Raw genomic sequence first — 576716 nt, 5'->3', positions numbered from 1 at the left:
GTTCCGTTACTAAAATAGTTTCTGTCTGATTTCTTAGGTTAGAGATTTATCACTTTAATTAATGTGGTAACTTCTTTATCTTCCAGATGTTTCTTCCTTGTACAACCTTTTCAGTAATATCCTTAAATCTCATCTCATGTATCCTTTCTTTTATTTGCAGTCCAACTCAGAGGTTTCTCACTAATTTCGATAACTTCTTCCCTCTCTCTCTTTCCCTCATACCTTTGTATGCAACACTCTATCCTTATTTTGTCTGTGTTACGCTCTGGGATCTAAGCAGAGATCATAGCAAGCAATTTGAGACTTTTCCCTTTGCGATGATATATGTGCAGCAGAAGCCACAAGCAATGACAATGCAGTCTACAGAGTAACAGCCATACAACATGGAAACAGACCCTTTGGTCCAACCAGTTTATGCTGACCATAGGCCCAAACTAAACTAGCCCCACCTGCCTGCTCCTGGCCCATATCCCTCTGAACCTTTCCTATTTAAATACCTTTCTAAATATCTTTTAAATGTTGTGATTGTACCCGCATCCACCACTTCCTCTGGAAGTTCATTCCACATATGATTCTGCTTTCTGTGTAAAAGAATTGCTCCCATGCCTTTTTAAAATCTTTCTCCTCTCATCTTTAAAATGTGTCCCTTCGTCCCAGAGAAAAGATATTTGCAATTCATCTTATCCATGCGCCTTATGATTTTATAAACATCTCTCAGGTCACCTCTCAACTTCCTACACTCCAGTGAAAAAAGTCCCAGCCTGTCTAGCCTCTCCTTATAACTCAAAGCCTCCGTGACAACATCCTGGTAAGTCTCTTCTGAACCCTCTCCAGCTTAACAATATTCTGACTGTAACAGGGCGACCAGAACCGGACACAGAAGAGCAACTGATTGCTTAACACTTTCCTAACCAGACCATGGGAACAAGTGGAAACAAATCTATTTATGCATTGTAGGCAGTTTTTCCATATTCTTGATAATTTATCATAGAAGCTAGAAGTAAAAAGATTGTAACCCCAGAGGAACCTCAATTACCTGGCATTCCATCAATCGAATTTCAGATTGTCCGAACAAGATTGCAAGTTCCCGATGTTTGGCTCACTATGTTACCCGGCATTTGATTATCTGACATTCGGTTAACCGATCTCCCTGCCCGTGTCCTTCACATAATCGAGGTTCTTCTGTATATCGCAGCTACAGAGGCAACCATCAAAGTCTTGCATGAAATATTTGCACATGGGTTCCCCGATGTGGTTGTGTCAGATAATGGGTCACAGTTTATTAATGAGTCCTTCAGCCAATCTGCAGCCAGTGCTGAATTTAAACAGCTAACAAACCCATTAAGGTAGTCAGATAAGAAAGTCAGGTGTCAGATTCAGTCAGTCAAGACAGTTTTGAAGAAAAATATTGACACTTACATAGCATCTGTGCAATCTATCACTATCAGAATTCCTAATGGGTGGAAAACTGAAGTCTCAACTTTTTATGTGTCCAAAGAGCTTCATTTAACAGTTAAGTCCATGGGTCTATAAGAATAGACAATAAAAAGGAACATTGTCCCTGGGAGCAGCAAGCAGCCTACTATAACAGAAATGACATTGCAGAGTAGTTGACATGTTTGGAACAAGGTCATCAGATATGAATATGAGACTCACCAGGAATGGTACCACCTTTCAGAAGCCAATAGTCTAACTGTTATCGATATTGCTTTTTATAGCTGAGGGATTTGTGTAAAGGAACTGCAGAGATTTCATCCTATCACTGATCTACCTTTCCTCAATACTTGGTCGGGACAAATCCAAAGTGATTGTAAACATGAGCATTATAATACCAACTATGGAGAAAAAGGCTTCAGGAGGATGTTGTATAAGGTGCTTCATTCTGGAGGTGTTAGCCCTGAGGAGTGCATTAAAGCCCACTGAATCGGATGATGTTACAAGGATTTGCGGGAAGACCATCTTAGGGCCTTTCGCATAGAAATCCTACAGTGTGGAAGCAGGCCATTCAGCCCATAGGGTCCACACCGACCCTCCAAAGAGCAGCCCACCCAGATCCAGACCAGGACCCAGACCCAGACCGACTCAGACCCACTCCCCTATCCTATCCCTCGGACCTTGCATTTTCCATGTCTAATCCTCCTAGGCTGCATATCCCTGAACACTATGGGGCAATTTCATATAATCAGAGAGTCCCCACAGAATGGAAACGGCCATACAGCCCAACAAGTCCACACTGACCCTCCAAAGAGTAACCCACCCAGATCCATTCCCCTACCATATTACTCATCATATATTCCTGACTAATCCACCTAGCCTACACATCCCTAAACACTATGGGTAATTTGGCATGGCCATTTCACCTAACCTGCACATCTTTTGACTGCAGGAGGAAACCGGACAACCCAGAGGAAACACCCACAGACATGGGAAAAATGTGCAAACTCCACACAGACAGTCACCCATTGCTGGAATTGAACCAGGGTCCCTGGCGCTGTGAGGCTGTAGTGCTAACCACTGAGCCACAGTGCCACCATTGGCCAATCTACCTAACCTGTATACCTTCAGACTGTAGGAGGAAACTGGAGCACCCAGAGGAAACCCATATAAACACAGAAGGGATGTGCAAACTCCACACAGACTCTCGCCTGAGGCTGGAATTGTACATGGTGCTGTGAGACAGCAATGCTAACCAATGAGCCACCGTGCCACCCCAAAGTGATGGAAGAGGACATCCATTTAAGTCTCCTTTGTAGCCTTTGTAACATTTCATACTGCTGTTCAGGGTTCATTAGCAGCATCTGAGTAATGGTGGGAGTAGATCAACAATGGATAGCAAGGTTCCTGGATCCATTGTAGTTGTAAGGCTGAATGTGGGAGTCAGAGGGATTGGAATACCTTCATTCAGAGCTGGAGAGGGTTGAGCAGTTGTCTAGAATCTCCACCTGACAGAGGCTTTAAGGAGGAGGCTGTTTCCATTGCTGGGAGTTAAGCTGAATGTTAGATTTTAAGAATTTAAATCTTAATTAATTTTGCATACTTAAAATTTAAACCTGCGAATAAGGAAAGGGGAGACTTTTCAAAATGTTGTTCTTTGAGCTTCTTCTTGCAGGCCTTACAATATAAAATAGAGACTTTAAGTTCTCCCAGCACAGAGTGTCAGCTGCTACACTATGTGCAAACACTGGATTTGAGCAGGTTATGGTCTTTTTACAGAAGTCTACATTCACTGAGTTTTGTGGTCTGCTCCAATGGGGGAAGAGTTCGCTATCCCTGGAGACTCTCTCTGCAGGAAGTGTGTGTGGATGTGTCTCATGTCAGACTGTTTGGATCGACTGGAGAGGCAGTTGGAGTCACTGAGGAGAATACAAGAGGCACAGAGTGTGACAGATAGGAGCCTCAGAGAGGTGGTCACACTGCAGGTTTGATCAGGCAGAAGGGTGACTGACAGGAAAGGTAGGAAGGTAGAGCAGGAATCTCCTGCAGTTCTTGATTTTTGCAAACAGGTCTACTGTTCTGAATACTCTTGGGGGAAAGAAATCCTCTCAGAGGAAAATTCCAGTGGCAGCCAGGTTTTGGGCACCATGACCGAATAATCATGACTATCCAGGACAAAGCAACCCACTTGATTGACACTACATTGACAAACATTCAATCCCTCCATCACTGGCACTCACTACCAGCAGTGTGTACTAGCTACAAGATGTACTGCAAAAGTTCACCAAAGAAGCTCGGACAGCAACTTCCAAAACCACAACCACTTCCATCTAGATGGACAAGGGCAGCAGTTACATGGAAACACCATCACCTTCATGTTCCCCTCCAAACCACTGACCACCCTGACTTGGAAATATATTGCTGTTCCTTCACTGTCGTTGGGTCAAAATCCTGGAATTCCCTCCCTAACTGGCATTGTGGGTCAACCCACAGTAAGTGGACTGCAGTGATTCAAGAAGGCAGCTCACCATCACCTTCTCAAGGGGTAATTAGGGATGGGCTATCAATGCTGGTCCAGCCAGCAATGCCCAAGTCCCACAAATGAATAAAAAACATCTGTTAGTAAGGGTTTTCAAGGTTCAAATGAGCAGCGGTGGTAGGCGTTCTCCAGTCAGGGGCACAGACAGGCGACTCTGTGGCCACAAAGAAGATTACAAGATGATGTGTTGCCCCCATGGTGCCAGGGCTAAGGGCATCTCAGAGCAGCTGCAGTAAATTGTCAAAGGGGAGAATGAGCAGCGGGAGGTCATTATACACATTGGCACCACTAACATAGGCAGAGAAAGGGATAAGGTTCTGCAGAGTTATTACAGGAAGTTAGGCAGATTAAAAAGCAGCAAGGGTGGAAATCGCGCCAACTACCATGTGCTAATGAGGGTAAGAATAGGAAGATAAGGCAGATAAATATGTGGCTGAGGAGCTGCTACCCCAGGAGGCAAGGATTCAAGTTTTTGGATCATTGGGATCACTTCTGGGGCAGAAGAGACCTGTCAAAAGAGATGGGTTTCACTTGAACTTGAGGGGGACCAATATCTTGGCAGGGAGATTTGTTAGTGCGACACAGAAGGGTTTAAACTAGTAAGGAGGGGAAGTAGGGGAAATCCTAAACAGTAGTGAGAGTAGAGAGAAGGTTAAGGATGGTTCAGAAGTTAAAGGGAGCAGGTTGATTAGAAAATGCAGGCAGGATCAAATCAGAGAACGAGGTAACTCTAAAGAATTAAATTGCATTTATTTCAATGCAAGAGGTCTGACAGGTAAGACTGATGAACTCAGGACATCTGTAGGAACACAGATATACTGTAATAGCTATACTGTAATATTATAGCTATTACAGTAACATGGCTGAGGGAGGGACAGGACTGGCATTCAGTGTTTTGGAGTTTAGATGCTAGAAAGGAAGGAAAGAGAGGAGGGAGAGTGGTTTTTTGATTAGGGCGAACATTACTGATGTACTTAGACAGGATATTCCAGAGGGATTGGCGAGTGAAGCTATATGGGTGGAACTGAGAAATAAGTAGGGAATCATCACTCCAATGGGATTGTACTATAAGCATTCAATAGTCAACAGGAAGCTAAGGAACAAATCTATAGAGAGATTTTGGACATGTGTAAGAATAATAGGGTTGTATTAGTAGGGGATTTTAACTTTCCAAACGTAGACTGGGGCTGCCACAGTGTTAAGGGCTTGGATAGGGATGAATTTATTAAATGTATTTAAGAACATTTTCATTACCAATATAAAAAATTACCTACTAGAGAATGAGCAAAACTTGATCTTCTCTTGGGAAATAAGTCAGGACAAGTGACTGAAGTGTTCGTGGGGGAGCACTTTGGGACCAGTGATCATAATTCTAATAGTTTTAAAATAATTATGGAAAAAGTTGCATAAAAGTTGGTGTTCTAAGTTGGAGAAAGACCTATTTTGACACTATGAGACAGGAACTTTCCAAAGCTGATTGAAGTAGACTGTTTGCAGGTAAAGGCACAAATGTCAATTGGGATGTTTTCAAAAGTGAGATGAGAGTTCAGAGACAATACGTTCCTTGCTGTGGTTCTGTTCGCTGAGCTGGGAATTTGTGTTGCAGACGTTTTGTCCCTTGTCTAGGTGACATCCTCAGTGATTGGGAGCCTCCTGTGAAGCGCTTCTGTGATGTTTCCTCCGGCATTTGTAGTGATTTGTACCTGCCGCTTCCGGTTGTCAGTTCCAGCTGTCCATTGCAGTGGTCGGTATATTGGGTCCAGGTCCATGTGCTTGTTGATTGGATCTGTGGATGAGTGCCATGCCTCTAGGAATTCCCTGGCTGTTCTCTGACAGGGGACGAAACGTCTGCAACACAAATTCCCAGCTCGGCGAACAGAACCACAACATCGAGCACCCGAGCTACAAATCTTCTCACAAACTTTGAACGATATGTTCCTGTTAGGGTGAAGGGTAAGCCTGGTAAGAAGAGGGAACAATAGGTGACTAGAGATGTTGAGACAGGGGACATATGTCAGGAAAAGGCCACTGGGATCAGGTGAACCTCTTGATGAGTTACAGGGGTGTAGAGACATTCTTAAGAGGGAAATCAGGAGGGCAAGAAGGGGATGTGAGATAGCCTTGGAAGGTAAGATTATGGATATTCTCAAAGAGATTCTACAAGTACATTAAGGGCAAAAAAGCAATTAGAAAGAGTATAGGGGTCCCTTAAAAATCAACAAGATCATCTGTGCTAGGAACTAGAGAAGATGGGTGAGATACTGTTACAACATGGGGGAAACCCCTCTGCTAATTAGATTAGATTCCCTAGTGTGGAAACAGACCATTTGGCCCAACAAGTCCACACTGATCCTCCGAAGAGTAACCCCCCCAGACCCTTTTTGCTACACTTACCCATGACTAATGCACCTAACATTATGGGTAGTTTAATGTAGCCAATTCACCTGACCTGCACATCTTTGGACAGTGGGAGGAAACCAGAGCAACTGGAGGAAACCCATGCAGACATGGGGATAATGTACAAACTCCACATGGACAGTTGCCTGAGGCAGGAATCGAAAATGGATTCCTGGTGTTGTGAGGCAGCAGTGCTAGCCATCATGCAACAGCAACACACAAAAGATTCACCCCATGCTGTAATCTGATAAAATTCAAGAGGCAAAGAGCTATAAAGTAAAAATTAACAGATTTATTCTTACAGTCCTACAAAGAATATTAAAACCAACAACTATATACAACTCCTTTCTCTTAAACCTATCTTTTACCTCCCACTCTGCAATACTAGTCCGATAAAAAAAATCCCGATTAAGATTTACAAAAAGAAAATAATCACATTTCAAAACCAGTCTGCTTCTCTGATTCTCCTTTTAGATTCTCTCCAGGTCAGCCTCCATGTTCTGCTCTACACTCTCCACAGACAGGTACCTTTCAGACAGCTCTTCAACTAATAGTCCACATTTGTTGGTCTTTGGCAGTTCTCCCTCTAACAATACAAAATGTCTGTTTTTTTACCCTAAAATATTGGATCGTTTCATTGGTGTTAATATTATCAAAATACTAAATTCAAATTTGATTGGATTTAGGTATCTTGGGGCATAATTTAAACAGATTGACCGAATTTGAATTTGTTTTAGTTTCATAGCAGCCCAGCTGCTGCTATTTATTTTGACCAAGTGTTACATTGTTTCCTTGTTCAGGACTCTCTGTGCTTTGTCAGTTCTTGCTAGAGTTTCAACTCTCTTAAAGGTACGGTACATCTCTACACCTTCACAGCAATACTGAACAAATATTTTGCATCAGTATTTACAATGAAGAAAGACATGGAAGCTAGGGAACTTGGAGAAATAAATAGCATTGTCTTGAAAAGAGTTCTTATTACAGAAAAATAAGTGCTGGAGGTCTTAAAAAGCATTAAGGTAGATAAATCCCGGGAACTGATCAGCTGTATCCCAGGACATTGTGGGAAGCTAGGGGCCTCTAGCAGAGATATAAGTATGATCTACAGCCATAGATAAGGTGCCAGAAGATGGGACAGTGGCTAATGTTGTGCCTTTTTTTCAGAAAGACTGCAAGGAGAAGCCAGGGATCGATAGACCAATGATTCTGATGTCAGTGATGTGTAGGTTGTTGGAGGGGATTCTGAGAGACAGGATCTACACACATTTGGAAAGGCAAGGGCTGATTAGGGATAGTCAAAATCATTCTCACTAACTCGACTGAATTTTTTGAGGGTGTGACCAAGAGAGTAGATGAGGGCAGAGTGGTAGATGTTGTCTACATAGACTTTAGCAAGGCCTCTGACAAGTTTCCATATGGTACACTGGTTAGTAATATTAAATCAGATGGGATTCAAGGGGAGCCTGACCATTGGATACAAAATTAGCTTGATGGCAGGAGACAGAGGGTGATGTGGAGTTTGCTATTTGGAAAGGAGGCCTGTGACCAACAATGTTCCTCAGGGATCAGTGCTGGGTCTATTGTTGTTTGTCATTTATAAAGGATTTGGATGCGAATATAGGAAACATTGTTTGTAGGTTTGTGGATGACACCAATGTTGGTGATATAGAAGACAGTGAAGAAGGTTATCTAAGAATACAAATGGCTCTTGATCAACTGGGCCAATGGGCTGAGGAGTGGCAGATGGAGTTTTGTTTACGCAAATGAGAGGCGTTGCATTTTGGTAAAACAAACAAGGACAGGACTTACATTGTTAATTGCAACATTCTGGGAAATGTTGTCCAACAGATAGACCTAGAGGTTCAGATATATAGTTCCTTGAAAGTTGCAACACAGGTGAACAGGGTGATGAAGAGGCATTTAACATGCTTGCCTTCATTGCTCAGACCATTGAGTACAGGAGTTGAACACCATGTTGCGGTTGTTGGTAATTATTTGGAAAGGCCACTTTTGTGTACATTTCTGGTCGCCTTGCTATAGGAAGGGTATTATTAAATTGGAAAGGGTGCAGAAGAGATTTACAAGGTTGTTACTGGAACTGGAGGGTTTGAGTGATGGGTAGAGGCAGGATAAACTGGGATTTTTTTTCATTGAAGCATAAAAGGTTGAGGATTGATCTTATTGAGATTTATAAAATCATGAGGGGCATTGAGAAGGTGAGAGGAGAAAGATTTGAAAAGGACATGGGGGTAGCTTTTTCATACTGAGGGTGGTTCATATGTGGAATGAACTTCCAGAGAAAATGGTAAATGCAGGTACAGTTACAGCACTTAAAAGACACTTGGACAGGTACATGAACAGGAAATGTTTAGCGGGATATGGGCCAAATACAAGCAAACGGGATGAGTACAGTTTGGGAAAATTGGACAAGTTGGACCGAAGGATCTGTTTCCGTTCTGGATGACTCTCTGACTCTGTGAGGTCTATCATACCAGTGTAACTTTTAATTGATTATCACGTAACAAACTACATTTTCTTTAAGAACAGAGCCACTTTCATTTTCCTAACTGGTAATGAAACAGACCTGCCGATTCTCCACATAAAAACAGACAATAGCTGCAAATCTACCTTGTAGTGACCAAGACCACAGTTAGATGATGCAGCACAAACGAGTGTAAAAACGAGCAGACAACAGTTGTACAATGCTGTTTTGGGGAATTTGCTTGCCACATGTTGGCTGCCGCATATTCTATGTTTCCATAGTGACTACACTTCTAAAAGTACTTCATTGGTTGCAACGAGCTTTAGGCTAAAGAAAAGTATGTGCCAGAGACACTCAACAGTCCTGTGCACAAGGAAACAGTTATGACAATCAACATTCTTGAACATTCATGGTACAGCTAGCTGTATCTACATTTTAACTTTACCTGGAATTTGCTTAACCCTAAGTCTTTTTATGTGCCAGTCATTTGAAGCTTTTGTGGAAATATGGAAAGAATTATACAAGATGTTTGCAGTAAATCCACTAAAAGTTCGTAATCCTTTTTTAATAACAATGGAATTTGACTTTTTTTTTGATACTGTAGATCCTCAGAGTTAATGCATTTGTGACTTAAGTGTATTCTTTTGCTTGTAGTTTGTTGACAATGGCTTTCATTGTGAGAAGTGAACAATTGCTTTTTCCCTGAAAACAAAACTGTCCTGGCTAAAGTTGAATGTCAATTGAATAGGCTCAGTCCAAGTTAATCAATTTTCAAGGAGGACAGACTGTGCCATTTCTTTTCAGCTCAGTGTATGATGATCAATTATTTCTGAACCCCAGAGTTAGTTTTAAAATTCAAACAAGCAGTTGAAACTTATGAAGGAACACATTATCAATTTAATTCATGTCAGTGAAAGCATTATCAAACCAACTGAGATCTTTGCAGGAAGAGAGAAAATGACTAACTCCAATTATTTTTTAAAAATTCAAGAAAGAGTGGAACATAATAAAAACATCCATAAGTGTATAGTTTAACTATGCTTTATTCATCTAGGTTACAAAATAAATGATACGCTACAAACACATTGTTGCAATTAACCACTGTTTGATTGTTGTTTTCCCATTGTTAATGAATTTGCTTGATATGTTTTGCTTGTTCTCAGAAACTGGAAACAAAGATAACTTGATGAATGCAACATTTCCGAGAACATTGGCACAAAGAAGTTATTCATAAATGGCCTCCAGTGTGGAAGAAGCCATTCAGCCCATATTGACCCTCCAAAGAGCAGCCCACCCAGAGCCAGCCCTTTTCCTGAAATCCCACAGCCAATGCACCTAACGTGGACATCTGTAGGAAACTGGAGTACCCAGGGAAAATCCACACAGTCAAAGGGGAAATGTGCAAACTCCACACAGAGAATTGCCCAAGGATAGAATTGAACCTGGGTCCCTGGTGCTGTGAGGTAGCAGTGCTCACCACTGAGCCACCGTGCTAGCCGGAACTCAAGATATACAGAGACACTGCCAAAATGAGCGAATGTTTGAATTGTCCTCAGGAGCAATCTAAGACAGAGAGGAGAAAAACCATCTGCAGTAACAAGGTTAAAATATTGTTCATGGGATGTGTGTGTCACTGACTAAGGCAACTTCTGTGGATCATCTCTAATGAAGACCTCTAAAGATAATTAGAGAGAGAGGCAACAAATGCCAATGACACTCTCATCAAATAAAGGACACAAAAATTAAGAAAAATATAACTATATTTAGTTTTCAATTAGATCCTGTGTATGTTCCCCCTAATGGTTTCGGGTGAGGCTGAGCTGTTGCATTCAGGAAGGCCAGAGTTCAACTCCTAGTCAAAACTAAGAAACCAGATCTCAGCAAAGGCAACAGTCACAGTTTGATGGTCAGCCTGATTGCTCCACTTCGCGTTCAGATGATCAATGAGTTCCTATTCCCAGCTGAGGCTTTGCTTCAAGTGTCCACTTACGTTAGAATGTGTATTTTTGTATCGAATTTGTCAATGTCATTGCTAACTTCGTGGTTGCTTGAACATGAACAGATCACAGTTGCACTATGACTGTGTAAGAACTAAGTTAAACAGAATTGAGCAAAATAAGGTAGAAATTGACAGAGAGTGAGGTTGTACAACGTCATGGTACAATGTATGTTCGATTTCCACACAGATGTGATGGGATGCTGCCTGACCTGCTGTGCTTTTGCAGTGCCACACCTTTCGAATTTGACTCTCCAGCATCTGCAGTCCCCATTTTCTCCAACTAAAGACATTGAGTTGAATTTAGGCTATTTCTGCCCAGCTGTTTGTGATGATACTTCAATATAGGATCCCTACAGTGTTGAAGCAGGCTATTCAGCCCCAAACTGACCCGTCCAAAGAGAAACCCATCCAGATCTACCCACCTACCCTATCCCTATAACCCTGTGAATCTCATGGCCAATCCAACTTAACCGGCACATCTTTGGATTGAAAGATGAAACCCATGCAGACACGGGAAGAATGTGCAAAATCCACACATTCAGTCATAGAGTCATAGAGATGTACAGCACGGAAACAGATCCTTCGGTCCAACCTGTCTATGCTGACTAGATATCCCAACCCAATCTAGTCTCACCTACCTCCACCCGGCCCATAGCCCTCCAAACCCTTCCTATTCATATACCCATCCAAGTGCCTCTTAAATGTTACAATTGTACCAGCCTCCACCACATCCTCTGGCAGCTCATTCCATGCACGTACCACCCTCTGCATGAAAACGTTTCCCCTTACGTCTCTTTTATATCTTTTCCCTCTCACCCTAAACCTATGCCCTCTAGTTCTGGACTCCCTGACCCCAGGGAAAATACTTTGTCTATTTATCCTATCCATGCCCCTCATAATTTTGTAAACCTCTATAAGGTCACCCCTCAGCCTCCAATGCTCCAGTGAAAACAGCCTCAGCCTGTTCAGCCTCTCCCTATAGCTCAAATCCTCCAACCTTGGCAACATCCTTGTAAATCTTTTCTAAACCCTTTCAAGTTTCACAACATCTTTCCGATAGGAAGAAGACCAGAATTGCATGCAATATATCAACAGTGGCCTGACCAATGTCCTGTACAGCCGGAACGACTCCTGTACTCAATACTCTGACCAATAAAGGAAAGCATACCAAACGCCTTCTTCACTAACCTATCTACCTGTGACTCCACTTTCAAGGAGATATGAACCTGCACTCCAAGGTCTCTTTGTTCAGCAACACTCCTTAGGACCTTACCATTAAGTGAATAAATCCTGCTAAGGTTTGCTTTTCCAAAATGCAGCACCTTGCATTTATCTGAATTAAACTCCAGCTGCCACTTCTCAGCCCATTGGCCCATCTGGTCCAGATCCTGTTGTAATCTGAGGTAACCCTCTTCGCTGACCATTACACCTCCAATTTTGGTGTCATCTACAAACTTACTAACTGTACCTCTTATGCTCACATCCAAATCATTTATGTACATGACAAAATTTAGATGACCCAGCACCAATCCTTGTGGCACTCCACTGGTCACAGGCCTCCAGTCTGAAAAACAACCCTCCACCATCACCCTCTGTCTCCTACCTTTGAGCCAGTTCTGTACCCAAAGGGCTAGTTCTCCCTGTATTCCATGAGATCTAACTTTGCTAATCAGTCTCCCATGAGGAACCTTGTTGAACGCCTTACTGAAGTCCATATAGATCACATCTACTGGTCTGCCCTCATCAATCCTCTTTGTTACTTCTTCAAAAAACTCAATCAAGTTTGTGAGACATGATTTCCCACACACAAAGCCATGTTGGCTATCCCTAATCAGTCCTTGCCTTTCCAAATACATGTACATCCTGTCCCTCAGGATTCCCTCCAACAACTTGGCCACCACTGAGGTCAGGCTCACCAGTCTATAGTTCCCCGGCTTGTCTTTACCGTCCTTCTTAAACAGTGGCACCACGTTTGCCAACCTCCAGTCTTCCGGCACCTCACCTGTGACTATCGATGATACAAATATCTCAGCAAGAGGCCCAGCAATCACTTCTCTAGCTTCCCACAGAGTTCTCGGGTACACCTGATCAGGTCCTGGAGATTTATCCACCTTTAACCATTTAACAGTTAACTGACGCCTGAGGCTGGGATCAAATCCGGGTCCCTGGTGCTGTGAGGCAGCAGTACTAACCACTGAGCCACTGTGCTGTCTATATACATCTCATATACCTGAATATATCAGAAGTTGTAACAAATGTCTGGTGAATACTTAGGTTACTTCCTTTCCCACATCTCGTTCTTCTGTGACGGGACGTAACAGATGACTTACCTCATCAGGTACAAATACCTGGGAGAAAGTGAGGACTGCAGATGCTGGAGATCAGAGTCGAAGAGTGTGCTGCTAGAAAAGCACAGCATGTCAGGCAGCATCGGAGGAGCAGGAAATGATGGGGGCAGGAAACAAATACCTGCTGGAAGTAAAGGCCAATAAGATGGTAGTCAATGAGCATGTCTTATTCTACACACAGTATGAGAAAAGCTGTACACTGAAATGTAAACTTGCTCCCAAGCACCAACTAGCAGAGCACACAATCTACATGCATAAACAAACACAATGACCATTGAGAGAGTCGTAGGTCTTTCCAAAAAGTCTCCAAAATTAGAGGTTGACAGGTTTATTCTGATGATTTAGCTTCTTTGATTCAGTCTTTGATTTCAGACATAACATTCTACAGACTTAACTCCTGATTCATATCTCTTGGCATGTACCGGAATGTGCAACTGGTCTCTAATATGGTAAAGAAGGAGCTGGCAAACAGTCAAATGTCAAGGAGGGGCTGCATATCTATTGGATATTGAATAAAATAATGGACAGCAATGTGTGGCCCCCAGCTCCAGGTTTGCTTCCAATTCAGACCTACAGTCAGTAACGTGAGACTGCATTAACTGTTCAACAGCATCCCTCAATCAATCTTTTGGTAGTATTAAGACCATAAGACATAGGAGCAGAAATTAGACCATTCAGCCCATCGAGTCTGCACCGCCATTCAATTATGGCTGATAGGTTTTTTCACCTCATTCTCCCACTTTCTCCCTATCATCTTTGATCCCCTTGACAATCAAGAACTTATCTCTCTCAGTCTCAAATATGTTCAATGACGTGGCCTCTACAGCCTTCTGTGGTAATGAATTCCATAGATTCACTGCTTTCCAGCTAAAGAGGTTTCTCCTTATTTCCATTCTAAAGGGTCTTCCCTTTAATCTAAAGCTGTGCCCTCGGGCCCTAGTCTCTCCTACCAATGTAAACATCTTCCCACCGTCCACTCTGTCCAGGCTGTCACTGGGACTGACCCTTCTTCAAATAAAGCATGGGATCTTTAACAAGGACTGCAGTAAAGTGATGCAAGTAGATGGGTGTTGGTTGAAATAATATCTAAGACCAAGAATTTTTAATGCTTTTCTCCTGTAAGCTTTCCCCTGAACTCTGTTCAAGTGTTAACCTTCAAAAGCAGCTGTTAAACTAGTGACATACACTGGAAACAGAGAGAGAGAGACAGAGAGAGAGAGAGAAAGACAGAGAGGGGGGGGGGGGGGAGAAAGAGAGAGAGAGAGACAGAGAGAGAGAGAAAGACAGAGAGAGAGAAGTGGGGTGGGGGGGAGAAAGAGAGAGAGAGAGACAGAGAGAGACGGAGAGAGAAAGAAAGACACAGAAAGAGAGACAGCTATAAAAACAAGTTACATCGCAAGAATGGTTAGAGGGGCCTGCAGAAAATGACCTCTTTTGGAACAAGAAGCACAAGTTTCAAAATGGCAGACAGAACACAAAATAAAGCTGTATGGCAATCCGAAAGCAGGCAGGACTTTCTGAATTCCTTCCTTTCCTGGCTGCCTCCAGTTGCTGCTGATCCTGCTCCCCATAAACAGCAGATTGTAAAATTGCATGCTCAGACAACTTTGTCAGGGAGCCAGACCTGCTTTGCATCCTGAGTTAACTCATAAGGAGTTGACCTACAGCTCTTAGTGAGGGAGTGGGAAAGTCATTTGCTGTGTTTCTGACAATAAAGCTGAAGCAAGAGAATAGGCCAGTCCTGGTTGTACTGATGTTGGAAATCTAATAAATTCAGTTTGTGAAAAAAAAAGTGGCTTAAAAGACAGAGAAATCATTACAGGATGGGGGGAGATTCTGCAGCCTCTTGTATCCATGCTGGGATGTGTGGATCCCCCCTCATCAGTGAATATTAATGTGGTAAAAGTAGTAACAGGATCTGCTGGCAAGCTACTCCTGGGTGGCTAGCAATAAAGAGCTGGGCTAAACCGCAGGGATTTGTTCTTCTAACATCATCTGACCAAACCTTAGATTCTCTTCTGTGAAAACAATGGAGTATAATAGATGAGGCAATTTGCCTTGATTGTGCCATTCTAACATGCCCTGCAGCACTGGGCTATTTATTTATATAAGCTAGGAGTGAGCTGCAATAATGACTTTTCATTCACAAAATGGGATCTTCATGTTTCTGAGTCGAAAGCAGCGAGAAAAAAAAAGCCTCAGGATGTCACAAAGAACTTTACAGCTATTTTAAGACTTTTTGAAGTGTAATGAAGGAAACGTAGCAGCTCTGTAGAGTGTCAGAGAAAAAGGGTTTGTATTAATGCAACACCTTTCATGCTAAGGTTGATGACAGCAATTGGGATAGGGAACTCTCCTGGAAGGGGCACAGACAGGCATTTCTACAGATGTGAGCAAGATTCCAGGATGGTGCATTGTCTACCAGTTTCCTCATTTCCTCTCCCCCCACCTTACCTCAGTTCCAACCCTCCAGCTCAGCACTGTCCTCATAACCTGTCCTATCTGTCAATCTCCCTTCCCACTTATTCGCTCCACCTTCCCCTCTGACCTATCACCTCCATCCCCACCCCCATTCACCTATTGTACTCTTTGCTATCTTCTCCGCAGAACCCCCCCCCACCCCCCCCCCCCCCCCATTTATCACTCCACCATGGAGGCTTCCTGCCTTTATTCCTGATGAAGGACTTTTGCCCGAAACATCGATTTTCCTGCTCCACTGATGCTGCCTGACCTGCTGTGCTTTTCCAGCACCACTCTAATCCGAACATTGGCTACCTGTTCCCAGGATCGAGGATTTCTTGGAGTGGTTGCAGCAAATTCCCAAAGGGAATGTGAGCAGCCAGAGGTCACTGTACACATTCATACTAACAACATAGGTAGGGAAAAGGATGAGGTCCTGCAAACCGAATATAGGGAGTTAGACAGGTTAAAAAGTAAGATCTCAAAGGTAGCAATCTCCCAGTGCCATGTGCTAGTGAGAGTAGGAATTGGAGAAATGGGCAGGTGAATACTTGGCTCAAGATCTGGTACAGGGGTGCAGGGATTCAAATTTCTGGATCATTGGAATCTCTTCTGGGGCAGAAGTGAAATGTACAAGAGGGACATGTTGCTCCTGAACCAGAGTGGGGCCAATATTCTGGTGGGGAAATATGCTGGATCCACTTGGAGAGTTTCAACTAGTCTGGGAGGGTGGGAGGGGAGGGGGTTGGGATCCTGAGCTGCAGTGAGAATAGAGAAAAGGTTCTATAAGAATAATAGGGTTGTCATGGTCATGGACTTTATCTTTCCAATCATAGACTGGGACTGCCATAGTGTTAAGGGCTTGGATGGGAAGGAATTTGGTATATGTGTTCAAGAACATTTTCTGATTCAGTATGAAGATGTACCCACTAGAGAAGGAGCAAAACATGACCTTCTCTTGGGAAATAAGGCAGGGCGAGCCACTGAGGTGTGAGTGGGAGAGCACATTGGGACCAATGATTACAATTCCATTTGTTTTAAACTTGAGGCCCAGTCCACAAGTTAAAGTTCTAAATTGAGGCAAGGCCAATGTTTGATCTCATGAGGCACAAACATTCTAAAGTTGATTGGGGGATGCTGTTTGTAGGTAAATGCATAACTGGCAAGTTGGAGGCTTTTAAAAGTGAAATAATGAGAGTCCACACACATGTGCCAGTTTAATGAAAGGCAAAAGACTGGCAGGAGTAGGGAACACTGGATGATGAGACATATTGTGGCTCTGGTGATGATAAATAAAGAGGCGTATGTCAGATTTAGACAGCCAAGGTCAAAAGAATCCTTTGAGGTGTATGGGGGGAATAGGAGTACACTTCAGAAGGCAGTCAGGAGGGCAAAAAGGGGGACATGAGATAAGTTTGGAAGATCAGTTTAAGGAGAATCCAGAGATTCTACAAGTACATCAAAGCCAAAAATGTAGCTATGGAGACAATAGGGCCCTTAAAGACTAATGAGGCCAATCATGTGTGGAACTATAGGATATGGATGATGTCTTAAATGAATATTTTATGTCTGTAGTTACCGTGGTGAAAGACATAGAGGTGAGGGAACTTGGAAAAATAATTACTGATGTCTTGAAAAGAGTACACATTACAGAAAAAGAGGTGTTGGAGGTCTTAAAATGCATAAAGGTGGATAAATCCCCTGGACCTGATCAAGTGTATTCCAGGACATTGTGAGAAGCTCGGAAAGAAATGTGGGGTCAATAGACACAGGTGAGGTGCCGGAAGACTGGGGGGTAGCTAATGTTGTGCTGTTATTTGAGAAAGGCTGCAAGGAAAAGACAGGGACCTATAGACTTGCGAGTCTGACATTAGTGGTGCATAAGTTGTTGGAAAAGATTCTGAAAGACAGGATTTCACACATTTGGAAAGGCAAGGTCTGATTAAGGATAGTCAACATGTTTTTGTGGTAAATAGTGTCTCACTAACTTGGATTGAGTGTTTTTGAGGAGGTGACAAAGATATTTGATGATGACATTGTCCTTATGGACTGCAGCAAAGTGTTCGACAATGTTCCGCATGGTAGATTTGTTTATAAGGTTAGATCACATGAGATCCAGGGAGAGCTAGCCAATTGGATACTAAATTGGCTTGGTGGTATGAGACAGAGGGTGGTGGCAGAGGGTTTTTTGTTCGGGCTGGAGATCTTTGACCAGCAGTTTGCTGCAATGATCAGTGCTGTGTCCACTGCTGCTCATCAAATATATAAATGATTACAATGAGAATACAGGCGGCATAGCTAGTAAGCTTGTGGGTGACCTTAAAATTGGTGTAACACTGAAGAGTATTATGGACTAGGCCAGACCGCTCAAAACATTCTGAAGCAGGCATCCCCAGACTATAACTTTGTAATTTGTTTTGGTCAACGTACAGAGAAAATTACCCGCAGTAAGTTAGCCAGGTTGACTACTAGATTTTAAAACAGACAAAGATTTATTCACAAAATTACACAATGAAACACAAAGAACAGAATAAAGAGCCCCTACAGAACTGGCCTATCCAATTAGACTTAATTATGCTGTTCCAAATATACACAACAGCCCCAATGAGCAAACTCCCTTTAAAAGAAAAACAGTATAAATGGAACACATGCTTACCCGTTGAAGTTGAAGGGCAGAGAGAGAGAGAGAGAGAGAGAGAGAGGGTTTCCACATAGCTCCCTGTTGAGCTCCTAACCAATTCAAGCATGAACTAAACTGCTCAGCTCAGTTAGCTACAGAGCTGTCCATTCCCCTTACATTATACAGGTCACTTCTAAAACATGACCACTTTGGCCTGAAGTCTCATCTGTTTGCATATAAGCAAAAGGCCTCTCAAAACCCTTTTCATCTGTGTACCAAACCAGACTGATTGGAACCTGGCCAGTCTATTACCCCTCTGAAAATAATCATGGACAGAGTCTCCTTGAGCCAAGGAACAGCTTTTAGGGAAAAAAGGGACCAGCTTTGTGACACCTCCCCCCTTAAAAAAAATGAATCATCAAAATCAAAAGATGGTTTCATTTTTAACCCTTCAAAACCTGGTTAGTAGTCTAAATACACATGTACACTATACTAACTATAAACATGCAAACATGCACAACTACATACAAATTCAAGCCATGGTACTCCCACCACTGAACGCCTCCGTATCTCACTCCAGTCCCGATAACACATCGGCAATCACGTTTTCCCGACCTGCCACATGCACAATTGTCAAACTGAACGGCTGCAACTACAAACTCCATCTAAACAGCCTGGCATCTTTGTCCTGACATTTTTCCACAAATATCAGTGGGTTATGGTCAGTGTAGACGATTGTCTCAGGTGCATTGCTAGTAATATAAACACTGAAATGTTGGAATGCCAACACCAAGCATAAAGTCTCTTTCTCCACTATTGAATATTTCTGTTGATGAACGTTTAACTTCCTGGAAAAATACTCAATGTGTCATTTTATTCCCTCGTCATCCTCCTGCAGGAGCACCGCACCGACACCCACATCACTGGCATCGATAGCCACTTTGAAAGGCTTCATGTAATCCGATGTGGCTAATACGGGCAGTGATTAACACAGTCTGATGAAGGGCTTTTGCCCGAAACGTCGATTTCAAAGCTACTTGGATGCTGCCTGAACTGCTGTGCTCTTCCAGCACCACTAATCCAGAATCTGGTTTCCAGCATCTGCAGTCATTGTTTTTACAGTGTTTAGGCTGTCAGTCTGCTGTCCACTGAAACATCTTGCCCCTTTTTAACAATTTGGTGGGTGGAGCAGCCACTTGCTAAAGTTCGGCACAAACTTTCGGCAAAATCCATTCAACCCCAGGAACTGTAACAGTGCTTTTTTCATTGATAGTGTGGGAAATTCCCCAATTATTTTCGTTTTCACATCCCATGGGACCATTTGTCCATGTCCAATAACATGGTCCAAGAAGGTGACTTGGGCTTTGGCAAATTCACTTTTGGCGAGGTTTACCACCGAGCCTGCCTTCCGAAGTCGATCGAACAAGTCCGATAAATCCTGTAAGTGTTCCTTCCATGAGTGACTACAAAATCACCAGGTCATCAATGATACACCACACAGCTGGATAATCCAGCAATGACCTTATTAGTCCGTCTCTGAAAGGTGGCTGGAGGGCTTTTCATACCAAAAGGCATGACTTTGAACTGATATAGTCCATATAGTCCATTTAGCATTATAAAAGCCAAATTTGCGTTTAGTCTCTCTGACAAAAGTATTTGCCAGTAGCCTCTAAGCAAGTCCAACTTAGAAATGTAAGTTGCTTATTCCACTTTTTTGACACCGTCCTTCAACCGTGGAATTGGATATGCATCAGATTTGTAAAGGCATTGACTTTGCGATAGTCCACACATAACTGTTGGATACCGTCTGGCTTTGGCACCATGACTATGGGTGAGCTCCAGTCACTGTAACTCACTTCGATTATGCCATCTTGGAGCATGTGCTATATCTTCTTCTGAACCTGTGCCAACTTTAAAGGGTGACGCCAATAAGGATGTTGCCTAATCGGAACAGCATCTCCTATCTCTACATCACGCACAATTAGGTTAGTACTTCCCAGTTTGTTTCCGCACATCTCCCCATGTCATAGTAATAACTCTTTCAGGTCATTTCGATTTTCTTGTGGAAGGTAACTCAAAAATTTATCCCAATTTTTGACAATTTCCTCATTGTCCAACTTGATTTGAAGAATGTCCAATTCAGAATCCTCTGAACTTGGTTCTTCCTTCTGTGCTTCAGAGGAAGTGATAGAGGCTGGTACAATTGCAACATTTAAGAGGCATTTGGATGGGTATATGAATAGGAAGGGTTTGGATGGATATGGGCCGGTGCAGGCAGGTGGGACTAGATTGGGTTGGGATATCTGGTCGGCATGGACAAGTTAGACCAAAGGGTCTGTTTCCGTGCTGTACATCTCTGTGACTCTATGACTCCAAGACCTTCTCCTCTTGCATTCTTTCGCCTTTCAAAATATCTTTTGAGCATATTCACATGGCACACTCTGTGAGATATCTTCCTATCTGGAGTCCTTATCCAGTAGTTCATCTCATTCAATTTCCTCTTGATTTGATAAGGTCCATTAAACCTTGCTTTTTAAGGCTCACCTGTTACTGGAAGTAACACCAATACCTATCCCCAATTCCAAAATTGTGAATTTGTGATTTCTTATCCATTTCCTATTCCATTGTATGCTGAGACACTTTTCAATGCTGTTTCGCCAACTCTCCAGCTCTATTAAATTGTTCTCTAAAATTTGACCCATCGTCCAAATGGGTAGTCTCTGAATTCAGACTTCATAATTTGTCCTTTATCAATTTTAATGGTCCTCTTACTTCATGCCCAAAAATTAATTCAAATGGACTGAATTTGGTCGATTCATTTGGTGCATCCCTGATTGCAAAAAGTACAAATGAAACTTTCTTTTCCCAATTATCTGGGTAATACTGACCATAAGACCTCAATATGTTCTTCAGTGTTTGATGCCAGCTCTCTAGAGCTCCCTGCAATTCCAGATGGCATGCAGTAGATTTGAATTGCTTTATTCCCAAGTTATCCATAACATCCTTGAATAGTTTGGATGTGAAGTTTGATCCTTGATCTGACTGGATCTCTGTTGTTAGTTCATATATAGAAAAAAAATTAAGTAATTCTTCTACAACCCTTTTAGCTGTAATGTTGCGTAATGAGATTGCCTCTGGAAATCTAGTTGACGCATCCATTATTGTCATAGAGTCATAGAGATGTACAGCAAGGAAACAAACCTTTCAGTCCAACTCGTCCATGCTGACCAGATATCCCAACCTAATCTAGTCCCACATGTCAGCACCCAGCCCATATCCCTCCAAACCCTTCCTATTCATATACCCATCCAAATGCCTCTTAAATGTTGCAATTGTAACAGCCTCCACCACTTCCTCTGGCAGCTTATTCTAGACCCGTACCACCCTCAGTGTAAAAAAGTTGCCCCTTAGGTCTCTTTTATATCTTTCCCCTCTCACCCTAAACCTCTCATCCTCTAGTTCTGGACTCCCCGACCCCAGGGAAAATACTTTGCCTATTTGCCCTATCCATGCCCCTCATAATTTTATAAACCTCTATAAGGTCACCCCTCAGCCTCCGACACTCCAGGGAAAACAGCCTCAGCCTTTTCAGCCTCTCCCTATAGCTCAGATCCTCCAGCCCTGGCAACATCTTTGTAAATCTTTTCTGAACCCTTTCAAGTTTCACAGCATTTTTCCGATAGGAAGGAGACCAGAATTGCATGCAATATTCCAACAATGGCCTAACCAAAGTTCTGTACAGCCACAACATGACCTCCCAACTCCTGTACTCAATACTCTGACCAATAAAGGAAAGCATACCAAACGCCTTCTTCACCATCCTATTGTTAATAAATACTTACTCCCACTTTTTGTTTGAGGTAGGGGACCCACACAATTAATCAAGACTCTTGTGAAAGATTATTCAAATGCTTGATTAGGTATTAAAGGAGCAGGTTTTATTACTGCCTGTGGTTTTCCAATTAGCTGACATGTATGACACGTCTGGTAAAATTCAACTGCATCCTTGTGTAGTCCAGGCCAGTAAAAATGTCTTTGTATTTTAGCCTATGTTTTCCTCACTCCTAAATGACCTCCAAGTGTTAACTCATGTGCCACTCACAGCACCTCCTTTCTATACCCTACGGGTGAAGCAATTTGATGAATCTCTGTCCATTTCTCACCTGCTTGAATGTGTGATGGTCTCCATTTCCTTATTAAGACATCATTTGTTAAGTAATAACACACAGGGATGCATTCACTTTCTTTCTCAGTAAATTCCTTTTGATATAACTGTTTTAACTCCTCATCTTTCTGCTGTAATTCAATCAGCTTAGCAGAACTAAAGATGTTTACCTATTTGCTCCTTCTTTGATCCACTTATCTGATCAAAAAATGTTTTGGATAACACTATGCCAGCATCCATATCTGTGCCTTTTGAACTGTCCTGCTTCAGCTTGTGCTGGATCTTGTGATCATACAATCAGGGAAAATTTCTGGATAAAGGTCTTTCATTTCTTCAGTTGCCTGTGTCTCCACTGGCTTTTCAACTAGAGTAGGCAGCACACCTACCAGTAAATCAGCTATATCATTTGCGAGGACAAATTGTCTTCCTGGAGCTGAGAGTTTGTCCAGGACCCTGACCACAAATTCTCCACTCTTCTCTGGATTCTCTCACCTCACCTTACATAATTACACAATGTCTCACAATGAATTACAGGTACCAGCACCTTTTCTGGCAATAGTCCCTCACGAGTACATATCTCCTCATCCTTCAGCATTACAGACTGAGAGGATCCTGTGTGCCTTAACATTTTAACCTCCTTACCCCTGGCCTATGTGAATAAACTTTGCCCTTGCATTTATATTTTTTAAGCAGATCTGGCACTTCCTCCTTAACTAACCTCTGATCATCTTGTGCACTCTGAGGCAGTTGTCTAACTTCCCTTGTGCTTTTTGTTACTAGTCCAATAAAACTCCCAGGCTTGTCTGGTTTTCCTACATCTGGCTTTCTCCTAGCCCACCAACACTGTGATTTCATGTCGCCTACTTTATTACAATGAAAACATTGAAGCTTTATAACTTCTTTGTCCCTCTCAAGGGTTTCTTTTTTACCCTGTAGTAAGTTATCCTTATGATCTTCACTGAGATCTACCTTTCCCCTTCCGTGTGAGGATTTCTCTTTGCCCCAGTTTCTATCCCTCATGGACTGAAATTGATTCTGGAAACCAAACTGATTTGATGAACCAGTTCATAACCATCAGCCCTTTCAGCTGCTAAACTTGCTGTTTTAACTCTCTGCTCTTCTACATCAGTTCGCTTTACTGCGGGCAGTGAATTTTTGAATTCCTCCAAAATAATTACCTCTCGAAGGACATCATAGGTTTGCTCGATTTTTAAAGCTCTTATCCATCTCGCGAAATTACTCTGTTTGATTCTTTCAAACTCAAGATGGGTTTGACCAGGGCCCCTCCGCCAATTCCTGAAACACTGTCTATAGGTTTCTGGTACAAGCTCATATGCACTTAAAATGGCTTTTTGTCACCTCCTCCTTATTCCCAAATACCTCCTCTGATAGGGATGGGAATACCTCACCAGCCCTGCATACAAGTTTCGTTTGGATCAACAAAACTCACATTCCCACTGGCCGCTGCATTTGTTTAGCCACCTTTTCAAATGAGATGAAAAAGGCTTCCACATCCTTCTCATCAAATTTAGGCGATGCTTGAACATACTTAAACAGTTTCTCACTAGGCTTCTGACCAGCATGGGCTTGGTCCTCCTCACTCTCTTCCTCACTAAGCCTACACTCAGCCTTTATCTCCAGCCTTTTCAGCTGACTTTCCTTTTTAAGTGTGAATTTTTGAAGTTCAAAAGCTCTCTCTTTTTCTTTCTCTTCTGCTGCTCTCTTTTTCCCTCTCTTCTGCTTTTAATGGTAACTCAAACTGTTTCATTTCTGCTGCCCTTTCCTTATCTCTCACCCCGAGCTCAAGCTGCTTCATTTGCAATTGAATTCTTGCCATCTCTTTAGATTCTGATGGTGTTTCTCCAGCAAGCTTAAAGGCTGACCTACTGCTGTAATTATCTCTCCTTCCCTCAAAGAAGCAGGCAGGTGTAATTCCAGCTTCTCTGCCAATTCTTGCAACTTGGTCTAACTCACCTTTTGTAAAACTTCCAAAGTCACCGCATCCACCTCCAGAAAAGCTTTGGAGACTGAAAGAGCCATTACTATCCCGAACATTGTCTACCCAACCAAACCAACTCCTGAAATGAAGATACTAGCACCTACTGCTCGGTGTTTAAAATCCCGGAAGAGCCCCAATCTGTTATGGACTAGGCCAGACCACTCAAAACATTCTTAGCCACCTTTGTACACAACTTGCCAAAATGCAGCATCTCACATTTATTTGAATTAAACGCCATCTGGCCCTCCTTGGCCCATTGGCCTATCTGATCAAGATCTCGTGGTACTTTGCAATTTGTTTCGGTAAGTGTACAGTGAAAATTACCCAAAGTAAGTTAGGTTTTAAAGCAGACAAACATTTATTCACAAAATTGCACAATGAAACACAAAGAACAAAATAAAGAACCGCTACAGAACTCAGCCTATCCAGCTTGACTTAATTATGCTGTTCCGAATATACACAATGGTCCCAATAAGCAAACCCCCTTTAAAGACCAGTACAAATGGAACATGTGCTTACAGGTTGAAGTTGAAGGCAGAAAGAGAAAGAGAGTTTCCACACAGCTATCTGTTGAACTCCTTACCAGCTCAGACTGAACTAAAACTGCTCAGCTCTGTTTACATATGAACAAAAGGCCTCTCAAAATCCTTTTCATCTCTGTACCAGACCAGACTGATCGGAGCCCGGCCCGGTGGATTGTCTCCCTCTGAAAAAAATCAGGTACAGACTCTCCTTGAGCCAAGGAACAGCTTTTAGACAAAAAAAGGACTAACTTTGTGACAACAGTGAGGTATGTTATCTGAGAGTACCACTAGATCTTGATCAGATGGATCATTGGGCCAAGAAGGGCCAGATGTTTTTTAATTCAGATAAATCTAAGATGCTGCATTTTGGTAAGGCAAATCAGAGCAGGACTTATACAGTTAGTGATAGAGCCCTGACGAGTATTGTTGAACAGCAGAGGTGAAGGTACATGGTTCCTTGAAAGTAGCATCACAGGTAAACAGGATAGTGAAGAAGGCATTTGGAATGCTTGTCTTCACTGGTTGGAGCATCGAGTAGTGAAACTGTGACATCATGTTCCAGCTCTACAAGACATTAGTGAAGCCATTTTTGCAGTAGTGCGCACAATTCTGGTCACCCTGCTATCGAAAGGGCATTACTGAACTGGAAATGATGCAGAAAAGCTTTACAACAATGTTATCGAAACTAGATGATTTGAGTTATAAGGAGAGGCTGGATAGGCTGGGATTTTTTTCCTGGAGCATAAATAAGGTGAATAGCCAACAACTTATCCCCAGAGTCGGAGAGTCCAAAACTAGAGGGCATAGATCGCATAGATCTAATAGAATTATACAGCATAGAAACAGACCATTTAGCCCACCATGGCTATGCCAACCATCTAACACCAAATTACAATAATCCCACTCCCTTGCTGTTGGTCCATAGCCTCCTATGCCCTGACATTTCAGGTACTCATTCCAATGCTTCTGAAATATTGGAAGAGTGGCTGCCTCCACTACTCTGTCGGGTAGCAACATTCCATATTTCCATATTCTCTGTCAAACATTCTTTCTCAGATTACCTCTAAACTACTTGCTCCTCACCTTAAACATAAACCAAGGGGAAGAGTAACTCACGATCTACTCCATCTATGTCTCTCACAGTTTTGTCTCCCTCAATAGAGGGCCTTGCAGGGTAATGTTTTCACACAGAAGGTGGTGCCTCTATGGAATGAGCTGCCAGAGGAACTAGTAAAGGTGAGTACAATTACACCATTTCAAAGACATTTTGATACATGGATAGAGGGATATGGGCCAAATGCTTGCTAATTTAGTTTGGAAGGTTTATAGAGGTTTATAAAATTATGAGAGGTATATATGAAGTGAATGGCAGGTATGTTTTCCTTCAGGTAGGGGGATTTCGAGACTGGGGGCATATTTTTAAGGTGAGAGGAGAAAGATTTTAAAAAGACATGAGGGGCAATCTTTTTACAAAGAGTTGTGTGTGGAATGAACCTCCAGAGGAAGTGGTGGATGAGGGTACAGTTGCAACATTTAAAAGATATTTTGATAAATACATGAGTAAAGTAAGAAATGTTTGGAATGATATGGGCCAAGCACAGACAAATGTGGCTAGTTTAATTTGGGAAACTTGGTCGGCATGGACAAGTTGGACTGAAGGGTTTGTTGCCATGCTGTGTGACTCTGTGACCTTCTATCAGAATTCGCTCCCACCAATGAAGTACTTTTGGAGGTGCAGTTGCTGCTGTAGAAAAATGGCAAGCAAGTAGCTGGCAGCAGGTTCCCTCAAACATTACTCTGACAAGATCCACCAGGTACATAGCAGATACTTATAGAACATAGAAAAGTACAGCACAGGACAGGCCCTACGGCCCACAATGTTGTGCCGAGGATTAATCCTAATCTAAAATAAAATAACCTAACCTACGTACTCCTCAATTCACTGCTGCCCATGTGCATGTCCAGCAGTCCCTTAAATGTCCCTAATGACTCTGCTTCCACCACCACCGCTGGCAATGCGTTCCATGCATTCACAACTCTCTGTGTAAAGAACCTACCTCTGACATCTCCGCTATACCTTTCTCCTAATATCTTAAAATGATGACGCCTCATGCCAGCCAATCCTGCCCTGGGGAAAGGTCTCTGGCTGTTGACTCTATCCATGCCTCTCATTACCTTGTACACCTCAATCAGGTCGCCTCTCTTCTTCCTTCTCTCCAGAGAGAAAAGTCTAAGCTTCGTCAATATCTCTTTGTAAGGCAAGCCCTTCAGTCTAGGCAGCATCCTGGTAAACCTTCTTTGCACCCTCTCCAAAGCCTCTGCATATTTCCCATAATAGGGCGACCAGAACTGGACACAATATTCCAAGGTTTTGTAGAAATGCAGCAAAACATCGCAGCTCTTAAACTCGATCCTGCTGTTAATGAAAGCCAAAACACCATATGCTTTCTTAACAACCCTCTCCACTTGGGTTACAACTTTGAGGGATCTGTGCACATGAACACTAAGATCCCACTGTTCTCCACACTAACAAAAATCCTGTCTTTAATCCTATATTCAGCATTCAAAATGCATCACTTCGCATTTATCCAGATTGAAGTCCATCTAACATTTCTCAGCCCAGCTCTGTATCCTGTCTATGTCGTGCTGCAGCCTGCAATAGCCCTCAATATTTGTGAGGCATGACCTACCCCTCACAAAGCCATGCTGAACTGTTTTTAATCACGCTATGCTTTCCGAAATAGTCATAAATCCTAGCCATTAGAATTCTTTCCAACACCTGGCTCACCACAGACATAAGACTGACTGGTCTGTAATTGCCAGAGATTTCCCTAATGTCCTTCTTGAAAAGAGGAACAACATTGGCCTCCCTCCGACCTTTGTGTCATTGGCAAATTTACTAACCCATCCCTCAATCTCCTCATCTAAGTCATGTATAGAAACTACAAAGAGCAGAGGCCCAAGAACTCTGTGGGACACCACTCACCACTGACCTCCAGGCAGAATGCTTTCCATCTACAACCACTCTCTGCCTTCTGTCAGCCAACCAATTCTGAATCCAGACAGCCAAATCTCCCTGTATCCCATACCTCCTGACTCAATGAATGAGCCTACCATGGGGAACATTATCAAATGCCTTGCTGACCACCATTTACACCACATCCACTGCCTGACTTTGGATTTACCGGAGGTAGTCCACTACGGAGGTAGTGCCTCCCACCCGCCCTCCTCCTCTAACCTAATAATAAGACCCGTTGTGGTAAGTAGGTAAGTGCTGAATTTTGCTTGTTGTATTCTTTAGACCCAGTTTTGTTTTAAAATAAAGTTTAGTTTTAGAGGGATGGCAGTGAAGGCAGTGCAATGTTCTTCCTGCAACATGTATGAGGTGAGGGATGCCATGGACGTCCCTGCTGATTACACTTGCAGGAAGTGCACCCATCTCCAGCTCCTCCAAGACCGTGTTAGGGAACTGGAGCTGGAGTTGGATGAACTTCGGATCATTCGGGAGGCAGAGGGGGTCATAGATCGGAGCTATAGGGAAGTAGTAACTCCAAAGATGGCAGATAGATGGGTGACAGTGAGGGGGACTGGGAGGAAGCAGCCAGTGCAGGGACCCCCTGCGGTCGTTCCCCTCAAGAACAAGTATACCGTTTTGGATACTTGTGGGGGGGACGACTTACCAGGGGTAAGTGACGGGGCTCAGGCCTCTGGCACGGAGCCTGTCCCCGTTACTCAGAAGGGAAGGATGGAGAAGAGCAGAGCAATAATAATTGGGGACTCGATAGTTTGGGGCACAGATAGGCGGTTTTGTGGGAACGAGAGAGACTCACGTTTGGTATGTTGCCTCCCAGGTGCAAGGGTACATGATGTCTCTGATCGTGTTTTCCGGGTCCTTAAGGGGGAGGGGGAGCAGCCTGAAGTCGTGGTCCATATTGGCACCAATGACATAGGTAGGAGGAGTGCTGAGGATGTTAGACAGGCTTTTAGGGAGCTAGGTTGGAAGCTCAGAGTTAGAACAAACAGGGTTGTTGTCTCTGGTTTGTTACCCGTGCCACGTGATAGAGAGTCGAGGAATAGGGAGAGAGAACAGTTAAATACGTGGCTACAGGGATGGTGCAGGAGGGAGGGATTTCGGTACTTGGATAACTGGGGTTCTTTCTGGGGAAGGTGGGACCTCTATAAACAGGATGGTCTGCACCTGAACCTGAGGGGCACCAGTATCCTTGGGGGGAGGTTTGCTAGTGCTCTTGGGGGGGGTTTAAACTAACTCTGCAGGGGCATGGGAACCCAGACTGTAGCTTTAGGGTGCAGGACCTGGAGTGTAGGGAGGTCAGGAATATGGCATCAATCTTAAAGGAGGGTGCCTGTAAACAGAAGAGTGGCTTGAAGTGTGTTTACTTTAATGCCAGAAGTATACGAAATAAGGTAGGTGAACTTGCAGCGTGGGTTGGTACCTGGGACTTCGATGTTGTGGCTATTACAGAGACATGGCTAGATCAGGGACAGGATTGGCTGTTGCAGGTTCCAGGGTTTAAATGTTTTAGTAGGGTCAGAGGTGGGGGTAAAAGAGGGGGGGGTGTGGCTTTGCTTGTCAAAGATAGTATGACAGCGGTGGAAAGGAAGATGGACGAAGATTTGCCATCTGAGGTAGTTTGGGTTGAGGTTAGGAATAGGAGAGGTGAGGTCACCCTGTTAGGAGTCTTTTACAGGCCTCCTAATAGTCCTAGAATCATTGAAGAAAGGATTGCGAAGATGATTCAAGAGAAGAGTGACAGTAATAGGGTGATTGTTATGGGAGACTTTAACTTTCCTGATATTGATTGGGAAAGCTATAGCTCAAGTTCGTTAGATGGGTCAGTGTTTGTGCAATGTGTGCAGGAGAGTTTCCTGACACAATATGTAGATAAGCCAACAAGAGGTGAGGCCATACTGGATTTGGTTCTGGGTAATGAACCAGGCCAGGTATTAGAACTAGAGGTAGGTGAGCACTTTGGGGACAGTGACCACAATTCGGTGATTTTTACTCTAGTGATGGAGAGGGATAAGTGTGTACTACAGGGCAAGAGTTATAGCTGGGGGCAGGGAAATTATGATGCGTTGAGGCATGACTTAGGATGTGTGGATTGGAAAAGTAGATTCCAAGGCAAGAGCGTAATTGATATGTGGAACTTGTTCAAGGAGCAACTATTGAGTGTCCTTGATAAGTGCGTACCTATCAGGCAGGGAGGAAAGGGTCGTGTGAGGGAGCCGTGGTTTAATAAGGAATTGGAATCCCTTGTTAAATGGAAGAGGGCGGCCTATGTAAAGATGAGGTGTGAAGGTTCAATAGGGGCGATTGAGAGTTATAAGGTAGCCCGGAAGGACCTGAAGAGAGAGCTAAGAGCAGCAAGGAGGGGGCATGAAAGGTCCTTAGTTGGTAGGATTAGGGAAAACCCTAAGGCTTTCTATAGGTATGTTAGGAATAAAAGAATGACTAGGGTAGGAATAGGTCCAGTCAAGGATAGTAATGGGAAGTTGCGTGTGGAGGCTGAAGAGATTGGGGAGGCACTGAATGAATACTTTTCGTCAGTATTCACTCAGGAACAGGACATTGTTGTCGATATGAATACTGAGGCATGAATAAGTAGAATGGATGGCTTTGAGATATGTAGAGAAGAGGTGTTGGAAATTCTGGCAAGGGTGAAAATAGATAAGTCCCCTGGGCCTGATGGCATTTATCCTAGGATTCTCTGGGAAGCAAGGGAGGAGATTGCAGAGCCATTGGCCTTGATTTTTGTGTCCTCTTTGTCTACAGGAGTAGTGCCAGAGGACTGGAGGCTAGCAAACGTGGTTCCCTTGTTCAAGAAGGGGAGTAGGGATAATCCTAGTAACTATAGGCCAGTGAGTCTCACTTCTGTTGTGGGCAAAGTCTTAGAGAGAATTGTAAGGGATAGGATTTATGCACATCTGGATAAGAATAATGTGATCAAGGATAGTCAGCATGGTTTTGTGAAGGGCAGGTCGTGCCTCACAAACCTTATTGAATTCTTTGAGAAGGTGACTAAGGAGGTAGATGAGGGGAAAGCGGTAGATGTGGTATATATGGATTTTAGTAAGGCGTTTGATCAGGTCCCCCATGGTAGGCTACTGCAGAAAATACAGAGATATGGCATTGAGGGTGAGTTGGAGGTTTGGATTAGGAATTGGCTGGCTGGAAGAAGACAGAGGGTAGTAGTTGATGGCAAAGGTTCATCTTGGAGTGCCGTCACTAGCGGTGTTCCGCAAGGATCTGTTTTGGGACCATTGCTGTTTGTCATTTTTATAAATGACCTGGAGGAAGGGTTAGAAGGTTGGGTGAGCAAGTTTGCGGATGATACGAAAGTTGGAGGAGTTGTAGACAGTGAGGAAGGATGTGGCAGGTTACAGCGGGATATAGAGAAGCTGCAGAGCTGGGCAGAAAGGTGGCAAAAGGAGTTCAATGTAGCTAAGTGTGAAGTGATTCACTTTGGTAAGAGTAATAAAAAGATGGGGTACTGGGCTAATGGTCGGATACTTGGTAGTGTGGAAGAGCAGAGGGATCTTGGTGTCCATGTACACAGATCTCTGAAAGTTGCCACCCAGGTAAATAGTGCGGTGAAGAAGGCATATGGCGTACTGGCTTTTATTGGTAGAGGAATTGAGTTCCGGAGTCCTGAGGTCATGCTGCAGTTGTATAAGACTCTGGTGCGGCCGCATCTGGAATATTGTGTGCAGTTTTGGTCGCCATACTATAGGAAGGATGTGGAGGCACTGGAACGGGTGCAGAGGAAGTTTACCAGGATGTTGCCTGGTATGGTAGGGAGATCCTATGAGGAAAGGCTGAGGCACTTGGGGTTGTTTTCATTGGAGAAAAGAAGGTTTAGGGGTGACTTGATAGAGGTGTACAAGATGATTAGGGGGTTAGATAGGGTTGACAGTGAGAACCTTTTTCCACGTATGGAGTCAGCTATTACAAGGGGGCATAGCTTTAAATTAAGGGGGGGTAGATATAGGACTGATGTTAGGGGTAGGTTCTTCACTCAGCGAGTCGTAAGTTCATGGAATGCCCTGCCAGTAGCAGTATTGGACTCTCCCTCTTTATGGGTATTTAAGCGGGCATTGGATAGGTATATGGAGGATAGTGGGTTAGTGTAGGTTAGGTGGGCTTTGATCGGCGCAACATCGAGGGCCGAAGGGCCTGTACTGCGCTGTAATGTTCTATGTTCTATGTTCTATGTTCTATGTTCTATGTTCTATGACCTTCATCAACCTGTCTCGTCACCTCCTCAAAGAGCACAATAAGATTTGTGAGACATGACCTGCCCCTCACAAGCCACACTGACTATTTTTAATCACGCTATGCTTTTCCAAATAGTCATAAATCCTATTCCTCAGAATTCTTTCCAAAATCTTGCTGACTACAGGTATAGGACTGACTGGTCTGTAATTGCCAGGGATTTCCCTATTACCCTTCTTGAAAAGAGGAACAATACTCGCCTCCCTCCAATCCTCTGCTATGGCTCCTGTGGAGAGTGAGGAAGCAAAGATCTTCGCCAACAGGTTAGCAATCTTCTTTCTCGCTTTCCAGAGCAACCTAGGATAAATATGCTCTGGCCCTGGGGACTTATCAATCTTGATGTTTGCCAACATTTCCAATGCGACTTCCTCAATCTTGATCTGTTCAAGCCTGTTTCCCAGCTCCTCAAAGTTCTCATTCATAACAAGGTGCCTTTCTTTCGTGAAAACCAAAGTAAAAAACTCATTTAGGGCTTCTCCTATCTCCCCTATCATGTGACCTGACCAAGGTTGTCTATTTCATACTCTACAGGCAAGGATGCCCTGAGACATAGTACATTGGCGAGATCGAGCAGTGGTTACGGCATTGGATGAATGGGCACTGCACAACAATCACTAGATAGGAGTGTTCCCTCCCATACTGAGAACACTTTAGCAGTCTAGGACATTTGAACTCAGACCTTTGGGTGACCATCCTCCAAGCGGGCTTCGGTATAGGCAACAACGCAAAATGGCCAAGCAGAGTCTAATAGCCAAGTCCAGTATCCATAGGGATGACCTCAACTGGGACCTTGAGTTCATGTCATACTACAGGTGAACTCATTGCTCTACACACTGTCACACACACACACACACACACACACACACACACACACACACACACACACACACACACACTCCTACAGACCCATACACTCATGCAGACCCTCTCTCATACACAAGCTCCCTCTCATACGCTCACACATCACACTCCCATGCTCACACCCACACACGCACCCTCTCACAGACTTATACCCCTTTACACTTCCACTCACACTCATACACATACACACACCCTCTCACAGACACTCATACCCTGCACCCCCACCCCAACTCCCCCCCCACCCCCCCGCACACACACACACCCACATGCACACATATACGTTTTGTGGGGTGAATTTGTCCTTGCAGAATTATACTTTACTTTGCTCAAAAACTGCATTTATCCCTGTAAGATTCTCTAAATCTCTTTTTTTAGAAATAGAATTAGTCTGAACACTGGAGCACAGACAGCCTCACACAGGGCACCTCACACCTTCAATGCATTATCTGAGCCAACATGGCACCTATTGTTCACTTGAGAATGTCATTTTAGGTTCTGTGATTTACCTATGAAAGAACTGAAACCAACATGTTCATTCTAAAAGATGACAGACTTAACAATCGATCCAGGTCTTTTTCAATATATCATTTCTGTTATATCGCACTGTAAACTTTTGCTATAAATTCTGTGTCTTCGATCTTATACTCCACAACCACCTGAGGATGGAGAAAACTAATGCTCCCAAATAAACCTGTTGGACTATATCTGGTGTTGTGTGATTTTTAATTTTGTCCACCCCAGTCCAAACCAGCTCCTCCAAATAAGGACCAGGTCAACTGTTTCTTTTTGTGATGCTAAGCAAAAGGTAAAGATTGATCAGGACACAAGAATAACTTACCCTGATCACTGAACAATGCCATGGAATTTTATTCATACACTTCAGTGGGCACACCGTCTGAAACACAGTATTTTGGCCATAGGAAATTTGGGTCATTTGTTGATTGATACCAGTGTCTCTCTCAATCACACATATGTCACATGAACCAATATATAGCATGGGGCTGTAGGGAAAGATATGACTTTGCTCTGTGAAGTGGTGTGGTTGTGAATCGATTCAACTATTTGTACACCAGGTGGCTACTGCCAGATCATCAATGATGATAGCTAAGGAAGGTTCAGGAATGGCTGCTCTGGCCTCTTCTGTCTAACTCTAACACACCTAAAATAAGGCGTGGCACAGTGGCTCGGTGGTTAGCACTGCTGCCTCACAGCACTAGGGACCCAGTTTCAATTGTCGTGACTTTCCGTATGGAGTTTGCATATCTTCCCCGTGTCTGCATGGGTTTCTTCCAGGTGCTCCAGTTTCTTTCCATTGTCCAAAGATGTGCAGGTTAGGTGAATTGGCCATGCTAAATTGTCTATAGTGTCCAGGGACGTGTTGATTAGGTGCATTAGTTAGGGGTAAATGTAGAGTGTTAGTGTCTGGGTAGGTTACTCTTCAGAGGGTTGGTGTGGACTGGTAGGGCTGAAGGGCCTGTTTCCACACTGTAGTGATTCTAGGATTCAATGAAGTGTGTAACCAACTCCTGCAGAACTGGACCAAGCAAGGAATCAGTAACAGAAAAGAAGCTGGAAATAAAAAAGCATTAATCAAGTCATAAAGATGTACTGCTCAGACCACTTGAGAGAGAGAAAGGTAAACTGTTTTGGGTTGAAGGACTACTGACTTAGATTGAAGTTGATTGACGTCAGTATGACTGTGCTGTGTGCCAACTGAAATCCTTGAAGTAAGAAAAGGCCTTGGGTTGGGTCAGCAGGTTATGTAAAATATTAGCATTTGGAAATCGGAAGATATGTGAGGGAATCTGAGAACTGGAAGGGGATATGGAAGAGGACCTGATGAAATAATTGTTGAGTCATGGAGTGAGGGGTCAGAATTGGTTAGCTCAATTAGCTGGACAGCTGGTTTACCCTGCAAGTGAAGCCAACTGCATAGTCTCAGTTCACACACTGACATTAATTTTCATTCATGAGACATGGGCATCGCTGTTAGACCAGTATTAGTTGCCCATTTCTAGTTGCCCAGAGGGCAGTTAAGAATCAGCCACATTGCTGTAGTCATATGTAGGCCAGACCTGGTAAGGATGGCAGTTTCCTTCCTTAATGAGCATTGATGAACCAAATGGGTTTTCCCCAACAATGGCAATAGATTCATAGTCATCATTTGACCTTAATTCCAGACATTTTCCAGAGGTCACCATAAAGGACTCAACCCTTCCCATCACTTGAAGTGTGGTGACCCTCAGGTTAAACCACCACCAGTTATCTCTCTCTGTCATGAGAAAGCACCCCTCCAGTCCACCAGGGGTATGGCAACTTTACCTTTATGAAACAGTGGATAGATTCAATCAAATGCTACTCTTGTCTTTGAGAAATGGGTTAGGGTCCATTGCTAGGCACTTGAGCAATGTTTTAAGCTGGTAATTCAATGCACTGCAGAAGGATTGCTGGGTTATCAGAAGTGCCTTGGTCTCTCTTCCCTCTAAAAGCACATTAAAGATCCCATGGTGCCACACTCAAAGACATTAAGAGGATTTCTCACTGGTCTAGACCCACAATTAGCCCTTAACCAACCTCAGTAAAACGGATTCACTTGTCATTATTGTAATACCGTGGTAGCTTTGCTGAATTTAAATTGGCAGCTACATTTCCCACATTATGGCAGTGACTACATTTCAACAATGGCACAATTGGCTGTCATGTATTTTGGGGCATCCTGCTATTATGAAATACGGCAACTGAAAGCCTGAAGTGATGTTAGTCTTTAAATTCCATCACTCCAAAAATGAGACAACAGTTGTCTCAAACATGCTGAGTATTTATTTAATTAAGATGCTCTAGAGTGGCTCACCTAAAATCCACATCAACTTTATTTTGTTGCATAACAGTTGAATGTGACAGCCCTGGCAAGGCAAAAGTTCACAGACAGTAACACTGGCCGCTTCTTAAATTGTTCACTCACATTAAATCAATCAGCTTGAGTAAACACGCGGCTGGAAAAGCAAGCAACAGCTTCTGCTGGTACACAGCGCACTTATATTGAGGTCAGTCACCTTCAATCTAAGTCAATGGGCTTTCAACCCAAGTCAACCAAGCAATATAACACAGGCTTAGAAGTGAAAGAAAAAAACGCTCAAAAATATGAGTTATGGTGAGATGATTAAAGCCCGACTGCATTTGTGAAAATGCACCTGACAGACCTTTTTTTTTATTTTGTGAAGGTGAGTGGGCAGATTACCCGACAAACTGGGAGTCATTTTCTTTTGCTGGATTCACAGATAATTGTGAATCACAGAAACAAGCCATTTGGCCCAACTGATTCATATTGGTGCTTATACTCCACTTGTGTTTTCCAAGCCCTCCGTTTTTTTCCTCTCCAGACGTCCCCAACAGTACCCTTCCACTGACACTCTCATTCGTTTGGCTGAACTGGTCCTCACCCTTAACAATTTCTCCTTTGAATCCTCCCACTTCTTCCAGAACAAGGCATAGCCATAGGCACACGTATGGGCCCCAGCTATGCCTGTCTCTTTGTTGGCTATGTAGAACAGTTGATCTTCCGTAATTACACCGGCACCACTCCCCACCTCTTCCTCCGCTACATTGATGATTGCATTGGCGCCACCTCGTGCTCCCGTGGGGAGGTTGAGCAATTCATCAACTTCACCAACACATTCCACCCTGACCTTAAGTTTACCTGGACTATCTCTGACACCTCGCTCCCCTTCCTGGACCTCTCCACCTCCATTAGTGACGACCGACTTGACACTGACCTTTTTTACAAACCCACTGACTCCCATAGCTACCTGGATTACAGCTCTTCCCACCCTATCTCTTGCAAAAATGCCATCCCGTATTCCCAATTTCTCCGCCTCCGCCGTATCTGCTCCCAGGAGGACCAGATCCACCATAGGACACACCAGATGACCTCCTTCTTTAGAGACCGCAATTTCCCTTCCCACGTGGTTAAAGATGCCCTCCAACGCATCTCGTCCACATCCCGCAGCTCCGCCCTCAGACCCCACCCCTCCAACCGTAACAAGGACAGAACGCCCCTGGTGCTCACCTTCCACCCTACAAACCTTCGCATCAACCAAATCATCCACTGACATTTCCGCCACCTCCAAAAAGACCCCACCACCAGGGATATATTTCCCTCCCCACCCCTTTCCGCCTTCCGCAAAGACCGTTCCCTCCGTGACTACCTGGTCAGGTCCACACCCCCCTACGACCCACCCTCCCATTCTGGCACTTTCCCCTGCCACCGCAGGAACTGTAAAACCTGTGCCCACACCTCCTCCCTCACCTCTATCCAAGGCCCTAAAGGAGCCTTCCACATCCATCAAAGTTTCACCTGCACATCCACCAATATCATTTATTGTATCCGTTGCTCCCGATGTGGTCTCCTCTACATTGGGGAGACTGGGCGCCTCCTAGCAGAGCGCTTTAGGGAACATCCCCGAGACACCCGCACCAATCAACCAGACCGCCCCGTGGCCCAACATTTCAACTCCCCCTCCCACTCTGCCGAGGACATGGAGGTCCTGGGCCTCCTTCACTGCTGCTCCCTCACCGCCAGACGCCTGGAGAAAGAACGCCTCATCTTCCACCTCGGAACACTTCAACCCCAGGACATCAATGTGGACTTCAACAGCTTCCTCATTTCCCCTTCCCCCACCTCATCCTAGTTTCAAACTTCCAGCTCAGTTACTGTCTCCTTGACTTGTCCGACCTGCCTATCTTCTTTTCTACCTATCCACTCCACCCTCTCCTCCTTGACCTATCACCTTCATCCCCTCCCCCACTCACCCATTGTACTCTATGCTACTCTCTCCCCACCCCCATCCTCCTCTAGCTTATCTCTCCATGCTTCAGGCTCACTGCCTTTATTCCTGATGAAGGGCTTTTGCCCGAAACGTTGATTTCGCTGCTCGTTGGATGCTGCCTGAACTGCTGTGCTCTTCCAGCACCACTAATCCAGTATTTGATTTTCAGCATCTGCAGTCATTGTTTTTACCTTTTTTCTCCAAGTAAACCCGTTCATCACATTTTATACGATAACGATCTAGAGGAAGTAACTGAGGGCATCCTGACTAAGTTTGCAGATGATACAAAGATAGGTAGATAGACAGGTAGCATTGAGGAGGCTGCAGAAGGATCTGGACAGGTTAGGAGAGTGGGCAAAGACATGGCAGATGGACAACAATGTGGGAAAATGTGAGGTCATACATTTTGGTAGGAAGAATAGAGGCATGGACTATTTCCTAAATGGGGAGAAAGTTCAGAAGTCTGAAGTTCGAAGAGATTTGGAATTCTAGTCTAGGATTCTCTCAAGGTGAACTTGCAGGTTGAGTCAGTAGTTAGGAAAGCAAATGCAATGTTGGCATTTATTTTGAGTGGACTTGAATGTAAAAGCATGAATGTACTTCTGAGGCTCGAGAAGACTCTGGTCAGACCACATTTGGAGTATTGTGACCAGCTTTAGGCCCCATATCTCAAGGATGATGTACTGGCCCTGGAGTGTGTTCGGAGGAGGTTCACGAGAATGATCCCAGGAATGAAAAACTTAACATATGAGGAAAATTTGAGGATTCTTGGTCAATATTCAATGGAGTTTAGAAGGATGAAGGGTGATCTAATTGAAAGATAATGCTGAATGGCCTGGACAGGTGGATGTTGGAAAATGTTTCCATTGATAGGAGAGACAAGACCCGAAGGCATAGACTTAGAGTAGAGGGAAAACCTTTTAGAATGGAGATAAGGAGAAACTTCTTCAGCCAGAGAGTGGTGAATCTATGGAATTCACTGCCACAGATGTCTGTGGGGGCCAAGTCATTGAGTATATTTAAGACGGAGATAGATAGGTTCTTGGTTGTCAAGGGGGATCAAGGGTTATTGGGAGAAAACAGGAGAATGGGGTCGAGAAACCCATTAGCCATGATTGAATGGTGGAGCAGACTTGATGGGCTGAATGGCCTAACTTCTGCTCCTATGTCTCATGGTCTTATGATCCTCAGTTCTGAGGAAGAATAGCTCGATCTGAAATGTTAACTCTCCATGGATTTCTCTCCATTGATGCTGCCAGACCTGCTGAGCTTTGCCTGCAATTTTTGTTTCTGCTTCTGATTTCTGGTGTCCACGGTTCTTTCAGCTTCTATCTTTTTATCCCTTTGACTTGATTTATTGTTGACACATATACCTAAGTACAGTGAAAAGCTTTGTTTTGTAAGCATTACAGGCATATCATAGCAAACAAGGGCATAGAGTGCATGGACAGAGCGAGACATACAGGGTTACGGCTGCACAGGAGGTGTACAAAGCAAGAACAACGTTATGAGGTTAGAGAGGTCCATTCATTGGTCTAATAACAGCTGGGAAGAAACTGTTCTTGAACCTGCTGGTGCACGTTCTGTATCTTCTGCCTGATGGAAGGCAGCATTACCAGGATGATGTTGGAAACTGTTCTGAGTCAATAGAAATGTAAGTGGAGTCCATGGATCGGAGGTTGGCATCTGTGATGGACTGGGCCATGCACATAACTTTCTGTAGCTCCTTATGGTGCTGGGGTAAAATAGTTGCTGTACCAGGCCATTATGCACCCGGACAGTATGTGGTGTGTCCGTAAAAGATGGTGAGGGTCCTTATGGACATGTCGAATTTCCTGAGCCACCTGAGGAAGCAGAGATGTTGTTGTACCTTCTTGACCGTCGCATCTACATGGGAGGACCAGGACAAGTTGTTGGGTTATTGTCACTCCTCGGAACTTGATGCCCTCCACCCTCTCAACCACAGCTCCATTGATATAGATGGGGGGGGGGGGTATCCTCCTCCTTTCGTTCTGAAGTCAATGATCAGTTCTTTTGTTTTACCGACATTGAGAGAGAGAGATTATTATCACTGCACCACGACACCTTGCATTCCATCTCCTTTCTGTTTTCTGACTCATTGTTGTTTGATATCTGTCCTATCCTGGTGATGTCGTTAGAAACATTGTAGATGGCATTCACTCAGAAAATAGCCACACAATTGTGGGTGGAGACAAAACAAACTGCAGATGTTGGAATCCAAATTGGACAAGCAGGAGGCTGGTAGATCGTAGCAAGCCAAGGGGCTTAGACAGAATCTTGGGGTGGGGGGGGGAGTTCCAGTGTTGAGTGTTATTGTGGAGGAGGTGCAGTTGTCTATCTTCACTGATTGCGGTCTGTGGGTCAGAAAGCTGAGGATCTCATTGCAGTGGGGGTAGACAAGAACAAGGTCACGGAGTTTTGAGATCAGTGTGGAGGGGAGAATGGTGTTGACGGTCGATCTGTAGTCGATAAATAGGAGTCTGACGTAGGTGTCCTTGTTATCTAGATGTTCCAGGGATGAGTGCAGGGCTAGGAAATTGTCACCCGTTGTGGACCTGTTACGTCAATAGGCGAATGTAGGGGATTGAGACAGGCTGGGAGGCAAGAGTTGATGTGGGCCATGACCAGCTACTCAAAGCACTTGATGATTATTGAGGTCAGAGCTACTGGGCGGTAGTCATTAGGGCACGTTGCATGTGCTTTATCAAGTATTGGGATGATGGTGTTCTTCTTGAAGCAGGTGGGGACTTCGGCTTGTTGGAGGGAGAGTTGAAGATGTCAGTGAATATCTCCACCTGCTGCTCCACCCAGGATTTCAGTGCTTGGCCGGTGACTCCATCCAGGCCTGTCGCTTTCCTTAGATTGACTCTCAGGAAGACCGACCTGACGTTTGCAGCAGTGATGGAGGGAACAGGTGAGTCTGGGGCTGTCAGAAAAGGTGACACTCTCATAGTTGCATCCAGCTACCTATTAAATGCATCTGTGTTAACTTACTCTGCTGTTCCATTTGTTAGGGAACTTTCTATTCTCAACACCGTCTGTGTAGAGATTCTTACTTATTTTTGTTGTGCACGCTGCATAGTGTTGAGCTGTGCTTCTCTGAGCTGTTGCATGACTCAGCATTTGTTACAAATCTCCATTCCTCACGAATGCGAAGCCCATACACTGAGTGTGTCCAATTAATTTATTAATGATGAGAGCATTGCAGTGAAAGTTCAGTGTTGCTCTTGCCTGGCGTGTGGCTCAGGCATGGCTCACAGGATATTGACCTAGGCATAGATGTCTGGGAGTCATTTACCTCTCCTTAACCCAGGCTTTCTAATCACTGTCGAGAATGTGTTGCTGGAAAAGCACAGCAGGCCAGGCAGCATCCGAGGAGCAGGAGAATCGACGTTTCGGGCATCAGGAATGAGGGCTATGGGCCGGGGCTGAGAGATAAATAGATGAGGAGTGGGCCTGTGGGGAAGGTAGGTAAGAATGAGATCGGTGCATGAAGATGAGGGAGAAGGTGATAGGTCAGAGAGAGGGAGTGATGGACAGGTCTGGAGGCGGTGCCAAGTTGGAGGCTTGGGACTGGGATAATGTAGGGGGGGGAGGGTGTGAGAAACAAAGCCCACTCACTTCAATAATTTCAGTCCGAGACAAGATCTGAATCAGTAGTGCCATTTATTTTACACTTGCAAGTGGGTGTGCTGTCACTTTCTCAAGGCAAGGGACATACACACATTAAATTCAATTCATACATAGCATTTATATGATTTAATGTCCATTGTTTTACATTGCTCCCTCCCCTGCTTACATCATCCACTTCCCTAAGACTGGCCTCCATTACCCCTGTTTGCCTCTTGCCTTATCCGGCCTTGTCTGTGATAAAATGCTTATTTCTGGTCTCACAAGGCTGTTTGACCTTATCCTGCTATAGGTCATTGTTAGGCATACTCTTTCTTCATCATTATCTACCCCCTTCATCTGTGCCTTTCCCGAGGCCGTTCTGATCCCTATGACCCTTTTAATTGGGGTTTGTTCCTGTGTTTTTGTAAAAGTGGGAAGCACATGTTTATACCTACTGTTTGTACAGGCGTATCTAGCTTAACTTCATCCCCTCACAACATCTTATCTACTTGCCCATAATGTCTACCTTCTGACATACAGTTTTAGCTAATACAAAAACAATTATATATTTCCTCCACATCGTTTCCATTCTTGTTGACTCAGCTCTTGGCTAAAACAATTACCCACTGGTGTGAGTTCACCTCCTTTGTAAAATGGAATTGCAGAAGTAACACTAATCCACCGATATCCCACAAGGGGAAATGAGGAAGCTTTTGAAATCCACATTGATCCCGTGTGGTTGCAGGGTCCCAAGGTGGAATATGAGGCGTTCCTCCTCCAGGCGTCGGGTGGTTATGGTTTGGCCATAGAGGAGGACAAGGACCTGCATGTCCTTGATGGAGTGGGATACTTCAATCCCCCTCCCAACCACCCGACCCCAAACCCCGCCCATTTATCTCTCAGCCCCGGCCCACAAGCATCATTCTCCTGCTCTTCGGAAGCTGCCTGACCTACTGTGATTTTCCAGCATGACACTCTCGACTCTGATCTCCAGCATCGGCAGTCCTCACTTTTTCCAATCACTGTTCATGGCTTTGGTTATTAAGAAGGCAAAGTGAAAGAGCAAGGTTTTTAATGCAGCATGTCACCAAATCGAAGAGAATAAAGCCATGGAATCCTTATAGTGTGCGCCTAGTCCATTCAGCCCATTGAGTCTGCACTGACCCTCTGAAGAGCATCCCCCCCAGACACCCCCCCGCCACCACCTATTCCTGTATCTCCTATGTGGAACCCACCTAGTCTGCACAGACCTGGACACTATGGGAAATTTAGCACGGTCAATCCACCCAAACCTGCACATGGTTGGACTGTGGGAGGAAACCGGAGCACCCAGAGGAAACACAGGGAGCAGACGCGGGGAGAATATGTATGATCCACCCAGGCAATTGTGAAGTAACAGTGCTAACCACTGAGCCACCATGCCACTCCAACAGCAGGGTGACGCAGTGGTCATGCGATGTGAGGCTTGAGATTTATTGAGGAAGAGAAACTGACAGTTAAAGAATCCTGTTGGTCTGTGATCTCCTGAATGTGAGGTTTACTTGCTGGTGAACTGAGGGATCAATATGGTGTCTGACGGCAACTGGTGTAAGTGAGATTGATGCTATTCAAAGGGAATTGGCCAAATCTAATAAAATTATCTGTTGTGTCTAGACATCTAAAGCAGTGCTGTGGCCGGATGTCAGAGCCACTCTTGTGCTATCTGTGTTTTGCCTTTTTAAAGCGATTGCAGCCAAGATTGTAAAGAATATTTGTCATCTTCAAGGAGTCATCATTCCAATCCCTTATCCCTTTCAAATAAGTCTGGCACAGATGATTTGTGCAAAAACAAAAGCACCATAACTTCCTGCTAGACAACAATTAATTCATAGTGCGAGGAAGTTGTAAATTAATATGGTAGACAGTTTTCTTAGTTGCATTCTGCCTTTAGCCACAGAGCTGTGATTGTTAATAATTGGGGGAAACCAGTCGTGCTGTAGCACTGTGAAGGCCCGCTGTATTGTTGCTGCTGCACAGAGGGGAAGTGCTGGGTTGGGAACATAAAGAGCCAGTGACCGATTTGCTGCAAACAAAGTCTGCACATTGACAAAAGCAGCTAATATTCTCGATGTAACTGGCCTAAAATGTGGCAGCCCCTCTACTGATGTTGGCCATGCACCTATGTTCAAGGTTGTCTGTGACCTTCTGCCAAAATTAGTGTTCTTCATTCAACAACAAAGTGCCTGTGATGTGTGATGTATAAATCTCTGACTCTAAGCTTCTCTCATCCTGTTGGCTAGCTTCACTAAACTGAGCTAGCCAACTGAGTCAGTCACCATCATGGTTAGCATATTGAAATTCCAGAAATGACCTTCTCAACTGCTAACAGGTGAGAAACAGCCTGGGCTTTTGGATCCTAGAGTCATATTTTGAGGTCTTTGGTCTTTTTGAGGTATTTCTGAGGTATCTGCTGGAGTTACAGCTGGGAGTAAATACAGAAATGCCTTCACCATCATCTTCACCCTCACCCTCAGCCGCCCTCTCTAATTAAGTTCAAGAGTCAGTCAGCATAGCCTTCTATCAGAAGGATGTTGTGAAATTTGAAAGGATTCAGAAAGTATTTACAAGGGTGTTGCTATGGTCGCAGGATTTGAGCTTTAGGGAAAGGTTGAATATGCTGGGGCTAGTTTTCCCTGAAGCGTCGGAGGCTGAGGGGTGACCTTATAGAGGTTTATAAACTCAGGACTAGCATGGATAGGATAAATAGACAAAACCTTTATGCTGGGATGGTGGAGTCCAGATCTTGAGGGTATAGGTTTAGGGTGAGAGGGGAAAAATTTAAAAGGGACCTAAGGGGTAACTTTTTCACACAAAGAGTGGAGCGTTCATGGAATGAGCTGCTGGAGGAAGTAGTGGAAACTGGTACAATTATAACATATAAAAACATCTGGATGGGTCCATGAATGGAAAGGGTTTAGAGGAATATGGGCCAAGTGCTGGCAAATGGAAATGGATTAAGTTGGGATATCTGGTTGGCATGTTTGAAGGATCTGTTTCCGTGCTGTACATCTCTATTACAAAGAGTCAAACATCTTGGATGCTGAGCCACTAGACTGAGTGGAATATGGGCCAAGTGCTGGCAAATGGGATGAGATGAATTTAAGATATCTGGTCGGCACAGACGAGTTGGACCGAAGAGTCTGTTTCTGTTCTGCACATCTCTATGCCTCTAAGTTAACAATCCATTAGCTAGTTAATGTGCAGGTCAGATTAATGCCAACAGCGTGGAGTTTGATCCTCATTCCAGCTAATGTAGACACAGGGGATGTCTCTATCCCCAACTCACAGTGAAAAGAACCATGGAAGTTTGCTGTGTTTCTGTGAATAATCGCCAAGAATCTGCCTTTGGGCAGAGACCAGAAGCGGTTGAGTTACGATCTCTCTGGTTGCATGCATTGCACAGCTGCATTTGTTTTCCTTAGGGGCTAGATTTATTGTCCAAATAAGTTGAATTGAGTCATCCAAACTCGTTGTTATATTAAAACAGCTTCAGCTCTTTCTGTAAGGAAACATTTGCAGTGGACACGGCTGGGAGATTTTAATCTGATCAATATAACATTGATTCAAACTCAGATCTTACAATTTAACCAATAATAGGTTAAACCTACTCCATCACTGACATCTACATGTATTTGACTTGACCCCTTTCTCCTTCGATTTCAGCAATGGGTTCTGCAATATAATTTGGCCTTAAGATGACCTTATCTGCCTTTGACTCAGTGCTGTCAACATGCATCATCTTCAAAGCACCTTTGAATGGAACTGACAATCTTGTATTAAGGAGCAGTGCTCTGCTGTTTGAAAAATCCTTTACGCATCCCAGACACCTTTTCATAGCGAAAGTGAGCACTGCGCTTTTAATACAGTGCATGGCTCAGACCTTTGAGGTTTTGCTACGGTTTGCTGCACATTGTACAGAAGGATTGCCATTTTCACTTTGACGGCCTGACAAATTCAATAAAGTTGCGGGCAGAATCAGCGGGTTTGCTTGTTACATCAACCACTGCAGGTTCGCAAACACAGGGCAAAATGCAAAGTGCCACTTCTGGAGCAGATAATCTTTCAAGATGGAGTGTACTCAAAATGAGAATCTTATTAAGATGTAGTCAGGCTTTCAGCCTGTTTCCCTCCTCAAGTCTATAATTCACTTTCATATTGCAATCAAATAAAGAATTTGAGAGCAATTTGTTGACACAGCGGGCAGTGGGAACGTTAAGCCCATGTCATGTATGTGGAGTATCATTTTTAATTCATTCCTGAGATCAGGGCATTATTGGCTAGGCCAGCATTTATTGCCTGCTCCTAGTTTAGGGTGGCATGATAGCTCAGTGGCTAGCATTGCTGCCTCATGGTGCCAGGGACCCAGGTTCAATTCCATTCTTGGTGACTCTTTGTGTGGAGTTTGCACATTCTCACTGTATCTGCGTGGATTTCCTCTGGGTGCTCTGGTTTCCTCCCACAGCCCAAAGTCTGGTGGCTTTGGGCCTAATCTCCACCATGCTGGGCTCACTCAAGGTTCACGTGGGGCTTCCTCGTCTCCATGTTGGGTCTACTCTCCGCCATGGCCAAAATGGGTGCTGGAAGTTAGACTCAAGTCCTGTTGAATGTCTTTTGCCCGAAATGTCAATTCTCCTGCTCCTCGGATGCTGCTTAACCTGCTGTGCTTTTCCAGCACCACTCTAATCTTGACTCTACTCTCCTCCATGCTGAGTGCACTTGAGGTCCGCAGCCAATGCCATCTGAGCTCAAGAGGTAAGTAAAGAAGATAGAAAGAAATAAGAAAAGAGGAGTGGATGAGCTCTGGCTTAGAGCTTACTCTGCTGTCATCTCACAGAGGTTTGCAGCAAGGGTTCTGTTGTTTATCTGGTGGCCTACACTAGGTATTTATCCAAAGCTTAACCATGGGTCCATGAGACACAGAAACAGAAATTAGGCCATTCAGCCCATTGAGTCTGCTCCACCATTCAATCGTGGCTGATGGGTTTTTCAACCCCATTTTCCTGCCTTCTCCCCACATCCTTTGAACCCCTTGGCAATCAAGAACTTATCTATCTCTACTCAATGAGCATCGTACAATCATTGGTGAACATCCCCACTTCTGACCTTAGGATGGAGGGATGGTCATTGATGAAGCAGCTGATGATGCTTGGACCTACGACTCTGCCCTGAGGAACTCTTACAGGAGCTGTTGTGATGCAATGCCTGTGTTCCTGTTCCTGAGCCAGATGGTAAGGTTCAATTCCTCCTGCTCCAGAAGTATGCAATAACATCCATGTTTCTGGATTAGTGGTGCTGGAAGAGCACAGCAGTTCAGGCAGCATCCAAGGAGCAGCGATATTGATGTTTCGGGCAAAAGCCCTTCATCAGGAATAAAGGCAGTGAACCTGAAGCGTGGAAAGATAAGCTAGAGGAGGGTGGGGGTGGGGAGAAAGTAGCATAGAGTACCTGGGAGTTGCAGTGGGTGAGGGACTCCCTGAGATTCTTGTAGAGAGAGGAGGAAAACTTCTTCAAGGCAGGCATCCTTGCAAGAGGATTCACAGTAGGGTTAAAATCAATGAGGTAAAAACAATGACTGCAGATGCTGGAAACCAGATTCTGGATTAGTGGTGCTGGAAGAGCACAGCAGTTCAGGCAGCATCCAAGGAGCAGTGAAATCGACATTTCGGGCAAAAGCCCTTCATCAGGAATAAAGGCAGTGAGCCTAAAGCGTGGAGAGATATGCTAGAGGAGGGTGGGGGTGGGGAGAAAGCAGCATAGAGTACCTGGGAGTTGCAGTGGGAAAGGGACTCCCTGAGATTCTTGTAGAGAGAGCCATGAACAGATTGCTTAGCAAAACTCTACCCTGCGATGTACTGGAGCTGACTTCGAACAACCACAAGCACCTTTCTCCGTGCCAGGCATGACTCCAAACATCATTGACCCTCCCAGGAGAAAGTGAGCACCTCAGATGCTGGAGATCAGAGTCGAGACTGTAGTGCTGAAAAAACACAGCAGGTCAGGCAACATCTGAGGAGCAGGGGAATTGACGTTTCGGGCATAAGCCCTTCATCAAGATGAAGGGCTTATGTCCGAAACATCGATTCCCCTGCTTCATCAGATGCTGCTTGACCTGCTGTGCTTTTCCAGCACCCACACTCTCGACATCATAGAGTCTCCCCCCTGATTCCCATTGACTCAAATTTTGCAAGGGTTAACTGATGTCATGTTTGTTCAAATGTGGGTTTGCTATCAGGGGCAGTCAGTCTCACCTTTGAATGAAGACTGTCACAAAGCCAGGAGCTGAGAGGCCCGAGCAGAACTCAAACTGAGCAAGCTGTTACTAAGCAACTGCTGCTTGATAGCAATATTGATGATACCTCCTATCTCTTGACTGATGATTGAGAGTAGACAAATGGGGTTCTAGTTGGTTGGATTACATTTGTCCTGCCTTTTGCATACAGACATACGCGGGGCACAGCGTTGAAGGGGCTAGGGGGCATAGCAGAATATCTTGACAATGCATTCAGCATCATCATTTGACTCTTAATTCCAGATTTTTTTATTGAATTCACCAATAATCTATCTTGGACATCCTCCCACCCCCACCCCATGTAGATGTGATAGTCAGAACAATGGCGGCATGATGGCTCATTAGTTCACACTGCTGTCTCACAGCGCCAGGGACCCTGGTTTGATTCCAGGCTCGGGTGACTGTCTCCGTGGAGTTTGCACAGTTTATGTGGGTTTCCTCCGGGTGCTCTGGTTTCCTCCTACAGTCCAAAGATGTGCAGGTTAGCTGAGTTGGCCATGCTTAAAAGTATCCATCTGTAGATTAGGTGCATTAGTCAGGAGTAAATGTAGAGTAATAGGTTAGGGGGATGGGTCTGGGTGGGTTACTGTCTGGAGCAATCTCCCCATACTCTTGACCCATTTCAATTTGCCTATTGGACCAATAGATCCACATCAGATACCATATCACTTGCCCTTCACTCCTCCCTAGAACAGCTTGACACCAAGAGCAGCTATGTCAGAATCCTACACATTGACTACAGTTCAGCCTTCAACGCTATTAACCCCTCGAGACTGATTACTAAACTTAGTGATCTCAGACTCAGCCCCACTCTCTGCAATTGGATCCACAATTTCCTGACCCACAGACCACAATCAGTGAAGATTGGGGACAATATTTCATCCTTATTAACACTCAACACTGGAGCCCTCCAGAGGTGCGTACTCAGCCCCTTATTGTACTCACTGTATACGCATGACTGCGTCGCCAAATACCAGACTAATGCCATTTACAAGTTCGCTGATGATGCCACCATAGTTGGTCGAATCTCAAATGGCGACGAAACATACTACAGATGGATGGTTGAAGACCTGGAAAAATGGTGCACTGAGAACAACCTAACTCTCAATGCCAACAAAACCAAGGAAGTCATTATTGACTTTCAGCAGGATGTTATTCATACACAACCACCTCCCCCGCACCCCCCCCCCCCCCCCCAAACACACACACACACACACACACACACACACACATTAACAGCACAGAGGTGGAACAAGTGGATAGTGTCAAGTTCCTGGGAGTGGTCATCCACAACAAGCTTTCTTGGACTCTTCATGTAGATACACTGGTTACAAAGGCCCAACAATGTCTCTTCTTCCTCAGGCAGCTGAGGAAATTTGGCATGACAGCAAATACTCTTGCCAACTTTTATAGGTGCGCCATCGGGAGCATTTGGCTGGATGTATCACTACCTGGTATGGCAACTGTACCATTCAAGATCGGAGACGGTTACAGACAGTGGTGAACTCAGCCTGGACAATCATAAAGGCCAACCTCCCATCTATAGAATCCATCTACCAGGCCCGCTGTCAAAGAAAGGTCACCGATATTCTCAAGGATCCATCCCACCCTAGCAATGCTTTTCTACAACCTCTACCATCGGGGAGAAGGTACATACACCAGCCGATTTGAATCAGTTTTCTACCCTACTGTTGTTAGAATACTGAATGGACTCACAAACTCTTAACATTTGTCTGTACCCGTGCTTTTATTTTTGCTGCTGTTTACCTATTATTTACTTATCTATGCTGCTTAACTCTGTAATCTGCCTGTGTTGCTCGCAAGACAAAGCTTTTCACTGTGCCTCGGTACATGTGACAATAAACTCAATTCAATTCAATTTAGACTTGGGGGGCCGACTGGCCTGGTTTCACACCGTAGGGATTGTATAATTCTGTATTTTGTGTGCAGACATACCTGGGGCAAAACGTTGTATTGGCTCGGGGGCATAACAGAATATCGTACTATTTCAAGCTGGAGTGTGCATTAGTGAACCAAATGGACTTTCAATGACATCACCAACAATCTGTCCTGGACACTGCACCCCACCCCCCCAGCCCCATGTAGATGCAACACTCACAACAACACCTCTTCAGCATGTTCAGCATGTTCAGGAAATTCAGCATGTTCATAAAGCCCCTCACAAATTTTTATAGATTAGATTAGATTACTTACAGTGTGGAAACAGGCCCTTCGGCCCAACAAGTCCACACCAACCCGCCGAAGCGCAACCCACCCAGACCCATTCCCCTACATTTACCCCTTCGCCTAACACTACGGGCAATTTAGCATGGCCAATTCACCTAACCTGCACATTTTTGGATTGGAGGAGGAAACCGGAGCACCTGGAGGAAACCCACGCAGACACGGGGAGAATGTGCAAACACCACACAGAGGGTCGCCTGAGCCAGGAATTGAACCTGGGTCTCTGGCGCTGTGAGGCAGCAGTGCTAACCGCTGTGCCACTGTGCCCACCCATAGAAAGCATTTGACCTGGGTGCATCAGGGCTTGGTATGGCAACTACTCTGCCCAGGTTCATAAGAAACCACAGAGAGTTGTGAACACAGCCCAGTCCATCACGCAGCCAATATTCCATCCACTGACTCCATCTACACTTCTGGCTGCCGAGGGGAGAATGTGCAACATCATCAAAGACCCCTCCCACCCTGGTAATGCTGTCTTCCAATCTCTTCCGTCAGGCAGGAGATACAAAAACTTCAACACACGCACCAGCAAGTTCAAGAACAGCTTCTTCCCCACTGTTATCAGACTGCTGAGTGGACGTCTCAAATTTCAAGTCTAATGTCGATCTTGCATTAGTACACCTCCTGTGCAGACATAACTTTGTATGCTTCGCTCTGTTCAGTCACACGATGATCATGTATGTTACGATCTGCCTGTACTGCACACAAACAAAACCTTTCACGGTACTTAGGTACACGTGACACCAATAAATCAGCTCAAATCAATTCAAATCTATCATCTGGCCATGGTGATATTCAGTCCTGAGTCCCAACTGTGGTCTCTGGATTATTCATCCAGTAATAACAGTACTAGGCTCGTGGTTGAAGTCAATAGGATTGAGGTATACATGAGAGGGAACACCAGTGTGAACAACATTGGCAGTTTCAGAAAGAGTTAGTTAGGGTAGTTGAGACTCAAGTAGAGAGTAAACAGCAGCATTGTCCAAATGTGTCCTAAATTTGTGTAAAGTGTTCACCCTGTATTGATTTCTCTGTTTGTTGCTTATAATCTCAGAAGAGGAATTGGTTCCGTGTGTGTGTGTGTGTGTGCGTGCGTGTGTGTGTGTGTCTGTGTGTGTGTGTGTGTGTGTGTGCGTGTGTGTGTGTGTCTGTCTGTGTGTGTGTGTCTGTGTATGAGTGTGTGTGTGTGTATATATGCGTATATGTGTGTGTGTGTCTGTCTGTGTGTGTGTCTGTGTATGAGTGTGTGTGTGTGTATATGAGTATGTGTGTGTGTGTGTGTGTGTGAGTGTAGGGCGGGGGGGGAGTTGGTGGGGGGAGACCTTGATATTTGACACATGATATTCCAACTATATGTTTCAATTCCCAAATCAAAGAGGCTCTTTCATGCACATCATGTTAACATGTTTTTAATCAACTGGGCCTTGCCGACAGATGGAGTGGTGGGCATCAATTGTTGTAACAATTGACTTCCATACCAAGTGAGCTGACTGATCCCGAATTGAAAACTTGGCACTGGTACAAGACTGCAAGCTTGATCACTGCAGAATTTCAGGAGTGTCAAAGAACTGGTGAGGCCACAAACATGGCCATCAGCTTTAAGTGTCTGACTTCTCCAGGAATCAATAGCTACCCTCAGCTCTACACAAGACAAGATAATTTCACTTGTCACACAGCGAGCAAAGTTCCATTTTAAATGGCTTATGATGGAATGAAGTTCTGACATAAAAAACAAAAATCTTCCGCAGGACCTACAGCACATAATTAAACATAAATATGCGCTGAAGGAACAGTAGGATGCTGTTCAGAGTGTAAATAATCAAAGCCATTCTTTTTCTTTCAATTGGCTTAATTGTCTCCTGATGCTTTCAGAGACCCATTTTGTAACCATTACAGCCAGCTTTCAGTATCCTGTTCACATTTTCAACTTCAAAGAAATAAACATGACATTAAGTGGCAATGAAGGGGGAAAAGGCTTGATTGTGGAAAATGCTGACAAAGTTGTTGCAGGCAGTTCTTCGATTGAAAAGATTTATGTTAAGGCACACCTATTCCAGGCAACATTTGTCAATTAAATCCATTCAGCAATATGTTGCAATGATAGCTTCAGTCAGATAAGGACAGGTTGAATGGCTATTTCCACTCTTTGCTTTACTGCAATGAGTCTTTTTTAAAAGAATATATTTGCCATTTGAGTCTGTGTTCTATTGTGTACATGCTATGACAACAAAAGACAAACTCATTAGGTTTTCTTGAGCATTCAGAAAAGGAAAGAACAGTTTTTAATGCATTTAATCCAGTCTAAACAAAAATTAAACCCTTCAAATTTAACACACAATCAAACAAGCACATACACAAATGATTTAACGATGTAGACAGGCAATTTAACTGTTCATCTGATGATAACAACTGTGGTGTTCAGTTATTTTTTAAAAATGCTGTCTGCGGATTATAGGGAGTCAAAAAAACAGTAGGCAGCATTCAAGATTTGCTAATTATCCAGAGACAGATGGAGAGAAAGAGACCATGAGCAACCCACAAAGGATTTTGCTTCCTTAGCAGCTCATTGGTTTGTGTTCATCTGTAGAGAAATAGGTGCTGAAACGCACAAACAGTTAGCTGGTTTTCACATGACTCTTTCTCGCCGACAGTCCGCTGTCAAATCCAAATATGATCAGGGATTGTATATCAAAGTTGTAAGTCAGAGATGTATAGCACGGAAACAGATCCTTCAGTCCAACTCGTCCATGCCGACCAGATATCCTAAATCAATCTAGCCCCATGTTGTGTAACAGAATGATTCAGAAAGGGTAATAATACAAATTGCATTAAGCTCCTCCTAAGCTGATTTTCTCTGAAGGACTTGTGTGAGGAAAGACCAAATAATTCTGGATCTCCCAGTAGTCATACCAACAACCTCATTGTCTTAGCACAAATATCGAAATACAAATGTAACTTATGCCTGATTGAGGTACTGAAAGAAAAGAACATGGAGTCATAGAGTCATGCAACGTGGAAACAGACCCTTCGGTCCAACTCGTCCATGCCAACAAAGTGTCCCAAACTAAACGAGTCCCATTTGCTTGCATTTGACCTTCAAAAACTGTGGGAAGCTAGTGAAGTGACTGCTGGGCCCCTTGCTAAGATATTTGTATCATCAATAGTCACAGCTAGCGTGCCAGAAGACTGGAGGTTGGCTAACATGGTGCCACTGTTTAAGAAGGGCGGTAAGGACAAGCCAGGGAACTATAGACCAGTGAGCCTGACCTCAATGGTGGGCTGGTCATTGGGTGGATTCCTGAGGGACAGGATGTTAATGTATTTGGAAAGGCAACAACTGATTAGAGATGGTCAACATGGCTTTGTGCGTGGGAAATCTTGTCTCACAAACCGGATTGAGTTTTTAAAGAAGTAACAAAGAGAATTGATGAGGGCAGAGTGATGGACGTGATCTATATGGACTTCAGTAAGGCATCTGACAAATTTCCCCATGGGAGAATGGTTAGCAAAGTTAGATCTTATGAAATACAGGGAGAACCAGCCATTTGGATACATAACTGGCTCAAGGGTAGAAGACAGAGGATGGTGGTGGAGGGTTGTTTTTCAGACTGGAGGCCTGTGACGAGTGGAGTGCCACAAGGATCGGTGCTGCGTCCTCTACATTTCATCATTAAAATAAATGATTTGGATGAGGGATATAGTTAGTAAGTTTGCAGATGACAACAAAATTGAAGGTGCAGTGGACAGCAGTTAGTGGTTACCTCAGATCACAACAGGATCTTGATCAGATGGGCCAATGGGCTGAGGGGTGGCAGATGGTGTTTAATTTAGATAAATGCGAGGTGCTGCATTTTGGAAAAGCAAATCTTAGCAGGACTTATACACTTAATGGTTAGGTCCTAGGGAGTGTTGTTGAATAAAGACACCTTGGAGTGAAGGTTCATAGCTACTTGAAAGTGGAGTCACAGGTCGATAGGATAGTGAAGAAGGCTTTTGGTATACTTTCCTTTATTGGTCAGCGTATTGAGTAGAGGAGTTGGGAGGTCATGCTCCGGCTGTGCAGGACATTGGTTAGGCCGGACATTGGTTAGGCCACTTTTGGAATATTGCATGGAATTCTGGTCTCCTTCCTTTTAGAAGGATGTTGTGAAACTTGAAAGGGTTCAGAAAGGATTGACAAGGATGTTGCCAGGATTGAAAGATTTGAGCTACACGGAGAGGCTGAACAGGCTGGAGCTTTCTTCGCTGAAGTGTTGGAGGCTGAGGGGTGACTTTATAGAGGTTGATAATATCATGAGGGGCATTGATTTGGATAAATAGACAAAGTATTTTCCCTGGAGTGGGAGAGTCCAGAACTAGAGGGCATAGGTTTAGGGTTCGGCCCACTGGCTCAATTGATCAAGATCTCATTGCAATCTCAGATCATTTTCTATCGTGACCAATACACCTCCAGCTTTGGTTTCATCAGCAAACTTACTCACTATGCCTCCTATATTCTCATCCAAATCATTTAGAAAGTGACAAACAACAAGAGTCTCTTCTCTTTAGACTGGGTAAAAACAATGACTGCAGATGCTGGAAACCTGATTCTGGATTAGTGGTGCTGGAAGAGCACAGCAGTTCAGGCAGATTTCGAAGCTCCTTGGATGCTGCCTGAACTGCTGTGCTCTTCCAGCACCACTAATCCAGAATCTTCTCTTTAGACTACCTAGTTTAGCCCTATCGACCTCCTTTAGACCAAGGAGGTCCTCGAGACTGAAAAAGAACAAGGGAGTGGTGGCATTGATCTATCTTATCCCACCTTGGCAATGGTTGGCATTACATGGCCATATGACATGGTAGACAGTGATGTGGATCCTGATGAAGGGCTTATGCCCGAAATGTCGATTCTCCTGCTCCTCGGATGCTGCCTAGCCCTCTGTGCTTTTGCAGCACCACACTCTCGACAGTGGTGTGGATTAGAAGACGACTTTGCTTTCTGGAATTAGTTCCAGAGAACGCCAAAGAACTTTTAAATATTCCAGGCTGACAATCAGCAACAGATGGAACTGAACAATTAAGCGACCTGCGTCCCACAAGATTGCAGGACGAGTCTCCGAGGGAGTATCAGCATTCAAGGGGAAAAGAACGTCAGACTTGGCAGAAGAAGTAAGTGTGAGTTGAATGTTCCATGGAGCTGTCACGGCAGTCATACTTGGGTATGGCAAGTTGCAACAGAAACGGACAAATTTTAGGCACTGTCCCAATTACAGCTTCAGCCATTATAGGTCTTTAGATACTCGTGAGTTAATTCGTGACCCCCGCAGTTACTGGATAATTAGCCTAGAAGTCATGAAGAGGTCCTGGGGGCTATTGCCGAACAAACAAATCTTGGAGTGCAGTTCATGGTTTCTTGAAGATGGAGTCACAGGTCAACAAGATAGTGAAGACGTTGTTTGGTACGCCTGCCTTTTGTTGGTCTGTTTACTGAGTACAGGAGTTGGGAGGTTATGTTGCAGCTGTACAAGACATTCTTTAGGCCACTTTTGGAATATTGTGTTCATTTCTGGTCTCATTGCTATAGGAAGAATGTTGTGAAATTTGAAAGGATTTAGAAAAGATTTACAAGGATGTTGCCAGGGTTGGAAGGTTTGAGCTATAGGGAGAGGCTGAATAGGCTGAGGTAATTTTCCCTGGAACATTGTGGGCTGAGGGATGACCTTATAGAGGTTTATAAAGTAATGAGGGGCATGGATAGGATAAATAGTCAAAGTCTTTTCCCTATGGTGGGGAAGTCCAGAATAGAAGGCATAGGTTTAAGATGAGAGGGAAAGATTTAAATGGCATCGAAGGGGCAATTCTTTTCACACAGAGGGCAGTGCATGTAATGGAATGAGCCGCCAGACAATTCTTAGAAGCATGGCATTCCAGCTGGAACCCTATCAACAAACACATTGACTTGGATCCCATTTACCACTCCCTCAGAAAAAGAAGAGGAAATGACATCATCCTAAGAAATGACATCACCACAGGAAATGACATCACCAACCCAAGGAAACCCTAACATATAAATAGAAAGCAGGAAACACTAGCAGTGCTTCATCCAGAGGCTCACTGAAAATGTTACTTGTATGGTGACAAAACATCTGAAAATGAACCTTCCAGCTCAGCAAGCAAACCGACATCCAGAACCTTAACTTGAGCTACAAGTCTTCTCAAAACTCACTAACACAAATTAAAAGTTTCCTGGTGTGAAAATTGTCCAGTGCCTGTCCTTTAGTTGTGGCTGGTTCAACTTTCAGATTTCGACAAAGCAGAAGATTTGTCCAAATCCCAGGATCTTCAGCTGGATTCAATTATCTTAGCAGCAGAAACTTTGATTCTGCCCAAATGAATAAAGAAGCTATTCCCCTGCTTCTCATCAGATCCTCAAAGTAGATGAAAGCTAAGCCATCTATGGGCTGGCAGAAAGAATGAATTGAACTGAAATGAGATTTGACCAGCAAAAAAATACACTAGTCTCTACATCTCCCCAGAAGACAGCATGCAGATGATCAGAGTAAGATGATCTGATCTTACATAGTAACAAACTAAGTTCATCATGAAGAGACAACATCAAAGGGAAATATAGCACTGTTTGGGGTTGGTAGAGGTCCTCAGAATACCCCTGTTCTTTTTAAACATAGACTCATAGTCTAAACATAGACTCATTGTCTAAACATAGAGTCATAGCCATAGCCATTGCAGTGTTACAAGGATTTTCTTGAGATATCCCTGAACCTTATGGACAAGTCAATTGACAAGGCACTGAGAAAGAGAGAAAGCACTGAGAGAGGCAGAGAAAATACTGCTCATGTAAGTTACCACAAGGAATGTGGGTAGAAGAACTCAGATTGAAGAGATCAAGTTCTCAAGGCTGTAAACAAGACTGGAAGTTTTGTCTAACTTTTAATTTATCCATCATAGTGAAAATTTTGTTAGGGATTGTAAATTATCCAGTTGAAAAGGAAATAACTCATCAGGAGCTGAGAATAATTTTGGACTGGTTTATGGGTAAAGCTTCTTGGGACTGAGTAAAACAAAACCATGAAAGGGGATTTTCTGATATTTTAAAAGTCAAGAATACAGGTTGCCTAAACAATCGTGTTAAGATAATATTGTTTTTAAGATCTGAAGTCTTTCTTAGAGTCATAGAGTCACACAGAAGGGAAACTAACCTTTGATGCAGCCAGTCCATGCCAAGATATGGTGAAACATGTAAGGGTTGAGAAAAGATTTATAAGGATGCTGCCAGGGTTAGAGTTATTGGGAGAGGCTGAATAGGCTGGGGTTGTTTTCTCTGGAATATCGGAGGCTAAGGAGTGACCTTGTCGAGGTTTATAAAATCATGAAGGGCATAGACAGGGTGAATACTCAAAGTCTCTTCCCCAGGGTAAAGGAGTTCAAAACTAGAGGGCATGGGTTTAGGGTGAGAGAGGAAAGATTTAGAAAGGACTTAAGCATCCTTTTCACGTAGAGAGTGGTGCATGTATGGAATGAGCTGCCAGATGAAGTGGTGGAGGCTGGTACAATTACAACATTTAAATGGCTTCTGGATGGGTAGATGAATAGGAGGGTGTAAGAGAAATATGGAACAAGTGCTGGCAAAGTGTACTAGATTAATTTAGGATATCTGGTCAGCCTGGAAGGGTTGGACTAAAGGGTCTATTTCTGTGCTGTACATCTCTATGACTCTAAGTTGTTTACTATATTAAAAGTCTTAAAAATTGAATTTTTTTCAATGTGACCCTTCCTGTCAGCTATTAGAAATGTGAACATCTGAGGTGTTTCAGTCTCTACAGGGTTTGGAACAATACAAAACTTCACATTCCAAAGTATACAGCTCAAAGTTGAAAGCTCGAAGTTTCTTGTGCGTGGTAATGGTTGGGGGAAACTCTTTCAAGGATAGGTCAACATTTCGAAATTCCAAAGTCGAGAATGAGATATTCCAGTCACAAATACTTCTCTCTTGAATACTTTTTATTGGCAGTCCATTTTGTCTCCGAAACATTTGGGATAACTTATAAGGAGATGGAATTTATGCCAAAAAATATGAGTAGGTGTGATAAGAGAAAAGGCAAAGCTAAAACTTCAACTGTTACATTTCAGGACTAACACCCCCATCCTCCACACAGATATTGTTGGAATTGGGTAACTATTTTGTCAGTGGGACAAAAATGCTGCAAAGTTTAACTTTGAAACATTGTCAGGATTTCTCTGCCCATAATACAGGAAGCTAATGCTGACTCTTCTGTCATGGAGCAAAAGTTGTTCATACAAGAGAAATTCCCATTTACTTTTGGTTCGATCCTTGCGGCAAGGAAATAATGACTGCCTATGGCATCTTCCACAATGTCAGGATATCCAAAAGTGATTTACAGAAATGAAGCATTTTTGAAGTATGATCATTGCTGTGATTTGAAAAGACAGCAAACAATTGGTACACAGTGAGCTCCCAACAACAGGAACACAATCATTGCTTTGAGAATCCTTTTTAGTGAATTTGGATACAGTGTAAAACTTATGGGGGATTACCTATTCTTTATCTGTGCTTTGTACATCTTGAAAGGGCCTCCTCAAAATGGCGAGAGGTTTTTTTGTTCACATGGTCATGGTATTTGTTCTTTTTTATTCATTTTTGTTGGGTACGGGAGTGACTGGCTGGCCAGCATTTATTGCCCGTCTTTAGTTGCCCCTTTGAGAAGGTGGTGGTGAGCTGCCTTCATGAACTGCTGCAGTCCACCTGCTGTGGGCTGACCCACAATGTTGGGTTGGAGGAATTTCCTGGATTGTGACCCAGCGACAGTGAAGGAACGGTGACATATTTCCAAGTCAGGATAGTGAGTGGTTTAGAGGGGAACTTGCAGGGGGTAGTGTTCCCATGTATCTGCTGCCATTGTCCTTTCAGTTGGAAGTGGTCATGGGTTGGGAAGATGCTGTCTGAGGATCTTTGGTGAATTTCTGCAGTGCATCTTGTAAATAGTATATACTGCATATAAGATTATGGAGGAAAGTTGAGGAATAGGTCACTTGCCATGCAAGGATAATATGAGTTAATTGCTTGCAACGGCTTGAGAAAATGCCGTGCTATTTCAGTCTTGAGCTGATAGAGTGGCTACTTCTGTTCCCATATTCTAATAGTTCTTCTGTGTCTGTGCCGGGGAACAGAATGATAAAGACATAAGTTTGAAGCGTCCGCCTTTCATAAAGTCTCTTCCATAATTCATAACAAAGATTTCATTGAAATCATGAAACACAATTGTGAAATGCATTTAATACAAGTCTGCAAGATTACTCCTCATCAAATTGTACATCAAACCAGTGCTAAGCTCAGGATTCCCAATTATAAATCAGACGCCATACAGCAAACTGTTTGTTTGAAACTGTAGCTGTTAACACCACAAACGCAGAATCAGCCCTATTAATCAGTGACAGAACCAAACAGAACGCCAAGGGAAGGCAGTTTTACTGGGACATGTTCCAGGAAGAAGTTATAAATTGTCTCTGATCTAACGGATTGTATATTAATTGTAACATCCGTGTCTTTGTGATCAGATCTGAGTGAGCTTTCTCTCCAACGTAACTGCTGGCATTAGCTGCTAATGTCTAACTTTGAGCCAGAAGAGTCGGCGAAAGTGGGGATGGGAGATGCTGGAGATCAGGGTCCAAAAGGGTGGTGCTGGAAATACACGGCAGGTCAGGCAGCATCCGAGGAGCAGGACGAAGGGCTGATGAAGGGCTTATGCCCGAATCATCATTTCTACTGCTCCTTCATGCTGCCTGACCTGCTGTGCTTTTCCAGAGCCACACTTATTAGCTTTGAGTTAGAAGAATCAAGTACACCAAACTCTACGATATGGGAGCAGAAGTAGGCCATTCAGCCCATTGAGTTTGCTCCACCATTCAATGAGATCATGGCTGATTGAATAATGCTCGACTCTACTTTTCTGCCTTACCCCCATAACCCTTGATTCGAAATTTGTCTACCTCAGCCTTGAATAGATTTAATCATCTAGCCTCAACAAACCTGTTGTAGTGAAGAATTCCACAGATGGACTAGCCGCTGAGAAAAACATAATCCCCTCATCTCCGCTGTAAATGGGTGACCCATTACTCTGAGATTGCAGCCTCAAGTCCTCGGCCCTCCCTTAAGGGGAAACAACCTTTCGGAATTACCCCATTAAATCCACATAGAATCTTCTGCTGAGATGAGGAAGAATCTCTCCACTCAGAGAGTTGGGAACCTGTGGAATTGTTTTCCACAGGAAACTGTTGGGGTCAGTTCATGAGCTGCATTCACAAGGGAGCTGGACGTGGCTCTTGCGAGTAAAAGAATCAAGGAGTGCGGAGAGAAAGCAGGAATGGGATATTGAGATTGCATGATCAGCCATGATCATATTGAATGGTGGGGCAGGCTCGAAGGACTGACTGGCCTACTCCTGCACCAATTTTTCTGTGTTTCTATGTCATGTGTTTCAATAAGGTCTCTTCACATTCTTCAATACTCCAATGAATACAAACCCAACCTACTCAACCTCTCCTCATACAATGCTTCTATACCTAATATCAGCTTCTCTGGACTTCCTCCAAAGCCAGTATATCTTTCCGTGGATAAGGGGCCCTAAACTGTTAATAATATTCCAGGTGTGGTCTGACTGGTGCCTTATGTAGTGTTAGCAAGACCCCTTATTTCTAAACTTGATTTCCTTTGAAAAAAAGGCCAACACTACATTCATCTATCTGCTAATCCTGGATGACAGTTTTTAGTGATTCACTCACAAACACTCCCTGAGTCTTTTATTGTATTCACTTGTAGGATGTAGGTGTCCCTGGCTGGGCCAGTATTTATTGCCCGTCCCTTGTTGCCCCGGAGAGGGTGGTGGTGAGCTGCCTTCTCGAACCGCTGCAGTCCATGACCCACGATGCCCTGAGGGATGGAGTGCCAGGATTTTGAAATGTGAAGGAATAACAATATGTTTCCAAGTCGGGATGGTGAGGGCCTTGTGGGGGAATGTGATCTATCAGAACATGGTTTGCCTAATTTGGTTTGGAAGTGACAAAACAGGTGGACGAAGGTTGAACAGTGGATGTGGCGTATATGGGCTTCAGCAAGGCATTTGATAAGGTTCCCCATGGTAGGCTCATTCATAAAGTCAGGAAGTATGGGATACAGGGAGACTTGGCTATCTGGATTCAGAATTGGTTGTCTGACAGAAGGCAGAGAGTTTTTGTTGATGGAAAGTATTCTGCCTGGAAGACAGTGTTGAGTGGGGTCCCGCAGGGCTCTGTTCTTGGGCCTCTGCTCTTTGTAGTTTTTATAAATGACTTGGATGAGGAGGTTGAGGGGTGGGTTAGTAAATTTGCAGATGACGCAAAGGTTGGAGATGCCGTTGATAGTATCGAGGGCTACTGCAGGGTGCAGCGCGACATAGACAGGATTCAGAGCTGGGCTGAGAAATGGCAGATGGAGTTCAACCTGGATAAATGCGAAGAGATGCATTTTGGAAGGTCAAACTCGAATGCTGAATATAGGATTAAAGACAGGATTCTTGGCAGTGTGGAGGAACAGAGGGATCTTGGTATGCAAGTACATAGGGTCCTCAAAGTTGCCACCCAAGTGGATAGGGTTGTTAAGAAAGCATATGATGTTTTGGCTTTCATTAAAAGGGGATCGAGTTTAAGAGCCGTGAGTTTTGGTGCAGCTCTACAAGTCCCTGATGAGACCACACTTGGAATATTGTGTCCAGTTCTGGTCGCCCTACTATCGGAAAGATATGGAGGCTTTGGAGGGGGTGCAAAGAAAGTTTACCAGATGCTGCCTGGACTGGAGGGCTTGCCTAATGAAGAAGGGTTGAAAAAGCTCAGACTTTTCTCTCTGGAGAGAAGGAGGAAGAGAGGAGACCTGATTGAGGTGTACAAAATAATGAGAGGAATAGATAGAGTCAATAGTCAGAGACTTTTCCCAAGGGCAGGATTGTCTGGTACGAGGGGTCATAACTTTAAGATATTTGGAGAAAGGTATAGAGCAGATGTCAGAGGTAGGTTCTTTACGCAGAGAGTTGTGAATGCATGGAATGCATTGCCAGCGGTGGTGGTGGAAGCAGAGTCATTAGGGACATTTTAGTCACTGCTGGACATGCACATGGATAGCAGTGAATTGAGGGGTGCGTAGGTTAAGTTATTTTATTTTCTATTAGGATTAGTCCTCGGCACGACATCTTGGGCCAAAGGGCCTGGTCTGTGCTGTACTTTTCTATGTTCTATGTTCTATGTTCTATGGTCTATATCCCAGTATCTGTGTTGATGCTGGTATGCACCAAGCTGCTAAGCCCTGTTATGTCTCACGTTTTCAGGAATCTGAAAATGATGTCGTGGGCGACTGAGGAATCATTGGCAAGCTGGAGATGCTGAAAGAAAAACCCATCGTTCATTGTCTTATCCAGTCAGCCCTGCCTTTATGGGCAGCTGAGGAGAATAGATGAGTCATGGGTGATGCCAAGCTAATCAGTCTATGTTCATCCCACATCACATACATATTAGCCTCAAGGTCCACTGCATCTCTATAAAGAGATGCATGAGTTTACTGAATAACCAAGACCGCGAGGAAATGCAGAGGCACTGCATGGTTCATTCTCTCTCCCATTGTGATGTTAATAAGTTAAGAGAAAGAGAGAGAGAAAGAGACAGTGAGACAGATAGTCAATTGTGATGACTTGAGAAAACATTTCAATGTCATTAATTGCCACCCTTGATTTCTTTTTGCAGGATCTTTAAAGGACTTTCCTTAGGTAAGGACACCAAGTGATATTGCATGAAGAAGATCCACTATCAGATGGAATGGGAGCCCATTCAGGATAAATGGCCTACTCCTGTAATAAAGTTGTGGTATAAAGAACAAGAACTGTGGTCAAATCAAAGGAACTTGCTTCCTTACAACTCTGTGGAGCACCTTGGAGCGTTATTGTACATTAACGTCTATGACAAGAAAATGATATTCTTTCCTGGCACACCAGATGTCTTTCCTTTTTGAATTCTTAATTCTGTTTCACTGCCTCTTCTTCATAATCTTTGATTTACTTATTGGTTATAACCTTTGATTTCCTTATTGATAAAAAGCCTGTCTGCATCAACCTTAAAGACCCAGCAACAAAAGCCCTTTGTAGTAAAGAATTCCATATATTTGCCACCGTCTGAAAGATGAAATTCCTCCTCATCTCCATCCTAACTATTCAAACACTTATTCTGAGCTTATGCCCTCTATCCTAGACTCTCCCACAAGGGGAGAAAATAACATTGACATCATCATTCTAAACCAGACCAAGTGGACAGAGGAAAGCAAGATGGTGGTTACACCTCTTTTTGGGAAGAGTTGGCCATCTCAGATTAAGTGAAATCCTTAGAGCCAATCCACTGGAGTCTTCAGCACATATCTCCCAACTACTGTTCAATCCAGCAAGGACCACTTGCTGATCTGAGTATCAATTGGCACCAAGTTGATGCCCTTGGCAACTTCAGTGGCAGAGTTGGAAGGATCTCTGGGGTATGTGATCAGCAGAAAGAGGGAGGTGTTTTTGATTCATTCATGGGATGTAGGTGTTGCTGGTTGGGCCAATTTTTGGTGCTTATCCTTAGTTGCCTTTGAGAAGGTGGTGGTGAGCTACCTTCTTGAACAGTTACAGTCCATTGGATGTACATACACCCACAATGCTATTAGAGAGAGAGTTTGGAGGGGAAATTGCAAATGATGGCACTCCAATGTATCTGCTGCCCCTGTCCTTCTAGATGGCAGTGGGCATGGGTTTGGAAGGTGCTGCCTAAGGATCTTTGGTGGATTTCTGCAGTATATCTTGTAGTTCGTATACTCTGCTGCAACCGAGTGCCGGTGGTGGATGGTGTGGATATTTGTGAATGTGGTGCCAATCAAGCGGGCTACTTTGTCGTGGATGGTGTCAAGTTTCTTGAGTGTTGTTAAAGCTGCACCCATCCAGGGAAAGTGGGGAGTATTCACACTGTTGACCTTGTGCCCAGTAGATAGTGGACAGGCTCAGTGTTTGCTAACTTTTGATTTGCTCCTGTACCCTTAGTATGTGTTTAGGTACCAACCAACCCAACCACCCCGTAGCCCAACACTTCAACTCCCCTCCGACTCCACCAAGGACATGCAGGTCCTTGGACTCCTCCATCGCCAGACCATGGCAACACGACGGTTGGAGGAAGAGCGCCTCATCTTCCGCCTGGGAACCCTCCAACCACAAGGGATGAACTCAGATTTCTCCAGTTTCCTCATTTCCCCTCCCCCCACCTTGTCTCAGTCAAATCCCTCAAACTCAGCACCGCCTTCCTAACCTGCAATCTTCTTCCTGACCCCACCGCCCCCACCCCACTCCGGCCTATCACCCTCACCTTGACCTCCCTCCACCTATCATATTCCCAACGCCCCTCCCCTAAGTCCCTCTTCCCTACCTTTTATCTTAGCCTGCTGGACACACTTTCCTCATTCCTGAAGAAGGGCCGATGCCCGAAACGTCGATTCTCCTGCTCCTTGGATGCTGCCTGACCTGCTGCGCTTTTCCAGCAACACATTTTCAGCTCTGATCTCCAGCATCTGCAGTCCTCACTTTCTCCTCCTATGTGTTTAGGTAGTCTAGGTCAGTTTCTGGTTAATGGTAACCCCCAAGATGTTGACAATGCATTGATTCAGTGATGTTAATACCATTGCATGTCATGGAGTGGTGCTTAGTTTCTGTATTGCTGGAGATGTTCATTGCCTGGCTCTTATCTGGCTCAAATCTTACTCTCCACTTTGAAGCCCACGCCTTGATATTGTCCAGAGAGATTGGGAGGACTGCAGATGCTGGGGAGTCAGACTCAAAACATGTGATGCTGGAAATGCATAGCAGGTCAGGCAGCATCCGAGGAGCAGGATGGCTGATGAAGAGCTTCTACCCAAAACGTCGACTCTCCTGCTCCTCAGGTGCTGCCTGACTTGCTGTGCTTTTCCAGCACCATACTTTTTGACTTTGATGTTGTCCAGATCTTGCTATATTTGAATATTGAGCCATAGAGATGTATGGCATACAAACAGCTCTTTCAGTCCAACTCGTCCATGCCGACCAGATATCCTAAATTAATCTTGTCCCATTTGCTGGCACTCGGCCCATATCCCTCTAAACCCTCCTTATTCATGTACCCACCCAGATGCCTTTTAAATGTTGCAATTATACCAGCCTCCATAGTTTCTTCTAGCAGCTCATTCCATACACGCACCACCCTCTGCATGAAAGATTTGCCCCTTTGGTCCCTTTTATATCTTTCCCCTCTCACCTTAAACCATTGCTCTCTAGTTTTGGACTCCTCTACACTGGGAAAAGACCTTGGCTATTCACCCTATCCATATCCCTCATGACTTTATCAACCTCAATAAGGTCACCCTTCAACGTCCGACACTCCACGGAAAATATTCCCAGCCTACTCAGCTTCTTGCTTTCACTCAAACTCTCCGACCCTGGCTACATCCTTGTAAATCTTTTCTGAACTGTTTCATGTTTAATAACATCTTTCCTAAAGTAGGTAGATCAGATTTGCATGCAGTATTCCAAAAGTGGTCTAACCAGTGTCCTCAACAGCCGCAACATAACCTCTCAACTCCTTTACCTAATGCACTGACTAATAAAGGCAAGTATACCAAACACCTCTTCACTATCCTGTCTAACTGCAACTCGACCTTCAAGGAGCTATGAACCTGCACATCAAGATGTCTTTGTTCAGCAGGACTCCCCATGACCTTACCATTAAGTGTACAAGTCCTATCATTACCAAAATGCATCATCTCATATTTTTATTTTTTGTTTAGATTGCCTACAGGCCCTTCGGCCCAACCAGTCCACACCAACCCTCTAAAGAGTAACTCACCCAGACCATTTTCCTCTGACTAATGCACCTAACACTACGGGCAATTTAACCTAGCCAATTCACCTAACCTGCCCATCTTTGGACTGTGGGAGAAAACCAGACCACCCGGAAGAAACCCATGCAGACATGGGGAGAATGTGCAAACTCCACACAGACAGTCGTACTGAGGCTGGAATCAAACCTGGTATCCTGGTGCTGTGAGGCAGCAGTGCTAACCACTGAGCCATCGTGCCACGCCATTAAACTCCATCTGCCATTCCTTGGCCCATCTGATCAAAGTCTAAAGAGGGAACATTCTTTGCTCTCCACTGCACTGCCAATTTTGGTGTCATCTGCAAACCTACCAACCATTCTTCCTACATTTGTACAATCATTTGTACAAATAACAACAAGCAGTGGACCCAGTACGGATCCTTGCGGCACACCGCTGATCACAGGCCTCTAGTCTGTCAAACAAACCTCCCCACTCCAACCCTTTGTCTCCTGCCTCCAAGACCATTTTGTATCCAAATGGCTAGGCTCTCCCTGGATTCCATGTGATCTAACCTTGTTAACAAGTCTACCATGTGGAACCTTGTTGAACGCCATGCTGAGTGGACTGCTTCAGTATATCAGGAGCTGCAAATGGTGCTGAACATGGTACAATCATCAGCGAACATTCCCATTTCCCTCCTTATGATAGAGGGAATATCAATCCAAGAGCAATAGTATCGCACTCCTGTCAAATCATTGATTATTAAACTAACATTCTGGAGTGTATTCAGCCCAGATCTGTGAGGCACTTTGACGAGCAAAGATCAAAGGGACCCAAGGGGTAACTTTTTCACGCAGAAGATATGCGTGTATGGGATGAGCTCCCAGAGGAAGTAGTGGAGGTACAATACAACATTCAAAAAGGAACTGGATGGGTACATGAATGGGAAGGGTACAGAGGGATACAGACCAAGTGCTGGAAAATGGGACTTGGTCAGATTGGGATGTCTGGTGGGCATGGATGAGTTGGACTGAAGGGTCTGTGTCTGTGCTGCATGACTCTCTGACTCAGTGACTCTCTGTGTCTATGACTCTATGACATGACCGACCAGGTCCTTGACCAGTGAGCATCCAGCTCCCTGAATGATGATGCATGATTCCTCTGACAGCTGGTGAGGGCCCGATGGGACTGACCATTGCTCACTTGTTGGACTGAAGACAGATATCCCCTTACTTTGCGTGGCCTACAAAGGCAAATGAGCAGGGCCAAGTCCCTGGACTGTGTGGGGATTCTGCCCTGAACTGAGGGTACTCTTGAGTGGACTAAGGATTAGCCTCCCCACCTCCCACCCAGTTTCTGACATGGCAATGTGGTTAATTAAACATGCAGTGCACTTGCTGTGGGTGTTAAGTTGACTTCTCAGTGTGTCATTTAGTCAAGATGTACTCCACACCCCTCCACAGACAGATCCCTACTGATAAACATGATAAAGAGCTCAACAGTGTGTCTATGCTAAAGAGCAATGTGTCATGGTAGTACTGAGGGCCTTTGGGAAGGGCTGAACTACCAATAATGCAACTGGCAAGGCTAGACATGGATGCTATGAGCATGTAGATAGACACTAAGAGAACGAACAATCAGCCCTAACATGGTCCAGTCTGTGAGCTGGCTACCTGCTTAAAGTGTGAAAAGAGCCTTTCAATGCTAGCTGCTAGAGTACCCTGCAATGTGCTTCCTAAGAGTGTTGTGATGGTCGTGAAGGGTAGGCAAATCTCAGAGGCCAATGTCTATGTACAAGGCATATGTGCCGCTGGTATCTGTGGATAAGTGTTGTATGGTGATGAACCACATGGAAGATGGTCACAGCCACTCTGACTTCCGTGTTGAGAATTCTCAACATCTAGGTCCGTCACGTTTGGCAAGTTTGAAAGGTGACTTTTAATAATGTAAGTTGCAGCGTTAGTGAGGCATTTGACAAGCTGTAATCTCTCTTAATTGGCAACTCAGCACTACCTGGTGAAAGTCATATCTCATTGCTCAGCAAATGCATAAAAATTGGAGATAAGGCTTCGCCCATTTTCACACACAATTCTGTCACAAATCTCACCAAAGCCTTCATCCTCCAGACCCTTAATAGTTTCTTCTCAATTTTTAAAAGAATTATCACAGACATTCTCTGCATATTCTTGGTAAACATTCTTCAGCAACACCAAAAATATGATAATACTCACAATGGGTTGAATTGTTTGATTTTATAGATGGGCATGTGGTGCATCTAACTGCAAAAAATTCTTTACCAGTGACGGCATGTCTACTTACACACACACACACGTATATATATATATATATATATAAAATATCTTGGCTGGTGAATGAATTCTCGAGTAGGTATGCAAATGACTTTGAAAAGTGAATGATTCTTTTATATGGGATGGACAGTCCATTGCAGATTGCCTTTAGTTTCTTTGGTAAGGATTTTCAATTCATGTTTGGACTACATGCCAAAATTCTAAATATCTGAACATAGTCTGAATATGCAGGAACGTTCATGCATTAACCAGGAATCCCCCCACCCCCACTTCCCCACCTACAAATTACAGTTCGAATTAAGCAAAAGTAAGGCAGCATAGAGAAAAGGGAGTATGGTACGCTTGCCTATATTGGTCAGTTCATTGAGTATAGGGGTTGGGAGGTCATGTTGCAGCTATTCAGGATATTGGTTAGGCCACTTTGGGAGTACTGTATTCAATTCTGGTTTTCCTGCGATCGGGACAATGCTGTGAAACTTGAAAGGGTACAGAAAACCTTCAGAAAAGGCTGAAGGATTTGAGCTATAGGGACAGGCCTGAATAGACTGAGGTTATTTTCCCTTGAGCGTCAAAAACTGAGGGGTGACATTATAGAGGTTCATAAAATCATGAGAGACGTGGAAAGGGTGAACAGCCAAGGTCTTTTCCTCAGAGTAGGGGAGTCCAGAGCTAGAGGGCACAGGTTTAAAGTGAAAGGGGAAAGATTTAAAAGCGACTTAAGAAGCAACTTCTTTCATGCCGAGGGTGGTGCATGAATGGAATGAGCTGCCAGAGGAAGTGTTGGAGGCTGGTATAATTGCAACAATGGTAAGGTATCTGGATGGGTATATGAATAGGAAAGGTTTAGAGCGATATGGCACAAATGCTGGCAAATGAGACTAGATTAATTTTGGGTATCTGGTTGGCATGGATGAGTTGGACCAAAACGTCTGTTTCTGTGCTGTACAGCTCTATGACTCTGACTCTATCACAAAGAATCAAACATCTTGGATGTTTAGCCACGAGGCTGAGAAAATCGAGGTTTCCAAGGAGACTAGCTAGTTCTATCTTAGATACCTCAAATGAAGATTCATCCGAAATTTACGAGTTAATCTCAAACAAGACAAGCATGAGTTTCTTCAACATGTTGAGGGAATTCTTAACTTTTTTGTGGGGGTGAACAATGGGGTGGGCAGAATGCGTCCAGTGCCCAGCTTTTGTTGTTGCCATGGGACAGCAGTTCAGCCTCACATTAATACAGTGAGCTACACGGGCTCAGTTGTTGGGTTAATACAGCCCCGGGGAAGGACAGGAGATGAACTGATTCTAATTCAGAGGTAGTCGAGAACCTGGGTTTTGACAAAAGAGAGGAGACCATTCAAGGGCTATCCTTGGTCCTTCTGGCTTCACTAAAATTGAAGATGTAATAAGCCCAATTTTCCAGCAGGCCTCAGTTGTTCTTTAAAAAACCATTGACTGTATTATTCCGAATCAATGGACACAGTCCACATTCAACATTTCCCTGTTGAAAGTGAGGCACTATTTGGTCAGAGATCTCTAACTTTTAAGAAATGTCGTCTCCTGCCAAACAGGCAGACATCCAACAGCGAACAGTTACCACCCTGTGGCCAACAAACAACAGTTAAAATTAGCCTCAAATTATTTATGTTTCACTGCATCGACTGACCTGCTTGATGAGGTGATGTTAAGATAATTTCCTGTTAAGACCAAGTCAGAAGAGTTGGTTTAATAAAAGTCCACTCAGATGGCTACAACAAGGATTGTGTGTCTTTTTGGACAAAGCTACACTGAAATAACTCCACAGAGGCCCGTATCCCATCACCAAGTCACCCTTTACTTACATGTGCACAGTACCTGACACTGACCCAGCTCTCAGAGTGAGCAGAACCTCTGACACTCTTGTTTCTATCTGTCAGCCAGGTTTCCCTGATTGGACCAGGTTAACAACCCCAATCAAGGAACTCATATTCTGTTAGGTCCACCAGGCTGACCTTGTTACAATCATTACAATACCTCACTTCAATTCAGTCATAGCTCAGTAGTACACCAACATTGAAGTTGAGATGCCAATTACAAGAATATTTGAGTTAAGAAAGTGATATTTCTTGAGGTGTTGGGTTTAACCCTGATACCGCTATTACTTAATTGATGACTTGGATCCTTAGCAGGAGTGAAATGTATAGATTTCTTTGAATTCTTGGTGGATGGATGGATTTCTGATTTATCTTTGTACCAGAAATCGTCTTCCTAGAGGCTGAGGGAAAGCAGGAAGATACAAAAAATAAGCCGATAGTTGTGCTGTTAACAATCCATCAGTCTTCTCTCTCTCTCTCTGCCTGTCTCTTTCTCTCTGATCTGCCCAAAAGTGGTTGCCTAAAATATCATTTTTTTGTAAAACATTCATTCACAGGATGAGGGCATCACTGTCTAGACTGTATTTATTGCCCATCCCTAATTGCACAGAGGGCAGTTAAAAGTCAACCACATTGCTGTGGGTCTGGAGGCACATGTAGTCCAGACCAGGTAAGGATGGCAGGTTCCTTCACGAAAGGGGATTTGTGAATCAGATGAGGTTGCTCCTGACAAATGATTCATACACATCATGGGACCCTTAATTCCAGGCATTTGTTGAATTCAAATTCCATCGATTGCTGTGGTGGGTTTGGAACCCAGGTTCCCAGAGTATTACCTTGGTCTCTAGACTAACAGTCCAGTGATAACACCACTAGGTCATTGCCTCCCAGTTCTTTTGCGCATTCTTGTGTCTGACTTCATTGCTTTTCTTACACGGTGGATAATCTACAAGTGACTTTCGTCACAATATCGAAACTTTTGGGAAGGAGTAACTCAAACCGCAGATATAGTTTGACTGGCTGGCTTTTTGATGAGATATTAATTTTAATCAGTCTGGGTTTTGCTTGTTGATGGCTTTTAAAAAAAAATTCATTGAAGGTCCCAAAGTTCAAAAATCAGATGATGGAAGTCAAAGATTGGCAGTCCCATTTTATCAATGTGACAGCAGTAATAATTGCAGGGGTTTGTGGGTATGTTCGCTGAGCTGGGAAGTTGATTTGCAGACATGTCGTTTCCCATTTAGCTGATATCCTGAGTGCTGTGGAACCTCCTGTGAAGCGCTGCTGTACTGTACCTGCTGGAATTTATTTGGTTCTGTTCCTGTTGCTTCCGGGAGCCAGTTCTGATTGTTCATTGTAGTGGCTGGTGTCTTGGGTCAACATCTATGTGTTTGTTGATGGAATCTGTGGACGAGTGCCTTGCCTCTAGAAATTCTCTGACTATCCTCTGTTTGTCTTGTTCTATTATTGTTGTGTTGTCCCAATCGAAATTGTGGTCCTTGTCATCTTTGAGTATATATAGTAAGGACAGCAGGTCATGGCGTTTAGTGGCTCGTCGATGTTGTCTGCCTGTTTGTCCTTTACAGTGTTTCGTGCAGTCCCTGCATGGAATCTTGTACACCACATTTGTCTTACACATTTGTCTATTTCAAGAAGCATGGCACAGTGTGCTCTGGACGGCAGACCTGGCAGAGTCTGGAGGAGAGGCTCAGTGCAGTCTGGAGGGGAGGCCCAGTGCAGTCTGGAGGGGAGGCCCAGTGCAGTCTGGACGGGAGGCCCAGAACAATCTGGAGGGGAGGTCTAGTGCAGTCTGGAGGGGGCGGCCCAGTGCAGTCTGGAGGGAAGGTCCAGTGCAGTCTGGAGGGGAGGTCTAGTGCAGTCTGGAGGGCTGATCCAGTGCAGTCTGGAGGAGAGTTTGAGTGCAGTCTGGAAGGGATGCCCAGTGCAGTCTGGAGGAGAGGCCCAGAGCAGTCTGGAGGGGAGGTCTGGTGCAGTCTGGAGGGGAGGCCCAGTGCAGTCTGGAGGGGAGGTCCAGTGCAGTCTGGAGGGCAGATCCAGTGCAGTCTGGAGGGGAGGCCCAGAACAGTCTGGAGGGGAGGCCTAGTGTAGTCTGGAGGGAGGGTCCAGTGCAGTCTGGAGGAGAGGCCCAGTGCAGTCTGAAGGGGAGGTCTGGTGCAGTCTGGAGGGGAGGTCTGGTGCAGTCTGGAGGGGAGACCTAGTGCAGTCTGGAGGGGAGGTCTGGTGCAGTCTGGAGGAGAGGCCCAATGGAGTCTGGAGGGGAGGTCCAGTGCAGTCTGGCAGGGAATCCCAGTGCAGGCTGGAGGGGCGGCCCAGTGCAGTCTGGAGGAGAGGCCCAGTGCAGTCTGGAGGGGAGGCCCAGTGCAGTCTGGCAGGGAATCCCAGTGCAGTCTGGAGGGGAGGTCTGGTGCAGTCTGGAGGGGAGGTCTGGTGTGGACTGGAGGAGAGGCCCAGTGCACTCTGGAGGAGAGGTCTAGTGCAGTCTGGAGGGGAGGTCCCTTGCAGTCTGGAGGAGAGGTGTGGTGCAGTCTGGAGGGGAGGTGTGGTACAGTCTGGAGGGGAGGTGTGGTGCAGTCTGGAGGAGAGGCCCAGTGCAGTCTGGAGGAGAGGCCCAGTGCAGTCTGGAGGAGAGGCCCAGTGCAGTCTGGAGGAGAGGCCCAGTGCAGTCTGGAGGAGAGGTCTAGTGCAGTCTGGAAGAGAGGCCCAGTGCAGTCTGGAGGAGAGGTGTAGTGCAGTCTGGAGGAGAGGTCTAGTGCAGTCTGGAGGAGAGGTGTAGTGCAGTCTGGAGGGGAGGCCCAGTGCAATCTGGAGGGGAGGCCCAGTGCAGTCTGGAGGAGAGGCCCAGTGCAGTCTGGAGGGGGGGTCCAGTGCAGTCTGGAGGGGAGGTCCAGTGCAGTCTGGAGGGGAGGCCCAGTGCAGTCTGGAAGAGAGGCCCAGTGCAGTCTGGAGGAGAGGTGTAGTGCAGTCTGGAGGAGAGGTCTAGTGCAGTCTGGAGGAGAGGTGTAGTGCAGTCTGGAGGGGAGGCCCAGTGCAATCTGGAGGGGATGCCCAGTGCAGTCTGGAGGAGAGGCGCAGTGCAGCCTGGAGTAGAGGTCTAGTGCAGTCTGGAGGGGAGGACTTGTACAGTCTGGAGGGGAAACCCAGTGCAGTCTGGAGGAGAGGTCTAGTGCAGTCTGGAAGAGAGGCTCAGTGCAGTCTGGAGGAGAGGCCCAGTGCAGTCTGGAGGAGAGGCCTAGTGCAGTCTGGAGGAGAGGTCTAGTGCAGTCTGGAAGAGAGGCTCAGTGCAGTCTGGAGGAGAGGCCCAGTGCAGTCTGGAGGAGAGGCCTAGTGCAGTCTGGAGGAGAGGTCTAGTGCAGTCTGGAGGGAAGGCCCAGTACAGTCTGGAAGAGAGGCCCAGTGCTGTCTGGAGGGTAGATCTTGTGCAGTCTGGAGGGGAGGTCTTATGCAGTGTGGAGTAGAGGTCTAGTGCAGTCTGGTGGAGAGGCCCAGTGCAGTCTGGAGGAGAGGCCCAGTGCAGTCTTGAGTAGAGGTCTAGTGCAGTCTGGAGGTGAGGCCCAGTGCAGTCTGGAGGAGAGGACCAGTGCAGTCTGGAGGGGAGGTCTGGTGCAGTCTGGGGGAGAGGTTTAGTGCAGTCTGGAGAGGAGGTCTGGTGCAGTCTGGAGGGGAGGCCCTTTACAGTCTGAAGGGGAGGTCTGGTGCAGTTTGGTGGGAGGCCCAGTGCAGTCTGGCGGGAGGCCCAGTGCAGTCTGGTGGGGAGGCCCAGTGCAGTCTGGCGGGGGGCCCAGTGCAGTCTGCTGGGGAGGCCCAGTGCAGTCTGGCGGGGGGCCCAGTGCAGTCTGCTGGGGAGGCCCAGTGCAGTCTGGCGGGGGGCCCAGTGCAGTCTGGCGGGGGGCCCAGTGCAGTCTGCTGGGGAGGCCCAGTGCAGTCTGGCGGGGGGCCCAGTGCAGTCTGCTGGGGAGGCCCAGTGCAGTCTGGCGGGGGGCCCAGTGCAGTCTGGCGGGGGGCCCAGTGCAGTCTGGAGGGGAGGCCCAGTGCAGTCTGGAGGGGAGGCCCAGTGCAGTCTGGAGGGGAGGCCTGGTGCAGGCTGGCGGGGGGCCCAGTGCAGTCTGGAGGGGAGGCCTGGTGCAGGCTGGCGGGGAGGCCCAATGTGCTCTGAAGGCAAGGCACAGTGTGTTTTGGAGAGGAGGCCTGGTTTGGTCTGAAATGAGACCTGGTGTGGTCTGTTTTAATGACTAATGCTGAACATTTTTTGTTTCTTTATTTTCCTAATTTCTTCCTAAGATCCTGTATCTAGGTTCACTCCCATCACTCACAACATTATTGGGTTCCCCTTGTCCTCCCTTTTCAGCCCACCCGCCTCCGCACTCAAAGAATCATTCTCCGCCATTTCAGGCAACTCCAGGAGAACGCCATCACCAAACACATCTTCCCCTCACTTCCCCTGTCTGCATTTTGCAGGGATCGTTCCCTCCAGGACACCTTAGTGCATTCCATAACTATCAAGACCATCCCCCGTCCCATGGCACCTTCCCATGTAACCACCGAAGGTGGAACCCCTGTCCCTTCCCCTCCTCCTTGCTCACCATCCAATGGCCTAAACAACCTTTCCAGGTGAAACAGCATTTCATCTGTATCTCCTCCAATCTTGTGTATTGTATTCATTGCACTCAGTGTGGCCTACTCTACTTTGGAGAAACCAAACGCAGATTGGGTGACTGCTTTGCAGACCACCTCCAGTCCATTTACAAACATGACCCCACCTTCCTGTAGCTGGTCATCTTAACACAGTGTCCTGCTCACATGCCCCACATGTCTGTCCTTGACATGCTGCAGTGAACCACAGCACAAACTGGAAGAACAATATCTCGTCTTTGGACTGGGCACTTCACAACCTTCTGGGTTTAATATTGAGTTCAACACCTTCAGTTTGTGAACCCACTCCCATTTCCTCCCCTGCTTTTTGCTTGACTTATTACATTCTTCATCACCATGTTCTCTCTCCCCTCCCCCCTGCCCCAGTGGGACTGTCTGGCAGTTAGACACACCATTGTTCTGCCACTCTCACATTCCAACCACTTCATCTGAAGTATCAACATCCTCTCTTCTGTAGCACTTCAACCACCCCACCACCCCCCTCCCCCAACAGCTACAGGTCGCTCTGCTACAACATGCATTTCATTAATGTGAATGATGAATTGGGGACTCTGATTCTAAAGTGCGAACTTTTAAAATGCGTGTTGGTTGTAACATGATTACATCACCAACGCTTTAAGCGCTGTTTCTAAAATGTGATTTTTCTATAACGCGGGGTTGCTCAAGAACACAACCACTGCATTATGGAAGAACTACCAGTATCGCACAAATGCTGCCCCCCCCCCCCCCATACTTCATTCAGCTCTAATGAACACTCATCTAGACTCGAAACATTAGTGTGCTCTCTCTCCATAGCCAACAAACAGAAGCTGGCAGAACACAGCATTCCAGGTAGCATCACGAGGTAGAGAAGTCAACATTTCCAGGTATAAGCCTTCTTTGGGATGTGCTGTTTTCTTCCAGCCTCCTGTTTGTTTACTTTGGATTCCGGCATCTGCAGTTTTTAAAAAGTTTTTTGTTTAGATTCCCTACAGTGTGGAAACAGGCCCTTCAGCCCAACAAATCCATACCGACCCTCTGAAGAGTAACCCACCCAGACCCATTCCCCTCTGACTAATGCACCTCTCACTATGGGCAATATAGCATTGCCAACTCACCTGACTTGCATATCTTTGGACTGTGTGAGGAAACTGGACCACCCAGAGGAAATTCATGCAGATGTGGGAGAATGTGCAAACTCCATGGAGATAGTCGCTCGAGGCTGGAATTGAACCTGGGACCCTGGCACTGCGAGGCAGCAGTGTTCACCACTGAGCCACCATGCGACCCTGTCTCAACTTTTCTTCCCAATGGGTGCTGCCTGACCCGTTGTGATCTCCAGTATTTTTTGTTTACAGGTCAGATTTCAGCATTTGTAGTAATTTGGTGCTACAATGTATGTGGTGACTTTGTAAACTTTTCACTGCACATATGAGCATATGAGACAATTAGCCTAATTCAATTCAATTTTGTATCGGATTAGATTCCCTACAGCGTGGAAACAGGCCCTTCAGCCCAACAGGTCCACACCGACTCTCCGGAAAGTAACCCACTTAGACCCATTCTTCTACACCATATTTACCCCTGACTAATGCATCTAACACTACGGGCAATTTGGCTTGGCCAATTCACCTGATCTGCACATCTTTGGATTGTGGGAGAAAACCCACGCAGACATGGGGGAGAATGTGCAAACCCCACACAGACAGTTGCCTGAGGCAGGGATCAAACCCGGGTCTCTGGCGCTGTGAGGCAGCAGTGCTAACCACTGAGCCACTGTGCTGCCTAAAGAACTATTATAACTCACTGGGGTGGTCAGCAATGATGGTCCTTTGTTATATGTAGGAAAGAATGTGATCGATAACAACTGTTGCTTCAATCTGAGACACTGGCATATGCTGAATGGGGAAATGTCACTGATTTCCTCTGTTTCTGACTAGTTGTGTTTTTGAAAGCTCACCTCTGTTGGCCTCCCAGTGCTCTCCATCTGCCCTTGTTAATGAATCTCCGGGCTGGGACATGCCTTTTCCATGCCCCATATTTATCAGATGATGAAAAAGTCTCTGTCGCTGTATTAACTTTCGTAGATTCATCATCCACATTGATGTAATCTCCTTAACGTTAGACAACGATTGATTCTATCAGACTGTGGGTCAGACTACAGACTACAGAAGATGTTGATGAATGAGAATAGATAGATCAGAAGACAGGAGCAAAGACAAGGATCAGATTCACATCATTGCACTGAACTTACCATCAACTCTCCTGAATATAGAAACTAACAGTTACCATCAAACTGGACCTAGTTTCACCCCTTTTCAACAACTTTACACGGAGGTCAGTGAATAATTACCCACACAACCTTCACAGGGTCACCTTACTCTCTCTCTCTGATGGCTTGAGAAGGTCTCGTGAATTAGGGACGCCTGTCCAAAATATACTTTATAACTGCTTTGAAGTTCATCCAGGGATAGAAGAAAGTAAATAATTACATCAGGCTGGCCACAGGATGCCAAAGGATTTTTGCTGCTTTCACTTTGAAGATCAGTGCTGGACATCAGTTTGGAGGAGCTAGGTATCACAGATGCATCTCGTGGCTTAATAGGCAATGAATTAAATTCATTCCAGAAACTCATGAGGCATGAACTGTGTGTCAACTATTTATTTGCCATGGATCACTTCTCTGACTGAACGTTGGATTAACCCTGCAGATACCATAATGAAGAGCAAGTGAGGAAACCTGGGGTGTATCAAGCAATGGAGTTGAATTCATTTGAAAGTCCTGTTGATTGCTGGTCATAGTATTGGCGACACGCCAGGGTTGCTGATATTTGGAGGACTGCTCGAGGCCAAGGCTCCAGTCATGGTCACACACAATCTCACCCAGACAGCACGCAAGGCCTAGGGTGGGCAATGGAGAAGCTCATCTAGGCCGTGGGATAGCCCATGTATCAAGTGTGCTCGTGCTTGGTTTTTTCCGTGTGGAGATTGGTCACAGCTGGTCACTCACAGCGCCAGGGACGCGGCTTCGATTCCACCCTCGGGTGACTGTCTGTGTGGAGTTTGCACATTCTCCCTGTGTCTGTTTGGGTTACCTCCCACAGTCCAAAGATGAGCAGGTTAGTTGAATTGGCCATGCTAAATTGCCCCATTGTATTAAGGCATGTGTAGTTTAGGTGCATTAGTCAGGGGTAAATGTAGAGAAATATGGGAATGGGTCTGGGTGGGTTACTCTTTGGAAGTTCGGTATGGACCTCTTGGGCCGAAGGGCCTGTTTCCACACTGCCAAAGGTTCTATGATTCAAACTCCTGGACCCTCTCGATGAATTCCCTCATCGTGGTGGGAAACTCCTGCAATGAGATAGCTCTGCTCTTCTTACCCCTGAGATCACCCTGGTCCTCCCTGAGATCTCCTCTCACTTGCTGAAATCATTCCCGAATTTGTGGAAATCTTCCAAATCCTCCCAAGATCATCTTGAGATCACCTTTGACCACCCAAAAGTGATTCTTGCAATGATTCAGAGCATCTTCTCCCATCTTTCAAGAAACTGTGGGAGTTGGAATGGGTGCTAACGCCACCTGCCCTCTAGCCTGCTCACTACCAGCTTTAAACAGTTGGGAACCTGAAAGTCTACAACTTAGAAGATATAGGAGCAGAAGTAGTCTACCGCGTCTCCTACATGAAATTCTGGGCCTCAAACTTAATTCCAAAGCTAACATCAAAGTATCAAAGTTCCGTGCTATTAATAAACAATAATGATATGCAAACCAACCATGTTTTCTCCACAGTCCTGCGATAATTCCGGCTTTATAACCCAGCATCGAAGAACTGGCACAGCTCCACCAGCGTGACTCAACACTACTCCTCCTCCATCCCATACCTGATTTCCTAGGCCAGCACCCACTACTCTGTCGAAATGTTAAGTTGTAATGATTGGCCACTCAAGTAGATCAGGTGGTAAAGAAGGTTTTCAACTAGGACAAAGTGGATGCTGGAGAGTCAGAGTCGAAAAGTGTGGCGCTGGAAAAGCACAGCACATCAGGCAGCGTCCGAGGAGCAGGAGAGTCAATGTTTCATGCACAATCTCTTAATCAGGAATCCATCATTCCTGATGAAGGGCTTATGCTCGAATCGTCGACTCTCCCGCTCCTCAGATGCTGCCTGACCGGCTGTGTTTTTCCAGCGCCACACTTTTCGTCTCTGGTAAAGAGGGTGTGTGACGTGCTTGCCCTTATTGATTGGGGAATTGAGTACAAAAGTTAGGATGTCATGTTGATTAGGCCGTACTTAGAGAATTGCGTTCAATGCTGGTTGCCACATTACAGGAAGGATGTGGAGTTTTTGGAGAGGGTGCCGAAGAGGTTTACCAGGGTGCTGCCTGAATTAGAGGGTTTGAGCGAGAAGGAGAGGCTAGAAAGACTTGGGTTGTTTTCTCTGGAGTGGAAGAGGCTGAGGGAAGACCTGATAGAGGTCTATAAAATTATGAGAAGCATAGAAAGGATTGACAGTCAGAATCTTTTTCCCAGAGTTGAAATGTCTAATACCAGCTGGCATGCATTTACGTTGAAAGGGGGAAAGTTTAATGAAAATATGAGGGGCAAGTTTTCTACACAGAGAGTGTCTCAAACGCAGTGCCATGGGTGGTCGTGGAAGCATGGAATATGCAAGAAATGGAGAGATATGCACCAAGGGCAGGTAGAAAGGATTAGATTAATTTGGCATCTTTCTCCCCCCGTGTCTGTGTCGTTTTCCTCCAGGTGCTCCAGTTTATTCCCACAGTCCAAAGATGGGAAACACAGAGTTATAGAGTTGGGGAGTGGTTCTGGCTGGGATGTTCTTGGGAAGGTCGGTGTGGGCCCAACAGGCTGAACGGTCTGCTTCCGTACTGTAGGGATTCTATGATCCTATGATCAGACTGATCCCTCTGTTTGGTGCCATCTTGAGCATTTGGACCAGTTGGTGGCCTGCTGCTATTAGTGGTTCGAGATCAAATTCCAACCTTTCCCAGTACCTTTCCTCCTCTGCCTTGTCCTCCAGGAACACTGAATAGGATTCAGCACAGCATCGTGGGTGGAAGGGCCTGTTCCTGTGCTGTACTGTTTTACATTCTATGCTCTGTCAGTTGATAGGCGTGGGAGTTTACCTGGGTATGATTTACAGCAGAACCATAAAATCAGTCACTTCAGGCTGTGTTTAATGTGATTTATTCCAATGATGTGAAAGCTCTGAATATCTTTGAACATCATAAATTTGTGAGAAGAATGCTTGTCCTTTTGCAAAGCTCCGTGTAAAATTGCATTTAAACAATTTTTAAAAAAGACATTGCTAGATGATGTCATTCATAAGGGCTACACTATGATCCTGTGACCACACACGAAACACTAATGATGGCTGAGACAGTCAGTCATGCACAGCAATCCTTTTTCAGGAATCAGAAAAGATTAAGTTCTCCTGACACGAGTGAGAGCTTTTTTTATTATTATTTTAATCATTATTCCCTTCTCGGGATTTGGAGTCATAGAGTTGTATGACACGTTAACAGACCCTTCAGTCCAACTTGTCCATGCTGACTAGATATCCAAACCTATTTCCCGCACTTGGCCAATATCCCACTAAACCCTTCCTATTCACATACCCATCCAGATGCCTTTTAAATGTTGCAGATTTTAAAACAAAACACTGAGCTGTTCCCCCGCTGTGAGCAGGAGACAGTGAGGTCTGTAGATGCTGGAGATCAGAGTTAAGAGTGTGGTGCTGGAAAAGCACAGCAGGCCAGGCAGCATCCGAGGAACAGGAAACTCGACGTTTCAAGTCTGATGAAGGGCTCCGGTCTGAAATATCGATGTTCCTGCACCTCGGATGCTGCCTGACCTGCTGTGCTTTTCCAGCACCACACTCTCAACTCCTGCAGTGAGCAGTTGACTTGTGTCACATGCAGGGGTTTCCTCAGGTCAAATAAACACAGGTCCGGGTAACAGGGAAATATTTTTTTAGATTTGATTACTAACAGTGTGGAAACAGGCCCTTCGGCCCAACAAGTCCATACCGACCCGCCGAAGCGCAACCCACCCAGACCCATTCCCCTACACCTAACACTATGGGCAATTTAGCATGGCCAAGTCACCTAACCTGCATATTTTTGAATTGTAGGAGGAAACCGGAGCACCTGGAGGAAACCCATGCAGACATGGGGAGAATGTGCAAACTCCACACAGACAGTCACCTGAGGCAGGAATGGAACCTGGGTCTCTGCCGCTGTGAGGCAACAGTGCTAACCACTGTGCCACCATGCTGCCCCACAAAGTGTTAAGAGATATACAGATTCCCTTTCCTCTCCCGTTCCCACCCCTACCAATTGATTTCTCCAGTGTGAAGCCGTCTCCATACTTCACGAGGTTATTTTCCTGCTTCCATTGTGTCTCAGTAAATGAAATGGCCTTGAACCTCATTGTGTCCTCTTGTGCCCTGTCAACTGGCTCAGGGTCACACAGCAGAGGTGACAGAAAGTACTTGTGTGTTCGCCTTTTCTGCGCGCCAAGGTTCATTCAGGAACTCTCTGCTAAGTGCCCCACTTTTCCTCTCCCACTGCAGAGGCACAGTTAAGCAGCCTATGTTTGCCAGGGCTCTGGATTGGAACTAGGTACAATGAGACAAAGCTGGGAAATGCAACATTCGGTAGGACAGGAGCAGACCAACTGACTTACAACACCAAGCATGATCTAACCTGGCAGCATCCATGGAGAGAAATCAGAGTCAACGTTTCAGGCCCGTTTCAGGCCCTCCTCAGAACTCTGAACAGAAGGGACACTGAATCCAAAGCATTAACTGTGATGTCTCTCCGCAGGTGCTGCCAGACCTGCTGAGCTTTTCAAGCAATTTCTGTTTTAGTTTCTGATTTCCAGCATCTTCATTTCTTTCCGTTTTTACGATCTATCTTTGTCTTCTGTCCACCCAGCACTATTCATTTAACAATATCAGTTATCCTAATCCCTTCTGTTTGTATGTAAACACATCAATGTTCCAAATATACAGCAGAGCTATAAATAGTAAAGACCAGATAAAGTTCAAGCAAGAATAGAAAGTGCGGGAGAAACTCTGGATCTGGCAACATCTGTGCAGAGAAAAGCAGAGTTAACCTTTTCAGTTCACTGTTACTTTGTTACCGCCACAGATCATCGAGTCATAGAGTCATATGACACGGAAACAGACCCTTCGGTCCAACTCATCCCTGCCGACCAGATATCCCAACCTAATCTAGTCCCATTTGTCAGCATTTGGCCCATATCCCTCTAAACCTTTCCTATTCATATACCCATCCAGATGTCTTTTAAAAGCTGTAATTTTACCAGCCTCTACCATTTCCTCTGGCAGCACATTTCACACATGCACCATCTTCTTTGTGAAAAAGTTGCCTCTGAAGTACCCCTCTCACCCGAGACCTATATCCTCGAGTTCTGGACTCCCCCACCCCGGGGAAAGTTGGCTATTCATCCTATCCATGCCCTTCATGATTTTATAAACCCCTATAAGCTCACCCCTCAGCCTCCAATACTCCAGGGAAAACAGCGCCAGCCAGTTCAGCCTCTCCCTATAGCTCAAATCCTCCAACCTTGTAAATCCTTTCTGAACCCTTTCAAGTTTCACAACATCTTCCCAATAGGAAGGAGACCAGAATTGCACGCAATATTCCTAACCAATGTCCCGTACAGCTGCAACATGACCTCCCAACTCCTATACTCAATACTCTGACCAATAAAGGAAAGCATACCAAACGTCTTCTTCATTATCTTATCTTTCTGCAACTCTACTTTCAAGGAACTATAAACCTGCACTCTAAGGTCTCTTTTTTTTTAGGAACACTCCCTAGGACCTTGCTATTAAGTGTATAAATCCTGCTCTGACTTACTTTCCAAAAATGCAGCACCTCACATTTATCCAAATTAAACTTCAAGTGCCACTCCTCAGCCCATTGGCCCATCTAATCAAGACCCTATTACACTCTGAGGTAACCTTCTTCTCTATCCATTGCACCTTCAATTGTGGTGTTATCTGTAAACTTAATAACTATACCTCCAATGGTCGCACCCAAATTATTTACATAAATGACGAAAAGCAGTGGACCCAGCACCAAGTCTTGAGACACTCCACTGGTCACAGGCCTCCAATCTGAAAAACATGACTGAAATCCTGTTGGACATGATTGCTTGAACATGAAATCATATTCAGTGTGCTCTTCCCCATGGCCCATGCCTCTATGCATTGACGAAGTAATTGATGGAAAAACTGATTCTCAAGAGACAGAAAATGACAGATTTTTTTTCCAAGATTATATTGCATTCATAATTTAGCTATGTTCTGCAAAGACTCTTTCCTGAGGGTAGAGGCCTCTTAACAGTACGTGCACATTTGAACCATATATTAAGGCACTATAAAAAAAGTCTTATGCCTATTTGTTACAGTGATGTGTAGAAACATGTGTTACTGAAGTAAACAGGCCTATTTTGCAGGATATCCCATGTTATCCATGGGAAATCCTGTAAAGACATGCAAGAGCTACATTTAGCTATGGTTTGTAAAGTTACTAATTCTCTTTAGGGAGTATTATTAAGAAGTTGTGATGGAACAACAATGCAAAACATCATGTCACATGCTCTCTTGATAAGTCTTCCAGTTACTAATAATTCTCTCCACTGTTGTCCAGCTGCCTGGGTCTGCTGTTATCTCTTTCTGTTATTATCCATCTGTTTAGAGGCAGAGAGTCACTTGCAATGTTTTCTGTTCCTGCTCTCAGACCGTTCCTTCTGGTGACCCTCCAAAAATCCGTTCTTTGTTCTTCCCTATTTGGGGGCGTTGATGGTCTAATGATGGTGGTCTAGTAATTCAGAACCTCAGTCAAATGTTCTGAAGATGTGGGGCCAATCTGAACACAAGTGAAATTTAAATTTGATAAAATTCTGGAATGAAAAGGCTAGCCTCTTGTCAGGTAGCCACTGTCAATTGCCATAGAAGCTCACATGGCTCATTATTGTCCTTCAAGGAAGGAAATCTGCCATCCTTACATGGCCTACATGTAAACCTAAGCCCACAGCAATGTCATGGAATCATAGATATGTATAGCACAGAAACAGACCTTTCGTTCCAACTTGTCTGTGCTGACCCGATACCCTAAATTAATCCAGTCCCACTTATCAGCATCTGACCCATATCCTTCTCAATCTTTCTTATTCATGTACCCATCCAGATAACGTTTAAAACATCCCCCTTTGGGCAAGTCAAGCTGGGCAACAAATGTTAGCCTTGCCAGCAATAACCTCGTCCTGTGGATGAATAATCATAAAAAATTCTTTATCTATGTACTGTCTTGTGGATATATTATCCAAAGACACAACATGGTCTGTAATGCCCAGGATAATATTGAACGAGGGAATAACACTTGCCACCCTCCAGTCATCTGGCACTACTCTAGTGGACAGTGAGGACACAAAGATCATCACCAAAGACGCAGCAATCTCTTCTCTCGCTTCCCATTGTAACCGAGTGTATAACCCATCCAGCCCAGAGGATTTATCTACCCTTAGGTTTTTCAAAACTTTCAGCACATCCTCCTTCTTAACATCAACCTGTTCGAGTGTATCAGCCTGTTTCATGGATTATTTAATGCTTAGAGTGCAGGGGGTGAAGATTATTCAGGCCAACTAGCCCACCCAAGTGAGGCACCCATACGAGCTGATGTTAGCAAATTGGGCCAGATTAGTGAGCTTAACTTAAAATGAGTTTGGAAAAGTAAGGTCTGGGTAAAGAGGGGAAAACTAGAAAGGAACAGTAAAGGAGTGGAACCTGAAGCACATGTTTGTTGGGCAACTGGAAATGATCCTGAGAGGTGACAAGAGGAAACTGGAATGCAAAGGGGAGAATCACAGTAAAAGGGGCAAGGGGACAAGAAAAGCTACAACTTCAGAGCAGAGACAAACAATGAGATATTTAGATGCTCTGGGGTAAGGGGGTAACCAAGTGAATGGTATAAGGGGTAATGTTAACTAAAGCTGGGCATGTGAATTTGGATAGATGTGGGATCAGGTGGAAGAGCAGCTGGCATGATTTCTTGGGTAAAACACTTCCGGTTTTATACTCAGATCATTCTGTTATAACATGCATTTTGTCAACGCAAATTCTCTGTAGCACGATTGATGAATTGGGGACACTGTTATTAAAGCACGAACTTTTAAAACGTATGTTGCTTCTAACGTGATTACATTGCTAACGCTTTAAGCGCTGTTTGTTAAAGTGCAATTTTCCTGTAATGCGGGGTTGCACAAGAACACAACCATCACTTAATAGAAGAATTACCTGTCGTCTGAGTGATGCTGTATTTTTAGCTCATATAACACATAGTACGAAGACAGGGTTGTCATTGAGATAGATGTCTTGAAGTTTATTGAAAATACTATTTACATTGCTATAACATTACAAATGTACACATTACCTGGGTTCCAGGCTCATTGCTTTTGCTGTACATTACATGGAACGTTGCTGAAAAATGTGTTGCTGGAAAAGCGCAGCAGGTCAGGCAGCATCCAAGGAGCAGGAGAATCGACGTTTCAGGCATAAGCCCTTCTTCAGGAATGAGGAAGTTGTGCCAAGCAGGCTAAGATAAAAGGTAGGGAGGAGGAACTTGGGGGAGGGGGGGTTGGGAATGCGATAGGTGGAAGGAGGTTAAGGTGAGGGTGATAGGCTGGAGAGGGGTTGGGGGCGGAGAGGTCGAGAAGAAGATTGCAGGTCAAGAAGGCGGTGCTGAGTCTGAGGGTTGGGACTGAGATAAGGTGGGGGGGGGGGGGGGGGGGGGGGGAATGAGGAAGCTGGAGAAATCTGCATTCATCCCTTGTTGTTGGGGGGTTCCTAGGTGGAAGATGAGGCGCTCTTCCTTCAGGCATCATGTTGCCATGGTCTGGCGATGGAGGAGGCCAAGGAGCTGCATTCTTCTTCAAAGACCGCAAATTCCCCTCAGACGTGGTTGACGATGCTCTCCACCGTATCTCCTCCACTTCCCGCTCCTCCACCCTTGAACCATGCCCCTCCAACCGCCACCAGGACAGAACCCCACTGGTCCTCACCTACCACCCCACCAACCTCCAGATACATTGCATCATCCTTCGTCATTTCTGCCACCTCCAAACAGACCCCACCACTAGGGATATATTTCCCTTCCCTCCTCTATCAGCGTTCCGGAAAGACCACTCCCTCTGCGACTCCCTCGTCAGGTCCACACCACCCACCAACCCAACCTCCAATCCCAACACCTTCCCCTGCAACCACAAGAAATGAAAAACTTGCGCACACACCTCCCCCCTCACTTCCGTCCAAGGCCCCAAGGGATCCTTCCATATCCGTCACAAAGTCACCTGCACCTCCACACACATCATCTACTGTGTCTGCTGCACCTGATGCGGCCTCCTCTACATTGGGGAGACAGGCCGCCTACTTGTGGAACGTTTCAGCGAACACCTCTGGGACACCCGGACCAACCAACCCAACCGCCCCGTGGCTGAATCCTTTAACTCCACCTTCCACTCCGCCAAGGACATGCAGGTCCTTGGCCTCCTCCATCGCCAGACCATGGCAACACAACGCCTGGAGGAAGAGTGCCTCATCTTTCGCCTAGGAACCCTCTAACCACAAGGGATGAATGCAGATTTCTCCAGCTTCCTCATTTCCTCTCCCCCTACCTTATCTCAGTCCCAACCCTCAGATTCAGCACCACCTTCTTGACCTGCAATCTTCTTCCCAACCTCTCCGCCCCCAACCCCTCTTCGGCCAATCACCCTCAACTTAACCTCCTTCCACCTATCGCATTCCCAACGCCCCTCCCCCAAGTCCCTCCTCCCTACTTTTATCTTAGCCTGTTTGACACACCTTCCTCATTCCTGAAAAAGGGTTTATGTCCGAAACGTTGATTCTCCTGTTCCTTGGATGCTGCCTGACCTGCTGCGCTTTTCCAGCAACACATTTTTCAGCTCTAGCCTCCAGTAGTCCTCACTTTCTCCTCCATTACACGGAACGTTACTGACTGACTGAACACATGACACAGACACTGAGCGAGTGATTAAAGGTGAAGGAGGTAACTTTGTCATGCAACGTCTCATATTGTGATGGTAAAAGCTATTTTAAAGATAGCTATTTTAAAGATACAGGCCTGTTGTGCTTGGAATCTCTGTAATGACACAACATTCATCCTTTTTCCTTTAAAAAATGGGAACCCTTTCCTGATAACATCCATGAACACATTAACTCTGAACATTTTCACTGAAATAATGCCTTGGTAGATGCATGCCACAACCAATCCAGCCCTTACTCTATCAGCACGACTTTGCTGTTGATCTTGACTCTGTAATGTGCTGTCATTGCAGATGGATATGTATCATTTGTTGTAGATGTGTGATTATTGTCTGACATATCGCCTATTTCTTCACTGGACTTGATCTTTGCTCATTACAGCATCATACAATAAGCTATCACAATTTGAACCAGGACAAATTGAGATTTCATTCAAAGACAAGAATTTGGGGAAAGATACAATGTAGTATTCAGGAGGGAGAAAGTGAGGACTGCAGATGCTGGAGATCGGAGTCGAAGAGTGTGGTGCTGGAAAAGCACAGCTGGTCAGGCAGTATCTAAGGAGCAAGAGAAACGACTTCAAACATAAGCCCTTCATCAGGAATATGTTGTATTCAGCTGAGGTCACGTGATGCTATAATAAGCAACGGTCAAGTTGACCATGTTCTTGGGCCACTTGTCCCTTGTGCTTTTGGATGATGAGTGAATGGGAAGAACGAACTGTTTGAGTGCATCTTCTAAACATGAGAGCTGCAGGTGAGGCTAAACCATTACCTCAAGAAGAAGCATGGATTCTCTGCCATAACTGTACTCACCAGAATGTGATCATCAGCCTACTCTGGATAGATCACACACCAGAGTGAATGCATCGGTACCAATGAAGGATGGGGAAGTTAGCCTTCAGAATGCATCCTTTTGAAATTCATGACTTCTTCTACAAAGATGCTGCTTGAGAGGGTGGTTGATGATACATGTGGGGCATGGATCTCTTTTGGATTTTTTTTTTGTCCTGGATTGGGAGTCGGAGCATGCATAACAAGACATAAATATCTCTTCATTTGAACAGACATGACCTTTACCCAATGTTTCATTGAGATATTGCTGCTTGATGTGCAGCTGTGTGTAGCAGATTAGAGTATTTCTGAAGCAGATAGCTGTAGATGTTTTATCTCCCCATCATTACAAGAACAGTCCTCTTGCTCTCCTGACATTTAACAGCTTGCTTCTTATTGGGACAGTGGATCCTTACAGCAAGCATTTCCAGCCATCCCATTGGCTGTGAGGAGTCTCACTTGTTGTGCACCTTCCCCTCCTCTATTCATAGAATTACTAAGAGCCATTAGCAACGGTACTGAGGTAGCTGGGTGGCTCAGTGGTTAGCACTGTTGCCTCACAGTGCCAGGGGCCCGGTTTTGATTCAAGCCTCGGGTAACTGTCTGTGATTAGTTGGCATGTTCTTCGTGGATTTCCTCCAGATGGTCTGGTTTCCTTCCCCTTCTCAAAGATGTGCAGGTTAGGGTTGGGATTGGCCATACTGAATTGCCCATTGTGTCCAGGGATGTGTAGGTTAGGTTGGATTGGTCATGCTAAATTGCCCATTGTGTCCAGAAATGTGCAGGTTAGGTGGATTGGCCATGCTAAATTGCCCTATAGTGTCCAGGAATGTGCAGCTTAGGTGGATTGGCCATGCTAAATTGCCCTATAGTGTCCAGGAATGTGCAGGTTAGGGTGGATTGGCCATGCTAAATTGCCCCATAGTGTCCAGGGATGTGAACTCATTGGGCCGAATGTCCTGTTTCCACACAGTGGGGATTCTCCGGTTCTATGGATACATGAGCACCTTGCCTGCATTATGTACAAATAGTGTTGTCAATTCTCTGAGCCATAATTGTGCGAGTGCGTTACTTATACAAAGATTATGATATGGAGGGCCTAAAGAACTCATGAATGCTTCATGATTCAGTCTTATCAAAGAGCCGATAAAATACAATAAATGAATTATAATGTGTATAATGTTAGGGTATCTGTTCAACACAAATCTATTTGTTAGTACTGTGTCTTTGTCCTGCATAAGCCTTTGGCAAAAAGCTATCAAATATACACATTCTCCTAGTTATTCTGAGGGGTTACTGAGCTGCTGAGGGTGGTATTTCCTTTTTATGTCTGGCAGATAATTGAGAGACAATAGTGATGCCAGTAGTCCTTCATCGGTAGGTGCAATTAAATATCAGACATTGACTAAGCACGAGGCATCTGATGGGAATGCCTGTGTTACATCACACTGGGGCAGTTTACCATAAACCAAGCCTCGTTATTTCCAGATATCATACAAAATGTTAAAGGTTTGTGTGCACAAACCCCAGACTTCCTTACTTTAAGACCCAGACTGATAGAAAGCGTGGGCCATGTTTCTATACTCAACAAGAGTGATTACTGTTCTTTTACACTTAACTAGATTACAGCTAACCAATTAAAAAGATATAAACCATTAGTATATAACAGCACCGACTAAAGCTCGAAACTTCTTAAAAGACCACCTCTAGTTCCAATTTGAAATGATCCTTCTTCAGCTGGTTAGACCCCTTGGCATTCAGATGTCTTTCCCTGGATATTTCCAATGGTTTCTAACATACAGAATGGCTGATTCACCTGAAAAGTATCTCTAATTTATTAATCCAAAAGTCACAGCTTACAGCAACCGTTATAAAAAAAGCAACTGGTTTACTTTTAGATGTAAATTGAGGTTTTGACTGCAGAGCACAGACAAATTATGGGCTAGGAGAAGGACATTTCTTTTTCTCCCTCAATGGAACTTGTTTCCAGTTCCAGGTTGGCCAGCTGTGCAAAATCCAATCACAGTGTTAGCAAGCAAAGGATCTCTGGCATTAACGACTGTCACTAGTCCACAGACCAATCAACTTCTTATTTTCAACAGGAGTTGTATCAGAGAGTCTCTACAGTGTGGAAGCAGATCATTCAGCCCATGAACTCCCCACTGACCCTCCAAAGTGCATCCCCCTGCCCTACGCCTGTAACCCTGCATTTCCCCACAATTAATCCACACAGTTAGCACATTCCTGAATACAATGGCAATTTAGCATGGCCAATCACCTAACCCCCGCATCTTTCGACTGTGGGAGGAAACCGGAGCACCCGGAGGAAACCCATGCAGACACGGGGAGAATGTGCAAACTCCATACAGGCAGATGCCCGAGGGTGGAATCAAAGCTGGATCCCTGGCACTGTGAGGTAGCAGTGCTAACCACTGAGCCACTGTGCCGCCCATTGGTCTACATTGTCTATAACCTAAATTTAAGTTCAATTGTTTTCAATGCCTGCCTTGATATCAGGTTAATTACTTTCAAAACTGCAACCAGTCTTTCAAATACCTTTTTGTCAAAAGCAGTTCTTTCTCATTTCAGTCCCCAGTTTTCAAATACATAAAAATGAAAAGACTTGGTCCTTATACCTGTTAGCCAACCATCTACATGATAACTCTCTGCAGTGGAAAATTTAAAAGATTCATAACCTAAAGATTGATTTAACATTGAGTAAACAGTGGTACATAAACTGACAGAATACACCCTCTTTCAACACTTACTGCCAGGTTCTGCTGAACAGGTCATGAGCACTGACCTCTTGATGTACCTCTGTCCAGGCTGGCTTCATCAGTCAAGGTGGTTCCCGTTACCATTTCTAGAGAAAAGAACATCCTTTCTTCTCGACAGTCAAAGAGCAATGAACAAAGAACAGTACAGCACTGGAACAGGCCCTTTAACCTATCAAGACTGCAAATACTCATGATGGTTTTCTAAACTAAAATCCTTTTTCCTCTACATGCTCTGTATCTTCTATTCCCTGCCTGTTCATGTATCTGTCAAAATGCCTCTTTAACATTGTTATTGCATCCACCTCCACCACCTTCTCTGGCAGTGAATACCAGGCACTTACCACCCTCTGTGTAAAATACACTTGCCTCTCACTTCTTTAAAAATACTCCTTTTACCTTAAAAAACCATGTCCTCTAGAAATTGATATTTCTACCCTGGGAAAAAGACTCAACAATAATCCAATTTATTCATGCCTCTCATAATTTTATAAACTTCCATCAGGTCACTCCTCATCCTTCAATGTTTAAGTGAAAACAGACCAAGTTTGCTCAATCTCTTCTCATAGCCAATATCATTCATACTGGGTAGTATTGTCATAAACCATTTCTGTACTCTCTCCAAAATCTCCACATTCTGTTGATAGTGTAGCAGTCAGAACTTTGTATAATATTCCAAACGCGGGTGGTTTAAAGTTCGATATAGCAACATGTTTTGTCAATTTTTACATTTCACATCCTGACTGATAAAGGCAATCGTGCTCTTTTCCTTCTTGACCACCTTATTCAATGTTGCAGCCACTTTCAGGGAGCTGTGGACCTCTATGCCTCAATCCCTCTGTATGTTGATGCTTCCAAGGGTTCTGCCATTTACCGTATACTTCCCTCTTGCATTGGATCTTCCAAAATGCATCACCTGGCATTTGTCAGGATTAAACTCCACTCGTCATGATACCATCTCGGGATACATCGCTGAATAAGGTGCTGCTTTACCTTGTTCTCAAATAATTCAGGTGGCACATTTGTAAGGTGAGAGGAGAGAGACATAAGTGGCAACGCTTTTACACAGAGGGTGGTTTGCTTGTGGCATGACCTTCCTGAGGAAGTGGTGGATGTGGGTACAATTGCAATATTTAAAAAACATTTGGATAAGTACATGAATAGGAAAGGTTTGGAGGGATATGGGCCAGGAGCAGGCAGGTGGGACTAATTTAGCTTGGGATTGTGGTCAGCATGTACTGGTTGGATCAAGGGATCTGTTTCCATGCTGTATGACCCTATGACACTCCGACTCCATGGATGCAAGGCCTGACTGATCCTCCTGGCTTGCAGATTTGGCATTTCTGGGAGAAAGTGCTGACTGCAGATGCTGGAGATCAGAGTCAAAGCGTGTGATGCTGGAAAAGCACAGCAGGTCAGGCAGCATCCAAGGGGCAAGAGAATTGATGTTTCAGGCATAAGCCCTTCATCAGGAATATGATTTAGCATTTCTCTCTACCTTAAAGGGATGAAATGACATGAAAAAACCCAACCCGTGCCCAAGCAGCAGTATCTCCTGCTTTGATGCCCTCCTGATGAAATAAGGAGATTCCACCCAAAATTCCAATAAAAAAGCCTTCAGCTTTCACAATCCAGTTACAGTGGAACATTCCAGAAGCAGTGTAGCCAATTGACTAACAGCTGCACTCGAACATTGATGTTTGAGTTTATCGTGTCTAAGGTGCCTCAAACATGTAAGACCCAAAGCAAAAAAAAAACACAGTATCTTAACAAGGCATGGGTCAGTTAGCTCTGTTGCACTGTAATGTGATGCCAACAGCATGAGTTCAATTCCTACACCAGCTGAGGTTACCATGAAGGACTCCCTTACTTGAGCTGTGGTGACCTTCATTTTAAACCATCACCAGTTATCCCTTTCTAATGGGAGTGGGGGTCTATGGTGACTTTACTCTACACCCTCCCTCGAAACACAAGCAATAGCTGCGGTTGGAGTAAAGAGGATCATCAGTCATACATTTGAGACCATCCTCCAGTCTCAGGCAAGAATGGAGTCAGTCATATAGGTATGAAGGGAGAGATCATCATAGAATCCCTACAGTGTGGAAGCAAGCCATTTGACCCATCGAGCCGACAGCGACCCTCTGAAGAGCATTCCATTCAAACTCATCCCTATCCCTGTAATCCTGCATTTCCCTTAGCTATCCTACACATTCCTGGATACCAGAGGCAGTTTAACACGGCCAATCCATCTAACCTGCTTGCACTGGCTAGGGTCGAATAAACAAATAAGCTAGAAGACATGACAGTAAGTAGTCATTGAAAAAACAAATTTAAAATGTTCACGAGAATACTTCTACAGCTGGATTCTGTGTATTAAATCTAATCTCTATCTATTAAAGGAATATCCTTGTTCCCCTGCTTTCAAACAGTGATGATATATTTCCACACTCCTTCTGCTTGTGGGCACTGACTTTTAAGAATGTTACTGTTAAGTTAAATGAGTAATGGGGTTTAATTCACATATTTTTTGATGTGGTTTATGGAGAGAGTTCTGGTGAATGCTTCACGAGACAGTTACATTTGCAAACATAAAAGAAGAGACCAAATTGAAATGGGTGAAAGTAGACCCAGATTATTCAACTAACACAAAATTAAATACAAACTGAGGGACACCAGTTTATCAAGTCTCTGCATTAAACATGGAGTCCAAAAGTCCAAAGCTCGAGTTTGCAGTCTGAAGTTCCTTTAACTAGGCCATTGTTTATCTCGCAGAATGTTCAAGAATCATGCACAGCTTTTTTTTCTTGTTCTGAGGATTTTGCTGAAATACATTTGCTGAATTTACTAATTTCTGGTTGGCTGCTTTGACAAATGAAGACCGACTACTGGAGACTATACAAATGGTAGCTGAGTTTGATAGGCCAGAGACTTTACCTTTGTAGCCAGTGTTCGGGCAATTGATATCATCGGCAGATGTTGTATGAAGCAGATTTAATCCCGTAACTGACTGAAACTTCAAGGTTGTACAGTTAAAATTGGGTTCAGCACTGTGGCAGTCATATAACCAAGCCCCCTTGTATTTGGGGGTGCAAAGTTTAGAAATCACGAATTGGAAGCACTAGCTTTCGGAGTGCTGCTCCTTCATCAGGTGGTTGTGGAGGACACAGTTGTAAGACACAGAACTTATAGCAAAAGTTTACAGTGTGATGTAACAGAAATTATACATTGAAAAATATCTTGATTGTTAAGTCTCTTATTTGTTAGAATGACCAGGTTAGTTTCACTTCTTTCATATGTAAATCACTAAACTTTTTTTAAAAGTTACATTCTCAGGTTAATTTTAACAACTGGTGCCAGCCCAGATAATGTGTTGAAGGTGTTAGCCCCCTGTGTTCCCTGTCTGTGCCATAATATTTAGACTGATTCTAATCTAAAAAGTGAGTTAACAGAGTCTTACATGGATTCATGCAGTTTTTGAGTAAAGTACAATGTAACTCTGCAAGTACAAATTCACCCCACAAACATATATGTGTATGTGTGCGTGTGTTTGTGTGTGTGCGTGTGTTTGTGTGTGTGTGTGTGTGTATGTGTGTGTGTGTGTGGGGTGGGGGCTTGTGAGTGTCTGTCAGAAAGAATGCGTATGTGTGTGTGAGTGTAAAGTGGTCTAAGTCTAAAAGAGGGTGTTTTGGGAATAAGGAGAGAGTGAGGGCTGCAGATGCCAGATGTCAGGGTTGGGAGTATGGTGCTGGAAAAGCACAGTTGGTCAGGCAGCATCTGAGAGCAGGAGAATCGACATTTCCAGTACCACACTCTTCAGCTCTGTTTTGGGAATAAGGAAAGGATGTCCAAAAGCTTGATAATAATGGGAAATTGAAATGTGAAATCGCTGGGAATGGAATCAAAGGCAACCACTCACAATACCAGCAGTAATCCCAGTTTTCCTACAACATCTCATCTCTTAGCTGCCTTATAGATGGAATAGGGGTGATTAAGATCCTTTTCCTGTACCAACTAGAATTTATGTACAGTGGGCCTCCCCAGCATAAATCATGAATGGGTGTTTGTGGCTGTCATTTAGTCTTTCTTATCATCTGTCCTTAGAAGCTACCTCAGACCCATACTGAGGCTTAAGTATTACCCACACTGGTGAGGGATAGAGCCACAGAGTCATACAGCCTGGAAACATACCTTTCAGTCCAACTAGTCCATGCCAGCAATAATCCCAATTAAACTAGTCGCACCTGTTTGGACTTGGCCAATATCTGGCCAAAGTAATTTTTTTATAGATTAGATTACTTACAGTGTGGAAACAGGCCCTTCAGCCCAACAAGTCCACACCGCCCCGCCGAAGCACAACCCACCCATACCCCTACATTTACCCCTTACCTAACACTACGGGCAATTTAGCATGGCCAATTCACCTGGCCTGCTCATCTTTGGACTGTGGGAGGAAACCAGAGCACCCGGAGGAAACCCACGCAGACACTGGGAGAACATGCAAACTCCACACAGTCAGTCTCCTGAGGCGGGAATTGAACCCAGGTCTCTGGCGCTGTGAGGCAGCAGTGCTAACCACCGTGCCACCGTGCCATCCCAAACAGTCCTTCCAAACATTTCTCAGTTATGTACTTAAACAAATTTCTTTTAAACGCCTTAAGTGTACCCACATCCACTATGTCATCTGGACGTTCATTCCACACATAAACCACTCACTGTGTAAAAAAAATTGCCCTGCGTGTCTTTTTTAAATCTTCCTCTTCTCACCTACAAAATAACCCACCTTAAAGATTTCCCTACTCTGGGGGAAAGAAAACACCTGCTGTTCATCTCATCTATGCCCCTCATGATTTTCTCAACCTTTGTAAGGTCACCCCACAACCTCCTTTGCTCCAGTGAAAAATATCCCAGTCCTTCCACTCTCTTTTTATATCTCAAACTCTACGTTCCCGGCAACATCCTGGTAAATGTTTTCTGAACCCTCTCCAGCTTAATACTATCCTTTCTTTAGCAGGGAGACCAGAGCTGTACAGAATATTCCAGAAGAGGCCTCACCAATGTCCTGTACAACCTCAATATCATGCCCCAACTCCTATACTTACTGACCAGGCTTCAGTCACTTAGTTGGGGATTAGAGTGGTGCTGGAAAAGCACAGCAGTTCAGGCAGCATCCGAGGAGCAGGAAAATCGACGTTTTGGGCAAAAGCCCTTCATCAGGTATTCCTGATGAAGGGCTTTTGCCCCAAACATCGATTTTCCTGCTCCTCGGATGCTGCCTGAACTGCTGTGCTTTTCCAGCACCACTCTAATCCAGAATCTGGTTTCCGGCTTCTGCAGTCATTGCTTTTACCTTATTCAGTCACTTAGTTGGGCCTATCATTTTCTTCTGAACTCCAAGCTCAGGATCCTTTAACTGCAATGGCTTTTCCTAGGTTACACTGCCAATATCTTCAAATCACTTAGTCTTATATGCTTTCCGTTGAAAGTTCCAGCAAGGTCAACTCCTGCTCAGAACCTAAGATCGTCATCCAAGGGCCATACATATCTGTTTCATTGTCTTTGGGTTGGTCTTAAATTGAGTAACTTTGACAACCATGAAGGTCAGGCATCCTTTTAGCAGTCCTCATCACCAGATTCCTGCTTATGAGCAGACTCTAGTCTACCCTGCTGTTTGCTGTTGTTCCTGTGAAGCTGGCCACTTTTTACTATCATCCTTGCAGAGCTGTAGCTGTTAAACATTCTGGTACAGTATAGGAATCCAGACTCATCCATTTGACTACACAGTCATGTAGTTATCCCACAACGTAGAACATAGAACACAAAACATAGAATGTAGAACTGTACAGTACAGGAATGTGCTGAAGATGATGCCAAATTAAACTAATCCTTTCTGCCTGCCCTTGGTCTATATCCCTCCAATCCTTGCATATTCATGTACTTATTTAAAAGCCCCTTAAATGTCCCTATCGTATCTGCCTCCACCACCAGCCCTGGTAGTCCATTCCAGACTCCTACCACTCTCTGTGTAAAAAACTCACCCCTCACATCTCCTTTGAACTTTTCCCCCTTTCACCTTAAATGCATGCCCCCTAGTATTAGACATTTCAGCTCTGGGAAAAAGATTCTGACTGTCAACCATACCTGTGCATCTCATAATTTTATAGACTTCTATCAAGTCTCCCCTCAGCCACCGACGCTCCCAAGAAAACAACCTGAGTTTTTCTAGCCTCTCCTTTAGCTCATACCCTCTAAACCAGGCAGCACCCTGTTTAATAATGTTAGTGGTCTGAAAACTTTCAGGGCCCTTTTCCCTGAAAAATATTGACTGACATAAAGAGGGGGATGGACAAACATTTAATGAAACGTATGATAGCCCATTATCAGAACGTTAAGGGATCCCTCTAAGATATCCAAGTCACTTTTTTTTAATGTTTCAGTACAACACGGACATCCAAATATGCAGAAAAATGGTTTTCTTGCCTCAAACATTCAATTAACAGTTTGGGCTGCAGTCAGCTTTTTGGAGCAGTTGGCACGACAATCAAATGCAGGATCTCCCCATCATGACCACATTCAAGACTAAGCCAAGATTATCTTTCAAATATAGAAGCTCACAAAGTCCTGATCCTGCATTAGCCACAGCAACTGATTCTGAATGTTCCTTGCATTCTCTAGAATATTAATTGATGGTAGCCATTTTAATAATTTGTTGTCTATCAATTACTTGAAGGATGGTATAACTACAGAGGGCCTGAGCTGCACTGATGGTAACACTGTTCATAAACTACATTATTGGGTGCAATTAATATGTCTGCGTCTCTGTGCAGCTGTAATGGAAGTTTGATCTTTCAGTCTAGATGCCTTAATAAGATCAACTGAATTATTTATTTGATTTCCTCTTTATCTTCCGTTATGCCTAAAGAAGTTGCTATCAAAACAACAGTAACTTAACATTTGCCCAGCATGTTTGACATTGGAAATCATCACAATACATTTCTCAGTGGTGTCAAAGTGGGAATCATAGAATCCCTGCAGTGTGCAAACAGGCCATTCAGCCCATCAAGTCAACACTGAACCCTCTGAAGTGCATCCCATCCAGACCCACCCTGCCATTCCCATGGCTAACCCGTCTAGCCTACACTCCCATGAACGCTACAGGGCAATTTCCCATGGCCAATCCACTCTAACCTGCACATCTCTGGACTGTGGGAGGAAACCAGAGCACCTGGAGGAAACCCACACAGACACGAGGAGAATGTGCAAGCTCCACACTGTCATCAGAAGGTGGAATTGAGCACAAATCCCTGGCACTGTGAGGCAGCAGTGCTAACCACTGAGCCACCGTGCCGCCCATGTCAGAAGGGTGACTAAAAGTGGTGGGTTTTCAAAAGGATCTTAAACTCGGAGTGGGACGTAGAGAGACAGAGGGCTGAGAGGAACTATTGCAAAGAGTGCACCAAAGGGATTGAAGGCATGATTGCAACTGGTGAGGAGGACCATGGAGGCGGGTTTGTGTCCCTTTGCACATCTGGAGTAAGCTCCAGATGTCCATATGTGAGCTGATGGCTAGGTTCAGGATGATGGATGAGCACCTGACTCACAGGATGTTGGCACCTCCAATGAGCATGGGCAAGCAGCTGCAGGACATGAACTGTGATGACACTGTGCCTTTAAGTCCTGCTTCTGCTGACGATGGAATTTTCACGGTGGCACATCAGTGTTTCCTCTGTGAATATCTTTGTGTTTCGCTCTGATTCAGTTTATAAGACTTTGGCTCAGTCACATTTGGAATACTGTGCACAGTTCTGGTCGCCACATTACCAAAAGGATGTGGGGTGCTATGGAAAGGGTGCAGAGGAGGTTCACCAGGATGTTGCCTGGTATGGAGGGTGCTAGCTATGAAGAGCAATTGAATATATTTTCGTTAGAAAGACGGGAGGTTGAGGGGGGACCGGACTGAGGCCTTCAAAATCATAAGAGGTATAGACAGGGTGGATAGCAAGAAGTTTTTTCCCCCAGAGTGGGGGACTCAATTACTAGGGGTCAAGAGTTTAAGGTGAGAGGGGAAAGGTTTAAGGGAAATGCTCATGGAGAGTTCTTTATGCAGAGGGTGTGGGTGCCTGGAGCATGGTGCCAGCGGAGGTGGGCACGATAACATTAAATAAGAGGTATCAAAACAGACACATGAATGGGTAGGGAGCAGAGGGACACAGATCCTGAGAAAATAGGGAACAGGTTTAGATAGAGGACTGGGATTGGCGCAGGCTTGGAGAGCTGAAGGGCCTGTTCCTGTGCTGTAATTTTCTTTGTTCTTTGTTTCTTTGTTAAACTACCACCTGCCATCTCTGTCTCTCTATAATGAGAGAGCAGGGTATGGTACAATACTGTACTACAGCTATATTACCTTTATTCATTGTAACAAAATCTGCCAAGAGGCCTTCACAGAATATGAGTTCCCTGACTGGGGCTGTTAACCTGGACCCATCAGGGAGCCCTGGCTGACAGATAGAAACAAGAGTGCTGGAGGTTTTGTTCACTCTGAGAGCTGGTTCTGAAGAAGATGCTTCTGAAGTGTCAAGTACTAGGTATGTGTAAATAAAGGGTGACTTGGTGACGGGATTATGGCTGTTGTGGTGTTATTTCATTCAGGAATTTAAATGATGCATAATATTGAAATTAGAAACCACCTCAGGACAGCAAGATGGCTCAGTGGTCAGCGCTGCTGTCTCAGAGCGCCAGGTCCTGGATTCGATTCCTCCCTCAGGTAACTGTCTGTGTGCATCTTGCACATTCTCCCGTATCTGCGTAGGTTTCCTCTGGGTGCTCTGGTTTCCTCCCACAGTCCAGAGATGTGTAGGTTAGGTGGATTGGCCATGCTAACTTGCTCATTGTGTTCAGGGATGTGGAGGTGAAATGGATTAGCCGTGGGAAATGTGGGTTATGGACATAGGGTGGGAGGCTAGGGTCTGAAGGGGATGCTTGTCAGAGAATCAGTGCAAACTCAGTGGCTTCTATTGCACTGTAGGGATTGTACCCTTGGTCCATAGTAATGATATAGATTTTTAGTATCAAAAAGACAAATGAATGTCATAATTAAAGATAAATAAAATAGTGGAGACGACGAGGCCCAAATGATGATCAGAGCTTTTAGTGGATATTTTATTCCATTTTGGTGAAGATTTTGCACTCATAGAGTGAGAAAGTCATAGAGATATACAGTACAGAAACAGATCATTCGGCCCAACGTGTCCGTGTTGACCAGATATCCCAACCTAACCTAGTCCCAATTGCCAGCACAGGCCATAGCCCTCTAAACCTTTCCTATTCATATACCCCTCCAGATGCCTTTTAAATGCTGCAGTTGTACCAGATTGCATCACTTCCTCTGGCAGCTCATTCCATACATGCGCCACTTTCTGCGTGAAAATGTTCCCTTCTCACCCCAAACCTATGTCCTCTAGATCTGGACTCCTCCATCCCAGGAAAAAGACCTTGTTTGTTTATCCTATCCATGCCCGATTTATAAACCTCTGTTATGTCACCCCTCAGCCTCTAACATTCCAGAAAAAAACAGCCACAGCCTATTCAGTCTGTCCCTATAGCTCAAACTCCCCAACCATGGCAACATTTTTGTAAATCTTTTTTGAACCATTTCAAGTTCCACAACATCTTTCCGATAGAAGGGACACCAGAATTGCACACAATATTTCAAAAGTGGTCTAACCAATGTCCTGTACAGCTGCAACATGACCTCCCAACTCTGATACTCAATACTCTGACCAATAGAGGCAAGCCTTAAGGTTAGATCAACATGACTCACCCATCTGCAGTGTTTCCGAACAGAAATACTCTCCACAAGATTGAGTCTTCCTCAGCCCAGACTATCTGACACTCATCGTGGAATCATTGATGTACCTCCTCTCATCCCACTCTCCAAAAGCCTCCAGAACACTTCAGAATAAATAACTGTCCAGGGATCCTCCTATGAATCCCAAATGCAGCCTCCCCCTGCCAAAATTCACTGGGTGGGTTGTGGAGCAGATTAGATTTAGATTCATGTGGAAAGGCTGAATCGACTGGGCTCGTACTCACTGGAATTTAAAAGAATGAGGAGGGACCTCATCGAAACATATAAAATCCTGACGGGACTGGATAGGCTAGATGTGGGAAGAATGTTCCTCATATTAGGGAAGTCCATAATTGGGGGACACAGTCGAAGAATAAGGGGTAAGCCATTCAGGACTGAGATGAGGAAGAATTTCTTCACTCAGAGAGTTGTGAACCTGTGGGATTCTCTCCCCTAGGAAACTGTTGGGCAAATTCATTAGATAGATTGAAGAGTGAGCTGGATGTGGCCCTTGCAGCTTAAAGGATCAAGGAGTGTGGAGAGAAAGCAGAAATGGGATACTGAGATTGCACGGTCAGCCATGATCATATTGAATGGGCATACAAGCTCGAAGGACCGAATGACCTATTTTCTACATTTATATAATTTCCAATGTAATCGGGTGTTTGAAACTATACAAAGTGAAAATGTACCTGGGTCTCTGGTGAGCTGCATAGCAATACAAACCCAGCAGTTGAGTCTAATGTTGCCTTATAAGGAAAGCAGATATTGAATGTCCTTGTCGTAAACAATGGGGGAACTGTTTCCTTTCAAGCTGGATTTAAATTATTCAAGGTTTTAATTACAAGTTCTTCTGATTCCGAACTGCTGAATGTACTGTGCACAATTCGATTACAGTAAGATCAGGATCAGCAATAGCATCGATTGCTTTAATATTCAGGTCAGTCAAGAAACAGCATTACATTCAAACCTTTGCTGACATAAACTCTCACCTCTCGGAAAATACACGTTTAAACAAAAGAATATGCAGAACCTCTCAAAAAATATACATTTAAAGAAAAAAATGTGCAGTCAACCTCTTTAAATACCATCATGTAAAATTTGAAATCTGTCCTCAGCTTACATCCACGTGTTTGTAAAACGATGAAGGCAACATTTGGCTATTCCTGCTTTGATTTATGAAAGCAGAATATTGCTAAATGGTATTAGTGATCTGAAAGATGCAGTTTAATCAAGCATTTTATTTGCTAATTGATTAATGCTGCAGAGGGAAAAGAGAGAAAAACTTGCATTTTAATGTGCTTTAATAATCTCAAGATATCCCAAAGTGCCTTACAAATCTTTTGAAGTCTAGCCAATAGAGTCTACAGCACATAAAAAAGGGTCTTTTGGGTCCATCAAGTCTCTGCTAGTCAACAATAACCAACTAACTATTCTAGTCCCACTTTCCAGCCCTCTGGAAATGAAAGGAGAATTAATGTCTCAATTCCAGTGACTCTTCATCAGAACGGCCAGTTGGAATTTTTAGATCAGCTTGCATTGAATCATCAGCTGTGAAGAAGGGGCAATTAGACCCGAAACATTAACCCTGACTTCTCCCCCCGCCAGATTCTGTCCAAATTATTGAGTTTTTCCCTGCAATTTCTGTTTTTGTTTCTTGCATTGGGCTCCTCAGGCTCACTGCAACAGGTAACAGACATTACGCTGGGAGATTGATTTCGTGTTTTGTGGCACATTCAGCAGTGCTATACTATCTCAATACCGAATTCCCTCATCACTCCTGAGCTTTGAGGTCAGAATGTGGAGAGGGATTTGAACTAAGAACCTCACAACTCAGAGGCGCAAGCGCTACCAACTGAGAAATAACCAACATAGATTTAACTTTCTATTGAAGGGATATACAGAAGAGACACACTATTCGCCATTACACTAAGGAAATATTTTTGAATACTTTGTTTCATATCAACCTGTGGTCATTATTTTAGCCACTGAAGAGAAAAGGGAAGCTTTCTGACTTTATCTCTAATGGTTGCTTACACATTTACGAACACCCAACAGTTAACATTGGGTTCTGGTGAACTAGTTCATTTTGACATGAGGGTTGAACTCAGATTTGATTCCATGCACAGAATTTTCCCATTTAAAGTATAACGGTCATAACGTAGGAATTGTAAAATCAAGCTTTACACCAAAAGTGACTTGACTGGCTGAACACCAGTGGCCAAGATTTAGAAGAATGAAGCAGTTATTTGAAACAGCAGCTTACAAAATGGTTGAACATTTACATTACTTCATATTTTCAAAATCCATTGAACTGCAGTTGCCCGGTGTAGCAAACCTCATTAAAAAACAGCTACTTTGAAGTTGTGTGAATGTCTCATCCACATCCCGCACCTCCGTCCTCAGACCCCACCCCTCCAACCGTAACAAGGACAGAACGCCCCTGGTGCTCACTTTCCACCCTACCAACCTTCGCATAAACCAAATCATCCACTGACATTTCTGCCACCTCCAAACAGACCCCACCACCAGGGATATATTTCCCTCCGAACCCCTTTCTGCCTTCCGCAACGACCATTCCCTCTGTGACTACCTGGTCAGGTCCACGTCCCCCTACAACCCACTCTCTCATCCTGGCACTTTCCCCTGCCACCGCAGGGACTGTAAAACCTGCGCCCACACCTCCTCCCTCACCTCTACCCAAGGCCCTAAAGGAGCCTTCCACATCCATCAAAGTTTTACTTGCATATCCACTAATATCATTTATTGTATCCGTTGCTCCCGATGCGGTCTCCTCTACATTGGGGAGACTGGGCGCCTCCTAGCAGAGCACTTTAGGGAACATCTCCGGGACACCCGCACCAATCAACCACACCGCCCCGTGGCCCAACATTTCAACACCCCCTCCCACTCTGCCAAGGACATGGAGGTCCTGGGCCTCCTTCACCGCCGCTCCCTCACCACCAGACGCCTGGAGGAAGAACGCCTCATCTTCTGCCTCGGAACACTTCAACCCCAGGGCATCAATGTGGACTTCAACAGTTTCCTCATTTCCCCTTCCCCCACCCCACCCTAGTTCCAAACTTCCAGCTCAGCACTGTCCCCATGACTTGTCCGGACTTATCCTACCTGCCTATCTCCTTTTCCATCTATCCACTCCACCCTTTCCTCCCTGACCTATCACCTTCATCCCCTCCCCCACTCACCCATTGTACTCTAGCTACTCTCTCCCCACCCCCACCCTCCTCTAGCTTATCTCTCCACGCTTCAGGCTCACTGCCTTTATTCCTGATGAAGGGCTTTTGCCCGAAATGTTGATTTCGCTGCTCGTTGGATGCTGCCTGAACTGCTGTGCTCTTCCAGCACCACTAATCCAGAATCTGGTTTCCACCATCTGCAGTCATTGTTTTTACCTACCTGAATGAGATCATTGGCTAGTCCAGTCGCACAATATCCAGACAATCAACTGGATGCTCAACAAAGTGGGGATCAAGAATTAGACATAAACTCTTTGGAGAACGAATACTGGCTGTTGCAAGGAATTCATCCAGTCACCATCAAATCATGTGATCCGGGGGTCTGGAATTGGTAAGCCATGTCCATGCTTAGGCAACAGGTCAGACGAACAGAGAGACAATCATGTGACAAGCCAGCTCTTTTGTGCTTAAGAAACTGAATATTTTTCGCCAAGCCAGCAAGCAGCAGAAGGAAAGCCGAGAACCAGGATCACTGAGTGGGTCTCTCCTTTTCTCTTCATCAAACCCATACTTGAACCTTCTATTTTTCAACCATCCACCTGCCTCTGGACAAGTCGTCCTTAACATATTCAAATCCCCTCAACTCCAAAATCAAAGGGATGATTAATCTGAAACCATCCAAGTCATTAATTTGCAAAATGTGAAAACTTTTAACTCTGGCCATTTGGCGCATCGAGTTCACACTGACCCTCCGAAGAGCCAGGGTCCCTGGCACTGTGAGGCAGCCATGCTAACCACTGAGCCACAGTGCCACTGTGTCTGTGTTTTAATGGTAGTGGAAAAATAAAGTGTGTTTTGCTTATCATCGAGTAGATTGATGAGTCATAGAGTCATAGAGATGTACAGCATGGAAACAGACCCTTCGGTCCAACCCGTCCATGCCAATCAAATATCCCAATCCAATCTACTCCCACCTGCCAGCACCCGGCCCATATCCCTCCAAACCCTTCCTATTCATATACTCATCCAACTGCCTCTTAAATGTTGCAATTGTACCAGCCTCCACCACTTCCTCTGGCAGTGCATTCCATACATGTACCACCCTCTGTATGAAAAAGTTGCCCTTAGGTCTCTTTTCTATCTTTCCCCTCTCACCCTAAACCTATGCCCTCTAGTTCTGGACTCCCCCACCCCAGGGAAAAGACTTTGCCTATTTACCCTATCCATGCCCCTCATAATTTTGTAAACCTCTAGGGAAAACAGACCCAGCCTGTTCAGCCTCTCCCTATAGCTCAAATCCTCCAACCCTGGCATCATCCCTACACTTAAATCCATCTTCAAAATAAGAAAAAGTTAGGACATAGAACTTGGAACATAGAAAAGTACAGCACAGTACAGGCCCTTCAGCCCACGATGTTGTGCCAAGGATTAATCCTAATCTAAGATAAAATATCCTAATGTAAGTACCCCTCAATTCACTGCTGTCCATGTGTATGTCCAGTTGCTTAACTGCCTCTAATGACCCTACCTCCGCCACCACTGCTGGCAACACATCCCATGTGTTCACAATCTCTGCATAAAGGAGGGTCTAGCATATCTTCTGAATATATTTTGAGAGGGTTTGGTCTGGTCCATAACACTGAGAATGGACAATAAATGTTGGATTTTACAGCAAGGCTCACATCCTAAGAGTGAATATGCTAAAATATGAAATGAATACCTTGTAATGCAGACCTCAGATATGAACATAATAGATAATCAGGAAAGAGAGCAGCACTCTGTTTAAACTAAGCACCGCCACCTCAGCCACAACGAGAAAGAACAATAGCAAAAGGTCCCTTTCAATGTGGCAAGGAGTGATCGTCTTTGAGATTATATGTATTGATCTACCCTGCTGAGCTGCTAATTAAGACTGTAATTCACTATTACTGAGATTAAGCTGCTTAATCTACTGTGAAGAGTAAACGCTGTGTGTGGCTTTTGGAAGATAAATCCCTGATAAGCTAAATCGACACTATGAGCAAACTAGTCACAATAGAAATTGCTACTATTCCATCAAGCCCACCCTGCCCAGGGTCTGTGCATATTTATTGTTACCTTGTTTACCCATTCATTGCTCTCTGCTCTGGCCCTAACTCAAGGGTCCAGCATGACTACCGAGGGCAACTTGCCAAAACCAAAACCAAGTTGTTTTACTTGTTAACCTAACGATGGTTTATTCATCAATGCCCTTTCCGAAGATGGATGGAGCTAACAGCTCCAATTACCCTTTGTGATAAAAAGAAACAGGGCAGCCACTACCCACACCCATTGGGCATGATATTCCGATTGGAGCTCAGTCAGTATTCCGAGCCAACATTCCGGTTTCTGCCTGTCAGCATCCAAATCCTATTGAATACGAAACAAACAAAAGAACTGCGGATGCTGGAAATCAGAAACAAAAAGAGAAATTGCTGCAAAAATTTCAACAGGTCGGGCAGCATCTGTGGAGAGAAATCAGTGTTAGTATTTCGGGTCCATTGACCCTTCCTCAACCGGACCCGAGACATTAATTCTCATCCCTCATATCTCCAAGGAGGCTGCCAGACCTGCTGAGTAATTTCTCTTTTTGTTCCCAAATCCTACTGTCTCAGAAGTGGGAATGCTAACAACAAACCAAAGACCTTGCTGTCATGTATTCTACTAGAAAAATGATTACTTCATCAGCAGAATTCTTAATTCAAGGAACACAAAGCTCCTTCCCCTCAAAGGAAACCTCATTTTGCTGTAAATATCTCCAAGGCTTTGTCCCCTTCTTTTTCCTGAATATCACACAAGTTTCTTTTCAAAGGCTTTGAATGAGATAACATCAATGACTTTTGCTTCACGTGTTAGTTATCTTCTGGGGGAAAACAAACATTTCTGATCTGTCATCTTCTTTGAAGCATGTTTCATTCCCAGTCCAATACAATCATCCAAGTTAAATAACCAGTAGAGTTCAACCATATCTGTTTCTTCCCTTATTTTAAAAGAGCTGGAATGGAACCAATTCACAAACTGAAGAAGCTGGAATTTATTGATAGAGAGAGAAAGAAAAAAAAGCTTTAGTTTCCTTTATGTCATGACAGGAAGGAACACTGCTGATCTGCAGAATATTATCTGAAATGGGAGTGAATATTTCTGAAAACCTTTCAGATTCTGATCCAACTCACGAGCTATCTTGACCTACGCATATATTTCCATGTTCTCCTTGATGCAGACCGAAATTCCCTACCCAATGTCATTGTGGTTACATTGTGGTTACAATGTCACTGTGGCAGCCTATGGAAAAAGCCTATCATTACCTTCTCAATACAACCAGACATAGGCAATTAAAGGGGCCTTCTCAGTGATGTCAAAAACTCTAAAGTCAAATAAGAATAAGCAAGCGACTTTGCTGAGAAGAAATAAAAGGGTTGTCTGGCTCTGAGTGATTTAGCTGCTACGTTCCTGTGGAACAGCCAGGTAAAGGGTGAAACAATAGCTCACTTCTTTACCCAATCCTCATTTGACAAAATTTCCTTCACAAAAAGGAAATGTTTTCCATTCAACAAGTGTATATCTTGTGCTGTATTTGTTAAAGATACAGAGACAAATTTCCTTGCAACTTTTTTTTAGAAAAAGATAGTATTTATTGTATTAAAAATTGAACTTCAGTAAAATAATGAAAACATTCTGCATATACACACACAAGTAAGTTAAAAATCACGCAACACCAGGTTATAGTCCAACAGATTTATTTGGAAGCACTAGCTTTTGGAGTGCTGCTCCTTCATCAGGTGATGAAGGAGCAGCACTCCAAAAGCTAGTGCTTCCAAATAAATCTGTAGGACTATAACCTGGTGCTGTGTGATTTTTAACTTTGTATACCCCAGTCCAACACCGGCATCTCCAAATCATGATACATAAGTAAGTTACAGAGTGGAAGCTGGACAGGCTAAGAATTATTGGAGCTCAGTGGCTCATTGCTGCCTCACAGTGTCAGGAACCTGGGCTCGATTCCAGCCTGGAGCAATTGTCTGTGTGTGGTTTGCACATTCTCCTTGTGTATGTGTGAGTTTTCCCCAGGTGCTCCAGTTTCCTCCCATAATCCAAAGATGTGCAGGTTAGGTGGATTGATCATTGCTAAATTGCCCATAGTGTTCAAGGATGTGTAGGTTAGGTGCATTCATCAGGGAGAAATGTAGAGTAATAGGGTAGGGGAATGGGTCTGGGTGGGCTACTCTTTGGAGGGTCCATTGGACTTGTTGGACCAATGGCCTATTTCCACACTGTAAGGATTCTATGATGAAAACAAAAAGAATTTGCTTAACTGTAACTCTATCAAAATGCTTAACAAAATAATCATAGAACATAGAACATAGAACATTACAGTGTAGTGCAGGCCCTTCGGCCCTCGATGTTGCACCAACCTTTCATACTAATCTGAAGCCCATCCCACCTACACTATTCCATGTACGTCCATTTGCCTGCCCAATGATGACTTAAATGCCCTTAAACTTGGCGAATCTACTACCGTTGCAGGCAAAGCATTCCATACCCTTACTACTCTCTGAGTAAAGAAACTACATCTGTCTTATACCTATCTCTCCTCACTTTAAAGTTATGTCCCCTCGTGTTTGCCGTTCCCATACTTGGAAAAAGGCTCTCCTTGTCCACCCTAACCCTCAGATTATCTTGTATGTCTCTATTAAGTCACCTCTCAACCTTCTTCTCTCTAACGAGAATAGCCTCAAGGCCCTCAGCCTTTCCTCGTAAGGCATTCCTTCCATACCAGGCAACATCCTAGTAAATCTCCTCTGCACCCTTTCCAAAGCTTCCACATCCTTCTTATAATGCGGTGACCAGAACTGTACACAATACTCCAAATGTGGTCGTACCAGAGCTTTGTACAGCTGCAGCATAACCTCCTGGTTCTGGAACTCAATCCCTCTATTAATAAAGGCCAAAACACTGTATGCCTTCTTAACAACCCTGTCAATCTGGGTGGCAACTTTCAGAGATCTGTGTACATGGTCACCGAGATCTCTCTGCTCATCTGCACTCCTAAGAATCTTACTATTAGCCCAGTACTTTGCATTCCGATTACTCTATCCAAAGTGTATCACCTCACACTTGACCATATTAAGCTCCATTTGCCACCTCTCAGCCCAGCTCTGCATCCTATCTATGTCTCTCTGCAATATACTACATCCTTCGTCACTATCCACAACTCCACCGACCTTAGTGTCGTCCGCAAATTTACTAGCCCACCCTTCTAAGCCCTCATCCAGGTCATTTATAAAAATGACAAACAGCAGTGGACCCAACACCGACCCTTGTGGTACGCCGCTAGTAACTGGACACCAAGATGAACATGTTCCATCAACTACAACCCTCTGTTTTCTTTCAGCAAGCCAATTACTGACCCAAACTGCTGTGTCTCCCACAATCCCATTTCTCCACATTTTGTTTAATAGCCTACTGTGGGGAACGCCTTGCTGAAATCCATATACACCACATCAACCGGTTTACTCTCATCTACCTGTTTGGTCACTTTGTCGAAAAAGTCAATAAGATTCGTTAGGCACAATCTACCCTTCACAAAACCGTGCTGACTGTCCCTGATCAGATTATTCTTTTCTAGATGGTTATAAATCCTATCTTTTATAACCTTTTCCAATACTTTACCAACAACTGAAGTGAGACTCACTGGTCTGTAATTACCAGGGTTGTCTCTACTACCCTTTTTGAACAAGGGAACCACATTTGTTATCCTGCAGTCCTCAGGCACTATTCCTGTAGACAATGATGATTTGAAGATCAATGCCAAAGGCTCAGCAATCTCTTCCCTTGCTTCCCAGAGGATCCTAGGATAGATCCCATCCGGCCCAGGGGACTTGTCTATTTTCACAGTCTGCAGTATTTCTAATACCTCTTCCTTGTGAACCTCAATCTCTTCAAGTCTCGATGCAAGTAACTCTGTGTTTTCCTCGCCAACATTTTCATTTTCTATAGTGAACACTGTTGAAAAATATTTATTTAGTGCTTCCCTTATCTCCTCTGACTCCACACACAACTTCCCTCTATTATCCTTGATTGGTCCTAATTTAACTATCGTCATTCTTTTATTCCTGACGTACCTATGGAAAGCCTTAGGGTTAACCCTGATTCTATCCACCAATGACTTTTCATGTCTCCTCCTGACTCTTCTGAGCTCTCTTTTTAGGTCTTTCCTGACTTCCTTGTAACCCTCAAGCGCCCTAACTGAGTTTTCACATTTTGTCCTAACATAAGCCTTCTTCTTCTTCTTGACCAGGGATTCTACTTCCTTAGTAAACCACAGCTCACGCGTTCTATATCTTCCTCCCTACCTGACAGGTACATACTTATCTAGGACACACAGGAGCTTTTCCTTGAATAAGCTCCACATTTCTAATGTGCCCATCCCCTGCAGTTTCCTTCCCCATTCTAAGCTTCCTAAATCTTTCCTAATTGCATCGTAATTTCCCTTCCCCCAGCTGTAACTCTTACTCTGTGGAGTACACCTATCCCTTTCCATCACTAAAGTAAACCTGACAGAATTGTGATCGCTGTCTCCAAAGTGCTCACCTACTTCCAAATCTAACACCTGGCCAGGCTCGTTACCCAGTACTAAATCTAAAGTGGCTTTGCCCCTTGTTGGCCTGTCTACATACTGTGTCAGGAAGCCCTCCTGCACACACTGGACAAAAACTGACCCACCTATAGTACTCATAATGTAGTATTCCCAGTCAATATTTGGAAAGTTGAAGCCCCCCCATGACAACTACCCTGACTCTCTCACTCCTATCGAGAATCATCTTTGCTCTCCTTTCCTCTACATCTCTGGGACTATTCGGAGACCTATAGAAAACTCCCAGCATGGTGACTTCTCCATTCCTGTTCCTAACATCAGCCCATACTACCTCAGTTAACAAGTCCCCAAACATCCTTTCTACAACTGTAATATTGCCCCTGATCGACAATGCCACACCTCCCCCTCTTTTACCATCTTCTCTGTTCTTACTGAAACATCTGAATCCTGGAACCTGCAACAGCCATTCCTGTCCCAGCTCTATCCATGTCTCCGTAATGGCCACAACATCAAAGTCCCAGGTACCAACTCATGCTGGCAGTTCACCCACTTTATTTTGGACGTTCCTCGCGTTGAAGTACACACACTTCAAGCCAGGTTCTCGCTTGCCAGTGTCAGATACTTGATTTGGGAACTCCCTACTCTCATCCTCTTCTGTACCTGTCCTACAATTTTGGTTCCCATCCCCCTGCTGTATTTGTTTAAATCCACCTTAATAGCTTTAGCGAATTTCCCACCCAGGATATTGGTACCCCTCTGGTTTCGATGAAGACCATCCTGCTTGTAGAGGTCCCACCTACCCCAGAAAGAGCTCCAATTATCCAAAAACCCGAAACCCTCCCTCCTGCACCATCCCCGTAGCCATGTGTTCAACTCCTTTCTCTCCCTATTCCTCACCTCACTCGCACGTGGCACGGGCAGCAAACCAGAGAAAATAACTCTGTTTGTCCTAGCTCTAAGCTTCCATCCTAGCTCCCTGAATTTCTGCCTCAAGTCCCCATCTCTCTTCCAACCTATGTCGCTGGTGCCAATGTGGACCCCGACTTGGGGCTGCTCTCCCTCCCCCCAAAGGATCCCAAAAACACGATCAGAGACATCACGGACCCTGGCACCCGGGAGGCAACACACCAACCTTGAGTCTCTCTCATCCTCACAGAACCTCCTATCTGTCCCCTTAACTATCGAGTCCCCAGTGACTACTGGGCTGCTCCTCTTCCCCCTTCCCTTCTGAGCAGCAGGTGCCCCACTGCTTTCCCCTGGTAAGTCATCCCCCCCAACAGAATGCAAAATGGAATACTTATTGTTGAGGGGAATGGCCAGAGGGGATCCCTGCACTGCCTGTCGGTTCCTTTCTGTCCCCTGTCACCCATCTGTCTTTTTCTTTTAGCTGGGGAGTGACTATATCTCTGTAAGTCCTGTGAATAACTCCCTATGCCTCCCGAATGATCCAAAGTTCACCCAGCTCCAGCTCCAGTTCCCTAACGCGGTTTTCGAGGAGCTGGTGTTGGGTGCACTTCCCACAGATGTAGTCAGCGGGGACACTAGTGGTGACTCTTACTTCCCACATTCTGCAGGAGGAACATTCCACTGCGCTAAACTCCATTCCCACTATTCCAACTCCCGAAGTGACTACTGAAAAAAAAAAGATTAGGAAATAAACTAGTTACCTTACCATGTCAATCTGGCTCCCACTACTCGAGTAGTGTCTTGGGTAACGCAACCACGCAAATTTATAACTGTTCTACTTACCCTTCCCAGAAGTCCTCTGCTCGCTCCTCCCTTGCTGGCCTGAAGGTAAGAAGTTTAAATATACTTACTGGCCTTCCTGACAGTCACCTCGCACCAACGAAACTTCCTCCCGGGTCCCGCCTCTCACTGCTCTGAAGTTAACTACTGTTAAATAACTGTTCTAAATTGGTAACAACCCATGAACACACCCTTGCCAAAAGGTAAAATTCAGTAAAATAGATTGTCTCACAGGCAATGCTCCAGTCCAGTAGGAAAATCATCAAGAGAAAACTCTGAGAGTGAGAGATGTACTGTAGTTTCCAAACACAGGTTCAAGACCCCAGCAACAATTGCTACTGAAAAACTAAAACTAAAGATCCTGGTATTGTGCGAGCTTGACCCCACCCATTCAGGCTGCTTCTATTGTTCCAACCTCAGAAAAAAAAAACAAGCCTCACAAGCTGTTTGGCTTATAGGCTTTGAAGCAGACCACTCGTCACCTCTAATCTTAACCAATCTACGTGCAAAAAAAACTGAACAAAATGCATCTCTTAAAGCCATAGTATTATCACATCAGTCATTCTCAAGAAAGTCTTCTTCGGAATATTCTGAACATTGTTCACTATACTCAAAACATTGACTCAGTTTTCTCTGCCAGACCTGCTGAGCTTCTCCAGTAGTTTGTTTTCTTTTTAGAGTCAACTATATTGGTTTGGGATTCACTTACTGTATAGGATAGACTTATTTTGCTTTATCCATACACAGGGTGAGGGCATTTGGTGGTTGGACCTGTATTTATTGCCCATCTCAGCAGGCAGTTGCTTTCCCTAAAGGGCATTAGTGAACCAAATGGGATTTTCCAACGATGGATTCACTAGACTTTTAGTTCCTGATTTTTATTGAATTCAAACTCCACCATCTGCAGTAGTAGGATTTGAACCCAGGTCCCCAGAACATTACCTGGGTCTTTGGGTTAACAGTCCAGCAGCACTATTGTTAAGCTTCCTGCAGCACAGTGCAGAAGGACAGTAGCTCCCTTTAGCTAGAGAGGACCTTACCAAGCCATTTTTCTGACAATCCAACATTTCCTGGTTACTTTCGTCAATGCCTGTTTCTAACTCTAGCTTTTTAATTAGGCTCAAAATTCTCACCTTGCAGCAGTGAGAAATGACAGACGATTCTTTGATCATTAGTTCAATAACATACACAATACAAGGAACTATCAATTTGAGTGCTTGGCAACATGTCTGTGATTAAGCGTCCCAAACCCATAGCTTTTGAAAATCCTGAGAGTGTGGAAGCAATGAACCTATAACAGCTCAGTCCAGCCGGTGAGATTGAGATTAAATTCCTTTTGTTTCCACTACAGTTGTGTCAGCCTCACAGACTAATCTCCATATCTGCTAACATTTACATGAGCATGATTAACAATGTGATAGAATCCCTACAGTGTGTAAGCAGGCCATTCAGTCCACACTGACCCCCTAAAGATCATCCCACCTAGACCAACTGCTCTAGCCTATCCCTAAGCCTGCATTCCCCATGGCCAATCTACCCTGCCTGCACATCCCTGGACACAATGGGCAGCTTAGTCAATCAGCTGACCTAATCGTGGGACGAAACTGGAGCACCCAGAGGAAACACAGACAAGTAGTGATTGTGCAAACTCCACACAGACAGTTGCCTGAGAGTGGTACTGAACGTGTGTCCCTAGCGCTGTGAGGCAGCAGTGCCAACTACCAAGCTACCATGCCACCCCAATCATTAATTGTTTTTATGAGTTGACTAAGAGATAGATATTGGTCAGGAAACGTAGGTCTACTCCACTCTTTATCTTTGAATGATACCTGAGCATCCAGATGGGACCTTATTTTAACATCCCACTGAAGAACAGCATCTTCAATAGTGCATTGCTCCCTCAGAACTTGCAGAGTAACCTTGTATTTCGGTACTCAAGGAGGAGAATGTGAAGACTGCAGATGCTGGAGAGTCAGAGTCAAGAGTGTGGCACTGGAAAAACAGCACGTCAGGCAGCATCCGAGGAACAGGAGGAGTCAATGTTTCAGGCACAGGTCCTTCATCAGGAATGATGAATTCCTGATGAAGGGTTCATGCCCTTCACCAATTTCAGAGGAAAGCTCTTTCCGCATTTGCAAGTGAAAGACCTTAACACTTTGATTAATCTTGATCATCATCCGACCAATTTATGTTTATATATGTAAATGGCTGAGCAAAAGGATGTTCGGTGACCCTAAGAAGAGATGTCACAGCATCAGCATTTTTATTTTTAACCCAGTCCATAGTTCCACACAACATTGCTCTCTATTTAATACTAAGCAGATTCCAGTCTGCCTTTCCAATCCTCTTGGCAACATCAGGCTGACCACACAATGTTCTATTATATGATGTTCAGTACAACACGGACATCCAAGTATGTAGAAGAATGGTTTTCTTGCCTCAAACATTCGATTAACAGTTTGGGCTGCAGTCAGCTTTTTGCAGCAGTTGGCACTACAATCAAATGCAGGATCTCACCATCATGACCACATTCATGACTAAGCCAGGATTATATTCAGTTTTGATGCCTCATGCATCCTCTACACTGTTCAACACTGCAGCCATTGTAATTCATGATCTTGTCAAATTTTATTAATATTTGTCAATTAATGAGCTGCATTTCCACACTTGCGCAATACATCATTATTACTTTATGATTGCCAGATACTAACTTTGTTAATATATAATTCTGGGAAACAAAATACCATCCAATCCCTTTGTGATGACAAGGAGATCTGGATTTTTCTCTTCACCAATTTCAGCGGTGAAGTCAAAGCCTTTGACAATAAGAAACCTCTCCATAAGCAATTTTAAAAAGGAATGATGCTTTCCGGATTGTATTTTGTAGAATATTTCTCTCATACAGTGCAGACAAAAGCCAACAGCCCATTACGCCTGTGCTGGCTCTTCAATAGGGTCATACAATTCGCTCCAATGCTTTATCAAAAACAGAATGTTCTGGACAAACACATTAGGTCTGGCAGCATCTGTGAAGAGAGAAAGCGGAGTTAATGTTTCGTGCCCAATGGCCCTTCTTCAGAACTAGTCACTAGACTGAATATATTAACTCTGTTTCTCTCTCTGCAGGTGCTGTCAGACCTGCTGTGTTTCTCCAGCAAGTTTTGCTTTTGCTTTAGTTTCCAGCATCTGAGGTTTTCCATTTTATTTCAGCTGCAATGCTTTGTCAATTTCTGAATATTTGCCTTTTAACGCCCATATCCAATTATCTCTTGAAAATTACTGAATCTGCTCTCACCATATTTTCAGGTAATGTATTCATAGAGTCTTAAAGGTTGTACAGCACAGAAACAGACCCTTCGGTCCAACTCGTCCATGCTAACCAGATATCCTAAATTAATCTAGTCCCATTTGCCAGCACTTGGCCCATATCCTTCTAAACCCTTCCTGACCATGTCCACATCCAGATGCCTTTTAAATACTGTAATTGTACCAGCCTTCACCCCTTCCTCTGGCAGCTCATTCCATACACGCACCATCCTCTGCGTGAAAATGTTACCACTTTATAAATCTTTCCCCTTTCACCTTAAATGTATGCCCTCTCATTTTGCACTCCTCTACCCTGGGAAAAGGACCTTGTCTATTCACCCTATCCATGCCCCTTATGATTTTGTAAATGTTGAGAAGGTCACCCCTCAGCACCCAATGGTCCAGGGAAAACAGCCCCAGCCTATTCAGCCTCTCGCTATTGCTCAAGCCATGTACTGGGTTTTTGGCAGATCCTGGCCTGACTGTATTTTTATTACTGTTTGAAATTGGCAATTAAACAATTTTTAAAAATTAAGCTATCAAATAAGCTTTCCCAATCTTGGTGGCCGGGTGGTGATTTGGGCCTGGTGGCTATGAGAGACAGACCCTCTTACTTCCTCGAAAATCTTTTCGTAGAAGTTTTAAAGATGACAGTATTGGTTGGCAGTCACGATCCAATGGGAGTGAAGGAAGAGACAGGAAAATTGTGGAGCTGCTTTGCGTCAGGACGTTATGTGGGAATGCATCGACATGAACAGAATGGGTTTCTGCCACATTTCTGGTGGAGCAATGCTGGATCGATGGAAGTACCTCCAAGGATATTCCTGTCCTTACCCTGAGATGGTCAACGGAGTATGGTCACTGTCATCATGTTGACCAACAAAGTGGCCAAACTGCACAGCTCAAAGATCAAACCATGAAAGGTATAACCTTGGGTGGTGCAGTGGCTCAGTGGTTAGCACTGCTACCTCACAGAACCAGAGGCCCGGGTTCGATACCAATCGTGGGTGGAGTTTGCTCATTCTCTCCGTGTCTGTGTGGGTTTTCTCCTGGTGCTCTGATTTCCTCCCATAGTCCAAAGAGGCATGGGTTAGATGAATTGGCCACATGAATTTGTCTAGAGTGTGTAGGTTTGGTGCATCGTGCAGGGGCAATGGGTCTTGGTGGGTTACTCTTTGGAGGTTTGGTGCGGACTTGTTGGGCTCAATGGCCTGTTTCCACAGTGTAGGGCTTCTATGAACTAGTTCAGGTGTTTTATTTGGTATCAGTTCAGGACAAAATGGTGACCAGGAGAACACACTTGCCCATTTTCTAACCGAAGCAGGTGGAGAGGTTTTCTAAAAGTGGAATATAATTCAAAAACCAATGGCTTCACCTACTTGTTGAAGAGTCATTAGTAGTGCCACAGTGGAGGAGCCTCGGTGGGGATTAATCCCTATTAGATAGCTTATTGTCAGCGATGGGTCTTCCCAACTCCATTAAATACTATTTTCATCCAGATGTCCTGGCATGGGGTAGACATCCTGCCTTTGGGAATGTTGGCCAGAAGCTTACCAGTACTGACTCAGGATATGTGCGCTGTGGGTACCCATCTCTGGAGTCCCCAGGCCAAGATACATGATGGTGAGGCCCCAGTGAGATGAGGGGTGATAGAGATCATTACAAAGGGTTTCCCAATTGCCTGTCCAGATCCATTTGTAGGTTCCCTTGTTCTGTTCATGATGCTGATGAAGAAGCCACATACCCAGAAACCAGGGCATGGGAACATCCACTAGGATTCTCCTGGTGATTTCCCACATGCGTTCCACCCACTCACTGCCAGTTAGGGATCAGTGAGGTAAAGATCAATTAAGGGTCTCATTTGGCCTCTGTACAGGAGGCCATCCTTGAACCTTCTATCTATGGACTTAATCACAAGATATCGAGAAAAATAAGGGGTCTTCAGTCAGAATCTCCTCATGTCATTACAGGGCTCCAGTCTCTTTCAATCGACCTGCACAGGACCATTACGTTCTATTCAACACCTTACTTGAAAGATGACACCTCTACCAATGCAGCATCATTTCAGTACAGCATTGAAATGCTAGTTCAGATTATGCGCACAAATGTAGGAATGGATTGAGGCCATGTCTACATGATTCATGAGAGAGAGAGTCAACGTGTTTCCCCTTGACTCAGTCGGAAGAAATACAAATGGGTCTTGTGTCCTAAAATCAAAGGATCATTGGATTAATTACAGCCTAACAAGATCACTTGTTAATAGAGACCAGGAACATTTCTGGTGACTCACCCAAGACTGGATGTCAGGCTGCCAAATGATAATGCAGGGCTAAAGGGAAGAGGAGGGCAAGCAGAGTTTGGTGTCAGCGGTGGACATGTGCAGAGCAAGCTCTGAACAATAGACGAGCCTTATAACTGTTTCTGATCTACTGTCTGCAATCCGCACTTACCTTGTGCCAGGTTTGTCCCTTGGTGGGAACACAGGTGTGAAGGCTTGAGCAGGTCAAAAGACAAGCATGTTCCTGAAGTAATTTGCAAGCAGAAATTCCTGCTGGGTTAGCAGATGGAAGCGGAAATTCTGATGCTGCCAGGACCTCCTTGGAATTGTACAATGAAAGGCTGTTATGGAAAGGCTGCAGGATGGTGGATCCTTGAAAAGGGTATTGGAATTGCCATGGATTCCTCAGTTTCTGTTAGAGCGTGTCTAAACTCCAGCTGTTACTGCCAGCAGGTTTAACCCAGTGGCTCTATCCCTTTCAGGTCGGTACCATATGTTTGTGAGTCTTGTGGCACAGTAGCAGTATGTCTACCTCTTAGCTACATGACCTGGGTTCAAGTCCGACCTGCTCCAGAGAAAATATGTGTAATGGTTATTCAGGGACCATTGTGCAATCACAACATCGTCAGTATATCCTGAGAGGGTCTTGATGACTTGATAGATACAATTAAACTGACAACAAGCCTGATAGTAGCGAGAAAGATATGTTGTAAGTACCCTTGTCTGGCTGCTTTCCATTAGGCAAAGAGACTTAAAATTGTGGCCAATCTAACAATTTGCTCCTGTCAGTAACAAACTGAATGAACAGGCTTGTGTTACATTAAAAGGAAAAAATATTAATCACACAGTGTCAGCTTGGTTCAAACATAGCACTTTGATATCGAAAGTTCTGCGTTCAGTCGATAGCTTTGAGCATGTAATCCAGGGCTGAAGGACACTGCATTGTTCGAAGTGATGTCCTTCCAATAAGACATTGAACTGTGAATTCGATTTACAGTCAAGTAGACATTAAAGAGCCAACAGCATTGAGTGAGACATCGGGCGTGCTCCTGGTGTTCTGACCAACAGTCACCTACCTCCAACCAAACTCAGATTAACTACTCGTTTACCTCACCTTCTGTTTGTCAGACATGAGCCCATCAAATATAAGAGCAGAATTAGGCCATTTGGCCCATTCAGATGCTTTATCATTTAATCATGAGACAAGAAAGCTGCAGATGCTGGAATCCAAGGTAGACAGGAAGGAGGCTCAAAGAATAGGCAAGGCAGGCAGCATCAGGAATTGGAGAAGTCGACGTTTCCGGTGCAACCCTTCTTCAGGACTGGGAGTGAGTGCAGGGGGGGATTGCAGATAAAGGGGGGTGGAGGGGCCAGGGTGGTAAAGTGGGGATATGTACAGATATGGGGATGTATAGCACAGAAACAGACCCTTCAGTCCAACACATCCATGCTGACCAGATATCCCAACCTAAACTAGTCCTACTTGCCAGCACCCAACCCATATCCATCCAAACCCTTCCTATTCATATAACCATCCAGATGCCTTTTAAATGTTGCAATTGTACCAGCCTCCACTACTTCTTCTGGCAGCTCATTCCAAACATGCACTACTGTCTAGATGAAAAAGTTGCCCCTTAGGTCTCTTTTATATCTTTCCCCTCTCACCCTAAACTTATGCCCTCTAGTCCTGGACTCCCCCACCCCAGGGAAAAACTTTGTCTATTTGTCCTATCCATGCCCCTCATAATTTTGTAAACCTCTATAAGGTCACCCCTCTGCCTCTGACGCTCTAGGGAAAACAACCCCAGCCTGTTCAGCCTCTCCCTATAGCTCAAATCCTCCAACCCTGGCAACATCCTTGTAAATCTTTTCTAAACCCTTTCAAGTTTCAAAACATCCTTCTGAACCTGCACTCCAAGGTCTCTTTGTTCAGCAACACTTCCAATGATCTTACCATTAAGTGTATAAGTCCTGCTAAGATTTGCTTTCCCAAAATGCAGCACCTCACATTTATCTCTATTTGCCACTTCTCAGCCCATTGGCCCATCTGGTCCAGATCCTGTTGTAATCCGAGGTAACCTTCTTCGCTGTCCACTACACCTCCAATTTTGGTGTCATCTGCAAACTTACTAACTATACCTCCTATGTTCACATCCAAATCATTTAGATAAATAATGAAAAGTAGAGGACCCAGCACCAATCCTTGTGGCACTCCATTGGTCACAGGTCTCCAGTCTGAAAAACAACCCTCCACCACCACCCTCTGTCTTCTACCTTTGAGTCAGTTCTGTATCCAAATGGCTAGTTCTCCCTGTATTCCATGAGATCTAACCTTGCTAACCAATCTCCCATTGGGGACCCTGTCAAACACCTTACTGGAGTCCATATAGATCACGTCTACTGCTCTGCCCTCCTCAACCCTCTTTGTTCCTTCTTCAAAAAACTCAATCAACTTTGTGAGATGTGATTTCCCATGCACAAAGCCATGTTGATTATCCCTAATCAGTCCTTGCCTTCCCAAATGTGTTCCAAAGGTAGGCAGATGGTATGACCTGGTTGGTGAATGGTTGGCCATTTGATCATGACGGATATTTTTCTCAACACCATCCTTTTGCCTTTTTCCCCAGAATCCTTCATCTCTTTACTAATCAGGAATCTATCTAAATCCATATTAAATACACTCAATGACTTGGCCTCCGCAGCCTTGTGCACCAATGAGTTCCACAGATTCACCACTCTCTGGCTGAAGAAATCCCTTCCCATCTCTGTTCAAAAGGGTCATCCCTTCACTCTGAGGCTGTCCCCTTGGGTTCTAGTCTCTCCTACCAGTAGAAGTATGTTCTCCACATCAATTGAGGAGTGGTTGAGGACTCTGGGTCTGAATTTGATGGAGTTTAGAAGGATGAGGCAGGATGCGATTGAAATTTCCACAACACCAAGGGGTGTGGATACAGCAGATGTAGAGAAGTACCGCTGTTACCAATCAGGACCCTATATAAATATCCGTATTAAATATACTCGGTGATTTGGCCTCCACAGCCCTGGATTTGTTCTGGTAAACCTCTTCAGGAGTGCACCACCTGGGGCCCTAAACTCCACATATTTGTTGTGAACATATTTGCCGCCAAGTTAACTGAGATGGTATTTCAGTTGTAGATGTGCATTTTCACTGGGGAAGCAAGTCTATTGTCCACCACACCATCCTAACCAAGGAGCCATCTGTGCATTTGGTTTGGCTCAGAAAGAACAGGAAATGCAATGATGCCACTGTAAAGCCCGACCCATTGAATGGAAGTGAAATGGAGGAATTAGCATGATCCAGCGATCAAACAGGGAAGGTCACACATAGTGGGATCCATTCCTTTGTGAGCCACCAAAACTGAATATACAAACAGTGTCCCCTTCAAGGGACATTGATCATTTAATGTTCCATGGCATTGATTACTCCCGATTCATTGGGATCCTATTGACAGATTGGGACTTTGACTTGCAGAAGCTAATGAGGCTTCACGTTGTGTTCACTGAGTGCCGAGATTGGCCTTTTGAACTGGCAGTGTGCTAATCATTCGGGTGGCATTGTGGCTCAGTGGTTAGCACTGCTGCCTCACGGGATCTGGGTTCGATTCCACCCTCGGTTAACTGTCTGTTTGGAGTTTGCACATTCTCCCTGTGTCTGTGTGGGTTTCCTCCGGGTGCTCTGGTTTCCTCCCACAGTCCAAAGATATGCAGGTCAAGTGGATTGGCCGTGGGGATATAGGGGTGGGTCTGGGTGCGATGTTCTTCGGACGGTCGGTATGGACCTGATAGGCCAAATGACCTGCTTTCACACTCTAGGGATTCCATGAATTGGCAGGAAGGGATACTCAGCACTTGGCTGCCATTTCCAATCAGCTACGATGTTTCCACCCAGCAGAGAGAATGGAAACCATTGGTAGTCGTGCAGGGTTCTACATCAATACCTGCTCATTCTTTCTTCCTTTAGAAAAGACTTTAAGCATAGTTTAATGCTTTGCTCTTTGCATTGATGCAAAAGTAAAATAATATCATTGTTATGCTCACTGAAACTAATGATTTCTGAACGTATGACACATAATATTTACAATATTATTACAATTATACAATTCAATACAGCACAGGAACAGGCCCTTTGGTCCAGCAAGCCTGTGTCAACTCATAATCCTTATTTAGACCCACTACTTATTGCCCATGTGGCTTCTGTCCCTCCCGTTCATGTGTCGAGAGTCATGTTTCAGAAACTAAGCTGTTCCTGGAGTCTGCTCAAGACAAGTGAAGCATGATCGTACCTGATTAGACATCAAGGCTGGAAGACCAATCCCCAGAATCCTGTTTCTCACTGTGCACTGTTGCTCTGTTGGAATTGTCACACAATGTGGAAAAGCATTTGCTTCTTGCTGACGATGGGGTACCTGGATTCACACAGTCCTATCTCATTGCATAAGTATCCAAGATGGCTGATTGGTTAGCACTGCTGCCTCACAGCACTAGGGACCTGGATTCGATTCCAGCCTCGGGTGACTGTCTGTGTAGAGTTTGCACATTCTCCCCGTGTCTGTGTGGGTTTCCTCCAGGTGCTCCAGTTTCCTCCCACAGTCCAAAAATGTGCAGATTGGTTGAACCGGCCATACCAAATTGCCCATAGTGTTCAGGGATGTTAGGTCAGGTGCATTAGTCAGGGGAAAAGTAATCTAATAGGGTAGGAGGAGTGGGTCTGAGAGGGATACTCTTCGGAGTGTTGGTGTGGACTTGTTTGGGGCCATATGGCCTGTTTCCACGATAATAGGATATATCTCGACAGACAGAGTAAATCAATCATTTGCATTGTGTGCAGTTAGCATTTAAGGCCTGAAGGGAACCATGCATAACAACATCTTCACTCACCTCCTCTGAGCCCTTGCAAATCTTCTGTTCCGCATTTTAATGTGAACAGCTGTACCGATACGATTATGCTGCTGCTTGGCTATAAACACCCTGAAATTGGTGATTCTCTTTCACTGAGTGAGCATCGAGCATTGGCTTGACAGCAGCAGAGCAGTAATATCACGTTCCCATGTTATGTTAGACCGACTCTGTTGGCTCCACTCCCAAACCAATGTTCCCTGACACTTCCTTTCGTCAGGACAAATGCTAAGACTCTGGTTCTCTGTCACACCTGAGAAAGTGTTTGGGTTTGGTGGTGTTGAATCTCGAAGATTCAAGATGGCAGCTGCAGACGAGACAATGTCCAGGCTCCTTAGCCTGGGCTTGTCCCCTTTCTTCCCTTCTTCTTTTCTTTCCTTTCTCCCTTCATTTTTTCCTCAGATTTTTGCTTGTTTTCGATTATACTGATCTTCTAAAGGGAGTTCTTCGGCAGGAAGGCAACTCCGATGGGCTCCGGAGCAGTGGCAGTTGGAGACAGCTTAGCTACGGAGTCAGCTGGGCTCTCAAGCCTGGAATGGCAGTCTGGACTGGCACTATGGCATGGGCTGGCATAGTCCAGGATGGGCCTTTGGTAGCTGGTGTAATCCAGATCAGGCCTTCGGTAGCAACATGGCATGGACTGGTGTAATCTAGAGTGGGATTGTAGTGGCAGAGAGGCAGAGTTGGCCTCTCTTCAAGTTATCTTTATTTATCATTTTATTTGGTGTTAAAGAGGATGGCATGGCTACGGCATAATCTTATTGATGTACTTTGTATTAAGTACCTGTGACAATAAATGATTCAATTCAATCCAGTTCCTCCAGCCATTCAAAATAGCATTATTGTTTCAGAACCAGCACGGATTAGCTTGGAAAATTAAACGAGTGAGTTCTGGTCCTTATTTGGAGCTAAGAAATATGGCATGGACGTTATCCTAAAGTTTTACATTCATGGCTCTAGACTGTGCATGAGCTATTTAGGGTTCAAGGTAACTTCAAAGTGACAGGACTAGGAGTGGACATTTAGAATCAAGCCATCCTTCTGTAGCAGTTCAGATTGGTGATTATAGGCACTCTGCAGTCTTCCACTGTACTGCTATAAATAGGTCACTCAGGTGATGGTTGACAAACACAGAGTCATAGAGTCATAGAGCTGTACAGCACGGAAACAGACCTTCTGGTCCAACTCATCTATGCTGACCAGATATCCTAATCTAATCTAGTCCCATTTGCCAGCACTTGGCCCATATCCCTCTATGATGAGGGATACGAGTTATGGACATGATGATATTGAGAGACTCAGATAGTTGTGGTGGCCAATGCCCTAGCTAATAAGGTCTTCACATCGGGATAAACAGTTAGATGTGCCAGGACTCTGTTTCACTTGTGTTCACGTTTCTCAATGGTTAAGCACAAGAACTTTCCCTCAGACACATTCTTAAGCTTGTAAATGTAGTCTCCACTGTTTTAAGGATGAAGATGTTCACATTTAGTCAGAGTGCTATCCAACATCGCATTTGGACAGTCAGTGTCTGGATGACAGAAAGTCTTCAAGTCTCGATTGACCAGCTGGTGTTTCAGAGACTTGGGGAAGGAATCTTTTTCATGAACCATCGACTTGCATTACAAGCACTTCCAGCTGCTTGACTATTCATCCTGTTGTGTCAGTCTGTGATTAGTCTCTTTGTATCATGTGACTTTTTTTATTCACTTGTGAGTCTTGGGGGTCACTGGCTGGCCAGTTTTGATAGCCCATTGCTATTCGCCCCTTGAGAACGTGGTGGTGAACTGCCTTCTTGAATCGCTGCATCCCACTTGCTGTGGATTGACCCACAATGCCATTATAGAGGGAATTCCAGGATTTTGATCCAATGACGGTGAAGGAACAATGGTATATTTCCAAGTTAGGGTGGTGAGTGGCTTGGAGGTGAACTTGCAGGTGGTGGTGTTCCCAAGTACCTGATGCCCTAATTGAAAGTGGTCGTGGGTTTGGAAGATGCTGTCTAAGGATCTTTTGTGAATTTCAGCAGTTCATTTTGTAGGTAGTATATACTGCTGCTACTGAGCACTGGAGGTGGAGGGATCGAATGTTTGTAGATGTGGTGCCAATCAAGTAGACTGCTTTGTCTTGAATGGCGACAAGCTTCTTAAGTGTTGTTGGAGCTGCACCCATCCAGGCAATTGGGGATTATTCCATCACACTCCTGAATTGTGCCTTACAGATGGTCAATAGTCTTTGAGGCGTCAGGAGGGGAGTTATTTGCCGCAGTATCCCTAGTCGCTGACCTGCTCTTATAGCCACTGTGTTTATGTGGTGAGTCCAGTTGAGTTTTCTGGTCAATGGCAAGGACGTTGACAGTGGGGGATTCAGTGATGGTGATACCATTGAATGTAAAGGTGCGGTGGTTTGAGTGTCTCTTATTGGTGATGGCCATTGTCTGGCATTTGTGTGGCGTGAATGTTACTTGCCACTTGTCGGCCCAAGACTGGATATTGTCCAGATCTTGTTGCATTTGAGCACGGACTGCTTCAGTATCTGAGGAGTCACTAATGGTGCTGAACACTGTGCAATCATCGGTGAATATCCCCACGTCGACCTTATGATAGAGGGAAGGTTGTTGATGAAAGTTGTTGGGCCTAGGACACTACCCTGACAGACCAATGCAGAGATATCCTGGAGCTGAGATGACTGACCCTCCACAACCACAACCGTCTTCCAGGATGGCAAATGAGATGGATCTCGGCCTCTGTTTCTCCACTCCTAGTGTGACCTTCCTGTAGCCGATCACTTTAACACAGCGTCCTGTCCAGTCAGCGAATCAGAATTCAAATCTTGTTTTCAGCAAGCCAAAGATATACAACCCAAATACTCAGTCCAATCAAACCAAAGCATACCAAGGCCTTCTGACAGTGCAGTGATAGTGATGCTACTGTTGCAGTGACCAGTCCAATATGTCCCACTGCCTTTAGTCAGAGACAAATAACTTTCTTTCAAATGGACCTCTCTCACAATGCATCCAATTCAGCTGCAGCAAGAGCTGCTTTAACTCATTATGTGCTGACCGCACAGGAAACAGCCAACACTGAGAGTGAGAACCTATATTCCCCACACCCAAAGCTTTATTTGGAAAGATAGCTGAAAGATGCTATCTTACTTATTCAGAATTTCAGGTAGCCACAAGAGGTATTCAATGAAGGGGAATTCAAGTTTTAAGTCGACTGGATCTTATCCGGCCGTTCAGTCACCTTCCATCTAGGTTATAGGTGATCAAATTAGATTGTAGCACATTCTCCACTTGCAACATTATTATTCCTAGTGTTCATCCACAGGCTGGTGGCCTTGACGATGGGGTAGGGGCACTTTAAACTCAGCTGGTGGTTTGCCAACAGCCATGCCATTAAACATAGAGAGAAAGTGAGGACTGCAGATGCTGGAAAGTCAGAATCAAAAAGTGTGTTGCTGGAAAAGTGCAGCAGGTCAGGCAGCATCCGTGGAGCAGGAGAGTCGATGTTTCGGGCATAAGCTCTTCATCAGGAATGTCAAAGGTATTAAGCATAATCAGTTTATTCCCTTCCCAGAATCCTTCTACCAGACTGGGGTATATCTTATCTGGGAGTTATTAGTTTCTTTTTAAAATATCTTCCATTATTTATCAACCATCTTCTCCCAGTTCCTTCACTCACACTGTATCTGCGCCACCTTCCAAAACAGTGCTGCGGACACAACTGGATTCTTCCCTGGCCATGGTTTCCCACTCCCTGTGGTTGACAGGGCCCTCAACCGTATCTGACCTATCCCCCATGATTCCACCCTTGCCTCTTCCTATCGCTCACATCAGTGTGATCGGGTCTCCCCTTGTCCTCACTTTTTGTCCCACCAGCCTCTGCATTCAAAGGATCATTCTTCGTCACTTCATACAACTCAAGCTGAACACCACCACCAAACACATCTTCCCCTCACTCCCTCTGTCTGCATTTCCCTGGGATCATTCCCTCCTGGACACCCTAGTCCATTCCTTGATCATCAACACCAGCTCCCCCCCAACCCCACAGCACCTTCCCATGTAACCACAGAAGGTGCAACCCCTGCCCCTTCCCTTCCTCCCTGCTCACCATCCAAGGGCCTAAACAGTCTTTCCAGTTGAAGCAGTATTTCACCTGTAGCTCCCCCAATCTTGTGTATTGGATTCGCTGCACCCAATGTGGCCTTCTCTACATTGGAGAAACCAAATGCAGACTGGGTGACGGCTTTGCAGAACATCTCCAATTTGTACGCAAGCATGACCCTGACCTTCCTGTAGCCGGTCACTTTAACACAGTGTCCTGCTCACGTGCCCATTTGTCTGTCCTCGGCATGCTGCAGTGCTCCAGTGAATCCCAGCCCAAACTGGAGGAACATCACCTCATCTTCAGACTAGGCACATTACAGCCTTCTGGACTTCATATTGAATTCAACACCTTCAGATTGTGAACCATTTTTTCCTTTTTATTTTAGCGTGTTATATTCTGTATTCATGTCATCTCTCCACCCCCCACACTCCATTGGACACAGTCTATCCTTTCCAGTCTGGCAGTTAGACACACCATTATTCGGCCATTCTCACATACTGATCACTTAGCTACCTACATCTTTTCTCCACCAGGACCTTACACCCACTTTACCCACACTGCCCAGCCCCTGAACTGTAGCTAACTGCTGACCTCCTCCACACTTCAGTTCCGATGAAGAGTCATCTAGACTTGAAGCGTTAGCTTGCTCTCTCTCCATGGATTCTGCCTGACCCACTGTGATCTCCAGCATTTGTTGTTATCAATATCTTTTCAATAACTTCCTTTCCTAGTCCACTCCAATCAATTCAGCCCTCAGTCCTCTGTCATTCTCTTTTTTTGAGTTTAGCAATTGTTTCCAACTCAAGTTTCGTAATCTCAGACAGAACGTTAAATTCTACCATGATAAATGTGAGGTGCTGCATTTTGGGAAAGCAAATCTTAGCAGGGCTTATACACTTAATGGTAAGGTCCTCAAGAGCATTGCTGAACAAAGAGACCTTGAAGTGCAGGTTCATAGCTCCTTGAAAGTGGAGTCGCAGGTAGATAGGATAGTGAAGAAGGCGTTTGGTATGCTTTCCTTTATTGGTCAGAGTATTGAGTACAGGAGTTGGGAGGTCATATTATGGCTGTACAGGACATTGGTTAGGCCACTATTGGAATATTGCGCGCAATTCTAGTCTCCTTCCTATCGGAAAGATTTTGTGAAACTTGAAAGGGTTCAGAAAGATTGACAAGGATGTTGCCAGGGCTGGAGGATTTGAGCTATAGGGAGAAGTTGAATAGGCTAGGGCTGTTTTCCCTGGAGCGTCGGAGGCTGAGGGATGACCTTATAGAGATTTATAAAATTATGAGGGGCATGGATAGGATAAATCGGCAAAGTCTTTTCTCTGGGGTGGGGGAGTCCAGAACTAGAGGGCATGGATTTACGGTAAGAGGAGAAAGATATAAAAGAAACCTTAGGGGCAAATTTTTCAGTCAGAGGATGGTACGTGTATGGAATGAGCTGCCAGTGGAAGTGGTGGAGGCGAATATGATTGCAACATTTAAAAGACATCTGGATGGGTATATGAATAGGAAGGGTTTGAATGGATATGTTCTAGGTGCTGGCAGGTGGGACTAGGTTGGGTTGGGATGTCTGGTCGGCTTGGACGAGTTGGACCAAAGGGTCTGTTTCCATGCTGTACATCTCTATGACTCTACGTTCCAGACATTATTTCAGAGGTAGTAATTTATTCTGAGGTATTGATTATAGCTAACTCATTAGGTATTTCTAGATCCAAAATAACTTAACCCCTGACTATATCCACAACATATTGTTCTAAGAAACTTTTCTGAATGCCCTCTTTCTTGTTGTAATCTCTGAAAATTTGATTTCCCAAACAACATTGGTTAGTATCACTCCTGATTAGTGTGCTGCTTTTTTTTAACATACCCTCATTATCTCTTTTTTTGTTCTCAGTCTGACAGTGAAGCTACCATTCAGGCCCCAGTCCTCCCACCAGTGTCCTTGTTTCCTTGTTATTTCTTCCTTGCACCCAAATATCGTATGAAGAAAGGTTGAGGGAGCTAAGGCTTTTCTCATTGGAACAAAGAAGGGTGAGAGGTGACTCGATAGAGGTGTACAAGATGATGAGCGGCATAGATGGAATGAATAGTCAGAGACATTTTCCCGGAGCAGAAATGGCTATCATGAGGGAGCATAATTTTAAGATGTGTGGAGGAAGGTTTAGAGGAGATGACAGAGGTACACAGAGAGTGGTAAGTGTGTGGAATGCACTGCCAGCAGTGATAGGAGAGGCAGATACATCAGGGACATTTAAGCGACACTTGGATAGGCACATGGATAATAGTAAAATATTGGGTATGTAGGTTAGTCTGATCTTAGAGTAGGATAAAATGTCAGCACAATATCAAGGGCCAAAGGGCCTGTACTGTGCTGCACTGTTCTATGTTCTATTTTCTAAATGAATTCTACATCTTCTGATCCAAGATCATTTCTTGCTTTTGCATTTATTCCTACCTGTACTAACAAATCCACCCCACCAACCTTTTCCTCTTGCCAATCCTGTTGAAAAGTCACACATGCCTAAGTATTTAGTAACAAAAACAAAACGTGATGGAAAGTATCAACAGGTCTGGCAGCATCTGTGGAGAGAAATCAGAATTAACATTTCGGGTCCAGTCACCCTTCCTCAGAACTCTCTATGGAAGGGTGACTGGACTCGAAACGTTAACTCTGATTTCTCTCCACAGATGCTGCCGGACCTGTTGAGTTTTGTCAGCAATTTCTGTTTTTGTTTTTGATTTACAGCTTCTGCAGCTTCTTCAGTTTCCTTAAGCATTCAGTTCCAGCGTTGGTCTCCTTGTAACCATGTCGGAGTGGTCTCTATGAGTTAACATGTAGCACAATGCTCAAGCCGTATTAAACTGTCAGTGGGGTTTGACTCGTGAGGTCATATCAATTGCTACAGTGGGGTTTGAACTCTTGAAGCTGGAAATGTTTTTGTGCCTGGAAACTGCTCAACAATGGGAATGTCGATTAAAGCTGAAATGAGTCACTTTCATTCAGGACAACTGATCACTGCTGAAGGAACTTCAGCTATGCATTAGGTTCTATCGTTGTACATGTAAATGGTAACATCTGTTTCATTAACAAGATGCTTAAATCTTTCCTTATCTCAGCATGGCAGACAATACACTTTGGACACATAATGAGATAGGAAACAAGAGAGTGGAGATAATGCATACGCAGTCTAAATGGCACCATTTGAGTAGTGACATCTCATGGGAATCTGTACTGAGTATCAGCATTTCTCTATATTTATAAATGATTTGGATGAAGGAATAGAAAGCCAAACATTCAAATGATAGTACTAAGGGAGCAGGAAGGATACAGAAACATTCTGACGGACAGAGAGTATGAGAGCAGAGCAGATTGTAAATACAAGGCAGGACCTTGGGAATCCCAGAGACAGCAGATTCCTAAGGAAAAGCACTGAGCGTTGGTGGGTTCAAAATCAAGATGATCCAGCTGCCATTAGGTTGATATTAAATGATTCAAATCTGAGTCCAATGTTTGGATAATTATGAAGATGAATGCCTCCATCCCACCCCACCCCGGAACTTACCGCACACTCCAACTATATCTAGCCACACCCTCCCTTCCCCACACCCCACACCTTCCCTCCCCCTCAACATTCACACCCTCCCCTATCCTCCACACCCTCACTCCCCACATCCCTCACCCTCCCTCCTCCACACCCACCCTCCCCTCAACACCCATACCCTCTCTCTCCCTCAACATCCACACCCTCCCTCCCCACACCCCACACCCACCCTCCCCCTCAACATCCACACCCTCTCTTCCCCACACCCCACACCTTCCCTCCCCCTCAACATCCACACCCTCCCCTAACCTCCACACCCTCACTCCCCACACCCCTCACCCTCCCTCCTCCACAACCCCACACCCTCCCTCCCCTCCACACCCATACCGTCTCTCCCCCTCAACGACAACTTCCTCCCTCCCCACACCCCACACCTTCCCTCCCCACACCCCTCACCCTCCCTCCCCACACCTCCACGCCCTCCCTCCCCTCAACACCCATACCCTCTCTCCCCCTCATCATCCACACCCTCCCTCCCCACACCCCCATTCCCACCCTCCCCCACACTCCCACACCCTCCCTCCCCCTCAACATCCACACCCTCCCTCCCCACACCCCACACCTTCCCTCCCCACATCCCATACCCTCCCTCCTCCACACCCCCACACCCTCCCCCCAACAACACCCTCTCTCCCCTACTCTCCACATCCTCCATCCCCCACCCACACAGTCTTCTTCCCCCTCAACACCCACACACTCCCTCCCCCATACCCTCAAACCATCCCTCCCCCATCCCCACAACCTCCCTCCCCCTCAACATTCACATCCTCCCTCCCCCACACCCCCACACCCTCCCTCCTCCACACCCTAGACCTTCCCTCCCCCACACCCCCACAACCACCCTCCCACTTAACCGCCACCCCCTCCTTTCCCCCTCACCCCAACACCCCCATAACACCCTCACCCCCATCCCCCACACCCTCCCTCCCCCCACCTGCACACTCTCCCTCACCCCCTCACCGCCCCTCATCCCCTCACCTCTCACAGCCCACATCCCATACCCCATACCCTCTCTCCCTCCACCTGCACACTTTCCCTCACCCCCACACCCCCACACCCCACCCGCTCCTTCCCCCCACACCCCTATCCCCCACACTCTCCCTCCACCTCAGCCGCCACACCCTCCTTCCCCTCACCCACACACTCTCCCTCACCCTCTCACTCCGACACCCTCCTTATGCCCTTCCCTCACACCCCCATCCCCCACACCCTGCATCCCATCAAACTCCCCACATCCTCCCTCCACCCAAAACCCTCGTCCACCAACTCCCACACCCTTCCAGCAGTGTGGCCCAGCAGCATAGACTGGAGTGGGCCCAGAAGCACAGACTGGAGGCGATGGCATTAGAGATGAATTTAGGTTCGCAGCAACTTCTCCATCAATGAGGTGGTCTTAGTGCCGATCTATGGCTGCTGCGGTGGATGTGAGTTTGGGTTCCTGACAGCATCTGCTTCCAGTGCAGCTTCATGGAGGTGGTGAAGGGGGTGAGTTTGGGTGTGATATGAGACCCAGAGATATCAGAGGCTGTATGGGTGAGGGTGGTCCTGACGTAGACTCATGGAGATGGCAGTGTCTTGTTTGGGCTGGTGTGGTACTTGGCAACATGGATGTCATCTGCATTGGCGTGGTCCAATGAGGACTAATAGTCATGAGGGCATCAGTGGAGGTAAGACAGTGCCAAAAAGTGGGCGAGGTTTGTCACTTTGTGTAGTGAAGGAGACTCGTGCCTGGCCTCCAGGCCATGGCCCGTGAGGAAATATTTATCAAAAAGCATTGTAAAGTTGGACATTTTCTTCATTTCTTCATTTCTCAGCCCTTCGTTTGGTTCAGTTTGCTGTTTTGTAAGATGGCACCAGGAATTGGCGACACTATACAATACTTTTCGCTGTATTTTGTAACAAGATATACATGACAATAAGTCAATCAATCAATCACAGTGCAGTGATCTGGCACGTCCACACACAACACGGTGAGCAGCAATGGGCGTTTAATTTGGCTGCTCATATGACCTAAGATCTCCAGAGTCAGCTGGAAGCTACCTGCTCATGTAGGACACTCTGCTTGACAGAGGGAACCATCAGCAAGGAAGAACACTCTGATGATTTGGCGTAGCACTTCAGATCAGAGTTAAGAACGCCATACTGAAGGAGAATTAAGAAGTCCATCACAGATTCAGGCTGCATTGCGAGACAATGATTTACAGTGGAGGTCCTGAGTCAGAGGCTCTGTGAATCACACTTTAAATCCCTGGTGTTCCAGGCAAATCCTGAAAATGGTGCAGTAATTGAAGCTGGTAATGCAAGAAGTTAGAAAATGATTCATAACTCCCAGCAAGTGCTGCTGGAACAGTGAGTAGGAAACGTGATCGAGGCACAGGAACAGGAATAAAGTGACATGAAAGTAACATTGATTCAAGGTCACAGACTAAGAGGTGTTGCAAAGCCTGGTTCTGAAGCGATATTGTTGGGCTGTTTACTGGGTCTGGGGGAACAGAACTTTTTGAAATCTTTAATGAGACAACAGAAATGATAATAGATCTGTAGGGAATCAAGTCTAACCTAATCTTTTACAAGTTCTACAATTGAACCATGAAGAGGGAGAATCATTCACTCAAACCACGATTAAAGCAGTAAGCACTTATTAAAGCCATTAATGGCGAGATCATACAGTGGTGCCTCAAGAGAGGTGGGAGTCCTCCACTTGAAGCACAAGATGCAGGCATTATAGCAGCAAGGCTGCTATTATAATGAAATAATAGTATTTTAAGCAAGCAAAACTTATAACCATGTTAGGAAGACAAGACATCAGAAATAATATTGTCACAAATACTTAATTTCAGAGATGGGCCAAATACAACACAGAATTAGATACTTTGGAGAAAAAACATTCAGAAATACAGAATAGTTGCCAAAATAGACATTAAATCTGAAAGTAAATAGTTGATACACTTCTAAACACAATTGGAAGTAAAGTGGATGATGTTGTAACAAACCAAGGTCGAAAGATGCAATGGTCTAGGAATGTTTTTCCTGGACGATTAATCCAAAAAGTCAGCAAATACCCCACATTCAAATCCTGCTGTGGTCATTGGTTGAATTAGAATTTTTAAAAAAGTTAAGAATTTAATGATTACCATGTTGATTGTCAGGAAAAACGCATCTGGCACACTAATGACCTTCAGGGAATGAAATCTGCCATCCTTGCCTTGTCTGGCCAAATAGGTCTCCAGACCCATAGCAATAAGACCATAAGACCATAATGTCAACTAATGGTCAACCATAGAGTCAACCATTGCCATCAGAAATGGCCTGGCAAGCCACTCAGTAGCATTGATCATTAGGACTCTCAAAGAAATAAAACCAGATGGACCACCAAGCATCAACCTAGACACTGGAAAACGATAGCCACAATAGTCACTATTTTGATTTGATTTATTTATGCATTTTGTTATAAAATAGATCGGAAAGTGTCACCACTCTCTGGCATGATCTTGAAAGGCAGAAAATAAACCAAAGCTGACAAAGGCAGAAAAACAAAGAAGCAACATTCAGATTTCCAGTCCGTTCTGTTAAGTGCACAGCCACCCTGAAGCTGAGACAGTCACCAGCCTAAAGCAACCAACCCGCAATGGGTCTCTTCCCCTTGTCACCGCTGGAACACAAGTTGCCACTCTTCAGCGCCATCTTGCCTCCAGTGATACTACTAACGTCACGATGAGTCCAGGCACAGCCGACCCCACAGATGCCACTGATACTGCCAGCTACTGCACCAGGCCCAAACCCCACTCCGCCACTATCTCTGTGAGTACACTCCAAGCCCACCACACCGATGCAGCCGTTGCTGGGTCCCGCGCACCTGGTCCAAACCCCACTCCGCCATTAATGCAGATGTCATCTTCATCACATCTCGACTTCAGCCTCAGCAGCCTACAGCCCGGAGGACTCAACATTGAGTTCTCTGATTTCAAATAACCTCCTTTCCCATCCCTTGACTCCCTTCCCAGCCCCTTCCCCTTCCTTCCACTCCTGCCAGCCACCAAGTGGATTCATTCCTCCCATTGACCAACCAGGCCGCACCCTCTACCTGTCTTCACCTATCCTCACTTCACCACCCGGTCCCCACCATCCCCTTTATTGCAGCCCGTCCCTCACCCACCCCCAGTCCTGAAGATGGGTTACACCTGAAACGTCGATTTCTCCAACTCCTGATGCTACCTGGCTTGTTATGTTCTTCTACCCTTCTGCTTGTCTACTGCAGATGCAGATGTCACTAAGAACGCTACCATCTAAGCATCTAACATCTCATTAACAGCCAAAGGTAGGAGAGCTGTCTCATAGACTGGCCAAGTAACAGCCTGGCGTACTCATACTCGCAGAATCATATCTTACAGACAATGTCCCAGACACCACCATCACCATGGAGAAAGTGAGGACTGCAGATGCTGGAGATCAGAGTCGACGTTTCAAGCATAAAGTTTCCTGATGAAGACTTATTCTTGAAATGTCGATTTTCCTGCTCATCAGATGCTGCCTGTCCGACTGTGCTTTTTCCAGCACCACATTCTTCGACCACAATCACCACTCCTGGATATGTCCTGTCCCATCGGCAGGACAGACCCAGCAGCATAGTGGTACGCAGTAGGGAGAGAGTTGCCTCTCGACTCTGGACCACAAGAAGTCTCATGGTCTCAGATTGAACAGGAGCAAGGAAACTTCCTGCTGATTACCACATCAAGCTCCTCCAGTACAGCAACGAAACTGACAGCTACCCAGCAATGTAGAAAATTGACAGTTGATAAAGTGTGGTGTTGGAAAAAGCAGGTCAGGCAGCATCTGAGGAGCAGGAGAGTTGACATCTCAGGCGTAACCCTTCATTAGGATCTGCTGTGCTTTTTCCAATGCCACACTTTATCGACTCTGACTTCTCCAGCATCTGCAGTTTACACTGTCTCCCAATATAGAAAATTGCCCAGTTATATCCTGCACACAAAAAGCAGGACAAATCCAATCTGACTAATTAACGTACCATCAGTCTACCCTCGGTCATCAGTAAAGTGATGGATGGTGTCATCAACAGTGCTATCAAGCTGTACCTGCTCAGCAATAACCTGCTCAGTGACGCCCAGTTTGGATTCTGTCAGGGCCACTCAGCTCCTGACCTCATTACAGCCTTGGTTCAAACATGGACAAAAGAGCTGGATTCTAGAGGTGCGGTGAGAGTCTCAGCCCTTGAACATCAAGACTGCATTCAACTGAGTGTGGCATCAAGGGTCCTTGCAAAATGGAATCAAAGGATATCAGGAGGCAAACTCTCCGCTGGATTGGCTCAACAAGTGTCATGAAAGCAAGAGTTAAGTTCCCAATTCATACCCACATTCCACAGCAAGTACCTTATCACTTCACGGCTGTGAGATCAAAGGGACCCAGGGGGCAAACTCTCCACTAGTTGGAGTCATACCGGGTACAAAGGAGGATGGCTGTGGTTGTTGGAGGGTCCATCATCTCAGCTCCAGGACAGCTCTGCGTGAGGCCTTCAGGGTATTGTCCTAGACCCAACCATCTTTAGCTTCTTCATCAGCAACTTACCCACCACAAAGTCAACAGTGGAAATGTTTGCCCAAAATTGAACCATGTTTAGCACCATTCATAACTCCTCAGATACTGAAGATGTCCGTGTTCAAATTCAACAAGACCTGGACAATATCCAGGCTTAACATCTGACCATCAACATCACTGAACCCCTGCTAGCAACATCCTTAGGTTGACCATTGACCAAAAAAACAACTGGACTCACCACATAAACACAGTGGCTATAAGAGCAGGTCAGAGGCTAGGGATACTACAACAAGTAACTCACCTCCTGATAACCCAAAGCCTGTCCACCATCTGCAATTCACAAGTCAGGAGTGTGATCCTGGATGGGTGCAGGCCCAACAATACTCAAAATGCTTCATTGATTGGTGCCACATCCACAAGTATTCACTCCCGCCACCACTGACACTCGGTAGCAGCAGATGCACTATCTACGGGACGCTCTGCAAAGATTCATCACAGATCCTAGACAACCAATCAAGGAAGATCCAGACAAAAGACAGGCAGTAGAAGGTTTACCAGGGCTGCCTAGGCTCATTGAACTGACTGATCTTTGAGGTCTGAGTCTGGCTCCGATAAAACCCAAGTTCGCTCTTTCAAAGATACAAATGATTTCTTTCTGAAATGTAGAATTCTAACTGTGGCTTTCTTTGAAAGTACTACTCTCCTTATGACACAAACTTTCCAGTCTCGGATAAGCTTCCTTGGAGCATGGAGGCTGAGGGGGTGACCTTATAAAGGTTTATGAAATCATGTGGGGCATAGATATAGGCTGTTCTGCTATAATGTGACAGTTGTGTTCCTCTGTGACCTCGCTTAACGTGTTTAATTGAATCAGACAGCACAGATACAGGCCCTTCCGCCCAACTCATCCATGCTAACCATGGACTGAACTAGTCTGGCTTGCCTGCATTTGGCCTCTATCCCTCTTAACTTGTCCTATCCATGGATGTGTCCATAGTCTTTTAAATGTTTTAACTATGACCACCTCTACCACTTCCTCTGGCAGCTTGTTCCTTGTCGACAATACCAGCATCTGCAGGTTATTTTGTCTCCACACAACTTTCAGACGTTTGAGCTATACTTTGTTGGTCAGCAACGTAAGTGCAATCTTTAGGCTGCTGGGCTGTGTGGTTGGAGTTACAGAATTAAAGTATGCTTTGATGGAATGTTACCTCTAGAAAGGGCAGAAGTATGTCCTCTGTGGATTTGTCTTTGCAGTGGAAGAACTCTTTCATTTTGACTTTGCAGACAAAGTAAATCATACCCAGGTAATGGAAAAAGTCAATAACCATTTTTAGCTTTGTTTGTCAAATTATTGATTCATGACCACACTACAGTAATCTTGAGATCCTTGAATCCTCTCCATGCCCAGTTGATGATTATTTTGATTCCTCACTGTATCGCTGTTGGCAAGGAATGAAAGAGGCGAAAGTGAAGGACTGAAGATGCTGGAGATCAGAGTCGAGAGTGTTGTGCTGGAAAAGCACAGCAGGCCAGGCAGCATCCGAGGAGCTGGAGAACCGACATTTTGGGCAAAAGCCTTTCATCAGGAATGAAAGAGACTAAAACAGAAGGAACAAACACAGTCTTCAGATAGCAGGGTAAGATGAAAACTAAAGGAAGAAGAATCAAGAGGGAGCAATAGTGCATTTTGTGGCAAGCTGGAAACTGTCTGAAAATGACAGGAATCTTCAAAGCAAAGTAAGCAGAGCAAGAGAGAAAGCAATGAATTGAAATTGAAATATCAGCAGAAGCAAAGTGTAGAATAAATTGTGAGAGGTCAGAAAACTTCATTTATTAAAGACTGAGGGTTTACTACCAAACTGATTTTTGTCCACATGATCGGAGATATGTGAAGTGTTCAGTGTTGTTTCTCCTGTGGTTGGTGATTCAACGGTTAGCACCCAGGGACATGGGTTCAATTCCAGCCTTGGGTGACTGCATGGAGTTTGTACATTCTCCCCGTGTCTGCGTGGGTTTCATTTGGGTGCTCCGGTTTCCTCCAAAGATGTGCAGGTTAGGGTGGAATGACCATGCTAAGTTGTCCATCGTGTCCAGGGATGCGTAGGTTAGGTGGGTTAGCCATGGGGATTGTCGGGTTGCAGGGATAGGGTCAGGGTGTGGGTAGGATGCTCTTAGGAGGTCGGTATGGACTCGAATGGGCCAAATTACCCCTTTACAGACTGTTGGGGCTCTCTATGATTCCTTAACAACTTCCAAGATGAAATTACCAGGATAGTCCCACTGATTACACCTCATAGAAATAATCCAAAGTAGGTCAACTACAACAATTTGCTTTTTGTTGGACTTCAACTGATATAAGTGCTAATATAGCAGTCACTATGTGCACAGAAGGATTGTATAATTATCACTGGGAAAAGTGAGCAGGGAGGTGATCGTATAGTGCAGTGTCACTAGATCAGTAATCCAGGAGTCCAGGCTGATGCGATGAGGATATTTGTTCAAACTCCAACAAAGCTGGATGGTGAAATTAGTTAAGAATTAATACATCTGCAGCGAAAAACTAGAATATTGGTGACCATTGTCAATCATTGTAAAAATCCATCTGGCACTCCGATACCCATGGGGAAGGAAATCTGTGAGGCTACATCTGGCTTCAGCAGTGACTCTTACCAGCCCTTTGCAATGGCCTAGCAAGCCACTCACATAGCTGAATACAGCCCAGGAGAGTAAGGTGTACATGGGGGTAACCTGCAACCATTCAGGAGGGTCTGTGATAGGGTGGTCTCACCCTTCCTGCAAGTGATGACCAATCAATGTAATCCATTCCCATTCATGAGTACAGAATCTGAGAATCCACTCCTCCAGCCTGAGATCCCGTCTCTCTCTCTCTCTCATGCTGCCCCGATCCACCTCCACTGTTTCTCACTCACATTGGCTGATGCATTTTCTCATGAGGCAAAAGTGAGGACTGTCAATACGGGAAATTAGAATCAAGAGTGTGGTGCTGGAAAAGCACAGCAGGTCAGGCAGCATCCAAGGAGCAGGAGAGTTGACGTTGCAGGCAAAAGCCCTTCATCAGGAATGAGGCTGGGAGCCTCGGGTGTGGAGAGATAAATGGGAGGGGGTTGGGGCTGGGGGAAAGGTAGCTGAGTGAGCAGTAGGTGGATGGAGGTGGAGGTAAAGGTGATAGGTCGGAGGGGAGGGTAGAGCAGATAGGTGGGAAGGAAGATTGACAGGTGGGATGGGTCATGAGGGCTGTGCTGAACTGGAAGATTGGAACTGGGATAAGGTGGAGGGAGAGGAAATGAGGAAACTAGTGAAATCCACATTGAAGCGATGAATTTGGAAGATAAGGTGTTCTTCCTCCAGGTATGGGGTGGTAAGGGAGTGGTGATGCACTCTCAGCTACCTTACCCCCAGCCCCAACCCCCTCCCATTTATCTCTCCACCCCCCGAGGCACCCAGCCTCATTCCTGATGAAGGGCTTTTGCCCGAAACGTCAGTTTTCCTGCTCCACTGACATTTTCTCATGAGCCTATAAGCAACCAGTGTGAGAAGTAAACCCAGCGTGTGATTGGAGCAGGGGCAGGCGACTGGAAACGTCAGTGTTTGCAGTGAGCAAGTTAGTGGGGTCACTGTGGGGTAGGTCCGCATGATGCTACCATGGGTCAGTCACCTGCAGCTGGGAAGGATGGCAATGGCTCTACAGAGGAAAGAGGAGGCTATAAAGGAAAGAGAACTGTTCTAAACCTGTCAGCAAACAAATACTCTACTGACTCTGAGGCTTGGAACCCCTATCACTTATGTCGTGAATAGCCACTACAAGAAACCACACCTTTTTTGGTTTTGGTCTATGGACCGAAAATGAGTAACATGGACCCTGCTTTCGCAACTTGAAGAAATAAGTGAACTGTTAATGTGAGGCTTTCTGCAACAGTTCAAGAAGGCAGCTCATTACTACTAGATTAGATTAGATTAGATTACTTACAGTGTGGAAACAGGCCCTTCGGCCCAACAAGTCCACACCGCCCCGCCGAAGCGTAACCCACCCATACCCCTACATCTACATCTACATTTACCCCTTACCTAACACTATGGGCAATTTAGCATGGCCAATTCACCTGGCCTGCACATCTTTGGACTGTGGGAGGAAACCGGAGCACCCGGAGGAAACCCACGCAGACACGGGGAGAACGTGCAAACTCCACGCAGTCAGTCGCCTGAGGCGGGAAATGAACCCGGGTCTCTGACGCTGTGAGGCAGCAGTGCTAACCACTGTGCCACCGTGCCGCCCACTACCTTCTCAAAGGCAACGAGGGAGGGGCAATAAATTCTGGGTCAGCACATCCCATGAGTGAAACTAAAATAAAAGTTTTGTGGACCTTAACTCCAGATGAATTGATACCATTTGTTGTGGCATGAGGAGGGCTTGGCATAGTAACATCCCTCTGACTGGTCAGTCTGCAGCTCACACAGACCCTATGAGGCAAATGAAAAGAGAGAAGCAAGGAAGTCTCCAGAGTTTGGCCGTATCGATATCTGGGGGACAGTGAGGACTACAGATGCTGATGAAGGGTCCTGACCCAAAATGTCAACAGTCCTGCTCCTCTGGTGCTGTTTGACCAGCTATGCGTTTTCCAGCTCTACACTTTATTGACTCTATATTGCTTTTTCTCCCAGTCACCTTACAACGTAAAATTATTCTCTCCAATTTGCTTCTGCAAAAGCAGGAAATCTATAGACAGAGACTGGAGTGATTGGGCTAATGTCAGCCTGGTAGACCTCATAGAATGTCCTGATTGGTGCAGTTCACCTGGTCCAATCAGGGAGCCCTGGCTGACAGATATAAACAGGAGTATCAGGGGTTCTGTTCTCTCTGAGAGCTCACTCTGAGGAAGTCAATATCAAGTACCATGCACGTGCAAATAAAGGGTACAAAGTTAAAAATCACACAACACCAGGTTATAGTCCAACAGGTTTAATTGGAAGCATTGGCTTTCGGAGTGCAGTGATTTTTAACTTTGTACACCCCAGTCCAACACCGGCATCTCCAAATAAAGGATGACCAGGATACCGGTCTCTGTGAAGTTATTTCTGAGACATTGACAGAAATAATTCTAAGACCGAAAGGACAATAACAGACCACAGGTTCAACCAATCAATCAGTAATCTAAAGACCAGTCATTACTCAACTGATAACATTGAAGGCATATTAAAGAACCAAAAGGACAATGAAATTAACTCATGCAGTTTTTGTTTCATTTAGGCTGGTGATTTAGCACGGTGTTTTCCTGACAATTTGACATCCATCCACCATGTTTGTCTCTTGTCTGTGTCCCTTTTTGTGACTGCATATGTCTGGGAATGAAAAAGGGTAAAACTTCAGCAGTAACCAGAACTTTTTTTCTCCCCCCTTTTATCTGCCATTGATTAAAACGACACATTTGGTTATAATAATTAAGATTTTTATTGTTGATGATAAAACCTGGTGTATACTTCCTTTAATCCAAATCAAACAGTCAGGTATCATTTTTTTTTGGCAGATTAATTAAACGTTGACCTTTTCAGTGACTCCAGGAGCAGTGGAGTCCAAAACTGGTGCATTATCTCAAGCAAGTCACGACACTTGAAAATGAATGTGGAAACGCGAATTGAAGGCCACGTAGATTCAGGTGAAAGTTTGCATTTGGAAAGCTACTTGATACAATTCCAAGAAATGCTTGTTACATTTAAATTTTGGATTGAGATCTGAGACATAGGAAACTTGGTAGTAACTACCAGGTTAAGTCTGTCAGTTTTGTACAATTGTGATGGAAATGTTGCAATCTCGTGCGTCTGCTGAGAATGGTTTTGTCTCTTTTATGCGCAGAAGTGCATATCAGTTGATTTGAAAATAAACTTTTGTTTCTAACGTATGCCTGTTGTCTTGTAATACTGTGTTGCCTTATGCTTTCCTTGTGTAATTAAGTTTGCAGAGGAGTTGATCATTGACAGTATTAATGAATCTAATCATATCATAGAGTCATAGAGATATACAGCATGGAAACAGACCCTCTGGTCCGACTCGTCTATGCTGACCAGATATCCTAACCTAAACTAGCCCCATTTGCCAGCACTTGGCCCATATCCCTCTAAACCCTACCTACCATATACCCATCCAGATGCCTTTTAAATGTTGTAATTGTGCCAGCCTCCACCACTTCCTCTGGCAACTCACTCCAAGAGACAGGCAAGCCGAGCTGAGAGGGCTCATCTCCTGGTCCGCGCTGAGGCCGAGAGTCTGCATCTGTGCTGAGGCCAAGAGTCAGGAAGTCCTGGGAAGAAAGAAGATAGAAAAAGAAACACAGAAAGAATTAAAACAAAAAAGAAAAGAAAATGAAAATGGAGGAGTGAGTGGCCCCAGCTCAATGGCCTACTCTGCTGCCGCCATCTTAAGTTAGAGACTCCACATTCATTTTCATGTGTCGTGACTTGCTTGAGACCTTGGAGGATTGACATGGGCCTTGTGTGCTGTCCTGCTCTATTTTAAAGGACCCAACGTACATCAACTAGATGTTTGACAAAACTGTCAAGGGTTAAGTGTGAGGAGGTGGTGAATAATGGACCCAGAGACAAGGAAAACATGAGGACCCATGATTTTCTTTCCTCACTCTAGATATACCTAGATACCAAGGTCTACAGCAATTCAAGAAAGTATCTCAACACAACCTTTTCCAGGCCAATTAGATGAGGGCATAAATGCTGGCCTAATCAGCAATACTCTCCAGGGGATATTTAAAAATGGCATTTTTGATTATGAAAACAATAGGAAAGCTTGCAACTCTTCTTGCAAATGAGACAGGCTATCTTTTGTCACTTTGTCACCGCCAGCAGATTTGACTAATCACCATGGGAGGCACAGTGGCTTAGTGGTTAGCACTGCGCCTTCACAGCGCCAAGTTTGATTCTAGCCTCAGGCACCTGCCTGTTTGGAGTTTGCACGTTTTCCCCATGTCTGTGTGGGTTTCCTCTGGTTTCCTCCCACAGTCTCAAGGTGTACAGGTTAGGGGGATTGGGCATGGGAATGGTCCAGGGGTATGTAGATTAGGCGGATTAGCCATGGGAGATGTTGGGTAGGATGGTTGAGTCTGGGTGGGATGCTTTTCAACACACCAGTGTGGACTTGTTAGGTCGAAAGACCTGTTTCCAAACTGTCGGGGTTCTATGGTTGGGAGGATAAAAATGTCACAGTAATAGAAAAATATGCGCAATCGGTTTTCAGCTTCCACAATCTGATTTTCATTCCCAAAACCTTTGGGGAATAAAATAGTCCTATAAAGGAAAAAACCTGGATGTAATCTGGCCACCTGACCACAGAGTAATGCAAATTCAGAAAAACAGTTTGAAATAAAAATAATAATTCAAACTGAAAATACCATTTAATCTAAAGATGTTGAAGCAAGCCAACTGAGGCAGACATCAAGATCTTCTGTTTTAATTTACATTTGCATGAAAAATTGCATATAGAACATAGAACATTACAGTGCAGTCCAGGCTCTTCAGCCCTCGATGTTCCACCACCTTGTGAAACCAAACTGAAGCCCATCTAATCTATATTACTCCATTTTATTGGATATAAAAGGATTGCCTGCAGCCTTTCATCTTTGGAAAACAATGAATGGGAAGGCATGGGACGCACAAATGAACCATATTTCAGTGGTGGCTTTGCAGAGTAGTGAGAGAGAGAAGTGAAGGAAACTGTTTGGTAACTTCATCTATCTCTCCCGACATACTTCCCAACATCTCAAAAGTCAGCGATGATTACAAAACAAAATATCCATCAACCAAGCATTCAAGGATCCTACAAATTTTACAAGACTGAAAAGCATGCGAGACTAAACTGCTTTTAAAGCCCCAAAGAACTTTTAAACATCGTATTCTTTATCTTCCTATCTTATTATACATTCACTTTTCAAAAGGTGTTTATGTGAGTGTCCTATTTTTAATTTGTGTGCTGGAGAAGGAGGGGTTGTTCTGATGATGCTGTCACCTTAAAACGTCGATTTGTCCTGGTTATTTTTTGAAGAGAGGCTATAAGGCAGAGGTTCAGAGCAGTCTACCAAAGCCCACTAAAGTAAATAATTTGTGAGCCTTTTTTAAAAGATGGAAGAATAGAAGCAGCCTGAATGGGTGTGGCCTACCCTCACAGATCCAGACTTCTAGGTTTTGGTTTTTATAGTAACATCAGAAGCTGTTTGGGGGTCTCATAAGAATTAGAACCTTCAGTGAATGTCTCCTGGCTGCCACATTCTCAAAATTTTCTCTTGATGTTCATTCTTATTAATTGGAGAGCTGCTTGTAAGAATTTGTGTCTGAATTTTCCTTTCTGCCATGTTATTATATTGGAACAGTTAATTAGCACTTAATACTGTATCTATTATTTGATTAAGTTTTCGAATAGTTGTTATTCTAAATTCCTCTTTTGTTTGTATTTTAACTATTGTGTTTAAATAAATTGTGTTTTGCTTAACATCGTATCTGGAACACAGCACTTCACATTTACCCATAAAATTAGAAACGGTTAGGGTCCACGCTACCTTCTTAAATATATTGAGGGGGTCCATAACATTGTGATGAATAACATTCATCTTTCTTTCACTAAACAGAACCTTGCTATTGGCTCCTAAATTTTTATAAATACTACGTTGTACTTGAAATGTGATATAACTGCCTGTTAAAATAATTAAAAATAACTGTTGTAACTTGAAAAATGGGGAGCTGACAATTCACAGATGGAAAAATTCATCTGTGGAGCACTGCATTTTCTCACTGTGGTAAGTGAGTTGCTGTACATTGGTCCATTTCTGACAGTGACAGCAAGTTGTCATATAATGATCTGATATATGCCACAGAAGCCTCCACAATATTAATGATTAACGAATTCCTGTAGTTCCTGTTTTCAAATTGAAATTGCATCAATGCTGCAGGGAGAATTGAATGGCCAAACAATGAAGATTGACTTTTTTGGATATTTGCTAAGGTGTATTCAATCACATTGGCAGAAATCTCTGCCATTGAGAGATATTGTCATTGCATTGCAATATATTGTATATGCCCAAGGTCTTAGAGAGACAATGCTGCAGGAACTTCAGTCCCTCAACATTCACAAAGACTCATTGTATTCTCATGTGATGAGGTCAATCCTATTTCATAGGAATAATGGGGATTGTGATTCAGACAGTTCTTATTTATGCCTCCCTCAGAGTTCAGATCAGCAGTATTAAACAACAAGGCAATAATATTTGTCAAAAAAATGTGAAGAAAAACAATTTCATCTGGGGTTTATATGCAAACAATAATCCATCAGATGGGTCTTAGAAACATCACACTGTTAACTTGTAGCATTCCCCAGATCTTTCTAGGAATGTATTGTTGGGAAAATGATAGTTGGAAAAGTTTTTTTATAGCAAATGTTTCTTCAAGCACAAACAGGAAGTGTTGAAGACATTCCACAAGGCAGGCAAATTTGTTAGAGTGTGAAACAGAATTTAAGGGATTCCACACTCATGTACAGGTAGGGGACTGGATAATGCAATTAAAACAAAGCCACACAACCAGGGCAATGGAGGCAGTCAATAGGGGGACAGGGCTCTGAATAGCGATTGGAGGAGGTCAAATGTTGAGGCACGGTAGCACAGTCGTTGGCACTGTTGCCTCATAGCGCCAGAGACCCGGTTCAATTCCCGCCTCAGGTGACTCTCTGTGTGGAGTTTGCGCATTCTCCCTGTGTCTGCATGGGTTTCCTCTGGGTGCTCTGGTTTCCTCCCACAATCCAAAACAAAATGTGCAGGTTAGGTGAATTGGCCATGCCAAATTGCCCATAATGTTAGGTGAAGGGGTAAATGTAGGGGAATGGGTCCGGATGGGTTACGCTTCGGCGGCTCGGTGTGGACTTGTTAGGCCGAAGAGCCTGTTTCCACACTGTAAGTAATCTAATCATAAAGGCTCATGGTTGTGAACAGTTGGACCAGGGATTGCTAAAGGTTCAGGACTGTGATCAACAAGGGAAGTCGCAAGATGTACAGTCTAGGTGGATTGGCCATGTTAAATTACCCATGGTGACCGGGGATGTGCGGGTTAAGTGGATTGACCATGCTAAACTACCTGTGGTGTCCAGGGATGTGCAGGTTAGGCGAGTTAGCCATGGGAAATGCAGGGTTCCGGAGATAGGGTTGGGCAGTGGGTCTGGGTGGGATGCTCTTCAGTGGGTAGCTGTGGTTTCAATGGGCCAAATGGCCTGGTTCCACACTGTCGGGATTCTATGTAACCTTTTTAAAGATTGGAAGCTATTCTTCTCGAAACAACAGCCCTCCTGTTTGCTAGTAAACTGGCTTCAACAAACAATAGCCACACATGTTAAGTCTTTCCGGTCTGAAACCCATTAACCGGAGAACTGCCAACATTTCATTCAGGGTGAAGCCAAGTAAATATTTTTGTCAACAATCCTGTGGGTGAGAGATCCTCATAAACTTTGGAAAACATGTCATTCAGGAAAGTGAGGACTGCAGATGCTGGAGAGTCAGAGTTGATAAAGTGTGACACTGAAATAAACACAGTCTGACCGACTATACTTTCCCAGGACCGTGCTTTAACAAAGCATGTCATTCACCAGTCTTAGGTTGAGTTACCTTGTATGCAACTTCTGGAGCGATGATGGAATGTTAATTGTCACTCCTGTAGATCCTTGAGATGCTTTCTGAGACCTTAAGAAGGGAAAGGCCTCCATCCAGATTTCACTGAAGTAATTAGCTAAAAGCTCTTTTATGAAACTCAATTCTTGAACAATTTTCATTTGCAGAATTTCACATTCTTAAGTGCATATGGTGGCGATAAGAATGGTCAGTCTCTGAAGCCACTTCATATGGGAGAAGCATCTTTTCTGATGATTCCGCCTTTGTTATTGGGGGTAAATTGAGTAATAACGCGACATGTTGCTGCAGTCAAAATAACCTAAGGTTGGGAAAGCGTGGCTCACTGCTGCCTCACGGTGCCAGTGACCTGGGTTTGATTCCAGCCTTGGGTGACTGTGTGGAGTTTGCACATTCTCCAAGTGTCCGTGTGGGTTTCCTCCGGGTGCTCCAGTTTCCTCCCACCATCCAAAAACTTGCAGGTTAGGGTGAATTGGCCATGCTAAACTGCTCCATAATGTTGGGTGCATTAGGAAGGGGAATGGGTCTGGGTGAGTTACCCTTCAGAGGGTCGGTGTGGACTTACTGGGCCGAAGGGCCTGTTTCCACACTGTAGGGAATCTAATCTAAAAATTACGAAAAAGTAAGAGTTCTTGGGACATTTACTGTCACCCAGAAAACATGGAAATATATTTTCAAAACAGACAAGGTTGGATTCTTGTTGAATAAGGGAGTGACAGGTTATCAGGGTTGGGCAAACGTGCAGACTTGAGGTTATGCTCAGCTCAGCTGTGATCTTATTGAATGGCAGTGCAAGCTTGGGAGGTGGCATGGCCTCCTGCTCCCAGCTTGTATGGTGCTGCATAAGTACAAGGGAGTCAGGGAGATCAAATGGTCGGTTTCCAAAGTGGGGTTACGTTAACAGTGCATGGTTCAATTCCTGTACTGACTGAGGCCACCATAAAGGGCCTGCCTTCTCATTCTCGCCCTTTGCCTGAGGTGGGGTGACCCTCTGCTTACATTCATCATCACTCAAATCTCTCTCTCTCTCTTTCTCTCTCTCTATCTCTCTCCCATGACAGAGCAACGCTATGGTCCTCTGAGACTTAACAGTCAGCATAACAAAAGGAACAGGAAAAGGTCATTGCACATCTTTGGCTTAATTCCTTCAACAATCGGATCAATACAGTCAAAATCTAATTTCTAATTCCACCAACAAACAAATTATAGGTCATTCTGCTGTAATGCACATTTTTTCAAGGCAAAGTTGTTGTAATGCGATTGACAAATTGGGGAATGCTGTTTCTAAAACACAAACGTTTAAAATGTGTGTTGGCTATAACGCAATTACATCGCCAACACTTTATGCATTGTTTCTCAAGTGCGACTTTTCTATAATGTGGGGTTGCACAAGAATGCAACCACCCCGCTATAGAAGAATGGACTGTTTCAGAAAATATTCACGAAGATGTTGCAGGGGTTTGAGGATTTGAATTATACGGAGAGGCTGAATGGGCTGGGACTTTTTCACTGGAGCATCGGAGGTTTGAGGGGTGGACTTATAGAGGTTTATAAAGTCATGAGGGGTATGGATAAGGTGAACGGTTGGTGTCTTTTTCCTAGGGTGGGGGACTTCAAGACTAGGAGGCATTTTTTAAGGTGAGAGGAGAAAGATTTTAAAAAGACATGAAAGGCAACCTTTTTCCAAAAAGACGGATTCGTGTGTGAAATGAACATCGAGAGGAAGTGGTGAATTTGGGTAGAGTTACAACATTTAAAAGACATTTGCTAAAGTTCTTGAATCAGAAGTATTTGGAGGGATATGGTCCAGGAGCAGGCAGTGGGACTAGTTTAGTTTGGGATTATATTTGGCATGAACTGGTTGGACTGAAGGGTCTGTTTCTGTGCTGTATTACTCTATGACTCACTAACTGTTTAACACTTAATAATGAACAAAGAGACATGTAGGAAAATGAGTAGACTACTCAAACCCTTGAACTTGATCTGCCATTCAAGCAGATCATGACAATAATGCATTTTGACTCAATGTACCATATCCTATAATCATTCAATACCCTTGGCTGTGAAAAATCTCTCACTGTCGGCTGTGGCTCCATTGATACGCCTCTCGTCCCTGAGTCAGAAAGCTTTGGATCCAGGCATCACTCTAGCATCTGAGTACAAATGTGTCAAGGTTGGCTATTCACTAGAGCTCAGAATTATTTTTTGAGGGTTTTTTTAAAATCATGGCACACCAAATAGATTCCCTACAGTGTGGAAATGGGCTCTTCGGCCCAACAAGTTCACACCAACCCACCAAAGAGTAACCCACCCAGACTCATTCCCCTACTCTACATTTCACTTGACTAATGCACATAACCTACACATTCCTGACCACTATGGGCAATTTAGCACAGCCAATCCACCTAGTCTAGACATCTTTGGACTGTGGGAGGAAACCCACACAGACACAGGGAGAATGTCCACACAGCCAGTCACCCAAGGCTGGAATTGAACCCGGGTCCCTGGCGCTGTGAGGGAGCAGTGCTAACCACTGAGCCACAGTGCCGCCCAAATGTCTGCAAAATACCACAGCCCTATTTCAAACAACAATTATGCCCCCCAGAACATTGACCAAGAATTCATCAACATCGCAAAACATATCGTTTTTATTACATTGGAGGTTTCTATATGCGGCTTCGCCATCTTTCCCACATGACAACAGTAACCAGTCTTCCAAAATTGATCATTTTGAGAGTTTTGGTAGTTATGAGGTCTGCCACCATGCAAATTTAGTTTCAAATCCTTTTATAGATTTTAAGTTTTCAATAAAGTTAGCACTGGCTGATGTTTGTCACATGAGTTCCATGCTTCTACCATCTTTGGTGTGGCAAAATCATAGGGTCAGGCAACATGGAAACAGACCCTTTGGCCCAGCCAAACCATAATCCTAACTAAACTAGTCCCACCCGCCTGTTCCTGGCCCATATCCCTCCTATCATTATTTATTCAAATGCTGTAACTATATCTGCATCCATCATTTCCTCTGGAAATTCATTCCACACATGAACCACGCTCTATGTAAAAAGTTGATCCTCATGTCTTTTATAAATCTTTCTCCTCTCACCTTAAAAATATGCCATCTTGTCTTGAAATCCCCCATCCTAGGGAAAAGGCAACTTATTTTTATAAACTTCTGTAAGGCCATCCCTCAACCTCCTACATTCCAACAGCCTATCCAGCCTCTCCTTATAAATCTAATGCTCCCCTCCCGGCAACATCTTGGTGAAGATTTTATGGATCCTCTCCAGCTACTATCCTTCCTACAACAGGGAGACCAGAACTGCATGCAGTAATCCAGAGGAGGCCTCTGAATGACCTCAAAATAACGTCCCAACTCCTATAAAGAGCTGAGCAATGAGGGCAAGCATGCTAAATGCCTTCTTAACCACCTTGGCTACCTGTGACACAAACTTCAAAGAATTATAAACCTGAAGTGTTTCCTAACCTTTCATCAATGGGCATGAGCTTGATTTTACAGTCATATCTTCCTTTCCCATACTCACCCAACAGTAGAAAATCTTTCTCTGCACTAACTACAGTTGAAAAGTGCAGTGATGGAAAAGCATAGCAGGTCAGGCAGCATCCAGGGAGCAGGAGAATCGACATTTCGGGCATAAGTCATTCATCTGCAATGTACACTCTGACTCCAGGACTACGTGCTGAGGGACGCACTGAAGCTTAGGGCAGCTGCTGCCAAGGCATGGTGGGGAAAGACTATTGTGTAAGATCTGCCTGCCTAAGCAGAACAGGGGGCCCACTCAGTAATCGGGCTCTGTTGACGCCTCAGCAGAATATCTGTATAGTCAATGTACAGATTTGTACATAGGAATGATTAATTCCAATCTCTGTATGTAAAGAAATGGAATGTATACGCATGCATGGCATCACCAATCATTTAGATAACAAAATAATTTTATGAATAAAGTATATTTTTGAAATAAAAAAAGGAATGTACGCTCTGACTACATTAACTACACTCTAAATGCACTAACTACACTGACTACATTCTAATTGCACTAACAAGATGGCAGCACTGGCAAGGTAGCAGTGTTCAGGGTCCTGAGCCCATCCATTCCAGGTGGTTGCTTCCTCCTTTCTTTCCTTACCCTTTTTGTCTTCTTTCTTTTCCCTTATCTTCTTCCTGTCATCGGCAGAGGCGGACGGGATGACACGGTGGAGGAGGGCAGCTGGAGTGGGAATCTTGGTGAGGCGATGGCCTGGCCTGGCAGTGAAGCCAGGGATCTCTGGTTGTACTGGGCCCGGAGCAGGGACTCCAGACATGGGGTGAGGCAGCGGCTTCAGCAGCGGTGGCATGGTAGGCCCGGAGCTGGGGAGGCGGGGGTGACCAAACCCTGGGGGTTCCTGGCTGCGGTGGAGAGTGTGGGTCCAACACAGGACCCGGCATCAGCAGCTCGTGGGCAAGGCGAGCCCAGTGACAAACAGATGGCACCTAAAGTGACTCCTACAGTGATCAGCGCTCAGAATTCATGGTGAAGGCAGTGGAGTGAAGATGGAGATTCTTTCAGCTTTCTCGTTTTGTTCTTGAAGTACTGGATTGAGGCACCTGTTCAAACTTTTCACTGTACAAGTCACTCTGCTCTAACGACGACAGTGGTGTTCCTCTGCAACCTCGCACTGTAGAACATCACACTGTAGAAGATCGCTAATAGAAAATCGCTCTTCCCATTCAATTCAGTTTGTGTCATCCAAACATCATCCATAATTCGTTAATCGCATTATAGCCAATTTGTGTTGGTGAAACGCGCATTATAGCAGGATGACCTGTATTTTACTGTGCTGTTCACTGTCAAGTACAAGTGACAATAAATCATCTTCCATCCGTTCTGTTGTTGTTGTAATTATTAGCTTTGCTGTCATTCTGTTGTGAATGTGCTACTCTTCTTTGTGGGGTGGGATAAGTCTTTTCTCTGCAAATAACTGGCTAATTGTATATGCTTGCCGACAAGCCATGTAACTATAGTGAAGTTAGGCTGTTGTTATCTGCACTAGAGTTGTCTCATAGCATTCAACAAATCACGTGCATGTTGCTTTTGCCCAAGTTCAACCAGCAGGTTTATTGATGTAGTTGAGAGTCCCAAATCTTCAAATTATTGTTGTATGTTCCCTTCAATACATGCGGTGCTCCTGTTCAAACTTATCCAGCGAAATACATTGAATGAAATGTGAGCAATTACACTCTTTTCTTTGCACTCTTGCAAAAAAAAATCAAAGTATACCATCCTTTCAAAAAGGGCTAACAATGGTTGATCTATTCCTTCATCTATCCTATAATATTTTGAAGAAAAGGAAATGCAAAACTGCACAAGCTGGAAATCTGAAACAGAAACAGGAATTGCTGGAAAAGCACAACAGGTCTGGCAGCATCTGTGGACAGAAAGCAGAGTTAGTGTTTTGGGCCCAGTGACCCTTCTTCAGAAACATTCTGTAATTTTTGTCTTTGTTTCCCATAATTTCTTAGATGTTTCAATTTAAGATCCATTCAGTGCAAGTCACATTTTCCTTGCCCGTACCAAGTTGGCATATGCTAATGTGAGGTGTGCACTTTATGGATGCATTGAGTGAGTTAGATGAATATCTGCTGTGCAAGATAACCAGGAAGTGTTTTGTTCTACTGCACATGAACTTCAATCGAGAAGAGATGACGAGTGTGTGGTTTCAAGTGACACCAATCACACAATTTTCTTTCATGTCTCAGCTGTGGTGGACTCAGAACCTGCCTCCTCACCACATCCTTTAGTATGGAAGGTGACAACTCACCACGACTCAAAATAATGGAGTACTGTGGGTGGCATGGTGGCTCTGTGGTTAGCACTGCTGCCTCACAGCGCCAGGGACCCGGATTTCATTCGAGACTCGGGCAACTGTCTGTGTAAAGTTTGCATGTTCTCCTGGTGTCTGTGTGGATTTCCTTCCACAGTCCAAAGATGTGCAGGTTTGGTGGACTGGCCATGCTAAATTACCCTCAGTGTTCAGGGATGTGTAGATTAGGTGCATTAGTCAGGGGCAATGTAGAGTTATAGGGTAGGGGAATTGGTCTGGATGGGATGCCCTTCAGAGTGTCAGTGTGGACATGTTGGGCTGAAGGGCCTGTTCCCACACTGTAAGGATTCTAACGCTCATGGTGAAACTTCAGTCAACAATGAGCCACAGACCTGTCTTTGGCCAGAGTTCTTGTGAACAATTCAACAGAACAACGTTCAATCATTAAATTATTTAAGTTGGAAAATATTGAAAGTAAATATCACCTTTAGATGCATCCTCAGTGTATGAAAGCCTCAATTACCATTTGTCACTCAGCTTCCCCACAATTTCTTTGCTCGGCCACTTTGCTTTTCCAAAAATTCTCATGTAGTGAATCAATCATATTCATTTCTACAGGAATATTGTGTTCAGTGACACCCTGCAAATCAGACAAATTTCCAATCAAATTTCTCTTAGTCATATTGGTTGAAGAAGTTAATTGGCCAGGAAAGCAAGAGAGTCCTAGACGTATACAGCAAGGAAACAGACCCTTTGGCCCAATTTGTCCATGTTGACCAGATATCTGAAATGTATCGAGCCCCATTTACCAGCATTTGGCCCATATCCCTCTAAACCCTTCCTATTCATTTGTACCAGCCTCCACCACTTCCACTGGCAACTCATTCCATTGAATGCTTTGCTCCTTTTAGTTTAGAGATTTAGTTGGAGAATCTCTGAGAATGTGATAATGCTCTCACAAAGTTGATAGCATACCAATAAAGTTATAACATACCAATAAGGTTAAAACCTATACAAGAATAGGAGTGATATCAACTGAACTAAGTTAATAACTAGAGGATGCATTGCTCTTGTTTAAGATGAACTCCTTTGTCTATCGAGTAATAAATATTCTAAATAAAATTAAATAATCTAAATCTTTCTCATGGTATCAATTTGACTTGTCCATTGTTTATTTAGCTTCATTAAGTTATCGAACACATCGAACTCCATGCAATTCCTGAGGTGACACATGGCTAGAAATATGACTTCCTTTTCCTTCTCTCACTTCCTTTCAGATGTAATCTTTTCTCGTCCCCACCAATCCATCTTGTCTGAAGTATTCGCAATATTAATTGATTCCTTTCTTACTGGTTGGACATCCGAATTTCCTGCTCATCTCTGTGTTTATTATTTGGTGTTAGTTTTCTGCACAGTTGAGTTATGTTAGAGTAGAGTGCCCAGATTCCTGATGAAGGGCTCCGGCCTGAAATGTTGATTTTTCTGCTCCTCGGATGCTGCCTGACCTGCTGTGCTTTTCCAGCAACACACTCTCAACTCTGATCTCCAGCATCTGCAGACCTCACTGTCTCCTAGAGTGCCCAGATCCAATCCACAAAATTGGACTACACATTTGTTTGGAAAATAGGAGCTGTAATATCCTGCAACCCAAGATCAACTTAAAATCATTGTTTCCGTGTTGCATGAGTCTATGGAACTTGAGCTGTAACTTTATTGAGGTTTACAAAATCATGAGAGGTATAGATAAGGTAAATGGGAGGTGCCTTTTTTCTAGGATGGGGGATTTCAAGACTAGGGGGCAGATTTTTAAGGTGAGAGGAGAGAGGTTTAAAAAAAGTCATGGAGCAAATTTTTTAATGCAGAAAGTGGTTCGTGTGTGGAATGAACTTCCTGAGGGAGTCTGTGACACAGTGGCTCAGTGGTTAATGCTGCTACCTCACAGTGCCAGGGACCTGGGTTAGATTCCAGCCTCAGGTGACTGTCTGTATGGAGTTTCCACATTCTCCCCATGACTGCATGGGTTTTCTTTGGGTGGTCCAGTTTCCTCCCACAATCTAAAGATGTGCAAGTTAGATATATTGGCTCTGGGAAATTGCCCAGTGTACAGGGATGTGTAGGTTAGGTGCAGAAGTCAGGGTAAATATAGGATAGTAGGGGAATGGGTCTGGGTGGGTTACTCGTCGGAGGGTCAGCGTGGACTTGTTGGGCCAAAGGGCCTGTTTCCACACTGTAGTGATTCTATGATATTATTATTTGATCAAATGTGTCCTAATGCTGGTTCTGGTGCCCTCAACCGAGACTGGAGAGACTTGAGTTACTATTTCAATTTGGGGACTCTACAGCCTTTTCAACTCAATATTGAATTCAATAACTTTTGGGCCTGAGCTTCTCCCATGTTCTTACCCCAACCCTCACATCCCAGGCCTTGTTATACACAGTTTGCTATTGCACATAACCCACTGTCAGCCACTAGCAGTCTCCATTAACAGCTATTCATTCTCCTAGCCTGATCAGTATCCACTCCTTTAACTGTCGAACAGTTCTTCCCTCTCTTTGGGCTCTCTCTCCACCTATCGTTTACACTTTACCCCCTCCCCCAGCCCTATTTTCTGCATATAAACCACCATTTTCCCAGCTACCATCGATTCTGAGGAAGGGTCACTGGACCTGAAACATTAACTCTGATTTGTCTCCACAGATGTTGCCGGGACATACCAAGCTTATCCAGCAATTTCTGGTTTGATTTTTGAGTCCCTTTGAATCACTCAGCTTTGATTTTTAAGCTGTGGATATGCCCTCTGGCCACCCCTCTTCAAATATTGGAGACTTGGCTGGGAACTTTTGTTGGTAGGACAAGTAGATAAATTCAATCCTTTTGCTTCCATGTTCAAGTAGCATTCGCTCCTTTCCCCCAAACAACATTTTCAAGTTGGCCTTTGGGCTTTGTTGTCCAATGACTGTCCCATGAACAAGTTGACATTGCCCACTCAGGAGAGCAACCATGACAACAAATTCAGCAGTTTTTCCACATCACCAATACATTAGATTAGATTACTTACAGTGTGGAAACAGGCCCTTCGGCCCAACAAGTCCACACCGCCCCGCCGAAGCGCAACCCACCCATACCCCTACATTTACCCCTTACCTAACACTATGGGCAATTTAGCATGGCCAATTCACCTGACCTGCACAACTGTGGGAGGAAACCGGAGCACCCGGAGGAAACCCACGCAGACACGGGGAGAACGTGCAAACTCCACACAGTCAGTCGCCTGAGGCAGGAATTGAACCCGGGTCTCTGGCGCTGTGAGGCAGCAGTGCTAACCACTGTGCCACCGTGCCGCCCATTTAGAGGATTGTGAGCAATTTTGGGCCCCATATCTCAGGAAAGATGACTTGGCCCTGGAGCGAGTCCAGAGGAGGTTCACGAGAATGACCCCGGGAATGAAAGGCTTAACGCATGAGGAAAGTTTGAGGACTCTGGGACTGTACTCATTGGAGTTTAGAAGGATGAGGGGGGTAATCTGATGAAAACTTTCAGAATACTGAACAGCCTGGACAGAGTAAATGTTAGGAAGATGTTTCCATTGGCAGGAGAGACTAGGACCCGAGGGCACAGACTTAGCGTAAAAGGAAGACTTTTTAGAACAGAGATAAGGAGAAATTTCTTCATGCCAGAGAGTGGGGAATCTATGGAATTCATTGCCACAGAAGTCTGTGGAGACCAGGTCATTGAGTATGTTTAAAACAGAGAGAGGTAGGGTTTTGATTGCCAAGGGGATTAAAGGTTACGGGGTGAAAGCAGGAGAATGAGGTTGAAAAACCTATCAGCCATGATTGGATTGCAGAGTTGACTTGAAGTGTCGAATAGCCTAATTTATGCTCCTATGTCTTATTGTCTACAATGACCCACCAGACTGATGCTTTATTTTTGAAGTCAAGTTGACTCAAACGAAAGAGGAGACTTGCTGCTATTCTGTTCCCCATAGTCACCATATGGGGAATGCATATTTCTTCCCTGGCTTCATTCCAGTCAGGCAGTTATTTTCATATTACGCAATTAAACACTTGCCTAGTACATGCTGTTAATTATGTACAGATTCACTTAAGTTTGACATGATAAATTGCATGAATGAATAAGCAGATTACTTCTTTGGTAATTGGGATGCCGTGCAGATAAAAGCTTCCGTGATCAGAATAATTATGATGCTAGCTAGCTGCCAAAAAGCGACTTTCAGTGGTTTGACCCCACTTGCAACATGTCAACAACAAGCAAAGTTAATATGTGAGCGGTGCAGCCATCTTCACAGGGCACTCCAAAACAAACACAGTAAGACTGGATACCTTCCACACTTTCCTTCACATTTACCAAATGTTAGCGAGTTTTGAGATTTCTCAGCAACAAACCCAAACACACAGACAAAACACACCCAGCAATCTTAGCCACTCTCCCTTACAGCTCGGGAATGCTGCCAGACTATTCAGAACTCTTAGCATCATGGTAGCCCATAAACCCACATTCACACTAAAACAGCAGCCAATGAACTTAAAAGACCCTATAAAGACAACAAGCAAAACGAATGTTATTTACAAAATGCCTGGCAAGAACTGTATCAGACACTTTATTGGACTGGGTAAAAACAATGACTGCAGATGCTGGAAACCAGATTCTGGATTAGTGGTGCTGGAAGAGCACAGCAGTTCAGGCAGCATCCAAGTAGTTTCGAAATCAACGTTTCGGGCAAAAGCCCTTCATCAGGAATAAAACTATATTGGACAAACAGGCAGAAAACTAGCCATCAGGATACATGAACATCAACTAGCCACAAAAATACATGACCCACTATCAATAGTATCCTTACATACAGATGAGGAAGGACACCACTTTGACTCATTCCTGATGAAGGGCTTTTGCTTGAACCATCGATTCTCCTGCTCCTTGGATGTTACCTAATCTGCTATGCTTTTCCAGCACCACACTCTCTACTTTGACCGGGACAACACATCCATCCTAAGGTAAGCCAAACAGAGACGCACACGAGAATTCCAACTAAAAATCTATCAACAAACACATCAGTTTGGATCCCATCTATCTCCTTCTGAGAAAAAGAACAGGAAATGACATCACCAACACAGGAAATTGTGTCATCGGCCCAACTGAACCTAAACACATAAATAGAAAGCAGGACATAACACCAGTGTTTCAACAGAGGCACACTGATGATGTTACCTAATATGTTCTCCCCGTGTCTGCGTGGGTTTCCTCCGGGTGCTCCGGTTTCCTCCCACAGTCCAAAAATGTGCAGGTTAGGTGAATTGGCCATGCTAAATTGCCCGTAGTGTTAGGTGCAGGGTAAATGTAGGGGAATGGGTGTGGGTGGGTGCGCTTCGGCGGGTCGGTGTGGACTTGTTGGGCCGAAGGGCCTGTTTCCACGCTGTAAGTAATCTAATCTATGTTGATGAAATGTCTGAAAACAAACATTCCAACTCAGTGAACAAACTTATATCCATTTACTAAATGTCATCAGACAACCCCAAATTGTTTATTAGGCTGAGGAGAGCACCAAGTCTGTTGCAGATGATCCTAGCTCTTAAAATAAGAACAATCCACTTCCCAAATACCTGGTACCACTAGCTGTCAGGCACAGCTTTGCAAATATTATCCAAATGCCTCTGCTGCTTTCATAGGAGAGGAGCTTGAGAAGGTGGTGGTAAGCTGCTGAAATTTTCCTTCTGAAATTTCCATTTCGATCCTTCCTTCCTGACAACCTTCAAATAAGGGGAAAGCTAGGACTGCAGATGCTGGAGAGTCAGAATCGATAAAGTGTGGTGCTAGAAAAAGCACAGTAGGTCAGGCATATCAGAGGAACAGGAGAGTCAACATTTGCTAAACCCCCTCATCATTCTAATGAACACTGAGTCCAGCAAGATGAGAACCTAGCATAAAAGTCAATCCCTAATTTATTTAAACTTTGAATGTAAATGATTGACATTGAGTTAATTAACTAAAATGTTACACCACTTCTCGAGTGAGCAGCATGACTAGCTGAAAATAAAGAGCTAGTTTCATGAAATTAGATCTTAGAATATACTCCTGACAGTGTGGAAACAGGCCATTCAGCCCAACAAGTTCGCACCAACTCTCTGAGGAACATCTCACCCAATCCCAGCAATTCCCATAGCTAATCCACCTAAACTGCACATTCCTTGACACTATGGACAATTTAGCACAGCCAATCCACTCAAGCTGCATGTCTTTGGAGGAAACCGGAGCAAACCCACACAGGCAGTCACCTGAGGTTGGAATCAAACCTGGGTCCTTCGCGTTGTGAAGGGGCAGTGCTGGCCATTGAGCCGCCGTGCCATTCCAGAGTCAGGGGCTGAGGTTTTGTTAAGCACCTAACATGATTAACGTCCCTTACACTCCATTAATAATGATTTCCGACATCCATGCCCATGCTCAGTAATACATCTAATAAAACAGATGTATTATCAGATCTCCGTCTCTCCGTCATGAATGATGAGGGCAGCATATTTCCCTCGGGGGTGAGTCAAGTATACTTTTGACTGCATTGGCAACGTAAGAGTGATAAATTCGGATTCTCCATGGTGAGAAACATTTTCCCTATTCTCCCCTCAAACCTTAAACGGCAATTTCAGATGCCCTTTCAGGAAGGAAACTCTAGTCTTGTCCTGGTATGGTCTACATATAACTGTAGGCCCACAGCAATGTTGCTGACACATAACAGCCTATCAGCAGTAAAAGTTGGTCCAGCCAGTGATGCTCACATCTTGTGAATTAGCTTTTTTTTAAAAAAAAGCCTTGCAAAGTCCCTCTAGCATAAAGTCAGAAGTGGGAATGTTGGCCAATGATTGCACCATATTCTGCACCATTCACGACTCCTCAGATACTGAAGCAGTCCGTGCTCAAAAGCAACAAGATCCGGACAATATCCAGGCTTGGGCTGACAAGTGGCAAGTAACATTCATGCCACACAAATGCCAGTCAATGATCATCTCCAATTAGAGACAATCTAACCAGTACCTCTTGACGTTCAATGGTATAACCATCATTGAAATTCCCACTATCAGTCTCCTGGCAGAAAATCAACTCGACTCACAACATAAATATAGTAGCTACAAGAGCAGGTCAGAGCCTATGAATACAGCAGTGAGCAACTCACCTCCTGACTCCCCAAAGCCTGAACACCATCTACAAGGCACAAGTCAGGGGTGTGATAGAATATTCTCCACTTGCAGCTCCAATAACATTCAAAATTAGAGGAGCTCCTTCGCCCTTGAGCCCCGCCCCTCCAATCGCCACCAGGACAGAACCCCACTGGTCCTCACCTACCACCCCACCAACCTCCATATACATCGTATCATCTGTCGTCATTTCCGCCACCTCCAAATGGATCCCACCACCAGGGATATATTTCCCTCCCCTCCCCTATCAGCGTAATGAAAAGACCATTCCCTCCGTGAATCCCTCGTCAGGTCCACACCCCCCACCAACCTGCACCTTCCCCTGCAACCGCAAGAAATGCAAAACTTGCGCCCACACCTCCCCCCTTACTTCCCTCAAAGGCCCCAAAGGATACTTCCATATCCGTCACAAATTCACCTGCACCTCCACACACATCATTTATTGCATCCGCTGCACCCGATGTGGCCTCCTCTATATTGGGGAGACAGGTCGCCTACTTGCGGAACGTTTCAGAGAACACCTCTGGGACACCCAGACCAACCAACCCAACCACCCCGTGGCTCAACACTTCAACTCCCCTCCCACTCCACCAAGGACATGCAGGTCCTTGGACTCCTCCATCGCCAGACCATAGCAACATGACGGTTGGAGGAAGAGCGCCTCATCTTCCGCCTGGGAACCCTCCAACCACAAGGGATGAACTCAGATTTCTCCAGTTTCCTCATTTCCCCTTCCCCCACCTTGTCTCAGTCAAATCCCTCGAACTCAGAACCGCCTTCCTAACCTGCAATCTTCTTCCTGACCTCTCCGCCTCCACACCCACTCCGGCCTATCACCCTCACCTTGACCTCCTTCCACCTATCGCTTTCCAACGCCTCTCCCCCAAGTCCCTCCTCCCTACCTTTTATCTTAGCCTGCTGGACACACTTTCCTCATTCCTGAAGAAGGGCTGATGCCCGAAATGTCGATTCTCCTGCTCCTTGGATGGTGCCTGACATGCTGCGCTTTTCCAGTGACACATTTTCAGCTCTGATCTCCAGCATCTGCAGTCCTCACTTTCTCCTCGAATGTTCAGTAATAGCAATGCGTACCAACTACAAGATGCACTGCAGAAATTCACCAATTCTCCCTTGACAGTATCTTCTCAACTCATGACCACATCCATCTAGAAGGACAGGGCAACAGATACATGGGAGCACCATCACCTGCAAGTTCCCCTGTAAGCTACTCTCCATTCTGATTTGGAAATATATCGCCATTCCTTCATTGGGACAAAGTCCTGGAATTCCCTCCCTCAGGGCATAGGCGGTCTACCTACAGCACACGGACTGCAGCGATTCAAGAAGGCAACTTACCACCACCTTCTCAAGGGGCAACTAGGGATGGGCAATAAATGCTGGGCCCAGCCAGTAATGTCTCCAGCCCACAAATGAATAAAAGCAAAAACACTGAAATAATTCACATCCTACAGATTCAACTGCTCATGGAGTTCAAATGGGGAACAATATTGTTAGGTTATATGGCTTTGGTGCAGCTCCAGAAACAATGGAGAAGGAGTTGGGGATTATGGGAACTTCCATCAGCCCAGCCTCCAGCAGGAGAAGCTCAGGAGAAGAGGAGAATGATGAGGTCCCACAACTATGAATATCACTGTCATTTTTTTTCCAACTTGGGCATCATTGAAGGGTGTCTTGCAGAAGAATTGAACTTTGTGGTCTGCCAGAGGAGGGCTCACACTCAAAAAGATTGGGTAGCAATCCCACGCCAGTGGCTGTCAAAGTCACAGTTGCAATGGTATTTTATTACACCAGTGGAACAGCTGAGGACCTGCTTGGTATCTCACAAATCCCAATCTATGAATGCGCCCGGGATGTTACTTTTAACGGCTTTCACCAGTGCACATGCTCCTTATCATCTTTTCTCATGGTAATGGATGACCAGTCTCTAGGGCACTGGTATTTATAATTGCGGCTTTTCCCCAAGAACGAGGTGCTATTGATGGCACTCACCTTCCACTGAGAGGTGTACCTTACCACAAACCTGCAGAGTCTGTCAACTGAAAATCCGTGATCGTTCAAATGATATGTAACCATCGATGCCAAATTCCAGAGGTTTGCCTCAGGTATCTTATAAACTGCCATTATTCTTATATAGTAAAGGATGAACATGGTGCTTGAGCCATACAGGGATGGCTGCTGGGGGACAAAAGGTTTCAGCCTCCAAATGTGCTTCATGGTACCTTTACGAAATAGACTGACGCAGAATGAAAATACATCCCTGTCCATTGCATCAATTATAGCCAAAAGGGCAACAGACAATGCTCTCATTTAGAAAAGGTCTTGATGCCAGGCAAATTTTGACATGGCCTTGCAGTAGACCCTAGAGAGATAGTAAGGACTGCAGATGCTGGAGGGTCAGAGTGGAGGGAGAGTTGAGCTGGAAAAGCCCCGGCAGGTCAGGCAGCATCAGAGGAGAAGGGGAGTCGCCGTTTCAGGTTCTGATGGAAGGTTCCACTCTTTATCCACTCAGGGTATCCTGGAGCACCATTGTCACAATGCAGTGCCCTTCACAACCTTGACTGACAAAGCGGGGAGTTTACCGAATAAGGGATAGGTATCAATCTTCCGAGGCTGATGATGAGGTTAAAAGCTCAGTTCTGTAATTGGGTGGGCTGTCCCAAATGCCATAGCAGAGCACAAGAGCCCACAGAGTACTCCATTCCCTCTCATCTCTAGGATAAATCAATTATAATTGTCCCTAATCTGCCCCTCATTAGTGTAAAGCCTATGTAGAGCTTGTTTTTTTGTCGCGGGTGCTTGATTTTTCTTGTTGTTCAATCAATGTCTCATTATCCATGTGATTGTACACGTTATTTTTGGAGCATGCTGTGTTCGTGCCAACTCCTGACCAGTGACTGATGTCAGATGTCTTTCAGCCCCTCAACACTTTGGATTAGGATAAGAGCAAACTAAAGGTTCATTAACTCACTCATGTACTTGTCTGTGTGTGTGTGTGCGCGCCCGTGTGTGTGTGCGTGTGTGTGTACATGTGTGTGTGTCTGTATGTGTGTGTGTTGTGTGTGTGCATGTCTGTGTGTGCATTTGTGAGTGTATGTGTGTGTGACTGTGTGTGTGTCTGTGTATGTGTGTCTGTGTGTCTATGTGTGTGTGAGAGTGTGTGTGTGTGCGTGCATGCAAAGGTAGAGGACAAAGTGAGTGGGTTCTGCTGGTGAGGAAAACCAACTCCTGTTTAGTTACAACGAGTGAATTTCAGCCCCGGCCCCACTCTCCTGGTGAAAATGACCAGTCGAGAGGGAGGGGAAGGGAGAGGGAGAGGGAGAGGAAGAGGGAGAGGGAGAGAGAGAGAGAGAGAGAGAGTAGAACAAGAGAGAGAGGGAATGAGAGAGGGGAGCACAAGCAACAAGGTGGAAAAAAAATCCAACATTAGTGCATGTGGCATTACAGATTGGGACAGGTGCTTAAGATTCTGGAAGAATTGAAACTTCAGGTTGCAGTTCAAGTTTTCTCTCTGTTTTGTTTGCTGTTGTTGTTAATGTGTGATCTTAAATACTCGAAATAGCTCCGGCAAAGCCCAGGGAGGATTATAAACCTTTCTGTGTCAGGATGATTGAGAAAAAAATTGTTTGTCGTCCTGGTGGATGCTCTGTGTGTGATTGTGGGTATGTGTCTCTCTCATAATGTGTGTTTTTATATGAAGTTCATAACAATTTAGGGGACCCTGAGAGCTTGTTCAGATAATCCGAAATTCAGATAATTGATGTTCGGATAACCGTGGTTGTTCTGTAAACAAGAGGGTCAGGTGTTCTGTTCAGTCTGAGAGCTGGCTCTGAGGGAACTGGATCAGTGTTATGGACTGTCCATGTGTAAATAACGGGTGACTTGGTGACAGCATGCCACCCTCTGTGGGCTTACTTCAACCAGGTTGGCAGAAACCCGAAGGAATCTAATGTTAATAGTTTGTAACTCAGTGAAACATTTGAGCATTCTCTAAGACAGGATTGAAAGTGAGAGAGACAGTGATTGTGATTTGCTGCCATGCTAGGAGAGGTGTGTGAGCTGCTCACTGAACATCTCCCATCCCTGGATATCAGGGCGCTTCTTTGACAAGTGATATGTAGAATGAGTGTTTTCTTAGTGAAGGTATTTGGAATCATCACTGATGCTGTACTGTCACTCATAAAGTTGGTGAGTGACTGGAAATGGTGTGTGCACAGACCAGGCCCCAGCATAACTCTTGCATATTGCATGTGGACTCAGTGTTGCCCTCATTAAGGCGCAGCACCATGGTTGAAGTGCTAAACATCATGGATCAAGGATCCCTGACGCCTGAAGTTATCTGCAGTCTAGCAGTTGGGTTCTGGTGAGGGATGAACAATGCTTGGCCATTGCAACTTCATTAATCCTTAGGGCATCTGAAAATGCAGCTCATCTCTCACACAAGGCAATGGGTAGATTCTTCGAGATATACAGCATGGACACAGATCCTTCAGTTTGACACATCCATCACTAGATAATCCAACCCAATCTAGTCCCACCTGCTGGCACTTGGCTCATATCCCTCCAAACCCTTCCTGTTCATATACCCCATGCAGATATCTTTCAAATGGTGAAATTGTTCTGGCCTCCACCACTTCCTTTGGCAGCTCATTACTTACACACACCACCCTTTGCATGATACAGTTGCTCCTTAGGTCTCTTTTATATCTTTCCCCTCTCACCTTAAACCTATGCCTTCTAGTTCTGGATGCCCTGACCGTAGGGAAAGGATCTTGTTTATTTATCCTATCCATGCCCCTCATGATTGTATAAACATCTATAAGATCACCCCTCAGCCTCCGACGCTCCAGGGAAAGCAGCCTCTCCCTATAACTCAAATCCTCCAAGCCCGGCAACATCGTTGCAAATCTTTTCTGAATACTTTCAAGTTCTATAACAGGGAGACCAGAATTGCTTGCAGTATTCCAATCGTGGCCTCACTAATGTCCTGTACAGCTGCAACATGACCTCGCAACTTCTATACTGAATGCACTGACCAATAAAGGCAAATGTACCAAACGCCTTTTCCATCACTCTGTATACCTGTCAACCTGCCACTCCACTTTCAAGGAACCATGCACCTGCATTCCAAGGTCTCTTTATTCAGCAACACTCCCCAGGACCCTACATTTAAGTGTATTATTTTTGCCCTGATTTGCCTTTCCAAAACATCCCACATTTATCTAAACTAAACTCTATCTGCCCTCGAAACATTGATTAAGGTCCCGTTGTACACTCGGGATCACCCTCTTCGCTGTCCACTACATCACCAATTTTGGTGTCATCCGCAAATTTATTAACCATACCTCCTATGTTCATATCCCTGGTTATAAAGGCCCAACAATGTCTCTTCTTCCTCGGACAGCTGAGGAAATTTGGCATGGTGGTGAATACCCTTGCCAACTTTTATAGGTGCGCCATCGGGAGTATTCTGTCTGGATGAATCACTAACTGGTATGGCAGCTGTACCATTCAAGATCAGAGACGGTTACAGACAGTGGTGAACTCAGCCTGGACAATCACAAAGGCCAACCTCCTATCAATTGAATCCATCTACCAGGCCCGCTGTCAAGGAAAGGCCGCCGGCATTCTCAAAGATCCATCCCACCCTGGCAATATTTTTCTACAGCCTCTACCATTGGGGAGAAGTTACAGAAGCCTGAGCACACGCACCAGCCGGTTTCGTAACAGTTTCTACCCTCCTGTTGTTAGAATACTGAATGGACTCAGAAACTCTTAACATTCGCCTGTATCTGTGTTTTTGTTTTTGCTGCTGTTCACCTATTATTTACTTATCTATACAACTTAACTCTGTGATCTGCCTGTATTGCTTGCAATACAAAGCTTTTCACTGTGCCTCGGTACATATGACAATAAATTCAATTCAATTCAAGTTATATAAATGGCAAAAAACAGTGGACCTAGCACCGATGCATGCAGCACAGCGGTGTCACAACTTCTAATTTGAAAAACAACCATCCCGCGCCATTCCTGGGGAGTGTTGTTGAACAAAGTGATCTTAGGTTGCACGTGCATCGTTCCTTGAAAGCGGAGTGGCAGGTATACAGGATGGTGAGGAAGGCACTTGGTACGCTTGCCTTAATTGGTCAGTGCATTACGTCTCCAACCTTCGAACCAATCTTGTATCCAAATGGCTAGCACCCCCCAGATTTCATGTGATCTAACCTTGCTAACCAGCCTCCCATGCAGAACCTTGTCAAACACCTTGCTCAAGTCCATATAGACAATATCTGTCTTCATCAAACTTCACCAGGTCTAACAATAAAAAATAACTGCAGGAGACATTGTATCAGTGCTAGTGAAAATGCATTAAGAAAAGTCAGAGGCCATTTACAACGGGCTGCATTCATGCCAGTATGTGCCTTCATTGCATGTTTCTCCTCCTGTCCCTCCAACGATGATTATGTGCAAAATCCATGGCTGCGATGGAGGGAGCCTGACCCCTGGGTGGCTTTCCAGGTTTGGAAGTCTTGGGTGGGAGATTTCAAGACCAAAGGGCATATTTTCAAGGTGAGTGGAAAAAGGATTTTAAAAAGGGGTAATATTTTTTCACACACAGAGTGGTTCATGTATGCATTGAACCTCCAGTGGAAGTGATGGATGCAGGTACAGTTAAAATGCTTAAAAGACATGGTGGCTCAGTGGTTAGCACTGCTGCCTCACAATGCAGGGGCATAGGTTTGATTCCAGCCTTGAACGATGTCTTGTTGGAGCTTTTGCACATTCTCCCCGTGTCTGTTGTGGGTTTCCTCCAGATGTTCCAGTTTCCTCCCACAATCCAAAGATGTCTAGACTAGGTGGATTGGCCATGGGAAAAGCAAGGTTACAGGGAAAGGGAAGGGACGGGTGAGTCTGGGTGGGATGCTCTTCAGAGAGTCAGTCTGGGCTCTTTGGGCTGAATGGCCTGTTTCCACACTGTTGTGGTTCTATGAACATTTGGATAAATACATGAATAAGAAATATTTGGAGGGGTATGGGCCAAGTGCAGGCAAGTAGGACTTGTTTAGTTTTCCATTATGGTTGACATGGACTGGTTGGAAGGGTCTGTTTCCATGCTGTATGTCTGTATGGCTCTCAGCCACCCCGTTAACCAGCACGTCCAGGACCCTAACCTGAAAGGAAGGAACTAACTAGCCTTTCTGATATCTGCAGGCACAGCAGTGCGATACTTGCTATGCCTCTATAGCATTTATGTTGTTGGGCTTCAAATGTAGCAGTAAAAACCACGTTCCAGAGCTGAAAGCCTAAAGTACAGGTCATTCTGCTATAACGGGCATGTCGTTAACACAAATTCACTGTAACGAATTGGAGTTGCTGTTTTGAAAGCGCAAACTTTTAAAGCGTATGTTGGCTGCAACACAATTACTTCGCCAACACTTTAAGCACTGTTTCTAACATGCGATTTTTATCTAATGCAGGTTGCACTAGAACTCAACCATCATATTACAGAAGAACTATCTGCACTGAGGGCATTTGATTTAGCTCAGTTGGCTGGATTGTTAGTTTGAAGAGCAGTGCAGTGCCAACAGTATGGGTTTGAGTCCCATCACCGGTTTGAGGTCACTATGAAGGACTCTCCTTCACAACCTTTTCCCTCACCAGAGCTCTGGTGGCCCTCAGGTTAAATCACCAACAGCCTCTTCTCTCTAATGAGAGAGCTGCCCCTCTTGTCCGGTGAGACTATGGTGACACAGCAACCTGTAGTGAGCGCTTCCATATCTTATGCTCTGGCAATGCCATCAGAAACGCGCCAAAATGCCTGATTTTATAAATAATTAGGTGGAACTTCACCCCAGCCTTGGTGACCAGTCTGCCCTGAAGTTCACTCACCTTCACACTTTAACTGAAAACAGAAAAATTCAGCCTTCTGACAAAAGATTGATTCGTTCATTTATAGTGAAACATGCAGCTAACGTGATGTTAATTGGGGTTGTACCTACTTAGTTAGTGTTGTGTCAATTATGCAAGGAGAGGTTTAGACAATACTTAAACTACTTTGCATTGTGGCAATGTTGGAAAATTAGGAAATTCACACAGGCACACAATGGAGATATGCCTGTACACAACAGGAAGACCTCTTTCTGGGAAGGAAGAAGGGATTGGAGTGGAGTTGATCATTCCTTGACGATAGTTCATCAAAATGGGCAGGTTAAGAGCTAAGGCTTGATAATATTTGGCTCAAACCAAACATTCTTTATCATCAGTTAGTTCACAACTGAGTATGCTTCAAAATTTCAAATAACTCCTGGCATTCTCCAACAGTAGTAACACCTATGCCTGGGGATTGAAACAAACACTAAGATAACTTTGTTCAAATTAAATGAGTTATGTAATCATACGCAACTGAATTTAATTTCATCACATGCAGTGTCGGTTTGAGTGGATGTGATTGAGGAAACCTTTAGTCCTAGCTTTTTTCTAAAATTCCTGCCTGTGGAAGATAGTCTGTATTGCAGGGATTTGCTCTCCCCCCCCTGTTCAACTGATGTGGATGGGAAAAGCTGCAAAACTTCATGAGGGCATGAAACAGGTAAGGAAAAACAAGGACTGATTAGGGATAGTCGACATGGCTTTGTGCGTGGGAAATCATGTCTTACAAACTTGGTTGAATTTTTTGAAGCAGTAACAAAGAGGATTGATGAGGGCAGAGCAGTGGAAGTGATCTATATGGACCTCAGTAAGGCGTTCGACAAGGTTCCCCATGGGAGACTGGTTAGCAAGGTTAGATCTTATGGAATACAGGGAGAACTAGCCATTTGGATACCGAACTGGCTCAAAGGTAGAAGACAGAGGGTGGTGGTGGAGGGTTGTTTTTCAGACTGGAGGCCTGTGACCAGTGGAGTGCCATAAGGATCGGTGCTGCGTCCACTAGTATGCGAAGAAGGTTACCTCAGATTATAATTGGATCTTGATCAGATGGGCCAATGGGCTGAGCAATGGCAGATGAAGTTTAACTTAGATAAATGTGAGGTAATGCATTTTGGGAAAGCAAACCTTAGCAGGACTTATACACCTAATGGTAAGGTCATAGGGAATGCTGCTGAACAAGGAGTCCTTGGAGTGCAGTTTCATAGCTCCTTGAAAGTGGAGTCGCAGGTTGATAGGATAGTGAAGAAGGTGTTTGGTATGCTTTCCTTTATTGGTCAGAGTATTGAGTACAGGAGTTGGGAGGTCATGTTGCGGCTGTACAAGGCATTGGTTAGGCCACTTTTGGAATATTGCATGCAATTCTAGTCTCCTTCCTATCGGAAGGATGTTGTGAAACTTTTGAAAGGGTTCAGAAAAGATTGAAAAGGATGTTGCCAGGATTAGAGAATTTGAGCTACAAGGAGAGTTGAATAGGCTAGGGCTGTTTTCTATGCAGCATCAGAGGCTGAGGGGTGATCTTGTAGAGGTTTATAAAATCATGAGGGGCATGGATAATATAAATAGACAAAGTCTTTTCCCTGGGGTGGGGGAGTCCAGAACTAGAGGGCATAGGTTTAGGGTGAGAGGGGAAAGATATAAAAGACACCTGAGGGGCAACTTTTTCACTTGGAGCGTGGTACATGTATGGAATGAGTTGCCAGAGGAAGTGTTGGAGGCTGGTACAATTACAACATTTAAGAGGCATCTGGATGGGTATATGAATAGGAAAGATTTGGAGGGATATGGGCTGGGTGCTGGCAGGTGGGACTAGATTAGGTTGGGATATCTGGACAAGTTGGACTGAAGGGTCTGTTTCCCTGCTCTACATCACTATGACTCTATGACTCTAAGTAAATGTCTCTATCATCTTTTGGACTTGATCCTGAACATAAATTCCATTGAGAAGAATATTCGCTAATCTGAGTTAAATTCAAGCGTAATTTCCCGAGTTGTGGAAATTCCTGGTGAGAAAGAGTGTACCAGTTCCCTTTATTCAATCTACTTATTTGGTTGCAGCAAATGTTCACACAGAGGGTGGTATGTGTATGGAATGAGCTGCCAGATGAAGTGGTGGAGGCTGGTACAATTACAGCTTTTAAAAGGCATCTGGATGGGTATATGAATAGGAAGGGTTGAGGGAGATATTGGCCAAGTGCTGGCAGGTGGGACTAGATTGGGTTGGGATTTCTGATTGGCATGGACATGTTGGACTGATGGGTATGTATCTGTGTCGTACATCTCTATGACGTTATGATTCTACAAGCTTATGCTTTGCTCAAATGAAAATAGAGTTAATGATTTTTATTGTAAATAATAAAGAGCTAAACACAGGGAACTCTTGAGTGAAAGAAAGAATAACTTTATTACCTGCTAACCCTGAGAAAAATAATGACGATGCCATGGCAATCATACAGCTTTTGTGGAGTCATGTGAGCTTTCGTTGTGTTAACTGGAACTGGTGTCAGGTGGATCTCCTTAAGTATGGTTTCCCTGACTGGGACTGTTAACCTGGGCCAATCAGGGAGCCCTGGCTGACAGACGGAAACAAGAGTCTTCAAGATTCTCTTCACTCTAGAGACTGCTCCTGAGGCTAGAGTTCAAGTCCTGTGCATGAGTAAATAAAGAGTGGCTTGGTGATGAGATAAGGCTTCTGTGAAGTTATTTCACTCTCACAAAAACATATTCAATTGATTGTCTTTTGAGGCAGAAGGTTTAAGTGGCTAACTGATGTGACAGAATTTGTAACATTCTGCAGGATTCTTCTGGATATCCATTGTACCTTGGCTGTAGGAACTGCGGAAATCTCAATCAATGTGAAGATTGTTTCTGCTATGTTTTCAGCATCTGTTCTGCTGAAGCTACAATGGATATTAGAATAACATTTGTAGATCTCTAACACTGGAAGAACATTTGTGGATCTGTAACCCTGTGCTCAGTTAAGATCTCTGTTTTCAATCGAATGTTAGAGCAGGGTTGGTCTTGAATCCAGAACAGCTAAGATGGTTTTTAGGTGCACCAGCATCCCTGGAATCCAATAATTGTTTTGTTTCTGACAAACCTACTGGGACAAAAGAGTCATCCTTAAGAGGTGTAAGCAAAATGTATACAGTGCAGGATTTCTTTGGAAATGGAAGTTGTCAGCAAGCGTTATGAACTAGTGAGGTTGTTTCATGAAAGAGATCTCAATTTATGTGTCTGCATTGAATTTCCTTGTAATGTCCATTTAAATTAAAGACAACATTTCTCATACAAGGCATGCTTCCGGTTTATTGGAAGAAAGCCATTGCCATCTCACTGAAACAACACTGACATGAGAGACAGATGTCTTACACAAGAGTGAAGGAATAGATTGTACCCTTAAACAAATCTCATCCACATCCCGCACCTCCGCCCTCGAACACCACCCCTCCAACCGCAACAAGGACAGAACCCCCCTGGTCCTCACCTTCCACCCACCAACCTCTGCATAAATTGCATCATCCGCCAACATTTCTGTCACCTACAAATGGACCCCACCACCAGAGATATATTTCCCTCCCACCCCTTTCCGCTTTCTGCAAAGACCGTTTCCTCCATGACTACCTGGTCAGGTCCGTGCCCTCCAACAACCCACCCTCCCATCCTGGCACCTTCCCCTGCCACCGCAGGAATTGCAAAACCTGCGCCCACACCTCCCCCCTCAGTCTCCTCTACATTGGGGAGACTGGACTTCTTCTTGCAGAGTGCTTCAGAGACTATGTCCGGGAGACCCGCACCAACCAACCTCACCACCCCATGGCCAAACACTTCAACTCCCCCTCTCACTCTGCCAAGGACATGCAGGTCCTGGGCCTCCTCCATCACCACTCCCTCACCACCCGATGCCTGGAGGAAGAACGCCTCATATTCTGCCTTGGAACACTTCAACCCCAGGGCATCAATGTGGATTTAACCAGTTTCCTCATTTTCCTTCCCCCCACTTCACCCCAGTTCCAACCTTCCAGCTCAGTATGGCCCTCATGACCTGTCCCACCTGTCAATCTTCCTTCCCAACTATCCACTTCACCCTCCCCTCTGACCTATCACCATTATCCCCACCTCCATCCACCTACTGCACTCTCAGCTACCTTCTCCCCAGCCCCAACCTCCCCTCCCATTTATCTCTCCCCCCCTGAGGCTTCCAGCCTCATTCCTGATGAAGGACTGAAATATCGATTATCCTGCTCCTCGGATGCTGCCTGGCCTACTGTACTTTTCCAACAGCACACTCTCAACTCTGTACCCTTAAAAACGTCCAGTCCAATTTTTGTATAAAGAATGCGCTGTTCAGCCATCATTACTTAACAATGTTGCTATGAAAATCAGCTTTCACTTCGGGTCATCAATTCTGAATAAAAAGGTTGGAGATTCAAATCTGCTCCTGCAGGCATAAAGTCTGAATTGAGGATTACATTTGAGTAAAACATTGAGGGACCACTTAAGTGGCAAATGGACAGTGACTTATAGCCCTCAACAGGCACCACAAACTCACCTCTATTCACCAGTGTCTCAAACCAGTCAATTCCATAGTCATTGAGTTTTAACAGCTGCTGATCTGTATCTGCTATACGTTAATCAACTTCAATCTGACAAGGAGAAGGTTACTGTTGGGTTTAATCTTAATCAGTTTTTATTTTAATTAGTTTGTAGCCAAATCTGTTTGCTACAACAAAAATAATGCAGGCATGGCCTTGAATTGACCTTCACCCATTCCCTATTTCCCCACATCACTCCAACCCTCCACCTCTCTGTGTTCCTCTGTGAGCTGAGAAACCGATATGGAATTACACGCTGTAGACGATCGCTAATAGAAAATCACTCTACTCGTTCAGTAGAAAGATTGCATTATCCAAACAACATCCATAATTTGGTAATCATGTTACAGTCAATTCACACTGACAAAACGCATATTATAGCAGAACGATCTGTACAGCACGGAAACAGACCCTTCAGTCCAACTCGTCTATGCCTACTAGGTTTCCCAAACTAAACTATTCCCACTTGCCTGCATTTGCTCCATGTCCCTCTAAACGTTTCCCATTCATGGACCTGTCAAAATGTCTTTTAAATGTTGTAACTATCCCCTCCTCTAGCAATTCCTCTGGCTGTTCATTCCACACACGAACCACCGTCTGTGTGAAAAGGTTGCCTCTCAGGTCTCTTTTAAATCTTTCCCTTCTTACCTTAAGACTTTGCCACTAGGGAAAAGACTTTTGTTATTCCATTAGATATGGCCCTCAGGATTTTATAAACCTTTATAAGGTGACCCCTCAACCTCCTAAGTCCAAGCTTATCTAGCCTGTCCTTAGAGTTCAAACCCTCCAACCCTCGGTAACATCCTTGCAAATCTTTACTGAACCTTTTTCAATTTGATAATATCTGTTCCATAATAAGGAGACCAGAAATAGACACAGTACTCCAAAAGTGGCCTCACAATGTCCTGTACAATCTCAATTTCACATTCCAACTCCTATACTCAATAGTCTGAACAATGAAGACAGCTGGGCTAAATGCCATCTTAACCACCCTGTCTACCTATGATGCAACTTTGAAAGGACTGTGTACCTGAACCTGACATCTATCTGTTCTACAACACAACCCAAGCCCTACAATTAATTGTATAAGTCCTGCCCTTGTTTGTTTTACCTCACATTTATCTAAATTAAATTACATCTAGCACTCCTCAACCCATTGGCCCAAGTGATCAAGATCTCTTTGTAATCTTAGATAACATCCCTCACTGTTGGCTATGCAACCAATATTGGTGTCATCCACAAACGTACTAACTGGGCCTCCTAAATTGTCAACTGATTAGTTTATATAACTCTGGCACCGCTGCTCCCAGATATCCAGATTGACAACACAGCCCTCCTCCACCACCCAATGTCTCCAATCATCAAGCCAATTTTGTATCCAATTGTCAAGATCTCCCTGAATTCCATATAATCCACTTTTGCTAATTAGTCTACAGCATGGAACCTAGCGAAAGGCTTTACTAAAGCCCATGTAGACAACCTTCACTGCTCTGCCTTCATCAATCTTTTTGATTATGTCCTCAAAAACACTCAATCAAGTTTGTGAGATATGATTTCCCATGCACAAAGTCATGCTAACTGTCACTAATCAATCCATGCCTCTCCAAATGCATATAAATCCTTTCTCTTAGAACATCCTCCAATAACTCACCTACTACAGATGTCAGACTCACTGGTTTATAGTTCCCAGGCTTCTCCTTACAGCCTTTCTTAAATAGCAACACAGCATTCGACACATTCCAATCTTCCGGCACTTCACCCATGGTTATAGATGTTACAAATATCTCTACTAGGGGCCCTGCACTTTCTTCACTAGCTTCCAACAATGTCCTGGGATACACTTGATCAGTTCCTGGAGATTTATCTACCTTTATGTATTTTTAAGACTTCCGGCACTTCCTATTCTGTAATGCGGACTCTTTTCAAGACATCAGTATTCACTTCCCCGAGTTTCCTATCCTCCATTTCTTTGTAAGAGCAAAATCTGATGCAAAATATTCATTTAGTATGTCTCCCATCTCCTGGGGTTCCACAAATAGATGACTTTGTTAATCTTTAAGTGGCCCTATTCTCTCCCTAGTCGCTCTTTTGCTCTTAATGTACTTGTAGAATCTCTTTGGATTATCTTAAACATGACTGCCAAGGCTATCTCTTATCCCCTTTTTGCCCACCTGATTTCCCTGTTAAGAATGATTCTAAACCCATTATGTTCTTCAAGAGATTCACTTGATACCCTGATTGTCTATATCTAACACATGACACCCTCTTATTCTTGACCAGAGTCTCAATGTCCTTATTCATCCCATTGCTCCCTAGTCTGACCAGCCTTACCCTTCACTCTAACAAGAACATAATGTCTCTGCACATTTGTTATCTCACTTTTGAAAACCTCCCACTTGCCAGCCATTCCTTTACCTGCAAACAGTCTACTCCAATCAACTCTTGGAAGTTCCTTGCTCATACTATCAAAATTTGCCCTACTCCAATTCAGAACTAACTTTTATTGTTTTCCGTGGCTGTTTTAAAACCATTAGAATTATGATCACTGGTCCCAATGTGCTCCCTGACTAACACTTGCCCTGCCTTATTTCCCAAGAGAAGGTCAAGTTTTGCTCCTTTTCAAACAGGTACATCTTCATATTGATAAAGAAAATTTTCATAAACAAAACCAGCACTTAGAAAGGGCCTTGTTGTATTAAGCAACTAAAAATGTCCTTAGAATAAGATTACATATTTCCTAATTTATGTGAATGGTTGATAGAATCTGCTCAGGCCTGAGTGTGCCTCTAGATCCACAGCAATGTGGTTAACCTTTAATTGCCTTTGGTGATGTCTTGTGCCCATTTCCTGGTCCATGTCACATCTTCCACTTGGCCTGCTGTGCTTAATATTTCTCATGACTGTGTCAATTGTAAAGTTTGCACTTAAGGTCTGAATGATTTGTTGACCTGCAAGTTTTGTTTTTTATGTCCACCCATCCTTCAGTAGCTCTTCAAAATGTAGGTCTTCAATTTGCCTGTGAAATCTTTCTGGAAAACTTTCATGATAGATATAATCATCAAGTCAACAACTCTGTTTGTTAGTCCTCACCTACTAATGAACCCTCTTCTCAGCATCTGCTTGTGAAGCCATCTATTCTGTTGATTAATGTTGATCTTGCTCTCTGTACATTCTCTGTGGCTATAACACTATATTCAAATGAAGTGAATTCTTGTCAATGAATGCCAGAAATTTAATCTAACTCTGAAATGATCTTCAGTTGTGAATCATGTCTTGTGGGAACCTTTTAACTCTTCAGCTCATAATCCGAATGTGTTAAGTCTGTGTTGAACATTTTTCTTAATTGCTGAGCAAATTTTAATGGCTTGCTTTTGAGTTTGAGTTTAAGTTTTATTTGGTGTTGTACTGAGGTACAGTGAAAAGTGTTGTTTGGCATGCTATACAGGCAGCTTGTACTATACAATTGCATCAGGGTAACAGATCAGAGTGCAGAATATAGTGTTGTAGCAGCAGAGAAAGTGCAGAGAGAGAGAGAGATCAATATTAACATTTGAGAGGACTATTCAAAAGTCTGATTAAAGCCGAGAAGAAGCTGTTCATGAATCTGTTTGTATCTGTTCAGCTGAATGCAGAAACCATACCTCTGAAGACTTTTTAAACATCTTAAATTTTGTTAGGAGGTCTGTTGTATCCCATTTTCTTTCACAAAGTTACTTTGTGGCCATTTTTCAATATGATTTTGATTTTCCTGTGCTTGTTATTTATCCAGTATGCACTCTGATCACTTGCCTTTCTGGAATGTGTTAAGCTGGTCTCTTAATGTCTGTTTACCAGAGAGCTGTGTTTTCAGTAATCTCCAGTGCTGTCGTGGACAGAAACATTTGAAAGTTGTACCATGAACTTCAACGTATTTTAACACTGTCAACCATTTTCAGTACCTGTAGATTAATTCACATGTTAATTACCCAAGTATGATCGGCCTCAGAAGCATGATATTCTCCATCGCTGTTCACCACATCATGTTAATGGTAGTGGTCACTCACTGGAGCTTGAATAACTCCATGAGTTTGTTTATTTAGTGCAGTAAAACACATTAAAAGTTATGAAGCAAAGTAAAAATTGGCAGTGCAGTGGACAGCGAAGAAGGTTACCTCAGAATACAATGGGATCTTGATCAGTTGGGTCAATGTGCCGAGGAGTGGCAGATGGATTTTAATTTAGATAAATGTGAGGTGCTACATTTTGGAAAGGCAAATCAGGGCAGGACTTATACACTTAAAGATAAGATCCTGGGGAGTGTTGTTGAACAAAGAGATCTTGGAGTGTAGCTTCATAGTTCCTTAAAAGTGGTGTCACAGGTAGATAGGATAGCAAAGAAAGTGTTTGGCATGCTTGCCTTTATTGGTCAGAGCATTGTGTATCGGAATTACAAGGTCATGTTGTGACTGTACAGGACATTGGTGTGACCACTTATGGAATACTGCATGCAATTCTGGTCTCCATGTTGTAAGAAGGATGTTCTGAAATTTGAAAGGGTTCAGAAACGATTTACAAGAAAGTTGCAGGGTTGGAAGATCTGAACTATAGGGAGTGGCTGAATAGGCTGGGGCTGTTTCCCTGGAGCATCAGAGGCTGAGGGGTGACCTTATAGAGGATTATAAAATCATGAGGGGCATGGATAGAGTAAATAAACAAGATCTTTTCCCTAGTGTGGGGTTGTCCAGAACTAGAGGGCATAAGTTTAAGATAAGAGGGAAAAGATTTAAAAGGGTCTTAAGGGGCAACTTTTTCACGCAGAGGGTGGTGCATGTATGGAATGAACTGCCAGAGGAAGTGGTGGAGGCTGGTACAATTACAACATTTAAAAGGCATCTGGATGGGTATATGGATAGGAAGGGTTCAGAGCGACATAGGCCAAATGCTGGAAAATGGGACTAGATTAGGTTAGGATATCTGGTCGGCATGGATGAACTGGACTGACGAGTCTGTTTCCATGCTGTACATCTCTGACTAACTGCCAGACAGCATCACAATGTTAATGAAAGGTGAACTCTCTGAAAGACAAGGTGTATACACAACACTTCTGAGCCAGGAACTCTGGGTTTCAGGTCCTGTTGACCAAAGACAGTCTGTCCATGATGTGGTTCAGCAAGGTGATAATCAGCCTGTCAATCCTTCTAATACTTCCCCACTACTCTACGAGATGCAAAAAAGAGTAAATAAGACCATAAGATAGAGGAGCAAAATTAGGTCATTCAGCCCATCAAGTCTGTGTGTCATTTGATCATGGCTGATACATTTCTCAATCCTATTCTCCAGCTTTCTCCCCCTAATCCTTGAACCCCATCATAATCAAGAGCCTATCTATCTCTGTCTCAAATACACTCCATGACTTGGCCTCCACAGACTTCTGCAGCAATGAGTCCCACAGATACATCCCCTCTAGCTGGAGAAATTCCTCTTTATTTCAGTTCAAAGGGGTCATTGCCTCACTCTAAGGCCATGATCTCTATTCCTGGTCTGTCCTACATATAGAAACACCTTCTCTGCATCTAATCTATCCAGGTCTCTCAGTATTCTGCAAGTTTCAATCCGATCCCCTCTCATTTCCCAACTCCATTGAGTACAGACCCAGAGGCCTCAACTGCTCCTAATATGAACCATCCTGAAGAAGGGTTACACCCGAAACATTGACTTCTTCACCTCCTGATGCTGCCTGCCTTGCTGTGAGCTCCCACCCTCCTACCTTTCCATCCTGATGCTGCCTGGCTTGCTGTGTTCTCCCAGTCTCCTGCCTGTCTACCTTGGATTCCAGCATCTGCATTTTTTTGTCTCTCTAACCTAATACGACAAGTCCTTCATCCTCGGGATCATTCTTGAAAATCTCCTCTGAGCCCCATCCGACACCAGCATATCTTTCTTTAGATATAGGGCCCAAAATTGCTCTCAATATTCCAAATGTGGTATCACCAGAGCCTTATACAGCTGCTGCAATATATCTCTGCTCTTGTATTCAAGCTCTCCTAAAAAAAATGCCTTTCATTTGCCTTCCTAACTACCTGTTAACCTTAAGAGAGTCTCAAAATAGGGCACCTTTTCTGAAACCTTTCCCCATTTAGAAAATTGTTTATGCCTCTTTTCTCCCAACCAAAGCACAAACCCTCGTACTTTTTCACATTGTATTCCATCAGCCATTTCTTTCCCATTCCTCAAGCCTGTCCAAGTCCTTCTGCAACCTTCCCATTTCCTCAACACTACCTGTCCCTTCACCTATCTTTGTGCTATCTGCAAACATGGCAACAATGCCCTCAGTTCTTTCATCCAGACCATTAATATATTATGACTGGAAGCAAGGGAAGAGGTTTCTGCATCTTTGGTGATGATCTTTGTGTCCTCACTGTCCACTAGAGTAGTACCAGATGATTGGAGGATAGTGAACGTTATCCCCTTATTCAAGAAAGGGAATAGGGATAATCCTGTGTATTACAGACTAGACACTTTTATGTATGTGGTGTGCAAAGTATTGGAGAGGTTTCTGAAAGACAGGATTTATGATTACTTAGAAAACCAGAGTTTGATTAGAGATAGTCAGCATGGCTTTGTGAGGGGTAGGTCATGCCTCACAAACTTTACTGAATTCTTTGAGGATGTGACAAAACACATTGATGAAGGTAGAGCAGTGGGTGTGGTGTACATGGATTTCAGCAAGGCATTTGGTAAGGTTCCCATGGTAGGCTCATTCAAAAAGGAAGGAGGTATGGGATACAGGGAAATTTGGCTGTCTGGACACATATTGTTTGGTCCATAGAATACAGAGGGTGGTGATAGATGGAAAGTATTCAGCCTGGAGCTCAGTGACCAGTGGTGTTCAGTAGGGATCGGTTCTGGGACCTTTGCTCTTTGTGATTTTTATAAATGCCTTGGATGAAGAAGTGGAAGGGTGGGTTAGTAAGTTTACCAATGACATGAAGGTTGGTGGAGTTGTGGATAGTGTGCAGGGCTGTTGTATGTTGCAACGAGACATTGACAGGATGTAGAGCTGGGCTGATAAGTGGCAGATGGAGTTCAACCTGGAAAAGTGTTAAGTTAATCACTTTGGAAGTTTGAATTTGAATGCAGAATACAGGGTTAAAGGCAGGATTCTTGGCAGTGTGGAGGAACAGGGAGAACTTGGGGTCCATGTCCACAGATCTCTCAAAGTTGCCACCCAGGTTGATAGAGTTATTAAGAAAACGTATCGTGTGTTGGCTTTCATTAGCAGGGGGATTGCGTTTAAAAGCTGCGAGGTTATGCTGAAGCTCTATAGAGTCCTGGTTCAACCACAGTTGGAATATTGTGTTCAGTTCTGGTTGCCTCTTCATGAGAGAGATGTGGAAGCTTTAGATAGAGTGCAGAGGAGATTTACCAGGATGCTGCCTGGACTGGAGGGCGTGTCTTATGAAGAAAGGTTGAGGGAGCTAGGGCTTTTCCCATTGGAGTGAAAAAGGTTGAGAGGTGACTTGATAGAGGTACAAGATGATGAGAGGCATAGATAGAGTGAATAGCCAGAGACTTTTTCCCAGAAATGTCTATCACGAGGGGGCATAATTTTAAAGCATTTGGAGGAAGGTTTAGGAGAGATGTCAGAGGTAAGTTCTTTACACACACAGTGGTAGGTATGTGGAATGCGCTGCTGGTGGTGGTAATACATTAGGGACATTTAAGTGACTCTTGGATAGGCACACAGATGATAGTATAGTGTAGGGTATGTAGGTTAGTCTGACGTTAGAGTAGGATAAAAAGCTGGCACAACACTCAGGGCTGAAGGGCCTGTACTGTGCTGTACTGTTCGATGTTGGGTCCTGTCACTAATCTATACCGAACTCCAGTAGTCACCGGCTGCCATCCTGAAAAAGACCCTTTTATCCCCACTCTCTGCCTTCTGCCAGTCAGCCAATCCTCTACCCATGCCAGTACTATGTCTTTAACATCATAGGCTCTTATCTTATTTAGCTGTGTACTGTGCAACACCTTATCAAAGGCTTTCTAGAAATCCAAATAAATCATGTTCATTGGTTCTCCTTTGTCTAATTTGTTCATTACCTCCTCAAAGAATTCTAACAGAGTTGTCAGGGCTCCCTTTGACAAAGTCGAGCTGTCTCAGCCCTATTTTACAATGCACTTCGCAGTACTCCATCATCTCATTCTTAATAGTGGGCTCTAAGGTCTGATGACTGACCTAGGTCAGTCCCACCAGCGTCTCCACCCTCCCACTTATCTCTCTATCCCTCTCGGCTCATAAGTCTCATTCCTAATGAAGAGCTTATGCTCGAAATGTCAACTCTCCTGCTCCTCGGCTGCTGCCTGACCTGCTGTGCTTTTCCAGCAGCCACTCTCTCGACTCTGATCTCCAGCATCTGCAGTCCTCATTTGCTCCTAGGTCAGTCTAGCTAGCCTACAGTTTCTGTCTTCTGCCTCCATCCCCTCTTAAGTAGGGGTGAAACATTAGTCATTTTCCAGTCCTATGGGACCATCCCTGACTCCAGTGATTCCTGAACGATCACTACCAATGTCTCTACAATGCTGGTGGGAGACGCTGGTGGGACTGACCTAGGTCAGTCATCAGACCTTAGAGCCCACTATTAAGAATGAGATGATGGAGTACTTGGATGTGCATTGTAAAATAGGGCTGAGACAGCTCGACTTTGTCAAAGGGAGCCCTGACAACTCTGTTAGAATTCTTTGAGGAGGTAATGAGCAAATTAGACAAAGGAGAACCAATGAACATGATTTATTTGGATTTCTAGAAAGCCTTTGATAAGGTATTGCACAGTACACAGCTAAATAAGATAAGAGCCTATGATGTTAAAGACATAGTACTGGCATGGGTAGAGGATTGGCTGACTGGCAGAAGGCAGAGAGTGGGGATAAAAGGGTCTTTTTCAGGATGGCAGCCGGTGACTACTGGAGTTCGGTATAGATTAGTGACAGGACCCAACATCGAACAGTACAGCACAGTACAGGTCCTTCAGCCCTGAGTGTTGTGCCAGCTTTTTATCCTACTCTAACGTCAGACTAACCTACATACCCTACACTATACTATCCTGTCAACTGTCTCCTTCAGACCTCTGGGGTATATCCCATCCGATCTGGGTGAGTTATCCACCTTCAGGCCTTTCAGCTTCCGCAGCACCGTCTCATTAGAGATGCCCATTACACTCGCCTCTGCTTCCCCCACACTCCGTCATCCCCTCCACTACTCTCTTGAAGTTCTGGTACGTTACTGGTGCCTTCCACTGTGAAAACTGATGCGAATTACCTGCTCAGTTCCTCTGCTCATGGGTGTTGTGTGGAGGCCTCCTAACAGCAGTCAGGATATGGGGAGCAAAATAAATCAGGAGATAGAAAAGACGTGTCAGGAAGGCACTATAACAATAATTGTGGGGGACTTCAGTAGGCAGGTGGAGTGGGAAAATCAGGTTGGTCGTGAATCTCAAGAGAAGGAATTTGTGGAATGTCTATAGATGCCTTTTTGAGCAGCTCGTGGTAGAGCCCACTAGGAAATAAGGATTTGGATATTTAATTCCCAGCCCCTCATGTCTTTGTGATACCCACAACATCATACCAGCCAATCTCAATCTGTGTTGCAAGCTCATTTACCTTGTTTCGTACACTGTCTTTACTTCTGCATTGTCCTCCCCCTTCCCATTCCTGTCCCCTTACCTATTGTGCTGGGAGTTAGATTTCTGACTCTTTCCATACTTTTGGTCCTTATATTTGTTCTGGAGACTTTAATAATCTTTCCTGGGCCCTCTCCTACTTGGACTTTTGTCATAATTTTCCATGCAACTGAAAATGACAAATAAACCGTCCTCTGAAACGATACCTCACGGGCAGCTCGAGATTGTCCCTAAAAATTCACTTTCCCAACGATGGCTCTATACCAGCAATGAATAATGAAAATATGTTGAGAATGATGCATCTAAACAGAAAAAGGGGAGTTACACGGATTCCCATTTGGATTAGATGCAAAAAACCGAGACCGGATCTTTATTCATCAGGAAGGTTACTCAGTTGATGCCTTACTTAGCAACAGTACATTATCATCATTCTTTTGTGTATGTGCCAAGTTTGTTTATCTTTGTTATCACTGAGAAGGGGAAAAAAAATCAGCAGATACATGGGAGCACCACCACCTACATGTTCTACTCCAAGCCACTTACCACTCTGACTTGGAAATATAACAACGTCTCTTCATTGTCATCGTGTGAAAACCTTTCAACTGTCCCTCTCACGGAATTGTGAATGTGCCTACATCTCAATGACTGGTTCAAGAAGCCGGCTCACCATCACAAGACAATTAGGACGAAGCTGTAAATGATAACCCAAAAAATAACACCCACATCCCATTAAAAACAAACTTTAAAAAGGCAATTGCCACGGTCAAGATGAATGTTTGGAGAAATGGTTTATTGGTTACAGAATAAAAACTCCCAAAGCTGTGTTTATATTCAAAGGTTTTATGTGAAAAGGCATGATGCAGGCATTTAGATTCTTGTTCAATGAGTTCTGCATTTATCAAGCCTCAACCATGGAAATGTTGATGCATAATTCGCAGTAACTCCCACTGACTCATCCTTGAAGAGATTTCGTTGGATAATCAGCTCTGAAATGAATGAGACTTAATGTCAATGTTTTAAAGGCAACCACTGTATTTCCTTATGAAAGTAGTGGCTGGGACATTGGCTCAGATTTATTACACTTGGCAAAACAAACAGAGCTTTGGTCTTACTAAGCAAGATGTGTTTGTCTTTGAGAGGCTGCAAAACGAGATACTAATTTGATTTTTGAGATGAGGCAAGATTGAGTAGAATCGGCCTATATGCTCCCAGAGAGATGATCCAGTTGGAACATGAAAACTTTTAAATTCTTACACAATAGATGCTGAGAAGTGTTCAGAAATGTTAGAACAGTTGGGTTACAATTATAGGATATGGGGTTCAGCCATTTCAAACTGGGGTGAGGCAAAATTTCTTCATTCAAAGTGTTGTGAAGCTTTGAAATTCTTCTCAAAGATTATGGACTTTTTTTGTTTTAATGCTTATGTTTAAGACTGTATTCGATAGATTTTTTGGACAGGAAGAGAATAGAGATGGAAAGAGAAAGTTAGGCAGAAGATCAATGAGTGGGTGAGCAGGCTTGAGACACCATCTCTTCAAAGTCCCTTCCCATTTCTGATGTGCTCGTATTTTGCATTTGAAGATGATGCATTTCAGATTAGAGATTACACACAATGAATGATTCCATGGTTTTCATGCTCACCATTTTGTTTCTGAATTTTCATTGGTTAAAAGACCGATGCACTTAGTGTGAGAAAGCTAGTGGATATGATCAGTCTTTAAATTCTCAAGAAGTAAGGTACGCTCAGGAATACATCATAAATATGCAGTGGACCAATTTTGAAAAAGGGTAAGGGGATCCTTTCCAGTGTCTTGGCCAATATTTGCCCCTCATCCACTATCACTAAAATAGATTATCTCTCGTTGACTCATTGCTATGTATGGGACAATACTGTGTGCATATTGACTGTCACCTTTCTTACAACATTACGCGTCTAAAAGTCTTGGTTGTCAGATGCTTTGGGATATTCTGAAATTCTGAAAGACTCTATGTTAATCCAAATTTATTCTTTCTTAATTGCATCCAATATATTTGAAATGACTCCTGTAATGAACAAAATGCTGTTACATTGACCTGAATGTCATCTAGAAGGATGACTATAAGAATTCAAGGTGCATTGGCAAATTAAAAACCCAACTGAAGGATACAAGATCTCTGCATGGCGTTAGGAATCTGACAGGATGCAGCTTCTGAGCTATAAGGATCCATGATCTGCTTCGGCAAAGTGTGGTGGAGTGTTGAAAGAGAGAATGATTCATGGATGTGGAGAGTTATTGATTAAAACACCCTGTTTCACATAGTTGGAGGGAAGACACATTCAGAATCAAAATCTGCGATGTTGGAAAAACGCAGCCGATCAGGCAGCATCTGAGGAGCAGGAGGTTTGACATTTCAGGCATGAGCCCTTCATCAGGGATGAATCAGCTGTGCTTTTCCAGCACTACACTCTTTGACTCTAATCTCTACAGTCCTCACTATCTCCCAGAAGGCATATTCACTTAATCTAAGCATAGGAATTGTACCGAGGGGCTACATGGGTACGACTGATTTGAAGCTCTGCCTGTGATCAGACCTCACAACAAGGCCTTTATCCTTCTCCATCAAATCTTAGTCAAAGATAAACCTGACATTCAGCCCCCATACATTCGAAATCTGTTCTAATTTAACTGCATTGAAGTCATTCAACTTTCAAGCCTTTGACATCCATGCTTTCCATGCCAGATTTCAGAGTGTGTGTTGTCACAAGATTAATAATTCCATGTCTTTCATGCTCACCCATTTTGTTCTTAATTTCTATTGATGTTAGAACCTGACAGGCTCAAAGTACAAATACCATTGGGTTTAGTTTCTCATGGTACAATGTTATATGAGACTCAACTGTTTATGCAACTCCCAAGAACCTTGATTTGGAGATGCTGGTGTTGGACTGGGGTGTACAAAGTTAAAAATCACACAACACCAGGTTATAGTCCAACAGGTTTAATTGGAAGCACTAGCTTTCAGAGCAATGCTCCTTCATCAGGTGATAGTCGCTCCGAAAGCTAGTGCTTCCAATTAAACCTGTTGGACTATATCCTGGTGTTGTGTGATTTTTAACCTAAGAACCTTGGCTGCCCGCTTCCCACATCAGATCCTTTTGCACAAGGTGGAATATTTACTTTCTATCCTGAAATTTGTACCTTTCCACACAAAATGGCAAAGGCGAACTGTGCTGAGCTGGGCTTGAGTTTCTCAGAGGAGGTGATTTTAACTGAAGCTTGTCCATTGGAAAGCTGACAGCAAGCGGAATACTGGGCAGGCAGTGTAACCACCCTTTTACTGGATGGACAGTGAACTCCTCGTGTGCTTAGTCCTTAAATGTTGTGATATCATTTCCACCTATTATTACAGTAGGAGGGGGAAATGTGAGAACACTGGGACAGGCAGGCAGCATCACAGAGAAGAGCAGGAGAGGTGGGAACACGTGGATAGGCCAGCACGAGAGCTCAGTGGTTAGCACTGCTGCCTCACGGTGCCAGAGGTTCAGTTCTAGCATCAGCTGACTGACTGTGTGGAGTTTGCATGTTCTCCCCGTGTCTGCGTGGGTTTCCTCCGGGTGCTCCGGTTTCCTTCACAGTCCAAAGCTTTGCAGGTTAGGGTGGATTGGCCATGCTAAATTTCCCCATGGTGTCCAGGGATGTGCAGGCTGGGTGGGCTAGCTATTGAAAATGCAGGGTTAGGGTAGAGGGTTGAGTCTGGGCGGGCTGCCCTTTGTAGGGCCTGCTTCCACACTGAATACTGTGACACAGCTGTCCATGTTGATGTCATGTGACCTCTGCTCCATCAAGTTGTCACTAATAATACTTTACATTGATGGTTCTTTAAAAATTGTTGAAATAATTTCCCTTTCACGTGTTTCAATGCGTTTTAATAGGAGGGGATTGAGAATGCTGCAGAGAAGCAATTGAGAGAAAAAAAATGTAAGACAGATCAGCTGTAATCTTTTACTTGAAAATTGCACTGCAAATGTCAGACACATACAAACACCACAACTCCTGCATGTGGCCTTGTCAACTATAGACTGTTCTATTTCTGCTGTTCTGAAATAACTTGGAACTTCGAATTAAAAGTGTTCTGATCACTTGCTGAAGAAAAGCTAAATAATCTTGCATTTTGCTGTCTTTTCCCGCACAATGCCACTGTCTTATTATGGTGAGGGAATTGCTTTTGTCTGTGTTGTACAATATTAAACTAAAATGGCTTTGATTGAAGGATTCATTGCATCACGGTTAATTAAGCAAATGGAGCTAAGGTACGTTAATGATGTCTGAATAAACTTGAACACCACAATAGACTAGTCATTGTTGCAGTCATCTGGCAGGCTCAATCAACTATCTGCTGCCAGAGTAATAAATTCTATGATGTGAACATCTCATGAATTAAACATCACTTTGCTCTGCAAAGTATAGACTGGAATATAATTCATATAATCACCAAGCAGAAACAGATACTGTTGAATTTTTCTGTGCTGTGGATTCAACGGAGAGCCATACAAAATGTAAAATGATAACCCCTGCCATTGACATCCAGTTGTTAATAATAGCGGAGTTATGCGCTCAATTGTTATTACTACATTAGCCAGGTACTGGGGGCTAATTATTTCCCCAGGTCATGGGTCATTTTTGAACATGAACCATCTTTGTTGAGAATGGTTGTGGGGCAGGGACTTAACACCTCTTCCAATCTTGATTGGACAGTACATAAACCTGTCAGACTACTGCCAATGTTACTGATACCACTCCCACGACCTGAAAGTTAACACCGACAAATTAAACAACAAGAAATTACATTCAATCAAAAGTAGCCAGAAACATACAGCAAATATTGTAAATATTTCCACTGCAGTTTGTTCATGTCTCAGCAATGGAACTAACTTGATTAGAAACATTTTACCACATAATCGAGTAATTAAGAATGCATGCTCTCTCAATGGTATAAGATCAGAAGTCACGTGACACCAGGTTATAGTCCAACAGGTTGATTTGAAATCACAAGCCTTCATCACCTGTCGAAGGAGCAGTGCTCCAAAAGCTTATGATTTCAAATCAACCTGTTGCACTATAACCTGATGTTGTATAACTTCTGACCTTGTCCACTCCAATCCAACACTGGTACCTCCGTATCCTGGTTAACAATACTCTGACTGTGATTTTAATGACATGGAGGTAACCCAGTGAAAGTTAAATGGATGGTCATATTACATAACCTTTGTTTGCACAAATGCAGTTATAATGATTGCAATCGAAAAGGTCTAGATTGATAGTCCAGAGAATGGAATTTCAAATCCCCAATGGTAGCATGAGAATTTGAATTTGGTTTTAATAAAGAAGCTGGATTTTGCTTAATATGATATTCCCAAGAAAGGTCGTCATGTGGTTGGATTTCTGTAAAACCTCCAAATGGTTCACTAATGTCCTTAAGCGGAAGAAAAATCAGACATCGGCCTCTAGTCTGGGCTATATAATCCGATGGAAACCTGGTTGACCCTCAAGTCCTTGAAATCGTTCCTGGTTTGGGGAGGTTAGAGATGGGAAATGTCAGTGACACACGCGTCCTGAGAACTAGCTCTAAAAAATGATCACTTCTGGGAATGCCTTTGAAGAAACTGCCTCAAATCTAAGCAATAAATTCACTCCAGCTTTTAGGGCTAAAGGCTTCCAAGATGTTGGGGAGGAAGCAGGAACAGAGGACTGAGTTGGGTCATGATCATATTGATTGGCAGAGTAGACTTAAAGAGTTAAATGGTCTACTCCTGCTCCTATTTTCTATGTTTTTATATCTTGTGAAGATATTGTCACTTCATTTTGTCCTGGCTTTGGTTTTAAGAGAGGTCGCAAGGCAGAGGCACTGAACTAGCTACTATACATGACTCAAGTGAACAAACTGTGAAGCCATGGGTTTTCTTTTAAGGATGTGAACGTAGGTTTGCTCACTGAGCTGGAAGGTTCATTTTCAGATGTTTCATCACCACACTAGGTAGCATCTTCAGTGAGCCTCTGGAGATGTTATCTAGTATGGTGACAAAACGTCTGAAAATGAACCTTCCAGCTCAGTGAACAAATCTTTATCCAGAACCTGAACCTTAGCTGCAAATCTTCTCAAAACTCTGTTTTTTTTTAAGTTAGAACAATGAAAGCATGTGGGTGTGGAGAGTTCTCACAGAGCAGGCTTTACAGTTTTTTTTAGTTTTAGGTTTAGTTTTAAGCAGAAGCCATTGGGGTCTCAAAAGAGTTGGAATGTCTCGATGTGACTCCAAACCCACAGCAATATGGTTGACTTTTAGTGGTCCTCCAAGCAATTGGGGGTGGATAATAAATCTGGCCCTGCCATTGATGCCCTTGCCCCATGAATGAATAAGACAAAGTGATAGAATACGCCCTGCAGTTTCAGAGCAGGAAGCTGGAATCAGATGGAACATTATTACAACTGAGTAAAGGTAACTACATAGACTTGAGGGAAGAGCTGGTCAGAGTTGATTGGAAGGGGAGCCTAGCAGGGAAGATGGTGGAAGGCAGGAGTTTCTGGGTTAACTTGGGAGGCACCTCATGTTATTTTATTTATGTGAATGATAGAAATGACTAATATTCTAGCAACTGTTAGGGACCAGAACAGCTATTCATCCCAAGGGACAAGAAATGTACTCCAGCAGGATGGGGCAATCAAGGGAAGTCAGGGACACCATAAAAATAACAGAAATGTGGTGACAATTATTAAGAAGCAAGATTGGGAAGACTTTAAAAACCAGAAGAGAATAACTTAAAAAAGCAGTAAGGGAGTGAGAAGATGAAAATGGGAGTAAGCTCGCTCATAATGTAAAAGAAGATTTCAAATGTTTTGTTTGAGGTACAGAAGAACCTCGATTATATGGCAATCGATTATCCGAATGTTGGATTATCCAGCAAGATTGCAATGTCCCAACGCTTGGCTAAACTATATTATCCAGCATTCGATTAACCAAGTAAAATACTCCCTGCCCGTGTTCTTCAGATATCGAGGTTCCTCTGTATATAAGAGGTGAGAGAGAAGCAAGAGTGGTCATTGGACCGCAGGAAAGTGAAGCTGGAGAAGTAATGAGCAACAAAGAAATGGCAGATGAACGGAATGGATAATTTGCACCAGTCTTCACGGTGGAAGACACCAACAGCATACCAGAACTTCATGAGAGTCAGGGGCAGAGGTGAGTGTTGTGGCCATTATGAAGGAGAAGGTGCTGGGGAAGCGAAAATGCCTGTAGGTGGATAAATCACCCGGACCAGATGAGCTCCATCCCAAAGTTCTGAAGGACATAGCTGAGGAGATTGTAGAGTGGTGGTGATCTTTCAGGAGTTACTGGATTCAGGGAGGGCCCCAAAGGAATGGAAAATCGCTAATGTTACACCCCTGTTTAAGATGGGAGGGAGGCAGAAGACAGGAAATTATAGGTTAGTTAGCCTGACCTCAGTTGTTGGTAAGAGTTTACAGTTTATTTTTAAGGGTGAGCTTTGGAGTACTTGGAAGTGCATGGTAAAACGGGGCTGAGTCAGCACGGTTTCATCATGGAGGTCATGTCTGACAAATATGCTAGAATTCTTTGAGAAGGTAACAAGCAAGTTAAGCAATGGAAAGCCAGTGGACATGATCTATTTGGATTTCCAGAAGGCTTTTGACAAGGTCCTGCACAGGAGGCTGCTAAATAAGACTAGAGCACATGGTGTTAGGGGCAAGGTACTGGCATGGGTGCTGGATTGGCTGACTGGCAAAAGGATGAGAGTGTGGACAAAGGGATCTTTTTCAGATGGCAGCCAGTGACCACTGGAGTTCCACAGAAGTTGGTATTGGGACCACAGTTATTCATGTTATTCATTTATGATCTGGATGAAGGAACTGAGGGCATTGTTGCTAGTTTTGGAGATGGCACAATGATAGGTAGAGGCACAGGTCGTATTGAGGAAGCAGGGTGGCTGCAGAAAGTCTTGAACAGGCTGGGAGAGTGGGCAAAGAAGTGGCAGACAGAGTATGATGTGGGAAAGTGAGAGATTATTCACTTTGGTTGGAAGAATAGATTAGATTAGATTAGATTAGATTAGATTACTTACAGTGTGGAAACAGGCCCTTCGGCCCAACAAGTCCACACCGCCCCACCGAAGCGCAACCCACACCATACCCCTACATTTACCCTTTACCTAACACTACGGGCAATTTAGCATGGCCAATTCACCTGACCTGCACATCTTTGGCCTGTGGGAGGAAACGGGAGGAAACCGGAGCACCCGGAGGAAACCCACGCAGACACAGGGAGAACGTGCAAACTCCACACAGTCAGTCACCAGAGGTGGGAATTGAACCCGGATCTCTGGCGCTGTGAGGCAGTAGTGCTAACCACTATGCCACCGTGCCGCCCAAATAGAGGTGTCGACTATTTTCTAATGGGGAAAAGTGAGGCACATCAGAAGCACAAAAGGACTTAGGAGCCCTAGATTGAGATTCATTTCAACCTGCGGGTTTAGTTGGCAATTAGGAAGGAAAATGCAATGTCAGCATTCATTTTGAGAGGGCCAGAATACAAGAGTGGAGATGTACTACTGAGGCTGTGCAAAACTCGGGTCAGATTACATTTGGAATATTGTGAGCAGTTTTGAGCCCCATACCTAAGGAGGTATGTGCTGGTGGGGGAGGGGTCAGGAGTGAGTTTATGAGAGTGATCCCAAGGATAAGGGCTTGTCATTTGAGGAGTTCCTGAGGATTCTGGATCTGTGCTCAATGGAGTTCAGATGAATATGGGCAGATCTCATTGAAAATTGCAGAATACTGAGAAACCTGGATAGAGTGGTCACGGAGAAGATGTTTCCATTAGCAGGTAAGACTAGGACCCGAGGGCAGTGAAGGGATGACCCTTTAGAACTGAGATGAGGAGGAATTTATTCAGCTCGAGGGTGGTGAATCAGTGGAACCCATTGCTGCAGAGTTCTATCGAGGTGAAGTCATTGAGTGTACTTAAGGCAGAGGTTCTTGATTAGTAAGGGGATCAAGGATCGCAAGGAGAGGTAAGGAGGATGGGGTTGAGAAAGATGAATGACAAAAGAAAAGCCATGATGGGCCAAATGGCCTCATTCAGCTCCAAGACCTTGTGGTTTTATTTGATTTTCTCCTGAATAATTGTGCCCTTGTACCTGCCTTTCAGGGAAACATCTTGGATTGTTTCCTTCAAGCTTGCAAACTTTCTTCAACTGGTATTTCAAAGACAGTGATGTAATTTATGAATTCTAATGTAATTATTTCATGGACATGTTTGATTACATCAGTCCCAGGAACTGCCTAGGCCAGATGCCTGCCTGGAAATGATTCTGAGCAATTTGGTTTATTATTTTGCTTTGTCAATGCCAAAGCAATTTAACTGTATCTCAAGCACAGCCAGTTTTCAATGTAAATGATTATGGTAATGTCAGGATCAGAGCGAAACTCATATTCTGCGGAAATATCCCTGTTTCCAGCAATGACAAAGCTCTTCTTTCTGCATCCCTACGTTGTGGGCAGGGAAGAAATATAAATTTAATTTTAATGTTTTAAATAATGTGTAATATATCTATAACGCCCTCTGTGGAAATGATGGACAAAGAAATTTCATAAAATGCATTAAGTTTTTGATCATTGCATTTCTAACAATTTAGATCTCTGCACAGTTGCGGGAACACTCTGATGCAATCACACTGTTAGATAATATTATAAAAACCGAAATAACTGTGGATACCATATATCAGAAACAAAAACAGCGATCACTGGAAAAGCACAGCAGGTCTGGCAGCATTTGTGGAGAGAAATCAGAGTTAGTATTTCAGGACCTGTCTGAGGAAGCGTTCATAAACGAACATAAGATCACAAGACATAGGAGTGGAAATTAGGCCTTTCAGCCCATTGAGTCTACTCCATAATTCAATCATGGCTGAGAAGTTTCTCAACCGCATTATCCCGCTATCTCCTCATAGCCTTGATACCCTTGACAATCAAGAACCTATATAGGTCTGTTTTGAAAGTACTCAATGACCTGGCCTCCACAGCCTTCTGTGGCAGTGAATTCCACAAATTCCCCACTCTCTGGCTGAAGAAGTTTCTCCTTATCTCTGTTCTAAAAGGTCTTCCCTTTACTCTAAGGCTGTGCCCTCGGGTTCTAGTCTCTCTTATCAATGGAAACATCTTCCCAACATCCACTCTGTCCAGGCCATTCAGTATTCTGTAAGTTTCTATTAAATTCCACCCCTCATCCTTCCAAACTCCATTGAGTATAATTCCAGAATCCTCAAATGTTCCTCATAGTCTTTCCTTCTTGGGACCATTCTTGTGAACGTCCTCTGGACACGCTGCAGGGCCACTACATCCTTCCTGAGATATAGGGCCCAAAGTTGCTCACAGTTCTCTAAATGTGGTCTAACCAGAGATTTATGAAGCCTCAGAAGTACATCCCTGCTTTTATATTCTAGTCCTCTCGAAATGAATGACGACATTGTATTTGCCTTCCTAACTACGGACTCAACCTGCAAGTTTACCTTCAGAGAAACCTGAAGTAGGACTCCCAAGTTCCTTTGCACTTCAGATTTCTGAATTTTCTCTCCATTTGGAAAATAGTCCCTGCCTCTATTCTTCCTACCAAAGTGCATGACCTCACACTTTCCCATGTTGTATCCCATCGTTGCCCACTCTCCTAACCTGTCTAAATCTTTCTGCAGCCTCCTTAATACTACCTGTTCCTTCACCTAGTTTTGTATCAATTGCAAAACTTAACCAAAAATGCCCTCAGTTCCTTCATCCAGATCACTCGACCTGAAATGTTAGCGCTGATTTCTCTCAACAGATGCTGCCAGATCTGCTGAGTGTTTCCAGGAAATTCTGTACTTGTTAGGTAACATTTGCTGTTTTTCATCATTCTAAAGGTAATGTCCCAATAATCCTGCAGGATCGCTCTCTCATTAGAGAGAGATGACTGGTGGTGGGTTATTCTGAGAGCCACCACACCTCAGCAAGAGGAGAATTTGAGAAGGAAGATCCCTTATCATATCTTCAACCAGTAGCAGGAATTGAACACATGCTATTGACATCACAAACCAGCTATCCAGCCAACTGAGCTATAGACTCACCATCATGAAGCAGGGAATTCAGCAGAAACTTCTTTGTTTAAAGAGTGGGGAGAATGTAGAATTCGCTATCACAGGGAATTGTGGTAGCCAACAGCATAGATGTGTTAAAGGAGAAGCTGGATACACATTTGAGGGAGAGGTGAATAGAGGGTAATGAAGGTAGATCTGGAAGAGACAAGGTGGAAGGAGGCTGGAGTGGAACATGGTTGCTAGCATAGACTCGTCGAGCTGAGTGATCTCTTTCTGTGTCATGTGCTCCATGTTATCTAAAATCTTGCAAGTTGGCATCTGATTCTCATGTGAGCTCCCCAGCCCTATCGAGCCTCTTTCTCCAAACTCCATGGGCTGATGGTGGGACACCATCGGCATAGCCCAACAGCTGGTCCAACTGCTGCCAGCTGTCAGTGGTTGGCTTCCCACCCACATGTTTCTCTGTCACCTCCCATCGACTTCCCACCAGTAAGATTGGCAATCCACATTTCACTAGCAATTTGGTTGGTGCTTTTTTGCGCCCTGACCTTTCACCTCCGTAGTGCGCTTCTGTTGGGGGTTTAGAGCAGAATTTAGGTTTATGAGAAGCAAGATCATTCTGGTCAGTTGGAGCTTAGCTGCATTATAGGATGTCGAAAAGTGTGGCGCTGGAAAAGCACAGCCCAATCAGGGAGCATCCGAGGAGCAAGAGAGTCGACATTTCGAGCATGAGCTCTTCACCAGGAAATGAGTACATTCCAGGATGTGAGTTGATTGTGCTCAGGTAGAAATTCATGTCACGCAGTGTCACAAAATGAGCAGCATCTGATCAGTCATCCTTACCTGATATTTAATTCTATTGACTGCTTTGGGCTGGGATCTCAAGCTGTGCAATTAAGGGTGACTGATCAGAAACTGCTATTTCGAAACAATTGCCTTGGGATCGTTTTTTACTCTATTGTCGCTTGTCACCCTTCACTCTGCAGTACACCTTTACCAGTGAAACGGGTGAACTAAATCAAGAACTTGGGCAGTGCAGTGGTTCAGTGGTTAGCACTGCTGCCTCACAGCACCAGGGTCCCAGCTTCAATTCCAACCTCGGGCAACTGTCTGTGTGGAGTTTGCACGTTCTCCCTGTGCCTGCATGGGTTTCCTCCAGGTGCTCTGGTTTCCCCCCACAGTCCAAAGATGTGCAAGTTAGGTGAATTGGCCATAGTAAATTACCCATCGCATTAGTCAGCAGGAAGTGGGACTGAGTGGGTTACTCTTTGGAGGGTCAGTGTGGACTTGTTGGGCTGAAGGTCTATTTCCACATTGTAGGTAATCTAGTCTAATCTAGAAAGACATAAAGTCTAGGAATTCCAGGCTTTTAAACACCTTATGTTGCTGAATGTTAGTATAAAGCAGCTCTATGGAATATCTTTGGACAGCCTAGTCATACTTTATAATGTAACTGCATCTTTAATGTATTGCAGTGGGACTTTAGGAATTAATCGTGGTAGCTATAAATTGCTTGTGAATCTTGAAATAGATTTGCCTGATCATTTGACTGAGTGCTGCAATTAATTTGTGATGAAACATATTATTATGTGAGCAATGACGTGAGATTTCATGGTTCCATGGCACTTCACAATGTCTAACTGTATGACTGACTCACACAACAGTTGTTCACATTGCTACGATGACACATTGTCTGCAATATTAATTTTGACGATTACTGACTATACATTTATCTATATCTTGAACATTTTGAAAGGAACACTTTACAGATCAAAGGACACTGGTTGCAGCAGGGAAAATTGTTGCATTTGCAAAGAACACAGACTGCTTAACTGCAGTCACTTAGTCTACAATGCTTCCACAGAGATCACATGACCCAGTTTGCAGGTGTAATAATGTTATTAGATTTGAACACAGAAAGTTACAGAAGTAACTTACCTGGACCAATGATTTTTGCCTTTTCTTTTTCTCTCCGAAACCCCTCTCAACAAGGTTTGTGAGATGAAAACCCACTGGAAGTCTGTGTCAGTACATGAAGAGGCTTCCGAAAGAAGAATTCTAAATTTCTACTGCCACAAAAAACCAAGATCATTCCAATGTAACTGATGCTGGAAGAAATCTAAGAGCTTTTGTGGAAAGCTACAGGGGCAAGCTTATTTTTTTTCTGGATGTGATAGTTATTTGGCTACTTTTAAAGTAACACTCCACAGAGTGTTATCATTTTTCCCTAACTTGGAAAGAGTGTATACTCTTTTTTTAAGAAGAGAAGTTATACACATATTGTCACAGATTAAAAACTTGGGTAATAATATTTACTGTCTTTCTTGAGTAAGAAGTTTGCAATAATCTCATTTTAAAAATTATTTTAACTTTAGGAACCTGGTTGATTTATTTTTGATACTGAGTTACATGTAGTTTTGACGGTTAAATGGTGGTAAAATATGGACCATCAATTTTTAACTTCTAGTACCTGAGGTATAATATTTGAGATCTTTCACACACCAATTGTTTTTTTAAAAAGGGGAAAACAAACACTGACTTAAGGTGGCTGCAGTAGTTACCTGATCAGGTTGAACCAAGTTGAGATAAATAAGCAGAATCTGAGCCGAAATTAACAATTTATCTAAAGGCACAGAAACTCAGTCAGATATGAAAAGATCTTTATCTACTTTTCATAAGTATATCTTTCTAGAAGTTTCACAGATCTGGTGAAAATCATCTGCAGATTATCCAATCTAAAAAAAAGCAGTGGGAACTTACACAGGAATAAACAAATAAACTATATTTCAGTAAAATAGTTTTTGGGGAGTACAAAGAAAGAATGTGGATTTGTAATTCTAGGAACTGAAAGAGTTTCTTTCTCCCTGTTAAGTTTTTGACATCCTGAAAGCCAGAAGTGGTGATAGAACAATTTGGAGAAAATGTATTTACCTTGAACTCAAGGTTTCTATAAGTTTCGATAGTGCTGAAGCTGCAAGGCATTTATTGATAAACCATGATCTCAAATTCAACCATAACAACTCAAAGATTTTCAACTGCATATTCTTTAATTTCCTGGATACTAGACACTCTTCCCTCTCTTTTAAACTCTGTACCTGTGTTTGTGTGCATTTAATGTTGTATTTTATTATTTTTCTCAGGATTAGTAAAGAATAAAATTCCTCTTTCTTCTACTCAGGAAAACCTGGCGTTAGCTCTTTCATTACGTTATAGAAACTTACATTTTAATTAAAATGTGATTAATTAAAAAGAAATTTAAGTATTTGTTGTGACAGACCAAGGTAGTTAAAAAAAAGGAATTGATGCCACTTTCCTCATCTGGGTGTGACAGTATATAATTGGTGAAATCACCTTCATTCAAATTTTATTGTGATCAATGAAGGATTGGAACAAGGAAAGGAACCAATTCACCTTCCTAATGCTGTGGTAATAACATTGACTTTCCATAGCAAACATTGGCTATCAACCCTTTTTGCTCTTGGACAAGTACAGTTGGTGATTTGATGTTAACATTTCACAGTTAATATATACTGTAAACTGATATTATTCAACATTACATCCTAAAATGTAACCTGATTTTCCAACTTTTCTTCCAAATTTAAGCCTATTTGTTCAGTTATAAAATTGCATTCAGTCATAAAGCATTCAAATCTGAGTCTGACAAATACATTTAACATTTCACGCATAGAAAATAACGCTGCTACATTGTGTTTGCATGCATAATACTGTTGGTATGTATTCAAGGCAATGCACTTGTGATTTTGCAATAATTCCACCCAGAGCTGAAATGACTAATCAGTTTATAATTAGAAGTGGAGGATGGGTAACTCAGTGAGTTTGAATGCTCTCACTGGTATGCCCTGGCTATGAATCAAATCCACATTTTACAGATGAGAGTTTCCCTGTGCTGATAAGTATCTTCAAGGGCAAGAGGTTTTTGATGAAAAGATGATGAAAAGATATGTCCAGTTGCAATAGATACTGACCTGGCCATTGATGACCATGTCCCATGAATAAAAAAAATTGAGATAAGTTTGTCATACTTTGTCGTTGATTGTTAAGTTGCCTGTCATTCTTTGCAAAATGTGGATTAGAGATCAATTCACTTGGGATTGCTATTTCTTCCATCTTACAGCAAGCATTACAGAAGAAAAGAAATTTAAAATGCACAGTTTTCATTTCAATAAAACCTTGTTGCATTCTGAGATTGTTACTTTCGGAAACACGCTCATTGTCGTTGTTGTAATGTGAGTAAACATGGCAGTCAACTGTGCATAGCAAGGGGCAAATCAATAGGTCCATGTGGGATTGGTTAAGGCCAGGTCACTCAGAAAATGAGTCAAGCCATTGGGTCTTCCATACCACTGGAGCAAGTTATAAGATCTCAACAGACAATATCTTTGGCAGGGCTGCATTAATTTACTAGTACAAAGAAGTGCACATTCCTGATGAAGGGCGTATGCCTGAAATGTCGATTGTCCTGCTCCTGACCCGCTGTGCTTTTCCAACACCAACTTTTTGACTCTGATCTCCAGCATCTGCAGTCTTCACTTTCTCCTGGTGCGTAGAAGTGTCATCTTACATTGTGTAGAGGTGGTTATTGTGGGACTTGAAATCCAACCTCATAATTCATTGGTGAGAGTGCCACCAAATTCACCAAGATCTTAGCTAAATGTGGACTTTGAGCATGAGTCATAAATAACTGGGAAGCACTTATTGAAACAGGCACATATGTTTTGCATTCGTCCAACACTGACTTTGAACCAAAACAGAAATTGGTGGAAAACTCAGAAGGTTTGGCAATATCTGTGGAGAGATATTAGGATTAATGTTTCGGGTCTCTTCCTCAGAACCTGCCATTTTTAGTCACTCCCCACTACCCCCAAGAGAAAATGAGGTAACACCTTACACAACGGACTCTAACCATGGGGTTCTTATACCTGTGATATAGGGCTACTCTCTCATTAGAGAGGAATGACTGGTGTTGGTTTAACCCTCAGGTTACCACATCTCAGGAGAGGGCAGAGGTTGAAGTGAAGAGTCCTTCGTGGTAACCTCAGCTAGTGAGGAAATTAAACAAAAGATGACATCATATTCGGTCACGAACCAGTGTTCCACCCAATTGAGCTAAACAACCCCTCCCTGTGATATGCAATGGTTACCAGCTGAAAAATCAATAATGACGAAGGGTGCTAACAGCCTCAAACTGAGACAATGACTATGTAGCAATTGGAACCAGGTGGATCATACTGAATATGAGATCCTTGATTGAGGTTGTTAACCTGGGCCTGTCAGGGAGCCCTGGCTGACCAATATAAATTGGAGATTCAGGGAGTCTCCTCACTTCAGGGACTGACTCCGAGCTGGCTGTCTACAGCCAGTGTACTGTGCACAAGTAAATATAAGGTGACTTGGTGACAGTAAAGCGACCTCTGTGCAGTTATTTCTGATTATTTGGGAGAAACATTTTCTCAATGTGATGGCTATGATGAAATATGTTCTTTACAGATCGATTTGTGATTTTAAAAAAAATCCTACATGGCCATGTGCACACGACTTCTTGAATAAGTTGAGATGAAAGTACATATTTGAAAGAAGTTAGGCGATACATCAGATGTATAAGAAGTCAAACAATGGGTAAACATGAGGATTATCCATAAATTGCTCCAGTACATTGGAAGTGTACAAAAGCAAATTACTGTGGATGCTGGAATCTGAAACCAAAAAAGAGAAAATGCTGGAAAATCTCAGCAAGTCTTACAGCATCTGTAAGGAGAGAAAAGAGCTGACGTTTCGAGTCTGACTGACCCTTTGTCAAAGCTTTGTCAGATTTTCCAGCATTTTTTCTTTTTGGTCATTGGAAGTGTACTGTAGTTTAATTCAGACCCTTTGTGCAAACATCCAAGATAGGATAACAGCTGGTTGATAGTGCAACTAAAAGAAAAGACTCATGCATTCTTATATAAAAGCTTTTATAAATAACTGCAAGATATCACAAGCTACTTTTCAGCCAATAAAGCACTCCTGTTGTAATGTGGGAAATGTGGAGCACAACTTGCACATGACACAATTTCCTACAAACAGCAGTGAGGGAATAACCAGATAGTCTGTGTCAGGCATTGGTTGAAAAAATAAATATTGGCCGCAGTGTGACAATGAGGCTTTCAAAAGGTTATTTTGTTCTGGGATTTTTTTTAAGTGAGGTTGTAGGGCAGAGCTGATGGGCTGTCTCTAAGAGAGTAAACAACTTGCAGTGTCTTGGGGGTTTTTTAAGTTGGAAGCAGCCTGGGCGTGGCCAGCTCTCAGAGACCAGGCTTTCTAGTTCTATTTTTAAGTTTTAGGTTTAGCTTTAAGCAGAAGCTATTGGAGTCTCAATAGAATTGGAGGCTTCAGTGAATGTTTCCTTGGCTGCTGCTCTTTCTGAATGTCCCCTTGATGTTTCTTCCTCCTGGATCGGAGAACTACATATGAGAATCAGTGTCTGAATGTTCCTTTTTGCCAAGGGATGTTACTATATTGGACCAGTTGATTAGAAATAGGTACTGTTTCAATTATTTGGTGATGTTTCCAATAAGGTTCAGTTACTCTAAATTCCTCTTTCTTTAGGTGTATTTTAGCTACAGTCTTTAAATTACTTAACACTGAGTAGTTTGACCAGTTACTTCCCAGCAGGAACAAACACTTTATATTGTCCTTTCAAATAAGAAAAGTCAGTGTCTATTTCTTAAAATACTTTGAGGGGTCTGGTCTAATCCATAACAACAGCAGCAGGATGATCTGATTGGTCTTCTTCAAATAGTGGGATTATTTAAGTTTCCTGAGAGGGCAGCTGGGTCCCTAGTTTGATTTCTCATCCAAACGTCTGTCATTCAGAAAGACTTCTTTATAATATAACCATGAATAAGGCGAGAGGAACTAAAATCTTTTCAACCTCATTGCTTCACAGCAACAAAGATGTTATATTCTTTTTATCACGCCATTATATCTCACTGCCCATTAGAATATAATTAATTAGTCTGCTAGATAGATTAAGAAGCCAATAACAAGATTTATTGAAGGGAGAGGAAGAACAATTTTATTACAAGGGAATTGAAAGAAAAATCATAAAGGTGTAATATCGAATGAACTCACACACAGACACAGGTACAAACAAAAATGAGGCAGAGTGTCCAGTACAAAAAGGAAGATAAAATAATATGCAACTTAAATTCCTTCGGGCTTTCTTGAGCTGTTACATTTTAACCTGAGACTACGGTTCATCAGAGATGTCCTGGATATTGCAGATATTGTTGAGTTGTCAATGTTTGGATGTCTCTCCAATTTGATCATGTCATGAGACTTTTTCCTTCATCGAATCATTACAGTGTGGAAGTAGGCCATTTGGCCCATTGAGTCCACACTGACCCTCCAAAGAGCATCCTATCCCGACCTTATTCCCCATAAACCTTTCCCATGGCTATTCCACCTAACTTATTCATCCCTGAGCACTGTGGGGCAATTTTAGCATGCTCAATCCATCTAACCTGCAAACCTATAGACTGTGGGAGGACACTGGAGCACCTGGAAGAAACTCACGCAGACACAGGGAGAATGTTCAAACTCCACAGATACGGTTGCCCAAGGACAAACTTGGGTTCCTGATGCAGTGCTAACCACTGAGCCAATGTGCCGCTCTTCTGAAGAGACTACAAAGACAGAATCTTCTTGAATTGCAAATCTATCCCCTGTACCAATGCAGTTGCTTGAAATAAAGCTCATTCATGTTTTCCTGTGTGTGGGGTCATTGTCTCAATTTTACTTTTTTTTAAACTCCAATATATGACTATCTCATAATTGTTTAAACATGAGATATAGATCTGGTTAACTAGATTCTGTCTCTTTTGATAGGATGTTAACTTTAGTTCAGACTAGTTTCTGTTTGTTGATGGTTACATGTAGCTTAGTTTAACCTGGAATCAGTTAATTACTGCAGCTATTTTAAATGTTTTTTTTCCTTTTTCAAATCATTTTGGTCTATGAAAATCTCAGGTATTAAAATCAGATGATTATTAGAGTCAAAAATTGACAGTCCATGTTTTATCACTATCATGACACTTCATCTCATACTAATTCTAAATCGATGTGTTCAAGTGTCTGGAAATGGGGTTTGAGTCCACAATTTCTGACTGCAGAAACACAATATTGCCACTGAGTTAACACTGAATGAGATGGAATTAATGAAGCAGGGAAGAAATTAAAAATAATTACAATTCTTTAGGTATAGTTATCTAGAGGTCTTGTGGGATAATGGGAAGCACGTCTCCCTCTGAATCAGACGTTTAAGTCCAAATCCCAGTCAATGACTTGATGGTCAAGGAAGGTACAGCCCTACTGTGAACAAAGCAGCCAGCAACTCGTCAATCTTGCTACCGCAGGCAATACGTGCAGCTGGGATTCCTGGTCAGCCATGTGATGGAAAGAAATTTGAGCCTTTTCCATCTCTATCCATAGTACCAGGCTAGTATATGTATGTAAAAGAGAATGCTGCTTCAATGTCATTACTAAGATATTATTGAGCTGGAGGCAGTTCAGAAGAGACTTACCAGGATGTTGCTGAGAATGGAGGGTTTCAGTGAAAAGGAGAGGCTGGATAGACTGGGATTTTTTTCACTGGAAGGTAGAAGGTTGACAGTTGACCTTATGCAGAGGAACCTTGATTAACCAAAGGCCACGGGCAGAGAGTATTCTGTTCGGTTAATCAAACACCAGATAATCAATGCCAGATAACATAGCTAGCCATACATCAGGACTTTGTGATCTCGTTCGAATTATCTGAAATTCGGTTGATCGAATGTCGGCTAATCAAGGTTCCTCTGTAGAGGTCTATAAAATAATGAGGGGTATAGAAAAGGTGAATGGCTGCATTGTGGGATACCGGTAGTTGTGATCTCCCCTTGCATTGTGGGATACTGGAGGTCACACTTTGCAATAGGTCTCACTGAAAGGAGAGAAATGTTGCTTTTCCCAAGGGTGGTGGATTTCAAGACTAGGGAGAATATTTTTAAGGTGAGAGGAGAAAGATTCAAAGAAGACAAGAGGGGAATTTGTTTCTTACACAGAAAGTGGTTCGTGTGTGGAATGAACTTCCAGAGGAAGTGGTGGATGTGGATATAGTTTCACCATTTAAAAGACACTTGGATATGTCCGTGAATAAGAAATGTTTGGAGAGATATGGATCAGGAGCAGGAAGGTGAGACTAGTTGAGTTTGGGATTATGGTCAGCATGGACTGATTGGACCGAAGGGTCTGTTTCTGTGCTGTATGACTCCATGACCTTCTGTTACACTGGGGCGAGGAAGCAGGTTTGGCTCCCATCTTTTAAACATCTTTCGGTCAATCGGAACAAATATTTTAAATTTATTTGACATGCATCCATCATACTTTAATTAAAGATATAGCTAACTAGTTCAAAATGAAGGAACCAACTCCAAGATTATCTTGAGTGAGAGAAAGAAAGAGGTTATTACCTGTTAATCACTAGAAAAAATAATGATGTAACTTCAAACACACATCAACACAGATAATACATATAAAATGAGGAAAGTATCTAATATAGACAGAAATGATAAAGACTAAACAGATTTAAAATCCTTACAGTCCATGAGGTGTTAGATCACAGGTGCTTAGTGGTTGACTTAAATCCTCCACAGTAGTTGTTATGGAGGTGTCTTTTAGCTCTTGCTGAATTATTTTACCAATTTACTTTCTCACTGTCCTCTGAGTTGACCAGGAGTAAAACAAGGAGGAAGAAAACCTTCCAGATACTGCTGTTATGAATCCATCATTCGTTACCTCTGTTCTACTGCTCTATGATGGCTATTGAAATTTGGTTAATATGTATATTCTCAAGTATGGCTCAATATAATTTCCAAGTAGACTAACTGGCAGGCAAGCTTTAATTTCCTAATATATGAAATTCTCATTAACATGTGATTTAAAACAAGACATGCAAGTTCTTTCATCTTGACTCAGTTTCCTTGTTTTGATGCTTTTAAGTAAAGTATTAATTACAGTATACCCAATTTTCTTAATTCTGGGCCTTCTCAACTTGCTTCATTCTGCACTCAGATGATCTATGTACCTGGACACTGAGATCTCTCTGCTCACCTACACTACCAAGAATCTTACCATTAGCCCAGTACTCTGCATTCCTGTTACTCCTTCCAAAGTGAATCATCTCACACTTTTCCACCTTAAACTCCATTTGACACCTCTCAGCTTCTCTATGTCCCTTTGTAATCTACAACATCCTTTGTTACTATCCACAATTCTACTGACCTCAGTGTCATCTGCAAATTTACTAACCCATCCTTCTATACCCTTATCCAGGTCATTTATGAAAATGACAAACAACGGTGAACCCAAAACAGATCCTTGCGGTACCCCACTAGTAACTGAACCCCAGGATGAATATTTTCCATCAATCGCCACCCTCTGTCTTTTTTCAGCTAGCCAATTTCTGTTCCAAACTGCTAAATCACCTTCAATCCCATGCCTCCATATTTTGTGCAATAGCCTACCATGGGAACCTTATCAAATGCCTTACTGAAATCCATATACACAGCATCAATCACTTTACCCTCATCCACCTGTTTGGTTACCTTCTCAAAGAACTCAAAAAGGTTTGTGTGGAACGACCTACCCTTCACAAAACCACATTGACACATAACTTATTAATCTCAAGCTAATTATAAATCCTATCTCTTATGGCCCTTTCTAACACTTTACCCACAACCAAAGTAAGGCTCACAGATCTATAATTACCAGAGTTGTTTCTATTCCTGATCTTGAACAGGGGAACAACAGTTGCTATCCTCCAGTCTCTTGGCAATATTCCTGGAGACAATTATGACATCAAGGTCAAAGCCAAAGGCTCGGCAATCTCCTCCATGGCTTCCCAGAGAATCCTACGATAAAACCCATCCAGCCCAGGGGACATTCTATTTTTACACTTCTCAGAATTGCTAACGCCTCCTCCTTATGCACCCCAATCCCATCTAGTTGAGTAGGTTGATAGGGTTGTTAAGAAGGCATATGGTGTGTTCGCATTTATTGGTAGAGGGATTGAGTTTTGGGACCATGAGATCATGCTTCAGCTGTACAAAATCCCAAACACCCTATTTAGAATATTGCGGACAGTTCTGGTCACCGCATTATAGGAAGGATGCGGAAGCATTGGAAAGGGTTCAGAGGAGATTCACTAGGATGTTGCCTGGTATGGAGGGGAGGTTTTTCAAGGAAAGGCTGAGGGACTTGAGGCTGTTTTTGTTTGAGAAAAGAAGGTTGAGAGGTGACTTAGAGTCACAGAGTCATAGAGATGTACAGCATGGAAACAGACCCTTCAGTCCAACCCGTCCATGCCGACCAGGTATCCCAACCCAATCTAGTCCCTCCTGCCAGTATCCGGCCCATATCCCTCCAAACCCTTCCTATTCATAAACCCATCCAAATGCCTCTTAAATGTTGCAATTGTACCAGCTTCCACCACTTCCTCTGGCAGATCATTCCATACACGTATCACCCTCTGTGTGAAAAAGTTGCCCCTTTGGTCTCTTTTATGTCTTTCTCCTCTCATCCTAAACCTCTGCCCTCTAGTTCTGGACTCCCACCTACCCCCTCCCCCACACCCCCCACCCCCCCCTCCCCAGGGAACAGACTTTATCTATTTAACCTATCCATGCCCCTTATGATTTTGTAAACCAAATATAAGGTCACTCTTCAGCCTCCGACGCTCCAGGGAAAACAGCCTCAGCCTATCCAGCCTCTCCCAAAAGCTCAAATCTTCCAACCCTGGCAACATCCTTGTAACTCTTTTCTGAGCCCTTTCAAATTGAGACATATAAGATAATCAGAGGGTTAGGTAGGGTAGACAGCGAGAGCCTTTTTCTTCAGGTGGCGAAGGCTAACACGAGGGGACATAGCTTTAAATTGAGGGGCGATAGATATTGGACAGATGTCAGAGGGAGTTTCTTTACTCAGAGAGTAGTAGGGGTGTGAAAAGCACTGCCTGCAACAATAGTAGACTCACCAATTTTAAGGGCATTTAAATGATCATTAGATAGGCATATGGATGAGAATGGAATAATGTAGGATAGATGAGCTTCAGATTGGTCACACCGGTTGGCGCAACATCAAAGGCCGAGGGGCCTGTATTGCGCTGTAATGTTCTATGTTCTATGATCAAAGCAGTCAACTTAGGTCAGTCAACTTTGATTAATCCATGCAATATCTCAGTTCTAGCAAGCAGCTGATAAAAATTGAAAATTGCTAGTCCTTATTTCTGACTGTTGTGACATCTACCCACAATGAAGAATAAATATGAACATTTTCCTTTTTGTTCACAAGGCAGGAGTGCAATGGAATACTCCCCACTTGTCTGGATGAGTGCAGCTCTACCAGCACTCAAGAAAATTTACACCATCCAGGACAAAGCAGCCTGCTTGATTGGCATCATACCCACAAATAGCCACTCCCTCCACCACTGATGCTCAGTAGCAGGAGAATGTACCATGTCCAAGATGCAGAGCAGAACTTTCCTCAGATCCTTAGACAGTACCTTCCAAATCCACAACCACTGCTGTCCAGAAGGTCAAGAGCAGCAAATACATGGGAACACCACCATGTTCCCCTCTAAGCCACTCACCAGCCTGACTGAAAAATAAATCTTCTTCACTGTCACTGGAATGTTCTCCCTTGCAGCATGGTCTGTCCCGAAAACTGCAGCAGTTCAGCATGGCAGCCTAGTACCACCTTCTCAAGGGCAACGAGAGACACAAAATAAACGCTGTCCCACACCTGAATTAAGAACAAATTATTTCGATGAGGATAGTTGGTGGTATTTTGAGGGTTGCCTTCAGTCAGGTATCTGGACTTGTATCCTGTACCTCACTCTCATTTAACTCTGCATTAACCCAACTGGACTGGTCAAAGTTTGAAACTTGGTTCTGTTCCTGGATCTCCTATCTGTTTTCCCTCACTTGGTGAGAGTGGTATGGTCCCTTTTGATTTTTTTCTGTAATTTGGGAATGGATTTTCTCCTCCCCTTTTCTCTCGAATAGATCTGCCATCAGGTAAATGTTCAGTTCTTATTAGCCTCCCCTGGACACATCCCACTAGGTGAGGCACCAGTTTCCTGTCCAAGAATCCTTTGGCCCATTAATTTTACCATGAAAGCATTGGTTAATGACGTCTCTGACTCTGACCTTTGATCTTTTGTCATTTCCCCGGCCCATTTTTAACCTTCTTTAACAGGTATTGCCCCAGCTGCTTTGAGTTCAGTTCTGTTGGCCTGTTCTTAAACCCATTCTTTACGCAGAGAGTAGTGAATGCATGGAATGAGTTGCCTGCGGTGGTGGTGGAAGCAGAATCATTAGGGACATTTAAGCGACTGCTGGACATGCACATGGAGAGCAGTGAGTTGAGGGGTGCGTAGGTTAAGTTACTATATTTTACGTTAGGATTAAACCTCGGCACAACATCGTGGGCCAAAGGGCCGGTTCTGTGCTGTACTTTGGTTCTGTGCTGTACTTTTCTTGTTCTATATTCTGATTCAATCCGAAGCCACCCCAAGCCTCACTGGCTGCTGTAGGGTTTCTGAATCCCTTTCGATTCCTGGCCTTTTTGCCATTTCTGTGGGCTTTCTCCAATATTTCCATCCTCTCTGTACTGGCCTTTCTGTTTGAGAGAGACATCACACTGTCAGGCAAGTCATTTCTCACTAAATTATTTGACCCTTGAATTGACCACCCTCTGTTGCAACGTCTATAGGATGTTCACTCTGCAAATAAAGTGGAATTTCTACATACTTTCCCATCAGCACTTTTATCAGTATACTGGAATTTCAAATACTTTCAAATCTTCCATGTCCCCCATTGGTAAGGTTGGTCAGCAACTGGTGTCTCAGAGAATACTAATTTCCTCTTCTAGCTATTTAAACAATCATAGGATCATAGAAGCAGGCCACTAGGACCATTAGGTTCACATCGACCCTCCGAAGAGCATCCCACCCATACCCTGTCACCCCACATTTCCCATGGCTTGCATCCACCTAGCTTGCACATCCCTGAACACTTTGGGCAATTTAGCATGGCCTATCCACCTGACCTGCACGTCTTTGTGACTGTAGGAGGAAACTCCCACACAAACAAGGGGAGAATGTGCAAACTCCACACAGACAGTTGCCAGAGACTGGAATTGAACCCAGGTTCCTGGCACTGTGAGGCAGCAGTGCTAACCATTGAGTCACCATGTGGTCAGTCATCACTGTCCCTTTGCAAGGAAACTCCCAACAGCTATCTGGGTCCACAATTATTCCTAAGCAGATCCTAATAACCCTGAATATTGTAGACACTGGTTTTGCAGCTTGATTTTCTACAGGAAAACCAATCATTTTTCACTACCTGCCCCGGTTTTCCATAGTGGAAGCATTGCTGGTGATTTGCCACCTCCTTCTTATCCAGTTCTCTTCTGTTTCTGTTTCTGTTTTCCCTGCCAGACTTCTCTCCAGATTACCTCTGGGTTATTTACCGCACCCTTATCACACTCTAGTCTGTGACAGTTCTCAGACTGAAGCTTCCCTGAGTTTATGGCTCTGTGCATTAACTCATTGTCATCAGTCAGAACTGCTGCCTGCCTGGGTGCTGTTATCCTATGTTCTTCGACTTACATTCAGATTGGAAAGGAGGAATAAATTTTTGTACTCCCTGGGGAGAATGACATCACAGAGGGTTTTTTGTAGATGGCCTCAACTTTAAGTGCCTTGGACCCATTGGTCAAAACTGAAAGCCTTAAACCATTCAAAGGTGTGTCTGGTCAGGCTGTTTTGTGTGTGGCTCTGTTATACCCTATGTGTCAGGCTCTGTTATACGCTTAAGTTGCATTCTTTTCTGGTTGTCACATTATGGGAAGGATGTGGAGGCTTTGGAGAGGGTACAGGAGAAGTTTACCAAGATGCGATCCGGATTAGAGGGTATGAGTTACAAGGAGAGGCAAGAAAAACTCCGGTTGCTTTCTTTGCAATGTCGGAGGTAGAGGCTTATAGACCTGATAGGAGTCTATAAAATTATGAGAAGCATAGATTGGGTTGACGGTCAGAATCTTTTTCTCAGAGTTGAAATGTCTAAAACTAGGGGGCATGCATTTAAAGAGGAGGAAAGTTCAAAGGAGATGTTGAGGGGCCAGTTTATTTACACAGAAAGTGGTAGGAGTCTGGAACACACTGCCAAGGGTGGTAGTGGAGGCAGCTATGATAGGGGTGTTTAAAGGACTTTTAGATAAGCACATGAATATACAAGGGACGGGGAGATATGGACTAAGGGCAAGCAGAAGGAATTACCTTAATTTGGCGAAATGTTCGACACAGCATTGTGGGCCAAAGGTCCCGATTCTGTGTTGTATTGTTCTATGTTCTGTGTTCTAAAATAGCCCATTTTGCTGCTTCATAGTCAGGGGCACTCTCCTCATGTAAGGGGGACTAAACTGCATAGGCTTCACCTGTCAGCCTGCTCTGTAATAGCCTTGTCCATGTACTGGATTGGCCACTTCCACGGCCACTGCAGTGTGCTCTTTCAATGGATGTTTTATACATTTTGACTGAGCTACACTATTGGCTTTCACCTTCACACTCCTCCAGAGAGCTGAAAAAATAATATGGCAAGATGATGGTCACTAATAAATTGCTTGTTTACGCTGACTGAATCAGTTGGCTTCAATGTGAGGCCCTAAGCCCTTTCTCCAGTTATTAATTATGCAATAAATGAAATTCCATACAGAAGATTGCAGTAAAAGGTGAGCGATTGCACTCAACTAGCACAGAGCTTCCCCCATGGACGTTTCTCTGGAGAATGGTATAATTGAACTATCCTTGCCCATACCATTCAATGAGTTCATGCATTAAAGATCGATGGAGCACAAGCCTGGTCAATAGTGCACAATGCAGTGAAAAAGTACACCTTGGAGGGAGACATTAGCAAGGTTGCAATGTTACCACATGTAAGACAAGACATGAAAAATTTGGTTAGTAACATATACCTTTATATGTTAATGAAAAAGTTTGCAGCAACATTTCTACAATGTTAAAAAGAAGAGATTTACCAGAATGGTGGGGTCGAGTGTTTGGTGCTGCAAAAGTGGAGCAGGTCAGGCAGCATCCAAGGAGTAGGAGAATCAGTGTTTCGGGCATCAGCTCTTCATCAGGAGTAACCTTTCCTGATGAAGGGATTATGCCCAAAACATCGATCCTCCTGCTCCTCAGATGCTGCCTGACCTGCTGTGCTTTTCCAGCACCACACTCTCGACTCTGATCTCCAGCATCTGCAGTCCTTACCTTCTCCGAGTTGATTTACCGGGATGTTGCCAGGCATGGAGGGTTTGAGTTATAAGAAGAGGGTAGATCGGTTGGGAGTGTAGGAGGTAAAGGGCTGACCTTATTAAAGTTTATAAAATCATCAGAGGCATTGATAAGGTGACTGGCAGGTGGGGCAATTTTTTTTTACACAGAGAGTCATTTGTGTGTGGAATGAAATTCCAGAGGAAATGAAGGATGCGGGTGCAGTTACATTTAAAAGACCTTTGGATAAGAACATAGATAAGAAACGTTTGGAGGAATATGGGCCAAGTGCAGGCAGGTGGGACTAGTTTAGTTTGCGGTTATGGTCTGCATGGATTGGTTGGACCGAATGGTCTGCTTTTGTGCTGTAGGACTCTAATGAACTGCACAGTTATGGAAGATATATACGCATTTGGGTAGCAGGGCTGTTTGAGAGCTACGTGCTATTGGGAAGTAATTGTCCCAGCTTTATGTGACTTTCTTCATGCTCAGCTGAGGATTCCATAATCAAGGCTATCAGCCACAGTCAATACTGAGGCCAGGGATCATGGCAAAAAAACTTACAACCACAAAGGACAACAGCTGCTTCCAGGTAAAGATTCTTCAGTACCAAGACTTTGATCACATGAGAAAAACGATGGGAAGTTGTCTCATATCTTTCTCCAAATCATTCTATTTGAAGAAGTTAAAAAAGGGAGACTAAAAAAGCAACTGAAGAAGACTAGGGCTGTTTTCCCTGGAGTGTTGGAGGCTGAGGGCTGACCTTATAGAGGTTTACAAAATCATGAGGGGCATGGATAGGGTAAATAGACAAGGTCTTTTCCCTGGGGTGGGGGAGTCCACAACCAAAGGGCATAGGTTGAGGGTGAGAGGGGAAAGATATAAAAGAGACTTTTCAGGCAGAGAGTGGTGCATGTATGGAATGAGCTGCCAGAGGAAGTGGTGGAGGCTGGTACAATTGCAACATTTAAAAGGCATTTGGATGGGTATATGAATAGGAAGGGTTGGAGGGATATGGGCCGGGTGCTGGCAGGTGGGACTAGATTGGGTTGGGATATTTGGTCAGCATGGCCGGGTTAGACCGAAGGGTCTGTTTCCATGCTGTACATCTCTATTACTCTATGACTCTAGATAACGGCAAAACCATGAGGAATGGTGAAATGAGCAGAGAACCTGCCCTTGAGATCATCAACATGGCACATAAGTCTGTTTTTTAAGGAAGGATCATTACTTATTACTGGTTACTCCTGCCTCACAGCCCCAAGGACCCAGGTTCGATTCCACCCTTGGGCAACTGTCCGTGTGGAGTTTGTGCATTCTCCCCATGTCTAGCGTGGGTTTCCTCTGGGTGCTCCAGTTTCCTCCCACAGTTCACCTGTGCAGGTCAGGTGAATTGGCCCATAGTGTCCAGGTATGTGTAGGTTTGGTGCATTAGTCAGAAATAAATGTAGGGTAAGGGAATGGGTCTGGGTGGGTTACTCTTCAGAGGGTCGGTGTGGACTTGATGGGCTGAATGGCCTGTTTCCACACTGCAGGGATTCTATGATTCTATGAAAAATTTTCATATTCCACATGTAGTCCAACAATTTTAATATTATCTAACCTACATCTGTTAATTGTAACAGTGTTGCCATTCATGTTATTAATCTTCATTATTAATAATCTTAATCCTCTCTCAAAGTCCTGCTCGCCCAACGACACAATCTATTGTAGAAACAAGGAGGATTTTTTTCCACCAAGTGGTTAGAATGTGGAACTCATGACCACAGGAAATGGTTGAAGCAAATCGAGTTAAAGTCAAAAAGAAATGAAACAAATATATGTCAGAGAATAGAGAAAGACACATTGAAAGGCAGAATTGGTGTAAGTAAGATGAAATCAGAGTATAAACTCGTTGGGTTAAATGGTCTGTTTCTATGTTCTCTGTGGTGGTCATGCTTCACTGATTTTCTGCATCCTGCCAAAAGTGTTCAAAGTTATCCTCCGACTCAACTCTTAGAGTCATAGAACTGAACAGCACGGAAACAAACTCTTTGATTTCAATCCGTCCATGCCAACCAGAGGCCCTCATCTAATCTAGTCCCATTTGCAAGCACTTGGCCCACATCCCTCTAACCCCATCCTATTCATGTACCCATCCAGATGTTTTTTAAATGCTGTAATTGTATCAGCCTCCACCATTTCCTCTGGCAGCTCATTCTACACATGCGCACCACCCTCTGTGTGAAAAAGTTGCCCCTTTGGTCCCTTTTATATCTTTCCCCTCTCACCCTAAACCTACGCCCTCTCATTTTGTACTCCCCTTCCCCAGGGAAAAGACTTTGTCTATTTATCCCAGCCATGCCCCTCATGATTTTATAAACCTGTATAAAGTCACCTTTCAGCCTCTGATGCTCCAGGGAAAACAGCCCCAGCCTATTCAGCCTCTCCCTATTGTTTACATTCTCCAATCCTGGCAACATCCTTGTAAATCTTTTCTGAGCCCTTTCAAGTTTCACAACATTTTTACGATAGGAAGGAGACCAGAATTGCACACAATATTCCAACACTGGCCTAATCAATGTCCTGTACAGCCGCAACATGACCTCCCAAATCCCATACTCAATACTCTGACCAATAAAGGAAAGCTTACCAAACACCTTCTTCACTATCCTATCTACCTGCAACTCCACTGTCAAGGAACTATGAATCTGTATTCCAAGATCTCCTTGTTCAGCAACACGCCCTAGGGCTTTACCATTAAGTGTATACTTCCTGCTCTGATTTGGCTTTTCAAATGCAGCACCTCGCATTTATCTAAATTAAACTCCATCTGCCACTCCTCGGCCCATTGGCCCATCTGATCAAGATCCCGTTTTACTCTGAGGTAACCTTCTTCACTGTCCACTACACCACCAATTTTGGTGTCATCTGCAAATTTACTAACTATACCTCCTAAATTCACATCCAAATCATTTATATAATGACAAAATGCAATGGGCCCAGTACCGATCCTTTTAACACATCACTGGTCACAGGCCGCCAGTCTGAAAGGCAACACTCCACCACCACCCTCTGTCTTCTACCTTCGAGCCAAATCTGTATCTAACTGGCTGGTTCTCCCTGTATTCCATGAGATCTAACCTTGCTAACCAGTCTACCATGAGAATCTTTGTCAAGTGCCTTAATGAGTCCATAAAGATCACATCCACCACTCTGCCCTCATCAATTCTCTTCTTTGCTTTTGCAAAACACTAAATCAAATTCGTGAATCATGACTTCCCACACACAAAACTATGTTGACTATCCCTAATTAATCCTTGACTTTTCAATTAGTGTAAATTCTGTCAATATTCCCTCCAACAATTTGCCCACCACTGACCGGCTCACCGGTCTATAATTCCCTGACTTTTCCTTACCACCTTTCTTAAATAGTGGCACAATGTTTGCCAATCTCCAGTCTTCTGGCACCTCACTTGTGGCTATCAATGATACAAATATCTCAGTAAAGGGCCCTGCAATCACTTCCCTAGCCTCCCACAGTGTTCTAAAGTACACCGGAACAGGTATTGGGGATTTATCCATTTTAGTGCATTTTAAGATATCTAGCACCTCCTCCCGTGTAATATAGACATTTTTCAAGATGCCACCGTCTATTTCCCTACATTTTATATCTTCTATGCCCTTCTCCACAGTAAACACAGATGCAAAATACTCAGTTAGTATCTCCCCCATCTCCTACAGTTCTACACCTATGCTGCCTTGCTGATCTTTGAGGGGCTCTATTCTCTGCCAAGAAGTGAGGTGCTAGAATAGCACAGCCAGTTAGGCAGCATCCGAGGAGCAGGAGATTCTGCCTGAATGGCTGCGCTTTTCCAGCACCATACTTTTTGACTCTGGTCTCCAGCATTTGCAGTCCACACTGTCTCCTGGGCTCTATTCTCTACCTAGTTACCCTTTTGGCCTTAAAGTATTTATAGAATCTCTTTGGATCATGAAGAACATAATCCCACAGTAAACTTGTCCCACCTGCCAGTTCCTAGCCTGTATCCCTCCAAATGTTTCCTATTCTTGTACTTTTCTAAATGTCTTTTAATTGCAATTGTACCCACGTCCACCACTTCCTCAGGGAGTCCATTCCACGCGCGAACTACCCTCTGTGTAAGACATTTGCCTCTCATACAAATTTTAAATCTCTCCTCCCACATTTTCTTTCATGTTATATGAAAGATTTTTTCAAACTTTATTTCTTCTGCCATCTTCTTTAGAGCTCTGGAATTATTGCTGAAACCTTATTTTGTCTTTCTTTTTAAATCAAGAAGTGTTTTTGTAAACAATTGAATGTTCCTTTTTCTCTCCATCACCACCTCACCTGTAATATTTTCCAGCTATTAACCACCACCAGTAAATCACCATATTTTCCAATTGAATGATATATGTGCAAAGCCTTAGCTCATTGGATCATCTGATCAAGATCCCAATTTACCCTGAGGAAATGTTCTTCACTGTCCACTGCACCTCCAATTTTGGTGTCATCTGCAAACTTACTAACCATACCTCCTGTGTTTACATCCAAATCATTTATATAAATGATGAAAAGCAGTGGACCCAGCACCGATCCTTGTAACACACCACTGGTCACAGGCTTCCAGTCTGAAAGGCAACCCTCCACCACCACCCTCTGTCTTCTATCTTTGAGCCAGTTCTGTATCCAAATGGCTACTTCTCACTGTATTCCATGAGATCTAACCTTGCTAACCAGTCTCCCATGGGGAACCTTGTCAAATGCATGATACAGCGTGATATAGGCATTGCCAATCATCAAAGGTGAGGGAGAGGACTAAATCAAAATTGAGTTGGAGGGGTGGCTTAAACACTCTATCCTCTGTGGTGCCCATTTCTTCCTAAAGACATTTAAAGTATTGGTGGGCACAGCATACTCCTTTTCCAAGAAATCTCAGTCACAAATAATGATGCGGAAGAGAGGCTACATTCAGTAGCCATGGCCCCATCTATACTGGCCACTGTCTGGATGTGTTAATGGCCAACATGGTCAGGTCCAGGAGCAGATCCATGAGGAAGTCTTCTGATCCACCCATACCCTTCTGCATCGACTGGCCAAAGATCAAGAACTTCGGGCTGAAGTGCAAACAAAAGCAGAATGAAAGGTTTGTCAAGTAATGAGATGTATTTCCTTGGTTTGATGGTGGCTTAGTGGTTGACACTGCTGCCTCACAGTCCCAGCAACCCAAGTTCAATTCCAGCTTCAGGTGGTTGTCTGTGTGGAGTTTGCACATTCTCCCCATATCTGCATGGGTGTGCTCTGGTTTCCTCCCACAGTTCAAAGATGTTAGGTGGATTAACTAAACCCAAGCCTCCTGGTTCAGCAGTAGGGACATGACCATGGCACCACAGGAGCCCCTTTCCTCTGTTTTATGACATCAGTTTGACTGACATCACCAACTGTGACGGGGCATCCTGAAGAGTCAAGAGCTTCAACACATTATAGCATTGACAAGGGGTTGAGACAATTGGAAAGGGCTATCACTCTGTGACTGAAGTGGCTGCCTGAATTTCTTCAAGAAATCAGTGTGCTAATAATACAATTAAAAGCACCCATTTGGGAAGGGCTTCTGTTGAGGAAATGTCCCCAGAGAAGACTTGATATGTTTTGTTTTACTGGATCTACAGCACAGTCACTGTCAGACTAGACTTGCTCTACCTTGGTATCATGTCCGTGCCCGCCACATCCCAAAGCATCCGTACACAGCTCACTGCCAACAGTCCAGATTCCCACTTTCCTGAGGCTGAAGAGTGATTAGTTCGACCAAGTACCTGCAATCATAGCACAGAGAGCAGAGCATTGCAAAACTAGAGGGGTCCAAAAAACTGTGCCTCAATCGTTCATTTGAAATAACTTCAGCAGATATCATAAAGTCAAGAATGTCAAGAAGAATTAACTCAAAAGACCTGCCACAAATCTCGGGACATTCAATGCTTAAGCCCTTAGGAGGTGCTGTTCCCTATTCAGTCACTGAATGTGCTTGGGAAGCTCAGCAGGTTTGGAAGCATCTGTGGAGAGAAATGAAGAACTTCACTTCAGAAGGTCTGGAAACATTAGCCTGGTTCTCTGTGGTGACAAAAAAAACAGAGTTACTGTATCCAGATTGGCAGGACTTCTTCTGAAGTGAAGTTCTCTAACTCTCTCCACAGATGTTGCCAGACCTGCTGAGTTTCTCCAGCACTTAGTGCTTGTTTCAGATATCGAACATCGCAGTGTTTTAGTTTCCAATGGAGCTCTTTATAGGATACTGATTTTGGGTTTAGAGGGCGTGAAATTAATTTTGTAGGTCTCAATGCAACAGTTAAATCACAGTTTTAATATGATAAAGCTCACATTCAACTCTGACATTTGTAAAATTTCTGTCATGAATCCAGGATTTGTTTTGACATGTAGCACAAGTCCGGCCAGTAGAGTTATAGATGAATGCAGCATGAAAACAGACCCTTCAATCCAACTTGTCCATGCCAACCAGGTATCCTAAACTAAACAAATCCGATTTATTTGTGTTTGGCCCATATTGGCCCTAAACGTTTCCTATTCATGTAGAGTCACAGATTCGTAGAGATGTACAGCATGGAAACAGGCATATTGGTCCAACTTGTCCATACTGACCAGATATCCTAAATTAATCTAATCCAATTTTCCACCGTTTGGCCCAAATCCCTCTAAACCATTCCTATTCATATTCCCATCCAGATGCCTTTTAAATGTTGGAATTTTACCAGCCTCCAAAACTTCCTCTGGCAACTCATTCGGTACATGCAGCACCCTCTGCGTGAAAACGTTGTCCCTCTTAAATCTTTCCCCTCTCACCTTAAACCTTTGCCCTCTAGTTTAGGACTCCCCCACCCTGGGGAAATGACCTTAACTATTCGCCCTGCCCATGCCCCTCCTGAGTTTATAAACCGCTATAAGGTCACCCCTCAGCTTCTGACGTTCCAGAGAATAACAGCCCCAGTCTGGTCAGCCTCTCCCTACACCTCAAACTCTCCAAATCAGGCAACATCCTTGTAAATCTTTCCTGTACCTTTTGAAGTTTAGCAACATCCTCCCTATAGCAGGGAGACCAGAATTGCACACAGTATTCCGAAAAGCTAACCAATATTCTGCACAGCTGCAACATGTATTGGTCCAAATGTCTTTTAACTGGAAGGTACGATTACAGTCATAGGATCTTCTGGTGGGATAATTAGAGTCCAAACTCCTCAATTAAAATGGGTTGCCATATGACCAACCCAAAATGATTCTCAGTGATGCCAATGTTCTTGTGTCCAGTTCCTGATGAAGGGCTTTTGCCCGAAACGTCGATTCTCTTGCTCCTCGGATGCTGCCTGACCGGCTGTGCTTTTCCAGCACCACATTTCTTGACTCGAATCTCCAGCATCTGCAGTCCTCACTTTCCCCTTCTTGCGTCCAAAGCAGCGTGAGGGAATAAAGAGCAGTGCAGAAGGGAGGGAGATAGGACAGGGCGGGGGAGGCAGGGCAAGTGGGTGATCAGGAGCTGGGCAGTGGAGCTAAAAATCACACAACACCAGGTTGTAGTCCAACGGGTTTATTTGGAAGCACTCGCTTTTTGAGCACCGCCCCTTCACAGGTGGTTGGGAGCAGCGCTCCGGAAGCCAGTACTTCCTAATAAACCTGTTGGACTCCAACCTGGTGCGGCGTGCTTTTTAACTTTGCCCAGCCCAGTCCAACACCAGCACCGCCAAGTCATGGGCAATGGAGGGTTTTGGGGCTCCCCCGCTTTGTGCTCGGCGAGCGGAGCGCGGCAGTAGGGAGGGTGCTGAAAGGACAGTTCCCTTCGGGAGCGGTACATCTCACACTCAACCAACCCCAGGAGCAAGGAGGGGACCGGGGTGGCGTCTGTCCCTGGTGCCCTGTCAGAGCAGAACGGGGGTGGGATCTTACCGTGCCACCCATTCCACTGGCTCTACCATTGGGGTAAACCAACGGGATGGGACTTAAGGGACAGACATAGATTTCCGAGTCTCCGGAAAACCTATAGATCAAAGAAAGAGTTGCCTTCTAGTGTTTACAATGCTTCATTTGGTTAATGATTTTTTTAAAAAATAAGCATTTTAAGCTAAGGTCGGCGGTTAGGTCGAAGGTAATCTCTCTGCTGAGGATCTCATTGCGGTTTCAACTGAAAAGCTTGCCAACTGAGGTGGTTAGCTTTGGTTGGAACTTTTCATCTTCGAGATTCCGAGGGGCACTCTGATTTGAAACATTGTTCACGAGCAAGTTACCCTGGGAACCCTGCATGGTTCTTGTTTCAAGTCTTCACATCCTAGTCTTCAACTCTCCAGGTACAGGTACAGAATCGTGTTGGTACAAGGTGGAAGGGGACATTCCGTCTCTGCTAAAGCAAAACAGCCCTCAATTACTCCCCATCACCACCCCCCGCCCAACCCCGCCAGCTTTTGCGACAACTCCTTGTCATAGCCACTCTCTCCACCATCATCAGCGTTACCCCATTACTCCAGCCGCTGTTCATCAGCTTGGATGCATTCCACTCAGGCACACACATCACGATTAGCCGGGATTACAACTAAGAGTGATAGAGATTGCTAGAATGGCAGAGACAGAGAGATACTGCGAGATCGACAGAGAGAGGGAGAGATAAAGAATGACAGAGAGAGAGAGAGAGACTGTGAGAACGACACACAGAGTTAGAGGCTGTTGGGATGTTAGTGAGAGAGAGAGATTGCGAGAATGGCAGAGAGAGGGGGGGGGGGGGGCTGTTAGAATGGCAGGGGGAGAGAGAAAGAGAGAGACCTGCATTGTCTTGTCTGAGTCAGCAAGTTCACTCAAAAACTCAAATCGAATGTCAAGGCTGCTCCCAGGAGACGGGGTGGGAGGACACAGACAAACTGTTCCGCTTCTCCCGACCCCTTTAAGGAATAGGTTGTGCTAAAGTGAGTAAATCTTGCGTGCTTTGAGCGCGTCTGTATAAAGGGGATAAATAAAAACGCAACGTTTTTGAGAGTGTGTTTGCAGTGAGCTGGCTGTGATTTCAGGTTCTCTGTACCTCTCTCTCCACTTACCCCCAACACCCTATCCTCCAATGTCACCCAACCACCCCTGGAGACTGCCCTCACTCAAACTGATGGAGTGGCGCCTGTGAATTGCTACAAACGAGAGAGAGAGAGAGAGAGAGAGAGAATACAGCACGGTAGAGCTCAGTGCACTTTAAAATCCACTCAGTCAGTGGCTCACGCCTCCTTATCACTTCCGTGTCAGGGGATTTTAGAAGCAGTCTACCAGTCGCAGGCTCAGCTTTTTCTGATTCCTCACGAATTTTACCCCCCCCCCCCCCATTAAGTTTTTCTGATCTACCTCTCCTTCTAAAACCTACCCCCATCCTCTCTTCCCTCACCCACCCCAGCAAGCCAAAAAAAAAACAAGACAAGCTTTTGCAGCCCCTTCCACCTTTGCTTGGGAGACCAGACAGATTCCAATGGCTGAGGGTAGGAGGATCTGGGATAAGGAGGATGACTTGCCGGTCTATCTGGCCCGGCCGGGTACATCAGCTCAGATCCCCCGGCAGAAATACGGGGGGATGTTCTGCTCGGTGGAAGGAGCGTACGAGAGCAAGACCTTAGACTTCGACGCCTTGAGTGTTGGCCGCCGGAGTTCGCGGAGCGCTAGCGGCGCTAGCAAAAGTCAGGGGTCCCGGGACAACGCCGAGACTCCAGGCGACGCGGTAAGGGAGAGCCCGCAGGCGACCGAGAGGGGACCCGGGGTCCAAATCATCACGTCGAACGACAAAGAGAGGCTTCAGAACCAGAGTGACCCGCAGGTAACAAAAAAAATTCCCCAACTCCATTCAAGCAGCCGCCCCACACATTTCACCGGGAGTTAGGAACCCAAACTCGTCTCCTCATTTATAGGCAATGACATTTCATGTGTCAGATTGTGGTGGTGTTTTTCTCAACAACAACAAAAAATGCTGCCGTTTCGGCTCAGCGAAACTGTTATTGCAACTGTACAAAAATATTGTGGTGCAAAATATCTTTCTGCTTTTGTTGAAGTTCGTTCGTGCTGGCGTGGATTTTTTTTTTGTGTGTTTTGAATTACCAGCCAGATGGGGGAATATTTGTAAACAATAGCCTTGTCAGCTGGATTAATATTCAGTCTCGCCCAGTCGGTGTTCCCTTTAACCGGACTGTTGCGGGTCACAGCAGGCGAGAGGTGTCCAGTTAAGGGGGGAGCATCTAATTTCAGTGGCTAGACACAGGACTAAATTCACTCGAACGTCAGGCACTGCCCTGAGAGGCAAGTCTCCTGAGAAGGAAGAGGTGCACCGAAAGGGGTCGGTTAAAAGCGAAGTAACAACGCCTTACCCTCTCTCTCTCTCTCTCTCACACACACACACACACACTCTCACATTCACACACACTCTCTCTCTCACACACACTCACACACTCACACATTCACACACTCTCTCTCTCTCACACACACACACTCTTACACACTCTCACACATTCACACCCTCACACACACACACACTTACATACTTTCACACATTCACACACTCTGTCTCACACACACACTCTTACACACTCTCACACATTCACACACACTTTCTCTCTCACACTCTTACACACTCTCACACAATCACACCCTCTCTCTCTCACACACACACTTACACACTTTCATACATTTACACACTCTGTCTCACACACACACTCTTACACACTCTCACACATTCACACCCTCACACACACACACACTTACATACTTTCACACATTCACACACTCTGTCTCACACACACACTCTTACACACTCTCACACATTCACACACACTTTCTCTCTCACACTCTTACACACTCTCACACATTCACACAGTCTCTCTCTCTCTCACACACACTCTTACACACTCTCACACATTCACACACAGTCTCTCACACACACTTACACACACATTCACACACAGTCTCTCACACACACACCCGCACACACACACAATCTCTCACACTTACATTGACACTCTCTCTCACACACACACACACACACACTCTCAGACACACACTCTCACACATACTCACATTGACACACAGTCTCTCTCTCACACACACACACAAACACCCTCATACACTCTCTCACACACTCAATTTGGTTTAATTCTGCCTTAATCAGTTAGGCGTGGAGTTGGCCTTGCCGCATTGGCCAGCCCCTGTGTTACTGAGAGGCTGCGGTGTAGCAGGTTGTCATGACCCAGTCTTGGAGGGTCTGTTTGGAGATTTCTATGGATCGTAAACAGAAGATGCTGTTTATTAGGAGGTGTAGTGTGACACAGGTTACCTCCTCTCTCCTCTACATACACACACACACACACACTCCCCTCCACCTTTAATGCCTCTGAGCACTGTGCTCAGTCTGAGTTCGGGCTGCTCCCTCGCCCCAGCGCAGTGCCCAGCTTGGGTTGCTTTATGTTTTTTTTAACGGGGAGAGGTTGTTGGGGGCTGACAGGTGAGACGGTGGGAAATAGGGAATGGAGGTAGAGCCACGCAGTGGCTACAGACGAGAATTGCACTGCGGTAGTTGCATGCGGTTCTTTGCCTCTCGGTTAACCCTCCTGGAGCAATGGGAGGGTTGCTGCCGCAGCCTGACTTGAGAGTGCAGTCCTGGAACACAACCTTCTGTGGACAGACCCTTCCCACACCCTCCTCCACAAAGAACAAAACCCAGCAAGAATTTGCCTTGACATTGGCTGCCTGTTTAATATCAGGATTGCCGGGCGCACCAAGTATTTTGTTTTAAACGTTTGCTGTACTGTCAAATAGGTTTAAAATGCTTCCAAATTCTGCCACTCTGGAGGGCGACCGTCTCCCTGTTTCGGGCCGCTGGGAGATTTTGGGTTTGCACCATTGTATCATAGGTCAGAGTCTGAGGTGGAGCAGTCTGGTGTCTGCTGACCAGCAGCTGGTGGTTTTGCAGGATGCCAGTCATGTTTAGCCTACTCAGACATCTCTGAATACAGCTGTGACTTGCATTCAAGCCTCCTGGCCCAGAAGTAGAGCCACTGTCACTGTGTCATAAGAACACAAACCAGGCTTAAGAAACACAATGTGCTGAAGAAGGGTCACTGGACTGGTAACTTCTGATTCTGCTTTCTCTCTAGACATACTGCCAGACCTGCTGAGCTTCTCCAACAATTTTTGTTTCTGATGTCCAGCATCTGCAGTTCTTTGGGGTAATTTTTTTTTGGTTAGAGGGTCAAGAAATGGTGGATTCACATTGTTTTGTGTCTCAGGGATGTATCTTGATTTTTATCCAGTCAATGGTGGTTTTGACAGGTCTGTCTCTGAAATCCTGAGGAATAAATTGGTCACCGCTTCTCATTGAAGCTCATTTTTACGACCCTCCAGCTGTTTGTTCATGTGCAGCAACAAAGTTGTTCATTTACATAGCGGTTTGAGCATGGCAAATCCCTGGTGTACCAAGATGAAAATGAATGCCTCAGGCATGGTTCAGAGTGTCAGGTTTGGAGACGACCTTTGAAGATCAGCCATAATCTAACTGAATGACAGAGCAAGTTTGATTTCTTGATTTATTTATTGATTGTCTCATGCATTTTGTTACAAAAATACAGTGAAAAGTGTTGTGTAGTGTTGCACTCGCCCACACCATCTTAAAATTTAACCAAAATATAGACTATCAAGGCTGAAACATTAAGAGATTAAGAAAACGTTTTCAACTTTATAGTCTTTCATGTTAATTGCACCACCATGGGTCATGAAAGTCATAAATGAATTATTCCTGTTCCTAATTTTGGGATGTTCTCCAGATGGATGCAGAGGGGTAGCAGAGCAGTTGCATTCTAGGAAAGAACTCCAGAGTATGGCACTACTAAAGGCACGACTATGGAATGATAATGGAGGTTGGAATTCCTGGAGGACTAAATGTGGTGCGTAGGCATGTGAGACTGGAGAAGGTCATGGAGTTAGGACAAATGTCAGGAGGTGATTGGTAAACTAGGATTTTTGAATTCCATGTTTTGCATAATGGAAAGGACAAAGGGGCGAGGGAGTGTGTGATTTACAGCCAGGGGTGGAGTTTGTGTAGGCTGAAATTCAGGAAGTCAGTGATTACAGGAAAGATGCTGTGAAACCTGAAATGGTTCAGAAAAGATTTACAAGGATGTTGCTGAGGTTGGAGGGTTTGAGCTATAGGGAGAGGCTGAATAGGCTGGGGCTGTTTTCCCTGGCGTGTTGGAGGCTGAGGGGTGACCTTATGGAGGTTTATAAAATCATGAGGGGCATGGATAGGGTGAATAGACAAGGTTTTTTTTCCCAGGATAGGGGAGTCCAAAACTAGAGGGCATAGGTTTAAGGTGAGAAGGGAAAGATTTAAAAGGGACATAAGGGGTAATATTTTCACGCAGTGGGTGGTACGTGTATGGAATGAGCTGCCAGAGGAAGTGGTGGAGGCTGGTACAATGACAACATGTAAAAGGCATCTGGATGGGTATATGAATAGGAAGGGTTTAGAGGGATATGGTCCAAGTGCTGGCAGGTGGGACTAGATTAATTTAGGATACCTGGTCGGCATGAACGAGTTGGTCTGTTTTCATGCTGTACATCTCTATGACTGTAAGAATTGATGAAAAATAGAGGCAATATAGAAGCTAATAACTGGATGAATGAGATTTTCTGTGGCAGGACGCAATTAGGATAGAAACAGGGTGTTTTGTCATGTGTGAGATACAGAGTTTGAAATCCAGCTAAAGGTTCACCAAAATTTCATGTCTGTGCACCATCTGATTCAATCTTTTTTTCATTTTCATTCATGGGACGTGGGCATTGCTGGCTGGGCCAGATTCAAAAAGCCAAAGAGAATTGTGCTGGAAAAGCACAGCTGGTCAGGTAGCATCTGAGGAGCAGGAGAGTCGACATTTCAGGCAAGAGCCCTTCATCAGCAAGAACCCCATTCCTGATGAAGGGCTCTTGCCCGAAACATCGACTCTCCTGCTCCTCGGATGCTGCCTGACCTGCTGTGCTTTTCCAGCACCACACTGTTCGACTTTGATCTCCAGCATCTGCAGTCCTCACTTTCTCCAACTTTAAAAAAGACCTCGAAAGGGGAGTTGGAAAGGAGGCTGGAGTTCTACAGCAATTTTTTTGGCTTTTGTTTCTGATTTCCAACATCTGTAATTCTTTGTTTTTTTTAAATCTCTTTATCAGCAACTGATTCTGCTGGTCATAATAATGACTTGGAGCAGATTTAACTCTGCCAGGAACAGGTATCCAGCAAGTGATCAGCATCGGTGGTTTTTAGAAATTCAAGGGTGATAGTGCAGAGCTAGAGGTTGGAGTCAATGAATAAGTGGGAACTTGAAAGTGGAGTCGCAGGTAAACAGGGTAGTGAAAAAAGCTTGCCATTATTGGTCAGTGCACTGAGTACAGGAGTGGGGAGAGGTCACGTTGCGGCTGTACAGGACATTGGTTAAGAACACTTTTGGAATATTGCATTCAATTCTGGTCTCTCAGGATATCTCAAAGTACTTCAGGTGGTCATGATTTGGAGATGCCGGTGTTGGACTGGGGTGTACAAAGTTAAAAATCACACAACACCAGGTTATAGTCCAACAGGTGTAATTGGAAGCACTAGCTTTCAGAGTGCTGCTCCTTCTTTGGGTGGTTGTCACCCACCTGCTAAAGGAGCAGTGCTCCGAAAGCTAGTGCTTCCAATTTAACCTGTTGGAATATAACCTGATGTTGTGTGATTTTTAACTTACTTCAGGTAGAATGGAGTATGTTTGAAGCCCACCCACCATTATAATTGAGGAAATGTGGTGGCCAATATGCAAATAGCACATCGTTAGGGACTTTACAAAGACAAAATAGGTTAAAGATGATCAATAGACAGAAGGACTGGATTATTCAGGAGAGAATTTTAACAAGTGCTTTATCATTTAGGGTGAAAAGAATTCTGCTTAAGGAAAGAGAACCATTGATAATGTTTAAAGCTTTTGGGCTAAGGAAAGATGGTCATGTCCTCAGAGCTCATAAAGTCATAGAGCATGGAAACAGTCTCTTCAGTCCAACCAGTCCATGCCGAACATAATCCCAAACTAAAGTAGTCTCACTTGCCTGCTCCTGGCCCATATTCCTCCAAACCTTTCCGATTCATGTACTTATGTGTCTTTTAAGCATTGATATTGTGCCTGCACCAATCATTCTTCAGGAAGTTCATTCCACACGCGAACCACCCTTTGTACAAAGAATTTGCCCTTCATGTCTTTTTTAAATGACTCTCCTCTCACCTTAAAAATATGCCCTCTAGGCTTGAAATCCCCCATTCTAGGGAATTCAACACCAACCATTAACCCTATCTATACCCCTCATTGTTTTATAATCCTCTATAAAATCCCCTCTCAACCTCCTACACTCCAGTGAAAAATGTTGCAGCTGATTTCTTTATAACTCAAGCCTTCCATACCCAGCAATATCCTGGTAAATCTCTTCTGAACTCTCTCTATCTTAATAATATCCTTCCTATAACTGGAAGACCCGAGCAGAACACGGTATTCCAGAATAGGCCTTACCAATGCCCTGTACAACCCCAACGTGATTTCCCAACTCCTATACTCAAAAGACTGAGCAATGAAGGCAAAGGTGCTAAATGCCTTCTAAACCAACCTGTCTTTATGTGATGCAAACTTCAAAGAATTATGCAGCTTGAACCCCAAGGTCCCTCTGTTCCACAACACTACCCAAGACCATACCATTAACTATATCAGTTCTGCCCCTGTTTGTTGTATCAAAATGCAATACCTCACATCTGTTTGAACTCCATCTGTTATTTTTCAGCCCATTTGATCACTATCTTCTTGTAACCTTAGAAAAAACCTCTTCACTGTCTACTATGCCATCAATTTTGGTTTTGTCTGCAAACCTACTAACCATGGCTTCTATATTCTCAACCTGGAGAAGGTGAACTTGATGGGAACTGAATGATAAACAGTGTAAGGAATGCAGGGAGACAATGAGGCAGCAAGCAAGTTCAGTGGGTTGGCCAACTTCATGGCTGGAGAGCTCAGTGAGAGGGTGGAGGTGGAATGAAGGAGTGGGCAGTGGAGAGCGAAGCAACTGTAATGGGCGCCATGACTCTAGTTTGGTGGGCAGTGTGGCAAGGCATCATTGATATCAACTTATTCTTCAAATGCATTGGGATCACACACCATGAATGACGGCTGGATTGCAGAGCCAAGAAATGTATCAAGGGAAGAGTTGAAATGGGGCTCCATGTGAGATTAGATATATGACAATGCAGAAGTGTTGGAGAGGAGAAAGCTAGCTAGTCCATCTCGCCTGCTCTGTGTCAGTGTTGGAAACTTGGAAGATTTCTCTGTCGCCTACGTACACAGTCAAAACTAATTGAAGACCAGCTCAGTAGTGACTCTGCGTTCTGCGCTGCCTATTTTTTCTGTGATATTTTGAGTGACTTGATGGGATCAAGGATGTTTACATCAAAAGCACGGTAGCTGTGAACAGCCACAAATCATAGAACCTCTACAGTGTGGAAGCAGGCCATCGAGTCCACACCGACCCTCTGAAGAGCATCCCATTCAGACCCACCCCTCTATCCCTGTAACCCTGCATTTCCTGTGGCTCATCCACCTCGCCTGCACATCCCTGGACGCAGTGGTCAATCCACCTAACCTGCACATCTTTGGACTGTGGAAGTAAACTGGGGCACCCGGAGGACTCCCACGCAGACACAGGGAGAATATGCAAACTCCACACAGACAGTCACCTGAGGTTGGAATTGAACCCAGATCCCTGGCACTGTGAGCCAGCAGTGCTAACCACTGAGCCAAAGGAAAGGAGACAGAAATGCAGAAAGGTTTTCATTGATGGACATAAGGATAACCAAGGGTGATGGCAGAGCAGGACTGGAGGCAGGCATAGAGACCAGTATTCTGGAAGAGACTTGCCTTGCCCCATTCTGCCCTCACTGGTTCAGTTCATTTGAGCAATGGCAACCACTGTTTGATGCGAATTACAAAAACAATGAGATGCATTTTCGTTAAGAGCATAACCTCATTTAAAGAGGACACAATGCAGTGCTTGTTGATGCAACTAAAGAGGAATGTCCCTTTTAATGCATTGGATGGGTTCCACCATGGAGTTTCTAAAAAGAGCATGACCTTTCCTCTATAAAAAAAACCTTTATAGTTTCTTTTAAATGAATGAAATGTTCTGATAAAGCAAAGATTTGTTTTACTCTGTCAGCTCCTGCATTCTTTATTCTAATTCATTTGAGCTTCCCCAGTTTCAACCACTTTACTTTGTGCCTCAGTTGCCAAGACTCAAAGTTCTGGAATGCTTTCATGTTAACACTCTCCTTCTCTACTTTACATTCATTCTTATTACATCCTAATTTCTTGATTAAGCTTTTGGCTATGTTTTCTTTGTTTATGCATTTTGTGCAATATGGGAGTCACTGGCTGGGCCCTACATTTATTGCCTGTCCCTAGTTGTCCCTTGAGAAGGTGGGGGTGAGCTGCCTTTTTGAACCGCTGCAGTTCATCTACTGTGGGTTGACCCACAATGCCATTGGGAAGGGAATTCCAGGATTTTGACCTAGCAACAGTGAAGAAACAGCAATGTATTTCCAAGTCAGGATGGTGAGTGGCTTGGGGGGGGGGATCTTGAAGGTGGTGGCGTTCTCATGTATCTGCTGCCCTTGTCCTTCTAATTGGAAGTGGCCCTGGGCTTGGAAAGTGCTACCTGAGGTTCTTTGGTGGATTTCTGCAGTGCATCTTGTAGATAGTTCACACTGCTGCTACTGACAGTTGGTGGTGGAGGGAGTGGATGTTTGTGGGTGACATTCAGGTCAAGCGGGTTGCTTTGTCCTGGATGGTGTCAAGCTTCTTGAGCGTTTTCAGAGTTGCACCCATCCAGGCAAATGGGGAGTATTCCATCACACTCCCGACTCGTGCCTTGTAGATGGTGGGCAGGCTTTGAGGAGTTAGGAGGTGTGTTACTCGCCACAGTATTCCTAGCCTTGACCTGCTCTTGGAGCCACTGTGTTTATGTGGTGAGTCCAGCTGAGTCTGTTGTCAATGATAATCCCCAGGATGTTGACAGTGGGGAATTCAGTGATAGTAACAGCATTTAATGTCAAGGAGCAGTTGTTAGATTGTCTCCTATTGGTAATGGTCATAGCCTGACATTTGTATGGTGCAAATGTTACTTGCCATTTGTCAACCCAAGCCTGGATATTGCTCAGATCTAGTAGCATTTGAATATGACCGCTGATTCACAAATGGTACTGAACATTGTACCTTCATCAACAACCATCCCCACTTTGGACCTCATGATGGAGGGAAGGCCGTTGATGAAGCAGCTGAAGATGGTTGGACGTAGGACATCACCCTGAGGAACACCTGCAGGGATGTCCTGGAGCTGAAATGACTGACCTCGCACAACCATAACCATCTTCCTATGTGTCAGGAATGACTGACTACAGGAGAGCTTGCCTCGAGATACCCCTTGGTTCCAGTTTTGCTCGGGCTCCTTGATGCCACACTCGGTCGAATGCAGCCTTGATGTCAAGGACTGTCCCTCTCCCCTCCCCTCTGGAATTCAGCTCTTTTGTCCATGTTTGACCCAAGGCTGTAATGAGGTCAGGAGCTGAGTGACCCTGGTGGAACCCAAACTGGGTGTCACTGAGCAGGTTATTGCTGAGCAGGTGCTGCTCGATAGCACTGATAGCACTTGATAGCAGGTCAGGCAGCATCCATGGAAATAGAGCAAGCTAACACTTCAGAGCTGAAATGAAGCATGGAGGGGGCAGCATTTATGGTATAGTTCAGGGGGGCTAGTGGTGGGGGTAGTGGGTGTAGGGTGCTGATGGAGAAAAGATATTGACAGTTTACATTAAGTGATTGGAATGTGAGAATGGCAGAACAATGGTGTGTTTCCTGTGAGACTGCAAAGAATAGTAAGTGGGATGGGGGAGGGGAGGACTTGATAACTAGCTAAAAGAAAGCACTTTATTAGACTGGGCACTATACAGTCTTCTGGACTTAATATTCAATTCAACACCTTTAAATTGTGGACCGATTTTTCCTATCTTTTAGCTTGTTATCATGTCCTCCCCTTCCCTATCTCATATACTGTCCTTTCAAGTGCCCATGCTGAGCTGCGCCATCATTTATTTGTGAATTGATTGGATTTTCTTTATCTCATTCTTTTCACATCTCTTTTATCCTTTACCTTAAGTTTGACAGCATTACTAATGGGTGCAGATATGTTTTCAATGTTCTTTGGAGTTTTCCAGTTTTTTCTGGTATGTTATGACATTTCCTTTTAATTGCTCTTATCTCTTTAAATATGACTTTACATCACTTAACTACTCCCATCATCGGTGTGCTCTATATTCCTGTCTGAGTCTGTACCTGAAACCATCAGATCATCTCTTAAAATTTGCTGCAACTGGGACATTTCCATTAGAGTCTGCTTTAGAAAACCCCACCAGCCAATTTCAAAACTAATGTAATTATGAGAAAGTCTAGGCAATGGCAATGGTAAATATTGTGAAGAAAGAAATAAATTTCATTTTCACAATGACATTTATGTTTATAGAATCCCAACACTGAGGAAGCAGGCCATTCAGTCCATTGAGTCCATATCAACCCTCCTAACAGCAACCAACCCAGGCCTAACCCATCCCTGCATTTCCCATGCCCAATCCACCTAACCTACACATCTCTGGGCACTGTGGGCAATTTAGCATGGCCAATCCACCCTAACCTACACATCCCTGGACACTATGGGGCAATTTAGCATGGCCAATCCACCTAACCTACACATCCCTGGGCACTGTGGGTAATTTAGCATGGCCAATCCACCCTAACCTACACATCCCTGGACACTATGGGGCAATTTAGCATGGCCAATCCACCTAACCTACATATCCCTGGATACTATGGGGCAATTTAGCATGGCCAATCCACCTAACCTACATATCTCTGGACACTATGGACAATTTAGCATGGCCAATCCACCTAACCTATTCATCCCTGGACACTGTGGGCAATTTAGCATGGCCAATCCACCTAACCTACATATCTCTGGACACTATGGGCAATTTAGCATGGCCAATCCACCTAACCTACACATCCCTGGACAGTGTGGGCAGTTTAGCTTGGCCAATTCACCTGACATGCACATTGTTGGACAGTGGAAGGAAACCAGAGCAGCCCCACGCAGACACAGGGAGAATATGCAAACTCCAGAGACAGTGGACTGAGGGTGTGAATGAACCTGGGTCCCTGAGGCAGCAGCGATAGCCACTGAGCCATTGTGCTGCCCTGGTTAAAGCCCATTGCTGACAAGTCACAGTAGCATGTGCTAAATCAGCAAGTCCCAAATTGCTTCACAGCATGTTCAGTACTTCTGAACGGTAATCCCATCTCTATTACTGGCAAATGCAGTTGCTGATTGCACACAACAGGATAGGAAAGCAAGAAAAAAATGAATGATTTGTATTCATAAAGTGCCTTTCGTGACCATTGGATGACTCAAAGTGCTTCACGGCTACCTCTGAAGTGTAGTCACTGTTGCAGTGTGGGAAACAAGGGTTTTGGTTTGCACAGTTGCCTGGACAGCTGGTGGTGATGCAGAGTAACCACCAACAGTGCATGTACAATTCTCATACTGGTTGAGGTTAACATGAAGATCTAACCTTCTCAACCTCAGTCCTGGCTTGAAGCATGGCAACCCTCAGGTTAAACTCACCACCTGTCTCTCTAATGAGAAAGCAGCCCTGTGATGATCTGGGACTGTGGTTACCTTACTATACCAATGGGAAGCAGTAATACCCAATGAGACCCAACAATTTCCACAAACACCAACGTGGTAATGATCTGTTTTTGTGAGCTAGTTTGAGGGATAAATATTCAGGACACTCAGAATAACTCCCCTGCTCTTTCTTAACATAGCATCACGATATCTTTTATAGGTATTGGTGCACGCAGATGACCTCAGTTAAAAATTTAATCGAAAAGTTGAGCCCAGTGACAGTGCAGACACCTTCAGTATTGTCAGACTGTTTGATTTCAGCGTTCTAATCTTGGAGTATGACTTGAATGCAGAACCCTCTGACTCAAAGGCAAGATGAAGGTGACCTTCTGTTGAGAATAGAAAATGTTTCTTTATCATGCTGCTTGTGAGGTTAATGTTAATCCAGTTATTAAAAGAACTGTCTTTTACCAGTTTGAATAAAATATGTTTCGTTTGCTTGAAGAGAAAGGAATCCTGAAATAACTGATGAAAATGTAATGATGAGCAACATTTCACTTTTTGAAACCATTGCCATAAAAATTAACATACACCCAGTAAGATAATTTAATTTCTAGCAGTCGACATAATAAAGATATCTCTTAAAAAGTACAAACACTCACATCACTTACTGTATGGAAGTGGCAACATATGCACTTTCAAACTTCCTGAGAACTAGGGGCATAGTCTCAAAGTAACGGGGAGCAGGTATAGGACTGAATTGAGGAGGGCCTTCTTTACCCAGAGGGTTGTGGATCTGTGTATTCCCTGCCCAGTGAAGCAGTTGAGGCTACCTCGTTGAATGCTTTTAAGGCAAAGATAGAATTTTGAACAGTAACCTAGTAAAGGGTTATGCTGAACTGGTGAGTAAGTGGAGCAGAGTCCATGGAAACATCAGCCATGATCTTATTGAATGGGGGAGCAGGCTCGAAGGGCCAGATGGTGTACTCCTGATGAAGAGCTCTTGCCCGAAACATTAACACTCCTGCTCCTCGGTTGCTGCCTAACCTGCTTTTCCAGCACCACACTTTCAACTCTGATCTCCAACATCTGCAGTCCTCACTTTCTCCTACTCCTGCTCCTAGTTCTTACGTTATTACGAATGTCGCACCTATATCTAGTAGGGCCTCACACTTCTTCAACTCAGTGGATTGGAACATCAAGATTCATTCATTGGCAGCTGTCTTCTATCCAAGGTTCTCAGATATGGTTTACACCAGCAGAGTACATCTCTACAAACTGTTTCTCACTTGACAAGAGCCAACATAACCTTCAAAGTTCCTTTTCAACTCAACGGTAACTGGCCTTGTCCTCTGGCATAAGTTTTTTGAATGCTGAGCTTCTCACATAGATTTTTGGGTTCAATCCCTTTCAGCTCACTCACTCAGGTATTTCTATCTCCAATCTTACTGCCAAATAAAATTAAAATGACCCATTTGTGGGACAGCTTTGCTTAATTCTCCTCAAAATGCTGTATTCTTCAATTGAGTTCTGCTGTGGAATACCCAGCCCAAGGAAGTGGTTGAGGCTGTCTAGTTAAATGTTTTTAAAGCTAAGATAGATAACATTTTGAACAATGAAGGAATTAAGTGGTTACGATGAGAGGGCAGGTAAGTGCAGCTGAGGCCACAAAGAAGACAGCCATGATCTTATTGAATGGGGGAGCAGGCTCGATGGGCCGGATGGTCTACTCCTGCTCCTAGTTCTTGTGTTCTTATGACAGGCTGAAACCCATCATCACCCTTGTTTGATTTATTCTGCCTTTTTTAACACAAAATCCAATCCCATAGCATTCTTAAAGATCCACCCCACCCTGGCAATGTTTTTTGACGACCTCTACCATTGGGGAGAAGGTACAGAAGCCTGAACACACACACACACCAGCCGGTTTTGCAACAATTTCTACCCTACTGTTAGAATACTGAATGGACTCACAAACTCTTAACATTCGCCTGTACCTGTGTTTTTGTTTTTGCTGCTATTTACTTATTATTTACTTATCTATACTACTTAACTTATCTGCCTGTATTGCTCACAAGACAAAGCTTTTCACTGTGCCTCGGTACACATGACAATAAATTCAATTCAATTCAACCTGAGCCAGAATTTAATGAACTCAGAAATGAAGTCATACATAAGAAATCCAGTTATGAATCCCCACCCTATCCTTTCCACAATCCTCTTTAGTTTTTGTTTCTTTAAATTTGAAGAGGAATTTTACAAATACAAGCTCTCTGCCAAGTTCTAAGTTCGCCAAGAGATAAGGCCACTAACATTCTCAAAGACCCATCCCACCCTGGCAATGTTTTTCTACAAACTCTGCCATCAGGGAGAAGGTACAGAAGCCTGAACACACCCACCAGCTGGTTTCGTAACAGTTTCTACCCTACTGTTGTTAGAATACTGAATGGACTCACAAACTCTTAACATTCACCTGTACCTGTGTTTTTGTTTTTGCTGCTATTTACCTATTATTTACTTATCTGCTACTTAACTCTGTGATCTGCCTGTATTGCTCACAAGATAAAGCTTTTCACTGTGCCTTTGTACACATAACAATAAATTCAATTCAATTCAATTCAATGGCCTGAATAATGCTTCCAGGATGTGGCAGTTTTCAGTGAGATCTGTTGCGATGAAAATAAGTTGTATTTAATTAAAAACAGATCATCTAATGTCACATTGATAGCATGAAGGAAAACATAAAGGCATTTTTTCAATACGTGCTAATTTTAAAAAATTGGACGGTACTACAGAATTTGAAAAATGTTATTAATAAGTTTGGAGAATCATTTAAAGTTGAACCTCAAAGTTCTGGAACTTTCAAATATATTGTTTAGATATTAAGCAATGTAATTCTGAATTAACTTCAAAATGACGATCCTGTTGAGACAGCAATACTCTCATTCCAATTATCTGACCTGCTCCTGACAAAAAGAAATCCAAAGATGCGCAGGTTAGGTGAATGGCCATGCTCAATTTCCCACAGTGTTCAAGGATGTGTGTGTTAGGTGCATTCGTCAGGATAAATATAGGAAATATAAGATAGGGAGTGGGTCTAGGTGGGTTACTCTTCGGAGGGTCGGTGTGGACATGCTGGACCGAAGGGCCTGTTTCCATACAATGATTTCTCAGTAATATCTAACAAAGAGATGGGAGGGACGCAAAGCTTGATTGATTAGTTGAATCTTTTGATCATCTAGACTCAACCAGATACAAGTTTTGGTGTGTTTGAATTAATTATCGTGAAGAACACCCTAAAGTTGTACATTTTTAAGGGCTAATAATTTATTTTGTTTTAAAAATGTGCAAAAATATGTATCTAAGTACCCATCCTGAGATGAGTGAGGGAAATGGAGCCTGTGATTTTTAATGATGTTTCTCGTGATAGTTGCAGGACTCTGGTTTCATAAGCTTTATTCAGGGTTAAAACAAAGATTATGAAATCAGTGTGCTGGAACATGCATCAAAACGACTATCATGAGAAACACCATGAAAGACGATCTTGATCTAAGGGCTATCAAGGTGCTGGAGCAGTCTAACCAACTCTGCCTCCACAAAATCCTGGGAATCCGCTGGGAAGACAGACACACCGACACCAACGTCCCAGACCCAGGCCCACATCCTCAGTATTGAGGCACTGACGAGAAAAAATTGAGGACTGCAGATGCTGGACAGTCAGAGTTGAAAAGTGTGGCGCTGGAAAAGCACAGCAGGTCACGCAGCCTCAGAGGATCAGGAGAGTCAACATTTCAGGCATAAGCCCTTTGTCAGGAATGTGGAGGGGGAAGGGGGCTGAGAGATAAAGAGGGGGTGGAAGGTAACTGGGAAGACGATAGGTGGATGCAGATTGGGGTGTAATTGTGATAGGCTGGTAAGGAGGGTGGAGCGGATAGGTGGGAAGGAAGATGGACAGGTGGGACAGGTCAAGAGGACGGTGCTGGGTTGAAGGGTTGGATGTGGGATGAGGTGGGGGGAGGGGAGATTGGGAAACTGGTGAAGTTGATGTTGATGCCATGTGTTTGGAGGGCCCCAAGGCAGAAGATGAGGGGTTCTTCCTCCAGGCATCTGGTGGCTTGGATTGGCTGCGATGGGCTGGGCATGTCGTCCCCATGACCGACACGAGACTCTCCAAGCAGGTGTTCTCTTCCCAGCTCCAAGACGGCAGGCGAGCCCCAGGGGGACAGGGAAGTGCTTCAGGGATACCCACAAGGCCTCAATGGGGAAGTGCAGCATTCCCACAGACACCTGGGAACCACTGGCCTGAGACCATCCAAAGTGGGGGAGGAGCATCCGGGAAGGTGGGAAAAAGTGGAAGCCTGGCGCAAATGGCAAAAGGGGTGTGTTGCCACACCAGCGCCCCAACCACCCCCTTCTTGTGGCCATCTCCTGCCCCAAATGTAACAGAGCCTGTGATAGCCCATCGGTCTGTACAGCCACCTACAGACTCACCCTGACAGTGGAAGAGGGTCATCCTCGTCTGTGAGGGACCGCCAGTGGATGATTAATGGTTAAAGTTGTTGATGTTGTTCTTTCTCTTTGAAGGCTAAGAAAGTTAAAAGAAAAGAGTTGTTATAAGTAATAAGTATGATGACTGCTGAAATTTTGACTGGGGAGGTAGTGCATAAAAGATTCTGTGTGCAGTGAGATTCTGTACAATGGATATACTAAAATTAGTCCAGTCAGCGAATGTCACACTGCGAATTATTCAATTTAGGATGATGTACCTTGTACGAAAAGTGAAAGCGAGAAAAGATTAGGATTAAACTCGACAGTTTGAAACAGATACTGGTGAGAAAAGAACTCTCGAGAATTAAAGGGATGGATTCAAGTCCTCACCATATCCAACAACACCCATCAATTCAAATCTGTGAATATAGAATTGGAGAAAGTGGGGACTGCAGATGCTGGAGATCAGAGCTGAAAATGTGTTGCCGGAAAAGCACAGCAGGTCAGGCAGCATCCAAGGAGCAGGAGAATCGACGTTTCGGGCATGAGCCTTTCTTCACGAATCCTGAAGAAGGGGTCATGCCTGAAACGTCGATTCTCCTGCTCCTTGGATGCTGCCTGACCTGCTGTGCTTTTCCAGCAACACAATATAGAATTGGATCCTGGTGACAGTTATCATTTTCTTACCACCCAAGACGTATTTAAAGATTTGACATTGGGATTTTGATAATGAATGCCAATCCCTTTCTGCCTTGAGTTTTTTGCTACAGCCGAGTGGATTTTGAGGACATATTATTGTGCGGCTAGACCAGCAAAAGGTTAACAAGTTTCCTTTGGATGTCTTTGAACCAGTTAGTAGTTTGAAGCAGCTGACAGCGTCCTGGTTACTTTTATTGATACTTGCTCTTGAAAATTAAATTCAAATGCGCCTGCTACCAATTGAATGTTAATTGAATTATTAGTCTTGGCCATCTGGATTTCTGGGCCAGTTAATTGGCACATCCCCAGTTATGGCAAATTAAGGAGAGAATTGTGCCGAGGGCCCCTATGGATATGGTACCTTCTACAACCAGCAAGGGAAAGAATCTTTCAGGAGCTAGATATTAATTCTGAGGGATAAAGAATTCAAAGGATATGGGGAGAAAGTGGGAACAGACTACTGAAGTGGAAGATCAGCCATGATTATATTGAGTAATAGAGCAGCCTCAAAGGACCTATTTTCTATGTTACATTTTATCGATCGGGTTTTATTTGAGTGCAGATGCGAAAGGGAAGTACATTTCAATTTATCCTGTTCACTGGCATAAATTGTTACAGTCCTGGAACAGATTCTGAGGAAAAGTAGGACCATTTTCTAAGTTTATTCATGTAGTAATCAGATTAAATCTCAATTATATCTCAAAAAGAGTTTGAAACAGTCGGAAAATTGATGCCGCAAAAGAAAAGATTCGGTGCCGGGATCACTTATTTCGAGACGTTAAAAATATGGCAGCAAGAAGCATTGTTGTCTTTTACATCTGGAGGTCCAAGTTCTAAAATGGACTCCATCAAATTGGATCCTAAATGAAGGACTTAAAGGTATTAAGCCTCTTGATTTGGAATCACTTCCTACAGGCCAAAGGGAAAAGCCAATAAAACTTCCAAAAGATTGATAGTGGTCTGGCTTGTCTTCATAGAATCCCTACAGTGTGGAAACAGGCCATTTGGCCCAACAAGTCCATACCGACCCTCCGAAGAGCATCCCACCCTGACCCATTCCCCTGCCCTATTACTTTACATTTCCCCTAAAAGATGCACTGAGCCTACACGTCCCTGGACACTATGAGCAATTTATCATGGCCAATTCACCTAACCTGCACGTCTTTGGACTGTGGGAGGAAACCCGAGCACCTGAAGGAAACCCACATAGACATAAGGATAATCTATAGAATCTATAGAATCCATCTACCAGGCCTGCTGTCAAGGAAAGGTTGCCAGCACTCTCAAAGATCCATCCCACCCTGGCAGTGTTTTTCTACAACCGCTACCATCGGGGAGAAAGTACAGAATCCTGAACACATGCATCAGCCGGTTTCGCAACAGTTTCTACCCTACTCTTTTTAGAATACTGAATGGTCTCACACACTCTTAACATTCACCTCTACCTGTGATTTGCTTTCGCTGCTGTTTACCTATTATTTACTATCTATGCTACTTTACTCTGTGATCTGCCTGTATTGCTCGGAGGACAAAGCTTTTCACCGTGCCTCGGTACACGTGACAATAAATTCAATTCAATTCAATTCAGAACGTGCAAACTCCACAGTTGCCTGAGGCTGGAATCAAACCTGGTTGTCTGCGTAAAAATGGAGCTTCATTTCCAAATAGTATTGGTTGAATATTCAGGCTCTGCTGGGCAATTAAAGAATCACTGAGTTGCAGCCTGCACTGTGCTGATCCTCCCAAAGAATTGGATGTAGATATTTTCTAATCAGCCTGTTCTGAGATGTGACTGCACACCAGAGCAGATGCAATTTGAGCCCAAGTCTCTTGGCCTAGAGGTAGGGTCACTGCACCACAGTGTTGTGTAGAATGGGGGAGCTGGAGCAGTGGCGGAGTATTTATCCCTGATGTCGCACAGTCCTTGGTGCTAACAGTCTTTGATCTTCTCTCGAGCTGATGGAAAAGATCCTTTGGTCTTTTCCCAAGAAGATGGTTGGCTGTTGCCTGAATCCTCTCTGTCTCCTAACCTGCCCATATTGATATTCTTTATTTTGAGGATTGGTCATGCGTTCTGTGTTAATCATCCGTCTGAACCCAATAACAATGAGCAGCTACCCAAATTGCCAGGATGACCATTGTCCCATTGCCCATTTCCATTGGGTGTTTAGTTTTCCTTCCTTTTAAGTACAGAAAAGTCTTATTTTCCAAAATCACTGCATACCTAACAGGGTAGCGTGGTCCTCAGTAAATCTCTTGTCTGAGTTTGTAGAAGACTGTAACTCATTTAAATGAGATTTCATGCCACACTGGAAATACTAAACATGGAACATTAAGAAAACAAAATTTTAAAGGGGATCCTGATTTACAACATCATACAAGTACCCCAGCCTGCTCAGTCATAGCTCTCCTTAGTCACAGCTCCACTTTCCTATCAACACTCCTCACCTCAGTCCTCGATGATCCGGAGACTCACTCTCCTTCAGGGCCTTTTATCCTTCAATAAGATCACCTCTCATTCTTCTAAATTTGCTAGGCCTCTTTTCATAAAATAACTCTCACATCCCCAAAATTAATGTAATGAATCATTGCTATAGTACCTCCAATGCAAGGGATACGCTGGCACCATGTTTTATTAGAACTCCAGAGATCGAGATAGTGTTCTCAGCAAATGATAGAATTTGTATTTTTTTTAAACATCTGCTGTAAAAATTGTCATAAAAATCCATCAGATTCGTCCTGTAGGGAGGGAAAACTGCTTTCCTTGCCTGGTTTGGCCTATATGAGACTCCAGACCCACAGAGCTGTAGTTGAGGCCTATGTGTGACTCCTGACCCGCAGCACTGTGATTGAATCCTACGTGCGATGCCAGACCCACAGCACTGTAGTTGAGGCCTACATGTGGCTCCAGACTCACAGAGCTGTAGTTGAGGCCGACATGTGACTCCAGACTCACAGAGCTACAGTTGAGGCCTAAATGTGACTCCAGACCAAGAACACTGTAGTTGAGGCCTACATGTGACTCCAGACCCACAACACTGTGGTTGAGGCCTATGTGTATCTTCACTATTTTTGGTTCAAATGCAGCAGCACCCTAACAACAATGTGGGTGTACCTGTACCAAATGGGTTGCAGTGGTTCAAGAGGCAGGTCATTTTGGAGGAAATTATGAAAAGGCAAGAAGTGCTAGCCCAACCTGAAGCACCTATATCCCAGGAATGAATCTTTTTTTAAAAATCCTGCCTTAAGTAAAGAGTGCTCATTGCTCAGTATTCTAAGTGTGGTGTCATCAAAGATCCGAAAATAATCTTCAATTCCTGGAATCTTTGGAATCATTATCCAGACTTGTCAATCCTGTAAAGAAGTAATCAACAATAGCAGCATTCGGTGTTTTGATACAAGGTTAAAAATAGGATTATTCCGAGTGATACATTTTCAAGAAAATGTCTGATTAACAATTTTGAAACATACACAGGTGATTTAGTGGATCCTACTGGATTTCTGCGAAAGCTTTTTTTTGGAAATGGTTTATCGAGAACGTGAATTTTCTAACCCACTCATTTTGTGGCATGTCAAAACAGGAGCGCTCTCTAGAAGGGACAATTTGTTATTGGTCTCTGTTCAGGGAGCTCTCTCAGAAATGGGAGTTTAGCTTCTCCAGAAAAGAAAACGAAGAATTCTCTTGAATTTATTTGGTACCTTGAGAGTTTAATTTAGCTTACTTTAAATCTTGTGTGCACTTTGAGTCTAGTATAAGAAATTAAATTAGAATGGTGCTCTCCTCGTTGCTTTTTCTGATCGGACATTTCAATGCTCATTTTACAGGAAGCTAAACACGATTATGTCATTGTTAAATAACTAGTTTATTGCTTAATTAATCAACTTACTGAAGCAAAGCCTTTAGGAAGAGTCCATTTTTCTAGAAAATTGAATTAACATCCCGAGGCATAATATTATCCAAATTGAATTGCTGTTGATCTCCAGTTCCTCGGCAATCACAGAACTTATCAATGGCTCTGGAAAGTCAGGATGTATCCAAGAATATGATTGGAAACACAAGGATCAAACCAAACTAGGAGCAAAAACATGCAGAGACCTTAGGACTGGAAACAGGCCATTTGTTCCAACAAACCTCTCGATAACCTTTGCATGGGTCACCTTTGTGCTGGCTCCCTGTAATACTCAATCTTGCAGTGATGGAATCATACCGCACAGAAGGCTGGTTTGCCATGTCCTTTCCCATTAAGCTATTCTTCATTGATGATTCCTAATTAGGGAATGTTAATGAGCCATTTCACCAGCACCAGCATCACAGAAATGTATAATCCTTTCTTTATTCAGCGTGCTCACAGGTACAGTCTTGAACTGGTTAGAGTTGGTGTGAGAAAATGTTGTAGAATTGCAATTGTTGTAGAACATTCGCTGATCCCTCTTTTTTGGATTTCACTCCTCTTCCCAGTTCAGTTCTCACTATCCTGGCTATTGCTTGCACAGTCAAGTGGAGTGTTGGATCTTAGAACCATAGAATTCTAGAAGCCCTACAGTGTGGAAGGAGGCCATTCAGCCCAACGATCCTGCACCAACCCATGGAAAAACATCCCATCCAGACCCAGCCCCCTACCTTATCCCTATGACCCTGTATTTACCATAGCTAACCCATTTAACCTGCATATCCCTGGACACTGCGGACAATTTAGCATGGCCAATCCACCTATGAATATGAAGTGGGGAAGTGTGAATTTAGTCACCTTGCCAAAGAGAATGGAAACAGATCGAGTTTTGTAAATATGTGAGGTCAGTAAATGTTCATATACACAAATCACAGGAAGTTAATTTGCAGGTGCAGCAAGTAATTAGGAACAGTTTGTTAACTGTTATTGCAATGATTAGATTCTAAGGATGTGGAAGTTCTGTTGAAAATGTAGGACTTTGGGTAGACTAAACCCTGGAATATTCAGTACAAACTTGCCTTTTTATACATAAACAAAGAGATACTTGTCGTGGAGTAATAACGTTTCACTAAATTTATTCCCCAGAGTCCCATGAGGAGAGATTGAGTAAACTGGGGACAGGTTCTCTGGATTTAGAAGAATGAGAGGTGAGCAGGGCTTTGATAGATGCTTAAAGGTTGCAGGTTTGAGAACAAGGCGGTCATTATCTGATAAGGGGGTGGGGCAGCCATTTGGAACTTAAGACTTAGACAAAAAAGAGAGTTATGTATTTGTGGAATCTTCTATCCCACAGCGTTCTGGATACTCCATCGAAGAATATTTCCAAAACTGTGATTGATAGATGTTGAAAACTAAGGCCCAGACGTTTTTTTATGTCCGAGTTCCAGCTCAGAGCTGCTCAGTTCTCAGTGCAATCCATTTGGATTATGGTGTAACCCTTTAGGAAGTGGAGGTACCCTATGGCCAGCAATCCAGAACTTAAAGTGACCAAATTTTGTTGGTTTATTATGGGTGCTTGGCTTGGTGAGTTGGCATTGTCAAGGCTGGTGGGTGGAAGTAGGCATTGAGTTGGCACAGGGAGTCCATGGGCAAAGGCATGGAAGCATGTAGAGTGAGGAGTGTGAGGGATAAGGACTGCAGGAATGTTTTATATCCCAACAACTTATTGTCATTTTTGGTCAATGTTTTAATCTCAGGAATCCTGAGGCTGGCTTTCCCAACCAATAGCCTCAAGTCTTCCCAGGGTGCCTCTCCTGATTTCCAGTCAAGCCCGTCCCTAGGGGTGCGCATTCCCATTTTTAAAGGCCTGGTATGCCAATCAGGGAATACTCCCACCTCTACACGCGCAACAAAAACCAAGCATCAGCAGCCAAGTAAATCAGGAGGTGTGATGATTGGCCAGGGGAAAAAACAATTATACAGAAGAACAGCTATAATTGCGCTAAAATAGACAAACAGAAGGCTGGAAAGACGCAGTAAGCCAGGCAGGGTCGGGAGGTGGAGAACCTGACATTTCAGGTGTGACCCTTCATCAGGACTGAGGGTGGGAGTTGGGGGAGAGGCAGAGCAGGCCTGAGAGTCGATATGGCCTACCACAGTCCACTTCCAATTCTTTTGTTGCCATGGTAGCCCTTCCATGTGAAGGCATTGTGGGTCAACCCACAGCAGGTGGACTGATTGATTGATTAATTGATTTATTGTCAAACATACCAAAGTGCAGTGAAAGGCTTTGGGGGCAGCAAGGTGGCTCAATGGTTAGCACTGCTACCTCACAGTGCCAGGGACCCAGGTTCAATTCCAGCCTCGGGTGACTGCCTGTATTGAGTTTGTATGTTCTCCCTGTGTCTGTGTGGGTTTCCTCACACAGTCCAAAGATGTGCAGGTCAGGCGAATTTGCAATGTTAAATTCCTCATAGTGTTAGGTGCATTAGTCAGAGGGAAATGGGTCTGGGTGGGTTACTCTTTGCAGGGTTGGTGTGGACTTAATGGGCCTGTTTCCACACTGTAGAGTCATCTAATCTTTGGTTTCAGGCAGATCATAATAAGCGAGGGTATACAGATCAGAAAGACTTAGACACAGGCATACAGGTTACAGTGCACAGGGTGTGCACTAGGCAACATCAACATTATCAAGGTCAGCATTATTTGAGTCTAGAGAGTCCCTTCATCAGTCTAGTAATGGCCAGGCAGAAGCGGTTCCTGAACCTGCTGGTGCATGTGTTCAGACTTCTATATCTTCTGCCTGATGGGAGAGGTTGTGGGAGATCATGAGCGGTTCAAGAAGGCAGCTCAGCTCCACCTTCTCAAGGGGCAACAAGGAATGGGCAATAAATGTTGGGCTTAGCCTGGGATGCACACATCCCACAAAATGAAGCTTTAAAAAAAGCTTTTGTGAAACTGAATTTAATAGAATAGAATTTAAAACTATCAGGAAAGGTAGAACCCCAGCGCATTGCTGGTCAACTGCTTGACATTGTATTTGTGATTTATATCCTTTCCACTCTCCGTTTCCCCTTCTTGAATCAAGCCATTTCTACCACTCATTCCAAACATGCACAAAGGGGTTTCACTTGCCCTCATTCTGGGTCCTTTGTATGCTAACTGTTTGCAAATACTCCATTGAGATTATATCTTGTGCCACCAGGATTTGCAGAAGGCGAACTGGATTGATATTGAATAATTAATTGTGATGCTTCCAATACAATCATGAGGGAAGATAATTCAGACACAGTTGCTGATTGTAAACCAAAAGGAAACAGAGACTGTACTTGAAAGTGACTTTTAATTACAGGTATATGCCATTGTGTCAACTCCTGCCAGCATGCTGATGTCGATGAGACATGATTCCATTTTGAAAGAGAGAGTTGGCCACCATTCCCAATGTCGATGTTATTTGGCTGTGTTAGGTTTAATCATTAGGTTAATCATTGGCTGGCAGGCCAATCCATCCTAAAGTGAGCTATTGTGGGAAGTTCCAGCGTGCTGATATCCAAAATCGACCTCAAAATGGATGACCAAAGGCAGCATGGAATGTTCCTTGTCAAATGTTTTGTTACACAATCGCAGTCAGAGACTGTGAAAAAAGCCTGCGTGATTACAAGTCTGATTTTTGTTATCTTTTAAGGGGAACACAGCTTCCAAGAGAAAAAAACATATTTAACAGAAATTGCACATTGGTTTGTAAATGCACGATCTGTTATAAATTATATTGAAATAAATCCAAGGAGGCAGGTATGCTGTCACCAAGTCACTCTTTGTTTACATGTGCACAATGCATAGGCTCTGACCAGCCAGCTCAGAGTCAGTCCCTAGACTGAGGAGGTCTTCTGAATCCCCTGTTTCTTTTTTTTACACAATTTATTTTATAAGGTTACTGGATTTGCACATTAAACTCAGTACAGAAAGACATATGTACCATTTTAATGATTGCTAATCAACCTCTGACCTATAAATTAACAATAAAATATGTGGAACCTCATTACTCAGGAACTTAATTCCCTGTTTCTATCTATCAGCCAGGGTTCCTTGATTGGCCTCAGTTAACAACCCCAATGAAGAATCTCATAAGCCAATGAAATCCACCTGGCCCTCGTTCCAATCACTGCTTTATATTTTGGAAGATGGTTAATGAAGATCATGTTCTTTAACCTCCAATACCAGATAATTCTTTCAGGATAACTACCCTCACTCTTCAGTAGAGAGTGATGCTTCATTGGTGTATTTGTGACATTGATTTCTGTGTCTTCGAGCTCAGTAGTTAGTGGGAGAAGGTAATCGGTTGGACTAAATTGCAAAGTTGTGATTTTTCACCTCTCCAGCAGAAACCTCAATATCTTACAGGTAAGGGGAGGGACTCAGATAATCTTCCCCTGTGCTGCTCCTGTGCTGGGTCCCAAACCTGCTCTGGCCTCTTTAAACATATGCAGTGGTACTATCACTGGAGCCAGAAGTCCCAGTTATTAGACCTTGATGTACCTCTGTCCTGAGCTGAGGAGACAACAATAGGATGAATGTGGGTATGAGTTAATATCAAGTCTTGTTTGTTCAGCAGTTGTCAATGCCTTCGTCAACAACTAAGGCTTGGCAACAGTGGAATTTCTGACAGAGTCAATGCAGGGTGTTATGACCCAGGGTAAACCCCTCTGCTAATTTAAACCCCGTTACACAGAAAAGATTTATCCCATGCAGTAATCTGTGAAAATCTGAGAGGTCAAGAGCTATTTAAAGTAAAAATTAACAACTTTATTTCTTAAAGTATAACAGAGTATGATAAACTTATAACTATCTACAACTCCTTGTTCTAACCTATCTTTTACCTTCCCCTTCTATAATACAAGTCCAATTAAAACCCCCGATTAAGATTTACAAAATAAAGCTTCATATCTCAAAACCAGGCAGCTTTCGTTTTCTCTGTATCCCTGTCTTCTTTTCTTCTTCTGGGGTATTCTGCTCCACAGGTCACTGATCGATAAAGGTACCTTTAAGAGAGCTATTTGTCAGGCAGTCTTTACATGCTGGTAGCTTGGCAGTTCTCCTCCCAACTGCTCAATTTTCACCAGTCTTATACCCCCAAAGCATTAGATTGTGTCATTGGCTTTTAAGATTGTCAATATACTCAATTCAAACTGGATTGGAGTTTGGTATTTTTTTGCTGTATACTTTAGACTGATTGGCCTAATTCAAGTCTGTTTTGTCGTTACCAGGCAACCAGCTACCCTAGTAGCTGGAGCACATGTTACATTGTTTCTTATTGAGAACACTCGGTGCTGTCACTGCTAGCTTTTAACTCTCTTAAAGATACAGTACACCCACATCTTCATATCAAAGGCCATTGGCAAAAATGGAGATGACCCCCACTGAGGAGGCAGCAATAGCCAAGAAGCCTGTAATTTGTGTTCCAGCTCGATGGAGGCAGAAGTTGGACTCAAGTGGATACTGTGCACACTTGCTGTTTCTATTGCAACAAAATTAACAAAGAGTTTGCAGGACATCAGAAAATGTGATAGGAAGGACACCGCCAAAACCCATGTTGACTGTATTCAGTCATCAGGCACGAAGAAGCAATAGTGGAGATCCACAGCTACCTAAGAAAGAACACCAGCCTTAAGAGTGTGTGTCAGCTGATCAGTCCAAAGTATGGATCATCTCACACTTACAGCTGGGGGGACCAGCAGCATTGAGTCTGGTAAGCATCTCCTCTATAAAAAGACCTTCTTCTACCATCTCATACAATCTGAATCTGAAATCAGAAAAAGAGCAATTGGTGCCAATGTGGACATAATGCATTCCTTTAGCTCATAACCGACAATAAATGGCCAGCGCCCTCCCACAGTGGTTGGCATGATGCCAAGACTTTGCTGTAGTAACGGAGGTATTTCTTTCCTCACAGGAACACTGATACAGCACGACAGGAGCAATCACTTTGCCAGGCAACATAAGACAGCTCCTTTGTTTGCAGACATGATGAAGAGAGGTCAGAGGAATGTTCCCATCTTGCAGTGTCATCAGAGAGAAACATGGGTAGTGGCTGTAGACAACTACATGACCAGGATGTCAGGCAGACCTACCAGTGAATGTCAGGTGACAAGGGGACTGGAGATTGACCACACTACGGTCCAGATTTGTCATGTGACAGGATGCCTGTAATACATTTCCAGTGGTCTAGAAATTTCAGTTTAAAAAAAGGTGCATTCAATCAGGAATGGAGTCAATGCTCCAGATGACTCTATGGAGACGGAGTTGGCAAGAAAAGGAGACTCTTTCACATTTCCTTTATCTTGATGACATTGGCACTACCAGCATGATTGTCCACCCTGTCTTGCTCTGAGCTTGATGCAGTAGTGGGGTTTGCTGACTATGCCAGAAGGCAGAGGCCCACTGCACTGGGATAGGATTTGAGTCCAATGCATTCCAGACCGACTAAGGGAAGCAGGTTCCCTTCCCTGAAGGACACTAATGAACCTCTTGGAATTTTACAACAATCTCCCAGCTTCTTGGTCATGTTTACGGCTGCCAGATTATCCTTCCCAGGCTGTTTTGAAATGGAAGCTTTTATTTTGAAATTTTTGTGTGGTTTTATCTAGCTTTCCTTGCATTGCTAGTCAGGAGACAGAAACCTGACAGAACTATGCCACTGCTAAATCATTCCTGTACAGCAATTAAACTTCAAATATATGTCGATTAGCAGTGGAGAAGAGTCCAGTACAAGGTTAATGGATGGTCATTGGGTCCATTTTGAATTTATGGTAGTTTGAATGAAGGTTGTACAAGGCTCAAATACGTATTACTAGATTACTCTATGACTATAGTATGTTGGTTGAATATGACAGGAGTTCACAGGCACATGGTCGCTGATTTACTGTCCATTCAGTATCTGCCTGCTCTGGGTACCTGACATTTCTCCATGTGATACCTTTCAGAAAATTTGTGTGCTCATAAATTGAGACGGCAATTTCTGTCTCATCAGAAAATTGGCAGTGAAATGATTACCATTGCTTTAACCCCCACAATTGACATCTTCAGAGCTAACATAGACAATATTAATGGCAGCGGTTTAGAATGATCATTGTAATATGGATCCAACTCTGCAATGGCTAACAGAGGTGGATGGGCCAGGTTTAACACCAGGTCCTGGAGAAATCTGTTAGCTGTTAAACTGAGCTCCTACCGGACCAAAGAATGAACAGTGGCACATGGTCTCAGAGTAATGAACATTGTTACTTCTTGCTATGTATGGCAAAAATTTAGTTTGACTACTGATATCCATGGCACTTAACTGATTTAATATTGCACAATGTGTTACATTTGTAACAGTGCTCCCATCTTTGTAACAATGGCCATCCTGTTGCTAAGTTGTCAAACAATGGGAAACTTAGAGAAGTAATCCATCACAATGACATATCCTGTAGTAGGGCTTGGATCCAAGGAGTGGATGGAACATCATCAGGATGTAAATGCTTCCCCTACTGCTGGTGTTGACACATTTGGAATGTCTCACATGCCACTCATATTCACAAGTTATTAAATATCCCCATTCATTCACTGGCTGGTTCACAGATTCACATGGTTGCTGCCTTCTGCATTCAATACCCATCTGTCCCTGTGTAACATGGAGATGATATCTTAGTATCAGTGCTAAAGCCTTGTTATGATATGCTAGATTCATCTCTGGCTGGTCAAAATGAAGGAAGATCTTCTAAGATGCTTCTTTAGAACTGTTGGGCCATCCCTGAGTCTTTTGTAACTTCTGTGGTTGCTTAGTTTCGAAAGTTGCTAACTGTCAGCTCTCACACTGGCTCTGGCCTCACAGCATCAGAGACCCGGGTTCGATTCCAGACTCAGGGCAACTGTCTGTGGAGCTTGCACATTCTCCCCGTGTCTGAATTGGTTTCCTCCGGGAGCTCGGGTTCCTCCCACAGTCCAAAGATGCCAGGTGGTGGATCTGGGTAGATCGGACGGTTGGTGTTCACTTAATGGGCCGATTGGTCTGTTTCCACGCTGTAGAGATTCTATGATTGGAACAGATCAACTTTGAGAATGTCTCCAACTTCACAGTCTAGAGAACCCATGCGTAGAACAGGAGAAATAGCTTGGTCTTTTTGTGCGGGTCGGTTGTTCTGCTCAGCATGTCTGATGGAAACATCCTGTTACCTGGTTTATATCTCACTTCTAAGTTATATACTCACACTGTGACAAGTAGACACTACAAATATAATGGTATACTCCTTTGTGATTTGTCGTAGTTCATTTCTAAGCTTATGATTTGTTTCAAAAATGAATTTCTTGCCAACTAAAAAGGTGTAAAACCATACAATGCTGGATACCTGAATTTACACCCTATGTTGAAGTAGTGAGCTGGTACAGATGAATAAGTCTATTGTTACTGTTTTCCAAGAATAGGATCAAACCACAAAAATTGCCATTTGCTGCTGGGGTAGGAAATTGTATTGTACGTACAGAAGAACTTAAGGGGGTCTTAAAACAATATGATAGTTTACAATCCAATGGGCTATTACCAGAAACAAGGGAATTTTGGAAGATTACAATGCATTGGGGCAGCGCGGTGGCTTAGTGGTGAGCACTCCTGCCTCACAGGGCCAGAGACCGAGGTTCAATTGCATATTGAATGAACTTCCAGAGGAAGTGGTAGATGAAGGTACTGTTACCACGTTTGAAAGACATTTAGATAAGTTCATAGGTAAGAAATGTTTGGAGGGATATTAGTCAAGCGCAGGCATGTGGGACTAGTCTAGTTTGGGATTATGTTTGGCATGAACTGGTTGGACCGAAGGGTCTGTGCTGTATGACTCTATGACTTGAAGAGAGAGGGCCGGAGAAATGGCAGATGGAACATAATGTGGCAAAACGTGAGGTTGTTCACTTTGGCAGGGAGAATAGAAATGCAGGGTACTATTTGAGAGGCAGAGCCTACAGAATGCTGCAGTAAAGAGAGATCAAGGTGAACCTGCAAATGCGAGACATAAAATCAGTCTTGAGCTGCAGTAAATATTAAGGAGGGAAATGGGATGTTGCTCTTTATTGCAAAGGCAATGGAATATAAAAGTGAGGGTGTCTTACTGCACATGTAAAGGGCATTGGTGACGCTGCTTTTGTACTGCATACCATGTATAGCTTCTGTCACCTTACTTCATAGAATCCCGACAGTTTTGAAGCATGGCCATTTGGCCTAGTGAGTACACACGGACCCTCCAAAGAGTATCCACCTACCCTGTAACCCTGCATTTCCCATAGCTAATCCACCAAATCTGCTTATCTTTCAATTGTGGGAGGAAACCAAAGCACCTGAAGGAACCCCATGCCAACACGCAGAGGATGAGCAAACTCCACACTGATGATAGGTTCAAACTGGGGTCCCTGCTGCTGTGAGGCAGCAGTGCTAACCCCTGAGCCAACGTGCTGCCTCACTTTAAGGAGGGTCTTTTTGGCATTTGAAGCAGTTAAAGGAAGGTTTACTGAGCAGTTTGGGCAAATGCTCATTGGAGCTTTGAAGAATATAAGGTGAATCTTTTTGGGACACATAAGATTCTGAGGCTGTATCTCAGGGCAGATACTGAGATAATGTTTCCCCTTGTGGGGAAATCTAGAATTAGGGGCCACTGTTTAAATATAAGGGGTCTCCCATTTAAAACAGAGATGAGGAGAATGGGAAGAATTTGAAAAGGTTAGCACTGTTGCCTCAAAGTACCAGGAATCTGGTTTTGATTCCACCCTTGGGTGCCTCTCTGTGTGAAGTTTCCATATTCTCCCCGTGTCTGTGTGGATTTCCTCCGGTTGCTTTGATTTCCTCCCACAGTCCAATGATGTGCAGGTTAGGGTGGATTGGGAGTGCTAAATTGCCCATAACTGTGCAGGGTAGGTAGATTGCCAAGGGTTACAGGGATAGAGTATGCAGGTGGGTCTGAGTGGGATGCTATTCGGACTCAATGGGCTGACGGCCAGCTTCCACACCATATGGTTTCTACAATTCTATGATCTCACAGAGAGATGTTAGTGTTTGAAATTCTTTTCTTCAAAGAGTGGGGAGAGTTTAAGGCCATTGAGTATATTTAAGGTTGACGTAAGTAGATTTTTGATCAGCAATAAAGTCAAACACTTGAAAGAGATGGGTAGAAGAGTGGAGTTAAGGTCACAATCTCATCAGCCGCGATCTTATTGAATAGCAGAGCATTTGTCTCCCCTTGCTCCCCTTTTCAATGTTCTTAACTCCTGGAGGCGAGGATGGGTTACAGGCCTCTGGCATTGGCTAGCAACTGAAGAATGTGATAAAAGCATCAAAGAATTGCTGGATTTATGCAGTTAAAAACTAATCAAATGTAATGCAGAAAGTTCTGGCTGCTACTTGGTGGTTTAAAGACCCTGTAAATAGGGCAACTTATGTTTCCAGGCCTTGCACTGTGAAACCAGATTACGATTAAACAGTAATGACTGTGCATGCCATATAAAATGTACAATCAGGATTGAAGTTAATTGAAAACCAAAAGGACTGGAGGCTGGAAATCAGAAACAAGCTCAGAAATTGCTGGAATACATCAGTAGGTCTGGCAGCGTGTGGACAGAACTAAAGAATGATCACTGGACCTGAATCATCAACTCTGCTTTCTCTCCACAGATACTGCCAGACCTGCTGAGCTTTTCCATCAATTTCTGTTTCTGCTCAAGTTAGTTAGTTTGCTTAACTAATTAAACAGTTCTGTTCAATTGCTTCTGGATTCTAGAAGAGAGTCAGAATCTGGAGTTCCCTCAATTTACATGGTTCCACTAATCTGTAAGTAACTCACCAACACTGTAATGATGCCACAAATAGCACATGATTTAAAATGCAATAGAAGTATACATCTGGGCATTAAACTGTCTTATGCAGATTTATCTGTCTCTTGTTCTGTAAGCAAAAATGCCCCTCAGGATTACATGTTTACACTCTTGGAGTTCAGTGATAGGTCTTTTCTGAAACAACCTCTTGAGAAATGTTCCAGCACACTTCAGCAGCTAGTGGAACTTGTACCTGGGTCAGAGGTAGGGACACGACCACTGTGCCACAAGACCCCTGCGTAATTCAGTAATAGACCTTGTTCAATTCAGTATCATCAGCCATTTCAGAGTCTTTACCACATAAAGTCATTTGAATCAAAAGATTAAGGACGTAGAAAATAGTTTCCATCATTTATGAAGTGCCCTGCATGAGGTAGAGATGAAATACTGTATTGATGTGCCTTCTGCCTTGATTCAGTTGTGAAATCTCTACCGTATAGTGCCAAATGGAAGCATCCATATTGTCGGAGAAAATGAGGACTGCAGATGTTGGAGAGTCAGAGTCAAAAAATGTGGTGCTGGAAAAGCACAGCAGTTCAGGCAGCATCCGAGGAGCAGGAGAGTTGACGTTTCAGGCATAAACCCTTCATCAGGAACGAATTGGCAACTTAAGATGGCTTATTTCATAGTGGAAATAGAGTCACTATCCACAAGGAATTGTGAAGCTAGATGCTAAAGAACATCTATGCAAGCCATGAAGAAATTGAATCAACTCTACAGGAGGCAAGAGAGTTGCTCTACTGGCCAAATGTGAATCACAAAATTAAGGGCCATATCGGCCAATGTAATGGGTACCAAGCTGAGGAAGCCACAGAGCTGCCGATAACACACAGCATGCCAGACAGACGGACGAAGCTGGAAGAATACTCCGAGCCTTACTCAAGAACTGATTACCTTGTTACAGAAGGTTTCCAATCTGTAGGAGCTAATCACGGCAGATGCTGGAAGCTGCACTGAATACAAAAGCATGCTGGAGATCACAGCCGATCAGACAGCATCCATGGAGAGAGAGCAAGCTAACGTTTTGAGTGCAAATGGCTTTTCATCAGAGATGACGCCCATACATTCAGATGTCAATTCAGATGAAGAGTCATCTTGATTTGAAATGTATGGGCAGATTAGAATGGTGCTGGAAAAGCAGAGCAGGTCAGGCAGAACCCAAGGAGAAGGAAAATTGATGTTATGGGCAAAAGCCCTTCATCAGGAATGAGGCTGGGAGTCCCTGGGGTGGAGAGATAAGTGCGAGGGGGGCTCGGGTGAACATAGTTGAGAGTGCAATAGATGAATGGAGGTGGGAGTGAAGGTGATAGGTCGGAGAGGAGGGTGGAGCGGATAGGTGGGAAGGAAGATGGACAGATGGGACAGGTCCTGAGGACAGTGCTGAGCTGGAAGGCTAGAACTGGGGTAAGGTCGGGGTGAGGGGAAATGAGGAAGCTGGCGAAGTCCACATTGATGTCCTGGGGTTGGAGTGTCCTGAGGCGGAAGGTGAGACGTTCTTCCTCCAGGCGTCGGGTGGTAAAGGAGTGGCGATGGAGGAGGCCCAGGACTTGCATGTCCTTGGCAGAGTGAGAGGGGGAGTTGAAATGTTCAGCCACGGGGCAGTGGAGTTGATTGGTGTGGGTGTCCTGGAGATGCTCTCTGAAGCACTCTGCGAGTAGGTGTCCTGTCTCCCCAATGTAGAGGAGACCGCATCAGGAGCAACGGATACAGTAAATGACATGTGTGGAAGTGCAGGTGAAACTTTGATGGATGTGGAAGGCTCCTTTGGGGCCTTGGATGGAGGTGAGGGGAGTGGTGTGGGTGCAGGTTTTGCAATTCCTGTGGTGGCAGTGAAAGGTGCCGGGAGGGGAGGGTGAGTTGTTAGGGGGCGTGGACCTGACCAGGTAGTCACAGAGTGTACGGTCTTTACGGAAAGCGGATCGGGGTAGAGAGGGAAATATATCTCTGGTGGTGGTGTCCGTTTGTAGGAGCAGATTTGTTGCTTAGATTTGAAATGTAGTTTGCTCTCTCTCCACAGAGATTACCATTGTAACTAGTAGGAGCTGACTTCAATCATTTGCAGTGAGATTGTGGAATGCTTGAACATTTCAACCAAATGCAGTACTCTTCACATTGTGATGGGAGACAGTGGGCCTCAGTTCTTGAATGAAGAATTTAGAAGCTTCATAAAGGCTTTCGAAACTCAACACCATACATTGTCTTCATACCATGTCCAATCAAATAGTGAAGGCTGAGTGGCAATGAAAGTCAACCAAAGAATCGGGAAGAAATGAAACAAATTGCATGCAGTTGCATCCAGAGCTATCTTGAGTAAAGAAACATCCCTTCTGAAAGCATGGAAAGTAGTTGAATACGAAGACTAACAACACAGTGTGCCCAAATTCCTCTTCCAATAGCAAAACTACATTCTGAAACTAGAGGTATTAATATACATGAATGTTTAAAAATCAATGTGAAGCAACAGAATGCTAAAATTCATTTTGGTAAGACTGGTAAACCATGACCAGCGTTAAGTATTGGAGAGCCAGTCAGAGTACAAACCTTCAACATTCTCAACAAAAATCAGTCGAAGTAGCAAATTGGACTTCAATTAGAGCAACCTGAGTTAACCTTAGAGATGGAAGCGAATGATCAGATGTACCATCAAACCTACAGGCACAAATGCACAACTGAATAATCTGTTCCTCAAATTCAGACAAACGATCAGCAAAAAGAGAACTCATCATCTGTGCAGATCACAGAACAAATATTTGTACCAATGGTCTACAGCACCTCAAAAATAGAAATATAACAATGTGTACTGCAGGAACAACAAATAACATGGGAATGACACTCCACAATGAAGGAACATCATGCAGATGAAACAGCCAGTGACAATGCTGAAGAATCCTATTAAGATATGGACATAACTTAAGGACTGTGGACCATGCATATGCAGAGACCAATGAGAATAATTACATGATAATGAATGAGAACATTTGCATGTGCAGTGGGTAACTCTAAATACGATGATAATGCAATCATGTTTTGTATTGGATGGGGAATATTTGGGATAGAGTCGTAACACAACACCCATGTGTCTGCTGTTGTCATGTGATATCCACCATGTGGACATCTCTCTTGTAGCCAGTTCCACTAAAGACACAGTAGTTGCCAGACTGTTGTCTTGTGAACTCATAACTGTCCCTTTGCCACAATGCAATGAATTTGCATACTTAGTCATTTGTGGTGAAACATTAATTGGATTGGAATGGTGTAGGGTAAAATTTTCAACACACAGTATTTATGGTGAGATTCTGGACTCCAGTAATTCCTTGCCCAGACTAATAGGCAGACTGCATTCCTTTCAGATCAGCGTTAACTTGTTGCTTTCCACTAAAGACTTACCCTCCAGTTTGGATGGTAGGAATCTAACAAATAGAAAAAGCTTCAAACCAGCTGATACCAAATCCTAGAATTCTTCCTTGACAGAGATAGCAGATGAGGGCAGTGGGGATGGACTGGTGTTTGATACTGAGTCAGTCTTCCTTGTGTTTTGTTGGAAAGAAAAGCTACAAACTTTCAAGACATGTGTAACAATGATGAAAAGATCCTGCAAAAGATGACTACTGTACTTTGAAAAATCCTGTGGAAAGTGCAATTAGCGGGAGTCTAATGATGAATGATGTTTGAGTATATACTAGACACATACTTAGCTGCAAAGGTCACAGCAAGGAAATTTTGGTTAGCTTTGTTCTGAGGAGAAAGCTTTATGACTTGCTGGAATTTCTAATCCGTTCCAATTAAAGTAATGGGAATCTCACTGAGTATCAGAACAATGTGTAGCTTATTTGAGAGAGCCAAACAGATCAGACAATAGTTCTTATTGTTGAAAGAACAAAGGCAAAAAAGAAAATAATCACAAAGTGGCCATGGGAAGCTTTGGAAAACTAATTATATAACTAAAAAGTGTCCCATAGAATGTCTACAATGTGGAAACAGACCAATTGGCCAAACAAGTCCACACCAACCCTCTGAAGTGTAACCCACCCAGACCAATTCCCCTACTACTCTACATTTACTCCTGACTAATGCACCTAAACTTCGCACTGCTGCCTCACAGCACCAGGGTCCCAGGTTCGATTCCAGCCTTGGGCAACTGTCTATGTGGAGGTTGCACATTCTCCCCGTGTCTGCGTGGGTTTCCTCCGGGTGCTCCGGTTTCCTCCCACAGTCCAAAGATGTACAGGTTAGGGTGAATTGGCCATGCTGAATTGTCCATGGTGTTAGGTGCATTAGTCAGAGGGAAATGGGTCTGGGTGGGTTACTCTTCAGAGGGTCAGTGTGGACTGGTTGGGCCGAAGGTCCTGTTTCCACACTGTAGAGAATCTAATCTAAAATTGGCATTTGGGAGAGATTGGACAAGCTAGGAGTTTTTAAGGGCAGCACAGTGGTTCAGTGGTCAGCATTGATGCCTCACAGTGCCAGGGACCTGGGTTCGATTCCTGCCTCAGGCGACTGACTGTGTGGTGTTTGCACATTCTCCCCGTGACTGTGTGAGTTTCCTCCGGGTGCTCTGGTTTCCTCCCACAGTCCAAAGATGTGCAGGTCAGGTGAACTGGCCATGCTAAATTGCCTGTAGTGTTAGGTACATTAGTCAGGGCTAAATATAGGGTAGGGGAATTGGTTTGGGTGGGTTACTCTTCAGAGGATCAGTGTTCACCTGTGGGCCGAAGGGCCTGTTGTCATACCGTTGGGAATCTAATCTAATCAAATTCTTAAGGGTGGCACAGTGACTCAGTGGTTAGCACTGCTGCCTCACAGCACCAGGGTCCCAGGTTCGATTCCAGCCTTGGGTGACTGTCTGTGGGGAGTTTGTACATTCTCCCTGCGTCTGCGTGGGTTTCCTCTGGGTGCTCCGGTTTCCTCCCACAATCCAAAGATGTACAGGTCAAGTGAATTGGTGATGCTGAATTGTCTATAGTGTTAGGTGCATTAGGCAGAGGGGGATGGGTTACTCTTTGGAGGGTTGGTGTGGACTGGTTGGGCCGAAGGGCCTGTTTCCACACTATAGGGAATCTAAATCTAATCTAAATCACACATCCCTGAACACTATTGGCAATTTAGCATGGCCATTCACCAACCTGCACATCTTTGGATTGTGGGAGGAGACCCACACAGACATGGGGAGAATGTGCAAACTTCACACAGATAGCCGCTGAGTCTGGAATTGAACCTGGGTCTCTGGCACTGTGAGGTAGCAGTGCTAACCACAGAGCCACCATGTTGCCCATCCCTTCATCAGGAATGGGCTTACGCCTGAAATGTCAACCCTCCTGTTCCTTGGATGCAGCCTGACTTGCTGTACTTTTCCAGCGCCACACTTTTCGACTCTGATCTCCAAGAATCTGCAGTCCTCACTTTTCCTCAAACTAACTACGTAACATCAAAACGCCGCATTTCATAGGTTGCAGCTCAGGGAGCAAAATATCTCTGCGTTCTCTCACTTAAGGCTTGAAGCAGAGTGACTGAGAACAGACAGGAGAGCAAGCCACTTTCTGTATTACAAGGAGCTGAAGCTTTACACTTCCTTCATTTGGGACGCACTCAGTGTAACAGACAAACAATGGGGTTAGTATTGTCGAAGAACAAATTCATATCAGTTGACCACTGTCCTTCATCCAAGCCTTGTGGTCTCAGAAGTGGAAAATAAATATTACATTTTAGAAAACAAGTGAATGACTGGACATGGATACACAGCAGCTCCAATGGGAGTTCATTGGACATGATTCAACCGAATCTTTTTTCATCAAAACACTGTGCTTTTCCTGGCTTTGATAGCATTGACTTCAGTTGTGGCAACCTTTTTTTTATAAATCAGCATGGAGCCACCTACTTTTAGCATTGATCCTTTGAAGAAGTAGATGAGATTAGATTAGATTACCATGCAAAGTGGAAACAGGCCCTTCAGCCCTCTGGACAGTGGACAGTGAGCAGGCTTATGTCACTGCCAATGAGAGATTTAGCTGTCAACATCACTATGTGCTGTAAACCAGCCATCCAGCCAACTGAGCAAGCGGGCTCGCACTGTTTCACAACTGTCCTCTGCGAATGATGAAATTTACTCAGGCTGCAAGTGAACTAAGCTTAGGAAATCGCAAAATAGGTCACAATAAGATAAGACTTCAATTGTACAGAGAACTGGCCTCAATAACTCTGAAGCTAGTTACAGTTTCCACACCAGGGCAACTGAGTCATTTCACAAATGATAAACATGGCTTTGGTTGAATGTAGAACTAAAAGGTTGGATTGGTCTCAAATTGTATTTCTCCATGAAGCACCATTCTTAATTTGGAACGGGTAGAAAAGTTTAAATTTAGTTTGATGTACATGGATGCTCAGAGTTATTCTCTTTATAATTGGAGAAATGTTTCTTAATACACTGGAAGTTATTGGAGTATGGAAATTGCTGAAACTGCTGGGTGGCATGGTGGCTCAGTGGTTAGCACTGCTGCATTGTAGCAACAGGAACCCAGGTTTGATTCCATCCTTCGGTGCCTGTCTGTATGGAGTTTGCTCGTTCTGTGCGTGTGTTTTCTCTAGCTGGTCTGGTTTTCTCTCACAATCTAAAGATGAACAGTTGAGGTGAATTGACCATGCTAAATTGCCTTGTAGGGTCCAAGGAAGTACAGGCTGGATGGATTTTCCATGGGAAATGTGGGGTTCTAGGGATAGGAGAGTCTGGGTGGCATGCCCTTCAAAGGGCTAGTGCATACATGATGGGCCAAATGGCCTCAGTGTAGACTGCAGGAGTTCGACAATGCTACAAATCTTTGGGGAGCAAGTACATTACAATTGTGATCTCATAGGTTTGCTATTTTGTAAAGTTTAAGCTGCCATAGTCTTACAGATCATAGGACTGCTCTCTCATTGCGAAAGAGATCACTGGTGATGGTCTAACCTGAGGGTTACCATGCCCTCAAGCGAGAGGAGGGATTGCAAAGGAGACATCTTCATGGTAACCTCAGCTGGCGAAGGAATTTAACCCTCACTGTTAGCATCACTCTGGTTATAGGGAGGTGATGGCCTAATAGCAATAGTATCGCTCGACTATTAATCCAGAGACTTCTGGGTAATGTCATGGGGATCCAGGCTCAAATCCTGCCATGGCAGATAGTGGGATTGAAATTCAATTAAAAAATATAGAGTTAAGAATCTAATGACCTCGAGACATTGTTGATTGCCAGGAAGAAACCATCTGGTTCACTAATGTCCTTCAGGGAAGGAAACTGCCATCCTTACCTAGTCTGGTCTCCATCTGACTGCAGATCAACAGCATTGTGGTTGACTTTTAACTGACCTCTAGGCAATATGAGATGGGCAATAAATGCTGGCCTAGCCAGCAATGCCCACATACTATAAATGAATACAAAACAAAAGCTGCTAGCCAGTGGAGTGACCCAACCTCCTGCCAGTTTGTGTCTCTATATCAGAGAAGGAGCTGGAGTGGGACATCCAGTCACTCAATCCTGCTTTGCCATTCAATAAGGTAGTGGCTTCACATCATCTCTTGGAAAACAATGTAAAGAATTCACAACGAAGCAGGCTGAGATAATAATGCTCCTTTCATACCTGTGTTTTACTTGCACATCCACTAATATATTTTATTGTATCCGTTGCTCCCGATGCAGTCTCCTCTACATTAGGGAGACTGGGCGCCTCCTAGCAGAGCGCTTTAGGGAACATCTCCGGGACACCCTCACCAATCAACCACACCGCCCCGTGGCCCAACATTTCAACTCCCCCTCCCACACTGCCAAGGACATGGAGGTCCTGGGCCTCCTTCACTGCCGCTCCCTCACCACCAGACGCCTGGAGGAAGAACGCCTCATCTTCCGCCTTGGAATACTTCAACCCCAGGGCATCAATGTGGACTTCAACAGTTTCCTCATTTCCCCTTCCCCCACCTCACCCTAGTTCTAAACTTCCAGCTCAGTAACTGTCCCCATGACTTGTCCTGACTTGTCCTGCCTGCCTATCTCTTTTTCCACCTATCCACTCTACCCTCTCCTCCTTGACCTATCACCTTCATCCCCTCCCCCACTCACCCATTGTACTCTATGCTACTTTCTCCCCACCCCCACCCTCCTCTAGCTTATCTCTCCACGCTTCAGGCTCACTGCCTTTATTCCTGATGAAGGGCTTTTGCCCGAAACGTCGATTTCGAAGCTACTTGGATACTGCCTGAACTGCTGTGCTCTTCCAGCACCACTAATCCAGATTACTGCATATGAGCCAACAAAGTGGTTAATTCATTGCAGAAGAAGGGTTTCATACGTTCATAAAATATAGGAGCAGAATTGGGCTATTCGGCCCATTGAATCTGCTCTACCATTCAGTCATGGCTGATATGCTTCTCTCCCCCATTTTCCTGCCCTCTCCCCATAATCCATCAGTCTATTACCAATTAAAAATCTGTCTAACTCCTCCTTAAATTTACTCACTGCCTCAGCATGCACTGCACTTTGGGGGAGTGAATGCCACAGATTCACAACCCTTTGGGAGAACTAGTTTCTCTTCAACTCTGTTTTAAATTTTCTGCCCCCTATCCTAAGACAGTGACCTCTTGTCCCAGAATGCCCCACAAGAGGAAGCATCTGATTTGCGTTTATTTTATCCACACCTTTTATCATTTTGGATACCTCAATTTGATTTCCTATTATTCCTCTAAATTCCAGAGAGTATCGGCCTAAACTGTTCAATCTCTCTCCATACGACAAATCCTTCATCTCTGGGATCAATCTAGTGAACCTCCTCTGAACTGCCTCCAATACCATAACATCTTTCCTCAAATAAGGGGACCAAAACTGCGCACAATAATACAAGTGCAGTCTCACCAATGCCTTGTATTGTTGCAACAATACTTCCTCACCTTTATACTATATTTGTTTTGCTCTAAAAGCCAACATTCCATGTACTTTCTTTATTATCGGCCGCACCTGCATGCTGTGACTCAGGATCCATTCAATGAAGGAGGCCACCAATTTCAGCTGGACACAAATATCTGAATTGGTGATGTTGTGGGGAAAATCACCAGTCTTGGAGTCAGAATCAGGATTCAGCGACAGAGTTTATTGTACAGGAAAACCGGAGCTCCGGGGAGAAAGAGAACGGCTGTCAGCTGCGAGCCTCCTCTCAACCTCAGAGCACGTGTCACAATATTTTATACATTTCATGATATAATGGTCCAGCTTTTGAGTCTTTGCGCAGCATGGCTTGTTCACAGAAAACATTACAGAATCATTGTCAGTTTCAGAGGAATGTTACAGAGTCATTGTCAGTTTCAGCAGCTACACAGAAGTCCATTGCTGCAGTAATTGGTCGTGATCGATCGTCCTGAGAAGGAAGATCGTTTTCCATTACTGCAAATCTAAGGTATTAACACTTGCATACAAGCAATCTCAGGTAGTTAACGCTTCTATTGAAGGTGGTAGCTGGACTCAGATACTTTGATGGGTAGTAAATGTTACTGATGTGTTTTCTCTCTCTCACCCACCTTAAACTAATTATTTATGTTCTGTGCCTATTGTGCTGGTATCCTGTTATCTTCAGGCAGTATCTGTGTATGCTTTGTTGTACTTTCCCATGTAATGGCTCAGCGGCCATCTTGTGTGCTAAGTGACTAACTGATGGCTCAGCGGCCATTTTGTGTCAGTGTGCCCCGTGTCAGCATGCCCCATGTTAGGGGCAAGGCACTGGCATGGATAGAGGATTGGCTGACTGGAGAAGGTAGAGAGTAGGGACAAAGGGAACTTTCTCTGAGTGGCAGCTGGTGACTAGTGGAGGTCCACAGGGGTAAGTGTTGAGACCACAACTATTCATAATATACGTCAACAATCTAGACAAAGGAACTGAGGGCAATGCCGATAAGTGTGCAGATGACACAAAGGCAGTAGGAGGAACAAATATCATAGAGGAAGAGTGGAGGCTGCAGAAGGACTTGGACAGGCTGTCAGAACAGGCAGAACATGACAGATGGAATACCATGTAGGAAACAGTGAGGTTAAGCACTTTGGTACAAAGAATAGAGGCATAGACTATTTTCTAAATGGGGAAAGGCTTCAGAAATCTGAAGCACAAAGGGACTTGAGAGTCCTAGTTCAGAGTTCTCTTAAGGTTCATGTGACAGTTAGGAAGGCAAATGCAACATTAGCATTCACTTCAAGAAGGCTGGAATACAAGAGCATACTGAGGCTGTACAAGCCTCTGGTCAGACCGCATTTACTATATTGTGAGCAGTTTTGGGCCCCATATGTAAACCTGAATGTACTGGTGTTGGAGGAGGTCCTGAAAATGTTTACAAGAGCGATCCTGGGAATGAAGGGTTTGTTGTATGAGGAGCAGTTGAGGACTCTGGGTATTTGATAGAGTTTAGAAGGATGAGAGGGGGAGTATAACTGAAACTTACAGAATACTGAGAGACCTGGATAGAGTGATGTGGAGAAGATGTTTCCACTAGTATGAGAGATCTAGGACCTCAGGGCACAGCCTCAGAGTGAAAGGGCAACTCTTTAGAATTGAGATGAGAAGGAATTCCTTCAGCCGGCTGGTGGTGAATCTATGGAACTCTTTGTCATAGAAGACTGTGGAGGTCAAGTCATTGAGTGCTTTGAGGACAGAAGTAGATAGATTCTTGATTAGTAAGGGAATTAAGGGCTACAGGGAGAAGACAGGAGAATAGGATTGAAAAACATATTAGCCACGATCAAATGATGGAGCAGATTTGATGGATCAAATGACCTACTTCTCTATCTTATGGTCATCAATTCAGAATTCAGGACTGGAGCTCTCATTTCCATCCCTCATATTCATAGAATCCCTACAGTGTGAAAATAGGACATTTGACCCAACAAATCCACAAAAGAGTAACCCACCAAGACCCATTCCCTTACTCTATATTTACCCCTGACTGAGGTACCTAACCTACACATCCCTGAACACTATAGCACAGCCAATCCACCCTAACCTGCACATTGTTGGACCATGGGAGGAAACCCACACAGACACAAGGAGGACGTGCAAACTCCACATTGACAGTCACCCAAGGCTGGATTTGAAGCCAGATCCCTGGCATCGTGAGGCAGCAGGGCTAACCACTGAGCCACCATGCCACCGGTGACATGTGAGATATGAGATGTGAGATGTGAGATTAAAACCCTGTAAAGCTTTGTTCAGAAACAGGCATGCTGTCAGTGAGTCAAATACTCTGTTCATCTTCAATTCCTGGTGGCTTAGTGATGAGTGAATATCCAGTCATATGTGATCTGGTGACTGGTGTGTATCCAAGTCCTTGAGTTCTTGTGATCATGTACATTCGCTGCTACGGACACTAATAACAACAGTCCTGTGGTCTCTTCTCCACACTCTTCCATCATCCCAACTTTGTACTTACAAGAGTCAAAAGTTGAAAGGCTACATGAACAATTAATGTTTGGTGTGATGGATGGTGTGGGTGAAGCGAAACAGGATGGAAAAGAGTTAGAGATTCAGGAATGATGGGGGTGACATGCAAAGAGTTTGGGGTGACTAGGGATTTGAGAATTTTAAAGAGGGAAGGGTGTAGATGGACGAATACTGGGAAATTGTTTGGAGGATCTGTGGGATTCTTATTCATGGATGAGATGGTATACAACGATGCAAAGAAAATTTTATTGCAGCCTTGCCTTTATGTGGTGGAAACCATTTGCCTTATCTTATGCACCGACACCAGTTTTGTACAATTTCTCAACTTCTTCCATGATCTTATTGTTAACGGTAGTTAAGAACTAACCTCAATGCACTTTCCTACTTAACTTGCACAGTGCGACTTCAGTTAATTGAATCCACCGTCCTCTGATAATTCATTTTAATTACACTTGTAGCTGGCCAATTTTAAATATTATCTCCTTGATAGGATGAAGGTGGACCATGTTTGTACACGTTTTGTGTTTTATATTTCCCCTACCACATCTTCATTTTCTGACATGGTGACTGTTGCAAGTTTCTCCTTTGTGTGGCCGATCAGAACTCGGGGACATCCCTTTAAAATGACCGCGTCTCCTATTTAAAATTTGCTTTCTCTCCCAGAGGGTCATTAGCTTGTGCAATTCTTCATGGCAAGATTCTCAATTAAGACAGACAGGAAAGCAGGTACAATCTGATCTTATCAAAATAGATATGTCCAGAAAATGTTGCGGTCATGTTGTACACAGAAACTACGTTAAAGTAAGGGACCAGAGAATGTCCCTGTGGTGGGTTACAGAATCACAGAACCATACAGCAGAGAGGCACTCTTCCCAGTCCATAAAACCTGTGTTGGGTTTTTGATAGATCTATCCAGTTAGCCTTATTCACTGTTTCCCCCCATAGCCCTGTAAGTCTTTCATTATTGAGCTTCCCTTTAAAAGGTTATGATTGAATCTGCTTCCATTACTCTTGCAGACAGTGCATTTCAAACCATAATGGTTTGTTGAGTGAAAACATCTTTGCTCATCTCCTCTCTCTTTCGCATACCAATTATTTTCGGTCTTTGTTCTCTGGTTACCAAGCCTCCAGCCTACACAGTTTCACCTTATCTGCTTGACCAGGCCCCGTCATAATTATGATCATCTGTGTTAAATCTCTCCTTAATCTTCTTTGCCCCATGGAGAACACATCAGCTCCTTGTTTGAGGTGGGTTGAAGATAAAATGCTGAGCAAGTCACCTGTGAACTTTTCTCCTACAAAATGCACCCCCAGACTCTTTAACATCTGTTTGAAATATCATGTCAAACCGAGGGCCATCGATTTATCATGATGTATGAAGGATGGCACATTCCATTTAATTTATTTTAATGGGATATGAGAATTATGTACTGCCGATCCCTAATTTCCCTCAGTGATGATCTGCCATCTTGAATCGCTGTAGTCCATCGTGGGTAGAAGTACCCACAGCAGTATTAGGAAAGGAGTTCCAGGATTTTGATGGTGAAATATTGGAAAATAGCGTTCAGTTTTACATCAACAGTAAACCCTCAAATGTTGATAATGAGGGAATTCAGTGATGGTAATGCTATTGAATGTCAAGGAGAGATAATTAGACACTATCTTGTTGGAAATGCTCATTTCCTAGCATTTGCCAATGACACTTACTATTCATCACCCTCCATCTGAATATTGTCCATTTCTTGCTGCATTTTGACAAGAACTGCCTTATCATTTGCGAGGTACAGAATGGCTCTCAACATTATGCAGTAATTATCAAGTATTCCCACTTCTGATCTTATGATGGGAAGAAGGTCACTGATGAAGAGTTTGGCCTAGACACTATCCTGGGGATCAGCAGGGATGTTCTCAGGCCTCCAACAACCACCACCATCTTCCTATGACTAGGTATGACTCCAATCAGTGGAAAGTTCTCCTGCAATTTCTGTGGATCCTAGTTTCACTAAGGTTACCCAATGTCACAGAGGTCAGAGTTAACATTTCAGGTCCAGTGACCCTCCTTCAGAACTGATGGTAGCAAGGGAAAAGTTTATATATATGCAGAAGATGGGTGAAGTGAAGGGGGAACGTAAATGGCAGATGGAGGTAGAGCCCAAAGACAGCACGAGAAACACCGTTGGATAGAGAAATGAGTGGTTAAAGGTCAGCCTAGGAGAAGGAATGGCTGCTAATGTGGTCTATTAGTAACTAATAATTAGGAACTAATAACTAATGAGGTCTATTAGGAACTAACAATGGGTTATGTGTGTTAGCAGCCTATGGGACAACAAGGTAGACAAGCAGGAGGCTGGAAGAACTCAGTAAGCCAGGCAGCATCAGGAGGTGCAGAAGTCCACCTGCTGGATTCATTCCTCCCATTGACCTCCCAACCCTCCCAGGTGGTACCCTCTACCTGTCTTCACCTCTCCCCACCTCACCACCCTGCCCCCACCATCACCTTTATCTGCAGCTCCCCCCAACACCCACCCCCAGTCCTGAAGCAAGGTTACACCCGAAATATCGACTTCTCCACCGTCTGATGCTGCCTGGCTTGCTGTGTTCTTCCAGCCTCCTCCTTGTCTACATGGGATGACAAAGCCTAATGTTTATGGTTTGGGGTAAGGACCTGGCCTCAAACCCTAAAATTGTTGAACTTGATATAGAGTCTGGACACACCAAATCTTGGTATCACATGGACTGCTGTTGCATATAACCCATTGTCAGCTGCTAAAGGTCCCCATTAACTCCTACACTGACCTTTACCCTCCTTTGTCTGTTCAACTGTTGTTCTCTCTCTTTGGGCTCTCTCTTCACCTACAGTTTACTCTGAGGAGAAAGTGAGGACTCTAGATGGTGGAGATCAGAGCTGAAAATATGTTGCTGGAAAAGCGCAGCAGGTCTGGCAGCATCCAAGGAGCAGGAGAATTGACGTTTCGGGCATGAGTCCTTCTTGAAGAAGGGCTCATGCCCAAAACATCGGTTCTCCTGCTCCTTGGATGCTGCCTGACCTGCTGCGCTTTTCCAGCAACACATTTTCAGCTACAGTTTACTCTGTCCATCCCCTGACCCTGTATTCTGCATAAATACCAACCTTTCCCAGCTCCCAGCAGTAGTGTTAACTCTGACTTTTCTCCACAGATGCTGCCAGACCTGCTGAGTTTTTCCAGCGATTTCTGTTTTTGTTTTTGTTTCTGATTTCCAGCATCTACAGCTTTTCCTTGGTGTCACACACAGTCAAATTTTGCCTTGAGGTCAGAAACAATCATTCTCGCCTCTTCTCTTAAGCTCATCTCTTCTGAGCATTTCTTAGCCAGGGCTGTGGTGAGGTCTGGCAGCTACTCAGGAGCTGATTGGCTCTGGAAGAGCTTAAAATAAGTCTGAGCCAGCAGGTGATAGATACATAGCTGCCACCTGATGGCACTGTCACTGGCTCCTTTATCACATTTACCTGATCCCATGGCTGTGCAAACATGAATTTCTATCTCGTGCTGCTTCCTCGGTTTTACACGCATACAATCCTGCATTGTAGTTCCTTAATGTTGAAATGTAATTATCAGGTGTGGCTAATCCAGGTTGTGGCAAATGGTCCTTCATGTAGAATTGACTTCTATTTCATGGCATATCAGAAAATGACACATTCATGCTGTCTTAGAATCCCTACAGTGTGGAAATAAGCCATTCGACCCATCCAGTCCACACTGACCCTCTGAAGAGCATCCCATCCCCGCTACCCTATCCCCATAACCACGCATTTCCCATGCCTAACCCACCTAGCCTACACATCCCTGAACACGATATGCAATTTCCCATGGCCAGTCCCTCCCAACCTGCACATCTTTAGACTGTGGGACAAAAGAGAGAGAAGTTCTCATTATGTTTCAGTGTAGGACTGTGGCCTTCAGTTTTGATTGTTTTTGTAACTTCAGACTTGTTAATTTTTAAAAACATCATGCAATCTTGTCTATCCTGAAAAGAATCAACATTCTAATCACAAGAAATTAACTCCACCTTCTTGGTGCTCAGACCGATATGATTGTCTGTACTCACAGAAAGCACGTGGAGGAAGCCCACACAGACACAGAGCAAGTGCTCAAACTCCACACAGACAGTCACCTGAGGCTGGAATCGAACCCCATTCTCTGTTGCTGTGAGGCAGCAGTGTTAGCCACTGAGCCACCATGTCACCCTATAGAAGCTTTTCAATTAAAATTGAGAATTTGCCTTCACGAATAATGTTCAGAGGGTAAAGATCCTACAAGTTGGGCTAATTAGCTAGTAAGTCACTAGAATTGATTATTATTTGCTATTGGTTTGGCCGAGAAATACCAGAAACAATTGCAATCATTCAATATGGAAACAAATCCTTCGGTCCAACCAGTCCATGCTGACCATAATCCCAAACTAAACTAGTCCCACCTGCCTCTGCTTGGCCCATATCCCTCCAAACATTTCTTCCTTGTGTACTTATCTAAATGTCTCTTAAACACTGTAACTGTACGCACATCCACTACTTCCTCTGGATGTTCAATCCAAATACCTACCACTCTTCATGTAAAAACGTTGCCCCCCATGTCTTTTAAAATCTTTCTCCTTTCACTTTAAAAATATGCCCCCTAGTCTTGAAATCCCCCACCCCAGCGAAAAGTCACCTTGTCTGTGCCCATTATGATTTTATAAGGTCATCCTTCAACCTCCTACACTCCAGTGAAAAATGTCCCAGCCTTTCTAGCCTTCGCTTATAACTCAAATCCTCCATTCCCAACAACACCCTGGTAAATCTCTTCTCAGATCTAGCCAGCTTAATAATATTCTTCGTATAACAACACGAGCAGAACTGGACACAATATTCCAGAAGAGGCCCCACCAACGCCTTGTACAATTTTACCATTATGCTTCAACCCCTTTACTCAAAGATCTGAGCAATGAATGCAAGTGTGCTAAATGCGTGCTTAATCAACCTGTCTTCACTTGATACAAATTTCAAAGAAGTATTTACCTGAACTCCTGGGTCTCTTTGTTCAATTGATGATGTTACCAAGTCATGGTGACGAAATGTCTGAAAACAAACCTTCCATACCTTACATACTTAACATCAACCCAAGCTACAACTCTTCTCAAAAATTGCTAACACTACCCATGGCCCTACTTTTAATTGTATAAGTCCTTTTACCAAAATGCAATACCTCGCATGTATCCAAATTAAACTCAATATGCCACTCTTTATCCCATTGACCCAATTGATCAAGATCTCTTTATAATCTTAGATGACTTTCTTCACTGTTCACTACATCATCAATTTTGGTGTCATCCGCAAACTTATAATGTTATTTCTTGTGGTCAGTATCTCTTAAACAGGTGTCCTTATGATGCTATTCCACATAACAGCATGCAACTTGCCAGTATGAAGGTCTAATGCTCCATCCTACCCCAGGATCATCAGATGTCTGACATACAACTGGAATCACGCCTCTCAATAGTGTTTAGATTAGATTAGATTACTTACAGTGTGGAAACAGGCCCTTCGGCCCAACCAGTCCACACCGACTCTCCGAAGCGTAACCCACCCAAACCCATTCCCCTACATTTACCCCTTCACTTAACGCTACTGGTGCAATACACTTCAAACACTCTTGTACCCAAGCAATGTGGTATTTGTGTAGAATGGTTAACTATGAATAAATATGTATTGGATTTGTCAATACCACACTATTATTGCCCAATTTCTCATGTACAGGAGATAACATAGGCATTTTATCATCAAGAAAAATACCATGTGGCCAGCAACACTTACATCATGTTTTGCATTATGGCTATCTATAAAAAGACTCCAATATCTTGGTGGTAGATATTTGGAAAACTCATTTAAATTCAACCAGACAACAACAGTTGGGCATCAAAGAGTTCAGACAAACAGCAGCATCACTTTCTGTGAGTGCAGACAACCATTTCGGTCTGAGCACCTAGAAAACAGAGTTAATTTCTTGTGATTAGAATGTTGATTCTTTTCGGGATAAATGCAATCGCTCAGATCGCGTGCTTTTTTTTAAAATTAAAAAGTCCGAAGTTACAAAAACAATCAAAACTGAAGGCCACAGTCCTACGCTGAAACATAATGAGAACTTCTCCCTCTTTGCTGAGCCAATTTTAAAAAAGATAATTAAAATGATCCTAAAAGCACAACTCCAAACTACTCCGAGAAGAAGTAACAGCTTATAAACACTTAATAAATAATGCTCTCTACATTAAGAACTCTTGCCTGTGCCATGATGTTGATTGGCTCAACAATATTCTTTTTCCAAAATTGGCACAAAATATTTTTAAAAATACCCACAATGTTCCAGTTCTTTTTTGGTGCAAATGCCATCTACAGACAGAAACCTGCTACGACAAGCCTTCGATTCTTAATCGAAAAATTCCAAAACTTAAAGAAACAATCTTCAAGGGACCAAAGCCAGGACAAGAATAATTGGAACCTCCACTGAAAAAATCCTTATATAGCAATGGCCTGACAGTAAAAAGGTAGCAGCTGGGATGTTCATTTGTGTTGGCTATACAGGGACAAGTTTGGCATATCAGGCACATCATTTCCAGAGCGAACAAATGCTAAGACAAAAAAGCATTACAGGAAGATTTTATGTCCATGTTACACAAGGGATATGTGGGTATTGAATGTGCAAGATGGCCAAAAAGTGATGTTGGCAAGGGATGAATCAAGATATTCAAAGGCACATGAATGCATGCCAGACATGCCAATTGTAATAACCCCAGCAGTGAAGGGAGCATCTACACCCAATTGATGTTGCATTCATTCCTTGAACATATGGATCCAATCACAGCACATATGGGAGATTACATCCTTGTGACTGATTGCCTCTCTAAATTTCCCATTGTTCAACTTGGTAATGCAGTGACTGTCACTGAAATGATGAGCACTATTTTCAGCGCACTAGATATTTGGAATCAGGTCATTTCAGGTAGCTGGTCACAGCACATTAATAAACCATTTCAAGATATATGAAGTGAGTGCGAAGTGATCTATTTCACATTGCCACTCCACTACCCATTCTCAACAATCCTGCAGAATGTGCGGTGTGCATTATCAAATCAATAAGCATTACGTATTGTGCAACAAAGCAAGATTTTCACTTTGCACTGCTGCATTTTTGTGCTGTGCCAGTGGAGAAGGGATTACTATCTCCGTTCATCTTGTGTTTGGTAGGCAAGTGCAAATGGCCTTGCCCACCAACCAATTGCCAATTTGAGACACAATACAGGGTACATCTTCCTTCAAATATGGAGGAGAATGAATAAGAAAATCAATGAGTGAACTGACAGAGAACTATCAAAACTGCACACTGGGCAGAGGGAGAGTTTTAGAAATCCAAACAGAAATATTTCCACATGAGCAAAGGTTTCCAGAATATGCAACCATTCTAGATCAATGAAATCATTACTGATCATGGTGCTGCATTGCAAAGGAAGAGAAGCCAACTCAGATAATATAGAGCACACCAAAAATGCACAAAGAGATTGAGGAAGAACACCTCAATGATTGTGTGTTGCTGTTGAGTGACAGCCACTGGCGCCAAGACAACTGAGTTGTCACAAAAAAAGCACCGCTCCAGAGGGATAAATGATAACGAGTTGTGGACAAGTTCGCAAAAGTTTCAAAGCATTACAATGAAGTTTGAAGTGTTAGCCTCATGAATTCTGCTTTTCCCTATTATTGAATTAACAATATGTGCCTATACATATATGTTGCATGCAAGTGGCTATAAGTGGCATTTCATGATCCATGTGTCAGTGTGTCTTTAAGAGACACAGTCATGATCGCATCATTGTATCATAATATGTGACTTGAGGTTATAAAAGTGCCCTACTCCATCCTTCATGGGATCACTTGAAGCATGACATGCCACTGGAAGCATGCTGCTCAATACTCCTCTGTTTCAACATAATATCTTCATATTATTTCAAAAACTTGTGCCTGAGTCATGTAATCTTTGTGTTACAGTTAGCTGTAATAAATGTCTTTTGGAATTTTCAATAGCATGATATGCATGCACAGTTAATGTAAGGTAACGTGTGTTGTTGCACATATATCCAATGCAGAGGGGGAGAAAGCCTTAGTTCTTGTTGAGGATGACAGAAAAAAATATGCACTGGAGCTGGATGAACGTCAGTTCATTCAGGAGGTGGAAGGGGTTATTGAGAGGGGTTACAGGGAGGTAGACACACCTCAGGTAGAAGAAGAAAGTAGATGGGTTACCATCAGGGGATGGAAAGGGAACCAGCAGGCAGTGCAGGAATCCCCTGCGGCCATTCCCCTCAATAACAAGTATACCGTTTTGGATATTGTAGGAGGGGGGCCTTACCAGGGGTAAGCAATGGGGCACAGGTTTCTGGCACAGAGTCTGTCCCTGTTGCTCAGAAGGGAAGGGGGAAGAGGAGCAGAGCATTAGTCATTGGGGACTCCATAGTTAGGGGACAGATAGGAGGCTTTGTGGGAATGGGAAAGACTCACGGTTGGTGCGTTGCCCTCCAGGTGCCAGGGTTCATCTCTGATCGTGTTTTCAGGATCCTTGAGGAGGACAGGGAGCAGCCCCAAGTCATGGTCCACATAGGCACCAACGACATAGGTAGGAAAAGAGATGGGGATTTAAAGCAGAAATTCAGGGAGCTACAGTGGAAGCTAAGAGCTAGGACAAACAGAGTTGTTATCTCTGGTTTGTTGACCGTGCCATGTGCTAGCGAGGCGAGGAATGGGGAGCGAGAGGAGATGAACACATGGCTACAGGAATGATGTAGGAGGGAGGGTTTTGGATTCCTGGATAATTGGAACTCTTTCTTGGGTAGGTGGGAACTCTACAAACAGGACGGTCTTCACCTGAACCAGAGGGGTACCAATATCCTGCGGGGTGAAATTTGCTCATGCTCTTTGGGTGGGTTTAAGCTAATTCAAAACGGGGTTGGGAACCAAAATTATAGTTCGTGTATATGGGAGGAAGAGAGTAGTGAAGTTAGAACTAAGATTTCAAGATTGCAAGAAGGCACTGGCAAGCAAGAAGTTGATGGGAAGTTTGTCTACTTCAACACCAGGAGCATCCGGAATAAGGTGGGTGAACTTGCAGCAGGGATTGGTACCTGGGATTTCGATGTTGTGGCCATTTCAGAGACATGGATAGAGCAGGGACAGGAATGGATGTTGCAGGTTCCAGGATTTAGATGTTTTAATAAGAACAGAGAAGATGGGGAGGTGTGGCACTGTTAGTCAAGGACAGTATTAGGGTAGCAGAAAGGATGTCTGAGGACTCCTCTACTGAGGTTGCATGGGCTGAGGTTAGAAACAGGAAAGGAGAGGTCACCCTATTGCAGGTTTTCTGTAGGCCTCCAAATAAGTCCAGAGATGTAGAGGTAAGGATAGCAAAGATGATCCTCGATAGGAGTGACAGTAACAGGGTAGTTGTTATGGGGGCGTTTAACTCTCCAAATATTAACTGGAAATACTATAGTTCAAGTACTTTAGATAAATCAGTTTTTGTCCAACTTGTGCAGGAGGGTTTCCTGACACAGTATGTAGACAGGTCAACAATGGGGAAGGCCACATTAGATTTGGTACTGGGTAATGAACCCGGCCAGGTATTAGATTTGGAGGTAGGTGAGCACTTTGATGATCATGACCACAGTTCAGTTATGTTTACTTTAGCAATGGAAAGGGATAGGTATACACTGCAGAGCAAGAATTATACCTGGGGGAAAGGCAACTACAATGTGATTAGGCAAGATTTAGGATGCATAGGATGGGGAAGGAAACTGCAGGAGATGGGCACAGTTGAAATGTGGAGCTTATTCAAGGACCAGCTACTGTGGGTCCTTGATAGGTATGCACCTGTCAGGCAGGGAGGAAGCTATTGAGCATGGGAGCTGTGGTTTACTAAGCAAGTTGAATCTCTTGTCAAGAGGAAGAAGAAGGCTTATGTTAGGATTAGATTAGATTAGATTACTTACAGTGTGGAAACGGGCCCTCCGACCCAACAAGTCCACACCGCCCCGCCGAAGCGTAACCCACCCATACCCCTACATCTACATCTACCCCTTACCTAACACTACGGGCAATTTAGCATGGCCTATTCAACTGACCTGCACATCTTTGGACTGTGGGAGGAAACCGGAGCACCCGGAGGAAACCCACGCAGACACGGGGAGAACGTGCAAACTCCACACAGTCAGTCGCCTGAGGCGGGAATTGAACCCGGGTCTCCGGCGCTGCGAGGCAACAGTGCTAACCACTGTGCCACCGTGCCGCCCAACTGAGATGTGATGGCTCAGTTGGGGCGCTTGAGAGTTACAAGTTAGCCAGGAAAGATCTAAAGAGAGAGCTAAGAAGAGCCAGTAGGGGTCATGAGAAGTAATTGGTGGATAGGAACAAGGAAAACCCTAAGGCTGTATCAGCAATAGAAGAATGACGAGAGTACGATTATGGCCAATCAAGCATAATAGTAGGAAGTTGTGCGTAGAGTCAGAGGAGATAGGAGTCAGAGGCGCTATATGAATACTTTTCATTGTATTCACACAGGAAAAAGACAATGTTGTCAAGAAGAATACTGAGATGCGGACTATTAGACTAGATAGGATTGAAGTGCATAAGGAGGAGATGCTAGCAATTCTGGAATGTATAAAAATAGGTAAGTCCCCAGTGCCGGATGGGATTTATCCAAGGATCCTCTTGGAAGCCACATAGGAGATTGCTGAGCCTTTGGCTTTGACCTTTATGTCATCATTTTCTCCAGGAATATTGCCAGAAGACTGGAGGATAGCAACTGTTGTTCCCTTGTTCAAGAAGGGAGTAGAGACAACCCTGGAAATTAGAGACCTGTGAGCCTTACTTCAGTTGTGGGTAAAGTGTTGAAAAGAGTTATAAGCAATAGAATTTATAATTACCTAAAGATGAATAAGTTGATTAGGGCTAGTCAACATGGTTTTGTGAAGGGTAGGTCGTGCCTCACGAACCTTATTGAGTTCTTTGAGAAGGTGACCAAACAACTGGATAAGGGTAAAGCGGATGATGTGGTGTATGTGGATTTTAGTAAGGCGTTCGAAAAGGTTCCCCACAGTAGGCTATTGCACAAAATACAGGGGCCATGGGATGGAGGGTGATTAGAGGTTTGGATCAGAAATTGGCTAGCTGAAAGAAGACAGAGGGTGGTGGTTAATGAGAAATATTCATCCTGGAGTTCAGTTACTAGTGGGGTACTGCAAGGATATGTTTTGGGTCCACTGTTGTTTGTTTATTTTTATAAATGGCCTGGCTGGGTTAGTAAATTTGTGGATGACACTAAGGTTGGTAGAGCTGTGGATAGTTGTAGGATGTTGTAGGTTACAGAGAGACATAGATAAGCTTCAGAGCTGGGCTGAGAGGTGGCAAATGGAGTTTAATGCAGAAAAGTGTGAGATGATTCACTTTGGAAGGAGTAACAGGAATGCACAGCACTGGGCTAATGGTAAGATTCTTGATCGTGTAGGTGAGCAGAGAGAGCTCAGTGTCTAGGTACATGGATCCTTGAAAGTTGCCACCCAGGTTGATAGGGTTGTTAAGAAGGCATACGGTGTGTTAGCTTTTATTGGTAGAGGGATTGAGTTTCGGAACCATGAGATCATGCCGCAGCTGTACAAACCTCTGGTGTGGCCGCACTTGGAGTATTGCAGAGAGTTCTGGTTACCACATTATAGGAAGGATGTGGAAGCTTTGGAAAGGGTTCAGAGGAGATTAACTAGGATGTTGCCTGGAATGGAAGGAATGTTTTATGAGGAAAGGCTAAGGGACTTGAGGCTGCTTTCGTTAGAGAGAAGAAGTTTGAGAGGCGACTTAATTGAGACATAAAAGATAATCAGAAGATTAGGTTGGGTGGACAGTAAGATCCTTTTTCCTCAGATGGCACTGGCTAGCATGAGACCTAGCTTTAAATCGAGGGATGATAGATATAGGTCAGATGTCAGAGGTAGTTTCTTTACTCAGAGAGTCGTAGGGGCGTGGAATGCAGTGTCTGCAACAGCAGTAAAGTTGCCAACTTTAAGGGCATTTAAATGGTCATCAGATAGGAATATAGATAAGAATGGAATAGTGTAGGTTAGATGGGCTTCAGATTGGTTTCACGGGTTGGCTCAACATCGAAGGCCAAAGAGCCTGTACTGCGCTGTAGTGTTCTATGTTCTATGCAAACATTCCTGTTTATTGAGATCTCATGGCTCCTTATTGATAATATACTGGGTACTTGATGGATTGAGCTGTGATTTTAAACATTCCAAGAAACTTCGTTATTGGTTGGCCGCTCACTCTTTCCTCCTTCCATTGCTCCGGGAAACGCTGTTGTCCTTCAGGACCTGAGTCATAGTGACACCGAACCTCCTCCACTCCCTTCACAGAAGCAGGTTAAACTCACTGATGCAGTTCGCAGAAGTATTGTACCCCTCAGGATCTGATTTATTGAGATACTGTACCCCTCAACTTACTGAGACTTTTACCCCATTCACCCAAACTCACAGAGACACTGAACCCCTCAAGGAGCAATTCATAGAGACACCAAATGCTTCAGGATCCAATTCATTGACACCCCAAGAACTAAGCCACTAAATCCTTAGCTGGAAGTTTTTATGTCCAATGACTTCAGTTCCTGGATCTCTTCACTTTCTAATCAAACCGTGTTACTCCAGGGCCACAGGAATATGGGAATACAGAAAATAGGAATCCATATTCGACCAATGCTTTTCTTAAATTATGAAAGCGGTTAATAATACAATGATGACCTGGTAATCTGTATTTATCTTTTGGAGATGTTTGTTTGCTATTGATTAGAGCACCATGGGTAATTCTGTCATTCTCCTTCAAAGTAGGATTTTGTAACTTCATCTGGACCTTCATTGGGTCACATCTGAAGACTCACTTCTGACCGCAGTGTTCCCTCAGTGCTGCACTAGTGTATGAGTGGGTGGCATGGTGACTCAGTGCTGCCTCACAGCGTCAGAGACCCAGGTTTGATTCCAGCCTCAGGCAACTGTCTGTGTGGAGTTTGCACATTCTCCATGTGTCACTGTGGGTTTGCTCTGGTTTCCTCCCACAGTCCAAAGATGCCTGGATTTGGTGGATTGGCCATGCTAAACTGCCCATTGTGTCCAGGGATGAGAAGGTTAGGTGGATTAGGAAGGCAGCATTTGAGGAGCAGGAGAATTGACGTTTCGCCCAAAAATACTTCATCAGGCATGAGGCTTCATTCCTGATGAAGGGATTATGCCCGAAACATCAATTCTCCTGCTCCTCGGATGCTGCCTGACCTGTTGTGCTTTTCCAGCACCACACTCTCGACTTTGATCTCCAGCATCTGCAGTCCTCACTTTCTCCTAGTGGATTAGACATGGAGTGAGTCTGGGTGGGATGCTCTTCAGAGGGTCAGTGTAGGCTTGATGAGATGAATTCACACTGCTTCCACACTGTTAGGATTCTATATGATCAGCTCGGTTTTATGTACTCAGTACCTAGTATGAGACTGGAATCCAGGTTCTTGTGGTGAGATTGTTTATAACTGACACAATTCTGACTTCTTTCAAGGAACTGGAATTAGGAATTAGGAGCAGGAATAAGCAGTTCAGCTATTTGAGTCACTCCTTGTGATCATGGGTGATCATATCCTGGTCCTAATTCTATTTTCTGCCTGCTCTCCATTGCACTTTATCTCCCTCTTCACATACCAACTTTTTTTCTTGAATCTGTTGATTGATTCACTGCATTCTGGGGCAGAGAGTTCCACAGGTTCACAAGCCTCTGAGAGTGGTAGTTTCTCCTCATCTCAGTTTTGAAGTAATTTCTCTTTGCTTTCCTCCAAACTGCTGAATATTTTCTCTCTTCTTCCCTCAACACTGGCCTGATGCCAATGGAATCTACATCCACCCTGCTTCCTACATACTCTCGTTTCTCAGGTGTGGCTCCAAAGGACAGAGGGCTGAATCATTTCCAGCTACCACTGGACTTTCAGAGGACAAATTCTCAGTGGAAAATGGGCTTGGATTTAAGACCATAAGAGAGCACAAGACATTGGAGCAAAAATTAGGGCATTCAGCCCATCGAGTCTGCTCTGCCATTCAATCATGAACCATGCCTCATCTTCTGCCTAGGCAGTCTACAGCCTGGAAGACTCAACAATGAGTTCTCCAATTTCAAATAACCTCCCTTCCTTTCCCCCCACTCCCCTCCCAGCCCCTCTCCCTCCCTTCCATTTGCCTGACCAACCCTTCCTTCCAGCCACCAACCGGATTCATTCCTCCCATCGACCAACCAGGTTGAACCCTCCACCTGTGCTTGCCTATCCCTACCTCACTACCCCACCGCTCTCCCCATCCAAACCCCTCCCCCATTCTACCGCCCCCATCTGCAGCTCTCATTATACCCATCCCCGTATTGAAGAAGGGTTCAACCCGAAACGTTAACGTCTCCACCACCTGATGCTGCCTGGCTTGCTGTGTTCTTCCAGCCTCCTGCTTTGTTACCTTGGATTCCAGCATCTGCAAGTTTTCTGTTTCAGCCATTCAATCAAGGCTGATAAGTTTCTCAAACCCATTTTCCTGCTTTCACCCCATAACCGTTGAACCCCTTGACAATCAAGATCCTATCTATCTCCATCTTAAACATATTCAATGACGTGACCTCCACAGTCTTCTGTGGCAGTGAATTCCATAGATTCCACTCTCTGGCTGAAGACATTTCTCCTTATCTCTGTTCTAAAAGGTCTTCCCTTTACTGTAAGGTTGTGCCAGTGGATCCAAGTCTCTCCTACCAATGGGAACATCTTCCCCACATCCACTCTGCCCAGGTCATTCAGTATTCTGTATGTTTCAATTAGACCACCCCCCCACCATCCTTCTAAACTCCATCGAGTTTGGACCCAGAGTCCTCAAATGTTTCTCATACCTTTTCATTCCTGAGGCCATTCTCGTGTGCATCCTCTGATGGTATGAGGCGATAGCCTAGTGGTATTATTGCAAGACTGTTAATCCAGAGACCGAGCCCATGTTCTGGGGACCTGGGTTAGAATCTTCCCATGGCAGATGGTGGAATTTGAATACAACAAAAAAAAATCTGCAATTAATAGTCTAATGGCCATGAATCCATTGTCAATTGTTGGATAAACCCATCTGGTTCACTAATGTCCTTTAGGGAAGGAAACTGTCCATCCTTACCTGGTCTGGTCTACATGTGACTCCAGACTCACACCAATGTAGTTGACTTTTAACTGCCCTCTGGGCAATTAGGGATGGGCAATAAATGCTGACCTCGCCAGTGATACCCTCATTCCGTGAATTTGAAAAAAAAACACGCTCCAGGGCCAATACATCCTTCCTGAGATATAGGCCCAAATATGGGTACAATGTGCATGTCATTTCCTTAATGCCACGTGAAACATTGAATGTCAGTACACATGAGGAATTAGCTGTTGAGACTCACTGCTCACTGGCCACTTGAATGAGGTCAAAGGTTATGAAGCCCATTTCAGAGTCAGCACCTTCTGAACAGAAAAATGAAAGCAGGGTTGCATTTTATTGGGAGACTGTACTTCTAGTATTTATGCAGTAAAACAAAACATATAACAGAGTCCTCTTAATAAATTGATTTCTGGCAGTGGAACATCATTTTATCAGGCAGGATATAGTCTGACAGGCATGTCACCCTGGTGTAAAGGTCATATCCTGCCTGGTGTTAGAAGCAGCAGAATATTTTTTTTAAATGTGGACGTATGGCCACATTTGAATTCCTCTGAGGTTCAAGTGGAAGTGCTTTCTTTTCATAAAAACAAATGGAATGCAAGTATAACATGAAGCCCTTCCTTTCAGTTTTCAAAGTGGAATGATCTCAGTTTAGTTTCAGTTTACATGGCCACTTCTAGAGAAAGAGAAACCTGGATTATGTCAAAATGTATTCGCTGAAATGTTGGGTCAAGTTGCATTGGAAAATAGCTGCTGGAGAATGTTGTGAAGCTTTACTTTGACCACAATTTAATCTTTGCCTCCTCTTCCTAAGACAACGCGGAGTCAAGGACTGATTGTTTGCTGACCCACCTAAGCATCTGCAACCTTGAGTCATTCCAGAAGCTTTAAGCCCAAGAGAGAGAATTCATTATAAACCCAGCGGGACTAGAATAAGGTCCAAGTAATGAATGTGACAGGATTGTATATTGAAGCAGAGTCTTGCAGGAGGGACTAAAAGACCTGTAACTTAATCCTGATGATTCCATTGGTATCACAACATACAAGTGTGAAGCACTGATTGATTATAGTCTTTCACTCCACCCAGATACTTACTATTTTGTACATTAACTTGGTTTTATTTCACAAATGGAAATACAGTTGCCATAACTACAAGTACTCTTGTTGGTAATTATATGTTTGCAACCTGGAGTGAATAGGACCATTATTTATTTATAAGCTTTCTACAATACATACTGTAACAATTATGTTCAAAATTAACACTAAATAAAATTGTCCTAGTGTCTGACTGGGTGTGCTCTGCTACTGATCGTTCGGGCCGTTTTGACTAGCTAAAGGAGGTGATTGTGGTCCAGTTGCCTATTATACATCTCTGTTGATTTTCATTCCACTGAGTCTGAAGAGACATGGTTCAATAATTGCCACGTTACACAAACCTGTTTCAAGTATACGCCTATGGCTGCAGGAAAGGCCAACTTTCCACCTCCGATCTGCGCTACAGCAGGAACTTTCTAATTAGCATGAAAGTAGATTTAACAGGAGCAGGAGTAGGCCATTCAGCCCTTCAAGACTGCTCCAGTTTTGATATGACCATGGCTGATCATCCAACTCAGACTCCTGTTCCTGCTTTCTCCAGATGGCTTTTGATCTCTTTAGCCGTAAGAACTATGACTCTTTCTTGAAAATATTCAACGTTTTGGTCTCAACTGCTTCCTGGGGCAATGACCTTCACAGGCTCACTACTCTGTGGATGATGACATTTCTCCTCACTGCAGTCCGAAAGGACCTACCCAATATCCTTAGACTAAGATACCTGGGCCTGGATTCCACAATCATCAGGATCATCCTTACTGCATTAACACTGTCTAGTTCTGTTAGAATTTTATAGAGATCCATGAGATCTCCCCAACCCTTGCCCCTCCAACGTCATTTTTCTAAGCTCCAGTGAATATAGCATTAATCAATCCAATACATTAGTCCTGCCATCAGTCCAACCTTATTTGCATTCCCTCCATGGCCAGAACATCTTTCCTCAGATTAGGAGATCAACACTACACACTGTACTCCACATGTGATTTCACCAAAGCCCTACATAATTGCAGCAACAGATCCCTGCTCCTGCACACAAATTCTCTCAGTGTGAAGATCAATGTATCATTTGCCATTGTTGCGGAATCTGCATGCTTCCTTTCAGCGATGGATGTGCAAGGAAATTCAAACCTCCCTTCACCTCTCCCTTCCCAATCTAATCCCCATTCGGATAATAACCTGCCTACCTGTTTATTTTTGTGACCAAAGTGAATAACCTCACATATGTCCACATTATATTTCATCTGCCATGCATTTCCCCACTTGCTCAATTTGTCCAAATCACACTGAAGCATCTCTGCATCCTCTTCATGGTTCACCTTCCCTCCCAGCTTTGTCTCAAACAATTAACCATCAGCTTCACTGTCATGCTCACTGTCTACTTCCAATCCTGCTGGAGGCTTGTGCACTTCGACTGTCAGACATGTGCCTTGTGTATGACCATCGGATCAAAGAGTGAGTTGGTATAATCTAGCAATTGCGTGAAGAAGGGTCTTCAGACTGGAGCACAAGTGTTACAGCCTTTTCCTTTCCTTATTGTTTTGGCTGTTTTAAAGACTCTTACGGGCCACTGGACACAATCGAAATGACTGATGAAGGGCTTTTGCCGAAATGTCGACGCTTTTACTCCTTGGATGCTGCCCGACCTGCTGTGCTTTTCCAGCACCACATTCTTGACTCTGATCTCCAGCATCTGCAGCTCCTCACTTTCGCACAATCGAAATGACTGCTTGTATGGATTAGCTAAGTCCACGCAAGCAGATCATGGTGCTCAACGCAAAATGAGTTCTGAAAAGGTCCATCTGCAAAGCTCTGGATCTTAATGAGGGAAAAATAAAACAAAAATACAAGGGACGTCAGAACCTGGTTCTGGGACCATTTGAGAGCCAGGACTTGCAGATTGTTTATGGCTCCCTTTTAATGGTCTGCTAATGCCAGCTCAAGAGAAAGTGAGGACAGCAGATGCTGGAGATCAGAGTCGAGAGTGTGGTGCTGGAAAAGCACAGGAGGTCAGGCAGCATTCAAGGAGCAGAAGAATCAACATTTTGGGCATAAGCCCTTCATCAGGAATTTGGAGGGGGTGAGGGTGCTGAGAGATAAATATGAGGTTGGGGGTGAGGGTGAGGTAACTGAGAAGGTGATGAGTGGATGCAGCTGGGGGATGATGGTGATAGATCAGAGAGGAGGATGGAGTGGATAGATGGGAAGGAAGATGGACAGGTAGAATAGTTCAAGAGGGCGGTGCCGAGTTGGAGGGTTGGATCTGGGATAAGCTGGGGGGAGGGGAGATGAGGAAACTGGTGAAGTTGATATTGATGCTGTGTAAGTGGAGGATCCCAAGGAGGAAGATGAGGCATCCTTCTGACATGTGCTAGCTCAAAAATGATTGTTAATATCCATGGCATCCACAATGAGTGATCAGTTTCAGGAGAGTATATTTATGCAGATGTCTCTTGTATATTCCAAAAGGACCTCATGTACAGATAATTGCTGTCATTCTATTAATATAATTATTTGATATCTCATAGAATCCATACAGTGTGGAAGCAGGCCAGTTGGAATCAAGTCCACTTTGACCCTCCACTCCATTTCCCCCGGCTAATCCACTTAGCTTACACATCTTTGAACACTATAGTACAACTTAGACAATAGACAATAGACAATAGGTGCAGGAGTAGGCCATTCTGCCCTTCAAGTCTGCACCACCATTCAATATGATCATGGCTGACCATTCTTAATCAGTATCCTGTTCCTGCCTTATTTCCATAACCCTTGATTCCACTATCTTTGAGAGCTCTATCCAACTCTTTCTTAAATGAATCCAGAGACTGGGCCTCCACTGCCCTCTGGGGCAGAGCATTCCACACAGCCACCACTCTCTGGGTGAAGAGGTTTCTCCTCATCTCTGTCCTAAATGGTCTACCCAGTAGTTTTAAGCTGTTTCCTCTGGTTCAGTACTCACCCATCAGCGGAAACATGTTTCCTGCCTCCAGAGTGTCCAATCCTTTAATAATCTTATATGTCTCAATCAGATCCCCCCTCAGTCTTCTAAACTCAAGGGTATACAAGCCCAGTTGCTCCAGTCTTTCAGTGTAAGGTAATCCCGCCATTCCAGGAATTGACCTTGTGAACCTACGCTGCACTCCCTCAATATCCAGAATGTCTTTCCTCAAATTTGGAGACCAGAACTGCACACAGTACTCCAGGTGTGGTCTCACCAGGGCCCTGTACAGCTGCAGCAGCACCTCTTTGCTTCTAGACTCGATCCCTCTTGTTATAAAGGCCAGCATGCTATTAGCCTTCTTCACTACCTGCTGTACCTGCATGCTTATCTTCATTGACTGGTGTACAAGAACACCCAGATCTCTTTGTACTGCCCCCTTACCTAAATTGATTCCATTGAGGTAGTAATCTGCCTTCCTGTTCTTGCCACCAAAGTGGATAACCATACATTTATCCACATTAAACTGCATCTGCCATGCATCTGACCACTCACCTAACCTGTCCAGGTCACCTTGTCTTCTCCTAACATCCTCCTCACATTTCACCCTGCCACCCAGCTTTGTATCATCAGCAAATTTGCTAATGTTATTACTGATACCATCTTTTATATCATTAACATATATTGTAAAAAGCTGCGGTCCCAGCACGGATCCCTGCGGTACCCCACTGGTCACTGCCTGCCATTCCGAAACGGAGCCATTTATCACTACTCTTTGTTTCCTATCAGCCAACCAATTTTCAATCCAGTCTAGTACTTTGCCCCCAATACCATGCACCCTAATTTTGCTCACTAACCTCCTATGTGAGACTTTATCAAGAGCTTTCTGAAAGTCCAGGTACACTATATCTACTGGATCTCCCTCGTCCATCTTCAGAGTTATATCCAAAAAATTCCAGAAGATTAGTCAAGCATGATTTCCCCTTCATAAATCCATGCTGACTCTGACCTATCCTGTTACTACTATCCAGATGTGTCGTAATTTCATCCTTTATAATAGACTCTAGCATCTTTCCCATCACTGAGGTCAGACTAACTGGTCTATAATTTCCTGTTTTCTCTCTCCCACCTTTCTTAAATAGTAGTACAACATTAGTCACCCTCCAATCCACAGGAACTGATCCCAAATCTATTGAACTCAGGAAAATAATCACCAACGCATCCACGATTTTTTGAGCCACCTCCTTCAGTACCCTGGGATGTAGACCATCAGGCCCCGAGGATCTATCAACCTTCAGACCTAACAGTCTCTCCAACACCAATTCCTGGAAAATATAAATTCCCTTAAGTTCAGGTCCTTCAGCCACTGTTACCTCAGGGAGATTGCTTGTGTCTTCCCCAGTGAACACAGATCTGAAGTACCAATTCAATTCTTCTGCCACTTCTTTGTTCCCCATAATATATTCCCCTGTTTCTGTCTTCAAGGGCCCAATTTTCGTCTTAACCATTTTTTTGCCTTTCACATAGCTAAAAAAGCTTTTACTATCCTCCTTTATATTTTTGGCCAGTTTATCTTCGTACCTCATTTTTTCTCTGCGTATTTCCTTCTTAGTAATCCTCTGTTGTTCTTTACAAGCTTCCCAGTCCTCCGTTTTCCCACTTATCTTTGCTATGGTATCCTTTTTCTCTTTTAACTTTATATGTTTCTTAATTTCCCTCATCAGCCACGGCCACTCATGCCTCCTCCTAGGATCTCTCTTCCTTTTTGGAATGAACTGATCCTGCATCTTCTGCATTATACACAGAAATATCTGCCATTGTTCCTCCACTGTCATCCCTGCTAAGGTATTGCACCATTGAACTTTGGCCAGCTCCTCCCTCACAGCTCCATAGTTCCCTTTATTCAACAGAAATATTGTCACTCCCGATTGTACCCACTCCCTCTCAAATTGCAGATTGAAGCTTATTGTATTATGGTCACTACTTCCCAATGGCTCCTTCACTTCGAGGTCCCTGATCAATTCTGGTTCGTTACACAATACTAGATCCAGAATTGCCTTCTCCCTGGTAGGCTCCAGCACCAGCTGTTCTAAGAATCCATCTCGGATGCCCTCCACAAAGTCTCTTTCTTGGAGGTCCAATACCACCCTGATTCTCCCAGTCTACCTGCATGTTGAAATCCCCCATAACAACTGTAGTAACATCTTTGCAACAGGCCGATTTCAGCTCCTGATTCAACTTACATCCGACATCCAGACTACTGTTTGGGGGCCTGTAAATAACTCCCAAGAGGGTCTTTTTACCCTTAGAATTTCTCAGCTCTATCCACACTGACTCTACATCCCCTGATTCTAGGTCCCCCCGTGCAAGGGACTGAATATCCTCCCTTACTAACAAGGCCACCCCACCCCCTCTGCCCGTCAGTCTGTCCTTACAAAAGCATGTGTAGCCTTGAATATTCATTTCCCAGGCCCTGTCCACTTGAAGCCATGTCTCAGTTATCCCCACAATATTGTATCTGCCAGTTTCCAAAAGAGCCTCAAGCTCATCCATCTTATTTCTAATGCTTCGTGCATTCATGTATAGTATTTTTAATTTGTTACTGCCCTCACCCTTCCCATCAACCCCTATTTCACTCAACCTTACAGCATGATCCCTTTCTGAGTTTTCTGCTTCATTGATACCATTGTCTTTCTTGACTTCCCTTGTTCTAACTTTCCCTTCAATTTCCTTCTTAAACTTCCAGTTTGTCCCCTCCCCCCCGCTACTTAGTTTAAACGTAGCTGTGTTGCAGTAGCAAACCTGCCTGCCAGAATGCTGGTCCCTAACCTATTAAGGTGCAAACCGTCTCTCTTGTATAATTTATGCTTACCACAAAACATACCCCAGTGATCCAAGAATTTAAATCCTTGCCTCCTGCACCAGTTCCCCAGCCACACGTTCAAGTCCATTATCTCCCTGTTTCTGGCCTCTCCAGCCCGAGGAACTGGAAGCAAACTGGAGATAACCACCTTGGACGTCCTGCTTTTCAGCTTTCTTCCTAGTTCTCCGAAGTCCCACTGTAGTATGTTCTTCCTCTTCTTCCTGTCATCATTTGAGCCGACATGTGCCACCACCTCTGGCTCTTCACCCTCGTCCTTGAGGATTTCCTGCACTCTGTCTGTGATGTCTTTAACCCTGGCACCAGGAAGGCAACACACCATCCTTAAGTCCCGCCTGCTGCCACGAAAACCCCGGTCAGTTCCTCTCACTATGGAGTCCCCTATTACCACGGCTCTGTGCGATGTCCGACTCTTCCGCTCTGCCTCCACACCAACGTTTGATTGACAGACCTGGCCTCCTCGCGGACTGGCAGTGTCATCTGTCTCTACTGTTACCAAAAGATTCAACTTGTTCCTGACAGGTACTTCCCCCGGGGTCTCATGCACCTATTTCCTCACTGCCTTCCTCATCGTCTGCTCTCTTCTGGTATGGTCGGTGTAATAACCTCACTGAAGGTCTTGTCCAGAAAGATCTCGTTCTCTCAGATGAGCCTAAGGTCCTCGAGTTCTTCTCTGTCAGTAGCTGAACGTGCACACACTTTCCACACTTATACAAGCTAGACACACCAGAGTCGTTGACCTCCCACATCAAGCACGTAGCACACTGAACCAGCTTGGCAGTCATGTCTTCACCCTCTTCAACTGTGGCGTGATCACTTCCCTCAACCTCCTTGTCGAAGACTCCAGAGCTAAAGCCTCACTCTTCAATCCACAGGAACTTCCTTGGACCCACTTTTTGGGGCAAGTCTGTGGACTTTTAATTTAGGTTAGAGGAGGAGGGTGGGAGGGAGGCCCTACTTTGTAGGACCTGGGGTCTAGAACACACCCACTCAAATAACAATCACTTACCTTCCCGACCGGCTTTGCACTCCGACTTCACTTCCGCCCAGCTCCCGCTGCTAAAAAGAATTGGCACAGTCAATCCACTCTAACCTGCACACCTTTGGACTGTGGGATGAAACCAGAGAAGACACAGGGAAAACATGCAAACTCCACACCCAAGGGTGGAATTGAACCCAGCTCCCTGATACTATGAGGTAGCAGTGCTAACCACTGAGCCACCATACCACCCTGAAAGCAACTGAACTGAATAGTCTATAGACCAATGTGTAATAATGTTGGTTGAGGAAAATATATTGACTGGGGCCAGTAGCAAAACCATCTGCTCTTACTGAAGTAGAGCCATTAGATCTTTTCGAAAGACAAACTTTCATTTATCTACGCTTGTTGTGGCACTGAGAAATCAATGTGATTTCAATGTATTTGCAGAAGAGTACAGACAGGTGTGAGGCAGGAATCATGGCAGCCAATTTGCAGACAGTGAGCTCCTAAACCAGCATGAGGATAATGGTCAAATCATTTACTTTGATGGTATTGATTGAGGGTTAAATATCAACCATTGTGGCAGGGATGAATCCCTGTGCTCTTCCTCAAAATAGTGGAATAGGACCTTACTCATTCACTTGATCCACTCATCAAGAAGGGATTGCCTCTGACAATGCAGCACTCCATCACTGCAGCAGTGACATATCAGCCTTGATCTTTGCATTCAAATCCTGAAATAGAGCCTGCACTCAGAACCTTGATGTTCAGTGTCAGGAGTGGAAGCAACTAAACCAATGCTTAAATCTGTAACTACCTACACTCCAGAAGCCATGGCATACCAGAGAATGGGTAAATTATCCAGGCCTTAGCTTAAGAGACATGACTTTGTCTTGTAAAATCTGGATTTGTGCAGGGAGAAAGCGAAAACTAGAGCAAATTACATTTATTTAGTGCCTTTCCATGTGAAGAGAGAGATTAATTTTTTTTTACATCTTTCTTGTCTTAACCTGACTAAATTTGATGAGAGAAAGATGGCTAGAACTATCGAGTGGGCTACATGATCTTGTAAAGTTGCTACTCTGTTGAGTCTGGAGGTGACAAAGATGAATACAAAAGTCGTGGTAATAGAGCATGAAGGATGCGTGTGTCATTTCTTTTGTTGAAGAACACCATGCCAGTGACACAGTTGCATAACTGAAGTCATGGTACTGACTATTTACAATAAAATGAGAAATGTTTTGCCAAACTACCACTTCCATAAAAGACCGTGACCTTGTAAGAAATGTTTCCTACCTCTTTCGGTCTCTCAAGCTCCACTTTATAACTTTGCACAGTTTTACATGTGTTTTTTTTTAACAGATGTCACACGAAAAGGAAAAACAAAATCCATCTTCTGCAACTTGAAAAAGTTTCCCAATGTCAACTCGCGGAAATTAATGAGTGAAACTGTAGCCAATGTTAAAGTCAGCAGTGGGTATACAGGTCCCCTGTGGTCCAGGATAGTTTTAAACATCAAAAACAAAAGCCTTAGAATTTGATCTTATTTAATGAGATCAAGTGTTTAGTGTTTGAAAGTATGCTGTAAAATCCAATTGTTTGAGAGGAAAGCTGAAACACTCCAGACACCAGCACTGTGCAATAGTTGTGCATCAATTTAAACTTGATTTCTTTTTTTTCTCAGATTATTGAGTCTGAGAGTATTATGGCTAAGAAGTGGAACTTGTGTCTACTCAGGGTCAACATCCAGGAAGCATACAGCACAGGTTAGCTGCAAAGTAAAGCTGGTAAAATTGACATCCAGGATACGAGCACCGATCCCATCAAATTTTTCCCGGTCTTATGATTCCTGGAGTATGTCTAGGCATTTGCAACCTGTCACACTCCTGACGGCTGAGCTGAGAGAAACAAGAAAAAAAAACAATAGGGTCAGGAAGCCAATAAATGCTCTGAAAAGTGCCTCTTGGATCGCCTCATCTGATCAAAAGCAGTCCAGGAGATGCAGACTTTTCTGCAATCAGTTTCTCTCCAACTATGAGATTCAATGTCTGCTTTGTTTGAGCACCATAGAGTCATAGAGATGTGCAGCACGGAAACAGTCCCTTCAGCCCAACTCGTCCATGCTGATTAGATATCCCAAATTAATCTAGTCCCATTTGCCAGCACTCGGCCCATATTCCACTAAACCTTTCTTATTCATGAACCCATCCAGATGCCTTTTAAATGTTGTAATTGTGCCAGCCTCCACCACTTCCTCTGTCAATGTGCCAATATCCCATCTCATGTGCTTTCAGTGAGTGAGGCTCGTGTGCACGGTACATTCAGTCACAGTGAATGTCAACTATTTCGATTCAACTTGGCTCAGACTCAGGGGATCCTTAACAACTGTACCCGATCCTGTGGAAGAACACTGAAAACAAAATGTGATCCTTGATGAGGCTACAACACCTGGGCAAGCACAGTATCTACATATCAGCTCACAGAGTCACACAACACTGAAACAGACCCTTCGGTCCAATTCATCCACGCCGAACATAATCACAAACTAAACTAGTCCCACCTGCCTGCTCCTGGCCCATGCCCTATATCTTTTTTTAAAATCTCTCTCCTCTCAGCTTAAAAATGTGCTCCCTGGTCAAGAAATCCCCCATCCTAGGGAAAAGAACATAGAACATAGAACAATACAGCGCAGAACAGGCCCTTTGGCCTTCGATGTTGCACCGACCTGTGAATTATTCTCAGCTTGTCCTCCTACACTACCCCGTCGTCAACCAAACATCTACCATTCACCCTATCTATGCCTCTCATGATTTTATAAATCTCTATAAGGTCACCTTTCAACCTCCTACACTCCAGAGAAAAAGGTCCCAGTCTATCCAGCCTTTCTTTATAACTCAAACCTTCCATACCCAGCAACATCCTGGTAAATCTCTTCTGAACCCTCCACAGCTTAGTAATATCCTTCTATAACTGGGCAACTAGAACAGGACATGGTATTCCAGAAGAGGCCTCACCAATGTCCTGTACAACGTCAATATGACTTCCCAACTCCTATACTCAAAGGACAGAGCAATGAAGGCAAGCATGCCAAACCCTTTTTATATGTGATGCAAACTTCAAAGAATTATGTACCTGAACCCCATAGGTCCCTCTGTTCTACAACTCTACCCAAGGTCCTACCATTAACTGTATACGTCCTGCCCTTGTTTGTTTTACCAAAATGCAACACCTCACATTCATCCAGATTGAACTCCAGTGACTTTACTCTGAGACAGGACACCATGCATGAACTTCACAAGGAGCAGATCACAGAAAGCACAGGTCAATCTTGCTGACAGTAACCATGGGAACTGCCTTCACATGTATTATCTGTAGATGGCACACATTGTTTGATATATACCGCTGGATAGGTTCATGTTCACCTGTTGCAGTGAACCAGTGATGGAGAGAAATAGCTGGAACTCGAGGAGGGTTGCTAACACCAGAAGGTGACACCAGAGACACGATGGGCCGAATAGTGCCCTTCTCCTCAGTAACAATTCTGTGAATCTGAATGTTGGTTGGCACGGTGGCTCAGTGGTTAGCACTGCTGCCTCACAGCGCCAGGGACCTGGGTTTGATTCCAGCCTTGTCTGTGTGGAGTTTGTACATTCTCCCAGTGTCTGTGCGGGTTTGCTCCAGTTTCCTCCTACAGTCCAAAGACATGCAGGTTAGGGTGAATTGACCATGCTAAATTACCTATAGTGTTCATTAGTCAGGGGTAAATGTACAGTATTGGGTTGGGGAACAGGTCTGCGTGGGTTACTCTTTGGAAGGTCAGTTTGGACTTGTTGGGCCGAAGGGCCTGTTTCCACGCTCTAGGGATTCCATGATTCTAAATTCACCTGTTGTGACTAGGGGCCCAAAACTAATGAGATTGATGGCCTAGTCAACCCTGCTGACGTAGGAATAGACCATACCAAGATTCGACTATCAGATGACTATTCAGACTCTTGTTTATACATGCATAGAGCTCCAGTCTTCCTGATGTGACTTTTAACAGTGAACATCAGCAGACTGTTCAATCCTAAAGCCACTGTAGCCTTGCACAATACCAACTGCAATTGCTCCAAAGAGGAACTTCAAAGCCAGGTTGAAGTTTCAGCCTGCAGTCCAAAGATACTTGCTAAGAAACTTATCTCCATCCTGACTGAGGGCATCTGTATCAGGACAGAGCAGTGAAGCAGGTCTAGCATTCTGTGTGGCTAGGTGTAACTGCTGGCCTATTGTGCGTTCTGAGGGTCATGGAGATGTACAGCATGGAAATGTACCCTTCAATCCAACTCATCCATGCTGACTAAATATCCTAAATTAATCTCGTCCCATTTGCCAGAATTTATCAGCCATGGTGGAGCAGACCCAATGGACTGAATAGCCTAATTTCTGCTGCTATGCTTTGTGGTCTTAAGGCTCATATCCCTCTAAACTCTTCCTATTCATATACCCATCCTGATGCCTTTTAAATGTTGGAATTGTTCCAGCTTTGACCACTTCCTCTGGCAGCTCAGCACCACTCACTGTGTGAAAAGTCCCTTAAGGCCCTTTTCAATCTTTCTCCTCTCACCTTAAACCTATGCCTCTAATTTTGCCCTCACCTTGGGGAAAAAAACCTTGTCTGTTTACCCTATCCATACACCCCATGCTTCTATAAATCTCTATAAGGTCACCTTTCAGCTTCCAGCACTCCAGAGGAAAACAGCCCCAGCCTATTCAGCCACTCAGTGTAACTCAAACCCTCCATAGAATCCCTACAGTGTGGTAACAGACCCCTCAGCTCAATGAGTCCACACTGACCCTCAGAAGAGTATCTCACCCAGACCCATCCCCCCTACCCTATTATCTGACATTTACCCCTGACCAATGCACCTACACATCCCTGAACACTATGAGCAATTTAGTATGGCCAATTCGCCCTAACCAGCACATCCTTAGATTGTGGGAGGAAACCAGAGCACCCGGAGGAAGCCCACGCAAACACGAGGAGAATGTGCAAACTCCACACAGACAGTCGCCTGAGGGTGGAATCGAACCCAGGTCCCTGGCGCTGTGAGGCAACAGTGCTAACCACTGAGCCACCATGCCACCCCAACCACTGTTCTGCACCCCCACCCCCTTTCCAAACATCCTTGTAAATCTTTTCTGAACCCTTTCAAGTTTAACAACTTCCTCCCTACAGCAGCTGTAACAGGTCTGCGTCTGCAATGGTTGTTGTCTGCAGATTATCTCAGCTGCCCTCGTGAACGTTACACTACCCTCAGTCAATCACACAGCTGGAAGGACTGACTCCACTCTTCTGCAAACAGAGACACTTGTAGGGAAACACCCTTCAGCACAGATTTTGGGTTTCTGTATATTAAAGTGGAATATCATGCACTGTGCACCCATGATTGTCCACCATGCTCTCCCCATTGCAAGGAGTGTTTCTGCATATCCCTGCCTGAGATTGTTTCCATTCTGGTGATGATGGCCTCAGTATCTGAGGCAAACAAAGTGAGGAAAATAGCTCTTCATCTTTCTGTTAACTCAAACTTCAGTTTGTTCACAATGTTTGCCCCCTTGAAGTTGATGATGAAATGACAAACCACGTATGGCAGATAAAATGTACTAACTCGTTCATGAACCATTTAATTGCAACAATATATAGCAGTAAAGTAAAGGTCTAACCCTGGAGCTGGATAACTCTGTCAGTCAGAACATAATATGTGAGAATGAAGAAAGCCATGATGTCTGGGATATTGCTGAGAATGGAGAGTTTGAGTTGTAAAGAGAAGTTGGAGAGGCTGGGACTATTTTTCACTGGAGTGTTGGAAGTTGAGGGGTGACCTTAGAGAGGTTTATAAAATCATGAGGGGTATAGGTAAGGTGAACGGCAGGTGTCTTTTCACTAGGGTGGGGGAATTTCAAGACTAGGGGGCATTTTTAAAGGTGAGACTAGAAGGATTTAAAAAAGACATGAGGGGCAATTTTTTTTACACAGAGGTTCGTTCGTGTGGTGAATGAACTTCCAGAGGAAGTGGTGGATGCGGGTAGAGTTACAATATTTAAAAAACATTTGGATAAGTACATGAATAAGAAAGGTTTGGAGGGATATAGGCCAGGTGCATTCAAGTGGGGCTATTTTAGCCTGGGATTATGGTCAACATAGATTGGTTGGACCGAAAGATCTGTTTCCGCTGTATGACTCTGTAGCTCTATAATTAAAACATTATTTTCTCTCTCTTCCTTTTTTTCTTGTGTTCCCCCTCTCTTCTTGAAATAACTGAACAGAAGCCAGTATTCCCTCATCAAGTCGCCATGTATTTACTCCAGCTCAGAGTCAGTCCTCAATTGAGTAGATTACACTCTCCTGGTTTTTTTTTACAAACAAGGGTGAGTCCTTGATACTAATCCAGCTCCCTCAGAGCCAGATCTTAGGGTGAACAGACCCTCTGACACTCCTGTTTGTTTTTTTTTTGGCAGAAGTTTAATAGCTCTTTTATTCTTTTTTTCTTCTTCAGAGTGAATAGAACCCCTAACCCTCCTGCTTTCCCCACCCCCCCCCCCCCCCCCCCACCCAGCCCCCATGTTGTGTGTGTGCAGGTGTGAGACACAGTGAAAGACACAAGGTGTACAAATCTTTATTTAGTTTCCACCACCAGGAAGAAAGGAAACACCCAAGTGGCCAGTGACAAGCACTGCCCTTCACATCAAAGGACAATGCTGTGTGATCAAACAGTGAGGGGAGGGCAGGGATTAAATCAAAATAGAGTTGGAGGGGGAAATAATGCACTCCACTCCCTGCAGCGCCCACCTCTCCCTGAACGACTCCAGGGTGTTGGTGGACACCGCGTGCTCCTTCTCCAAGGACACCCGGGCTCTAACATAACCCTGGAAGAGGGGCAGGCAGTCGGCCCTAACGACCCCCTCCACGGCCCGCTGCCTGGACCTGTTGATGGCCAGTTTGGCCAGGCCCAGGAGCAGACCCACGAGGAGGTCTTCAGACCTGCCCTCCCTCCTCCGTATCGGGTGCCCGAAGATCAGGAGCGTGGGACTGAAGTGCAACCAAAAGCAGAGAAGGAGGTTTTTGAGGAAATCAAAAAAGGAGTGCAAACGCCCACACCCAATATATACATGGTCCACGGACTCCACAGCACCACAGAACAAGCAGTTAGGCTGGGAGTCCGTGAACCACCGCAATCTGCGGTTGCAGGGGACTGCTGAGTGCAGCACCCTCCACCCCAGATCCCTGAGAGAAAGGGGGAGGACTCCTGCGGGCTTTTGCCTGAAACGTCGATTTCGAAGCTCTTTGGATGCTGCCTGAACTGCTGTGCTCTTCCAGCACCACTAATCCAGAATCCTGCGTAGAGAGCCCTCCACTGGGGATCTCCACCGCCTGGTGGCAAATGGGCACGCCAGGGCGTGTCCGGACGGTGGATGAGGGAGAAGAGGTGGATGGTGTGCAGCAGCAGTCGATACAGGGCCCGCCTTTTTATGTCCTTAAGAGGGACAAAACTAAAAGTCTGGCGGTGGCTCAGGTCCCCGGGGTGAAGTACGGGACCTTCGAGCCAACGTGAAGATGGTCTGTCATTCTATTTGTTGAGAGTTTTGATTAGATTAGATTCCCTACAGTGTGGAAATAGGTCTTTCGGCCCAACAGGTCCACACCGACCCGCCGTAAGACCAATCCACCCAGACACATTCCTCTACACCTAACACTACGGGGCAATCTAGAAGGGCTAATTTACATCTTTGGATTGTGGAACGAAATCGGAGCACCTGGAGGAAACCCACGCAGACACAGGGAGAATGTGCAAAGTCCACACAGACAGTTGCCCGAGGTGGGAATTGAACTAGGGTCCCTGGTGCTGAGAGGCAGCAGTGCTAACCAATCAGCCACCATGCCGCACCAGATACCAGGGTGCTTAATGTAGGGAATTTGGATGGGACTGCTATTGATTAAAAGAAATAACTTTAGTGATTTGCAAATGTTCAGAATTGTAAGTCACTAAGCAAGCGCTGCACCTTCCACGTGTGTCATTTTTTTGTGAGACTGCTGGAGACGTTTTTGACAGACCTAATAAAGTTGAGTGCAAATCTCTTCGGAACTGTGTACATTTCAGTGCAATGACAGGGTGAGTATAAAGGTGATTAGTGGCTGAATACTCTGGGAAGAAGTAAAACTAGCCTGAAATGGGTTGGAAAATCAATAGAAATGGAATAACTCTGTAATAAAGCTAATGGTGATTGAATAAGGATCCTTTTAAAGCTGCAGGACTCCTCTTTTTTAACGAGCTGCTCATCAATCCTTGTCAATTGCAAATTCTTCAGACTTTGCCATCCAGCAATGCTTAGGGACTGAAAAAATTTATCAGTGGGGTGATGGTGGAGAGGGAGGCAGTGTCCTTTATTTGCCTTCAAGTGTTCTATGTTTTGTGGCGTTGACTGACTTGTCTCACCTTCTTTAAGGTGAGTTAAAAGCCTGCTGAGAAAGAGGGCTTATGTGGTGCAGAGGCACTGTCTTTGCTGCCACTGGGAGGTACAGGTTCAAACCTCACCTGCTCCTCAGTTGTGTGATAGCATCCTTGGGCAAGTTGGTTTGAAAATGTTTTCCTGGCCCTCCTGGAACAGAGGCTTGAATGGAAGGAGCTGACTTGGTCTCCATTCGCCAACTCAAGCAGGCAGTGTTGGCACACTATTCAACATGCCTAGGATCTCCCATGAGAACGGGAAGACTCTTAAAACAGTCCAGGAGCTTTAAAGCACAAGGGCTCAACCTACTAATTGTTCATCACCTGAAACAGTGTGATCATGCAGAACTTCATTAGGGCTCATATCTCTCAGCTCCCCATATACACTCAGTAGGTATTGTCAGGAGGAATGCCCTTACTCTGATGAAGGGCTTATGCCTGAAACATCGATTCGCCTGCTCCTCGGAGGCTGCCTGTCCTGCTGTGCTTTTCCAGCACCACACTGTTGACTCTGATCTCCAGCATCTGCAGTCCTCACTTTCTCCCAGCTATTGTCAGGACATTGGTACAGGGAACCATTTTCTCTGCACCGAGTGCAATCCTGGCATGTATGCAGTGGAAGATGGGATGGGATGTGTCACTGGATAATGAACATAGCTAGAAGCTTTCCCTGATTTTGTCACCACTCTGTTCAAAATGTGGCTGCTGAGGGCAATCGCAGGACAGCGACTCAGTGGTCAGCACAGAGTCATAAAGTCCTACAGCACAGAGACAGGCCCTTTGGCCCAAACTAGTCTGTGCTGATCAAAATTACCATCCATGCTAACCCCATTTCCCTTGGCCTGTATCCTTCTGAATCTTTCCTGTCTGCAGCCTCACAGCACCAGCGCTCCAGATTCAATTCTGGCCTTGGGCGACTGTGTGCGTGTGGAGACTTTTCTCACAGTCCAAAGATGTGTGTGGGTTATGTGGATTGGCCATGCCCAAATGGAACTCTATTGGCATTCCTTGAAAGTCTTTGGGTCAAAATCCTGGAACTCCCTTCCAACTAGAGTCTAAGGACTGAAGCCGTTCAAGATAATGGCTCCCCACCACATTCTCCAAGATAATTTGAGATTGGCAGCCAAACTGACAAGACTGACATCCCATGGACAAATTTTCCCTCTCCCCGCTGTCATTCATCATTCACAACTTCACCACAAAGATACTTCAGGAGCAACACAAACCCACAAGGTTATTATGCTGAAATTGAGGAGGCATGTGAGAATTCAAGATCCTGCTGCCTACCTCAGATAAAGTTTGAATTAATAAAAAGCTAGTACATAATCTGAAAGTACACTCTAATCAGCACTTTTCCTTATCCATCTCTGTCTCTCTCTGCCACACATTTCCAGACATGTGATTCCTGTGTCATGTTGGAGAATGGAAAGCCCATATTTCAGCATGTAACAAAGGAAAAAAAAGTAAATATGTCAAAACACTCATTTGTCTATTTGTAAAACCAATTGAATCAGTCGAAATACATTTTGAAAGGGTATCCCTCAATTTTTTTTCTGTAACTGTATTTTTAATGATAAACAGAAGTATACAAACACTAAATTTCATCCACTAAATTGTTTTTAATTGCTTGCCATTGTTCGGAGGTAATGTCCTAGTGGTATTATCGCAGGCCTATTAACCCCAAGACCCAGGTAATGTTCTGGGGACTTGCATTCAAATCCTGCTACAGCAAATAATAGAATTTGAATTCAGTGAAAATCTGGAAATAAGAGTCTAATTGCTCATTTGTTGGGGAAAAGCCCATCTGGCATGTGGTTTACTAATGTCCTTGAAGGAAGGACACTACCTAGTCTGGCCTACATCTGACTCCAGACCCACAGCAATGTGGTTGACTATTAACTGTCCTGTGGGCAATAAATGCTGGCCTGGCCATTGATGTCCATACCCTGTGATTGAATAACAAAAGTTATACTTTGTTATGAAAGCTTGTGTCTATCTTAAATATTTGGATGTTTATTTGAAAGATTGTCAGTTTATGCTCCACTTTAGAGACACATTTCATGCTGACCCTTCTCTGTGGTACTGTGAGAATGTTGCTCTATCGAAGATATCAACTTTCCATTGTGATGTTTTGTTAAGATTCTATCTGTCCTCTTGAAAAGACATAAATAAATTCAAGGCACAACATTAGATGACTACTCTGGGAGTCTTGGTCATTGTTTACAACCCATGCAGCATCACTCAAGAAGATTTAATTATAGGAGTTTCCTGTTTACAAATTGGCTGCTGCATTCACCTGTGTGACTACACTTCGAAATAATTAACCGACGATGAACCACATTAGGATATCCTGCGGTGATGAAGGATACTATATCCTTTATTCCTTGTTTTGTTCTGACTATTCCCACTGATGGGGTTACAATTCAAGATGGCCTCCCGCACGTCACCCAAAGTTGAGGCGTGGTGTTTTCCCTTCTCACTTGACTTATTTGCCCAGAATAAGCATATCAGGAATAATAGGGAACCAAGCGATCAATGAGAGTGAGAAGTATGCATCTGAATTTTTATTTGATATTGGCTGATAGGATGCGGGTATCACTGGGTAGACCAACCCTCATTACAACCGCCCTGAGGAAAGTGATAAGGAGTCACTATAGCCCTTAGGATGGAACAGGAGTAGGTAAACTAGCCCCCAACAGACCCTCACTCTGTTATTTGATAAAATCATGGCCAATCTAATGTGATTGAGGAAGTTATAGTAATTAATATCAGTAAATAAACACGACTGAGATATTGTTGAAAATAAAAGCTGACAGACCCAGCTGCCTGATTGACTGCAGTTTTTTTAACTGGTAGCTGCAGAGATAACAGATTCATTAGTTCTGATTTTCCAAATTCCCAAGATTCCTGAATAATATCAGTAGATCAGGATGTAGCAGAAAATACACTGCTGTTCCAACATGAGAAAGAAGCAGATCTACAATGAGTGAACCCAATGTCAGTCATCAGGCAACTGGTGGAATCCATTTTGAATTGAGTGGTAACTGGGCATTTACTAATTCATAATATAGTTAGAGTTAACACAGTTTTACAAGAGAGAAACAATGATGTCTCTGTTCAAGGCTATTGGGGATGTAACAACATAATGCATTGGGCATTTCTAAAGGTATTTGTCAAGGACTGAACACAGGATAAGGGCTCTTGGGGCTGGTGATAAAATATTTGGAGGGTTGAGGATTGGTTAGTAAATTAAACAAAAGTGTAGGAATGAAAAGGAATTTTTCAGGTTGTTTTGTGTGGAGGATCATTAAGATGACTGCTCGGGTTTCAGCTCGGTACAATTTACGGAAGGGATTTTGATGAAGGGATCAAATGTAATGCATCCATGTTGTGTGACAATAGGTGAGTAGCCTGTGATGAAGACACAGTGGCTGCAAAGTGATACTGACAGGTTGGGTTATTGTGCAGGACTGTCACAGTTGGAGTACAATGTGAGAAGCTGTCAGGCTATTTGTTAGGGAGATTAGAAAAACAGATTTAAAAAAAACTATTAAACGCTAGTCATAGAGTCCTAGCAGTGTACAGCACAGAAGCAGACTCTTTGGTCCAGCTTGTCCATACTGAACAGATATCCTAAATTAATCAAGTCCCATTCACCAGCCTTTGGCCCATGTCCCTCTGAATGCTTCCCATTCAAATACCCATCCAGATGCCTTTTAAATGTTGTAACTGTACCAGCCTCTCCCACTTCCTCTGGAAGCTCATTCCATACACACACCACCCTCTGCATGAACAAGTTGTCCCTTAGGTCCCTTTTAAATCTTTCCCCTCTCACCCTAAACCTATGCCCACTAGTTCTGGACTCCCCCACTCCAGGGAAAGGACCTTGCCTATTTACACTATCCATACACCTCATGATTTTATAAGCCTCTATGTGGTCACCCCTCAGCCTCCAACGCTCCACAGAGAAAACAACCCCAGCCTATTCAGCCTCTCCCTATAGCTCAAACCCTCCAACCCCAGCAACATCCTTGTAAATCTCTTCTGAACCCTTTTAGTTTTAATAACATCTTTTCTATAGCAGGAAGACGAGAATTGAATGCAATATTCCAAAAGTGACCTCACCAATGCCCTGGGCAGCCGCACCATGACAACTCAACTGGTCTACTCAATGCACTGACCAATAAAGGCAAACGTACAATTGTACAAGACTTTGGTGAAACTGCACCTGGAATCTGTTTTGGAGGTAGTATTACCTGAGAGGTAGTGCAACAAACATTCACTTGATTTATTTATGGATGAGACAGTTTCCTGGGAGACAGACTGAGTTAAAGAGGTTTATAATCTCTGAAGTTTCAAGGCCTCTGTTCCATTCCCATAGGTTTAGCAAACCTGTCTCCAACCCTGTTCAGAGGGTACGTCAAAATCCCAAAGAGTAACATCTTCTCTCTGAGGGGTGGTTTGAGATATGGGTGGAAAATGCGGCACATCATCTTCAGATAAGGCTGCCAGCAATCTTGGATTAAGAGGAGAAGTCTTGTCATTCACCTGATTGTGAATCTTTGGAATATTCCAGCATGGACCAGTGTGGATGCTGCGTTGCTGAGTACATTTCTCAATGGTCCGATGATGGGTCTTTAAAAACATAAAGGGATATGGGGGTCAGCACGGAGAACGTTTATGTGAAAGACCGGCTGTAATCCTATTGGAAGGAGGATCAGGATAAAGGTGCTGCATGGCCTATTCCTGCTCCTATTGCTTATATTTTGAAGAGTGAATCTCACAAGCGAAGATAGAGCCTGCGATCTAAGATATATAACATGTACTCAGTTTGTTAGGATTTATGTGAGCAAGCAACTTACTCAGTCTATATCAAAACCTATTTTGTGCCTTTTCAAAGTTAGTTAAAGCTAACAAGAGGAAAGTTTTTGAATAGGTTTTATTTATGTGGTAATTAGGTTCTTCAAATCATATGCATGTATTTATACAGAATATGTAACATATATATAATATATACCACATAGTAGAAGGTAATGGCCTAGTGCTACTATCTCTGGATTATTAATCCAATGACCGAGGTAATGCTCTGGGGACCTGGGTTTGAATTCCACTATGGCAGATGGTGGAATTTGAATCCAATAAACAAAGAGCTGAATTAACTTACTGCCAATTGTTGAGGAAAAACCCATCTGGCTCATCAATATTCTTTAGGGAAGGAGCCTGCCATTCTTACCTGCTCTGGCCTATACATAACACCCACAGCAATGTGGTTGACTCTCAACTGCCCTCTGGGCAATAAATGCTGACCTTGCCAGTGACACACTCATCCTGTGAATAACTAAAGGAAAATAAAAGCATATTAAGAATATACCCGTGCGAGTGCAAACCCCCGAAGAGAAACTACCTTTAAAGAAACTTCGGAAAGCATCGAAGCTTTAAGACAGAGATCTAGATGTATTGGTGGACACTGCTTGTAGGAGTATCCTAACAATTATATTGGAAAGAAGTTTCATAGATTTTTAGGGTCTAGATAACTACATATTATTTTACAGATCAAATGCAGACTAGTTTATGGTGTTCTTAGATCTAAAACATTGCAAAGAATAACAAATAAATTCATTGGGAAAGCATATATATATCTAAGTTAGAGACTAGTTATGTTTTGCTTTCTACACAATAATGGAGAGAGTTGTGAAATTCAAAGTGCCAAGCATCCAGGAATACCACTAGATAAGAACTTGGCTTGTTCAGTCATTGTAAATGAGTGGCCTTGACTGATAGTCTACTGTGGAATAAGCCTTGCTATTGTTAAAAAAAAAACAAAATTTCAACTCACTGTGAAAAACGCCACAACAGATCTGCTGGGTATATTATCAGTTCCTTTTATCACAAATAGATAACTTTTCAGTAAGACTGGTAACATGTGAGCAATGCTTCGATTAGTAACAACGGAAGGGGCCAGTAGATAGGATGATTTCTGTTTTGAGCAATGGATTAGCTTCACCAGTTTTATGCCAAGGCAACTGGTTTAAAGTGCCGCCACCACCACCACATAATTTGGTCAAAATGTACCCTGACTAATCATGACCAATCCTATGAAAGAGTCACTGGGAGATTTACTGAACTGTTATGTCAAGCAAGTGTTTCTAATCTGTCATATGTCGAGTGTCACAGTCTACTGTCTGTGGTGAAGTTCAAAGGAAAGTAGAGAGAGGGAGAGATAAAGAAAATACCAGAATAAATTGTCTGCAATATTTTACAGCCACTGTACAGGCTGAGTTTAATGCGACAGTGATTAAAATGTTATAGTCTGGTCAAGATGCATGCATGTACATTACAGCAGAATAATCATATATAATGTTTTGCAGAGTTTAATGTTTGAGTCACTATATAAAATAGTATTAAGTGTGCAATTTGTTGATAATGTGACAAAAGGGATATCTGACATACATTTTCTGATTATCTATCCCCTTCTCTGTCACAGACATCCCACTCAAGTACCTATATCACACTTAAGAAAGTTAAAAAAATCACACAACACTAGGCTATAGTCCCACAGGTCTCTTTGGAAGTACTAGCTTTCAGAGTGCTGTTCCTTCTTCTGATACCTGACAAAGGAGCATCGCTCCAAAAGCTAGTGTTTCCAAATAAGCCTGTTGGACTATAACCTGGTGTTTTGTGTTTTTTTAACTTTGTTCACCCCAGTCCAACACTGGCACATCCACATCACACTTAAGAAAAGAAGGTAGCTATTTCACCTGGGATAAAACTCTTTGTAATATTTAAACTGACTTAACAATCTTTACTTCATAAGATCTGTAGATTGGAAAGCAACAAAATCCTGATATTGCAGAGTGAGTTCTTAACTTCACTTCTTAATGGTATACCTCATGGCAGCAAAATCCAGTGGCTTAGTGGTTAGCATTACTATCTCACAGGGCCAGGGACCAGGGTTCAGTTCTACCCTTGGGTGACGGTCTGTGTGGAGTTTGCACATTCTCCCTGTGTCTGCATAGGCTTCCTCCCACAATCCAAAGACGTGCATGTTAGGGTGGATTGGCCATGCCAAACTGCCCATAGTGCTCAGGGATGTGTAGGTTAGGTGCATTAGTTGGGGATACATGTAGAGGAATGGGTTGGTGTAGACTTGTTGGACTGAAGGGCCTGTTTCCACACTGTAAGGGTTCTATGAAAATATCCACAATGGGCAAGCAGCAGAAAATTGCTTTTTATAAGAATCTATGTTGGAACAACTTTTGTTTAAAATTTACATAAATGATTTTGACTCAGATTATGTGTGAGTCATGCCAGATTGAGGGGTGCATTTTAATAAAGAAGGTGACTGTGTCAAAATGAAAGAAGAATTTATAAATGATCACATCGCTAACAAACAAACTTTAATTGCATTATGGTAAATAATTTCATCCGAAAGGATAAGGATGCCTCATACCCCTTGGGGGTTGAGGGAAACATTGAATTTAGTTTGGTATTAGGGACAATGCTGTCTTCCTATCATTGCCCCAATTGATGCCCACTTAGTTGTCTGTTACCCACCATTGCTGGTATTCAACCCAGCAACAAGTGAAAGACTTGCTATAAAGTGCTCACAAACCTTAACAGAGTTGCTTGCAAGCTTCCTTGGGGGTACAGTAGGGTACACCTTCTACAAAGACAGTCAGTACTGATTGAGGAATGCAAAGTGGGAGGTAGTCTAAAAAGACCACCCCACCACCTCCTTGCCCCACCTGGTGACTCCCCTAACACCATCCACTGTGACACAAGCCCATTAACTTCAGTTCCACCATTACTCACCTGTACCTTGCACCCTCAGCAGTCCAAGTCTGTGGGTGGCACGGTGGTTAGCACTGCTGCCTCACAGCACCAGAGACCTGGGTTCAATTCCCGCCTCGGGCAACTGTCTGTGTGGAGTTTGCACATTCTTCTGGTGTCTGCGTGGGTTTCCTCCCACAGTCCAAGTGCAGGTTAGATAAATTGGCCATTCTAAATTGCCTGTAGTGTCAGGTGAAGGGGTAAATGTAGGGGGGTGGGTTGCTCTTCAGAGGGTCGGTGTGGACTTGTTGGGCTGAAGGGTCTGTTTCCACACTGTAAGTAATCTAATTTCAAGGTGCAGTACCAGCAGCAGCCACTGGCTCCTTGTGGCGCTGCCAAGCATTGTCAAGCTCCCACCTATTCATTGGCACGTATGGGGAGGTGATGGCCCTGGGGTATTATCACTGGATCCAGGGTCTTGGGTTTGAATCCTGCCATGGTGGAAACTAAATTCAATAAAAGTCTGGAATTTAATGTCTAATAATGACCATGAAATTATCATGGGGGAAAACTGATCTGGTTCACTAAAGTCCTTTATGGAGGGTAACAGTGATCCTTACTTAGTCTGGCCTACATGTGACTCCAAACACATAGCAATGTGGTTGTCTCTTAACTCTCCTGTGGGTATTTAGAGATGGACAACAAATGCTGGCTGGCCAGCGATGTCCTCATCCTCGGAACAAATAAAACAAAACAAGACTCTCAGTCAGCTCTCTAACCAGACTCCATTGATATTGCTCCAAGTGTCTAAATGGGGGAGCAGAGATCTTGTGGGGCAGATCACCAATACAGCCAGGCCATAAGATATCAAACAAAACATTGGAGTTCACTGATTTTATTCCTGTAGATATTAAGTTACGTTAAACTTCTTGATTGATTGATTTGATTTATTGATTGTCACGTGTACCTAAGTAGAATGAAAAGCTTTGTTTACGAGCAGTACAGACAGATCATTGTAAGCAAGGGCATACAAATCATGGGGTGAGAGAAAATACTTGGACAGGGTAAGGCACACAGGTAATACCACAGAGGTTGTGTGCTAGGCAAGACCAACATTAACAAGATCAGCTTTATTTGAAGTTAGAGTCCATTCATTGATCCAATAACAGCTGGGAAGAGCTGTTCCTGAACCTGCTGGTGAGTGTGCTTAAGCTTCTGAATCTTCTGCCTGATGGAAAGAGATTGTAGGAGCGCATTTGTTAGGTTACACTTTGAATACCGAAAATGGTTTTGAAATTATAAAAGGATATAGAGGTGGTGAAGTATCATAAGAGTTCCACAAAAATGATGCCAGAATTGGGGAGCTACACCTCAGATAAATTGAGCAGGCAGGCAGGAGAGCACTGAGGGGTGATGATTTGGAGGTCTTCAAGGATTAAAACTTTGGTAGGATTGACTGAGAGAAGGTAATTTCACTAGTTGTGGGTAGACCAGAACTTGGGGCCAGCGAGGTAAGACAGTCATCAATAAATCTAACAGAGAATTCACAAAAGGCTTCCTTACCCAGAGAATGTTTTGAATGTGAAATGCGTTGCCAAGTGAAAGTGTTAGGAGAAATAGCATAGGTACATTCAAGTGAACAAAAGTGAATGAAATAGAAGGAATAAAAATGCAGTAAGCACTCAACAAGTCCAGCGGCTGCTATGGAGAGCGCGAGAGAGGGGGGAAAGAAATATTGATGGATAAAAGAATAATACTGGGGATGCTGGAATTTTGAAATTATAGGAGAACGTGTTCGGGAAACTTGGTGGGTCTGACAGCAACTGTGGAGCAAAACAGAGTTAGTATCTCAAGTCTGGTATAACTCTTCTCCAGACAGTTGGTGGACCTGAAATGGAAAGTCTCTTTCTCTCCCCAGACTGACCCTGTGTTTGGTTGTTTTCATTTGTTATTACTAGTTTTCAGCATGTGGCATACATCTTTTTGAAGAAAGGGATAGTCATACTGATGGGGTTGGATGAAGTTAGTGGGGATCGGAGTGATGAAAGTGGGGAGAATGAGTATTTGGATTATAAAACCTGGGAGTGATGTACTAGGCTGTTTTTTTTTCTGCAGTGAAAATTTGGTACTGCCATGATTGTGGATACAGGTGTACCAATAACAGGTGGAGTCGAGAGTGTGGTGCTGGAAAAGTACAGCAGGTCAGGTAGCATCCGAGGAACAGGAGAGTGGCATTTTAGCCATTAGACCTTCATCAGGAATGAGAGAAGAGGAGAACTTCTTCAAGGTAGGCATCCTTGGAAGAGGTTTTGCAGTGAAGTTAAAATCAACTGGGAGAAAGTGAGGACTGCAGATGCTGGAGATCAGAGTCAAGAGTGTGGTGCTGGAAAAGCGCAGCAGGTCAGGCAGTATCCGAGGAGCAGGAGAATCGATGTTTTGGGCATAAGCCCTTCAATAACAGATCGACTGCAGTATTTTAGGAAGGTGATGCACCACCACCTTCACAAGAGCAATTGTCGAAGGATGAACAGAAAATGCTAGTCTAGCCAGTGACACTCGCATTCGGCAAACCAACCTCCAATCTGTTGACTCCATCTATATTTCTCACTGCTTCAGGAAGGCATCCAACATCATCAACAACCCCTCCCACCCCAGTTATAATCTCTTCCGTCAGGCAGAAGATACAAAAGCTTAAACACACGCACCAACAGATTCAAGAACAGCTTCTTCCCCGCTGTTATTAGATTTCTGAATGGACCTCTCCAATTTCAAGTCTAATGCTGGTCTCACTCTTTGTGCCCCTTCTGTGCAGCTGTAACATTGTATTCCTTGCTCTGTTCTATTACTCTGATGCACTTTGTATGGTATGATCTGTCTGTACCAAATGCAAAACAACACTTTTCACTGTCCCCAGGCAAGTGTGACAAAATAATAAATCAAATCAAGTGAAATAATCTGATCCTCATGAAACATCATATATGTTCTGCTCATGTGCTCCAGTCATGTGCATAGACTACCCATGTTTTGGCACACTGGCCTTCATTAGGACATTGAGTATAGAAGTTGAGAAGTTATGTTGCAGTGTACAGGGTGAAGCTGCACTTGGACTATTATGTTCAGTCTTAGTCACCTTGCTACAGGAAGGCTGTTATTAAACTGCAAAGAGTGCAACAGAAATTTACAAGGATGCTTCCAGAATTCAAGGGTCTGATTTATAGGGAGAGGTTGGACAAGCTAGGATTTTTTTCTTTAGAGCATAGGAGACTGAGGGGTGTTCTTATAGAAGTGTGTAAGATCATGAGAGGCATGGATTGGATAAATGCACTCAGTCTTTTTCCCTGGGGTAGGGGAGTCCAAACTTAGAGGGTGTAGGTTTGAGGTGAGAGAGGGAAGGGTATAAAAGGGATCTAAAGTGCATCCTTTGCACGCAGTGGGTGGTACATGTATGGAATGAGCTGCCAGAAGAAGTGGTGGAGGCTGGTACAATTACAACATCTAAAAGGCAACTGAATGGGTATATGAATAGGAAAGGATTAGAGGGATATGGGTCAAATGTGGGCAAACAGGGCTAAGCTAATATAGGATATCTGGTCAGCATGGATGAGTTGGACCAAAGGGTCTGTTTCTGTGCTGTATATCTCTATGATTCTATAACTCTAATTATGTCATTTAAAAGGCATCTGGATGGGTATATGAACAGGAAACGTTTAGAGGGGTATGGGCCAAGTGCTGGCAAAGTGGAACTAGATTAATTTAGGATATCTTGTTGTCATGGACAAGTTGGACCAAAGGGTCTGTTTCAATACTGTATAACTCTATGACTCTAATTACATTATTTAAAAAGGCATTTGGTACATGAATAGGAAGGGTTCAGAGGCAACCCAGCAAATATTGCTGGAAAAGCTCAGCAGGTCTGGCAGCATCTCTGGAGAGAAATTAGAGTGACCCTTCCTCAGGGTTCAGAGGGATATAGTGCAAATGTTGAAAAATAGGATTAAATTAATTTGGAAAATCTGATCGGCATGGACAAGTTGGACCGAAGGGTCTGTTTCCATGCTGCATATCTCTCTGGTTCTATGACTCTAATTACAGCATTTAAAAGATATCTGGATGGGAATATGAATAGGAAGGGTTTACAGGGATATGGCGCAAATTCTGAAAAATAGATCTAAATTAATTTAGAATATCTGGTTGGCATCGACAAGTTGGACCAAAGGGTCTGTTTCCATGTTGTGCATTCCAATGGTTCTATGACTAATTACACCATTTAAAATACATCTGGTTGGGAATATGAATAGGAAGGGTTTAGAAGGCTATGGGCCAAGTGCTGCAAAATGGGACTGGATTAATTTAGGCTATCTGGTTGGCATAAACGAGTTGGACTGAAGGGTCTGTTTCCATGCTGTATAACTCTATGACTCTATAAATAGAGAAAAAAAAATTAATACATATTACAGTTCAACTTGGAAATCTCTCAGAGGGAAGAAACCCCAGGAGGAGATATCTAATTTTTATTTTGTTTTAGCTGATTTTTGCTTTGTTGATTGGGGAGGTGGATGGATATTGGGAGTAACTCTGGCTCCGCCTGGCGGTATATTCACACTGGCAGCTGCCTGGGCGAGGCGAGAGCTGCAGACAGGGATCAATGGCAGTGAGAGGGAGGCGTAATATCAGAACAGCCTATAGTCAGAGCCCAGCACACTCGCTCAGTGCTGCTATTGTATGGGCAGAGGAGCAAATCACGTCCCTACAAGACTCCAGCAGAAGAAGCTAGAGAGAGGGAAGAAGTGCTTATTTTATTTTATTTTTTAACTGGTAGTTTATAATACCCTTTTTGCAAAAGAAAGACAAGAAATCAACATGATGATGTCAGGATACCAGGGTAAAAAGAACATTCCTCGTATAACGGTAGGTAACTTTAACTCTCGTGCATCTTCCAATTGTACAGTTAATCTGTGCTTGGATTATGTGCGTTGGGAGCTAGATCAGGCTTGCAAGTGCTTCAGGGATGTATATTTACAGGATTGTAGCCTTCCAGCACATAATGCTGCAGATCAGACAAGTCTTAAAATGCGGCTTTTTTTTCGCGAATTGAGGGGAAGCGCAGCGTGGAAATGCAAGGAGGTGAAATGGAAAGAAAGAAATCCGCTTTGCAATTTAATCGAGGCTATCGGAGGGCGGGGTGCTCGATGATTTCCATTCCCACCCCCGTGTTTTTTTCTCGCCTATTTCATTACAACTTTGAAACGAGAGGGGGTTTAAAAGGCTCGCGGAGTGGCGATTGTCTTCCCTTTACAGGCTCAATGTGGACGAAGCAGGAGCTGTGATGTTGGATTTCAAAATAGTTCTTGCCTTGTGTGTCGTGAATTTCAAAGCGTATTTTGTCTCACGCACGAACTCGGCTGGCATTGTGAAATGGAATTGTCTGCAAGAAGCATGTTTGTATCAGTGTTGTCTGTGCCCATCTGTATGTTACTTCAACGCGGGGAATGGGATCAGCTTGCAAAGCGAGACACCACCCAGTTAGAGTCCAGCCTCTTCTCCCTCTGTCTCTCTGTGTTGTAGCAAGCACTAACACTGCATTTTACACACAGTGACATGAATTATACGCTTAGCTGGTTTGTGAACAGGCACACGCATCAACTTCAGGGTCCCCTGACTGTGTGTCCTTTCTGCATTTTTTTATTATTGTTGAACCCAGTCTTTTTTGCTGTAGTGGCTGTGGGGGGATTACCTCCTGTGTTTCTGCAAATCGGAATCGGTTGGGAAGGCAGTCGCAGGTCAAACAAAAGGAACTAACCCACTGCATTAAAAAAAAGACGTGTGACTAGCAGGTTTTGACTTTTTTTATATAAGGGAAATTGAATATGGGTGTTGGCCAGTGTTGGATCAATATTTAATATGTTCATGGCTTTCAATAAGATCAATTATTAACGTTAATTTTCAAAATCAATGTCAGCAATGCAAGGTTTCAGTATGAGATGGTTAAAATTGTCGATATATTTTGACTGTTCAGTGCATCTTTGTTGTATTGTTTGGGTGGAGTCAGGGAACGGGTGGGTGGAGAACAGGAGGTCGAATCCCTTGATGGCCCAATGTGGTAGCTCTCTGAATCCCAATGTGCTCAATAGCATTGGTTTGAATGATGTGTAGTGAAATCCCAACACAAGCTGTGAAGGTAAATGAGTGCAGTTGTAATTTTGGTTTTTGAAATTAAAAAAAATAAAGGCACTTTTTGAAATCTTAAAACATAGTTTTTTTGTGAAATGACATTCTATTCGATTCACAAGAACTGGAATCTGCTGCCATGTCACCCAACACCCATCCAATCTTGGGTATTGTGAAAGCTAGGCTGACTAAAACAGGTCTTTGTTCTCTCATTGTCTTCCTTTCCAAAAAGTATGTCCTTGGCATTCCTCTGTTCTGTTCCTTTGTAAGCCACCTTGAGGCTACCTTTGATCCTCTGGCCATTGAATATTTCAGATCTGACCTGAGCTGAAAGAGGAGGACAAGGGCCTGAGGGCTGGGGTTGAGGCCTCTGCTCTGATATTGGCTTCCAGACTTTAGGAATGTTCAATGATAGTGTTCACTCCATTACTCCCTGAAGAGATTTTGTGTGCTGCAGGTTTCTGTCATACATTGTCTCAAAGGGTGGTGGAAATGACCATTTTTTTCAGAGTTAATTCAATGCAAACTTGAAAAGGAGGGTGAGAGTCATTCAAAACGGGAGGGGGAGGTGAGGGCGTTGGGACCAATGTGATGGCTGTTTGAAAGTATAGCTACGGTCATGATGGGGCAAATAACTATGTGTGCTGTTGCATTAGTATGATAAGAGGCAAAATCATAGGGTTAATGTTTTCTAACATTGCCTTTGAAACATGAATGTGTTTTCTTTAAATTTGAAAATCAGCATTCTGTGAGAAATTTCCAAACGGACCACTTCAAAATTTGGATGTTCACATACAGAAATAACAGCTCCCATAATTATGTCTGCATTTTGCCCAGTTGGATTTCGGCATTTCAGTTGGGGCAGTGGAAAGCGAGACTGATTGATCCGTGTATGTGTCTTGTTACTTTGACTTGTCAGCTTGGTTGTTAAGTTCAAGAGGTCGAGGTTTCAGAGTTCTCGTCAGACCCGCTTACCTTGATCTGGCTCCTTTCTTCACAATGTGAAGTGCTGTATGTAAACAGTTGCTTTGAATTTGTGCTTGGGGGAGTGGAAAGAGGAAATGGCTAGTGGGAAGGGGTATATGCTCTTAAATCTGTCAGTTGCACCTCAATCACTCTGAGAGGATGTTGGGAGTAATGCTTGATTTCTTCATTAATCTTCTCCATAATGTACTATGGGAGGCCCCATGATGCACTTTTCCTTGAAGGAATAGGTTGGACTTGCTCATTTGAGAATATAGGTTCACTGTTCTTACCCAATGGGGAGTGCTGTTGTGTAAGGTGAGCATATACAAATGGGTGAATTCTACCAGTAGCTTTCGAGGGTGCAGTGCTCCATGATGAGGTTTTCCATGGGTTTCATGGATCTTTTGGTTAAAGGTCATTCCCGCCTGATTGTTACTACTCAATTAAAACGGACACTCTGACCGAGCTTCCATGTTTAACACTGGTGCAGTGGAATTCTTTTGCCTTTGATGTTAGTAGAAAGGTTGTGAGCATTAAGATGATGGAAGACCACATCGTATTTGTGTCTATTGTCCTGAGATTGATTGCTCCGATTAGTCTGCAGTTCCATTACCGCTGTCTCATGTGACTACCAGGATGGTAGCGAGTAAGCTGGAGAGGCCTTCACTTTGCAGAGAGCATATGCCAGAAGCTGCCCTGTAAGTGCTGAAGACAGGCTTATGTAATTGCAGATGTGCTGCATCAGACCACACTTCGAACGCGATACTCTCATTCGGTTCACTGAAGTTCTGAATGGCCTCAATGAATCAGCACGTTCAAGGAATATGATGAACATATTCACGTGACAGCAGAGGCAATTCTGCGTTTATTTTGCTGAGAATCCAATTGAAGATTGCATAAATTTATCAACTTTTTCTTTTTTTTGAGACATTTTTATGATTGGAATGTTGACATTTTATTTACTGCCTCTCATCAGTGGCTGCTACTAATGTTTCCATCTTATTAAGTCGACTTTAAATTTGGGGCTGAAAAAGTAGGTACTTTTCAAGATGTTTGTGAAAATAAAGAGCATGAGGGCATTTACTGTCATCATTTAGTGAAGGATTACTGGGATTAATTTAATACCTGCCCTTTTGTTATATATGCAGGTTGGACGATCCATAAAATATTTGAAGAAGTGGTATTAGATTTAAAACATGGGCAATCTTATTGGGAGTATGGGTCAATTGTTTCTTGGGGCTGAGGGAGTTGGTAGATTTGCTTTGCAGTTTGAGTTCGTCCACTGGGAAAGCACGAGGCATCCCTCTAGTGGCAGAGCTCAACAGTTACATAATTCTAGGTTCTCTCGCAAATTCCTCATTTCATTTTACCCTGCCCCACATACCAAACATCAATCATGAATTGGAAGTGTTCTGATGAAGGAGCGACACTCTGAAAGCTAGTGCTTCCAAATAAACCGGTTGGACTATAACCTGGTGTTGTGTGATTTTTAAATTTGTTCATCCATCATGAAGATTTCTGACTTGTTAAACATTATTGTCTTAGTGGAATGTTTTTAATTCTAGTTCATGGGGCATGGACACAATTGACCAAGCCAATGCCAGCAATTGCTGGAGAAACTCAGCAACTCTGGCAGCATCTATGGAGAGAAAGCAGAGTCAACGTTTTGAGTCTGGAGGCGAAAGTGAGGACTACAGATGCTGGAGGTTAGAGTCAAGAATGTGGTGCTGGAAAAGCACAGCAGGTCAGGCAGCATCCGAGGAACAGGAAAATCGATGTTTTGGGCAAAAGCCCTTTAAGGGTCTGAAGAGCCTTCAAACCAATACATTTTGCAGTGTTTAAAAGGCATCAGGAAGGATTTAGAGCGATACAGGCCAAATACTGGCCAAATGGGACTAGGTTAATTTAGGATGTCTGGTTGTCATGGAGAACTTGAACCAAAGGGTCTGTTTCCGTATTGTATGACTCTATTTTGTCCTTTAAACTGAGTGGCTTGCTGGGCCATTTCAGACAGCATTGAAGAAGTCAACCACATTGCTGTAGGTGTGGAGTCATGTGTAGGCCAGACCTGCAAAACACTGGCAGATTTCCGTACCTAAAATAATGATGCCAGTGAACTGGGTAATGGACCATGACAATGAACTGAAATGGGGGGACTGCTTTTTTCAGTAAGTCACCACTGTGTAGGATCATTTACCATTTATTTCTTGTCCCTTGTTTGCCCTGAACTTTGACATTTCACCAAATACTTGGAGGAGGGAAGTGGGTTGGAAGAACCATTGCAAAGTCTTTGTCAGTGATGCACACAACTTGGGGCAGTCACTTGGTTAGTGCTCTTGCCTGTTTGACACTCCAACCCAATTCTGCAATGCAAGTATGCAATCTGAATTCTCAACATACGGCTGTACCACTCTGCAAGTACATATCTGAGCCAGAGCGATGTCACATTGCCTCCTGTTTGCACCTTTTGAAAGGAAGGTTAGGATGGATATTCATCGAAAGAGATCAGGATTAACTTTAAGTTGTTGAATGAATGCAGAGTAGACAGGCAGGAGGCTGGAAGAACACAGCAAACCAGGCAGCATCAGGAGGCGAAGAAGTCAACATTTTGGCTGTAACCCTTCTTCAGGACTGGGGTGGGTGTAAGGGGAGCTGCAGATAAATGAGGTGGTGAGGGTTTTGGATGGGGAGAGGGTGAGGTCGGGAGAGGTGAACACAGGTAGAGGATAGATGCAGAGTCGAGTAAGTCCCTCTCCATCCAAGTGGATCCCAAGTATCCCATCATAACACACAACTTATTCTTTGATGATACTACAATGTTTGCTTCAAGTATTGCACTCCTTACCTGTTGGGTCTGTGGTGGCTGCATGTTTTTTTAATATAGGCCATTAGATTCCCTACAGTGTGGAAACCGGCCTTTCAGCCCAAACAGTCCACATCAACCCTCTGAAGAGTAACCCACCCAGATCCATTTCCCTCTGACTAATGCACCTAACACTCTGGCCAATTCACCTAACCTGCACATCTTTGGAGTGTGGGAGGAAACCGGAGCACCCGGAGGAAACCCACGCAGACATGGGGAGAATGAGACAGTCGGCTGAGGCTGGAATCGAACCTGGGACCCTGGTGCTATGAGGCAGCAGTGCTAACCACTGAACCACCGTGCTGCCCTACGTTGTTTGTTGTATGTAATTTTCCACATGCTGACATTTAACATCCCATTTAAGGGAGTTGTTGACCTTTTTAGAGTTAATGCCAACCAAATGAACAGAGTTACAATCACTGCACTGACACTAAGAATCTTGGCATCTGGGGTTATTTTGCGTGCAATGTAGAAGTTGGCTTGAGCTCCAAATTTCCATCAGGCAAGATGGATGAAAGGCAGATCGCTTTAGGCTAGTTAGCATCGTCACAAACGTGAGTAATTTCAGCATATGTAACAAGAGTTGTATGCACAAGGACTGAATTAGCACAGCAACAACCTTTTAATTAGGGCTGCAAAATTGAGTGTAAACTGTCTCGCTCAGTTCAGGTCTTTAATTATTTCATTTGCATCTGTTTACCCCCACCCCCATCCCCACTCCAAATTTTATTTCCAATACCTTTCCAATACTTGCAAACACAAAACCCACTGTCGGTCTGTCTCTCTGGTTCAATCACATGTTGCTTTCTGTGGGGGTAATACAAAATTCATTGGCGACTTAAACCCTCATTATCGCATCTGATTCCTCTCATGAATGGGCAGCGTGCCCATTCATGGTTGGAAACACTGAAGCATTGCCTTTGTGACGAGGCCTCTCTTTATATTCAAGTCACATCCCTTCAAAAGATGTGACTCGTGACAGACTTGGTGTGGTGGGGATGGGCGAGTGCAGTTCCCTGTGGTGAGATTGCAATGGGATGGGTAGAGGGCAAGACTCACTGCAGATTGAGGAGTCTAGAGTTTGTTATTTTTTTTTAGTATGTGGGTTTTCAATCTGTGGCCTTGGAATCCTGGCACTCCAACCTCAATTTGCAAGTTTTTGTTTGCTCCCTTCTGGTTTGAATCATTTGACGTGTTGTGCCCTTGGATATTTGGAAAGTGACATTGGAGTCAGTGGTTGGTAAATACTCATCACACTGAGATTTGTTGGCGTCAGTGACTCAACATACATGGAGGTTAATGGCTCTTCACTTAATATGTGATCCTCTGGCCTCCACATATCCATCTGACTCTAAATTGAAAGCCTAAGCATTTCTGATTTCAGTAATTCAAGAATACTATGTGAGAAGCAAATGCAAGACAGTGGGATATGAATTTGTTCTCTCATACCCAAGCCCAGTCTTGCTTATTAGTCTGAATCTGTATGGGACATCAGTCAGGAGCTGGAAGAGCTGCTTCCTGGGTCATGCTTCTGTGCAAAGTGCTGCCTTGCCATCTCTCGCGTTTAGAATAGAGCAGTCTAGTGGCCCCGCATCCAGCGATAGGCCAGCCTGCCTTTTCCCTGATGCCCTTGGAAGATCTATAACTGCAGATACATCCAGCTTTCTAACCTGACCCTGAACCCATTCCCCTGCCTTGCTATAGGGTACAAGGTGGGGATGTAGAGAAACCTTTCTCCTTTTGAACAAGTAAAAGTGGCAGGGATGGGACTGAACTTATTGTGTAGCAACTTCTGTAACATAAAGTTAGGAGGTTTGTTAAATCAGGTCTATGAATGCATAATAATGCTGATCCTTTAATGAAGAAACAAAGGACATCTGTATGGTCAGGAATGTTATTAAACTGAGGACTCATCCTCAGGTATAATTACAATTAAGTGTGCTCTTTCTGCACTGTAGCGATTCTGTGATGTTCTGTCATTATTACAGACTGAATAGGTCTGTTTTAATATTAAGGTAGATGAAGTTTTAACAATGATTTGGAGGTGCTGGTGTTGGACTGGGTGGATAAAGTTAAAAATCACACAATACCAGGTTATAGTCCAACAGGTTTATTTGGAAGTATAAGATTTTGGAGCACTGCTCTTCGACAGATAGCTATCTACCATGCAGCGCTCTGAAAGCTAATGCTTCCAAATAAACCTGTTGGACTATAACCTGGTGTTGTGTGATTGTTAACTTTTCTCCACCCCAGTCCAACACCGGCACCTCTGTGTTCTTTCTAAGAAGAGGGCCAAAGCATCCCTGCAGTCGTGTCCAGCTCTTCTGCCACAGCCATCAGTGAGTCTATAAAAAGCTTTTATTCATTGCTGATTTTGGGTGGTCACTGGATGTGGGTTGTCTACCACGTTTTTGCAAAGTGTGCAATCACTTGACCATTTTGCAATGCCTTGCAGGCCTGTGGTGAGATTGCATGCCCTTGGCCACTGTAAATCGAACAGGGGTTAACTCCAAGTGAGAAGCCCTGATCCACAACCCATGGCTTAGGTTTTGCAAAGGGTTGTTGTGATGTCGGGTTTCGGTTTTGCAAAGACCGCAGAATAAAGGATGTTAGTCTAACCCTGTCGATAATAAATAAAGCAAACTCCATTTGGTACAGTAGTAACTGTTGGCAGCAACATGAAGGTTTGATTTACCCAGTGATGACAACTTATCCAGTGATGTGTCAGCTGTGGTTGCTGTGCATGCATCAACCAACCTGACCTTCCAGTCACCCTCCATTTTAATCCTATTCCCTTGGCGACATGTCCATCCTTGGCCTCTTTCACTGTCAGAGTGATGCCAAATGCAAACTGGAGGAACAACACCTAAAATTTCACCTGGGGAGCTGAATGGCCTCAATATTGACTTCAGCTTCAAAATTCCACCCCACCCCACCCAGCCTTATCACATATTCAGCCCCCTTCCCCTCCTCCTTGTGACCACCAACACCCCCCCCTCCCCCCCCCACCCCCCACACCCGCCACCTGACTCTAACCAGTTAATCACTAAGGCCAACCTCCCATCTATAGAATCCATCTACCAGGCCCGCTGTCAAGGAAAGGCTGCCAGCATTCTCAAAGATCCACCCCACCCTGGCAATATTTTTCTACAACCTCTACCATCGGGGAGAAGGTACAGAAGCCTGAACACCTGCACCAGCTGGTTTCGCAACAGTTTCTCCCCTACTTTTGTTAGAATACTGAATGGACTTTCAAACTCTTAACGTTTGCCTGTGCTGCTGTTTACCTATTATTTACTATCTATGCTACTTAACTCTGCGATCTGCCTGTATTGCTCGCAAGACAAAGCTTTTCACTGTGCCTCGGTACACGTGACAATAAATTCAATTCAATTCAATTCCCATTCACCCATCTGCCCTCACCCTTCCCACTGACCAATCACAATAACCCCCTACTTGCATCCACCTATCACCATCCCGCCTACCCTTCCCCCAGCCCTGATGAAGGGTTATGGTCCGAAACATTGACTCTCCTGCTCCTCGGATGCTGTTTGACCTGTTGTGTTTTTCTAGCTGTTGACGTCACTGGAATGTAGGGGTTTGAAACTCCGTTCAGTGAGAGTGCCTCCAGTCCTGGCAATGCATGACTTGATCTGAAGTGAGATAATACAGAGTTATAGGCAGTGCATCAAGGGTGGGCATGTCAATAGAGTCCCCTGAGATAGTCAGTTCTGAAGCCAGTTCTACATGAACACCAAACATCTGTGCACCATTTTCATCAGGAGCCCTTTTTTTATGAAATCTGGAATGGAGATCAAAAGATGTATTGAAAGTGTATTGGCTGTTAACTTTTCTCAGCACTGTCAGGGATCCCAACACGCAGCTATATTGTATCTTTTCTTTTGGATCCTAAAATCGCCAACGTTGCTTCATAAAATTGCACTGAAACAATAGTTGAAGCCAAGGTAAAGGAGGCATTATAGGGAAGGGCTTGGTTAAAACATGATAATCTTTACAGAGAGAGAGAGAGAGAGAGAGAGAGAGAGAGGCAGAGCTTTGGAAAGGTAAAGCCACACCATTGTACATAGCTGGCCAAAGACTAACTGTGTTTACAAGGAGGCCAGAGTTGAAAGGAGCTCGGAGTTATTTTCGGCTTGAATGATTGGAGATGGTGAAGAGTGAAAACCTGGAGAGATTTGCACACGACGATGAGAACTCAAAAGTTGGATTGATTATTGAGCAGGAGCTATGTAGGTTAATAAAAGTGACATTAGGTGGTCAGCACGTTGACTCAGTAGTTAGCACTGCTGCCTCACAGGACCAGGGACCCGGTTTTGATTCCAGCCTCTGGCGACTTCTGTGTGGAGTTTGCGCATTCTCCCCGTGTCTGCCTGGGTTTCCTCCCACAGTCCAGAGATGTTCAATTTACGTGGGTAGCCATGGGAAATTATCCTTGGTGACCAGCGATGTGCGGACTAGCAATGGAAAACGTGGTGCTGCATGACAGGGTGGGATATTCTTTTGGAGGATCCAAGCAGACTTGATGGGCTGAATGGCCTCTTTCTGCTCTGTAGGGATTCTGTGACTAAAGGAAACAGTGATGTTCTCTCATTATTACAGACTGAATAGGTCTGTTTTAATATTAAGGTAAATGAAGTTTGAGTAATGATTTGGAGATGCCAGTGTTGGACTGGGGTGGACAAAGTTAAAAATCACACAACACCAGGTTTATTTGGAAGCACTAGCTTTCAGAGCGCTGCTCCTTCATCAGGTGGATGTGAAGTATAAGTCCGTGCGATGTATGATTGTATACTCCACAACCACCTGCTTAGATTAGATTCCCTATAGTGTGGGAACAGGCCCTTCAGCCCAAACTGACCCTTCAAAGAGTAGCCCACCCAGACCCATTTTCCCTCTGGTTGGAGCACCTAACACGATGGGCAATTTAGCATAGCCAATTCACCTGGCCTGCGCATCTTTGGACTGTGGGAGGAAACCCATGCAGACACAGGGAGAATGCGCGCAAACTCCACACAGACAGTCGCCCGAGGCTGGAATCAAACCTGGGACCCTGATACTGTGAGGCAGCAGTGCTAACCACTAAGCCACTGCCCCACCTGATGCAGGTGCAGTGTTGCGAAAGCTTCCAAATAAACCTGTTGGACTAAACCTGGTGTTGTGATTTGTAACGAAGTTTTGAATAGGTTTGTTTGTGTGTTCTAACAACTCAGATTATGTGAACTTGGTTCTAATACAAATGTTATGCGACTTTGACACAATGAAACGCTTCAGAAATCAACTATCTGTATGGCAGCAGTGATCCTTTTTCAAATGCAAGGCAGTAGCTAGGATTGGACCACTTATCATACCAGTATATTTGAACACCAGTCAAAGCTCCTCACCCTACCTCCCAACAATGAATATGTCGGGGAGTCTGTGTCTGTATGTGTTTGAAAGGGCGGGGGAGGGGAAATGGAGGAACAGGAGAAGCCATTCAGTGTCTGCAGCTGTAACCGTGCCCTATTTAACTCAATTAAGCTTCAGAGGGAGACTTTGAGTCTATAAACCTTGGCCAGTGAGCACTGATCAATGCAGGCAGCTAAGGCATTAAAAGCTGATTACCAACTAAAGTTGAAAAGACAGAGTGACCGAAACAAAATGGAGCTTTTTACTTTTTTTTGTCCAAGCTTCCTCAATTTGTAATCAAGTTAAGTGCTGGATGATTTCTGCAGGGATTTTTTTTTCCAAGACGTTTTAGCTGTGCTGGTCTTTCATTGCACATGTGCTGTCTTTGGGTTCTGAGACCATAGATCTATTTGACCCAGGGGCAAAGGGATTTCAGTTAACTCCTGCAGCCCCTTCATCTGTTTTCTTTCAACAACCAAGCTAATTGGGCTGTCTCTGCTGCATCCTATAAAGGAAGGGGATTCGATAAACCTTTGAAATGTTTTAATGACCAACTCTCCAGGAGAAAATTGACAAAGGGCTTAATTTGATTTTCCCTTACCATTCCACGCTGCTGATCTCTCAGAGTATTGCAGAGGTTTTGTGCAGTTTTTTAATATGCATCCCCCGTGTATAAGGGGGCTGCTGCTTTCTGACGAGAAGACTGTTTATTTGTGCTGTCCCCTTTGAAAGAAAATAACGTTTATTTCCACAATATCTGGGATTTAAGTACGATGGAAACCTGGGTTTCTTTGTCAGCGAGAGTAGAGGATAAATGCAAGAAACAACAAAGGGGAGTGACATTTTTCTTTGCATATTTAGAAGGTTCATTTTGTGACCCAAATATAGTTGTCAGTTCAAAGAGTACTTTCCTGTAGGATGTGATGCTTTTTTTTTAAGCTTGGGATGTGTGTAAGTATTTTTTTGTTGCGGTGCAGATTACGGTGAAGATGATGATTTTCAGTCTTTACCTCTTAAATGCTAACAAAAGTACACCTACACATATAATCCTCTCTCTCTCTCTCTCTCTCTTTCACACCCTCACTCTCTGTTCCTCACACACACTCCCTCTTCCCCCCCCACCCCTCCTCCTGTCTCCCAATCTTTGCCCTCACCCCCAGCTCCCTATATCTCACCACCCCTCCCCTCACTTCTCTCACTCCTCCCCTCTGCTCTCTCATCTCCACGCCCCCCCCCCCACCCCAGGCATTCCTCCCCCACCCCTCTATCTCACACCCCCTCAATCTCTACCCCCCTCCCCTGTTGCTCGCTCCCCTTTTTCTCTCTCTCACTCACTCACTCACTCACTCACTAACCTCCCCTCACCCCCCTCACATCCCCTCTTTCTCACCCGCCTTTCACCTTGCCACTCACCCCCCCCCATTCACTCACTCACTCACTCACTCACTCACCTCCCCTCACCCCCCTCTCATCCCCTCTTTCTCACCCCCCTCTCACCTTGCCACTCACCCCCCCATTCACTCACTCACTCACTCACTCACTCACTCACTCACTCACTCACCTCCCCTCACCCCCCTCACATCCCCTCTTTCTCACCCCCCTCTCACCTTGCCACTCACCCCCCCATTCACTCACTCACTCACTCACTCACTCACTCACTCACTCACCTCCCCTCACCCCCCTCACATCCCCTCTTTCTCACCCCCCTCTCACTTGCCACTCACCCCCCTGCCCCCCCGGGCCCCACCCCCTCGACCCCCCCGCCCCCTCACATTTGTGCGTACGCACCTTGTCACTAGCTGCTGACCAGAGTCCTTCCTGTCTGAGTGAGGCCTGCAGATTGTACCTTGGCCATATACAAACACAACCACGTATTAAATTGGGCCAGCTCCCTGTGTGGGTGATGCTGAGCTGCTGTGTGCTCAAGGCATTTTCTGTTTTTCTTCATAACTCCAACTCGTGCCACCGAAATTTAAAGCAGCTCCTGGCTGTTTTTAGACATGATGTCACTGAGCAAATGAGTCCTTGCCTGCAGTTTCCACCCATTTAAAAAATTAGATTTCTTACAATATGTCAAAAACAAAACCTTTGTTCAGCAGATTCACGACAGAATGCCCTGGTAAACCTTGACAGGGACAGCGTAGCCTCATTCTGTTAACTAATCTCCTGCACGAGGGTGTGTTTCATCCCTCTCCTGCTCCATGTCCTCATTAGAATTGTCTCCATGTTTCGATGCGAGATCGCCAGGAATCTTTTTAAAAACCTGCCAACACTCTGCCAAGTTCAGATGCAAGGGCTGTGTTTTTATGTACCCAGTCTTGTCAGAGGCCACTGAAGGTTTCCTTTAGAAATGTATCATCTTGGAGTCCATGATGAACAGCAACGGCTTGAAGAACCTTGTTGCTTAACCTAACTTGAGCTCGTGGGAGCCCCTTGAGTCATACAGCATGAAAGCGGACTCTGGTCTAACCAGTCCACGTCGAACATAATCCCAACTAAACTAGTCCCACCTGCTGGCTCCTGGCCCATACCCTTCCAAACCTTTCCTATTAATATATCCATCCAAATGTCTTTTAATCGTCGTAATTGTACCCGCATCCACCACTTCCTTAGGAAGCTCATTCTACATGTGAAACACACCTTGTGTAAATAATTTACCTCATGTTTTTTTTAAAATCGTTCTCCTCCCACCTTAAAAATATGCACTCTCATCTTGAAATGCCCTGTCTTAAAGAAGGAACAACTTCCCCCTTGGTGGGGGTTGGTTTAGATCATTTGGCCTGATGTTTGGTTTGGGGAGCAGTGTGATGCCAACAACATGGGTTCAATCCCCATACCAGATGAGGATACCATGAAGGTTTCTCCTTTTAAGGGCAGCACGGTGGCTCAGTGATTAGCTGCTACCTCACAGCGCCAGGGACCCAGGTTCGCTTCCAGCCTCTGGCAACTGTCTGTGTGGAGTTTGCACATTCTCCCCATGTCTGCGTGGGTTTCCTCCGGGTGCTCCGGTTTCCTCCCACGTCCCAAAGATGTGCAGGCCAGGTGAATTGGCCATGGTAAATTGCCCATAATGTTAGGTGCATTATGGGTCTGGGTGGGTTACTCTTCAGAGGGGCGGTGTGGACTTGTGGGGCTGAAGGGACTATTTCCACACTGTAGGAATCTAATCTACTGTCAACTCTTGTCTATACCTCTCAATATTTTAGGAACGTCTGTCATGAACCCATATCCATCTTTGTTTGACTGGAAGATAATGCCAGTACTTGGTAGGGTTGGAAGGGTGGGATTATGAGAAGCAGAGGCAATGGCCTAGCGGTATTATCGCTAGACTGTGAATTCAGAGACCCAGATAACATTGTGGGAACCCGGATTTGATTCCCGCCATGGCAGATGGTGGAATTTGAATTCAATATATGTCTGGAATTCATAACCTAATGATGACCATGAATCGTTGTCGGAAAAACCTATCTGGGTCACTGACGTACTTCAGGCAAGGAATCTGTCACCTGTACCTAGTCTGGACGACATGTGACTTCAGACCCACAGCAATGTAGTTGACTCTTAACTACTCTCTGGGCAATTAAGGATGGACAATAAATGCTGGCCTAGCCAGCGACACCCTCATTCCGTGAATGAATAAAGAAAACTTGACTTACCTTGGTTACTATTCCTTGCAGCATAGATGAATTGGGATTTTTATTAAGACCTTTAATTTGATCATGTTTATTGGTAAACTGTTCCATCTGGTTGGGGAAGGCAGAAGAAGACCACTTCAGCAAGCAAGCTGTCCCTTTTCCTCCTTTCAAAATGCTACCGAGACCCGGGGTTCATTAAAATTTCCTGAACTGAGATTGATGAAGTTTTGTTAAGGTGAACTATGTTTCAAGATTTCAGCACCAAGTTGGATTGAGACACAACTCAACTGTGATCAAACTGAATGAGGGAAGAAATGTGAAGGGTTTGGATGGCATACTCTTATTCCAATTGTGATGAAAGGTGTCTTATGAACGTAACACTTAATTTTAAGCGTTTGGATTTGAAAATAGTGGTTTATGGGTCTTGATCTATTTTTGTGAAAGCCTTGAAAAGTTAACTCCATTAGTCTTTCTGGAACTGTGAATTTTAACTATTAATCTTGTGTACTCTTAAAATTATGTTTATACTGTAGGGGTTTATGACAAGAGAGAGAAACATTTTAAGGCATTCAATGGGCAGCACGGTAGCTCAGAGGTTAGCACTGCTGTCTCATAGTGCTAGGGACCAAGGTTCAATTCTAACCTCGAGCGATTGTCTGTGTGGAGTTTCAGCATTCTCCCCGTGTACACGTGGGTTTCCTCCGGGCGCTTCAGTTTTCTCTCACAGTTCAAAGATGTGCAGGTTAGGCTGTGCTGGATTCCCCATAGAGTCCAGAGATATGCAGGCTAGGTGGTTAGCCATGGGAAATGTGAGGTTATAGAATAGGGGGCTGGGATGCCCTTCAGAGGGTCAGTGTGAACTGGCTGGGCCAAATGGCCTGCTTTCACACTGTAGGGATTCTCTGATTTGCTTGATTTTTGAGTTTAGAATAATCAAGAATTGGTTTTAGCTTAGAAAAGCCCAGACATTGAAGGCTTTTGCATAGTTTAAAGGGGGCATGACTTGAGTTTGAAGGAAATGTATAGTCTCCCAGAAAAAGAAGTTGTTTGGAGCAGTTCAGTGAAAGGGTATAGTTTTTGAAGCTTCCGGACCCAGGAGTGTTTGGTTTTGAAGTCTGCAGTTATTTAAAAGCTGGGAAAGTCTAAGCTCTCCATTGTGAATGGCCAAAGGAAAAGGCATTGTGATTTACATGACTGGAACTGACTCGGCTGAATGGCCTGCTTTCACACTGTAGGGATTCTCTAGAAGAAGCAATTAAATCAATCTTACAGATTTGATAGCAAGGGGCTATTTCTCTGGTTTTTGCGTAACCGTAAAGTGATGGAGAATAGAAGGGTTTTGGCCCAAAATTTTGACTGACTTGCTCCTCAGATGCTGCCAGACCCACTGTGCTTTTTGAGCTACACATCTATTGACTCTGGCTTCCAACATCTGCTGCCCTTACTGTCTCCAAGTGATGGGGAATCATTGTGATCCTGTTTTGCTGTGTATTTTGAAGTCTTTCAAACTAATTCTGGTCTCCTTCCTGTTAGAAGGATGTTGTGAAACGTGAAAGGGCTTAGAAAAGATTACAAGGATGTTGCTAAGGTTGGAGAGTTTGAGCTATAGGGAGACGCTGAATAGGCTGGGACTGTTTTCCCTGGAGTGTCAGAGGCTGAGGGGTGACCTTATAGAGGTTTATAAAATCGTGGGGGGAATGGATAGGATAAATAGACAAGGTGTCTTCCCTGGGGTGGGGGAGTCCAGAACTAGAAGGCATAGGTTTAGGGTGAGAGGGGAAAGATATAAAAGAGACCGAAGGGGGCATCTTTTTCACACAGAGGATGGTACGAGTATGGAATGAGCTGCCAGAGGAAGTGGTGGAGGCTGGTACAATTGCAACATTTAAAAGGCATTTGGATGGGTATATGAATAGGAAGGGTTTGGAGGGATATGGGCCGGGTGCTGACAGGTGGGACGAGATTGGGTTGGGATATTTGGTCGGCATGGACGAGTTGGACCGAAGGGTCTGTTTCCATGGCTGTACATCTCTATGACTCTGTTAAACTGAGAAAGCTTAGCTTGGTTTCCTTTGTGTACTAAACCATCTTGTGAAGTGCACATCGCTGATGATTTGATTTTATGTTTCGATGAAAAACCACATTTTAAAAGAATATAATATCAACCAGATTCTTTTTATTCAGGGACCTGACTTGTCCAGTGGTCACATCAGCTGGGTCTATAATTTTGTTCCTATATCTCACTCACTTAGCCTAAATCTGTGGGTAAACTTAGATAGGTTTGCATTTCAGTCTTCACTATGCTGAACTAGTTAATGGTAGCATTGTTACATTTAACTTGTACTTGAAGGGCAGTCTTTTGAGTGCTGGGACAAACAGGAGCCAATAAAGTTACCTTCTGGAGCAGTGGTAGTACAGGGCATTCTGCTATAACATGACAGTTCTGTCCCTCTGCAACCCCTCACTATAGAAAATTGCTATACCCATTCAGTAGCAAGTTTGTGTTATCCAAACAATGTCCACAATTCTTCAATCATGTTATAGCCAATTTGTGTTGACGAAATTGGAATGCACTGCCAGCAGTAGTGGTAGCATTAGGGACATTTTAAGCGACTGCTGGACAAGCACATGGATGGCAGTAAATTGAGGGGTGTATAGGTTAGGGTGATCTTAGATTAAACTAAATGCTCGTCATGCGCCAGAGAGTCTGTACTGTTCTATGTTCTAAAATGCATGTTATACAAGAATGACCTGTAATGGAGTGCAGGAAAGAGGGGTCTTTTTTCGTTCTTTATTAAAATAAGAGCATCATTGGCAAGACCACGTTATTTTCATCCATCACTAGTGACCTTTAGCTTGAAAAGCCAGCGGAGTGGGCACATGAGAGCCAGTCATGTGACTGCAGGTCACAAGTCATCAGCCTGGGTAAAGATGGCAGCTATCATCCCCTGAAGGAAATTACGGGATTGGTTGGTTTGTTTTCCCATGTTTGATTATCTAAATATCAGATTATCCAACAAGATTTCAACGTCCCCGATGCTTAGCTAAACTTTGTTATCCGGCATTTGGTTAACCAAACAAAGGATTATTGTGTCCTTCGGATAATCGAGGGTCCTCTGAGGTCGTAGTGCCTCAAATAGTTTGTTCGATAAATGTGGAGATCAAAACTGCATATAACACACCCTAGCTGAACTAGGCCAGTTCTATAAATACTGTGGCTCCAAAAGCAGGTCAGATTCGGGAACTGCAGGAAATGCCTTCCAAACCCATCACCTCTGGCACCTAGAAGGACGAAGGCAGCAGATGCGAGCTCCCCTTTGAGCCATGCACCGTCCGGACTTGGAATTTTGTCACTCACTGGATCAATATCCAGAAACTCCCTCTATAACAGGCCTGTGGATTATCTCCACCCCAAAGCGGTTCAAAAACATGTCTTGCCATTACCTTCTCTTGGACAGTTGAGCCAGCCAAAAGTGGCCGCACCCCATGAAGGAGTAGAAAGAATCCAAGTGTTTTCTCACTGAAGTCTGGTGTAATTGTAACATGGCTTTTTTTTATTCTTACTCCAGTACCCCTTGTGACAAATCATAAAATCCCTACAGTTTGGAAACACGCCCTTCAGCCCAATATGTCCACACCACCTTTCATTTCTTGTTGTTGGACTGCCATGCTAACTTTTCATGTGCAACCAAGTCTCTCTCAACATCAACATTTACTACCTTCACACTTCTGCTGTCTAACAATGACAGTTAGTTATTTTGCACTTCCCCACAATGTTGTTCTTCTGCTGATGTGTTACCCACTCTGTCCAAATCTCTGCTGTAGCCTTTTTGCTTTGTGTCCCCAGAGCTTGCATTCCCCTCAAGTGTCGAACTATGATGATCCACTCTGTCTCTTTGCTCAAAGTCATTAATAAAGACAGTCATGCCTCCCATTTTGTGGATGAGTGTTAGGTTGTGCTGGGCCATGGACGGGGAGACCACTAAAATGTGAGTTTGCTTAGAGCTGTCATCGCTTTATCAGCCTTGTGTTTGTCAGCGTGGCCTCTCCTGTATTTTATGGGCAAATTCTGTTCTCTTCTTGGACTCATTAAACCAAGAGACTCCTTGAAGTTGGCGCATCAATCAAGCCTGAAGTGACTGGTTTCATATATACTTCAGACCAGACTTTTATAATAACCTACAGGAATCTGAACCTTTTATTATAAACATCTAGCCCACAGGGACAGTAAAGAAGTATTGATTAATTCCTGTCCTCTCCTCAACTCATAAACTGCATTTCCCTTGCATGTAAATCAAAGATCAGAATTACTCCCATTGAAAACATACAGCTTTAACTTAACTGCCCGCTCCATTGCTTTGTTCCATGCGTACTTAAGCAGATGGGACTCTGCAACTCGCTGCTTTGATATAGTTTGTTCACGTGGACACTGAAAAGTATCATTGTCTCTGGACAGTTGACTAATGTTCCGAAAAGGATAGGCTCAGAGTATGGTGAACTGCCAAGCGGTTTACTCAGCTTTTATGTTTAATTCACAACCAGGAACACAAGAGTCGCAAAACTGCGCATTCACTGAAAACACACAAGATGCCCACTGTGATCCACCCCATTGGGCACTGTGTTGAGCTGTTGTCTTGTGAACTGTAGATCGAGTACCATTGTGTTCACCATTCATGGGAAGCAGTGTCCAGAAGAGTTTTGACTTATGTTCAACTGTGAACAAAGTCATTTTGGAAAGGGACAAGACTCTAAGAAACCTTTTGCTATGCCCAGATTCTGAATTCTCTCTAGCAGCGCTGAAAATGATGCATTGTTAAAAGGTTTGTTGGATCCATGCTCTGACCTGTTTTGGTACCCTCTTACCAGTGTTGACTATAACTGCGTTTGTGTTGTGCCTGAGTATTGAGAAGCATTGCAAGAGCTTATTGACGGTTCTGCACAGGTGTCCTGCAAATAGCCTTGCTTTTGTCGTCTCTCTCTGGTGACGGAGGTTACATCTCATTCCATAAGTGCTGGTGGGCTTCCAGAACTTAACCCAAATGGTCTGTCTTGACCTCAATGCTGAACATAGTCATACAGGACAGAAACAGACCTTTTGGTGCAACCAGTCCATGCTGAACATAATCCCAAACTAAACTATTCCCACCTTCCTGCTCCTGGCCCATATCCCTCTAAACCTTTCCTATTCAGATATCTATCCAAATATCTTTTAAATGTTGTAATTGTACCCAGATTCCTCAGGAAGTTTGTTTCCCGCATGAAACACCCTCTGTCTAAGAAAATCGGCCTCTCATGTCTTTTTAAAAAATCCCTCTCCTCTCACTTTGAAAATATGTCCCTAGTCTTGGAATCCCCATCCTAGGGAAATGACAACTATCAGTAACTCACAATTTTATAACCTTCTATTAGGTCACCTCTCAACCTCCTAAGCTCCAGTGAAAATAAAAGTCCCAGCCTATCCAGCCTTTCTTTATAACTCAAACCTTCCACACCCAGCAACATCCTGGTAAACCTCTTCTCAACCCTCTCCAGCTTAATAATATTCTTCCTATAGCTGGGCAACCAGAACTGGACACAGTATTCCAGAGGAGGCCTCACCAATGTCCTGACAACCTCAATGTGATGTCCCAATTCTTACACTCCAAGGACCGAGCAATGAAGGCAAGCGTGCCAAACGCAGTCTTAACCATCCTGTCTATATGTGACACAAAGAATTCTGTACCTGAACCCCCTCGGCCCCTCTGTTCTATAACACTACCCAAGGCTGTACCATTATCTACAGACAACTTGGTTATTGAGGTAGAGGAACAATCTCAGTGATGCTGCCCTCATCCAATGTTCACTGTCTGCATTAATCACCGCTCATCACCCATAATGTTATCACCAGACTTCCTATAAAATGTGGAGGGAGGCATGTGATGTTGACTTTGATTCATTAATTGGTCAGAAAATATCAAATATCGATGTTTAAAGCATACTTTTCCAAGCTTGAAATGTTTCCTGAGAGCCCATATTGGATGATATCACTGGTGGTGGTAGCAGGAATTGTTATAATGGAAACAATTAGAGGTTCCAAATCATGTTTAATGTTATCTTTGAGTTACGTAATCTTGAGTATAGTTTTCTTCGAATGATCATATTAAAAGGCAGGCTCATGGGACCTGTGCACTTTCTTTTTTGTTTAATGCACTCCTGGATCCATGTTAAATGTATTTTTGGTCTGGTGTTTGTTTTTATAAAGTTTATGGGCTATAGCCCTCCCTTTTGCCAAACTCTGGCTTCCAACCTGTACAACAGTAGACATCCTCCTTACTTTTTCCGTGTTCCTTGTCCTTGGGCTTTCTGGGATGTCCTTTCATCTGCGGAAGGCCTTGGATCCTGAGTCAAAACCTACTGGAAGTTAGACTTGCAATTTCACAAGACCATATATCAACCAGAATAAAGGAGATTTTATTCTCTGGAGCAGATTGAAGCAGTCCATGTTCAAATGCAACAAGATCTGGACAATATCCAGGTTTGGGCTGATAAGTGCTGAGTAACATTTGCAGCACACCAATGCCAGGCTATGACCATCACCAACAAGAGACAATCTAACCACTGGCCCTGGACATTCGATGGTATTACCATCACTGAATCGCCCCCATCAATGTTCTTGGGGTTTTCGTTGACCAGAACTCAACTGGACTCATCACATTAACACAGAGGCTACAAGAGCAGGCCAGAGGCTAGGAATACTGCAATGAGTGGGTAAAAACAAGGGCTGCAGATGCTGGAAGCCAGAGTCTAGATTAAAGTGGTGCTGGAAAAGCACCGCATCCGAGGAGCAGGAAAACCGATGTTTCGGGCAAAAGCCTTTCATCAGGAATAGAGGCAGGGTTCCTGTAGAGTGGGGAGATAAATGAGAGGGGGGTGATGGTGGGATGAAGTTAGCATAGAGTAGAGACTCACTGAGGTTCTTGTAGAGAGAGGAGGAAAACCTTTTCAAGGCAGGCATCCTTGCAAGAGGATTCGCAGTAGGGTTAAAATCAACGAGGTAAAAACAAGGACTTCAGATGCTGGAAACCAGAGTCTAGATTAGAGTGGGGCTGGAAAAGGATGCCTGCCTTGAAGACGTTTTCCTCCTCTCTCTACAAGAACCTCAGTGAGTCTCTACTCTATGCTACTTTCACCCCACCCTCACCCCCCTCTCATTTATCTCCCCACTCTGCAGGCACCCTGCCTCTATTCCTGATGAAGGGCTTTTGCCCGAAACGTCGATTTTCCTGCTTCTCGGATGCTGCCTGACCTGTGCTTTTTTAGCACCACTCTAATCTAGATACTGCAATAAGTAACTCCCCTCCTGACTTCCCAAAGCCTGTCCACCATCTGAAAATGTTGGAGATCAAAGTAGGTCAGACAGCATCCATGGAGAGAGAGCAAGCTAATGTTTCGAGTCTAGATGACTCTTCATCAGCGCAGATCCTGTCTACCATCTGCAAGCACAAGCCAGGAGTGTGATGGAATTAATATTCACTATTATTTCAAGTCTATTTTCCAATAACCAAATTAAGTCTGTTCAAGGAAAAGTTGCCAAAAGAAAACACATCTGTTTAATGTTCAGAATTAGAATTTCTACAGCGTGGAAGCATGCCCTTCAGCTTAACAAGTCTACACCGACCTTCTGAAGAGTATCCCACCCAGATTCATTACCCTGCATTTTCCCTGACTAATGCAGCTAACCTACACATCCCTGAACACTATGGGCAATTTAGCATGGCCAATTCACCTAACCTGCACATATTTGGACTGTGGGAGGAAACCAGAGCATCTGAAAGGAACACACACAGACACAGGAAAGCATGCAAACTCCACACAGACAATTGCCTGAGAATGTAATCGAACCCAGGTCTCTGGCACTGTGAGGCAACAGTGCTAACCACTGAGCCACCATGCTGCCCTTACAGTGCAGCATCTTTTTTCCTGGACTGCTCTCAATGCTTTCCTCAGGATTGATCCTAAAGAGAATCTGGAAAGGTTGGCAATGCTGACTATCTACACAGCTGAGTTTCCTCTAAGGTGTTTCAAAAGTCATAGCAATCCAAGCTTGGACCAGATTTGGGTTACAGATGTCCCCAGAATTGACTGACTTGTGTTTTGATTAATAAGCTGGAAATAACAGTGAGTTTCTGTTTACAGAGTGACCGATTGCTGATCAAGGGAGGCCGTGTTGTCAATGATGACCAGTCTTTCTATGCTGACCTCTACATGGAAGATGGTCTCATCAAGTAAGTGCCATTTTCTTTGTCCCATCACCTAAATGAGAAATGTACTTGCAATGCCTGTTCTTAGTCTGTGTCTAGGTTTTGCCCTCTGGCAAAATTATTGCAGCATGCAACAGCAGTGGTTATATTGAGATTTGGTGTGCTCAGTTGGCTGAAGGGCTGGCTTGCAATGCAGATTGACGCCATTCTGCTTGGGGCCTTGATCTATGACATTGGGTCAAGTTAGAGGAGGAGGTCAACGATCTTAATGTCAATCCCAATATATCATGGAGCACCCCTTAATGTCAAAAGTGACGTCAAGGTTGTAATCGATCCAGTTTAGTCTCATGCAATGCCAAGGAGAGTTGGTGGTGTTATTTGGGGAAGGGAGGTTGGAGGTCAGTTGTAAGTCAATTACAACCCACCACCTCTGGTTCAAAAAGAAGGCCTAACGCTTACCTATGGTAGCGCTACAGATATTTGGGAAGGTTTAGTTTGGCGTTAAGGCACCATTGCTATTGGTGGTACCCATAAGCCAAACACCATCTATTGGCCTTTCATGGTTGCATGGACCTAAGGCATGATGCTTTAAATAGAGTGAATTTGTGAACTCAGAGAATAGCTTGGCATTGAAGACCAAGCAGTGAGAAGCATCTTGACCTTTTTTAGTGGCATTTTGATTTGTGTTTGATGGATCATCAGGTCACTGGTTACCAGCGGTCTGTGAGCAAAAGGGTTCAATTCTGTTTTGGGTAAGTCAAGATAGAAAAGTGAGGAGAGCAGTGGAATGGGCGAAAAACTTGGTACAGAAGTCTTATGATACCAGCCATTTAGGGGAGCGCGGTGGCTCAGTGGTTAGCACTGCTGCCTCACGGCGCCAGACACCCGGGTTCGATTCCAGCCTCTGGCAACTGTCTGTGTGGAGTTTGCACATTCTCTCTGTGTCTGCGTGGGTTTCCTCCGGGTGCTCTGGTTTTCCTCTCAAAATCCAAAGATGTGCAGATTAGATGGATTGGCTTTACTAAATTTCCTCTAGTGTTTAGGATGCGTAGGTTAGTTGTATAAGTCAAGGGAAAATTTAGAGTAGTGGGATAGGATTACTCTTCGGAGGGTCAGCGTGGACTTGTTGGGCCGAAGAGCCTGTTTCCTCACTACAGGGATTCAATGAATCATGTACCAGCCTGGCTTGCACTTCCACTACTGACTCTTCATTACTGGGTTGACATTTGAAATGACTACTCACTGTGGGACTGAGGTGTTATACAGGTGCTTGAGGGGATTTCTTCTGTGCTGAAAATGTGTTGCTGGAAAAGTGCAGCAGGTCAGGCAGCATCCAAGGAGCAGGAGAATCGACGTTTCAGGCATAAGCCCTTCTTCAGGAAGGGCTTCTTCAGGAAGGGCTTATGCCCGAAACGTCGATTCTCCTGCTGCTTGGATGCTGCCTGACCTGCTGCGCTTTTTCAGCGACACATTTTCAGCTCTGATCTCCAGCATCCTCACTTTCTCCTGGGGCTTTCTTCTGACCCCAGTATCCGACAGGATTTAGAAATACTGATAGATAAGACGTCAGGGAGATACTTCTGGAATCTTCCATGCATATTGGTTAGTCTGTGGCGATAGTTTGGAATGAGTTGGCATGCACGAAGCTTTTAACAGGATGGGCGTATCCAATAAGTTTTAACCCTGTCTCTATACTGTAACCTTTTGTGTGCACAGTGCCTTGTGCTGTTCTTTATCTGAAAATGCTTCAATTACTACAACCTTTGGTTCAATCATTGGCCAGCTGGAAGCAAAATACAGGCTGTGTGGCCTTGTTCCCAGATCTGGCTGTTCTGAGACAGCCACCTCCTCCATTCAAGATAACCAACCCCATTGGAGTGAATGATAATAACAGTTCCCTCCTGGTCCCTGGGATTTCTGAATGTCTCCTGCTGTGTGCTGTATTTGTAATGACAGGTCCCACAGACAATTTGCGCCACATTAGTCAGTGAGCGTTCTTCATTGCTTAGTCAGAGTCATTTACTTTTTCCTTTGTATAGTCTCCGTATGTTTCCAATTTTTGATTAGATTGCTCATAGTGTGGAATCAGGCCCTTCGGCCCAACAAGTCCACACAGACGCGCAACCCACCCAGACCCATTCCCCTACATTTACCCCTTCACCTAACACTACGGGCAATTTAGCGTGGCCAATTCACCTGACCTGCACATTTTTGGACTGTGGGAGGAAACCGGAGCACCCGGAGGAAATCCACACAGACACTGGGAGTACATGCAAACTCCACACAGATAGTCGCCTGAGGCGGGAATTGAACCTGGGTCTCTGACGCTGTGAGGCAACAGTGCTAACCATTGTGCCACCCAAATCACACAAGGTGCAATGTTAAAGGGAATGGGACTCCCTCTCTGGTTGTGGCATTGCCAGTGTGGCATTCAGTAAGTATGGACAGCGTGGGGCTCAGCAGTTAGTACTGCTGCCTCACAGCACCAGGACCTGGGTTTGATTCCACCATTGGGTGAGTTTTCACATTCTCCCCTGTGTCTGTGTGGGTTTCCTCCAGGTGCTCTGGTTTCCTTCCACAGTCCAAAGATGAGCAGGCTAGGGTGGGTTGGCCATGGGAAATCACTCTGGGTGTCCAGGATGTGTTGGATTGGCCATGGGAAATGTAGAGACTAGAGTAGAGTGATGCTGGAAAAGCACACCAGGTCAGGCAGCATCCGAGGAGCAGAAAAATCGACGTTTTGAGTAGGACCCTTTCATCAGGAATGAGGCTGGGAGCCTGCGGGGTGGACAGATAAATGGGAGGAGGTGGGGTTGGGGAGAAGGTAGCTAAGAGTGCAATAGGTGGATGGAGGTGGGGGTAAAGGTGATAGGTCAGAGAGGAGGGTGGAGTGGATAGGTGGGAAGGAAGATTGGCAGATAGGACAGGTCATGAGGATGGTGCTAAGCTGGAAGGTTGGAACTGGGATAAGGTGGGGGGAGGGGAAATAAGGAAACTAGTGAAATCCGCATTGATGCCCTGGGGTTGAAGTGTTCTGAAGGCGGAAGATGAGGCGTTCTCGTTTTCTACCTCGGAACACTTCAACCCCAGGGCATCAATGTGGATGAGGCGTGTGGGTCTGGATGGGATGCTCTTGGGAGAGTTGGCGCGAACTCGATGGGCCGAGTGGCCTGCATCCACACTGTAGGAATCCTGCGAGGATGGTTGATTACGATTAATGAATCTTTCTTGCTGAGTTGGAAGTCAACTGGACAAGATCAAGTGTGTGGCATGATTGGATCTGAAATGTGAAGTTGGTGCCTTGTGGTTATACCACTCCAGCAATCTTTCCCCCCACCAACCCCAGTGCCTGTGCCCAAAATGGGCATTGGGATGTCCCGCATTTGCAAATTGTGTTTCCGCTACCAATGGTAGGATTGCTGTATGAAGTCAGTTATCAGATGGCTTGCGTTTTGTGTGTGTGTGTGTCCCTTCCCATTATTCACCAGACTGCCACTGGACACTCATGGTTGGGGACCCTCCATCCTAAATGGAGTTTTAAAAAGATGTCATCTTGGTTCCACTGTGGACTGCTGTTAGGCTCCAGTTGACACACTCACGATGCAGTGATGAATTGGCTCCAGTTGCTCGCGAGTTTGGGGCTTGAAGCAGAATTTGGGATGGGCCTCCTTGATGTTTTTATGGGATGAAATCTCTCCTCCCATCCATTCTGTTCCACCTTCCTGCCACCCCTTCACCTCTCCCCAACACACATCCAGTGAAGAGTACTAGAGTACGTATCTTCCACTACTCTGGTAACTCCACCCGCATTAACCCCCTTCATCTGTGACCCAAGATAGAGCCCAACTAGTTGCCCTTTGGGTAGGGAGTGGAATGGGGGGAGGTTTCGGGTCAAGCCACTTTCTTTCCTACTTTAATGTCCACCTGTATCAGTCAAGACAAGGGTCCCTCCCTGTTTGTTTGTCTCACCCTATCAAGCGACATTTATGTCAGTTATCACTTCCCTCATCAATCAGGGACTAAACCTAGGGTTTTTCTTGTTCTGCGGCTTAGTTTCTCAATTGGGATAGTCTAGAGTAACTTCCCCAGTCATTTTATTTTCCATTAGTAATTTGCTCTAATCATCTCATCTGCCAGCTCAACCACAATTCATGACGATTAGTTTCCATTTGCTGAGATCATCCAGTGTGGTAACTTTGCTGGGTTTTTTTCTCATGAGCCAGAATCGTCATGTGACTAATCGGAATGTGTCCGAAGGCTGCAGATGTCTGAGTGAAGGGAATTCTTTGACCTTGCACGCCCCCCCCCCGCCACACCACACCACCAAGTTTATTCATTGGTCTGTCCCAAGTTGGCTAGATCCAAGCAGGGCATCACTGAGAGTGAGCAAATGACCTCTCAGGCCCAGCTGATACAGGGAGGAGATTAAGGGAGGATTCAGCCTGGATCCCATTCACCGTTTAGTGACAGCTAATGGATCGAGCACTTGGAGGACAATAGCAAGGAAGCTTTGCTGCAATTGCTACCATTGGTGAGGTCACACTTAGAAGACGATTTGGTCCCTGTACCTTTTGGAAGTTGCAGTTTGCAAGACCTGGGAGTCTTGCTGAGTAGAAATCTTACAGAATCACCTTCTGGATTTTCTACAGATAGAGGGCGGATGGTGGCTCAGTGGTTAGCACTGCTGCCTCACTGCGCCAGGGACCCGGGTTTGATTCCAGCCTTGGGTGTCTGTCTGTGTGGAATTTGCACATTCTCCCTGTGTCTGCGTGGGTTTCCTCTGGGTGCTCCGGTTTCCTCCCACAGTCCAAAGATGTGCAGGTCAGGTGAATTGACCGCGTTAAATTGCCCATAGATTCCAGAGATGTGTAGGTTAGGTACATTAGTCAGGGGTAAATACAGGGTAATAGGGTAGGGGAATGGGTCTGGGTAGGTTATCCTTTGGAGGGTTGGTGTGAACTTGTGCTGAAGGGCCTATTTCTGTAAGGGATTCTGTTCTATTCAGCTCATCAAGTCTCCAGTGACCTCTGAAGAGCATCCCACCCAGACCCAGCCCACTATCCCTGCATTTCCCATGGCTAACTCACCTTAGCCTGTACATCCCTAGACACTACAGACAATTTAGCATGGCCAATCTCTTAACCTACACATCTCTGCACTGTGGGAGGAAATCCGGTGGAACACACAAGGAGAATGGCTCTGTGGAATTTGCACAGTCGTCCAAGGCCGGAATCAAACCTGGGTCCCTGGTGCTCTGAGGCAGCAGTGCTAGTCACTATGTCACCTATACCCAGATCTGATCATTCACAGTGGCCTCAACAGCTCAATGGGCTTTCCCTGGAAGAGAGAGATTGGTGTTTCACTGGCTCGCTAGACCTTGGACAAAACCACTGACGTTTTGAGATAGTTCCGTCCATCAACTCTGTTCCCCTCTCCAAACCTGCTGAGTATTTCCTGTTTTTACTTCTGGTTATTCCAGCTGTTACAAAACCGAGTAAAGTGATTTCACTAGGGTGGAGGGTGATTTGCCTAAGTGCTAGTCCATTAGAAAGACTGATAATTGGCCAGGGTTTCCTGCTGTTAATCACTGTCCTGACATTCCTAGGATTGATGCATGAGCATCCAGTGACAGCATTGAATGTAACTGGGATGATGTTAGGGCTGTTAGGTGAATGAGGAGCTGTTTAGACAATTGGAGAGCCAGTCAGAACCCCACACCCCACCCCCGACAGACTCAATCCCATCAGGAGGGACTCCAATCTGGCTGGAAAAGACACAACCGAACAACTTCAGAGCAGATTCTAATTTGGTGCGTGGTTTGTGGAATGAGATGGAGGAGAAGGAATGGGGACTTTGTTCTCTTGCGCAGGGCAAAAGAGAAAAGTGAGCATCTGATTTTTAAAATAAACACTATGAACCTGGGTGTTTGTTTTGTCTCTTACTACCAGACAAATCGGTGACAATCTGATTGTCCCTGGAGGTGTGAAGATCATCGAGGCTCATGGAAAGATGGTTATTCCCGGCGGGATTGATGTGCACACTCGATTCCAGATGCCCTACAAGGGGACCACCACCGCTGATGATTTTCTTCAGGGAACAAAGGCAGCGTTGGCAGGTGGCACCACGATGATAAGTGAGTCAAGCAGCTTTTCTGATTCACATTTCAAACCCCATTTGTTTCATGAAACGATGTTGCAACCAATTCCCCTCAATGAGGTGTGCTGAAAAATGGAGAGAGCGCGGACTTCGATCAGTCATGTTTTACACCTGCAGCACGCCTCAATAACTCTACACTCCCTTGACTTTTGTGATGAATGTTTGCAATTACTAATGCAGTTTTGTTTTTACCTTTTGGGGAGTCACGACAAAGTTGAACTGGCTGCTATTGTTTACAAGTGGAATCGAATGGCTCAGTGGTTAGCACTGCTACCTCACGGCGCCAGGGACTCTTGGTTCAATTCCACCGTAGGCAACTCTCCATCTGGTGTTTGTACATTCTCCCTGTGTCTGCGTGGGTTTCGTCCCACAGTCCAAAGATGTGCGGTCTAGATGGATTGGCCATGCTAAATTGTCCCGTAGTGTTTAAATGGGTTAGCCATGGGAAATGCAGGGTTGGGGTACATCTGAGTGGGATGCTGTTCAGAGGGGGACTCAATGGGCCGAGTGGCCTGATTCCACACTGTTGATGAGATTAGATTCCCTACAGTGTGTAAACAGGCCCTTTGACTCAACAAGTCCACACCAACCCTCGGAAGAGTAACCCATCCAGACCCATTTCCCTCTTAACTAATGTACGTAACACAATGGGCAATTTAGCCTGGACAATTCACCTGACCTGCACATCTTTGGACTGTGGGAGGACTGAGGCAGGTCCCTGGTGCGGGGAGGCAACAGTGCTAATCACTGAGCCACCATGCTGCCCCACGGTGTTGGGATTCTATAATTCTTTGCTCATCACTTAGAAGTAAGTGATAATAATCAGGAATGAATTGCAAGAATAAATGAGGGCTCTGGTGCATAAAGCACAACTTTTCTTGTCTTCACGGTGAGTATTGTGTGCAGAACGGGCCATCATCGAGCTGCTGGGATATCCTGGCCTTGGGGGGGAGTACAAAGAGGGGACTGACCACCTGAGTTATGTGGTTAGATCTATCAGGGGATTGAAGGGTGTTCGAGGGGAAAGGTAATTAAAATCCAGTATGGAATAGACACACTGAATCCCAGAGAAGATTTCAGTCTGAGTGCCTGCTCTGGGACAAACTGGGGTTGTAGGTTCAAGCTCGGAATGGATGCGATGTGTATGTGGTGAAAGATGTAACTTTCCTCAATACAAAATGTTGGTGATGAGGAATGTTCCACTAGCGTATAATTCCAAGCACAATGTAGAGATGCCAGTGTTGGACTGGGGTGGGCAAAGTTAAAAATCACACAGCACCAGGTTATAGTCCAACAGGTTTATTTGGAATCACTAGCTTTCTGAGCGCTGCCCCTTCATTAGGTAACTCCGAAAGCTTGCACGTGCAAATAAACCTGTTGGACTATAACCTGGTGTCAGGTGATTTTTAACTTTATCCAAGCACAACGACATTGCCAACTTCAAGAAGGCCTATTGAAGGGTGCAAGAGGTAAGTTGATGAAATAAATGGACCTTAATTTTGTGGATGGACTTGGATTTGGGATTACCCCACTTCCAATTGGACCGTCTAGATATTGCCTTTTTCCTATGTCACATGTTTTGAACTTGGATTCCGGTTATCGTGAAACTGATAGTTATTTTTCTGACTAATCACATTGTGACAAATGGATTAACAAGTGTGACCTCTCAAACTGCGTTAGTGCTGCTGATTAATTTACTTTAATCTAATCAGAAATGGTCTTCCACTACTTCCTAAAGGCATTTGGACCTTATTAGAGTCGGGTCTACTGATAGATGATGTAAGATGAGGCAGTCTTTGTAAACAACGTCTCATGGAGCTTGCTTCATGAGGATAAGATGGCAGTTTCCAAACTGCTTTCGAACACAGTCCTATGTTGTGGAAACCTGTGTTTTTAGAATGCTCTAGAATTTCCCAGTTTCATGCAATCACCAGCCCATTACTTTGTCTGAGCTGAAGAGGCTTGGCCTTGAAGTTGTGGAAGTGCAGTTTGAGGGTCTCGAGTTGGTTAACGTTTGGGGTTTCTATTTTAGGATCTGTCTAAAATCCTTTGGAAATGGCCACAAGTTTGAATTTTAACTAATTGATGAGAGTCTTGAAATAACTCCACAGAGGCTGGTATCCCATCACCAAGTCATGTGGAGTCATTTATACACGGAGAGTCCTTGACCTTGAGCCAGCTCTCAGAGTGAACAGAACCCCTGACACTTCTGTTCCAGGTGCTTCACATGAATATCTGTCAGCCAGGGCTCCCTGATTGGGGCTGTTAACCTGTGGTCCAATCCGAGAACTCATTGTCCACTAGGCCAACCTCAATTACAATCACTTCAGTGAGGTTGTGGGTTTGTTTTGTTTTGTACTAACAACGGTGTATGTTGGTGCTGGTGAATGAATGTTGGTTATCCCAGTCAGCAGCTGGTTTAGCAAAATGCAATGGTAAGCTCTTTCTAGTTTTTGTTTCTGCCACACTTGTAACAGCACCGCTAGATGTTGCCCTTTACCCCATGTCAGTGTTGTCTTGCACTTGACATACGGTTAATCATGAAACTGTTTGATCATATTGTGATAAATACATTGAGAAGTGTGATTTCTCCACGCTTTCATGCTGCTGATTAGTTTAATTCCAGTTTCAGAAGGCTAGTTCACCGTGTGTACACTGAATAAACTCAGCTAATTCCAAATGCAATCCTGGAAGAACAGGAACTTTGATTCTATTCAAAGGCTGTGGGACTCAGATGGTGTGACATAAATACAGGAGTTAACTCCGTATACTCAAGTTGAATGGATGCCAATGATTATAAAGAAACAATTTACATTGTCCTTCTCAATGTTGGGCGGTGATCTAATTGGTCTCGCAACCCTGCAGCGGTACAAATCTTTATTTGCGAGAGTCTTTTTAATTCCAAGTTCCAGTATGAGGGATTACCAGTGGCAATGTTGTGTTATCGTTTTATTCTGGCTGTTGCAAAGATGTAGATGTGGTAATATTTGACTTGGTCGCTGTACAATAGGGAAATATGTGTGATCTTTTGTTAGATATTTATGGAATCTTTAACTGGAGACACAGCACAGGAAACAACCCATCCATGCCAACTAGATATCCTAAATTAATCTAGTCCCATTTGCCAGCATTTGGCCTGTATGCCTCTAAACTTTTCCTATTCATATACCATCCAGATGCCTTTTAAATGTTGCAATTGTACCAGCCTCCACCACTTCCTCTGGCAGCTCATCCCATACACATACCACCCTCTGTGTGAAAACGTTGCCCCTTAGGTCCCTTTTAAATCTCACCTCTCTCACCCTAAACCTATGCCCTCTAATTCTGGACTCGCTCACTCCAGGGCAAAGACTGTGCCTATTTGAGAGTAGCGTGATGCTGGAAAAGCACAGCGGTCAGGCAGCATCCGAGGAGCAGGAAAATCAACGTTTCAGGCAAAAGCTTTTCATCAGGAATGAGGCTGTGAGCCTTGTCTATTTACCCTATCCAGGTCCCTCACTGAAGTGATTTTATAAACCTCTATAAGGTCACCCCTCAGCCTCTGACGTTCCAGGGAAAACAGCCCCAGCCTATTCAGCCTCTCCCTGTAGCTCAAACCCACCAACCCTGGCAACATCCTTGGAAATCTTTTCTGATCCATTTCAAATTTCACAGCATCCTACCTGTAGTATTCTTTTTAAAGATGTTTTCAGAAAATAATTTTAAGAAGCTTGATCCTTTTCCAGTTGATCCAATTGTAAATTTCTTGGATTTAAACAAAACTGATCCACGTGACACGGTGACCTTATCCTGGAAGCAGTACATGCAGGAAGAAGGTTAAGACCGGGAATTGTGTGGCCTGACTTACAAAGGAGTTTGATTGATTGGCAAGAGAGCTGGAGGATGAAGACATTGAGCAGATGCAGACACTAAAGCGGAAGCAGATAGGTAAGAAAAAGCACAGAATTTACAATCAGAGAAGACAAAGTGAAAAAGATCAGTTTTTCTTTTGGCAATTAGAAGTAAAATGGAATTTCAGGCACAATTAAGGAAACAAGATATGAGTGAGTTCATGGGCCTGATCCCAGTACAGGTGTGCGATATGGATAGGTTGAGAGTGTAGTGCTGGAAAAGCACAACAGGTTGGCATCTGAGGAGCAGGGGAATTGATGTTTCGGGCACAGGGAATATGTGTTTCATCAAGAATATGTGTGATCTATATGGGGCACTTTGAAAACTTTCTCTGTCTGTGGTAAGTATGCATGAACTCGCCCTGGTGATGTGCTTTTAAGAAACACTTGGAAAAGCTAAGCTCCTGTGTAGGGTCCCCATGTGGTGAAATGTCTCCAGGCACTTCACAGTAGGTCAGACACCAAGCAGGAACTGGGGAAAGGTCAGGGAAGGAGTTGACTCCATTCACAACCCAGTGGCAGGTTCTGGGAAGGTTACTGAAGATGGGAAGAGAAGCGACATGGTCAAAGAAACGACACAACAGCGAGTTGCTTCGATTTTACCATTTCTAAAATAAAGAGAGTCCTGAATGCAATCTCCACCCTTGTCCCAGTGTGCAATCAAAGCTCAAAGCCAAAAGAAGAATTTAGGAAGGAATGGTGTATTAAAAAGGATCTTGACATGGAAGGGGGAGGTAAAGACATAGGAGAGTTTATGAATATAGCAAGCGAAGTGCAAACCAGCCATTTGGTCTGTGCTGGTGATTATGTTGTATACAAACCAACTCCTTTCATACTTTTTGATTCCTTTCTTATGAGCTAAGTTATTCTTTAAATGCACCCATGGTATGTGTTGTGAGAACTTCACATGGCAACGGGTTGTGCATTCTTGTTCATTATTCCAGTAAGAAATTGAAATGAAATCACCCAGAGATAGGGCTGGTGATGAGTGAAGCTTGTGGCATCGGTATCTGATGTAGAGGGAGAGGGATCTCGCAGTTGTACAGACGCCAAAATACACAGACTACATAAACCGTTTCCTCTACATTGCACGGTGATGACACCTCACAAAATAATTTATTGGCTTTGAAGCACTTCAAGATAATCTGGAGATGATGAAAGGCCTTTTGCAAGTGCAAGTTCATTCTTTCTTGATTTACCTTTTGTAGGGAACAATTCCAAAGGACACAGTCATGGTTTTTCTCTTTTCTGTTGTGCAGAATTCCTCAGTAAGTACTAAAGATTTGTTATTGTCTGCAGCATATTGGCCTGCACAGGACTAAGTTTGCTGCCAACTTGGAGAAATCGCATTGGTTTTGTGCAAATCATGTGGCGTGTTTTTGTTTGAATTGTGCTTGATGGATGAGCGAGTTGATGTTATGTGCTGTGCAAATAGCCCCTGTCCCACTCTAATTTGTGATCAAGTAGGCTATTTCTTTTACCATCCTGTTTTAACAAGAGCATTTCTGTTGTTGATTGATAGATTAAAACTTCCCAAGGCATTTTACAGGAGCAATTGATAATGAGCCATGTACAGATGTTCCTACTGGTGATCAAATACTTTATTTCAGAAGAGTCATAGAGATGTACAGCACGAAAACAGACCCTTCAGTCTAACCCGTCCATGCTGACCAGATACCCTAACCCAATCTAGTCCTATTTGCCAGCACTTGGCCCATATCCCTATTCACATACCCATCCAGATGCCTCATAAATGTTGCAGTTGTCTCAGCCTCGACCATTTCCTATGGCAGCTCATTCCATACAGATTTGAAGTTTCTTAAAGAGAGAGTGAGACAGAGGCATTTATAGGGAGGATGTTCAGAACCTGGCTCCAAGAATCTGAAAGCGCTGCCAGTGGAAATGTCACAAAAATTTGTGCAAGATGCGAAAGTACGAGGGCTGCATAATTCACAGTAGATTAACCCTTTGTAGTTTGGAGCCATGATTATTTGGGGATTGGATTTTGAATGCCCACAGATGGATTACTTCTGCTTTTGACAGTTCTTCCTGGTAGATTTATGTGCAGAATCAAGAGGTACTGCCAATACATAAGTGCAGGATAGTTCAAACTTCCAAGGAAGCTTCAATATTTGGATACAGAACTGGCTCGAAGGTAGAAGACAGAGGGTGGTGGTGGAGGGTTGCATTTCAGACTGGAGGCCTGTGACCAGTGGAGTGCCACAAGAATTGATGTTAGGTCCACTGCTTTTTGTCATATGATTTGGATGTGAACCGAAGAGGTTTAGTTAGTAAGTTTGCAGATGACACCAAAATTGGAGTTGTGAACAGCAAAGAAGATTACCTCTGAGTACAACAGGATCTTGACCAGATGGGCCAATGGGCTGAGGAGTGGCAGATGGGGTTTAATTTAGATAAATGTGAGGTGCTGCATTTTGGAAAAGCAAATCAGGGCAGGGCTTATACACTTAATGGTAAGGTCCTGGAGAGTTGCTGAACAAAGGGACCTTGGCGTGCAAGTTCATAGTTCCTTGAAAGTGGAGCCGCACGGAGATAGGATAGTGAAGAAGGCATTTGGAATGCTTGCCTTTATTGGTCAATGCATTGAGTATAAGAGTTGGGAGTTCATGTTGTGGCTGTACAGGACATTGATTAGGCCACCTTTGGAAGACTGTATGCAATTCTGGTCTCCCTGCTATGGAAAGGATGTTGTGAAACTTGACAGGGTTCAGAAAAGATTTACAAGCATATTGCCAGGATTGGAGGGTCTGAGCTACATGGAAAGGCTGAATAGACTGAGGCAGTTTTTCCTGGAGCATCAGAGGCTGAGGGGGTGACCTTATAGAGGTTTGTAAAATCATGAGGGGCATGGATAGGGTAAGTAGACAAGGTCTTTTCATGTGGTGGGAAGTCCAGGACCAGAGGGCATAGGTTTAGGGTGAGAAGCAAAAGATATAAAAGGGACCCAAGGGGCAACTTTTTCTCACAGGGTGATTGTGTATGGAGTGAGCTGCCAGAGGAAGTGGTGGAGGCTGGTACAATTACAGCATTTAAAAGGCATCTGGATGGGTAGATGGATAGGAACGGTTTAGATGGATATGGGCTAAGTGCTGGAAAATGGGACTAGATTAATTTAGGATATCTGGTCTGACTATATGTATTTAGAATTGGTCTCAAGATGAAACCTATTTTACCCAGAAGTTGTTTCTGTTTCCAAAATGTTTATAAGGAAAGGAAAAAAAAGTGGGGAAGCATTTCAATTTAACATTTGAACCCAAATGTCATTTGACAATTGGATTAAATTTGGGTCCCATTTAGTTAGACTTAAAGTTGGTTGCTCAGATTTTTTAAGAATAAAACCGTATTTGCTATGTTGTTTAGCAACATCCTCAGGGATTCATGGAAGGAGTTATTTCGGAGTGCAGCATTTGTTATGCAGGTCGATGCAGCAGTCAGAATGCACACAGAAAGATCCCACAAGCGGTCGTTAGACAATTAGCTACAAAAGGTCTGTTGGCCTGGACAACAGAAGAATCCTCTGTTTCTCTCATGTTGCCACAAGGGATTCAATCATAACAATCTGACTGCAAGTGGAAGTGTTGCAAGTTGAGCCAAATGTGATATTAGATTCTACCATCACCTCCTGACTATTCTGAAGATCAAAGGCTGTGTAGCTTTCTTGAGGGCTGGGTGGGGGAAAAGAATTCTGGTTGGACTTTCTTGAGGGCTGCAGAAGATGAGGAATGGGAATCTCTACATCCAGTGTCAACATCCAGCATTGAGTGGAAAAACATTTGTTTGATGTAGAGGAAAACTCCTTCTACGAACAATGATCCTTCATATTTGACATTATAGAACAGAGCTCGCAATGACATCTGGAGTTCCCGCACTGATAGTCATTTTATGGTCTTTTGGAGAGGGATTGATGAGAGTCCTGCCAAGATGCAGGCTGTGAGTTAGGGCTCCCCAAGAATGAAGTTAAAATTGAGCAAAACCCACACTGCAGTCATATTGTCACAGGTTGGAAACAGGCCCTTCTGTCCACCTCATCCATGCTGACCAGATATCCTAAACTGATCCAGTCGCATTTGCCAACATCACTCTAAACTCTTTCTATTCATGTCCCCATCCAGATGTCTTTATAGGTTCCTTCGAGCCACTTGGAAAACAGTGGCTTCCTTTTCATTGCTGCCCAGTCGTTGTATAGAATACTCAATTACACTGTGACTCATCATTGAGGTGTAACCTATTGTAAATTATTTGTATGGTCTAGGAATACATTGATACAGCATGGAGAGGGGGTATCATAGAAGAATCATAGAATGCCTACAGTGTGGAAGCAGGCCATTCGGCCCAACGAGTCAATACTGAAGAGTATTCCCCCTGCCAGACAGAACACCCCCGTGACCCTCCATCCCTGTAACCCAACACTTCCCATAGTTAACCCAGCTAGCCTGCATATCCCTGGACACCCTATGAGGCAATTTGACATGGCCAATCCACCTAACCTACACATCTTTGGACTGTGGGAGAGGACCAGAACTCTTAGCGGAAGCCCACTTGGATATTGGGAGAATGTGCAAAGTCCACACAGTCACTCGAGGGTGGAACCGAACCTGGATCGTTGGTGCTGTGAGACAGCAGTGCTAACCACTGAGCTATTGTGGTGGCAGGGATGAATCAAAGCTGTCCTAGCCATTGAGATTATAATAAGTACCTGGCAGAATCCAAATAGATTGATTGAAAAGTTGAAAATTATCAGTTTGTTTGTTACTTCACTTGACCTGGAGGACCAGTTCCTCTGGTGGTGCTGGTTGGGGTATCAGCTCCCTCAGTCGGAGGCTGAACAGTGAACAGGACTAGATAGGGAGGATTCTCCTGATGACTGGGGAGTCCAGAAGTAGGGGTCACAGTTTAAGGATGCGGGATAGTATTACAACATGGGGTAAACCCTCCTGTTTAATTTAAGCCAGCAACACAGAAAAGATTTATCGCATGCAGTAATCTATGAAAATTCAAGCGGCCAAGAACTATTTAAAGTAAAAATTAACAACTTGAAAGTATGACAGAGAATAATTAACTAACAACTACTTACAACTCCTTCCTCTAACCTATCTTTTACTTTCCTTTCTATAATTGTAGTCCTATAAAACCCCTGAGTAAGATTTACCGAAAAATTCAAATTTCAAAACCAGCCAGCTGTTGAATCTTCTTTATGTAGATATGCTGTCCAGGTTGGTGTCAATATCGTTCTCTGTGCAAATTCCTTCTCTAGGCAGGTACCTCTCAGACAGTGTTGACGAGCAGTCTCCAACTGTTGGTCTTTTGGTAGTTCTCCCTCAACTGTTCAATTTTCCCCGGTCTTATACCCCAATGCATCAGATTGTGTCATTGGCTTTAATATTGTCAATATACTCAATTCAAACTTGATTGGAGTTTGGTCTTTTTTGGGGTATAATTTAAACAGGTCACGTTCAAATTTGTTTTTGTATCCAGGCAACCAGTTATCCCTAGCTGCTGGACCAAATGTTATGATGATGTAAATTCTCCAGCACTGTGCGCCTCTCTAAGGCATTCACTCTCTTAAAGGTACAGTACACTTCTACACCTTCATAACTAAGCCAATTGGTAGTGAGTTGAGTAGAATTTCTTCACCCTGTGGGATTCTCTGCCAAAATATTGAATGCCTTCAAGGAGGACTTGGATGTAGACTTTAGGTCTGAAGGAATGAAAGGGTATGGAGCAAAGGCGGGAGCAGGGCATTGAGTTGGGTGGTCAGTGATCAATGTATTGAATGGTGGAGCAGGCTCAAAGGGCCGGATGGCCGACTCCTCCTATTTTCTATATTTCTGTGACACTGGTGCTTTCGGATAGACATTTAAAATGAGGGTTCAACTATCTTCTCAAATGGATGTGAAAGAGACTGTGATGTTATTGTGAGGGAGCTGCAGCCAGTATTTCTCACAGAGGCAGTTTATGTGGTCATGTTCCTCCCTTCTGTTTTGGTGAACTAACCACTATATTGCCAGCACAAAGCCCTCATTCTGTGTGATTCAGATTGTACTTCAATGACTGTGATGATGTGGGTTGAACTTGCTGAATTCATGAAAGACTCAGTACAAACCAACGTTGGCTCATTTGTTATCTAAGTGGTGACTTGCTCTATTTTCTGATCCTTGATTGATACTGGCCTTTTATATGATCCACACTGAACACAGACGCAGCCTCCAGTTAAATTTATAGTATGGGGTGACCTGAGCAATATGCCAGAAATGCTCAGAGAAAGTGACAAGTCTGTCATCGAGTCATACAGCATAGAAACAGACCATTCAGTCCAACCAGTCCATGCTGAATATAATCTCAAAGTAAACTCATCCCACCTGCCTGCTCCTGGCCCATATCCCTCCAAACCTTTCCTATTCGTGTCCTTATCCAAATATCTTTTAAATTTTGTAATTGTACCCACATCCACCACTTCCTCAGGAAGTTCATTCCACGTGCGAACCACCGCCCCCCCACCCCGTGTAAAAAAAAAAAAATTGCCTGTCATGTCTTTTTAAAATCTCTCTCCTCTCACCTTAAAAATGTGCCTCTTAGTCTTGAAATCCCCCATTTTAGAGAAAAGACAATGACCAATAACTCTCTCGGTACCCCCTCATTATTTTGTAAACTTATATAAGTTCACCTCTCAACCACCTACACTCCAGTGGAAAAAATCCCAGCCTGTCCTTATAACTCAAACCTTGCATACCTGGCAACATTCAGGAACACCTTTTCTGAAATCTCTCTGGCTGGATAATATCCTTTTATAACTGAGCAACCAGATTTGGACACCGTACTCCACATCTGTTATTTAATAAATGTGACAGCGTGGCTGGGTGTGAGTCCAGTTTGGCTTGTGACCTTGAGTACAGCTGCAAAGATTTGAATTCAGCCAGATTTAACTCACTGGTTTAAGGGATTGAAAGTGTACTTTTTTCCAAAGTACGCAGGGCTGAAGAACTGTTGTAAGTGTTTTCCGACCAGCCCCCAAGTACAATGAGAAAAGGGTTAATCACACTGTATTCTGGCCTCTCCAGCTCGACTCCACCAACAACCGACATGTCTCCAGAGTGTGTGCACACCCCAGCTAAACTGCTGAGTCTCACAGCCCTAAAAGAGTGACTAGTCAGAGATAACTGTGTGCCTTTGGGCAGCACAGTGGCTCAGTGGTTAGCACTGCTGCCTCACAGCACCAGGGACTTGGGTTTTATTCCCATCTCGGGCAATTGTCTGTGTGGAGTTTGCACATTCTCACCGGGTGTGCTCTGGTTTCCACCCACAATCCAAAGATGCGCAGGTTAGGGTGAATTGGCCATGCTAAATTGCCTGTGGTGCATCAGGGGTAAAGTTAAGAGTAACAGGGTAGGGGAATGGACTGTGTGGATTACGCTTCAGAGTTACGATGTGGACTTGTTGGGCTGAAGGGCCTTTTTCCACACTGTAGGGATTCTATGATTCAAGCCTGATTGACAGAGTTCACATCCTGGTTGGAGCTGATACAGCATTGTGTAATGAACGGTCCAACAGGAACAGACTCTCACGGGTTGCAATTCAGGAGAGAAATTTACTCCCTCTGGGGTGTGACAGCACAAAACAGTCAAATTTCCAGCGGTGTCTAAGGGCTGGCTTTGAGGGGAATGTCAGGAGAGCAGTGTAGCCTTTTAAGAAACATTGCCATTTTGTTGCTGATGTGTGGGGTGTTGTGCGTGATGGCCTCTCGCTCTGGTGATCTTTAGCAGAGGACTGTGTGTGACAGGAATGAAATGTGACTGCGTTGAAAGAAAAGAGAAAGTAACTGGGATTTAAATAACTTCATGACCTCAAGTTGTCTGAAAACGCCAGACCGCACATGAAGTACTTGAGAAATATTGCCATGGTTGTTGATGTGTGAAACCTGGCAGCTAATGTTGCACAGGAGATTGCACAAAGAGGGAATGTGAAGGAAGGACTGTCTGGCTGCCATCTCGTGAGAGAGAATGAGTGGCGATTGTAATCTGAAGGTCAGCACACCTCAGGCAAGGTCACGAAGGTGCTCTTCATGGTGACTCTGCGAAGCTATAAATTGAAGCCACATAGTTGGCATCGCAAACCAGCTGTCCAGCTAAATGAGCTAGCCCCCTCCCCAATTGTCAAACTGACAAGGCCATCTCAGCAGGTAATTGGTTGGTGGATGTATTGTCTCACGATTGCCAGGTCGAACTCCCTCAGTGACTCATCCATAGCCTCTGAAATTGGGGACAGAAGCAAGAGTTACTTTGCAGGTCTGGCAGCAATCTGTGGAGAGAGAAACCGGTCTGAAGAAGGGTCACTGGGATTGAAATGTTAACCCAGAAAGGGTTCAGAAAAGATTTGCAAGGCTGTTGCCCGGGTTGGAGGGTTTGAGCTGTATGGAGAGTCTGAAAGGGCTGGGGACTATTTTCCCTGGCGTGTCGGAGGCTGAGGGGTGACCTTATACAGGTTTATAAAATCATGAGGGGCATGGATAGGGTAAATAGACAAGGTCTTTTTCGGGGCTTGTGGGAGTCCTGAACTAGAGGGCATTGGTTTAGGGTGAGAGGGGAAAGATATATTTGGGACCTAAGGGGCAACTTTTTCTCACAGATGGTGGTGTGTGTATGGAATGAGGTGCCAGAGGAAGTGGTGGAGGCTGGTACAATTACAACATTTAAAAGGCTTCTGTATGGGTATATGAATAGGGAGGGTTTCGAGGGATTTGGGGCAAATGCAGGCAAATGGGACTGGATTAGTTTAGGATATCTGGTTGGCATGGACAAGTTGGACCAAAGGGTCTGTTTCCGTGCTGTACACCCTATGACTCTCTGTTGATGCTGTGTGACTTGCTGAGTTTCTCTAGCAATTTGATGCCAACTTCCAGCATCCACTGTTTTCCATTTAATTCACTTAACACTGGGGCCTTGATTTCACAAAAAAATGTTTCAGTAGATCTGCAACAATAAGTGAGGGGTTTAGATGTGTACAATTTTCACAAACAAGTGAGACACAGTGAAGCAAATGAGGTGGGAACACAAAAATGTAAGTAAATAACTTTTTTGTTTGTAAATTGTGACAGTACAGCAAGGAGTTCCATTCACATGCAAAGAATTATCCACTTTCAGTCCCAGTTCCTCTCTCTCCTCTGTTGGAAACCTAAGGGCCCTGACAGAGAGAGAGAGAGAGAGAGAGAGAGCTTTCTGACTTTATTTCCTGCAGGCAAACATCTGAAAGTGTTTATAAAGATGGATTTGTGAGTACAGAGTATGATGGGCAAAAAAAAAATCCTTTGCATTGAGAACCAAATATTGCAAAGACTGCATTGGTCACATAAGCTGTTAAAACTTTCGCTGATGAAAGAATGTGACACCACCGATCATTGTGTGACCTTGAGTCTGCATTCTTGTGTCGCGTTCGATAGTGATTTGATTCAGCAAGATGACGGTCCCTCACCAAGAGTAGGATTGAGACATGAAATCTCTGATCACCATCCTTATCGTTTATATCAGTAATTGTGTGACAGTCTTCAATAACATTTTTGAGATGCTCAACTACATTCATTCCGTTGACATAGCACCCTGTAGTTGGCCCACGTACTTGGGTTATCCTTGAAGTGGCTCATGGAATTTTATTTCCCTGTTTCCCATTTAACAGGGTGACAGGATTGGGTTGGATGCTCTTCGGGGGTGTGGAATCGATAGGCCGAAAGGCCTACTTCCACACTGTGGGGCTTCTGTGAACAGAATAACACTTGTGGATTTGGGTGAAATTCAGTAAATGGAGATCGGGCTAGGATCTCGACTCCACTCTCCTGTGCTTCCCTCACTCCATTGTTAGTCCTGATGAGGAGGTGCCAATGTGGGACTGGGTTGGACAAGGTCAAAAGTCACACGATACCGGGTTATAGTCCGATGGGTTTATTTGAAATAGCAAGCTTTTGGAGCACTGCTCCTTTGTCAGGTGCTAGTGAGAGACTAAGACCTGTGTCTAATTCTGTGTCTAAGTTCTTGCTCTCTCATTAGCACCTGAAAACTCGCTTTTCAAATAAACCCATTGGATTATAACCAGGTGTTGTGTGATTTTTGACCTTGCATTGTTAGTGACCATGACTGGAATTGTCTTAAGTCCTAAACTCTGGAATTCTCAAACTATCTTCTCCCACTGTGCACCCTTTCCTCCTTTCATAATGTTGTTCAAAACTCACTTTTTTGTTTCTTAAACAAAGGTGTTGGTTAGCTCAGTTGGCTGAATGGGTGGCTTGTGATGACGGCAGTGTGGGTTCAGTTCCTTCACTGGCTGAGGTTTCCGTGAGCTCTTCCCTTACCTGTGATGTGGTGACCCTCAGGATAAACCACCATCAGTCATCTCTCTTTCATGAGAGAACAGCCCTGTGCTACAGCAGGACTGTGGCAACATTATTTTTTATAAGTAGTTAGTCACCAGTCCTACCGTCTGCTGCTCTGCTTTAAGAGCACACCCGTGAAAGACTTTGAGTTTTGATAACATCAAAGGCACTATTCAAATAAGAGTTCTTATTATATAGAGCAATCCCATTCCCCTAGCACACCCTTCAGTCTTTGGAAATATATTGTTAAATTTGTTTTAAGAATAGTGCTGAAATAATTCTTGCTTCTGTTAAACCGGAAACAGACCAGTCACTTATTTGTAAAATTTGAACTGAATTACAAGTTACACACTAGATCTCAAGGGATATGGTGGTGTGGCGAGCAGTGGTTCAGCCTCAATCAGAAGCTCTAGGTTAAAGCATCAACCTGCCAATCCTTCCAGCATGTAGCAATGACAGGCAGTGAGAGTGGGAGGGATTCCTGGTCCACTAAGTGTTGAAGGAGCTTTGGAATCTCTGCCAGCACTATTCATAGCTCCAGACTACAATATGTGAGTTACCACAGCAACTTTGACTTCCTCCATAAATTGTAACACACTAGACCCAGATGTGTGACCATTGGGTGCACCCAGTTGAGTTTCTTTTCTGAAACGTGGATGGTTTGGCTCCATTCTTTAAAGGTGAGACACTTTTTTTTTTCTTTCTTAAGAGTTCATTCTTTCCCGTGGAGATAAAGATTATTCAGAGACCCAGCCAGTAACCACGAGAAGAACCAATCTGTGAAAGTTGGTTTGTTCAGTGTTTGGATTTGTGAGACTGATGTTGGAAGCTGTGATTTTTAAAGTGCAAGTTACAAAAAAATGTTCAAAACACTGCTGCCCCTGTGACAGGACAGATGGAATCAGCCAAAATGATTTACAGCAAAGGTGTGACTTTCCATGGCTTGAGGATCCTGCCTCCACTGTTCCAAATTGTTGCTCATTCGCAATTCTCAGGCACCCTGCCACTGATGTTCAGTCTGTTGTTTTATTGGGTTAAAAATCGTAAGATTTATTGACAGACTGATCAAAAGAACACTTATCAAGAAAATTTCATGAAAAAAACCATTGCCCCTTGCGAATTCCTAATTCTCTCTCGTGGTCTCAGCAAATGGAGAATTGAAAATTAGAATCCCTACAGGGTGGAAGCAGATCGTACAGCCCATTGAGTCCATACTGGACCCTCCAAAGGTCATCCTACCCAGATCCACCTCCCTACCCTATAAACCTTGCATTTTCCATGGCTGACCCACCTACCCTGCACATTACCAGGCATTGTGGGCAATTTAGCATGGCCAATCCACCCTAACCTGTACCTCTTTGGATTGTGGGAGGAAACCGGAGCAAACCCAAGCAGACACTAGGAGAACGTGCAAACTCCACATGGATAAATGCCCGAGGCTGGAGTCAAACCCGGGTTACTGCTGCTGTGAGGCATCATTGCTAACCACTGAGGCACCGTGCCACATTAGGTTGGAAAAATTGAGGGACTTCGTTGGTGGAGTTATCAAAAAATTTACTTGGTGCAAGTTTCACTATTGTGTAATATTGGGGTCCAGAGGAGGTTTACAAAAACGATCCTGAGGATGAAGGGCTTGCTGTATGAGGAGTGGTTGAGGACTCTGGGGTCTGTACTCAAGCATTTGGAAGGATGAGGGGGGAATTGATTGAAACTTGCAGAACACCGAGAGGCCTCGATAGAGTGAACATGCAGAAGATGTTTCCATGAGTGGAAGAGACAAAGGCCCAGGGACACTGCCTTCGAGTGAAAGGACAATGCTTAAGAACTGTGATAAGGAAGAATTTCTTCAGCCAGAGGATGGTGTATCTGTGGAACTCATTGCTGCAGAAGGCTGTGGAAGCCAAGTTATTGAGTGTGTTTAAGACTGAGGTAGATAGGTTCTTGATCAGTGAGAGGATCAAGGGTTACAGGCAGAAGTCAGAAGAATGGGTTTGAGAAACAGCATGATCGAATGGCGAAGCAGACTCGATGGGCAGAATGGCCTAATTCTACTCCTACATTTGATGGTCTTATTTTAACACAAGAGATGAAAAGTTAGGATCAAAATGTCTTAAAGGAATAACATTGTTGGGAAAGATGGCCTTTCCCTCTTGAATATTATGACATTGGGTTGCAAACTATGTCCGAACAATTGAACCAGGAATGCAGAATAGATTGAATGAATCTGTAGTGTAGAAGCAGGCCATCTGGCCCATCAAGTCCGCACCAACCCTCTGAAGGCTATCCCACCCAGAACCACTTCCCTATCCTACCCCTGTAACCCCACATTTCTCATGGCTAACTTACCTAGCCTGCATATCCTTGGACACTGACCGCAATTTAGCATGACCAATCCACCCTAACCTGCACGTCTTTGGACTGTGGGAGGAAACTGGAGCATCTGGAGGAAATGCATAGGGTTTCCCATGCAGACAGAGGGAAAATGTGCAAACTCCACACAAATAGGGAATCCAACCCTGGCCCCTGATGCTGTGAGGCAGCAGTAGAGGCTACATAAGGGTACATGCTTGGTGTGGCTGGGTTGGAGACTACCCTGCTCAAATGATCGATTGTGCTCAAACGAGAGAGCACTTGGGTTGTGTTATTTCTTTCACTTTTGTTCAAAATTGGATCCTGTCAAAACACATTAAGATTAAGTAAAATTAAGTGTCTCTGGCACTTCAAGAAGGGTTTACTTGTTCCTTTATTCCATCAGTAACTGCTGAAGTTCCTTTCCAGTGGATTTTCATCAGTTACAATCAATGTCCTTTTATAACTGAGAACCATTCTCAATTATTCAGACTGCCAGATGTTTGTAATACAGAGGCTGTTTGACCCATCGTCAGTCAGCAAATATCTGACCACATTCATCCCATTTTCCTGCTTTTGGTCCATAGTCCTGGAGGTTGTGACATGCACGGGAATATGTAACTTTAATTGAGCAACTTACTGAACTTTCTGTCTCAACCATTATTTCAGACAGCGAGATCTAGACTCTCCCTACCCTCCATGTAAAAAATGTCTCCTTCACTCTCCTAACTTTAGATCTTACCTTAAATTTCTACCCCTTGGTTATTGACTACTCGCTAATGGTGGGGGGAAAAAGCTACCTTTATCCACTTTATGCTGCCCCTCATAATTTTGTACATTTTCTATCAGGTCCCCTGTCAGCTGTCACTGCTTCAAGGCAAACAACCCAAGACTTTATCCAATCTTTTTTCATAGTTCAGACCCTCCAGCCTGGGTAGCACCCTGGTAAGTCTGTTCTGTGTATACTTTAGTGCAACATCCTTCCTTTAAATAGTTGGCAATAGCTGCACACTTCTCCAGCTGTGACCTAATCAGTGTTTTGTACAGTTCCAGGTCATTCAAGATAAAGGGTTTTTGCCCAAAACGTCAATTCTCCTGCTTCTCCGATGCTGCCTGACCTGTTGTGCTTTTCTGGCATCACACTCTCAACTCAAAGTTCCAGCAATAACCTCCCCACCCTTTTTGTTTTGTGTTTTGCTTTTAAAAACAAGCTGCCTTTACCAGCTCATCCACTTGTCCTATTACCTCCTGGAATTTGTGGGCACACAAACCTTCGGATTTTCAGAACTTTCTAGGGTCCTACAATGCACAGTGCAATCGCTTGCTTTGTTAGTCCTTCCCAAGTGCACTAACTCACAGTTTTCTGGGTTGAATTTCATTTGCTGTTGCGCTACCTGTCTGACCAATCTGTTAATATCCTCCTGCAGTTCATTGCTATCCCCCCTCACTCCTATTTACCATCCCACCAATTTTTATTTTTACCATCCACGTCCATCTTTGTCACACATTTAAGTCCAAATCATGAATGTCCATCACAAACTGCAAGGGCTGCAGTGCTGAGCCTTACGGAACCCACTGCAAACCAGTTTCTATTCACACATACACGTGGATGTAGGTTTGCTCGCTGAGCTGGAAGGTTCATTTCCAGATGTTTCTACTAGGTTACATCTTTAGTGGGCCTCAGGCAAAGCAGTGTATATGATTCCTGCTTTCTATTTATATGTTTGGGTGGTAGATGGGGTCTACCACCCCCTGAGAAAAAGAACAGGAAGTGACATCACCACAGGAAATGACATCACCAACCCAAAGAAACCCAAATATATAAATAGAAAGCAGGAATCATGTACACTGCTTTGCCTGAGGCCCACTGAAGATGTTACCTGATAAGGTGATGAAACATCTGGGAATGAACCTCCTAGCTCAACGAGCAAACCTACATCCAGAATCTCAATCTGAGCTACACATCTTCTCAAAACTCGCTAACACAAACCTGTCTTGACCATCATCCTTTGCTTCCTACCTTTGAGCCAATTTTGGATCCAATATGGCAATTTTTATTGAGGGTCTGAATCTCTTGCCTGTGCTCAGACAGGATCTAAAAATTACTAAATAAAAACCGAAAGAACTACAGATGCTGTATAAATCGGAAACCAAAATCAAAATTGCTAGAAAAAGCTGAGCAGGTCTGGCAGCATCTGTGAAGAAAAATCATCACAGTTTACATTTGGGTCTAGTTCTAAGGAAGGATTACTAGACCTGAAATGTTATCTTTGATTTCTCTTCACAGATGCTGCCAGACCTGCTGAGTTTTTTCTAGCAATTTCTGTGGAGCAGAAAGTGAGGACTGCAGATGCTGGAGATCAGAGCTGAAAATGTGTTGCTGGAAAAGCGCAGCAGGTCAGGCAGCATCTGAGGAGGAGGAGAATCGATGTTTCGGGCATTATCTCTTCATCAGGAATGAGGCTTGTGGGCTGGGGGCTGAGGGATAAATGGGAAGGGGGTGGGGCTCGGGGGAAGGTAGCTGAGAACACAATAGGTAGATGAAGGTGGGAGAGAAGATGATAAGCTGGAGAGGAGGGAGGAGTGGATAGATGGGAAAGGTGATGGACAGTTCAGGAGGGCAGTGCTGAGTTGGAGGCTTGGGACTGGGGTAATGTGGGGGGGGGGGGAAAGAGGAAATTGTTGAAATCCATATTGATCCTGTGTGGTTGCAGGGACCCAAGGTAGAAAATGAGGCATTCTCACTTCAACTCCCCCTCCCATCTGTCAAGGACATGCAGGTCCTGGGCCTCCTCCAGTGCCAGACCCTTACCACCCGACACCTGGAGATCTAATCTCCTGCATCTGCAGTCCTCAATTTCTACTTATAAGTTTCTCAACCCCATTCTCTCACTGTCTCCCCATAACCCTTGATTGCTATCACAATGAAGAACCTATCAATCTCAGTCTTAAATACATTCAATGATCTGCCCTCCACAGTCCTCTGCGGCATTGAATTCTATAGATTCCCCACTCTCTGACTAAAGAAATTTCTCCTTATCTCCATTCTAAAAGGTCTTCCCTTTACTCTAAGGCTGTGCCTTTGGGTCCTAGTCTCTCCAACCAATGAAAACATCTTCCCAACATCTTCTCTGTCCAGGCCATTTAGTATGCTATATGTTTCAATTCAATTTTCTAAACTCCAAGTATAGACATAGAGTCCTCAAATGTTCCTCATGTGTTAAGCTTTTCATTCCTGGGACCATTCTCATGAACCTCCTCCGACCATGCTCCAGGGTCAATACATCCTTCCTGAGAAATGGGGCCCAAAACTGGACACAATCCTCCAAATGTGGCCTGACCAGAGCCCAACAGAGCCTCAGAAGTACACTCCTGATTTTACATTTAAGTCCCTAAAAATAAATGACAACATTGCATTTGCCTTCTTAACTACTGACTCAACCTGCAAGTTTACCTTGAGAGAATCCTGGAGTAGAACTCCCAAGTCTTTTTACACTTCAGACTTCTGTATTTTCTCCTCATTTAGAACATAGTCCATGCCTGTGTTCTTTTTCCCAAAGTGCATGAGCTCACACTTTCCCACATTGTACTCCATCTGCGACTTCTTTGTCCACTCTCCTAACCTGTCCAAATCCTCCCTGCCGCCTCAATGCTACTTGTCACTCTGTCTATCTTTGTATCATCTACAAACTTAGCCAGAATGCCCTCAGTTCCTTCATCTAGATCGTTAATGTATAAAGTGAAACATTGTGGTCCCAACACTGAGCCTTGTGGAATCGCAGTCCTCACCGGCTGCCATCCTGAGAAAGACCTTTTTATCTGCTTTCAGTCAGACAACCAGGCTTCTATCGATGCTAGCACCTTGCCTCTAACACCTTGGGCCCTTATCTCCTTCCTCGCCTCCCTCAACAGCCTGAGACATAACTCATCCAGAATTGCAGAGTTATCCACTATCAAGACTGCCAAACTGCTTGGACCTCCGTTCTCTCCATGCTAATTTTTAAAAAAATTTCTTTGTCCTCCCCCACCCTAAAGAGTATCATTGTCAGCAAATCTACAATGGTTCACAAGACTTTTAAAAAAAAATACTGGTGAGTAAGAGAGAGCGCAAATTTCAGTCATTGGGAATAGCGTCGACTTTGGAGTAGATCAACAGGAGTCATTGGTCCTTTGGGTCAACAAATCACCATGTTGAGTTGTCTACCTTAGCTGCCTGATTGAATCCTGAGTGAACACTCTCTGATTTGAGCTTAATTGATATCCAATTAACTAATTCCTGCTGGCTCCTTCGGAGAAATCTTCAATCCCTGAGCTGCTCCATTTTTTTTCTTTTCATGTATTGTCCCTTGTGGCAGGGGGGGAATAGTTCTTGAGCACTGGGATTTTGGTTTTGGAGCCAAAACAATCGACACGTGAGGACTTTAGCACCTGAGTCATCTGCTGTGGCTTCTTCTGACTGTCTGCCTCAGTTCCTCCCATGAGGTTTCGCAGTCAGGGGATTAGCCAAGTTGGTGAGACTGGAAATTCAAGGGTTTGTATTCTAAGCCCTTGCACTAGAATCTCCCTACAGTGTGAAAGGGGGGCATATGGGTTCAGCTACAGTCGTCTTGGCCCTCTGTTACAGGAGGGAGTAGTCCTGTGCATCAGTGTTCCGAAGGAAGAAGATACAACACAGATAAATCTTTTGGATATTTGCATTGAATCCCTACAGAATGGAAGCAGGCCAGTCAGCCCATCGAGTCCACCCCGACCCTCCAAAGACCATCCCACCCAGATGCACCCCTCTACCCTATCCCCCTAATCCCACATTTCCCATGGCTAGCCCACCTAACCTCCATGTCCTTGGACACTGTGAGCAATTTAGCAAGGCTGATCCATCTTAGTCTGCTCATCCTTGGAGTGTGGGAGGTAACTGGTGCACCCGGAGGAAACCCACGCAGGCACGAGGAAAATGTGCAAACTCCACACAAACAGTCGCCCGAGGGTGGAATCGAACCCGCGTCCCTGGTGCTGTGCTAGTCACTGAGCCGCTGTCCCGCCATCTTGTGAAATTAAAGCTACCACCTCAAAGCCCCCCCAGTTAGTGTGCACTTCTCCAGTCACCAAAAGGAAGCCCCCCCCCCACTCCATTTCCTGCTAATCTGTGAATTCCCAATGGGCCTCTGTTAGAAAGGTGGGACCTGAAAGCGCATCAGCTTGGAGTTTGTTGGAATGGTTTCACCGACAAGGTACAGCACCTGAAATATTCCCGCTAAGGCTTCCATTGTCTTGAAGCTTGCATTGCCAATCTCTGTTGGCCTTCAATAAGGTATATCATCCACCATGGCCCTGGGAACCTTAGAAGCTCAGAACAGATCATGGCTGACTGTCTGTGTGGAGTTTGCACATTCTCCGTGACTGTCTGCGTGGGTTTCCTCCGGGTACTCTAGTTTCCTCCCACAATCCAAAGATGTGCAGGTCAGGTGAATTGCTCATAACGTTAGGTGTATTAGTCAGGGGTAAATATAGAGGATGGTTTACTCTTTGGAGGGTCAGTGTGGACCTGTTGGTCTGAAGGGCCTGTTTCCATACTGTAGGGAATCTAATCTTAAAATACCATACTCTCCTCCTTCTGTGACTGCATGGTAGAGAAAGATCCGAGTTTATTTCACTCCTTCGATCTGTATGTAGACTGGGTAAACCAATTGAGCAGCAAAGCTATGAGGATGAGTTCCTACAGTGTGTTCAGGTTGGCTTTCTAGAGCAGCGTGTTGCAGACATGTTATGTCAGAGCTAGTATTATCGAATGAAGAAAAGGGCTAATGTACAATCTTACTGTTGAAGGACCTTCAGGGATGAGTGACTACAATGTGATGAAATTTACATTGTTTGAAAATGAGGAGAAAATTTGAATTGGGGAAATTATGTAGGTTGGGATGTGCAGTCCTTGTGGATTAGTGTCGAAAAGTATGGCCCTGCAAAAGCACAGGCACTATCCGAGGAGCAGGAGGATCAAGATTTCGGGCATAAGCCCTGCTTCAGGAATGTGGGGGTGGGGGAAGGGAGCTGAGAAATAAATAGGAAGGGTGTGGATGGGGGTGAGGTAGCTGGGAAGATGATAGGTAGATGCAGGAGGGAGGTGATGGTGATAGATTGGGGGGGGGAGGGTGGAACAGAGTTGGGAAGGAAGAGAGACAGGTAGGACAGATCAAGAGGGTGGTGTCGAGTTGGAGGGTTGGATCTGGGATGAGGTGGAGGGTGGGGAGATGAGAAAACTGGTGACATTGACGTTGATGCCTCGTGGTTGGAGAGTCCCAAGACGGAAGATGTCTTCTTCCTGCAGGCATCGGGTGGCTTGGATTTGGCAGTGGAGGAGGCCCAGGGCTTGCAAGTCCTTGGCTGAGTGGGAAGAGGAGTTGAATTGGTTGGTTACAGGGAGGTGGGGGTGTTTGGTGTGGGTGTCCCAGAGCATCAACTTATCGCCTTCCCGGTTACGTCACCCCCACCCCCCACCCTCCTATCTCTCTCAGACCCCCCCCATTCCTGAATAAGGGCTTATGCACAATACGTTGACTCTCCTGCTCCTTGGATACTGCCTGACTGGCTGTGCTTTTCCAGCACCACCCTTTTTGACTCTGATCTCCAGCATCTGCCGCCTTCACCTTCTCCTAGTTTAGGTGGATTAGCTATGGCAAATGCAGGGTTAGAGTTGGTGTTAGCTTTAGGTAGGATGCTCTTCGAAGGGTCAGTGTGGATTTGATGGGCCAAATGGCCAGCTTCCACACTATAGGGGAATCTATGAGGTACCATTCGGCTGAGCTGGATTGGAAATACATTAAAAGGCATGACTGTACGGAGACAATAGATAATTTTAAAAGAATTATTACTTGACTTACAGCTCTCCTTCACTATAATCTTACAAATACACATCCTTTTAAGTTTTAAAAAAAACTCAAGGTCAATCGACTGGTTAACAAAGGAAGCTTAAGAGTATTTAAGATTTTTAAAAAAGGCCTATAAAGCTGCCAGCGATTGCAGTAATTCTGAGGCATAGGAGGCTTATAGATTATAACATAGAAGGACCAAGAAACTGATAAAGAAAGGGAGAATGGAATATGAATGCAACGCGGCAAACAAAAACACAAAAATGGAAATCATCTTCTGTAGATATAAATGAAATATTTGGCTAAAACAGGCAAAGTCAAGATTTATGTTGGGGAATAGAGAAACATCAAGAAAGCTAAATGATGACTTTGTTTCTGTTTTCACTGAGGCGGCATGGTGGCTCAGTGGTTAGCGCTGCAGCCTCGCAGCGCCAGGGACCCCAGTTCGATTCCTGCCTCAGGCGACTGTCTGTGTGGAGTTTGCACATTCTGCCCGTGTCCATGTGGCTTTCCTCCGGGTGCTCCAGTTTCCTCCCACAGTCCAAAGACTTGCGGGTTAGATGGATTGGCCGTGCTAAATTGCCCATAGTGTGCAGGGATGGGTGGATTAGGTGCATTAGTCAGGGGTAAATGGGGTCTGGATGGGTTACTCTTTGGAGGGTTGGTGTGGACATGTTGGGCCGAATGGCCTGTTTCCACACACCTTAGGAATTGTATGTCATCTAAGATGGAAGGAACCTTGCAGAACGAGAGATCAAAGTAGAAAATGTGTTGCTGGAAAAGCGCAGCAGGTCAGGCAGCATCCAAGGAACAGGAGAATCGACGTTTCGGGCATCAGCCCTTCTTCAGGAATGAGGAAAGTGTGTCCAGCAGGCTAAGATAAAAGGTAGGGAGGAGGGACTTGGGGGAGGGGCGTTGGGAATGCGATAGGTGGAGGGAGGTCAAGGTGATGGTGATAGGCCGGAGTGGGGTGGGGGCGGAGAGGTCAGGAAGAAGATTGCAGGTTAGGAAGGCGGTGCAGAGTTCAAGGGATTTGACTGGGACAAGGTGGGGGAGGGGAAATGAGGAAACTGGAGAAATCTGAGTTCATCCCTTGTGGTTGGAGGGTTCCCAGGCGGAAGATGAGGCGCTCTTCCTCCAACCGTTGTGTTGCCATGGTCTGGCGATGGAGGAGTCCAAGGACCTGCATGTCCTTGGTGGAGTGGGAGGGGGAAGTTGAAGTGTTGGGCTACGGGGTGGTTGGGTTGGTTGGTCCGGTGTCCCAGAGGTGTTCTCTGAAACGTTCTGCAAGTAGGCGGCCTGTCTCCCCAATGTAGAGGAGGCCACATCGGGTGCAGCGGATGCAATAGATGATGTGTGTGGAGGTGCAGGTGAATTTGTGGTGGGTATGGAAGGATCCCTTGGGGCCTTGGAGGGAAGTAAGGGGGGAGGTGTGAGCGCAAGTTTCGCATTTCTTGAGGTTGCAGGGGAAGGTGCCGGGAGTGGAGGTTGGGTTGGTGGGGGGTGTGGAAGACGGACTGTTCCACAGCTACACTGGCCCCAACCCCCACCTTTTCCTCCGCTACATCGATGACTGTATCGGCGCTGCCTCGTGCTCCCACGACGAGGTTGAACAGTTCATCCATTTTACCAACACTTTCCACCCCGACCTCAAATTCACCTGGACCATCTCAGACTCCTCCCTCCCCTTCCTAGACCTTTCCATTTCCATCTCGGGTGACCGAATCGACACGGACATTTACGATAAACCGACCGACTCCCACAGCTACCTAGACTACACCTCCTTCCACCCTGCCCCCTGTAAAAATGCCATCCCATATTCCTAATTCCTTCGGCTCTGCCGCATCTGCTCCCAGGAGGACCAGTTCCAAAACCGTACCACCCAGGTGGCCTCCTTCTTCAAGGATCGTAATTTCTCCCCAGACGAGTCGACGATGCCCACCACCGCATCTCTTCCACTTCCCGCCCCTCTGCCCTTGAGCCCCGCCCCTCCAACCACCACCAGGACAGAACCCCACTGGTCCTCACCTACCACCCCACCAACCTCCATGTCCAGCGTATTTTCCGTCATTTCCGCCAACTCCAAACGGACCCCACCACCAGGGACACATTTCCCTCCCCTCCCCTATCAGCGTTCCGAAAAGACCACTCCCTTCGTGACTCCCTCGTCAGGTCCACACCCCCCACCAACCCAACCTTCACTCCCAGCACCTTCCCCTGCAACCGCAAGAAATGAAAAACTTGCGCCCACATCTCCCCCCTTACTTCCCTCCAAGGTCCCAAGGGACACTTCCATATCCCCACAAATTCACCTGCACCTCCACACACATCATCTATTGCATCCACTGCACCCGATGTGGCCTCTATATTGGGGAGACAGGCCGCCTACTTGCGGAACGTTTCAGAGAACACCTCTGGGACACCTGGACCCACTAACCCAACCACCCCGTAGCCCAACACTTCAACTGCCCCTCCCACTCCACCAAGGACATGCAGGTCCTTGGACTCCTCCATTGCCAGACCATGGCAACACGACAGTTGGAGGAAGAGCGCCTCATCTTCCACCTGGGAACCCTCCAACCACAAGGGATGAACTCAGATTTCTCCAGTTTCCTCATTTCCCTTCCCCCCCACCTTGTCCCAGTCAAATCCCTCGAACTCAGCACCGCCTTCCTAACCTGCAATCTTCTTCCTGACCTCTCCGCCCCCACCCCACTCCGGCCTATCACCATCACCTTGACCTCCCTCCACCTATCGCATTCCCAACGCCCCTCCCCTAAGTCCCTCCTCCCTACCTTTTATCTTAGCTTGCTGGACACACTTTCCTCATTCCTGAAGAAGGGCTGATGCCCGAAACGTCGATTCTCCTGTTCCTTGGATGCTGCCTGACCTGCTGCGCTTTTCCAGCAACACATTTTCAACTCTGATCTCCAGCATCTGCAGTCTTCACTCTCTCCTTAGAGATCAAAGTAGCAAGGCAAGATGAGGAGCTGAAGGAAAATAACATTAGAATGAAGGTTGTACTGGGGAAATTCATATCGTTGAAATTCCCAGAACCTGTTGGTCTACATCGTAGATTGTTGAAGGAGGCAGCTATAGAGATAATCCATGCAGTGAATAATACTTCTGGATTGGATATTTGCAAATATCACTGCTATTTAAAAGAAAAATCTAGGTGTGTTAACTCCACACTGGGTAACCTTACACCAAAAGCAGCGGAAATGCTAAAATCTATTAAAAAGGATGAATAAAACAACTGCATAGAGACCAGTATCCTGTCACCAAGTTACCCTTTGTTTACTTGTGCACAGCACACTGGCTTTGGAGGGTCACTGTGGACTCGATGGGCCAAATGGCCAGCTTCCATACTCTAGGGGATTCTGTGAGGTACTATTCGGCTGAGTTGGATTGGAAAATACATTAAAAGGCATGACTGTATGGAGGCAATAGATTATTTTTGAAGAACTTTTACTTGACTCACAGCTATTCTTCACTATAAGCTTACAAATATACATCCTTTCAAGTTTAAAAGAATACTCGGTCAGTCGATTGTGGTTAACAAAGGAAGCTCAAGGCTGTTTAAGATTTTAAAGAAAGACCTATAAAGCTGCCAGTGATTTGCAGTAATTCTGAGGCGTAGGAGGCTTATAGATTACAACAAAGAAGGACCAAGAAACTGATAAAGAAAGGGAGAATGGAATATGAATGCAACACGGCAAACAAAAACACAAAAATGGGCTGGAGATCTTCTTCCGTAGATGTCAATGAAATATTTGGCTAAAACAGACAAAGTTTTTATTTTTTTCTTTCTTAATTTTTAATTCCGTTTCCACCACCAGATCCGTCGGTAATACCGGTCGGCCAGGGCTCCCTGATCGGCCCAGGTTAACAACCCTAATCAAGGATCTCGTAGTCACCAAGATCCACCTGGTTCCAATCACTACAGTGAGATAAATGGGTACCTTGTTGATCAGGATCTGCTCGGGCATAGCATGGGTTTGTGAATGGGAAATTGTACTTGATGAACTGTTGGAGGGAAGATCTTATTAACAAAAGAGCATTGATGGATGTAGTATAATTAGATTTGAAGAAGGCTTTTGATTAAATCCACCATAGGCTGGTTAGAATGCTTGAAGCACATGGGGCAATAGTAACACTCTAGTGTGGATTAACAATTAACCAACAAGGGGCAGTGGGGACAGATTCTCGCATTGTCAGGCTGAGGCTAGTGGGGTACCACAAGGATCAGTACTTAGTCCCAGCTGTTCACATTTTATATTAATGATTTGACAGTAGGAACCAAGTGTAATATTTCCAAATTTGGGATTGGTTAAAGGCTATGAGGGATTGTGTGTTGGTGACGAAGATGTGAAGCAGCTCTGAGGATTTGGTCAGATCCAGTGAATGGGCTAGAACATGGCAAATATAATGTGATGGGGAGAAATAAGAGGTTACACACTACGGTAGGAAAAAGAATTGCAGGGTATTTCTTATGTGGTAATAAGTTGGAAAGTGTAAACGTATGAAGACATCTAAATGCTCTTGTTGATAAATTACTGAAGTCTAACATGGATGGCATGGTGGCTCATAGGTTAGCACTGCTGCTTGACAGTACCAGGGACCTGGGTTCAATTCCAGCCTTGGGTGACTCTCTGTGTGGAGTTTGCATTTTCTCCCTGCGTCTGCCTGGGTTTCCTCCAAGCGTTCTGGTTTTCTCCCACAGTTCAAAGATGTGCAGATTAGGTGAATTGGCCATGGGACTTGTAGTGATAGGGTTGGGGTTTAGTTCTGGGGGGGGATGCTCTTTAGGGAGTCTGTGTGCACTCGATGGGCTGAATCACTTCCACACTGTAGCGATTCTATGAAAATGGAGCAAACTTTTGGGAAGGCTAATGGACTGTTAGCCTTTATTGCAAGAGGATTTCAGTACAGGCCTCGCTTATAATGGAGCTTGGTTAGACGTGGAGTATTGTGAGCAGTTTGAGCTGCCTTTTCTCAGGAAGTAAGGTATTACCAGAGAGGGAGTGCAGAAAAAGTTCACCGATCCTAACCCAGGTACTGCCTGGGTTCAACTGTGACTGGGTGTCACAAGAACTTGAACAAACGTTAAACTTGTGACCATTTGTTTGAACGGATGGAGTCAGGCCAGTTGATGAGTTTTGACAGCCCTCATTAGACTCAGTCTCTGGGAAGGTACAGCATGGGGAAGGGAAACTCTGTGATTTCGATGTTCCTTCCCAACCCACTGAACACCTGGGAAATTAAAACTCATTGTATCCCCAGCATTCAGTCTATGGATGAGCAAGAAAGTGATGTTGCTGGAGGAATAGGAATTTGCAAGAATAACTCCAGTTTATTTTTGTAATATACTCGTATGCACGACCATCCTCCTCCTTGGGACGGTAATCGTTGGGGGATGTTTGTTGGAATCCCAGCCTCATGGCTCTTCCAGGAATCCTGCTGTTCCAGCCTGTGGAATTCCCCAGCCTGCTCATCAGGAGCGATCCTTCATTAATGTTCCAAGTTTTTCATTTGACCCCAGAGAAACAGCTACCTCCTCAAACGCTGTTGTTTTAGTCGTGTTGAGTAACAACACAATGAGTGCACCATAGCAACGGTGTTTTTCCTGAGTAAAAGAAATACATAGCAACAGAAATCTGGACGTTTGGGAGGCTGCCGGTACACAACAGCATTTTTCAGATATGGGTTTCACTGGGTCCCAAGGTGGTGATAAATGGTGCCTCAGTGCCTCTGCATTAAATCTCCAATATTTTCTGGAGCTTGGCAGATTTAAAGCCTTCAACTTTGTTTATTGTCCTTTTGACTGACATCCGAATCATTACACTTAGTGCAGAAATGTTGTGTTTGCTGTTTTAAGTCTTTAAACAGATTCGTAAAAGCACGTTGGGGATTTTAAGAATCCGTAGGCCTGAGTGCCTGGTGTTATTTGCTTTTCCTCTCTCACCTCTCTCCTTGCCTTCTAGTTTCTGAAAAGCAGTTTGCCTCCGTATAATGATTCCTTGTTCCTTGTGCCAGTGGAGAAAATGAGTTCTGTATTCCAGAAGAAAAAAAGCTGAAGGAACCCTGTCCGGACCCTGCTGTGAATGCACATTGTGGCTTGATGGCCAAGTTCTGTGTTGGGAGGGAGGGAGGGAGGGAGAGGTGGGGTTACATAAGGGCCTTTGGATAAGGACGCCTTTTCATGACCCATTTAAGAAATGAATTATGTGCCAGGTTCAGATTTCTTTTTGTTTTGTTCATTGTGGGCTTTTATTTGTTCTTCAGACACTTGAACTTCTCCAGATGCTGTCCTCCTCGATAGATCTGACAGTTACAAACCTGATGCTTTTGAATGTGGATCTGTAATAACTGCCGTGAGACTCCCCCTTTGGGTTTTACAGTTCTTGGTTTGTGATTCTTGAAATACCACCCCTCATCCCCAAAACAAAAGAGGGTATTTGCACGGGGAATTGTTATGAAGTGGATTGGAATGGGCTGAGTTCGATGGGCCAACTGGCCTATCTCCACGCCACTAGAGATTCTACGATGTTATCCTACAGAACATTTTAATTTTCACGACTGGATTTGAATCCAGACCAGGCGAGATTGACCTCTGCTGGATAAGTTTTTCTCCTTGAGAATTTTGGAGATTTTCTTCAGTTTCTTTTTTCCGTTCCCCTGTCAGATTTTCTCAGAGAACAGCCTGGTCGCCCCTCAGCGGTATACCAGAGATACATCATTTCAGTGTCTTTTTGCAGGTGTGGTTCTGTCTTGCCTGTAGCCGAACATAAGGAGTGTGACCATTATAGCAGAGTGCAGCAGGCTTGGAGCACTATGTGACTGGTATTCTGAGTTGGTCAAAACAGACCCTCAAAGAAATGCAGAGAAAGAAAGAGAGAGGGGGGCACTTGAGAAAAGGAAGTTGACACACGCACAGACTTACAAGAAAAAGAAGTGTAAGACAACTAGGAAATAAGATGGAATTTTGTTCAAACATATTTGGATAGGTACATGAATGGCACAGATTTGGAGGGATATGGGCTCAGAGCAGGCATATGGGACTAGAATCCCTACAGTGTGGAAAAAGGCCATTCAGCCCAACAAGTCTACACCAACTCTCTGAAGTGTAACCCACCCAGACCCATTCCCCTTTTACTCTACGTTCACCCCTGACTAATGCACCTAACCTCCACATTCCTGGGCATTATGGGAATTTACCACCCTAACCTGCATATCTTTGGACAGTGGGAGGAAACCAGAGCACCCAGAGGAAACCCACGCAGACACTGGGGGGAATGTGCAAACTCCACACAGTCACCTGAGGCTGGAACCGAATCTGGGTTCCTGGCACTGTGAGGCAACAGTGCTAACCACTGAGCCACCATGCCAACTAGGTTACAAAGAGGCATGCAAACATAGAAGATTGGAGCAGGAGGAGGCCATTCAGCCCTTCCACCCTACTCCACCGTTCATCCTGATCATGGCTGACCATCCGACTCAATAACCTAATTCTGCTTTCTCCCCATAACCTTTGATCCCAATCGCCAAGTGCCACCTCTTGAATATGTTTAGTTTAGGATTATGATTGGCATGGACTAGTTGGACTGAAGGGTCTGCTTCCGTGCTTAATGCCTCTGAGAGGGAATGAGTTCATCTGTACAGCTGGAGATTAGCCAGAGAGGCAGTCAGAGTAGCAAAAAAAGGTATTTGTCCATGCTCAGCTGCTGATGGTTCCATTATTGTCTTATTCCCCCATTCCCGTGGCCAGTCTTCGATGAGCATGTTGCCACCTGGAGGTAACCAAAACAATGTGGGCGGCACGGTGGCACAGTGGTTAGCACTGCTGCCTCACAGCGCCAGAGACCCGGGTTCAATTCCCGCCTCAGGCGACTGACTGTGTGGAGTTTGCACGTTCTCCCCGTGTCTGCGTGGGTTTCCTCTGGGTGCTCCGGTTTCCTCCCACAGTCCAAAGATGTGCAGGTCAGGTGAATTGGCCATGCTAAATTGCCCGTAGTGTTAGGTAAGGGGTAGATGTAGATGTAGATGTAGGGGTATGGGTGGGTTACGCTTCGGCGGGGCGGTGTGGACTTGTTGGGCCGAAGAGCCTGTTTCCACACTAAGTAATCTAATCTAATCTAATCTAATATAAAGCCCGCAAACCCCTGGCATCACCCACTTGAAGCTGGCAATCCACAAGCTTTCAACAGCCAATGCACCAACTATTCTCTTTACTTCAACTGTGAAATAGATCACCCTAGACCCAGGGAATTAATTCATACCTGCAGGGTTGTTGGGTGAGAGGTCAAATTGTCATCGAGGATTTGGCTTACAAAATATTTCGGTGAAAGTACCGTCTGAAGAGGAAAAGCCAACTTGGCTGAGCAAACGATGGCGTCTGCCTGTCAATCATTCCGGAACTCCAGGCTTTTCATAACCATTTTGTTATTATAATTCCACAACTCCCTTGGGTTGTATAGAACTACAAATTGAACGGGTAAGGTTTCGTGAACATTGTAGAAGAAAACAATCTCTTCAAAAGGTCTTTTATCTTGTGTACATTCTAGGCTGTTGGCATTTAGTCAGCGTCTCAGGATTGACTTTTATTTTTTGCGTAAGCGACAACAACAAATCACACTTTGGTCATGCCTTTAACTTAATGGCATGTCACAAGACGGTCACGAAACCAAGTGTCGCAGAAGGAAATCTTAGATCAGACGGCTGAGGAGCAGCTGAAACAAGGAAAGTGACGTGGAATGGCAAATAGGTTTAGGGAGTATTGATTTGGAGGTGCCGGTGTTGGACTGGGGTGGACAAAGTTAAAAATCACGCAACACCGGGTTATAGTCCAACAGGTTTATTTGGAAGCACAAGCTTTCAGAGTTCTGCTCCTTCATCAGGTGGTTGTAAGTTTAGGGGAGTGTACGTAAGACGTAAGGGAACTGAGGCAAATTAATGCATAGTCACCCGTGGCGCAGTGTGTAAAATTTGGGAATCATGAGAGGCCAGAGTTAGGAGTCCAGATATTTTGGATTGAAACAGGTAAGCCAATTAGCTTAACATTTCTCAATGGGAAAATGTTAGATATGATTTTAAAAAAAGGGATTGAATAGTAAAGCATTCAGAAATACACAATATAATCAGACAGCGTTATTGCGGTTATTTGAGGAGGAAACAGGCAGGATAGATGAAGGGGAGGTACCAGTTATGGAGGAACTGCCTCATGAGGAGAAGTTGTGTAGGTTGGGACTGTACTCAGTGGATCGTTTTTCGAAGGCTGAGTTGCAACATTATTGAAACATGCAGCATTCTTGAGGCTCTCGATCGAGGATTTTACAAAGTGGTCTCTTCCCCTGCGGGAGATTTTGAGACCAGTGGGCATAATTTTGGATTAAAGGGTCATCCGTTTAGGACAGAGGTGAGGATAATTTTGTTTCTCTTTTGAGGTTAGTCGATCTGTGGAATTCTTTACCACAGAGGACAGTCCCTCGACTGGTTTGTTCAGTGTAATCAAGGCGACGATACGCTGATTTTTAATCAGTATGAGAATTAATGGTTATGGGGGAAAAGGCAAGAGATAAGAGTTGTGGATTTGCAGATCATTGAGTGGAAGCCATGATGTGGAGGTGCTGGTGTTGGACTGGGGTTGACTATAACTTGGTGTCTTTTCATTCCTGATGAAGGGCTTTTGCCCAAAACATCGATTTTCCTCATAAAAGCAAATTACTGAGGATGCTGGAATCTGAAACCAAAAGAGAAAATGCTGGAAAATCTCAGTAGGTCTGGCAGCATCTGTAAGGAGAGAAAAGAGCTGACGTTTCGAGCCTAACTGACTATTTGTCAAAGCTTTGACAAAGTGTCAGTTAGACTCGAAACATTAGCTCTTTTCTCTCCTTACAGATGCTGCCAGATCTGCTGAGATTTTCCAGCGTTTTCTCTCTTGACATTAATTTTCCTGCTCCTCAGATGCTGCCTGACCTGCTGTGCTTTTTCAGCACCACTCTAATCTAGACTCTGATCTCCAGCATCTGCAGTCCTCACTTTCGCCTTATAGCCTGGTGTTGTTTGATTTTTAAATTGAAATTTAACTTGGGCGGCTCAGTGGTTAGCACTACTGCCTCACCGCCAGGGACCTGGGTTCGAATCCAGTTTCAGGCAATTGTCTGTGTGGAGTTTGCACATTCTCCTCGTGTCTGCGTGGGTTTCCTCCAGGTGCTCCAGTTTTCTCCCACAATCCAAAGCTGTGCAGGTTAGGTGGTTTGGCCATGCTAAATTGCCCATAATGTTCAGGGATGTGTTGGTTGAGTGTATAAGTCGGGGATAAATGTAGGATAGGGGAATGGTTCTGGGTGGGTTACCCTTCGGAGGGTCAGTGTTGGGCTGAAGAGCGTGTTTCTACACTATAGGGATTCTATGACGGATGGGAGAGCAAACTTGATAAACTAAATGGCCTATTTCTGTCTTTTATGATCAGGTAAGAAAGGTTGCAGCATAAGTGAGTGTGTGTGGACTGTTGCTGGTGCCAGGTGCTGATGAGATGTCTCCTTTCCTGTCTCCACAGTTGACCATGTGGTTCCTGAGCCTGAGAGCAGTGTCCTCGGTGCCTATGAGAAATGGCGGGAGTGGGCGGACAGCAAATCGTGCTGCGATTACGCACTGCACGTGGATATCACTGACTGGAATGAGGGTGTGAAAGAAGAACTCCAGACTCTTGTGAAAGAGAAAGGTGTGTTTAATAGCTAACAGCACACAGTGTTTCTGTTCTACGTCTATATCTGATTAATGTGTTAAGTTCACAGAAAACACTCATTAGAAATAACTTCCTTTTAACTGTCAGTTTATAGTGCCATTATTGGATCAGCAGCCTTTGATGTGACTCCTGTCTTTGTATCTTTTTAGCCTTTCCCAATGGTGCTGATCAATTCACTTCTTTACAGAGTGTTTGATTTTTTTTTGAAACCCTTCATTTGTTCCTCATTGTCTCTTGGTCCAACTGTCTCTGTCTCTATACATTGTAATTTCTGTGTGTCTTAAACTTTACACTTAATTTTCTGTGTTTATCTCCCTCCCTCCACTCTGTCCCCATCCCTCCCCACCTCTGCCTCCTTCCCTCTCTGCCTCCCTCACTCCCTCCCTCCCTCCTTTCCTACCCCCACTCTGTCTGCCTCCCTCCCCCCTACTCTGCCTGCCTGTCTCCCTCCTTCCCTTCCTTTCCCTGACTCTGGCTCCCTCTCCTCTCCTCCAGTTATACTCTCTCCCAACCTCTTCCATCAGAGAGAAGATATTAGAGTTTGAATAGACGTACAAATAGATTTATGAACAGCTTTTCCCCCACTGTTATCACACTTTTGAACTGACCTCCTGAATGGTAATCTTGGTCCCTCTCCTCTCACCGTCTCCCCCTTTCCCTCCCACCTCGCCCTTGCCACCTCATCCACGGCAGTACCACTGTATACTGCAATTTGTTCTGCTATGCTGATGCACAATTTATGGTACGCTGTGCCTGGATAGCACGCAAAACAACACTTGCCACTGTACCTTAGTCCATCTGGCAACAATAAATCAATACTTTGCCTCCATCCCCCTTACTCTGCCTCTTCCACACCTTACCCCCCCCCACCAACCACCACCACCACCAACAAATCTCTCTCAACCAATCTCCCACCATCCTATTATTTATTTTACCAGAGTTACTACACAGTCGGTTAAGAGATTTCCCACGATGTAGGTGGGGCCTGCTGAAGAATCTGAATGAGATGAGCCTAGTCTGGGGATTGCAACCAAACATTTGGGACAATCAGAACAATATTACTGAATGTAGAGGCACCTCTATTATCCGAATGACGCGAGTGGGGAGTATTTTGTTCGGATAATTGAATGCTGGATAATCGAGGTTCCTCTGTAATAGCTTAACCAGTAGCACAAGCATCACGAGTTGCTGTTAGTATCTGACTCTGTGAGAATCTTGTTGTGGTTAAAGACTTTTCACCAACAGCTCGTTCATCTATTGATGAGGTTTATAAACAATGCAGACTTAGTGGGCCGAAGGGCCTCCTCTGTGCTGTACACCTCTGTAAAGGGAGTGGACGTTTCCAGTGCTAGGGAAGTCAGAAACTGCAGGATAGCGGAAGGGGGATGCCAGTTTATTAACAGAGTGAATAGATATCATCTGGAATGCTAGGGTTGAATCAGATTTCAAAACGAAATGAAATAAAAGAATAATTCTTTGGGTTATTGTGCAGAAAAAGGAGTGGAGCAGGACTAATTTGGTGGCTTTGGAGAGAGAGCTCAGTCATAATAGACTGAACGCCCGCCTGCACTATATTTCTGTGGCGTGACATATGCTGGTGCAGTAGTTTGGCATTGCACAGTGAGTTTCCATACCCTATACAGTGTGTCAGCAGATTGATGCAATGTTCTGCCCTTTCCTGTTCACCAAAGAAATCATTCATTGTTTCACAGGACCCAGAGGGCCAAGTTAAAGTGGAGCACTTGGTGAACTTGCAAAGCTGACCTGATGTGTACCCTAGGATATCTTAAATTGAAACGGCATTCTAAACACTAATATTGGAGAGAAGGAGTTTTTCAACCACAAATTGCAGCCAGTTTAGCATGCAGGTACAGCAAGTAAGGGAAAGTGGAAAACCTGGGTTTTATTGCAAGGGAAATGGGTGATTAAAAAATAGCGGAGTCTTGATACAACTGTACAGGGTTACTTGTGAGTCTGCAACTGGAATATTGTGTACAGTTTGATCTCAGTCTATACTTGCATTGGGAATGGCTCAGAGCAGGTTCACCTCTTTTTGCTGGAGTGAAGATGTTGTCTTTTTAAGGAAAATGTTGAACCTGTACAGATCGCAGAAGTAGGGTTGTCTTTATGGAAATCTACACTGTTAGGAGGGTGCAGGGAAGGATTGATGATGAAAGATACTTCCCTTCATGCACAGTGAGCAAAACTCTCCAGAAGTAAATGAAGGGCATGACAGTATGGAGGAGATTATGAGCCAGGGTTGGGTGCTGTCCAGACTGTCTGGGGGGAGGGGGAGTGGGTGTTGGAGTGGATGTTTCCTGCTTTATAAAGCTAAAGGCCAAAGACACAGAGCATTCCAGCAACTAGCATGTTTCGACACGGAAGTGAGGAGAAAGAATCAGCAAAAATTGCAGATGCTATATTAGCCAGAGAGTGGTGAATCAATGGAATTCATTGCCACAGAAGTCTGTGGAGGCCAGGTCATTGAGTACATATAAGACTGAGATAAGTTCTTGAGTATCAATGGGATTAAGGGTTACGGGGAGAAAGCGGGAGAATGGTGTTGAGAAACCTATCGGCCATGATTGAATGGTGGAGCAGACTCGATGGGCTGGATGGCCTAACTTCTACTCCTATGTCTTATGGTCTTATCAGGGTGGCCCAGTGGCTCAGTGGTTAGCACTGCTGCCTCCCATCGCCAGGGACCGGGTTCGATTCCAGCCTCAGGTGACTGTCTGTGTGGAGTTTGCACATTCTCCTCGTGTCTGCATGGGCTTCCTCCGGGTGCTCTGGTTTCCTCCCACAATCCAAAGGTGTGCAGGTTAAGGTGGATTGGCCATGCTTGTCTCCAGGGATGTGCAGGCTAGGTCGGTTAGCCATTAGAAATGTGGGGTTTCAGGGATAGGGTAGGTCTGGGTTGGATGTTTTTTGGAGGGTCAGTCTGGGCTTGATGAGCAAAACAGCCTATTTCCACACTGTAAAGATTCTGTGTACTGATCCAACCCATTTTGGGTACTTCAAGCTGCACTTTTTGGAGCTTGTATGACCAGTTGGTTCATTTCCAAGTGTAACTATCCTCTTTGCAACTGACCTTTCCCTCTGGGCCTGAAGATCGGCCACCGATATAGACCAGTCCTTCAAATCCTAGGATACTAGGTCACTCTACCCTCATAGGAGAAATTGGAATTTGGGGCACAGTACAAAAACAAGGAAAACATATTAAAAACTATTGATATTTGAAGACAAACTTTCTAGACGTCCATTTTGAGGCAATCAAGATGAGTTGGACCAGCATACAGGTTGCTTTGTTGTAACACGCGTTTCATTAATGCGAATTCGCTGTAACGCCATTGACGATTTGGGGGGCACTGTTTCTAAAGCACAAACTTTTAAAATGAGTGTTGACTGTAACACGATTACATCACCAACACTTCAAGCACTGTTTCTTAAGGTACAATCTTTCTATAACGCTGGGTTGCTCAAGGACACAACCATCACGTTATTACGTGAACTGACTGTGTGTCATTTGCCATAACCCAAGGTTTATCCTCTGGGAGAGGAGAAATTACTTTGAGGGTTGTTTGTCTTCTGCATTTTCTTCCCTGGAGAGCAGTAATGACTGCTTCAGTAAGTCGGCTGAACACTGGGTCTGAGTTTTAATAAACAGGCTTCAAAGTGTTCGGAGACTACCAGACAGAAAAGTGAGATTAAGACTGCATTCATTTCAGCCACGGCCTTATTAAAAGGTGGATAGGCTTGAAGAATGGATTGGCGGCTTCTTACTGCTTTATTTGGTAATTGTATGGGTTTGAGGGGGATTGACCAGGCCAAACCCCCTCCAAATATTTTAGGAAGGTAGCCGAGACCCTAACCTTTTCTTACTTTAAAGCCAAATGTGAAGTGTCATGTTCCTGATGCAATGACTGGTCAAACTACTCCAACGTTAGGCAAAATGTAATTTATTTTAAACACTGCGGTTAATATAAAAACAAAAGAAAGACCAATTTAAAATAACTTAATTATCAGAAAACATAACAGAGTAATCGATATAATACCTATTACTAATCAACTGTTCCAGTGTAGAAACATCCCGTAAACTCAGCCACTTGGCAAAAAGGTAAATTCAGACACCGATTCTCACATGCAGTTCTCCAATCCAGGAGGAATAAACAGGAACAGAGAATTCAGAGAGTGAAGCAGATCTGAATAATTTACTGAAACTTCCAGCTCTTTCTGAGAACCCTAACAGCTTCTGACTGCTACAGCTAAAAAAAAAATTAATGGAACAGCCTGTTCAATTTGCTGCCATCGTTCAGATTCTTCCAAAATAAAAACCATCCTAAAAGCCTCACATGTTTGTTACTTAGCCAGTACGGCATCGCTACCTTTCCAACCTCTCTTCAAAAAGACAAAATAACCTTTTAAAGTGACAGCATCGTCAATCGGGTGAGTGATTAAACCATTAGAGACCTAAATCCTGACCCAAACTCACCTTCACAGCAATCATCCAGTCATAGAGATGTACAGCACTGAAACTGACCCTTCGGTCCAACTCATCCATGCCGACCAGATATTCTAACCTAATCCAATCCCATTTGCCAGCACCCGGCCCATATCCCTCTAAACTGTTCCTATTCATATACCCATCCAGATGCCTTTCAAATGTTGTAAATGTGTCAGCCTCCACCACTTCCTCTGGCAGCTCATTCCATATACACACCACCCTCTGCATGAAAAGGTTGCCCCTTTGGTCCCTTTTATACCTTTCCCCTCTCACCCTAAACCTATGTCCTCTAGTTCTGGACTCCCCCACCCCCAGGGGGAAAGACCTTGTCTGTTTATCCTATCCATGCCCCCCATGATTTTGTAAACCTCTATAAAATCACCTCTCAGCCTGCGACATTCGAGGGAAAACAGCTCCAGCCTATTCAGCCTCTCGCCCTGTAACTCAAACTCTCCAACTCTGGCAACATCCTTTCGGAAGCCTTTTAAGTTTCACAACGTCGATCTGATAGGAAGCCACTGTGAGATTTTTCACAGGTGGAACAAATGGGGATCGTGACTGTGAGGGAGTGAGTCTTGAAGGATAGAGGGGGCAGCAATGTATTTCCCAAGTCAGGCCACTGTGTGCCTTGGAGAGGAGCTTGTAGGCTGTGGTGTCCCCATGTACCTTCTGATCTTGTCCTTCCAGATGGCAGTGGGCACAGGTTTGAAAGGTGCTATTGAAGGAGCCTTTGAGTTGTTGCAGTGTATCCTGCAGCCAACACACACTGCAGCTACTGAAGGGAAAACGTGGTTAATTTACATCTTTGAAGTCTAACTTTGGAGGATTCGGATTCCCAAGTGACAGAAAAGCTGGTAGCAGCTAACCCAAGGAGCTGCGATTGGATCCAGGCGGTGAATATTTCCTGTTCAGCTCCTGATTCCGGTGTGCGCAGGCCTTGGTTATCAACTCCCTTCAACCCTCAATCTTTCTGATTTGTCTTGCCCTAGCTCTTGAGTCATAGAGATGTTCAGCACAAAATCAGACCCTTTGGTCTAACCCGTCCATGCCAACCAAATATCCCAACCCAATCTAGTCTCACCTGCCCATATCCCCTTGGAACCTTCTTATTCCTCTACCCATCCAGATGCCTTTTAAATGGTGTAATTGTACCAGCGTACACCACCACCTCTGGCAGCTCATTCCATACACACACCACCTTTTGCATGAGAAAGTTGCCCCTTAGGTCCCTTTTAAATCTTTCCCCTCTCATCCTAAACCTATGCCCTCTAGTTTTGGACTCCCCCAAAGTTCTTGTCTGTTTATCCTATCCATGCACCTCATGATTTTATAAACCTCTCTAAGGTCACCCCTTAGCCTCCGATGCTCCAGGGAAAAGAGCCCCGGCCTATTCAGCCTCTCTGTTTAGTCCAAATGTTGCAATCCTAGCAACATTCCTGTAAATCTTTCCTGAATCCTTTCAAGTTTCACTGTATCCTTTCTCTCGGAGGGAGACCAGAATTGCATGTAATATTCCAAGAGTGGCCTAACCAATGTCCTGTACAGCCTCAACATGACCTCCCAATTCCTAAAATCAATGCTCGGACCAAAATACGCCGCCTTCACTATCCTATCTGTCTGAGACTCCACTTTCGAGGAACTATGAGCCTGCACTCCACGGTCTCTTTGTTCAGCAACACTCTCCAGGACCTTATCATGAAGTGTATAAGTTCGGCCCTGATTTGCCTTTTCAAAATGTAGCACCTTACATTTTACTTAAATTAAACTCCATCTGCCACTCCTCAGCCCATTGGCTCATCTGCTCAAGATCCTGTTGCACTCTGAGGTAACATTCTTCGTTGTCCACTGGGCTTGCGTCCCCCTAATTCCCAGTCCCCTTCTCTCTGGCCTTTGGTTTTCCCTTCTTTGTCTAGGCCTCCTCTTTTCTAGTTTCTCCCCTGTCCTTTTTCGGGTGTCTGAAATCAGGACCCTGCCTTTGTATTTCTCACCACTGCATCCCCTGATCCAGTCTGACAATGTAGCGCAGACATCCGCATTATGCCTGTATATAGTTATGGTCGTGTTTGTGCCATAGTGATGCCCAGGCTGTGAGTTGAGAGATAAGCTTCTTGTATTGCTGATGTGTTTTGAAAGCTGGTCGCAGATGGTAACATTTAAAGCATAATAGGCCCACCATGAATTATTCAGTGAAAAGTGATTTCTAAAGTAACGCTGAGCATGTTGTGTGGAAATGGGAAATATTATTTATTTATGAAATATTTGAATATAAATAAATATTTGAAAGGGAAACATTTAAAATATTGCTGCAACATACTTCAGCAGAGCAAGCCTGCAGTCAGTTAACAAATTGTCCTTTAATTTGTTGCAAGAATATTCAATGCATTTTAAGGCTATTGATATTTAACTTAATTGGCAGCATTTTCAAACCTGATTTAAAAGAAGTTTCAGAAAAGTACTGTCGATTAAAGTGCGTAAGTCGAAGTTTGAAGTCTCATCCTCTCTCAAAAAAACGAGTGTTGACTTAAAAGCAGGTCATAACATCCTGTAAGTGAAGACAGTTTTCGAATGGGAGGGCAAAATGTGTCAGCACTGGCCTGCAGGGCCGAAGGGCCTGTTTCTGTGCTGTTTTGTTCTTAGTGTAAAAGTGTCTCTCTGACAAGATGGTGTATAGTTGCAATTTTGTAATGTGATTTGCGATTGATGCCAAGGACGGGTGTGTCTTAAACTCTCTCGTTATTTGCAGCCCAGCACATTTGCCTCTGATCTTTAGCCCTAAATTGTAAGGTTTCTGCAATTGATGCACGCGTTTGTGTGGTTACAAAATTCTAACACCAGTCATAGCTGAAATGATCGGGATGTTTTCTATATTCACTCGTGGGACGTGGGTGTGGCTGGCTGGCCAGCATTTATTGCCTGTTCCTAGTTGCCTTTGAACTGAATGGCTTGCTAGACCATTTCAGAGGGCAGGTGAGAGTCACCCACATTGCTGTGGGTCTGGAGTCACATGTAGGCCAGGCCAGGTGAGGATGGCAGATTTCCTTCCCTGAAGAACATTAGTGACCCCAGATGGGTTTTTCCTGACAATCGACAATGGTTTCATGGTCATTAGTAGATTCGTAATTCCAGATTATTATTGAATTCAAAATCCACCGTCTACCATGACAGGATTCGAACTCAGGTTCCCAGAACATTAGCTGAATTTCTGAATTAATAATACCACTAAATCATTGCCTCTGCCTTTTTTGTGTTTTTGGGGGGGGGTGGGAGATGTCAGAATTTGCAATTATATGGAAAATGATTTTTCAGCATCATATGCCGAGCAAAGCTACAATTTACGGTGTTCCTTAACACATTTAAAAGTCGAGATCAGAGTGGTGCTGGAAAAGCACAGCAGCTCAGACAGCATCCGAGGAGCAGGAAAATTGACGTTTCGGGCATGAGCCCTTCATCAGGAATGAGGTCTGCTTTAGAGTAGTCAGTTGGGAAAAGTTTAACTAAACACTTTTTGAATCACTGTGTCAATCCAGCACTTATGAGCAGCACAATTTGAATTGACTTTCAAAATTTATTTTCGTGGAACAACTCTGGTTATTTTGGTCGGTAAAAACAATGACTGCAGATGCTGGAAACCAGATTCTGGATTAGAGTGGTGCTGGAAAAGCACAGCAGTTCAGGCAACATCTGAGGAGCAGTAAAATCGACATTTCGGGCAAAAGCCCTTCATCAGGAATACTTTTGGTATAAAGTAACCATTCCTTAATCAACACATTCGTATAGCAGATTATAGTTTAGTTTCGAAATGGCTTTTGCTCCTTTCACAATGTATTTTATTCCAGTTTTATTTAACAACATTTTGAAGCTGTATCTGTGTTTTATTACTGACAGGTGTGAACTCCTTCCTTGTCTACATGGCTTACAAAGATTTATATCAGATGTCCAATGCTGAGGTAAAGATTTTTTTTTACAATGTGAAACCAGTTCTCCTATTCCGTGGCTTCAGTTGTGAGTATCTCTGTCTCAATAGCACGATATCCACAGTGTACCTTTGAAGAACACTGATTTGGAGTCATCCTGAGATTCTACAATGTTCAAATTCTTTATTGCCTGATTATCCTGAGGGGTCACAGCATTAGTTACTGCCTTCTATGGCACATCTGGCCAGCTTATATGAAAATTTACAGTTGTCAACCTAATACTGAAATAGTAACTTAAGTTTTTTGTCCTTCCATCCTCTCGTAAGATGCTCCAGGGCCTTTCACCAGTAATATACTGGGCAGCATGGTGGCTCAGTGGTTAGACTGCTCCTCATAGTGCCTGGGACCCAAGTTCGATTCCAGCCTTGAGCAACTGTCTGTGTGGAGTTTGCACATTCTCCCAGTGTCTGTATGCATTTCCTCCCACGGTCCAAAGATGTGCAGGTTAAGTAAATTGACCTGTGCTAAATTGCCCATGGTGTCCAGGGATGTGCAGGTTAGGTGGATTAGCCATGGGAAATGTGGGGTTACAGCAATTGGGTGGGGAGCTCTTCAGAGGGTTAGTGTAGACCCGATGGGCCAAATGGTCTGCTCCCACACTGAGGGATTCTATGCAGCAAGCTCCTGAGATACCTGGCCTCACTTTCTTTCAAATAACCCCAGGGCCCTTTTTTTTTTGCACAGACCCCCACTTGGAGAATTACAAGGAAGGTGACGTGGCTAACTTAGCATTGGACACAGCTCAGTGTTAGACTAGTTCTGTTGACACAAGGCTAACCATGTGCATTTTGGGGATATTTAATTTTGGGTTCAAATTGGAAATGGTAACAGAGCATGAGGGAGGTTTTGGCATTTCATTGCTGTTAAATGAAGCTTCTGAAGTAATTCCATCATCTTGCTGGTATGCAAACCCAACACGTGTTTTTAATGTGGGTGTGCGTTCTGTTTCTCATTGGACTAGATGAGTTAAGCCAGCCCAGGGTGGTGGCAACCTGTGGAGAGACAGCCTGTTTCTCGCAAGTGTGGGGCATTTGTTCACTGTTTTGTAGAAACCATTATCCTGCATGTTTCTGATGCTGGGCTCCCCATGTTATCACGGAGATTAGTCAGCAAGTTCCAGGAAAATTGAGAGGAAGTCCTGACTAAACTAAGCCCGGACTTCTGCATTTTCCAGTGAGTGATACCAATGTTGGGTGTGCCTAACCTTGGGAAGGCACTATTCCAGACCTCTGCCGATGTTGCACAGTGAGAGATTCCTTTTGGTGACTCAGTCATTGGAACACGTTACATCATTGAGGGCAGTGGAGGATGGTTTAACTCATTCAGGGGCTGTGGGTGTTGCTGACTGGGCCAGTATTTATTGCTCATTCTTATCTGACCTTGAGAAGGTAGTGGTGAGCTGTCACCTTAAACTGCTGTCGTCCTTATAGGAGCCCATGCATTGTTGGTGGGGAGTGTGTTTCAGGATGTTGACACGTAACAGTGAAGGAGCAAGAATATACTTCGGAGCCAGGATGGTGGGGCATTTGGAGATTGACCACTTTAATTCGTCAGTAATTTAATTACGGGAGTGTGGTGGGGAGGTGGGTAAGTTGGTGAAGGCTGAGCTCAGTGGACCCTGTTGTTTGTAGCTGATGGTGTTCCATGTCATTGGCTAGATAGCTAAGGTGGTCTTAGGCACTCCCTCCCTCCCCTCTCCACCAGTCCTACCTGTGGAAAAGGAGAAGTGGGAAAAGTTTTAGACCGGACGGTAGGTATACTGCACCTCCGAAATATACAGTGGTTAGCACTGCTGCCTCACAGCGCCAGAGACCTGGGTTCAATTCCCCCTCAGGCGACTGACTGTGTGGAGTTTGCACGTTCTCCCCGTGTCTGCGTGGGTTTCCTCCAGGTGCTCCGGTTTCCTCCCAGAGTCCAAAGATGGGCAGGTCAGGTGAATTAGCCATGCTAAATTGCCCGTGGTGTTAGGTAAATGTAGGGATATGGGTGGGTTGCGCTTCGGCGGGTCGGTGTGGACTTGTTGGGCCGAAGGGCCTGTTTCCACACTGTAAGTCATCTAATAAACACGAGAGTAGGATTCCTGATGAAGGGCTTATGCCTGAAACGCTGACTCTCCTGCTCCTCGGATGCTGCCTGACCTGCTGTGCTTTTCCAGCACCACACTTTTCAACTCTGATCTCCAGCATCTCCAGTCCTCACTTTCTCCGAGTAGGACTTTGGCCTTACTGACTAGTCCCAGAGGAGGAACAAATTGTAGGAAACACTGAGGATGTTGCAAGTTGTGGAGAAATGGTTGACTCAACACCAAAGGGAAGAATTTTATCTGTACTTAATTAATGCCTTTCTTCTCCGGTCCTGTACTGCTTAATTTAAGTCATAGGATGGGAGGGAGAGCTGAGGGAGTCAAGGGGGAAATGAAATCTCTTGAATTCCCCATTTCCTGCCAGAGACTGTGGGCTGCTTATGTAAATGAGGAGACACTTATCCATCTGGTGGAACAGGGGATGTTGCAATCCATTGCTGAACCTGTTGCAAACACTTCATTTTGTTTTTTTTTTCCCAATCCCTTTCCAGCTCTATGATATCTGCAAGTACATGGGAGACCTTGGAGGGATAATGCAAGTCCACGCGGAGAATGGAGATATCATTGCCCAGGTCAGTGCGTTGAGACTTTGGGTTGAATCGTTGGGAAACACAGCCGTTTAACACTTTGAGGAATGTTTCTTGGCTGAAGGTCACCACTTTCTCAGGTGCAAGTCCAGCCTCTGAGAGCACCAGCCAATCTGATGTAGTTTATTTCAGTGTGGCAAGTTCAGTGCACTTCGCAAAGCTTCCTGACAGAAGTTTCTAAGATTGTCAATGGCATGGATAGAGTGAAAAGTTATGAGGCTTTTTCTCAGGGTGGAGGGGTCAATTATTAGGGGACACAGGTTCAAGGTGCGAGGGGGGGGGGATGTTTAAAAGAGATGTGCAAGGCACGTTTTTCACACAAAGGGTGGTGAGTGCCTGGAGCGCGCTGCCAGAGGAAGTGGTGGAAGCAGGCACAACAGCATTCAGGAAAAACCTGGATGAATACATGAATAGGATGGGAATAGAGAATTCTGTCAGTGAAGACAGTTTTAATATGGAAGGGCAAAATGTGTCAGCGCAGTCTTGGAGGGCCGAAGGGCCTGTTCCTGGGCAGTATTATTCTCCACCTTTATTCTCTCCACCTTTTTTGAGATTTTCCTCAGTTTTGACTGACTATTATGCACACATTGATAGAGATTGACCATTTGGATTAGTCAATAACTTAATTATTGGATTATGGGGGTAGTGGGTGAGGTAAGTTGGTGAAGGCTGAACTTGATGGACCTTTTTTGTCTTCCACCCGCTCCCAACCCCACCCCCACCCCCACCCCCACCATTCTTTTCAATTTTGAGATTTGCATCTCTCATTAAATGCTCCTCATCAGAGGATTTCACTCAGCAGTGCTTACCACACATGGTTTGTTTCCCTTTGTTACAGGAACAGAAACGCTTGCTGGAGATGGGGATCAGCGGTCCAGAGGGCCACGTACTCAGTCGACCAGAGGAGGTAACGAGACGAGTAATTTTAGACTCTTCCTGCGTGAAGTACTTTGCGACATCGGGAAATGCAGCAACCAGTTTGCAAATGTGCCCGCTGTCAGGGTAAATGATGGTGTTTGAGCGAACAGAGGCACTGGGCAGCTCTCTCAGATTGTACTACTACTTATCTCTCATAATGAGCCTAGAGACGATGTGCTTCAAACAGCAATGCACCAAAGAGGAATATGAAGGGAATCAGAGTTTCCTTTGTTGCTTCTGTTTCATTAAGACTGACCTTTGACCTTGTCATTAGTTCCAGTGAGAGGTTTGGGTATTTTACAATCTGTTTTTTCTCTCTGTGAACGTCAATGTTGATCATGCAAAGATATTAACTTGCCTTGGTTTCACACTGGCTGCTGCCTCTGTCCTAAGGTCCTGAAACAGACCCCTCGGCCCAACCAGTCCACACCGACTTAATTCCCAAAATAAACCTGCCTGCTCCTGGCCCATATCCCTCCAAACTTTTCCTATTCATGAACTTATCCAAATGTCTTTTACACTTTGTAACTGTACCCACATCCACCACTTCCTCTGGCAGTTCATTCCACACACAAACCACTCTGGGTAAATTAAAGTTGCCCCTCGTATTCTTTTAAAATCTTTCTCCTCTTGGCTTAAAAATATGGTCTCTCAATTTGACCACTCCCCACCCTCTGGAAAAGACCCTTGTCATTCACCTTATTTATGCCCTTCATGATTTTATAAACCTCAATAAGGTCACCCCTCAATCTCCTTTGCTCCAGTGAAAGAAGTCTTCTAACTACTTAACTCTGTGATTTGATGGTATTGCTCGCAAGACAAAGCTTTTCACTATGCCTCGGTACACATGACAATAAATTCAATTCAATTCAAGCCCCAGACTATCCTTAAAACTCTCAACCTCCATTCCCAGCAGCATCCTGGTTGTCTTTTCTGAACCCTCTCCTGGTTTAATAATATCCTTCCTGTAACAGGATGGCCAGAACCGCATACAGTATTCCAGAAGAGGCCTCACCGATGTCCTGGACAGCCTCGACATGACGTCAGGTTTAATTGTTTGAAGAAGAGTTTCCCTGTTGTTGACTATCTGAAGAGCATTTGAATGAGTTCCCTTTAGGGTTAGTTCATCAAGTGTCAGTGTGATAGCTTCTTCCTGAGGCAGCTCGACAATACTGAAGCCAGGGCAGGAGAAACTCCCTACAAATGATATTCACCTTTTGACCCAGTCAGAGCTAAGGAGGATTAAGGATGTTTGGTCACTGTTGGGACTCCTGGCTCAACAGCAAAGTTAGTTGCTTGGCAACGCTTCCTTGTTGCTTGAATAAAAACAAAACATGTGGACTGGCTCAAGTTCTAGGTCAGTTCTCCTGGTCAAGGCTGTTGATTGGCTTTGTTGTGGAACTCGCAGCATTAAAATACAACCATGAATCACACTCTGAGCTCTCCTTTGTAACATTGGTTCACAACCTTAGAAAATTATTATTTTGGGGGGAAAAATACTTCAGTACACTTAGAATATGACCAATCAAAATTAAGGAAAATCAGCCATTGGGTAAAGATTGAAAACAATTTATTTTATGGTGCAGAGAAAAGGGGAGACAATAGTTAAATTTGAAAATTATAAAGGGGAAGGGAAAATTGAGACAAGTGAGGAGGAACAATTGAGATTTGCAATCTTGGCTAAAACTAATTCACTGAACAATCAGTGTTTATTTTAGCTTCACAATGAGCTGAGATGAGATTTTGTGTGAAAGTCTGCTTGATTCTGCTCACAAGTGTTGACCTGCTAACACTTACAGGGAACATACTGATGTATACTTAGCCAGCTCTCTTCCACAGTATCTTTTAGGGTTAGGGTGAATCCTGTAGGACACCACAATTCATGGTTAGTTTACAGTTAGTCTCTTTGGAGATTATTAATGCACAGAGTTACTGCGGTGCAGTGGTCAGTGTGTGTCGCATTGTCAGGCGTGCTGTGTTTTGGATAAGATGGCTGAGATTGAAGCCTGTTCAAGTGGAAATTTAAAAATCTGCACATTGTTACAAAGAAGAGCACTGGAATTATTCCTGGCCAGTATTTGTCCCTCAATCAAATCACCAAAAAAAAGACTATCCTGTCACTGTTACATTGCTGTTTGTGGGGGCTAATTCTGTGTAAATTGGCTGCTTAGATTCCCATAATGCAGTAGTGATTTCAGTTTGGAAGTAGTGCTCTCAGACATCTCAGACAAGTGAATAGGAGATAAATTTTTTTTAATGATCCTTTGTCCATACCGTGATGCTTCATTATGTTTGGATTTATTGGGCAGTTTTATTTCTTTTTTAAAAAACTGTGCCTCAAAAGTTTCATTTGATTAAACTCCTGGGTTTGAATCTACAGAAATTGCTGGAAAAGAAAACTCAACAGGTCTGGTAGCATCTGGAGACAAAGCAGGGCTAATGTTTCAGATCCAGTGACCCATCTTCAGCCCCTTCTGCCTCTTCTGAAGAAACGTCACTTTTCTCGAAATGTTAACACTGATTTCTCTCCATAGATGTTGCCAGACCTGTTCAGCTTTTCCAGCAATATCGGTCTTGGTTTCTGGTTTCCAGCATTCCAGAAAAACTTTGGTTTTTGTTCTGAGTTTGAATCTAGTCTGTGCTGAGGTAGCTGATCCTGGTCAGGATCATAGAATCCCTACAGTGTGGGAACAAACCATTTGGTCTTACAAGCCCACACCGACTCTTTGAAGAATAATCCACCCAGACCTGTTCCCCTACTCGATTACTTGACATTTACCCCTGGCTAATGCACCTAACCTACACATCCCTGAACAGGTATGGGGCAATTTTGCACAGTCACTTCACCTAACCTGCACATCTTTGGACTGTGGGAGGAAACCAGAGCACCCGGAGGAAACCCACGCAGACACTGGGAGAATGTGCAAACACCACACAGTCAGTCGCCTGAGGGTGGAATCAAACCCGGGCCGATGAGTTGGTGCTGTGAGGCAGCAGTGATAACCACTGAGGCATCATTCAGGATTGTGCTGGTTATTGCACGAGAGAAAGAAGGAAAGCCTGTCAGAGAGACACTTTTATTGGAGTGTAAGAGGTTGAGAGGTGACATTTATAGAGGTTTGCAAAATCATGAGGGGCATAGATAGAGTTAGTGGTAGGTGTTGTTTCCTTAGGATGGGGGATTTCAAAGCTGGGGGCACATTTTTTAAGATGAGAGGAGAGAGATTAGAAAAGATGTAAGGAGCTAATTTTTTACACAGGCTGCTTCGCGTGTGGAATGAAATTCCAGAGGAAGTTACACGCATACGGTTACATTTAAAAGACATTTGGATAAGTACATGAACAGAAAGAGTTTGGAGGGATTTGGGCCATGAGCAGGGAGGTGGGACTAGTTTAGTTTGAGACTGTGTTCAGTATGGACCGAGGGGTCTGTTTCCAAGCTGCATGACTCTGACTGTATAACTGAGGGCAGGATGTTGGGAAAAGGCTGGATAAAGCCATATTACTTCATAATTATAGCACTACTGCTTCACAGTGCCAGGGACCCAAGTTTGATTCCAGCCTCTGGCAAATGTGTGGAGTTTGCACATTCTCCCCGTGTCTGTGTGGGTTTCCTCTGTTTCCTCCCACAGTCCAATGATGTGCAAGTTAGGGTGAATTGGCCACGTTAAATTGCCCATAGTATTCAGGGATGTGCAGGTTAGGTGCACTAGTCAGGGGTAAGTGTAGAATAATGGGGTAGGGGAATGGGTTTGCTTGGGATACTCTTTGGATGGTCAGTTGGACTTGTTGGGCCAAATGACCTGTTTCCACACTGTAGGGATTCTATGATCTTCTGTGATAATTGAACAGCATGTGGACATGAGGGCACTTTTTTTTATTTGTAAAGTGAAAACTTACTCAAAACCTGTTGACTTGTTGAAATTGGGCGGTTTGTGCCTGGGTTTGATGATGATTGAGGTCACTTGAGCTCGGAACCGAAAGGGTAGACTTGGAGCCCAGGATAAGGGTCAGTTGGGAGTAAGCTGGTGGGAAAGGTCAGTGCGGGGAGGGAAATAGTTTGGATGCTTTGAGAACTGCAAGCAGGGCAGAGCCAAAGCTATGAGATTTGAGTTGTTGGAATTTGTTCGTTTAAAAATTGATCGATAAAAGTAACAACAGAGTCCTGAGTTTAAAATATCAACATTGTGCTGTTTAAGAGCTTGGAGTCCTTCCATCTGTTAGGAATGCCTGACTAGTGCCATGGATGATTTCATACATCATATGATATGCAAAAAAAAAAGCAACTTGTATTTTTTTTCTTCAGTGAAGATTTATGCAGGCACCATTCCTCAGCCAGTACGCTAGATAATTCAGGGAGAAAGTGAGGACTGCAGATGCTGGAGATCAGAGCTGAAAAATGTGTTGCTGGAAAATCGCAGCAGGTCAGGCAGCATCCAAGGAGCAGGAGAATCGACGTTTTGGGCATAAGCCCTTCTTCAGAAACGTTGATTCTCCTGCTCCTTGGATGCTGCCTGACCTGCTGCGCTTTTCCAGCAACACATTTTTCAGTGCTAGATAATACAGAAGCTTCGCATGACTACAAGCTGTGTTAGTGTGTATGTCAGGATCAACTCTCTCCCACTTAGAGACGGTTCAGCTTCACTTCCCATAAGAACTACAATGGATTCGGTGGTTATAACTGCTGCAGTGATGTTCCCCAGCTAGCTTTCTGTTTTTGGACCCTGCATGTTGCTGAGATTAAGCTGACACATTGAGTCGGCTTTGTAAATCAGTCCTCAGTGGGTATTAGAAACCAGTCGAACTGGTTTGAGAAGAGGACCATTGCATGGTTTCATTTTGATCAGAGAACTGTCTTTTTCCTTAATGCCCTCGGTATCATTTAGCAACTAGACGAGGTTACGTATCTTGAATTGTAAGCAAGCCACCACTGTACGGAGGTGGGTTGAGAGGTCATCAGACTCAGGGCAGAGTCATTTTGAATTGGTGGGTAAGACTGGCACATACCAACAAGATAGGAAGATCTTTTTCACGTGGTTCGACACCAATGGGATCCTCCAGGCATCTAGCATCGGATTCACTGTCCCATTTTCCTAAGTTTATAAGATAGAAAAGCAGAATTAGGCCATTCGGCCCATTGAGTCTGCTCTGCCATTTGATCATGGCTGATATGCTCTTCTCCCCCATTTTTTTTGCCTTCTCCCTATATCCCTTCAACCTATTACCAATTAAAAATCTGTCTAACACCTCCTTAAATTTACTCACTGTCCCAGCATCCACTGATTCACAACCCTTTGGGAGAACTAGTTTCTCCCCAACTCTGATTTACATTTCTTATCCTAAAGGCGATGACCTAAAAGTGTTCTTTCAGTTTCAATCTCAAGATTTTTCACTGAAGAATGGTGAAGGAGCCGAATACAGACACCTACTGGCAATCTGAATACCTGTGGTGCTTCTCAATACTGGCCCCTGGTATCTCCTACTCTAAATGCTTACTGTGTGTTTTGATCTCCATCACTCTCTCCCAATCCCATCCTCTTTTTTTTTTCCCCTGCCCCACCCAGTCGTGTTGGAGAATCCCTGGCCCCACCAGCCCGACCTTTGGGATTGGTTGCCTGGACGATGTGGCATTGCGTTCAAGTTTGGGCTGTGTGACCCTGGAGAGAAGGCACAGTCTGCCAAGAAGGAAGACCTCCCTTGGCACTCAATCACTGTAATTTGGAAGGAAAAATAAATAAAAAACAAAACTTCACTCCAGCCCTCAGTCTTCATTCCCCATCCATACTAATCCATGCCACCACGCATCCTGTATTCAACCCATGACCCCTTCTCCTCTCCAAGCCAATGTATGCCCTATATCCACTTCCTGCTCCTTTGTAGCCCCATGCTAATACATTCCATTCTACTTAAATCCTCATTACCCACATCCTACCTTTTGCCCTCTACCTGCCCCATTGTACCCATGTTAATCTATGCCCCTGTACTTCAATGCCCCTTATCAAGCCCTGTATCCAGCCCTATAGCTCCTCATCCCTCCATGATAACCATGTCCTACTGTCAATCCCATGGCTTTTTTTCTTCTATGCCAACTTGGTATCTACTAAGACTTAGTCATCAGCCTTTGTCCTTATAGCTACCATGCCAACTCATCTAGTGTCAGCCGGTCACAAGAGTATTTAGAGATTCTACGAGATAAACTTCATTGAAAGGGACTGTGTACATCATAGGCTTCGTAGGGAAGCCACAGTCACAGGGAAGAAAAAGCACTTGAATTTCAAAAAAAAAACTTTTTTTTTAACTCCATTTACTCTCAGTTCAACCACATCAAAAACAAACATTTCATTCACATGCACAATCTCTTATGAAAACAAGCATTATAATCTCACTTCAGAGTTTATACCCACTTTGAGTCAATCAAACAGTGAAGTGGCAAGCATACTGCTGTGACAATGGATGGTTGTGAGATCAGTCACAAAACTGCAGTCCACCATTGGAAAGACTCAGGCTGGTGTCAACAGAGTGAAATGGCAAGCTGTGAATTTTTTTTTAAAAGAAGTTCTAGACTTTAAGTTTCAAAGATCTAAAGGGCAGGGCTTTTAACAACTCCCTTGACAGCTCCTTTTGGTAGATCATCTTGATACTTTTTTTTCCTTCCTATCACCACTTTTGATGTGATTTTGACAGGACTATTTACCCATTGCAATGAATTTGACAGTTAATGAAGTTATGCACTTTTCAAAGTCTACCTTGCTTTTTGAAAAGCATACCCCCATCTCCAAAGCTCACTTGACCTCACCCAAAGTCATCCCTAGCGGTAGCCTGGATATCCAAATAAATTTGCAAAGGTTAGGAATCACGTCACTCTACATTCTCCTAGGCTACCAAAATCTGAACTGAATAGAGGCAGCTGGTGGCAATAGTTATCTGCCCATGCGATCTGTCCCTATGCCCAGTCATCCACCTCGCGAAAGCAGGAAGTGCTGTGTTTGGGTGAGGTGGGACTCGCAATTTCCAGACTCATCCATCATTTTTCCTACAGCAGAAGGAATCACTTCTGAAAGGTGAAAGAGTTTGTTGCCAGTATTGGAGGGTTTGAGCTACGGGGAGAGGCTGAACAGGCTGGGGCTGTTTTCCCTGGAGCATCGGAGGCTGAAGGGTGGCCTTATAGAGGTTTACAAAATCATGAAGGGCATGGATAGGATGAATTAACAAGGTCTTTTCCCTAAAGTGGGGAAGTCCAAAACTAGAGAGCATAGATTTGAGGTGTGAGGGGAACGATTTAAGAAGGATTTAAGGGGTAACTTTTGCAGGCAGAGGGTGGGGCGTGTATGGAATGAGCTGCCAGAAGAAATGGTGGAGGCTGGTATAATTCCAACATTTAAAAGGCATATGGATGGGTATGTGAATAAGAAGGGTTTGGAGGAATGGGTTTGAGACTCTGAGCTGAGGGCACAGCATTAGAGTAAAGGGAAGACCATTTCGAATGGAGATGAGAAATTTCTTCAGCCCGAGAGTGGGGAATCTATGGAATTCACTGCCTCAGGAGGTTGTGGAGGCCAGGTCATTGAGTATATTTAAGACAGTGATAGATAGGTTCTTGATTGTGAAGGGGATCAAGAGTTACGGGGAGAAGATGGGAGAATGGGATTGAGAAACTTTTAAGCCATAATTGAATGGCAGAGCAGAATCGATGGGCTGAATGGCCTAATTTCTGTGCTGATGTCCTGTGGCCTTATGGATAGGGGTTCATTACTGGCAAATGGGACTGGATTAATCTAGGATATCTAATTGGCATGGATGAGTTGGACTAAAGGGTCTGTTTCTGTGCTGTACCTCTCTCTGACCGCTCTTAAGCCTCATCTCATTGGTAGAGGAGTGGATTTTCACACTGACTAAGATTTCCCCTGTACTGTGGAGAAAATGGTGGGCGAGTCTGGAAATTGCAAGGCCCTGCATCCAGTCATGTTGATTTAATGGATAGCAATTGCCACTTGGCTTCAGTTGTTTCCAACTCTCTCATTATTACAATCTTTTGTGAATTGGACAACTCTTGTTGAACTGATTGTGAATAAACATGGCATGAATTTTACCCTCTTTGCTCTGTGTGCATAAGATTCTGTTTTAATATTTAGAGTGCACTTGGAGCACATGAGCTGGTAAATCTAGTTAGCATTTAAAATCGCCCCTACCTCACAGTTAACTTCGGGAAGAGAGTTGATAGCTGCAAAGCAATGTTGTGTCTGCGACTTGGGTCTCTCCTCCATCTCCCACGTCCGTTATTCCACCTTAGCTGGCTGTAGTTCCAACTGCCAAGAAGCTGAGCTCTTGAATTCCTACCTTGAACATCTCCCACTCTTCCTTCCTCCTCATAAGAAACTGCTTAAAAGTTGATCTTTCTCATCAGTTTGGGTCTCCTGTCTGGGTTATTGGGGGCGGGTGAACTTCTGAGAAGCTTCTGGGATAAAGGCCCCCACCCAAGGTTTGAGCTTGAGAGTCTTACTTTGGGGCACTGACTTTGTTTGGGAGGGTGGGGATCGATTAAACTGCCTGCCGTCTTTAGTGCCAGGAGATCTCTACATCCCCCACCTGAAGGTACAAACAATGACTGCAGATGCTGGAAACCAGATTCTGGATTAGTGGTGCTGGAAGAGCACAGCAGTTCAGGCAGCATCCAAGTAGCTTCGAAATCGACGTTTCGGGCAAAAGCCCTTCATCAGGAATAAAGGCAGTGAGCCTGAAGCATGGAGAGATAAGCTAGAGTGAGGGTGGGGGTGGGGAGAAAGTAGCATAGAGTACAATGGGTGAGTGGGGGAGGGGATGAAGGTGATAGGTCAAGGAGGAGAGGGTGGAGTGGATAGGTAGAAAAGAAGATAGGCAGGTAGGACAAGTCCGGACAAGTCAAAGGGAAAGTAACTGAGCTGGAAGTTTAGAACTAGGGTGAGGTGGGGGAAGGGGAAATGAGGAAACTATTGAAGTCCACATTGATGCCCTGGGGTTGAAGTGTTCCGAAGCGGAAGATGAGGCGTTCTTCCTCCAAGCATCTGGTGGTGAGGGAGCGGTAGTGAAGGAGGCCCAGGACCTCCATGTCCTCGGCAGAGTGGGAGGGGGAGTTGAAATGTTGGGCCACGGGGCGGTGTGGTTGATTGGTGCGGGTGTCCCGGAGATGTTCCCTAAAGCGCTCTGCTAGGAGGCGCCCAGTCTCGCCAATGTAGAGGAGACTGCATCTGGAGCAATGGATACAATGAATGATATTAGTGGATGTGCAAGTAAAACTTTGATGGATGTGGAAGGCTCCTTTAGGGCCTTGGATAGAGGTGAGGGAGGAGGTGTGGGCGCAGGTTTTACAGTTCCTGCGGTGGCAGGAGAAAGTGCCAGGATTGGAGGGTGGGTTGTTTGGGGGTGTGGACCTGACCAGGTAGTTGCGGAGGGAACAGTCTTTGCGGAAGGCGGAAAGGGGTGGGGAGGGAAATATATCCCTGGTAGTGGGGTCTGTTTGGAGGTGGCGGAAATGTCGGCGGATGATTTGGTTTATGCGAAGGTTGGTAGGGTGGAAGGTGAGCACCAGGGGCGTTCTGTCCTTGTTACGGTTGGAGGGGTGGGGTCTGAGGGCGGAGGTATGGGATGTGGACGAGATGCGTTGGAGGGCATCTTTAACCATGTGGGAAGGGAAATTGCGGTCTCTAAAGAAGGAGGCCATCTGGTGTGTTCTGTGGTGGAACTGGTCCTCCTGGGAGCAGATCCGGTGGAGGCGGAGGAATTGGGAATACGGGATGGCATTTTTGCAGGAGGTAGGGTGGGAAGAGGTGTAATCCAGGTTATCTCTCCACACTTCAGACTCACTGCCTTTATTCCTGATGAAGGGCTTTTGCCCGAAACGTTGATTTCGAAGCTACTTGGATGCTGCCTGAACTGCTGTGCTCTTCCAGCACCACTAATCCAGAACCCCCCACCTGAAGATGAGCACAGGAGTTGTTTTAATCAACGTCGTGAGAGCTGATTGTCAGATCATAAACATAACGCTGTTTCAGAAAGTGCAAATTAACTGTGGCATTTTTTACCTTAACTCAGTACCCTCACTTCAAAAATAGGCCCTTAACAGTAAATTTGCTTTAAAATGTATGCCGTCGGGACTCAGGGGTGTGAGTTAGAGGAAGAGGTTGGAATAGCTTGGACTTTTCTTTTTTCTTTAGGGCTTAGGAAACTGAGGAGGGGATCTTGTAGAAGTGTTGGACAGGGGAGAACAAAGTTAAAAATCACTCAACATCAGGTTATAGTCCAACAGGTTTAATTGGAATCACTAGCTTTTGGAGCACTGCTCTGACTTATACTCCACAACCACCTGATGAAGAAGCAACAATCTGAAAGCTAGTGCTTCCAAATAAACCTGTTGGACTATAACCTGGTGTTGTGTGATTTTTAACTTTGTACACCCCAGTTCAACACCAGCATCTCCAAATCATATAAGATCATGCGGTATGGTTTTGGTGAACGCACTCAGCCTTTTTCCCAGAGTTGGGGAATCAAGGACTAGGGGGCATCTGAGAGGGGAAAGAATAAATGGGAACCTGAAGGACAACTTTTTCGCCCAGAGGGTGGCATGCATATGGAATGAGCTGCCAGTGGAAGTGGTTGAGGTGGGTCCATTAACAGCATTTAAAAGGCATTTGGACAAATACATGGGTAGGAAAGGTTTAGAAGGATATGGGCCAAGTGCAGGGAAATGGGGTTAGCATGGATGGACATTTTGGTCAGCATGGACCAGTTTGGGCTGAAGGGTCTGTCTCCGTGCTGTTGGACTCTATGACTGTCAAAGTTGTGCCATGAGTGCAAGCGCATTTCTCTATTTTGTTTCTAAATCTGTATGCAGCTGTGTCTGGAATGCCTTTTTATTGTGTGTGGAAGTGTTGCAGAAGGCTAAAGGCACTATGTCAGTGGAAATTGCTGCTGCTGTTGAACAGACGGGTAACAGTTAATGGAAAGACTTGTCACCATGATACATTTTCCACAGAAAAAGTCATGAATTTTGAACAGGAGATGATAGACGTTCACAAAGGTGTGTGTGTGTGTGTGTGTGTGTGTGTACACGCGCCCAAGGGCTCCCACTCTAACATGTGTTTCTTGTTATGCAGTTGGAGGCAGAAGCTGTATTCCGTGCTATCACAATCGCTGGTCAGACCAACTGTCCTCTCTATGTCACAAAAGTAATGAGTAAGGCTGCAGCAGACATAATAGCCCAAGCCAAGAAAAAAGGTGGGGCCCAATTATACATTTTTTCCTTTCCTGTCTGCCTTGCCTGACGGATGCTATAAGCTGGTTGGGGTAGAGCACGGCTTTGATGCCAAACCATTTATTTTTCCTGTTGCTGTAGGTAACGTGGTGTTTGGAGAGCCTATCACTGCCAGTCTCGGCACGGATGGTACGCATTATTGGAGCAAAAACTGGGCCAAAGCTGCTGCTTTTGTGACTTCACCACCTCTCAGTCCAGACCCCACCACCCCTGACCACCTGATCTCACTCCTAGCGAGGTAAAGCCTAACAGACCGGAACGCGGGGAAAATCACTCTGTTTTTCTCTCTGCAGGCCTGCTTCGGATTTCCGTCATCCGTAGCCCTTTGCTTTATGTTATGGGACTCTGATCCGATCGCCGCACTATGGGTAGGACGGGGAGGCTTTGGTGAGGCTGCAACGGACATTTACCAGGATGTCGCCTGGATTGGAGTGTAGGGTTGGATTGTTTACGCTGGAGCGTTGGAGGCTGAGGGCTGACCTGATAGAGGTGTACAAAATGATGAGAGGCACAGATAGGGTGGAAGTCTGAGCCTTTTCCCCAGGGTGGAAATGTCAAATATTCAGTGGCAAAGGTGTTGAGGTGAGAGGAATTGATTGTGGTTGTCTTTTCTCCAAGACGGGGAATTTGAAGATTACACATTTTTTAAGATGAGAGGAGGAAGATTTAAAAATGAACTAAGAGGCAAATTTGTTACACAGAGGGTGATTTGCATGTGGAATGAACTTCCTGAGGAAGTGGTGGATGTGAGTACAATTACAATGTTTTGAAGGACATTTTTGATAAGTACATGAATAGGAAAGGTTTGGAGGGATACGGGCCAGGAGCAGGCAGGTGGGGCTAGTTTAGTTTGAGATTATGTTCAGCATAGACTGGTCAGACTGAAGGAGACAGTGAAGTCTGCAGATGTGAGAGATCAGAGTAGAGAATGTGTTGCTGGAAAAGCGCAGCAGGTTAGGCAGCATCCGAGGAGCAGGAGAGTCGACGTTTTGAGCCTGAGCCCTTCATCCCTGATGAAGGGCTGTGGCTCGAAACGTCAATTTTCCTGCTCCTCGGATTCTGCCTGACCTGCTGGTCAGACTGAAGGGTCTGTTTCTGAGCTGCATGACAATGAGGTGTATGAGACAGGAGGACAGTAGATACCTGGAACACACTGCTGGAGAAAGTGGTGGAAGCGTGTGGTAATAACAACCTTTTTAAGAGGCATTTACACAGGCAGGGAATTGAGGGATGTGGACCATGTGCAAGCTGATGGGATTAGTTTAGAATGGCATTATGGTCAGCACGAACATGGTGGGCCGAAGGGCCTGTTCCTGTGTTGTACTGTTCTATGTTCGAAAGTAATTGACTGACTGACTGACTGACTGTGAACTTGGACAAATTGAGGACTGTAGATGCTGGAGAGTCAGAGTCGATTTCACCAGTTTCCTCATCTTCCCTCCCCCCCCCCCCCCCCCCCCCACATCCAATTCTGCAACTCGGCGCCACCCTCTTGAACTGTCCTACCTGTCCATCTTCCTTCCCACCTATCTGCTCCACCCTCTGCTCTGACCAATCACCATCACCATCCCACCTGCTTCTACCTGTCACCTCCCAAGCTACCTTACCCACCAGCCCCAACCCCCTCTCATTTATATCTCAGCCCCCTTCACGCCCACACCACTCCCCCTCCCCCACCCCCAGTCCTGATGAAGGGCTTATGCCCAAAAGGTCGACTGTCCTGCTCCTCAGATGCTGCCTGACTGGCTGTGCTTTTCCAGCACCACACTTTTCTATTCAGATCTCCAGCATCTACAGCCCTCACTTTCTGCTCGCCAGTGTTCACTCATGATATCAGTCGTCCACTAGTTAGAACTTTTAAAAATAAATTGTTTGCTTGAAGCTGTTGCCCTGCTAACATTTGTAAAAGAATTCTTGACATAGGACAGAAAGTTTTGGGTTTTCAGGGTGTTTGACTGGGTTGCTTTGAGCCTTTGTCCTGAGCAGTGGTGTTACATAGTTTTGCCTGAGCAGGGAGTAGTTAAGCCAAAGTCTCCAGCCTTGGGCAACTGCAAGTCAAAAAGCACTTCAGGATGGCAGGTCTGAATAGTGAGTTGTAGAATAACATGGCTCTGGAAACGCTACTATGTTTCATCAGATTGTTAACGCTGTTCCCTACCGTGGGATTGCTGTATTACGAAAATACCATATATACACGAGTAAAAGTTGATCTCATGTAAAAAGTCAACCCCCGATTTTTGGAGGTTTTTTTCTGTATATCTTGTGTAGATGTCAATCCTAGTCCTTCACAGAGAACAGACCAACATTTGTGAGTCAAGGTGTTATTCTGCATATTAATGTTATGGTGAAGAAATAAATATTTATTTTGTGCTATTGTGTGTCTTGATGTACAATTCGCACCAATTTGATGCAAAAGTTTAAGACGCATCATGTTAGAGTCAGGTGGCAGCCTCCCTTTTAATTTGCTGTGTATTTTTTTTTCTTTATTCATTGAGCGATCAATTGGGTTTCTGTTATTTGAAACGGTATTTTGGACTGTATCGTGAATTTCAGTCCCTCACAAGTAATAGTCGACCCCATAAATTTAACCTTTTAAAAAAACCTAAAAAAAGTTGACTTTTTCATGAGTATATTCGGTAAGTCATTTTGGCACAGCCTCATTTACATATACTGATCTCCAAATCAATTCTGCCCACAACAGAAATTCACAGCTTAGTCCCACCCGGACGCCATAGAATTCTGGGTTGTAGGAATCTGGGAGAGCAATATACTGGTGCCCGAGTTCATTGGAATTGCTCTTCTTAAAACAGAGGTGGGAGATTTAGCAGAGTTTTTCAAAATGGTAAGTGGTTTTGGTCAGATCAGTAGCAAGACTCACTTTCCACTGTTCAGAGACTCAACCGCCAGAGAACACAGATTTCAGATCATTGGCAAAAGGACCACTGAGTTGTAAGTCAGTTTTGTCTATATGGTGGAACTGGATTTAACAGGAATATTTGAAAGGGTCCTACCTGTAGGGGAAGATTTGTTGGGATTTGAAGAATAGACAGGTGAGTGAATCATGTCGTTCAGAGTGAAATTTTTTTTTACAGGCACAATGGGCTGAATGGCCTCCTGTTTTCTTTAACCAAGTGCCTGGGCATTGTCTGAGTACAGCAACTCTATAAATCCCAGAAACAGAAGTTGCAGGAGAAGCTCAGCAGGTCTAGCAGCATCAGGGAAGAGGAGTCAGAGTTAACATTGACGGTCTGGTGACCCTCCCTTAGAACAGACCCAAAACTTTAACTCTGATTTTTCTTCACAGATGCTACCAGACCTGAAATTTTCCAGCAACCTCTGTCTTTGTTTCTGATCTACAGTGTCCGCAGTTCTTTCTGTTGTTGGCTTCTATAAACATTAAGTCTTTCTATCTGTTGAAGGTCTCCGTGTGAACAGGAGTTTTATTCAGCATGAAGAGATTGAGTGACAATCACAGTGGGGAGGGGTTGGGGAAATAAGATCATCTCCCTTTTATTCCTTGGATTTTTGTAATTCCCAGTTCAGGCCCGACTGGATTCCAAATCAGAAACATAGCTGTGGGGTTGGCTCATCAGTTTGATGCAGCCAGCTAGTCGTATTGGACAGATTTACGGTTACTGAAGCATGGAGCATTACTGCAACCACAGTCGCTCTTAGAAGGCCCACGTGTGCAGTGAGTGAAGCATTTTCTGAGGCTGGTGCACATGCTAACATCAGAATCGAGCCACATTTCAGCAGTGTGTAACCTTGGCCTTTTCTCCCTCTGAACGCATCAGGGATTGTGCTGTACTTAACCCTTTGGCTGTCTTTGTTCAGTGGGTAGTTTAAAGTAAAGTTATTTCCTTCTCTATTTAACCCATTTTTCTAATCAATCTGTTCAGAGATGTTACTACAGACTGCAGGAGCAGGTGGGACTTGAACCCGGTCTCCCTCTCTAGTGGGTAGGGACCACCATGCCACAAAACAATAATGTTGAAGATTTTTTAAAATGGCTTTCTTGTCAGTCAGTTGTGCTAAATGTCAGCTGTGTAGAACGGACTGTTTCCAAGCATTGGTCCCAACTACTTGGCTTGGCTTAAGCCTCAGACATTTCCCTGTCTTATTCCCTATTCAATTGGTGCGATTCTTACTTGACTCCTGCACCGCTCCCACAGACTCTGAGTTAGGTGGCTTCTTAGAGCTAATGTTCAATGCTAAAAAAAGATGAAGCTAAGGGATTGCATTCCAATGGGATCTTTACAGACAGTCAGTAGAGAGTTCCACCCACCAAGGAAACTGACATCTAGACCTGTTAATGCCTTTTATTTGGTTAAAATAAGTTGATGTCCCATTAGCTGTGGGTGAAATGATGTTAAGATAACATTTTGTGAGATTGTGCATTGTTGCTCCTACCCTAATCATGGTGCCTGGGCAAATGTTTCCTTCCTTTGTTGTATCTCCAGCGCACGGTGGCTCATTGGTTAGCACCACTGCCTCACAGCGCCAGGGCCTCTGGTTCGATTCCAGACTCGGGTGACTGTGTCTGTGTGGAGTGTACATGTTCTCCCCGTGTCTGTGTGGGTTTCCTCCGGGTGCTGCAGTTTCCTTTCTCAATCCAAAGATGTGCAGGTTAGATGAATTGGCCGTGCTAAATTACCCATAGTGTTTAGGGGTATGTAGGGTAGGTGCATTAGTCTGAGGTAAAATATAGGGTAGGGCCGTGAGTTTGGGTGAAGTACTTTTGAGAGGGTTGGTGTGGACTTGTTGGGCCAAATGGCCTGTTCCACACTCTAGGGATTATATGATTCAAACAGGTTTCGAAGCACCAGGAAGCAGCGTTCTCCAGGGAGCTTGGTGTTAACTGCGTCTGTAATCCCACATGCTGTTATGTTAGTCTGTGGCCAGACTAATTGTAAACCTGTTGACTTTTAGTTTATGATGAACATGGAGGTGCAATGTGGATATCCCTGCCTTGTTGTTAAATGACGGTACCTGGTCTTTCTCTAGTGGTGACTTGCAAGTAGCAGGAAGTGCTCACTGCACATTTAGCACAGCACAGAAGGCGATCGGAAAGGATGATTTCACTCAGATTCCTGAGGGCACGAATGGGGCAGAGGAGCGGATGTCCATCATCTGGGACAAAGCAGTGGTGAGTGGAATTATTGCACAAGCTAATCTGCGGGAGATTGTTTGGTCGCAGTTTTCTTCCAGAAAGCAGCACTCTTAAACGTTTACATGCCCAAAAGAGATGTTTGCTTTTAATCATTGTTCTGGAATGTGTCTGGAATTTCAGCCCCATCACAATGTCACTGATAGGCAGCTGTGCTCAGTTAGAGTCAACGTTACAGTCTACCGATCTCTAGAAATTAAATTTAAAAGTGAAGATCTTGCGGCTTTGAAGACATTGAAGTTCAGAGGAAACAGGAATGTCATTTTTCTCTCCTTGTGTTTGAAAGGGACATGGCTTCTTCCCATACCGGGCTCTCTGGAAAGCTAAGCAGTTGACGTGAGCTGGTTTCTGTTCTGCAGGCAACCGGTAAAATGGACGAGAACATGTTTGTGGCCGTGACAAGCACCAATGCCGCCAAAATCTTCAACCTGTACCCGCGGAAAGGCAGAGTGGCTGTGGGCTCCGACAGCGACTTGGTCATCTGGGATCCAGACGCAGTGAAGACAGTGTCTGCCAAAACCCACCAATCGGTCAGTGTCAACCTTTCACATGGCAGTTTTTTTTTCCCTAACCGGGAGCAAGAGTAAAATCACATGACACCGGGTTATTTGTCCAGCAGGTTTATTTGGAAGCACTCTAACCTGGTGTCGTGTGATTTTTAACTTCGTCCACCCTGGTCTAACATCAGCACTTCCACATCATGGAGCAAGGATGTTAAACCTGACCATTTTACGATGGCGTTTACACAAATCTTGGCCCATCAATTTAAAGCTTTCTCTCTGATTTATGTAGCTTCTCTTTCAGTGCATCAATGCTCCTCACCTTACCTATTCCATGTGCTAGTGGGTTCTGTCCATTGTAACACTCTGGTTAAAGATACTTCTCCTGCTATTGCTAAGGGCCTGTTCCTATGCTGCATTTCTTTTTGTTCTCGTGATAACACCTAGTCATGCACAGCGCCATACAAATGGAAACACTTTCACTGTGCCTCCCCATTAAGCTTTATTGTTCTAGTTCTTTATTTGTCCACAGGATGTGGACTTCCCTGGCATTTAGCAACCTCCATTATTAAGAGAATTTAATTAAGTCTTTAAAAGTGCTGAGGGAAATTCTCTGACATGGTCGTCATATGAAATGTGTGTAAAACAGGAGCTTAGTACATGAAACTGCATGGGTTAAACAGACTGTCTGCTTTCATTTGAAGAAAGCAGTTTAATTCCTGTACCTTTTGTCCCTTTGTTATGTCTTTGTATCAGCTTCATAAACCAGGGCTCTCGAACCGTTAGGAGAGACTGGTGGTGAACCCAGAGCCCTTACAGCACAACTGTGAAGCTTCCCAAGTTGGGTCAGAGTTGGAAATGCAGAGTTAAGTGAAATCTCAAGACATTGGGGCCAAGATGCACTCGGTGCCCCTTTCCCATAATGTGCACAGTTCACCTCAGTGGTCTGGGATGGAAAATGCACCGGCCTAAACATTGGGAAGGGCAAGATAAGGATCATCCCTCTAAGAACACATTCTGAGAAAGTAGTGGAATGGTTATAGTATTGAACTATAAATCTAGAGAACCTTGCTTGTGAACCAAGAATCAGTTTAAATCCCACCCCCCCCCCCCCCCCCCCCCCCCCCCCCCCCCCCGCCGTGACCCCCACCCTGGAGGTTTGAGAGTCAAAGTTTGCATTTAATCAAAAGAAAATAAATAAATCTGGAAATAAAATGATCAATGACTGTGGAGCTGTCAGATTATGATAATAAACCTTGAGCATTAATAGACTACTTTTGTTCTTACAATTTATGGCCAATATCAGGAGACCTGCGAAGGCCATGATGTGTCTCTTGAACCAAACCAACCATTTTTCTTTTAACGTGCTGCTTAAAGTTACCCAAGAGCCATCACCACCGTCTCAGGGCAATGAGGGCTGGGTAATAATCGACACAGACAAAAATGCTCACACCCTAAGAACTGACATCACAAAGAGTAGTCTGCTAATACTAAAGCTCAAGTGTGGGGTATAGCCCAGGATCAGCTTGGAAGTTTGTTCGCTGAGCTGGCAGGTTTGTTTTCAGATGTTTTGTCGCGTCTTCAGTGAACCTTTGGTGAAGCACTGATGTTCTGTCCCACTTTCTATTGATAGTTCAGGATGTCTGGGCTCTGTAATGGGCAGCAACGTCGATGGAGTTGAGAGTGGGGTGTTGTTGGTGGTGGAGGATTACCCCAACCTGGAATGACTTGAGATATAGTTGGGAATTTAAAGATGGTAGTCCTGACGACCAGAAACCAACCAGATTATTGTGCTTTACTCAAGATAAGGGAAGCGCTTGTGGAAGGATGACTATTGTGCTACCTGCCATCATTTGTTGTTGTAAACAGGAAGAAACAGTTTATCCCACTGCCTGCTTGTTTGAACACTAGTGTATGCACAGTTAATGTATTTACTGTGCCAGAGTTAACCAGGTTCGGCCTGGGTACCAAAGCACATTGTGCAATTATAAGCTGTGCAGACATTGACGAGGGTAGTTACATGGAGATCTTCCCTTGTTTGTATCGAAGCATTGCACTTACAAGGAGTTTTGTGTTGTGGAGGAAGACTACAATAGTTTTGTTTTTAAAAAATGTTTCACGGTCCTATGCGTTACACTGGGAGCACTGCATTAGTTCGTTACCCAGGTTCAGTGGGTTAGAGGTGGTGGTGAAAATTGGTGAGGTCGGGAAAGATGCCACAGTGGGTGGGATAGGAGGGGGTGATGGCAATGGGCAGTGAATGAGGGCATTATCGACCACAGTGGGTTGGATAATTGTCGTTGTTGGTGGGCCGGGAGGCTGGTGGGGGGGGCGCGGGAGTGGATAGGAGTGAAGGAGAGTTGGCACTGTGACAGGGTACGGCGGTTGGTGGGGTGGGGTCGAGTAAACTCAATGGTAGGTGCATGCAGCCCCCCTTCTCCCCTCACCCCACATTCCTGATGAAGGGCTTATGCCTAAAGCGTCAACTCTTCTGCTCCTCGGCCACTGCCTGACCTGTTGCGCTTTTCCAGCGGCACCCCTTTCCATGTGTAACAGTTAACGAGAGAGACTGACAGTGGGCAATGTTGAGTTAAATAGTGATTTCATTTGTACGATAAATTCCAGTGCCATTGCTACACAGATGGTTAAAGCTCAACCTCCAGGCAAAAGGAACAGACTGAAATAGCTGGCTTTACATCTCCATAGGCTTTAAGCCCACATCAAAGCATCTGAAAATGTGGCTTCAGTTTCTCATTATTTGGGAGCTCCATCAAAGAATTGAACCCTTCCGTATGTCAGGCTGAAATATGTACCCTCAGTTGGCAGTGTGCTGTTAATAGCCCTCCATTTCTCCGTTTCATCAGTATTTATTCTTGATCTATCTCAAAGGCATGAATTCTTTCCCGGGTCCCATTATTCACTGCCTCACTTATGTTCGCAGGATTCATGTTTTTTTTGCCCCCCAATGTCTTAATGAACTTGAAGCATTTCCCACTGAGCTCCGTTTCCTGCGCTTTTAAGTTTGCATTTATTTATTAAGATTGCAATTATTTATTGGCCTCTGATGTTGTCTCTTCTTCGTCCCACTGCCTCTCAAACTACCTGACAGAGAGTGACTCAGTGGGCCGGGACAGTTCACCATAGCATCCATACGGTGTGGAAGCAGGCCATTCGGCCCATCAGGTCCATACCGACCCTCCGAAGCGCATCCCATCCAGTCCCACACGCCTACCATATCCGTGTATCCCGGCATTTCCCATGGATAACCCACCTCGCCTGCACATCCTTGAGCACTATGGGTCAGTTCAGCATGGCCAATTCGCCTAACCTGCACATCCTTGGACCGTGGGAGGTAACTGGAGCACCTGGTAGAATCTCTTGCTGACACAAGGAAAATGTGCAAACTCCACACAGATAGTTGTCCGAGGTTGGGTTCAATCCCGGGTCCCTAGCGCTGTTCGACCATGGTGCTAACCACTGAGCCACCATGTGACCGCAAGATGTGAGCCTTTCCAGTAAGGCCACCATTTTTTACCCATCTCTCAGATAATGGAGCGGCTTGCTGGGCCTTTGCATTTTTTTGACAGACTGTTTGTTCATAATTGAAACCAGAACTCAGTTGTTAGGCAAGGATTCTTAAATGTTAGGGAGGAAAGGCTAGGAGTTTGAGTCATGACATGGGAGCATCCACTTTGGCAACAGAGAATTAAGTGAAAGTGGGGGAAGGGAACATAAAAGTAGGGATGTTTTATTACAGGTGTAGAGGGCACAGGTGAGACCACATCAAGAGTACAGTATCCAGTTTTGGGTTGCCTTATTTAAGAAGAGACACAATTACATTGAAGCAGAGCAGAGAACGTTCACTTGACTGATTACTGGCAAGAGCGGTTTACTGGTAAGGAAAGCTTGGACAGATTGGGCCTCTATCTATTGGAGTTTAGCAGAAAGTAGTGGTCTTTAATTTGATTTATTGTTATTGTGTATACCTGAGTACAGTGAAGAGTTGTGTTTTGCAAGCAGTACAGGCAGATCATAGCAAAAAAGGATATACAGATCGCAAGGTGCTTAGACAAGCAAGGCGCACGGGGCTATGGCTGCATGGGAGGTGCACAAGGCAAGATCCACATTAGATTTGAAATTAGAAAGGTCCATTCAGTAGCCTGATAATAGCAGGGAAGAAGCTGTTCTTGAACCTGTTGGTGTGTGTGTTCAAGCTTCTGTATTATCCTGACGGAAGAGGTTGGAAGAGAGCTTTACTGGGATGGGAGGGGTCTTTGATGTTGGCAAAGAGAAGTGTAAATGCAGTCAGTGGATGGAAGGTTGGACTCTGTGATGGACTGGGCTGTGCACACAACTCTCTGTAGTTTCTTACAGTCCTGGGCAGAGCAGTTGCCATGTCGTTCTGCACCTGGATAGAGTGCTTTCTGTGGTGTATCTATTAAAGTTGGTGAGGGTCCTGATGGACATGTCGAATATTCCTGAGCCACCTGAGGAAGAAGAGGCGTTGTTGTGCCTTCTTGACTGTCACACCTACATGGGAGAACCAGGACAGATTGTTGGTGATCGTCACTCCTAACAACCTGTCACCCTAAACCCTCTCCACCTCAGCTCTTATTGAAGCGGATAAGAGCTTTAGGGGTCCTGACAAAAATAGAATGCTGAAAGGATGTTTCCCCTTGTGGGAGAAATGAGAAGCAGGGGACAGAACGTAAATTTGGGGATTGCCCATTTAATATCAATGTCAAGATTGTTTTTCTTTTGTTTCTCCAAATGTTTGAGTCTTTGGAACATCTTCTCCAGAATAGAGTTAGAATTCTTGGCTATTTTTAAGACAGCAATATACTTTAACCTAATTATTAGTCAAGAAGTTATCAGCGGAAGCAAGAAATTGGAATTCAAGCCTGAAACCAGGTCAGCCTGAACGGCAGAGTGGGCTTGTGAGACTGAATGATCTATTCCTCCTTGATTCATATTAGGAAGGAGCAACTAAGAAGGTTGCTAGCGAAATAAGTTTGTAAAGCCAGACACTCTAACTGGGGAAAAGCAGGGAATAAAAAAGAGATTTTAAAAAAAAATACACAGGCCTACCAGATAGAATCATAGAATCCCTACAGTGTGGAAATAGGCCCTTCAGCCCAGCAAGACCACATCAATCCTCCAGAGAGTAACCCACCCAGACCCATTTCCCTACATTTACCCCTGACTAATGCACCTAACACTGGGCAATTTAGCATGGCCAATTGACCTGGCCTGCATATCTTTTGGAATGTGGGAGGGAACCCACACAGACACTGGGAGAATGTGCAAGCTCCATACAAATAGTCACCCGAGGCTGGAAGTGAATCTGGACGCTCTCTGTCTCGTGCTCTCTCTGTCTCGCTGTCTCTCTCTCTCATTTTCTAATTCTACCGTGAATCTGTATGCTGATATAGACAATTATTAGTAAAGGTTGTGACTACCCTTTTGTATCAAAACCTTTGAAAAAGAGAGAATTTACATTGATATGGCAACTTTCACAACCTCAGGACTTGGGAAAGCACTTTCAGCCGAGGAATGCTTGTGAATGATAGATACTGAGTGCAAAGTGAGAATTGCAACAGGCAGTTTTCCCACAGCAAACTCTTGCAAATAGCAGTGTGATAAGGGCTAGATAATCTGTTTCGAACAATAAACGTTGGCCCAGGAACTGAGAGAGAACTCGACTGCTTTTCTTCAGAGTAGTGCCTGGGATTGATCTGTTTTGATCTGAAATTGTTGATGAGACATTTGCCTTAACTTAGCCCAGCTCTCAACTCAAGTCTGGATGAGGTTTCAGCTGCCTCACAAGTTGGAAGGAGGAATCAGTGCTGGGAATGCTGTTGTTTGTAATATGATCTGGATGAAAATGGTGGTCTGATTTGCAGATGAATAAAAATTGGTGGTGTTGTGGAAATTAAGGAAGGTTGTCACAGGTTGCAGGACGTACATCAGTTGGAAAGTTGGGTGGAGAAATGACAGAGGGAGTTTAATCCAGATTAATGTGAGGTGATGCATTTTGGGAAGTCAAATGCAAGAGGAAAATAAATGGCAGGATCCTTGGAGGTGTTGATAGAACATCGAATGTAGAACATTACAGTGCAGTACAGGTCCTCGATGTTGCGCTGACCTGTAATACCAATCTGAAGCCCATCTAACCTACACTATTCCATTATCATCCGTATGTCTATCCAACTATCAAATAAATGCCCTTAAAAGTTGGCGAGTCTACTACTTTTGCAGGCAGTGTTCCACACCCATACTACTCTGAGTAAACTCCTACTACTTTGAGTAAATAACTCCAAAACTGATATACAGGGGGTATTTGACGTCCAAGTCCATAGATACCTTTCAAGTCTAAAAGCATCCTTCCTGTCGAATGGTGACCAGAATTGAACGCAGTATTCTAAAGGTGGCTGCACCAATGTCCTATACAGCCACAACATGACTTCTCAACTCCTTTACTCAGTGTTCTGACCAATGAAGGCAAGCATGCTAAATGCCACCACCTTCACCATCCTGTCTACCTGCAACTCCACTTTCAGGGAACTGTGAACATGCTCCCCTAGATCTCTTTATTCAGCAACATTCCCCATGGTCCTTCCATTAAGTCCCGTCCTGATTTGCCTGACCAAAATGCAACACCTCACATTTATCTAATCGGCCATTTATCTAATGACCCATCGGCCCATCTGAACGAGGTCCTGTTATTGAGATAATCTTCGCTGTCTGATACACCACCCATTTTGGTGTCATCTGCATACTTACTAGCTATAACTGCTATGTTCACATCTAAATTATTTATATAAAACAGTGGATCCAGTACCGATCCTCATGGTACACCACTGGTCACAGGTCTCCAGTCTGAAAAGCAAACCTCAACCACCAGCCCCTATCTCTTACCTTCAAGCCAATTTTGTATCCAATTGGTTAGTTCCCACTGATCTAACTTTACTAACCAGCCTACCATGTGGAACCTTGTTGAACACTTAGCTGAAGTCCGTATAGACAATGTCCACCACTCTGCCTTCATCAATCCTCTTTGTCAAATCTTAAGAAGAACTCTGTCAAGTTTGCAAGACGTGATTTCTCATGCGCACTGCCATGTTGACTATCCGTAATCAGTCCTTGCCTTTCCAAATGCATGTAAATCCTATCCCTCAAAATCCACCCCCCCCCCCCCAAACCTGCTCATTACTGATGTCAGGCTCACCGGCCTGTAGCTCCCAAGCTTTTCCTTACCACTTTTCTTAAATAGTGGCACCACATTAGCTCCAGTCTTCCAACATATCACAGGCAACACTGTAGCTCTGTGGTTCACACTGCTGCCTCAAAGCGCAAGGGACTTGGGTTCGATTCTGGCCTCGGGTGACTGTGTGGAGTCTGCACGTTTTCCCTGTGTCTGTGCAGGTTTCCTCCAGGTGCTCCAGTTTCCTCCCACAAAGATGTGCAGGTTAGGGAGAACTGGCCAAATTAAATTGCCCATGGTGTTCAGGGATGTATAGATTAGATGCATTAGTCATGGGAGATGTAGAGTAATAGGGTAGGGGAATGGGTCTAGGTGGGTTACTTTTCAGACGGTTAGTGTGGGTTTGTTGGGCCAAATAGCCTGTATTTCACAGTGTGGGATTCTATGATTCGCCCTTGACTGTCATTGATACAAATATCTCAACAAGCAGCCCTGTAATCTCTTCCCTTTGCTACTTCTCAGACTAGAAGGGCACCACTTTAACTGGGACAACACAGACATCTTAGGCCAGGTGAAACAAAGACATGCACGAGAATTCTTAGAGACATGGCATTCTAAACAGAACTCCATCAATAAACACATTAGTTTAGATCCTATCTACCTTCCCTTGGGAAAAAAACTGGAAATGACATTACGCACCTTAAGAAGTCAAGACCTATGAATAGAGAGATGGGACATACCACCAGCACTTTACTAGAGACTCTCACTGATGATGTTAGCTAGTATGGTGACAAAACCTCTGAAAACAAACCTTCAAGCTCAGCGAGCTAACTTTTACATACTTATCATCAACCTGAGCTACAAATCTTCTCAAAAATTGCTAAAGTGGTAATGTCCCTACCTCTGAAATAGGAGGCTTGGGTCAGGTCTTACCTGCTCCAGAGGATTGTAATGACATCTCTGATCAGACATGTTGATTAGAAAATATATCTCCGGTTTGTTTTCAACCAGTGATTTATACCCAATGGGAAGAGAGATGGAAGGTTAGACAGAGGAAGGAACTGAGGTCTAAGTCAGTGATTGCTTTTCAAGGCCGGGTGGGAGTCAGCAAGGTGAGCCGGTGTGAGAGGAGAGTTCAAAGGTGTATGCGGCTGAAAGATTGGATGGTGAGGTTGCTGATTCTGTGTACCCCAGGAGCAAAAGCCCCAGCCAGGGCCTTCTACAGTCTACGAAAACATGTACTGCTGCTGTATAGCACTCCCAAGTCTCTCCTCTCAGATTGTGTGTTTGTCCACATATGTATGTTTGCAGGGAAAGGCTGAGATAGATAATTCTGGGACTTCTGACTGACTGCAGTCGTGTGCCTCTTTGTATCAAGTCACGTACATCTGACGTGAAATGTCAATTAGAGACTTGACTTCGGGGAATATTTTGCCTGTCTGTGTAAACATAGCAATTTCAGGACTGGAATTTGACCCAAGTACACTCCTTTTCAACAATGATCAAATCTACATTTAATATACTTTGGACCAGTGCCCACTCTGACAGGAAATACCACCATCTGTCGTTTCCGAGCAAGAAAGGAAAAGTCCATAAATTTTCTTCAGTTTAGCGTAAAGACTCATCTCTTGGAAATGGCCACTTTTTTGTTGCATTTAATGTGCAACACTTTGTTCATGGCTCTGGACATCTCTGGTAGACTTTTCACCAGAAATGTTTTCACAACTTGGAACATGGTAACCCAGATTTAAAAAGGTGCTCATGAAATAAACAGGAAGCATGGCTGGACAAACTGGAAGGGGCTGGCACTGACATGGGGCTTAAAGACAGACATGGGGCTATATACAGGAATGGCTGTCTTTCATTGTTGGCTCTTGTTTGATGTATTTCCTAAATCTGTCATGCACCTTCATGGAAACAAATCGCAAGGTCTCTGTCCATGGAAATAGCTGCTTGTCACAATCTCAACACATCGGTACATGAATGGGTTTGGAGGGGTATGGGCCAGGAGCAGGCAGATGGGACGAGTTTAGTTTGAGATAATGTTCATTATGGGCTGGCTGGACCGGAGAGTTTGTTTCTGTGCTATGTGATGCTATCTGAACAGTCTCAACCATAGGATACTGCTCAGCCACTCCATTAGTTAATATTGCCTGCCTCAGTGTCACTTCCTTTCACAATCTTTATATCCCTTCATGGCTTTGGCATCTAAATATTGCCATCTTGAACATGTTCAGTCATTGCATTTCTGTCTCTGGGGTGGGGAATTCCAAAGATTTTACATCTCTCTTACGTAAGACAGACGATGTCATAGTGGTGTTATCACTGGACTGTTAATCCAGAGACCCAGGTCATGTTTTGGGGACCTGGGTTCGAATCCTACATGTGACTTGAATTCAACAAAAATCTGGAATTAAGAGTCTCATGATAACCATGAGTCAATTGGAAAAACCCATCTGGTTTGCTAATATCCTTCTAGGAAGGAAACTACCAGCCTAACCTGTTCTGACCTACATGTGACTCCAGGCCCACAGCAATGTGGTTGACCCTTAACTGCCCTCTGGCTTGGCCAGAGACACCCACATCCCCTGAATGAATTTAAAAAATAGGTCGGTAATCAAATCCTTTATAATAGATTCTAATACTCCCCCTTTTTCTGGCATCAAATTAACAAATTTGTAGTTTGCCCTGTAATCTCCTCCTCCCCTCTCTTCCTACACTGGTGTTAAACTTGCCTGTCTCTAATCTGCAGGACGCTTCCCAGAATTAATCTGACCAATTCATCCATGATCTCTTGAGAAGTCTCCTTCAACACTCTGCCTCTGTCGGCCTTTTCAGACACGTCTTCATTTTGTTACTGGGATAATGCTCACCGTGTAGCCAACTCTCAGTTGTTGTTAATGAAGATTTAAACAAAACCAGCATCTCTGGTTCACTTTAGGGAAGGAAATCTGCCATCCTTATCCTACATGTGACTCCAGGCCAAGCAGAAAAGTGGTTAGCACTCAACTGCCCTTTGAAAAGGCAAAGAGAGCATTCAGTTCAAGTATAGTTGGGGATACCAATGCCAACCTTATTAAAATCCCACATGAGAATTTTCTTTTTTAGAAAGAAATGGTCTTGGGCCTGTGGTTGAGCTTCATTAGAGCCTGTCTGTGCAAGATTCAGTCAGAAGGAAAACGAGAAATTGTGATTACATTGGACATTTCAGAATCTGAGGCCATCCTGGTATACCTGACGAGAATTGGAGTGTAATTCTAGGAAACTTAGCTACCAGTTTGTACACTGCAAGCTTCCACAAACAACAGTATGATGATCAGTGATGTGCATCAAGGGATAAATTGGGTAAAACTCTGGGGAGATATCACCTGTTTTATTATTAATTCAAAATCATACCAAGGGATCACTTACAACCCCCCCGAGTGGGGCAGACAGGGCTGTGGATTTATATCCCTGTATGATTTAAAACATAAGGATCATTCTGTGTTAAATCGGGTCAGTGACTGGGAGATGGCACTGTTAAGGGGCTTCAAAGAGAAACAGGTTTGCGTTTTCTATGAAGTGCTGCTAGTGATGACTGGGGTCTGAGTGACTGTAATCAACAACACTGGCCTGCTTCAAACAGCATTTAATCATGGGCCACTTCAACTCCATGTTGTTATCCCTGGAATGGAGCCATTTTTGAGTCGTGGTTATTTTTCTGCGTCAGTGTGTGAGATGATAAAAGTTGCAAGCCAGTGCGGGCAAAGTTTCTGTGTGTGCTTTAGCAGATAGAATTTTTTTTGTGCTGCTGTCTTTGTTAGATGACCAAATTACTAAGGTCTCTGTTAACTCTCATTAAATTGAGATGCAACCTTTTCTTTTCCAGATTTTTTTACCTCCATTGCAGTTGTAATGGTGGAGTTGCACAATAGCTTTACATAATATACTCTGGCTGCTTTTGTCCAGCAGCTGCTGTAGGGTGCAATAACTTCTATTCATAGAACGTACCTTGTCCCACAACACGTACACCCGTGCGCACACGCACACCATTGAACCATTCTGACCTGGGGTTGTCTTTTTGATTCCTTCTCCCCCACTCCTGGTTGGGCCGTTCCCTGTCATGGGAGTGTAGCGGTGCAGAATGTAACCGTTCGACCCTTCAATCCTGATAGAGTCGTATCACGGAAACGAGAAGGGTAACTCAGCCTGAACATTATTTGTATTCTGATTTCGCTCCACAGATGCTGCCAGATCTGCTGAGCTTTTCCAGCAATTTCTGTTTCTTTTTACAGAAACCGACCCTTCAATCCACTGGTCCAGATATCCCAACCTAATCTAGTCCCATTTGCCAGCACTTGGCCCATGTCCCTCTAACCTCTTCCCATTCATGTACCCATCCAGATGCCTCTATGTTTGCACCAGCCTCCACCACTTCCTCTGGCAGCTCATTCCATACACGCATCACCCTCTGCATAAAACAGTTGCCTCTTAGGTCCACTTTAAATCTTTCCCCTCTCACCTTAACCCTATGCCCTTTACTTCTGGACTCCCCCACTATGGGAAAAAGACCTTAACTGTTTACCCTCTCCATGCACCTCATAATTTTATAAACTCGTACAAGGTCACCCCTCAGCTTCCGACATTCCAAGTAAAATAGCCTCAGCCTATTCGGCCTCTCCCGATAGCTCAAATCATCTAGCCCTGGCAACATCCTTGTAAATCTTTTCTGAACCCTTTCAAGTTTTACAACACGCTTTCTCTCGCAGGGGAGTTCGTTGCTGGCTTGTAATTTTGTTGTAACTCACCATGTGATTTTCCCCTAACAAAACAAAAACCACACATTATTCAGGTGTCCACAGATAGTCATCAGAAATTAGAATCCTGGGTCTTTTATTTTCCCCCTCCCTGCCTCAAATACTGAAATGGAACCTGTGATGATATACCCCCAGTGTATCTTTGATCTGAGTAGCTCAGTTGCTCACGACACTGAGTTAAGGTGTACCTCGGGGAACGGTGAACCAGAGACATTGAGCAATATCATTTCGAAGAAAAAAACAAACCCAAGTCTCGTTTTGAACCCTTGGGCTGTGCTGAATGAAATGTTTGTCAGGAGGGGTGAATGTCACAAGTGGGATAAAGTAACCGAGCACTTGGGCATGCATGAGCTGATCAAAAAGCGACTGTGTGTCTTTGTGAAGAGTAGCTAATTGTTAAGACTCCACCCCCCCCCCCCCCCTTCCCTGTCCCCTCCCAAGACAAAACCTCTGAGGAGCACCCTGCTCCCGCTGCACATCTTTGGTATTGTCTAAATGGCATTGCGGCCATCTTTATTTCGGCCAAGCTGCATCGCTGCTGCAGTCCTAGCCCCTATTTTTAAAAAATTTATTCATGGGAGGTGGGCGTCACTAGCTAGGCAGCATTTATTGCCCAGAGGGCAATTAAGAGTCAACCACGTCGCTGTGGGTCTGGAGCCATGTGTAGACCAGACCAGGTAAGGATAGCAGCTTCCTTCCTTCCCTGAAGGGCCTGAGTGAACCAAATGGTGTTTTTCCAACAATGGGTTCACAGTCATCATTAGAGTTCATTATTTCCATCATTATTATTTCCAGAGCTCAGGTCAGACCATCTGCCATGGTGTGGGATTTGAACATAGCTCCCTAGAAGATATACCTGCGTCTCCAGATTAGCAGTCTAGCGATAATAGCATGAGGCCATTGCCTCCCCGCTGTGACTAGCCAGTTAATCAGTGGTAAACAAACGCTGTGTCCAACTTATGGCTGCTAGGGGCTACCTATCGTACTAACCTTATACTTTTTTTAAACCCCCCACAGGTCTTTGACCTGTGACCATGCAACAACAGCTCCCCCTCCAGATTAAATCAGGTACTAGGATTAGGGAGAGAGTGAGTTCAACAAACGGATGTCAAATCCTGCTGATTGTCAGGCATGTTTATTCTGGCCCTGGTAATGATTTGTTGCTGTGCGCTGGTCTGAAAGTAAGTTGCATGTACCTGCTCCAGTCACCGTGAATCCCATCAGAGCTCCGTCTGCGAATAAATTACTGTCTGATTGACTCTACGGTCTCTTTCTCCTGAGAGGGTAATGGGTCTCAGATGGAATGCCAAGCCCCTCATGAGTGATCTGCAGTGACAGTCTTACTGCAGATGGGAGCCTTAATAGAAAAGCTTTACTCTCTTAAAACCAAGTGTAAATGCTTACTCGCCCAAAGTCACTTGTCACAAATTTCTTGAGGCCGCACCTTCCATTGCGATTGCTCTGTCTGATTCCAAAATGGCCAATCTGTCATCTCAAGCAGAGTCATCAAGTCCTGCAGCATGGAGACAGGACTTTTGGCCCAAACTGGTCCACACCGACCAAAAATGTCCGTCGACGCTAACCCCATTTCCCTGCACTTGGCCCATATCCTTCTAATCCTAAATAGAAGAGGTTGATCCATACATAGCAAGCAATGTTTGATATGACACACAGGTGATGTTGCTGGACTGGGAGCCACTGTTAGTTGATGAGCTACAATGAGTTGTTGAGTTAATGGGACTTGATGTGAATTTTGAGCAGCAGAGTTTCCAAAATGCTCCGTTTAATAAATGGTGCAACATGGGAGTTTGGGGTGGTGCTGCATTGGAATAAAACTGAGGTAACAAAGGCTTGAAAGGATAGGGATCTGCTGTTGCACTGTTATTACATTAATACCCCTTGCATTAGCTAAATGCGACAGTAATATGCTCATGATGTGTTTGAAGCAAGACTCTGTTTTTAAAAGCACTCTGTACAGTCACTCCTCCTGAACAGACGATGGTGATTTGTTTATTGAACAACCAGTGAGCAGTTTGAGAAACATCAGTGAGGATTCATGTTTATTATGCTGGGGGAATATGGAAGGGTTCAATGGACATAAATTTCTTTTATAAACAGATGTAATGGGGGAAGGGCTCCAATATCACTTGAAATGTTTTGCCATGAAATAATATCCCTTTGATTCTGACCCATGAGCTCTGGCTTCCCTTGTTCTTTGAGAAGCAAACAGTCTCTTGCTGCTGACAGTATATTTCTATAGAACGCCATTGGCATACCAAAGAAAGTCTCAGCTAATGCTAAGCTCTTGACTGCTTTTTAATTAATTACAAGATGTGGGTGTCACTGGCCAGGCCAGCATTTATTGCTGTGTAGACAGTTAAGAACCAACTAAATTGCTGTGGGTCTGGAGTTGAACGTAGGCCCGACCAGGTTGGGATGGCAGTTTCCTTCCCTAAAGGACATTACCGAGTCCAGGTTTTCCTGACAATCAGCACGGTTTCACAGTCTTAATACCAGATTGATTTTGTGCTTTGACAAAGGGTCTGTTAGACTCGAAACGTCAGCTCTTTTCTCTCCTTACAGATGCTGCCAGACCCGCTGAGATTTTACTGCATTTTCTCTTTTGATTTTTTTTTTCACTGATTTCAAATTCCACCTCCTGCCACGGCAGGATTTGAACCCAAGTCCTCGCCTCGTTATAGAACATTACAGCGCAGTACAGGCCCTTCGGCCCTCGATGTTGCACCCACCTGTAAAACCAGTCTGAAGCCCATCTAGCCTATGCTATTCCATTTTTGTCCATATGTCTATCTAATGCCATTTAAATGCTTAAATTTGGCGAGTCTGCACAGTTGCAGGCAGGGTATTCCATGCCTCTACTACTGAGTAAAGACCTAGACTTTTATCTGGATCTCTGGATTAATAGACCAGCAATAGATCATCGCTTCCCCTCTAATCTGGTGCATTGTTGATCCATCAAACCTTACTTGACAGCATTTTATTTCCTCCTGTATAAAACATTGGTCTTTCCATTCCTACTGTAGGTATTTTGGCAACGGCTAACCAATCTGTTTGCCTCACCTCTCCCACATTCTCAACACTCCAAGCTCACTTAGTCATGAAGTATCTCTTTAGTGCGTCGTATCCCCCCTGAACAAATGTTGTGTCTTCAAGATGCCCACAGACATTAAGAAGCTCAAGTGCCTTTGACATGGATAATGTTTAAATGTGCTCCATTTAAGTTCAGAGCCTCTCCGATAAGTCCCAAGTTCTGTGCTATTCAAGTGACTGGACTCTGCACTTTTATGACCAGGTGAGGAGGGCTGAGACAGCAGCCCCCAAACCACTCCACCCCACTCCTCCTCACCCCTTTTTAGTTGTTTCCACTTGTGGGAGAATCCGAAGCTGGGGAGAGAGAGGGAGAGAGAAAGAAAGAGAGTTAGACCCTGTGAGAGATAGGGATAATGCTCCCAGGAGGGATTTCTCATAGTCGTGGTAAAATATGGACTATCAATTTTTGATTTTAGGAATAAATAATTTTCATCCCTAAGACCTCCTGGGCTAAAGTTCCAACCCTCCCACCCCCCCCCCCCCCCGCAAGAGAAAGGAATGTAGCATTAATATACTCATCTGTGATCGGCATCACAAAACTTGTCCTGCTTGAATTTATACGGGTATGATAAGGTGTATACATTAAATACACAAAGTTGTCTTCATATATCAGTTTGAGAAGAAAATAGAACCAGGCTTGAGAATACACAACTGAACCAAATTTTAATAGCTTCTCTGCCAAGAAAGAACTGATACTTCCAGTGATGTTGATAAACTTCACAAATGGGCCATCTTTTCCCATGGGCCTTGCCAGCAAGAGCTCCACGTCAGCCTAGGTCGAGGTCTATTGTTGTCACTTCTTGGGTTTTCCCAGCAAAGGTAACTGGACCTTCGGAACATGGAGAATTGTCTCACTTTCTGCCCAGAGCATGGACAGAACAGCACGTTGACTGAATTCAGCTCATCGAGTGAGGGTGAAAGTTTAGACCTGGGTTTGTGCAGCTAAACTAACCCGAACATTAATTCATTCATTCAATTCTTTTTGTTCTCTCCATGCTTCAGTAATGCCAGATTGCACTTAAATGTGAACCAAAGAAAACATGTTAGACTCCCAGAGCAAAGCCATTAACATCTGGGAGAGAATGATGTGTCAGCCTACTGAAAATAACCCTTCACTGCAGTATTATTTTTACAACCCTTCCCAGAGGACTCCCATTAATATTTTTATGTTGCCATCTCTGAAATTGAAATGTTGAAGCAGCTTTTAAAATGCTTGTGCTCGGCAGGTGGTTATAGTTAAATGCCGACAGTGTCTTCAGACTTTGAGATGCTTGCCTCTTCAATCACCTGAAGAGACCAGCGCTGGAATTTTACACAAAGTTGGTGGTCTTGCTGTTTTTCTCGTTTTCTGCCAGCTCCCTGAGCTGAACAAGCCAGCTTGGAGATAGGCAGATGCTGGAGAGTCAGCATCGATAAAATGAAGAGCTGCAGAAAGCACAGCAGGTCAAGCAGCATCCGAGGACCAGGAGAGTTGACGTTTCAGGCGGGAGCCCTTCATCAGGACTGGGGAGGGGTAAAGGGGGCTGAGAGATAAATAGTGGAAGGAAGGGGTGGGTGCAGCTATGGGCAAGGTAGTTGGGATGGCGATTGGTGGATGCAGGAGGGATGTGATGGAGATTGGGAAGGGTAGAGTGTAAAGGTGGGAAGGAGCGTCTGAGGCTGAGGGGTGACCTTATAGAGGTTTATAAAACCTTGGGGGGCATGGATAAGAAAAATAGACAAAGTCTTTTCCCTGGGGTGGTGGTGTCCAGAACTAGAGGGCATAGGTTTAGGGTGAGAGGGGAAAGATATAAAAGACCTAAGGGGCAAATCTTTCATGCAGAGGATGGTACGTGTATGGAATGAGCTGCCTGAGGAAGTGGTGGAGGCTGGTACAATTGCAACATTTAAAAGGCATCTGGATGGGTATATGAATAGGAAGGATTTGGAGGGATATGGGCCAAGTGCTGGCAGGTGGGACTAGAGTAGTTTAGGCTATTTGGTCAGTATGGACGAGTTGGACCAAAGGGTTTGTTTCTATGCTGTACATCTCTATGATAGGTTAGATCAGGTCGATGGGATAAGGTGGCGAGGGAGGGCTGGACCTAGGATGGAGTGGGGGGGGGGGGGGGGGGGGGGGGGTGGGGAGATTTGCAAGCTGGTGAATTCTATGTTGAGGCCATAGGGTTGTCATCTCCGAGGTGGAAGATGAGATGTTCTTCCTCCAGTTTGCGTGTGGCATTATTTTGACGGTAGAGGAGGCCCAGGATGGACAGGTGTCAGGGGAGTGGGAGGGGGAGTTGCAAAAGCTGGCAACTGGAAGGTGGGATTGATTGGAGCATACGGACCAGAGATGTTCCCTGAATCAGTCCCTGAGTTTGTGCTCTGTCTCTCCAATGTAGAGGAGACCGTGTTGGGAGCAATGGACGCAGGAAATATACATGAATCCAGCGGAGATGTCAGAAATGAGCTCTTCCTGATTGGAGAGAGAGAAATGGCTCAGAGCTGTAGTCCCAGCAGTGCCATTGGGTGGCATGGCCATTGCTGAGCCTATCACCAACCATCCAAACAAAAAAAGATACTGTGGATCCAGACCTATAGGGAGCAGCAATGGCTAGTGCTATTATCACTGGACTGTTAATCCAGAGACATAAGTAATGTTCTGGGGACCCAGTTCAAATCCCACCATGGCAGATGGTGATATTTTAATTCAATAAATATCTGGAATTAGGACTCTAATGAGCACCATGAGTTGATTGTCAGAAAAACCCACCTGGTTCACTAATGTTCTTTAGGGAAGAAAACTGCCATCCTTACCTGGTCAGGCCTACATGTGACTCCAGACCCACAGCAAAATGGTTGACTCTTAACTGTCCTCAGGGCAATTAGGGATGAGCAATAAATGCTGGGCCTAGCCAGTGACTCCCTCATCCCGTGAATGAATGACGAGAAATATGACAAGGAGGGCTAGCTGAGCGGAGTTGGGAGCAGTGTAAGGGTGTTGGATTGGGCTAATGTATGGAGTCAGGAGAGACCATGGGAAGGTGGGGGGGAGTTGTGAGGCCACCATTGGACAGAGGGCATCCTGTACCCACAATCAAGACTATGGGCTCCGCCCATTGTTGTTTTGATTTGATTTGGATTCCACTTCGTTTATTGTCACATACTGAAATACGGTGAAATGTGTTCAATTGTATGCTATCCAGAGAAATCATACCTTACACAAATACATCAGGGTAATAGAACAGAATGCAGAATATAGTGTTAAAGCTACAGAGAAAAATCAACTCTAATAAAGGAGAGGTCCATTCATAGGTCTGCTAACGACGGGGAAGAAGCTGTTCTTCAATCTGTTAGTACATGTTTTCAAGCTTTTGAAAACATGGAGGAGGCTTTTGAGTGACCTTTAGTTGACCATTTAATGGTCCCAGTTGACCCATGAGCTTTCCTCCAGTCTCAGTCAGCATCCGAGCCACCAATCCTGTCTGCCCATGGATGGTGAGCTGCCCATTGGCGCAGTGAGTTGTGCCCTTGGCACATCCAGTCTACATAAATAAGAACTTGGGACAATTCCTGGTGTGGCCCTGCAGTCTACTTCATCCGATCTGTTCAGCTGGATTGCAATTCCTAAAGATTATTGCTGTGCCTATTGTTTGAAAAGCAGAGAGTTTGAAATCTCAGTATGGATAATTAGGTTTTTTTTGATGATTTGGTTTGTTTACAAATACTTCATTGAAGCACTCCATCACCATACGATGCCATCCAAATCCAAATGACACAAAGCCATCCCTCCTTCAGAATAAGACGGAGGTTTGGGTAGTGGTCTCCTGGAGCTGTCTTTACTTAGGCTTGTCATCACTCTGTGTTATGTTTTCCATTGACTGTTAATCATTGCTACTCCCTCCCATATGTACTTGCCCCAGGCCGTCTTCATCTGACTCCGAAGAGAGTCTGCACAATTTCGCAATATACACTACCACTATGCTTTCACCAAGTTGCCTCTGTTTGATACAGTGTGGACTGACTGTTCTGGAAAGGCAGTAGACTCTGGGCACCTAGACGGTGAAATTTAACAATACAGTTGGCACCCAAAAAAACACTGCTTGATCAGCTGCTGCTTCATACAATCTGCCTTTATAACCGGTTCCATTTATACCTGAAGAATGAAACATCAGAGAGGTGTCTCAGGGGACTGTGAATACTGTACTTTGGCCAAATCAGATCCCCCCCCCCCCGGATTACAGGACACACAAATAGTGATGCTATTGGATGCCCCGTATTTTTATGAATACCCTTCCTCCATTCTGTTTGATGAGCTTTCACTGTTAAATACCCTCCCTCTACCCTGTTAGTGCCTTCTTCCCATTAAATACCCTCCCTCCACCCTGTTAGTGCCCTCTCCCCATTAAATACCCTCCCTCCACCCTGTTGGTGCCATCTCCCCATCAAATACCCTCCCTCCACCCTGTTAGTGCCCTCTCCCCATTAAATACCCTCCCTCCACCCTGTTAGTGCCCTCTCCCCATTAAATACTCTCCCTCCACCCTGTTAGTGCCCTCTCTCCATTAAATACCCTCCCTTCACCCTGTTAGTGCCCTCGTCCCATTTAATACCCTCCCTCCACCCTGTTAGGTTCCCTGCTTTGAATTAAATGGACCTAAAGAGGGTATCGCTATAAAGTGGCAATGGCATTTTGTTGCTGAGCCATATTTCTTAAACAGGACCTTAACAGTGAAATTCCATTCTGATTTTTAAACAAATCTCGTGAGAAAAGCTGTACCTGCCTTTGACAAAATACTCCCCTCCCGTCCTTGGGACTGCCAACATCTGGGCAGTAGGAGCAGTCTTTGAACGTTTCACAAGATCTGCCAAGCTATGTCACAATCTGAGCTGTTCCCCACCCTCTCCTATTACCCATGAGCCTGGCACAGACAGTGAAGTGCTTACCCTCTGCGAGGCAGCCTGGCTGAGAAGGTCCAGTTGTATTTGCAGCAGATTAATTCTTTGAGCTGCGTGTCTCAACCCAAGGCTTGGAGTGTTGCAATAGCAGAGTTGGCACAAGGAAACATAGAATTCCTACTGTGTGGAAACAGGCCCTTTGGCCCAACAAGTCCACACCGACCCTCCAAAGAGTATCCCACTCAGACCCATTCCCCTACCCTATTACTCTACATTTCCCCCTGACTAATGCACCTAACCTACACACCCCTGAACACTACGGGCAATTTAGCAATGATCAATCAACCTAAACTGCACATCTTTGGACTGTGGGAGGAAACCAGAGCACCCGGAGGAAACCCACGCAGACACAGTGAGAATGGGTAACCTCCACACAGACAGTCACCCAAGTCTGGAATTAAACCCGGGTCCCTGGTGCTGTGAGGTAGCAGTGCTAACCACTGAGCCACCTACGTGACCAAGTCTAATTCACTGTGTGAGACCTGAAGGGCTTATGTCCAAAATGTCAACCCCCCAGCTCCTCTAATGCTGCCTGACTTGCTGTGTTTTTCGAGCGCCACACTTTCGCCTCTGACTCTCCAGCATCTGCAATCCTCACTTTCTCCAGAGTTCCTTTCCATCTCAGCCCAGCCTGTCACGGCAGTGCGAGCCCAGAATGTCCGGGTTTTGTAACAGACATCGCACATTCTGGGTCCATCTGCATTCCCTGGCAGAGTGGCTATGGGTTGGGAACTCTCGAGGCTGCAGTACTATCTGATCGCTTCTACTGGGGCGGCATGGTGGCTCAGTAGTTAGGGACCACAGCGCCAGGGACCCGGGTTTGATTCCAGCCTTGGGCGTCTGTGTGGAGTTTGCACATTCTGCCCGTGTGTGCGTGGGTTTCCTCCGGGTGCTCCGGTTTCCTCCCACAATCCAAAGGTGTGCAGGTCAGGTGAATTGGCCATGCTAAATTACCCGTAGTGTTCAGGGATGTGTAGGTTTGGTGCATTGGTTGGTGTGGACTTGTTGAGCTGAAGGGTCTGTTTCCACACTGTAAGGATTCTATTCCACTGTGTTTGGCCAACTTGCAGGGACGCAGCTTTAAGTCTCTGTTTTATTGCCTGGTAAAAGACAACCATTTTCTTTTGATCTGAAAAGTACTCTTGGGCTAATTAATCCATGGCAGCCAGGAGAGGGCTGGCCTTAAATTCGGAATCAAACTCGTTCTGATGAAGGTTACAATCCACTGTTTTGTTCCTGTCCCACCTTTGTAGAAAATCCCGCTCATAATTCCAACAGGCAGATACATACCATCTCTTGCCTCACTGTTGGTGGCCTTAATAGTATTCAACTGTTTCTCTCGTCTTGGAGGGTAAGTGATCATTTTCTCCCCTCGTGTTTCTGATTTGCACTAAAGTTCAGTTCTACAGCTGCTTCCAACAGATTTTCACTGTTAGCTTGGGCAGGTTATTCCTAGGGAGGACATTCCGAGAAGCATGGCATTCCAACCGGAACTCTCTCAACAAACACACTGACCCCCATTTACTAACCCCTGAGAAAAAGAACAGGAAATGACATCACCTTGGGAAATGACCACAGGAAATAGCATCACCAACCCAAACATTTCAATAGAAAACAAGAATCATCTGCAGTGCTTCGTCCAGAGGCTCACTGAAGATGTTACCTCGTATGGTGACAAAAGTTCTGAAAAGGAACCTTCCAGCTCAGCGAGCAAACCGACATCCAGGGCATTATACCAGTGCCCAACCCTGGCCTTATATCAACTCCTCCTGTGAGGCTTCATGATTAATGATGCGGAAATGGAGGGAGACCGGTGATCTTCCTTGCCCTGGTGAGGTGCTATTAGCATTGATTCACTGTGTAGCCAGGCTGAAAGTGGCATAGATGGGATCAAAATGGGCATCATCCTCACTCCTGGGTTATTGCGTTCACCACACCAGCCTTTTTACCGACGCTTTTGTGGAATGTGGACATCAGCGATTGGGCCAGCATTTCCGACCCCATCCCTCATTGCTCTTGAGAAGGTGATGCTGATGCATCACCTTCAGACAATATAGTCAGCATATTGTGGTCTGTTCCCCGGTATTGTTATGAAGTAGTTGTGAGATTTTGACCCAGGAGTGATAATTACCGTGTATACTCGATTAATAGTCAAATATTTTTGACTACTTTTTGAGGTTAAACTTATGGGGGGGGGGGGGGTTGACTGTAACATGGATACTATGTTTGTGGGGCTGAAATTCATGCCTGTTGAAATTCATACCATATCATTAGCAGAAGCCCAATTGACCTCTAAATGAATAAAAACAAATTATTGGTAATTCTGAAAACCCGGAGCAGAGCTCAACAGTCAGCGGACTGGAAGACCAGGAGCAGAACAAAACGGGCAGACTGAAATACTGGAGTGGGATGTGTCAGCCAGCACACTGACTCATAAACCTTGATCTGTTATCTATGAAGAACTAGGGTTGACTTTTACACGAGATATATGGAAAATTCCAGGTTATTTGTCCAAAAATAGGTGGTCGACTTTTACATGAGATCAACTATTACTCGAGTACGTACGGTATATTTCCAAGTGAGGATGGTGAGCAGCCTAGAGCAGAGTTTGCAGATGATGCTGTTCCTGTATATTCACTGCCTTTGTTGTAGAGTCTGCCTGTTTGTGAGGTTCTGCAATTTGAGATTAGATTCCCTACAGTGAGAAAACGGGCCCTTCGGCCCAACAAGTCCACACCGACCCTCCGAAGAGCAACCCACCCAGTCCCATTCCCCTACGTTTACCCCTGACTAATGCACTATGGGCAATTTAGCATGGCCAATTCACCTAACCTGCACATTTTTGGACTGTGGGAGGAAACCGGAGCACCCGGAGGAAACCCACGCAGACACGGGGAGAACGTGCAAACTCCACACAGAGAGTCACCTGAGGCGGGAATTGAACCTGCGTCTCTGGCGCTGTGAGGCAGCAGTACTAACCACTGTGCCACCGTGCCACCCTCCTTTTTAATCTGTCAGCCAGGACTCCCTAATGAATAGCCCCAATCAGGGAACTCCGATTCTGTGAGGTGGAGTTGGCTGAACTCGTTGCAATTGCTGCACACAGTGCTGTATTCACAGTGGAGGGAATTAATAACTAGCATGAGGGGACATAATTACAAACTGAGGGATGATAGATAAAGGACAGATGTCAGGTAATTTCTTTACCCAGAGAGTAGTAGAGGCGTGGAATGTCCTGCCTGCAACAATTGTAGACTCGCCAACTTCAAAGTTATTTATATGGTAATTGGATAAGTATATGGATGAAAATGGAATAGTGTAGGTTGGGTGAGCTTTAATTGGTTCTAAAGGTCGGCACAACATCAAGGGCTGAAGGGCCTGTACTATGCTGCAATGTTTTATGTTAAAGGTGTTCTTAAAGATGGTAGATGAGGCACCAATCAAGCAGCTGTGTCCAGATGGCGCATTAGTCTGAGCTTGGGAGTATTCCTGATATGTGCCTTGTAGCTGGTGGACAGGCCTTTGTGAGTCAGGAGAATCTAAATTTGTTCTTATAGCCATGGTGTTAATGTAGAGACAAACAAAAACTGCAGATGCTGGAATCCAAGGTAGACAGGCAGGAGGCTGGAAGAACACAGCAAGCATCAGGAGGTGGAGACGTCGAAGTTTCAGATGTAACCTTTCTTCAGAACTGGGGGTGGGTGTTGGGGGCGGTGGGGAGAGGGGCGGGGAAGCTGCTGATAAAGGGGTGGGGGAGGGTTTTTTGGTGTGGGGGAGGTAAGCACAGGTAAAGGGTATGACCTGGTTAGTCAATGGGAGGAATGAATCCGGTTGGTGGCAGGAAGGAGTGAGAGGGAGACAGGGATGGAAAGGGAGGTTATTTGAATTTGAAGAACTCAATGTTGAGTCATCCAGGCTGTAGGCTGCCCAGGCAAGAGATGAGGTATTGTTTCTTCAACTTGTGCTTTGATTCACTTTGGCATTGGAGGAAGCTGAGAATGGTCATGTCGGAAGAGGAATTAAAAAGCGTGGTGACCAGGAGCTCAGATCGCATCCGGCTGTGTTGGTTGGCGAGACATTGTCCTGAGTTTACGGTTTGAGGTTATCTGGCTAGTCCCAGTTTCTGGTGAGTGGTGAGCCCCAGGATGTTTGAGAGCAGGTTAGTCTGTTACGCTAACCTTAAAGGGAAGGGATGTTGAAGCAAGTGCTCAACACAGTTTGATCTAACCAGCAGCTGAGTGTAAACACTCGTCCTTGTTCAGTTTTAATTTGAATGTTCTTGCCCCCAGGCTGTGGAGTACAACATCTTTGAAGGAACAGAGTTGTGTGGAGCTCCTGTTGTCGTCATCAGTCAGGGCAAGATTGTGCTGGAAGATGGGAACCTTCATGTCACTCCGGGAAGCGGCCGCTTTATTCCCTGCAAGCCCTTTGCAGACTTTGTACACAAGCGCATCAAGGCACGAAAGCAGGTAAGGCAGTCTCTGTGTGTGAATCTGTAGCTTTTTAATCGTCGTCTTTACCGGTTTCCTGTGAAGTGCCCGCGGGTGATTTTAATCAACCAAGATAAAGTGAGGACTGCAGATGCTGGAGATCAGAGTCAAAAAGTGTGGTGCTGGAAAAGCACAGCAGGTCAGGCAGCATCCAAGGAGCTGGAGAATCGACGTTTTTCCAGCATGATCTCTTCCTCAGGAATGTCATTCCTGATAAAGAGCTTACGCTCGAAACATCGACTCTCCTGCTGCTCGGGTGCTGCCTGACCAGCTGTGCTTTTCCAGCACCACACTTTTTGCCAATGGGTGTATTTAACCAAGTTAAACACATCATCCAGGCAACAGGGAGCTGCTCTCCCTGGGATTTACATACAAAGGGAAATGGCTAGCGTGGCAAGTTATCACTCAGCAAGGCAATGGGGCAGCCCTTGTTTTTGCAAACGTGTGTTGAGTGATTCAGAGTTGATTAACATAGGGATGAAATGTTGTTCAGGGTAACATTAGTGAGCATGTTGCTTGATCTATTTGGCAAATGACAGAAGGGTTGCAACATCGAAAAGACATTTGGACAGGGAGACGATAGGGTTAGGGTTCAACAGATGTGTAGGTAGTTGGGGCTTGTTTAGTTTGGTCGTACAGGCGGGTTGGACCGAAGGGTGCGTTTCCGTGTGGTGTGATACTGTCAGTTCCACGCTTGGCAGCCGCTTAGAGATTCTGCAAACGCCTGTAAATTTCGGAATTCTCTGCCTCTTGCTTCATGATTTCTGCCCGTTGGCTCACTTGGATGGATGCCAACGACGTGAGTTTAGTTCCCTCAACCGGCTGAGGTTAACACGAGGGGCTTCCCTCCTCGCCCTCACCCCTCGCCTGAGGCGTGCTGACCACTGCCACTCGTCTCTCTCCGAGTTCCTTTGGGACTGTGGCGATTTGAGCTTTGTTTGTCGAGGATTCTTTTTGAGTTGTGAGCCAGTGCCAGTTCCCAACAAGATGACCCCTTTCTGAGAAATGTCTCTGCACCTGTATCTGAGGCAGAAGGCGACAGACAGATTTGGTGTCTGGTGCGGGAGTGGCTATCAGAGCCAGGTGGCAGCAGAGACAGAAAGTGAAACAGTGTGCTCCTCATCCTGTTAGCCGGCTGTCAAAATTTGCAAGTGTGGCAGTGTCACAAGCACTGGAATATCACAAGATGACTCTCCCTTGAGAATACAAGGCGGCAAGGGCTTATGTAAACCCTGAGTGCAGATGGTCAATGACGAACTATCTGCAGGGGGCATCACATGACCTTCAACTGCGCCAACAATGGGTTACCCAGCATCCTCCACCAACAAAGGCACAGAGCAACCTCAAGCCTGTGGAGGGAAATGACTGGCCTGTCCCCCAGCTCCGGGTGTTAACATCAGGCTGGAAAATATCAACACATCATCGCATTTTAATTTTGCCTAATTCATCTCCACCTACTGTGACTAAGTCTAGCCTCGGGCGAGGGAAGGGCGATGTCAAGGACGGAAAATCAGAACCAGCCCTTTTAGGGATGAAGCTGAGAAATGTTTCTTCAAGCAGAAGGCCGGTGGAAGTTTGGAACTCTCTTCTGCAAATGGCAACTGATGAAAGATTGATTTGTTCACTTCAAAGACAAGTGAGCGATTTTGTCAAAGGGCGTGAGCTAGACTTTGGCAACACTCAGTTGGGTTGCAGATTGGCTTTGATCTCATTGAATAACCTTGTGTGCCTCACTTTGTCTGAGCAACCCATGATCTGTGTCCTTGTTCGCTGTGTACTGCTCACAAAACAAAACTTTTCACTGTATTTAGGTACGCATGACTACAATAAATCAATCAGTTGAGCAATCAAATGGCTTCCTCCCTTTGATTACAAGCCGACAACTTCCAAGGCAGATGACACCAAAATTGGAGGTGAGGTAGACAGCGAAGATGGTTACCTCAGATTACAACAGAATCTTGATCAGATGGGCCAATGGGCTGAGAAGTGGCACATGGAGTTTAATTTAGATAAATATAAGATGCTGCACTTTGGGGAAGCAAACCTTAACAGGACTTATACACTTCATGGTAAGGTCCTAGGGAGTGTTGCTGAACAAAGAGACCTTGAAGTGCAGGTTCATAGCACTTTGAAAGTGGAGTCGCTGGTAGATTGGATAGTGAAGAAGGCGTTTGGTATACTTTCCTTTATTGATCAGAGTGTTGAGTACAGGCGTTGGGGGGGTCATGTGGCTGTACAGGATATTGGTTAGGCCAATGTTGGAAGGCTTTTGCCTGAAACGTTGATTTCGCTGCTCGTTGGATGCTGCCTGAACTGCTGTGCTCTTCCAGCACCACTAATCCAATGTTGGAATATTCCATGCAATTTTGGTCTCCTTCCTTTCGGAAGGATGTTGTGAAACTTGAAAGTATTCAGAAAAGATTTACAAGGATATTGCCAGGGTTGGAGGATTTCAGCTGTAGGGAGAGGTTGAATAGGCTGGGGCTGTTTTCCCTGGAGTGTCGGAGTCTGAGGGGTGACCTTATAGAGGTTTATAAAATCATGAGGGGCATGGATAGGATAAATAGACAAAGTCTTTTCCCTGCGGTGGGGGAGTCCACACTAGAGGGCACAGGTTTAGGGTGAGAGAGGAAAGATATAAAAGGGACCTAAGGGGCAACGTTTTCATGCAGAGGGTGGTACGGGTATGGAATGAGCTGCCAGAGGAAGTGGTGGAGGCTGGTAGAATTGCAACATTTAACAGGCACCAGAATTGTCACCTGTTCCAAGGCAGTCAGCTTATTCTGTTGAAGCAGTTCACCCAGACATACAGCAGGGGGAATTCGTCAAGAAACGAGAGACAGATCCCACTGTCACTGCTGGGATCTGGCTCTCGTCCCTTGGCTAATGGCCCGTGCTGTATGTCTGGGGGGGATTATAAAATTGATGGACAGTGCTGGAGATGGCAGGAGCCGATTCTCCTCCTGCTTCCAATCCTCTGCCTCTCCCAACGTAATTCTGAAATGCAGCTGACAACAGTTAGAAAGGGAGCTTTGTCTGTGAGTGACTTGCGTTTTATCCTTGCGTTCCCCGACTGATATGTATCCCCAATCTCAATTAGATTAGATTATGGATGCTAGGAAATTGTTTCCGTTAGGTGAGGAGACTAGGACCCGTGGACACAGCCTTAGAATTAGAGGGGGCAAATTCAGAACAGAAATGCGGAGACATTTCTTCAGCCGGAGAGTGGTGGGCCTGTGGAATTCATTGCCGCAGAGTGCAGTGGAGGCCGGGACGCTAAATGTCTTCAAGGCAGAGATTGATAGATTCTTGTTGTCTCGGGGAATTAAGGGCTACAGGGAGAATGCGGGTAAGTGGAGTTGAAGTGCCCACCAGCCATGATTGAATGGCGGAGTGGACACGATGGGCCGAATGGCCTTACTTCTGCTCCTATGTCTTATGGTCTTATTAGATTACCTACAGTGTGGAAACAGGCCATTCGACCTAACAAGTCCACACCGACCCGCCAAAGCGCAACCCACCCATACCCCTTACCTAACACTATGGGCAATTTAGCATGGCCAATTCACCTGCCCTGCACATCTTTGGACTGTGAGAGGAAACCGAAGCACCCGGAGGAAACACACGCAGACATGGAGAGAATGCGCAAACTCCACACAGCCCTTGCTGTTTGTGTCAGAAAGAATAACCAACAGGATGAAGACCTTTCTCCACATCAGGACAGGAGCTCCAAATGCCTGCTCACCTGTTCCTGGGTTAATACCACTCACTGCCAAAGGCTGTTTCAGTTGGGACCACCTTCTTCTGAAAATTAGTTCAATTGTGACAGGAACCTCTGTCCTTTTCCATTAGGGAAAAGGACGGCTAGTTGAATGTTTTGAACCATCTCAGCAAAAGCTTCACAAACTGCTTCGCAATTCGGAGGTTAAAAAGTTTCACCTTATTTTGTAAGGGATTGCAGATTGTGATATCCCCAGCGAAAAGAGTGTGTAACTAGGCCCAGAGATCCAGAACACTCAAAGCTGGTTACTGATAAATGAAGTTTGTTCACCAGACTTTGTGAAGCCTGATGACCAGGCATCATAACACAGGAACCTGAGACTGTTAAATGTTTGAGCCCGTTTCAATAGGAACGTGACTGATCTTTCTAAACCAATCCTGACGAGTAAATCTGCCTTGCATTGTTTCAATGATGACCTTGATTGACTTTAGTTTGTCAAATCTTGAGAATTCACAATTCGATTCTATTCCCCGGCTATTCTCAGATGGTAGTTGGAGTACAATTTTAATTCCCCAAAAGTGGTCACCTCACCAAGGGCAGGCAGAAAGAGTTAGTCTAATTTAACGTCACGTGCGGCACAATGGTGTGGGCTGAAGGGCCTGTCCCTGTGCTGGACTGTTCCATGTTCTAACCATGATCCATGTCCAAGGCAATTAGCACTCAGTGGTTAGCACTGCTGCCTCACTGTGCCAGGGACCTGGGTTCGATTCCAGCCTCTAGCAACTCTCTCTGTGTAAACCCCACACATTCTCCCCGTGTCTGCCTGGGTTTCCTCCGGGTGCTCCAGTTTCCTCCCACAGTCCAAACATGTTCTGGATGGGGGGGATTGGCCATGCTAAATTGCCCCTAGTGCCCAAGGATGTGTAGGTTAGGTGGGACAGCCATGAGAAATATGGGGTGAGGGCAGGGGCTGAGTCTGGCTGCTCTTTGGAGGGTTGGTGCAGACTTGATGGGCTGAATGGCCTCTTTCTACACTGTAGGGATTCTATGATTCAATAAAAAGTTGATCTACCATCAGTTACGATTTGTGGAGGGGATTTTTAAACACTCTTGCGTATGGAAGGGTTTTCTAGGGATTTACACACCACAGGATTTTCTGTTTTTAACTTATAAATAGTGCCTCCTGTGTGATCAGGATTAGTTCCACAGAGTCAGTGAGATGTACAGCATGGAAACAGACCCTACAGTCCAACTCGTCCGTGCCGACCAGATATCCCAACCTAACCTAGTCCCATTTGCCAGCACTTGGCCCATATCCCTTCCTATTCATATACCCATCCAGATGTTTTTTATCTGTTATAATTGTACCAGCCTCCACCACTTCCTCTGTCAGCTCATTCCATACACACACCACCAGCTACATGAAAACTTTGCCCCTTAGGTCCCTTTTATTTCTTTCCCCTTTCACCCTAAACCTATGCCCTCTCATCCTGGACTCCCCCACCCCAGGGAAAAGACTTGGCCTATTTACCCATTCCAGGCCCCTCATGATTTTATACCTCGATCAGGTTTTATAAACCCTTCAGCCTCCAGCGCTCCAGAGAAAGCAACCCCAGTCTATTCAGCCTCTCCCTAAAAGCCTCTCCTGCTGGTGTTTCCTAATATCTTAGAGTCACAGAATACAAACCCTACAGTTTGGAATTAGGCCATTTGGCCCAACACGTCCACACCATCTGTCAGGAGAGAATGAGTGAGTGTGTGTGTCTGAGAGAGCGAGAGGGTGTGTGTATGTCTGTGGGACAGAACGAGCAAGTGGAGGTATGTGTGTCTGTGAGAGAGAGTGTGGGTGCGTGTGTGTTTGAGAGAGAGAGTGGGTGGGTGTGCGTGTGTCTGAGAGAGTGAGTGGGTGGGTGTGTCTGAGTGAGTGAGTGAGTGGGTGTGTCTGAGTGAGTGAGTGGGTGCATGTGTCTGAGAGAGAGAGAGTGGGTGCGTGAGTGTCTGAGAGAGAGAGAGAGTGGGTGTGTATGTGTGTATGAGAGAGAGAGAGAGTGGGTGTGTGTCTGAGAGAGTGTGGGTGGGTGCCTGTGTGTCTGAGAGAGAGTGAGTGGGTGCGTGTGTCTGAGAGAGAGAGAATGTGTGTGCATGTGTGTCTGAGGGAGAGAGTGTGAGTGGGTGCCTGTGTGTCTGAGAGAGAGTGAGTGAGTGTGTGTCTGAGAGAGAGTGAGTGAGTGTGTGTCTGAGAGAGAGTGAGTGGGTGTGTGTCTGAGAGAGAGTGAGTGGGTGTGTGTCTGAGAGAGAGTGAGTGGGTGTGTGTCTGAGAGAGAGTGAGTGGGTGTGTGTCTGAGAGAGTGTGAGTGGGTGCCTGTGTGTCTGAGAGAGAGTGAGTGAGTGTGTGTCTGAGAGAGAGTGAGTGAGTGTGTGTCTGAGAGAGAGTGAGTGAGTGTGTGTCTGAGAGAGAGTGAGTGGGTGTGTGTCTGAGAGAGAGTGAGTGGGTGTGTGTCTGAGAGAGAGTGAGTGGGTGTGTGTCTGAGAGAGAGTGAGTGGGTGTGTGTCTGAGGGAGAGAGTGTGAGTGGGTGCCTGTGTGTCTGAGAGAGAGTGAGTGGGTGTGTGTCTGAGAGAGAGTGAGTGGGTGTGTGTCTGAGAGAGAGTGAGTGGGTGTGTGTCTGAGAGAGAGTGAGTGGGTGTGTGTCTGAGAGAGAGTGAGTGGGTGTGTGTCTGAGAGAGTGAGTGAGTGCGTGTGTCTGAGAGAGAGAGAGAGAGAGAGAGAGAGAGAGGGTGCATGTGTGTCTGAGAGAGAGTGAGCGAGTGGTTATGTGTGTCTGAGAGAGAGAATGGGTGGTTGCGTGTGTGTCTGGGAGAGACAGTGACTGGGTGCGTGTGTGTCTGAGAGAGGGAGTGAGTGAGTGGGTGTGTGTCTGAGACAGAGAGTGATAGAGAGAGAGAGTGCCTGTGTGTCGGAGAGAAAGAGAGAGAGTGAGTGGGTGCATATCTGAGTGTCAGAGAGAGAGTGTGAGTGACTGGGTGCGTGTGTGTCAAAGAGAGAGAGTGAGTGGATGCGTGTGTGTGTGTCCGAGAGAGAGTGAGTTTGTTTGTGCGTGTGAGTCTGAGAGAGAGAGGAAGAGTGGGTGGGTGTTTGTGAGTCTGAGAGAGAAAGAGAGTTAGTGGGTGTGTGTCTGAGTGAGAGAGTGAGTGGGTGTGTGTGTGTCTGAGAGAGAAAGATTGTGAGTGGGTGTGTGTGAGAGGAGAGTGGGTGGGTGTGTGTGAGAGAGAGTGGGTGGGTGGGTGTGTGTGTGTCTGAGAGAAAGTGAACGGGGGGGTTGTGTGTGTCTGAGAGAGAGAGAGAGTGAGTGGGTGTGTGTCTGAGAGAGTGAGTGAGCGGGGGTGTGTGTGTCTGAGAGAGAGAGTGAGCGGGGGTGTGTGTGTCTGAGAGAGAGTGAGTGGGAGGATGCACGTGTGTCTGAGAGAGAGAGTGAGCAGATGCGTGGGTCTGAGAGAGAGTGAGCGGAGGGTATGTGTGTGTCTGAGAGAGTGAGTGAGCGGGTGTGTGTGTGTATCTGAGAGAGTGAGTGAGCGGCGGGGGGGGGGGGGGTGGGGGGGTTGTGTGTGTCTGAGAGAGAGTGAGTGGGTGTGTGTGTGAGAGAGTCCTGCGCCGAACCATTGCCCCAGCTACACTTGCAGGCACGCTCCCCTGTCTCAGCATTCCTTGGGATTAGCCCTGTCCCCATTGGCTGGAGAGCAGCCCTACCTGACCTAGGGGGTCTCCACTGGATTGTGTGTGTCTGGCTGGAAGCCCAATCTATCAAACCCCACTGTGAAAAGGAGTCTTGGCTTCTGTCCTTTTTATGATGTCTTCCCACAGCCACTACCATCTTGCTGCTGGTTGAAAGTGCATCCCCTCCTGCCTCCCCAACTCCTTCCCCTCCAACCTCTGCTCGATGTTATCTCCTCTGGTTTGGTATCACTCTGTGTCATTACTGAATTCAAACTTGTATCAAGATGTGACGACTACATTGCATACTATCTCTTTCACAATGAGTGCTAGATCATTTCAACACAAGATCTGCTGCTGAGCTGTTCACTCAATATACTCTGGAAGGAATCATCTCAGACATCGGTTTGCAATCTATTTTTATTTGAAGGCAGAAGTTTTAATGCAGGTTTAACAGCAAGTAGGGCAGAGTGCTGAATAGACATCATTTTGACAGGTTAGGGTTAATGTATCAGATTACGGCCTGGTGTTGTTGATCTAGGGGTTATGGTAAATGAGTCTAACCTTTGTTCCAAAACCTCTCTCTCTCCCTTTCATTTTGGGGACAGGAGAGAAAAATTTAAAAAAAGTCACCCTCTGGGCTCATTTCTCATAGTAATAACTCTTGTCAAACACAGCTTTTATTAGGCCCCCTGTAGAAAACATCAAATGGACAGAACCCAGAGAGCCTTGATTTCTTGTGAAGGGAACGAGAAACAATTTGCCAGTTTCTTTTTTTTTGGAATGTATTGGATGACAATATACTTAATGTTGGCTTGGAAGATTTGAGGTCACTTTTATCATTGTTGGAATTAATGGGATTCTTGCATTGTCAGGGACCATTGGAGCAGTGTGACCCTGATGCCCCAGACTTCTAAAGGGGGTTTGTAGTTTGTCTCTTTTTCCCTTCACAGAGCAGATGCATTGACTGCGGGAGCTCGTTAACATCATGGAAGGAAAGCGCAGCACGTAGTCCAACTCTCTTTTAATAATGCTACCAGGAGCTTCCCCCGACAGCAGTGATTGTCAACTCTTAATGAACGGATTCATCCGAACGAATAGGGGCTCCATCTGCGCTGAGTTAAGACGATATTGGGGTCCCTGAGCTAGAGAGAAAGTCCGGCTTCCTGTTGTTCATCGCAGTCCAGTCTGCTCTGCTCTGTGGGCATCTATGACAACGGCTGCCCCACCCCAGTCACTGTTGACTAACCTGGTTGCTCCCTCAGAACACAGGGCTCACTCTCAGACCTGGTGTGTCCAGGTGACCGTTGTCGATGACGGCAGCAGCCAATCAGAAAGTGTAACATTAAGAAATGGAGCTGTCATCCATTTATCGTGTCCCAGAAGGGACTCTGTGAGTTCAGAGAAATGCCTGAGATTTTTTTTAATGTTCTTGTATCGATTGGAATGCCTCTCCCTCGTGCGATTTCCAGGTCCTATTCTTCAATTGATCAGACAATCCAGGAGCCAATGTTGGTAAACAACAAATGGGAAGTATCAACTGTTGGTAAAAAGTCTGTATAAAACCAGCTGAGACAACACACTGCCTTAGAAAGCCATTAAACACTGACATGTTTAAAATACTCCAGTGTTATACGCATTTGGAAAACTTGTCCTTACAGTGCAGGGGAATGGGATTGACAGGGTAATAAGAGGATGTGTTTTAACAGAACAGCGCAACAATTTTGATGGACTGAATGGAAAATTCTCCTTTCTGTATTCCTGGATGGACTAAAGCACCAGAAGGGGCAAACTAATCCTTTCCTGCTGTTAACTCGCGGTTTCAGAACTCCACAATATAATATTTTGCAAATGTGCGTCTCCGACATAATGTCAGCACCTTTCGGTCCTGACAGCAGATGGAGGGAAGAGTTCAAAGGAATATTTTTGCCTCTAATTGATGTACAATGACGCTATATATAGATCTCATTCTTGTACAGCAGTTAGAGGGCAAAAATGCAACAGTGAAACATCCCTGATCAAAGAGCCTGGAGCAGTCCTCTATTTTTTAAGGTGCATTACTCACATCAGGAGCTGTCATTTCAGTTTGGTTCACGAAATCCAGGAGGAAAGCTTGTTCTGTCAGTCCGGACTTTTAAGCTACAGACTTCCCCTGAAAGCTACGTGTCCACCTGCAATCCACAAATGGTTTAGTTATTTCCATCATTTGTTCTTTTGATTTTTTTTTAAGTCTCTGAAAATACGTCTTGCCTCACTTCAGCATGAATTAGACTTTGGAGAAAGTAGGATTAGGGTTTTATTGACATTCAAGCAGAGGGACATCGGTGTACAGTGAAGGTGTCATCGTCTTAGATACAGCAAGCCAGAATGAACAGAAGCGGCCATCTTAGATACAAAACCCGAACAGCCATTTTAGATACAAGCAACAGACTTTGAAAAACAAAGCAGAAGTACGAGAAACCGAACCAACAAGAAAGGGAAACATCTGGGGTGGCATGATGCCTCATAGCACCAGGGACCCAGGTTCGATTCCAGCCTCGGGCGATTGCCTGTATGGAGTTTGCACATTCTCCCTGTGTCTACATGGGTGTGTTCCGGTTTCCTCCCACAGTCCAAAGATGTGCAGGTTACGGTGAATTGCCCACGCTAACTTGCCCATAGTATTCGGGGATATGTAGGCTAGGCGCATTAGTCAGGGGTGAATATAGGGCAGGGGGCTGGGTCTGGGTGGGTTACTCTTCGGAGGGTCGGTGTGGACTTATTGGGCCAAAGGGCCTGTTTCCATACTGTAAGGATTCTAATTCTAATTCTTAACATCTTATCTGTATGAGGAAAGTGGGTCTCCATCCCCACAGTCAGGAGTCACTAGTAACTCGCTGCTGCCACTGGCCCACAGAGCTGCAGGAGGAATGTAGTTACATTGGAGCAGGAGGAAGCTATTCAGCCCCTCAGGTTTGCTCTGCTGTTCCAATGAATGAGCTTTTATTGTCACATGGACTTACCTTGAGTTCAGGGAAGAGTTTACAAATCACCACTTACAGCTCCATCTTGGCTGCAAAGTACCCAGGTACAGCTGCTTCAGTGCGAATTCTTAGGGGGAATAAACAATTAGAAAAATAAAGAAATAAAATAGCTGGCCTGACAGATCGTAGAAATAAGTGAGAAAATGGAGAACTGAAAAGTTGAGAACAGCACTCCATCCGATCCACTGGGCCTCACCTCAAGGCCGGGAGACTGATCCGGCGTCATCTCAAGGCCCAAAGTCCACGCTGGGCTGAAAGACCATCCCAGGCTGCCGAGAGACCAGACCAGGCCAGCGGGAGACAGCTGGGAGTCTGGGCCCGCACGCTGAGGCCTGAGCTCTGGGCCTGCCATGAGTCTGGGGTCCAGGCCCGCACTGAGGCCTAGGGTCCGGGCCCACCCTGAGACTGGGTGTCTGGGCGCGCCATGAGGCCTGGGGTCCAGGCCCGCACTGAGGCCTAGGGTCCGGGCTCACCCTGAGACTGGGTGTCTGGGCACGCCATGAGGCCTGGGGTCCAGGCCCACGGTGAGGCCATTGCTGAGAAGAAAAACAACGCAAAGGAAAAGAAAATGGAACAGACGGAGTGGATAAACTCTGACAGAAGAGTCTCCTTCCAACACCAGCTAGATGGTGATTGACCATCCACCAAAGGATCTTTCTGTTTGTAAAACCTGATGGATGCACACTCTGACGTGCTACAGAAACAAATATCGAGGAAGCTCTGTGTGCTTCAGACCTGTGTTATGTTTCCAGACTGGTATTGTTGCTGGCTGTCAGCTCCTTATCTAGACACTACACTGTAGCCTCCTCTGGGAGAGACTGCCTGGAGTGATGCTTGAACCCTTCAATTTCTGACTCGAAGCAGAAGCAGGCATTTTGATGAAATGCACCAGTTTCTAGGCTGCAGGTTGCCGATGAATTGCTGCAGCTCCCAACATTCAAATGGAACAAGAGCTGGGCCCATTCCACTCGCTGACATGATTATCATGTACACCAAGATCTCTCTGACAGCTCGCAGTCCCAGTGCATGTGGCTGACAGTTCCCTGTACAGTCGTGGTGTCAGTAAATGCAGTATTCACTCAAATTTCATTACGTGTACTCTTAGAGGTCTTCAACTCAACTGTTTAAATTCCTGCATCCTTTCTTCAATTTTGAAGTTTTTGACCCAGAGTCTCCCCAGCCTTGCAGTAGACTTCCCTTTCGTTTTGCCCAGGTTTAGGAGAAAGTGAGGACTGCAGATGCTGGAGATCAGGGTCAAAAAGTGTGGTGCTGGAAAAACACAGCAAGTCAGGCTGCATCTGAGGAGCAGGAGAGTCAATCTTTCGAGCATCAGGAATGGGATGAAGAGCTTATACTCAAAACATCGACTGTCCTGCTCCTCAGATGCTGTCTGACTTGCTGTGCTTTTCCAGCACTATACCTTTTGACCCGGGTTGATTTTCCTCATCTGCGGGGTGACCCAGATCTTCTCGAATGACTCTTGGGAAATCAGGACCAGGAGATACAGTCCTCAAGCTATGGATGAGACTAGGAAAGGTTTCTTCAACTCAAAACCTTGGCCATTGTCAACCTCAGAAAGCTGTGGAGGCCAAGCCACTGAATGTATCCAAGAAAGATTCTTATTTGTCTCTCAGATGTGCTTTTTAAAAGGCATCGAGGGCTACTGGGAGAAAGAAGGATGTGGTGGGGGATTCGCCATGGTCGTTATTGAAACAACTGAGCAAGCTGGAAGGCTGAAAGGCCTAGTTTCTGTGTGCCCCATAATGACCTAGCAGCAGCACAGGGCTGATGTGACATCCAGAGGAATAATGATGGGGTGGGGAGTAGGACACAAAGGTGATACATATTAGGTTAAAAATCACACAGCACCAGGCTATAGTCCAACAGGTTTATTTGGAAGCACTAGCTTTCGGAGCGCTGCTCCTTCATAAGGTGGTTGTGGAGTATAAGATCGTAAGACCCATAATTTATAGCAGAAGTTGACAGTGCGATGTAACTGAAACTACAATCCAGGATTTTTCAATATATAATTTCAGTGTGAAGGACAATGGAGATCGAGAGGATAGAATCCCTAAAGGAAATTCTGGAGATTGTTTCCCATCCTACTAGTCAGTGGTAATATCCTTGTCATGATGGACTCTGGGACGGGGACTCCCTGACTTTGCTGAGTGGGCCGAGGTGAATGAGTAAGCACAGCTTTCAATTACAACACGCAAACATTTAAAATCCAAGGGGACTGGACAGGCTAGATGCGGGATGTGTGTTTCTGATATTGGGGAAGTCCAGTACTAGGAATCACAGCCTTAAGAATAAAGGGTAAACTATTCAGGACTGAGATGAGGAAGAATTCCTTCGCCCAGAGAGTTGGGGACTTGTGGAATTCTCTCCCACAGGAAGCTGTTGGGGCTAGTTCATTAGGTATATTCAAGAGGGAGCTGGACATGGACCTTGTGGTTAAAGGGATCAAGGGGTATTAGGAGAAAGCGGTAATGGGATACAGAGATTGCATGATCAGCCATGATCATATTGAATGGTGGTTCAGGCTTGAAGGGCCAAATGGCCTACTCCTTCTTCTATTTTGTGTGCTTCAGGCAGGAGGAAGAAGAAACCCCATCGTGTTCAATATCCTTCTGCTCCCTCTACAACCTGTCCCCCCAACCTCAAAAAATACACACACACACACACGCACACGCACACGCACACTCATCCAGATGCTTTCATACTCACACTCCTATATACACGTGCTCTCACTCGCACACACACACACAATCATATGCGCACTCGCGCGCACACACACACTCGCACTCATGCACACACTCACACTCCTACACAATCACACATACTCATTTATACACACATTTTCATATACTCACACACATACACACATTCATACAAACTCCTACACACACACTCATAGACGTACAATCATGCACTCACACACACACACACATAAACACACACCCATATGCATACTCTAACACTCATACATACACTCACTCATACTCTCAGACTTCTACACATAAATTCTCATTCGTTTACACCCATATACACGCACACATATGTGTACACACACTCACCAACCTCCCAGTATTTTAAAACATGCAGCTGAAAGCCATAAATCTGCAATCTCTCAACTTGCTCTTAATGTCCACATTTCTCTCAGAATCCCGTTGAATGCATGCTGTGTGATTTGAGCCCGGGTGCTGTGAGTGTAGCAGTTGGTAAGTGCTGAGAGTTTGATTTCTCAGTCTCTGTGTTAGGATGCAGTCACATACTCCCATGGAGCTCCTGCTGTGAGAGGGAAATCACAGTTTACTTCTGCTTTCACTCTGGCAAGCGTTGCAGAAATATTCTCCTGGCAATTCAAAACATCAGGTGATGATTACATCTAAATGGTCTTTATTCAGCAGTACCGCCTTCGCTCATATTATGAGGTTGAGAGTTTGAGTCCTGTTGCAGAGATTTCAGTGCAGGATGAAGAGAATGCTGTACCATTAGTGGTGCTGTCTTTTGAATGAGACAAGAATGAACCAAGGGTTCCCCTTACCCTTTTAGCTATGCTATAAAGCAGGTTCTTTGTTTTTGTTTCCTGACACACACTTTCTCTCGCCCTCTCTCTCTGATCTCTGTTTTTCTGTCTCATTCTCCCTCTCTGTTCTTTCCCTCTTTCTCTGTGTTTTCTTTCTTTCTCTCTCTCTCTCTCTCTCTCTCTCTGGTCCTTTCTTGCTATTCTCTCTCTCTCCCCCTCTGCCCTCTCTCGCTCTCGCTCTGTCTCTCTCTTTTATCCACTCTGTGTTCGCTGTCCCTCAATCTCTCTCCCTCTGTGCTTTCTCTCTCTCTCTTCCTTTCTCCCTCTGAGCTCAATCTCTCTCCATCCTCTTCCTCTCTGTGCCCACTCTCTCTCCTCCCTCTGTGCTCACTCTCTTGCCTTCATTCTGTCTCTCTTTGCCTCCCTTCCCACTCACATTCTTCTCTCTTTCTCTCTCTCCCCTCTTTCTCTTTCTCTCTCTCTCTCTCTCTCTCTCCACCTCTCTCTGTCCACCTCTCTCCCCTCCCTTCCCCCAGCTTGCTCCCCTCTCAATCTCACACCATCCCTTTGTTTTCTCTCTCTCTGTGACTCTTCTGAGGGAGTATGACTGGATCCTCAACATTAGCTATGCTCTCTCCTCACAGATGCTGGCAGACCTGCTGAGTTTCTCCAGGAATTTGACTTTGTTTCTCTCCTTTCCCCGTCTGTCCACGGCATACTCAGTAGACTGGCCGTTGTTCACAGCTATGGGTCCAGCCCACCCTGAGCTATCCTGTGGGTCATGCCTTGATGGTACTGGCGTGAAGTTCAGTGGCTAAAGGGCTCCCCCTGCTGATCAATTCTCAACATTGCGCACCTTCCTCCCATTAATAAAACCCAATGGGGAGATGTCGCTCTGCGTTATCTTGGTCAGATTTGAGTAGAATATTGTTCCAGTGTATTTCTAAGTGCATTAAATTTTCTTCATGTGGAGGTGCCGGTAATGGACTGGGATGGACAAAGTTAAAAATCACACAACACTAGGTTATAGTCCAACAGGTTTATTTGGAAGTGCAAGCTTTCAGAGTGACGCTCAGGTGGCTAGTGGGGCTGGTACATAGGACCCAGAATTTATAGCAAAAGATTACAGTGTCATCAACTGATGTGATGTATTGAACAAACCCAGATTGCTGTTAAGTCTTTCATCTTTTGGAATGGATTGCAGGCTTTAATTCATTAATATACAAATTCCAGAACTTCTTTCAAGTCACATTCTCGAGATAACTTAAGGTTTCATTTAAAAAAAAGGTGACACCTCAGCTCAGACAATGCATTAAAGGTGTAAGGTTAGAGTCTGTCTGTGTCCCAAACTTGAGTCAGGCTGGTTCTATTTCCAAATTAGGAATTTATAAAATATCGCATGGACTGACTGCCTACAGATTGTGTGTTTTTGAACAAAATAGAATATATCTGTAAATGCAAATCTGCAAATGCAAATTCACCCTATGGACTTATGTGTGTGTGGGTGCAAGTGAAGGAGAGTGTGTGTGTTGTGGAAGAGATATTGATACTGTATGAGGTGTATGTGTGTTTGATAGAATGTGTGCGTGAGTGTGATGGAGTATATGCTTGTGAGAGAGTATGCACATGGGTGTGTGTGTGTGTGTGTGCACGTGCACGCTTGATAGAGTGTGTGCGTGAGTGAATTTTCTTGAGCAAGCTGACATTTATCATCAAAAGTCATAATAATACGGTGGTGGGTTTCAACACAGAGGGAGCAGAATAACAGGAGGTCATTTAGCCTCAAATGTATCCCACAGTACAGTTATCTCTAACCCAGCACCATAAAATAAGAATCTCCATAGACCTTCATTTAGAACATTATTTTAAAGGGAAACGTGGGGTAAGATTCTTGTTACTGGGCCCTAACCACTGCTGGTAGACTGCACTGAATGAGAGCAGGATCTGCTCTGGCTTCCAGTGTCGAGTGGCATGGGGAGAATGCCAGCTCAGACAGTTACCGCCTGCAAGAAAACAGGACAGAAGTTTCTAATGTGCTTTTGGAAACGGAGTTACCAAGAGACCACGCAGGGGCAGGACAAAGGGAAGGGTGTAGCGCTGAAGCTTGCGATCTGGACTATTTCCTCACCCTGATGGCGAGTAAACAAAAGCTTTCCAAGATCACGGTGGAAATGCTTTGAGCAAGTCTGTCAGGGATGGTTGAGGTGTTGGTGTCCTCACTGCAGTCAAACTCAGCTTTCTCCTCCATTGGGGAAATAAGTCTCAGTTCGTCTTGCTCCTTATTCCTACAATGGCGGTGACGGCAGGTCAGATATTATTTGGACTCTTGGCCCATCCACCCCCTTTCGGCTGACTGGCTACATTCTCCCTTTTTATATTAGAGTCACAGAGATGTACAGTATAGAAACAGACCCTTCGATCCAACTCATCCAGGCCAACCAGATATCCCAACCTAATCTAGTCCCATTTGCCAGCACTTTGCCTATATCCCTCCAAACCCTTCCTATTCATATACCCATCCAGATGCCTTTTAAATGTTGTAATTGTACCAGCCTCCACCACTTCCTCTGGCAGCTCATTCCATACACACACCACCCTCTGTATGACAACATTGCCAATTAGGTCCCTTGTAAACCTTTCCCCCCTTGCCTTAAGCCAATGCCCTCTAGTTCTGGACTCTCCCACTTCGGGAGCTATTTGTGTTTTGACAAGGGTAGACCAGGGAGGGGGTTTACTGGGGAGCCTAATCATTACAGGGAGGGGCAATTTGGAATCTGTCTATTTATCCCATACATGCCCCTCATGATTTTATAAACCTCTATAAGGTCACCCCTCAGCCTCCGATACTCCAGGGAAAACAGCCCCAGCCGATTCAGCCTCTCCCTAAAGCTCAAAGCCTCCAACCCCGGCAACATCCTTGTAAATCTTTTCCGAACTGTTTCAAGTCTGTCTTCTTCCTGCGGCTGGAATGTGTCAGATGGACAGCCCGAGGTCCTGAACAGTTTCAACAGGCTCCTGATCTTTGGCAGTAACCAATCCACACAACTAAGAAGAGGTGGAACGAACAAAAAATGATACGTGTCTTAACTCTGCCTCTTTTTTCCTAAACATATAGTTTGTGTAATCAACTGGTGTTGTTTTTGTGGTGACTTGCTCACATTTTACTGTAATTTCACAAACACAAGTAACAACAAACTTCTGCCTATTTCTATTTCTGCAATCTGCACACTTCTTTAAAAAAAATCCCAGGCTGGCATCGGTTAGCCCTTAGCAAGTTTTGAAAAGATTTGTGGCTCTGGATGTAGGTTTGCTCGCTGAGCTGGAAGGTTCATTTCCAGATGTTTTGTCAACCTACTAGGTAACATCTTGAGCAGTGCTTCGCCTGAGGCCCACTGAAGATGTTACCTAGTAGGGTGACGAAACGTCTGGAAATCAACTTTTCAGCTCAGCGAGCAAACCTACATCCATCGGTTAGCTCTGCTTTGGGATTTATCTTCATTCCTTGCCTTCATAACCTTGATGGCACCTGTTCTATGGGTCTTACCCCGGCACCTTGAGTTCCTTCAAAAAAGATGACTCCTCTTCACCAATCCAACTTGGTGATCATTGTTAGTGGCAGTTTGTTGATTCACTCGTTAACCCATCCTGCATTCAACTTTAATTCCAACAAATCCCATTCTGATTTCATTTTGTGTGCAGAAAATCTGGCTTCAGTTTTCCTTACTCTGAGCTGAAGGATTAGCATTAATTAACGCAGACTTGTAATAATATTTATACATGTTCCTGCTAGTCAGCAAATAATTTACGGCTGGGCGTACCCATCCTTTTTGCATCTTCCAGAATTTTCCATCAGGCGTTGTACTTCTATGACAGAGTTTGAGATCATTCGTCTTTGTCCCGGAAAAGCTGTTCCTTCACCAAATTTAACCCATTGTGTACCTGTAACCTTGCTTCCTTCACCAACCAGAATGCATGACCTGATTGCGCAATGTCCCCAGCTATTGAGTTAGTCTTGGCTTCGTGTTGACCAAGGGATGATAAACAATAACTGGCTCTTGCAGCTGACACATGCTAGGCAATGACCATCTCCAATAAGAGCGAATCTTTGAGTTTCTTCACACAGAGAGTGATGGGTGTGTGGAATGCACTGCCAGCAATGGTAGTAGAGTCAGAGACATTAGGAACATCTAAGCGGCTTATGGACAAGCACATGAATGGCAGTAAATTGAGGAGTGTTAAGTTAGGTTGACATTAGATTGAGATAAATACTCGGCACAATATCGTGGGCTGAAGGGCCTGTACTGTGCTGTACTGTTCTATGTTCTAATCCAATGGTCAGCCCTTGCCTATCAATGGTGTTACTGTCACTGAATCCCTCACGATCAGCATCAAAGGGCATCGACCAGGTATTGAACTGGCGCTGTAGGTACCAGAGAATGTTAAAAGCTGGAAGCTCTGTAGCAAGTTTGTCTTCAAAGCCAGTCTACCTACAAGGTGTGAAGGTAATGGGACGGTTTATACTTGCCTGGAGTAGAGTGGATCCAGTAACACTCAAGATGCTTGATAGCATCCAAGATGGAAATATCCACCTGATTGCTGGTTTGGGCTGGCACAATGGCTCAGTGGCTAGCACTGTTGCCTCACAGCGCCAGGGAGCTGGGTTCGATTCCATTCTCGGGCGACTGTCTGTGTGGAGTTTGCACATTCTCCCCGTGTCTGCGTGGGTTTCCTCCGGGTGCTCCGGTTTCCTCCCACAATCTTAAAAATGCGTAGTTTAAATGAATGGCCATGCTAAATTGCTCAGGGATGTTCAGTCTGGATGTGTTAGCCATGGAAAATACAGGGATAGGGTTGATATGCTCTTCAGAAGGGGGAGCGTGAACTCGATGGGCCAAATGGCCTGCTTCCACAGTGTAGGGATTTTATGATTGATGCCCCATCCACAATCTGCAGCAATCAGAGTCGCCACATGGTGTGTACCGTTTGGAAGATGCGCTGTAGCAGTGTACTCAGACTCCTCTCATACAGCCTTTCACACACACTCTCATCTAAAGGATGGAGGCAACAGATGCACTACTTGCAAGTTTCTCTCCACACCACATCTCAGTTCCCTCACTGTCACTAGATTAGTCGGCTGGAGCTCCCTGAAGAAGGGTTACACCCGAAACATCGACCTCTCCACCTCCTAATGCTGCCTGGCTTGCTGGGTTCTTCTAGCCTCCTCCTTGTCTACCCAGGAGCTCCATCCCTAACTACAGGTGTACCGACAGGATAGTTCAGGAATAAAGCTCAGCTCCACCTTCTCAGAGAATCTATGGAGTCCCCACAGTGTGGAAACAGGCCATTCGGTCCAACAAGTCCATACTGACCTCTCAAAGAGTAACCTACCCAGAACAATTCCCCTACCCTATTATCCTACATTTACCCCTGACTGAGGCACCTAACCTACCCATCCCTGAACACAATGGGCAATTTATTCTGGGCAAAAGTGAGGACTGCAGATGCTGGAAACCAGAGTTTAGATCAGAATGGTGCTGGAAAAGCACAGCAGGTCAGGCAGCATCCGAGGAGCAGGAAAATCGACGTTTCAGCAAAAGCCCCTTAGCCTGACCAATTCACCTAAATTGCACATCTTTTGGATTGTGGGAGGAGACAGGAGCACCGGAGGAAACCCACGCAGACAGGGGGGAGAATGTGCAAACTCCACACAGAGGTGTGTGTGGAATCCTGAGGTGGAAATTGAACCCGGGTCCTTGGCACTGTGAGGCAACAGTGCTAACCACTGTGCTGCCGAGTCACGCCTTTGAGAGGGCAACAAAGGTTTGCCTGGTCAGTGGTGTCCAGGTATTTGAAAGTTGCACCTGTTCTAAGATGTTGTCCCTTGATGGCAGAGGGTGGGATGATGGGAAGAAGGAAGTGCTTCTCAATCATTAGAACCAACAGCTTCCCTTCAGTATTACACCTCCCCATGTCAGCTGTAAAGTGATCTGAGATATCCTGATGTTGTGAAAGGCTCTCCATAACCTTTCCCTTGCTTTGTTGGGGCACCGGGTTGTAAGGAAAAGAGGGAACAGGACTAACAGAAGCCAGTGGCATAGGGATAATGTCACTGGACTTCAAACCCCAGCTAATGCTTTTGGGAGTCGGATACAAATCTCCTGGTGGAATTTTGATCCAAGCAACACCTGGAATGAAAGCAAACTGCTCTCATTGCAACTGTGTAACGATAGATGTGGTAAAAACCTATCCATTTCATAAGCATTATAGAATTCCTACAGTGTGGAAGCAGGCCATTCAGTCCGTCGAGTCCACACTGACCCTCCAAACAACATTAGGGCAGCACAATAGCTCAGTGGTTAGCACTGCTGCCTCACAACACAACAGTTCAGGCAGCCTTCGAAGGGCAGGAAGATCAACGTTTTGTACAAAAGCCCTTCATCAGGAATGAGGCTAGGATCCTCGAGGGGTGGAGAGATAAATGGGAGGTGGGGGGGGGTGGGGAGGTAGCTGAGAGTGCAATAGGTGGGTGGAGGTAGGGGTGAAGGTGATAGGTCAGAAGAGAGGGTGGAGTGGATAGGTGGGAAGAAAGATGGATAGAAAATTCGCCTGTTCCTTTTTTTCCCCCGGCCGCCCACCTTACCCCAGTTCCAACCTTCCAACTCAGCACCCCCCTCATGACCTGTCAAGTCTGTCCATCTTTCTCCCCAGCTATCCACTCCACCCTCCTCTCTGATCTATCACCTTTACCCCCACCTCCATCCACCTATTATACTCTCAGCTACCTTCCCCTCCCCCCCACCCCCCACCAAGTCCCACCCTCCTCCCATTTATCTCTCCACCCCCCCGAGGCTCCCAGCTCCATTCCTGATACAGGGCTTTTGCCTGAAACATCGATTTTCCTGCTCATTGGATGTTGCCTGACCTGATGTGTTTTTCCAGCCCTACTCTAATCTCCAGTATTTCCAGCACCCACCTCTGTCACAATGCCAGGGACCTGGGTTCGATTCCAGTCTCGGGTGACTGTCTGTGTGGAGTTTGCATGTTCTCTGTATGTCTGCGTGGGTTTCCTCTGGGTGCTCCGGTTTCCTCCCACAGTCCAAAGATGTGCAGGTTAGGTGGATTGGCCATGCTAAATTGCCCGTAGTGTTAGGTGCATTAGTCAGGGGGAAATGGGTCTGGGTGGGTTACTCTTCAGGGGGTTGGCATGGACTGGTTGGGCCAAAGGGCCTGTTTCCACACTGTAGGGAATCTAATATAATCATCCCACCCTGACCCACAACCCACCACCCCCATCCTATCCTTGTAACCCTGCATTTCCCATGGCTAACCCACCCTAACCTGCACATCTTTGGACTGTGGGAGGAAACTGGAGCACCCGGAGGAAACCAACGCAGACACGGGGAGAATGTGCAAACTCCACACAGACAGTCACCCGAGGCTGGAATCAGACCTGGGAACTGAGGGGCAACGGTGCTAACCACTGAGTCACCGTGCTGTCCACTAATGTCCTTGAGAGAAGGAAATCTGTCATCCTTACTTGGTCTGGCCTCCATGTGACTCCAGACCCACAGCAATGTGGTTGACTCAGTCCAAGGCATAATTAGGAATGGGCAGTATACCCACATTCCATGCACAAATCAGGAAAAAAAACTGCAAGTTATCAGTTTTTGCAATTAAGGAATCATTGGAAAATCGTAATCCCTGAGGAAATGTCATCTGCAGAAAGTAAACGTTGTTTCACAAATGTGTACAAAAGATTGCATGTCGTTTTGTGCAAGACTTCACAGAACGTCCTTGTTTTCCTCTGATTTCCTGCTCTCTTATATACAGTGGATCACAAAGTTGCTCTGTTCAGATTCAAAGATGGGTCTGCCTCTCGAATGACTATCAATCCATCCCGTCTAACAGTCAACTCTTACTGCATCGAAAGCCAGATTGCTGGTGATGAGCTGAGGCCACCTATAACCACTGCCTCAGAGAAAGAATTAGATGTTTAATGGCCACGCAGGAGAAAAAAAGGTTTCTAAATACATTTGGAGTTAAATGATGTGACATTCAGAGACGGCAATATTCCTCATCCACATCAGGTTGTCAAGACTTGACTATCAGCCTGTCACAAGTTTGAATCTACATTCACCATATGTCTTTATTGTTTCTAGATGGCACAAGTGCGTGGTGTACCCAGGGGAATGTATGACGGCCCAGTGTACGACCTAGGAACCCCCAAAGCAGGAACCCCTTCAGCCTCAGCCAAGACATCTCCTAGCAAACAGCCCCAACCAGTTCGAAATCTACACCAGTCTGGTTTCAGCCTTTCAGGTAAGAATCAGGGTCCAGCAAAGCCCCTTTTCAAACACCCAGCAAACTGCTCGACTGAGATTCTCCCGAGAATCCACCGTGGTATATTAACGGAAGGTCACAGAGCAACAACAACATGGTATCCTGTCACTTTAAGAGAACATTGTTTTCAGTCAGTTGGATAGCGTAGTTTATGAGACACATTTATAAATCGTTGGTTCGACCTCGGTTAATTATTGTGCCCCATTCTAGGCACCACATTGTAGGAAGAAATGCCGAGGACTTGAAACAGGGCAGAGAAGTAATGCATGAGCTGAAAATGTGTTGCTGGAAAAGCGCAGCAGGTCAGGCAGCATCCGAGGAGCAGGAGAATCGACGTTTCGGGCATGAGCCCTTCTTCAGAGAAGTAACACACATCTAAAACAACCACGAGAAGAGGTTTATGAAGCGAACTGCACAAGTTTAAAACAGCAGTGAGAGCTGGGGCAACGAGAATAGAAATCACTGGAAAAACTCAGTGGGATCTGGCAGAGTCAGGGGAGAGAAATCCGAGTTAATGTTTCGGGTCCAGTGACCCTTCTTCAGAACGGGAGAACCGTTCTTGCTTCTGATTCCTAGCATCCACAGTTCGTTTTTTTTTATTATTGTTCAGTCTGATCTGGGGGTTCCTTTGCACTTTGAAAGAAGATAAGGAGATATTAATGAAGTCATTTTGCTTTTAAATTTAAACATTCTTGGCTTTATTAATGGAAGCATAGAATGAATGCAAGGGAGTAATGGTGAATCTTTGTAAGTCACTGTTTATAAAGCTGAGAGTATTGTGATCAGTTCTGGACATCTAATTTTCAAAAGGAGAGTGTTAGGGAGAAATAAAGAGAGATTTGCTGTCTTGCAGAGCTGGGCTGAGAAGTGGCAGATGGAGTTCAACCTGGATAAATGTGAAGTGATTCATTTTGGAAAGTTGAATTTGAATGCAGAATACAAGGTTAAAGACAGGATTCTTGGCAGTGTGGAAGAACAGTGGGATCTTGGAGTCCACATACGTAGATCCCTCAAAGTTGCCATCCAAGTTGATAGGGTTGTTAAGAAGGCGAATGGTGTGTTGCCTTTCATTAACAGGCGCATTGTGTTTAAGAGCTGTGAGGTTTTGCTGCAGCTCTATAAAACCCTGGTTAGACCAGACTTGGAATATTATGTCCAGTTCTGGTCACCTCATTATAGGAAGGATGTAGATGCTTTAGAGAGGGTGCAGAGGAGATTTACCAGGATGCTGCCTGGACTGGAGGGCTTGTCTTATGAAGAAAGGTTGAGGGAGCTAGGGCTTTTCACACTGGAGAGAAGAAGGAAAGAGTGACTTGATAGAGGAGTACAAGATAATGAGAGGCATAGATAGAGTAGATAGCTGTCACAAGGGATTCATAATTTTAAGGTGGTTGGAGGAGGGTATAGAGGAGATGTCAGAGGTTAGTTCTTTACGCAGAAAGTGGTGGGTGTGTGGAATGCACTGTCAGCAGTGGTAGTAGAGTCAGAGACATTAGGGAGAGTTAAATGACTGCTGGACAAGCACATGGATGGCAGTAAATTGAGGAGTGTGTAGGTTAGGTTGATCTTAAATTAAGACAAATGCTCAGCACAACATCGTGGGCCGAAGGGCCTGTAATGTTCTATGTTCTATAATGTTAGGGATAAAGAATATCAATTAAATGTAGAGCAGGAAGAAATTTCGATCATCCTGTTTTAGAATGAAAAATGTTGTGAGAAAACTTAATAGAAATTTAATTCCCATTTTATTGTGAGAGGTTTTGGCAGAGTTTTGGAACTATTGGGGAGATGAGGAGAAATATATTTACCCAGTGAGTTGCTATGATGCAGTGCCCGAAAGCTGTTGGAAGCCAATACAATAGGGACTGTCAAAAGATAATTGGATATTTAATTGAAAATAATTGAGGCAAACTACGACTGTAAGGGTGGAGGAATGGGACTAACGAGATAGCTCTTTACAAAGAGCTAACGTGGGCTCGTGTAGTCCCACAGGTTAGCCTAGCCACACTCACAAACGTCACTCAGACAAGTCAATGTTTTCCCTCCTTCCCTCCCTCTGATGAAAGAGACTAATGAATGATGTATAATATGGGAAAGATGAGGCAGATTATTCTGTGTCTGGGTGCTGTCCATTCCCTAGACAGCTTTGCACAGGCACCCATTTTCCAGCAGACTTCTGTATCATTCCTGCTGAAGACCATAAAACATAGGAGCAGAAGTTAGGCCATTCAGCCCATTGAGTCTGCACCACCATTCAATCATGATTGGTAAGTTTCTCAATGCCATTCTCCCGCTTTCTCTCCCTAACCCTTGATACTCAAGAACCTGTCTATCGCCGTCTTAAATATACTCATTGACCCGGCCTCCACAGCCTTCTGTCACAGTGAATTCCATGGATTCCCCACTCTCTGGCTGAAGAAGTTTCTCCTTATCTCCGTACTAAAAGGTCTTCCCTTTACTCTAAGGCTGTGCCCTCGGGTTCTAGTCTCTCCTTCCAATGGAAACATCTTCCCAACATCCACTCTGTCCAGGCCATTCAGTATTCTGTAAGTTTCAATTAGATCCCCCCTCGTCCTTCTAAACTCCATCGAGTGTAGACCCAGAATCCTCAAGCATTCCTCACATGTTAAGATTTTCATTCCTGAAACCATTCTCGTGAACCTCCTTTGAACACGCTCCAGGGTCAGTATATCCTTCCTGAGATATGGGGCCCAAAACTGCACACATTACTCCAGATATGTTGTGACCAGAGCCTAATAGCGCCTCAGAAGTACATCCCTGCATTTAATCCCTGATTGCGCCTGTGGAGTGTTTTTTGTTTCTAGAATTTGCAATTGAAGAAGGGATGGGTGACAAACCATGGCCAAGCCAGCAATTATGACTCGTGTGAATGGCAAGGGACCAAGCCTTTGGTGTGATTGGCAAATATGCTCTCAAGTCATAGAATTATAGAATCCTGACAGTGTGGAAGGAGACCATTTGGCCCATCGGGTCACACCAACTCTCCGAAGAGGAGCATCCCACCTGCTACCCTTTTCCCTGTAATCCATGGCTAACCCACCCAACCTGCACATCCATGGGCACCATGGTCAATATCCCACGCCAATCCACCCTGACCTGCACACCTTTGGACTGTGGGAAGAAACCGGAGCACCCAGAGGAAACCCATGCAGACATGGGGAGAAACCCCACCCAGATAGTCATAGAATCATAGAATCCCCAAAGTGTGGAAAAAGGCCATTTTGCCCAGTAAGTCCACACCAACCCTTCGAAGATTATCCCACCCAGACCCATTCCTTACCCTATTTCTCTACATTTAACCCTGATTAATGCCTCTAACGTACACATCCCTGCACACTATGGGGCGATTTAGCATGGCCAATCCACCCTAACCCGCACACCTTTGGATTGTGGAAGGAAACTGGAGCACCCGGAAGAAACCCACACAGACGCGGGGAGAATGTGCAAACTCCACACAGACAGTCACCTGAGGCTGGAATCGAACCCGGGTTCCTGGCGCATGAGGCAGCAGTGCTAACCACAGACACATCAATCGATATCACCGCTGGGTGGGAAGGTGCTTTCTCCGTTAGGGTTGGCAAAAGTGCCACTTTGAGCTTTTCATTTGTTGACAGGAGAAAGCTAGTTTGAAAGGGCATTGTAAAGAGTACAGACTGATAAGAGGTCAGTCTGATGAGGATAGATAAGATGAACAGTGTCCCAGTTGAGCCATGCAAGTATAGCCTCATTCCCCATAGTTACATGAAGGAGAGTTTAGGTGGAAGAAAGAGGGCAACTCCCAGACTGAGGTGAGTATTTTTCTCTTATTACAAAAAAAAATACTCAAATGTAATGTTCCACTGTGAAATGTATTTATTTTTCTCCTCCCCTTCACTTCACTTCCTTTGCCACTGTTCTGGTCACTCCGTCCAAACCAGACTGGAGTGTTGTGGGACTGTTACGAACGTATTGTACTGTGTTGCCATAGTCTCACCAGACCAGAAGCTGCTCGCTCATTAGAGAGAGATAACTGGTGGTGATTTAATCTGAGGGTCACCAGACCTCAGGCAAGGGAAGAGAGACTGAGAAGGAGAGCCCTTCAGGGTAACCTCAAACCGTTGATGGGAATTGAACCCACGCTGTTGCTCTGCAAACTGTCAATCCAGCCAACTGAGCTTAACTGGTTCCCTGGCATTAATGGCTGTTCTGATAATGAGAATTAGAATTAGCTTTATTGTCATGTGAGGTCAGTGAAAGGTTTACAAATCAACAGCACCATCTTAGGTACCTTGGGACAGATTCTTAAATAAAAATTCTTGGGGGAAAAGGACAAGAAGAATAAAGAAATCAAAAGTCCAACAATAAATTACTTCAGCCCAGTTTTCACACATCAGGATCTAAAGTGTATTGACAGGTTCTGGGAAACATGAGGCTCCATCCTCCTCTCCATTAACGTTCATAGGTTCCAATGTCATTTATTTCTGATTTGATTCTTTTTTTTCCCCCCACCATCATTAGCAAGGTATTGAGGCTACATTCAGTGTCCAAGCTGTTGACCCAACAGGATTGAGATAATCTGGGAAGCTTGATGTTTGTACATCTCCAAGACAGTCAGCGTTGCAGAATGGTTGTGATCTTTCGTTAGTTCCTGAGAGACCTTTGTTTTCCTTTTGAATTAGAATTTAGTTTTAATACCGGGCATGTTCAGAGACAGCTGAGCGAAGACAAAACATCCACGTTTAAAGTTCCAGGATTATATTTTGAAAGTGCTAGCTTCTAGATGTTTCTAAGGAAACCATGCATAGGATTAACCATATGACTTCCATCTGCCAACTCCTCCATTTTGACTATCTCGGTCGTAGTTCAAATCCATGCACTTCAACAGAAACAAAACGTCTGTGTGACAGCAGGATTGACCAATCTCAGCGAATGACTGACATTGTTGTGGAGTTAGAGGAACAGGTTTGATACCAGCAGTCCAGTGGATATGGATAAGGGCATTTAGCAGAGGAATGGCCTACTGCCAGATTCCTGTCATTGCTATCGCCATAGCGACCTCATCAGAGCAGCCTCCTAACTCCAAATGTTGATCCCCAGGAGCATGTGAGTTGGTGTCCTATCCCACCCATAAACGGTAGAACACTACAGTACAGGCCCTTCGGTCCTCGATGTTGCATTGGCCTTTTATCCTATTCGAAGATCAAACTAGCCTACATACCCTTCACTTTACTATTATCCAAGTGCCTAACCAAGAGTTGCTTAAATGACCCTAATGTCTCTGACTTTACCACCACCACTGGTAGTGCATTCTGCACACCCACCACTCTCTACATAAAGAACCAATCTCTGACATCTTCATCCAATCAATTTAAAATTATGTCTCCTTGTGATTGCCATTTTGGCCCTGGGAAAAAAGTCTCTAGTTATCCACTCTATCTATGCCTCTCATCATCTTGTACACCTCTATCAAGTCACCTCTCATCCTTCTTCGCTCCAATGAGAAAAACCCTAGCTCCCTCAATCTTTTTTCATAAGAAATGCCCTCCAGTCCAGGCAGCATCTTGGTAAATCTCCTCACTAAAGCTTCCACATCCATCTTATAATGAGGCAACCAGAACTAAATGCAATAGCTGAATGTCCTTCATGGGGTCTGTCAGGACCAGGAGTGCTGTTTGACGTTCTGTATAACCTCCGTCACTGAGGAAACACGTACCCTGATCCAACCTGTCCCTTCTGCTCCTACCCAACCCTTATCCAACACCTCACTGACTGACTGGCCTTCTTCTGGTCCCATCGATAGCATGGTGGTGCAGGGCACTCTAGAAGTAAGTAGACTCTAACGTGATCTTGGCTGGGCAACATGTTGATACCAATCAGGTTTAATTCTGCATGTACTGACCATCAGGTGGCTGACACATGCAGCTTCACTGACTAGGTTAGAGACAAAAAAAAACACTGGAGATGCTGGAACCCAAGGTAGACAGGCAGGAGGCTGGAAGAACACAGCAAGCCAGGCAGCAGCAGGAGAAGGGTTACACCTAAAACATCAACCTCTCCACCTCCCGATGCTGCCTGGCTTGCTGTGTTCTTCCAGCCTCCTGCCCGTCTACTCACTAAGTTTTCAACCAAAACCCAGAGTTGAGGGTAGGACGGTATGGGAGCAGTCTATCAGACAAGTGGTTTTGCTTGACCATTGCTCTTTTGGGGCACGTTATTGCACTGAGGACACCTTTTGAATGTTGTTGATGTCTATGACTACATTTTTTAAAAATGAGAATGACATTTAGATTGCTTTTTATTAAAATTATTCAAAATGCCGGAGCTTGCTCTTTGAAGCGATGAACCAGCGACATCACCAAAGGTGATCTTTTGAAGCTGGAATTAGAGGTAATCTTGAGCCCTTCAGAAGAATTGGCGGTTTGCCGTTGTCAATTAAACATTTCCATTCATTTCAATAGGGCGACCCTACTGACGGTTTTACAAAATCTAATGCAGGTATGGAACTATCAAGTTTAAAAATCAAACTTACTTGGGGCCCTCGAGGCAAACGGTTTTGTGAATACAACTGACTGGATTTAATCTGTTGGGACAAAAGCCAAGTCCCCCAGCTCCTCAATCCTTCGAGCAGACAGTCTCAGTAAAGAATTACAATTCCTTGGAGAGTTTTCAGATTATTTGGACAATAGATCCAAAGGAGCAAAAGGCAGGAATCTATAGTACCTTGAGTGAGTAGGTTTGCTGTTGCTTTTTTGCTTTTTTTTAAAAAGAACACAGTGTGAAAGCCTCCCTGTAACGTGCTTGTTTCCGAATCCTCGATTTCCCTAACCCCTGATTGCAACTTGCCCTTTGTTTTCTTGATGTACAAGTATTGGTTTGGGTTAAGGTGATGAGTACGAATGCTGGGGAAAGAAAAATATCCCGACCCGATGTCAAGGTCAAGCATTCTCTGGCTTGATCTTCAAGCGTACTAATTCAGGGACCTTGACCGTGCCTTACCAACCCCCTTTAGGGCCCAGTGTTCAAGAGTCGACCTCGGACGTTACATTCCCTATGAGAGTCATCAGCTGTTTGAGGCTGAGGCAAATCACAGGCATTGGGAAATGTTCAGCACCCACTCTCGGAACCTACAGAGAAATAGATTCCAATTGCCCCTCCCTGCAACGGGCAGCCACCCCAGTACCCCCCCGCCCACTCTCCCCTTGTCAAACCACAAACATCAGCAGCATTAGCCGGGAGAGAGAAGCAGATGCTTTATGTCGCTTGGACCGTGCTGTGGGGGTGAGAAACGGAGGCCGTTGTGACGCAAGTCAGCAAACAGTGGAAGTTAGATGGCAGCACTGTTGGTGAGAATGGACATTTGCTCCAGTTCTTCCTGCCCAGTAGCGGAGAGGTCACTTGAGCCTGTTAGGAGGGGTCAGGTCTTCCGGACCCTGAGTTGGTGGGCCCAGAGGTGGGAATGAAATGTCATGAGAGAGACAGACCAGAATCCTGCCTGATTTAAAATCTGTGTCCATGAAGACCCAAACTTAACACCCTGCTGCCAATTGAAGTCCTAATTCTGGATTAGTGGTGCTGGAAGAGCACAGCAGTTCAGGCAGCATCCAAGTAGCTTCGAAATCGACGTTTCGGGCAAAAGCCCTTCATCAGGAATCAGAGGTTGAAGTCCTAAACTGATCTATGAATGGCCACCTAAGGGTCTCCCCCTGCCTGGTCTGTGGGCAGGAGAACCGTCCCACCCTTATGGTAAACTGCTGCGGGCAGGGTGCCAGTCGGGTGAGGTACATTCCAGCTCACACTAACCTGGGCAGTGTCAGAGAACTGGACACAGAACCACTTCTTAGCAACACCCCCACCTTCCCACCAGTGCCTCATCACAACTCTCACCAAAAGCCAGCATCCCCCTTCCCCTCCAAATTACCACTTACCTTACCCTTGGGTGATCCTGAGGGCTCAGGGAGGGTGGAAATGGAGGTGTTGCTTCTGCAGCAGCCATGGCCTATGGCTTTGACTGTCAAGCAGTTCTTGCCATTCCAGTAACTCCTTGTCCCAAGGCCTAATTCCAATCGAAAGACCACCAATAGTCAATCAGCTGCTTGGTGAGCCACAGGTATTCATCCTCTGAGCTCTCCCACTTCCAGGCTGAGTCTGGAAATCACGGAGATACATCTACCCTTGTTGCTAATGGTCTTGCATGACCGGCCTTTAGTCGGTGAGATTGGTTCCTGTTGGTTGCTCAGCCACCTAGTGTAGTACATAGTAATGGGCAGGTTCTCTGAGAGTAGAGGGACAGTGAGTAAGGCAGAAAGAGAGAAACTCCTGTGTCTGAACAGTGGGGAAAAGCCAAAGATAACAGAGACTGAGAAAGCAGGGGATTAGAGGAGAAACCACCTTCAAATGACCCCTGCTGCCTGAGCAAAGGGTGTTGGCCGACTCACTCTCTCCAAAATATGTGCCTTTACCAAATTGTTGCTGTATTGCTGGGCCATTGAGTTTGCCTCTGCACTTTAGCAAGTCATGTGGAGATGGCGTGACTGAATGGGACTGACATGACCTGAACTCAATCAACCTCCTGACCCAGGGCAAGGAAAGTGGAGCGTGTTGAGGGGATTGTAAGGAATGGCAGGGGTAGTGGAGATGGTTGTGTGGAGGGTGGTGGGTGGGCGTGGGGAAGGTGGGGGGGGGGGGTTGGCATGGAATTGTTGGCACCTTGCAGGGGCAGCTGTCCTTCATGGCCACTCCCATCCTCTCTCTCAACAGGGGCACAAGTGGACGACGGCCCTCGACGCAGTGGTCACCGCATCGTAGCGCCTCCTGGTGGACGCTCAAACATCACCTCACTCAGCTGAAGCTCATGACAGGGAAAAAGAGAGGGGTGGGGGGGGGGAGAGAAGGAAGAAATTGTGCTGTAATGATGACGTCTTGCAAAGAAAAGCAAAATAAAAGATAATTGTGTTTGTCCTGCAAAAAGCAAAAGAAATAAATGGTCACTCTGGATTGAATATAAACAGTGCCTCAAGCCTTATTGATGAGATATGTTACTTTGTCATGGCTTTTAAGAATGTCTTGTTTTCATTTATTTAGCCTTAAGCTGTCACAGTTTACAAGTTAATAGTGGGGATGCAGAGATTACAGTGCTTCTGTTCATTTATTTCCACATTGTGCCCCACCCTGACCACTCTCCAATAATCCCTGCTGACCATCATGTGACCATTTCGGCAATGGAACCTCTTTAGGCCCCACTTCTGATTTAAATCTTGCGCATTCCACATGGTTTTGAGTCTTGAGTTGAGAGTGTAGTGCTGGAAAAGCACAGCAGGCCAGGCAGCACCCAAGGAGCAGGAGAATCGACGTTTCAGGCATAAGGCATGAGGCTGATTCCTGATGAAGAGCTTATGCCTGAAACGTCGATTTTCCTGCTGCCTGACCAGCTCTACTTTTCCAGCACCATACTCTTGACTCTAATCTCTAGCATTTTCAGTCATCACTGACTCCTAGTTTTGAGGCTTGCCCATTTCACCTGACAAAGGGGCAGCGCTCCAGAAGCTTGTGATTCCAAATAAACCTGTTGGACTCTATAACCTGGTGTCTTCTGACCTTGTCCGCACCCCAGCCCAACACCGGCACTTCCACGTCATCAAGTCTAGTTTTGTGAGTGTCCGAGTAGTGACTGCATAGGGGAAGGTAGTCAGGGTTTACACTGCTCTGTGTTTCCCATTCACTAAGGTTTTTGACTTCACCTTATTGTAAGGTATCAAATTTAATTAACCACACCCGTAAAGGAGTCGGATTCTCCCTCTACAATTCGAAGATGTGTCTTTTGTCAGTGTCATTAAACTTTGTGAAGCCTATGGGAGAAATCTTTGCTTTCCCAGTCTTCGGCCAAGTCAGTTTTGCTGTAAATCAGGTCAGGTACAATGTCTAGCCTCTCCAGGTTGTCAAACCAAAGTGCAGCTCTACTGGCTGCTCACAAGAGGTCAGGTCTCGTGAGCTCTTTCCAACTTGAAGACAGCTAGCTGTCTCGCCCCAACTGATCCTTGTAACTCCACGACTGCACACCCCACCAGCAGCACAGTGGCTCAGTAGTTAGCACTGCTGTCTCACAGCGCTAGGGACCCAAGTTCGATTCCACCCTCGGGTGACTGTCTGTGTGGAGTTTGCACATTCTCCCCCGTGTCTGCATGGGTTTCCTCTGGGTGCTCCAGTTTCCTCCCACAGTCCAAAGGTGTGCAGGTTAGGTGAGTTGGCCATGCTGAATTACCCATAGCATTCAGGGATGTGTAGGTTAGGTGCATTAGTCATGGGAAATGTAGTATAATAGAGTAATAGAGTGGGTTTGGGTGGTTTACTCTTCAGAGGGTTGGTGTGGACTTGTTGAGCTAAATGGCCTGTTTCCACATTGTAATGATTCTATGGTTTTTTTTGTTCTTCTGAGGGAGCGTTCATGGGAAGTTAGTGAAGCTTATTCAGTTTATAGGTCACTACAACTTTCCGTGAATTATAGAATCTCTACAGCGTGGCAGCTGGTCATTCGGCCCACACTGACCCTCCGAAGAGCATCCCAGCCAGACCCAGTTGCACCTCTGTAACCCTACATTTCCCATGGCTAATCCACCTAGCCTGCACATCCCTGGACACTACAGGATCATTGAACGTGGCCAATCCACCTAAACCTACATATCTTTGGACTATGGGAGGACACCCACAGAGACAATGACGGAGAACGTGCAAATGTGCACACAGTTGCCCGAGACTGGAATCGAACCTGGGCTTCTGACACTGTGAGGCAGCAATGCTAACTACTGAGCCACTGTGCCTGTGCCCATCCTTCCAGTAAGTGTGTTCTGCCACTGGCTGAGCGACACTGTACATCAACAGCTACAGGGCTCTGTAAAGCCAGCAAGAAATAGCCATGGTCCCTGACACGAAGCCAGAAGGAGGTGAATGCAGTGGTACATTCCAGTAACTTTACGATAACGTGTCTTCTCAGGTTTTGCTTCTTTTATACGATTGCAGTTAGTGGCAGGCATAAAGGAAATGAGGCAGAATATCAACTGGAATCACAACAGAAGTCAGCAGAGCTCAAAAAGACTTTGTTAAAGTAAAAGTTGGTTTGTTGTTTAAGGGATTGATTCAAGGTTCCCTCCCTGATTCTGCTAATGAAGATTTATAACAAAGTCTGTCAACTTAATTTTGTCAACCGTGCTGGTTGGAAGGCCTGAATTTAAATGTCCAGTTCGTGCAAAGTCATTTACCTCATCTGCCCGTGAATTAGTGAACTTTGATGACCCTGAACTGTGTTGATTTTGGAAGGTGACCTCCCCAGATCCCAGCACTAATTACCCAGTTACCTGATCCCATCTGACAATTGACAATTGGGTGAGATCAGGATTGGCTTTGATTGTGAAGACCCACATGGTCGAACAGCTTAGCAGCATTCACTGTCTAGATTTGTGCAGCAAGTTGGGCCATTACCCTGTCTAGAGGGGGTGTGAGGTGGCGGATGCAGAATCATAAAAAAGAAAAGAAATTGGTTGATTCATGGGCTGATCTCCCCAGTCCGCCCCCGAACAAAGTTGTAATTTTGTTTTGGTAAATTCTTGGCTCTTTGTCAAGTGCACTGTAATCGATGCATCCTCTTACAAGGACAATAGCCTTGATGTGTATTCATGTTAAACCTTGTGCATGATGCTGAATCTTGTAGGAATTGGCTCGTCAAGTCATACATTGCATTACTTCGTAGACTTAAAGTGCTTTTACACTTTTTTTATTTGCTGCTTGTTTGGATGTGTGTGTGTGTATCTGCACACACACATACACACGCACATACTACCTCGCAATATCACCCGATTTAAACGCTAACCATGAGGTATTCCATCGAGTGTGTTAATATTCCCAATGATCTTTTCCTCAGCAAGGACTCTGTACTATTTTTAATGATTATATTTTATACAGCCTTAATACAGTACAAAAGCAGCAGATTGTGTTTTGTTTTTTAATTGTCCTGGATTATTCCACAATGCGCCAATGGGATGTTTAGTAATGATATGACTAGGGAGCCCTTAAACAAAATGCTTCCAGTACTTCTGTGTTGTTGGGGGGGAAAGCGGGAACGCTGTATAGTCAGAACTTGTAGCCAGCTTCAATGATAAACATCAAGAGTCAACCATGTATGCGCAACTCAGTCCCACATCGTTAAACACCTAGGATTCAGTAATTAAATGAAGGATGTGTCTCTTACTGCCTACAAACACCCCTTCCATTTTAAATTGTGTTAAAAATCGCACAACACCAGGTTATAGCCCAACAGGTTTATTTGGAAGCACTGGCTTTCAAAGTGCTGCTCCTCCTTAGCTGCCTGATGAAGGAGCAGCGCTCCGAAAGCTAGTGCTTCCGATTAAACCTGTTGGACTATAACCTGATGTTGTGTGACTTTTAACTTTGTTCCTCCACATCATGGCTACCATTGACACTTTAAATGATGAGCATGTCAGAGAATGGAAGAAGAACATTGTTGCCATAATGATTTGTTCTCCTTTAGTTCCCTCACAAGGCAAGCATGGACAGAGAGAGTCCACTCACAGGGTCATACAGCACGGAAACAGACCCTTCAGTCCAACCAGTTTATGCTGAAAGTAATCCCAAACTAAACTAGTCCCACCTGCCTGCTCCTGGCCCATATCCCTCCAGACCTTTCTATTTGTGTACTTACCCAAATGCCCCTTAAACATTGGAACTGTACCCGCATCCACCACTTCCTCAGGAAGTTCATTCCACACAGAAACCACCCTCTGGGTGTAAAAAGGTCACCCCTAATGCCTTTTTAAAATCTCTCTCCTCTCACCTTAAAAATGTGTCCCCTCGTATTGAAATTCCCCATCCTACGGAAAAGACAACTCCCTTTAACTGTACCCACACCCCTTATCATTTTATAAACTTTTGTAAGGTCGCCTCTCAACCACCTACGCTCTGGTGAAAAAAAGTCCCAGCCTATCCAGCCTTCCCTTATAACTCAAACCTTCCATACCCGGCAACATCCTGGTAAATCTCTTCTGAACTCTCTCCAGCTTAATAATATCTTTCCTCTAACTGGGAAACCTAAACTGGATACAGTATTCCAGAAGATGCTTCACCAATATTCTCTCTTGTAGGATTTGAGGTAATGCCCTGTTAAAATAGCTCCCTGAACAACATGCTCTCTTTTCCATCTCCCAAGCATTTGCTGAACAGATCACAGTCACCATATGAATTGACACCATCTATCGATTTAAACATATGCTCTCCGTTTGTGTGCCCTCAGAATTTTCCCAAGGTCAAGGCAATATCAGGAATGAGATTTATTATAGGTAATGAGTAATTGGTTACAAACCCAGTTAAATACAGGGACAGGTGTCCACCATTTTGTTTTCAGACAGAATATATTTTAATGCTTGATTTTAAATTAGTGACGGGTTGCTGTAGGCTGTGGTTGTAATAACATGTGTCACAGAGAGTTTGATGATCTATGCTTTGGAATTAAATACAATCTCTCCTTTCACAAACTGGAGAAAGGAACATAACTGGATGACTGAAACAAATAATTGGGACAATTGTTTTTCTATATTGGCCTTCAGGTCTCAAAATGGCTGCCACTGGCAGTCCACCATTTTGTCTCATCCTTGAAGCTCAGTAATATAAGGATATAAGGGGCTTGTCCCTTTATCAGGTGGTTTGTCAATGGGATAAGTGATAAAGGGCTTCCAAAATACTGAGCTGTCTTCTATTTTTGTGGATGATTGGCATTATAGAGAGCCTCAGGACAGTATAATTCAACCAAGGACTTGAAATTATCTGGTCATTGGGTTGGGGGAGGTGGGCGTGAGGGGTGATGTTTGACCGACTGCTCTGGGACGGACTGGTATGTTGCTCACATTGGTTCAGTTGAAATGATTATAGAAAAATCTGAAATCTTCCTGCGGTTTGAGGTTTCAACAGCTGACTACTTTTTGATTATCATTTTCTTCCCAAAAATAAAAGACTCTGATTGAAGAAGGTGTACGGACAACATTTACCAAGGTGATTGATGTTTAGAAATTGTTTCTTGTATTTAATTATGTTTGTATCTACAGTACGTGTCTCAGACTAATAAATTTATGCAGATATGGCTACCCAAGAACAGACCGTGTTGTGGTTATTATTTTTGTTTTGTCTGTGTTTTTGGTCGCTGCAAGCAGGGATTTCTGAGTTGAATTTTCAGTCACTTTGTCTGTTCTGTCAGTTTAAATATCTGGTGAAAAGTTTCTACCAGAGTCATAGAGCTGTCCAGCACGGAAATATACCCTTCGGTCCAACTCGTCCATGCCAACCAGTTATCCCAACGCAATCTAGTCCCATTTGCCAGCACTTGGCCCATATCCCTCTAAATCCTTTCTATTCATATACCCATCCAAATGCCTTTTAAATGTTGCAATTGTACCAGCCTCCACAACTTCCTCTGGCAGCTCATTCCATACACGTACCACCCTCTGTGTGAAAAAGTTGCCCCTTAGGTCTCTTTTATATCTTTCCCCTTTCACCCTAAACCTATACCCTCTAGTTCTGGACTCCCCCACCCCAGGGAATAGACTTAGTCTATTTATCCTATCGATGCCCCTCATGATTTTATAAACCTCTATAAGGTCACCTCTCAGCCTCCGACACTCCAAAGAAAACAGCCCGACCTATTCAACCTCTCCCTATTGCTCAAATCCTCCAACCCTGGCAATATCCTTGTAAATCTTTTCTGAACCCTTTCAAGTTTCACAACATCCTTCCGATAGGAAGGAAACCAGAATTGCACGCAATCTTCCAACAGTGGCCTAACCAATGTCCTGTACGGCCGCAACGTGACCTCCCAACTCCTGCATTCAAAACTCTGACCAATAAAAGAAAGCATACCAAATGCCGCCTTCACTGTCCTATTTACCTGTGACTCCACTTTCAAGGAGCTATGAACCTGCACTCCAAGGACTCTTTGTCCTGCAACACTCCCTAAGACCTTACCATTAAGTGTATAAGTCCTGCTAAGATTTGCTTTCCCAAAATCCAGCACTTCATATTTATCTAAATTCCACTCCATCTGCCACTTCTCAGCCCATTGGCCCATCTGATCAAGATCCTGTTGTAATCTGAGGTAACCCTCTTCGCTATCCACTACACCTCCAATTTTGGTGTCATCTGCAAACTTACTAACTGTACCTCTTATGCTCACATCCAAATCACTTACGTATAAGACGAAAAGTAATGGACCCAGCACCGATCCTTGTGGCACTCCATTGGTCACAGGCCTCCAGTCTGAAAAACAACCCTCTACCACCACCCTCTGTCTTCTACCTTTGAGCCAATTCTGTATCTAAATGGCCAGTTCTCCCTGTATTCCATGAGATCTAACCTTGCTAACCAGTCTCCCATGGTGAATCTGGTTGAACGCCTTACTGAAGTCCATATCGATCACGTCCAACGTTCTACCCTCATCAATCCTCTTCATTACTTCTTCAAGAAAGGGAAGGAGTCTACTTTTAAACATGGGGCCACAGTGCTTATCCATGACTTCCATTGAGGACCTGCATTTAGTAAGCGCCGTACTTGTCTCTGATATGTCTGACTCAGTGCCCGTTTTGGAAAACACAATGTTGAAGTTCCCAAGAAAACTTTGGTTTCCACCCACTCAAATGAGAGACAAAAAAAAACTGCAGCTGCTGCAATCCAAGGTAGACAGGCAGGAGGCTGGAAGGACACAGCAAGACAGGCAGCATCAGGAAGTGGTGAAGGTGGTGTTTCAGGTGTAACCCTTCTTCAGGGCTGGGGGTGGTGGTAAAGGGAGCTGCAGATAAAAGGGGGGGAGGGTGTAGTGGGGCACGGGGTGGTGAGGTGGTGCTCAGTGAACGTAGGTAGAGGGTATGACCGTCTGAGGGAGACAGAGAACTCCACCTATCCCTACCTCAACCCAATGCTGCCCCCCCCGCCCCCACACACACCCACCCCCTTTACCTGAAACCCCCCTTACACCCACCCCCCAGTCCTGAAGAAGGGTCACCCCTGAAACATCGACTTCTCCACCTCCTGATGCTGCCTGGCTTACTGGGTTCTCTCTGTCTCTAACATAAATAACAAGTTAAGGTCATGGACCAGCCTTTGGCCAATGATGGTATTCAGTCACCATCTAGTGGAATAACAGAGAAATTACATTTAACAAAACTTTTATGTTAGTTCTACTGTCTAATCATGAGGTGACACATAGAGTCATAGAGATGTACAGCATGGAAACAAATCCTTCAGTCCAACTTATAGACGTTTATAAAATCATGAGTGACATGGATAAGATAAATAGACAAAGTTTCTTCCCTGGGGTGGAGGAGTCCAGAACGAGAGGGCATAGGTTTAGGGCGAGAGGGGAAAGATATAAAAGAGACCTAAGGGGCAACTTTTTCATGCAGAGGGTGCAGCGTGTATGGAATGAGCTGCCAGAGGAAGTGGTGGAGGCTGGTACAATTACAATATTTAAAAGGCATCTTGATGAGTATATGAATAGGAAGGGTTTGGAGGGATATAGGCTGGGTGCTGGCAGGTGGGACTAGATTGGGATGGGATATCTGGTCGGCATGGACGGGTTGGACCAAAGAGACTGTTTCTGTGCTGTACATCTCTATAACTGTATGAACCCGTCCAAGCCGACCAGATATCCCAACCTAATCTCGACCTATTTGCCAGCACTTGGCCCATATCCCTCTAAACCCTTCCTATTCATATACACATCCAGATGCCTTTTAAGTGCTGTAATTGTACCAGCCTCCACCACTTCCTCTGGCAGCTCATTCCATACACACACTACCTTCCACATGAAAAAGTTTGTCCCTTAGGTCCCTTTTATATCTTTCCCCTCTCACCCTATGAACTTATGCCTTCTAGAATTAGAATTAGAATTTATTGTCATATATATTCTTACAATAAAAACACAATGAAAAGTGTTATAAGCTCCCCTAGCATGGTGCCTATAATGACAATCGTCCTGATAAAATCACCAGTTACAAAATTAAGTAAAACTACATAAATATGAGACAAAATTCAACAAAGTCCAGTTAAAGGCTCCTGGTCTCAAAGAAAGCAGATCCACGATGAGAACAACATGATGGGACAAATACTGAAACTCTGGGATGCCACATCACTGGGGTCGAAAGCCTCTGAAGAAATACCACTAAAACACCAGTTAAAAATAAAACTGCTGGTCCATCGGATCACTGGGTGGCTACCCATGGAGAAATCGAAACGGTGAGCCATCAGAAAACCCAAGCCAGGAGCACTCAACGAAGATTTAGATTCAAGCGGGACTCTGTCAAGATCACAAGTTGGGACAACCATTCCAACTCCGTAGGCCGAGACAACACATCGAGAAAGACCCGCCAGATACAACAGCCGCTTAGGAGGAGCTCACGATTGAAGCTTTTGAAATGGAGGTAAGTGAATGTGAGTTTTTCTATTGTCTATGTACCAACTGAAAAACCTTAAAAACAGAAAAACAAGGAAAAGAAAATAGTAAAGGCAAACTGAGTAGGTATCATCAGGCTCCTGTGCTGAGAGGCCTACACTATATGCTGCTACTCCACTGCTGCCATTTTAGTTCTGACTCCCCACCCTATCCTTGCCCCTTATGGTTTTATAAACCTCTATAAGGTCACCCCTCAGCCTTTGACATGCCAGGGAAAATAGCCCCAACCTATTCAGCCTCTCTGCACGGCAAGGTGGCTCAGTGGTGAGCACTGCTGCCTCACCGCGCCAGGTACCCAGGTTTGATTCCAGCCTCAGACGACCCTCTGTGTGGAGTTTGCACGTTCCCCCCGTGTCTGTGTGGGTTTCCTCCGGGTGCTCCGGTTTCCTCCCACAGTCCAAAGATGTGCAGGTCAGGTGAATTGGCCATGCTAAATTGCCCGTAGTGTTAGGTGCATTAGAACAAGAACAAAGAACAAAGAAAATTTACAGCCCAGGAATTGGCCCTTCGGCCCTCCAAGCTTGAGCCAATCCAAATCTACTGTCCACACCTGTCGATCTATTCCTAAGAATCTGTATCCCTCTGCACCCCACCTACTCCTGCATCTGTCCAGACACACCTTAAATGGATCTACCGTGCCTGCCTCTACCACCTCTGCTGGCAACGCGTTCCAAACACCCATCAACCTCTGTATGAAGTACTTGCCGCGTGTATCCCCCTTAAACTTTCCACCTCTCACCTTGAAAGCGCGACCTCTCGTTATTGAATCCCTCACCCTGGGATAAAGCTTATCTCTATCCACCCCGTCGATACCCTTCATGATTTTGTAAAGCTCAGTCAGGTCCCCCCTCAATCTCCTTTATTCTAGTGAAAATAAGCCTAACCTACTCAACCTCTCTTCATAGCTAGCACCTTCCACACCAGGCAACATCCTCGTAAACCTTCTCTGCACCCTCTCCAAAGCGTCCACATCCTTTTGGTAATGTGGTGACCAGAACTGTACACTGTATTCTAAATGTGGCCGAACCAATGTCTTCTACAATGTTAACATGACTTGCCAGCTCTTATACTCAATACCCCGTCCAATGAAGGCAAGCATACTATATGCCTTCTTGACCACTCTATCCACCTGTGCAGCAACCTTCATGGTACAATGGACCTGCATTCCCAGATCTCTCTGCCCATCAACTTTTCCCAAGGCTCTTCCATTTATTGTATAATTCGCTCTAGAATTAGACTTGCCTAAATTCATCACCTCACATTTGTCTGGATTGAAAGCCATCTGCCACTTTTCTGCCCAACTCTCCAGTCTATCTATATCCTCCTGTATTCTCTGGCAGTCCCTTATGCTTTCTGCTACTCCACCAATCTTTGTGTCATGTGCAAACTTGCTGATCATACCAACGGTGCCCTCTTCCAGATCATTTATGTATATGACAAACAACAGTGGCCCCAACACTGACCCCTGTGGAACACCACTGGTCACCTTTCTCCATTTCGAGAAACTCCCTTCAGCTATTACTCTCTGTCTCCTGTTGCTCAACCAGTTCTTTATCCACCTAGCTAGAACACCCTGCACACCATGTAACTTCACTTTCTCCATTAGTCTACAATGGGGAACCTTATCAAATGCCTTACTAAAGTCCATGTATATGACATCAACAGCCTTCCTTCATCCAACAACTTGGTCACTTCCTCAAAGAACTCTATTAGTCAGGGATAAATGTAAGGTCGGTGAATGGGTCTGGGTGGGTTGCTCTTCGGAAGATTGGTGTGGACTTGTTGGGCCGAAGGGCCTGTTTCCACACTGTAGGGAATCTAATCTAATCAGATAACTCAAACCCTGGCAACATCCTTGCAAATCATTTCTGAACCCTTTCAGGTTTCACAAAATCCTTCCACTTCATGAGATGAACAATTTTAAAAATCAAAAGCCCAATCATATTAAAATGTAAATACTTGTGTTATAGGCCAGGCCAGACCACCTGGAAACATGCCAGGAAGGTAGCACAGACCTAACTTTGCTATTTGAGTTAAGCAAGCGTACAGTGGATATTCCAAGAGAGAATCAGCTGGTCTGATTACTCAGTTTTAAACAAAAACATAACTCATTTGCAAGGTTACAGGATATAACACAAAGAATGAAAATAGAATACCGAAATAACTTATCCTATCCAAACCCGACAGGCTACCCACGTTAATGATGCTGTTCCAAAATACTTGCAATAATCCCAATAAACACTCCTTGGCAAATTGAATAAGAATGTGTCCATCTGTTGTCTTTCACTGTGTCTTACATCTGAACACGCACGCAACATGAGTGCTGGGGATAATATAAGCACTCCCACAGTTAGCTGGCAGTGTGGGAGTAAATGAAAAAAATAGACATTTAAACAGGGGATATGGCTGATTGCTTGCCCCTCTTCTGTGGTTACATGCATGCCTGGGGTAGGAGCACATGATGTCAACAAATAAATGCCCCTTGGCGCAAAAGGTAAAATAAAAGCAGGGTTTACAGGCTTGATGCTAGAAGGAACAAGAGTCCCAGGCTGAACTTCCCCAGCAACCTTTCTTCACACACATTGCTGCTGAACTGGCCACTCTCCTTTCATTGTCCAAGTTTTTTTTTAACTCGAAAGCCTTCTGCCTGAGCCAGTATCTGTTATTTGTAAGCAAATGAGCCCTAAAATCTTTCCAAACTCTCAGACATTTTAGAGTCTGGGCTGTTTACAACCTCTCTGAAGATAATCAAGGACACTATCGCCTTGTCCGAATGAGCAGCCTCCTCACTTTTATACGGGTGTGCATTTCCAGTCATCACATTTTCAAACCTCTTTGTCTGCTTCTGGTTTCCAGCAAATACCTTCACTTTTAGGAAAATGTGCGTACCTTGTGTCTCACAGCCTGTCAACTCCATTTTGTTTACATAAAATATGCAGTTCACTGTTTTGAGTGGGAATGCTGGTCATAACAGTGACACCTGACATGGTTGAACAGTCTGGGTGGCACAAGGTGTTTCTTTCTGCCTTTTTGGATGAAGTGTCTCAAAGACATGACACAAACCTAAAACAGAAACCCCAAAGAACTGCAGATGCTGGAAATCAGAAACAGAAATCACTGGAGAAACTCAGCAGGTCTGGCAGCCCCTGCAGAGAGAGAGAAAGCAGAGTTAACGTTTCGGGTCCAGTGACCCTTCTTCAGAACAGACACAAACCAAGTCCTCCTTTATTCCTGATGAAAGGTTTACACCCAAAACGTTGATTCTCCTGATCTTCCGATGCTGCCTGACCAGCTGTGCTTTTCTAGCACCACATTCTTTGATTCTGATCTCCAGCATCGGCAGTTCTCACTTTCTCCTTTGTAATGGGGAAATGTTGTGAAAGCTACATCATTAGACGAGATTTCTTTCATACTGGATAGTACGTTAAACCGTAGGCCTTTCAAACCCCTCTAGCGATGTCGGAAGTTTAGCCAACAACTCTGTGCTAAGTTCTTTGAGATCTCCCTTGGTGTTGGATTTGGCGTAGGAAATGCAGGGTTATTGGGTAATGTAGAAGGGTCTGCGTGGGATTTTCTTCAGAGGTTTGGTGTGGACTTGAATGGCCAGCTTCCACACTTTAGGGATTCTATGAGGCACACAGTACCCCAGTGATGGACCCAATGTTGGCAAGAACAGGGGGTCTGATCAGAGCCACCCACCGTTCTTGCTGCCCGGGACCTCCTCCCTCCCAATGCCATTCACCATGGCTTGGGATCCAAGAGGAACACTGGGCCTTGGCTGGATGCTATACCAGCAGCAGCCATCACCTGCATGGTGGCGCTGTTGGTCAACAGCTGGCTGGTTGGACTTCTCCAAGGACCCTGGAGAAGACCTCCAGATGTCCAGGCCAGTGCCTGAGTCAAAGTTAATCCAACTATCAAGGGAGACTCTCATCACCTTCATTAAACACTGCCCACTGACTGCACTTCAGAACAACTTCATTGGCTGTCAAGGACTTAGGAGTGATTTGATGTTATGGACGAAAGTTATTTCTATTCACTTTGGTTATGAGTGATCAGCATCCTTACCCATTTACCTGTCGGTAGTTCTGCAATCTTCCCCCACTAATCCTGCTTGGCTCAGAATATGGATTTTGTATGTTTCTGACTTGGTTTGACCATATACCTCGGTTCAGGATTATCATGTCTCCTTAACAGGGAGAGCTTTCCCAGCTCAGTCTGCTCAGCCTGTCTGCGGTCTCTTCTTAGAGCAACAACCTTCAAAACCTTTGCTGTTTTTATAAGAAAAGGAATGAGGTGGTGCTATGACCCAGCAATGCTGTCTGAAATGTGGCTATCCAGAAAAAAGCTTAATGCATTGAACGTGAGTGAAGATCCCCCAGTTGCCATACTCTGACTACTGTTAGGAGGTGGAACTACTCCCTTTAGGGTTTCGTCTCCATGCATGATGATCCTACTTCACGGTGTCTGAGCCCAAGATCCTTTCTCATTACTGTAAGCACTGCTGCCTCATAGCGCCAGGGACCCAGGTTCGACTCCAGCCTCAGGCGACTGTCTGTGTGGAGTTTGCACATTCTTCCCGTGTCTGCGTGGGTTTCCTCCGGGCGCTCCGGTTTCCTCCCACATTTCAAACGATGTGCAGGTTAGGGTGGATTGGCTGTGCTAAGTTGCCCGTAATATTAGCTGCATTAGTCAGGGGTAAGTATATGGGAATGGGTCTGGGTGGGTTACTCTTTGGAGGGTCGGTGTGGACCTGTTGTGCCAAGGGCCTGTTTCCACACTGTAGGGAATCTAATCCAATCTATCCTTGTGTCGTCCTTTACCTGCTGTGCTCTTCCAGCAATTCCTGTTTTTGTTTTGAATTTCCAGCATCTGCAGTCCTTCTGGGTCCAATAATTGTGCTTCCCCAAATTCTGACCTCTTGTAGCTCCCTGCACTCCAACGGCGTAATGATCAACAGCAAGGCTGCTGAAGAAGGCAGCATCACAGGAGTGCAGAGATCTCCAACAGTTGTTGGGCTGTTAAAGGTTACAGAGATAGACACGGATGAGGGCAGAGGGAGACTGTTGGAATCTTTCTGTGTGTGTGTCTTTGTGTGTGTGTGTGTCTATGTGTTTGTGTGTGTGTTTTGTTTGTAATGTGTGTGTGCGTGTGTATGTGTGTGCATTTGTGTGCGCATGTATATCTATGTGTGCATTTGTGTTGTACACGTGCATGTGTGTATGTGTGTGTAATGTGTGTGTGTGTGTGTATGTCTGTGTGTGCATGTGTGTGTGAGAGAGAGTGTATGTGTGTGTGTGTGTGTGTCAACAGCTTACAAGTCGATGAAGAAGCCATTCCTGCCCTCAGGCAATACATACTCGATTAGAGACCAAAAAAAACCTGCAGATACATGGAATCCAAGGTAGAAAAAGCAGGAGGCAGGGAGACCACTCCCCGTCGCACTCCCTTCCCGACATGACCTTCCTTGGCCTCCTCCATTGCCACAGCAAATTGGAGGAACAGCACCTCATCGTCCACCTGGGCAACCTACAACCCTGTGGACTCAACTTTGAGTTCTCCAATTTCAAACAACCTCCCTCCTCATCCTCCGACTCCCTTCCCAGCCCCTTGCCCTCCCCCCACCCACCCACGCACTCCCCCCAGCCACCAACCAGATTCATTCCTCCCATTGACCAACCAGCTCGTACCCGCTACCTGTCTTCACCTATCCCCACTTCACCACCCTGCCCCTCCACCCAACACCCACTCACCCACAGTCCTGAAGAAGGGTTACACCTGAAACATTGACTTCTCTACCTCCAGATGTTGCCTGGCTTGCTATGTTCTCCCAGTGTCCTGCCTGTCGACTTCAGTCAGTACATCGCCAGCAGGCAGTGATTAGAAAGGCAGGGTTGTCTCTGTTTACACCTGGGTGACAGGGAGAGGGGAAGAGTATTGTGCAGAAAACGTTGGAGTTCCGTTGCATCCCCTCCAATCCAGACAGAAATATTAACATTTAATTGAAAGGCAGCAACTCTTCAGTAGAAGATTGGCATCATTAACAGTAGAGGGCAATGTGGTCGCTATTCTTGAACAGAACAATCACACTACTTCACTGTTCTGCTGTTTTTAGCATCTTGGTCTTTTATTTCTCATTTACCTTTAATCATTTTTGTCTTTTATCAGGAGCGTTTGGTCATCTCAGGGGAAGAATTTAGGACGAAGATGAGGAGGACCCTTGTCACATGCTGTCATACAACACGGAAACAGACCCTTTGGACCAACCCTGTGCCAACCAGTACCCTAAACTGAACGAGTCCTATTTATCTGCATTTGGCCCATATCCCTCGAAACTCTTCCCATTCACGCTCCTGCCTTTGATATGATGTAACTGTATCTGCCTCTATCACTTCCTCTGAAAACTCATTCCATATACGCACCAACCTCTGTGTGGAAATGTTGCCCCTAAGGTCCCTTTTAAATCTTTTGTCTCTCGCCTTAAGCCAATCCTTTCAACTTTTGGACTCCCCTACACTGGGGAAAAGACTGCAGCTATTCACATTATTGAATACCTCTCATGATTTTATAAACCTCTATAAAGTCACCCTCAGCTTACATTGCTCCAGGGAAAAGAAGTCCTAGTCTGTCCAGCCTCTCCTTATAACTCAAGCCATCCAGTCTCGGTAACATCATTGTAAATCTTTTATACACACTCGCCAGTTTAATAGCATCCTTCCTGTGGTAGGGCGAACAGTGTTTCGCCCATTACTCCAAATGTGGCCTCACTGATATCTTATACAACTGTAGCATGACATCCCAACTCCGATGCTCAACGCCCTGACCAATGAAGGCTGAGTCTTTGGAATTCTCGACCCTAAAGCGTTCTGGAAGTTCAGTCGTTGAGAATGTTCAATACGGAGATTGATAGGTTGATAGATAATAAGAATTTCAGAAATCCTAGCATTCCTAGTGTGGAAACAAGCCCTTCAGCACAACAATTCCACATCGACCCACCGAAGAGTATCCCACCCAGACTCATTCCCCTACCCTATTTGTCTATATTTATCCATAACTGACGCACCTCACCCACATATCCCTGAACGCTATGGCAAATTCGTATGGCCAATTCACCTGACCTACACATCTTTGGACTGTGGGAGGAAACCGGAGCACCTGGAGGAAACCCACACAGACTCTGGGAGAATGTGCAAACTCCGCACAGGCAGAAGCCCGAGGCTGGAATCGAACCTGACGCTGTGAGGGACCAGTGTTAACCACTGAGCCACCATGCCACCAATAATATCTGGAATACAGGGATAGATTAGGGAAATAGTGTTGAGGTAGAAAATCAGACCTGATCTAGGTGAATGGTGGAATAGGTTCAAGGAGTTGGTTGCATTTTTTGATTTAGATTTTTAGATTTTTGTACTCAAGTACAACACTACAGGTGTACAGTGAAAGGGGTATATTGTCAACACACAAGATACAAGTACATAGGAACAGAATCTTAAGGACAAGGTGGAAAGAAAGAGCAAATTTAAAGTTTTGACATTGCAGGAATTGTAGTATGGCATAAAACATACAAAATAAGGTTAAATATTACACATTGCAGACCTTCTTAAGTTTAAGTAGAAAATAAGGAAATAAAGCTGAAAGTTCAAACATTACAGTCTTTGTTAAGTGCTTAGCCACAGTGGGACAGCCCTTTGAGGCATCATCGCGACATCGTACACTGAGGGCGCACCAGACCGAGAGATCACCACACTGCGTGAGAGACCACCACACCAGACCGAGAGATCACCACACTGCGTGAGAGACCACCACATCAGACCGAGAGATCACCACACTGTGTGAGAGAGCACCATACCAGACCGAGAGATCACCACACTGTGTGAGAGACCACCATACCAGACCGAGAGACCACCACATCAGACCGAGAGATTACCACACTGCGTGAGAGACCACCATACCAGACCGAGAGACCACCACACTGCGTGAGAGACCACCATACCAGACCGAGAGACCACCACACTGCGTGAGAGACCACCATACCAGACCGAGAGATCACCACACTGCGTGAGAGACCACCACATCAGACCGAGAGATCACCACACTGTGTGAGAGACCACCATACCAGACCGAGAGATCACCACACTGCGTGAGAGACCACCATACCAGACCGAGAGACCACCACACTGCGTGAGAGACCACCATACCAGACCGAGAGACCACCACACTGCGTGAGAGACCACCATACCAGACCGAGAGACCACCACACTGCGTGAGAGACCACCATACCAGACCGAGAGATCACCACACTGCGTGAGAGACCACCATACCAGACCGAGAGACCACCACACTGTGTGAGAGACCACCATACCAGACCGAGAGACCACCACATCAGACCGAGAGATTACCACACTGCGTGAGAGACCACCACATCAGACCGAGAGATCACCACACTGCGTGAGAGACCACCACACCAGACCGAGAGATCACCACACTGCGTGAGAGACCACCATACCAGACCGAGAGACCACCACACTGCGTGAGAGACCACCATACCAGACCGAGAGACCACCACACTGCGTGAGAGACCACCATACCAGACCGAGAGATCACCACACTGCGTGAGAGACCACCATACCAGACCGAGAGACCACCACACTGCGTGAGAGACCACCATACCAGACCGAGAGACCACCACACTGCGTGAGAGACCACCATACCAGACCGAGAGACCACCACACTGCGTGAGAGACCACCATACCAGACCGAGAGATCACCACACTGCGTGAGAGACCACCATACCAGACCGAGAGACCACCACACTGTGTGAGAGACCACCATACCAGACCGAGAGACCACCACACTGCATGAGAGACCACCACACCAGACCGAGAGACCACCACACTGCGTGAGAGACCACCACACCAGACCGAGAGATCACCACACTGCATGAGAGACCACCACACCAGACTGAGAGATCACCACACTGCGTGAGAGACCACCACACCAGACCGAGAGACCACCACACTGCGTGAGAGACCACCATACCGGGCCGAGAGACCATCACACCTTAAAGAGGCTCTACTGTGACATCCAGGAATGGCAGTTTGTTGTTGTTTTCCTCCTCTTTCCTCCCTACACTATTAGAAGACCCAAAGACACATACACCAAACACCACCAACTATATTAGCAAGGACAGTATCATCAAGCTAGTGGACCTATGCCTTACCACCCACTTCACCTTCAACAACAAAACCTAATGGAACACCCATGGGATCTCCGATATCAGGGTCCTTAGCAGAGGCAGTAATGCAGAGACTCGAACAAACAGCTCTGCCAACCATCCAACCCAAACTTTGGGTCCGCTAGTGAATGACACCTTTGTCATCACTAAATGAAACAAATTAGAGGAAATCTTCAAAACCTTACTGGCATAAAGTTCACTAAAGAGGAGGAAAGCAACAGCAAACTGCTATTCCGAGATGTCGCAGTAAAGCGAAAAATCATGCCAACATCCACAAACGAAGCTGCATTAGAACATTATTTCAACCATCCACCACATAACCTGTTTTGCCAGCAATGAACGAATGAGATGATCTGATGTTTGGAGTATAAAAGAAGCAGATATTTTGAGAGTTAGCCAGCAAAAGACCAAAGATGACCCAGGGAGATCTTCAGCAGAAGAAGACCGACTCCTATGGTGACAGCCACTTTCTGGCTTTGAAGATTAAGTTGATGAAATTTTAATGGAGGCATTTACTGGATCAGTATATTGTTATAGAGTTGGAGGTTAAAGAGAAAGAAGGCTTAGAGTTGTAGATAGTTATTTTTAATGTTCACTTTTTGAGTAAAAGAATAAAATTGATATTTTCCTTTAAGTAGTGGGATTTGGGGAGAATTTGCAAAGATCAAACAAAGTAACTTTAATAGATGGATAAGCGCATTAAAAATGGAGCGAACATATGACAGTCTTGGAGAGATGATTATTTTGGAGGAGTTAAAAAATTCACTTCCGAAAGAGGTGAGAACTCATGTAGTCGAGCAGAGAGTTAAAACGGCAAGATTAGCGGCTGAAGTAGCTGATGATTATAAGTTGGTTCATACATCAAAGTTTGGCTTCCAACATCAATTTCAGTCCGTGAGGGAGAGAAATTAGGGAAAAGTGAAATCCTCAAGTGGTAAGGGAACAGTATATCTCAGCGGAGTTAATAAAGATAACTTACCACAGGGTAAGGAATAAACCTATGAAGGGGAAAGAGAAGTTTAAAAACTCTGGTATTTTCACTGCAATAAAGTAGGCCACATGAAATCACAGTGTTGGTGGGTTAGGGAAAGCACTTGGAAATCAAAAGTAGGAAAACAGGATAAACCAGTGAATTTTGTTGGAGTGGTAATAGAAAGCACAGTGGAGGCTAGAAAGTTGCACTAGAATATACAAGCTAGTTGGAGATTGGTTAAGGATGAAGTGTCAGATCTTCTTAAACCTGGATGTAGGTTTGCTTGCTGAGCTAGAAGGTTCGTTTTCAGACGTTTCGTCACCATATAACATCTCCAGTGAGCCTCCGGACAAAGCATTGCTAATGATTCCTGCTTTCTATTTATATTTTTGGGTTTCTTTGGGTTGGTGTTGTCATTTCCCATGGTGTTGTCATTTCCTGTCCATTTTTCCAGGGGGTGGTAAATAGGATCCAAGACAATGTGTTTGTTGATAGAGTTCCGGTTGGAATGACATGTTTTTATGAATTCTTGTGCGAAAAAGGACATCATTTCGACTGGGAAAACACATTCATCCTAGGACAAGCCAAACAGAGATACGCACGAGAATTCCTAGAAGCATGGCATTCTAACCAGAACTCTATCAACAAACACATTAACTTGGACCTGATTTACCACCCCCTGAGAAAAAGAACAGGGTATGACATGACCATAGGAAATGACATCTCCAACCCAAAGAAACCCACACATGTAAATAGAAAGCAGGAATCATAGCAATACTTCATCCAGAGGCTCACTGAGGATGTTACCTAGTATGGTGATGAAATATCTGGCATAAATCTTCCAGCTCAGCAAGCAAACCTGCATCCAGAACCTCAACTTGAGTTACAAATTTTCTCAAAACTCTTCTTAAACCATTTACTTGTGAAGGTAAAGTTTACTCGCATAGGCCAGGAGCAGCAGGTGAAGAGGTTACAATACTAAGATATACAGAATCACGTGAATCTTTGATGTTGAGAGATAAGGAGATCTGTAGCTCGGAAGGACTATTGCCAGAAAAAGTGCCCTTACGTGGAATTCACAGTGAGATGAAAAGTGCTACTTATGTAAATTGAGGTTACAGTGTCCAATGAAGAGTGGAGAAGTTATGGGAGTACTGGACAAAGTTTCAGTTCCAGGAATACAATTTGTCCTTGCTAATGATATAGCTGGGTCACAGGTAGGAGTGCTGCATACTGTGGTTGAAAAGCCAGTGGAAAATCAGGCAACTGAGGTATTACAGGAAACATAGCTAGGGAATTTTCCTGACTGGATAGTAATGAAGTCACAGTCAGCAGCTGAAACAGGAGGAGAGATCAAAGAGTACAGAAAAGAAGTTTGAAGTAGAATTATCAGACACCATGTTTGATCAAATGATTGTGACAAGGCAGGAACAGATAGAGGATAACGTGGAATCTTTTAGCTCAGAGAAATGAACTGAGTTACAGCAGAAGGATGAAAAACTGAAGCAATTCTTTCAAAAAGCATACATGGAAGAAGAATCTCAGTGTAACCTTGAGTGCTTTAATGAGGAAATGAAGACAATCATATATTCAGGCAGTTGAGAAATGGGTGGAAGTTCATCAAGTTGTATTACCAGTGGGTTATAGAAAGAAGGTATTGCAGGTAGTGCATGAATTCCCAGAAGGAGGTCATTGAGGGGTAAGAAAAACTCAAGCTAAAATACAAGAACATTGTTACTGGCCTGGACTGCGTAAGGATATAATTGACTTTTGCCAGTCATGTCATACTTGTCAGGTAGTTGGAAAACTACAGGCCGTAATAAAGTCTTTAATATCTATTCCTGCATTTGAGGAAACTTTTACAAGAGCCTTAATTGATTGCATAGGAACCCAACCTAAAACAAAAAAGTGGGGATCAGTATTTGTGAACAATAATGGATGGGTCCACTAGATTTCCAGAGAACATTCCATTACATAATCTCACAGCTAAAAGGATTGTCAAGAAGTTACTTGAATTTTTCAATAGACATGGGCTACTCACAGAGATACAATCAGATCAAGGGTCAGACTTTATATCAAAATTAATCAAGGAAGTTATGGACAGATCATGAACAAAATAATTCAAATCTATTGCTTACAATCCAGAATTGCAGGGAGTGCTAAAAAGGTAACATCAGATATTGAAGACCATGTTGAGGACTTACGGTCAAGACTATCCAGATGATTGGGATAAGAGAATTCCGTATGTCCTTTTTGCAATTCAAGATATACCAAATCAATCGACCAAATTCAGTCCGTTTGAATTAGTTTTCGGGCATGAGGTGAGACAACTACTAAACTTGATTAAGGAGAAACTGATGAGTCAGAATTCATAGACCACATAATTAGACTATGTGTCAAATTTTAGGGAACGGTTAAATAAAGTGGGGGAGTTGGCCAAACAGCATTTAAAAGTATCACAGCACACAATGAAACAGGAAGCAGACAAGAAATCAAAACAATGCAATTTTGCTATTGGAGATGAGGTATTAGTGTTACTTCCAGAGATAAGATAAGTTTACAAACTCGGTTAAGTGGACCTTATCATGTTGAAAGGAGGTTGAGTGAGGTGAATTACTTGATAAGGACTACAGACAGGAAGAAATCCCATAGACTGTGTCATGTGAATATGCTCAAAAGGTATTTTGATTCAGGGAGGAAAGCAAAAGAATAATGTGTTACTGGTTACAACACAGAGTGAAGAAGCAACTACAGAGGATTCTGAATTGGACATTCCTCAAATTAAATTGGCCAATTAGGAAGTTGTGAAAATTTGGGATATATTGTTGAGTTACCTTCCAGTGGAAAATAGAAATGACCTAAAAGAGTTATTGCTATTGCTTGGGGAGATATGTGGAAATAAGCTGGGCAGTACTATTCTAAGTATGCATGATATAGATATAGGAAATGCTGTTCCCATTAAGCAACATCCATATAGTCTTAGCCCTCTAAAGTTGGCACAGTTTCAAGAGGAGGTTAAATGCTTGCTTCAAGATGACATAATCAAAGTGAGTCATGGTGACTGGAGCTCACCCATAGTAATGGTGCCAAAACCAGATGGTACCCAATAGTTATATGTGGACTATTGCAAAGTCAATGCAGTTACAAAGTCTGTTTCATATCCTATTCCACATTTGGAAGACTGTTTTGAAAAGGTGGGACAAGCAACTTATGTTTCTAAGCTGGGCTTACTCGGGGGATACTGGCTAGCACCTTTATCTGAAAGAGCGAAGATAATTTCAGCTTTCATAATACCGAATGGAGTGTATCAATTTAAACTCATGCCATTTGGTATGCAAAATATGCCATCCATCCTTCAAAGACTAACCAGGAAGGTAATTTCCAGATTACCTAATTGTGTGGTTTATATCGATGACCTGGTGATTTTTAGTCACACTTTTAGATTAGATTAGATTACGTTACAGCATGGAAACAGGCCCTTCGGCCCAACAAGTCCACACCGACCTGCTGAAGCGCAACTCACCCAGATCCCTACATTTACCCCTTACCTAACACTACAGGCAATTTAGCATGGCCAATTCACCTGACCTGCACATCTTTGGACTGTGGGAGGAAACCCACGCAGACACGGGGAGAACGTGCAAACTCCACACAGATAGTTGCCTGAGGTGGGAATTGAACCCAGGTCTCAGGTGCTGTGAGGCAGCAGTGCTAACCACTGTGCCACTTGGAAGGAACATTTGCCGCATTTATCAGAATTACACAATTGAGGTTAGGGAGGTAGGCTTAGTGATAAACCTGGTTAAGAGTGAATTTTCAAAAGCCCATCACCTTCCTGGACCATGTTATCGGATATGAACAGATGGCTCCACATAATGTATAAACTAAGATTATTGGGGAATTTCCCATACCATCAACAAAAAGAGCCATAATACACTCCTGGGATTGACTGGGTTTATTAGAAACTCTTACTGAATTTTCGCAGTGTGGCTGCTCCACTCAATACATTACCAAAGAAAAACAGGGAGCTTCAGCAGATGGTCAGAAGGCATTTGACAGCCTGAAAGCTGTGTTCACCCACTGCCCCAGTATTAGCCACACATAATTACACAAAGCCATTCAAGGTGGCTATCGAAGCAATTGATATGTGTGTCAGTGATGTGCTCTTACAGGAAGACGACTAGAAGATAGAAAGACCTATCAGATATTTCTCCAGGAAATTAAGCCGGCAGTTTGTGGAGTCGATGGTCACTGTGACTTGGAAGTGCCAGTGTTGGACTGGGATGGACAAAGTTAAAAATCGCACAACACCAGGTTATAGGTTTATTTGGAAGCACTAGCTTTCGGAGTGCCGCTCCTTCATCAGGTGATTGTGGAGGTTAAGGTCATGCACACAATATGTATAGCCAAAGGAGTCCAATGTCATGGAGATGTAAACAATCATAGATTAAAACTTACATCTTTTCTAATGGGATATGCTGGTTTCTGTGCTTCGATATATAAATCCCAGAACTTCTTTTAAATTACATTCTCAACATAGGTCAGTTTTTTAAGCAATAGGTGAAGTCTGTCTGTGTCCCAGTGTTAGGTCAGACTGACAAACCCTCTGTATAGTTCCACAGAGTTTTACATGGATTCATGCAGTTTTTGAGCAAAATGAAATGTAATTCTGCAAAAACAAATTCACTTCACGAGCTTATATATGTGTGCATGTAGGGGTGACAGACCTGAGTGTGCGAGTGAGTGTGTGCGTGTGATGCAGTACACAGATTCTTTACTGTGTCACATCTCCATGTCACTGGACTCGTTTGACTATAAATTCTGTCAGTGTGATGTTAACCTTCTCAACCACCTGATGAAGGAACGGCGCTTTGAAAGCTTGTACTTCCTAATAAACCTGTTGGACTATAGCGTGGTGCTGTGTGAATTTTACCTTTGCCCAGGACGTTGAACATTCATCAGCAGAAATATTCAACAAATCAGCAGGAGACTTTGAACTTGGTGTTGGTGTTACAACATCTTAACTTTTATGTTGAAAACTGTGTTGCTGGAAAAGCGCAGCAGGTCAGACAGCATCCAAGGAGCAGGGGAATCGACGATTCGGGCATAAGCCCTTCTTCAGGAATGATTCCTCCAGCATTTGCAGTCCTCACTTTCTCCTAGTTGATTTTAACATTTATGTTCCCAGTAATGTGTCTGAAGCAATCTTATATACTAATCATAACCCACTAAAATGTTTGGAGGAATTTAAGGACCAAAAGTCCAGTCTGTTTAGATGGAGTCTATTGCTGCAGCCATTCAATTTGAAAATTATACATGTGGCAGAATGAGAAAACGTGATTGCTGACGCATTGTCGAGACTTGGATGAGAAATGGAGGTGTTTGGTAGCAGGAGCAAATGAATTGAAACAAAATGTAGTCGTGAATGTTTGCATGGTTATAGTCAATGTAATGTATATGTACTGTAGTGTATTAACAGTGTAAGACCAAAGGGTTTTAAAATGGAGCCATCTTTGTATATTAATGATTTTTTTAAGGGGGGAGGTGTGACGATGCTGCTCCTTTAACAGGTTATGTTGTCCTTGGTTTTTTGCAAGAGGGGTTATAAAGGCAGAGTGCCAATATGTCTGGAAGTGGCTAACGGATAAGTCAACAATCAGAGGAGGCTTGACCAGCTGCAATACTCCTGGAATATCCACTTTACTGCAGCCTTTTAAAGGTTAGGGTCTGGTCTATCTTCCAAAAAGATTTTGAGGGGGCCTGGCCTGGTCCATAATAACACACACAGGACAAATGCATCACTGGGTTAGATGCAGAGTATGCCTCTATCTCCACTTTCTCCATCCAAAACTCCCAGAGTCTGTGGAGAGATTGGTGTTAAATACCAAGCAAAGATCCCTCTATACTGTCCCCATTGAACACTCCCAGGACAGGTACAGCATGGGGTTACATATTAAAAGGTAGGACCCTGGGCTGTACGGATGATCAGAGGGTTTTGGTGTGTGTGTCCACAAATCCTTGAAGACAACAAGACAGGTAGATGATTTGGTTAAGAGACCAATCGAATGCATGTCTTAATTCATTCAGGCATTGAATATAAGAGGTGGGAGTTTATGATGGCGCTGTATACAAAGTTAGCTAGGCCTCAGCTGGAGGATTATTAACAGTTCTGCTGCCCACCCTATAGGAAGGATGTGCGAGTGCAGGAGAGGGTGCAGAGAATATTCACCAGGATGTTGCCTGGGCTGGATCGTTTCAGCTGCGAGGAGGGGTTGGATGGGCTGGGGTTGTTTTACTTAGAGCAGAGAAGGCTGAAGGAGTACCTGATTGAGGCCTACAAAATTGCAAGAGGCATAGACTGGCTCCAACTGGTTTAAATATTTTCCCTTCAAAGAAGGGTCAATTGTCAAGGGTCACATATTTAAGGTAAAGGGTAGGAGAAGGAGGTTTAAGGAGAAACTATTTCACCCAGACGGGGGTTGGTGTCTAGAGCTAGTGAAGGTGGGAACCATTGCAATGTTTAAGGAGTATTCAGGTGAATTCAGATCATTTACAAGGCTATGGACCAAGGGTTGGGAAATGGGATAAGAGTAAGTGGATGCTTGATGACTGACACAGACATGATGGGCTGAAGGGATTCTTTCAATGCTGTAATACTCCAAGACTCTACGTCTCACGATGCCTTTTATTTTCATGTTTGACCAGTCCTTTGCCACACACACTGTAAGGTCATAAAAAAAGGATCCCAAATCTGAGTTCAGTGGTATGACTGAGTCGTAGCCAAGATCTCCCTGCTGTAATGATGGAGGGGCTGGAATATTGTGGAGACCTTGCTCACCATAATGTCATGGACACAAGTTGTTCTTATGGTCATGCCAACCCACTGCCTTGCCTGGGCTACTCCTAGTGTTGATTGCCACTACCAACATCCTCTGGGCAGGAAGGGCAGGAAGCTATTGGTCTAAGATGCACTTCCTTGTCTAACTCAGAGAATTTGAGAAGATATAGTTGCATGCTTGTATTGAGTTATACTTTCCATTGATATAATGGACATTGTTACAGAGGTTTTGTGAAGCACCACATATTAAGTCTCACTCATTCAGAACCTTAAGTTGCTCTGCCTCCAAGTCATCATCACAGTAGGGTGGTGCTGAGGTCACTCTTCAGAACTAACCCTTTCATATCCTGATACATCATCTCCCTCCAACTTGATTATCTCTTACCAATATTATACATTTGTGCACAGAATTATTTTTATCTGATCCTCCCCCCTTCCCAGCCCCAGTCCTTGACCACCCTCTTCCCCTCCTACCCAAGATTCAGACTCTATAAATTCGGGCAATCTCTTGGTATTCTTTCGAAATACATTCTCTTCAGACATGGAAGACAGGTATTTTTCAAGATGGAAGACTGTACACTTTGATCCTCTTCCTGACAATCAATATTTGAAATTTACATCACATGGACAGGGTGGTTAAAAAGACATTTAGCACGCTAGCCTTCATTGCTTAGTCCTGTAAGGATTTGGGTCATCATGTCGATATTGTACAGGACGTTTGTGAAGCCTCTTCTGGAATACTGTGCCCTGTTCTGGTCACCCAGTTATCGGAAGGATATCATTAAGCTGTAGAGGGTTCAGGAGAGTTGTACCAGGATGTTGTTGGGTATGGAAGGTTTGAGTTATAAGGAAAGGCTGGATAGACTGAAGTGTAGGAGGTTGACAGGTGACCTTATACAGACTATAAAATCATGAGGGGTATAGACAGAGTTAATGGTAGTTGTCATTTCCCGAGGATGGGAGATTTCCAGAGCAAGGGGCACATTTTTAAGGTGAGAGGAGAGAGATTTAAAAAAGAGGCGAAAGTGAGGACTGCAGATGCTGGAGATTAGAGTCAAGAGTGGAGTGCTGGAAAAGCACAGCAGGTCAGGCAGCATCCGAGGAGCAGGAGAATCAATGTTTCAGGCAAAAGCCCTTCATCAGGAATGAATTAAAAGAGACATGAAGGGCAAATTTCTTACACAGAGGTGTCTCAGGTGTGGAATGAACTTTCTGAGGAAGTGGTGGATGGCACAATTACAACATTTAAAAGATATTTAGATAAGTACATGAATAGGAGAGGTTTGGAGGGATATGGGCCAGGAGCAGGCAGCTGGAACTAGTTTCGTTTCAGATTCTGTTCTGCATGGACTGGTGGAATGAAAGGTCTGTTTCCATGCTGGATTACTCTATGACTGCCTGTCCTTTGAAACTAGAGGATTTTTAGTGTCTTGGATTTCCTACACGAGGTTACTACACCCCGGCCAGGCCTACAAGCCTCATTCCTGATGAAGGGCTTCTGCCCAAAATGCCAACTTTCCTGCTCCTCGGATGCTGCCTGACCTGCTGTGTTTTTCCAGTGCCACACTCTTGACTGTGATGAGGGACTTGCAGATTTTATGCTCCAATACATCTGCTGCCTTTGTCATTATAGATGGTGGAAAGGTGCAGTCAAATGAATCTTGGTTATGTATGATGTACCACTGGCGCTGTGGTGGAAAGAATAAATAGTTACAGTAATGGATGGGCCACCAAACAAACAGGATCGAGGTAACTTTCTTCATTTTTGCTTGAGCTGCACTCTTTTAGGCAAATGGAGAGTGTTTCCCAGGGGAAAGGTTTGAGCAGTCAGGAGCTGAGCAAGTTATTGCAAAATCTCCTCTGATCTGATTTTACTGTTCTAGTATTTATGCCGTCTGCGCACCAAGGTTTCAGACAAGGATAACCCACATGATGTTGAGAATGAGGAACTTATACTTCATCCCCATTCATGGGCATGTGTTACAGAGGTAGACCACAGGTTGGGTGACCAATACATTCTGAGGAAATGCATCCATTGATGAGGGTTTTTAAATGACATGTAGTTTTCTTGAAAGATGGCACTCAAATGGCTTGGTCCTTGAGAAATTCGGAGATCGTGAGGACTACAGATGCTGGAGACTCAGAGTCAATAAAAGTGTGGGGTTGGAAAATGCACAGTAGGTTAGGCAACATACACGGAGCAGGAAATTCGACGTTTCGGGCAAAAGCCCTTCATCCAAATGGGAAATTAGACATGTATAAGGAAACAGTAAAGGCTGGATCTCTGGACTATGTGCCTTTATGTGGAGGAGAGAGAATATTTCCTCACCCAGTCACCATCACCTTCCTGGGCGATCTCTCCTGACTTAGCATCCTTTGACAATAATCCCAACCAGCCTCTCGATCAGTTTCTCTGCTTTGCTTTTCTGGGCTTCCTGAAGAAAGACTTATGCCCGAAATGTTGATTTTCCTGCTCCTTGGATGCTGCCTGACCTAGTGTGCTTTTCCAGCAACACATTTTCAGCTCTGATCTCCAGCATCTGCAGTCCTCACTTTCTCCTTGCTTTTCTGGGGCCAAGAAATAAAAGCAGCTATCGATGGGAATGAGCTGTCAGCTTAGCGGGCAGCCCAGAAGGTTCAGACATCTTCTTTAAGGAAGGAAACAACATTCCTTATCTCATCCAGTTTGTCGGAACTGTCACCAATTACAGCAAGGCTGGTGCACAACAGGAAGGGAACAGGCTCCTCAGTTACATAAAAAGCATTGAGCCAAGGGGAGGATTTAGATTAGATTACTTACAGTGTGGAAACAGGCCCTTCCGCCCAACAAGTCCACACCGACCCGCAACCCACCCATACCCCTAACCTAACACTACAGACAACTTTAGCATGGCAAATTCACCTAATTTGTACATCTTTGGACTGTGGGAGGAAACCGGAGCACCCGGAGGAAACCCACGAGAATATGCAAACTCCACACACTCAGTAGCCTGAGGCAGGAATTGAACCCGGGTCTCTGGCGCTGTGAGGCAGCATTGCTAACTACTGTGCTACCGTGCCAACTTGCGTGTTTATCACAGCCTCAGAAGTGCTGTTCTTCCATTGTGTCATCACTCATGGAATTTAAGATTTTAATCAATGTGTGTACAGCAAGATCCCACAAACCTCTATGAACCAAATAAGCAGATCATTCATTTCAGGCTCACTACCATCCTGGAGGAACAGCGTCTCACCTTCAGACTCTTACAACTCTCTGGACTCAGTATTGAGTTCAACACCTTCAGATTGTAAACCTACTCCCACTCCTTCCTTTTCTTTTAGCTTTACTTGTTACATTCTCTGTCACCATCTTCTCTTTCCCCTCCCCCCGACCCCAGTGGGCCTGTCTGTCATTTCCAGCCTGACAGTTAGACACACCATTCTTCTGCCATTCTCACAATCCGAGCACTTAACCCGCTTCATCAACACCCTTTCTCTCTTACACCTCAACGCCCCATTGCCTCACAAACGCTGCCCCTTTCATATTTCACGTCAACTCTGGTAAAGCTCTAACCTCTCGACCTGAAACATTAGCTTGCCCTCCCTTCCTGGATGCTACTTGACCTGCTGTGGTTTCCAACATTTTGTGCTTTCACCACTCTCCTTGCGAGACAATCAACATATACTCAATGTCAAACTTTGTTTGATAGGCTCCTGTGAAGTGATGTTTTACTCCGTTAAAGGGGCTATCCACACAGGAAGCTCGGAAGAACAGAGGGACCTTGAGGTGTTTGTCCACAGATCCCTAAAAGGGGCAGGACTGAAGTCTTAAGGGACACTGGCCTTTATCAATCGTGGAATAGATTATTGGAGTAGGGAGCTGGGGATAACTTTGATGAGGTCACAGCTGGAGTAATGCAGTCCGACTCACAAGGCTACAGGAAGGATGTGATTTCACTGGATGGGGGCTGCAGAGGAGATTCACCAAGACGTAGCCTGGGATGGAGCATCTTAGCTACGAAGAGAGGCTGGATAAGATCGGGCTGTCTTCTTTAGAGCAAAGAGGGCTGTGAGGGACCTGACTGAGGGGTTTACGATTATGAGGGGCATGGACTGGGATAGAAAGCACTTTAGCTGTAGGGTCAAAATGAAGGGGCCGTAGTTTTAAGATGAAAGGTCGATGGTGGAGGGAGTGGATACTTGTAGATGTGATGCCAATCAAGTGGTTTCCTTTGTCCTGGGTAGTTGAATTGAAATGAGTGAATGATCTTTATTGTCACGTACCCACATGAGTACAGTGAAAAGTTGACCAGTTTCCACTTCTGGCACCATCTTCAGGACAAAGGCACCTCGGTCCAGATTCCTCAGGACAATTTCTCAGGAAAAGAAAAATAAAGAAATACGAAGTCCAGCATTACAGATCCTCAGATGTACAAAATCACAACAATAAATCAGACAAATACAGAAATGAAAGGTTCAGAATAACAGTCCTTCCATAATAATGGAGTTAATCAAAAATAAATTTAAAAACAAAGAGAATTCAGGACAAAATCCACTGAGTCTGTTTCCCAGCTCTGGATTGAAGACTGAACCCACCCCCCCACCCCCCAGGCTCCCCCAAACCTGTGGGATGGCTGGGCTGGACCCCAGTAATGCTGAATATAAAACCACACGGTGTCACAGACTGGCTGAAGGAGATCCACACCGATGCCGATGGAAACAGCCTTCAAAGTGGATGACAGGACACTCAGGCCGATCCAGACCATCCATGCTGCTGCCAAGACCCTGCAGGAGCCTCAAGGGAAACCCTGGCCATTGGGATGAAGGGACGAGTCCCACCTCACCTTCAGCCGCCACCGAATCAGAGCCAGTGGAAGGAGCCACCAGTCCACAGCCACGAGGAACAGCCGGATCCACACCGCATTCTCCACTCTGGCAAACACCGTTCCCCCCCACCCCAGAACCACTGAGAGAAGGGAAGCTGAACTTGATGTTGAGTCAGTGCTAGGACCACCTTGACGATGCAGACACTGCCGGGAACCTGGACTTGTCTCCGCTGTGACCATCACGGGTCCGTGCCACTGGGCTGACTCACCGCGGCTGATGCCAACACCACGACCGAACTCCTCACCAAGAGGTGAGTAAAATAAAATAAAAGAGAGAGAGAAGTGAAGAGATGGAAAGAAACACAGACAGAGCAGATAAATCCCAGACTCAGAATCCCCTCTGTGTCAAACCTCTTGAGTGCTATTGGAGCTGCCCCATCCACAGCAAGTGGGGAATATTCCATCACACTCCTGCCTTGTGCCTTGTCGATGGTGGACAGGCTTTGGGAGGGTGGTCAGGAGGTGAGTTAATTGCTGCAGTATTCCTCACCCCTGACCAGTTCCTGTCATGACGATCTTCATATGGTGAGTTTCTGGTCAATGATAACCCCAAAGACATAGATAGTGAAGGATTCAGTGATGACAACGCCATTGAATGTCATGAGGTGATGGTTTGATCGTCTCTTATTGGAGATGGTCATTACCTGGTATTTGTGTGGCGCAAGTGATAGAGTCATAGAGTCATACAGCACCGAAACAGACCCCTTTCAGTCAGGTTGAATTTGTCCTACTTTGCCATGCGATGGAAAACCTCACAACATCTAAAATGTACATGGATGAACACTTGATATGACTTAACATTCCTGGCTATGGGTCAAGTGGTGAATGTATAGATGGGTTGGCACAGGCCAGATGGGCTGAATGGTCTTTTTTCTGCTGTATGATTCTGTGACATGGAACTTGTTTTTGTTGCTGTTGTTGTTTTGGGCACCTGTTACAGACTGTTGCTGCGTTGCCATGTTTGTAGGCTCACCCTGATTTTATTTACATTAACTACTTTCTATTTTCTGCTTCTGGTTTGTGGGACGTGTGTGTTGGTGTTGTCATGTAGAATTATATAGAATCCCTACAGTGTGAAAACAGGCCATTTGGCCCCACACTAACCCTCTGAAGAGTATCCAACCTTGACCCATTCCCTTACCTTATTGCTCTACATTTTTACTGACTAATGCCCTTTACCCACACATCTCTGGACACTCTGAGCAATTTAGAATCGAAAGTGGGGTGCTGGAAAAGCCCAGCAAGTCAGGCAGCATCTGAGGAGCAGGAGAATCAACGTCTTGGGGAAAGAGCCCTTCATCAGGAATGAACCCATCATGTCGATTCTCCTGCTCCTTGGATGCTGCTTGACCTGCTGTGCCTTTCCAACACCACATTCTCAACTCTGATTTCCAACATCTGCAGTCCTCACTTTCCACTATGGACAATTTAGCATGGCCAATTCACCTAACCTGTACATCTTTGAACTGTGGGAGGAAACCAGAGCACCTGGAGAACCTGTTACAGACTATTACTGCGTTGCCATGTTTGTAGGCTCACCCTGATTACTTTTTAAAGGAGGCTTATTTACATTAACTACTTCCTATTTTCTGCTTCTGGTTTGTGAGCCGTGTGTGTTGGTGTTGTCATGTCTTCTAGAACTTGGGTTCCTACTGCCCTCATTCACTGCAGCCCTTTTCCTCCGGTGTCACAGAGCGAACGAGAACATAGTCTGACTTGCCAGAACTCGTCGATTTAGCAGCAGCTTTGTGCTGAAGAAGGTTGGTTAAAGTGGAAGGTAGGAACATGTTTATTTTTGTATTCAGATGAAGTCAGTAGAAGTTGAGGCTGTGTAAAGCGTATATTTAAACTGAATGAATATGATGTCATATTTTTGACATCAGTAAATTTTGAATAAAAAATCTTTTGCTATGACTGAAATGATGTAGAAGGGGAATTAATTTTAAAAGAATTTCAAAGACGCTACTAATTAACACTAAATATAAAATAAAGAACGATGATTAGAAGATTAACACTTCAAATAATTGGCAAAATAATCAGAGAACAAACAGCGAAATTATCTGTTTGGAAATGTACTGCCTGAAAGGATTGGACCATCAGATTCAAAAGTGAACTTTAATATTGACTGTAGATCAGAAGAATGTAAAATATGAAGGAATGAAGTGTGGATTTGCTTGCTCCTTCGAAGATCTTGATGGGTTGAATATTCTGTGAAATCTTGATGGTCGTTTTGGGTTTTCAGATCGAAAATCCTTCCAAGGAGATTGTTTTGTGAGGGGAGCGATGTTGGAAGGCCTTTAAGGGAGAGAGAGAGAGAGAGAGAGACATTAGTAACTGTCAGTGTGAAAGACACTAGCAGCTAGTGAATGAAGAAAAGTTTCTGTTCTGCCAACTGCAGCTGGTGGTCTGGTGTGAGCGTTATCAACATTGCCCTGCAACACTTTGACCAAAACCTTTACCTGCTCCATCTTCCATCAAACGCTCGCTGGATTGGAAATTGCTGGAGATCCTGTATTTTCTTTATTCAGTATAGATTCCAGCATCTGCTGTAATTTGCTCCGACGCATTGGGTTGGACTGAGCTTGTAACTATTCAGCAAATTTGTGAACAGGAATAGAATTGTAACCTCTCTCCAGTACTCCCCCTCCCACTCTGCCGAGGACATGGAGGTCCTGGGCCTCCTTCACCGCCGCTCCCTCACCACCAGACGCCTGGAGGAAGAACACCTCATCTTCCGCCTCGGAACACTTCAACCCCAGGGCATCAATGTGGACTTCAACAGCTTCCTCATTTCCCCTTCCCCCACCTCATCCTAGTTTCAAACTTGCAGCTCAGTTACTGACTCCTTGACTTGTCCGACCTGCCTATCTTCTTTTCCACCTTTCCACTCCACCCTCTCCTCCTTGACCTATCACCTTCATCTCCTCCCCCACTCACCCATTGTACTCTATGCTACTCTCTCCCCACCCCCACCCTCCTCTAGCTTATCTCTCCATGCTTCAGGCTCACTGCCTTTATTCCTGATGAAGGGCTTTTGCCCGAAACGTCGATTTCGCTGCTCGTTGGATGCTACCTGAACTGCTGTGTTCTTCCAGCACCACTAATCCAGGATTTGGTTTTCAGCATCTGCAGTCATTGTTTTTACCTAGAATCGTATCGTGTCATCTCTCCACAAAGCTAGGGCTGTGGTTTTGGGTTCCTGAGTTGCTTCTAACCCAGCTTCTGCTTGTGCAACCCATGCAGAGTCTCATGTTGATCGTAATCCTGGGACATGTCTGCCCATGGCGTGAGACGATTCTGACATCAACCAACCATTCAGGATAACTTGACACACTTCTCACAAACCTGCCCCGTGTAAACCCACTGAACATTGTGTAGTCTTCCTTAGCTGAGCAAGCATTAACGAGCTTTAAGGTCTCCCACCCAGTGCTATCCAAAGGTCCAATCTTCAATGGAAGGTGGTGATGTAAGAGATAATTCACTGGATCAGTAATCCAGAAACCGCGGTTGATATTCTAGGGACACGGGTTTAAATCACATCAGGGTAGCTGATGCAATTTAATATTTAATAACTTTTAATACAATTATAAATTTGCAATATTGCTCTACACCCACTAACGTTGCCATGAAACTATTACTGATCCTTGTAGAATACCCATCAGGTTCATTAACATCATTAAGGGAAGGAAATCTGCTGTCCTTAACATGTCTAGCTTACACTTAACTCCAAACGGAGGAGGTATTGGTGTTGCTGTAGTGTCACCAGACTAGCAATCCGGAACCACTGGCTAATGTCCCGGGGACACAGGCTCAAATCCCATTGTTGGCACAAGGTGAAATTTGAAACTGATCAAACATCCAGTGTTAAAACTTTGGCTTCATAGAGATGTACAGCACAGAAACAGACCCTTCACTTCAAGTCATCCGTGCCAACCAGATATTCTAAATTTAACTTGTCCCATTTGGCCAATTCCCTCTTAACCTTTCCTATTCATGACCCCATCCAGGTGCCTTTAAATGTTGTAATTGTACCAGCCTCCACCACCTCCTCATGCACCACCCTCTGGGAATAAACATTGCCCCTTTTAAATCTTTCCCCTCCCACCTCTCATGGCAACTGTGTAATCACTTCTGGTTGTTGTAAATTCCCATCTGGTTTATTAATGCCCTTTAGGAAAGTAAATCAGTCATCCTTACCCAGTGTGGCCTACATGTGACTCCAGACTCACAGCAAGTTAGTCGACTCTTAACTGCCCTCTGGGCAATTAGGGATAGGCAATAAATAGCCACATCCCATGAATGAATATACAAAAAGAATCTTCTGTAATGTGGTTTACGCGTAATTATCCTTTGAAATGCCCTATCAAGCTGTTCAGTCATCTTGCCAACCAAGCCCATATCCCAGGAAAGAGAAAGAAATCCGTTCTGTTGTAGAGGTGTTTTTGGTTTCACTCTGTTGTGGCAAGTCTTGTAGCTCACCGTGTTCAGAAGACATAAGGCGAGTTGCAGCATGTGTTGAAGAGGATCAGAGGGGCTGTGTACCTGAGTGTGCATGCTGTATATGCGATGTAATTGCTATGCCTCCAGCTCAGTCGCATAACTCAGAAACCGAGCTGAGCAGGTACAGACAGGAACCTCTGCAAAAACTGAGAGAGGAAGAGGAGTGAGGGTAAATGCTGATCAATCTGCAAAGGCGTACTGAGGGAGAACTTGGTACATTTCCAATCTTGCCGCCTCCCTCCCCCAGGCCATTGCCCCCCCTCCCCAACTTGGTGCGATGCCTCAGGTGACACGGGTTCAATGAGGAGGTTGGCCATGGGCTGGTGTCCCACACCGAACAGGGATCATCAAGGTCACAGTGGTATGGAACTAGGAGTAGCGTGTAGACCATATCATGGAACACCAGCAGCTACAGAGCTTTGGGAAGGAAACAAAATCCGTCCAAATGGTCCGACTGAATGATTTTCTCCCTGGACGGGGAGAAACTGGATGACATGCCGTGTGGCTTTGCCAGGAGAGTGGGCTTCCCAAACATGCCAGGCATGGTCAACAGCTGGCAAAATGCTCTGCAGGCAAATCCTCCCATCCCCCAACCCCTAATCCCCCACCCCCATCCCCTAATCGCCCCACACCCCCAACCCCTAATCCCCCTACCCCCAACCCCTAATCCCCCCACCACCCTAACCCCTAATCCCCCCACCCCAATCCCTAATCCCCCATCACCCCAACACCTAATGCCCCCCACCCCCAACCCCTATTCCCCCCACCCCCTAACCACTAATCCCTCCCACCCTCAACCCCTGATCCCCCCACTCCCGAAACCCTAATACCCCCACCCCAACAACCCCTAATCCCCCCACCCCCCCAACAACAAATCGTCCCACCCCCTAAACCCCAACCCCCCACCCCCACAACCCCCCTGCTACCATCCACCCCCACACACCAACCACACATGTAACAGGCATGGAACCCCAAGGAATGTTGGATGCCTGGGTAACTCTCCAGTGTGCGCTGGATACAATACACAGGCTGGCTGTTCCCTCCACAATATTGCCAACATGAAGTAACGCCCATTGCCACCAACAGCCGTGAAGGCACCTCGGGATAAGCATTCGGCAAACAAGGCAGATGAGGCAGGAATAGGCATCCTGGACCATTTCATCTCAGTGAGACTGTCCAAGGGTCTTTTCCCTGGAGTAGGGGAGTCCAAAGCTCGTGGGCATGGGTTTAAGGTGAGAGGGGAAAGATTTAAAAGGGACTTAAGGGACAACTTTTTCACACAGAGGGTGGTGGTATGTGTATGGAATGAGCTGCCAGAGGTGGAGGCTGGTACAATTACAACATTTAAATGGAATCCTGACAGGTATACAAATAGGAAGGGTTCAGAGGGATATGTTACCCGATTGTAACAACCCCTTAATGAGATTCTGCAATTATAAAAAATAGTTATTGATGTTTTTATCCAACAACATATCCAGTAATGCAATCAGAATGCAGCCATTGACCCTTGTGTATGATCCCAGTTCCTGTCTTGCTGGTGTAGATGGTCTTGGAAGATGCTGCCCAGCAGCTCAGAACCAGAGTCTGCCCTCTCAGCATCACCAGCAGCCATCTAGTGCCAATGGTAGGGGCACGTACACTGGCATTCCAAAAGAGAACAGTGAGTCTGTCATACACCTAGCCACTGCCACTCACAGAAAGATCATACTCGCCAATTCTAGCCACCCCGTGGAGTACAGGCTGCATGACTGCAATGAGAGCTTCCTTTAGGTAATGACAACTACAACCATGATAGCAGTGGGCTAAGCTGCAGGCAATGGCCTTGTGTTCTTATCCCTGGATGTTTAATGCAGAATCCGGGGTAACCAGGTTCAAATCCTGCCATGGCAGATGGCGGAATTTCAAATAAACAAAGTCTGGGATTAAGAGTCTAATGATGATCATGAAGCTGTTGCCAATTGCCAGAAAAACCTATTTCATTCACTAATGTCCCTTAGGGAAGGAAATTGCCATCCTTACCCAGCCTGGTTTGCATGTGACTCCAGACCCACAGCAATGTGGTTGATGCTCTACTGCCCTCTGGGTAATTAAGGATGGGCAATACATTCTAGCTTAGCCAGTGACGTCCATATCCTGTGAATGAATAAGTGAAAAAAAGACTTTGATGGCAGCTTTCACAGCTGCACTCAGATTTTGGATGGAGTCAATTTGTGATGCAGTAGGAGTTGAGTTGGTGGCCACTAACCGCGGTGATTCAAATGGTCCCATCAATACAGCCTTGAAGTTGCTCACCATATGCGATGGAAGGATACTCGCCAAACTTTATGCCCTGCCCCGCACCACAACCTAGAGAGCTTCCATTCACCAGGAGAAAGTGAGGACTGCAGATGCTGGAGATCAGAGTCAAGAAATGTGGTGCTAGTTAAGCACAGCAGGTCAGGCAGCATCCGAGGAGCAGGAGAGTCGATGTTTTGAGCATAAACATTCCTGATGAAGAGCTTATATCAACTCTCCTGCTCCTCGGATGCTGCCTCACTGGCTATGCTTCTCCAACACCACACCTTTTTGACAGCTTCCATTCACTGTCAGGCCTACCTGCCAATGCCCCAAGTGTGCATCCTCCCTCATGCTTTACTTGCAGCATTGAGTATATCGACACACTTGGGCTATGGAGCAGGAGACATTGATCTCAAGGTGTGAATGAGCCTCCCTCCCTCCTACTACAGATCATAGACTCACAGAGTCAGACAGCACAGAAACAGACCCTTCGGTCTCACCAGTCTATACCGACCATAACCCCAAACTAAACCAATCCCCCCGTCTCTACTTAGCCCATATCCCTCTAAACATTGCTGATTCTGCCATGTTTGTTTGAGCATACACTTGGAGACTTCAGTCCATGACCTCCCACCCTTTGAGCATCTGACAGCCTTTATTCCATCATCTCCGATATTTCGATGATCAGTTTATAAAAGGGAATGAAGATTTTTTTTAAAAAATGTATCATTTCTTGCATACAGCAGTGAAATTTCCTCCTGAATCGCTCCCTGCATGATCCAGATTTTTAACCCTTTGCTGGATACTTGATTCATCCTCTCCAGGCACTGAATGAATTGCTTGTAGGGGTTTTAGATTTAGATTTAGATTTTATTATTCAGTATTACTCAGGTGCAGAAGTACAGGAGTACAGTGATAAGTGTGTAATGTCACCACACAAGGTGCCATCATAAGTACCAAGATACCTGGGTATAAAAAACTTAGCTACAAAGTAGTAAGAGAAACAGAGTTAAAAAGTTAAGCGTTACTTCAGAGAATAAGTAGAAAATAAAGAAATAAGGTAATAGTTAACATTAAAGTTTTTCTTAATTACAATAGTCACTTAATTATTGTAATATCCTGAAGGAGGTGTAGACAGGGTGAGAGTCCACAAGTACAGTAAGAGATCAGTTCCTGTTCTGATATATGTAGCAGTTCACTCAGCGTCCATTGTTCAGCTTGTTGTAAATCATCTCTTTGTTCACTGTGGTCCCTTGTCTATTGTGCAGGTGTCAATGAGTCTGATTGTCACCATCTGCTGCATGTACATGTCCCATCGAGGGTAGCACCATGAGCACATCACACTGGACCCTGGCACTTTTAGTAATGTGTCTCATTCAGGGTGAGTATCCAATTCCACAGAGCATTATATTAGAACATTAATTTGTGTTTGCTTTCTCTTCCAGTCTTTTTTCTCCCCATCTTCTAATGAATCTTTTGACAACATGACAATTTACTGACTTGATGCAAATTATGGGCAGCATAGTGGCTCAGTGGTTAGCACAGTCGCCACATAGTGCCAGGGACCCAGGCTTGATTCCAGCCTCAAGTAAGTGGGATATTAAAGCTATTACAGAAACACAGCTGAGGGAAGGACAGGGCTGATCCCTCAATGTTCTGGGGTACAGATGCTTTAGGATGGGTAGTAGGGGAGGCCAGAGAGGAGGTAGAGTCGTATTTTGATCAAGGAGAACATCACAGCAGTACTGAGAAAACATTCTTGAGGGTTTGTTCACTGAGTCTATGTGGGTAGAACTGAGAGATAAAAAGGGGAAGATCACTTTAATAGCATTGTACTGTAGGCCATCCAGTAATCAGCTGGTGGTTGAAGAGCAAATATGTAGGGAGATTGCAGATAGCTGCAAGAATAACAAGGTTGTAATTAGTTGAGATAACTGGGATTGCCACAGTGCTGAGGATTTGGATGGAGAGAAATTTGTTAAGTTTGTTCAGGAAGAATTTCTTATGCAGTATGTAGATAGCTCTACTAGAAAAGGGAGGTGGAGAAGGGTTTCAGCCGAAACGTTGACCTCTCCACTTCCTGATGCTGCCTGGCTTGCTGTGTTCTTCCAGTTTCCTGCTTGTCTACCAAAGGGGCAAACTTTGACCTCCTGTTGGGAAATAAGGCAGAGCAGGACAGACATGTTAATACAGGAGCACTTTGGGACCAGTGACCGTACTTCCATTAGTTTTAAAATAGCTATGGAAAAGAATAGGTCTGATCCACAAGTTAAAGTTCTAAAGTGAGGCAAGGTCATTTTGATGATCCCAGAGAGGAACTTTCAACAATTGATTAGAAGAGGTTGTTTACAGGCAGAGAGATGTCTGGTAAGTGGGAAGCTTTCCAAAGTGAGTCAATGAGGGTCCAGGGCCAGGATGTTCCTGTGGAGTGAAGGGTAAGGCTGGCTGGAGTAGGGAAGCCTGGATGACTAGTGAAGTAATCGACTAATCCAGGCAAGTAGACAGTATTCCGTCTTACTCATTACTTGTGGAGAAAGTGAGGATTGAGTGCACTTCCTGAATATGGGCTTATGCCCGAAACGTCGATTCTCCTGTTCCTTGGATGCTGCCTGACCTGCTGCGCTTTTCCAGCAACACATTTTCAGCTACTCATTACTTGTGCCCTGTAGATAGTGGATAAGCTTTGGAGAGACAGGAGATGAGTTCTTTCTTATTCATTTGTGGGTGACATTTATTGCCCATCCCTAGTTGCCCCTTGAGAAGGTGGGGGTGAGCTGCCTTCTTGAACCACTGCAGTCCACCTGCTGTGGGTTGACCCACAATGCCCTTTGGGAGGGAGTGCCAGGAATTTGATCCAGCAACAGTGAAGGAATGATCATGTCTTTTTTCCATGTCAGGATGGTCAGTGGCTTGGAGAGGAACTTGAAGGTGGTGGTGTTCCCATGCATCTGCTGCCCTTGCCCTTCTTAATGAAAGTAGTTGTGGGTTTGGAAGGTGCTGTTGGAGGAGCTTTGGGATATTTATGTGGTTCATCTTGTCCATACTACACACTGCTGCTACTGAACTTTGGTGGTGGAGGGAGTGGATGATTGTGGATGGAGTGCAATCACAGAAGTTGCTTTGTCCTGGATGGTGACAAGCTTCTTGAGTATTGTTGGAGCTGCACCCATCCAGGACAGTGGGGAGTATTCCATCACACTCCTGACTTGTGCCTTGTAGATGGTGGACAGGCTTTGGGGAGTCAGGAGGTGAGTTACCTGCCTCTGCCCTCTCTAGGAGCCACCGTTATTCACCGCAAACTTTCAATTCCCTGACCCTCTGTTGAAGCCAATGTTTACATGGCTGGTCTAATTCAGTTTCTGAACAATGATAACCGACAAGACATTGATCGAGTGATTCAAATTCACTGATAAGGTACAGTCTTTTGCTTTGCAATTAGATTCCCATATGAGATACCTTTTCTGTGGAAGAGTTCAAAGTCAATGAAAATGACCGAGAAGCAAGATTAAGCAATAAAGCTTACTACCAACATAATGTCTTTATCTAAATTTACAGTTTTACCCATCTCCAGGAGCTAACTCTTAACAGGAAGTACTGGTTAGCTGGTGGGGACTGGATTCCTGACCCAATTCTCAATAAGGACGTAACGACCAGGTCATCAGTTCGAGAGTCTATTGAATGATCCAGGACACCAAGTAGAGATCCCTTCTCCTCTTCAAAAAGTCAAATACTCCTAGAGATATACAGCACGGAAACAGATCCTTTGGTCCAACACGTCCATGCTGACCAGACATACTAGGGTAATCTAGTCCCATTTGCCAGCACTTGGCCCATATCACTCTAAACCCTTCCTATCCATATACCCATCCAAATGTTGTAATTGTACCAGCCTCCACCATTTCCTCTGGCAGCTCTTTCCATACACGCACTACCCTCTGTGTGAAAAAGTTGCCCCTTAGGTCCCTTTTAAATCTTTCCCCTTTCACCTTAAACCCATGCTGTCTAGTTTTGGACTCTGCTACCTTGGTATGCTGCCTGTTTACTTGTCTACCTATCCTATCCATGCCCCTCAAGATTTTATAAACCTCTATAAGATCATCCCTCAGTCTCCAATGCACCAGGGAGGATAACTGCTGCAGGATTTCATTTAATGTCCATTTGAGAGCAAAGGTCTCATTCAAAAAACTGCACCTACAACAATGTAGCACTTGTATAAATGGGGCATTTTTGCTCAAATCTTTCTCAGATCTTTGTCGTGACCTTCTGTTGGAATGAGGTAAGAGCACTACCATTGAGCTTCAATTTCCTTGGTCTTTATCTTTGAATTAAATGCACCATAAAATTGTGGAAAATGATTAAATGATGTAAAGCCAATTGGATTTAATGCTGACAGTGGGTTTGAGTTCAGTGATATCAATATTTTCTTTTTTCTTTTATCCACTCCCTACCCAGGATGTTCGTCTGTGGATCAATGGGGTGTTTCAGTTCCAGGATCTCTTTCTGCATTGGAAGGGTCATCTGTGATCTTTAACTGTTCTTTCTGGTATCCTGAAGGTCTGCAGTCTGTACACAAAATAACTGCCATTTGGTTAAAAGACCCATGCCGCGTTCATTCTGAAGAACTATACAACAGTAACAATCCGAATCGGAACCCTGGGATAGAATGGATTGGAAATCTGGGTCAGAAAAACTGTTCTCTTCGAATTAATGCTGTTCAGAAAAAGCACAATCACCGTTTCTGCTTCAGATTTATAATAGTAGATAAAGACAAATGGACAGGAATGCCACGCTTGCAGCTCATTGTTTATGGTAATTATTCCTGCCTGAGAGGTATTTTCATAGAATCATAGAATCATATAGAGCGCAGGAGAGGTTCTTCGGCCCATCGAGTCTGCGCTGACATGTGAGAAACACCTGATCTCCAACCTAGTCCCGTTTACCAGCGTGTGACCCATACCCTTGAACTTTATGGTGTGCCAAGTATTCAGCCAGGTACTTTTTAAAGGGTGTGGGGGAACTCCCCTCTACCACCTTCCCAGGCAGCACATTCCAAACCATTGCCAGCCTCTGGGTAAAAAGGTCTTTCCCCACCTCCCCCAAAAACCTGCTGCCCCTCACCTTGACCCTGTGTCCCCTCATGACAGAGCCTTCAACTGAGGGGAACAGCTACTCCTTATTCACTCTGTCAATATCCTTCAAAATCTTCTACACCTCAATCAGATCCCTTCTTAGTCTTCTCTGCTCCAATGAAAACAACCCAAACCTGTCCAGTCTCTCCTCATACCTTAGATCTCCATCCCAGGCAGCATCCTGGTGAGTGTCCTCTGCACTCCCTCCAGTTCAATCACAAAGCCCCTGTCATGTAGCAACCAGAGGTACACACAGTACTCTAGCGGTGGTCTCACTAATGCTCTGGGGTAGGACACTCCAGCCAGAGACGATCCACTCTGCCTGTTTTTCTTCACCTTTTCTTCTTTCTTGTCTCTTTTTTTATCCTCCTAATGCTTTTCTTTCTTCCTCTCCTTTTTTTCCTCTTCGATTCCCGGCATCCCTGATGATTCCTGACCTTCCCAGCCTGGTGCTGTGGCCTCCCTGTGTGGCATGGTGGCAGCCCCGGCCTCCTAGCATGGGCGTGGCAACCTCCCGGCATTCCAGAGTTGGCGTAGTAACTTCCCGGTCTCCCAGCATTGCTGTGGTAACTTCCCAGCCTCCCAGAATTGGTGTGTCAATCTCCTGGCTTCCCAGAGTTGGCGTGGTGACCTCCCAATCTTCCGGCCTCCCAGTGTTGGTACAGTGGCCTCTCAGCCTCTCAGAGTTGGCGTAGTGACCTCCTGGCCTCCCAGCATTGGCATAGCGACATCCCAGCCTGGTGCTGAAGCCTCTTCCTGCAGGGGTCTCTCTGCATTGCAATCTTCCACCCTCCTGCAGTGGCCTTTCAGTGTGGCATGTGGTGTGGAGCCAGGACGAGGTTCGGACTGGAAGCTAGTGCCAACGTGGTCTGCTGTACTGAACTCTTTTCTGGAATGCTGGGCATGTTTATTTCTGTAACAAATCTTGAACTGTGTCTCTGTACTTTTGTATCGAAATCAACGCTGTAGTTGGTGACATACAAACATTTCACTGTATTCATTGGGTACAAGTGACAACAAACACTATTCTATTCTATTCTATTCTATAGCTGGATTGATAAAGATAAGTCTCCCTTATGCCTTTTCTCACCACCCTCCTGACATACCCTTCCAACTTCAGAGACCTGTGGGCAAACATACTGAGGCCTCTTTGTTCCTCAGAACTTCCTCATGTCATGCCATTCATTGAATACCTTCTTGACAAATTAATCCTTCCAAAGTGGATCACTTCACATCTTTCACTCCATCTGCCACTTACCTTCCCAATTGACCACCCTGTTTTTAACTTCTCCTTACCCAAGACACTCAACCTCATTGTTAACTGCCCAACCAATCTTTGTGTCATCTGTAATCATACTGATTGAACCCCCAAACAGCCAACTATGTAATTTCTGTCAATGATGACTAATAGGAGACCCAGCACAGATCCCAGTCTTGTACAAATGTCACCTGCCAATGTTCATCACTTATTTCATAATCGAGGAGGCATAAACTAACTTGAAAATCTGTCACTTATCTTTCTATTATCCTGCAGCCCGTCCAAGAACACCCGTCATCTCACCCTCAGAGTTGGTTGAAGGGGTCAAGACCAATTTGAAGTGTTCCTCCTCTAATATTGATGAAAAGACAAAAACCAGTCTAAAGTGGTATGGTCTACCTGACCAGTCAGCAGAACAATGCAGTGATGATCCAACAGTACTCAGCAGCTGTCTCCGTTTCATCCCATCGTATCAGGATCACAACAAGATCATCAAATGCTCAGTCACCTACAGTGTGTTCGCATATTCTGATAAAGCCAGCATCACTCTCAATGTATCATGTAAGTTCCTCGCTCGAAACAAACTCAACTGTTACAATAACCACACTGACGTGTCTCCAGTCAGAGATCGCCTCTGGCATTTTCTGCAGGCAAAAGAAAAATATGGTTGTTGGGTCAAAGGAGATGCGAGAGAGAGAGTGGTCAAAGATTTACGCGAAGTTTGTTTTTCAAGAAGGTCATGTAGCCAAGCAAACCTCATCTTTATAAATCACACATTCCACAACCTCAAGGTGTTCCAACAAATTCCACAACTGATTCACCATTTTGAATTAAGAGTTTTCAACAGTTGTGAGATGAAGTCTAGATTAGAGTGGTGCTGGAAAAGCACAGCAGGGCAGGCAGCATCCGAGCAGCATGAAAGCGTCAATTTTCCTGCTCCTTGGCAGACTCTGATCTCCAGCAACTGCAGTCCTCAATTTTGCCTAGTTGTGAGATGGAGACATACAAGTGCCCCACAAAAAGCAGTGCGACAGTTGAAGAGATCATTTGTGTTAGGTGTTGGGTAAATGTTGGTCAGGATACTCAGAGAAACTCCCCGCTCCAATTACATCTACCGAGACTGGTAGTCCATGGTTTCACTCAAATGAAGAGACAGGTAGAGGAACTTAACGGAGGAATCATATTAATGGTGGACCAATGGGAGTGAGAGGTGCAAGAGAGTGTCATGTGAGAAAAGGAGGGAGTTCAAATCATTGCATTATTGCTTATACTTTGCAGCACCTTCATTTCCCTGTGTAGAAATGAATATAGGGGTTGGGAGGTCATGTTGCAGCTGTACAGGACATAGGATTACCCTCTTTTCCCTTGTAAGGAATTAAGATCTCATGGATTGAGACTGCATCTATTAGATAAATTCCGTTATGAAGCCATTGAGGTAAGGTATCTCTCAAGGGTTGCCTTGTGGGAGACAGTGGTTGGATCTACTCAGCATTTACAGCACTCTGTTTTACTTCCAATTTGCAGGAGTAATTTGCTGTTATTTCTAATCATCTTCTGAAACTTATTTTTACAGATAATTGCAGGGAAGTAAATGAGGGTGGGGTTGGTTCTGAAATATGCTGAAAAGTGCATTTTTGGTTGGAGCTGTTAGAAATCAGCAACATCCTTGGCCAAGCAATATGTCTTCTTTAACCTTCTGTCCTACGTCTCTGTCCATGTGAGGGATGATTGAATACAAGAGCAGGGTCTGCCTGAGCAGCAAGTCTGAGGGTCAAGGATGCAGGCAAGTTGCAAAGGAGAAGTGAAGGTTCATTCAGTGGGCACTAATATGGAAAATGGAAGATAAAATGGGGAAATGCAAACTTCTCCACTTTGGAAGGAAAAAGTAAAAAGAAACAGAGTTCAGGAAATGTCACTCAGAGGGAAGTGGGTGCTCTCACACAAGAATCACTGAATGTTCTCGGAGAAAGTGAGGACTGTAAATGCTGAAGATCAGAGCTGAAAATGTGTCACTGGAAAAGAGCAGCAGGTCAGGCAGCATCCAAGGAGCAGGAGAATCCACGTTTCTTCCTGAAGAAGGGCTCATGCCCGAAACATCGATTCTCCTGCTCCTTGGATGCTGCCTGACCTGCTGCGCTTTTCCAGCAACACATTTTCAGCTCAATCACTGAATGTTAGCATGTGACTACAGTATAAGGATAAATTAGGATAATAATTGATGGGTTAGTGTTTATTCTGTCCTTTGTAAATTTGGGGCCATCTGATGCTACCAATGATACAACTCATATCAAATGTCACTCACCAAACCCCTTCCCCCGTACTCACTGAGCTACATCAGCTTACTTTGGTTTATAAATTCTCATCTTTATTTGCAACGCCCTCCATAACCACACTGCTCCTACCTCATGTATCTCTCCCAGCTGACATGTGGCTCAGTGATTACCTCCTGTGTGGCTCAGTGATTAGTCCTGCTGCCTCACAATACCAGGAACCCAGGTTCAATTCCAGCCTCGGGTGACTGTCTGTGTGAAGTTTGTACATTCTCCCTGTCTCTGTGTAGGTTTTCTCCCCCAGTCCAAAAGTGTGGTGGTGAGGTAAATTGGCCATGCTAAATTTTCCAGGGATGTGCAAACTAATTGGATTAACCATTGGAAATGCAGGGATAGCAGTGGACCTGGTTGTGACGCCCTTTGGAGGATTGGTATGGACTTGATGTGTCAAATGACCTGGTTTCACTCTGTAATCATTCTATGAGGTTAGCAAACTTCAGTTATGGCTTTTATCATCCACTGTTTTAATGACTATATCTTTGGTAGCTGTGTTTTCAGATACTAGAGTCCTAAGATATAGAATTCTCTCAGTAAACCTTATCTTATCCCTTGTAACTCGCTCTTTGACCAATCTTCTGGTCATCTGATGTGTGGAGCGCTTTTCACATTTGGTTTTATTATGTTCTTGAGTAGCACCTTGGGACATTTTCACTGTGCTAACTTCCGTGTATAGGAGCAAGTTGTTATTTTTATGGATGTAATTTCCATTTCAATAAGGAAAGAAGCGTTGTTGCAACTAATTCTGTGGAAGGACATGGAGAAAGAGCTTTCAGACAGAAGCATTTTCCAGGCAATGATCAGAGAGGGTTCAATCCTGCTTTCCCTTGGTCAAGTTGGAGTTGTGTTGATTTTTTAGGAGGGTTTTTCACTGTAAGACTCAGAGAGGTTTCTCACTGCATCTTACTAAGTTCACCTTCTGTGGTACCTATCCTGCTCCCATGGCACATCTCTTTCACGATTCCAATCCCATCTTACTGCGCATCGATCACCAATCACCTTGACACTCATGTGATAGACACCAAAAGACCAGCATGCTTTGCACCAGTCTGGTATTGTGCCTCACTGGTAACATAATGGCACAGCATAACCACACTGCTACTGCCATGTGACTAGAATGGCTGACTTTGTCTTCACATTCAACCACATCTTTCACCCGATTCACAGCTTAATGGCCAGGTCACACTGTTTACCTCTCTGTATGCTGCAATATCCTTCCTAAATACCCTCTCTAAGTCATCGTGATGCTGTCCCCATTTCCCACTGTATACCTGTGTTTGTCATTCAGCAGGAGGGGAACACCACATAAAGGTGAGCAACTGGGAAATTCCAGCTTTCATTGGCAATCAGCAAAAGGGAATATAATCAACACCCCCCTCACACACACACACACAAACACACACGCACACCACAGTCTACTCATACACACACACTCACTCACGCACACGTGCACCACACAAACCACAGTCTACTCACACACACACAAACATACACATGAGGACATAGATACATACACATACACAGACACATACAGACCTAAATGTGCACACACACACACACATGCACACTCTCGCTCATGCTGGCTGCAAATCCCTGGCTGACCAAACACTGGCATTGTGACCAACACTGATTTTATATTCCATGGTCATCTGCTACATACAGCTCTCATCAGATGGGTGTCAGTCAGGGTCTGTCTGGCTTGTAGTGCCCAACTCAGCTGTGTTTGTTATAGACATCATCAGCTTCCTCTTCCCCAACGTCCTCACCTTCCTCTTTCCAAAACTGTTTCCTTCCCCACAACCTCCCCGCCCCATGATCTATCACATTGCCCCATTACCTGCTCCAATTGTGCAGAGGGTAATGTGCCAGGACAATGCAGTGCTGTCTGTGCAGACTGTACTGGAGTATGGCCCACCCCAGATTGGGCCAAGCCACAGGACTAGAGCCCCATCACCTGCTCGAACATACCGCCTGGTGGAAACATAGGCAGCATTGTTTCGGTGCTCTGTATCTGACAGGGGGTTCCACAATCTCACAATGGGTAGGCCTTGTCCCCCAGTAACCAGCCTTGTAAGGCACCCAGACCCTCAAACGCAGTAGGTATAGAGAGTGCCCCAGAGTGGGGTCATGCCAGCTTCTTAGGTAGAGGGGGCATATTTAGGAAGTGATCTCACCTTCCTGTTGGTGAATTCCATTGTGTTGTGACACAGCTCTCTCAGTCCTATATGTGTATACAGTCGATGGTACCCTGCCCCTGGGGATCTCGGCTATATTCCTGAATCTTATACGGCCTGGGGCTGCAGCACTGACCCTGTCACAGGGGAACAAATTGAACCAGTATGACCCTGAACAGAGACCCATCGGTCACTGTCCTGCTGCACCTGTGGGGGTACAACTGAGAGATCCCACACAGGTCACCCATCCCACACTGGAAGGAACCAGTCACAGGGAGTGTCAGAGTAACAGTGACCTACCCAGGCAGAGGGAGAGGCTGTCTTCCCTCCCCCTGCAGCCCTCAGCACCCACTCTAGCATCCGGCAGAGTTCCATCCCAGTGCCCTGGGACACACAGAGCCTATGTTGAGACTATACTCCAGGAAGCTGGGCTAGGATGGGAAGCCTCTGGTCCTCCTGTAACCCCCACATATCCAGAGGAGCTCTGCAGGTATCACCTTTGTGTGAAACCTCCTGAAACTCCAGTATGGCTCGTTGCTGATCCTGGGTTATATAGGCCCGAGTCCGACTGTATTCACCTTAAACTTTAGCATAAAGTTCAACCACATAATTAAATAGTCGAGGAAGCAAATAAAAATTCAGGGTAAACTTGTAATTAGTTTCAAGATTGACATCAAGAAATTCTATAAATATAGGAAAAGGAAGAAAGAGCCACAGTGAACTTGTGTCACTTCGAGAATAAGGAAATAATAATGGGGAACCAAGTGTTGTGGACCAGACCAGATCTCCTCAAAATATTTTAAGAACATAGTGTAGATTATAACTTCTTCTTTGTTACAACACAGTAGTGGACCCTTCTGCTAATTAAACCAGATACCCAGAAAAGCTCACCTCGCCTCATAATCTGTTTCAGTATGAGTGACAGAGAACGCCCCAAATTCCACTTCTTAAAGAAAAATATCAATTTTATTCTTTAACTTTAAAAGTGAACGTTAAAAACAACTATTTACAACTCTAAGCCTTTCTCTTTTAGGTCTGTTATCTACCTCCAATTCTGTAACAATATACTGATCCAGTAAACGCCCCTATTAAAATTACATCAACTTAATTTTCCAAACCAAACATCAGCTGTCAGCATTGGTGTCTTGTCCTCTTTTAGCTGAAGATTGCCCTGGGTCGTCATACAGTCATAGATATGTACAGCACGGAAACAGACCCTTCAGTCTAACTTGTTCATGCCAACCAGATATCCCAACCTGCCAGCACCTGGCCTATATCCCTCCAAACCCTTCCTATTCAGATACCCATCTAGATGTCTTTTAAATGTTGCATTTGTTCTGGCCACCACCATTTCCTCTGGCAGCTTATTCCGTACACATACCACCATCTGAGTGAAAAAGTTTCCTCTTAAGTCTCTTCTAGATCTTTCCCCTCTCATCCTAAACCTATGCCAGTCCTGGACTCCTGCACCCCTGTGAAAAGACTTGTCCTATCCATGCCCCTTATGTCTTCGGTTCTTTGCTGCAAAGACATTTCAAATGAAAAAGATACCTTTGATAATGTTTTGAATGGCAGTGTCCCTCTCTAGATGGAAGGTTGTTGCTCTCTGGCTAACTTTATTTATACCCCAATCATTAGATTTTCTCAATGGTTCAATGATGTCAAAACAGTAAAATTCAACTTTGATTGGGTTTCAGTACCCTGGACCATAATTTAAACGGATTGGTTAATCTTGAACTGTTGTGAACATAGCAGCCAAATGTTACATATTTTCAATTGTCCAGTACACTCTGAGACTGCTAGTCAGTCACATGACAGGTGCTTGCAAACTCTCACTGCGAACAATTTCAACTCTCTATCAAAGGTACAATATGCACCTTCAACTTCATAACCTCTTATTTTTAAAGGCAAATGTAAAGTGTCTGTTCCAGATGCAAAATTAATGGTCACACTACTGATGTTAAGCAAAACATTGTAGTTAAAATACAAGCAAGAAATTTAAAGTTACGTCTATTGGAAATTTAACAGAATAATAGACACAGTGCCAATTACTAATAGACTGTTCCAACATTGAAATGTCATATCAACACACCCCTTGGCAAAAAGGTAAATTCAGCAAGATTCTCACATGCAGTTCGCCTATCCACGAGGAAAAACATTAAGAGAGAATTCAGAGAGAATAACAGCCAGGACAGATTCGCTGAAGGGTCTGTTGAGATGCCAATAGCTTTTGATACCAATGAAAACAACAAAACCCAGAAATCCTGATCTGTCAGTGCCAGCCACACCATTCCATCTACATTAAAAAATAGCCCAAGGACTCCCAAGCTGTTTACTCAAGTGATCTTCAGTACATAGATCAGAATCTCTGCCTCACAACTTCTCTTCAAAATAAAGTAAGATAAAATAACTTCTTAAAGTGACCGTATTGTAAAACAGGCAATGTAGCAAAGATGAATTAGTACTTTCCATCAGTCTTCACAGTAGAAGATACTAATAGTATTCAAAATTACTAAATAATGAAGGAGAGGAGGAGAAATCAAAACAATAATTATCGCGAGAGATAAACTAATGGGGGCTAAAGACAAATAAGTCCACTGATCCTGATCGGTTGCATCCCAGGATATTAAAGGACATAGCTGCAGAGATAGTAGATATTCCAGTAGAAACCCACCAGGAAACCTTAGATTCTGGGACAGTCGCAGAAGATTGAAATACTGTCATTGCATCACCTTTATCTAATAAGGGAAGGACACAAGGAATAGGTAATTAATGGCTAGTTAATTTAACATGAGTTATTGGGAAAATGTTAGAGTCTGTCATAAAGGATGCAATAGCAGATCATTTCAAAATGCATAATATGATCAAGCAGAGTCAGGATTGGCTCATAAAGGGGAAATCATGACTGATGAATTTACCAGAATACTCTGAGGAGATAACAAGTGGGGTAGATACAGGGGAAAGGATCATTATTATATATTTGGATCTCCAGAAGGTGTTTGATAAGGTTCCACACATTAGGCGACTTAATAGGAGCCCATGGTGTTGGGGTTAATGGATTACCATGGATAGAGGATTGGTTAACTCATAGAAGACAGAGAGTTGGAACAAGGAGGGCATTGTCAAAATGTCAACCTGAAACTGGTGGTGTGCCATGGTGTGTCATTTACAACAACATATATCAATGAATTGGATGAAAAAGTGAATGTATTGAAGCTAAGTTTGTAGATGACACAATAATAGATGGGAAGGCAGGTGGTGAGAATGACACAAAGAGTGAGCGGGTAAAAACTGGACAGCTCCAGGCCAGAGGGATTTGGGAGTCCTGATCCATGAATCACAAAAAGCTAACATCCAAGCTGCACAGGAAGTAGGGAAGGCAAATGGAATGTTGGTCTTCATTTCAAAGGAAATGGAGTATAAATGTACAGAGGCTTGGCTAAATTATACAAAACATTAGTCAAACCATAACTGGATACGCTGAATCAATTTGGCCCCTTCTGTAAGGTAAGACATAAGGCAATCCAGAAAAGGTTCACTTGGCAGATACTGGGTCTGGAGGGACTGCCCTATGAGGAAAGATTGAATAGGTTGGGCCTGTACGGGATTTGGGATATAGAAGCAAGAGAGGCGATCTGATAAACATACAAGGTTTTAGTTTAATCATTGACAGGATGTGGGTGTCAACCACTAGGCACAGCATTTATTACCCATCTCTAATGCCCTGAGGGGCAGTTAAGAGTCAACCACATTCCTGTGGGTCTGGAGTCACGTGTAGGCCAGACCAGATTTCCTTTATTGAAGGAGATGAGTGAAATAGATGGGTTTTTCTGACAGTAAACAATGGTTTCATGAGCATCATTAGAATCTTGATTCAGAATTAAAACAAAATTAAATTCAAACTCCACCTTAGCAGAATTTGAACCTAAGTGCCCAATGCATTATCTGGGTCTCTGGATAAATTGCCTTGCAATGATATCACTAGACCATCACATCCAGCTCAGAGTCTGAACAGGGGAGTTGCAGAGAGACTGTTTTCCCTTGTGGCAGAGTCTAGGACCAGAAGGCGTAATCTCAGAATAAGGGGTCGTACAATTAAGACAAAGATGAGGGGGAATGTCTTCTCTCATAGGATAGTAAATGTGTGGAGTTCTTTCCCACAGAGGGCTGTGAAAACTGTGCTATTAAATATATTCAAGGCTGAGGTCGACAGATTTTTAATCACTGAAGGATAAAGGGTTATGGTGAAAAAGTTAAGAGAATGGAGTTGAAGGTGATCAGATCAGCGTCGATCTCACTGAATGGTGGAGCAGACTTGATGGGCTGAATGGCCTACTCCTGCTGCTGTGTATTCTGGCCTTCGGAGTGTAAGCCTGTTTGTAAGCAGGACACTGTCAGCACGCTTGGGATGACTCAGCTTCAAGATCATGGAGTGACAGCCCAAGTCGCATCAACCAACAGAGCTCAGAATAAAGCAGGGTCCCTCCGGCCCCATTACAAAAGCATTGGACACCATTGGTCACAGTGAGAGAATAGGAGTTACTGAGGCCACATAGCTGGCATGGGTGTAACATCATTGCAAATAACATGCTGCATTTGTAAGTTTATATTCACTTGCACTGTTTGAAATCCTACTGTCTATAATCTTCGGACAGTTGTACCTGGTTAGCTCAGACTTATATACAAGTTGAGAAGTCTCTTCAGACCTCCAACAGAAAGTACAATGGCCAAATGTGGCTCATCTTCCACAAGCAACTGACCCCTTGACTGCAAATAGCTCAGATGTCAGGGATCCTGAGGTTGAGACTGCAGCCAAGGTGTTGCAACTTAATGTGACATGGAGGTGCCGGTGTTGGACTGGAGTGGACAAAGTTAAAACTTACACAACACCAGGTTTTAGTCCAACAGGTTTATTTGGAAGTACTAGCTTTTGGAGCACGGCTCCTTTAGCCGGTAGCTAGTGGGGCAGGTATATAGGACACAGGATTTATAGCAATAGATCAAAGTATCATACAATGGATGTGATGTATTAGATAAAACTAGAATGCTGTTTGGTCGAAAATCACTTAGAACAAGGGTGCAGGTTTCAGTTGATTAATATGAAAATTCCAGAATTACTTTCATGTCATATTCCCAAGATGACTTAAGGTTTTGTCAGTGGATAAAAATGATGACATCTCAGCTCAGATAATACAGCAAAGGTGTGAGGTTAGAGTCTGTCTGTATCCCAACCTGGAGTCACACTGATTTTATTTCCAAAGTAGAAATTTATAAAATGTTACATGGACTGACTGCTGACATATTGTTTGCTTTTTGAACAAAATAGAAAGTATCTACAAATACAAATCTGCAAATGCACATTCACCCCATGGACATATATGTGTGCATGTAAGAGTGTGTGCGTGTGTGGGCCACAGTGTGTACATTTGTGTGTGTGTGAAATTGCGTGTTTGCATGTGTGTGTGCTTGATAGAGTGTGTGCATGGGTGTGACGGTGTACATGCCTGTGTGTGTGTGAGAGTGTGTGTTTGTGAGAGTGTATATTGTGGTGGAGAGCACTGGCATTAGACACAGTACACAGGAAATATGCTCAGGTCTGGCCTGCACACATCATTCCGCAGCCTGACTGCTTCTTAAAGATGTCTTCAGCCATGTTTAGAGGGGGGAGCCATTGAACACAGCTCCTCAGAGCATTAGTCTTTGGATTAGCAATCCATTGTTAATGCCATTAGTCCATTGCCTCTCCTCAAGCTTGTAATGCTGAAGCTTGACATCTATGTTGTTGTCTGCCAGTGATCCTGCTATGAGGGCCTTGTATTCTATTAGCCTTTTTGATTAGTTTCTGCACCACTTTGTGACAGTTTAATGACTTATGTACCTGCACCTCCAAGTCACTTTGAACCACTGTTTCTAGCTTTTTACCATATTGGCTCAAAACTGCACAGCATCCTTTCTCTGAACAGAAATCCAAAGAAAAGTCACCAATTCCAGCTGAGATACACCCTTAGTTATTATTTATGTCAGGGTAAACATTGTCCCAGAATTTCCAACCACCCTTGCATATGGGACAGGTGTCAGAGGATTGAATGGTTAGAAATGGTTCCTCCCATTTCAGAAGGAGGACAGCTGCCAAATACAAGTCAGTCAGTTTGCAGGGATTTCTCAGAGATAATAATCCAGAAAAAAAATGATAGACTAAGAAATGAATAAATGGCAATCAGCCTGGAATTTTTAATTGCAATCTTGCTTCATTGGGTTGAATGAGATTGTTTATAAAATGCTGATGAAGTGCATTGATGTAATGTGATTGGATGAGCCAGTGTTGGGATCGGGGTGGACAAAGTTAAAAATCGCACAACACCAGATTATAGCCCAACAGTCCTGTTAGACTATAACCTGGTGTTGTGTGATTTTTCACTTTGATACAGAGTGATAAAGAAAAGGAGAGCTAAAATAAATTACTCTTCCTGTCCTCCTTTCTGTGGCAGGAGTTGATTTTACAAACTTTATTTGCTTATTTCCTTTTCCCGTTGAAGAATTGTTTGTGGTGGGTCTCCCTACAACACGGGGAGTCTAATTTAACATGGAGTCATTGAATCATAGAGCTGTACAGCACGGAAATAGACCCTTCAGTCCAACCTGATGATTGACAGCAAACTATTGAGGGGGAAAATGATGCAAGGTTTATTTCTGCAACAAAACCCAAGGAAAGTGGTTCGCAGCACATTCACACATACACGCATTCAACAAAGAAAGGAAAGAGGAAGGGAAGAAGAGTTGTTACAGATTATTTAAAGTAAAGATATCAGAACGAGTTCAACTGAGTTAGAAAGCCCAGAAAGTCAGTGTCCAGTGATGGTCTTTCTTTCATTTTCATTGGAGCTGAGACATAGTTGAATTGTTGGCAAAAGTGTTATCGTGATAAACTGGAAATTAAGACACTGTGCAAGTGAAATAGTTTTCATTTCAGAAAGTAACATTTAAAAGATACTGGAATCATGATTTTTGTTAATTTTGGGGCTGCTTACTCTTACGCCCGAAACGTTGACTCTCTTGTTCCTCAGATACTGCCTGACCTACCTGCTTTCCCAACGCCACACTTTTCAACTCTGCTTAATTTTTGATGTTTTGAGCTTGACTGAGCCCCAAAAGTCAAAGCTGTGTAGTTAAAAGCAATTCAAACAAACCAACACTTTCAGTCATGTAACTGCAGCCTTATGGGGAGATACATAATCAGTGACATGGTTTTAATGTTCCCACATGAGAAGCCATTGATGTATAGAAATAGCTAAGGCAATATCTACATTAATTTAAACACTGATAGGGTTTGATGGTCCCCTTTGTTTGGGATTGGCTGGAGTAGACATCACACCGATAAGCCATTTATGTTGGACTAGTCATACAATACAAAGAGGGTCACATTCCCTGGATGGTTAGTTCATGTTTGTTGTCGTGGTAATTGCAGATCAGAGCTTTCCAGAAATTGTAGTCAACTGGCATCATGTGATCAGTGGCTCCATATTGTTGGCCAAGAAAGTGTGCAGTTTTAAAGAAAATTTTAGAGGATATTGTTTTAATTAAATGATTTCAGATCACTCACTGCCTGCCTTCACGGCATGACATGTGTAAAATGGATTTGGTAAAAGCACTTTCCAAACATGAGACCTCGATTGAAAAGACAACCAAGGGCAGATGAACTGTAACAAAAGCAAAAATTGCTGGAAAATCTCAGCAAGTCTGGCAGCATCTACAGAGAGAAATCAGAGTTAACATTTGGATCCTCAGAACACAGATGAGCTGAAACACTACCAACCGCAAGTTCCCTTCCATTTCCCACAGCAGCCTGACGTGAGTCCTCACAGTCACTTTGCAAAAATCCTTGAACTTCTTGCTGTGTAGATGAGCTCCAGTTGTTGAAGAGACTCGATTGAGCCAATTAGGGATGGACAATTAATGCTGCCCTGTGACCTTTATATGTCAACAGTGGTGACTCCTTTTGTGGTGTGGTGGCAGTGTCCCTACCTCTGCATCAGGACACCCAGGTTTAAGTCCTATCGGTTCCAGAGGTGTGCAATAATATCGATGATTTGAAAAACAGGTTAAATTTTAAAAAGGGCCTTCTTACAATGCAGTAGTAGTGTCCCTCCCCCTAAACCAAAGAGACCTGTGTTCAAGTCCCACCTGCTCCAGCGGTGTGGAACAACATCACTGAATGGGTAGATTAGATAAATATATGCAACACAGTGGAATGAAGTGCTGTTTCTCAGAGTGCACAGGGGTGTGCTTTTAATCTTTCATGGGATGATAGGATAGCTGCTCCTTTGAAATACTTTAATGACCTCGATAAAGATAGACAGGGTTAGAGATAAATTGAATTCTGGAACAAGGCAAAAGATTTTGGAGCTGTAGTCATAGAGTCACAGAGTCATAGAGATGTACAGCATGGAACCAGACACTTCAGTCCAACTCGTCCATACCGACCAGATATCCCAACCCAAACTAGTCCCACCTGCCAGCACCCGGCTCATATCCCTCCAAACCCTTCCTATTCATATACCCATCCAAATGCCTCTGAAATGTTGCAATTATTCCAGCTCCCACCACATCCTCTGGCAGCTCATTCCATACACGTACCACCCTCTGTGTAAAAACGTTGCCCCTTAGGTCTCTTTTATATCTTTCCCCTCTCACCCTAAACCTCTGCCCTCTAGTTCTGGACTGCCCCACCCCAGGGAAAAAAGACTTTGTCTATTTATCCTATCCATGCCCCTCATAATTTTGTAAACCACTATAAGGTCACTCCTCAGCCTCCGATGCTCCAGGGAAAACAGCCCCAGCCTGCTCAGCCTCTCCCTGTAGCACAGATCCTCCAACCCTGGCAACATCCTGGTAAATCTTTTCTGAATCCCTTCAAGTTTCACAACATCTTTCCGATAGGAAGGAGACCAGAACTGCACACAATATTCCAACAGTGGCCTAATCAATGTCCTGTACAGCCACAATATGACCTCGCAACCCCTGTACTCAATACTCTGACCAATAAAGGAAAGCATATCAAATGCATATCAAAGGCATATCTACCTACGACTCCACTTTCAAGGAGCTATGAACCTGCACTCCAAGGTCTCTTTGTTCAGCAACACTCCCTATGACCTTCCCATTAAGTGTATAAGTCCTACTAAGATTTGTTTTCCCAAAATGCAGTACCTCGCATTTATCTGAATTAAACTCCATTTGGCATTTCTCAGCCCATTGGCCCATCTGGTCCAGATCCTGTTGTAATCTTAGGTAACCCTCTTCGCTGTCCACTACACCTCCAATTTTGGTGTCATCTACAAACTTACTAACTATACGTCTTATGCTCACATCCAAATCATTTATATAAATGACAAAAAGTAGAGGGCCCTGCACCGATCCTTGTGGCACTCCACTGGTCACAGGCCTCTCGTCGGAAAAACAACCCTCCAACACCATCCTCTGTCTTCTACCTTTGAGCCAGTTCAGTATCCAAGTGGCTAGTTCTCCCGGTATTCCATGAGATCTAACCTTGCTAATCAATCTCCCATGGGAAACCTTGTCGAACGCCTTACTGAAGTCCATATAGATCACATCTACTGCTCTGCCATCATCAATCTTCTGTGTTTCTTCTTCAAAAAGCTCAAGCAAGTTTGTGAGACATGATTTCCCACGCACAAAGCCATGTTGACTATCCCTAGTCAGTCCTTGCCTTTCCAAATACATGTACATCCTGTCCCTCAGGATTCCCTCCAACAACTTGCCCACCAACGAGGTCAGGCTCACTGGTCTATAGTTCCTTGGCTTGTCCTTACCACCCTTCTTAAACAATGGCACCACGTTTGCCAACCTCCAGTCTTCCAGCACCTCACCTGTGACTATCGATGATACAAATATCTCAGCAAGAGCCCCAGCAATCACTTCTCTAGCTTCCCACAGAGTTCTCGAGGTACACCTGATCAGGTCCTGGGGATTTATCCACTTTTAACCATTTCAAGACATCCAGCACTTCCTCCTCTGTAATCTGGACATTTTGCAAGATGTCACCATCTATTTCCCTACAGTCTATAGCTTCCATATCCTTTTCCACAGTAAATACAGATGCAAAATATTCATTTCGTGTCTCCCCCATTTTCTGAGGCTCCACACAAAGGCTGCCTTACTGATCTTTGAGGGACCCTATTCTCTCCCTAGTTACCCTTTTTTCCTTAATATATTTGTAAAAACACTTTGGACCAAAGTTCTTACACTAAAGGACATTGAGGCGAGATTTGAGGGAAATATTCAAGATCATGAAGGATTTCGTCGAGTGAATACAAAGATTGTGTTCCCTGGGGCAGGAGAATTGGTAAATTAAAAGTTACGGATTTACAGGGTGGCATGGTGGCTGGGCAGCATGGTGATTCAGTGGGTGGCATTGGCTGCCTCACAGCACCAGAGATCCGGGTTCGATTCCCCCCTCAGTGACTGTCGATGTGGAGTTTGCACATTCTCCTAATGTCTGCGTGGGTTTCCTCCCACAGTCCAAAGATGTGGGCGGCACGGTGGCACAGTGGTTAGCACTGCTGCCTCACAGCGCCAGAGACCCGGGTTCAATTCCCGCCTCAGGCAACTGACTGTGTGGAGTTTGCACATTCTCCCCGTGTCTGCGTGGGTTTCCTCCGGGTGCTCCAGTTTCCTCCCACAATCCAAAGATGTGCAGGTCAGGTGAATTGGCCATGCTAAATTGCCCATAGTGTTAGGGTAGGGGTATGGGTGAGTTACGCTTCGGCGGGGCGGTGTGGACTTGTTGGGCTGAAGGGCCTGTTTCCACACTGTAAGTAATCTAATCTAATCTAATTTAATGTGCAGGTTGGGGTGATTCGGCCATGCTAAAATACCCATAATGTCCATGGGTGTACGGGCTAGGTGTGTTAGTCAGGGCAAAAACAATGACTGCGGATGCTGAAAATCAAATACTGGATTAGTGGTGCTGGAAGAGCACAGCAGTTCAGGCAGCATCCAACGAGCAGCGAAATCGACGTTTCGGGCAAAAGCCCTTATTCCTGAAACGTCGATTTCAAAGCTACTTGAATGCTGCCTGAACCGCTGTGCTCTTCAAGCACCACTAATCCAGTGTTAGTCAGGGGTCAATGCAGAGAAATGGATCTGTGTGAGCTACTCTTCAGAGGGCCTCTTGCTCAGAAATTTGTATCATCGATAGTCACAGGTGAGGTGCCGGAAGACTGGAGGTTGGCAAACGCATACTGTAGGGAATCTAATCTAATCTGAAAAGAGCAGGAACATGCAGATACTCCCACTTACACAGCAAGTTATTATGATCTGAAATGCCTGTCGAAGAGGTTCACCAGAAAAGGTTAAAAATAACTCAACAAATGTTGTAGATGAGAAAGGATTGGTAGGTTTAAATGGAATGAGCAGTGCAGTGAGATTGGTTACACAGATCCAGCAGCACAGGGTTCCTGGCTGTAGCTGAGCTACATCAACCTATAATTCTATCAACCTATATGTAAGAAACGATTGAACATCCTAATTCCAACATAAACAAGTCAAGGTTGACCCACTTCCTGTGGGGATTATGAAATATGGCAGACAACATGTGACTTAGGAAGGGCCAATCCTATTTGTGCTGTTTTCCATAATATATGTTATAAGTCCACAATTTATCTTTCACTTTCAGATGCACCCAAAAATGTAACAATCCGAGTAGATAAGGGATCAGAATTAACAATCAGAGAAGGTGATAAGCTCTCCTTGATGTGCACCAGTAACAGTAATCCTGAAGCTATGTACAGCTGGCATAAGAGGGAGGAAGAAAGCGGTGAGACAAGACTTATTAATGGCTCAAAAGGAACTCTATCCTTCCAGAGTATTACAAGCAGCGACTCTGGGTTCTACAGTTGTACAGCAACAAATCATGTTGGAAGTAACAAGTCAAATACTTTGGAAATTCGTGTCCAATGTGAGTAACGATGTGTTTTTTCAAAACATTGTTTTGATTGAGTTTGTTCTGTGATTACCTCATTGCCCCTGAGAGATGTTCACCCTCTCCTTTCTCAAACTTTGTCTGCACACCTTTCCCTAATTCACCTTTTCCCACCCTTCCCCATGGGCTTTGCTAATTGAATCAGAGGATGAAAGAGAGAGGTGGGGGAGGATTATAGTGAGTGAAACAAGGTCAGCCTGGTGAACCTCATAGAATCTGAGTTCCCTAATTGGGGTTGTTAACCTGGTCCAATTAGGGAGCCTTGGCTGACAGATATAAACATGAGTGCCAGAGGTTCTGTTCACTCTGAGAGCTGGCTCTGAGGGAGCTGGACCAGTGTCAAGGACTCTCCAGGTGTAAATACAGGGTGACTTGGTGTTGGGATACTGGCCTGTGTGGAGTTTTTGCAGTGGTGATGAGAGAGAAAACGATACGATGTTGAAGAAGATTGCTCGCAACAGTCGTCTCTGTGTTGGGATAAGCATTTCTGGCATCACACTGTTGTTTGGGAAGCTTGACTTGTTCCATCCTGCTCTTGAAGTATGTGGAAAGAACGTGTTTTTTTGATTCCAGGCAAATCACATTGGGGCAGATGAAAAACAATGAGTAATTCTGCTGACAGCTTGTGGACCTGCAGCCTTTTCAGTTTTTAGGAGCCTTACTTTCCCTGAGGCATCAGACACTAAAACCTTTCAAGAGTTGATAGATTTAGCTAAGGAATATTATGACCCCAAGCCTCCCCTAATTCGGTCATGTTATCAGTTTTATTCGGCTGTTTGAGAACTGGGGGACTTGTATCGCGATTTTTGATGAGGCCAAGACGACTGGCAGAGCCTTGTGAATTTGGTTTAACACTTAGTGAGTCGCCGAGAGACCATTTGGTTTGTGGACTTAATGATGTAATTATTAGCTGAAGCCCAACTGGACTTGGACAGGCACGACAACTGGCTTTATAATTGGAAACTGCAGCAAGTGGAGTGTATGTGTTACAGAGTATGTCGGTGGAAATGGTCACCCTCACCAGTCTGACTGAGCTTGGAGAACACTTCCTGAGTGAAGGCAGTTGTACAGTCTCCCTCATGACTTATCGTGAAAAGAGGGACTCGAGATCAGCCCACAGCAACGCCCCAAAACAAAGGCAAGGTTCAGCCAAATGGTTAAAATTTGCTTCAGGATCTGGGCTGGCAAACCATATTTGCTGCCAGAATGCAGACTTGAGACAGCCAAAGAATCCAACTAGACCTGAATGGAATAAGGGAACTCACAGGGCAGTACACAGGAGAGTGCACACCCTGGAAAATATCTACATAAGGTTTGGAACAGTTAAACTGCTCAGCAACATCCAAACCAGAACCAATCAAAATAAATATCTGGTTAAATGGTCCCCAGTACGAATGGAGATTGTATCAGTGATCACAAAACCAATCTTGAACAAAATTTGCTCTGGGCTCCAACCCTTACGTTTGCACAAGACCTCAGCTCGTCTGTGGACCTTTATTGAGGAACCTCAACAGACTCAGGACACACCTTCAGTTCCGGTCTCTTATGAGAAGCAGCTGGGTTAGATCGAACTGATTACACTAAAAGCTTCAGCCCAAGCCTGATGGGGTGACATTGATTGAGAAAGATTCATCTTGATTGACTCAACATGTTTTGATTAGAAAATGGCTGCCTGAGGGAAGTCCTAAATAAATATCCGGAAGATTTTCAGGAGGGTGTAGGAACTATCAAAGGAGCCAAGGCCAACTTGCATGGTGACCAGGAGCAATCCCATGATCCTCCAAGGAGAGACAGATGTCAGGAGGCTGGAATGTGAAGGAATCATCAAACCAGTCCAGTTTGAGGATTGGGCAGCACTGGTCCCATCGATTGTGAAGCCTGATGGGTCAGTTTGACTTGGAAGGGATTTTAAAGCAAATGTTGAATCATTTCTCACAGCTGGATCAATACCCAATTTCTCACATAGAGGAGTTACACACAATGGGGTTGGCTGGGGGGGTGTCAGTGAGGTGGGGGGTCATGGGTCCTGTCCTTCCTGAAGCTAGGCGTGAGCTGGGTATATGTGCAGTTGCGGTTAGATGAGGATTCCCAGAAGTGCGCTACAATTAATACCCAGGAGGGTTTGTACCAATGCACAAGGCTGTCATTTGGGGTATCACCCACCTGTGCCCTTTTCCAGTGGATCATGGAGAACATTTTAGAAGGGCTACCCCATTTACCCAGATGACCTGCCAATAACAGGGAAGACTAACAAAGAGCACATGGAAACTGAACATTCTGGTTCGATGTTTCTCCAAGGTGGGCTTACAGATTAGAAGGGAACAATGAGTGCTCCAGGCACTGGAAGTGATCTGCGTGGGCTCCAGAGTTGATAAGATCAGGTTACATCCGTTGGAAGATAAAGTGAGGACGATGAAAGGTGTCCCAGATCCCACAGCTGTAATGCAGCTGAGGCCTTTCCTTGGATTGATGAATTATTACGGAAAATTCATTACATAGCCTTGCCTCCATCCTGACACCCTTACACTTGCAATTGAAAAAGGGTCAGCCTTAGAAATGTTCTCATGGTCAAGACATAGCCTTTAGGGAAGTGAAAAAGCAGGGATCATTGTCATGATCCCAAGCGAGATGCCGTGCTGACATGCGATGCCTCCCTTCACCTCACCTCACAGATGGCCCAACAGAGAGGAACACCCAATAGTGCATGCTTCCAGGACTTTGGCTGATGCAGAGTGCAAATATGCCCAGGTAGAGAAGGAAGGGTTGGCTGTGAGAAAGTTCCATCAGTAACTTAATGAACGTAAGTCTGTATTAGCGACTGAGCACGAATCCCTGCCAGGGTGACACCAAGAGGACAAGGCAGTGCCACCCATAGCTTCAGGTCAAATTCAGCATTGGCTCTCATTCTAAGTGTGTACAATTACCGGTTGGAATGCCCTCTAGCTATCAAGACCAAATGGCGAATGCAGAAACCTTTAGCTGCCTTCTGCTGGTGGATACATCACTGGTGATCCCTCCCCTGGAAGAGTCCGTTCTGGTCTTAAACTACCCTGTGCCCAGAGTGATAACAAGGACAGAAACTGACTGCCAGAAGCTTCCTCACATTCATAGGGATGGCTGGGCAAACCCTAGACTTGGAAATATGTTGACTATGCCAGCACATCTATGGGCTCAATGTTCTGAATCATTGTGGATGTCCACTCGTTGTGGTTGGAAGTGCATAGAGTTCATTCATCAAACTCTAGGTTGGTGATAAGAAAAATGCTGTGAGTATCTTTTGCAGTACGTGCGGTCCCAAAAGTGATGGACAATGGGCCAACATTTACCAGTAAAGAAGTTGAGTATTTCCTAAAGTTGAATGGTACCTGATATGTAAAGACAGCTCCATACCATCCATCATCCAATGAGCTGTCAGAAAGAGTCGTCCAAACTTTGAAAGCAGGCTTAAAGAAACAGCCAGGTAAAAACAATGACTGCAGATGCTGAAAATCAAATACTGGATTAGTGGTGCTGGAAGAGCACAGCAGTTCAGGCAGCATCCAACGAGCAGCGAAATCAACGTTTCGGGCAAAAGCCCTTCATCAGGAATAAAGGCAGTGAGCCTGAAGCATGGAGAGATAAGCTAGAGGAGGGTGGGGGTGGGGAGAGAGTAGCATAGAGTACAATGGGTGAGTGGGGGAGGAGATGAAGGTGATAGGTCAAGGAGGAGAGGGTGGAGTGGATAGGTGGAAAAGAAGATAGGCAGGTCGGACAAGTCAAGGAGACAGTAACTGAGCTGGAAGTTTGAAACTAGGATGAGGTGGGGGAAGGGGAAATGAGGAAGCTGTTGAAGTCCACATTGATGCTCTGGGGTTGAAGTGTTCCGAGGCGGAAGATGAGGCGTCCTTCCTCCAGGCATCTGGTGGTGAGGGAGTGGCGGTGAAGGAGGCCCAGGACCTCCATGTCCTCGGCAGAGTGGGAGGGGGAGTTGAAATGTTGGGCCACGGGGCGGTTTGGTTGATTGGTGCGGGTGTCTCGGAGATGTTCCCTAAAGCGCTCTGCTAGGAGGTGCACAGTCTCCCCAATGTAGAGGAGACCACATCGGGAGCAACGGATACAATAAATGATATTGGTGGATGTGCAGGTGAAACTTTGATGGATGTGGAAGGGTCCTTTAGGGCCTTGGATAGAGGTGAGGGAGGAGGTGTGGGCACAGGTTTTACAGTTCATGCGGTGGCAGGGGAAAGTGCCAGAATGGGAGGGTGGGTCGTAGGGAGGTGTGGACCTGACCAGGTAGTCACGGAGGGAACGGTCTTTGCGGAAGGCGGAAAGGGGTGGGGAGGGAAATATATCCCTGGTGGTGGGGTCTTTTTGGAGGTGGCGGAAATGTCGGTGGATGATTTGGTTGATGCGAAGGTTTGTAGGGTGGAAGGTGAGCACCAGGGGCGTTCTGTCCTTGTTACGGTTGGAGGGGTGGGGTCTGAGGGCGGAGGTGCGGGATGTGGACGAGATGCGTTGGAGGGCATCTTTAACCACGTGGGAAGGGAAATTGCGGTCTCTAAAGAATGAGGCCATCTGGTGCATCCTATGGTGGAACTGGTCCTCCTGGGAGCAGATACGGCGGAGGCAGAGAAATTGGGAATACGGGATGGCATTTTTGCAAGAGATAGGGTGGGAAGAGGTGTAATCCAGGTAGCTATGGGAGTCAGTGGGTTTGTAAAAAATGTCAGTGTCAAGTCGGTCTTCATTAATGGAGATGGAGAGGTCCAGGAAGGGGAGCGAGATGTCAGAGATAGTCCAGGTAAATTTAAGGTCAGGGTGGAATGTGTTGGTGAAGTTGATGAATTGCTCAACCTCCTCGCGGGAGCACGAGTTGGCGCCAATGCAGTCATCAATGTAGCGGAGGAAGAGGTGGGGAGTGATGCCGGTGTAATTACGGAAGATCAACTGTTCTACATAGCCAACAAAGAGACAGGCATAGCTGGGGCCCATACGTGTGCCCATGGCTACGCCTTTGGTCTGGAGGAAGTGGGAGGATTCAAAGGAGAAATTGTTAAGGGTGAGGACCAGTTCGGCCAAACGAATGAGAGTGTCAGTGGAAGGGTACTGTTGGGGACTTCTGGAGAGGATAAAACGGAGGGCTTGGAGGCCCTGGTCATGGCGAATGGAGGTGTAGAGGGATTGGATATCCATGGTGAAGATAAGGCGTTGGGGGCCAGGGAAACAGAAATCTTGGATGAGGTGGAGGGCGTGGGTGGTGTCTCGAACGTATGTGGGGAGTTCCTGGACTAGGGGGGATAGGACAGTGTCAAGGTAGGTAGAGATGAGTTCAGTGGGGCAGGAGCATGCTGAGACAATGGGTCGGCCAGGGTGGTCAGGTTTGTGGATCTTGGGAAGGAGGTAGAACCGGGCAGTGCGGGGTTCCCGGACTATGAGGTTGGAAGCTGTGGGTGGGAGATCTCCTGAGGTGATGAGGTTCTGTATGGTCTGGGAGATGATGGTTTGGTGATGGGGGGGTGGGGTCATGGTCGAGGGAGCAGTAGGAAGAGGTGTCCTCGAGTTGGCGTTTGGCTTCAGCGGTGTAGAGGTCAGTGCACCAGACTACCACTGTGCCCCCTTTATCCGCTGGCTTGATGGTGAGGTTGGGATTGGAGCAGAGGGATTGGAGGGCTGCGCGTTGTGAGGGTGAGAGGTTGGAGTGGGGGAGGGGGGACGACAGGTTGAGGCGGTTAATGTCCCGGCGGCAGTTGGAAATGAAGAGGTCGAGGGCAGGTAATAGGCCAGCGCGGGGTGTCCAGGTGGATGCAGTGTGTTGGAGGTGGGCGAAGGGGAAAGCCAACAGCTTCACTAGAAACCGCAGCACAGTGGCTCAATGGTTAGTACTGCTGCCTTACTGCATCAGGGACCTGGGTTCGATTCCAGCTTCGGGCAACTGTCTGTGTGGCGTTTGCACATTCTCCCCGTGTCTGTGTGGGTTTCATCCAGGTGCTCCGGTTTCCTCCCACAATCCAAACATGTGCAGGTTCGGGTGGATTGGCCATGCTAAATTGCCAATCGTATTTGGTGAATTAGTCAGGGGTAAATATAGGATAGGGGAATGGGTCTGGATGTGTTACTGTTCGGAGGGTCGGTGTGGACTTGTTGGGCTGAAGGGCCTGTTTCCCCATTGTAGGGATTCTAATCAAACTGTCCAGGTTCCTATTTGATTATTGTACCATGCAACTAAGGGATAGCTCCAGCAGAGTTACCAATTGGGAGGAGAGTGAGATTAAATTTGATTTTCCCAGACCTGGAGGGGAGGGCCAAATAGCATCAGGAATGTCAAAGCCGGACACAAGATTCCTCTAAACTCAAAAGAGGCAGTTTACTTCAGCGGATGAAGTTTGGTGCTGAAACCGTGGAAATGGCCCGACATGGAGAAGAGGGTGGTCAGCATGAGGTCAGGCCCCGTGACATATCAAGTTCGGGTCGGTGAGGTGGGCCTGAATAAACATATGGACCAGGTGAAAGCTGCAAACTCACAAACAGGGCATGAGGAAACATACCCGGCCCCTCAGAACAGCCAGAAAGGTTGTCAGAACCCATGTGCTTAACCATCTGTCCAAAGATACCTTGGCGTCTGAGATAGACACGGCAGCTGTCTCAGTCTCAATGCTTTTACCACCTGAAGAAGAGAATGAATTTCTTCTGAGATGCTCTGGGCACAAGAGAAAAGCCACAGTCTGGTACACATTGCCCAGATCTGAGGCAGAGTGACAGGAACCACCGGACCCAGTGTGAAAATGCTCCAAGTGAGGCTAGAGGGGGAGGGGGCAGTGATTGTAACGAGGTCAGCCAGGTGGACCTCATAGAATATGAGATCCCTGACTGGGGCTGTTACCCTTGTCCAATCAGGGAGCCCTGGCTGACAGATATGAGCAGAAGTGCCAGAGGTTCTGTTCACTTTGAGCTGTCTCTGAGGAAGATAGACCAGCGCCAAGTACGATGCACCTGTAAATAAAGGGTGACTTGGTGACGGGATACTGACCCCTGTGGTTTTATTTCAAGTTGGAGAGAATCGGAAAAAGAGAGAGAAAGAACATATGGTGTGGTAAGTCTTGATCTAACATCGATAATTCTGTATTAGCTGTCATAAAAAAGACAATTTATTTGCAATATTCACATACTTCTAATAGGATAATCATTAGTGCAGAAAAATGAATTGGAGGTGTACTGAGGATTGTAATGTATTACTGATGTGATCAGTTGTAACGTCGAATGTATTTATACACGAGAGAAGAGAGAGGAAAATATCCATGTTGCGTTGGTGCACAGAGCCCAGAAAGAGCAGTATTTCTCTAAGACAGTTAGGTGATATCACAACGTGTTATTCCATTATAAGGAGTCAATGCAGTGTGTTGTCTGTTAGTCTGCTGTGTGCAGTGCACCTGGAGTTTGCACATTCTCCCCGTGATTGTGTGAGTTTCCTCCGGGTGCTCCGGTTTCCTCCCACAGTCCAAAGATGTACAGGTTAGGTGGATCGGCCAAGATTTTTTTTATTTGTTTATTCATTTGTAGGGATGTGGGCTGCGCTGGCTGGGTCAGCATTTATTGCCCATCCCTAGTTGCCCCTTGAGTAGGTGGGAGTGAGCTGCCTTCTAGAAGCGCTGCAGTCCACCGTTGTGGGTTGACCCACAATACTGGTAGGGAGGGAATTCCAGGATTTTGACCCAGTGACAGTGATGGAACAGCGATATATTTCCAAGCCAGGATGGTGAGTGGCTTGGAGGGGACCTTGAAGGTGGTGGTATTCCCATATATACCCTTGTCCTTCTAGATTGAAGTAATCGTGGGTCTGGAAGATGCTGTCTGAGGGTCATTGGTGGCTTTCTGCAGTGCATCTTGTAGACAGTACACACTGCTGCTACTGAGTATCGGTGATAGAGGGAGTGGATGCTTGTGGGTGTGGAGCCACTGAAACAGGCTTCTTTGTCCTAGATGGTCTCAAGTTTCTTGAATGTTTTTGGAGCTGCAGTCATCCAGGCAAGTGGGGAGTATTCCATCACACTCCTGTCTTGTGTCTTGTAGATGGTGGACAGGCTTTGGGGAGTCAGGAAGCGAGTATCTCACTGACATATTTCTAGCCTCTACCCATAGTGTCCAGGATATGCAGGGTGGGTGGATTAGCCATGGGAAACGCAGGGTTACAGGCTTGAAGGGCGCATCTGAGTGGGAAGCTGTTTGGAGGATTTGTGTGGACTCGATGGACAAAATAGCCTGCTTCCACATTGTAGGATTTAATAATTCCCACCAACTCTCTCATAAATCCGGATAGTCGATGCGCACTGTATTTGGAACTCGGGGGCATAGCCTCAAAATAAGGGGAAGCAGATTGAGGACTGAGTTGGGGAGGAACTTCTTCACCCAAAGGGTTGTGAATCTGTGGAATTCCCTGCCCAGTGAAGCAGTTGAGGTTACCTCATTGAATGTTTTAAGGCAAAGATAGATAGATATTTGAACAGTAAAGGAATTAAGGGTTCTGGTGAGTGAGGGGGTAAGTGGAGCTGAGGCCATGAAAAGATCAGCCATGATCTTATTGAATGGCGGAGGCAGGTTCGAAGGGGGATACGCCTGCTCCAATTTCTAACCTTTTGTGTTCTTATGGCTCGCAAACTTGGGTGGAAGGAAGATCCTGTGAGTTGTCCATTGTGTAAAAACTACAGCCGCTCCCAGGCATAGATTCAGTATTGATGGTCACAAATCACTTGCACATTTATTGAGTGGAAGGCTTTTCTGTTTATAAACTCTGTAGGTTGTTGATAGAGCAACAATACCACCCAATCCTTCTGAGCACAAGTCCTCCACCAGCAGATTGCAAAGTTCAGTGAAGGTGGGATGGGGCAGCCTTAATGTCTGATGTATTATGTTTCAGACAGTGATAGACCATAGAGCTCATCATTTCATTTTTTTTTGGCACTTCTCCTGTGTGACAGCTCTTGGATGTGGTGCTGGCAAAGTAGTGACAAGATTATAGTGGTGCTGGAAAAGCACAGGATGTCAGGCAGAATCAGAGGAGCAGGAAAATCAATGTTTTGGACAAAAGCACTTCATCGGGAATGAGCTCATTCATGATGAAGGGTTTTTCCCCAAAACATCAATTTTCCTGCTCCTCGGATGCTGCCTGACCTGCTGTGCTTTTCCAGCACCACTCTAATCTTGACTTTAATCTCCAGCATTTGCAGTACCCACTTTTGCTTGGCAAAGTAGCACAGAGGAACCACGATTATCTGGCATTCGATTAACTGAGCGAAATACTCCCTGCCTGGGTGCTTTGGATAATTGAGTTGCCTCTGTAATTACTGGCTACTTCTACACAGTCTTTAAATTAACAATGACTCCAGTGACAGTGTTCCCTATGTGAAAGTTCTGAGCAGATAATCCATCAGGAAGATCAGAAAGATAACTCAGTCTGATTGAAGGTGTTCCTGTGTCCTCATATCCATCATAGTGAAGCCTCATGCTCTGCCCTCACACGGTGCAATGTGGAGTAAGGAACCCTGAGTAATGCGAATGGATCCGGGTACAAAGCCGGAGTGACAATACCACATTGTGAGTGGAGTTCTGCCAGTAAGCCACCACAAAACGTACCGCACTCCTCCAACACAAAAAAAAACTTCTCTCCCACATTACGGCTGACGTTCTCACACATTTACGTTTCAGTGTGAGAAATTGGCAGCTGCAAAGTACTCACTTTAAGAATTTACTATGGAATGTGGTTATGAAATGGAAACTTCGTGTCATGCTGTTAAGTTCCTTATTTAGTGACAATTTGGTGGGAAATGCAACACTCTATGATTGCTTAAGGCAGTAATTTCCGGTCTGCATTCTTGGAAGGCAAAGGACGTGTTGAGAAAGTGCAAATCAATGGGAGCAATGATTATTGCAATTGTCTCCAGCAAGGCCTCAAAATGAAAGACAATTGCTCCATTCTCAAAGAAAAGGATTGTAACCTATTCCATTCCTTTACCAGTTGACTCCTGACCTGACGAGGCAAGGTTTCAACTTTGTGTTAATGTGAGGGAGTCACTTGCAGGCTTTCCCTGTGATGCATGGATCACCCCCATCTCAGTCCTCACACTCCCATTCCTGTTCTTGTCACTGTGACACAGATGATCTTTCAAACTCCGACCCACACCGCTAATGTTTACTCGGTCTCTTTATATAACAATTGATGTGTCCACCTTAGTCCCAGAGCCCATGACATTGGGAAGTCCCCAAGCCCTTGGTGCGCATACTACCTTTCTATGTCAAGGTCAAAAATGCAGAGATATATTTCCACAATTCCATTTCAAAGCTCCCAATTTCCTCCTCAGCCATTGTCTTTGCTCGCCCCTTCCTGAAGAAGGGCTTATGCCTGAAACGTCAATTCTCCTTCTCCTTTGATGCTGCCTGACTTGCTGCGCTTTTCCAGCAACACATTTTTAAGCTCTGATCTCGAGCATCTGCAGTCCTCACTTTCTCCTGATCATAGGAACAACAGTCTCAGTTATTATGGTCCCAGTTAGTGTTAGTACTGGACAAGACAGATGCTAGAGTGAGACCTGGCTTGACAGACCATTAAAAATATTGTGTCTTTTGGTAAAGGTGATGTTGTGAAACTTGAAAGGGATCAGAAAAAAGTTCCAAGGATGTTGCCAGGATTGGTGTGGTTGAGCTACAGGGAGAGGCTGAATGGGCTGGAGCTGTTTTCCCTGGAGTGTCAGAGGCTGGGGTGACCTTATAGAAGTTTATAAAATCACGAGAGGCAGAGAAAGGGTCAATACCCAAGGTCTTTTCCACAGTGTTGGAGAGTCCTAAACTAGATGGCGTAAGTTTAAGGTGAGCGGGGATACATTTAAAAGGGACCTAAGGGGCTACTTTTTCACACAAGGGGTGGTGCGTGTATGGAATGAGCTGCCAGAGGACGTGGTGGAGGCTGGTACAATGACAACATTTAAAAGGCATCTGGATGTGTACATGGTCAGGAAGGGTTTAGAGGGATATGGGCCAAATGCTGGCAAATGGGACTAGATTGGGTTGGGATATCTGGGACGAGTTGGAGTGAAGGGTATCTTTTCATGCTATACAACTCTTCGGCTACAATGGTCAGTCACTGATTATATTCATAAGAGGCAGCCAACATACTTTTAAGAAAAGTGTATAAAGTTTATTACGTGAGAGAGAAACTAAACCTATGTTACACGATGCATGAACTATTGGGAGCAGTCTGAATCCATACACCATTAAGATGATCTTCAGCCACAGCCTCAGAGATACTCAAAGTTCTGTGACTGGAGACTCCCATCTCCAATTAAAGCTCATTCTTTAGTTGGCATGAAAACAATCTCGCTCCCTTTCAGCTGAGTTCTGCAATCTCTGAATGCTACTTTGTCTTCCTGAAACTTGGTAAATAAAAACTGCTAAAACTGCCAATTTCTTGCAAATTATTAGGTACTTTCCTTAATCTTCCCTTTCATTGCCTTCAGATCTGTACCTCTGTTTATGAATCTGACCTCCTCTGAGCTATTCCAACGTAACTCTCCCTGTCTTCAAGTAAGGGAACCAGACTTGTGCACAGAACTCAAGGTGTGGTCTCTCTAATGCCTTGTGCTATTACAGTAGCTCTTCCCTACTTTTATCCTCTATCCTTTCAGCAATAAATACCAAAGTTTGCCTTCCTGATTAGTCTCAGGTGTCTGTTGAAGTGATGAAGAGCTGAATGGTGTCTAAGTTGGACTGAAAGCAGCCATGAGGATGCGCTGAGGCTGGTGGTTTACAAATGCTGACTTGTATTGATGAGGATAGTGGCCATGGAACATAAGGGGACAATGTTATGGAGAAGCAGTTGGATGCTGACCAGGATCAGCACTCAGTGGGCTATAGGCACTAGGTACCCAGACTGTTCACCTGTGAGGAATTGGTGGGGTCTGGTCTCCCAATGAAGAGACAAACTGGAAATGGGATGTAAACAGGGAAGGGAATAAGGTGGCTGGAATGAGTTACAAAAACATAAGGAATGGGAACAAGTAATTGTCACTCAAAAGTGAGATCCCGAAGTTGCCATTTAAGGCTTGAGGGGAAAAGATCAAGAAATCTTTTCTCAACTTTGACAATCTGGTTCTTTTTCAAATCTCACTGTTATCACCATACCTGCCATTGCTCTTGTCACTCTGGGTGGGGGGATAGTTCTGCTCTCCCTTTTGATAAGGTTAGATTAGATTCCCTACAGTGTGGAAACGGGCCCTTCAGCCCAACACCGACCCTCCGAAGAGTAACCCACCCAGACCCATTTCCCTCTGACTAATGCACCTAACACTATGGGAAATTTAGCATGGCCAATTCACCCTAACCTGTATATCTTTGGACTGGGCCACATTTTAAACTTTAACCCCCAGTCCAATATTCCTCAAGTAACAGGATTAGTTCCTATCTCCCCTATCTATTTGTCTTAATGGCATGGAATCTTCAATCGTATCACACAGATTGTTTTTTTATATTCAGTTAGAGGATGAGGATGTCACTGAGCAGGCCAACATTCATCGCCCATCCCTAATTGCCCAGAGGGCAGTTGAGAGTCAACCAAGTGATTGAAGTGAATTAAATTTTAGAGAAAGTGATGTTAGTTTGCATAATCTTATCCGATAGCCCTTGGAGTACAGGTGCTATTCTGAATGCATCAGAGGTGCACTCCCTCTGAAGTCTTAATGTCATTGCAAAGGTTGTAGCAAGTCCTGCTCAGTGTATTGTAGCTTTTGTTTAAAAAAAAACCACAGGACACAAGCATTGCTGGGTTAGACCAGACATCAGTTAAGAGTCAAACGTGTTGCTGTGTGTTTGGGTCATATGGAGGCCAGAAGCTTCCTTGTTTCAAGAACATTGGTGAACCAAATGGGATTTTCCTGCCAATCAGCAATGGCTTCACAGTCATCATTGGACTGGAATTTCCTAGATTATTGTTAAAAATCAAATCCAGCCATCGACCACAGCCAGGTTTGAACACAGGTCCTCAGAGAATTAACTGGGTCTTTGGATTAGCAATCCATTGTTAATGTCATTAGTCCATTGTCTCTCCTCAAACTTGTAATGCTGAAGCTTGACATCTATGTTGTTGTCTGCCAGTGATCCTGCTATGAGGGCCTTGTATTCTATTAGCCTTTTTGATTAGTTTCTGCACCACTTTGTGACAGTTTAATGACTTATGTACCTGCACCTCCAAGTCACTTTGAACCACTGTTTCTAGCTTTTTACCATATTAGCTCAAAACTGCACAGCATCCTTTCTCGAAACAGAAATCCAAAGAAAAGTCACCAATTCCAGCTGAGATACACCCTTAGTTATTATTTATGTCAGGGTAAACATTATCCCAGAATTTCCAACCACCCTTGCATATGGGACAGGTGTCAGAGGATTGAATGGTTAGAAATGGTTCCTCCCATTTCAGAAGGAGGACAGCTGCCAAATACAAGTCAGTCAGTTTGCAGGGATTTCTCAGAGATAAAAATCCAGAAAAAAAAGATCGACTAAGAAATGAATAAATGACAATCAGCTTGGATTTTTTATTGTAATCTTGCTTCATTGGGTTGAATCAGGTTGTTTATAAAATGCTGATGAAAGGCATTGATTGGAGGAGCCGGTCTTGGACTGGGATGAACAAAGTTAAATATCGCACAACACCAGGTTATAGCCCAACAGTCCTGTTAGACTATAACCTGTTGTTGTGTGATTTTTAACTTTGGTCTTGTGTGACAGAGCAAAGAGAGAGAGCTTAAATAAATTACTTTTACTGTCCTCCTTTCTGTGGCAGGAATTGACTTTACAAACTTTATTTGCTTATTTCCTGTTCCCATTGAAGAATTGTTTGTGGTGGGTATCCCTACAACACGGGGAGTCTAATTTAACATGGAGTCATTGAATCATAGAGCTGTACAGCACGGAAATAGACCCTTCAGTCCAACCTGATCATTGACAGCCCCCCCCCCCCCCCCGCTCCTCGGATGCTGCCTGACCTACTGTGCTTTCCCAACACCACACTTTTCAACTCTGCTTAATCTTTAGATGTTTCGAGCTTGACTGAGCCCCAAAAGTCAAAACTGTGTAGTTAAAAGCAATTCAAACAAACCAACACTTTCACTCATGTGGCTGGAGCTTAATGAGGAGATACATAATCAGTGAGATGGTTTTAATGTTCCCTCATGAGGAATCACTGATTTACAGAAATAGCCGTGGTGATATCTACATTAATATAAACACTGATGGGGTTTGATGGTCCCCTCACAGTCACTTTGCAAAAATCCTTGTACTTCTTGCTTTGTAGATGAGCTCCAATTGTTGAAGAGACTCGATTGAGCCAATTAGGGATGTACAATTATTGCTGCTCTGTGACCTTTATATGCCAACAGTGGTGACCCCTCTTGTAGTGAGTTGGCAGTGTCCCTACCTCTGCATCAGGAGCCCTAGGTTTAAGTCCTATCGGCTCCAGAGGTGTGTAATAGTATCTCTGATAAGGTTGATTTGGAAAATTGGCTAAATAAAAAAAGGGGCCTTCTTGCAGTTCAGTGGGAGTGTCCCTCCCCCTAGACCAGAGAGACCTGTGTTCAAGTCCCAGCTGCTCCAGCGGTGTGTAACAACATCACTGAATGGGTAGATTAGATAAATATGTACAACAACAGTGGCATGAAATGCTGTTTCTCAGACCGCACAGGGGTGTGCGTTTAATCTTTCATGAGATGATAGGATATCTGCTCCTTTGAAATACTTTCATGATCTCGATAAAGATAGACAGAGTTAGAGATAATCTTATTTATGGAAAAAAGCAAGAGATGTTGGAGCTGTAATCCTCAGACCAAAGAACATTGAGGCGAGATTTGAGAGAAATATTCAAGATCATGAAGGATTTGGTCGAGTGAATACAAAGATTGTGTTCCCCATGGCAGAAAGATTGGTAAATACATTCTCCTCATGTCTGTGCAGGTTTCCTTCGGGTGCCCCGGTTTCCTCCCAAAATCCAAGATTATGCAGGTTAAGATGAAATGGCCATGCTAAATTGCCCATGATGGCCAGGGATGTGTGGGTTAGGTGCATTTGTCAGGGTAAATGCAGAGAAATAGGTCTGGGTGGGCTACTCTTCAGAGAGTCAGTGTGGACTTGTTGGGCCAAATGGCCGTTTTCCACTGAAGGGAATCTAATCTAACCTAAAAAGAGCGGGAACATGCAGACACTCCCACTTACACAGCAAGTTATTATGATCTGAAATGCCTGTAGAAGCAGGTTCACCAGAAAAGGTTCAAAAAATAACTCAACAAATGTTGTAGATGAGAAAGGATTGATAAGTTTAAATGGAATGAGCAGTGCAGTGAGATTGGTTACACAGATCTAGCAGCACAGGGTTCCTAGCTGTAGCTGAGCTACATCAACCTATAATTCTATCAACCAATATGTAAGATACGATTGAACATCCTAATTCCAACATAAACAGGTAAAGGTTGACCCACTTCCTGTGGGGATTATGAAATATGGCAGACAACATGTGACTTAGGAAGGGCCAATCCTATTTGTGCTGTTCTCCATAATATATGTTATAAGTCCACAAATTATCTTTCACTTTCAGATGCACCCAAAAATGTAACAATCCGAGTGGATAAGGGATCAGAATTAACAATCAGAGAAGGTGATAAGCTCTCCTTGATGTGCACCAGTAACAGTAATCCTGAAGCTATGTACAGCTGGCATAAGAGGGAGGAAGAAAGCGGTGAGGCAAGACTTATTAATGGCTCAAAAGGAACTCTATCCTTCCAGAATATTACAAGCAGCGACTCTGGGTTCTACAGTTGTACAGCAGCAAATCATTTTGGAAGTAACAAGTCAAATACTTTGGAAATTCGTGTCCAATGTGAGCAATGATGTGTTTTTTTTCAAAATATTGTTTTGATTGAGTTTGTTCTGTGATTGCCTCATTGCCCCGAGAGACGTTCACCCTCTCCTTTCTCAAACCTTGTCTACACTCCCCCCTCCCCACCCCCCAATCCCCCAATTCACCTTTTCCCACCCTTCCCCATGGGCTTTGATCATTGAATCAGAAGATGGAAGACAAAGGTGGGGGAGGGATGTAGTGATTGAAACAAGGTCAGCCAGGTGACCACACAGAATATGAGTTCCCTGATTGGGGCTGTTAACCTGGTCCAATCAGGGAGCCCTGGCTGACAGATGGAAACAGGAGTGTCAGAGGTTCTGTTCACTCTGAGAGCTGGCTCTGAGGGAGCTGGACAGTGTCAAGGACTCTACAAGTTTAAACACGGGGTGACTTGGTGATGGGATACCGGCCTCTGTGGAGTTACTTCAGTGGCTAAAAAAAAAATGATGAAGAAGATTGCTCGCAACTGTCATCTCTGAGTTGGGGCAAACATTTCTGGCATCACACTGTTATTTGGGAAGTTTGACTTGTTCAATCCTGCTCTCAAAGTATGTGGCGAGAATGTGCTTTTTTTTCCTGGGCAAATCACATTTGGGCAGATGAAAAGCAAAGAGTAATTCTCCTGACAGTACTGCTGGTTAGTCCTGCTGCCTTACCGCATCAGGGACCTGGGTTCGATTCCAACTTCGGCAGACTGTTTGTGTGAAGTTTGTACATTCTCCCTGTGTCTGTGTGGGTTTCCTCCAGGTGCTCCTGTTTTCTCCCACAATCCAAAGATGTAGAGGTTAGGATAGATTGGCCATGCTAAATTTCCCGTAGTGTGAGGTGCATTAGTCAGGGGTAAATATAGGATAGGGGAATGGGTCTGGATGTGTTACTGTTCAGAGGGATGTGGACTTGTTGGGCTGAAGGGTCTAATTCCATATTGTAGGATATCTAATCAAACTGTCCTGGTTCCTATTTGATTATTGTACCATGCGACTACAGGAATAGCTCCAGCAGAGTTGTCAATGGGGAGAAGACTCAGGTTAAATCTGATTTTCCCAGACCTGGAGGGGAGGGCCAAATAGCATCAGGAATGTCAAAGCCGGACACAAGATTCCTCTAAACTCAAAAGAGGCAGTTTACTTCAGGGTATGAAGTTTGGTGCTGAAACCGTGGAAATGGCCCGACATGGAGAAGAGGATGGTCAGCATGAGGTCAGGCCCCGTGACACATCAAGTTCGGGTCGGTGAGGTGGGCCTGAATAAACATATGGACCAGGTGAAAGCTCCAAACTCACAAACAGGGCAGGAGGAAACATACAGGGATCCTCAGAACAGCCAGAAAGGTTGTCAGAACCCATGTGCTTAACCATCTGTCCAAAGATACCTTGGCGTCTGAGATAGAAACAGCAGCTGTCTCAGTCTCAATGCTTTTACCACCTGAAGAAGAGAATGAATTTCTTCTGAGATGCTCTGGGCACAAGAGAAAAGCCACAGTCTGGTACACATTGCCCAGATCTGAGGCAGAGTGACAGGAACCACCAGACCCAGTGTGAAAATGCTCCAAGTGAGGCTAGAGGGGGAGGGGGCAGTGATTGTAACGAGGTCAGCCAGGTGGACCTCATAGAATATGAGATCCCTGACTGGGGCTGTTACCCTTGTCCAATCAGGGAGCCCTGGCTGACAGATATGAGCAGAAGTGCCAGAGGTTCTGTTCACTTTGAGCTATCTCTGAGGAAGATAGACCAGCGCCCAGTACGATGCACCTCTAAATAAAGGGTGACTTGGTGACGGGATACTGACCCCTGTGGTTTTATTTCAAGTTGGAGAGAATCGGAAAAAGAGAGAGAAAGAACATATGGTGTGGTAAGTCTTGATCTAACATCAATAATTCTGTATTAGCTGTCATAAAAAAGACAATTCATTTGCAATATTCACATACTTCTAATAGGATAATCATTAGTGCAGAAAAATGAATTGGAGGTGTACTGAGGATTGTAATGTATTACTGATGTGATCAGTTGTAACGTCGAATGTATTTATACACGAGACAAGAGAGAGGAAAACCCGTGTTGCTTTGGTTTACAGAGCTCAGAAAGGGCAGTGTTTCTCGAAGACTATTAGGTGATATCACAACGTGTTATTCCATGATAAGGAGTCAATGCAGTGTGTTGTCTGTCAGTCTGCTGTGTGCAGTGCACCTGGAGATTGCACATTCTCCCCGTGACTGTGTGGGTTTCCTCCGGGTGCTCCGGTTTCCTCCCACAGTCCAAAGATGTACAGGTTAGGTGGATCGGCCAAGTTTTTTTTATTTGTTTATTCATTTGTAGGATGTGGGCTGTGCTGGCTGGGCCAGCATTTATTGCCCATCGCTAGTTCCCCCTTGAGTAGGTGGGAGTGAGCTGCCTTCTTGAACCGCTGCAGTCCACCTGCTGTGGGTTGACCCACAATACTGGTAGGGAGGGAATTCCAGGATTTTGACCCAGTGACAGTGATGGAACAGCGTTATATTTCCAAGCCAGGATGGTGAGTGGCTTGGAGGGGAACTTGAAGGTGGTGGTATTCCCATATATACCCTTGTCCTTCTACATTGAAGTAATCGTGGGTCTGGAAGATGCTCTCTGAGGGTCATTGGTGCCTTTCTGTAGTGCATCTTGTAGACAGTACACACTGCTGCGACTGAGTATCGGTAATAGAGGGAGTGGATACTTGTGGATGCAGTCCCAATCCAGCAGGCTGCTTTGTCCTAGATGGTGTCAACCTTCTTAAATGTTGTTGGAGCTGCAGTCATCCAGACATGTGGGGAGTATTCCATCACACTCCTGTCTTGTGTCTTGTAGATGGTGGACAGGCTTTGAGGAGTCAGAAAGCCTGTTTCTCGCGGACGTATTCCTAGCCTCTACCCATAGTGTCCAGGATATGCAGGGTGGGTGGATTAGCCATGGGAAGCGCAGGGTTACAGGGTTGAAGGGCACATCTGAGTGGGAAGCTGTTTGGAGGATTGGTGTGGACTCGATTGATCAAATAGCCTGCTTCCACATTGTAGGGTTTAATAATTCCCACCACCTCCCTCATAAATCCGGGTAGTAGATGCACACTGTATCTATTGCAGAGGTTCCTTCATTTCTCAAAAATGAACAACCGAAAATCTACTCTATTTCTCTTTCTTCGTCATTTAAATTCTTGCCTGCTGATCATCCTAATGTATCAACTGGATTAACTGATCAATAAGTGCACTATCCAAACCTTTCACCATTTTGTAAACTCTGCCAAACTGTTTGTGGAACTTTAGACATCAATCTATTTTACTTTCAGATGCACCAAAAAACGTAACCATTCAAGTAGTTCATGGATCCCACTTGGAGATTAAAGAGGGTGACATGCTCTCCTTGATGTGCACCAGTAATAGCAATCCTGAAGCTACCTATACCTTGTACAAGAGGGAGGAAAGCAATGATCAAACAAGAGCTCTTAGTAATATGAAAGGAACTCTGACCTTCCAACATATTTCTAGAAGTGATTCTGGTTTTTACAGCTGTACAGCAACAAATTACATTGGGAATGTGACTTCGAATGATTTGGAAATCTACGTCCAATGTAAGCAAACATATGTTATTAGCAATTTTTTTTGCTTGTGTTTACTCAGTTTTTGCTTAATTGCTTACCTCAGACTTTACCAATTCTTAATCCTCTTCTGACACAGTTAAAACTAACACCAGGTTACAGTCCAACAGGTTTATTTGGAAGTACAAGCTTTTGGAGCACTGCTCCTTTGTCAGATAGCTGGTGGGGCAGGATCATAGGACACGGAATGTATAGTAATAAATGATGCAATGTACTGTTGTTATGTTTTTAATCACTTAGAATGGGTTGCAGGTTTTGATTCATTAAGTGTAAATATCAGAACTACTTTCAAATCACATTCCCGAAATAATTTAAGGTTTTATAAAAAAATGTGACATCTCAGCTCAGACAATGCATTAAAGGTGTGAGGTTAGAGTCTGTCTGTCCCCCAACCTTGAGTCAGACTGGTTCTATTGCCAAATTAGGAATTTATGAAATATCTGCTGACGGATTGTATGATTTTTGAACAAAATAGAATGTATCTGTAAATACAAATGTGCAAATGCAAATTCACCCCATTGACGTGTGTGTGTGTGTGTGTGTGTGTGTGTGTGTGTGTGTGTGTGTGTGTGTGTGTGTGTGTGTGTGTGTGGGTGACACTGCAGTCATACTGCTGTGTTACATGATAAGCAGGAGTGAGATAATCTTTCCTGGATAATCTTTTCACTTATCTCACCCAGAGGTTCAATGATTACTTAGAAAGATTTTACCATTAAGGACTATCAACCAACATGAGGGGTAAAATATTTTTAAATTCGTGTTATGACATTCTCAGGAGGGGTTCTACTGATTGCAAATGGACAGGTCTACTTCAGAGCCATGTGAGGGAGCCAATGGTTTCTATTGTCAAATGACCACAATAGAACAAATGGTGTTCTTCATGTATAATTATGATTAATGTATAGTCAATAGACTTTTGATATGGAGAAAGCTTGACCAAGAGTTTTCAGGGCAGCACGGTGGCTCAGTGGTTAGCACTGCTGTCTCACAGCACCAGGGACTAGGGTTCAAGTCCCACCTCGGGCAACTGTCCATGTGGAGTTTGCACATTCTTCTTGTGTCTATGTCGGTTTCCGCTGGGTGATCCAGTTTCCTCCCACATTCCAAAGGTGTGCAGGTTAGGTGAATTGGCCACGCTTAATTGTCCCATAGTGTGAGGTGGGGAATGGGTCTGTGGCTTGGTTGCTCTTCGGAGGGTCAGTGTGGACTTGTTGGGCTGATGTGCCTGTTTCCTGTGAGGAATCTAGTCTAGAGTCATAACTGGACAAACGTTCCCTCCAGCATGATGAAGAAGTTGGTGACAATAGACTTTGTCAAAGGCATGGGGTTTAAGATGCAGCCTTGGAAGGGAAATGATGTGGAGAGTTTCCGCACAGTATCTCAGAACGTAGGGCCTGGGCAGTTGAAAATGTAGCTGCCGGGTGGAGGGTGAAAGGAAGGGGAGGAATGAACAAGAGAAAGGTTTGGAACATCTCAAAGATCTTGGAGCATTCTAGAAATGGAAGGTATTCCAGACCATAGAGTGAATTGAACATTTGTAGAGGAGAACTGTTTAACAAGGAACCAATTTACAAGAGACAGTGTTTGATATAGTCTTTAGTATAAATGCTGACCTGATAATGTTAGAAGTTTACCAGCAGCTGTAATGTGCTGGAGGTTAAAACAGTCCCTTTTGCTTATACTGGGAAAGTTTACACCTCCCGTCACCATCTTTAATTACACTTTAGCATCTCTCATGATGTTATTCACCATTGAACACTTTGAGCAACACTTCCTCCAAAAACGCGAAGATATTCATCAAACCTGAAAAGATCAAAGGTTCCTCTTTAGCCTCAGTGATCGAAAATAGCACACAGACCTCAGAATGTCCACACTGCACAGTTCTAGCATGTATCACCTTGCAAGTGAGATAAAACTGGTTTTGTCAGACAGATACAATTTAAAATTATGCCGACTTCAATTTATCAGATTATTCCCATTCAAGGGGACTGTTCAGTTTTGCTTTTTAATAACTGATCCAGTTGTGAATGCAAAATAAAGTATGTTACATGCACTTTTTCCTGATTCCTTGGTCAGTCTGAGGAGAATCCACTTGTAGATGTATGGATACACCAGTTGAAGAAAAATCAATCTTTCACATAGAAAAGGGAAGTCAGTGCATTTATAAGTTGGAGCTACTGATTAGAACCGTACTTTTCTACAGATGCTCTTACTTTTGAAAACTATTTCAGTAAAGTACAATAGCTCAGTCCAGAATGTGAAATAAATTGGAGATGTGGAGAGCTATTATTCTTTTCTGGGATGTAAGCCTCACTGGGAAAGTGGGCATTTGTTGCTCATCCTTAATTGCCACTTATTAAGCTGTTTCAGAGGGCAATTAAGAGTCAGCCACATTGCTGCAGGGTTAGAGTCACATATAGGCCAGAGCAGGTGATTTGATTTGATTTAGTGTAGTCATGTGTACCTATGTACAGTGAAAACCTTTGTTTGTGAGGACAGCAGATTTCCTTCCCCGAAGGCAGTATTGAATCAGATGGGTTTTTATTACAAGCAATGATTGTTTCATGGCCACTGTTAGTGTTATTAGTTTTCAAATCTGGATTAACTTAATTCAAATTCAATTTGCTATCCTCATTACAGTTACTAAAGAGCAGCACAGTATCTCAATGGTTAGCACTGCTGTCTCACAGTGCCAAGGAGCCTCCTTCAATTCCACCCTCGGGCAACTCTCTATGTAGTTTGCACATGCTCCCTGTGTCTGGGTGAGTTTCCTCCGGGTGCTCTGGTTTCCTCCAACAGTTCAATGATGTTCAGGTTAGTTGGACTGGCCATGCAAAATTGCCCACCGTGTCCAGGGATGTGCAGGTTAGATGGGCTAGCAATGCGAAATGCAAGGTTATAGAGATTGGGTGGGATACTCTTTGGAGGATCAGTGTGGACTTGATGGGCTGAATGGCCTGCTTCCACATTTAGAGATTCTACGAGCCTCTGGATTATTAGTCCAGTTGACATTAGAACTATATCACTATCCCCCCTTCCAGAACAATCAGTACAATCACGAACGTTCATCATCAGACTCTGAGTAGTGCCAGGGCAGAGTTACAGGCAACTTCCTCTTCTGCACCATTGGTTCCTTGTCTTACACTCATCAAGACAATTTGCAAGAAATAGCCAAGTAAAAGGAAAACAACATTTATACTGTATGGAAGGAGAGTGCTGTTTGTTGGGCAAGTGGACACTGACTGGTAGAAATGTTGCCATGGGGAATGCACCAGTTTATGAAGACTGGAAGTTAATTGCCAAGATTTGTTTAAATTTTAAGCAAAGAAAGTTGATTCTGAGAAATGAACTATAGAATGGCTAAAACCTGTTTTGCTAAATTGAGAGTGTGCACATGTTCTTTCTGTCCCCATAGAGCAGTGCCCTGTGTATTGGTGTAGGTAGCTTAGAGTACATGCACATGCACCACACTGAGAGATCAATTGACAACGACTAAATTATGTAGTTTTTTACACACTTAGGATTAGGCTGAAAATGTTGTGAAATTGCTAATCACATTTAATGTTGGACTCTGTGTTATGAGTTTTGAACTCACAGGTGAGTTAAGTACAGTCAGCACATTGTCCGTTTGTGAACAGCTGAAAGGATAAGATCTTAACAAAATAACCAAAAGTTAACAAAATAGGCGATGGCTATTTTCTGGTTCATTTCTCAAGCAATGTCATGATCAATAAGAATCAAGCTACCTTGTTAAAAATTTAAACAAAACCTGGCAGTAAACTGTCAGTCATCATTGGCTGGTGCATTCACACGGCAATGTCTCAACTGATTACAGACTACCTGGCAATCAATCTCCTCTCATAAATTATTATTGCTGTTATCCCTTTACTTTGGTATTTCTAGCAGATTGTCCTAATGAGTGCAAAATGAGAAATTTTGGCAAATAAATAAATGAACCCTTGGAGTTTATCAGCCTCTGATGATCATGACACGGTGAACAGCAGTGGAAACAATGCACTAATGAGGTGAAATATGCTTGCACAATCTTCAAGCAAATTAATCTACAAGTGAAAGACATGGCTGGTAGCTTTGGCTTCGAACGAACATCATCAGAAACATTGACATACGCTCAAAGAATTGGTGGAGAAAAGGACAGATCTGAACAAAACTAAAAGTAAAAACAAACTGAAAATCACCCCTTTCAGAAAAAAATATCTGCAGTAATGCTGTAGTGAAAGGACAGAAGTGGGACACAGAGAAAACCAAACACCAAATGGAAAAGCTCTAACCATCAAATCAAATTAAAAGAAAAATATAGTTGAAACGGTGGATCATTGTTATAGAACTTTATAAAAGAGTAAATGTAGGAGACTAACAGAAGGCTGAATGTTTAATAGAATCCAGGATGTAAAATCAAAGTGAACTGGAAACACTGAAGGAACAAAGCAAGAAACACCAGGAGGATGTGAATCACTTGAAACAGCCTGAAGAACAAAATCAGTCAGTGGTTAATCTGGAGCCAAACAGATTCTGAAACTGGAAATGCTGCCGCTGGAAATTAATCATTGCCAATGAAGACAAGAATGACAGACAATATCATGTCTGACTGTGGAAATGGATGGCACCTCCAGACAAAGTCACTATCATGAGGTTGATACATATAACCTAATGCCGAAACATCATGGAGACTCACAGGGTCTAACTAAATAATAACTAATAACTAAACCATCCTTGTGGAAAGGCGGGGGATGTTGCATGTGTACCTAGACTTCAGGAGAGCTCATTGTCTTTCGGAACTCAATATGTCGTGTGTATAGAGTGTTGCAACTCTGCCTGATAACTTGTCTGCTTTTTGGGTGCACATACATAAATCAGATGGTTGCTGGGATGTCTGCATTGGAGGATATCAGACAATCTTTCAAATGTGCTCTGATGTTCAATTAGATTACGGTTGATCTATATCGTAAATATTTTTTACCTAATGTACTTTTGCAATTCTCAATATCATTGTCTGCTAAAAAATCTATCCCAGTGGTGAAATTTTAAACTCACCTCCCCCCTCCCCCATCCCTTCACTTTAATTAATTTTTTTGGATAAAGAATTCTCGGTTTTCATTGCCCGTTGTGCCAGTGAGTACTTTTGGATTATAGCCCTGAACAGCCTCATGTTTAAAGTCATGACCTTTGCTCAGTGGTTCTTCATGAAAGGAAATATGGTACACAGATAGAAAATAAACAATCATCCAGTTTAATCATTTAATCACGCCAATCAGATTGCTCCCACCTTTTATATTCTGTAATAATGTAAGATTAAATGTAAGTGTTTTAGACAGAGAGCAGGGGAAAATGTTCTGTACAGGGCAAGACTGGAATGCATTGGTAGAGCTAGTTAAAAATCACACAACACCAGGTTATAGTCTAACAGGTTTAGTTGGAAGCACTAGCTTTCAGAGCACTGCTCCTTCATCAGGTAGCTGATTTTTAAATTTGTCCACCCTCGTCCAACACCGGCTTCTCCACATCATTGGCAGAGTTAGCAACTGAAGCTCAGACCATGTCAACATTGAAGAATAGATTAGATAGGTGTAGAGAAAAGGGAGCCAGAAGGCTGTGGAACCAGGAGTGTTGACCCCATGAGATTATTGTTCTTGCTGATGTATGGGATAAAATGCTTTCATTGAGTCAAACAGCCCATTCCAGTTTGTTTTAAATCTCAATGCAATGTCCAATGTGAATCAGTTACCACTGAACTGAGAGAGGGGAAACGGGAGAGAGAGATTTTAGAAAAGATTTCATTTAACTTTTACATTTGTAATTAATGAAATTCATGTCATTTGCAGCATCACCAGCCATCCTGAATATCCTGATTGCAAGATCGCTTGTTGGTATAGGACTTCTCCTGGCCACTGTGCTATGGATACGAAGGAAAGACTTGTTCAAAGGTAAGATCCCTGTCAGTTGCTGCTCTTTCACATGGCACAAGCTATGAGCCCAGCCATGATCATCGCTCCATAGTGGAATCATACAACATCAGGATTGTTTGTGTATCAGCTGCTTGAAAGATTATTTCCATGCCCCAGTCCCTTCCTGCCCCTGTGCCTTTAAGCCTAACCATTGAAATTGTTGCCCCTGCCACTATCTTGCTGGACAACTCCATCACTACAGCTGCTCAACAACCTTCCAATTTTTCTCCGTGAGAATAAAGGAGATTCTCTTCTACTTCCTCAGTCCTTTGGTGACCTTTGCCATTTATTTTATTATTCAGCTAATTGTCTTTTCCAGTTAGTTTGTTCCTTTCTCCTGAATCAATTATGTTTCTCTTGTGCGCAATCAGGTCCCAGACCTTCCCGTGGCATGCCACTTTAACACCCAATCCTGCTCCCATACCCACATGTCTGTCCTTGGCCTGCTGCAATGTTCCAGTGAAGCTCAACACAAACTGGAGGAACAGCATCTCATCTTCCGACTAGGCACATTACAGCCTGCCGGTCTCAACATTGAATTCAACAACTTCCGATGATTATCCCATCTCGACCCCTCTGTCTTCATTCCGCTCCGTAATTTTATTTAATTTATTTTATTATCTTTTTAAAAAAATTTTTTCACTGTTCTGTACCTCTTATTTCTTGATTGTCTCTCTTTCTCTTGCTCCCCATTCTTTCATCACATTTTTCCTCTCCTCTTCCCCCTTTGCTACCCTTCTCCCTTGTTTTCCATTTTGCCTCTGCTTCACCCATCCCCCCCATCCCCCACATATTTTGTCACATAGCACTGGCTTCAGCCTTGGTCATTCACAGGTCCTAATCTCCCTATAATCTCTCTCTGCACTGTCATTATCACCTCTTTATTGCTACCCTTGCTTCTGGAGCCATGACTCACCTTCTCTCAGCCTTGTATAAATACCTCCCTATTTCTCCCCTTTTTTTAGCTTTGACAAAGGGTCAGTTAGACTCGAAACGTCAGCTCTATTCCTTCCTTACAGATGCTGCCAGACCTGCTGAGATTTTCCAGCATTTTCTCCTCTGTTGTGGTTCTGTTTGCCGAGCTGGGAATTTGTGTTGCAGACGTTTCGTCCCCTGTCTAGGTGACATCCTCAGTGCTTGGGAGCCTCCTGTGAAGCGCTTCTGTGATGTTTCCTCCGGCATTTGTAGTGATTTGTACCTACCGCTTCTGGTTGTCAGTTCCAGCTGTCCATTGCAGTGGTCGGTATATTGGGTCCAGGTCGATGTGCTTGTTGATTGGATCTGTGGATGAGTGCCATGCCTCTAGGAATTCCCTGGCTGTTCTCTGTTTGGCTTGTCCTATAATAGTAGTGTTGTCCCAGTCGAATTCATGTTGCTTGTCATCTGAGTGTGTGGCTACTAAGGATAGCTGGTCGTGTTGTTTCGTGGCTAGTTGGTGTTCATGGATGCGGATCATTAGCTGTCTTCCTGTTTGTCCTATGTAGTGTTTTGTGCAGTCCTTGCATGGGATTTTGTACACTACATTGGTTTTGCACATGATGACAGATGACAAGCAACATGAGTTCAACTGGGACAACACTACTATTATAGGACAAGCCAAACAGAGAACAGCCAGGGAATTCCTAGAGGCATGGCACTCATCCACAGATTCAATCAATAAGCACATCGAACTGGACCCAATATACCGGCCACTGCAACGGACAGCTGGAACTGACAACCGGAAGCAGCAGGTACAAATCACTACAAATGCCAGAGGAAAGATCACAGACGTGCTTCGCAGGAGGCTCCCAAGCACTGAGGATGTCACCTAGTCAGGGGACGAAACGTCTGCAACACAAATTCCCAGCTTGGCGAACAGAACCACAACAACAAGCACCCGAGCTACAAATCGTCTCACAAACTTTGAATTTTCTCTTCTGTTTCTCTTGGGCAGTTTATTTTGGGTTAAATGGGTGGGTGCACAAACCTTTCTCTGATGCACTAGCCCCCAGTGTATTTGCTGGCATCTAGTGGGCCAGCTGTTGACTCTGCCACTGCATCTGGAGTCCGTCAGTTGTTGGAACTGTTTCCTTCACATGATCTTCCAAACTCAGAACCTCTCATTTCAGAAGGAAAAGGGCATTAGGCTAACCACCTCCCAAGAGTTCCTTCCAAATCACACATCATCGTGGCTGGATGTGGTGTAGCTGTCAAAGGAACCTGAACGATTGGCAGTCAACCAATCACCCGAGGCCTTCGTCCCCTCCACCACCGGTATATAATGAATGTTGAATGTTCCATCAGGACCTAGCAGCAATGTGGTTGTCCCTTTGCCAGGCAGACTGGAGAGGTTCCCCTGCCATCTTAAGGGCAGCTGGAAGTGACAATTGATGCCCACATCTCATGGAATAATTCAGAGGACAGAGCTTTTAGCTGCTTCCAACAGGAACTTGCGTCCAGATTGGCAGCCACAAGCAGACAGACCAGTGCGTCATCAAACCTATCCAGTACCATGTAAAAACCAAAAGAAATGCAGATGCTGTAAATCAGAAACAAAAACAGAAATTGCTGGACAAACTCAGCAGGTCTGGCAGTATCTGTGGAGAGAAATCAGCATTAACGTTTTGGGTCTGGTGACCCTTCCTCAGAGTTGAACTATCCCGTACCATTTTCTCTCAGTCCTCAGTTGGAATATTAGACACCTTGAGGTTAGTCTCCAATTTGTCACTGTAGTAGCTTCTTGCCCCACGAATGGACTTTTTCCCTTCGCAGACATTCACTAACTTCAAACTTCTGTGGTCCAGAGTCAAGTCCATAGTGGCCAATGGCCTTGCTTTCTGTGAATAACCTACAACTTATTAAGAAAGAACTGACATTTTGCAGACCACGAGATGCCCAAAGGAAGGTTGCAGCCACTAATGTACTTTTGAACTCTTGTCACTGTTGGAATGCTGATTGGAGATTCAGCACCAATCTGCAGTCGCACCAAGAGCAATATCATCACAATTAATGACTTGATGTTGGTTGAGGGACATATGTTGCATTCAGGGAACTTTCAGGGGATCTTTCATCACCTGAGAGGACAGATAGGGCCTCAGGTTAATGCATCATCTGAAGGATTGCAGTTCCCACAGTACAGCACTCCCTCAGTACTGCATTGGATTGTCAACATTGCTGAGGTGCTCAATCCTTGCAGTGGGACTTTAACCCGTGAACTCCTGATGGGGACCACAGTGACTGGCTGACTGACTGTGTTGTATGAGAGCACAGACTTGAGAGCAGACATTAAAGGCAGTTTCATAACATCATGATACGTGATGGTCCAGTCTAAAAGGTCTGTGCTTTCAGTCGCTCAGACTCTGTTCAATCGAGTTGGGTTAATCTGTTCAATCAGTAAGCTATGTGTGTGCAGTATTCAATAACTTCAGTAAACACAGTATTTTTCAATTCCAAAAATGAGAAAGACTTTGATTGCTGGGCTTCATATAATGGGAATCCCTACAGTTTGGAAACAGGCCATTAGGCCTATTGAGTCCACACTTAGCATCCCACCTGCTACCCTATCTCTGCCTTTCCCATGGCTAAACCACCTAGCCTGCATACATTGGGAAAGTTAGCATGTCCAATCCGCCCTGACCTGCACATCATTGGACAGTGGGAGGAAACCCACACAGACACGGGGAGAGTGTGTAAACTCCGCACAGACAGTCATTCAAAGCTGGAATCGAATCAGGTCCCTGGCATTGTGAGGTAGCAGAGCTAACCAATGAGCCACCCTGTTGCCATCATTTTCAACACATGACTCTGTTAAATTCTGGTGATTGATTATTGTAGAACTTCCCTTTGGAATGAAAAACCAGAAGTCCTTCCACAAACACATCTTTATATGAAAAATACAAACTCTACATTGGGCTTTGGCTCAAATTGGGATCACTGTCTGCATGTTTTTTGATCATGTTCTTGTAACCCTCTTTCTAACCCTGTCATGTACCTGTGGCTGGATGGTGAGAATGTAGGAATGAAGAGGTATGTGACTCCGTCTCTTAGAGCAACTAAGGAGGGTATCCTACTGCCTTCTGGGGTGGCACGCAGATTTAATGTAACCATCCAAAAGTCTTGGCAAGCTGCTTTGCATTTGACTATTGTAGATTTTACAGTTTGACCAGTGCGTACTGTGAGGCTGAGGGTAGTGAGGAGAAATGCATTGGATGCCCCATTTTCTGCACATGCTTTGTCACTCATGTACTGCACACTCATTCTTGTACAGTATCGAACAGACTGAATATGGCAGTCAATGTGTCAACAACAGATTCACGGGCGGTAACTTTGATTTGTCACGCCAAAGGGAACTTCGTGAAAAAGTCAGTCCCCAGAATGTCATCACCTCCTTGGATGTGGAAAACGTCTGTTGCAAACAGAAAGAATCTCGTCTGAGGCCAGCGGTTTTCCTGATTGTTGATGTCGATGTTGGAACTGAAGGGTTTGTTATCTGGTGGATCACATTAATATGTCCATCTGCGCATGCTTGTACACCAGTAGGTAGCTGGACCCATTGCCTTTGCCTCAGTAAAGGGTCACAGTGTCCACTGGAATGAGCTGTGTTGACATTTAAAGTGGATAACATCAACACAAAAGAGGCTGCGCCAACACACAACAGACAGAATACCCCAGAGTGAAGCTAAATCATGATGACCTTATAAGGACTGTTTGGTCCTCAATATATATCTATTCAGGGATTATTTAAATGCATAGTGATAATATTTGTATATGCATCCTTGTATATGTTACTGGACAAGATTTCCATTCTTTAAAGGGAAAGAGCACAGAGTGCAGAGAAAACACTAATTGTATATTTTAGAAAGTTGCTTGACATCATAACATGTGATGCCCCCAATTTAAAAAGTCCTTGCTTTCAGTTGCTCTCTCTCTCTGTGCAAAGGAGTCAGTGTTGTGTGTTAGTCAGTCCTTCTTGGGTGCACAACATGACAGCAATAGTCCGAGCACAGAAATCAGACTATGTTTATATCTGACATTTTATAACAATGTAAATTGTTAGTGATGTTAATAAACTTCAAGATATCTGTCTCAGCCATAGCCTAGCCTTTGTTTGATGTGAACTAACAGTGAGGACAGCTCTCGGAGTACGTCATACAGCAATAGTGTTGGACACAAGAAACCAGATGGGTCTAAAATAAAGCTGACAGATTCATTCTCCTTTTTTCAGGAAAAAAGTCAGAAAATAATTCACAACACGAAATGCTGGACTTGCAACAGGTTTGTGAAGGTTTCAGTATATTCCTAAATGTTCAGTCTGAGAAAGATAAATGTTTTCATGCAAAGTATGTTAAGGGATATGGGCCAAAGATGTTAAGCTACAAATCAGCCATGATCACATTGAATGCCAGAACAGATTCAAGGAACCTGATACAGGGCTGGTTGTGTATGGAGAAGTGGAATTACCTTCATACCTGTTACAACTGAAACTGAGAACTGTTCGGAGATTGTTCGTCGGGGAGTCTTGGGGTATACGGAGGTGAGCAGAATGTGTGAAAGTAGTTGTGCAGTTGGTGAAATACAACATTTGAAAATGAGTTTAGTAATGTTAGATACCCTACAATGTGGAAGGCTATCGAGTACACAGCGCCCCTTTGTAAAGCAGCACACCCAGACCCACTCTCCCTACCTGTCCCCACATTACTGCACATCCTGTGGCCAATCCACTTAGCCTGCACTCCCTGAAAAAATGGGCATTTTAGAACAGCCAACCTATCCGAACCTGCAAAACAGAATAGACCAAGCAGCCTGGTCTAACTGGCCCCTACACCAACTTTATACCAGTTGAGGCAAAGGCATTTTTCTTTCTTCGAATCCCTACAGTGTGGAAGCAGGCCATTTGGCCCATCAAGTCCACTCTGATGCTCTGAAGCATATCCCACCCAGACATGCCCCAATCCCTGTAACCCTGCATTTCTCATGGCTAACCCACCTAGCCTGCACATCCCTGAACACTACAGGGCAACTTAGCACACCCAATCCACCTGATCTGCGCATCTTTGGATTCTGGTAGGAAATCCGCACAGTCACAGGGAGAATGTGCAAACTCCACGCAGATTGGTCGCCCAGAACTGGAATCGAACCGGGGTTGCTGGCACTGTGAGGCAGCAGTGCTAACCACTGAGCCACTGAGATGCCCTAATGTTGATGATCTGTGTGAAGTCATTGAAATTTCTGGGAAGAGATTCTTGCTGTTGAGTGCCACAGCTATTTGCTCACATTACCTTCACACAGTTAAAAATCACACAGCACTTGGTTGTGGTCCATCAGGAGTTGTGTGATTTTTAACTTTGTCCACGCAGTCCATAACCGGCCCCCTCACATCATGGCTCCCTTCACACAGTTAATTTCAAAGGACCTCTTTGCTCTCAATGCAGAAAGAATTTTTCCAATCCACGCCTGATGCTTTAGATATGTCTTTTGTACAATGGCGGAGAACATTTGAGTCAAGTTCAGGTCCTGTAGCACCATAATTGAGAATTCTAACTGCTCATATCCTCTTCAGTTGCCATTTCTATGACCTGCTCCAAACAGAATGAACCTCTCTTCTGTGTTGCAGAGAGTACTTGGTTTTAGACTTCTCCTCTTTCATATTAACTAAGATGTGTCACCATTTTCCACTCATTTCTTCTGATTCCTGAACGCAAAACATTTCAGTAAATCATGATCGAAAGCACCCCATGCCTTTATTATCCATAAGCTTGATGTTGAGTGATTTGTTTTAAACTTTATTCATTCATTCACGAAGTTCCATCAATGGCCAATCTACTTTTAATTTTTACAAAAACAGGTGAATATCCAAAGACTTTTCCCAAGGTAGGGGAGTCCAGAACTAGAGGCTATAGGTTTAAGGTGAGAAAGGAAAGATTTAAAAGGGATCTAAGGGGTAATATTTTCACACAGAGGGTGGTGCATGTATGGAATGAGCTGGCAGGGGAAGTGGTGGAGGCTGGTATAATTCGCCCATCTAAAAGGCATCTGGATGGGTATATGAATAGGAAAGGTTTAGAAGGATATGGGCTAAATGCTGGCAAATGGAACTAGTTTAGGTTGGGACATCCGGTTGGCATGGAGGAGTTGGACTGAAGGGTCTGTTTCCGTGCTGTACATCTCTATGACTCTACTACTGTATATTTCACCTGAACTCTATTGCTCATTGTTTTAAACATGTCATTTTGCTTTTCAGAGGCAAATTTAATTTGCTTTAAGCCATGTTCCTGAAAATTTCATTCTGCCTGTGAGCAGAGGGCTGCAATTTGTGTATTTAATGAGAAAATGGGACAAGCACAGAGTGAATGGCAGTAACAGGGAGGCACACAGAAGAGTCAGCACTGTCTGAAGGGAATGCCTATTGCTGACACATCGCTCTTGGAGCCAGTGCAGAATGCTAGCTTTTAAGGAAGGTCAAAGACAGAGGTAGAAGGACAGTGTTTGAGGGAATTTCAGATCTCAGGATACATAGGTAGCTGAGGAATGTCCACCACTTGGTGGGTTTAGGAAGAGGGAGTTCACACAATGCAGAAATCTTCCAGAGAATTGTAGGGCTGGAAACAGTCATGGAGATAGGGAGGGGCAAGGTTGCTGTGGAATTGGAACATGCGGGGTAATCACCTTGAAGTCACCAGGAGCTCATGGATAAGGGGTGGATGGGACTTGATATGAGTTGGAATGTAGGCAGTAGAGTTTTGGGTGGGCATGGGTTACAGAGAGTGGAAGATGGAAGGCCAGTCAGGAGGATCCAAGATGGAGAATGGGAAAAATTTCTGGCTGTAAGAGCTGCTCCCTTTTTTGAGGTATTTTAGGTGTTGGAGGTGAGTTCCTCGAATTCCTGGAGAAGCATTTACTGTTTTAAATGCTGTTGCATTGTTTTGGAATTTTGAACAGCAGTTTTAAAAGGGAGAAGAGCAGACAAAGGAAGCACATAGTGAGGACAGTGCAGGAGAGAGAGAGAGAGAGAGAGAGAGAGAGAGAACCTGCACAGTTACTGCCTTTGCTGTTTGAATTCGTGTATCGCTGGACATCGGAGTGCATCTGGGAAAATTAACAAACAGTGAAATTCACAACTAATCTTGGAGGAACAGTTGGGCGAAGTTCACAGATAAGTGAATTGTTGTTTTAAGTCTGTTCAAGAGAAAGGCTGCAGTAGTGGGTACAGTGGATTCTTTCATGATTATATGTTTTTTGGAGATAAGTCTCTTGATTAAACTTAAAATATAAGCCATAGCTATTAATTTAACCTGGGGCAGTATTTGTAGAGGAATAAGACGGTGTTATTTTCTGGGTCCGTAGATTGTGAAGGAGCAAAAATGACCTTTGCAGTGATATGTACTTCTTGTCAGATGTGGGAGTTTAAAGAGAGTTGAAGGGTAACTGTGGATTATATCTGCCAGAAATGCTATTGGATGCAAATCTTATCAGATTGAGTGGATCGGTTGAAGAGACAAATAGAAGCGATGAGGAATTTGCAACAGCAACAGTATGTGATGGATGGCAGTTATAGGAAGGGTGGAAAGTCTCAGATACAGTCACATAGATGGGTTAACTCCAGGAAGGGTAAGAGAGGTAGGCAGCTAGTGCAGGAGTCTTTTGTGGATATACCCATTTCAAACAGGTATGCTGTTTTGGAAAAGGTAGGGGGTGATGGATTCTCAGAGGAACGTAGCACCAACAGCCAAGTTTCTGGTATGGAGACTGGCTCTAATGCAATGAGGGGTACGTTGGCTTCCAAGAGATCAATTGTGTTAGGGGATTCTGTAGTCCGAGGTACAGACAGATGTTTCTGTGGCCAGCAGCGAAAAAGCAGAATGTGTGTTGTTTCCCTGGTGCCAGGATCAAGGATGTCTCAGAGAGGGTGCAGAATGTTCTCACAGGGGAGAGGGGCCAGCAGGAGGTCATTGTCCACATTGGAACCAACGAAATAGGAAGGTTGAGACTCTGAAGGGAGATTACAGAGAGTTAGGTAGAATTTTAAAAAGGAGGTCCTCAAGGGTAGTAATATCTGGACTACTCCCAGTGCAATGAGCTAGTGAGGGCAAGAATAGGAGGATAGAGCAGATGAATGCATGGCTGAGGAGCTGGTGTATGGGAGAAGGATTCACATTTTTGGATCATTGGAATCTCTTTTGGGGTAGAAGTGACCTGTACAAGAAGGACGGATTGCACCTAAATTGGAAGGGGGCTAATATCCTGGCAGGGAGATTTGCTAGAACTGCTTGGGGGGTTTTAAACTAGTAAGATGGGGGGGGGTGGGGGGTGGGGGGGGTGGGGGGTTGGGGGGGGGGGGGTGGGACCCAGGGAGATAGTGAGGAAAGAGATCAATCTGAGACGGGTACAGCTGAGAACAGAAGTGAGTCAAACAGTCAGGGCAGGCGGGGACAAGGTAGGACTAATAAATTAAACTGCATTTATTTCAATGCAAGGGGCCTAACAGGGAAGGCAGATGAACTCAGGGCACGGTTAGCAACATGGGACTGGGATATCATAGCAATTACAGAAACATGGCTCAGGGATGGGCAGTACTGGCAGCTGAATGTTCCAGGATACAAATGCTACAGGAAGGATAGAAAGGGAGGCAAGAGAGGAGGGGGAGTGGCATTTTTGATAAGGGATAGCATTACAGCTGTACTGAGGGAGGATATTCCCGGAAATATATCCAGGGAAGTTATTTGTGTGGAACTGAGAAATAAGAAAGGGATGATCACCTCATTTGGATTGTATGAAAGACCCCCCCAATAGTCAGAGGGAGATTGAGAAACAAACTTGTAAGGAGATCTCAGCTATCTGTAATAATAATAGGGTGGTTGTGGTAGGGGATTTTAACTTTCCAAACATCGACTGGGATTGCCATAGTGTTAAAGGTTTAGATGGAGAGAAATTTCTTAAGTGTGTACAAGACAAATTTCTGATTCAGATGTGGATGTACCTACTAGAAAAGGTGCAAAACTTGACCTACTCTTGGGAAATAAGGCAGGGCAGGTGACTGAGGTGTCAGTGGGGGAGCACTTTGGGGCCAGTGACCATAATTCTATTCATTTTAAAATAGTGATGGAAAAGGTTTGACCAGATCTAAAAGTTGAAGTTCTAAATTGGAGAAAGGCCAATTTTGACTGTATTAGGCAAGAACTTTCAAAAGCTGATTAAAGGCAAATATTCACAGGTAAAGGGACGGCTGGAAAATGGGAAGCCTTCAGAAATGAGATAACAAGAATCCAGAGAAAGTATATTCCTGTCAGGGTGAAAGAGTAGGCTGCTAACTATAGGGAATGCTGGATGACAAAAGAAATCAAGAAATCAAACCCCTCAAGGGTTTGGTTAAGAAAAAGAAGGAAACATATGTCAGGTACAGACAGGATAGATCGAGTGAATCCTTAGAAGAGTTGAAAGAAAGTAGGAGTATACTTAAGAGGGAAATCAGGAGGGCAAAACAGGGACATGAGATAACTTTGGAAAATAGAATTAAGGAGAATCCAAAGGGGTTTTACAAATATATTAAGGACAAAAGGGTAACGAGGGAGAGATAGGGCCCCTCAAAGATCAGTAAGGCGGCCTTTGTGTGGAACCACAGAAAATGGGGGAGATACTGAATGAATATTTTGCATCAGTATTTACTGTGGAAAAGGATATGGAAGATATAGACTGTAGGGAAATAGATGGTGACATCTTACAAAATGTCCAGATTGCAAAAGAGGAAGTGCTGGATGTCTTGAAACGGTTAAAGGTGGATAAATCCCCAGGACCTGATCAGGTGTACCCGAGAACTCTGTGGGAAGTTAGAGAAGTGATTGCTGGGCCTCTTGCTGAGATATTTGTATCATCGATAGTCACAGGTAAGGTGCCAGAAGACTGGAGGTTGGCAAACATGGTGCCACTGTTTAAGAAGCGTGGTAAGGACAAGCCAGGGAACTATAGACCAGTGAGCCTGACCTCGGTGGTGGGCAAGTTGTTGGAGGGAATCCTGAGGGACAGGATATACATGTATTTGGAAAGGCAAGGACTGATTAGGGATAGTCAACATGGCTTTGTGCGTGGGAAATCATGTCTCACAAACTTGATTGAGTTTTTTGATGAAGTAACAGAGAAGATTGATGAGGGCAGAGCAGTACATGTGATCAATATGGACTTCAGTAAGGCATTCAACAAGGTTCCCCATGGGAGACTGATTAGCAAGGTTAGATCTCATGGAATATAGGGAGAACTAGCCATTGGATACTGAACTGGCTCAAAGGTAGAAGACAGAGGGTGGTGTTGGAGGGTTGTTTTTCAGACTGGAGGCCTGTGACCAGTGGAGTGCCACAAGGATCGGTGCTGGGCCCTCTACGTTTTGTCATTTACATAAATGATTTGGATGCGAGCATAAGAGGTACAGTTAGTAAGTTTGCAGATGACACCAAAATTGGAGGTGTAGTGGATAGCGAAGAGGGTTACCTCAGATTACAACAGGATCTGGACCAGATGGGCCAATGGGCTGAGAAGTGGCAGATGGAGTTTAATTCAGATAAATGCGAGGTGCTGAATTTTGGGAAAGCAAATCTTTGCAGGACTTATACACTTAATGGTAAGGTCCTAGGGAGTGTTGCTGAACAAAGAGACCTTGGAGTGCAAGTTCATAGCTCCTTGAAAGTGGAGTCGCAGGTAGATAGGATAGTGAAGGCGGCGTTTGGTATGCTTTTCTTTATTGGTCAGAGTATTGAGTACAGGAGTTGGGAGGTCATGTTGTGGCTGTACAGGACATTGGTTAGGCCACTGTTGGAATATTGCGTGCAATTCTGGTCTCCTTCCTATCAGAAAGATGCTGTGAAACTTGAAAGGGTTCAGAAAGGATTTACAAGGATGTTGCCAGGGTTGGAGGATCTGAGCTCCAGGGAGAGGCTGAACAGGCTGTGGTTATTTTCCCTGGAGCGTTGGAGGCTGAGGGGTGACCTTGTAGAAGTTTACAAAATTATGAGGGGCATGGATAGGGTAAATAGGCAAAGTCTTTTCCTTGGGGTTGGGGATTCCAGAACTAGAGAGCATAGGTTTAGGGTGAGAGGAGAAAGATATAAAAGAGACCTAAGGGGCAACCTTTTCATTCAAAAGGTGGTACGTGTATGGAATGAGCTATCATAGGATGTGGTGGAGGCTGGTACAATTGCAACATTTAAGAGGCATTTGGATGGGTATGTGAATAGGAAGGGTTTGGAGGGATATGGGCTGGGTGCTGGCAGGTGGGACTAGATTGAGTTGGGATATCTGGTCAGCATGGACAGGTTGGACCGAAGGGCCTGTTTCCATGTTGCACATCTCTATGACTCTATGACTTTCAGATTGAGAGGTGACACAAGAATTGATGAGGGTTTCAGATGTCACTGGGCCATGCCAAGGGCAGAGACTGAGGATGACTTGATGGAAGTTTATAAAATAATGAAGGGCATAAATAGAGTTAGTGGTGGTTATCTTTTCCTTGGGTGGGGGATTTCAAGACACGGGGACCGATTTTAAAATGACATGAGGGGAAAATTATGTGCACAGAGGGTGGTTCATGTGTGGAATGAACTTCCTGAGGAAGTGGTGGACGTGGGTATAATTGCGACATTTAAAAGACATTTGGATAAGTACATGAATACAAAAGGTTGGGAGTGGCATGGGCCAGGAACAGACACGTGGGACTAGTCTAATTTGGGATTATGGTTGGCATGGATTGGTTGGACCCAAGGGTCTGTTTCTGTTTCTGTGCTGTATGCATCTATGACTCTTCATTTCTGCAGATCTAAATAATTTTATCATCCCACCCATAGGAAAGGCAAGTTGCTCAATCCGTCGATAGTGCAGTGGATGATTATGTGGACCAAAACAAACAATCCAGTGCGGAAACAAGCTTCATCTAAAAAGATCAAGAAGGTGCTGTATAATATGCCTGCGTAGTGTTTAAGAATAATCCTCTTGATTGTAAAGCAGTGAACCACTAAGCAGAATAAATAATTTGGGAAAACGCAGCTCTGAAATAAAGGATTATTGTTTGAGTCGGGTAGTTGGATTTTCATTCATGTCATTTTGTTTTTATCAGTTCCTGGGATGTGAACGTCACTGGCTGGGCCAGCATTTATTGCCCATCCCTAATAGGCCTTTTTATTCAAGGTGGCTGTCTTCATCTTCCCGGCGAAGGCATCGGTGGGGGGGGGGGTGCGGAGTCAGTGGCGATGGTGTCTGTGTTGGCAGTAAGGCAGTGGCTGCAGAGTGGGCCTGTTGGTGAGCACAGAGCAGGACTCTACCTTCTCACGGTTCTGCTCCTGGGCCTGGACAAGATGACCATTACCAGGCCAAGGAAGCTGGTCACAGAGGGGCTCATTGTTTCTGACTGTCTGACACTCTCTCGCGGCTACACCTGTACTCATGTATCTCTAGACCAGGAACACTCAGTGCTCACCAGCTTGGTCAAGGGCGCTGTGGGGGGAGCTGGAATGCATCTTTGACCTAGATATCGACATGTTAATTTCGCAAGTTTTTGTTCCATCGTATACATTTTCATTAGGCTTTTTAAATTTGTGTTTGCTTTTGGTTTGGTGCCCGGGCAAGGGCCGGTCCATTTTGCCACAATATCGATTTGCAAGGATCAAGGCAGCTTGTGTTTTAACCCGTTGTTGCCCCTGTCCCGGTCGTGTTAATTGGGAACAGAGCTAAAGAGAATTTTCTTTCCAGTTACATCTCGTTGTCCCTATCCCAAGATGGGGATGGAAATGACGTAACATCTTTTATTGTTTTCTGAACCAGAGGAACTTTATTTTGTGCTAAAAGACTCTGGCGGAGGTATCGAGAAGGTGGCTATCGGTGGTGATAAGGCGGTCCTAACAGGAGCGACGGCAGGGGAGAGATACATGAAGGAGAAAGATGGACTCTCTTTAAGTTATATTTTTCACTTCATTTTTAAGTTGCTGGTGCTGTAGCATGGCACTTTCCTCTGTATTTTATCTCAAATATACAATAAGCAATTCAATTCAGAAGTTGGCGGTGAGCTGCATTCTTGAATCTGTGCTGTAAGTAGACCCAAATGTCAATATGGAATGAGTTCCAGGGTTTTGACCAAGCTACATCATAGAAATAGTGATGTATTTCCAGGTGAGGATGTTGCACGACCTAGAGGGGATATGATACTACCATGACACTGAATTACTTATGGACAGATTAAAACTTTTGGGAAAATAGTTTAATTTTGGATAAAACAAAATAAAATAAAATGCCAGCCAAAAATGAGCCCTGGCTGACAGATAGAAAATGGAGTGTCAAAGGCGCTGTTCATGCCGAGAGCTGGCTCTGAAGGAGTTGGTTCAGTGTCAAGGACTCTCCACATTCCGGGACATTTGGCCTTGGACCTTCCTCCAAGATGGACTTCGGGATAAGTACCAATGCAGAGTGGCTGAGCAGAAGCTGATAGCAAAGTTCAGTACCCAATGGAATGGCTCCAACTGGAACCTGTCAGATGACCCCACTGCACTACACACACACACACAGACACACACACACACACACACACACACACAGACACACATACACACACACACACACAGACACACACACACACGCGCACACACACACAGACACAGACACACACACACACACAGACACACAGACACACACACACACAGACACACACACACACACAGACACATGCATACACATACACACACGCACACACACACACAGACACACACACACACAGACACACATACACACATACACACACATACACACAGACACACACACGTATACACGCATGCACAGACACACACACACATACACACACACACGTACACATGCACACACACGTACACACATACACAGACATGCATACACACACGCACAGACACACACACATACACACACACACACATACACACACACAGACACACACACATAAGCGCTCTCTCATATGCAAACACAAACACCTTCCGTACTCACACCGACACATGCACCCTCTCACACATACCCCTCACACTCACCCTCACACTTAACCAAGCTTACACACACTGGCACACACACATACGCTCACGCAGACACACACAGACACAAACACACTCCATCACGTGCACTCATATCCACACGCACACACTCATATGCACACTCAATCTGTCACCCCCTACATGCACACACATATAAGCTTATGGGGTGAATTTGTTTTTGCAGAGTTACTGTGGGAAAAGGTCTGCCACCCTGCCAACCCACAATAGACTCACAAAAGCAAAATTGGCCAAACTGTACTAAAATACCCAGAATGCCTCAGCTGGGCCCAAGCAGGCTGACAAGTGAAACTAGACAGCACTCGCAGACAAGGGAATACACTTCAAGCACCCACTAACAATGACAGAGCACCACAGAAATCCCAAAGCCCTGAGGGCAATTTCACAAGCCAGCAATGCCGAAGCCATACATAGAACAGGTCAGGCAGTGAGGCACCAGCACCATCAAGGGTATTACTCCCAGGATAAGACAATGAAAGCACCTCACCACTTCAGAGAAGACCTTAGCACCCTCCTGCAAGGAAGAATGGAGGCTCCGGATCCATTGATACTGTTTTGTGTAAAGAATTAGGACATTCCCCCGCTAATTGTTTTCCGATTAGCATCATTGCGACTAGATTACTCCATTTCCAGATACATTCCAGATACATTGTGTTTCCCCCATTTCTAATTAGCCTCATTGTACAGGATTATTATAAAAACTGGCTTCTTCCTCAGCTCGAGGAAGAGAAATTCTGATCTACCTGCACAGACTCTCACTGCTGGGTCAGCCTACTCAATTTCTCTTCCAGGGATATAGCTTGTAATAAGCAGCATGTCAATTTCACCCGATCTGGTTTCTGTGGTTCTCTGCTTCATTGGGCAACTTAGTCTGACAGTTCCATGTAAAACTCTGTGGAACTATACAGAGGGGTTGTCAGTCTGACCTAACACTGGGACACAGACAGACTTTACCTATTGCTTAAAAAGCTGACCTATGTTGAGAATGTAATTTAAAAGAAGTTCTGGGATTTATATATCAAAGCACAGAAACCAGCATATCCCATTAGAAAAGGTGTAAGTTTTATTCTAAGATTGTTAACTGTGGCATGGGAAACAGAGCAGGACAGGCGTGGGAGAGAAAGACACGGGAATAGGGGAGGGGAAGAGAGACGGGGGTGGGTGGGAGACAGGGGGAGGTAAGAGACGGGGGTGTGAGAAATGGGGGGGGGGTTGCAGGTGAGAGACGGGAGATGGTTGGGAGAGGGGGGTGGTGCTTATTAGATGGGGGGTGGGGAAGACAGTGGGGAAAAATGGCAAAGGCGATAAAAAAGACAAAAAGCTCAACAGTTCAGGAGAAAGTGAGGACTGCAGATGCTGGAGATCAGAATCGAGAGAGTCGAGAGTGTGGTACTGGAAAAGCACAGTGGGTCAGGCAGCATCTGAGGAGGAGAATTGATGTTTCAGGCATAAGCTGTCCATCAGGAATGTGGGGAGTAAGGCCCAATGGGTGAACTGGGATTTGGGAGGAGAGAGAGGTTTGAGTGACAGACCTGGGGGTAAAGCAGGTGTGAGTTTCCTCTGGGTTCCTCCCACAGTCCAAAAATGTGCAGGTTAGGTGAATTGGCCATGCTAAATTGCCCATAGTGTTAGGTGAAGGGGTAAATGTAAGGGATTGGGTCTGGGTGGTTGGCGGGTCAGTGTGGACTTGTTGGGCCGAAGTTTGCACACTGTAAGTAATCTAATCTAATACCAATTTATCCCACTAGGGAACATAAAATTTTCACATAGACTGACATAAGGTGAGAGTAGGACTAAAATGAACCAGTACAGTCAGCAGGTTTTACTGTTAATCAGCTTCTGAGAATGAATATCGATCATATAGTGAAGAAGGAGGTTGGTATGCTCTCTTTTTGGGCAGAGCATTGAGTATTGGAGATGGGAGGTTATGTTTCAGCACTACAGGATATTGGTTAGGCCACTGTGCAATTCTGGTCTCCTTCCTATCAGAAGGATGTTGTGAAACTTGAAAGGGTTCAGGAGGGTTTGAGCTACAGGGAGAGGCTGAACAGGCTGGGGCTGTTTTCCCTGGAGCGTCAGAGGCTGAGGGGTGACCTTATAGAGGTTCATAAAATCATGAGGGGTATGGATAGGTTTCCCTGTAGTGGGGGAGTCCAAAACTAGAGGGCTTAGGTTTAGGGTGATAGTGGAAAGATATAGAAGGGATAGAAGAGGCAACGTTTTCACACAGAGAGTTTGTGTGTGTATGGAATGAGCTGCCAGAGGAAATGGTGGAAGCTGGTACAATTACAAAATTTAAAAGGCATCTGGATGGGTATATGAATAGGAAGGGTTTAGAGGGATATGGGCCAAGTGCTGGCAAATGGGACTAGATTAGTTTAGGATATCTGATTGGCGTAGACGAGTTGGATTGAAGGGTCTGTTTCCGTGCTGTACATCTCTATGACTCTATGACACTTCACTGAGAGACAGCAAATGATTACAGGGATCTGGAATCCAGTGGATGCTTGTTCATTGATCATGAATTTATTTAACGCACTCAACCTCCTGCCTGACAATGGAGTGAAGGACATTGCATGACTGTCCCATTTTCTCATCGACAGTTCATCAGGAAAAACTGGGAATTAGCTGATGAACACAAACTACATTAAAAGATAGTTCCAATCACGGCAATGTCACTGACTGTACACACTAACTGTCGGTGTATGTCTGTCTCTGTCTGTATGTCTCTGAGCGTGCTTGTATCTATCTCTGGCTGCAATGGACACACAGTGTCCTGAGGAGAAGTTTGCATGAATGAATGAACTAAAAAGTGATGAGTCTCTCTCTCATGCTGAAAGTGACACAATGCCAACCTCTGCTGTTCCTCTAGGGTTTGGATCAATCTCTGATCACATCCATCACACAGTCCTCCAGGGAGAATGGATTGATCCCTGATCACATTATGACCCAGTCCTCCAGGCTGTAAAAATAAAATAAGTCAAAACCTTGGGCTGGTATGGGTGGCTCAGTGGTTCGTACTGCTGCCTCATAGCACCAGGGACCAACGTTCAATTATTTACTCTTTATACTTAGCAAAGAATTAGCTCAAGTGATAGAGCGCTTGCTCAGTATGCAAGAGGTAGCAGTATTGATGCATGCATTCTCCAATGTTTACTCCCTTCACTTTAAGAACTGTGAGGTTATACTGCAATTCGATAGAGCCCTAGTTAGACCACAATTGTGTTCCGTTCTGGTCACCTCATTGTAGGAAGGATGTGGAGGCTTTAGAAAGGGTGCAAAGGGATTTACCAGGGTGCTGCCTAGATTGGAGGATGTGAAGAAGGATGAGAGGTGACTTGATAGTGGTGAACAGGATGATGAGAGGCATAAGAGAGTGGATAGCCAGACTTTTCCCAAGACAGAAATGGCTATCACGAGGGGGCATAACTTTAAGGTGATTGCAGGGAAGTTTTGGGGAGATGTTAGAGGTAGGTTCTTTACACAGAGAGTGGTGGGTGTGTGGAATGCACTGCCGGTGTGGTAGTAGAGCCAGATACATTAGGGACGTTTAAGTGACTGTGGATAGGCATGTGGATGACAGTCCAATGTAGGGTATGTAGGTTAGTCTGATCTTAGAGTAGGCTAAAAGGCCAGCACAACATCGAGGACCGAGGGGCCTGTACTGTGCTGTACAGTTCTATGTTCTATGTTTTTATAATCTATCTTTCCCTCTGTGTGAGCATCTGTGTACAAGAGCATTCATTGTTTATTTCCATTTTAGGATGGTAACGTGAGTAAATGTTATCTTTTCTTCTGCTGTAACCATGACCTAAAACCCTGTTTAATATCTATTATTGAAAGTCACAACACTCAAAATGTCAAGTACCTCCTCTGAACGCACATCTTGTTGCTGACAATTGAGAGGTAAGGGAGAACAGGGAAAATTGATCCCGCTATCTCTCTCTCTCTCTCTCTCTGTATCTCTCTATCTATGACAAGAGTTAATAAAACCAAATGTTATTCTTCTGTGCTGTCTGATGTGATGATTCATTTGACTTATTTCAAAACCAATAGTTAAAATGCAGTCTGTTGTCTTTAATGAAATTTTCCATAATTTATGTTTCAGTTCCAAAGGGCTATAATGACTGTGACTCAGTCACTATTGCGATACATTACCCCATAACAGTAATCTCTATTAGTATAATTAATGACAATGAGAAACAGGGCTCATTTGATACAGATATTTATCGAAAATTGAAAGCTTCAGAAAAATGTCAACGATTGAAATGTTTAAATAAAGAAATCAGATGACCACATCAATCAGCTGACCCACAATGGTTGGCTAAGGTCCATGAGATCAACATGATACAAACAAAATGGACATGAACAGTCATGAACATGGTTTATCAAAAGACAACGAAAAGTAGACAATCCACAACAAGATCATTCTTTCCAAACTTGATTTAAACTTGTGAGATATGGTTCACATTTAGGAAATTAAAGACGATTCCTACAATTGCCAGTCTTGTAAACAATGAACTGAGACGCTGAAATGAAACAAACTCGTTTGTACTGCAGAGAGCTGCTTCAGGTAGAGCAGGGGAGATGACATTCTGACTGTGGGTTGGAGAAGATTCTCTTCAGGCCTTTCAAGGAGGCAAAGGGTCCACTGATTAAAGAGAGAATCTCTGAGCACCAAGAGCTCAAAGAACAACTCCTTGGATAAGCACATGGATGATGATGGGATTGTGTAGGGGGATGAGCTGAGAATAATTCACAGGTCGGCACAGCATTGAGGGCCAAAGGGCCCGTTCTGTATTGTTCGATGTTCTATGTTCTACAGTCTAACTCGAATATTTGTTGCAGCTGATAGAGGACATCAAATAAACAACCATGATCTCTGGTAAAAACTGTAAACTCCTTTTAATTTCCTGTTGTACTGGACACTGTCTCTCGTTTTTAAGTTTTACCTCGGAGCTTTATTATTTTACTTGGGGTTAGCAGGTAAAGAGGTACTTTTTAATTAAAGACTCCCTACAGTGTGGGAGCAGGCCATTTGACCCATCGAGTCCACACCAACCCTTTGAATACGCTGGGTCTGTTTTCCCTGGAGCATCAGAGGCTGAGGGGTGACCCTACAGAGGTTTATAAAATAATGAGGGGCATGGATAGGGTAAATAGGGTGGGGGTGTCCAGAACTAGAGGGCATAGGTTCAGGGTGAGAGGGGAAAGATTTAAAAGAAACCTAAATGACAACATTTTCACGCAGAGGGTGGTACGTGTATGGAATGAGCTGCCAGAGGAAGTGGTGGAGGCTGGTACAATTACAACATTTAAAAGGCATCTGGATGGGTATATGAATAGGAAGGGTTTAAAGGGATATGGGCCGGGTGCTGGCATGTGGAACTAGATTCAGTTGGGATATCTGGTCTGCATGGACAACTTGGACTTGAAGGGTCTGTTTCCATGCTGTACATCCCTATGACTCTGAATGGCACCCCACCCTATCCCTGCATTTCCCATGACTAACCCACCGAGCGTGCACATTCCTGAATACTATGGACAATTTAACATGGCCAATCCACCTAACCTACACATCTTTGGCTTGTGGGAGGAACCCCACTCAGATTGGGGGAGAATGTGTAAACTCCACACAGAGAGTCACCCGAGGGTGGAATCAAACCCAAGACCCCTGGTGCTGTGAAGCAGCAGTGCTAACCACTGAGCCACCATGCAGCCCCATTCCTTTCATTTAAGAAAACCTTGCAATTATCTCTTCATTCCTTCTGATAAGCTTGTGAACTATATTTAATTCAAAAAAGGTATAGACTTGTGCTCGAAAAGAATCTTCGGTAGACAGGCAGGAGGCTGGAAGATCACAGCAAGCCAGGCAGCATCAGGAGGTGGAGAAGTCGACATTTCGGGTGTAACCCTTCTTCAGGATTCTTAAGCACTTTTTGTCATCACTGGGAAGTTGAAAAGAGTACAGTCCATTCACCAGCCCAGTAGGTTCAAGAACAGCTTCTTCCCAGCTGCTATTAAACTGATGAATGGACTGTCTCACCTCAAATAATGGGGACCTTCCCAACATCGCTCTTGCCCAGTGCACACCCTATACAATGTAACTTGTATGCCCCTGTCTAAGCTGTTTTGATCTGTGCATCCTTGCTAAATGTGATCAGCCTGTACTGCTCGTAAACGAGGCTTTTTAATTGGCCTCCAAACGTGACAATAAATAATTCAAATCAAATCACAGCCCACCTCAACGGGTCATAGCAAAAATATTACTCATATTGAAAGAGAAAATGCTGGAAAATCTCAGCAGGTCTGGCAGCATCTGTAAGGAGAGAAAAGAGCTGACGTTTCGAGTCTAACTGACCCTTTGTCAAAGCTTTTATTACTCATATCAAATAGATGGATCCTACTGAGTTTTTTGTTTCTTCCTTCCTGCAACATTACAAAACCTCTTCAAGAGTGAAACCAACAGGACTACGGCACCTATGGATATGGAGAGGAAAAAGGCAGCAATGTCCACACAGTAGTAGGCATACCAGGGGAGACGATAGCATTCAGACCGCAAGTAAGCTGCACCTCTGTGCCGTGCAACATGCTCAATCCAGAAAACAGCTCTCTGCATCGGGGACTGTGGCTGGTCCCTGTGCAGAGCTGACAGCCTCTGCATGCTAACCCGGTACGAGGGGTTGTTTATGACTTCAGTGAGAGCCCTCAGGAGATCTCCGGACTGCATGGTTGCAGCGTCGACCATTTTGGCCGCCCCTCTGACTTTAAGCCTGAGCAAGTTGTCGAACTGATCGTAAAACAATGGCAGGCCGACAACTGGAACCCCGTGGTAGATCGCCTCATAGATCCCATTGGTCCCACCATGAGCCACAAAGACTCGCGTCTTAGGGTGCCCCAGCAGGTCATTCTGAGGGATCCATTTCGCTAGCAGTGTGTTGTTGGCAACGTTGGGCGGGACTTCCCCGTTATGTCTCCAAATCACTTTCTGAGGTACCTGAGCAAAGGCTGCTGCTATCTTCATTGTGATGTCCAGAGGCAAAGAGTTGACCAGACTCCCCAGAGACATGACAATGATCCCATGCTTTCCTGAGCTCTGAACAAACTCTTCCATCCCTGCAGGCAATGGCTTCGGTGACTTGCACTGGAAGCCTCCGATGTACACGATATTCGGCATGGTGGGCCTCGGAAATTCGAAGACAAAATCGACCCTCACCAGCCAGACGTCGGCCCGGAGGAGAACTGTCTCGATGTCCACGTCCGGGCCTAAGTATCTCCTGCAGGCTTCGTTGTATATGGGGTGAATAAAAAACTCAGAAATGAACAGCTCAAGAAGATGCTGTAAAACATTCTGTGTTCTTTGAAGGAAGCTCATCTTGTCCGTCAAACGTGACCCAAGTAAGGGGACGTAGGAAAGAGGCGAGGGGGCAACGAGGAAATGAGATTCTCCCCTTGTGATCCATCGGACATTGTAGACTAAAGGGGCTTTTAAATAGTAGGCCAGCATTGGACCAATACCAAGAGCAGGGTCAGTAAGTATCAGGTCAAAGTTTGCTTCTTTGAGTTGTTTTGACAATTCCTCGTTTTCAAAAATTCTCCGAATGAACTCTCCGGCCCAGAGGTGCCATTCATGCAGCAATGATATCATTTGACTCTGGACCTGAATAAAAGCCCATGGAGTCCAGCCCTGCCTTAGGGATGTCAACGTCCTTTTTAGAAAACACTGTATTCCACTCGAGTCGTCAAATTTGGTAGTTCCGCCCTGCAATTGGACAGTGATTGATTGATAGAGATCGGGAGCCTCTTTGATGTACCAAGCCTTTGAGGAGAAAAGCACTGTGATGTTATGACCATGATATCTCAGCTCTTCAATGAGAATTTTCATGTTGATCCAATGGCTTCCATCCACTGGGACGACCAATATCTTCGCTCCATAGATAACTGGAAAAGAGAGGCTGATGATGGCACCAAGAACACATGAAATCAGTCGTCTGCTTCTCAATCCACAATAGTCCATTTCCATAGAAATGATAGGCAGGCCCTGTCATGGAATTTAGCAGGAACATTAGTGATCCAATATTAGATTGGCAACAAATCTGATCTACTTAGCCTGCTCACCTCCCAAAGTTAAAAATCACACAACATCAGGTTCTAGTCCAACAGGTTTATTTGGAAGCACTAGTTTTCGGAACACTGCTCCTTCATCAGGTGGTTGTGGAGCATAAGGATGAAGGAGCAGTGCTCTGAAAGCTAGTGCTTCCAAATAAACCTGTTGGACTATAACCTAGCATTGTGTGATTTTTAACTTTGTCCACCCCAGTCCAACACAGGCACCTCCACATCACACCACCAATGAGTTTTGCGTAGGTTCATTAAATCTCTGCAGTTCAAGTAGGGGCTGTTTGGCATATCAAATGACCCTCCAAACAGCATCCCAAACTCCCCCCCACCCTGGCTTGCAAAACCAGAGACGCTACAGGGTAATTTCCCCATGACCTAACATGCACATCTTCGGACTGTGGGAGGAAACCCGAGCACCCAGAGGAAACACACGCAGACACAAGGGGAATGGGTAAACTCCCCACAGACAGTCACCCGAGGCCAGAATCAAACCCAGGTCCCTGGTGCTGTGAGACAGCAGTGCTAACCACTGAGTCACCATACCGCCCAATTTTTGATCTATTCTGGACCTTGTTAACATCTCTCTCCTCTCAAGCCTGTAACTCTGAGCAGAAAAGCAGCCCAATAATGTGCCACAATCACCTCAAAATCTGACTGTTTGCAGGATGTTATTTTTATCACTGTCCAGGAGAATGGTCTGGGATAAAGCATGTTAGAACTGACAAGGGAGCTTGAATTCATTGACAGGGTCTGAATATGCAGGAGCATTACATCTGAAATGACCATAGCACGCCAGAGTTTGACTGGAAGTCTGAGAAGGAGAAAGATTGGATACAAATCTGGCCCACTCTGAGGAAATAAGGTATAGGCTGAACTGGTCAAATTGAGTTGAACTGTTAACAGATAAAATTCAGCAAATAACAGGAAGATATGAAAGAAGTATTCACACGATACAAGATCTGGAAGGGAACACTTTTAATTCTATAGCACCTTTACAACCTTGGAACATCCAAAGTGTTGAATAGCCAATGAACTACCTTTGAAGTGCAAGTAGAAAAAGCAGAAAATGCAAATGCCCAGTCAAACAGCTATGCTGACTGACTCTGAAGGAAGACAGTTTGAGCTGAAGGAAGTGACTCAGACAAAGGTCAAAAAGAGGTTATTCAAATTACTGGGAGCAAAAATAACGAAGGAGACAGAAAAGAAAATATCAAAAGCTGCAACAAAAATAAACACTTATGGTTAATATACATAAAGTATAACAACATACAAACTAATTTCATACAACTTTATAAAAGTATTAAGAGTAAGAGAGAGTCCAAAGAGTGATGTTGGCCTACCAATGATAGAAACAAGGTCTCACCGTGATTAAAAGCAAAGTATTTGCACATGTACCAAAGGAGCACTTGGTATTCATTTTTAGATATAGATTAAAATGCTTGTGCTCAAAGGGAAATCAAGACTAGATTAAGGAAATCAGCCTTTTGAATTTGATACAAGCCAATTTAATGGTGGTGAAGGAAGCATTGGGATTTAGATACATCACAGTTTTTAGTTTCTACTGCAAAGTATTAACAAGAGGTACGAAAGAAAATTGTGGAAATGTTCAGTTGCATCACTTAAAGCTTGTTTGTTTTGGGAACTGTGCTTTATCAATAACCTAAAAGTGGCCTCACTAACATCCTGGCTAATCTCAATGTGACATCCCAACTTCTATACTCCTATACTTCAAATGATCTGAGCAATGAAGGCAGGTGCACTGAGTGCCTTCTTAACCACCCTGTCTATCTGTGATGCAACATTCGAAGGACCATGTACCTAAACCCTGATGTGTCTCTGTTTGTCAACACTCCCCAGGGCCCTACCATTAACTATGGAGTCCTGCCCTTGTTTCTTTAACCAGAATGTGAAAACTCGCATTTGTTCAAAGTAAACACTAGCTGTAATTCCTCAGCCCATTTGCCCAATTGATCAAGATCCCTTTGTAATCTTTGATAACCTTCCTCATTATTGACTATACCACTAAATTTTGTGTCATCTGCAAACTTATTAACCATGTCTCCGAAATTCTCATCCAAATCATTTATATAAGTTTCTGTGCTGTGTTACTCTATGACTCTGTATCCAAGAAATTCTATTTACATACCAATGGATGGAAGCAACACTACAATTGCTGATCTCTGTTGCATCAGCTATTCTTCCTTCTCTTTTACAACTTGGTTGCTACAATAGTTTAAGTTTATTGTCTCTGTACTCTATTTACTGGATGAGGTAGTTTCTCATGGTGGGAATGAACAGCCCTCAGTTACCATTCCCTGTCACATTCACTGTTTCAAAACCTCCAACCACCTTTCTGCATTCACCAGATAACCATTCCCTCTCACTCAGGGTTATTGCTCTCCAGCCATACTCCGACAACTGACTTAACCTGTTATCACTTCCTCAATCAATATGCCTGTCGTCACCAATTCACATAATACCCTGGGCCCACTATTTTTTCCTGACACTCATCACACTTTAGACACCATGACCCCTCACCCGCTTCCCTCCCTCATCTATCGCCATGTCCCATCATTTTTCCACCATTATCCTTCCCCTGTCACATATCATTGCAACCAATCACTACTATTTAAAAAAAAATTTGGATAGGTACATTGGTGAGAAGAGTTTGGAGGGATATGGAGGCAATTGAAACTAGCTGAGTGGGCACCATGGTCAGCATTGACCAGTTTGGGCTGAAGAGCCTGTTTCCATGCTGTATTACTCTATGACTTTAAACACTCAGTCACAATACTCGCAGTCATCTTTCACCAATTGTCAATTCCAAGACTCAATTTCTTAAATGAATGCAAGTTGGCAGCAACAGCATACTTTTGCAATTACATCGGTGATGTGAATTCCTGTGTTTTTAATCCATTTTGCGACAAAGGGGCTCGCCATTTTCTAGCTGAAAATGTGTTGCTGGAAAAGCGCAGCAGGTCAGGCAGCATCCAAGGAACAGGAGAATCGACGTTTCGGGCATCAGCCCTTCTTCAGGAATCAACATCTTCTACCATTGTAACCTGATAACTAAGCTAATGTTTAACATGAGATCGGGAATGCTGACAAATGATATGACTACTCAGATGGGTTTAAAAGCTTTCTGAATTGTTCAGGTGTGTGACAGACTAGAAGCCATATCTTCTGGATTCCACATCCAACAACTTGTGAGAAAAATAAAATGTGCGGTTTCTATTCGACTGAACTACCTAGTTTTCCTGCTTCTGGGATACCACCCAGATCCCAACACCTTCCATAAGAGTAACTGAGAGCACACAACTGAAAGTTAAAATACTCCATCACAAGGGACCCATGTTTCTGAGGCAAACGACTTTTATAAACAGTGGGGACACCCATGTAACTGGATGTCATGTGATCAGCATCATGTGACATAAACAGACCTCCAGGAATATATTCTTACTCAAGCTACAACCTTACCTGGCTCTTGAGTTATCATGGTTCCATTCACTTAATAGGTGATTCTGTTTTTTGACTTGAAAGTGATTTATTTTTCAAAATTTATTCACATGCCCCAGAGGGATGTATAGAGTCAACCACATTGCTGTGGGTCTGGAGTCATATGTAGGCCTAGACCAGGTAAGAATGGTAGTTTCTTTCCCTAAAGGACATTAGGGACCCAGCTGGGTTTGTCTTGACAATCAACAATGGAGTTAAGGTCATCATTAGACTCTTAATCCCAAATAGAGTCATAAAATCATAGAGATGTACAGCATGGAAGCAGACCCTTCGGTCCAACCCGTCCATGCTGACCAGATATTCCAACCCAATCTAGTCCCACCTGCCAGCACCCAGGCCATATCCCTCCAAACCCTTCCTATTCATATACCCATCCAAATGCCTTTTAAATATTGTAATTGTACCAGCCTCCACCACTTCCTCTGGCAGCTCATTCCATACACGTACCACCCTCTTCATGAAAAAGTTGCCCCTTAGGTCTCTTTTATATCTTTCTCCTCTCACCCTAAACCTATGCCCTCTAGTTCTGGACTCCCGACCCCAGGGAAAAGACTTTGTCTATTTATCCTATCCATGCCCCTCATAATTTTGTAAACCTCTATAAGGTCACCCCTCAGCCTCCAATGGTCCGGGGAAAACAGCCCCAGCCTGTTCAGCCTCTCCCTGTAGCTCAGATCCTCCAACCCTGGCAACATCCTTGTAAAGCTTTTCTGAACCCTTTCAAGTTTTGCAACATCTTTCCGATAGGAAGGAGACTAGAATTGCACACAATATTCCAACAGTGGCCTAACCAATGTCCTGTACAGCCGCAAAATGACCTCCCAATTCCTGTACTTAATACTCTGACCAATAAAGGAAAGCATACCAAATGCCTCCTTCACTATCCTATCTACCTGCGACTCCACTTTCTAGGAGCTATGAAGCTGCACTCCAAGGTCTCTTTGTTCAGCAACACTCCCTAGGACCTTACCATTAAGTGTATAAGTCCTGCTAAGATTTGCTTTCCCAAAATGCAGCACCTCGCATTTATCTGAATTAAACTCCATCTGCCACTTCTCAGCCAAATGGATATACCCATTTCAAACAGGTATGCTGTTTCGGAAAATGTAGGGGGTGACGAATTCTCAGGGGAACATAGCATGAACAGCCAAGTTTCTGGTATTGAGACTGCCTGTAATGAAACGAAGGGTAAGTTGGGTTCCAAGAGATCAATTGTGTTAGGGGATTCTGTAGTCAGAGGTAGAGACAGACGTTTCTGTGGCCAGCAGAGAAAAAGCAGAATGGTGTGTTGTTTCCCTGGTGCTTGGATCAAGGATGTCTCAGAGAGGGTGCAGAATGTTCTCACAGGGAGAGGGGCCAGCAGGAGGTCATTGTCCACATTGGAACCAACGACATTGGAAGGGAAAAGATTGAGATTCTGAAGGGAGATTACAGAGAGTTAGGCAGAAATTTAAAAAGGAGGTCCTCAAGGGTAGTATTATCTGGATTACTCCCAGTGCTAGGCTCTAGTGAAGGCAGATAAAGGAGGATAGAGCAGATGAATGCATGGCTGAGGAGCTGGTGTATGGGAGAAGGATTCACATTTTTGGATCATTGGAATCTCTTTTGGGGTAGAAGTGACCTGTACAAGAAGGACGGATTGCACCGAAATTGGAAGGGGACTAATATACTGGCAGGGAGATTTGCTAGAACTGCTTGGGAGGATTTAAACTAGTAAGGGGGGGGGGGGTGGGGGGTGGGGGGGGTGGGGGTGGGGGGGGGGTGGGGGTGGGACCCAGGGAGGTAGTGAGGAAAGAGATCAATCTGAGACTGGTACAGTTGAGAACAGAAGTGAGTCAAACAGTCAGGGTAGGCAGGAACAAGATAGGACTAATAAATTAAACTGCATTTATTTCAATGCAAGGGGCCTAACAGGGAAAGCAGATGAACTCAGGGCAAGGTTAGCAACATGGGACTGGGATATCATAGCAATTACAGAAACATGGCTCAGGGATGGGCAGGACTGGCAGCTTAATGTTCCAGGATACAAATGCGACAGGAAGGATAGAAAGGGAGGCAAGAGAGGAGGGGGAGTGGCATTTTTGATAAGGGATAGCATTACAGCTGTGCTGAGGGAGGATATTCCCGGAAATATTTGGGAAGTTATTTGGGTGGAACTGAGAAATAAGAAAGGGATGATCACCTTATTGGGATTGTATTATAGACCCCCCAATAGTCAGAGGGAAATTGAGAAACAAATTTGTTAGGCGATCTCAGCTAACTGTAAGAATAATAGGGTGGTTATGGTAGGGGATTTTAACTTTCCAAACATAGACTGGGACTGCCATAGTGTTATGGATTTAGTTGGAGATGAATTTCTTAAGTGTGTACAAGACAATTTTCTGATTCAGTGTGTGGATGTACCTACGAGAGAAGGTGCAAAACTTGACCTATTCTTGGGAAATAAGGCCAGGCAGGTGACTGAGGTGTCAGTGGGGGAGCACTTTGGGGCCAGTGACCATAATTCTATTTGTTTAAAATAGTGACGGAAAAGGATAGACCAGATCTGAAAGTTGAAGTTCTAAATTGGAGAAAGGCCAATTTTGTCTGTATCAGGCAAGAACTTTTGAAAGCTGATTGGAGGCAGATGTTCGCAGGTAAAGGATCGGCTGGAAAGTGGGAAGCCTTCAGAACTGAGATAACAAGAATCCAGAGAAAGTATATTTCTGTCAGGGTGAAAGGGCAGTCTGGTCAGTGTAGGGAATGCTGGATGCCAGATCTTTACTGAATTCAAGTTCCACCATCTACCATAGCAAGATTTGAACTGGGTCCCCAAGACTTTACCTGGGTCTCTAGATCCACAGGCCAGTGATAATAGCATTAGGCTGTTACCATCCCATCCAACCTCTGCTCACTAACCCCTTCAAATCCCTTATATATAAGACTTTTCTGCTTTGCATGTACCCAATTTTCTGAACAAAGACTCAAGTTTCTTATCCCTCTCAAACTGCTCATCACCCTACTTGCCTAAGCCCTCCTATCTAGATCAAAGATTTGTAATTGTCTGCTTTTGTTTTGTTTTTATCCACAGCAAGGTACTTATTAGTCAGACATCAACCAAGCACATACATTAAAAAAAAGTAGCCAGTCTGAAAGAGTCTGGTGCTCTAATTTAAACAGTGATTTCAATAATTATATTGGTTCTTTAATAATAGTGCAGGAACTTACACTAAAATAAGTCATCACTGTAATGTGTATGTCATTATTCATGTCAACTATACAACAACTTGTGGTGGGGAAGAGACATTATATGGCTTGTGAATCATTACAAGTTAGCTGTTTTTGCTTCTCCAACATTATCCTCAGAATAACAATACCTCCCCCCAACTTCACTTTCAAGAAATTGTTGCATTTAGAAGTATAAACTTTTTGTTATTTTATTTTTCCATTTTATGTTTTCTCCCTCTTGATCTAACCTTTCTTTCCTTCTCTTTTATATCAGTTCATACTTTGTTGGACCCGATCATGTTATGCCCATCTACAATCTTGTTATGGAGCAGGTAGATGTTGGTTCCCATCCTTTAACAAGGTCTCTGAGTCATTATCAAAGTTGCATTTCTTGTTTGTTGTAATGCAAACATTTTTCAGAATGAAGGGCACAGGAAAATATTCAAGGAACAGGAGTGCTGACAAATTCTCCACATTGCACAGAATTTAGATACTCAGTGTGGATACTGATAAATCGAAGAAACCTAAACATCAAGACAGATACTTCAGTGTTACTTGCTGCAAATTATGTGGTAAATGAAAACAAAAATGTAAATTGCTGGAAAAGTTCAGCAAGTCTGGCAGTATCTGTGGAGAGAAATCAGAGTTAATCAGAGTGACTCGAACGGAAACGTTAACTCTGATTTCACTCCACAGATGCTGCCAGACTTGCTGAACTTTTCCAGCAACCTGAGTCTTTTTCCCTAATTTTCAGCACCCGCAGTTCTTTTGGCTTTTTCAATGAGGTAAGTACCAAGTTGCTTTCTGATATGTTCAGACTGTCTCAAGTTTGACCGGACATCTATCCTGTCATTGGGGCGATGGGGGGGTTGGGGGTAGGGTGGGTGGGGATGGGTTATGACAGCAGGTTGGGGAGAGGCATCACACTGACTGCCCAACTCCTCATCATGGCTTTACCTGCATTTGGATGACGCCAAAGAGGTGAGGGCATATGACTCAAAAATTACATGACTCCTGGTCAGCAGCTATCTCTCCACCAACCTGATTGAAACAGTCATTTTCAGAACAAAAACACAGAGAGTGTCAGGGCAACTCAGGCAGCATCTAGAATTCCCAACTGTCGAAGCAGGCCATTCGGCCTATCACATCCACACCAACCCCCTTAAGAGCATCGCACTCCATTCCTGTAATCCCACATGGCTAATCAACATCCCTGGACACTATGGGACAATTTAGCATGGCCAATCCACCCTAATCTGCACATCTTTAGACTGTGGGAGGAAACCAGAGCGTCCTGAGAAAACCTACACACGCAGTGGGAGAGCATGCAAACTCCACACAGACGGTCACTTGAGGGTGGGATTGAACCTGCTTCCCTTATGCTGTGAGGCAGCAGTGTTAATCACTGTGCTGTCCCAGTGGATGGGCACAGAGTCAACTCCTCTTGTCCAGTGACTTTTCATCAGAACATCACTCGTCGTTTCCATTGCTGATTGTGTGACCTTACTGTCTTTAAAATTCCTGACCCATTTTCCACGCAACACTGATTGGACATCAGAAAGCACTTCACTTGCCTCTTGTGAGGGCTGCACAAGTTAATTTATGAATGCAATTTGTTTGCTTTCAACCATCAACAAAAGCAGATGGAAACCGTGTGCATACAGAATGAGAATTAAATAATATCTATGATTAATTTTGACTTTTTCAAATAAAAAACTTATGTTTAAAAAATTAAATGACTTACCAGAAACAAAAAGGCAAAATAAACCCACTCTTTGGGAGGCTGGCAGCAGTGTGTGGTGTCGGGTTGGGTTTGGTAAGCTCAGTACAGAAACAATCCTCTCTAATATCTACAGGCACCTCCCTGTCATCAAGTCATGGAACTTTCCCAACCAAACAAAAGCGAGTCATCACTATGGTGCTTTTGAAGCTAAATCTAAAATCTAATGTCCCGAAGGTAAAAGATCATTTTCCTACAGCTGTGATCCCAGTTCTAATGCGTGCTAAGCGGCAGGTTCACCTCAGTGTCTGCTTTAGGTTTTTAAATGCTCATCGTCATCCTTATTCTGCAGTCTCCCTATGCCCTCAGCCGTGTCTATCTCTGTAACCTTTAACAGCCCAACCACTGTCGGAGATCTCTGCACTCCTGTGATGCTGCCTTCTTCAGCAGCCTTGCTGTTGATCATTACACCGTTGGAGTGCAGGAAGCTACAAGAGGTCAGAATTTGGGGAAGCACAATTATTGGACCCAGAAGGACTGCAGATGCTGGAAATCCAAAACGAAAACAGGAATTGCTAGAAGAGCACAGCAGGTCTGGAAGCATCTGTGGAGAGAAAGCAGAGTTCACATTTCAGAGCCAGTGACCCTTCTTCAGAATTGGCAGTTGTGAGTGAGTGACACACACTGCTTGCTGTGAGGACAGCATTTCCCATCCATTATCCAAAAACATATCCATATGGCAGGTGGGAAGAAAAGGAAAATTTGGATGAACTAACTCACTTCCCATTCCCACTTTCATGTGAATTCTGCTGAGGCCACGTTGGAGTTTATGCTACCAGTGGTGAATGCAAGATCTGTGTTAGTTAAACTCGACTTTGTAAAGTGTTCCTGGTTCCTGAATCCTTTCCTTGTGACTAATTCTCTGGACCTTGTCTGACTGTCTCTCTCTCTCTCTCTCTCTCTAGTTCTGCTTCTTAAATAAAAATAAGTATAAGAAGGTTTCCTTAGCTTGCTCTGTAGCTGAGCACTTATTTATTTATTTTCATATACTCCTTTTCGAAATGATCCATTTGTTAGAATATCAAACAGTACAGTATAGGAACAGGCCCTTCCATCCATTATGTCTCTGCCAACCATGATGCTATTCTAAAGTAATCCCACCTGCCTGTACTTGTCCACATCACTCTGCTGTCTGCTAGTTCATGTGTCTGTCTAAATGCTATTGTAAAAGCTTCTGCCATCCCCTCAGGCAATGAGTTCCAGGCACCTACCACCCTCTGTCTAAGACCCCTTCCTCCTCTAAGCTCTTCCCCTGAAACCTAAGCCCCATAGAGTTTGACATTTCTACCCTGAGAACGAGACTCCAACCAGCCACCCTACTTATTTCTCTCATAACTTTGATACACTTCTGTCAGGTCACCCCTCAGCCTCTTGTGCTCCAGTGAAAACAATCCAAGTTTATCCAACCTCTCCTTATAGCTGATACATTCCGATCCAGGCACCGTCCTGGCTAACCTCTTCTGCACCCTCTCCAATGCCTCCACATCCATTCTATAGAGTGATGAGCAGAACTGTTCCAAATGTGGCCCAGCCAAAGACTTGTCCAGTTGCAGGATGACTTGCCAACTTCTACGTTCAAACCTCAACCAATGAAGGCAAGTTTGCTGTATGTCTTCTATATCACCTTAACCACTTGTGTCACCACTTTCAGGGAACTATTGACTTGCACCCTAAGTTCCCTCTGTATATCAATGCTATTAAGAGAGCAGACATTTGCAGTATACTTTCCTCTTCAATTACTTTGACCTTTTTTTTGGCTAAGGAAGTTGGCGATGTTTTCTTCATACCATAACGTTTTCTTCGGCAATTTATATTTAATATTGAGCTAAACCAGATCTCAGATATGTTGCATCTGGGTTTCCTGCTGTTTTGAAGTGAGAGAGTCATAAGAAATCTGCATGTTTTTTCCAGAGCTGGCAAAAGGTATTGTTTTGACATCAATATAACAGTGAAGTGCTACAGGGCATTGGCAACGTCCACTGGAATACTGCTTTCAGTTCTGGTCTCCCTGCCATAGGAAAGATGTTGTGAAATTTGAAAAGGCTCAGAAAAGATTTACAAGGATGTTACTAGGGTTGGAAGTTTTGGCCTATAGGGAGATGCTGAATAGGCCATGGCTATTTTCCCTGGAGAGTTGGAGGCTGAGGGGTTGCACATAAGTTTACAAAATCATGAGGTGCACGGATAGGGTAAATAAACAACATCTTTTCCCCAGGATAGGGGAGTCCAAAACTTGATGGCATAGGCCCAAGGTGAGAGGGCAAAGATTTAAAATGGGCCAAAGGGGCAACATTTTCACACAGAGGATGGCGTGAGCATGGAATGAGCTGCCAGAGGAAGTGGTGGAGGCTGGTGCAATTACAGCATTTAAAAGGCATCTGGATGGGTATATGAATAAGAGGGATTCAGAGGGATATGGGCCAAGTGCTGGCAAATGGCACGAGATTAGGTTGGGATATCTGGTCAGCATGGACGAGTTGGATCGAAGGGTCTGTTTCCGTGCTGCACATCTCTATGATTCTATGACCTAAATAATGTACTATCTCTAACCACATCAGTAGATTTTGGTAACAGCAAAAATACAATTTGCATTGAGCGATTAATATTTTCTTGAATTGATTAATATAATTTTACTGGACTATTTTGCCATTTTAAAGCTAGAAACTGAAACAGGAGCTTTGTGCTAATAGATCTTAGAACTGTCAGTATGGAACTCTATCTTGCACATAGAGTTTTAGATGTAGATTTAAGTTTTATTGTCACGTTTACTGAAGTATGGGGTACAATCACACAGTGCAAAGTGTACAATGTCATGTGCTATCTTCAACGCAAAGTACCAAGGGCGGCACAGTGGCACAGTGGTTAGCACTGCTGCCTCACAACGCCTCAGGCGACTAACTGTGTGGAGTTTGCACGTTCTCCCCGTGTCTGTGTGGGTTTCCTCCGGGTGCTCTGGTTTCCTCCCACAGTCCAAAGATGTGCAGGCCAGGTGAATTGCCATGCTAAAATTGCCCGTAGTGTTAGGTAAGGGGTAGATGTAGAGGTATGGGTGGGTTGCGCTTCGGCGGGGCGGTGTGGACTTGTTGGGCCGAAGGGCCTGTTTCCACACTGTAAGCAATCTAATCTAAAAAAAATCTCAGCTATAGACTGAGAAAAATAAATTTGTTTGCAGTGCTGGATGTTAGTGTCTAAGTATTGCATTGGGACGAATTTAAAAGAAGTGAAATTGATAGCGTAATATGAACAATCAAGTTGCATGCAATGATCTGACAAAGCCATGGTTGTGAAGAATATTGCACTGACATGTGAGCTTTTGATGGACTTCATAAATAAAGGAATCAAGAAGTCAGGAAGTTTTGCAAAATCTATAGAAAGCAGTTTGATCCCACTTTGAAAATGGTTACTGATTTTGGACACCCCAAAGGATATGAAGGGGAAAGTTGAAGGGGATTGTGTATAAGGAATCCAGAAACAGAGGAAGCTGCAATAATTTATGGCCCTGCTGACACTCTGAGGGACTGCCATACTGTTGTAAGTGCTGCTTTATGGACAGAATGTTAAAACAAAAGACTTGTCTTGCCCCATCAGGTGGTAAAGGAACTCCAGCCATCCATCTGACAATAAAATCAATAAAACACACTTTCTGGTCATTACTATGTTCCAGTTAGCTGTGGTTAATTGGCATTCTGGGAAGTCCTAAGATTATGAAAGGTGCTATTTGAATGCAAACATTACTTTAGTTTGTTTTTGGGAGCAAGCTAAGAAGAGGAGAGGATTCCCGGGAAAGAACAGGCCCAAATGGATAAGGTAAAGCTTGAAGGTAGGAAGAGTTGATAAAATGTAGAGCTGGAAAAAGCACAGCAGGTCAAGCAGCATCAGAGGAGCAGGGAAGTTGATGTTTCAGGTTGGAATCATTCATCAGGACTGAAGAGGGAGGAAAACAGGTCCAATGGTAATCCTTAAAGCTTCTCTGCATCAATTCATGCAAAGAGTTAAAGATGTTGGATAAAGGCTTAGCGTTCCACCATTCTCTGACTTTACCTCTTCTTTAAAAATAACTCATTCTTTGACCTGTGGGTGTAACTGTCAGTGCCTGCAAATATTCACTTTCTCAAGCCTGGTGATCATATGTTTTTTAAAAGTAAATCCAGGTACACACGAGGTAAAGGCACAACAATAACACCTGGATGGAAAATGTAGGGAAATGTGAAGCAGAATATTTTCACAGCCAGTATTTAACAATATGTTCACTACACATTTGTGTACAATTACATTGGATACGAAGTCGCGTCATTAAAGCTTATGCAGACAGGTTTGCAAACGACAAAACATTTGAGATTTTCGTACCTACTGTCCACATGGCCTCTTTCTTTTAATCACTGTCCAAATCACTAATTTTTTCAGATTTATCAATGATTGTGACTATTGCTAATAATGAGTGTTATAACTTGAGCAAGGATTAACAATGATTTTTTTTCCCCACATTATTTATCAATAAGCAAAATGACTTTTTACAGTTTCTGTTTATAATATCGGTCAATCAATCTTAAATTTCACAGATTCTGCACCCCTGAATCCACTTCCATTGCCTAAGAGTCAGATATTCTGTATTGTGTAGTCAAAACACTTTCTGTGCGGAGTTTGCTTATTCTCCCCGTGTCTGTGTAGGTTTCCTCTGGGTGCTCCAGTTTCCTCCTACAGTCCAAAGATGTGTAGGTCAGGTGAATTGGCCATGTTACATTGCCCCATTTTGTCCAGGAATGTACAGGCTATGTGAATTAGGGAAATACAGGGTCACAGGGTAGGCTGGGAAGTGTGTTTGGGTGGGATGCTCTTCGGAGTGTCAATCGGAGTGTCAGATGGGCCAAATAGGCAAAAGTGAGGACTGCAGATGCTGGAAATCAGAGTCTAGATTAGAGTGGTGCTGGAAAAGCACAGCTGGTCAGGCAGTATCCAAGGAGCAGGAAAATTGACGTTTTGGGCAAAAGCCCTTCAAATGGTCTGCTTTCACAGTAGGGATTTATGATTCTATGACTTCTATTTGTCTTAATTTTAAATTGGTCACCCCATACCTTCAAAGAATGCCTTTTCATCCAAAACCTCCATATATAATATAGACTATGTCTGGAATTTAATAGCCTCCTGGGCATGGGATAGCAGGCGAATGGGGGAGGCAAGGAGTAACATTCAGTGCGCTGTCAGTGAGGTCAGGAAGTACTAGCTATACGTTCAATACAGGCTCCCTCGCTTTCCTTTTGCAGCATCTTTGACATTTGCATCACATATCAACATGGTGGTTACAAAGGCGTTTAGCATGCTTGCTTCTATTCCTCGGTTTTTTGAGTATAGGAGTTGGGACGACACGTTGAGATTATGCAGGAGTAAGTTAAGGACTGCAAATGCTGGAGAGTCGGAGTTTTAAAGTGTGGCGCTGGAAAAGCACGGCAGGTCAGACAGCATTTGAGGAGCAGGAGAGTCGACGTTTCAGGCAGAAGCCCTTCAGAGGTTGTACAGGAAATTGGTGAGGCCTCTTCTGGAATAGTGTGTCCAGTTCTGATCGCCCGGTTATAGGCAGGATATTATTAAGCTGGAGACGGTTTGGAAGAGGTTTACCAGGACGTTGCTGGGTGTAGAAGGTTTGAGTTATCAAGAAAGTCTGGGTAGGTTGGGACTTTTTTCACTGGAGGGTAGGAGGTTGAAAGGTGACCTTAAAGAAGCTTATAAAATCATGGAGGAGTGTAGATAAGGTGAATAGAAGGTGTCTTTTCCCCAGGGTTGGCCAGTTCAAATCTAAGGGTTACCTTTTTAAGGTGAGAGGAGAAAGATTTAAAAAAGACACAAAGGGCAACTTTTTTTTACACAGAGGGTGGTTTGCATGTGAATGAACTTCCTGAGGAAGTGGTTGGTGCGGGTACAGTTGCAATGTTTACAGGACACTTAGAAAAGTGCATGAATAAGAAAGGTTTGGAGGGATGTGGGTCAGGAGCAGGCTGGTGTGACCAGTTTAGTTTGGGATTATGTTCGGCATGGACTGGTTGGACTGGAAGGTCTGTGTCTGTGCTGTGTGACTCTACAACTCTATGTCACCCACCTGTATCATCCCTTCGTGGGAAACCCAGAAAGGCCCCGAACTCACTTCACATCCTGGCTCCAGTGCT

The 576716-nt window shown here is 44.5% G+C and overlaps 3 protein-coding genes across 6 annotated transcripts; 2 read left to right on the top strand and 1 right to left on the bottom strand.

Moving 5' to 3' along the window:
* The first annotated feature begins 218222 nt into the window (after nucleotides 1-218222).
* Nucleotides 218223-458508, top strand: LOC140492234 (dihydropyrimidinase-related protein 3-like). 4 transcript variants are annotated; one of them, XM_072591147.1, is made up of 15 exons: nucleotides 218223-219006; nucleotides 328027-328115; nucleotides 334040-334224; nucleotides 368286-368450; nucleotides 376864-376925; nucleotides 379527-379607; nucleotides 380461-380529; nucleotides 391670-391790; nucleotides 391909-392065; nucleotides 396832-396973; nucleotides 397354-397524; nucleotides 421833-422012; nucleotides 444176-444341; nucleotides 450822-450851; nucleotides 453114-458508. In XM_072591147.1, exons 1-15 carry the CDS (start codon nucleotides 218665-218667, stop codon nucleotides 453200-453202), a joined length of 2049 nt encoding a protein of 682 aa, XP_072447248.1. In that variant the 5' UTR covers nucleotides 218223-218664; the 3' UTR covers nucleotides 453203-458508. The 4 variants fall into 4 exon arrangements, with proteins under 4 accessions (XP_072447248.1, XP_072447246.1, XP_072447245.1 ...); XM_072591145.1 differs by having other exon boundaries at nucleotides 218225-219006; nucleotides 444176-444335; nucleotides 450815-450851; XM_072591144.1 differs by lacking the exon at nucleotides 450822-450851 and having other exon boundaries at nucleotides 218226-219006; nucleotides 444176-444335.
* A 26928-nt stretch (nucleotides 458509-485436) lies between these two features.
* LOC140491812 (B-cell receptor CD22-like) lies at nucleotides 485437-552878 on the top strand. Its single transcript, XM_072590209.1, has 11 exons — nucleotides 485437-485544; nucleotides 491813-491925; nucleotides 494997-495353; nucleotides 497208-497492; nucleotides 513128-513409; nucleotides 529038-529319; nucleotides 532640-532921; nucleotides 538789-538890; nucleotides 544115-544164; nucleotides 551718-551820; nucleotides 552691-552878. The coding sequence occupies exons 2-10, from the start codon at nucleotides 491874-491876 to the stop codon at nucleotides 551805-551807; spliced, it is 1782 nt and encodes a 593-aa protein (XP_072446310.1). The 5' UTR covers nucleotides 485437-485544; nucleotides 491813-491873; the 3' UTR covers nucleotides 551808-551820; nucleotides 552691-552878.
* Nucleotides 552879-560337: 7459 nt separating this feature from the next.
* On the bottom strand, nucleotides 560338-569313 carry LOC140491811 (UDP-glucuronosyltransferase 2A1-like). The gene is made up of 2 exons (XM_072590208.1): nucleotides 569303-569313; nucleotides 560338-561889 (listed from the first exon to the last, which is right to left on the bottom strand). Exons 1-2 carry the CDS (start codon nucleotides 569308-569310, stop codon nucleotides 560338-560340), a joined length of 1560 nt encoding a protein of 519 aa, XP_072446309.1. The 5' UTR covers nucleotides 569311-569313.
* Nucleotides 569314-576716: the final 7403 nt, after the last annotated feature.

This window comes from Chiloscyllium punctatum, chromosome 20 (assembly GCF_047496795.1).
Source record: "Chiloscyllium punctatum isolate Juve2018m chromosome 20, sChiPun1.3, whole genome shotgun sequence".
NCBI classification, from domain to species: domain Eukaryota; kingdom Metazoa; phylum Chordata; class Chondrichthyes; order Orectolobiformes; family Hemiscylliidae; genus Chiloscyllium; species Chiloscyllium punctatum.
The sequence above is the reverse complement of the archived record's forward strand: the minus strand, read 5'-3'. Positions and strand labels throughout refer to the sequence as shown.

Bases quoted from the DNA above. Each gene is read 5' to 3' on its own strand.
- LOC140491812 (XM_072590209.1), top strand. From the start codon at position 491,874: ATGAGCACATCACACTGGACCCTGGCACTTTTAGTAATGTGTCTCATT. The intron at 513,410-529,037 runs GTGAGTAACGAT...TTTCACTTTCAG, and splicing joins TTTGGAAATTCGTGTCCAAT to ATGCACCCAAAAATGTAACA. The intron at 529,320-532,639 runs GTGAGCAATGAT...TTTTACTTTCAG, and splicing joins TTTGGAAATTCGTGTCCAAT to ATGCACCAAAAAACGTAACC.
- LOC140492234 (XM_072591147.1), top strand. From the start codon at position 218,665: ATGGCTGAGGGTAGGAGGATCTGGGATAAGGAGGATGACTTGCCGGTC. The intron at 422,013-444,175 runs GTAAGGCAGTCT...TATTGTTTCTAG, and splicing joins GCATCAAGGCACGAAAGCAG to ATGGCACAAGTGCGTGGTGT. The intron at 450,852-453,113 runs GTATGGAACTAT...CTCTCTCAACAG, and splicing joins TTTTACAAAATCTAATGCAG to GGGCACAAGTGGACGACGGC.